Raw genomic sequence first — 576,716 nt, 5'->3', positions numbered from 1 at the left:
TCTGTGTTCCAAGGGTGTGCCAATTGTGGAAACAATGGTACATTTTTAGTGAAAGAACACTGGTGCTGGGGCCTGGTTAGCCGGGTCTCAGCACACTTCTCAGTCAAGTCAGCATCAATATCAGGCAAAAAGTGGGGGGTAATTGCAACAGGGCCCCATTTTCCTACACCTTCCTGTCTACAACATCAGAGTGCATGGATCCCCTGGTAGGAGAGAGGAAACCATGGAGGACAAAATCAGATTGACTTCAGTAGTTTGTGGAAACTTTTCATACAGCACTCTTTAAGGTATCTCTTATTAAGGAAATGTGAGAAAATGGACTTGTCAATTTCTTTCCACTCCTTAGTAACAATGTCCAAAATCATTGCATGAAGATGCAAATCATTCACAGCAGTAGAGCTATACTGCGCAATAAAGACTTCTTGTTCTTGTAGATTTTGATTGAAACCCAAAACGTCATGAATGTGGTCCAATAAAGCCTGAAAGCTTTTTCTCTGGAGATATTTTTCCCTTGGGGAACTTTCCTGGTCATCATCTGAGTCCCCCAGTGCCTCTTTAATCTGTTGCTGGAGGTCAGTTCTAGTACTTTGGAGGACCTCCTTCTCCTCTTGCTGCTTTTCAACATTGTACTGTTTCTGCAGCCTCAGGCCAGATAACTGATCCATAGCAGCAAACACATGCAGTGCTAAAGGTACCACCCCTTCCATTTTGACTAGTTTCCAAGTTACAAAATCTCGCCATGGGGGAGACTTGGAACCTGAAAAACCAGAATGCAGCCTCTCCCACAGTACGCGTGTACTAGGCACACTCCGCGAGATTCAGGATATCAAAAATGGCTCCCATAAGGACGCCTGCAGTATGCAATGTAACACCTCCCAGCCCAGCATATGAGCGGGAAGTGAGGCTGCAGGCATAGCAGAGATCCATCTGCCAAGTGTAAATAAGCATATTTAAAACAATGATAAATGTGTAGTGTATATCCAACCCTACCGACAGGACAGGAAACTATCAGAAGATAAGAAGTAAAAAACGAACCTAGCATTGTATCTGCCTGTGCGTGTGGCGGGCTGCCTCACTCCATTAGACTGTGATGAGGATGACATGTGAGGGGTAACAGTAGTTAAATGCAGTGGTGGCTGCCATGTATCTAGAGTGGTGGGGTGGGCAAAATATGGGTAGGATTAGTGTAATAATAAAAAGATGGCATTTACCTTACTGAGTTTCCACGACAGCCTCTACACTTTGATATCTTCTCTCCTAAAACTCTGGACCCAGAAAACTGCACTACCCAATCCTGGTGCTGCTCTCATGTTGTTAAACAGCATGAGAGAAGCATCGGGATTGGAGTGAGCAACCTCTCTCAGCACTCTTAAGAGCACTGGAGGTCTGTGCTTTCTCTACCCAGCTGTCTTATGAGCTGGGTTAGAGAGGTTTAAAGTGTGCATGTCAGGCTGGCCGTCACAAGACGGTCAGCCAAAGGGACATGTGCACTTTAAACATAGTGCACAGCTCCTTACTGCCACTCAGCAGCAATTGCCCTGCCATATTCCTGACACTCAGTTAATGACAGGTTGCTGAAAATTAGAATGGTAATAAATAAACTTTGTTACCATTTTAGTTTTCATCTGGTCTGGGGCATTTTTCCAGCGGAGTGATGCTTCTCCGCTCTCAGGGAGGAGCCGCTCTTGGTTAAATAGCTTAGTGAGAGGATGAATGTGGGGAGTTTGTAAGGATGAGCAGAATGATGAAAGAGAGTCTCCAAGAGAATACGCCGGTGGCTGGGTAATTGGAGGGATCAGTACGTGGGTATGTGAATTAAATGATGGGTGAATAAATATGAGAATTGGTGAATGGGTGAGTGGGTGAATGAGCAAAATGTTGTCTTGAAAGTGATTATTGACTGATTAGAGAGATTCCATGATTATAGAGATGCTAAATGGTTTATGGTGTTGGAAGTTGGTGGACATGTGACTGAGTATGTAAACGTAGGGGTAAGTAGATGTATGTTAGAGTGCGAATACGTAAATGGGTCAATGGCTGGTCAAGTGGGTGAATGAGCAGGTGGATAAAAGGAGGACTTGAATTCATGGGTGGATGGATGGCAGGAGGGATGAGCTGGGAGCGGTATTGAATATGCTGGTCTACTTTGCCTATCTTTCCTTCCCTCCTACCTTGGGAGCCATGATATGCTCAGGGATGCTTTAAGAGAGAAAAAGCAGTCAAGACTCGCCCAGCCCTCTTTTTCACTGCAGCTGTCAGGCCTGTTGTCTCGAGGAAAGAAAAATGAGAAGAGCCATGCAAGTCTCCTGCAGGCCAAGGGTGTCATGGGGAAGAGTCCAGTTAACGCTTGCTAGAGAAGATGGAGGGGGGGTTACATAGCATGATATGCTTCTCTTCCCTATGCAGCGCCTCACCGTGCTCTACACTGCCCTACACTACCAAACACATTCTCACTTCCTGCTGCGCAAAGACCAGAAATAGATGTGAAAAGGAGAAGGCGGGAGGTTATCGTGAGGTTGAGCAGCAGGGGAATCTGGGACTGGTTTCAGCAAGGCGCACATAATCAGCAGCAAAGACCCTCAGAAATAATTCCTGGACAGTGATATGGCAAAGGGACTGCCACAGGAGGATTCTTTATACGGAACAAGTGTTACTGTTCCAAAACGACCAGCACCCTCCTTGCTCCCCAGTACGGGCTTGAAAATAAAGAGAATGAATATCTCTCAACTCACTCACCTTTGGCGCTGCCAGGGCTGCAGAAGCTGGTAAGCTCTGAGAGCTCGCTGGCCAAGCTGTCTTCTAAGAGTCCTTGGGCCAGATGTAACAAAAAAGGCATTTGCGATTCGGAAATAGCGATTTTTAAGAAAACGCTATTTCTGATTCGCAAAATGCAATGTATCATATTTGCAATTCGGTAATAGTGATTTCCTAAAAATCGCAAATGCTATTAACGAATCACAAATTGCGATACCAGCCCCATTCGCACCTATGGGCCTGTATTTGTGAATATTTTGCATTTCCCAAATTGCGAATTCCTAACTGGAATTTACAAGTTTGGGAAATACAAACCCCAGGGTGCTGGAGGCCTAAGGCCCGCTCTGCTGCACCCTAAGAAGTTTTTTAAGGATATGTAAGGCTCACACATGCCAAAGGGGCATGTGTGCGTTACATGGCAATTTTAAAAATGCATTTATAATGCATTTTCAAAATTTGCACATGGTTACCACCAAGTGCAACTGGGTGGTAATAGCGATTCCTTAATGCCCAATTCGCATTAAGGAATTGTTACATGTGGTTTAGAAATCGCAAATAAGGATTCCTTATTTTTGATTTCTTATTTAGAGAATCGCAATTTGTGATTCTCTAAACAGGCTCGCAAATTTAAGGAATCGCTATTTTAGCGATTCCTTAAATTTGCGTTGCGAATGCCTTTCATAAATACTGAAAGGCATTTTTGCATTCGCATACGGGCATTCACACCGTTTGTGAATGCAAAAAGGCTTGATACATCTGGCCCCTTGTCTCTAGGCCATAAAACCTTTATGGCCTAGAGACAAGGTCAGCAACCAGAGGTCACAGGTCAACACAGTTGCGAGTTTGGGACCTCATAAAATGAAGTGCCCAGTGTGCTTTTAAACAGGACTTTAAATATTCTCGAAATGGTTAAGTATTTTCATTTTTGAGTAGCCTCAGTTCTCGCAAAGGAGAAAGCTCCATACCAGAATGTAAGTCTAACACCGCTCCATGTCACTCTCATGTCCTTCGCCCTTTAACGCGTCCCTTATCCAACTCCCTTGCCCTTCTGCTTACACTGCAGACTCTTCTGCCTCCAATTCAACATCCTTCCCCTCTCCTACACACCATCTCCCATGATAAACTCAAGTAGTGCCTCTCCTGTGACTGTCCCTAATGCTGGACCAACCAGAAAAGACCCGGATCTGGAATCTCGTGCACCGCTAGGAAATCCTATCCTGCTCGCACCTTCGTGTCCCCCCTTCCCCATCCAGCCCTTCATCCTTTGCTAACCTCTACCTACCTACCTTCTACCAGCAGAGTGCCTCCCACTACCCTCCAATACACTCCTAAGGCACACACCTCCCCTTTCTGACCAGTCCTAGTGGTGACAATGATCGGCATGGAGCAACGGGGCGCAGTAATTGTGTCACTTGTGCAAGCTGTGCAAGGTGAGCTGAGCCCTTTTACATCTAGGTGTGTATCACTCGCATGGACTCCACAGGGAGATTCGGTTACCCCTTGGCCATTATGATGTGTGTTGTAATTCCTGCTAGAAGGTCCACTGTGCCTGTAGGGTTGTATATCTAAGATATCTAGAGAGCTTCCATCTTAACACTGAGTGTTTCTCACTTATGTGACTTCTGCGGCCTACATGGGGCTTCCCCCCATCCCTTTTTTATTTAGGGTTTTCTTGCAGTTTTATGTAGTGCAAAGTCGACTCGAAGTTATTGGAGTGTTTTAGATGAACAATAGTTGCATTACAAAAGGTCACATTTGTAGTGTCCTGCGGGACACGTTTAGTGTTTCCACCAGCCACTCTGCGGAGGGCAGGCTTCTACACTCACCCCACACAAATCCATCACAGTCAGGTGACCCTGGTAATAAAAAGTGCGGGCGCACGTGCCCGAAGCCAGTTACCTGAACCCACACTATGAGTCCTTGTAACCTTATTTTGCAGTATGAGGGCCTAGGGCTCCCAACACCACAACAGTCATATTTGTTTTAGGCATGCTTATATAACGTTCCACTGCTGTACGCTCTAAACGGAGCTCTGGGGCTGACAATTGTGTGAGTACATACCTTAAAATACGCGTGAGCGTGGCAAATCCAGTGGGGCTGCATGCCTTGCCTTACTGACGCATCAGTACCTTGCAATCTCAGTTTTCAGAATAGATGTTGAGATTTGTAAGTGAATGTCTCCCTCTGGTGGTAATCAGCAAAACGACAACAAATGTTTTAACTAACCGTTCCCAGTTTGAAGGGGCGCGTTCCCTCAACACTCAGTAAAGCTGGCTTCCTGTACCTATCAAACAAAACATAACTGTAGAAAGACACCTATGACTCGCATTGCCGGAAACCCCAATGTTTACTATCCACGCCGAACTGGACCACAGGTTCACGGGCGGTATTGTTAATTTAGCGTTAAAGCCGGCGTTCTTAGTCACCCAAGTAACAACATCCAATTTTGTTAGCAGACTGAACGACAATCCAGATAACCGTGCTCCTGTAATCATTGGATGCATGACGCACCTGTAGTGGTGGATCCAGTGAAGATCTTGCATTGTAGACCTTGCCAGCGGTGTTCTAGCAGAAACCGTAAATACGCATTGCTTGGCTAACGTGGAACGCAATGGACAATTGTCTGCAATGAATTTGGGACCAATGTCTTAAATGGGAGGTGTTACAATGATAAGTCACCAGTTTGTGCGGTTTCTAACTCTCGAGCTAGAACTTCCATTGACTATCTTTGGCAAGCTCTGAAGCTTGGGTTTTGGCTAGGAAGCGGTTACTAACCGAACAGGCAGTAAGGGTTGAAACCCATTCATGGCATGTGACACGTGTCACGATCTCTTGTGGCATATGCCACAACTCATTTGAGACGTACCACAGCATGTCACAGATTTCTGACATGCTGCTTTACGCCTAACTGGAAATTGTGCTTGTGGGTGATGCAACTATTGCTTGGGGTTGATTTCCAAAGGATCCTCTTTCGTTTGGATAAAATACAAAAATAAAAAACAGAAAAACATTTGAACCCTTGATATAGAGAATCCTGCCCACAATGGCCTTCCCCACTAGACTAATCATTACATTTCTAGCATGCACTGCCATGACTAAATAGGCCACAAGTCGTCCAGAAAGTGCCAGGGATGATTTACAATGGGACCTCTTTCATTTGGCTAACATTTAAAGAAAAATGAAAAACAACTTCAAAACAATTTTTCTTCAGGTGAGGTTTGAACTCTGGTCAAAACCAATGTTAATCAAAGCAGCTAACCAATAAACCAAACACTATTATGATGATTAGAGTTGGCAAAGGCCTTGTAATCAGAGAGATAGTGATGAAGTTCTTCTGTAATTTCCATGGTGATTTTTAGGTGACATACCACAAATTCACAGTTGCTTTTCACACTTAATAAACAAATAACCCTTACTCCCTTTCACCCAGGCACTGGTCCCATGCATTTATTTGTATTATACAAGCCTCCTCTCTATCTTATTCCACAAACTAAGGGATTTCTTTCATAGTAAACTAGCCACCCTTCCACATGCCACAGCATGTCACCAATTTTTGCCATGCACTGCCATGAGTAAATAGGCCACAAATCCCTTGCAATCATAGAAATGGTATGGAGGTCCTTATTTTATGGACATTATGATTTTATGTTACATGCCACAAATTCAGATTTTCCTAGCCATGGTGTCTGAAAGGCTAAACTTTATTCAAGATGGAGAGGCTATTATTGTGCTTTATTTTCTTGGTTTAATAAACATGGGAGTCAAGAAAAAACTTGTTTACCCAGAAAACCCTGGGAAAGATCTACTAAGTTGCATCACAATAGAAAAATACATTTTATTATAAGACCCAGAAGCTTATACTATGCCTGTTCAAAGCACTGAAATAACACACACAGACAGATGATCAATTGGTTTAAAACAAATGGTTCTAAACCTATTAATGTTTGAACAATCTGCATATCTGAGAATATCATGTAAACTTGCACCCCCCCAGAAGGCACGAGAGGCCATAGCCCCTTTGACTGAATGGGTGCCAAAACAATCGGTAGAAATGCCAGCCAAAAACATAACCACCTAACTCAATGGGGCGAAGAAGGAGCAAACGCAGGCTTATGGGTTTTTTTGTAAGGAAATAAGGAGTTAAGAGGAGGAGCTTTTGAGATCTGCAGTTCATGAAACTAAGGTGGTCATTACAACCCTGGCGGACAGTGTTAAAGCTGCGGTAATACCGCAAATAGGCCGGCAGACAAAAAAAGGGAATTACGACCCTGGCGGAAACCGCCAACTAAGACAGCCACTTTAACACACCGCCCGCCACGGCGGTACAGACAAACAGCGCGGCGGTCACCGCCAACAGACAGGCGGAAGACAATGTACCGCCCACACTATCACAACACACCAATCCGCCACCTTTTCCGGGGCGGATTCACCGTGGATAAAAACACGGCGCTCACCTCAACACATCCCACAAGGAACGAGGACACCATGGATCCGGAACTACAAATACTCCCTGCCCTTGCATTCCAGCTCATCTACGACCAACAGCGACGTAGGCGCAGAACATACCGGTGAGTACAACACCTACGACACGGGGAGGAGGGAGGCAAAAGTTACGGGGACACCCACCAAACACCCCCACCCCCACCCTTGCATATTACAACATACACACCAATGCATTCACAAAAATCACAGTAACAGCCCACAATCCCCCCGGAAGAATGCAAAGACAAAGCGAATAGCGGTCAAACTTTGTATTGTGCCAATATACTACTCATTAAAAAATATACGGATATATATATCACGAAATCTGTCAAAAATAAATGTACAATACAAGAAGTAGTGCAGATATGTACACAACAAGGTCCGTGCACCCACAGTCCAAAAATGCATGGGCGACGCCCACAATAGATACCTGACCAAAATCCGAGAGAACACTGCCGGGGAATCAGATAGAAACACTACAGGCACCTCAGGGGGAAGGGAAGGGGGGGGCACCTCAGCCAGATGAATGCGAAGCCAGATCCTCGACGGGGCTCCATGCCCATTGATGTATCCTGGGGAGTGCAAAGCCACAGTCTCCTAAGTCACTTCAGTGGGTGGGTTGCCCACTGTGCCCTCCAGGGGAGTGCAAAGCCACAGTCTCTCAAGTCTCTACAGTGGGTGGCTTGCCCACTGTTACATCCTGGGGAGTGCTAAGCCACAGTCTCTCAGGTCTAACAAGTGGGTGGCTTGCCCACTGTTACATCCTGGGGAGTGCAAAGCCACAGTCTCTCAAGTCTAACAAGTGGGTGGCTTGCCCACTGTTACATCCAGGGGAGTGCAAAGCCACAGTCCCTCAAGTCACTTCAGTGGGTGGCTTGCCCACTGTGCCATCCTGGGGAGTACAAAGCCACAGTCTCTCAAGTCTCTACAGTGGGTGGCTTGCCCACTGTTACATCCTGGGGAGTGCAAAGCCACAGTCTCTCAAGTCTCTACAGTGGGTGGTTTGCCCACTGTTACATCCTGGGGAGTGCAAAGCCACAGTCTCTCAACTCTCTACAGTGGGTGGGTTGCCCACTGTGCCATCCTGGGGAGTGCAAAGACACATCTTCGCAAGTAGATGCAGTTCTCTACTGGTACTGGGTGGGACTGGTGCCCAGACTGGATGAGTCTCCCCGTGAAAGTACATGTCCTGTCACAGTCCCAGCTGCACATGGGAGAACGATGCCTGATGTGCCGGACTATTCATACCCACACGGTCTTTGCCCTTTTCAGCGGTGCTTTGCCATGGCAGTCTTTGCCCTGTTCAGCGGTCTTCACCATGGCGGTCTTGGCCTTGTTCAGCAGTGCTTTGCCATGGCTGGCTATGGACTGTTCAGCGGTCTTCACCATGGCGGTCTTGGCCTTTTTCAGCCGTGCTTTGCCATGGCTGGCTATGGACTGTTCAGCGGTGCTTTGCCATGGCAGTCTTTGCCCTGTTCAGCAGTCTTCACCATGGCGGTCTTGGCCTTGTTCAGCGGTGCTTTGCCATGGCTGGCTATGGACTGTTCAGCGGTCTTCACCATGGCGGTCTTGGCCTTGTTCAGCGGTGCTTTGCCATGGCTGGCTATGGACTGTTCAGCGGTGCTTTGCAATGGCAGTCTTTGCCCTGTTCAGCGGTCTTTACCATGGCGGTCTTGGCCTTGTTCAGCGGTGCTTTGCCATCAAATCAAATCAAATCATTAGCATTTATAAAGCGCGCTACTCACCCGTGCGGGTCTCAAGGCGCTAGGGACAAAGGGGGTGGTTATCGCTGCTCGAACAGCCAGGTCTTTAGGAGTCTCCAGAAAGCGGAGTGGTCCTGGGTGGTCCTGAGGCTGGTGGGGAGGGAGTTCCAGGTCTTGGCCGCCAGGAAGGAGAAAGATCTCCCACCCGCCGTGGAGCGTCGGATGCGAGGGACGGCGGCGAGTGCGAGGCCAGAGGAGCGGAGGGAGCGGGTGGGGACGTAGAAGTTGAGGCGTCTGTTGAGGTATTCCGGTCCCTTGTCGTGGAGGGCTTTGTGTGCGTGGGTGAGAAGTCGGAAGGTGATCCTTTTGCTGACTGGGAGCCAATGCAGGTGTCTCAGGTGTGCGGAGATGTGGCTGTTGCGGGGTACGTCGAGGATGAGGCAGGCTGAGGCGTTTTGAATGCGTTGCAGGCGATTTTGGAGTTTGGCGGTGGTCCCAGCGTAGAGGGTGTTGCCGTAGTCCAGGCGGCTCGTGACGAGGGCGTGGGTCACGGTTTTCTGGCTATGGACTTTTCAGCGGTGCTTTGCCATGGCAGTCTTTGCCCTGTTCAGCGGTCTTCACCATGGCGGTCTTGGCCTTGTTCAGCGGTGCTTTGCCATGGCTGGCTATGGACTGTTCAGCGGTCTTCACCATGGCGGTCTTGGCCTTGTTCAGCGGTGCTTTGCCATGGCTGGCTATGGACTGTTCAGCGGTGCTTTGCCATGGCAGTCTTTGCCCTGTTCAGCGGTCTTCACCATGGCGGTCTTGGCCTTGTTCAGCGGTGCTTTGCCATGGCTGGCTATGGACTGTTCAGCGGTCTTCACCATGGCGGTCTTGGCCTTGTTCAGCGGTGCTTTGCCATGGCTGGCTATGGACTGGTCAGCGGTCTTCACCATGACGGTCTTGGCCTTGTTCAGCGGTGCTTTGCCATGGCGGTCTTTGCCCTGTTCAGCGGTCTTCACCATGGCGGTCTTTGCCCTGTTCAGCGGTCTTCACCAGGGCGGTCTTGGGCTTGTTCAGCGGTGCTTTGCCATGGCTGGCTATGGACTGTTCAGCGGTGCTTTGCCATGGCGGTTCTGGTACGGATATTGGTGTGTGGCATTACGATCTCCAAAATGGACATTGGTGTGTGGCATGACGATCTCCACACTGGACATTGGTGTGTGGCATGACGATCTCCACAATGGACATTGGTGTGTGGCATGACGATCTCCACACTGGACGTTGGTGTGTGGCATGACGAACTCCACACTGGACGTTGGTGTGTGGCATGACGAACTCCACACTGGACGTTGGTGTGTGGCATGACGAACTCCAAACTGGACGTTGGTGTGTGGCTTGACGTTCCATCATTGCCCAGCGGGGCTGTGGGATTCTGGACCCTCCTGGGCTGTGACTCCGGCGGTGGCGGTGGTCTCCTGACCAGTAACGATACTTGGGCCCTCCTGGGCTATGACTCTGGCGGTGGTCTCCTGACCAGTTACGATACTTGAGCCCTCCTGGGCTGTGACTCCGGCGGTGGCGGTGGTCTCCTGACCAGTAACGATACTTGGGCCCTCCTGGGCTATGACTCTGGCGGTGGTCTCCTGACCAGTAACGATACTTGAGCCCTCCTGGGCTATGACTCTGGCGGTGGTCTCTGGACCAGTGACGACGGTGCTGGCGGTTGTGTCTGGACCGCCGGAAATGATGGCGCACTTCTCCGCTGTGACACTCACAACACGTTGGGGAGACTTCCTCTGGACCTTCCCCACCTTCTTTTGAGTTACAGATGACTCACCAATCGCCTTGGATCACATTTCACTGTTTGTCCCACCAGGAGGCTTGACACGGTCCCATCGTCCACTCTCCAATTTCGGAGCCTTTACAGGGGGTGGGCTGACAGTGCCTTGGCTCCGGGTCCTACTGCCTGCCCTGGTGGACGGGGCACTCCAAAAACCTGGTACACGCACCACTGGTACTGGAGGCTTTTTGGCTGAGGCGCTACGACAGGACTGATGAATTGGAGGGAGGGGGGTGGGGGCAAAAAGGTCAATTTGACATAGGGACAGTTTCTGACGTACACTGGGATGGGTAGCTGGAGGGGCTCTGGGAGTGGAGGAAGAGGAGGTGGTTGTAGGAGGTGTCACTTTAACTGTTTTGGGTGCAGGTGCAGGTACTGGAGGCTGTCGTGAGGTGGATGGATGTTGGGTGAGTGATTGCCGGCGTTTGTGTAATTTGGGAGGGGGCGTCACAGACACACTGGGAGAGGACACGGGACGTGTATATGGCAGTGGAGGTGGTGAGTGCAGGTGAGCGGCTTGTGGTGCTGGGTGTCCTGCTGCGAGTCCTAGTGCCTGTAGATGTGGTGCATGCAGGTGTGTGTGTAGACGACACTGGGAGGGAGGAGGGAGAAGAGGAGGAGGGGGACACAGTGAAGACAGTGGATGTTGCTGTGTCTGTATGGGTCTGATGCTTGTGTGAGTGCCTGTGGTGTGTGTGGTGCCTATGTTTGCTTGAGCTACTTGTGTGCATGCTGGTCTGTAGGTGTGCTTGGGATGGACTGGGGTACAGGGGATTAGGTCTGGGTGGAGGAAGTTGGAGGGGGGAGGCTGGACACAGGGACAATGGCTGCCATCAGTGCTGAGGCCAGAGATTGCAGGGTTCGCTGAAGGACAGCCTGACCAGAATGATTGCCTTCCAGGAATGCATTACCGTGTTTCAACTCTCGTTCTACACCCTGGATGGCATTCACAATGGTAGACTGCCCAACAGTGAGTGACCTGAGGAGGTCAATGGCCTCCTCACTGAGGGCAGCAGGGGTGACTGGGCAGGGCCCGAGGTGCCTGGGGCGAAGGTGATGCCCACCCTCCTGGGTGAGCGGGCACGGGCCGAACGCTGAGGGGCTGCTGGGAGGGCGGTGCTGGTAGGGGAGGTGGCGGCTGTACCTGTAGAAGTGGGGCGCACAGATGGTGCCACCACCACAGGGGAGCTCCCATCGGCGGACAAGTCCGTGTCGCTGTTTTTTGATCCTGTGGCCGACGTGAAGCTCCCCTCGCCCTCCGTCCCACTGGTGAATTCAGAGTCTGTGGTGTGGCCCTCCATGGCCATGTGGGATGCAGCTCCCTCGTGCTCCGGTGCCACTGTACCTCCGCCTGTTGATGCTGATGTACAGAAGGACAGGGAGAGCAGAAAAAGGGTGGAGACAGAAGAAAGAGAGTTTTAGTGCACGGTATACCGCTACCGTTGGCGGACAAGACAAACGCAGCAGCCCCCTGCATTACGCCGTGCTCCTGCCCTCTGCACATGCAATTTCTGGGATATGGCCTACATGGCAATGGTAGAAATCTGCCCACATGGATGGCAAAGGGGCAACTATACATCAATTTGCCTTTTTTTTGAGCTGGGGCAGAGTGCACATGGCCTACATAACGGAGGGGCCTTGCCTACCTAACTCGCCCTGGCCTAGGGACACCCACAGCCCACCACCCCCATCCAGACAGCTACACTGCACGCAAAGTCCATAGGATGAGGTTGTACTCACCCCCTTGTGTCTGCTGTGATGTCCTTAAGCGCCCATCCAACTCCGGGTAGGCCACCGCCAGGATCTGGAACATCAGGGGGGTCATGGTGCGACGGGCACCCCTCCCACGTTGGGAGGCCATCCCCAGCTGAGCCTCCGCCGTCTTCTTGCTGCAGCGGTGAATGTCCTCCCATCTCTTCCGGCAGTGGGTGCCCCGTCTCTGGTGGGCCCCCTGGGTCCGGACTTCCTTGGCGATGGCACGCCAAATGTCCCTCTTCTGGTGGGCGCTGACCTACATGACATGCACAAGGAAAGAGGAACAGTCATTACCTACAGCACCGTCATTGTAATTGGCCCCCTCCCAACTCTATCCCTGTGGCCCATTCATCCCCATGCATGACTGTTCTATGTACTCTGCCCCCTTCCCTCATCCACCCAGCCCTGTCCACCCAGGCCTAGTCCATATAACGTGCTCCCTGTGTACTAACCTGTTGGTCTGGAGGACCGTAGAGTAGCGTATACTGGGGGAGGACCCCATCCACAAGTTTCTCCAACTCCTGTGCAGTGAAGGCAGGTGCCCTTTCCCCAGACGCAGCAGCCATCGTCGCTTCCAGACTGAGGTCACAGCAGCACTAGCAGTGTAGGTCCTCTCCTGTCGAAGGTCAGGTATCTAGTGATTGAAGAGATAGAAAATGGTGGTGACATCCGCGGCGGTGACGTCTGCGGCGGTGCGCATCATCACCACCAGCGCACCTGTTCATTGGCTCCTGGGACCCATAGGGTCCAATGCTAACCAATGCAGCATTGCGCCGCGCTCTACGACCGCCTACTGCGACGGTGTCCAACGCCAGCGCAGTTACCCCACAATTCCATTGTCCCAGTTTAGAGGTCAGGCAGCCGCCATTTCACGGGCCCACATGGCTTCAATTACTACTGCGTCACACATACCGAGGCCTACACTCAAAACCTTTCCCGGATGGGTTAATTGTCTGGTGTAGTCTTGTGTGTGACTCTGGGTACATACCTGGAGGAATGCTGACAGTTTTTTCACTGTTGCCCTTCTTAGGCACCGTCAGTTGGGACATATTGGGAGATGGCGGAATCCGCCGGTGTACCGACCGCTGGTGGACCTGTTGACAATGGAAGAGCGACATGTCATTGTGACCTACCGGTTTGACCGTGCCACAATCCAGGAACTATGTACCCAGTTGGAGCCAGACCTGATGTCACCAATCCGCCATCCGACTGGAATCCCCCTGACGTGCAGGTGCTGTCAGTGCTCCATTTCTTTGCAAGTGGGTCTTTTCAGACAACAGTGGCCATGGCATCAGGGATGTCCCAGCCTATGTTTTCCAACGTGTTGTCTAGAGTGTTGTCTGCCCTGCTGAAACACGTAAGGAGATACATCATTTTCCCTGAGGTGGGGGATTTGCCTACAGTGAAAGGTGACTTCTATGCCCTTGGACATATCCCCTACGTCATAGGTGCCATTGATGGGACCCATGTAGCTCTGGCCCCCCCGCAGGAATGAACAGGGGTACAGGAACAGGAAGAGTTATCATTCAATGAATGTCCAGATGGTCTGTTTGGCAGACCAGTACATCTCGCAGGTAAATGCAATGTTCCCTGGCTCAGTGCATGACGCCTACATCCTGCGGGATAGCAGCATCCCTGATATGATGGGTGAACTCCAGAGGGCCGTGTATGGCTATTGGGGGACTCTGGTTACCCCAACCTGTCCTGGCTACTGACCCCAGTGAGGAATCCCAGGACCAGGGCAGAGGAACGGTACAATGAGGCCAATGGGCGGATTAGGAGGGTGATCGAGCGTACCTTCGGGCTCCTGAAGGCCAGGTTCAGGTGCCTCCATATGACAGGTGGGTCCCTATTCTACTCACCGAAGAAGGTGTGCGACATCATCATCGCCTGCTCCATGCTCCATAACTTGGCATTGCGACGCCAGGTGCCTTTTCTGCAGGAGGATGATCCAGATGACGGTGTTGTTGCAGCGGGTGAGCCTGTGGAGCCTGTGGACAGTGATGAGGAGGAAGCTGATGAAGATGAAAACGACAACAGGGAGTCAGTCATACAGCAATATTTTCAATGAGACACAGGTGAGTACAATTTCATGTTTCACATTATATCACATTTCACACGTCTACCTCTATCCTCTACCTACATTTCACTCCCTATTTGGTAACTGAGTTGTCCCCTTCCATTTCAGTTTCAGTAATGTGGTAACCTTCCAATGGGTAACCTTTTTTAACACTGTAATTGACAATACAAAGTTCACAATCATTAACTGACTCCAACATTATTGAGGTTTCAAGGGTGTTTATTGAAGTGCATACAAATATAGGGGTGTTGTGAAATGGGGAGAGGTCATGGTGGAAGAATGTCCATGGCAGAGTCCTGTCTATTAGTCTCGCAGGTACATTGCACATCTTTCCATTGGAAGTGGAGCTGGGGCAGTTCCAATCTGGACAGGGTAACAAAGTGGGACAGTGGGGGGACAATCAGGGTGGTCTTATTTCCTGGCCGGGGTCTTGCCATCTTGCTCTGTCCTGTTCCTGGATCTCAGGGCCCGCTTTCGTGGTGGTTGTCCGTCTGCAGGGGGTGGGGTACTGGTGTGGTGGTCCTGTGGCGGGGCGTCCTGTCCACTAGCACCGGCGGAGGTGGTGGGCATTTCATCGTCCTGGCTAGTGTCAGGGGCCCCTTGGAGTGCCACGGTGTCAGTCAAGGTCTTTTGAATGTCCATCAGCACCCCTACGATGGTGCCCAGGGCGGAGGCGATGGTCCTGAGCTCCTCCCTGAACCCCAAATACTGCTCCTCCTGCAGACGCAGGGTCTCCTGCAACTTGTCCAGGACCGTTGCCATCGTCTCCTGGGAGTGGTGGTATGCTCCCATGATGGAGGATAGGGCCTCGTGGAGAGTGGGTTCCCTTGGCCTGTCCTCCCTCTGTCGTACAGCAGCCCTCCCAGTTCCCCGGTGTTCCTGTGCCTCCGTCCCCTGGACCGTGTGCCCACTACCACTGCCCCCAGGTCCCTGTTGTTGTTGGGGTGGTGGGTTACCCTGGGTGCCCTGTAGTGGTGGACACACCGCTGATTGACCTGTCCTGGGTAGGGAGGTATGGGCCCGCTGGGTGGGTGCTGTGCTGGGGTTACCAGAGGGTGGAAGCTCGGTGTTGGGCTGTGGCTGGGCAAGGGGAAACGACTGTCCTGAGGCCCACGATGGTCCGGGCTAGTCATCAAGATCCAGTAGGGCAGAGCTGCTGTCGTCACTGTGGGCCTCTTCTGGGGGTGGAGTGGTGTTGTCTGGACCCTCTGGTGTGGTGACGTTCCTTTGGGTTCCTGCGGTGCTATAAGTACATGATTATTGCATGTGTGTGTTTCATGGTGTGCAATGGTTGGGTGTGCCTGGACCCATGTGCAGGCATTCCTGTGTGGGGGCTTGTGTGGTGATGGTTGGGGGGTGTTGTTGGTCTGTGCAGTGGGCATGCTTTAGTGATGGGTGTCCATGCTTAGTTGTGTCATGCAGGTCTTGGGGTTGGGATGGGTGGTTGGTGTTATGGGTAGATTAGTGAGGAGTTAGGGTGATAGGGGAGGGTGTGAGGATGGGGGTGTGGGATAGCATGCAGGTAGGGTGGGGGATATGATAGTGAAGATTTGACTTACCAGTGTCCGTTCCTCCAACGACTCCTGCGAGGCCCTCAGGATACAAGATGGACAAGACTTGCTCCTCCCATGTTGTTAGTTGTGGGGGAGGAGGTGGGGGTCCGCCGCCAGTCCGCTGTACCGCGATGTGGTGCCTGGATACCGTGGAACGCACCTTCCCCCGTAGGTTGTTCCACCTCTTCCTGATGTCCTTCCTATTTCTTGGGTGCTGTCCCACAGCGTTGACCCTGTTGACTATTCTTTGCCATAGCTCCATCTTCCTGGCTATGGATGTGTACTGTACCTGTGAGCCAAATAGCTGTGGCTCTACCCTGATGATTTCCTCCACCATGACCCTGAGCTCCTCGGAGAAGCGAGGGTGTCTTTGGCGTGACATGGGGTGTTGTGTGTGATGTGTGGGGTGATGTATGTGTTGATGAGTGTGGTGAGTGTAGTGGTATGTGGTGTTTTGTGCGTGGATGTTGTGTGGGTGATGGTGTAGTGTGCCTCTGTGTGATGGTGTTATCTATTCTGTGCTGTCTCTCTCTGGCCTTCGTCTCTAATTTGTGGTCGTAGGGGTTTGTGGGTGACGTGGGTGTGTGTTTTATATTGTGTTGGGTGCGTGGGAGTGGTGTGTGTATGTGTATCAGGTGTGTGTATTTGGAATTGTCCAATGTGGCGGTGTTTTGGAGATGTGTGTGTATTTTGAGCGTGGCGGTGTGTACCGCCAATGGAATACCGCGGTTGAAAGACCGCCGCGTGGATTCGTGGGTCATAATCGCATGGGCGTGTTTCTGTTGGCGTGGAGGTGGAGGATTTGTTTCCACATATTTATCGCTGACCTTTGGTGTGGCGGACTTGTGTGGGTGTCTGAATTACGGCGGATTCCGTGATGTGTGTCATAATAGCTGTGGTGGTCTCCCGCCGCCGCGGTGTATTGGCGGTCTTCTGCACGGCGGTAAGTGGCTTTTACCGCCAATGTTGTAATGACCCCCTAAGTCTTCAAACAATTGTCAATACACAATTTAGGTTGAGAGTGAAAAACAGGGTAATGGATTGAAGATAATTTAGTTTTGGAATATCTATTCACCTAAAAATAAACCCCTATGCAGGAATAATGGAAAGAGGAGACATCTATGGCCAGATTTACAAGGCCCTAGCGCCTCTTAGTGCCAAACTTGCATCATTTTTTTACGCTAATGTTACGTTAAGGTGGCCATGCTTCTTCGCCATATCTACAGAGTGGCACAACGCATGCATTGTGCCACTTTGTAACCCCTTGTGCCACATTATGCCTGCGCCAGGTATAATGTATGCAATGTCCCCATGCAGGAAGGCATGTTAAAATTTCACAGTGAATTTTTCATTTCACTGTGCCATTTTTAGCATCATGTTTAATGCCTGGTTAGGGAAGGCTTTGAAATGACGCACCCATTACTTTCAATGGGCCTCCCTTTACTTGCAGGGTTAGCTCCACAATTTATGGTGCTAATCCTGCCAGTAGCACAATAGCATAAAAAATCTTGGATGCTATTGTCCTAACATGCGCTATGGGGCACAGGGATCACAAGTGGCACGTCAAAGCTGATGCACCACTTTCTTCTAAATATGCCCCCCTAATACTTTAACATCAGAGACACATTTGATAGAGACCAACCACAAAAGCATAGCTGTTAGATCTGACAGTCTTAGGGTGGTTATCCCCCAATTTTCGGCCTCCCTCCCTCCACTTTTCTTATACTGGTTTTGCTGGTTTTAGGACTCTGCAAAGTTTACCACTGCTAACCAGTGATAACAAGTGCATATGCTCTCTCTCCCTTAAACATTGTAACATTAGTTCATCCCCAGTTGGCATGTTTGATTTACTTACAAGTCCCTAGTACAATGCACTACATGTGCTCAGGGCCTGTAAATTAAATGTTACTAGAGGGTCTGTATCACTGATTGTGCCACCCACATACGTAGCCCCTTAACCATGTCTCCGGCCAGCCATTGCAAGGCCCATGTGTGCAGGTTCACTGCCACTTCGACTTGGCATTTAAAGGTAATTGCCAGTCCTTAAACTCCCCTTTTTCTACATATAAGTCACCCCTAAGGAAGGCCCTAGGTAATCCCTAGGACAGGGTGCCATGTAGGTAAAAGGCAGGAAATACACATATGTGTTTTATATGTCCTGGTAGCGAAAAACTCCTAAATTCATTTTTCACCGCTGTGAGGCCTGCTTTTTTCATAGACTAGAATTAGGACTGCCCTCATATACTTTTTCAGTGGTAGATTCTGATCTGAAAGGGGTAACTGTGTTTTATTTAGTATGGCCAGAATGGAAATAGAAATTCCTGCTTACTGGTGAGGTTGGATTTTCTATTACTATTTTAGAAATGCCACTTTTAGAAAGTGGGCATTTCTCCTCACTTAAAACCATCTGTCCTTTACAGCTTGTCTCCAATCAACGTCTGGTCTGTGCTGGTTGACAGCTCCCTTGTGCATTTCACCCAGACAGCCACAAACACAGGACACAAGTCAAATCTGCATTTATCTGCATACTGAGTGGGTCTTCCTAGGCTGGAAAGGTGGAGGGCCTAACACTTACATTTCAAAGGCCAGTGGCCTGCCCTTACACAAAGGACTGATAAACCTCCACGAGTTCCTGACAGGAATGGGCCGAAAGGGGAACTTGAGCACTTCAAAACCACTCTTTGAAGTCTCCCCAACTTCAAAGGCATTTTTAGGTACATAAATTGGGTATGTGACCCCACCAACCCAGACACGTCTGGACCTACACCTGCACCCTGTCAGAGGAGCTACCTAGTCTGCTCAAAGGACTCATCTGGACTGCTTTGCTGAGAAGGACTGCTGCCCTGCTGCCCCGCAGGCCTCTGGTTTTGCTGGAAGGACTTTGCCTTCTCCTGAGGTGCTCTCCAAGGGCTTGGATTGAGCTTGGCTCCTGTTTTTGAAGTTTCAGGGCCAACAAAGACTTCACCTCTTCAAGAAACTCCTTGTGCGTTGGAAATCAATGCAATGCCTGCATTGCGGCTGAGAAATCGCCATACAGCAGACCGGAACAATGCAGCACCGACTTTCCGACTGGAAATTCGATGCAGCGCATGCTTTGCAATGGGAAATTTGACACATCACTTACTGGATCGACACAGGGCCTACTCATTCTTTCAGTGCATCAAGGATTTTCAACTCATCGTCCCTGGGTGTCAAAATATTCCTGCTTCGCAGTGAGGAACCAAGACTGCACAACAAAACACGATGCAAACCATTTGCAGCGTGGAAAGAAATGACACATTGTTTGTGCCACATCGGGAAATCGACCCTATTTTACCGTGCTTCTACTCCTCTGTGGTCTCCGTGCATCATTATTTTTCACGCATTCCAGGCCCTGTGTGTAACAACGAAAGAACTGCTTATTTCTACGGAGTGAGACTTTTTTTTTAAACCTTTTGAAAGTTGTGCTTGTTGGAGTTTTGTCATTTGTACCTTATTTTATTCAGATAAATGTTACCTATTTGTCTAAACATGAGTGGTATATTTTTGTGGTGTTTCCACTTTGTTACTGTATGATTTATTGCACAAATACTTTACACATTGCCTTCTAGGTTAAGCCTGACTGCTCAGTGCCAAGCTACCAAAAGGTGGGCACAGGATAATATGAATTGTCTTGTGACTTACCCTGACTAGGATTGTGGTCCCTACTTGGACAAGGGTGTATACTTCTGCCAACTAGAGACCCCATTTTTAACAATAGTGAATTTAGCCGATAAATGCTTGAGAGATAAGGCAACATTGTCTGGGCATGAAATAAACAAACATTATACCAAGTTAACATTCCACATAGCAGTACACTTGGTAACAAGAGGTTTAGCAAAACATACTCCATTTAACATATGACAAACCAGTGGGTGTTCACAGATAGGTTTTCCATCCACTCTTATATGTTCTGCAGATATTGTTGATCTGTAAATGTTAATGGGAAGCTAGAAAATTCACTAACAGGGTTGCATGTGCGGAAATGAGATCTGGATCCCTGTCCAAACACCAGTTACATCAGAGCAACCAGGCTGAATTGTAAACTTTTGCTGTGCCCGGGGCCCAGGATTGTTGGCTAAATTGGACAGCCTCCTCCGAATTTCCTGTGGTTCTCCAGGATGCCCCAAAATACTCCATGCTATGAGGTAAAAGGAGCCCTCTAGAATGAGATTGGGATGAAGACCCTAAGGATTGAGGAGCGAATTGGTAAATGTAGGAATTCACACTGGAAGGTCTGGCGACAGTTCCAATAATGTTGGGTACCATGGCTGGATTTCCAATATGGGGTTATTAAAAGAAGAGATGATTGTTGTCTGTAGGCTTGAGAAAGAACTCAGGCAATGAAAAGGAACAGGGGGAAGGCATAAAGGAGGGACTGATGTCAAGACTGAAGGGGCGCATCTGTAGCAAAAGCTAGAGGATCCGGTCTCCAATGGAAAAACAGAAGGGAGTTGAGAATTGGTATGGGAAGCAAAGAGGTCTATTGACATGGCTCCGAAGATTGAAGAAAGATGATTGATTACTGAAAGATGAAGCCTCCAGATGCTTAAATCGCAAAGATGTCTGATATACCAGTCGGCCACCGTGTTCAATTTGCCTGGAAGACACTCTGCTTTGATGGAGATGCTCCCTTAAAGGCAAAATTCCCAAAGTCTCTTGCCAAGAATTGCCCAAGGTTTGGACATTTGTACCTCCAAGACTGTTTATGTACCTGACCGCCAACAGATTGTCCACGTGTAAAAGGACTGTGCATTTTACTATGTCTTTTATAAACGACTGGATGGTAAAGTAACCTGCAAGCATCTCTAAACAATTGATGTGCAGTGAATACTCCTGAAGAGACCACGTACCTCCAGTTGAGAGTTGACCATATCTTGCGCCCCAACCTGTCCAACCTGCATCAGACTCTAACACAAGATCTGGTGCAGCAGAGAAAATTGTTCTCCCGTTACAAGCGTCTAAATGACTCAACCACCAGAGGAGTTCTTCCCTGGATTCTGAATCCAAACTTACCGGATCCAAATAGGCCAACCCTTTGAGCAGATGTCTAATCTTCAAACTCTACAGGCCTCTGTAATGGAGAGGGCTTGGAAAAATGGCTTGCATTAAGGAAGTTAGAAGAAAAGGCATGTCAAATCTCCTTCTTTATTAAATCCACTTTTTGTTTTTTTATTTTAAGAAAACTGGAGCATTGACCGAGAAGTGTCCATGATGAAACCTAAAAATTCCAGATGTTGGGATGGGATCAGAGAAGACCTTTGAACATTTATTAGGAATCCTAATTTTAATGAAAGATCTTGACATAGATTTAGATTGGCTGGAAGGCAAGGCTGATCTTAATGCTTAAAAAATCATCTAGATAGACAATGAGTCTTACACCTTGACTTCTGAGGAAGTATACCACCAGTTTCAGAATCTTGGTGAAACACCAAGGGGTAGAAGAGAGATGGAAAGGAAGAGTTTTGAAATTGAAAAAGGATTGACCCCACTGAAATTAAAGACATTTCTTATAGGAAGTATGGACAGGAACTGTCAGGTAAGCATCTTGAAGATTCAGACGTACCAACCAAGCATCCTAAAACAGAAGGTCCCTGAGATGAAAAATGGCTTCCATTTTGAAACGATGGTAAACCACGAAGTTGTGGAATAGTTTTAGGTTGTTGAGTGGACAATGCTTCTTATTCTTTTTGAGAACTAGAATAATGGTGCTGATGAAACCAGATGGGTCAAAAGGAGTCTGTTCTATAGCATGTTTTGAAAGAAGACATTGCACTTCCTTTCATAAAAGGTAGAACTGTTCCTGTGAGAACTGTAGAGTTTGGGGTAGACGACTCTGGTATTGGAATCTGGTATAGCTCTATGCAATAACCTTGAATATGCTGACTCACCGAAGGATCTGACATTAGATACAACCAAGCATCCAGATAATACGCCAAACTACCTCCTATGGAAGGAAGGCCAAAATTGGCATTTCTTACCTGAGGATTGGTTGCTCTTGGCCCTGTATCCCCTGTTCTGGATTCCACAGGGTTTATACTCTTGATAATAGTCTTGTTGGGAGCCATGATTGTAGAAGCCTCTGAGGGGATGACCCCTTGAGGAATAACAGCCAGCAAAGTGACCCTTTCCTTTGCCAGTCCTGCCAAAAATCCGAGAACAGAAAATCTTTTTCATGCAAAACAGGTCTTTGTATATGGTTGCAAATGTTGGGACTTATTTATCCATTTCTTTTATAAAAGAATCTTCAAACAAGAGCCCATTAGCCTGAGGTCCGTCCTCCTTAGTTGCCATTCTACTGGGCTTCATGTCTATTTTTAATAAAAGGCTCTTACGCCTTTTTCACGAAATGTAGGCATTTGTTTTCCCCAACATATAAATCGTATCGCATGTTGTGCCCAATTAGAACGGGTTTCAGGGTCGACTTGTTCCACTTCCATCTTTGCCTCCTCGGACAGATCTATCATCTTGGTTAATGGACCCACGAAGTTCAAAATTCTATCCTGGCAGTTAGACCAGGCTCTATCTACTCCTTTTTTGGGGTCCTTCCAAAATTTTGTAAAAAAACTGTTACATGTTTGGATCAAAACAAATCAAAATCAGCTTTATTAATTTTTTTGTTCAAATCATAAAAGCACACGATAAAAGACTGTAATAAATATTTTTATTTTTTTTATTTCTTTATTCATGCTTTTCAACACAGGTTGATACAGAAAGCAATTCCACCATTGCGCAACATAATATCCACATAGCCCACGCAGTCAAATATTGTCTTCCATATCCTTCAGTCATTTTGGCAATAAATAAAACACATTGCAGTCCCATTCAACTTGGACCCCCTCCCTTCTCTCCCCACACCTTCCCATCTGGGCAAATAATATGTTGCAGCTTCCTACGGGCCCCCAGGAACCACAAAACTATAACAGCGTGTATTTAGGGGTTATTGATCGTTCCATCTTCAAGCCCCTCTCCCTCTAGCTCACCCATTTCTTTGTCAATCAAGCATTTTTTATAATTTTCTCAATATTGTGCAGGCCTTTTGGTTGGGGGAGCAAATTCGTTATATGCGTCAGTTTGCGTGTTGCAGTACACCATATCCTTGTGCCAATCCTCTATTGCTGGCACCGGACCCCAATCCCAGCGCATTGTTTTGCAACGCTTAGCCAGCAGCAGCCCAATAGCTATCAAACTCCGAACCAACTTCTCATATCTACAGAGTTTGAGAGGTGTATAATATACCCTATTTATGTATTTAAAGTATATCAAGCAGTGTCTGCCATTCAAAGAGACTGCGCGGGTTATCGAACAGCAGTATTGCCACTGTTCATCCCTTAACTGCAACCCCAAATCTCTCTGCCATTCAACTCTGGCCTTTATCAGCTCGTGTACACGCTCCTTCTGTACCTGCACATAGAGTTTAGCCACCAAACGCCGGGGTTGCGCATCTGTAATAATCATAGAGAGGGACTGAATGTCCAGTGGTTCCCGCAACTCCTCAACCAGAAGGGCACCTATTGCATGTCTGGCTCTATAAAACTGATATTGCAGAAGCATAGTCGTCTCACTCGCCCGCTCCATCGCCATGTCCCATGTACAGATTAATAATAGGTGAGTTCCCACTTCAAAAATTCCTATTAATAGGCACAATGCTGAGTAGTTGTTTATTGCAACAGAAAAGAGAAAACAGTTCCATAAATATATAATCCAGTTGATTTGTGGCAGTCTTAAAGCTGAAGTTAGGTTCCAAAAAATCAGCAAAGTGGTGATCCAATCAACTAATAGAGCGATCAAACCAAGGTTGAAAAAGTAATCAAGAAGCTATATTCAATGGAGGAACAGCCAACACGTGTTTCGCCCCTTTAGCGGGTAAGCGGGGGCTTTCTCAAGGCCGGTTCAGAACAAAATGGCAAACTTCTGACATCAGTTGTCACAATTGTGAAAAGAAAGCTGTAGTCGCGGTGAATTAAGGAAACGGGGAAAACCTGCTGAACAATCTACCCTGTCCCATGTACACATGCTACCATCTTGGAAAAAATCCAGAGTTGAGTAATATTTAGCTTGTGGATGGCCTCCACTGCACTTTTATCTCGCCACAACGCGTACCACGCACACCACTTAGGATGCACGTGCGAAGAATATAGCAGGGTGAGACCCTGCCGGCCCATCAGGCTATGCCAGGCCTGTGTGGTAGTGTTCAAGGAAGCAAATTCCCCATATCTTCGAGATGGGGAATGAAAGACCCTACTCGTCAAAAGATCTGGGGCTGCCAGCTCACGTTCTATTTTTAGAAATGGCAAGTCTTGAGAGCCATCTATCCAGGTTTGGGCAAACATAGCATGGGTGACTCTGTAATACAGCTCCAGATCAGGCGCGTTAAGCCCACCCATCTCGTACGGTAGTTTCAGGGTCTGCCATTTGACTCTCTGCTGCCATCCTGCCCAGGCTAGCTTAACAAGCAGAGCCCTCAAGGTCGCAAAAAATGCCCTCGGTAATGACATAGGGAGATTCTGAAAAAGGAACAAAAATCTCGGAAGCACCACCATTTTCATGAGGGCTATTCGACCCACCAACAAGAGCGGCAGCCTGACCCATCTCTCCACATCTCTTGCCAGTGCTTTAATCATGACCTCATAGTTATCCGCCATTACTATCTTCGGATCCGTATGGACTCGGATGCCTAGGTACCGAACTGATCCCGTTTCTCACTTAAGGGGGAAATCCACATCCACTGGAGTCGTGGCCGGCATCAGGGGGAACACTATGGATTTATCCCAGTTAATCCTTAGGCCAGAAAGGGCACCGTATTTTATAATCTCTAATATTGGTGCTATGTTATGGTGTGGGTCTTGGATTTATAGCAAGGTGTCATCTGCATATGCAGAGATCACCAAATTATATTTCTGGAAATGGAGACCCCGATGACTATGATATTCCCACGATGCACATGCCAGCGGTTCAGCAACAATCGCATACAGCAGGAGCGACAGCGGACATCCCTGCCTAATACCCCTAGTAATATGAAAGGCGTCTGAAACCATGCTGTTAACTCTGAGTCTGGCCAAAGGCTTCGCGTACAATGTTGTCACTAGTTGTAGAAAGACATCTCCCACTCCCAACCGCCGCAGAACTGCTGTCATAAAATGCCACTCCACTGAATCAAAGGCCTTCTCTGCATCCAAGAAAACAGCCACAGCTTTAGTCTCTGGATTCACATTTTGTATATTCCCAAAGACTGTACGGAGGTTAGCAGTAAGACTACGGCCTGGAATAAAACCTGATTGCTCCGGCTTAATCAATTTCGGCAAGAGTATGGCCAGTCGGTCTGCCAGGATGTTAGCATAGATTTTGGTGTCAACATTTATTAATGGCAACGTGCGGTAGGACGAGCAATGCATTGGAAGTTTGCCAGGCTTCAGAAGCGCAATAAACATCGCCACACACATCGAGGGCGGCATAACACCAGCCTCTGCCAACTCTGCATAGCCTGCCCTCAGATGTGGGAATAATATGTCCTTAAAAGCCTTGTAGAACCTTACTGTCAACCCGTCAGGCCCTGGGGCCTTTCCCTCCGTCATACCCCACAGGGCCCTGCTCATCTATTCTAAGCACAGAGGCGCCATAAGGGACTCTCTGTCTGCTGCTGTCAGCCATGGCAATTCTATATGTAGCAGGTAATCTAGCACTGCCTCCGGATTCGGGTCAATCTTGGAGGTGTAGAGTGCCTCATAATACTCGCCGAACCTATTTGCTATGTGTTCTGGATCTGTTATCTCACTGCCATCCTCAGCCTGCACCACCATAATCGTGTCTTTCTCTCTGTTGGGACATGCCAGGTTCGCCAGCACCGCCCCTGGTCTCTCACCCGCCCCATAAATGCAGTCCGTTGCGTATTTCCCCATATGTTGTATCTCAGTGAGTGCTGTGTCCTGAAATTCCACCAATTCAGTGCATATGCGACCCAAGATCTGACTGTCAGACGTACGTAGGTGCTCCCACTCTAACTGGGCAAGCTCTTTTTGGAAAAAGTCCAGATGTTCCGGAATCGATTGCAGAACCCCAGCGTGCTTTGCTATGTTTATCCCACGTATGTACACTTTAAATGTCTCCCACACAGTGCATATGCTATCTCCAGAGCCAATATTGATCCGAAAAAAAATGTTTTATGGCATCAGCCAGCTCATAGCGTAATGGCGAGTCAAGCAGCAATTATGGGGGAAATCGTAATGTAAACAGGGAATCGGCCTGGGCCTCAAGGCCATCTCCAACTGAACCGGGGAATGATCTGAGTATGTTCTGGGCCAGGGAGCCTACACCTGCAAGTTACCTACCATACTTTTAGACACCGCCAAAGGTTGATTCGTTTATATAAATCATGTGCTGCCGAATAGTGTGTGCACCCCCACCGCAGCAGGGTGCCTGTATCACTATATGTTGACCAGCCCCAACTCCGCCGCCACCCCGGTCACCGCTCTGGTCGCCAAAGCTGGTTTCCTATGTGCGTCCCCGACCTGTCTAGTGAAGGGTCCAATGTGCAATTAAAGTCCCCTCTCCAAATCTGTGTGAGCGCCCCCCTACCCAGTGCCCGCCCGGGCTGCCAGGTTGGAATAAAATTGGGCGTTATCAAAATTAGGCCCATAGAGCCCAATCAGGAGAAACGTGACAGCCCCATTACTGCAAAGCGCCGCTATATACCTGCCATTAGGGTCAGTTTCAATCTCCTGAATGCAGAAACTGGAGGTCCTTGATGCCCAAATCATCACCCCCTGAGAATAGGACGTGACCCCCCACTAGGTGAGTTTCTTGCAAAAAAGTTATGTCCACTCTATGCCACTGTAAATAGGCCACTACCTTATGCGCCTTTCTGGCATCATTTAAACCTCGCACATTCCACGTGACCATGCGCATCGTATTCGGACCCTTATTGGGATCTGATTCTGCATTGCTATTTGTCATTAGCTACAAAATGCGTAGAACCCTGTGTCTGCCAACCAGCACATTTGAGTCTGCAATAGTTTTGCTAAAAAAAAACGTTGGAACATATAACTCCTTGTGAATCCACCCTCCACCCACAACGAGGTATTGCCCCAACCCGCCTGTCTGCAGATATACACCCCCCCACCCTTGCATGGACCAAAGTGACCCTCTCTTAAGCCAACAAGTGTTCCACACGCTCGGGTGGATGTTCCCCGGCTATGCTTATCGTCCCTCTTGTGGCGGCCACCTACTGTGTTGTAGTGGTCAATTAGCTAAGTACTTGAATCTTACACCATAAGACCACTGGTCATCTGTTTTGTAGCATACTATGCGTCGCCACTGCCGACAGCCAGTGCCCCACTAAAAAATTCCAGTCCCCACCGGTATTCATCACTGATGCCTTGTCTCCAGCCCTGTATCACCCTTGTCCAGCATCCACAGGACATCTCTCCTACTGGCACCTGCAGTTGCACAAATTCTAGTCACAGCCATCTCGTGAGAGGGTGTCCACTGTCACGTCCTCTCCCCTCAGCCATCCTTCGCTTCAGGAATTAGGCAATGTTTTTCTGGTCTGTAGAGAGGAGCGACTTGCCATCCACCATCATTCACAACCTGGCCAGGTATTACATATAGTATTCCAAACTTAGGCCCTCATTACAACCCTGGGGGTCGGTGATAAAGCGGCGGGAACACTGCCAACAGGCCTGCGGTTAAAAAAAATGGAATCATGACCACAGCGAAAACCGCCAACACAGACAGCCACTTTAACACACTGATCGCCACGGCGGTAGCAACAAACATGGTGGCGGTAACCGCCAGCAGCCAGGATGAAGACAATGTACCGCCCACTGCATTACAACACTCCTATCTCCCACCTTTTCCGGGGCAGTACCAATGCCATCAAAAGCACGGCAGAAACAGTACTCTGAAGGGAAACGACTCACCTCTCGACACTCAAGGAAGAACCACAACGCCATGGAGCCCGAGCTGCACTTTTTTCCAATGCTGGTGTCCCTTCTCATACACCAGGAACACGAAAGCCGGCGAAGACGACAACGGTGAGTACTGCAACTAGCACACAAGGGTGGGGGGGAGGAAAAAGATTGACACACACACGCAACACCCCCACCTCCACCCCCACCCCCAACAGCATACACACAAGCAGATGCAACAACATTACATATACACCCGTAACCCTCAGGAATAACGCAAGGACAAAAGGAATTAAATAAAATTAGTGTAATAGTACAGTTTTAGATATATACGTCCTTAAACAATAAATGGTATGTACAATATATACAATATATACAAAAGGAGGGACAATGCCCACTTCGAAATGTCCATGGCCCACAGGGCCATAACACAGAGGTCAAGGCCACACTTGACTCCTGCCTCAATACGGAGAGAACACTGCAGGATCATCAGGTCAAAAAAAAAACAGGCACCTCACGGGGATGGGGCACCTCAGCCGGAAGATGGTACAACGCCACTGGCCTGGAGGGGGCCCCATGCCCACTGCTGGGTCCTGGGGAGTGCAAAGCCACAGTCTCTCTAGTGGGTGGTTTGCCCACTGCTTGGTCCTGGGAGTGCAAAGCCACAGTCTCTCTAGTGGGTGGTTTGCCCACTGCTTGGTCCTGGGGAGTGCAAAGCCACAGTCTCTCTAGTGGGAGGTTTGCCCACTGCTTGGTCCTGGGGAGTGCAAAGCCACAGTCTCTCTAGTGGGTGGGTTGCCCACTGCTTGGTCCTGGGGAGTGCAAAGCCACAGTCTCTCTAGTGAGTGGGTTGCCCACTGCTTGGTCCTGGGGAGTGCAAATCCACAGTCTCTCTAGTGGATGGCTTCTCCACTGGTTCTGGAGGGGGCTTTGTGCCCAGTGTGCTTCATCCTGCCAAAGAGTGGGTGAGTGGATGCCTTCTTCCACTGGTTCTGAAGTGGGCCTTGTGCCCAGTGTGCTTCATCCTGCCAAGGAGGGGTGAGTGGATGCCTTCTTCCACTGGTTCTGGAGGGGGCTGTGTGTCCACTGTGCTTCATCCTGCCAAGGAGGGGGTGAGTGGATGCCTTCTTCCACTGGTTCTGGAGGGGCATGTGTATCCACTGTGCTTCATCCTGGATGGGGCAAGGTCACAGTCTCTCACCTGGGTGTCACACCAACAGGTGTTTCAGGGGCCAGGACACACTGCAGCCCATGTAGTCAGTACTACACACTGCTCGCCGGCGGTGGCGGCTGCTCAGTGGATGTCAGTTGCGCTGCAGGTTGCAGTGCCGTCAGTGGTGGTGGCAGCATCAAGGACTTCACCTGCAGCCTCAGACGGCTGCCCACTGGGGCTGCTGCTGCTGGCAGTGGTACTGCTGGCGGCGGGGCAGGTGGTGGTGCTAGCTGTGGTGCAGGTGGCGGGGCTGGCCGTGGTGGTAGCCTCCAGGCCTTCACCTGCAGCCTCGGATGGCTGAAGTGCCATGGCTGGTGTAGTGTGCCCCTTCCTGCTCTTGGCAGATGGTAGTGCCTCCTTGCTTTTGCCAGCTGGTGTCTTTTTCTTGCCCTTGCTGGCTGGTCGTGCCTCCTTCACCTTGCTGGCTGGTGGTGCCTCCTTCCCCTTGCTTGCTGGTGTCCTCTTCTTGCCCTTGCTAGGTGGCGGACCCTTCTTGGCCTTGGCAGGTGGTGCTGGCACACTGGCTGGGCTGACGGGTGCCTCCTTGGAGCCTCTCACACCTGCAGTTGCTGCAGAAACCACAGAGGCCGTGGACTGGGTAGCTGAGGTGCTGGGCTGGGTTCTGGCCACCCTGGCCCGAGGGGGGACAGGGGTAGGGAATATGTCAGTGTTGGCGAGGAAAAGCTTCTTAGGGACACTGGGGCGGGAGGGGGTGAAGGTTTGGGTGTGAAGGAAAAGGGAGTGGTTGTAGGAGGTGTCAGTCTGCTTTGTTTGGGTGCAGGTGCATGGGCTAGATGCTGTTGTGAGATGGATGGCTGTTGGGTGTCTGAGTGCTTGCATTTGTGTACTTTGGGAGGAGGGGTCACAGACAAAGTGGGAGAGGACACAGGGGACGTGTGCATGGATGTGGGGGTGGTGACTGCCAGTGAGGGGCGTGTAGTGATAGGCGTGCTGGGGATGGAGGTAGTGGATGAGGATGTAGTGCATGCAGGTGTGAGTGGAGACACTACTAGGAGGGAGGTGGACGAGGAGGAGGAGGATGGGGACACAGTGGAGGCAGTGGATGTTGGTATGTCTGCATGTGGATGGTGCTTGTGTGAGGGCCTCTGAGATGAAGTGTGGTGCTTTTGTTTGCCGGAGCCACTTCTGTGTGTTTATTTGGGTGATTGCTGGTCTGAAGGTGTGCTTGGGATAGGCTGGGGTTGAGGGAATTGGGATTGGGAAGAGGAAGTTGGGGGGGGGGGGGGCTGGAGACAGGGACAATGGCTGCCATCAGTGAGTTGGCCAGGAATGCTGTCTGTTGGGCCGCCACACCAGAGCGAATGCCATCCAGGTATGCATTTGTTTGTTGCAAATGCCCTGCTACACCCTGGATGGCATTCAGTATGGTTGACTGCCCAACAGAGAGGATCTCAGGAGGTCAATAGTCTCCTCACTGAGGGCAGAAGGTCTGACTGGGGCAGGGCCTGAGGTCCCTGGGGCGAAGGAGATGCCCACCCTCCTGGGTGAGCGGGCATGGGAAACACACTGTGGGGCTGCTGGGAGGGCAGTACTGGTACGGGAGTGGCAGCTGTACCTATAGTTGGGGAGGGAACAGATGTGTCGCTGTCAGTACTGTCCCCTCCTGTCTCCGCCGTGATGCTCCCCTCGCCCTTCGTCCCACTGTTGCCCTCACCGTCAGTGGATTCGGCCTTCAGGCCCATGTGGAATGCAGCTCCCTCCATCGCCGGTGCCTCTGTACTCCGCCAGATGATAGTAATGCACACAAGGTCAGGGTGACAAAACAAAAAGGGGGGGGAGAGACAGATGATACACTTGGTCAATGCCAGCAACAACACTACCATTGGCGTACACAACTCACAGGGAACAGCCCTATGCCCTAGGCCATGCACTACCAGTTACAATGCTAGTCACCAGGCTATGGGGTACAATGCCTCAGGCCATTAGCTGCACACCTGAAACCCACAGGACCCTGCCCAGTAGTAGATGCCCACTAACATTTTTGGGGTTGGAGTGCATCTGAGGTTGCCCATAATTGAACCTACCCTGCCATGTTCGCCCTGGCCTAGGTGCACCCACATCCCCCATCCAGGGAACACCTTAACGCGTGCAAAGTCATGATTCTTAATCTGTACTCACCCTCTTGTGGCTACTGTGATGCCTTCAAGGGCCCATCCAACTCCGGATAGGCCGCTGCCAGGATTCGGAACATCAGGGGGGTCAGGGTACAGCAGGTACCCCTTCCTCGTTGGGAGGCCAGCCCCAGCTGGGCCTCCGCCGTCTTCCTTGCCCAGCGGCGCAGGTCCTCCCACCATTTGCGGCAGTGGGTACTCCGCCTCACAAAGACCCCCAGGGTCCACACCTCCTTGGCGATGGCACGCCAAATGCCCTTTTTCTGATGGGCCCTGACCTGCAGAACAAATACAGCAGAAAATGCATTAGTCATACCATCCTGAGTGTTATACTCATGGCCCACCATATCCCCCATCCCCTTACGCACATACATTGACCACCATACATGCAACACTCTGCACAGGACCCCTCCGACCCACCCTACAAGAGGCTTACACACACAGCAATCCATACATTCATGCCCCATGCATTGTGCTCATAGTGTACTCACCTGTTTGTCTGGAGGACCATAGATTAAAGGGTACTGGGGTAGGACCCCCATCCACCAGTCTCCCCAACCCCTCTGAAGTGAAGGCAGGGGCCCTTTCCCCAGACACTCGAGCCATTGTCGCTTCCAGACACAGGTCACAGCAGCACTTGCATTGTAGGTGCTCTCCTGTTGAAGGTCAGGTAGCAAGTGAGTGAACAGATAGAAAATGACGGTCACGTCAGTAGCGGCGCGTACCGCCACCGCCGGTGTACATCGCCATTGGCTCCTGGGACCCATAGGCCCCAATGATAACCAATGCGGTGTTGCATGGTGGTCATCGAGCACCGACCACAACAGCGCACAATGCCAGCAGAATTACCTCATTTCCACTTGTCCCTCCTCACAGGTCAGACAGCCGCCATTTCAAGGGAGCACAGTCCATGGCACCTAACTGCGTCACAGCAGACATTGGCACATCAGCTGACTTACAAGTTCACATACTGTTTCTGTAAAGCAAAAATTGCGAATTAATCTGAGAAAATGTTTGACTATGACCTTCTGCTCACCGTTTTTCACCCTAGAGTTCAACCACTGAGGATGAATAGGAGATGGAGACATCCCTCCTTGTACAGACCCCTGGTGGACCTGGAGACAATGGAGGACAGGCACATTATCCTAACCTACAGACTTTATATGACCACAATCCAAGAACTGTGTGCCCAAATGGAGCCAGACCTGATTTCAGCTATCCGCCATCCCACAGGTATCCCCCATCCAGTGCAGGTCCTGTCTGTGCTCTATTTCCTGGCAAGTGGGTCCTTCCAGGCGACAGTGGCTATAGCATCAGGGATGTCACAGTCTATGTTCTCAAACGTGTTGACCAGAGTGTTGTCTGCCCTGATGAAACACATGCACACCTACACCGTTTTCTCCCAGGTGGAGAATTTGGCCACAGAGAACTGGGACATATCCCCAACATCATTGGTGCCATTGATGGTACACATATTGCATTTGTCCCACCCCCCCGGAGAAATGAACAGGTGTTCAGAAATAGAAAAAGCTTTCACTCTCTGAATGTGCAGATGGTGTGTTTGGCAGACCCGTAATAATAAACACAAGCTTTATTCAGTCAACATAACCATCAAAGCATTCATAAAAAAAAACCACAATTTAAAAAGCATAAATAATTACGATCTTAGGGAAAGTTTAAAAAACATCTGGCAATTGCAATAAAAATATAATCACTACCACTTCATATACATAGCATACTTATTTACAAAGATTTAGAATTCTAAAGAAGACGAATACGTATATACCAAGCAGCCACAAGGAACTTGCTAACCGCAGAGATTAAAATAGTTGAAGTATCACTTTAAAAAAACCTTAAAGCAATGTGACATTGTCTTAAGCCCAAATTCCGGCAAATTGTGCAAATCCACTTATGCCGAGGAATGGAGTATGCCGGCCAAAAGAACATAAAATGTTACATAAAATGTTCAACATATTCAGTGCAATTACAACAGGCAGGACATTGGTCAGATGTTAGAGGCAATCCCCTTCTGCCTGTTAAGGACAACAATGGTAGACATCCAAAACGGAAACAAGCATACAAACTCTTTCCCAGTGTATCAGGTATGAGATCTACATATGGTTCAAATTGGGGGTACCACTTGAAAACAAGAAATTGATCAGTAAACCGACCATGTGAAGTATGATAGAGAAGATTATTTTTTTACATAAGACCAGTAAGCAACTTTGAAAATGGATTCATAATTTCTCCCTAAATTCTGTGGATTTTCCCAATAGCTTTCAAGCCCCAAAATACGAAACCATTTTGACACATCCCTGAATCATGGAATGGATACTACCTTCGGTCTTCTCAAAAGGTCAAGAAGGGAGTCCCTATATACAGTAAACTCTGAGGTGGTCCAAATGCTTACCCAGAAAAGCAAGGGTCTCAGGGCGATCAGATCAGCAACACGATTGAACCCGAGATCCAAATAAACCGGTATCAAGGATGTGTTATGAGGGAACGCAAGTAAGGCCCTAGCGAAATTATTTTTGCCCATAAACAATCTATTGCCATTGTAAAACCCCCACACCTCGGCACCATAGATCTTGATGGCTGGAGATACTTCTTTTGTTACAGAGCTTTTGTAAAAATGCAGGATTGCGCCCACCCTATGCTGGAGAAGTGCCGTACTTTTACTGATCTGGTCCTCCCATGATAGATTATTTGAGATGCTCACTCCCACGTAGTCTTTTGAACTAACCTTACTTAAGGGGGTCCCATCTAAAATAATAGTGCATTTCCTAGTTGGTCCTGGGCTAAAGACCATTAGTTTAGTTTTGCTAGCATTCAATTCCAGGCCAAAGTCTGCACAATATAATTTGAACCTATCAACAAGAATTTGGAGACCCATAGGGGTCTTAGAGATAAGTAGAGTCATCTGCAAACAGTAAGATAGGAATTTTCTGTGACTTTAAGGAGGAGCATCTGTCTGTAGTTCTCCTCCTGTCCCCACCGATGCCTACTGGGATGCCCCAAGACGCTCCACAACTCAACCAGGTTCCAGTGCCAATCACTCTGCCATCTCACCACCTCCAGGCCCTCCTCAGCCAGCACTGGACCACGAGGGCTCCTCACCTCACCATAGCAAGGAGCGTGCAGAGTCACATGTGCTCTGGCCTCCGTCCCGCAGCCAGGGGCTGCCTCGCGTCGCCACCAACCCAAGGCCGCGCGGACTGCCTGGCAACTTCACTAAACCTCCAGGCCCAGCCTCCATCTCTTGCCAGCTGTGGCGCTGCACAGCCCTTTTCAGGCCACAGCGTTGAGCTCCAGCATCACGCCCATTTTGTTCTCACTCAGTGCTGTGCACTTTGCAGCCCGCTGCGACCCTACCACAGGCCGCGCAGGCCTCCATCAAGCTCCCTCCAGGGCCGGCTCACTTCCGGGCCTCTCCGGTCGACTTCACCCGGTCGTCCTCCCTTCTACTCTCGGCAGCCAAGTTGAAGCCTCTCCAATCGCCACAATCTCCCTGTGGTGCCCCAATCTGGGGCACTACTGGCCCAGGCCACCTCCCACGCTGCGTTGGTGTCCAGGCCGCTCCAGACTCACACCAGGCCCCGTATCTCCAGATCAACTACACAGCGCCAGTGATATAAATTACTGGTTCTGGGACATATCAACCGCCAGCGGCTTGAATTATTGGGGGTCGTAATGCAGTACTATCACAGGATTGAAGCACGGATCGGAAGGTGGCCGGCGGAGCTCCACTAAGGCGCCACCATGTTACAGCCAGGCACGCTCCGCCCGACTATAATAAATAGTTATGGAAAAAAAACACCAATTCCTTTACAACTAGAATATAAGCTAACTCTCACTCTCCTAAAAATGTATCATCTTTCTATGCCTTAACATTACAAATATAACTAGTTGGCACAGATTGTAAAAACACATAGGCTGGGCGACATTGTACCAAATCCATGGATCTCAACAATGGTAGCAGCAGTGCCTTTCTTTGTGTCTTATACAAGTTAATGTTTGGATCAATCATGGGGATATCAGCCACCTTATTATGAAGGGACAGGCGAGGAAACTCTGATTTTAAATTATTTCTGGAGGTCTAGGGAGTGTCTTAAATATAATGAAATATAATCTGACACATGATCAGAAGGGAGCCATTCAGAAGAATGTAATGATGGATTAACGTGGGGTCAAACATTGGCTCCCCTGAATGATCTACAAAATCATAGGACACTGAATCTGAAAGAGAAATTTTGTGCCTTTTTTCCAGAGGCCCATTATTAGAGGTATCATTGTTGACATTACAATTAGACCTGTCATAATTCGTGATGCCTTCATTATCCAGTGGCTGCTCCTCCGCTAAGGCGGAGGAGCGTCGCCACACTGCTTTATGCAGTGGACAAAAGGGAAAAATAAAATTATACTAACGTAACGTCATTATCATTTCATTTTCCCTCGGGGAGCCAGGTTAGGACGAGGTTGGGCTGGGCTGGGATGAAGGAGGAGGAGGGCTGGAGGTGGAGTGGTGAGTGCACATAAGTGCGCATGACGCTTTGGCCAGCGGTGTTTGGCCAGACAAACAGTCATGCACACTTTGCATTTCTCCACCCGGCTGTATTGAACAGCCGGAAAGAGAAAATGCAGAGCCCTGCTCCCTGTCTGAGGCAGGGCGGTCAGACCCTTCATGATGCTGCTGTCATGCTGTTAACCGCAGCGTCATGATTGGAGGGGAGTCTGGAAGCCTTATGCTTCCGGGAGTCTGAGGAGGAAGGAGAGACGGTTCGTCTATCCCGACATAAAGTACGTTTTTTTATTTTTATTTTTTAAAATCACCCCGACACCTTCATTGACAAGTGTCCGCCACTGTCATTATCACAGTGAGGGGGTCATTACAACCCTGGCGGTCCAAGACCGCCAGAGCTGTTTCGACGGAAGCACCACCAACAGGCTGGCGGTGCTTCCTGGCATATTATGACCGCGGTGGTAGCGCCGCGGTCGCACCGCCGGGGCTAGCGGTTTTCCGCCACAGTAGCCCCGGCGGTTGTAATCCGCCAGGGCAGCGCTGCTAGCAGCGCTGTCCAGGGGATTACGAGTCCCCGACCGCCAGCCTTTTTCTGGCGGTCTGAACCTGGCATGGGCAGTGCAGGGGCCCCCTGACAGGGCCCCATGCGGCTTTTCACTGCTATGCAGACAGTGAAAAGCACGACGGGTGCGCACGGCCGCAACACCGCCAGCTCCCATGTTGCGGCCCACATCCCCGCCGGCCCAGCAGGGATGTCCAAATGGGCACCGCGGGAGTGCGGCCGCAGCCGCCCGCCAATGTTGTAATGACCCCCTGAGTGTCCTGTATGTTAGTAATGTTAAGGGGAGAGGAAGGGTGCCCCGACAATCCAACCTCTTGGGTGGGAGGACCAATTTTGATGGAAACACCTTTTGAAAGCATCTCATGAGATACCGCACATTTCTTTCCTTTTTTCGAAGGAATTTTATTAGTGCTTGTAACATTATTTAAATAGAAGCCTCCCAATTTTTTTAAATGTCTAACACAGACACCACATGTTGATCAGAATCCTTAATGAAGAATTTCAAATTTTCCTGCATGTCTTGGGCTTCTCCATCCTCAGACATTATATAATTATATGAGCAGTAACAGACACCCAAGGAAATTTAAATTTATAAACATTTATACAAAATAGGATAAAGCACTAAGCAAAAACTAAGCAGTACCCTATTGAAAACTAAGCTTCAGGCATTTGAAAACTACAACAGCAAATGAAGGGTTAAAAATTAACTTCAAGGATACACAGGACGGCCTAAAGGGGAATAGGTGTGTCAATGGGTGGTCTGAATTGGAAGCCTCACCGATACAGAGACATGAAGTAGCACAGCGGAAATGCTCCAAGCTTATCAGCTTGAGGAAAGCGTTCTGACCGAAGAGATGAAGCAGAGACTATCTCGAAAACGTCTGCGCTCCCAACGGCAAACACAATGTGTTAAAAGAGCGGTAATGAAAGAAGCACTTATGTCTCTGTGGGGAAAAGAACGTAAAAACAACATTCCAAACGAGCGCTGATCATGCGCGAGCCACAACCGAATGTTTTAACAATAATAAATGGACAATATGATTTTACCATAGTAAATAAAAGTAAACTTTTATAAGCCAGAAATTATTTAGCAAGCAGGATATTTATCTGGACTGCGAGCAGCAAGAAAATAGGTCTTGTTGCTCTCGGTCAAGATAGTTATTGTACTCAATATGCAATTGATTGTCCTACTGTGATGCAACCTAGTAGTTCTTTCCCAGGGTTTTCTAGGTAATGAAGTTTTTTCTTGGCTGCTGTGTTTAATAAAGCAAGAATGGAAAGCATAATATGAGGCTTGTGATAAAATTCACGTTTGATTTTCATGCTTTATAAACAAATAACTCTTCCTCTCTTTTATCCTGGCAGTGGCCCCATGCACGCCCTTTTCTTATAAAAGCCTCATGTTTCTCTCATTCCACAAATCAAGGGATTTCATTCACTGCAAACTATGTCCCGCCTTCCACATGCTACAGCATGTCATCAATTTCTGACATGCACTGCCATGACTAAATAGGCCACAAATCTCCCAGACAGTGCTGGGGGTGATTTACAAAGGGACCTCTTTCATTTGGGAAAAATAAAAAACAAATGAAAAACAACATTAAAAAACTTCTCCAGGAGGGGTTTGAATCCTGGTCAGAGACAATACTACCCAAGCAATTAACCACTATGCCAACCCTACTATTGACAATTTGTCATGGCTAAATGCCATAGAATCAGAGACATGATGATGTGTTCTTGCTTTCCTTTCCATGGTGATTTTATGCTACATGTCACAAATTCATATGGAATATCAATTCAATGTGATCTGAGAACATCACCACTAAACAAGTCAAAAATTTCCCAATTCTTTTATTTTCTATCCTATCAGGAATTACTTTTCTTATTATGACAGAGCTGCCAACAAAATATAACAGCCACAGCCAACACATGTTTAGAGTCACAAACACTTCTTCAGGGTTTTAACTGACTGGTAAGGTGTCCTATCTTCAAAGTAAGTCAAACAGAAAAGAGAGAATCTTTTCATTGGCGGCAAGTATTGGTTAAACTATATAGTCCACTAGAAATCTTCACGATAGTCAGTAGTAAATAATTAAATCATGATTAAATATCTAGTTTATACAGTGACCAATAGCTAGAAATGCTACAGCATATGAATGATTTTGCATAGTCTGTATAAACCATATTTGACAGACAACAGAAGAGTGGATACCTGCCAAATGCTTTGCCTATCCGACCCAATCTGCTAGGGTAGAAGAACAAGCTGCCGTGTGAGGGAACCTAGACGATTTGAGGAGTTGAGAAGAGAAGGACATTCTCAAATCTTTGATATTTGCTATATATACTCTCTTAGACAATTATCCACACAAAGTGTAGGCTGAACAGTGAAATATGGATAGAAAATAGGCAAATTTGCTTTAGTTCTTATTCAAAAATGAAAACATACCACAGATGGCCTATACTGAACCAAAAAGACATCCAAAGCTTTAACATAACAAAGATATTTCAACAAGACAAGACAAAGACTAGCAGTGAGTTTTGCAGAAAGGATTTTAAGAGAGAGATGCGGTATAATCTGCCCAATTTAAAAACAAATTGAGAATAAAATTAACATTGCACATATGATTATATTTATTACGAGAAAGGAGGATTAGAACATTTTTACTCCCTTTAACACTCAGTATAACAAAATATGTTCTGCTGAAATTGCTGATCTTGCTAGTTCTGCTACTGTTGCTGGTTTACCTTTTCTTGTGCAAGCAAACCAGCCGCAAGTTCCCGAAAGTAGGTAGAGAGCTGAACTGCGCTATATGTTTGTAAGATGGCACTGTTCTGCTATCTTTCATTCACATATCGCTGCAATTTATCTTGCTGCAGTATGTTGTGTGTCACTTTTGAAATTCTGCGCCTCTGTTTTGACATGTTCTTCTTTTAAATACCATGCGTCAAGCTCTATGGACAGAAAGTCCTACATAGTGGTGACGTTCATATTTTAAAGGAAAGCTATGACAGTGAAAATGGGTTAATTTGATAGTTTGAATTTCAATATTTAAACTGCTACACAGTATAATGGTTAGTCTGAATTCATGTTTTACACTATTAGTTTAGTGGATCAGATCAATAGTAAAATTGAACTTGCATGTCCTGGTTTTATATACTATCGGCTTAGAGGTAAGGTTAAACATGCCACTTAGGAGTATACAAATTTCATCATATTGAAAGGAGGAACACAGGCACTGCACCACTAACTACCGTCTGTAACATATGCAGACTTCTACAGCCAGTAAAAACAAATATGGCAAGAATCTTGGTTTAAATAAAGCAAAAGCTGTTCATTTCTTGAAGTTAAATCACACATTTTATTTTTTAGCGACATCTTCATGTAGGAGTCTGGTATGCTTTGTAGTGGGTACCTAAGGTACGTACACCTTATACCGTGGCCAGTTATCCCTTATTAATGAAATGTAGACAGTGTCTAGAAGCCAGGCTCTCTAGGGGTAGTGTGGATGAGCAGCCAAGGCCTAACAAGGAGACATGCAAAGCTCATGCAATACCACTGTAGTCACACAGTACTCACACACATGAAAGAAAATACTCAGTGTTACAAAAGTAAAAGGTACTTTGTTTTGGTGACACAAAGGCAACAAATACCATAGAGACTATACTCCCTTATATACACTAGTATGCAAGAAATAGCTGTAAAAACAGTTAGAAAACAGTGCAAATAGTGAAAATCAAAATGGTTAGAAATGGGCATAGGGGGAACCCAAACCATATACTAAGAAAGTGGAATGCAAAAGTCGGATTCCCACGTAGGCAAGTGTAGTGTGTAGAGAGGCGCTGGGAGTATTAGAAAACACTAAAGGTACGTAATAGAACCCACCCCAGAGCCCAGGAAAGCAGGAGAAAATCACAGAAACTTTCCTAAGCACACAAGAACACAAGAAAGAAGATTATGCAAGAACAAGAAGAGACTGCAAGACACCAGTGATGAATTCCTGGACCTGAAGACCTGTGGAAGAAGAGGACCAAATCCAAGAAGAACTGAAGAGTCCAGGGAGAACAGGAGCTCCTGCTAACCCGGATGAAGGTGCTAAAGGAGAACCACAGGTGATGAACAACAGTCAGTACTGCACCCAAGAAGACAGAAAGTTCCGGGTTGGTGCAGAAGATGTCCCACTCCAGATGTATTATTGCAGTCTGGTTTGCGTCGCTGGATTACACCAACAAGCCTTGGTACAAGCAAAGATCACAGTTAGCGGAAAATGGTGCTGCCCGGGACCAGGAGGGACCTGGTAGACTCTACCAAGGAGAGGGAGCCAGAGGGGGCTCTCATCAACTCAGAGAGCCCACAGAAGACCAGGCAGCATGAACAGTAATCCCACAGCATGGGGACAAATAAGGTGCAAAAGGAGGCCAATGCAGCACTACACAAAGGGATCTCACGCCACCGGAGAACCACGCAGGAAGCTGTGCATCGCAGGAAGGAGTGCTGGGGGCCAGAGCTGCACAGTTCATAAAGACATTCGTGGAAACATGCCAACAAGCCTTGGCAACTGCAAAACACGTGGTGCAAGGGGGTACTGTCTTGCGTGGGGAGGCAAGCTCTTACCTCCGCTAAAGTTGGACAGTTGGACGTCAGGACCGTCAGGACCATTTCAGTCTACACCCTTGATGGTGGATACACGCACTTCGTCAGGAGAGGGGACCCAAACCACCGGTCGTCGCTGCAGAGGGGTGCTTGCTGAAGCAGGGAAGTGACTCCTTCACTTCAAGGGAGATTCCTTCATTCTTCTGGTGCAGGCTGAAGACTGGCTGTCCTCTGAGGATGCATGACTGGGAAACAGTTGCAGTTGCTAGCAGGAGCTGAAGATACAATGTTGCAAAAGTCATCTTTGCTTCTTGTTGCAGTTGTAGAGTTCCTGGAGGGCCGAATGCAGTTTCTTCTGTAAGAAGGTGAAGTAAAGGATGCAGAAGATCCCTGCTGGAGTCTTGCAATCTGAATCTGAAGAACCACACAGAGCGAGAACCTAAATGGCCCTGAAAGGGGGATTGGTCAGCTACACAGGTAAGCACCTATCAGGGGAGGGCTCGGACGTCACTTGCTGGCACTAGCTACTCAGATGCTCCCAGAGTTCCCTGCCACCTTGGAATCCAAGATGGCAAAACCCAGGGACCCTCTGAAGGAGCTCTGAGCACCACCCCTGGGGTGGTGATCAACAGAGTAGTCACTCCCCATTCCTTTGCCCAGTTTCGCGCCAGAGCAGGAACTGGGGGTCCCTGAACCGGTGTAGGCTGGATTATGCAAGGAGGGCACCATCTGTGCCCCTCAAAACATTTCCAGAGGCTCTGGGAGGCTACCCCTCCCATGCCTGTAACACCTGTTTCCCAGGGGAGAGGATGCAACATCCCTCTCCTAAAGGAAATCCTTTGTTCTGCCTTCCTGGGCTTGAGCTGCTCAAGCAACAGGAGGGCAGAAACCTGTCTGTGAGGTGGCAGCAGCTGGGGCTGCCTGGAAAACCTCAGAAGGCTGTAATGGCGGTACTGGGGGTTCTCTAAGGAGCCCCTATAGTCCCAGATTGCATGGAATCATACAACCAATGCTCGCAGAAGCCTTGGGTTATGATTCCAACATATTTGATACCACACATGGCCATATTCGGAGTTACCATTGTGAAGCTCTACATAGGCTGTGACCTATGTCCAGTGCACGCGTAAAATGGCATCCCTGCATTCACGAAGTCTGGGAACTTGGTCCTGGAGGTCATCGGGGCACCTCTGCTCGTGCAGAGGTGCCCTCACACACAGGTACTCTGCACCCAGCCATCAGGGTTGGAAGGCCTGCAATATGGGTGACTTATAAGTGACCTGGTGCTCTGAAAATGGCAGTAAAAGTGTGCATGCACCCATTTCTCACAAGCTGCAATGGCAGTCCTGTAGAAGCCTTTGTGTGGGCTCCCTATGGGTGGTAAAAGCAATGCTGCAGCCCATAGGGATCCCCTGGAACCCCAATGCCCTGGGTACCTAGGTACCATATACTAGGGACGTATACGGGGGACCAGTATGCCAATTTTGGGTGAAATACTGAGTTACCAGTGTGCAGTGACAAAATCTAGAGGAGAGAGAGCATAATCACTGGGGTCCTGGTTAGCAGGATCCCAGTGAACACAGTCAAACACACAGACATCAGGCAGAAATTGGGGGGGGTAACATGCCACAAAAAAGTACTTTCCTATACTTCAGTTTTACTCACTTAAATTTTCTGATTATTTATTTGCTGTTTTTCATTCCAGAAACTCCACTAAAATACCTGCCCTTTTGAATTGTTACAGACATGTCATTTTCAGCAGTTTCTCAAACAAATACACAGCAATTAAATGCTGTTAGAAATTGCTTTACTTTTTGATTGGGGTCTGAGCCATGGTCAAGTAACATCCACAATCCTAGTCAGGGTAAGGCACAAGCAAACTCCAAATTAATCTGTGATCAAACCCCTACTAGCTTGGCACAGCGCACACTTAGAGACAATGTGTAAAGTATCCGTGCAACACTTTAAACAGTAAAAACACCACAAAAAAGTTTCAAAACTGGTTAGAAAAATAGAGCTAAATGTAATAAATAGAACTAGATCAAGACGACAAAAATCCAATCAGTACAACCAGAGTTATGAATTTATCAAGAATAAACTGCAATTTAGTGCCTAAAAGCATAGAACACAATATGCGGCTATCTGGTCGCGCTGGATCAGGTAAAAGTCAAAATTTCAAGCCCACTGCGATAGATCAAGGGTCAAATACAGCCCCAGATTAGTTTCTCATAAGTTTTACCTTCTGAAGTTTGATACCAGGTATTCTGTTTCGCGAGGAAGATGTTCTGCATGAGCAAGGAAAGCATAACTGCTGATGGTCGATGGGGCATGAAGAGCAGGGTAGGCGCTGCAGATGGGTGGGCTGGATCCTCACTATGGGAATCTACACAGCCAGACAATGCTTTCTATGTGAAGAGAGGAACTGGCGGTGCCTCCTGCTGATTTTACTTGTGCATGGCATGGTTCCTGTGCAAATTCGCCAGTTTGCGGTTGTGAAAAGCCCAAATGCTTGGCTTTATAAGCCCAAGAGCCACACCAAGGTCCCAGGACCTGAGCTGCTCCCCTTGGGGATCAGGAACTTGTTGAAGATGGGTCCAGGAGCTGTGAGGAGCCTGTTATGTCCCTGAGGCTCAGATCACAATGCCAGCTGAGTAGGCCTTTGAGTCTGGGTCCTGGGTTTCTACTGGGTTCAGGTCTAGTTATTCCCCTCCCCAGGCCAGAGGGCAGCAGGTAAACCCAGCAAGGCAGCAGCTCCTTCTTAGTGGCAGTGCGGCAGAATGGCAGTCCTTTCAGCAGCACAGCAATCCTTCCTGGCAGAGCATCCACATGTCCACAAGTTTACTGAAGCATTGGTGTCTAAGGTGCTGCCTTTGCAGTGGGGGAGACTTGTGAAGACCTTCCTTAAAAGTGCACAGATGTCCTACCTTCCCTGCCTCCAGACTAAATACGGGGGGGGTTGCAGCCCATTGCCTACAGACAGGACATAACCTACTCTGGTTTAAGTGAGGCTGTGACAATTAACAACAAAAGCAATTGTTAATTGTTGTTGCTTCCCTGTGCTTCTCTCCCTATCATATCAGGGACCCCTTTAGGTTTTTTTCTGTAAGTGAGACTGTGCCCAGCTCCTCCTCTTGCCAGTGATTGCCCACATTGACACACCTAAGCTCCCATTGTGTGTTGCTGTCTAGGAGGAAAACACAAAGCCCAGTGGTAACTACACCCAGTCAGGTGATCAGACACAGCTGCAGGCACCAAATTGCTAACACAAAAAATGCAAACTTGCTAAAAGTGGCATTTTAAGAATTGCAATTTAACATCCAACTTCACCATAAGTTTGGGTTTTAAATTGTGATTCCAGTGACACCAGACATGAAGGTATTATCTCCCCCGAATTGGAAATTACACTTTAAATGAAATGAAGCAACTCCTATGGTATCCTACGGAGAGGTAGACCCTGCAGTAGTAAATACACCTTTAGGAGATTTTCACTACCAGTACACGTAAAACTTAAAAGCACACGCCCAACATTTTTATGTACAGTGCATTCTGCCCTCTGGTCTGTCCAGGGCCTACCCTAGGGGTCACTTGCTTGTATTAGAAAGGAAGGTTTTGGCCTGTTAAAAGCTTTACTTTGTTATGTCAACATGGCAGTTTAAAAGTACATATATGTAGGAAAGTCCTCCTTTTTGCCCTGGTCACCCCCACACTTTTTGGACAGGTACTGGTGGTTACTGACTCTTGGCTGTGCCCTGGGTACTGCTTACCAGTCCCAGGGCCAGTGCTCTGTGTAAAATGGATATGCAAATTAGGCTAATTATAATTGGCTAAGTTAACCTACCTATAAGTCCCTAGTATATGGTAGGGCATGTAGGTTTAGGGACCACAGCATAGGTAGTGCACCCATAGGTGCACTGCTGAGGTGCCCAGTGTCATTTTAAAGGCAGGCCTGCCTTGCTGGCTGCTTTTAAATTAAAGTTATATGCAAATTCGACTTTGGAATTAAAAGTAGTTCCAAAGTCTCAAACTACCTTATTTGTACATATAAGTCACCCCTAAGATGTGCCCTATGTGCCCCTAGGGCTGGGTGCCATGTAACTATAAGCAGGGACTTTATAAAAATAGTTTTATAAGCCCTGGTGAGGTAAAAACAGCCAAATTAGTTTTTCCCTCATTGTAGTAAATGGCCTTCATAGGCTAGAATGGGGAGACTTTATTTTAATTTTTAAAGTCTCCTTAAATGATGCATACCAAGAATTTGGTATCAAATTAATTGTTGTAATAAATCCCACAACTTCCAGTTGTTGGATTTAATATAACTTGTTCAGGTAAAGAGTTTTAAACTTTACCTGAAAAGTTGCCCATTTCAGCCCTGCATTGTTTTTGCTGCTGTGCTCTGATTGGCCAGCCTCTAGTAGCTTGGCCAAGCTGCCTTGATGAGGTGTGAAGTGGCCTGGCTTCATACAAAGGAATGTGCCTGTGGGAGGGAAGCTCCCCTCAGCAGATGGTGAGGCAGGAAGGGGGAGGGCTGCCAAACTGGTCTTCAAAGGCAGAGAAGGACATTTGGAGCAACCAGCAACACCCCCACATCCTGCAACCCCAGACAACTAGGTGCCCCCTTAATTAGATTAGGAGAAGGCAGGAGAGGGGTGTGTTTATGATTTTTAGCCACACCAGTGGGTGGGCTCAGCCAGATGTAACCTCCAAAAATCAGATTCAGCCATGATGGATTTTTAGAGAATGTTGCCTCCTGGGATTGATTTTTGCCACACTTCCCAGGAAGTGGTCATCACAGGGGGAAGGACCCTGCACCTGATCGGAGAACCAGGACACCCCTGCTTTTCACCCAGGAGCAAGGATAAAACTGGCAGACCTGCACCCACACCTCAGATCCCCATCAGATTCCAACAAGGAAGAACCAAAGAAGAAGAAGGACTGCCCTGCTGGACCCCTGGCCTGCACCTGGAACCTGCACTCAGAAGGACTGCACCAGCTGCACACCTGGGCTTCACCACAAGAAGGACTTTGCCTGGCTTCAACTGGTTCAAGGAGGGACTCCCTGTTTGCTACAGGTGAAAAATTCCTATCCAGAGTCCCCTGCACCAACTCCTGAAGAAAGCGACCAGCTGACCACTGTCCAGTGGCCAAAAAGGAGTTTGCGCCAGGCGCATTCTGGGAGTTGTAGTCCGCACCCCCCAAGGACCATCTCAGAACTTCTGGACCCTTGGGGTGAGCTGTGAACCCCAAAAGAACCTTAAAAGGACATCTGGGAGAAGTCCCAGAAGTTTGGAGAAGTTTGGACAACTTTTGAAAAAAAGCTCCATAGAGGGACCGACCCGCCGCGGCAACTCTAGCTGGCTTGCCTCAACCGCGACCCGGCCTGATTTGCTGGTTCGTCCCGGTAAAGAAAAATCTCCGAAAAAGAGACTAAGGGGGTCATTCTGACCCTGGCGGTCATGGACCGCCATGGCGGAGGGCGGCGAAAGCACCTCCAACAGGCTGGCGGTGCTTCCGTGGCATTCTGACCGCGGCGGTACAGCCGCGGTCAGAGACGGGAAACGGGCGGTGTACCGCCGGTTTCCCGCTGCCCTGGGGAATCCTCCACGGCGGCGCTGCTAGCAGCGCCGCCATGGGGATTCCGACCCCCTTACGGTGTTCGCCGCCAGGAACCGGATGGCGGTAAGGGGTGTCGTGGGGCCCCCTAACAGGGCCCCACCAAGATTTTCAGTGTCTGCCAAGCAGACACTGAAAATCGCGACGGGTGCAACTGCACCCGTCGCACCCCTTCCACTCCGCCGGCTCCATTCGGAGCCGGCATCCTCATGGAAGGGGCTTTCCCGCTGGGCTGGCGGGCGGCCTTCTGGCGGTCGCCCGCCAGCCCAGCGGGAAACTCAGAATTACCGCAGCGGTCTTTTGACCGCGCAGCGGTATTCTGACGGCGGTACTTTGGCGGTCGGCCTCCGCCACCCGCCAAAGTCAGAATGAGGGCCTAAGTCTGAAGGTAAAAAGTTGACCGGGACCTCCCAGCCAGCGTATCCGAGGAGGGCTCCATGGACGTCGGATCAAGATCCAGGTTTACCCCGGTCGAAGGATTTTCACCTCGAAAAAACGACTAAGTCTGAAGGTAAAAATCTCCACCAAGGATTCCAGCATCGCGTATCCAGAGAAGGGCTCCAGGAGGTCGGATTGGACTGGCAGGTTCGTCCTGCTGAAGAAAATCTTTAAAAAAAAGCCTAAGTGTGAAGGTAAACTTTTAACCGAGGCCTCCCGCGGCCTGTAGCCGTGCAGGGCTCCATCGCGGTCGGCCTTAAACTTTGACTTTGCCCCGGTCGAGGTGCAACCAGATGACCCGGTTGGCGCTTTTTGTTTCTAGGCGCTAAAAAATAAAAAAATTACAAAATTCATATCTCCGGTTCCCCTTACCCGATTGTATTTGTTTTGGTGTCATTTTAAAGATAAAAATATAATCTGTTTTTATAAATTGGTTTTGGATTTTTAAACTGTTTCCTGTGTTTTATTTAAATACTGTTTTGTGATATTTGAATGCTTTACACTCTGGGGGTTATTCCAACTTTGGAGGAGGTGGTAATCCGTCCCAAATGTGACGGATTTACCACCAGCCGTATTACGAGTTCCATAGGATATAATGGACTCGTAATACGGCTGGTGGTATATCCGTCACTTTACCGTCACTTTTGGGACGGATTACCACTTCCTCCAAAGTTGGAATAACCCCCTCTGTCTCCTAAATTAAGCCTTGACGCTCGTTGCCAAGCTACCAAGGGTTGAGCTGGGGTTAATTTACTGAGACCTAACTGGACCTTAGTGGAGGTTAGTGGCCTATTGCTAAGTGTAGGTACCTACCTGGTCACTAGTCCTATTTAAATAATAGGCCCCAGTCACATGTAATGCACTTTGCTAGGGGGGTATATGTACATTAAATATGCCAGCTGTGGCTAAGCCAATATTACCCTGTTTTAAGCAGGAAGAACAGCGCTCGTTAGCAGTGGTAAAGCGCACAGAGTCCTAAAGCCAACAAAAACATATTCAGCAAAAATGTAGGAGTGAACTTAAAAAGTTTAGGTATGACCCTGCAGAGAGGACCATTTCCAACAAGTGCCTTCTATATTAACACAGTTTCAGTTAGTAATAACATGAAAGCCTAGTTGATGTAGCACCCCATCTTAAATATTGTACTATATGGTAATCATTTTGATATTTAAGTTTCCCGAACCAATAAGTGATGTACAATATCATTGTGATTGCTTGTGAAAAGATATTCCTTTGTTTGGAAAAGATTAGATATGAAATAGAATCAATATAAGGATGAAAAACAACATGTTTGTGATACGTTCATCCCATTTACTTGTACAAATACCACCATTTATTTGGTTTTATAATTAAAGAAACCACGAAAACATTTATGCATATTTCCTTTTAGCCAAAAATAGTTTATTAACAGTTTTGTACCAAAATCATGTGTAATACTATACAAGAGTCGACATAAATGTACTAAATAGTAGTTCAGTGTACTGAACAAGGCAAAACAGAAGTCCTATTTTAGAGCATCTCTTTTGACTTTTTTCATTGTTTGAACTTCATCATGTTCATCCTCATAAGAGGGTAGGAGGTATCCTCTCATTAGCACTAGTTCTGCTTCATATCTATTTAGGCCTTCCATTTTTTGGAGCAGTTTGAGTGTTATCTGCAATGGAAAAACAAACAAAAAAATTAAAAATCTCCATACTTTTTACTTTTGAATTAAAGGTTACATAGAAAGTAAAGATACCATTTGACATGCCTTACAAGAAAGTTGCCTGTTATTTCTCTTTGAAATATATATATATATATATATATATATATATATATATATATATATATATGAGCAACAATGTTTACTATGCATTTTTCCCCAAGCTTGTCATGGACGGAGAAGGCCAGGGTGTTTTACAGTACCTGCAGAATCCATCTTATAAACATATTTTCAGCACACTGGATCTTATCAACCCTCATGTATCCCCATACATCACGTCTACATAGAACCTTGGAGATGCGCTTGGTCTGATATAGCTCAACTAAAATGCTTGGAGACCAAGAGCTTGAAGTCCAGGTTAAACTGGCTACTGCCCCTGTGGCCTTATCAAGCTTGCATCTCCTTTCCTCAATCTGGAGTTTCCAATTGTTATTCACATCAAATAGCACCATAGGTAAGAAAAAGCCAATACTTTGGCCAATGTGTGATTGCCCACCTTAAAGGTTTTGGTGTATCAGGGACCTGACATATGATTTTGTGAAGTTTATCTCAAGGTCAAAACTATCCATAAACGCAACAAACGTGTGCAGTAGTGACTTCAAGCTCACCATAGTTCATGCCATGAGGCATACAATAAAACAGGGAGCGGTCTAGTACCCACCCTTTGGCAGTCAGCCAGCACTGAGAGGAGAGCCTGTTCAAGTCCATTAATGTAAAGGGTGAGCAAGAAAGGGGTGGATATACATCCCTGGTGGACATCCCCACTCCTGCCAAAGTGCTGGGTGCAATCCGAACCCTGTGAATACCGCACCAAAGCTGAAGTTGGTATACAAGTTTGATAAAAAATGCACAATGTCTGGACCCATCCACATCACAAGAAGCAGGCCCCACATTTTCCTGAGATTGACCCTGTCAAAGGTGGACATGAGGTCCATAAATACCAGGTGAAGTGATCCAGGCCAGATTGGACCTTAAAAAATATATAATTTGTATCTGCTTTCAACATCATTCTATTTAAGAGTACCCTCCCAAGGACCTTCACCTCTGCGTCAATTACTGATATGGGCTGATTGCAATGTGAGTTGTTTGCGTCCCATAATTAAATATCGGTGTAATTACAGCAGTGGACCATGAGTCCAGCCACCCTCCCTCGCTGCGGCATTGAGAGCCATTGTCAAGGCTGGCCACCAAATCAATGTTGTCCACAAACAAGTCAGAGGGTATACCATTGGGTCGTGGGATCTTATTGTGAGATAACACCTGAATACTCTGAGAAACTTTATCTAAGGTAAAGAAAATATTAACTCTGCCCACCAGTAAATTACCCTGGCCGTGAACCCCTTTAAAATGTTCCACCCATTGTTGCTCCAAAATGTGGTGACATAAAGTATAGTTACGTTGGCAAAACAAGGCCTATTTATCGTCCTACAAACCAGAGAGCTCTTTCTAGTTTCACAGGCATAAGCGAAATCCTCCCTTGGGGTCTTATTTAAGATCAACTTGTGGTTTGCTAAGGCCTTATCATATTTCTTCCAACATACATGTACCTTGAGAATATAGATATATTCTCAAGGTACATAGATGTGGAGTTAACAATGGTAAATCTATACATACCTATTTGCACCTACAGTCGCAATAGTTTGTTTTCCAAAATGTTTGACATGACATTCTGTCCACACAATATTTTACACTTTGATATTCTACCAGACACTGTTTGTATTTCTCTCATAAACTTTGATACACTATGACTTGACTTAGTATACTATATATAAAAGCAGGCTGAGACATTGTCTTTTATGGAGGGATATGTCACCAACCACAAACACAACACATACTTAAAATCACGGATATGTGTATGTATGTATAGAAAAACACATACATACACCACTTTTATGGTTGAAAACAAACAAGGCCAATACCTGTCTCCACTCTCAATCTAGTCTCTCATGTTGTTGGTGAGACGGTTATTAATGCCTGGTCATCACATACTTTCAATCTATGCGCAGTAGTCCCATAGTCTAGCGACTTGTCTCTGGTTATTGATGACATTGCTCTTCTGTCTCAATTTTCGCAGGTAGTGTATGACCAATGGAGTAGTCTTTGCAAATTGACTTACTTCTATGTCACTTTTCTGAATTGCGAGAGGAGACAGCTTGTCATTTTGCATGTAAAATTGTTTATCACATTGTGTTTTTGTGTGTCAGTGTGTGGCCCTGCAGTTTTTTCGACTCACATAAATTCCAAAGCTACGGAGATAGTTAGCGCTGCCATCTTTAAAATTGCTTGACCCTCTGAAATCTATACTATGCTGGACTACACTTCAGAGAGATTCTTCCATGGTACCGAATAGCTACAGGCACGTCCTGGGCTACTTGTTGGAGAGATTTTGTTCACTAAATAGTTACGAGCTTCATAAAAAGAGCCAGGGTGTGGGGCTTCAATTATGATACCCATTATGAGCAGTATTCTACGTAACGTTAATTCTGGGAGGGGTGCTGATTTAATGAAAATCGTTCGTAGAACCCTGGCAATCTCTTGTTTAAAGAAGATTTACTAGGTAATCTGCCACTATGGGTTGGATTATTCACTTAATTCCTCATTTCCTCAGATGTGTTTGTGCATATTATATCCCCTTTTAGCATGCAAAATCTTGTGCTAAAAGTAAACAGACACTCAGGGCCTCATTTACAAGAAAGTGGCGCATCAGCTCTAATGCGCCACTTTTCTTGTGTCGCCCAGCCCCCCTAATGTCACCATGTTAGCGTTGCACTTATTTTACAGTGCATCATGGCACCTTTAGTGGTTACACAGCACAATAGCGCCAACATTTATGACGCTATTGTGGTGCTTTGATGGAATGGCACCATAAATTATGGCGCTAGTCCACCAAAGTACAGGGGGCCATTAGATACAATGGGGATGTCAGTTTAACGCCTGCCCTAAAATACCCTTTAAATGCGTTAAAAATGATGGGAAAATTAGTGCTGTGAAATCTTGTAGATTTTACTGCACCTTTTTTCTGTGCCTTCCTGTGTGGGAATGCCCCCTTGCATAAATTATACCTGGTACAGGTATAATGTGGAGCAAGAGGTTACAAAGTGGCACAATGCAACCATTGCACCACTTTGTAAATATGGCAGCCTCCTTAAAACTGCCTTAACGTTAAAAGAAAATGATGCTAGGGTTGCGCAACAAAGCACAAGGGGCTTGTAAATAAGCCCCTCAATGTTTCCAAGTAGCTCATAATTCAAATTGGACCTATAAGTGGTGTTACTAGCCGCATTTGATTTACAAGCTATAGTTTTTTTCTAGGAGAGTCCTCAGGGCCCTGTATGAACCATGCTGTGACATGCTAACATGTGTGAAAGGGCTAGGCTGTTAAACTAATCCATGCTCAGACTAATATGTCTAATATATATTGTTTTGCTTACTTGTAATATCAAAAGAAAGCTTCCAGTTTGCATCACCAACTAAAATTGCAGGATGGTGTCCACATCGAATGCAACAGAAGTTGTAGGAATATTTCCTCATTGCTGAGAAATGAAAGAATGCCTTTCTAAGCGTATCATGATGAAATGTCATCCCCATGAAGTCTTCCATTGTAGTTAAGAATCGTCCAATTGCTGTGTGGTTCTATGGAGTATAAATAATTGCAAATATTTTAACATAATCTGATCGTTTTTTTATATAATATTTAAATGTAACAAAAGATTATCACATGCCAATATTAATTATATTAAAATGAATAACATTTGGAAATTTTAAAGCACATGAACAAAAACTGATCGAAGGAAAAAGCAATTGCATTTAAGTTAAAATTATTCCCACCTGAAAAGTAATTTTTTATGTTTAGGCTGTCGATGATACATAACAATCTATATCTATATCCCTATCTCTCTTTCTCTCTCTCTGTGTGTGTATATATATATATATCTATATATATATATATATATAGAGATATATATATATATGTATATATATATATATATATATGTATATAGATATATATATATATATATATATATATATAGATAGATAGATAGATAGATAGATAGATATAGATTCATGTCTTGAAGTATTTGCAATATGCCTTTCTTAGTAATTATTCTTACTATATGTAAAGTGTAAAATGAAAATCAATATCAATTTGCTTTCATTTGTTACAGTAAACGTCTGCTCTAAATATGTTTGGCTTGTAGAAATATGTCTACAAAGGTTTATGACAAGGAAAGAATCAGGCATCAAAACAAATGTTTTTTTAGATCATTACACTGAAGAAAAATTGTATTAGTTAAATAGCATTTGATCAAAATATACATGTGGAATGTGAAATATTACATAGGCAAAAATCAGTACGATCAAGATTATGTAAAAACATATATGCTGATGTATAAATCATGTACTGAGCTGCAAAGCGGAAAATTGATTTGGTTACCCATGCTGAGGCACAGAAAAGGCATCATGCACTCAGTGAAATCAGTTTGCATGTAAATATATTGCAATCTCTATATTATTCTTTCAAAGTAAAATCATCCAGCACTTTTAAAATAACATTAATCGTCACAATGTAAAATTAAATTGAATTGGAATGTAATTGTTGAAGATTTCAAATATTTACAAACTATTCTAAAAGCTCACACAAACATACACACATACATACCTACCTGAAATGAAGAGGTCATAAGAATGCACATTGGAATAGTAAAAAAAAAGCCTGCCAATAAAATTGTGAAATCCTGAAGAATATTCTTGATACTGGACAGAGGTAGCACAAATTGGACAAATCTTCACATTAACATATATACCTGATTCAAAGATAAAAATGACATAGAAATTATTATATCAACCAAGAGAGGGATCGGGAGAATTAAAGGTCCAGTGCACATGCTCCCTATACATATAATCAATAACAAAGGTGCACTGTTCCTGACTATAGGGTGAACAGTTAAAGTTTAGGAGCTAGAACCCTCACACACCCAGTGGGTGTCATGCTTCATCATCGGGAAGCTCCTCGTCAGACCGGCTGGTGCAATGTCTGACGGGCTCCCCTTTCGGGGGCTCTTTGCCGGAGATCTTTTTTGGTGTGTGGTGGCTGCCGTTGAAGTTGTGGAGGTCAGACACTCTGAATGGCAGGAGAGTGGAAAGAATTTAAGATTGATTAGAAACCCCTGAACTCATTCTGTTTAATATGTATCCAGAGGGGTTACGATCAAGATTAAAAACACTATTAAGTGGAGATTGAGAATAATGCTCAGCCACTTAAGAAAGCCTGGAGTACTGGGAAATTGTCACCTGCCCCCTAGGGTCTGGTCAACATGTTTCGCGTAATTTTGGTCGTGAAAGATCCTTTAACGCTTCATCAGGACCTACATCAAACTAGACTTCTCCTGGCTATATACAAAAAGAAAGGAAACACTATCTAATAATGTGTATGGAAGGTAAGTAGCAGTCACTTACATTTATGTGAACTGTCTCGTCAGTAGTCTGTAACAATAAATGTCGCCCTAGAAATAAAAAAATATAATACACACAAAACTGAGAGCACGGTTGTTTGAACTTCACCCCCAATGTGAATCTGTGCATCACGTGGTGTCAAAATAAAAATAAAAAAACACACAATATTTGCTTACCCGCCCTCTCCGTATGGGGGGCCCCTTAGGGAGTAGCACGATCCAGCCTATAGCTTCTGGTGGGGGTAAGAAGTTATTAATACATGAAAAACTATATATATATGACCGCCTTCAGTGGGGGACAATATCTGCAATAGAATAACCCCTAAAACAAAAGGTATTGGTGCCGAGATAAATTAATATACAGTGCAACGTTGAATAACATCGTTCTGACATCATCATAATTTGTAGATCTCATATCTGTGAAAAAGCCATATATAAATACCTTTTTGTCTTTAACAAATATCTGCTAGAGTAACTGGCTCCATAAGTTAATAGTAATAATATCTCATGGATTAAAGCATATTTCCATCCGACCATCGTTTGGGATCAAGCAGTCTCACTCGGTCAGAGTATATTTAACTTAGTGAAAAAATCCAGAGCTAGTCTCTTTAGAGCGCTATCCTCGAAGTACAAGAACCCCCCCACCTCACTTACTTGTCTATAGGTGTCTTCAATTTGAGACACCTACCCGCAGGCGTGCTCACCCTGGAAGTGGAGGATCGAAGTTCGATCGGTTCATTATAAACACGGTTACGGAGCTAATTACTTCCGCGTTGTGACAACGTTAGCTCATGGAAATAAAAAACGGACTACAGGAAGTCCGAATAGTTAGCAAGTGTCGGATTGTACACTATCAGTGCGTCGGCCATTTTTAAAAAGGGTTGAGGCGGCTGATCTGAGGTAGAATTAAGAGAATATAAACAAAGGCCACATGGTAAAAGTATATTTGTCAAACGTCACAAATGAATTTATGTAGTCAGTATATGAGATTGTAAGTCATAGATCAGGCAAGCTATAAACTAGCAGTAAAGAAACGAAGGTTCATTGTTCTTTTTATTCAAAAACCAGAAAAGTTCAGGGATAAACCCATTGATTGGGGGGCATAAGTGTTTATGAAAAAATTCGTCTTATTTGATGAAAAAAAGTCAATGGTCCATGATCTTATCGAGACAAAGATGCCCAAGGGATATCATCGTTAAGCCCAGTAATGTTGGTATGTAATTTAAACACCCAGCGTTGTTCTAATCTAAACAGTGATTGGGAGGAGTCATTAATGAACTTAGAGGATTCCAACACTACCCAGCGCAAATCGTCTGGATGGTGGGGTTTTTCAAGAAAGTGCGCACTTAATTTAGTAGTTATTCGGCCACATCTAATATTACTTCTGTGTTCATTGATCCTTGTCTTAACAGGTCTAGTGGTCATTCCTATATATCGTAGACCACATGGACATGTTATCATGTACACGCAATACTTCGTATTGCAGTTTGTATGTTTTGTAAGGTTCCATTGGCCGATGGGTGCTAGATCAAGTGTCTTAGTATGATATGTCAACGGACAGACGTTACATTGTCCACATGGGTAGTGTCCTGATACTGGAGGAAGATTCCAGAGTGATGTCTGGGTCTGTGTGATGTTTCTAGGACGAGTGTGGATTATCAGGTCCTTAATATTCTGTGATCGTTTAAAGGCAAAAAGTGGTCTAGGAATGTTACAGCCACTGCTGCCAAGTATTGACCATCTTTTCAAGATAGATCTCTTGATTTTGTTGGACAGGGGGGTAAAAGTAGTCACGCATGTCATTGCTTTTGTGGTGTCCCTGGTATTAGATGCAAGTAAAGCTTCACGATTATTATTCTTTGCTCTTTTCCGGGCTCGATTAACGATTTCCCGGGGGTAGTTGCGTGCCAACAATTTGGTATGAAGGTCATTTGCCTGTGTGTTGTAGGTGTGTGTTGAGCTACAATTACGTCTTAGTCTCAAGAATTGACCAAACGGTAAGTTATCGCGTAATGATTTTGGATGATGGCTGTCGTATGTCAGGAGACTATTACGATCCGTTGGTTTTTGATATGTGCTAGTAGTTAGTTTGCCATTCTTGATAGTAATTAGTAGATCCAAAAAGCTAATCTCATTGGTTGACATAGTCGATGTAAACCTCAAGAAAGGGTTGAGTGTGTTGACCCATTCCGTAAAAATTGAAACAGTCTCGAGGGGACCGTGCCATACAATCAAAATGTCGTCGATATAACGTCGCCATAATTTGATGTTGGCAAAAAACGGGTTTGTGGATGGCAAAATGAATTGTTTCTCGAAATTGTACATGTACAAGCATGCCAAGCTAGGAGCAAAGGTGCTCCCCATGCAAGTGCCCCTTATCTGGTGGTAGAAGTCATCCTCAAACTGGAAGAAATTCTCAGTCATTGCTAAATTAGCACACTGCATGATAAAAGGGACTGGTGATGTGAGATTCTCGCTATTGTCTAGAAGTGTGGCTTCAACTACCTGTAAGGTAGCATCCTGTGGGATGTTTGTATACAATGCTTCAACATCCAAGGTGATCAACCCGTGGACATGGACTGTGTCATTAATCAAATCGATCAAGTTTAATACATCCTTGGTATCCTGTATATAAGTTGACGATTGTTTAACCAATGGCTGAAGAAAGTGATCGCAAAATATAGACAGTGGTTCTAATAAAGACCCAATGCCTGATCTGATCGGTCGTCCCGGTGGGGGTGAAATGCCTTTATGAATCTTGGGAAGGCAATAAAAGTAAGGGGCCTTAGGGTGAAGAGTGTCTAGAAATGCTGCTTCTTTGGGGGAAATCCATGTGTTATTGGTTGCTTCAAATATCATAGACTTGATCTGTAGTTGTAATCTGGGGGTAGGGTCCCTAGTGATCTTGGCATAGTAGGTATTGTCACTCAGTAGCCGTAGACACTCATGTCGATAGTCTGCAGAGTTCATTATCACTATTGCCCCTCCCTTGTCAGCCTGTTTAATGACAATGGTGGTGTCTTCACTCAGTGTCTTTAGGGCTTGTCTTTCAATTGTGGGGATATTAATAAAAGGGCGCTTAGGATGTATTGAAGCTATGTCGGATAAGACCGCTTTTTCAAAGGCTGCCACCTCACAAGGAACAGTTGTAGGTGGTGGAGTAAATGTGGATTTAGGCCTAAGTCCCGAATCGGTCTGAATATTATCAGATGGTGTATCTGAAAAGTAGAAGTGTAGTCTGATTTTACGGAAGAATTGTGAAAGTTCACAATTTAACCTAAAGGGATCTTCAGTCGGTGTGGGGACAAAGCCAAGACCTCGATTAAGCACCCTGGTTTCAGTGACAGAGAGTTGTTTAGTAGAAAGGTTTACTACTAAGTTTTCGCAAGTTGATTTTTCCCCTGGCTCCTGGTGATCATCTGGGGTTCTTCCGTAGCCCATTGAACACGCCTGCCTCTGCCTCTTCTTCTGCCTCTCCCTCTGCCCGACCTCTGCCTAAAAAAGGATTGAATGGCATGAAGGGGCGAGGTTGGTAGAAGGGGTAGGGTGGTTGCCATGGTATATGTTGGTTGACAGGGTAAGGGGAATAATTGTAAAATGGTGGAGTGGGTGAGTTATCATCCGTACTCCATCCATCAGATGAAGAGCTGTTGCTGATTTTGCGTGATTTTTTATAAGAAGATTGAGAATCGTCTGATGAACGTGACTGGCCATCTGTCTCAAAATCCTCAAGGGTATAAGGGTAGACTTTTTCCCGACTAAATCTGGAGATGTCTTTTTGAAGTTTGGTAATCTTTTGGTTTGTTAGGAAGGTTTTTGTCTCGTTTAATTCAGTATTAATCTCAGCTAGCCGGGTTTTAAATGCTGCCAGGGTGACAGTGGTTCTTAATGTACCTTCTAAGGAATTAATCTGGATGGTAATAGAGTCTGCCAACCGTCTGGAAGTATTGATGATAAGTACTAACCAGTCTCTGGTGCATTTCCAAGCTATTTGTGCCCAGTCTTTCCTAAATGCAAGATCCTGCAGGAATATCCTGGGTATGTTAGACACCAAAAGGCCATTGGGAGCGATGTTAGCTCTTAAATATTCGGTCATTATAGTTCCGTGCATAACAGTTTTTATCAGATCACGCTTCAAGGTGGACAGTTTGTCCCAATCTTCTTTTAGACTACCCGTTGGAGCTGACCCGTCATTGTTTAAAATTGACAGTGTTTGCAGAATTGCTGCAACCATTTCATCGTCGAAACTCAAACCCTGGAGAGTATCCATAGTATCAGAGACACTGGGTGAGTATTAATAACTAATCCCACAGTGAAAACTGTGCAGAAGTATCAACCAAGAGAGGGATCGGGAGAATTAAAGGTCCAGTGCACATGCTCCCTATACATATAATCAATAACAAAGGTGCACTGTTCCTGACTATAGGGTGAACAGTTAAAGTTTAGGAGCTAGAACCCTCACACACCCAGTGGGTGTCATGCTTCATCATCGGGAAGCTCCTCGTCAGACCGGCTGGTGCAATGTCTGACGGGCTCCCCTTTCGGGGGCTCTTTGCCGGAGATCTTTTTTGGTGTGTGGTGGCTGCCGTTGAAGTTGTGGAGGTCAGACACTCTGAATGGCAGGAGAGTGGAAAGAATTTAAGATTGATTAGAAACCCCTGAACTCATTCTGTTTAATATGTTTTAAAAAAGATCTCCGGCAAAGAGCCCCCGAAAGGGGGGCCCGTCAAACATTGCACCAGCCGGTCTGACGAGGAGCTTCCCGATGATGAAGCATGACACCCACTGGGTGTGTGAGGGTTCTAGCTCCTAAACTTTAACTTTTCACCCTATAGTCAGGAACAGTGCACCTTTGTTATTGATAGAAATTATTATATACACCCCTGTCTTAGAAACATATTTTTCTATTGAAAGCTAAAAGCATAGACACACATATGGGCTATAGCAGTGATAGGTTCTAAAAGATTATAAACATGCTTACTTATGAGCTCAATGAAACCTCATTTCTAACATAGACAATAGGTAGTAAGCATACTTATGCCCATATTACGACTCAGAAGAAGCAGAATGACATCACGGAATTCTGCTTCACCTGATTAAATTGGGTATTTTTCTACAAACCTGTTTTGTACCCTGTGTGGAAGCTCAAGAATCAATTTTCCAGTGCAGTAAGTCCACACAGCAGAATTACATGTGGCTTTGGCTGTAGCAACATTGTCATTTTCTGAGAGGGGCAAAGATAAATCACACCAGCCGAGGTTTCGGGGTAGAGTCCTGCCTGGTGAAAAATACCAAAAAGCATCATCAGTGGTTTAACAAGGTGTATAAGCTCAATTACAATACAATACAAAACACAACCCACAATAATACTAATATTATAATGCTCAGCGGTCTGAGCAGTCAATTGTAGGTCATACAGGTTGTATAAAAATTCCCTTTTACTGCTTGACACTCTTACACCCACATAAAATAAAATTTCTAAGGGTGATGTCCATCAGCCATTACTGTACCAGTACACAACTATTAACCACCAATTACATACTGAACAGGACTGGACTAAGTAAAGAGATTTGCCACATGGGACATGCCTACATAGGACTTTAATACAGGACACCAATGTGAGTCCAACTGGCCACATACTACAACCGCTTGATATCTCACAATGGAAACCAGATATGGGATGACATTAAAATCCATCCCAGCAGTTCTCCACCAGTTCCTTCTGAAACCTATGCCTGCTCGTGATCATGTACTTTACACAAACAGTTTCAATATGGATAATGCTGTGTGGTAAACAGCAAAGTGGACTATGAACAGAAGAAATACCAGAAAGAGACCTGCAGAGCTGCTCAAATGTGTCACCTTACTATAAACCAACTGACTCTCTTTCACATTTCTTGACCCATTACACTGCTAAATACTGCATGCCATTACACTATAACTGCACCTCAGTAGACTTTGTACGAGGCTGGCTCACTACATAGTGTACTAAAATGATGTGCACTGTGTAATGAATCCAAGCAACACCACTTTGGTAAATGAGGGTGAAAAATAGATAACATAGTGCTCTATTTCTCTGGTAGTGCATGCAAGCAGTCTTGCTAAGCATTAAATATACACACAGCATCAATGAGTGATACACACATTCAAAGAATCACTCAAGTCCAATTTTATAAAAATAACACCGATTTTCCTCTTATTTTTCAGACCAAGAGCTTTGTTCAAAGGTAAGTACTTTTTTACATATGAATTTGCAAAGTTTCAAAAATGTTGCACTTTTATGCGTAATTACACACCAATGAAATCAATGGGAAAAAAATTGCAAAATGCATATAAAATCAGGCAATGGTCTCACAAGGTTCACCTTCTATTTGTAGGACAAGGTCATGATCAGCTTCAAGTGTGTGGCTGGACAAGTTTGACCAGCTCCTGAATCAGGCGAGAGAAGCGGTTGAAGATTTTGGAGCTGGCGCACAAAGGAGAAGGGATCCACTTGGAAATACACTGCACAGGAGGACTTACAGGTAAGTCCAGTGGGTCTCCTTGGAGGGAGGAGGTTGCAAGGGCTTAGGACCACAGCAGCACAGCTGGGTTGTCGGTGCCGGGACTGCTAGGGCCGTGTGTAGTGTGGACTGGTCAGCCAGACGTTGAGCATCTTGGGGACCTGGGGCTAGGAGCAGGCAGCTTTGGAGGGTGCTCACAGGGCAGCTGGGCCCCTCAGGAGGTGGGTCTTGGTTGTCCTGAAATCACTCGGCAGGTGCTTAGTCCTGGTGCTTTTGGAGCCCGCGGAGGACTCTGGGCCTTATTACTAGTTTGGCAGACGGTTTAGGCCATCAGCCGAACTTCAGATAGGAAGGTTGCCACTATAGTGGCTACCTCCCCGCTGAGCCCATTAAGAGTTTCCCGCTAGGTCAGCGGACGGAAACCTAAGTTTCCGCCCACTAGCCCAGCAGAATACACCCTACAAGCATTGTCTCCGGCTCGTAATCGAGCCGGCGACAATGCTGTAGGATGCAGGCTGCACCAGCACCATCGCAATGTTGCAGTCAGTGAACATTGCGATGGTGCTGGACAGTGGGCCCCCTGCACTGTCCATGCTAATAGCATGGGCAGTGCAGGGGCCACCCTGGGCCCCCTGCACCCATTCTCCACCAGCCTTTTCATGACGGTGCTACCACTAAGAAATCGCTGGGGGAGAATGAGGTCGTAATCCCCAGAGCAGTGCTGCTTGCTGCACTGTCCTGGAGGACTAGGACAGTCGCAACCACCACACTGCCAGGATCTCTGATCCTGGCAGTGCTGGCGGTCCGCTGCAACTTAACCACCGTGATTATAATGTGGCGCTCGGACCACCGCATTGGCGGTTGGCCGACCAACACCGTGAGCCTAGCAGTCAAGTAACTGTCAGACTCATAATTAGTGTTTTTAAGAGTCTGGTACCCTAGGTATTCGTGCAGTGCAGCCCAGGTAAATCCTCAAACTGGATGTGGATACTGCATCTCAGTCATCGGTCAGCAGCAGGTCTCAGAACCGGACTTCACGGGTCTTGGTGCCTTCAGGTTGCAGGAAGTGATGCTTTTACTCAGTGGGAGGGTTGTGGTAATTTGCAGATGGCTGGAGGTGCTCTGGACGTGTTTTCAGGACGACACAGGAGCGACTGTTGAGTCCTTGTTGCAGTTGGCTGGGTTGGACCTTTTTCTTCTGCAGATAGGGCTTCAGTTCTCGTGCAGATGTCTTTTTTAGTCCTTTTCTTTTTGTGTCCATCCAATCTGGTTTCTTGGTCTAGGATTGCCCTCTAAATACCAAATGTAGGGGGTGTTAGAGGTAATACCTGGTATTAGCCAATGGGCTACCTACCTTAGGGTGACTACACCCACTAAGTGCCCCCTTCCTTTGGGAAGTGGGCATAACCCTAAACCTAATTTAATATTTTCCTTCCATCCAAGATGGAGGAAAATGGAATAGAAAGGTTACCTCGACTGCCACACCTGAGGGTTGGTGCAGGTTGACGATATACATTCCTTTGGTCCTTTGTTAGTTTTCCTGATGGACCTGCCTAAAGTGGGGTCTGGTCCAGGGGGTGCCTATCTGTTGCTAGCAGCAGAGGCCAGGGGTATGATTTCAAAGGCAGGTAGGCCTTTCTTACTATGGAAACATTGCTGTGGTGAACAAAAAGGAGGACGGGGCACACCTGCATGCGGCATTTGCAGTGCTATCATAGTAATGAATAGTGTGAAGAGTATTTGATCCAAAATAACATTTTGCACAATGGGTACACCATGAAAGAAACAGATTTCACAATGTTATTGCTGTTCTTATAAAATATGAAACGTTAACACTATTGATACTTCGCTTGTACAATTTAAAAGACTGAAATAGCATCTGGGATACAGAATTACTCTATTTATTATCAAAAGATTATTCATAGCCTGGTAATCTGTTTGAATCTGTGTTAGTCCTTTTACTGGATCAATGAAAGTTCCCATGAGTAGCTTCAAATAAACCAATACAAGGTCTTACAACACAAAATCATAGTTGCCTTCCTATTGGCTGTTTTTGGTGACTAATTTGCATCACTACACCATTTTGATGGATAATGTACTAACTAAAAATCAACATGAGATACCATACAATATGTATATGACTTATCATTATAATGAGAAAAATGTGGCGCAAAATACACAATAGGTTCAGAAATTTCCAAAGATGGATGCGAAGGACTTACCACACTTTCCTACTGCAGGGACTTTGATTATCTGTTAGACATATTTGTTCACCAGAATGTTTTTTCTAAACAGCCTATAACTTTAGTGAGCTCATGTCACTGACCAGCACCATCACTTCGAAACCACTGGATTTACTGCACAATGACAGTAAATTTGGAGGCAATTATAATCTTGGGTAATTATGCACCATTTCCATGCATCTCATTGTGACCTTGAAAGAAAAGAAATCATGTTTGTTAAAATCAAAATACAAAGTCTCAGTTTGTGAAGTTGTGGTATTGATAATGATTATGAAGCAATTCACACATTGCATACAAATAAAGAATTAGAGCACTTGCACATGGAAAAATAAAAAAAGAGAGAGAACTTGGTTAGAACACACTACGAAGTTTACCAATTTGTAATCATATATTGGTCTGGGATTAAAAAATAGGAAAGCAACAAAAATACATTTGTGTCTTATTTTGATGAATGCACAATGCACATTAACACATGTGATTCTTACACAGCTAAAAAACTCATGAAAGCTGAAAAATTCATGACTCCTAAAATTAGTCTACTAATTATTATTTAAGCAAGGCATATTAGGAATTAGTGAAACAGCATGAAGTGTGAAGGTGACTAGAATTTAAACACAGTTAACATAAACTCACCTTTACGAATCCTGTACATGCCGTGCACTGTTCCATTTTTTGTGATTAATTTATGCTCAAGCAGTGATGGCGGTGTGGGGCCAGGGCAGTAAGGAATATGCATTTCTATTGGAATTAATTTTGGTGGAATTTTTGGGTCTTCCATGGTTAGTGTCTCAGGAATATATTCTGGAATCCGCTTGTGAGAGTGCATGTATTCCACCATTTTCCTCATATGCTTTTTGTTTGGAGGGTACTCCCTCACTTCCACGAGTGCTGCAGGAGACATTTCAAACTCAGGCAAGAAAGTTTTAGAACAGGAGGAAGACACTATATCAAATGATGACAGTTTTGAAAACTCAATGGACTCACACAGTTCAAGACGTTCTTGGAATGGCCATCACTTTGAAAGATGTCTGTGAGTGAATATGGATGCTTTTTGGCTGCCCTTACATTGGCACTGCCATTGTCCTGACTTTGAATCGAAAGTAACACGAGTCCTTAGGAAAAGACACCAGTAGTCCTGTTTGCCAGTGTATACAGAAAAATAAACAAATCTCCCAGAAAAGCCATGCGCAGAAAGAAATACTGGAAATACTGCACAAACACCTGCTTCGGGAGCTGATTCTATTATTTTTTTGCATTCTTTTTCTCGTGTTATAGAAATTACATTTTTCTGTAACATTTGCCTTAGTCATGACTCTTGAAGTTCTTTTGGGCATTGGAATGGTTTTGCGTTTTTGGCTATTCCAAGTTGTTTACATTCGAGTCCATGATGTCCACTGCGGCTAGACATTGCCATAAATTCTCTACACTGAGCAATTTCACAATTGTATTGTTGTTTCGTAATTGTTTTTTGAACATGAATTGGTGCTCTTTGTCCACTTTTGCAACGGGGCATGAAATATATTCCATTTTTGCAATCCACACAATACACTGGAATTGTAAAAATGTTGTGAATATTTTGTTGATAATGCCGGAGTGTTGAATGACTTACAAACGTTATACTGCAAATACTACACTATATTGTTTTTGAAATACCCTAATTTCTCTTACTGGAAGCTTGTATTAATTGAAGTAGTTGATTTGATTTCTTTATATCCTTCACTAAAATAAGTAGAATAATAATGTTATTTGAAAGCTAAACATTTATGTACATGGCCATAAACATTAATTTGCATCTGAACACATGCATTATTACTGTATGCACTTGTATAATGAATGCATTTAGTGGCTTTCCATATTAGAACATTAATAAAACATTGTTGGAAAACAATTAAATGAAGTTAATAATTTATCTTTACTACTACTGATTTTCTTCCACTCTGTAGCCTAAAAGAAAGAAGTACTGAAAATGAGTAACATTGTACCAAATGAATGTTTTGTAATTCATTTTAATGTGAAATTGTCAGGACAGCAGTGAGATTTTATTAAAACGTGCCAAGAATTACTGGTATATTACTTTTGTTAATAAACTCTAGATATTTTGTAACCGTACACTCCCTTCATGCCTATGATCTTAGAACAATGAGATTTACAATACATTCGATCTGTCAAAACTCTCAAAAAAGAAGTTAATTTATTTTGTCTTTATACCTTTGAAATTGATATGATAGAACAAATAATATACCATGTTGTTTATCCATCTGACCTTTGAAGTTTAACAAACGGGTTATAAGTATATGACAGACAGGACAGTGCCAAAGACGTCTAGATGTGCTGGATTGTAACTGTAGACAATTACATGGAATTATATTTTTATCTGTAGAGGAAAAAGAAAAACCACATTGTGAATAAAACATCAACCTATCAAAATGTATCTCAGTGCCATTGTCTGGGGGAAGCAGTTGGGGTGGTGCAGTCAGTTCCTACCCAAAAAAATAACCATGGTAGGGAGAGAAGAGAGCTGCTGGGTCTCACAGTGACAGCCTTAGCATTGGGGGCACTCAGTGCAACAATCTATGTTAGCGCTCCCCGTTGACCCCCTTCTGTACAGATTCCCTCACTACCACCCACCAGTGGTGACCCTCATTTCTCCTTTCCCACATTTATTTATTTTATAGCGCTACTCCTCCCATCTTAGATAGTCAGACTGCTTCGCATCACAAACATGAAGATACAATGAGTGATACACATGAATAAATCAATAAATACAAAATGTTACTTAAGCAAGTGGATCTAAAAGGTGCTTTGTCCGACGAAACGAAGGGACAGATTAACTACATTTTTAAGCTATATATTAACCAACGTTGCTGTGGTCGGTCACCTGAAAAAGAGAGAGCAGGACAGCACCATATCTCCTAAGTTGTAGTAATGTTGCTCTTCTCTCCTTCCCTGTAGTGCTGGCGTACATTTGTCTGCCTCGCGCCAATGCACACACTTTTGCACTGTAGTGCAAGGTGTGGGTGTGTGATGTCAAGCATAGATTTTGAAATGGAAGGGTATCCATCCAACGTACAATTCTATTGTTTAACTAAGTTTCACATCCTATGACTTTGTATGTGATCTCTACGGTGCAGCACACATGGAAAGTTGAAAACATTTGGAGAAAATAAACCTTTTATCCAAATTTAAGCCTCAAGGAGGTGTAATCTTTTGTTTCAAATCCCTTTCTATCAAAGTTAATAGATGAGGATTAGTGTCAAATTCCATTTTTAAATGAATGAGAACGTCCATGTACAATGAATGCTATAGCTGCTTTACATAAGGTAGCACATAGTGCTACTTTGTGTAGCCTTATTAACCTCTGAGCTATCTACATAAAATAGAAATGTGTGATCTGCATGTCACACATTATGCTTTCAAGATGGAACACTAATACCTTTCTGCACTTTTTCATAAGCCACACCTGTGCCTTGATCAATCCCAGATCTATCCATCAACTGCATTTACCACCAGACTTATCATGCCTTTGTAATTCTCCCTTGAAAAATGACATAAACATCTCTCCAGGATGCTCTTATCTGGGATCAGCATGTTATGGAGTGGGCGCTTCCTTGACCCTGGCTCCCGGTACGATGGCACCAGTCACACAACCCTAAAGCCAGCACTGGGCTCTTACACCAATATCGTAAGCTGGGTCATGTTTGAGGGAGTTGGCTGGGGCTTCAACAACATGTACCTCAATAACACATTATTTAATGCAAGAGTACAAAGAAATGTACAGTTGCATGTTTATTACAGCAGTTCCATATTATTACAATATCAAAGTTAAAGAGATATAAGAGACAAATATGTACTACCTCACAGATTATATTCACAAGATTTTTACTGTAGGAAACAAAACTCTTAAGAAGCAGGAGGCCTCCTCAAATTTATTTTACCTGGCTCTACAAACATAACACTTGCATCCTGTTCTTTAATACCTTTTTGTGAAACATATGCACTTAAAAAGTTCCTTGGCAGGAACTATTTATGCAGGTGCACAAAGTTGTTATATGCTATCTGTTACCATTTTTTGACGTGGCGTGGTGGGGGGCTTCAATAAACAATTTTGGTTTCACCTGTCATGGGTTAAGCCACGGGGCAGATAACTGAGTGTATCTTAAATATTACCGGAACTCAAAATATCTATATAAGACCCTGTTGAACATTTTATGCTTTATACATTTTTCATAAAACATGTTTATTTAACAAGAATTAGCTTGAGAAACATGTTTTATTCAAACCACAGCTAATAATAGGCAATGATTAGAATTAGAATGTTTAGGTTTTGTTTAACTTTCATAAATAAATTGATGTACAAATGGAACTTGATGAGAAGAATGGATTTATGTGATTCACAAAAATATTTCCAGGACACAAATGTATGTACATATTAGTCCTCCATGCTGCACATTCATTGTAAACATGACAATTGTATAGCACTTTACATATGCATTAAGAAATGACAATACCTTCAGATTCACTATTAATAAAGCTTGCCCATTTCCAGTGGTTAGTAAGAAGATGGTGCTCTGTGCATTTTCTTTTCTTTGGGCAATAAGGGCAAAAATCACTTTCACTGCAGACTAGAAGAAAATCGTGTTTGTTGGAAAATTCAAACTTCATGTCTGTTCAGGTATTCTGCAATAACATATAATAATAAGAGAATAGATTGTTATATATGCAAACATGCATTAGAATATCCAAAATGATGAAATATCAGAACTGGAAAGTTATAGTGCTGGTGAACACTAAATGTAGAAAACACAATACACTATGCTGCCAGAAGATCATGACATAGTACATCTGTACTCATACACCCACTACCTGCTAATTAACTACAGCTAGAGAAAGGCACCATTGACAATACACAAGTAACTGCTTCAAACATGCAGCAAAACAATATTCCATGAGACAAAAACACACCACTCCTCGAACATATAAAACCTCAGATACTTTAAAAGAGTCCATGAAATCTTTAATTCACCATTCTGATCAATCCTCATAAAATCATTTAGACAGTGGCAAATTATCCATTGTTTTGTCAGATAGTAAAGAAATATCAACCATACTGAGAGATCCTCACGTGCCTGAAGGGAGCAACCGCAGTAATGATTGAACCATTCATAGCACTGAGGTTTTCACAGTGGGCGCAATGTTTAAGGCACCTACTCTGCAAATGTTTATTGTTTTCAAGAAACAAAACTGCCAAAGCAGGAGTTTCTTGATAACAAAATCATGGTCACGTTATCAGGGAATTTGCTCCCTGGCCACCTAGACCATTATTACCTGTCCTTACACATGTCCACTGTACGTCATACATCAGACAGAGGTAGACAGAGGTATGGAAAATGAGTGATAGTCACTCTTCATTCAATATTGCAGCATGACCATTACTCTAACCTATTGGCTCCTTGGTTGATGGGCCACCAAGGGAACCTCGACTTTTAGGGAGGTAGGAGCCTTCCAGATTTGCAGTGGTACTTCACAAGGAATCTGGGAGTTATACTGAGAAAAGTACAAATAAAGAGACAAAAACAGGGCGAGTGTAAGAAAGTAGAGGATAGGTCTATGGTGCTGGGACTGAGGAATAGATACTGGCAGAGCATAAGGACCAATCAGAGTTCCCCTCCCAGGCTACAGGATGGGATGGGCACTTCCAGGGCACCACTAACTACAAGCAACTGGAATTACTTAGCGGCAAGCAATACGGCTCCTAAGGTAAGGTTCCTGGTTCTCTTATTTGCATCTCCATTCATATTACATTCATTTATATGACATTTCATCTCACTGATGTTCCATGTGGCATTTACCTGCAGTGTGTCACCCTGCTGTCTCCTGTCCTTCTGACTTGGAGTGAGTGTCTTGGTAAGGCCTGTGGTATTCACAGTCACCACTTAGAGCTTATGGTAAATCTATTGTGTCATGAGAGGTGAAGGTGTCCTTCCTAATAAACTGCTAAAGAAATGTAAACTCGGTTCTTTAAAGATTTCACCCTGCTGCTGGAAAGCACATTCCATCTCTCCAGTGACATTCACCTGCTGAAGTTCCACAGACGAGGGTCTACAACAGTTGTATTCTCTCCCTCTTCTGTCGTATGCCCTTCTACTCCTTTCATAGAGTTTTTGTTCTCCAGATAAACATGATGTGTATTATTATCACTATATAGCATCACTACATATAATTAGTTTTCTATCTTCTTACAAGGCACTAAAATTGAAGGAATAGAACCAAATAAACCAAAGACAAGCAACAATGTTTGCTACACAGTATTAGCTTTGATTGAGACATGCAAACAGCAACATTTGATTTGTTGAGTCCATTTCAAAGAGTACAAAGTAATAGCTGGCCAATGAAAACTAAACTGCAATCTCAAAGTTCAACTCTTAAAGCCTGTAGCTTCATCAATTTTGTAATGTTAAAGGAATGTTTTAAAATGTTTAATTCAATTCTGGTGCAGCTTACCAAGCCCCAATAGCATGAACTGGTTGTTCATAGCCATAAAATAGTAACATGATAAGATGTACCTGGATTGCATTGGAGAGACAGGACATTAAATAACACCAAAACAGCACTGATGTAGTAAGTGAACAAACTGTTTTCATTTGCAGTTGATACATATAGACAAAAAAAATGCATTCCTATAGAAACGATTAATACTGAAAATAATGGAAATTATCCTGTATCTGCATTGTGTCTGCATACAGCTACAGAGAATGTGTAACACTTTTCTCCAAATACTAACACCTTTATTTTGTCAATGTTAGTTATATGATTATTCAACTACACAACAATTACTGGATGCTGTGATATTGCTCTGTATTTCAAATAGTCTGAGATTGAATAATGCCAAAACATAAACATATAAAAACATACTTAAATAAAGAACATCTAATTTTTGGAGATGTGTTTGTGTTATTACTCAACAGCGAAGGCCCATTAAGGACAAACAAGAGAGGCTAATATAGGACCCTACCTAGACATGTTGTTTCTTAGGGCCAGATGTAGCAAACGATTGCGACTCGCAAACGGTCCGAATCGCAATTTGCGACAGTGCAAAATCGGAAATGGGATGCAAAAAGCCAATTTCCGACTCGCAAAAAGCGATGGGACCCGTTTGCGAGTCGCATCCGGTGCGACCCCATTTTGCGACCCGCAAATTGCAAGTCGCAATTTGCGAGTCGCAACCCATATGCAATTGCAACTCGCAAATTGCGACTAGTCGCAAAAAGCCCAGTTTGCATGTCCCATTTACCACTAACTCAGAGCAGGTGGTAACCATTACCAAAGTATAAAAGGGGACCCAGAAGGCATCTGGGTTACTCAAGATGGCGGAGATATACCTGATAGCAGTGAGGAGGAGAGTCTACGCAGCCCAGCAGAGGAGGAGGAGGGGCCACAGACAGGAGAAGATATATAGAACCAGGCAGACTCTTTTTCAGCAAACTGAAGAGGAGATCTATGACAAATACCGCCTTAGCAGCGCAGCCATTCTAGAATTAATAGATTTACTGAAACCACAGCTAGAACACAAGACTCTGCGTGGCTGCGCCATCCCTACGCATGTGCAAGTACTATGCGCACTGCACCTCTTGGCCTCAGGGAGCTATCAGGGGGTCATTGCCGTGGCAGGTGGGGTATCCCAAAGTGCAGTGTCAAGGTTCCTCAGGGCATTCCTAGATGCCTTAGTCACGCACATGTCTCACTTCATATACTTACCAAGGAATGAGGCAGAAATTAACAGCACCAAGCTGGACTTTTACCGCATTGCCCACTTTCCTCATGTCATAGGGTGTGTAGATGGGACACACATTCAAATATGCCCCCCTGCTAATCTGGAACACATTTTCCGCAACAGGAAGTGTACCCACTCACTCAACATACAGGTTGTTTGTGATACCCATTATGTCATCACGGACATCGTAGCTAAGTTTCCTGGCAGTACCCATGACTCATACATTTTTAGGCATAGTGGGATACATCAAGGCCTGGAACGTGGGGAATTTGGAGACGGTTACCTCCTAGGTAGAGCCACAGACACTTGCAGACATACACACAGGTCACTGTGCATGACAATCTGGACTTCCTAACCGTGTACTTTTGTGCCCAACAGGTGACAGTGCATATGCTCTCAGGCCTTGGATCATGACTCCGTTTTTAACACCCAGAACTGAATCAGAGAGGCAATACAACAGTGCGCATAAGAGGACCAGGAACCTGATCGAGCGCACCTTCGGACTGCTGAAGGCAAGATTCAGATGCCTCCACCGCAGTGGAGGCGCCCTCCAATACACCCCCATTACCGCTTTCAAAATTGTGGTCGCATGCGCCATCCTCCACAACATAGCCACCCGACGTGGGCTACCTTTCACCCCTGCAGACCCAGATCCTGATGATGAAGAGCAAGAACAACCACATCGCCATCATGGGGATAGGAGTCTAGCTAATCAAGGCAGACTGAGACGGGACCACATTGCAACGCAATATTTTGGACGGTAAGTGTCAACTCCCACCATACTCACCTATTAACCATTTGTTAAGTGGAACAAAAATAACTGTTTTATTAATGTCATGAAGAAACTATATACAAGTTGAAATTGTCCATGGGCAGGAAAATGCCAACCAGTCATGTGGCACATTAACGCCATGTGCCACATTAATGTGTCCTGGCTGTTATCTATGATCTCCTGCCCCTCCTGCCAGCCTGGCTGGTCCCTGCTGCGTCCATGGTGCTGTGCCTGCCACTCCTCAGCACCCTACTGTCAGTGGCAGAGACACTGCTCACTGTTGAGCCCTCCTCCCAGGTGTATTTGTTAACTTCCTGGCTGTGATGTCATCATCATGTGCCAGGAAGTGTTTCCAGAGTGTTCTGGTATGCTTTCTGGAGTGTTCTGCTGCACCTGCAAGCAATTTTGAAGGTAATCGCAATTTGCGACACCCACTCGCTAATTGCGAGTTCGTTTTTTGCACACTCGCAAACTGCGGACTCGCACACAGCGTTGCGAGTCCGGCTGCGAGTCGCAAAATCGGATCGCTTTTGTTTCTGACATTCCAATTTGCGACTCGCATTTTGCGAGTCGCATCACCTTGCAAAATGCGAGTCGCAATTTTTATTTTTGCTACATCTGGCCCTTAGTGTCTTAGAAGAAAGGGTCACATGTCACAATACTGAACATAAAAATATAGATATATAAAAAATGTATACATGAAAAACCTTTACATCTAATGAAAATGCAAAGTATATTATGAGCAGATTATTGTAATGATTGATTATATATAGACGTAACCTAATCATTTATATATTTTTAAACAACTCAAATAAAAATACTTCTTACAGTACTAAGGTGGTCATTTCCGTCACCTGACTGCTAGTGCCGTCAGGACACCGCCGGCCCTATTCCAAGTTCACTGCAGGGCCGGTGGGCAGAAACAGTGTTTCCACCCGCCGGACCTGCGGAGGAGAGGGCCTTAACATTGACACCAAAGTGGCAGTGCAGCGGGTGCAGCAGTAATTCGGGCAGTATAATGCGTGACGGGGCTGTGCATGGGAGCCCCTGCACTGCCCATGCCAATATATATATACATATATATATATATACATATATATATATATATATATATATATATATATTCCATACTGCAAACTCCGTTAAAGAGGGCCTCCAACTCTGCAGGGCGGCTCCACAACACGGGAACGGAGAATCCCGTGAAATTGATCCAAAAAACAAACAAAGTGCAGGAGCCCCGATTCCATGTAAGCCACACGTTTATTTCTCAATAATACCGGCAGCAGAGATCACTTTCCTGACGCGTTTCGGCATTGTTGCCTTGTTCACAGGTGATTGCAAGTTACCATAGGTGCTTAAATATCATTCAGTCACGTGCCAATTAGCATATAATACTTCAATGTCCATAATGCATCCTTATAGTCTTTAAAACAATGGTGTAGTCTTCAGTATTGCTTAATAGCGTTATTTCACCACAGTTTCTAATTGCATATTGAAAGGTGCCAAATATTCCTGTCAACGCGTCAGGAAAGTGATCTCTGCTGCCAGTATTATTGAGAAATAAACGTGTGGCTTACATGGAATCGGGGCTCCTGCACTTTGTTTGTTTTTTGGATCAATTTCACGGGATTCTCCGTTCCCGTGTTGTGGAGCCGCCCTGCAGAGTTGGAGGCCCTCTTTAACGGAGTTTGCAGTATGGACTATTTACTTAGGGGGCATGACTCGCTCGCTTCTGTTAAAGAAAGAAAAGGATTTAACCTATTATAATGTTTACAGAGGTGAGAAAGGGCGAAGTAAGAGGGATTCACCTCGTTTTCACGTTCCTGTTCTCCACTTGTTAAAGAGACTATTCATGGCAGTGAGTATAAAGAAATGCGAGTTGCTAAAAATCATATATAATGGAGTGCACGTGGCCACTTTATGAACAGGAATATTTGGCACCTTTCAATATGCAATTAGAAACTGTGGTGAAATAACGCTATTAAGCAATACTGAAGACTACACCATTGTTTTAAAGACTATAAGGATGCATTATGGACATTGAAGTATTATATGCTAATTGGCACGTGACTGAATGATATTTAAGCACCTATGGTAACTTGCAATCACCTGTGAACAAGGCAACAATGCCGAAACGCGTCAGGAAAGTGATCTCTGCTGCCAGTATTATTGAGAAATAAACGTGTGGCTTACATGGAATCGGGGCTCCTGCACTTTGTTTGTTTTTTGGATCAATTTCACGGGATTCTCCGTTCCCGTGTTGTGGAGCCGCCCTGCAGAGTTGGAGGCCCTCTTTAACGGAGTTTGCAGTATGGACTATTTACTTAGGGGGCATGACTCGCTCGCTTCTGTTAAAGAAAGAAAAGGATTTAACCTATTATAATGTTTACAGAGGTGAGAAAGGGCGAAGTAAGAGGGATTCACCTCGTTTTCACGTTCCTGTTCTCCACTTGTTAAAGAGACTATTCATGGCAGTGAGTATAAAGAAATGCGAGTTGCTAAAAATCATATATAATGGAGTGCACGTGGCCACTTTATGAACAGGAATATTTGGCACCTTTCAATATGCAATTAGAAACTGTGGTGAAATAACGCTATTAAGCAATACTGAAGACTACACCATTGTTTTAAAGACTATAAGGATGCATTATGGACATTGAAGTATTATATGCTAATTGGCACGTGACTGAATGATATTTAAGCACCTATGGTAACTTGCAATCACCTGTGAACAAGGCAACAATGCCGAAACGCGTCAGGAAAGTGATCTCTGCTGCCAGTATTATTGAGAAATAAACGTGTGGCTTACATGGAATCGGGGCTCCTGCACTTTGTTTGTTTTTTGGATATATATATATATATATATATATATATATATATGTCTTCATAGCAATATGTCATGTTCATCTGACGTGCTGGTGATGTCAAAGACACAAGTTCCTATTACAAACACAAAGGTTTTTGAAATATCAAAAACTGACGGACTCTCAAGTATGTAGACAAACACAATTTTTTATTGTGCAACTAATATATAATATATATATATATGCGCACATATGGAAAATGTCACTTACCCAGTGTACATCTGTTCGTGGCATTAGTCGCTGCAGATTCACATGCTTTGCACATCCCGCCATCTAGTGTTGGGCTCGGAGTGTTACAAGTTGTTTTTCTTCGAAGAAGTCTTTTCGAGTCACAAGATTGAGGGACTCCTCCCATTTCGGCTCCATTGCGCATGGGCTTCGACTCCATCTTAGATTGTTTTCCCCGCAGAGGGTGAGGTAGGAGTTGTGTATTATAGTAATAGTGCCCATGCAATGGAGTGAATATGTATGTACATAATGTAGTTTAAAGTGATATATTTACAAATTTACAAATGTTCAAGATCAACTTCGAAACGGCTACAGGCTCCCGGGGAGGCGGGTGGGCGCATGTGAATCTGCAGCGACTAATGCCACGAACAGATGTACACTGGGTAAGTGACATTTTCCGTTCGATGGCATGTGTAGCTGCAGATACACATGCTTTGCATAGACTAGTAAGCAGTTATCTCCCCAAAAGCGGTGGTTCAGCATGTAGGAGTTGAAGTTGTTTGAAGCAATGTTCGTAGTACTGCTTGGCCTACTGTGGCTTGTTGTGCCGTTAACACATCCACGCAGTAGTGTTTGGTAAACGTATGAGGCGTAGACCATGTGGCTGCCTTACATATTTCAGTCATTGGAATATTTCCTAGAAAGGCCATGGTAGCACCTTTCTTTCTAGTCGAGTGTGCCTTTGGTGTAATAGGCAGTTCTCTTTTTGCTTTGAGATAACAAGTTTGAATGCACTTAACTATCCATCTAGCAATGCCTTGTTTTGAAATTGGATTTCCTGTATGAGGTTTTTGGAAAGCAATAAATAATTGTTTTGTTTTCCGAATTTGTTTTGTTCTGTCAATGTAGTACATTAACGCTCTTTTGATGTCTAATGTATGTAGTGCTCTTTCAGCTACCGAATCTGGCTGTGGGAAGAACACTAGTAGTTCTACTGTTTGATTAAAGTGGAACGGTGATATGACTTTTGGTAAGAATTTAGGATTTGTTCATAATACTACTTTATGCTTGTGTATCTGAATAAATGGTTCTTGTATGGTAAATGCTTGTATCTCACTTACTCTTCTTAGCGATGTGATAGCAATTAGAAATGCAACTTTCCATGTTAAGTATTGCATTTCACATGAGTGCATAGGTTCGAAAGGTGGACCCATGAGTCGAGTTAAGACAATGTTGAGGTTCCACAAAGGAACTGGTGGTGTTCTTGGTGGTATAATTCTCTTCAGGCCTTCCATAAACGCTTTTATGACTGGTATCCTAAATAATGAAGTTGAGTGCGTAAATTGCAGATACGCTGAAATTGCGGTAAGATGTATTTTAATGGATGAAAAAGCTAGCTTTGACTTTTGCAAATGTAGTAGGTAGCTTACAATGTCTTTAGCAGATGCATGTAATGGGCGGATTTGATTGTTATGGCAAAAATAAACAAATCTTTTCCACTTATTTGCATAGCAATGTCTAATTGTTGGTTTCCAAGCTTGTTTTATGACCTCCATGCATTCCTGTGTAAAGTCTAAGTGTCCGAATTCTAAGATTTCAGGAGCCAAATTGCTAGATTCAGCGATGCTGGATTTGGGTGTCTGATCTGTTGTTTGTGTTGAGTTAACAGATCTGGTTTGTTTGGTAGTTTGACATGAGGCACTACTGAGAGGTCTAGTAGTGTTGTGTACCAAGGTTGTCTTGCCCAAGTTGGTGCTATTAGTATGAGTTTGAGTTTGTTTTGACTCAATTTGTTACCAGATATGGAAGGAGTGGGAGAGGGGGAAAAGCGTATGCAAATATCCCTGACCAACTCATCCATAACGCATTGCCCTGAGACTGATCCTGTGGGTATCTGGATGCGAAGTTTTGGCATTTTGCGTTTTCTTCTGTTGCAAATAGGTCTATTTGTGGTGTTCCCCATCTTTGGAAGTAAGTGTTTAGTATTTGGGGGTGAATCTCCCATTCGTGGATCTGTTGGTGATCCCGAGAAAGATTGTCTGCTAACTGATTCTGAATCCATGGAATAAACTGTGCTATTAGGAGAATGTGGTTGTGAATCGCCCAATGCCATATTCTCTGTGCCAGGAGACACAACTATGTTGAGTGTGTTCCTCCCTGTTTGTTCAAATAATACATCGTTGTCATGTTGTCTGTTTTGACAAGGATGTGTTTGTGGCTTATTATGGGTTGAAATGCTTTCAACGCTAGAAATACTGCCAGTAGTTCTAAGTGATTTATGTGAAACTGTCTTTGCTGAGTGTCCCATTGTCCCTGGATGCTGTGTTGATTGAGGTGTGCTCCTCATCCTATCATGGAGGCATCTGTAGTTATTACGTATTGAGGCACTGGGTCTTGGAAAGGCCGCCCTTGGTTTAAATTTATATTGTTCCACCATAGAAGCGAGGTGTATGTTTGGCGGTCTATCAACACTAGATCTAGAAGTTGACCCTGTGCCTGTGACCATTGTGATGCTAGGCTCTGTTTTAAGGGCCGCATGTGCAATCTGGCGTTTGGGACAATGGCTATGCATGAGAACATCATGCCTAGTAGTTTCATCACCATCTTTACCTGTATTCTTTGTTTTGGATACATGGCCTGTATTACATTGTGAAATGCTTGTACCCTTTGTTGACTTGGAGTGGCAACCCCTTTTGTTGTGTTGATTGTCGCCCCTAAGTATTACTGTGTTTGTCACGGCTGAAGGTGTGACTTTGTGCAGTTGAGTGAGAAACCTAGTTTGTGGAGGGTTTCGATGATATACTTTGTGTGTTGTGAACACTGTTCTTGCGTGTGGGTTTTGATTAATCAATCGTCTAGGTATGGGAACACGTGTATTTGCTGTCTTCTGATATGCGCAGCTACTACTGCCAGGCATTTTGTAAAAACTCTTGGCGCAGTTGTTATCCCAAATGGCAACACTCTGAATTGGTAATGTACCCCTTGGAATACAAACCTTAGGTGCTTTCTGTGTGAAGGATGTATCGGTATATGAAGTATGCATCCTTTAGCTCTAGTGTTGTCATGTAGTCTTGTTGTTTGAGCAATGGGATTACGTCCTGTAATGTCACCATATGAAAGTGATCTGATTTGATGTAGGTATTTAACATTCTGAGATCTAATATAGGTCTTAGAGTTTTGTCCTTTTTGGGTATGAGAAAGTACAGAGAGTAAACTCCTGTTCCTTTCTGATGAATTGGTACTAATTCTATTGCTTCTTTTTGTAACAACGCCTGGACCTCCAGTTGTAGAAGATCTGTGTGTTGTTTTGACATATTGTGTGTTTTCGGTGGGACATTTGGAGGGAAATTGAGAAATTCTATGCAATAACCATGCTGGATAATTGCTAGTACCCAAGTATCTGTTGTTATTTCCTCCCATTGTTTGTAGAACTTGGTTAGCCTCCCCCCCACAGGTGTTATGTGTTGGGGATTTGTGACGTGTAAGTCACTGCTTGTTTTGTGGAGTTTTGGGACTTTGGAACTTCCCTCTACTTTTTTGGAACTGTCCCCCTCTATATTGTCCCCGAAAACGTCCCCGCTGATATTGGCTCTGATAAGTGGGCCTTGTTTGTGAGGGTGTGGGTTCCGTGCTTTGTCCTCGAAACCCCCCTCAAAACTGTGTTTTACGAAATGTGCCTCTGCTCTGTGGGGAGTAAAGTGCACCCATGGCTTTGGCCATATCAGTGTCCTTTTTAAGCTTTTCGATGGCAGTGTCCACCTCCGGCCCAAACAACTGCTGTCCGTTAAATGGCATATTCAGCACGGCTTGTTGTATTTCCGGCTTGAATCCTGATGTACGCAGCCATGCATGTCTCCTTATTGTCACTGCTGTGTTCACAGTTCTAGCAGCTGTGTCTGCTGCACCCATTGCTGACCGTATCTGATTGTTTGAGATAATCTGTCCTTCTTCCACCACTTGCTGTGCTCTCTTTTGGAACTCCTTCGGTAAATGTTCTATAAAGTGTTGCATTTCGTCCCAATGAGCCCTATCGTATCTGGCCAACAAAGCCTGTGAGTTTGCAATACGCCACTGGTTTGCTGCCTGTGCCACCACCCTTTTCCCTGCCGCGTCGAACTTACGACTCTCTTTATCTGGAGGTGGTGCATCTCCTGAAGTGTGTGAGTTCGCCCTCTTGCGAGTTGCCCCTACTACCACTGAGTCCGGTGTTAACTGTTGTGTGATGTACATGGGGTCTGTTGGTGGCGGTTTATATTTTTTCTCCACTCTTGGAGTAATGGCCTTCCTTTTACAGGCTCCTCAAACACTTGTTTGGAGTGTTTTAGCATTCTAGGTAGCATGGGGAGACTCTGGTACTGGCTGTGTGTGGACGACAGTGTATTAAATAGAAAGTCGTCTTCAATTGGCTCTGCATGAAGGCTGACATTATGAAACGCCGCTGCCCTTGACACCACCTGTGCGTAGGCTGTACTATCTTCTCGTGGTGAGGACTGTTATCTGACACTGGCGCATCATAAAGATCCCACGCGTCTGGATCATCCTGACTCATCCCTGTATGAGTTGGGGATTGCATCATTGGTGGAGAGGCTACCGGTGATGGTTGCGGAGAGCGTTGTGGAGACAGTGGCGGGGTTACTTGTTTAGCCACCTTTGCCTGTTGCTGCTTGTCTTTCTCCTGGAAGGCAAGTTTGCGTTTCATTCGAATCGGAGGGAGAGTGCTGATCTTCCCCGTTTCCTTTTGGATGTGGAGCCTTCTTTGGGTGTAGTCTGGCTCCATTGTTTCCAGTTCCTGTCCAAATCTATGTGTTTTCATTTGTGAGGACAGGCCTTGTTCCTCTGTGTAGGAACTTGATTTTGGTTCAGAGGCCGGATGTTTCGGTATCGAAACCTTTTCGGCTGCTTTTTTCGGTTCCAACAACACTTTTTTGCTCTTTGGCGTACAAATTTCTCGGTGCCGACTTGGTTCGGTGCCGCTCTCTCAGTGCCGAGATTGCCCTGACCCGGCGTCGAGTCTGCTCTGACCCGGTGTCTCGGGGTCGAGTCTGCTCTGTGCCGGTATCTCGACCGGAGTCGGATGACTTCGACACATGCATGCCCTTTTTCGGTGCTGATGCCCGGTCACCTATTTTTTGGGTTAAGCCATGGCCTGTTGGCGGTGGCGTCCCCTGGGCTTTACTGGTTTTTACGTGAGTCTTGTGTATCGACGTCTTACTCACGGTTTTCGGCGTCTGTTCAGGATCGACCTCTTCCGAGTCTGAATCCTCGATGGAGAAGGCTTCCTCTTCTTCCTCCATGTGTTTTAGTCCTGTCGGCACCGACGCCATCTGTAATCTTCTTGCTCTTCGGTCCCTTAAAGTCTTTCTGGACCGAAATGCTCGACAGGCTTCACAGGTATCCTCTTTGTGTTCTGGCGACAAACACAAATTACAGACCAGATGCTGATCTGTGTAAGGATACTTGTTGTGGCATTCGGGGCAGAAGCGGAATGGGGTCCGTTCCATTAGCCTTGAAGACGCACGCGGTCGGGCCGACCAGGCCCCGGCGGGGAATCGAAAACCCCAAAGGGTTGCCGGAGCTCTTCCGAATTCAGTGTCGATCTGTTGTAGCTAACCCGATACCGAACTTTCCGAACCGAAGCGCGGAGCGAAAAGGAACACGTCCGAACCCGATGGCGGAAAGAAAACAATCTAAGATGGAGTCGACGCCCATGCGCAATGGAGCCGAAATGGGAGGAGTCCCTCGATCTTGTGACTCGAAAAGACTTCTTTGAAGAAAAACAACTTGTAACACTCCGAGCCCAACACTAGATGGCGGAATGTGCAAAGCATGTGTATTTGCAGCTACACATGCCATCGAACATATATATATATATATATCAACTAACGCTTCACACCTCCTCATGATTTGTGGATGTTTCTTTAATATTAATAAATGTATCTTTATACAATTAATTCAATGCCCTTAGTCACTGTGGGTCTTTACACTCCAGTCCCCTTTGCATTTCGGGCTCAATCTTGAGCCCTTCTTTAGAGTGTTAGCATTTCAACTTTGTAGCCAAAGAAAATAAAAAGATATGACAATTATTTTTGTTGACAACATTCCTTGTATTACAAAACAGTTGATATTCAGAAATTGTATTTCCAAACAAGACAGGATTTGGATGAATCTTTATGAGCTGCTTTAGTATTACAAGCTCCCAACATGAATGTACCATGTAAACATGTAAACAACCACATAAATCTTAAGACAACAAGCGCAACTCATGGAATGAATTAATCAGCCAAGCCAGTAGGAAGTGCAATGCAATTACAGGCAAAATATCACTATATGAAATAATTCCTACATTGTATGTTATTCGCACAATTTATCATGAATGTGAATGATTAGCAAATCTGTGCCCCTAAGCTATAACACTGCTGTGTGTCATCCTTAACATTATGACATGCCATAATGTTCTGTGTCAGGGCAGTATGCCGCAGAACATTTGCTTTTTGAGAGCTCTTTTTACTCAATTATTCCTTGCCCCATGATAGTTGTCTGATATGCAAAGTTAGCTTACCCTTCTACCAGTCAGTGCTGAATTTGAGCCAGTGGTTGCCACTGGGGGCACCAGGATTCATTTTTGGGAACTGACACTTATTTTTAAGCATCAGTCATTTCATAAGAGCTACAGAGAGAAAAACAAACAATGAGCATAAATAAAGAAAGAAAAAGCTGGAACAACATCACAAAGGGGGAAAGCATGAGAGGCAAGAGTGAGATAAATGGGCAGGTATAGGTCTGGTAGTAGAACAAAGAGGCATCAAAAGTTTTAGGACAACCGGCCTTGGTATTACCACCAACTTTTAATTGTACCGGCCACAATCATCTGAGAAGAGCTGTGGGCACCGGCACTCAGTATTTCACAAACTAAACATTGCTCCCAGTGTTATCATTACACCATCCTCAGGCTTTTCTGGACATTACCACGTATCACTCTTCATGCAGCTGAAGTACATCCCTATTGTGTTCAGTAGTCCTACTTAATTACTCTGACTGAGTACTGCTGCCTTATCTTCTGTGTATGCTAGTGTAAGCATACTAACTTAACAACTAGAATGCCAAAGCTTTTCAACATCCTATATTGTTTTTTCTGAAATGTCTGTTTCATACACCACCATACACTTCATGTTCCTTTATCTAACTCTTGCATGTCTTTTTCATATGTGCTTTCCCCAAAAAGAGGGTGGCTATATGCCCCACCTGATGCCACAACCTTAAAGTAATCACTGATCAGAACATTGTAGTTTTGCTTTTACAAAGAGTCATTGATGGGATCACATTTAGTGCATTAGTTACATAGAGAAGACATTTGGAAGGTATTGGATAGTAAGTCTTAGGACCCCACATCAACTGATCTAGGCCAATGCTGTTGCTTACCTTGTGTTAATGGCAAAATGAGCACTGGCAATCTCAAAATTCTCTGTTTCTGTCAGCAGTTCTGCCAGGATTCCGCCATGATGAATGGTAAAACTTGCATGACAAGTGCCAAAAACTAATGTTGAAATAGATTGAAGTGGATAGTTGATGAAAAACAGCCTCCCAGAATAATAGAAGCTAAACATGGGTGTCACATAACACTAGAGGAAAGACTATAAATTGATCACCATGCTATTTGAGATAGAAAAGGGACTGCTGCTGCATTATTGGATGCAAGGTCCTTTAGGCTCGGTACAGGAACCACAAAGTTGTTTGGTTGTTGTTCTGGGTTCTAGAATGACGTGTGGGTTGTTTCTAAATAGCTTCTCTTACATAATTTAAAACATTTACCAATCAAATTCTATAGCACACACAGAGACACATGAATAGCTGTTTGTAGCTAACAGTCTTGAGATGTAAATTGCATTACTGAAAATGTGAGGGCTTGAGGCACAGTGTTAAAGAGAGGAAAGGTGGTTGTTTTAAGTCATGAAATTCCTTAATTTGTGGAAAGAGAGATATAGGAAGCTTTTATACTAAAAATAAGTGCATGGGGCCAGTACCAGGGTGAAAGAGAGTAAAGATTATTTGTTTATTAAGTGTGAAAAGCAACTGTGAATTTGTGGCCTGTAACCTAAAAATTGCCTTGGAAATAAAAGGACTTCATCACTGTCTAATTACAAGGCATTTTGCCAGCTCTATTGTCTCTGTGCTTGGTTTAATGTTTTTTTTAAAATGTTAGCCAGATGAAAGAGGTCCCATTGTAAATCACCCCCTGACACTGTCTGGACAATTTGTGGCCTATGTAGTCATGGCAGTGCACGCTAGAAATTTATGACATTGTGTGGAGGAGGGAGCAAGGTTTACAATGAAAGAAATCACTTAATTTGTGGAATGAGAGATAGAGGAAGATTTTATACAAAAAATAAATGCATGGGGCCAGTGCTAGGGTGAAACAGAGTAGGGTTATTTGTTTATGAAATGTGAAAAGCAACTGTGAATTTGTGGCATGTAAGATAAAAATCGCCATGGAAATAGAGAAGGTGTAGGTGTTCTTCTAAGATAAAAATGCTTTAGGTAGCTAAACAGGTCCATAAGGCAGTTGGTATAGGGGTTGATATCTATGATAATGTACCTGTAGACTAAAGTTCAAACCTGACTTGGATAATACTTTTTATAATTTGTTTCCTGTTTTTTTACTTTATTTAGTTTACCCAAGAGAAAAAGAGCCCTTTTGACAACACTATCGCTATCTGCAATTATTCACAAAAGAGCATGTCAGAAAACTATGACATGCTGTGGCATATGTCACAAGAGTTGCGGCATATGCTCGCAAGCGTGACACGTGTCACATGGCAGACTTAGGCTCCAACCCCTTCTCCGAACAGGTGCCAGCTGAATGTCTCCTCACATTTTACAACCCGTAGGTCGCCTGTAATACAACAGGACTCGCTCTTGCCAGCTCTCTCCAGAGACAATCACCAATTATGGAGCTGATTCTTGCAGACGGAAGGAGTGACCCTAGATTTAGTACTGCAGATTATTCGAACAATAAAGCTAATTTCACAAATAAATAGAAATACGTATGTGAGTGGTCTGTTGATTGTTGTCTAATTATAAAATAACTCCCTACGACCTTGATTCTTCATTTTGCAAATTAAACACATTTAATTGTAAAGTACAAATTACAATGTCAAATTACATGCACACATAACGCAAAATTTGTAGTAGGTAATCACACTTACTCATTACAAGAAAACATTGGATTTAACATATTGTAATTAATTAAGTTATCTTAAATGCTGATGTCATTTTGAATGTCAGTTTTATACATTTAAGGGGCCTATTTATGCATGTAATCAGTTGTTGTGCACAATATGTTTGTCTCTTTCTTTCCATAGCCTTTTAACCATGTCTTTTCTCTTTTTTTCTTCAAGTCAGGAACCGACAGGCAATCAGAGTGAGGAGCAGAATAATAAAGACAGGTAAGTAAATATATTGATCTACGTGATCTTTTTCCTTCACAGGTAAAAGGTAAGAGGGATAGCTTCTACACATGTTCTCAAGAGTGGCAAGAGTGGGGTGTCCCTACATTTACTAGTGGTCCTGCTCTGATTTTGGTTTCAGTGTGGGAAGGAGGCTCTGATGAGTACCAGATAGGAAACAATAGTTGTCTACCATATCTAAGACTTGTACAGAAGTTGTTTCAAATCCAGCAGATGTCTAGGCGCTAGTGCGTGATCAGTGGATTCTCAGCAGATCTGAGAAGATAGAGGCCAAGCTACTAAATAGTGCCAACTCCCACTGCACATATCTAGACATTCACATGAGATCAGTGGTGCGTGCCATCAGTGCCTACAATAGAGGCAGAGCAGTTCTATAGCACCAACTCCCGCTGCAGATATCTAGGTGCTTAGCTCTTGCCAGCTCGCAGGAGGCTGGAGGCCAAGCTGCTCTAAACTGCCAACTAACGATGCAGTTATCTAGGCACTAGTGTGACATCAGCGGTGCTCCCACCTGCTCCCATGATAGAGGCTGAGCTACCTCATAGCTCCTACTACTCCTGCAAATATCTAGGAGTTTGTGTGAAAACGTTGAGCTCTAGCCAGCTAGCAGAAGGATAGAGTCTGACCTTCTCTATAGCGCCTACTTCCCATGCAGATATCTAGTTGTTACTGTGACATCACTGGAGCTCTTGCTAGCTTCCATGGGGACGGGCTTTGGAATCCGAGGTACTCTACGATGCCTACTCCCACAGCACAGTTATAGAATCTAAGGTGAATGCAACTATTTTAAATATAGGTTTTGTCAACAGTCAGAAATGGCAGAAGTGCAGTTCGAAGAGCTGTATTAAACATAACTGCTTCATTAAAAAGTATTCTTCCAGATCATTCAAGTTCCCTGCTAATCAGATTTCAAAATAATATCCTGACATGACCCTTATCAGGACAAAGCTTTTTTGAGGATTAAACTGAACATATTCATGCTTTGATTATGGAAGTTTATCTTCAATCCTATTGTTCTGCATTGATTTGTTTGTCAGACAGCCCCATATCCTTCACTAGTTTCCTTTGCAAAACATGCCCAGTAGGTTAGTGACCTTCATTTTGAGGGGCTTTGCAGCAGTTCTCATTTCTCAAAAAGGTGGTATGTTATGGTACTTATTTCTTTACATGGACTTCATTGCTTGATCTGCTTGCTAGAAAGCATAACGTCACACATTAACATTTGACAGTAGAATGTCACTCATAAGTAAAATGAAGCTATGGAAATGTCACACATAAGCAGTGTGCAAACTTGGTAGATATGTTTTTGCTGCTCCCTCCACCAGTGTCTCATAACCCTTCCGGGCTCCAAGTCCTCCATTTTCGGCCCGAGGAGTCATGATGAGGAGGTGAGGGCCGTGACTAGGCTGAGGTGTGCGTAAGGAGTGGTTCCAAATGTATGAAGGAGACCACACGGCATTAGTGCGGCTTGGGGATTGAGCACCGTGCCTTTTCTACTACAATCAAAAATAAGCAGCCCAACCATTATATAGTTTCAGCAGTCTACTTAATTTGCAGCCAGCATCTGTAGCAGCTGTTAGCAACTTTCAAATTCTTCTGATTCACTCAGTCAGCTTTCACCACGGGAGTCCATTCAAACTATGCAAAGATATAAGTAATGACTTCGTAGGTGCTTTGGATTTTACTTTACCCACATGATCCTTTACTCATAAATCCATGTGCTCTTCAGTTTTGGATAAAATAATCTCTCTCCTGTAAACCCACATATCATTAGTACAGGAGGTGAAAATGCTTAAATCCTTTCAGTTTGCCATTCCAAAATGTTAGAAGAGCATGGCCCACTGCAAAATGCCTTCTAAGTTGTCCAATTAACTAAAACCAAATCAGGCCCAGAGAAATGCTTCCCTGCAGTAACAAATCCAACACCCTACAGATGTTCCCTAAGCTTTAATGTCACAGCACTCAACAAGACAACAGAAACAATTAGTGAACAAGTCCTTATTAAGGCCACAGAAGTAATCAACTTAGAGGAGCAGTGACTCAACTAACTTGTCTAACCTGATCACAGCTGTTTGGAATGCAAGCATTTTTTGTGGAAGCATACAACTTCTGCCCAATCAAAAAGTTTTTTGTGGAAGCATACAACTTCTATCCAATCAAAACATGTACTCCAAGCTCCCAACATGTGGGTGGAGATAAAGCTCCTCTCTTGATGGTTGTCACATACATTTCTGGTGACAGCTGTTGCATAGTCAAGCCAGACCACATAAAGGTAAAAACAGGCAAAACTACAGCTACAAAAGGCCACAGTGGGAAAACTTTCCCCAATTTTTTGAACAACTTTTTTGTCAAGTGCTCCAAAAGTGTTAATTCACTCAGTTGACCAGACTGTTGCCACATCAACTCAGCCAACTCAAAGCTCTACATCTCTTTCTAATTCAAGTAAAATAAATGCTCAATTTAGCCTCTTCAACCCCCACCTTTGAATTGCAAACCTACTCTAATTTGCACCAAAAGGAACATCATCAGTCTGTGCAGATATTTCCTCATTGCTGATTCCCCATCTGTAGTTCCCATATGTCATCAAAACAAACTACTATCGAGTATATTTAAGCTCTGTCTAATCAAAACCTCGCTACAGCTAACACGAGACAAAAAAACATGGTAGACAACAGTAGTGACAATCTGGCTGTTGTGATCTACCAAACTATACCCATTCCTTATCATTTGCCCTTCCCTCCACCCGTACATGACCTAACCTTTGGAGCATTCCAAAAGAGCCTCTTTAGAATGCTGAGCCTGTGAGAGCTGCCCCACGAGGTGAGAATGAAGACAATGGGACGAGGGACTGAAGTTCTACTTTTATACATAATAGAGTAACTTACATCATACTTGGATGCCCTATCTCTTCACTGACTTCAATTATTTACCCAGAATATATATCTCTAGGTGGGTATAGAGGAAATATTACAACCCCCCTCGCACACACATGAAGATTTAAAACACTTTACCTCTTGTCATGTAGCAGCTCTTCAGTTCCCTTCACCTGTGGGTCTGGAAAAGAACAAATCCACCTTAGTCACCTGTTTTTCAGAAAATATAGCTAGCTTTGTTCTCTCGAAATAAAACATTGGGCAAGGATAGGGCAATCAAAGTAACTCATGCTCAGAAACAATATTACCCGTTGATTTTACCTGAAGACAATTTGAAACAATCTAAACTATCTAATCTGCTGAGTTTGACAAAATTAAATGCTTCTAATGCAAGGGCGACTACACATAGAAATCCTAGTGGTCTGGAATTGAGTCCTAATAGCAGCAATTTGGCCCAAATAACAGTATCATGGCACTGTATCCATGGTAAACGTTGTAGGCTAAGAGAAGGTGACAAGAGGGATATTGTCCAGGACAACTGGGAATGGCTTGCAGCAGCTCTACACACTAACTGAATACATTTACCAAACGTTTTCTGCCCAAATCATTACCCCAATTGGAACTTCAAATTAAACGTATCAGTATCTCACCTCTCTTGGAATGCAGGCATCCTGACGAAAATTCGAGCGGGATATGTGGCCATCTCCTTCTGGCACTTAAATTACTTCTCTCGTATTAAAAATACATAGGCTGAGCAAATCCCCATTAGAGGGGTACATTGAATACTTTTGTCCAGCTCAGGAAACAAAGAAAGGGGTGGCCTGGCTATTTATGAACCCATCCTGCATATAAAATGGTCCGAATAAAGCTCGATAGCCCCGCAATGCTGGCAACAAAGGACAAAAAACAAATCATTAAAGGAATCAAAGAGATCCTTACTAGTTTCAGCCCCAGTTATGGCAACATCTGCTGGATTATCAATGGTGACTTCAACTTAAATTCAATATTCTGTTCAATGATGTAGGTGGCTGGGCTGGTTTGTAGTGGGTACTTTGCGTACTTACACCTTACACCAGGTCCAGCTATCCCTTGTTAGTGAAAGTAGTAGTGTTCTAGCAGCCTAGGCTGATAGAGTTATCTATAGCAGAGCAGCTTAGGCTGAACTAGGAGACATGCAAAGCTCATGCAATACCATTTATAGTTACACAGTACTTATACAAAGGTAAAGACAATACTCAGTGTTACCAAAAAATAAAGGTATTTATTTGGGTGACACAGTACCAAAAATTTCTTAGAGACAATACTCCTTCTGGAGGTAAGTATTATACACAATATATAAACTAGACACCACAATTAGACAAGTAAATAGTCATAGAACAATGCAAACATTAGAAAATCCTATAGAATGCAATGGGAGAAAATAGGTCTAGGGGCAACACAAACCATATACTAAAAAAGTATAACGTGATCACGAATTCCCCCCTAGACAAGTGTAGTGTGTGCAGAATCGCTGGGAGAGTAAAAATACAGTAAAGGTAAGTAAATTACCCCACCCCAGAGGCCAGAAAAGCAGGAGTAAAGTACTGCAAGTTTCCTTAGGACACGCTACACCTCGTTTAGGGGATTTTGCAGCAGCCAACCAAGTCTGTAAAGAACAACTGCTGGATTATTGGACCTGAAGACCTGCAAAGGAAGGGGACCACGTCCAGAAGTCGAAAGACATTCCAGGAAGGACAGGAGCCCCTGCCAACCCAGAAGAGGGTGCAAAAGAAGAGTCCCTGGTTAGTTGAAGACTGCAGAAATGCACCCTAGGGAGATGCCAGTGGGTTCCTGCATGATGCAAAAGATGTCCCACGGTGGGAAGATCATTGCAGATGAGATTTCGTGTTGGAAGGCACCAACAAGCCTTGGCTACGGCAAAAGTGTGTTTTTCACCAAAAAGGCACTGGATGGACCTAGGAGAGACCTGGGGGCCTCAACTCTGTGTGAGGAGGAAGAGTGGGCTCTCAGTAGAGAGCCCTCAAGATGCCAGCCAGCACCCCCAGAAGCCACAGGATCTGTTTTCAAAGGAGGTGCAAAACACAGTTGATGCAGCACAACAGAAGAAGGTCCCACGCCGCCGGAGAACAACTCAGTGAGTTGAGCATCTTAGGGTGGAGTGCTGGGGACCTGGGCCAGGCTGTGCATGAAGGAATTTTGCAAAGAGTGCACAGAGGCCTCAGGAGGCGAAGAAGACACAAAACACAGGGGTACCATCGTTCTCGGGGAAGGCCAGGTCTTACCTCCTCCAAATTGCATCAGCAAGACCTCAGGACAGTCTATGTCAATGATGTCCACTCTCTGTGTCCTTAGGAACACGCTTGTCGCCGTGAAAGGAGTCCCATGGTACCGGTCATCACCTTGGAAAGTGCCTGCTTGGACCAGGGGAGTGACTCTGTCACTCCACAGGAGATTTCTTCGATCCTTCTGGTGCAGTATGAAGACAGGGAGTCCCCCGTGCATGCATACTGTGGAAACTGTTGCAGTTGCTGACTTCGAGCTGAGGTTGCTAAAGAAAAGTGTCTCTTGTAGACACTTTGTTGCAGTTGCAGCGTTTCTTGGAGCAGGATGCGGTTGATCCGCGGTCAGAGGATGCTGAAGTTGTTGTTGCAGAGGATTCCTGAAGGAAACTTGCAAGCAGAATCTGAAGAGAACACACAGGAGAGATCCTAAATAGCCCTGAGAGGGGGATTGGCTACCTTTTCAGGTATGAGACTATCAGGAGGGGTAGCTGACGTGACCTGCTGGCACTGGCCTCTCAGAGCCCTCCAGAGTGCCCCCACACCTTGCAAAGCAAGATGGATGAAGTTTGGGACACACTGGAGGAGCCCTATGCACCACCCCTGGGGTGGTGGTGGACAGGGGAGTGGTCACTCCCCTTTCCTTTGCCCAGTCTCCGGGCAGAGCAGGGGAGAAGGGGTCCCTGAACCGGTGTAGACTGGTTTATGCAAGGAGGGCACCATCTGTACCCTTCAAAGCATTTCCAGAGGCTGGGGGAGGCTACCCCTCCCCAGCCTGTAACACCTATTTCCAAAGGGAGAGGGTGTAACACCCTGCTCTCAGAGGAAATGCTTTGTTCTGCCTTCCTGGGACTGGGCTACCCAGACCCCAGGGGGGCAGATCCTTGTCTGTGAGGTGGCAGCAGCTGTAGCTGCAGTGCAAGCCCCAGAGAACTGGTTTGGCAATACTGGGGATCCATGGTGGAGCCCCCAGGACGCATGGAATTGGCTCCCCGATACCGGATTAGGAATGAGGGGACAAGTCCATGATCTTAGACATGTTACATAGCCATATTCGGAGTTACCATTGTGAAGCTACATATAGGTATTGACCTATATGTAGTCCAAGCGTGTAATGGCATCCCCGCACTCACAAAGTCCAGGGAAATGGCCCTAAACTTTGTGGGAGCACCTTTGCTAGTGCAAGGGTACCCTAACACTTAGTAACTTTGCACCTAACCTTCAGCAAGTGAAGGTTAGACATATAGGTGACTTATAAGTTACTTAAGTGCAGTGAAAATGGCTGTGAAATAGTGTGTGCACTATTTCATGCAAGCTGCAGTGGCAGTCCTGTGTAAGGGTTTGTCTGAGCTCCCTATGGGTGGCAAAAGAAATGCTGCAGCCCATATAGATCTCCTGGAACCCTAATGCCCTGGGTACCTAGGTACCATATACTAGGGACTTATAAGGGGGGTCCAGTGTGCCAACTGAAATTGGTGAATTAAGTCACTGGTATACAGTGACAAATTTAAAAGTAGAGAGAGCATAAGCACTGAGGTTCTGATTAGCAGAGCCTCAGTGACACAGTTAGGCACTACACAGGCATACATATAGGGCCACAAACTATGAGCACTGGGGTCCTGGCTAGCAGGATCCCAGTGAGACAGGCAAAACACACTGACATATAGGTTTTTATCTATGAACACCGGGGTCCTGGCTAGCAGGATCCCAGTGACACAGTGAAAACACACTGACACACACTCACAAACAGGCCAAAAGTGTGGGTAACCATGCTAGAAAGAGGCTACTTTCCTACAAATGAGACAATATCATGCAGATAATGGTATGTGGAGAGTTCCCACACAAGCATCCAGGCCTTCGAGAAAGGACAAACTAGGAGCCTTGTTTCTATCTTTCCTTGAAAGTTTAGGGCCCCACACACTTAATGGGCAGTTTCAGTTTAAACAACAAAAGTCGCATATCCAGAACTCCACAAAAAGATTGTCAGTTCTTGACTATATTTTTGCATCTCTTCATTTGTTTCCAAATATCAAAATTGAAAAACTGCAAGCCGATGCGAAAGTTATTGTCTCCCTCTTGTTATGGTTTCATGCACAATGGAGGTTAATTAGTTACACCAAAAGGGATGTCACCTGTAGGCTTTAAAACGCTTGTGTCCTGTTCCCAACCCAAAACCGGGGACAAAGCCTGGGCAAGAGGAGAGTCAAATCTTGATTTTGTAAAAAGATCTCTCACCCACACAATCGTGTAGCATGCTTCATCATCGAGTCCTGGCCCAACTTGAATATCCAGGATGGCCGTAAACCACTTTTGGAGGCAGCACTTGTTGGTGAAATACTTTTTCTGTGGAATCAGGACTAAATAAAATCATAAACTAACCCCAAGAACTTTTATTTCTGAAGTTAGCTTAGCAAGCTGAAAAACATAGTTAGATGTATTGAGAGTAGTTAGGGATCCCTACATCTATAGGTCAACATGTTTCGGCAGATTGTGCTCAGCCACATAGGTCTTCCGGCTTTAATCAGGGCTACTCTGACCTCCAACTCTATTGTTTTTAGAAAGGTATTTTGTAATGCTAAGAGATTCTCATTCCTCACACATACATGCTATCCATACATGCTATTGTGGATAATGTCACCTCTGTTAGCTGCTGAGCCTCGTGGTTGGTCCTAAAACTTGGTGATTTACCAAGCCTCGTTGTATGAGGAAATAGGACATATATTCATACCAGAAACAACTGTCACATTCTAACATGACCATGCTCGTGATACACAGTACTCTTAAGACAAAATTGTTGTGAAAACCTCAGGTCTGCAGCCTTTTGAAATGGTGTTTGTAGTGCCTGCTGGTAGGGAAGCCTCAGTGCTCCTTTGACCCATAACATTAATAAAGTGTGTAAAAACCTGCATGCTGTTGGATACACACTCATACTGGGTGCTTATTAGTAATTCCATGCTCAATACAAGGTGTCACCCTGGTCACCCAAAACTTGTGTTTGAGTTGGGCAGACCTGTATGCCCGCTGATTGGTACATATGTGTATCTAGGGTTATCATTATCTCAAAGGTAGTTGCAAGTGTGATCGACCCTTGCATGACATACTGTGGAAAGCCATAATAACTTATTGTATTGAGGATCATTAAGCAGAGAGGAAAAAAATATAATCTAAAAAAGATATTTTTTATAATTCCCCAATTCAGCCCTCCCTGTACCCACAACCCCAAAGGAATTTCCTGGCCATCCACCTAAATCAGGTTTTGTAACTTCTGAATATTGGGGAATGGAGACGCTGGTTTCCCTGTTAGTTTGCCTCTCTCAGCGTAGGTGTCAAACGTCACGTTGCTCACCTACGCATTTGTGATAATAGTGTTGATCACGTGAGTATTAGTGTGGTCCAATTGTATTTTGACCCTTTTGCTGCTAGGACTCCCCCACTGCCCCACCCCAGTACTGAGCCCTTTTTTGGTTATTTGAGGTAGTTCACGCTTAGGCCCCCATAACTTTTTGTCCATATAAGGTACCCACGCCAAATTTGTGTCCTTTTTTTCAAGTATCATGGGGATTCTAAAGGTACCTGGAGTTTGTGGATTCCCCTGGAGGGGACCAAGAAATTAGCCAAAATACAGCTAAATGTAGTTTTTTTTGGGAAAAATGGGAAAGAGGGCTGCAGAAGAAAGCATCTGTTTTTCTTCCTACAAATGGCATCAGCAAAGGGTTTGTGGTGCTAAAATCACCATCTTCCCAGCTTTCAGGAACAGGTTTTTTTTTTACACAGTTTTGGCATTTTACTGGGAGATAGCTAATTTTTCCTATTTTGTGTGCTTTCAACCTCCGTCCAGTTAGTGGTAGAAATGGGTATGAAGCCAATAGTAAATCCAAAGAAGGCCATACATTTCTGAAACTTAGACAACATTCGGAAATCAGCAAGGAGTCCTTTGAGTAGACCCTTCAAAGTTTTCCTATAGAAAGTAACAGTTGAAAAAAATAATATTGAAATTGAGTTGAAAAAAACAGCCATTTGTGTCACCCTTCTGGTTGCGGTGATATATAGGGCTTGTAGGTTAACCAAGGCCCGAGGTACCCAGAGCCAATAATTGAGCTGCACCTTGCAATAGTTTTTCATTGTATACCGGGTGTACAGTAATTATTTGGAAAAATATAAAGAGTGAAAAATAGGTATCAAGAAAACCTATGTATTTCGCGAAATGGGCACACAGTATGGAGTTTAGAAGCAGTGGTTATTTGCACATCTCTGAATTTGGGCATCCCCATACTAGCATGTGAATTAGAGGGCAATTCTCAAAATAACCTCTTTATTACACACTGTTTTACATTTGGAAGTTGCAAATGCACAGAGGGACAATTGGTAATAACACTAGTATTCTGTGTTCCTCTGAGTCTCCTGATACAAATGGTGCCTCACTTGTGAGGGTAGGCCTAGTGCCTGCAACAGGAAATGGCCCAAAACGCAACGTGGACAAAGCACATTTTTCCACTAAAAACTGACCCTGCAATGTGCTTAGCTGTGGATTTTGGGTTTTAGCTCAGTCAGCATCCAGGAAAACCTAGCAAACCTGTATATTTTTGAAGAATTGATGTAGGAAAGAACTGTCTTTTTGGCATGGTTACCCCCACTTTTTGTCTGCTATCAGTGTGCTTAGACTGCTTTCACTTGGATCCTGCTAACTAGGACCCCAATGACTGCGCTTGCTCCCTCCAAATTTGGTTGCCTCTGACTTTTGTGCTCTCCCCAATTGGCATACTAGTGCCCCCTTATAAGTCCCTAGTATATGGTGCTTAGGTACCCAGGACATTGGGGCACCAGGGGTTCCCAATTGGCTGCAGCAGGTATTGTCCCACCCATGGGAGCATGCAAAATGTGTCTGCAGGCCTGCCATTCCAGTCTGCATGAAAAGATGCATGCACCCTTTCACCACAGGTCACTGAACCAAGTCACTGTAAGTCACCCCTATGGTAGGCCCTCTGAGGCCAGAGGGCAGGGTGGAGGTCCCTGTGTGTGAGGGCACCCCTGCACAAGCAGAGGTGCCCCTACAATTTCTATCTCCATTGCACTGGACTTTGTAAGTACGGGGAAGCCATTTTACCCATGTACTGGGCACTGGTCACTCACTACCTGTGTCCAGCTACATAATGGTAACTCTGAACGTGGACATGTTTGGTATCAAACATGCCAGAATTATGACCCAATACTGTTGCCAGTATTGGCTGTATGATCCCATGCACTCTGGGGGCTACTTAGAGGATCCGCTGTATTGCTCCTATCAGTCTTCTCGGGTTTCCAGACAGCCCGCACTGCTACCACTCTTCAGACAGGTTTCTGCCATCCTGCTGCTTGACCAGCTCAAGCAGGGGAAGGCAGAACATGGGACTTCCTGTGGGAGAGGGAGGCAACAACCTTTCCCTTGGAAGTAGGTGTTACAAGGCTTGGGAGTGAGGTAGCCTCCCCAAGCCACCAGTTTGCTGTGAAGGGCACATTTGGTACCCTACTTGCATAAACCGGTTTGCACCAGCCCAGGGACCCCAGTCCCTGCTCTGGTGTGAAACTGAACAAAGGGAAGGGAAGTGATCTCTCCTGTGTCCATCACCACCCCAGGGGTGGTGCCCAGAGCTCCTCAGGTGGCCACTCGATTCTGCCATCTTGAAACCAAGATGTGCAGAGGCCCCTGGGAGTATCTGAATGGCCAGGTCAGGCAGGTGATGTCAGAGACCCCTCTTGATAGCTGGTCACCTTGCCACAATTTTAGGGCTATTTAGGGACTCCCTTGCAGGTGGGTCTCCAGATTGGATATGCAAGACTCCACCAGGACTCTTCTGCATCGTCTACTTCTAATTCTGGGCAATGGAACCACAACCGAACTCTTCAGGAACCAACAAGACTGCAAATCCTACAACTTCCCTTTTCAACATTGTTTCTCCGGCTCCTTCCAGCAACTGCAAGATTCCCCTGGCTGGGCATCCTCTGGGGTCGACAAGACTTCAGTCTGCGCCAAGAAGCAAGAAGGAATCTCCCTTGGAGTGCAGGGGTTACTCCCGTGCATCTGCAGGCACCTACAGCGATGACGTCTGGCTGCATGGATCTGCTCTCCTGTAGAACTGCGTGGATCCTGCATCACAGGTGGTGGCCTGAAGTGGTCCCCTTGGTCCTCTCTGCCTGCAGTCCTTAGGAGATGGTAAGCCTTGCCTCTGTGCATCACGACTCTAGCAACTACCAAGGCTTGTTGTCTCCTGCTCCAAGGGATCTTCAGGCTTCGAGTAGCCCCAGCCCCCAGCATTTCATCCTGCCAAGCACAGTCTCCTCTCTGCTGCTCGAGTGACGTGGGAACCCTCTTCAGGTGTGCTGACTGGGCCTCACTGCTACTTAATGTGCCTGCTGCCAGTGGCTTGCCTGTGGAGGCTGCGACTGCTTCTGCTGGTTCTCCCGACTGCTGAGGGTCAGCCCGGACTCCCCTCCAAGGGTTGAGTCCCCTGGACCTTGCTGGTCCTCTTCAGCCTTGCAACTCTTCTTTTGCTACTCTTGCAGTTGCCAAGGCTTATTGGTGGTTCTCCTACACTACTGACTATCTGCAACCCGACAACTGATGTGAGACCATCTGCACTGCTCCAAAGACTCCTCTTCAGCTCCTGGGCTCCACAGTTGATCTTCTTTTTCTCCCATCGACCTGGTTCTTCATCTGCAGAAGGGTGGATAGAAGCTCCTTCCCCCACTGGACACTCCATCGTGGACTGGACTATGTTCCCTTCTTTTGCAGGTCCTCTTCTTTCAGAATCCACTGTTGGTTTCTCCTAGAGTGGTCCTGTTCTTGCACAATCTCTTTTTTAAGTCCTCCTGATAGTCCTTGGGAAGACCAGGTATTTACCTCTGCTCTCCTCGTCGCTGGGGGTCACTCAGGTACTCATCTCTTGGGATCCCAAGTTCTTCCAGCTCCCCTCTAACAACTCTATATCCTTTGGTTAGGGACTGCATTTCATTTTCTTAGTATATGGTTTGGCCCTCCCCAGGGCCCTCACTATTTTCTACCATTATTGCCAATGCTTATTGTTTCTATGCTACTTTTTGATTGCTATTGTGTATATATCTAGTACTTACCTCCAGTTGGAGGTACTGCCTATAAGTATTCTAGTGTTGTGTTACTATAATAAAGTAGCTTTATTTTTGTAACACTGTGGTTCTCTCATGTATAATAAGTTGCTGTGTGACTATAGTGGTATTGCATAACCTTTGCATGTCTCCTAGATAAGTCTTGCCAACTCATCCACAGCTACCTCTAGAGAGCCCTAGCTTCCCAGTCACTGCCTAAATACACTAATAGGGGTCGCCTGGACCTGGTATAAGGTGCCCACACTATAGGTGTCCACCACACACCAGGCCAGCTTTCTACACTAGACACCCATGGAAATCCAGGATGGGGTGACTTCTGTCGTTCTTACCAGGTTTTCTGTTACCAGGAATCCCTCTCAAAACTCAAAATGTGCCTAATAAAATACAATGTCCTCACATTTCTGTGGTTAGAAGTTCTGGAATCTGAGGGGAGCCACAAACGTACTTCTACCCAGCATTCCCCTAAGTCTTCTGACAAAAATGGTACCTCACTCATGTGATTAGGCTTAGTGCCTGCGACAGGAAATGTCCCAAAATGCAACATGGACACATTACATTTTTCCATTGAAAACTGACCCTTTTTTTTCAAGACTCTTTTTTTGCAATGTGCCTAGCTGTGGATTTTGGGTGGTAGCTCAGCCGGCACTCAGAAAAACCTAGCACACCTATGCATTTTTTAAAACAAGACACTTCCAGGTTGGGGTCATTTGCATGGCTCTCACTAAGTTGTGTTACCCAGAATCCTTTGCAAGCCTCAACCTTTGACTAAAAACACTTTTCCTCATATTTCTGTGATGGAAAGTTCTGGAATATGAGAGGAGCCACAAACTTCCTTCCAACCAGCATTCCCCCAATTCTCTGGAGAAAAATTGTCCCTCAATTGTGTGGGTAGGCTTAGTGCCCGCAACAGGAATCGTCCCAAAATGCAACATGGACCCATCACACTTTTTCACCCAAAACTGACCCTTTTATTTTGCAAAGTGCCCAGCTGTGGATTTTGGGCCCTAGCGCAGCTTGCACCTAGGGACACCTAGCAAACCTGTCAATTTTTGAAAAATAGACACCCAGGGGAATGAAGGATGGGGAGACATGTGGCTCTCACCAAGTTCTGTTACCCAGAATACCTTGCAAACTTCAAAATGTGACTAAACACATTTTTCTCACATTTCTGTGATGGAAAGTTCTGGAATCTGAGGGAAGCCACAAACCTCCTTCCACCCAGCATTCCTCCAAGTCTTCTAATAAAAATTATACCTCACTTGTATGGGTAGGCTTAGTTCCTGCATTAGGGCACGGCCCAAAACACAATGTGGACATAGCACATATTTCCATTGAAAACTGACCCTTCTTTTGCAGTGTGGCCAGCTGTGCACTTTGGGTGCTATCTCAGCCGGCACCCAGAGTAACCTGAAAAGCTATGCATTTTTTAAAACAAGAAACCTAGAGGAATCCAGGTTTGGGTGAGTTGCATGGCACTCACTGGGTTGTTCCCTGGAATCCTTTGTAAAGCTCAACCTTTGACTGGAAAATACTTTTCCTCATATTTCTGTGACGGAAAGTTCTGGAATCTATGGTGAGCTACAAAATTCCTTACACCCAGAACTTCCCTAAGTCTTTTGATAAAAATGGTACCACACTTGTGTGGGTAGGATTAGCGCCCACAACAGTAAGCAGCCTAAAACGCAACATGGGCGCATCAAATTTTTCCAATGAAAACTGACCCTTTTTTTCCAATGCATCTAGCTGTGAATTTATGGCCCTGGCTCAGCGAGCACCTAGGGAAACCTAGCAAACCTACACATTTTTTAAAACAAGACCCCTAGAGGAATCCAGGTTGTGGTGACTTGTGTGGCTCTCATTAGGTTGTATTTCCCAGAAACCTTTGCAAACCTCTAACTTTGACTAAAAAACACATTTTCCTCACATTTCTGGGATGGAAAGTTCTGGAATCTGGAGGGAGCCACAAACTTTCTTCCACCCAGCATTCCCCCAAATCTTCTGATAAAAATGGTACCTCACTTGTGTGGGTAGGCTTAGTGCCCACAACAGGAAATGGCCCAAAATGCAACATGGTCACATCACATTTTTTCACTGAAAACTGACCCTCTCTTTGCAATGTGCATAGCTGTGAATTTTGAGCCCCGGCTGTGCCGCTACCTAGGGAAACCTAGCAAACCTATGCATTTTTTTAAAACAAGACACCTAGAGGAATTCAGGTTGGGGTGACTTGCATGGCTCTCATTGGGCTGTATTACCTAGAATCTTTTGCAAACCTCAAACGTTGGTTAAACAACACACTTTCCTCAAATTTCTGTGTTGGAAAGTTCTGGAATACACACGGAGCCACAAATGTCCTTCCACCCAGCATTCCCCTAAGTCTTCTGATAAAAAAGGTACCACACTTGTGTGGGTAGGCTTAGTGTCTGTGACAAGGAAACAGACCAAAACACAACGTGACACATCACATTTTTCAACTTTTAGCAATGTGCTTAGCTGTGGATTTTAGGCCCTGGCTCAGTCGGCACCTATGGATACCTAGGAAACCTATACATTTTCTAAAACTAGACACCTAGAGGAATCAGGGCTAGGGAGAAGTGTGTGGCTCTCACTAGGTTGTATCACCCAGAATGTTTAGCTTTGACTAAAAAACACATTTTCCCCACATTTCTGTGATGGAAGTTTTGGAATCTGTGGGGAGCTGCAAACATCCTTCCACAAAGCATTCCCCTAAGTCTTCTGATAAAAATGGTGCCTCACTTGTGTGGCTGCGCCTTGTGCCTGCAACTGTTCAAATCAAACCAAGATCAATGTGGGTCCCTTCGTGAGGACTCCCATCGATGTTAGTTTGATCAATTCCCGTCACTGGCACTAGATCCTGTCACACAAGTGGGGCAGCATATTTATTGGAACAAGTGGGGAAACACTGAATGATAGAGATTTTGTGATTTCCTTCTTATTCGGGAAGAATATGGTACAGAAATGCAAGTCCCCTTTTTAGGTTTGCAGGGTACTGTGGGTATGAAAGCTTGATGGGATCCACAAGAGGCACACCACCCTGTACTCCTTGTGTGTTTAGTTTATGAAAACATGTAGAGTAGGTAAATTTTCCCTAAAGACAATGTACCCCCTGGCAGAGAAAGACAGAAAAAACAAATATTACTGCACAACCATCTATTCCTCAAGTACACACACACATACTGGTTGAATTTGGCACAATGGTGAGTGAAACGTTCAAAATGTAAATTTCATTAACATGAGATTTCACAGAAATGAAATACCATGTTACTAATTAAAAGTTAAAAAAACTGGACCAATTACTCAGCTTGTGAGCAGTAAAGCCGTGGCAAGGCACGCTTTACAGGCTATTCACACACCTTTCATGTTTGACATACAGAAGACCATTCACACCGCAAATCACAGCCCAGCACATTACAATACTCACATCAACAGACAGAGCCATTCAAGAGCCCACCACTTTCATAAGCCCACATGACTGACATAGCAATCACACCGGCTGGTGGCTGGAGTGTGTGGACTGGCGTTTGGTGTGAATAGGGCCCAGCAGCAAGTCACTAGTCACATACTGCCAGCCAAATGCCAGCTCACGCACACCAACCAAGTGCCAGTCCACACACACCACCAGGCCAAGCACCAGTTCACTCAGACTGCCAGCCAAACGGCAGTTCAAAGACACCACCAGCCAAGCACCTCTTCATGCACTCCGCCAGCCAAGAACCAATGCATGCACACCACTGTGGTGAATCCTAGTTTGTTTTAATGGGATAACAGGATTTAGCTTAGCCTTTGGTTTGCAGACTCGTGCCCCTGTCACCTAGTCACTTTTAACCTACTTAGCTTGCTCTGTCTTAGACCATTTATTTAATCAATTATTCTAAGATGGCTGCCTTCTTTATAGTTAGGCCATTTTGTTTAGATTTATGTTATCAGTGTCACCGTGCTAAGGCGTCAATTCCTGCGACAAAGACAAACAAACTGTAGGTGCTCACATTAGAAATTACCGTCCCAAGCATGCTGTGTTATCTATTATTTTGGAACAACCTACGTCACAGGTCCAAGTAGACCTGTATAAATACATCACATTTTAGGCGCTGACCCGGACTTCGTGTTCTTCTGAAGACTGAGCACGAGACCTCATTCCAAGGTAACAAGGGGGTGGGGGCTCCTTCCAGCGACATGGCATTGGCAGATTAGGTTTAACATACCCAGCTCTCCACTAGATAGAAGGTCAGGCCTATTACAGTAGGGCATTAGGACATATCACATACTCAATGTCTTCTCATGCTATTGCAAGATGGTGGGGGTCTTTATAATCATGACCCTTGTCTTTATAATTCTATTTCTTGCACTGTTCATTATCCTAATTATTGCAGCCCATGCGATTTACCGCAGTTTGTAGATTGTATTAAATAAAAACTATTGAAACATTACTGTATCTTCGTTATTGCCTGTATTTGATTAAGACATGATGTATCTGTGAGAAAAGTGTAATCTCCGTTTAACCATGACACTCCCTGAGATGTCATACTTCTGAGTGCATGCGTAAAGGCTGACACAAATCACCTTTAACTGTTTGGGTTTTTGGTGAGGTACTGCTAGTGAGCCGGAAGGGTTGGGACTACAGTTGTGACTTGTTGTAGAATAGGCATAGTCACCCACAAACATAAGTACTGTCATCCTTGAACCAGCAGTCTTGCCCAGAGCAAGAGTCCATACTACGACATGGCGCCACCAACGATGGTGTTTGGGCACTAATTTACGGATACCCCGACTATCACTGTCTCACAGACATCAGGTACCCCAAGTACCATTATACGGAGACGTCGGTAGTCTTTGGGAAAATCCTCCTCAGCTGAACAGGGACCACCTAATTAGGCTGTAGGTTGTTCAAGCTCGAACTCATAAAAAGGACTTTACTCCCCACTTGGTGTTCCATCTCTTCACCCATTTTCACAAATATGGCTAACCCCATGGAGATTCCTGAGAATGCTAGACAAGCATTAACATTACACCTAGTAGCGAAGATGGCGGGAAGTGACTTTCATAGTAGAAGCTAATGAAGCTTACCAAACAGAAACATTTTATTCTTGGGTCACCTTTCTGGAGAAAGACAGCAGAACCCTTACATTTCACACATAAACAATTGCTAATGTACCTCAATGGTACCAAGCATACCAGTACCATGAAATACTGCTCACCTATCAAAAGCATAAGAACTGGTTTGAAGGCTCCCTACCACATGTAATATAAGTGAGATTAGGTCCGTTAAGTAATGACGGACCTATGTGGCCTATGTTGGCCACATACACACCTCACCCAGATATATAACATTTGCAAGTAGCAGATCTGCAAAACCTATATAATTAAATAGTAACATTATATAGAAGGCTTGTTCAGTTCGTAATGCGGACTTTGAACACAACACCAGTGCGCCCAGCACCTGCTGGATACCAATTGCCTACTGGGATTAATCCACAAAGAGTGGATACTATTATGGGTAAAGTGCCCACAGAGCGGGAGAAAATACCTTATTGGACAGCCCAGAAAATAAATAAGCTGGAAGCTGTGTTTCCCCATAGGGGACCACAGAGAAACATAGAATTCTAACAAAGTGCTTTCCCTTTGGGATGGTTCCCTCCATGGATGACTGTGCCACATGGGGTACAGGCTTCACTGCAATATATACTACCACACATGGTACCCCTAACACTTGCCAATTTACCGGAGGTGTTAAAACAAATACAGAATTAGAATGGGGCAGCACCTGCCTTAGATTTGGGGATGAAATGAATGCGTAATTTTGACGCAGGATCCTCGCTAATACTCTGTAACATTAAAGGAAAAGCGTTAGCACTGGCTATACTCCAGCATCTCTGAGAAACTCCACACTGGATCAAGAGAGACAGCTACCAAAAATGATTTCCGATACCTATACTAGTATACAACGGGACAGTCTGGGAGCCAATACAAAGAAATTGGAGTACAGAATACCATCCCTAAGGAAGGTACGAAACAGACAGAAGAGGGTTCGAAAAAGCGGTGGGAGAAGCCAAAACAATTTAAAGACAGATAGAAGCAGAGAGCAGACTCTCCGCGTCTGAGGAACTCCGAAAGAAGATATACTCTCAGAAATAGGGAGAATGTTAGAACTCGGATAGGCGTAGCGAGAGAGGGGCCCGTCCTGACCGACGTCCTGAATACGTGAAACAAAAGAAAGATTCACCACAGTCTACAGTCAAAAAAGAAGAGAAGACTTTGCAACAAAATCCACAGTTTAAAAAGAAAAAGGTGGCGCCACTATCGGTCAAAAATGCCAATACACTTGAGAACATTGCTGAAGAACAAGACGTGTGCAGTGACACTGCCAGACAGTGCAGCAGAGGTCATGATATGTCGTCAGAGTCTGAAAGATCATCTGTATGCTATAGCAACTAGCGATTTTGTTTCAGTTGAAATGGCGGACGGATGCGTACTCCCACCGGATAGACGTTATGATCTAAAGATCCAAATTGAGCAAGACATGGAATGCACCATCGGTGTGATCTTTTGGGACGAACTCAATTGTGACATCCTATTGGCCGAAAGAGATTGGCCGCCCGAACACGTCCGTAAGCTCCCACATAGGGAAAATGTCATTTTGCCTTCTTTCTCTAATCTTGTTCCAGAGGCAGAAAAGGAACACTACGTTGTCAGATGGGCTCTAGCGCAGGCACCTGCATTATACTGCAATCATGTAGTTTGGGGCAGGGATTCTCTGTGTCATATAATACCTATCAGGTCTACTCCCCAGCCTCAGACACAATATCCAGTCAAACACGAGGCTAAAGCTCCAGTGAGGGAGATCCTCACTAGAATATCAGTGGGTAATTTAGCCCTGGGCCTCTGCAATGAATAATCCATTATTCCTGGTTGCGAAGCCAGACCATTCCTATAGAATAGTCATAGATTACAGACACTTATACAGTCATACACATATATATGTGATACAAAATTCACATAGCACGGCACTGATAAACAACATAGTGCGTAAAACATATAAAACAACGTTGGAAGAATTTAGTGTAAGAAAGTCGGGACCTGAGTGCATTCTCATTTGGCTCTCAAAAACGCTTTTGACGTTTACCCCAGAGCTATAAGAATAGTCCAGGGCTGTTCTCATCCTGAGTAACATAAATATTACATGATATTGATCCTGAGGCGTTATCCTATGTGGACAACATATCTTACAGACGACGACCTGAACACTCATCTTGTGAGGGTCGATCAAATAATCTTGGGGTTTGCAGAAGTCGGTTATAAATTCAACTTTAAGAAAAGCAAGATCGCCTTTCTCAGTGTATTGTTCCTGGGATACGAGCTATCAAACGAAGGAAAGAGCCTGGCCTTGCACTTCCTAGAGAAGTGTGCACAACTGCACCAACCAAATACACTAAAGAAACTACAGTCTTTACTTGGTTTCTTTAATTTTGGCAGAACATACATTCCTGACTATGCACAAGTATCAAGCCACTATACAACTTAATACGTCCAGATTTTTCTAGCAAACACTGGAGAGTTGAACACACACGCCTCCTAAGGGATTTGCAACAGGACATGCTGGAAGCTAAACACTTACACACCTGTGATAATAAAAATAATTTGGTCATCAGAATAATTGTTGGTGCCCTTGGGTTTACGTATGTCACCTTCAATGAGGATGACACAGTGCCCATAGCATATAAATCACATTTATACTGAAATGCGGAGCAATGCTTTGCACCCATAGAAAAAATTCTAACTGCAGTTCAGATGGCTGTCATAAAAGAGAGGCCACTTGCCCAGGGAAAACGCATCATTGTTGTTACCCCGGTGCCAGCTTTAGAGGCAGTCACCAAAGCAAGCATTCCTAATGCTAAGGTATTGTATCTATGCTGGATTCAGTGGGCGACTTCTCTGACAGCCACTGATGTAGATTATATTTTTGATCCGAAACTTCAGACACAAGAATTTCTCCAATATGAACAAGAGTGCCCCACTCCTCTACATCTTTTACCTTTAGACAACTATGATACTGTCATTTATGCTGATGGTTCAGCCCAACCAGCTGTAGGTACCAAACATCAATACTCAGCTGCTTGAGCAGCCGTGAGTGGAGTGATGAAGGATGGAGTCTTCCACCCTCATAACACCTACACGCAGACCCTAGGGGACTGCACAGCTCAGTTAGCCGAACTCAAAGCACTTATTTTAGCGCTAGAAAAAATGAAGACAGGAAGAGTTACTTTGATAGTCTGTGATTCCTATTACTGTGTTCAGTCTTAAAATTATTATCTTAATTATTGGAAACTGAACGGGTTTAGAGATTCTAAAGGGAATACCATAAAACACAAGACATTGTGGGGGAGAGTGGCTGATCTTAAGGATAAGCTACCGTGCGTCCATGTAGTACATACATTGGACCACCAACGTGAAGGAGTACACCTTATCGGTAATACTTTGGCTGACAAAGAAGCCAAATCCGCAGTAGCTACGGCTTCTGTGGCTGCAGTGACTCACTCCCATACAAGAGTGGATAATGAAATAGTGACTGCCGTAAAAGCTTCGGCTGAAGGCAAGTCTCTTCTGAAAGGATACCCTACAAAATATTCTTATCACATCAGTGCACAGAATGTTGCTTATGCAACACTTCCTGGGGTTGGAGATCAAGCAATCCTCAATGAAGACCAGAGATTAGATCTAGTGAAAGCAGCGCATGAGGGTGTTGCTTCTGCTCATGCTGGTATTTTGGCCACGGTAACACTCTTACAGAAAAGATTCTGGTGGCCGGGTCTGTACAAACAGTCAAAGCGATATGTCGTGACATCTGCCAGCAGATAAAGGGCTCTAATATCAAACGCCCACCACAGACATCCCTCGTAGTATCCAGCAGGCCATTACAATATGTGTACCTGGACCAATGTGGTCCACTCCAACCGGATGGTGCATACAAATACATCCTAGTCGCTGTAGATTCTTGTTCTAGATTCCTGTAGATATGGCCACAGCAGTCAGCTGACACTCAAACTGTTATAAAAGATTTGCTGATCTTTATTGGTACATATGCGGTTGCAGCACTTTACTCGAACCAGGGCCCTGCATTTGCCTGTAAGGCATTCAGGGACACCATGGAGATGAAGGGTGTTGAACTCCATTACTCCTCTCCATACCATCCTGAGGGAAATTTGGTCGTGGAGAGGCGGAACCGTGATCTAAAGAATTCCTTAACAGCTAGAGTATTAGGTTCTGGCGGCAGCTGGCTTCATCACCTATATGGGGTCCAGAGAGCACTGAATATTCTGCCAAGACGGTCCTTGGGGGTGACAAACTCCCTATGAGGTTCTCTTTGGGATACCTCTGTATGTTCCAGAGCTTGATGGTTCTGGAATGCTGGCAGCAGAAACACCTTTTGACATAAATGAACATCTCACTGTCTTACAGGGGCTTCAACAATTTCGAGATGATAAACCATCCACCAGTGCTGCCACCTTAGAAATAAGGGATACTCCAATAACTTCCACTGGCTGGATTCCTAAAGTTGGGCATCTGGTTTGTGAAAAGATTTATGTAAAGAAGGAATTCGGTCCATCCTACAGAGCACCAGTCTCAGTTATGGAAACACAAGGTACCAGAACTGTAATTTTACCACCATTGCCTGGTTCCAAAGGAAACAGATTTATTTCAATTGACAATGTCAAATTACACCATGTGGCCGATCCTGCACAGTAGACCCAGAGGTCCCTTGGGTAGTTCCCAATCCCCTATCACTACCCAACAGGACATTCCTCTACAGAATAGAGTGACCAACAATACTATGGACTATGCTACAATGTCCAACAATGCTATAGAATCCTCCTCGACCATGGAGAGGGCGGAGAATGAGCTCTTGCTGGTTCCAGTCACCACATCCACGACAACACCTGGTCAAGAACTGGCCGTCTTATACACCAATACAACACAGACTGATGGCACTATTTAATATGAGCCTCCACATGAAGTGAACACATCTACAAGTACTAAACTTGCTCCTGTTTTTGCAGAGACTGGCTCTGGTTACTTCATCGACATTGATGACTTTTCTTCAGACTCATCCACTCAAGCGATTGAAAATTATTCAAAAACACGCAAGCTATATCTATGGCTTAAAATGAACTACTTGATATATCCTTGGAACTATTTATGGTTCTGCCTAACATTCTCTACATTATTTATACTGATTGGTTTCGTGACTGTTTTTTTCTTACTTATAAATGGTCATTACATTCCTGAACGCGCCACTGTAGCGCCAGTGGATGAAGTTTTAACTCCAGCATCATTCCTCACACAAGGTCCGTAGTGACTTGTCCCCAGTGAACATTTCAGCTGTACCCATTTCTGATGGGATTGTGTGGGACAAGGTTCCTTTTGAAATATATGGGCCTACTGAAGTTATTCAAATTCCATATGTATTCAAAATATCCATGACAGATGTTAGCATACCCAGTGTTGCATTGATGATTGGGATGTCCAGACAGTTGATTCTATGTTTACTGAAATTAAGGACTATTCAGTATTTGAAAGTGATGATGTATATGTAAATACAATGAATTATGGGGAAATGTTCTGGTACAATAATTGGGGACATTACTACCTGCACCGTGCAACTAGACATAGACCGGTACTTAATTACACCCAGTGGGAACATTGTTCAACACCACCGATGGGGAGCCTAAAAGTTATTTAGAAAAATTCACTTATTTTTCCGGGCATGACACAAGAAATTCTGAGTCATATTTTTTCAAATTGCCTCCTTCAGAAATTAGTAAAATTTTGGTAACAGATACAAAACTGATATATTCAGATGCCTTTGTTTCCCATCTTGCCACTGAAGGTTACGATCACTGGAAGAACAATATTGATTTAAAGAGTGTATGGGGGACACAAGATTGGCAAATACAGGGTAGGGAATCCTTGTTCAGAGCATGCCTGATTCCTGTACAAATTATTCTTTTAAATGACACTGTTCAACAGACGTCCTGCCGCGGGTTGGCACAAATAAAAGAAATGAACACGCCCAGTATCCCCACACCGGCTAAGTTTAATGATTGGCAATTCTTCCTGAATAACACCGAAGAAGAACTAGATGCAAAAGTTCAGGCTGGTACCTATAATTCTTCACTTTCCAGTCCCAGTGGGTGGTTAGTTTGGCCAATAGACACCAATGGATGTTAGGTGTGTTTTTTAAATTCCTCATGGGGTTTTAAGATTAGCCAGCCAGATCCTCGCTTTAGCTCAGGTCAACACTCGGGGATAGTTACTACATACAGTGTGGGTAAACTGTTTCAACAATGGGTACAGTCTAACACGTTAGCCGCAGTTAAAGAACACCTTAACACACTTTCTGAAGATATAGACCAAAGGCTGGCAGTCACCATCATGTCTTGGAACATCGCGGTAGCAAAAGCAATTGTTACAGATGGATTTAAAGTAATGACCAGTTGTAATTATTCAATAATAGTACTCCAAGAAACATGGCTGATAGATCCAATAGAACTAGGAGGCTACTCTCTACATCATATCAAAGCCGTAAAATCAAATAATTCGGGCAGACCAAGTGGTGGCTTAACCACATATATCTCTACGGCACTTCATGCCACAACAAAGCAGCTAGCCTTCTCTACGACAGACCTACAGGCTATAAAAATAAAATTTTATTAATAGCCATCACGTTCCGTTGATCATCTTCAATGTCTATGCTCATCCGCGGAAGTATCAGAAAGCACTTCTCTTTGAACAACTACTCCAGAAGGTAGAAGAGATAAGATGTGTCAATCCAACAGGGGACATTTTAGTGACAGGTGACTTTAACACCAACCTGATATATACTCCAGAACCAGACGTCCAACTGGCAGCTGAAACCGCTATATGGTCAGTGTAGCCGCAGTTTCCATCTGCACAGATGAGACTAGATATAAGGGGCAAACAACTGGTAGAGGCCCTAGAACATCTGAGCATGAGATTATTAAATGGCAGAGTGACAGAAGATCTTCCGCCAAAGCCCACTTATTACAGTGCAAAATCAGCGACCACAATAGATCACATGGTTGTCTCTCTTCCCCTGCTAGCACATTTCAGTAAATTTGAAATCAATCCGACTCTCTACAGTGACCATTCATTTTAACACATAGAACTGGTTTGGAATGCGCCATGCTTTCTTTCAGCTATAAATGAATTGGGAACAGTAACCTCCATCAACCTAAATTGCCTGATCTGGACGGAGTCCTCACTACCACGGCTGTGCAAAAATATAAAAACTCTGCTTCAATCAATAGCATGTCAAGATCAGTCAACCGTGGACGTGTGGGCTAGCTTTCTACGGTCAATACCTTCACTTGGCGTAGCCAGGCGTCATGCTCCACATAATAATCGGAAGTCACTGAGCATGCCATCAGAAATCCTAGAATTAAGAAAAGAACTAAGGCGCAACCTTAGATCTACAAAAGATAGACCTCTTACGGAATCTTTATGCACACAAATAAAAACCTTACGAAAAAACTATAAGAAACAGGTATGGCAAATACAAAAAAAAGGAGGATGAATTCTGGCTCAAATTACTTGTCAATTCAAGAAAGGCCAACTCTAGAGCATTTTGGGCGTCAGTGAACGAGATTGGCCGAAAGGTAAAGATAATAAATTGTACATCAATTCCAGAAGACAAATGGGTAGATCACTTGACTGACATCTTCTTCAAGCCACTCTCTCCTGAGGAAAACCAGCAACTAAAGGTCGCAGTAAAACCCACAGATTTTAGGCTTACAGAGGCAGAATTCAGTGCCAAGGAAATTGCCCAAGTCATCAGAAGGGGCTGTAGGGACGGGGCGCCCAGCCCTAATGGCCTCCCGCAAGCCATATTCAAGGGCGATCCGGATTATTGGTCAGCAACACTGTCAATATTATATACCGAAGTTGAGCGCAACTGAATCATTCCAGACAGTTGGAAAGGATGCATCATTAATCCGATATATAAAGGGGGTAGTCGAGCCAAACCAGCCAGTTACAGACTGGTAGCGCTAATTGACAGGGAGGCCAAATACTTCGCTTCCTTAATTTTTGCAGACCTGCATAACTGGTCCAATCTAAACAGGGAAACATCCTTTTTTACTACTTTTTTTTTCTGAAAGTCGTGGTTAACGAAAGCGCAACAACGCTTTTTTTAACCACGACTCCGTTTTTTTGTGCCTTAACTACGTATGTTCTGAACAACGAACATGCGTGGTTAAGGTACAAAGAAGGGACTTGGCGAAGGTAAGTGGTGGGTTTAGGTTTTGGGGAGAGGGTGGAGGGTCAGGGGGTTTTAGGTTTTAGGGTGGGGTTGGGGGGTGGGGCGTTTTTGGTTTTGGGGAGTGGGTGGGGGGGTCAGGGGGTTTTAGGTTTTAGGGTGGGGTTGGGGGGGTGGGGCGTTTTTGGTTTTGGGGAGTGGGTGGTGGGTCAGGGGGTTTTAGGTTTTAGGGTGGGGTTGGTGGGGCGTTTTTGGTTTTGGGGAGTGGGTGGGGGGTCAGGGGGTTTTAGGTTTTAGGGTGGGGTTGGGGGGTGGGGCGTTTTTGGTTTTGGGGAGTGGGTGGGGGGTCAGGGGGTTTTAGGTTTTGGGGTGGGGTTGGGGGGGTGGGGTGAGGTGAGGGATGTAGGGTGAATGGTGCCTATTGCTAATGATTTTATCAGGAATGCCTTTACAACGAAATATCGTTGTTAAGGCATTCGTGGTAAAATCATTAGTAGTAGCAACGAGGGCGGTGTTCCGACCTCATTGTTAAGGCAGTAGTTGTTTTTGAAGTCATTGTTTCGTCGTACTATCATCTAAACAACCTGGTCCCCATGAACCAAACTGGGTTCCGGAAGGGCTACAGCACAGTGATAAAAATTCTCACGCTAGGTGATATTGCCAATTGCGCGAAGTGCTTAAAGAAAAATCTATATCTATGCTTTGTGGACTTCAAAAGTGCGTTTGATCGAGTGGACGGAGCAATGCTCAGGAGTAAACTGCGAAGCTGGGGCTTGCCTGAACGTATTCTGAGGTGTATTGAATTATTGTCTGACAAAACCTGGGTGCAGGTCGAGGTAGCAGACGGCTCAAAAATTTCTTGGAGAATATCAACAAATATAGGACTAAAGCAAGGCTGCGTCCTAGCCCCCCATCTTTTTAACCTCTTTATGGCTGATCTTTCAGCTATGCTGAATGCAACCAACTCGCATTCACCCAGGATGGGAAGTCTGTCCATATCACATCTATCATATGCGGATGATATTGTTCTGTTAAGCCACACAAAAATAGGGCTGCAACGGCTGGTTAGTACCTTGTGCGATTTCGCAAAGACAAACATACTAGAAGTTAATATTTCAAAAACTAAAATTATGTCCATAGGATGCCCTTTGAATTCTGCAAACAAAATAAAGTTGAGCGGTATTGCACTTGACACGACTTGCAGTTACAAATACCTTGGTTTTACTATAGACAATAAGACCAGTCTTGTACCACAAAAGCAGTATATTGCACAGAAGTGCAAATCCTTGGCGGTTGCTTTATGCACCTTAGCTAAGATACTAAAAGGTCCATCGTACAAACCATTACTGTCTGTTATGTCGGCCAAGTTCCTCCCAGCCACTACATATGGAAGTGCGGCTCTACATGGGAAAGATGCTTTTCTATTGGATCGGCAACAAATAAAAATCTATAAGCAAGCTTTCAATCTTCCTCGTTCTGCTTCTCCAGCACAGGTTAGACTGGAATTTGGACTAACACAACAGCAGTTTGACAGGAAAGCGCATACTATACAAACTTGGTACAAAATAAGCAAACATACTGTCAGCCCTCTAGTCATGGTGCTGTGGAATTCAGTGAATAACAATGTAACCTCAGTATACAACAGGTACTTGTGTAACTCTTTGCAAGAAACACAAACAAAGTACCTATGGGATTCCAACATTTCATATCCTCTTTTGTGTCGAGCATTAAGAAAGGAAATAGGCTTCCAATCACTTTTAGATGATAAAGCTAAATTTGCGCAGTCTTCACACACTTGGTCAGTAATGCATACCTATACCATCTTCGCGCCATCACATTATCTGTCTGCAACTTTCGCATCTCATATCAAGCATCGTTTCCTGGCGCTTCGCTTGGGAGCTTTACCAGCCAGAGCGAACCAACCATTGTGGAAGAACGGAGGAGAAATTTCCTGCAGGCTATGTAATGGCCCTAAGGAAGATATGGTCCATCTGATTTGTATTTGTCCGGTCTTAAAAGAACCGCGCCCACAACTATTAACTTTGTGAGAAATGGGACTCGCTCCTGTCGGCCAGCAGTGATGGCAATGTTTGGCGCTTGTGATCTACAGTCAATATAAAGATTTATCAAATTTCTGACTGTACATACCAAAGATGTGAATCAGCTCCCCGGGACACAGTCTTGATTAATGAATCTTAATTCTTTTAGAACTGAAAGCTGGCACTCTGCACTTTAGCCTATAAAAATTGATTTTACGATAGGTTTTTTATGGTAAAGGAGCTTATGGAATTTTAAGAGAATTTTATATGGCATATTATGAGCCGATTGTTATGATTTTTATTAACTAAACAATAAAGATATTACGGCTTCAGGGCTGTTATTCTCACTTTCTGAAGATATAGACCTTCAGGACTTCTTGTTAGGTCCTAGAAAACAGCGCTCTAAAATATTTATATATGCTATGTATAATGAGATATGGAAACTTTCTCAGATTGAAGCTGCTGCACATTTAAGGCAGATAGATAAGGAAAACTTAGAAAAGGATTTTGGCGGTTGTCGATAACAACATGAACATCCTGTCCAACAGAATGTATTCACTAACAAACATAGGGGGTCATTCTAACCCTGGCGGTCCGAGACCGCCAGGGCTAAAATGACGGAAGCACCGCCAACAGGCTGGCGGTGCTTCCCTGCCCATTCTGACCGCGGCGGTAAAGCCGCGGTCAGAAAACCAGGTCCGGCGGTTTCCCGCCGGATTTCCCCCGGCTGGGCAAATCCTCCATGGCGGAGCTGCAAGCAGCGCCGCCATGGGGATTCTGACCCCCTTACCGCCAGCCTGTTTCTGGCGGTTTACACCGCCAGGAAGAGGCTGGCGGTAACGGGCGTCTAGGGGCCCCCTAACAGGGCCCCAGCCTGCTTTTCACTGTCTGCCTAGCAGACAGTGAAAAGCGCGACGGGTGCAACTGCACCCATCGCACACCTGCAACACCGCCGGCTCCATTCGGAGCCGGCTTCAGTGTTGCAGGCCCCCTTCCCGCTGGGCCGGCGGGCGCTAACAATGTTAGCGCCCGCCGTCCCAGCGGAAAGGTTGGAATGGCACAAGCGGTCTTTTCACCGCGGTGCGGCCAAATGGCGGTTCCCGCCAGGCGGGCGGCACCCGCCGCCCGCCGGGGTCAGAATGACCCCCATAGTGCCGTCCACAATTGATATAATTCAGTCAGACATGTCCCGTTTATACCATGGACAAAGTCAGTGTTGAGACGGGCCACTGACCTGAAAATCAGGATGTCTGCAGGGGCGATGGTATGCCCCCGACCTCCTGGAACACCTCTCAGCACTTCCTGGTGGACACAGAAACCCCGGAAGGTGTCCCAAAAGGAAAGGGGGAGTGGAAGAGAAGGAGTGGAAGAAAAAGAGCAAAACAAGGCCACGTCTTGCTGGTCCAGCCAGGCATCTTGTATCTTCGGGGGCAGGTCGTTGTTTACAGAGTGATAGTAGAGTTGGTGCACTCAACTTCCTTGAAACTGAATCTCTCTTTCTGATATGGACACAGGAATGGTAGAAGAACACTGGGATGCTTCAGCACTTTTCTTGGATAATAATAACTGTTGGCACAATTATTAACACTGCATTACCAAAAACCCAAAATGAGTACCATAACAATAAGTACTGCGACACTAGGGCTGGCTTCACAGAGATTCACTGTTGCACACTACAATTAGAACTGTGGTTGCACTTATCATGCACAAGAAAGACAAACAAGGGCATTAATTATATTACGTATAACTTTCTTGCATGCATAGGGTTAAACTAAAAGCAACAGAAACAATCCAAGAAATACAAATGTCCGCTCTGGGTTTAAACAGTTAGGGTGGCACAGTTTGGTTTGGTTTGACTGTGTGTGTGAAAAACCCTTCAAAAGCAAATTCCTCGAACCTGAAACACAGGCATGAATGACACAATTTAAATCCAAGAGTTATGCTGCTATTAGAGAAAGAAAAGTCATGTAAATGCTCTTTTAAAATAGTACTGTCACTTTTTGAAGTACTTGAGCTCAAGCAGATTGCCTGAAGCACATTTAGACAAGTAACTACAATAATAATGTAGAATGTTCAAAAATGCATTTGTCTCTTCAAGATAAGCACTAAATACGAGGTCTGAAATACCCTAGCTGTTCTAGGAAAGTGCAGCGCTCAAAGAACAAACTCCCTGGACAATACTAGTCACTTAGCTGCAGTCTTTTCCGGAGGGCTGGAGGAATGCCTGGTGTCAGCTGGTAAAGGAACAAAGAAAAGAATTGCCTCAAAAGTCCTCAATACAAGGAAGACAGCAGGGGCTGGAATGCCAAATCAGATGCTGAGATCAGGAAGCAAAGCAAAGCCAAGCCGGGAGGCATGCTTCCCTCTGCTATTTATAGCCAATCAGGAAAACAGTTGAGTTTCCACATGTGGATAAGTCACCACACCCAATTAGAAGCACATGTCTACACCTGCTCACATTAGCAAACAAGCATTGGTAAAACAAGCACTGATAAAAACCAATTGTTTAACAGCACATTATGCTTACTTAGAAACATGAAGGTTTAACCAAGAACAGAGGTATGATTTGACCCTAATCCCTGGGGATGCTGATAGATAACGCAGGAGTCACCTTGGAGATTCCTGGCAGTCAGCTGCGTTCTATTATGCAGCTTGGTTGGACGTTACAAACATTGAAAAATAGTCGTATTCCATGGAGATACATTACCGGTAGTGAATTGTTCGCTGCTTTTAATTTATCAGAGAAACAACAGACAATGGCTAAAAGGGAAGCGAGTTTCACCATGCTTCATATAAAAAAGTTGGATAAATTGCCTGTTACCATAGCAGAGAGTCCGTCGACTGTCTGGCTCATAGATGGCATTATTAATCTGCCCGTATCCACCTTTCGTTTTTTGAAATGCCTGTAATATCTTGCCGTGGGCAGCTATGACTGTGTGGGCGATAGCTATATTAAAGAAGAGTGGGAGTTGTCATTTGATTACAAATGTCTGAACGGCGAAACAGAGGTCTTTCTTAGCGGAAGCGAATGTGAGACTACTGTTAGTCATTCAAAGATCTGCAAGCAGGTGTCCCTGCACGGCCACTGCAATGTGGGGGTTGCAAACTTGGCCTGTTTCCTGAAGGGTACTCCCGTCTCTTTGATTCGACCAGCATTTCATGTACTTTCCATTGGCAGTTATGTGGTGCTGAGCGATCAAAGCTGTTGCGGTAAGCAACTGGTAATTGCCTACACAATTTCGGTCTCTAAGGTTGTTAATTGTTGTGAACATGTTTTATTTCCCCCCCCCCACACAAAAGATAAAGGTATCAGAAAAGTGGCCTCACACTGATACTATTAATGTAAATTATGACAAGCTGAGTAGGCTGAAGGCGCTACTGTTTCAAAAACAGGCCGCGTTGACATCCGCTAGAGAGACGTATGTTCTCCAGATTGCAAGATCATCAGCCGAGATACAATCCCCATTAAATACCAACTTCCCCAAGCACTTTGGTGAGCTGGTATCTAGAATTTTCAACACCTCGAGCACTACTGGGATTGTCCATTTCTTTAAGGCTGTCGGGTCTGGATTTGTGTCCGTCTTCCAGACTATCTTCAGAGTCATCCCGTCGGCCATCCACTCACTATTTAGTATGTGTTGTGGCTTTCCTGTAATTTTGGCATTATTTGGCGGAATACTACTGCTATTTTTTCAGATTCGCAGTGGTTGTTTCTTTACAGCTACACGGAGCAATGGAGCCGCTGCCACCAGTACAACTGTGCCGTGAACGCAGGGTTCAGATCTTTGATGCTTCCTTGTTTGAGGAACTTGAGTGTAATTGGTCATTGTCATTTCGACCACTCCTCTGGTGCATGCAGCCTGTCTTTCGCTGTGTATGTTGCTTCTTCGAACATTTGCCAACAGTGTGTCTTGCCAGTATCTCCTGTGGACCAAGAACTGTTGATGTCCCCGATGAGGGTTCATACACGGTCGTGCCCCATGAGACTAAGGCTGATCCACGAGGCCACTTATGAACACTCTGTGTTGACCGAGTTGGCTCTTCCTTCTACGGACAATGGCACTGATGCAGGTGGACCTGAAAATGAGACTACTGTACACTTTTGCTCCGTGAATCCATCCGCCCAAGTGATCGATCTTACATCAGATGATTTGGCTTCATTTTTTGATGTTTTTTTTAGCAGGTGACTTTGGAGCTAGTCTTCAAGATCACGACTATAGTTCCACGCCACAATGATTGGAATTGTTTTGTTTTTTACCAAACAAACTTCCCATGTATGATTCTTCCTTTGGCCTGCTGTGCTTGTCATGGTTGACTTTAAGTCTCTTATGTTTTTAACTTTGTTTTTATGCTTCGCTTTTAGTCCAGAGCAGTTTTTAGCTTTTCGATTCCCTCACCTTCTGTGGCGTCCAGTACTGGCATCATACTTGTTACTGCAATGGGGAGGGTGTGGTGAATCCTAGTTTGTGTTAATAGGATAACAGGAGTTAGCTTAGCCTTTGGCTTGCAGATTCGTGCCCCCGTCACCTAGTGACTTTTAACCTACTTAGCTTGCTCTGTCTTAGACCATTTATTTAATTAATTCTTCTATGATGGCTGCCTTCTTTATAGTTAGGCCATTTTGTTTAGATTTATTTTATCAGTGTCATTGCGCTAAGGCAAAGACAAGCAAACTGTAGGTGCTCACATTAGAAATTACTGTCTCAAGCATGCTGTGTTATCTATTGTTTTGGAACAACCTACGTCAGGGGTCCAAGTAGATCTGTATAAATATATCACACTTTAGACAGATAATCAGAGGGATTCCGACCAGATACCATCGCTGCTATCGATGTTGCACGTCACCTTGACGCTGACCCGGAGTTCGTGTTCTTCTGAAGTCTGAGCACGAGACCTCATTTCAAGGTTACAAGGGATGGGGGCTCCTTCCAGGGACATGGCATTGGCAGATTAGGTTTATCATACCCAGCTCTCCTCTAGGTAGAAGGTCAGGCCTATTACGGTAAGGTATTAGGACATATCACACACTTGATGTCTTTTCATGGTTTTGCAAGGTGGTGGGGATCTTTATGATCATGACCCTTGTCTTGCACTGTTCATTATCCTAATTATTGCAGCACATGCGATTTACCGCAGTTTGCAAATTGCATTAAATAAAAACTATTGAAACATTACTGCAACTTCGTTATTGCCTGTGATTGATTGAGGCATGATATATGTGTGAGAAAGGGGTAATCTCAGTTTAATCACAACACTCCCTGAGAGGTCATACTTCTTAGTCCATGGTAAAGGCTGCCACAAATCACCTTTAACTGTTTGGGATTTTGGTGAGGTACTGCTAGTGAGCCAGAAGGGTTGGGACTACAGTTGCGACTTGTTGCAGGATAGGCATAGTCACCTACAAACATAAGTACTGTCATCCCTGAACCAGCAGTCCTGCCGAGAGCTACGACACCACCAGCCAAGAGCCAGGTCATGCACACCTCCAGCCAAGGGCCTGTCCACGCACACACCCAGCCAAGCGCCAGTCCACGCATACTGCCATCACATTTTTTTTTAGCAAATAAGAAAACAAACCAGTTGGAAGTAGACAAAAAACTGTAACTACAAACACAACAGCTCTAACTAAATACATCACACTATTGCCAACTGTGAAATCCAAACAAAAAATGTAAAACGATACACACTAGTCAGATCACTTTTACACTCACCGTTGCTCCCAATAATTCTGTTGCTGATGTTACAATTTAAAACACGCAGGCACACATAGCCCAGGACTAAAAAGACACTCGGGCAGTACATATGACTCTCCTTCCGCGCGCCTCTTTGGACAGTGACTCTATATCTCCTACAGTGAATATTTTTTGGGCATGGGAGGAATGTAATCAAGGCTGTCTGTTACAGACTGCTGAAACTGAACAAATGTCAACTTTGAATCTGGAGAACAATGCTTGAATACAACAAAAGCATTGAAAGTTGCTTAATGGAACAAATTGATAGCCAATTTATTATACCAAATGCATGCCTTACGAACAGCAGTGTAAAGTTCCAACTTCTGATCTACTCTATCTACACCACTCATGTGCTTATTTTAGTGTAAAATGCACACAGGTTTGCACGCTTCAGTAACCTGATCCAAACAGTCATAGGTGAAGTACTTTCTGCAAATTTCACAGCTAGAAGTTTATCATTATGCAAGGCGCTGCACTGTCCCCTCTGAAAACCTTTTACATACAAGCTCCCTTGGGGAACCTTTACTTGGGGTAGTCATTTGTTCTTTCAGACACATTATGAATGATTCAGCTGTTACAAGGTCACCCTTCCATATGATCAAAATGTCATTGATGTCTCTTTTTGGGATTTCAATGTTTTAATTTAAACATTACTATAGTTGTTTCAAAACAGTGGACATACAAACAGGCAATGTTGGGGGCAAAGTACTCTCATCGAAGCACCATGTAACTATTGGTACATAGGGGGTCATTTTGACCCTGGTGGTACGAGACCGCCAGGGCTAAAATGACGGAAGCACCGCCAACAGGCTGGCGGTGCTTCCTGGCCTATTACGACTGCGGCGGAAGCGCCGCGGTCGCCCCGCCGGGGCCGGCGGAATTCCGCCACATTTGCCCCGGCGGTAATAATCCGCCTGGGCAGCGCTGCTAGCAGCAATGCCCAGGGGATTACGAGTCCCCCTCCCGACAGCCTTTTCCTGGCAGTTTTCACTGCCAGGAAAAGGCTGGCGGAAAGGGGAGTCGCGGGGACCCCCTGACAGGGCCCCATGGAGCTTTTCACTGTCTGCATAGCCGCAACACCCCCGGCTCCATTTGGAGCCGGCTCCTGTGTTGCGGCCGAGATCCCTGCTGGGCCAGGAGTGCGGCTGCATTGGCGGCCGCCCGGCGGTCTGATCTTGGCGGGCGGCATGACCCCCCTAGTATCCTTAAATTTAAAAAAATCTCTGTAAGTGCCAGATACATACATTCCAGGATGAAATGTCATTGGTCTAATATGTGTGTACAGGAAATGGAGTATAGAAAGTCTTCCATGACCCCCAATGTCTCTCCCTGCAGCAGTCTAGTATAGAGACTCCCTACATCAAGACCCCTAAGAAGAGCTATTCCAGGATTATACTGGGTGTTTCTTAGTAGTCTTAACAGGTCTTTTGTGGCCTTTATGGATGAAGGAATGTGTTCTAGTAATGGTCTTAGAAAATGATCGCTGAATTTTGACATTTGTTCTAAAGTAGAGGAAATTCCTCATAAGGTAGGACTTCCTGGAGTGGGGTTCCTATTTTTATGTGTTATTGACAGGGTATAAAAACTCAGAGTTATGGGGTAATCTGCCAGAAGGAAACCATCTTTCCTTCCATCTGTTAGCTGCGGCCTCCTTCACCATGTTGCTAATTTCTGTTTTCAATTCTTCAATTGGATCTTTTGTCAGTTCCTTATAGTTCAGCCCGTCCCCTAAGAGATGGAGAGATTCTTTCCTGTAATCATCAAAATTTTGTATCACAATTTCCTCACCCTTGTCTACTGGGTTTTATATGATGCAGCAGTTTTCTCTCAGTGGTTTTAAGGGCTGTCTTCTCCTCCTTACTCTTATTCCCTATGGACCTTTGAAATATTCATTGCTTAGGCACCTGGTCGTCTAGTTTGCTACTTGCCTGTGACCTCCAGTTCCTGCTTGCTCCAGCCTGATCCCGTTGTCACTGTTAGATCAAGCGACACAGCTGCTGCCTGGGGTCTCCCACCTGGGTTTTCCTGCTCACCGTTCTTCCTGCCAACAGAAGCCCCACCCACCCCAGGACCTATTTAATGGACGCAACAGCGCAACCACATATTAGACACCTGAGCACCTAGTCTGCCGCATGCCTGTGGCCTCCAGTTCCTGCCTGACCCAGCTGCCGCAGTTTGACCAAGTGACACCACTGCTACCTGGGTGTTTTCCTTCACCATCTGACCCCAGGATCTAATTAATGTAGGCTGCAGAGCATCCCCGCAGCAGGCACACCACTGTTGCTCCAAAGGCAAGTCCTTCTGCGCCCATCCGTGCTTGGACCGTGCCCAGCAGCAGTAACCCTGGCCCCATGGCCATCCAACACCACAGCTGTCACCAGAGCTGCCGAACGACACCACTACTCCTCCGCCATTCTCTGTGACCTCAACAACATACATCAACAAACATACAGCTGCCACACATTCCACACCACCACAGTAGGACCTTTCTCCTACACCCATTACGTTTTCACCTGAAACACCTCAGACACCAAAGCCATGACCTCCAAACAACTGATGCACCCCACCACCACTTCCCCACACCAACTGTCTGCCATGTTCCTCAACATCTGATCCCTGGGGAATCTCTCCACTGAAATCTGGTACTTCCTCAACAGCAACACACCCGACCTTCTCTTTGTGATTGAAACATGGCTCAACTCAGCCTCCAAACTGGACATCACCACAGCCATCCCACCCGCCTACAAAATCATACACCAAGACCACATCAGGCAGAGTACTGGCGATCATCTACAAAAACACAATTGACTGAACCACCTCCATGGACTCGGACACCAACCTCATGGAACACCTCAGTTTCAAAATACAAACAGAGTACAATGGCACCCTGAAGGGATTCCTCAGTAATCTCGGACTCACCCATCTCAACCATGGCCAACCCATACAGCAGGCCACACCCTCGACCCTATTTTCTCCTCTAGTAACAGGATCACCATCACCCATACCACCCCGCTCACATGGTTTGACCACCACATCATACATCACAATACCCACCAAGCCACTCCACCAGAAAAACTTAAAGGAACATCAAGACACTGAGGCAAAGTATCTAGAGAAAACTGGACCAAGACCCTACAGTAATCCCCACCCAACCACACCAGGAACCTCAATGTCAGCACCAAGCTCTCCAATAAATGGCTCACCGACTGCACCAACCACACCACTCCTACCAGAAACAAAATCTTCAAAAATAACAAATAACCCTGCTGGTACAGGAACGACCTCAAGGTGTCCGACCGCCACTTCAAACACCTTGAGAGAAAATGAGACTCAACAAAAACACCACTGTAAGATCCACATACAAAGCCACCCTCAACCTCTACCGCTAACAACTACAAGATGCAAAGAAAAGGGCTCCAACTCTCAGACTCGAAGCGAGCTCCAACATTTTCAAGGAGTTCTCCAACCCTGCAGCTGCCAACAACAGCATCATCCCACCCCAAGCGCTCTACAAAGACCTCTCAAACAGACCACTGTCCAGATCTACAACACATTCAACCCACAGCATACCCATACAAATGCCTAACAGGGCACTTCCCTCATCGCCAAACGGCAGCTAAGCAACTGGAAGCCCTCTTGAATGAAGACCACACCGGCCTGATGAATACCATCCAGTCAGGAGCCCCATCAGAGCCACGCCCCTACTCCATATAAACCTTGGAAGAAACATCAACTCCCCTGAGCTCATTGCTATCATTAACACCTCCATAACCACCGTCACCTTCCCGTCAAGGTGAAAGAAGGCAGAAGTCAATGCCCTATTGAAGAAGCCAACAGCGGACCCCAACACCCACAGTAGCTATAGACCTATCTCACTCCTGCCTTTTGCATCTAAAGTTGTGAGAAAGCCATCAATACCCAAATTGCAGATCACATAGAACCCGTCAACCCCAAGACAGCTCTCCATCTGGCTTTGGCACCAACCACAGTACAGAAACAGCCCTCTTTGCAACCACCAACGCCATCAGCAGTATCCTCACCAAGGACAAATGGCCACACTCATCCTCCTTGACTTCTCGGCAGCTTTCAATACGGCCTCCCACAACTGCCTCATCAGAAATCTTTAGCACTTGGGTATCGGCGGACTGGCCCTCAAGTGCATATCCTCTTTCCTCACAGACAGAATTCAATGGGTTAGACTTACTCCCTACACCTCAGAGCCCACAAAACTAATTTGCGGAGACCTTCAAGGATCGGCGCTCAGCCCAACACTCTTCAACATCTACATGACGCCCCTTACAGACATCGTCAGAGCCCACTTCATCAACATAGCATCCTACACCAAATACACATCCTCTCACTGGCTCCTCCAGCACTGCCAAAACATACTTCTCCAACTGCATGAGCAACGTCACAGCTTGGATGAAAAACAACTGCCTCCAGCTCAACACAGTCAAAATTGAAGTCCTTATCTTCTGCAACAGCCACTCCCCCTGGGATGCCTCTAGGTGGCCTCCAAACGTGGCCCCTCACTCACCCCTATGGACTATGCCAAGAACCTTGGGATCAACCTGGACACCAATCTCTCCATGAGCAGACAGATCAATGCCATCGCCTCATCATGCTTCCACATCCTGCGAATGTTATGCAAGATTTTCAGAAGGATCTCACTTAACACCAAACAAACAGTTACCCAGGCTCCTATCACAAGTAGACTTGATTACGGAAATGCCCTCCACTTCGGAAACCCAACCCATTTTCTGCGCTGACTCCAAACCATCCAGAATGCTGCTTCCAGACTTTCCCTGAACATCCAGTGAAATAACCACATCTCTTCACACCTCACTGATCTCCACTGGTTCACAGTCCAGGAAAGATTTAAGTTCAAGTTACTCACCCACGCCTACAAAGCTCTCCACAACACCGGCCCAATATACCTCAACCACAGCCTCAACTTGTACCAACCCACCAGACACCTTAGATCTGTGTTCCAGGGAACAGCACACCTCCCTCGCATCAAGACCAGAAGCAGAAGATGGTCCTTCTCTTACTTCACAGTTAAGACCTGGAACCTGGACTTCCAAAGGAACCTCAAGATATGGTTCTTCCAGATGAAACAGGCATGTTCTCCTCACCTACGGAGTCCCTCAAGGATCATCGCTCAGCCCAACACTCTTCAACATGTACATGACACCCCTTACAGATATTGACAGAGCCCACTGCATCAACATAGCATCCTATGCCAAATACACATCTTCTCACTGACTCAACCAGCACCTCCAAAGCAAACTTCTCCAATTGCATGAGCAACGTCACTGCATGAATGAAAAACAACTGCCTCCAGCTCAACACAGGCAAAAGTGAAGTACTTATATTCAGCAACAGCCACTCCCCCAGGACGCCTCTAGGTGGCCTCAATACTTGGGCCTCACCCACCCCTTCGGACCATGTCAAGAACCTCAGCATCAACCTGGACACCACCCTCCCCATGAGCACACAGATCAATGTCATTGCTTCATTATGCTTCTACATCCTGTGAATGCTACACAAGATTTTCAGAAGGATCCCACGTAACACCAAATCAAACGGTTAGCCAGACTCTTATTACAAGTAGACTTGATTACGGAAATGCCCTCTACTTCAGAGTCCTAGCCAGTGTTCTGTGCTGACTCCAAACCACCCAGAACGCTGCTGCCAGACTTTCTCTGAACATCCAGGGAAATACCAACATTTCCCCACACCTCACCAATCTCTACTGGCTCCTAGTCCAGGAAAGATGTAAGTTCAAGCTACTCACCCACGCCTACAAAGCTCTCCACAACACCGGTCTAGCTTACCTCAACCACAGCCTCAACTTATACCAACCCCACCAGACACCTCCGATCTGTATTGCAGGCAACACCTCCCTCACATCAAGAAGATCAGAAGCGGAAGATGCTCCTTCTCATATCTTGCAGTTAAGATCTGGAAAAACCTCCTGCAACACCTCAGAACCTGGACTTCTGAAGGAACCTCAAGATATGGCTCTTCCAGATGAAGCAGGCATGTCTTCCTCCTCACCCCTCAGGCCTGCCCTACGTTGCGCCTGGATAACCTCACGGGTGATTAGCCGCACTCTAAAAATCCACATAACATAACACTGCTTCTACCTCCTTCATATCAGCCTGTTCAAAAGCATGGACCTTAAACAGGACAGCACCAATCAGTGGAGTAAAAGTAGATTTCTTTTTTTTTTTTTTATCAAACCAGTGGCCATCAATTCTGTGTCATGAAAAAATGCTCTTAGTTTGTTCTTCCTGAGAAACAGCCAATTCGCATTGCAACCCGAAATTGCCTATTGCTGGGGTAGAAACAAATCCTAAGCCTTTAGTGAGCACTTTAATCTGTGAGCCAGTGAGCTGTTCATTGGATAGGTTCACCACTAGGTCACTGTACTTGCGTTTGGGCTTGCTTCCATCATCACACTCCCGGTGCTGAACATATTTGACTGGTCCTCCCACTCTACTTTCACTTCTTGTTTCCCTCTTCCTCTGACTCTTGCTCAGTCTCTCCATTAAAAAAATGTAAATTGTTGTGAGGTACTTGAAATCCTTACTAGAGTACATTGTGTATGAGTGTGGTGTATTCTGGCAATAAGGTGGGACCTTTGGTGGGACATTGAGATAGGATGGGTTCTGGTGTCCCTCTATAAGCTGCCTATATCTCCCTTTTCTCCTGTTCCTTTGCTCACCCCCCCCCTGCTCTAGCTCTCTGAACCTAAGTACCAACCGTCTGAGGTCAAATCATCCTCTCTTTGGGTGATTTTCCCCCGTTGTAGTACTCCACAGAATATGGATACACCTTTTCTTGTGCACATTTTTTAATGTCTTTTTGTGGTTTTTGAATTTTATATTGGGTGAGAAACTCTTCAAAATCACCCAACTCTTTGTCAATTTCATCAAGTCTTTTTCAGTAAACAGTTACCTACACAATTGTCTTCAGGTAACACTCTAATGTCTGTATTTTGACCAGTAGGGCATCTGACAGTCTTTTGTCCATTTTAATTATGAGGACTAACCAGTCGTATCTACATTGCCACATAAAACTGCATCTTTTCATAAAAAAGGCATCTTCAAGAAATATCCTTGGTTCATTATCCACTGTCAGACCTTGTGGAGCAGCAGCATTTGCTCTTAAATAATCAGTCATGATGACAACATGCAGTACTCCATCCAAAAGTGGGGTACAGCCTGCTAAGTTATGACAAGCAGGCCAGACAAAGACTCGAAGAAGAAGCATGCACACAATTGTGTGGGTGGGAGTCCCGTTTACAAAATGAAGGTTTGACCTAACTCCTGTCCAGGTTTTGTCCCTCAGGTTATAGTCATGGCTGATTCAAATAGCATCAGGGAAAGGCAGTGCATAGGAAACACCTGCAATAACTACAGCTTCGGGAAAAGAATCAGATGGAACTTTAAGACCATCAGTCTATAATACATGGAAAAGAGAATTTGTTGCAGGGAAATGGGGTCTGTAGAAGGTGGCAACTGACTCACATCCATCATTCAAATCACTTCTCTTTGCTAATATTGAGGGGAAAAAGAAAGATGTCCTAAAGACGAAGATTAGATCATGGAGTCTCTTAAAGCTTCCATACCACCCCCTCGTCTTACGGAGTACTCATGGAACACATAAATGCAACAAAAAAGGAAAGTAGAACAGATTATTCCTAGACCTGAACAGATTGCCATTTCCCTTCTATAAGCATGACTCCGATTAATAGGCACCAAACTTCCACTGACATTTTTCATACTAAGTTTGATGTCCATTCCAGCCTCCTGGCGTGGTTGTATTTTACAGTCCTTATTTAAAAAAAGGCCCATCCTCAAGTTCAAATAGCTACAGGTTAATAGCTTTGCTCAATGTTGTGTCTAAATGTGTTGCCAACCTGTTGCTGCAGGACCTAGAAACTTTGACTTGACTTCTTTTAACCAATCAAGCTTTCAAACCCTAGCAAGCACCACTGACAATCTAGTTGCCCTCTCTATTATCAAGCAGTCCACGCATAAGAAAAGGCTCTTGTACACCTGCTTTGTAGGTTTCAGCAGGGCCTTCGACCATGTCAATAGAAGTCATATCCGGAAAAAGCTGGACTGTTGACATATCCCGCCATACCTCTTATGTGTCACTATATTCAGAGTCCTGGGTTAAGGTGAAATTGGGCACAAGTCAGAAAATTTCTGCCAAAATGTATGCATACAGAGGTCTTAAAGAAAACAGCATTCTGTCTCCCATACTTTTAAATTTTTATGTCACTAACTTATGTTTCCAACTCTGCCAAATCTCATCCACCCAATGGTGGTCGCCAGCATCTTACCTTACTTCAATACACAGACAATGAAGTATTATTAATTCTCTGTGGTGTGGGCCTCTAGAAACTACTAAAGTGTTTGCCTCAGTCTGCCAAGCAAATTTCATGACTGTAAAGCTCAACAAATCAAAATTGGCATTTTTGGGAGAAAGGTTCACAAAACAAGTGTATGTTATTTAGGTAAAAGTTGAAAACATCCAACAAATAAATATTTGGGAGTTTGCTTTGAAGATCGTGGAGGCCACAACAACATGTGAACTTCTTGAAACCAAAGGTGTCTTCACTCTGTTTTCAATGTAATGCCTTTATAAGGTCAACTAGAAATCCCTCACTAACTCCCATTCATGGAGTAACAAAATCAAAAATAACTCCCACCTTTGCAATGGAGCAGAGGCTTTTCCTGGCAAACATATAGCTTTTTAAAACACATCATGATGTAAAATATATAGGCCCTCAATATGACATTGGCGATAAATGCCGCTTACCACCACGGTGACGGCCGCCAACATACCGCCGCAGTGGCGAATATCCGTTCGCCATATTATGACACACACACACCGATCCAACAAAATACAGCCACATACACAAATCCGCCAGCCCAAAGGTCAGTGGAAAAGTGGCGGTCCCAACACCCATACCGTTATGCCAACAAAACAATGCCATTCACATTATGACCCACGAATCACCACGGCGGACATTCAACGGCGGTAAACCATTGGCGGTACACACTGCTGCGGTAAGAATGGACACCCACATACAAAACAACACTACATTGGCCAATATGAAAAACATACACCTGATACTCATACACACACCACCCCCACAACACTATAAAACACTCACCCACATTACCCACAACCCTTTACGAATACAAATCATTGCCACGAGACTGACACCAAGACCACTGTGACAAATACACACACACCACTTACACCCATACATCCCTCACGCACCCCACATCACACACCCCACCACATTACTCAACACACACTCACCAACACACACCACACAACACCCATGTCCCCACAAAGGCAACCCTGTTTCACTGATGAGGAGTTAAGAGTCATGGTGGAGGAAATTGCCAGGGTAGAGCCACAGCTCTTTGGAGCACAGGTACAGCAGATATCCATTGCAAGGAAGATGGAGCTATGGCGGAGAATTGTGGACAGGGTGAACGCCATGGGACAGCACCCAAGAACAAGGGACGACATCAGGAAGAGGTGGAACGACCTACGGGGGAAGGTATGTTCCATTGCAGCAAGGCACCAGCTCACCATACAAAGGACTGGCGGTGGACCCCCACCTCCTCCCCCACAACTCACAGCATGGGAGGAGCAAGTCTTGACAATACTGCATCCTGAGGGACTCACTGGAGTTTCCGGAGGACTGGACACTGGTATGTCAACATTTACCACTTCTCACCTCCCATACCTGCATGTCATCTCACACCCTCACCCTCACTCCCATCACTCCACTCAATCCCACATACTGCACCAATGCAGATGACTAACCTCAATGCCAAGCCCTGCATGCTATACCAATGCATGGGCAGCCCTCCCAGCCCTGCATGGACACCCATCACCAAAGCATGCACAGCATAGGGAAACTAACAATCCCACAATACATCACCATACACAAGCAAAAGGTGGCAGGGCAACACCAACGATAGAGGGGAGGCCAGGAATGTGCAATATGTCACACACATGAAACATAATACATCACTTACATCCCCACAGGTACCCCAGCAAATGTCAGTGGAGAGGAGGTGCCACGACTATCCAGTCTCCCAACAGAAGATGCCCCCAGTGATGACAGCAACTCTGGACTTCTAGATCTGGATGACCTGCCTGGCCCATCAGGGACCACTGGACAGCCGGTCACCCAAGCCCACTCACAGAGCCTCCCCCTTCTGAATCCAACACCACAGCACCCACCCAGCATACCCACACCTCTGTCCCCAGGACACGTCAATCAGCAGTGTGCCCACCTTAACAGGGACCCCCAGGCCACACCTCATACCCAAGACAATCAGGGACCTGGGGTCAGTGGCAGTGGGCACACCATTCAGGGTCAGAGGCACAGGCCATAAGGGACTGGGAGGACTGCTGTGTGCCAGGGGGAGGACAGGACCAGGGAACTGACTCTCCAGGAGGCACTCTCCGAGATCCTGGGAGCCTACCAACATTCCCAGGGTACGATGGGTCAGATCCTTGACAATGTGCAGGAGAACAGGCGGCTGCAGGAGAGACAGTATCAGGGGATAAGGGAGGACTTGCAGGCCATTAACACCACCCTGATCTCCATAGCAGGGGTGCTAGCAGACATGGCCAACATCATGAGGGAGACAACAGCACACCAGCGGGCCCCTACCACTAGCCAGTCCATTTCCGCTGCAGCTAGTGGGCAGGAGGCCCAGCCACAGGACCCACAGGACCCAAAGTCCATCAGCCCCTCTCCCCCTGCAAAAGGTGAACCACCCCGCAAACGTTCCCTGCAACCCAGACAGAAACCAGAGATACTTGCCAAGACCCCCGCCAGGAAATGAGACTCTCCTGATTGTCCCACTTGTGTCCTACTCAGTCACCTTGTCCACTTTGAACTGTCGTTTATCCCCTTCCTATGGCCCCTTGGACACTGGACCTGTGCTACAAACAGACTGGAACAATACCTTGGACTCTGTAAAATGACAAACCAAAGGTGACAGTAGGTTGAGATAAAAAGGAAGTTAATGCCATCATGTACAGCCACACAGAATACACCAATAGTCATAGAAATGTGCAGTTGCACTGTCTCACCTGTGTGTCATTGGAAGTAATGATGGATAACTAATGTTCTGTTGTCCTCATCCTCATCCTCAGCCTCTTCATCCTCACTGTCATCAGGGTCTGCTGCTGCCACAGGGGCATGTCCAGTCTCCTACTGCAGAAAAGGTACATGGCGCCTGAGGGCCAGATTGTGCAACATGCAGCATGCCACTACTATCTGACAGACCTTCTTAGGTGAGTAGCACAGGGATCCACCTGTCAGATGGAGGCACCTGAATCTGGCCTTCAGGAGCCCAAAGGTCCTCTCGATGATCCGCCTAGTTCGCCCATGTACCTCATTATAACATTCCTCAGCCCCTGTCCTGGCATTCCTCACAGAGGTTAGCAGCCACTGTAGGTTTGGGTAGCCAGAGTCACCTGCAGGTATTGAGGGAGCACACTTAGACTCACACAATCCTATGGGGTTAACACCAGAAGGCATACACTAACATACAGTGGGTGGGGACCAAGGCTCACCTATTAGCCAAACCCTGTGCCTCTGTAGGTGGGCCATCACATTTGGGATGCTGCTATTCCTCAGAACAAAGGCATCATGCACCGACCCAGGATACTTAGCATTGATGAGGGAGATGTACTGGTCCGCCAGACACACCATCTGCACATTCAGTGAGTGGAAACTCGTACAATTCCTGAACACCTGTTCATTCTGGTGGGGGGGGGAACGCAATATGTGTACCGTCAATCACCCCAATAATACTGGGGATATGTCCCAGTGCATAGAATCCGGCCTTCACAGTGGCCAATTCTTCCACCTGGGGGAAAGAAATGTAGCTACACATGTGTTTTACCAGGGCAGACTTTTGCCAGCATGACTGAGAACATTGGCTGTGACATTCCTGCTGTCAAGCCCACTGTCACTTAGAAGGAACCAGTTGCCGAGAAATGGAGCACTGATAGCACTTGTACAAGAGGGGGGATCCCCGTTGGATGACGGATGATGAGATCAGGTCTAGCTCCAAGTGGGCACACAGCTCTGTGATTGTGGCCCTGTCCAGTCTATAGGTGAGGATAATGTGCCTGCCCTCCAGTGTAGCTAAGTCCACCAAGGGTCTGTACACGGGGGTATGTCTCCACCTCCTATTCATCCGCAGGGTAGGTATCTAAGGGACACAAGAACTGCAGTCTATATGGTGCACTTGGTGGGACAGTGTTAATGGTGAGGTATGTGCCAATGTAATCTGTGATGCAGTTAATGTCAATATAACTGTTTCTGCCCCCTGAAATGGGGACCGCCTGGTCAGTATGTAGGGACAGGTGGGAATGAGGTAAGACTGCTGACGTTGGGCGTCATGGCGGAAGGTTGTCTTGCACCGCCGTGCAATTCCTCATTAGATAATATGGGGCTCTATGGAGTACAGTGGCCAATGGGGATCTGCGCCGGCGGTGATGGTGTACGCCGCTGCGGACGTGGACGCCTTTTTCTATCTGATTCCTCACTTGTTTCCTGACCTACACTGTGTGTGCTGCTGTGACCTGTGTCTAGAACCTACCATGGCCTGTGTGACCGGGAAAAGGGCCCCTGCCTTCACTTCGGAGGAGTTGGAGCGACTGGTGGATGGGGTCCTACCCCAGTACGGACTGCTGTACAGGCCTCCAGACAAACAGGTGAGTAAACTGTGGGCACAATGCATGTGGGAAGGATGCATGGAAATGTGTGTGCAAGCATCGTGTAAGAGGGATGTGGGGGAATGCCTTGTGGTGGTGTACATGGTGTGCTCTGGGCGATGTGTCTGCAAATGGTGATGGAAATGGGTATGGTGGGCCATTTGTGTGACAGGCTGGACTGTTTGTTTAATGGTGTTCTCCTGTCTATATTGCCTCTGCAGGTCAGCGCCCATCAAAAGAAGGGAATATGGCGTGCTATCACGAAGGACGTGTGGCCCCTGGGGGTCTATGGCAGGCGGAGCACCCACCGTCGGAAAAGGTGGGAGGACCTGAGATGCTGGGCACGGAATACCGAGGAGGCCCAGCTGGGGATGGCCTCCCAATGAGGAAGGGGTGCCCGTCAGACCCTGACCCCCCTGATGGCCCATATACTGGCGGTGGCTTACCCTGAGCTGGATGGGAGCTTGAGGGAATCACAGCAGCCACAGGGGGGGGTGAGTACATATTTTTGCAGGTGGGGTGGGATCCAGGTGGTGGATGTGTGTTAGTGGGTGCCCCTAAGGCCAGGACAGACATTGCAGCATGGGTCATCTCTAGGGTACTGGGTGTATGGCAAATAAAGGTAACCTACCTTGTTAGCAGTCCATTTCGGGCAGGGCATCGTGGGTCCCAGGAGTGCTGCAGTTGGGGGTGTGTGGCCTCATCTTGCCTTAGCATCTAGCCATATCACTGGTAGTGCAATCCATAGTGCTTAAGCCTGTTCCCTGTGTGTGACGGTACTGTGTATGCCAACTGTGGTGTTGCTGCAGTCACTGACCCAGTGTATCCTTTGTCTCTCTCACCCCCTTTTTTGTTCTGTCATCCTGTCCTTGTGTGCATTAGCATCATCTGGCGGCGGAGCAGGGGCACCGGCAACAGAGGGAGCTGCATCCCACAGGACCCAGGAGGCAGAGTCCACCGATGTTGAGTGAACCAGTGGGACGGAGGGCGAGGGGAGCACCATGGCGGAAACAGGAGGTGACAACACAGACTCAGATACCTCCCCCGATGGAAGCTCCCTAGTGGTGGCATACACCTCTGTGACCACCCCAGTTGCAGGTACAGCCACCACCCCCTATACTAACACCGCCCTCCCAGTAGCCCCTCAGCGAGTTGCCCGTGCCCGCTCACCCATGAGGATGGGCATCTCCTTCACCCCAGGCGCCTCAGGTCCTGCCCCAGTGAGCCCTGCTGCCCAGAGTGAGGAGGCTATTGACGTCCTGAGATCCATCTCCGTAGGAAAATCAACCATTGTGAATGCTATCCAGGGGCTGGCATCCCAGATGCACCAATGCAATACATTGCTGGAGGGCATTCACAGTGGATTGGCGGCTCAACAGAGATCGAGTCAGGCTCTGACCTCCTCTCTGATGGCAGCCATTGTCCCCGTTTCAACCGTCCCCCCTCCAACTTCCACTTCCCAGTCCTATTCTCCTCAACCCCAACCCATCCCAAGCACACAGCCAGACGAGCATGCACACAAGACAACACACAAGAGTGGCACAGGCAAACACAAGCACCACACTTCATCCCACAAGCACTCACGCAAATACCATACAGTTGCAGACACAACAAAATCCACTGTCTCCCCCTCCTCCTCCTCCACCTCCCTCCCAGTCACGTCCACACTCACACCTGCATGCACTATATCAACATCCACCACCAACATCACCACACCAAGCAGCACACACACCTCACTAGCAGACACCTCCACAACATCAATTCACGCCTCCCTTCTGTCCACTCCTACCATGTCCCCCCCTCCTAAAGGACACAAACGCAAGCATTCACACACCCAACAGCCATCCACCTCACATCAGCATACAGCCCATGCACCTGCACCCAAATCCAGCAGACATACACCTCCTACAATGACTCCCTCTACCTCCACTCCCATCACTCCTCCCTTCTCCCGCCCCACCGTCCCTAAAAAGCTTTTCCTTGCCCAACTTGACCTCTTCCCTCCCCCCTGTCCTGCCTGTAAGAGCAGGGTACCAAAGACCCAGCCCAGCACCTTAGCCAAACAGTCCACGGAGACAGTGGTGGCACCACCTACTTGTGGCGGTAAGGATACCTCACCTCCCGGCAAGAAGGGGAAGGAGTCTGCACCTCCAGGCAAGAAGGTGAGGGAGCCTGCACCTCCAGGCAAGAAGGAGAAGAAGCCATCCACACCTGCCAGGAAGGGTAAGGAATCCACGCCTCATGTCATGGAGGGGAGTAAGCCCTCTATTCCAGCAGGGGCTGTCAGGGTGACACCTCCACCACCACCAGTGTTCACAGGGCCCCCACCACCAGCTGAGGAAGTGCAGTCATCACCAAATGCAGAGGCTGCCCAGGAGGCACCTCCATCTGCCACCGCACTGCAGCCATCACCACCTGCAGCAGCTGCCCAGGAGGCACCTCCATCTGCCACCACACTGCAGCAATCACCAACTGCAGAGGCTGCCCAGGAGGTACCTCCATCTGCCACCACATTTCAGCCATCACCAACTGCAGAGGCTGCCCAGGAGACATCTCCATCTGCAATCAACGTGCAGCCATCACCACCAGCGGATGCCATGTAGGCCACCCTCCAGGAGCAGCTGTACAAAGGCCACCCTCCAGAACCAGTGGGCAAGTCACCCACCTGAGAGACTGTGGCCTTGCACTCACCAGGACTGAGCAATGGGCATGTTGCCCCATCCAGAACCAGTGGGCATGTCACTCACCTGAGAGACTGTGGCCTTGCACTCCCCAGGACAGAGCAATGGGCATGTTGCCCCAACCAGAACCAGTGGGAAAGTCACCCACCTGAGAGACTGTGGCCTTGCACTCCCAGAACAGAGCAATGGGCATGTTGCCCAATCCAGAACCAGTGGGAAAGTCACCCACCTGAGAGACTGTGGCCTTGCACTCCCCAGGACAGAGCAATGGGCATGGAGCCCCATCCAGAACCAGTGGGCTTGTTCCCAAATCTGGCTAAGGTGCCCCCCCGAGGTGCCTGCCCACTTTCAAACTGATGCCCCTGCAGAGCTCTATCCGGGTGAAGTCAGGATTCGAGTTGGGCCTTAGACTGTGCCCTGAGGGGCCTTTGAACATTGGACTGGGCAGTGTCCCTTTGTGTATATGTGTACATATCTGTTTCATTGACAATTCGATATTTTTATAGCTGTTGATTTGCATACCTTCACTTTCATGCATTCATGTTGTCCTTGCATTATTCTGCTGTGTATCGGGTGCAAATTGTTTTTTGTGTGCAGCTGGTTGTGTGTATGGTGTATGTGTGTCGTGCATGTGTGTGTCACTCTCGTTTGTCTCCCTCCCTCCCTTGTGTGCTAGGCGGCTGTACTCACCATCGTCATCGGCATTGGTGTTCCAGGTGGAGCATAACGTAGAAGATCATCGGGAAAACTTGCAGTTCAGGTTCCAAGGCGGCGTTCTTCTTCCCTGTGTCTCCGATGGTGATTCAGTTCTCTTCAGTGTTGTGTTTCCGCCACGCTTTTGATGGCGTTGGTACCGCCCCGGAAAAGATGGCAGTTTGTAGTGTCATAATATGGTGGGCGGTACTTTGTCTCCGGCTTCCCCCGTGGTGAGTGTTGTTTCCGCCCTCGCGGTTGGTGTGGTACTTTGGCTGTCTATGGGAGTTATCACCGCCATGGTCAGAATTTGGCAGTAGTTACCGCCAGCCTGTTGTCGGTATTACCGCCACTTTATAACTCACCGCCAGGGTCGTAATGAGGGCCATAGTCTTATGTTAAAACTACAGCATACGTCAGAGCAGCCCCAGATGGGGTTAGATCTGATAGACCAGCCCTTGGCTCTGAAACCTACATTTGTCACGGTTTCGGGCAGGGCTGATCAGGACTTTGGTTGGGACACCCCTTGAGGTCACCGGATATCCTACAGAGGTAGTGTACTGGGGCAGAAGAGCAGCTAAAGGCATACACGGAAAGGACAACTATGGATAGGCACAGGAAACAGGAAAGTAAAAGCAGAGCAACCCTTGTGTGAACAAACAGGAAACGGATTACCAGTGGACAAACACGCTGGGGTTGTACACAGAGTAAGGCGCAGAACCTCCCACAGTGACAGGGAATCTCAATGCCTCTGTGCAGTTTGCTCTTACAGATAGTCACCCTGACAGCCCCATAGAAAGGAGGCAGCAGAAGTGATTCTGTCTCTGGACCCTAGAGCACAAACAAGGATAGTACTTACATACACAGGACACGCTCTTGTGGGTCCAGCTGGAAACACAGTGGCGATTCCTGAGAAAACAGCAATAGCACACTGTCACGGTTAGGCACGAAATACAACGTATAACACTGGACAAGGATGGGGGCTGGAATTGCCTCCTGGAAACCAGGAGCCAACCCCAGTACACAGGAGGACACGTATACACTGGTGAAGACTGATAGAACACTTACCAGACACAAAGAACCAAGAAGAAACAGAAACAGAAGGGAACAAACAAAGGCAGAGGCAAGAACTAGGAACAGGCTCAGGCTGAAGCAAAGGCGGGTCTAGGACTTGAAAACAGGGCGCAAACTTCTGTCTGGGACAGACAGAGACAGGACTGGGAAACTGAGAACCGGCTCTGGCTGGAACAGGCAAGGACAGGACTGGAATACAGGGAGTAGGAAATGAGCAGTAAACAGGACTGGGAAACAGAGAGAAGGTTCAGGCTGAAACAAGGCAGGAGCAGGGCAGAGAAACAGGGAGCAGGCTTTGGAAGAAACAAACAGGTACAAGGCTAAGAAGTAGGGAGCAGACTCTGGCTGGAACAATCAGGAGCAGGGCAGAGAAACAGGAAACGGGATCAGGCTGGAACAGAACAGGAACAAAACTGGAACACCATTCGACAAGGGGTCTGTAACACAAAGGAATTGAAGTCCGATGCACGACGGGGAGCTTGAGGAAATGGCTGCTTATAAGCAGTTCCCAGCTGGGCTGCACAGGAGTGGTCACAGGTGTGTGTAATTTCGGACACTTGCAAGTCCCGGAGGAGAGGATCCAGTGAAAAGGAGCAACTGGACTTCTCCTATTGAAAACAATGGGAAACAGAATCCGGGTTTTCCTGACAACCAAGCTGTGCATTATGGGATTTGCAGTCCCAAGAAGCAAATGTAGTCCTACACAAGTGTACCATGGAGAAAAGAGAAACAAACAGGAGTCAGCAAGGGACTCTAGATAGGTGTTCAAGGTGATTCCCAGGCTTCTGACAGTCCCCTTACAGCGCCCCCTGGAAATGGGACGACCGAGTCGTAACAACATTTTTTAAATATACTTTTAAATTGAGACAAGTCCATCAGCATTCCCTCAAATATTACATTTGTTAAGATATGAATTCACGGCCTGACAGCTCAACAAACTCATGGATGAACCTTTTGAACTGAGCTCTAAAGGTCAAAGGACTGTGGTAATCTGACCTTCCATTTGCCTCATTCAAGAGTGTGCTTCATAGAATAGCGAAACAACTATCCTTCTTTGCGGATAAATCAAAATTTAGAAAACCAGCATTGGCAAAGAGTGCACTGGTGTAGAGTAGAGTGGCAAAGAGTGCATTGGCATAGAACAGAGAGGTACATAGTAGAGTAGAGAAGCGTAGCGTGAAGTGGCATGGAGTGCAATGGCTTTGAGTGGAGTGGTTCTGAGTTCAGTGGTGTGTAGTGGTGTAAAGTTGAGTGGTGCAGAGTAGAGCGCAGTGGTGTGGGGTGGTGCAGGGTAGAGTGGAGTGGTGTAGACTGGAGTATGCATGGTATGGTAGCACACATTTTCAATTGAAATGACCTTTACATTTGCACAGACATACAGTTTTACTAATAAAACTATATAGTGCACACAAAAAAATGTGTGGAAATTGCATCACATATGGAATTATTTGTTTTGATCATATCAAAGTATTTATTTTCAAAGACACCAGGAATAAAAAAAATTGCTTCATATGCGTTCCTAATTCTGATATATTCTGAAATAAGTACACAGTTCATTTAAATGTTGTCATGCGGTAGTCAAAACTGCTTTCCTACTCCCAGTATCCGGCACGATTGTTATATAAATCCTCTCACTTTGAAGTCAGACAATGAAAAGTCAACAAGCATCCTCGAGAGACAGTACCAGGCACCTAACCTTGGTCTTTGAACGCACAGTAAATGTGACAAAGAAAGTGCAAGATTTACAGGCCAGTTTGTACAAAGGCAGTTCGTGGAAGACTACAGTCAACACAGTTTAGGCAGCAGGAGGGATGAACTGAGCCTGGAGAGCCTAAATCAAATAAATCCAGCAAACAGAAACTCAGAAAATGGGAGTTACAAACCACAAAGTCAATGGTAATCGACCGGTGGAATGCATTCCTAGGTCAACTTTCTGAAAGACCCCAAGACGTCTTTAGTTGGCTGCGACCTGAAAAAGCCATGCATGGATCATAATTAACACCCATAGAGCCCTTCCCCCTCAGAAAAAATCTACCTTTCACTTATCTAGCGCATACTATAAAATAAGCATACTATAAAATAAGACAAATGTAGTTACGTTTTGGCCTCCTCTTCTCCTTCCTGGATTTCTTACCATAGTGAACTGAACAGCCTGCTATGTAGTAATGTAAGTTTTGCAAGGGTCAACCGGAAACAGTGGCTCATATTTTATACAATTGCCCTACTATACTTTTTCAGTGCAGGACAGGGCTAAATTTTCCTTTAAATTGTTTGATATCCGTACCGGAGGCCACGCTATTATTTTCTGCCCAGAAGACGATCACTAGATTTTTTTAATTTATGAATTGTGCGGATAGGTTTTTAGCAAAATCAATCAAGTGACATCCATTACTCTTCATAAAATGCCAGATTTGCATCAAAAGTAGATTGTTATTTCATGAATGTATCCCAATGGCAACCGCTATTATACAATCCATATGCAAAATCAATTAACTGGCACTCCAATTACAGATGTTACACTTTCATGCACTATGGCTGGACATACAATATGTGGATTCTGTAGACTTGTTCTTATTAAGAATTCAGAACTGTGTTAAAATATCTAGCTTTCTTGCTCTATATGAAATGAAATAGTTTTAATTAACTGAAATAAACATGATTAATTGCACAGGATCTGTGTGCGTCTAGATTCAGCTTCCCCTTTTCCAATGACAAAACGACAACAAAGACCCTTGTGGAATTTATAAAGGGTGGTATTTATAGGACACATTATCCCAAAAATAGACGTGCAATCATCAGTGAGCATAAAGACGCATACATATATTTTGGGGGCTTACTGTCAGAGGCGTTGGAGGTGCTGCAGCACCCCCATAAAACTTGACAGAGTTTAGATGAGCATGGACAGTACAGAGAGACTTCAAATGTTTTTCTTTCTTCAGCATTTTTGCATATTCAAAGTAACACTGTCAAATATCCTCTAAGCCTTTCTTGAAGTGACATTATAGGCCAGCACCTCCACACTAAAAGTCGTTCCAGCACTATTGACATCTTTGGCAACCTAGAGACAGAAACACCTCTCACAAATACCCACTATCCCAAAATCTCGTGGACAGGAAGCAGCAATGAGAGTGGTGTTGGTGATGAAAAACACTTGCCACTGCACCAATCGTCAAGCCCTTCACCCCACCCATGATGAAACAAAGAATGAATGTAACTGATTAATTCTCGCGTTTAATTGATGACATTGCAAGGAAAACAACCAGCCATGATGTGGTTATTCACATTTTACAATATGTAATTTGACGTTGCATATGACCCCCTAAAATCATGTGCCTCTGCTTCCAACGTGTATGCAGAGGCAGATGAGTAACAGGTGCAACCATATAGAACATTTGAACACTGAAGTATTAAAAGAAAGCCTGGTCTCCTGCCCACCCTTCCCCCCCCCCCGACCACCACCCTTGATGTATATCCTCCTCCTCTCCAAATTAAAAAATATATACCTTGCCTCAGCCAAACAACTCCCAGCAGCTGTACAATAATGACTCCCCGACCCACCATCAAATATAAAAAATACCTGAAGTCCTGCCACACAGCAACACTACCTATTGTATAGTTTCCCATCGCACCTCTTTAATTACAGTGGACCAACAAATATCTGGCTTCTGGCCACTCACCACCCTTCTGCATCCCTCCAACCAAACTCAGACAAGAAAGATCTGGTGTGCTGCCACGCACCCTCCTCTGTATGCTTCCGCCTCCTCCCTGCCCAAAGCTGCACTTTATGCTCTCACTGAACGCAAAGATCCTGCAGTGCACTGAATGCGGCTCTCTGAGCTACATGTCTACATGGCTTAATTATTCTGACAAAGAGAAGGCGGTTGTTGTAGGGACGTTGCTACCCACGTTCCTCCGCCTTCCTCGGGTTGTGGAAACGCAGGAGAGGCTTGTGAGACCATAATCTGCCATTCCACCATTGTGCGTGGGTATCTGGAGAGCAAGACCAGGCGTCAGGGCAAAAACGTAGTGAGCTCTTCATCACAACAGAGGTTAACCCTTTGATTAAGCCCAGTAGTGATCTCACTGCAATAACTCGCCAGATTCCAATCTGGTTACCCTGGTTTCAGAGGAAGCCATGTACAAGAAATAGGTTAGAGACTACAAGAGACTATACCATTACTCATCAAGAAAAAACATAAAAGTTACTCACCGTAGCCATTCCTGAGTCCCCCTTCCGTCGTATGCATGAATGCTAGAGTACTCTTACACACTATAGTTCCTTTAAGAAAATGCAGGTCACTGTCAAATACAGGCCAGCTCCCTCCATGCCACATACCAAAGACACATATGGGCAGAGAACGGGGTCGGCTGGCGGGTCATATGGATGTAGCTTGGCTAAAAGCTACCAATACCAGGTCACTACTGTGAGTATGTAGCTACTACTATGTCCTGTCCCTTCTCCTCCAGACCTGTGGGAAAGTTGCAAAGAATACAAGGTTGGGGGCAGATGGACAATCATACAGACAGAACACTGATAACGCATCCAGCCCTTATAAATTACCTGTACCTGGACACGTTGGAGGTCGGTGAATCTTTTAACTGAGTCGGGCTCTCCTCATCTTAGAATAGTCGAGTCACTCAGATCAATAATCAATAGCTACTGTAATCGGTAATCAATACTCAATTAATAGATCAATATAGCACATCAGAAATCAATAACAGTTGGTATTTCGGCGCACCATGACCTTTCAGTCATGAATAACCACACCAGTTTATTAAAAGTTAGTGAATTTATTTCCCTATATTAACAAAGCTAGCACGATATTCATATGTCTCAAAACCAATTGATATATGTATATGAACATTACTAGCTGTCCATAACGGCGGAAGAAACGCAATCTACGTAAAATCTGAATAATGATACACTCTGTTATCGCAATGCAAATCACCAATATGACTAACTGTATTTGACTAATTGCATACATTCGGTCAGCATAACAAGATTTCAATTTGGCATGGTACATCGGATGTATACCTCGACTAACCTCTAATTAGCATCGGCATGTGGGACTTCATGCAAAACGAATTTAGTCAACACAAATTTGGAAAACTTCTAACTAGGACCCTATCAAAATTAGCAGTTGGTACCTAAAAGGAAAAACACAATGCATAATACATTTATCCTTTCATATTTACCAAATACAATCAGCATTCAAGAAAAGTCTTCGTCCTTGAGGTACCGGTTGATCAGCATGGGGCAAATTTCAAAGGGGCAAAGTTAAGGGCAAGCTTCCTTGCAGCGGCAAGGAGAATGGGGCAAAGTTACTGCATGGGCAAGACGGGGGCAAATCAAAGTTAAAGTCTCTAGGGTGAGAATTCTTAAAGTCTCTTTCTCTCAGATAGAGAAAAGGGCATCAGGGTGTCGTCCAAAATGGAGTCTGGCATCAGGCTTCAAACTGGCATCGAGGAAAAAATATGGCTGACTTCTCTTTGTCCGGTGGGTTTAAGTAAGTAACATTCCAAATTCTGCAGGGTCTTCCATTGGAGGGTTCATAGGTTGGCTTCAAATTGTCCAATCAAAATTTTCTTTTACTAGCGCTCATTTATGCATACACTGTCCTTGGAGCCTTGGAACACAAATTGTAACATGGTTTGCCAATTATTTTACTATCTGTACCTTCATTGTCCGCACCTGCAGAGACTGACCTTGTATCAAAGGGGATGAAACCGCCCTAGCACGAAACCTTGAAGATAAGTGTACCAGTCAGCTCTACTGGAAAAATACAACTTCAAGCAAGAATATATGTTTCATTAGTGCAAGGAAAAAAAAAAAACACGCAGTTAGAATTTGAGACCAGGCAACTAGGCCAAAGCCTGTACTAAATTTAAGCTAAGCAAAACAGTTTTCAAACAAGAAATCATGGCATACATTTGCGATTATGACGGATTACTACATTTTCAATACTTCATGATTAATAAGGCTCGTTTACAATGATGGCGAACTACCCCGAGGGCACAATTTCCCTCGTACATTAATTTCTTTACTAAAATCACACTTCATTATATGTATTGATTACACGGTATGTATGAATATATGTCGGACCTTCTTTTTCTGCGTCATCAATCCCTCCTCTGATGACTACTTATGTCATCACATCAAATCTACCCACACATTTTATTCCATTAAAATTCTGTATAGTAATTTGGCACTTCAGTCAATTCCCTTTTTCTTTTAGTCCCTTTTGACTTTTCTCGATATATTTCCACCATTTTGTTCTCTATTTTCTCTTCTCTCTTTTTTTTTTGTTCCTTGCTTTTAACATTTTGAAAGCTTTCCATATTCCCCAAGAACCTAATAAACAAATTAATATTATCAATATTCCCTTTACTATTTTTAGTAACAATCCGTTCCAAACGTTGCTGAGCCAATTTCCCACAGAAGCAAATCTTTTCCAACTTTCTCCCAAACTCCGGGTTCTTTCAATTCCTTTAAATCTACACTTTCTTTAGTTAAATTTGTAAGCATTGTTCTAATTTTTCCACTGCTGTCTGGTATATATGTACAACAGTGACGTGTACCAAGCATTTTGCAAACGCCGCCATCCTTTGCTAAAAGAATGTCTAAGGCAAGCCGATTTTGAAGAGTCATAGCTCTTTCTGCAGCAAGTTCAGCATCCATCAGGATTATAGCTCCTGAAAACTTTGTCAACATGTTATTCACAATAGTAGACAACTTTCATATTTTAATTGAATTCAATATGACTCCTACTGAAGGAATCAATGCTCCAAATATATCTCCTGCCACACCAGAAGCTGTCTCCCTTTTCTGAACATGATGTGATTCAGACAGCCTTGGAAATTTCTTTAAGTCGTCTAGTTGGTAAACCTTTGGGAACACTATTCCCAAATAACACCTCCCATACCATCCTTTAGGAAGACGATAATAGGCGTTGAGTCCACAAATATAATATACTCCAGGAATAACTGGGTCTTGTCCATTCAGCATGAACGTCCACTTAGATTGAAATGCATACGTATGTTTGCATTCACTCGTTCCCACAAAAACTGTGTCATAATATGATTGAAATCTATGTATACAAAATCTTCCCACATGCAATGTATCTAAAGCTATTTTCCCTTGTGTCTTTATTGCAGCAAAAGCATAATTATCCACAGACGTTCTTTCGTGTAATTCCCTCTCTAATTTCTCCTTCATTTCATTCTTCCTATCATCAGTGCGGTCTAAAAATTCTATTTCTACTGGTGAAAGCAAGCATGTAAGGTTCTCTCTATGTGCGTGAGCTGTGTGAAAAGGTGACATCGGTTCGAAGAATTCCCTCATTAATTTCGCATAATAATCTCGAGCTATCTTACTTAGGTGCCCTATTATGGGGACATATGCAAAAGTAACATCGTAATTAGTATAGAAGTAATGAATGTCCTTTTGACCATAAAATCTGGAAGCTACTATACTACATGTAATTCCATACGTAAGAGGCATGCTGTGATACGTTACCCCTTCCACTACTGAGGTAGGTATTTGTGTACACACATAACAATCTTTCGCATCCATGGTCTCAACATACTCACTCAGTAAGCGATAGAAAACGTTAGATGAAAGTTCCTTCTTATCATGCAAGTGTCTCTCGTCTTGCTCGAGTCTCTTCAGAGCTGTTAGTTCAGTAATGATAATAGCTTTAGAAGTAGAAGCATCATTCGTCTCACTCTCAATTTTACCATGCATTCCAAGAACTATTGCTACAATGATTAGTACGCATGCGGTTAATAAGCCTATACACATGTATTTACAACACTTCATCTTACGCCCCTGTGTAGTGAAGCTAGTCATGATCTGTATAGAATCAGAAAGTTGAAGACACTTTATCAAAGCGTATTTGCAGGTATTTACAAAGCTGAACGAGTTCAATGTTCACACAGTTTCTTTAGCAGCTTAGTCTCTTATCGGTTAGCAGCGTTGTCTCAAAGTCGGTTTCAAAGTCAATCAAGTTAGCAATGTCTTAGCCGGTAGAAAAGTCAATCAGGTGATCAATGTTTTCAATCAACAGAGTCCATAAAGTTTTTATTTCCAAAATTAAGTTCTGCCTCTTCGTTCTCAAGACTGAGGGATACGAATTCATCTGACCAATCGTTATTGGCCACGTATGCCCACTCCGGACCGGAATACCTCCTGCTCGGTATCCTTTTTCTTTTCAATTTTGCATCTCTCTTTGATTCTTTCTCACTGGTACTTTCCTCTTTGGCCAAGTCCTTTTCTTCACTTGGTGTTGGTACTACGACAGACAATTCCTTTCTTTTCTCTTTCACTCTTGGCCCTTCACTGTCATTCAACGTTTCTCTAGTTCTTAATTTTACTGGCGATATGTTTTGTCTACGTTTTGCACTCGGTCCACTTGACGGACCCGCAACCTCTTCCGAAGGAGTTTGAACAGTTTCACTCTGTCTTGCTTCGTCTTCCCCCTCTGGGAAGTCAATCAGGTTTTCCTGTTCCTTCCCTGTATCGTCTGCTTCTGGGAAAGCCCTCCTCTGATCAGGCTCTCCTGCTTCTTCACCTGTTTCGAGCCCTTTGTCACTGTTACTTTCTTCAGGCTCCTTGTCACTTTCAGCTGCTTCAGGTTCTTTGTTACCTTCAGTTGCTTCGTCGCTGTCTGAGGCTCCTCCTAGGTCTTCCCCAAGTGAATCAGTTGCTTCGTCCTCAGAGAATATTTCTCCCTCCTCTATTTCTGCCTGTTCGCTTCTAGTTCTGTTTCACTCTGCCTCAGCGCTTGGTACTTTGTTATCAGGTACTGGCAATTTCAGCGCTTCAACTTCCTCATCTGTGGGACACAACACCCTCTTTGTGTGACTGGCGTGAATCCAGTTGGGAACTCCCGCACACTTCACAGCTGTGGTAGTCGTCAGAATCACTTGAAAAGGTCCTTTCCAACAGGGTTCCAAACACGACTTCCTCACATGCTTCTTTATCACGACCCAGTCACCTGCTTTCAGGGCGTGTCCTGGACCTTGAATCGGTGGCAAGGTGGTTGCCTCCACCTGGTGAGAGAAAGAGCGAACCACATCAGCTAGACCTTTGCAGTAGTCTAACACCATATCATCCGTAATATTCAAAAGCGCATTTGCAGGAACTGCTGGAAGTCTCATAGCTCTGCCCATGAGAATCTCGTGTGGGGACAGTCCAGTCTTTCTGTCAGGGGTGTTTCTCATTGACATTAGTACCAAAGGCAATGCGTCAGGCCATTTCAAGTTTGTTGATGCGCATATTTTCGCCATTCTTGATTTCAATGTGCCATTCATTTGCTCCACTAAACCTGATGCTTCAGGGCGGTAGCTACAATGCAGCTTTTGCTCAATGTTCAGTGCTGCACAAAGCAATTTTATTACTTCATTATTGAAGTGACTTCCCCTATCTGATTCTAAAGAGATCAGGAATCCAAAACGTGGTATTAACTCTCTCAAGAGTAGTTTTGCAACTGTGAGACTGTCATTTCTGCGTGTAGGGTATGCTTCAATCCAGTGACTAAAAATACACACAACCACCAACACATACTTCAAGCCTCCATTCACAGGCATCTCAATGAAGTCCATTTGCATCCTGCTGAATGGACCCCCTGCTCTTCCAATGTGGCTCAAATTTACTACGTTCCCTTCCCTGCGTTCATCTGTTGGCAAATGACGCAACAATGGCAAACTGCTTCAGCAACTTGACGGAATTTGGGGTTAAACCAATCAGTTTTAAACAATCTAATCATGGCATCCCTCCCAAGATGAGCTTGTCCATGGTAAAATCTGGCTATCTGTGTCAAAAGGCTGTTTGGAAGAACGAATTTTCCTTCACTTGAAACCCATAAATCATCTAGCCTCTTTACACATTGTGATTTGGTCCATGAGAGTTTCTCATCCTCACTGACATCATTCTGTAAGGATTTCAATTCGTCCATTGTATCTATAACCTTTAGAGCAAATATTTCGCTTTGTTCAAGTTCTGGTTCACTTATCAAATTCCATTCATCCCTGAGCAATATACAGTTCAATGCGCAAAACCTTGCGACCTGATCCGCATATTCATTTCCCAGGGAAACGTAGTCTTGTCCCTTCGAGTGTGCACTGCATTTTACCACTGCTACCTCTCCTGGTAATTGGATGGCATGTAACAATTCTTTTATTCTTTCACCATTTTTCACTGGTGATCCTGAAGAGGTCATGAAGCCTCTCTGTGACCACAATTGACCGAAATCATGCACTATTCCAAACCCGTACTGGCTGTCAGTGTAAATGGTAACTTTCATTAATGCAGAGAGTTGGCACGCTCTGGTAAGGGCTACCAATTCTGCTACCTGTGCAGAGTAAACTCCTTGAAGCCAAGATGCTTCCAGAACACCTGTTACAGTACATACAGCATATCTTGCTTTCAATATTCCCAGTGCATCTCTTAAACATGAACCATCAACAAAAATAACTTGATCATTTTCTTCCAATCGGGTATCTTTGATATCAGGTCTTGGTTTGGTGCAAAATTCAGTCACCTGAAGACAGTCGTGCTCGATGTCTTCAGCATTCTCAATTTCAGCATTTTCACTGGGAAACAAGGTTGCTGGATTCAACGTAGTGCACCTTTTCAGCTGCACATTAGGTGATCCCAGAATTATTGTTTCGTACCTTGTTAGTCTAGCACCAGTCATGTGCTGTGTTCGGGAACGTGTCAAAAGTATCTCGACTGAGTGAGGGACCATGACTGTTAAAGGGTGTCCCATCACTATTCCTTCACTTTGAGTGAGGCTGATACCAACTGCGGCTACGGCGCGCAAACACCCTGGCAGTGCTGCTGCGACCGGATCCAAAGTAGCTGAAAAATATGCTACTGGTCTGTTTACGCCACCATGGGCTTGGGTCAAGACAGACAAGGAGCATGCATCACGTTCATGACAAAACAATGTGAAAGGCTTTGTGTAGTCAGGCATACCTAAAGCTGGAGCCCTGCACATGCATTCTTTCAATTCAATAAAAGCATCCATCTCCTCTCCTTTCAGTTCAATTTCATCCAGTGCATCCTTCTGGGTCAGTTTCAGTAAAGGTTTTGCTAGGGTTGAGAAGTTGGGAATCCATTGGCGACAGTAGCTCACCATTCCCAAGAACTTCCTCACCTCCCTCCTCGTCTTTGGGGGACTCATTTGGAGTACACTCGTTATCCTTTCCTTCATAATCCTTCGTGACCCTTTCTCTATTTGGTGACCCAAATATTTCACTTTCTTCTGGCAGAATTGTAATTTCGAAGGGGACACCTTGTGTCCATTCCTTCCCAAATGGTTCAATAGGGCAATGGTGTCGGCTGTGCAGTCACTTTCTGTCTTGGATGCAATCAGTAAGTCGTCAATGTACTGTACTAGGGTTGACTCGAATGGCAATTCTAACGCTTCCAAATCTTTCTTTAGAATCTGATTGAAAATTGACGGTGACTCCGAAAACCCTTGAGGAATTTGACACCAACTGTAGACTCTGTCTAAGAATTTGAAACAAAAGAGAAATTGGCTGTCCTCATGAAGAGGCACCGAAAAGAATGCTTGTGACAAGTCGATGACTGAGAACCACTCGGCATCACAAGGGACTTGAAACATTATCACAGCTGGATTTGGTACTACAGGGCAACATTTTATTATTATGTCATTTATTTTCCTCAAGTCCTGCACAATTCGGACCTTTCCACTTGGCTTTATTAGTCCCATGATTGGCGAATTACATGGACTGCTTAACACTTCTTTCAGTACTCCCTGTTTTACAAACTCATCAATGAGTGGGCGACTTTCATGAGGGTGTCTTGTGCCATATGGTACTGTGGGGTCTGGGGAAAGGTTACATTGGGTTTTACAGTCACTTTCACTGGTTCCACTCCTTTCACCAATCCCACCTCTTTTCCTGTCATATCCCACACTTCTTTTCCTACTGTTTCCTGTAACTCAGCAGGAATATCTGCTTCAGTGATCATCGGATAAAGGGTAATCAGGGGATACTCTTCATCGACAGTCTCCATCTCATCCCCTTCTACACTGTCCTCTTCTTCCCCATCACTGCTCGTCTGAATTGTAATTCCATCGTCGAACACATAATCGAACATCCCAATTTGCACAATAGGTCTCTCCCTAACAGTGATATCGGGCTTGAGTCACATACCACAAAATTATGTGTCCCTTGATAGTTACCAATTCTGACTTGTACTGGATCTGTGATTGGGTTCGTCAGGTACCTGTTTGCTACTCCCACTACTTGAACTGTTCTCCCTGAGAGTGGCAAATTTGGCACCTCAATGCTCCTAACAGTGGAACGTGTAGCTCCTGTGTCAACCAAGAATGAAACGCAATGACCCATAACTCTTCCCTCCACATACGGACCCTTTTGATCAACTTCCAAAGATGCTGCAAGCACACAATTTCCCTCCTCGTCTGAACTTCCACTCTCCCATACATCGTTTATTCCATTCTCGCTATGTAGTGGGAATTGGTGTACTGTGTCATTTTGACTCATTCCCCGACCCGTGACCTGTTGAGGAAGCATTGCTTGCTGCTGATTCATTGGTGCTAAGGGTATCTGCATTTGCTGATTAGGTACCATAGGAAACTGCTGTTGCATTGGCTGCAATTGTGTCATTTGCACACAAGGCATTTGCACCTGTTGCGGTTGCATGGGTTGTAAACCCTGCAGCTGGTTCATATTGTTTTGGAAATTTGGGTTCGGACCTCTCAATTTTTGTCCTCTCATAGTCTGGAATGCATTGACATCATTGTTTTGCTGACCTACACCTTCCTGCAGCATCATTGGGCACTCCCGTTTCCAATGCCCGACAATTCCGCACGTGTGACATGGCATCACTTTCTTCATTGCCTGTATACCATTTGGAATCATAACGGTATTCAAATCAGGACCATTATTCACAAAACCTCCTCGGCCTCTGCCTCTCATCTGCGGCTGAAACGTAGCATTTCCCTGCTGCTGCGGCATCTGTTTTTGAAAACCTTGTAAACCTGTCTGAGCTGCTCTGAGCTGCATCACCATCACCTTTTCTTTCAATCTTTTCTGTTTGGTCTCAATCTCATCACTGCAGTATTTCGCATAATTCAACACTTCATCGATCGACTTTGACTGCCAACAAATCAAGTGTGACTTAATCATCTGGCTAATTTCGGGTCTCAGCCCTTCCACAAACCTGAACACAAAATGGAGCATGTCCTTTGGCTCAATCGTTTCCGTGCCACTGTAATTTTTAAACGCTTTCAACAATCTCTCATAATACGCGTGTATAGATTCTTTAACCTCTTGGGCGGTCCTATCAATCCTTTGCCAATCCACATTTTTCGACGCAACCTTGGTTTTCAAGTGCTCGATCACCTTGTGGGACAAACTCATTACCGTAGGTGATGGCGCACCTGTGTCCCTATCTCTCTCTGGTTCACTCGTCGGCCAACCTACAGCCCTTTTACAATCTTCCCACAAATCTGCCGGAACCACAATTTCAAACAAAGTATTCAGATCTTCCCAGAGACACTTCGCAAGTTTCACAAACCTATCTGTTTGTTGATACCATTCAATCGGCTTCTCTCTCAATTTGGGAAAGTCATCCGTAAAGGATTGAATATCGCACCTGTGCCATGGTACATGTACAAGTTTTCCCCCTGCTGTCTCTCTCATGGGTAACATGGTTATCAGATCGTCATCCTGTTGTTTTTTCTCATTCCGCTCTGGAGTATTTTCTTTCTTTTTGTCCTTTTTCTTAACCCATCTACTTTCCCACTTGTCTAAACATCTCCAGACCTGTGCACTCTGCAGTATCTCCTTAAGGTGTGTTTTCATCCCTGCGGATCTCATGTGTTCAAAATCTTTTGTCTCAAAGTCTAACCTGTAACTTCTGCTCAGGTGTTTAGTCTTACCTATATCGATCTCGTTTCTGTCTGCAATTTCCTGTAACTTCTTATGTATGTTGCTCACTTCTCTTGTAATCCTAGGGCACATGTATCTTAGTTCTTCCTCTGTGTATGATTCTAATCTGTTCAAACCCATTGTTCCCTCTACCAGTTCATCTGCCTCCATACCCAACCTTATTTTATTCAGGTATTCTCCCTTCCCGCTAGATGTACTCTGTGGGGAGTTCAGGCTGTTGAACCATTGTGTTAACTGTTGCGCGTTCAGTCCCATCAGTGTAGCAGTTACATCAACTGCCACTTACGGTTTCTGTAATGTTTCAGTCTGTGAGGTTAATGGTACTAATGGTGGTGGATGTGACCTTACTACGGTTGACGGAGCACAAATTGGAATTGGACTAAATTCCGACAAGGACCCAGATCCATTTGGCAGTGCCGCTATCGGAGTTGTCTCTGGAGTGGTTTCTATGCATCTTCTCCCTGTCCCATTCTGTATCATCAACCCTTGGTCGCTTGTGCTTGAATTTGCCTGTATGTACAGTGGTACTGGTGGACCTACAGTGATAGGTAGAGATATTGCGTCTGGATTCTGTCTGTTCCCCGAATTCTGTGGCATGTTAATCCCCACATTGTGGTTCATCATTGCTGGCATACCTAACTGGCTTTCTATTACTCGCACTTCTTGTGTCTGCTTTTGGGGCATCGAGAACTGTGTTGATTCAGCTTGAATCAATGTCGGTCTCTGATAGTTTTGTCCTCCCTGCGCCATTGAATCAGAAGTCATTCCCATGTTATGCTCATCGCAACAGTGCCTTTGAACCTGTGGCTGATAGTTATCAGCAGGTTTCAATGTAGTTACGTCTGGGTATACTCTCTGAATCTGTGGTATTTGTGGTGAGAAAGGCATGTCGGAGCTGCTCGGCCTCTGAGATATTCTCAAATGTGGTGTTACATTACCCTGTATTAGTTCTGGAGGGGAAGTACTAATGCTTGAGCCTTTTTCGCTTTCCACATATGGTGGTGGTCGATCATTCAGCAATTGTATAATGAACTCCTCATCATCTGACTCGTCTCCCCTTTTCGAGTTTCTATTGCTCTCTCTCTCTCTGGACTGACTCCTGTTTGTCTTATAGGTGGCTTTCCTTCCTTCCGTCTCCGCTTCATCAGTAATCGCTGGAAACAATTTAATCCCCTGCAATACGTCTGATCTCCAAACCTTTTGTGTGCTGTCCCATCTAGCATCCGCTAGTGTCTTTTCTACTTTTCTTATTCTTGTCTCGAATTTCTTTTGTTGTTGGTTTCTAGCTATTAGCTCCCAAATTGCTAGTGCCTCAAACTGTGCTGGTCTTGGAGGTACTTTCATATCGTATAGCGCAAATCTCAGATTTTCTAAAACTCTTAGATTAAACGACCCATGGATAGGGAACGCTACACTTCCATGTTTCTCTGTTAATTTGCACCATTGTTTTAACCAAAGACATGGCGCTACACCCTTTTCTTCAATGACGATGTAAGCTGGTGTACCCTCAGGCGGTGTTTCTTCTCCTACATTTGCTTTAATATAAACATCTCCCCTCATGGCACTCTTAAACGCTTTGAAAAATTTCATCTTTCCGTCTTTTGTTTTTCTAAAAATATGTAATCAATAAGTGACTTTAATTCCCGGAATACTCTTCGCTTGCCTTTCCCCTCCCAATTGCGCTTCACGGACTGCGTCCAATCCGTGCGCGACCCTTCTCACCAACCGACCTATCCCAGCGCGGCTCCTAGTGACGTCACACTCACACACTGCGGCTGACAAAGTCCAGCGGCTTGTCCTCTTTTCATTCGGCTTCACTCATAAACTAATTTCTGCAATATAACGCGAGCACTTAACCAAAAGAATAAAACAGATCTGTCGGTTTACTACAGGAAAGCTAATACAATCGCTTTAGAAACCTTAGGGATTCTTCACTAGCCTCAGCAGTTATTCCATCTTTCTCGGTTTCCCACTTTCGCAAGCAAAATTTGACCCGCAAACTTTACTCTCAACTGATAAATGAACTATTCTAGTGCACTTTCGAATTCGTCAAATCTCAAAGTCAAAGTTTTCTTTCACTCCGCAACATTCATACCGACTTGTTGACCACGCCCGATCAACCTATTAAACCTGACCAGATCACAACATCAAACAAGTGTCACATACACTTTTCAACATACTCCGGAGTCTCTTGACCTCGCAGGGCCCGTCTCAACATCAACAACCACGTGGACAATTTTTCTGCTCAAAGCGCTACACACACGTGAAGTTCGACGACTTCCCTACTCTCACACCTTTGGAGTAACACTCCTCTAATATCTTTTAACCCCTTAAATCCTCACAAACTTCTCAATTAGTCTGCAGCAATAAGCTGTGCAAGCGCAAAACCCTAGCTTCACTCATACCGTCACTAGAAACGCCGAGACCATTCTCATACCTCCATTTTCCTCATTCGCAAGCTCCGAGATTCCGGGAAAGTCATTGGGGACTTAGGGCATCATCATCTCTCCAACTTGTTTTATCAAAGAAAATTCTAACTTGACTCTGTCTATTGTTCGGATGGGGTCCCAGAGGGCTAAACCATCCTCTGCTACCATCTACTGATAACGCGTCCAGCCCTTATAAATTACCTGTACCTGGACACGTTGGAGGTCGGTGAATCTTTTAACCGAGTCGGGCTCTCCTCATCTTAGAATAGTCGAGTCACTCAGATCAATAATCAATAGCTACTGTAATCGGTAATCAATACTCAATTAATAGATCAATATAGCACATCAGAAATCAATAACAGTTGGGTTTTTTTCGGCGCACCATGACCTTTCAGTCATGAATAACCACACCAGTTTATTAAAAGTTAGTGAATTTATTTCCCTATATTAACAAAGCTAGCACGATATATATATGTCTCAAAACCAATTTATATATCTATATGAACATTACTAGCTGTCCATAACGGCGGAAGAAACGCAATCTACGTAAAATCTGAATAATGATACACTCTGTTATCGCAATGCAAATCACCAATATGACTAACTGTATTTGACTAATTGCATACATTCGGTCAGCATAACAAGATTTCAATTTGGCATGGTACATCGGATGTATACCTCGACTAACCTCTAATTAGCATCGGCATGTGGGACTTCATGCAAAACAAATTTAGTCAACACAAATTTGGAAAACTTCTAACTAGGACCCTATCAAAATTAGCAGTTGGTACCTAAAAGGAAAAACACAATGCATAATACATTTATCCTTTCATATTTACCAAATACAATCAGCATTCAAGAAAAGTCTTCGTCCTTCAGGTACCGGTTGATCAGCATGGGGCAAATTTCAAAGGGGCAAAGTTAAGGGCAAGCTTCCTTGCAGCGGCAAGGAGAATGGGGCAAAGTTACTGCATGGGCAAGACGGGGGCAAATCAAAGTTAAAGTCTCTAGGGTGAGAATTCTTAAAGTCTCTTTCTCTCAGATAGAGAAAAGGGCATCACGGTGTCGTCCAAAATGGAGTCTGGCATCAGGCTTCAAACTGGCATTGAGGAAAAAATATGGCTGACTTCTCTTTGTCCGGTGGGTTTAAGTAAGTAACGTTCCAAATTCTGCAGGGTCTTCCATTGGAGGGTTCATAGGTTGGCTTCAAATTGTCCAATCAAAATTGTCTTTTACTAGCGCTCATTTATGCATACACTGTCCTTGGAGCCTTGGAACACAAATTGTAACATGGTTTGCCAATTATTTTACTATCTGTACCTTCATTGTCCGCACCTGCAGAGACTGACCTTGTATCAAAGGGGATGAAACCGCCCTAGCACGAAACCTTGAAGATAAGTGTACCAGTCAGCTCTACTGGAAAAATACAACTTCAAGCAAGAATATATGTTTCATTAGTTCAAGGAAAAAAAAAAACACGCAGTTAGAATTTGAGACCAGGCAACTAGGCCAAAGCCTGTACTAAATTTAAGCTAAGCAAAACAGTTTTCAAACAAGAAATCATGGCATACATTTGCGATTATGACGGATTACTACATTTTCAATACTTCATGATTAATAAGGCTCGTTTACAATGATGGCGAACTACCCCGAGGGCACAATTTCCCTCGTACATTAATTTCTTTACTAAAATCACACTTCATTATATGTATTGATTACACGGTATGTATGAATATATGTCGGACCTTCTTTTTCTGCGTCATCAACACCTAACCAGAGACTTCTGTGTTGCTTGAACAGATTGACTGTTTAGTTGACAGCTCATATCCATCACATCATATCTGGAAAAGGTTTGTGAAGTGGCCCATGTAGCAGCTTTGCATATTATGTCCATAGTGACAAGACACCAAAACGCATTTTGAAAGGAGCCCTGGCTGAAACTGTAATTGCATGTATTGTTTTACATCAACCAAGTTATTGTCAAAGCTCATAAAAATTTTTTAAAAAAAGGGACCGTAATCTTATCAAGATGTACTACATGTGACCAGTCCGAGCGATAAACCTCTTGGGGAAGTTATTTCCTCCTTTGGTAGGTTTCCATCAATTAATCGACTGGCAGACGAGACCTTATACAAACTTCTACAAATAACAGAAAAATAAGGTAAATATCAGTCCTTACAAAATGCTCTAACTATAGAATACCGTCACCGGATCACCTGTGATGCAATGGATTTGGAGGAACAGAGACAAGATAAACAAATGATCAAACAGAGCTAAAACCAAAGAAGACTTCCAGGTACTCTCACCATCATTAGCTTATAGTTGACTATTTTTGCCCTTTACATTAGCCTTGTGTCTCCAAACATATTTACACATCGTCACCTTAGGTCCTAAGGATACGAAGGAGTAACGACAAATGGGAACGACAATACTGCCATCTCCCATCGTACGGCGCAACGGGTCTCTCCGGGATTCTCTCCGGGAGTCCTAAGGCTGCATCCTGGGGTATGTTTTCCCAAATATCAGCGGTCAGCACTCAGTTGTACTCTCCAGCTCCTGCATTCAGTTGTCGTTCATTCTAGATCCCTCCTTTCTTAGGTATCTTCCCTCCAGGCTCTCAGATCCCCGACGGCATTCCTTCTCTTTGATGTGTTTTTTCTCTTCACATCACACCATGCTCTGGTCCTTCCACCTGTTGATCTTCATCAGTCTCATGCGCCGTGGGGCTCCAATGGCATTCACGTTCTGTCCACTACTGATGTTCTCGCGGTTGCCTGACTTCCTCCCACTGACAGTTGGACGTGCTGATTGCAGGGAGTAGGACACAACACAGTATTCTATAGATGTCTTGTTCAAGCCCAGAAGACAGAGAGAATACTGATAGACAGACCTCAAGGTTGGCATGAAAATCCAAAAGCACTTCAGGAAGGAAGAGTGCATCTCCACGGCCATTCACCCTTCTGTAAAATCAAATAAGTCATAGAGGAAGACAGGCACGATGATAGGTTAGCACGCATAGCTGCCAAGGCTTCCGATTGCTATGTGTGACATGTTCATAATTACAGTGTATTTATGAGTGACATTTCAACCACTATGAGTGACACCATTCCACAAGCAAAATCAACAATGAAGGGGGGGGGAAACATAAATAGACCTGCTGCCTCCAGAGGGCCCTAGTGGTTTAACCCCTTCGCTGCCAGGCCTTTTCCCCTCCTGTGTCGAGCCTTTTTTTGGCTATTTGGGGCAGTTCACACTCATAACGTTTTGTCCACATAAGCTACCCATGCCAAATTTGCGTCCTTTTTTTACAACATCCTAGGGATTCTAAAGATACCCAGACTTTGTGGGGTACCCTGAAGGAGACCAAGAAATTAGCCAAAATACAGCGGCTACAAGGGTTCCCTAAATAAAATAACAGCTGAAATAAAACAATATTGAAATTGAGATGAAATAAATAGGCATTTTTCTCCACGTTTTACTCTGTAACTTTTTCCTGCGATGTCAGATTTTTTAAAGCAATATACTGTTAAGTCTGCAGGACTCTTTTGGTTGCGGGGATATATAGGGCTTGTAGGTTCATCAAGAACCCCCAGAGCCAATAAATGAGCTGCACCTTGCAATGGGTTTTCATTCTATACCGGGTATACAGCAATTCATTTGCTGAAATATAAAGAGTGAAAAATAGGTATCAAGAAAACCTTTGCATTTCCTAAATGGACACAAGATAAGGTGTGGAGAAGCAGTGGTTATTTGCACATCTCTGAATTCGGGGGACCCCATACTAGCATGAGAATTACAGGGCATTTCTCAAATAGACGTCTTTTTTTACACACCGTCTTACGTTTGGAAAGAAAAAAATTAGAGAAAGACAAGGGGCAATAACAGTTGTTTTGTTATTCTGTGTTCCCCCAAGTCTCCCGATAAAAACGGTACCTCACTTGCCTGGGTAGGCCTAATGCTCGCGACAGGAAACGCAACATGGACACATCACATTTTTACATTAAAATCTGACGTGTTTTTTGCACCTAGACACTTAGGGGAATCCAAGATGGGGTGATTTGTGGGGCTTCCAAGTCTGAAGATGAACCCATGCAAGTAGGTATTCAGGACCTTTGGTCGGAACAGGTGGCAGGGTAGAAGAAGAAAGCAGAATATTGGGTACAGATCTGCCCAATATCACACATACCCAGAATCCTTTGCAAACCTCAACATTTGGCCCAAAAAACAAATTTCCTCACATTTCGGTGACAGAAAGTTCTGGAATCTGAGAGGAGCCACAAATTTCCTTCCATCCAGAATACCCCCAAGTCTCCCAATAAAAATGGTACCTCACTTGTGTGGGTAGGCCTAGCGCCCGCAACAGGAATTGCCCCAAAACACAACATGGACACATCAAATTTTCCCAAAGAAAACAGACCTGTTTTTTGCAAAGTGCTTAGCTGTGGATTTTGGCCTGTAGCTCAGCCAGCACCTAGGGAAACCTACCAAACCTGCCCGTTTTTTAAAACTAGACACCTAGGGGAATCCAAGATGGGGTGACTTGTGGGGCTCTCACCAGGTTCTGTTACCCAGAATCCTTTGCAAACCTCAAAATTTGGCCAAAAAAACACATTTCCTCATATTTCGATGACAGAAAGTTCTGGAATCTGAGAGGAGCCACAAATTTCCCTAAGTCTCCCGACAAAAATGGTATCTCACTTGTATGGGTAGGTCTAGTGCCCACAAAAGGAAAGGTCCCAAAACACTATCTGGACACATGAAAATTATCAAATACAAACTACCTGTTTTTGCGAGGGGGGGGGGCACATGCGTTTTTGGTCTTGGACTCAGCAGCCATCTAAGGAAACCTAGCAAACCCAGACATTTCTGAAAATTAGACACCAGAGGGAGTCCAGGGAGGTTTGACTTGCGTGGATCCCCCAATATTTTCTCACCCAGAATCCTCAGCAAACCTCAAATTTAGCTAACAAAAATCTAATTTTTCCCACATTTCTGTATGGGATCACCGCACCGGGACAAATTTCCTACCACCCAACGGTAAAAATGATACCTCACTTGTGTAGGTGGGCCAAGTGCCTGTGACAGGGAAGAGCCAAAAACATGTCGAAAATGAGGGGGAACCAAAGCGGGTCCAAAAGGGCAGTTTGGGAAAAAAAATGTTTAGGCTGACAAGTGCAACAGACTTTTTATCGGTATAGATGAGACAATGCTGGGTGGTAGGAATTTTGTGGATTCCTGCAGATTCCGGAAGGTTCCATCACAAAAATGTGGGAAAAATGTGTGATTTCCAGCAAAGTTGGAGGCTTGCAGGGCATTGTGGGTAAGAAAATTGTGCAGGGTGCATGTGAAGCACACCACCCTGGAATCATTCAGATGTTTAATATTCAGATGGGTCTTGTGGATTTATCTACATGGCAGGATCCCAAAGTCCAAAAAGTGCTGCCGTCACCCTTCCAAGTGGGACGATTTTGAAAGTTAGCCAAGCTCTCATGGCCCAAATGTAAAACCAAAACCCAAAATAATCAAATGTACTCTTGCTTGCCGTGGGATAAGATGTTTTAGTGTTCAGGGGGAGAGCTGAAAGACTGTTACCCCCTTCAGTTGAAGTGGGGGCATAACCAGGCCCATAATGGTTGGTAGCCACCACCCCACTATTTTGTTGTTGTTTTTTTAATTCCCTGGCATCTAGTAGACTTTCTGCCCCCCGGGGTGTGGATTGGGGGTAATTGTCCCATCTGCCCACTAGTAGGCAGAACAACTTTGGCCCCATTTATTTTATGCTCCCCAAGGGGGGCAGATATGGCCAACAGTAATGTGCCCCCATGGGGAGCGACCCTTGCCCAAGGGGCTGCCCCCCCCAAACAAAAACACACATATACACACACACCAATCCCTGGTGCCTAAGTGGTTTATGCCCCCCGGGGGCAGATCGGCCTAATAGAAATAGGCTGATCTGGCCCCAAGGGGAGCAGAAATGGCCTAAAATAAATTTGTCCCCCAGGGGAACAACCCTTGCCTAAGGGGTCGCTCCTCTTGTGTGAAATTGACGCAAACACATAATCTCTGGTTTCTAGTGGTTTCTGCCCCCCTTGGGGGCAGACTGGCCTAACAAAAATAGGTGGATCTGCCCCAAGAGGGGGAGAAATGGCCTAAAGACAATTTGTCCCCCAGGGGAGGGACCCTTACCTAAGGGGTCGCTCCCCATATATAAAATCAAAAGTAAACATAAAAAAATATATATGCCTGGCGTCTAGGGGTTTCACTAATTGTAATAGGCTGATCTGTCCCCGGGGGGCAGAAAAGGCATAAAAATATTTTGCCCCCCTGGGGAGCGGCCCTTGCCCAAGGGGCCGCTCCCTCGTTCAATAATATATATTTTTTAAAAATCCCTAGCGTCTAGTGGGCATTTCTGCTGCCCGATTCCATGCTGAGAAAGACATCTAAGGAAAGGAAAGGCCTTTCCGCATTGCCGCAAAGTAATGGTTACGTCCTCGGCACAGGAGCACTGTGTCGCAGGATGTAACCATTACATCCCCGGCACAGAACCAGCTAACGTGGTGACAGACATGCCTTTCTTAACCTCAGACATAATCACAGCAGCTGCTTTCTGTGCTTCAGCAGTGGGTTAACAACTATGAAAATTAAACTGCAGGGCTCTGGGTTTGTATGAGTGAAAGTCTCTGCAATCGGAAATTGAGCAAAGAATAGTCCCGCTCGGGTCCAGATGTCAAGAGTTAAAGGAGGTGAAAATTCTGGATACGTGTGTTAACTGTTTTTGACTCCTCAACCCCGGCTACACTGCAGGTTTGAATATAACAAAGTCCAAGCTCAGCCATGGTAATAATACACTGTCCTGGTGTAGGAACTGAGATTATCCTGAGTTACTGTGAGGAGCTCTGGAATGCATGACATAACAGTTATTTGCAGTAACACGGGGTCAAGTATGGAAATGCTTTACTCTAACGCTCAGTCAGTGATACTTCGTAGGGCCGAGCATGAGGAGATTACAATCAAATGGCAAGTCTTTAATAGCTTCTGCTGAAGCTCACTTGATTCCCATGCGTTCAAATGTTTATGGACTTCACTCCCTTTAGCCTTTCTGCGGGCGGGGTCTGGATGATGGGACACCTTCCTAACGTGATCCCCTGTCCACCCGCAGGCTTATAATGCAGATCAGGTGAAGACCAGGCAGATGAGTGGCTGATTCTGGCAGTGAGGCATCTGCAACCTTAACAACATCATTCTACTACTTTTACCAATCTTTTAGTGTCTTGTATGGGAAGGATATGACCTTTACTGTATATATATATATATATATACACTTTGCTTATTTCTAACTCTTTCTTTTTGTATATCACCCTTCTTTTTCTGAATTAGCTGATGTGTTCCTTGTGTGTTCTTTTGTATACCTTGCTTTTGGTGTGCTTTCATTAGGCCTGGCATTAGCAAAGGCCTTTTGATTTTATTAAAATTATATATGTATATAGCATAGGGCAGTGGGTCAACCCAGTTCAGCCACTGGCTAACCTCACTGTGAGTGATGCCATTCTGCCCTTTCACAAGGGGCACATCCACACAAAATGTAGCTCCTTTAAGGGCCAAGGACTACTACGGCTATGTGTGCATTTTGAGACAAAAATATTTTTGCTGTTAGTCACTGCATCTCTTTTTTTTTTTTTTTAGATTGGTAAGGGTCCCGCAGCTCCCAAACAAATAGTTTTGCAAAAACCATGCCAAAACAAGCATTGGCAAAGGTAAACAGCTGAGAGCCAAAGCCCAACTTTACCAAGGGATGTTTCACTCATTTCTCTTTTGAGTGCTCCAGTCATCTTCTGACCACCTACACTCTACCCTTTCTGTGGCAGGGCCTCCATGATGGGGGCTCTTTAAGGTCCTCTGCTCTGTACTCCATCAGCCAGTTGTTCCTGTCCAGACACAGCTGCCTCTACTCAGCTGACAACAAGAGATAGGGGTGCTGCTGGCACAACCATGTGTAGAATCAGAGTGGGACGCTTCCCATTCTACCCCAAGGCACAACACCGCCCTCCTTTTTTTATGTTGCAGGTCTAGTTGCACTTTGTCTGGAGCGTGTTGTTCACAATACATCATCTGAGCTCCTTGTTTGTGAGGCCCCGTTAGTTTCTTCCTTCTGATGCCTGTGATGGTCAGTTGAGGATGCTTGCTGTGACAACCAACTTCAGTCTTTTCACTCCAGAGTACAAGCTGCTTCTTCCCTGCTTTCGCTATATGTTATTGAAGCTTCTAATCTACCCTATGCAATGCCTTCCAAGTCTACAGTGTGATGGTGTTTGCCAACCTGGACACTGCAGCCATTAGCAAGTGCTGCCTGACCAGGCACCTATAACAGAGGCCACCCCTTCCCACCATGATCTGCTTCTAGCATGCATAGGAAAGGCATCACCTTGACTGTGAAGGATAATGTTAAGCTCATTTTGACCAAATCTGGTCCATTTCTTTCAGAACTTCTAGAAGTTCTGCACTCACCACTGTCATGCCACTCACCTGGCTCTTATTTGCAGAGACAATGCTGGACCTCCTATCTCTCCTGGGGTGGCATCTGATCAGGGAATTGCAACCGTGAATAAACTGATGCCCCAGAAGGCATAATAATAAACAGAAAGATTTGCGTTCCTTCAAGATTAGCCACCATCTTCTTGGAGTCATATGTACATCTCTTTTCAGTCCTGAAGAGCATCATCGTGATATGTGCATAATGTAGTGTGCGGTGAGCTGCACTGCAAATACAAGTAGAGTGGTTATTCAACAAATAAGGAATCATGAAATATTCCCTCCTGCCTTTGACATGTGTACTAACAGACACTTATATGACAATGAATTTATTGCTGCATAGATTTCCAATAATCAAATGTTACCCATGGAGTTGCATCACTCCGGGCAGAGGCTTTATCGTGTTTTCACATCACACACTAAGGTACACCTTGTTTGTTCAAAACTAGGCAAAAGGCGTGCAAGAGTGTGCTTTTGGTTTCACAGACTACAGCACAATAAAGGATGGCACATCAGAATGTCACAGCGCGCAAATACCAAGGCTTTAGTATGTGTGTTAAATAATACCGACAATATCTCAATGTTCAAGAGTTGTCCTGTTTTCTGACTTTCAGCATCATAAAAACAAGTCTTGGTTGATACGCATTCTGTTAATGCACTAACCTTAAAGATGGCACTAAAACATGTTTTTTAGTTTTATTTTGTAGGCGCAAAATTGCAGGGATGGTGTTTGCTGAGTCTCTGGATTTGCAGGGGAGAAGATGTCCACAGCGTCGGACATTTGCAGGAGAGGCGCAATGCAGAAGAAGCTCAGCCAGGTCCTGGGGATCCATCCTGTTCAACCAGTGGATAAGCCAAGCACTACCATATGGTTTGGGTGCTGTATAAATACAGTTCCCAAATACGAGATGGCAACGCAATCTGAATGTGAGCTCCACAGGGGGACTAAGTCAGCCCAAATATCCCCATAGTCATAATGAGTCAGCTCAAAATTCACTATAGTCATGTGCCTATGAGTCAGCCCACACATCACCATAGTCCTGATGAGTCAGCCCAAACATTACCATAGTCATGATGATTCAGCCTGAAGGCCCTGGGGGATGTTGTGTTTTGGTGTTTCATGACTAGGGCCACAGGGGATAATCACCATACCAAGAACATTGTCAAGCCTATGGGGCAATGAGTCCCATGAATAGCCAGGGAGGCACTGAGACGTGCTTGATCCTGCAAGTCCACCAAACACAAGGTTCAGGAAGAGTGAGAACACAAAGAGGTCAGAGTCATGACAACCACACTTACTGTGTTTGATCACTCACTGGTGTATGATGAGATGTCTAGTTCACGTTCGCCATTCTGGCATCTCACGCTGTCTCCTTTTCAAAAGTTATTTTATGGTATTGATTTCTTATTTTGATTCAGGACCTATCCTACAAATGCATTCCATTAAAGTGTGGATGCAGTCCACATATCCTAACAAGCACTACACATATCCTGCACATATCCCAACGTGACCCACCGAGTGGCTTGGGTACTCCTATCATGTCTGCCCACTACCTGATGCTTCCTTTGATATTGCCTTTGTCTCCAATGCTCTTCCTGGGCCTGCAGAAAGTCAGCTGCCAATGTCAAGGCTTGATCTTCCTCTTTAGCCATTGCTTGCTTCCTTTTGGGAATTGATGCAGGATCCGCTTGCCATTCATTTTCTTTCTGCAGGTCTGAAGCAACCATTAAGGTGCCACAACAATATTTAAGATGGGAAAAAACATATAAAGCCTGTTGCATGTTTTGGCTCTTATCTTACTCCAATAGCAAAATCAGCTGAACGCATGTAGCGCTGAAACTACCAGCCTGCTGACAAAGAGCCGTACGAATCCAAACTCTGCTTCTATTAATAAGCTAATAGGCTCTGTGCTTTGTAAGAACTTCTTCTTATTAGAAGTGGATTTCGTCAGCTTGATATATAAAAGAAGGCTTTTCACATTGTTCTGGGATTATCCAGTCCTGCTGTTCTTCTGATGATATTCCGCCATCTATCGAATTGTGTGCTCAGCTCTCTGGGTTTTTTGATTATGAAGTGGCATATATCCTCTTTGAATCAGCTTTGGAAAAAAACTTGCACTGCTTTGCATCTATGGCTTTTAAAGCATACAGTCATTTGAGTGGCACTATTGAATAAATAATGTTGCCTTGCAACATTATATTCACCTTAACTGCATTGCTGTGTTGTCATATATGGCTGTATTGTTTGCATGATTTATATATATATATATATATATATATATATATATATACTGTATATATATATATACAGAAAAAAACAAAGTTTAAAGTGACATTATAGATAGGTGAAAATGTCAGTTAAAAGGTTACATTGTAAACAAAAAAAACTGTAAAATTCACCAGTTATAGGTAACTGAAATAACTATAACTCACGCCCTTGCCATGCACAGAGTTGTTAGCAAAGATATATTTACATGCTGTCATCGCATTGATGTTATCAATAATGTCATACAACACGTCATGAGTGATATAATATGTGAGGTAATAAGCGGCGCAATGCACAGCATTCAGTTGGTAGCCTCCCCCCATCCCCCACAAGCAGCCCAACCACCCCCCGCACACACGCTTTGGTATGGTGTGTGGTGGGCGACGGCACCCAACCCCCTCCAGAGGTGGACAAGACCCCATTGTTGGCCAATTCCCATGATCTTTCAGCGCCCCAAGGCTCTAGCTTTTTTTCTCCTGACTGCGGTACTACTGCAAAATTACACCAGGCCACACTGAGAATCGCGGGGCTGTGAAAAAAATGACATCGGGGGATATCTTTCAGGGCCCCCCTCCCACATGGGTCTGGGGGTCTTGGTACCCTCACCTTGTCCGCTTATTCCTTATTTTTATTTGTTTTTTGGTGACACAGGGACAGAGTCCCCTAGTCACAGATATACAGTAATACCATTCAATACCAGATTGTCCTGTCTGTGCTTTTTCTTTTGAAAAAGGAAAAAATACATTTATTACACACTTCTCAATACTATGCAGCAATTTACAAATATACATAAGAGGATGGAAATACTTCTTGATGCCATTGCGTAGACACTTTCACCCCTCCTCAAAGAGTTCTAAATCCACAAATCAAGTAATCAAATGCAATAAGTGAATATAACTTTAAATGTAAGGTAAGGGCATAACATTTATAATCACCACATTTGTGTAATTACAACCTTTCACCCCTCCTAGAGGGTGTTTACACAACATGAAACCTTATGTTGACTAGCTTTAGGTCATAGATACTGCAGTCACAGACTTCCCCCCTTGAAGGAGCAGCACTCCCTGCTGTAGAGCAAAACCTCTAGCCAGGGAAGTGTTTGAAATTAAAAGGAAATCTTAGTGAGTTATGCTTTTGGAGTCCTATCCAACTTAGAGTGAGGACTCCTAAAATCTTTTTTGGGGAGGCTATGCAGCTCCAGCAGTTTCCCCTGCATGTGTAGATCATTTTAGTGGTGACCTAGTCATCCTGTGTCCAATCCGGCCTTTGTGTGGCAGCACAACGGCGCCCCCTAACCAGTTGAAGCTTCTCGGGGCCAAGGGATGGGGTCCTGGGCCCCTCTTCTTAACCGGGATATTGCAACAGCGCTCTCCCGTGACAACCGCCTACCAGGGGCCCAGGGATGGGGTCCTGGGCCTCTTGCCCCTTGAGCAAGGGGGCATGCAACGACGTTCTCTCGCGTCAGTTCTCTCACCAGCATCTAGGGATGGGGTACTGGGCTCGTTCTTCTCCCACATGGTGAGCGCGACCGCACTTCCCCGCCATTTCCTCCGTTCATGGAGGTAACCCACTGGCCCATCCTGGGGGCAAAAAGCAACCTCGCAGCGGAGTTCCACAAACTCCAGGCACAGTAAAGGTCACCCAAACTTAAGAAATGTGATATTGCAAGCCCAATTGAGTAGATTTAGATGATTCAGGTCTCATTTTTCTCCTGGTAGCGAGCCGTACCCTCCCGGGGCACTTTCTTCAGGCCTCCTGATCTCAAAGGTGACAAAAACTAAAGGGAGCTGGCTTCACTGGCTCCATGCACCAGCCTTTCTCTTTGCCTTTTCTCTGGACTTTTCATTTGTTGCGCAGATTCCCAGTCTTTCCACTAACTGGTCCTCACGGGGAATAAGATGACCAGGTTCCCTGGTCCAGGGAAGAGCCCCACTGGTCCTGAGGTCAGAGTCCTTAGGCCAGATAGCATTTAGACCTTTTCAGTGGGGGTGGGATTTTCCAGGAGGGATGCACCTCTGGCCTATCCTGAGGTACAGAATATTGCATGAAAGCCTGATTGAATGCTTCCATGTAAGTGGGGTCAGCGGCAGATGCCAGGAAGGCTAGAAGACTTTACAGCACCACTAGGCCGAGAACCAGAACGGAACTGGGCGCCCACCCTTTTCTCAGCTGGGTGGAAACCAAGTGAAAAGATTACACCTAGGCCAAAGTTGGGGAGGAAAGCTGCCAACAAAGAGACTGGTCGCAGGAGCAGCATCGGATGGCGAATGCCCTACAAGGGTATAGAAACCAACCGATCACTAGAGGTAGGCCCCTAATGAATGTATGTATGTATGTATATGGTCATTCTATGGCACTAACCTAGCCAAAAGGCAGTGGAGGGCTGTACAGAGTCAAATACAAGCATAGTGAAAGGAAAGGTAGTTGGGTTGTGGATGGTTAGTGCATTGTGATGTAGTTTTCTTTGGTGATGTGAGTCTTTAACAATTCACTAAATTAGAGCAGTGTGGGGACAGTCCTAGCAGATTAGGGGTGCTGTTCCAGAACCTGGATGCACAGATGTAAAAGGCCCACAGTCTGCAGTCTCTTGTTTTGACTGTGGGTGTGCCAAGAACCTCTTCAGATGGTGATCGGGTCCACAAGATAAGAGGGAGTGCTAGTTGTGATAGCTTTGTAAAAATGCAGCTGGTTTTGAAGATGGTGTGGGCCGGCAAAGGGAGCCACTGGAGTTCCATCAGGATGAGAGTAATGAGATCATATTTCTTCAGGCCTTGAATGTGACATGCTGTGGCATGTAGCATGCCCTTATTGGGTGCCAGTATGGAGTCTGGGAGGCTATGGGACAGGGTGTTTTTACCATCAAGTTTCAAAAGTACGAGGGCTTACACAGCAATTCTGTAGTTGCTTAATGGAAGAACTAGTTTCATTATCTTTAGAAGAGAGAGCTGGGACCAGGCTGTCTTTATTTTTCTGAAAGTTGTGTTCCTTAATGGTGAGATTGGTTTCCAGGGTGAATCCAAGTGACCTGGTATTCAGAGAAAGTTGGGATTCTGAGCTATCAAGGCTCATGTCACTCATGTCATTTAGTGAGGTTTGTACTGTTTTCTGTTAGGTGTTTTTGGCAGATAACAGAATTCTGTCTTGTTTGGTTTGTTCCGCAGGTAAGCTTTGCACCTTCAGGTCTGGATGATGTGTGGGCAGTGTATGGGGTGTGGGATGTCAGAAGCAATGGAGACTTTAGTTTTGTAGCTTCCCTCTGGGAGCTGGACACAGAATGGGGTCTGGAAAGCAACAGACCCCCCTGACCTGAGCGGACTGTCAAAGACATCTGGACACTCAAAAGAGGAAGATAAAAACAAGATGAGGTTCAGCAGAAAGTCTGCAACAGGACTAGATGCAAATCCGGTGTCTGTCAACCAATCATTGCAAGTATAGAAAATTCAAGGAAGCACTCCTGTTCTGCGTTGAAGGACATGATAGGAGGGATGGACAGTGCACCAGGTGGCGCATTATATGGCTCTGTGACATTACGACCAATGAGTAGCCAAAGTCAAGAAGCCAAGTCACCCCCTGCTGACACAGGAGAACTATTTCATATTTCTGGATCTAGTCTGGCATGTGGGAAGATTAAGGTGAGGAATCTGCAGACAGAAGTCGCCATCAGAACTTTTGGGACTGGGGAAATCTACCCAAAAATTCAAGTGGAGTACACACCACATAACTTTCCCACATCAAGAAAGGCTTTTATCTGTCTCTGTTGCTGCTCCTGCTCTCCTTTACTTCTTGAAGATTCTGCACCGAACTCATAAATTTTTAATCCAGCTCCCACAGTCCCCCATTCAAACCACTCTGATTACCAGTAACAATCTTCTTTCACAGCTCTTTTCTCTCACCCTGTGTGGCGAAAGGTGCAGAGGCCTGCAACATGATCACATAGCTTTATTTTACTGTGGGCGATTGGTGGAGGTGTATAGTAATCGAACCACAGATCACAAATTATTTGAGAACATCCGGGTGTTATTTACTTTTTCCTTTACTATATCAAAAATATTTTTACATTATTTTTCTTCACGCTTTCCTTTCTTGTATCGCAATTACAACATGGATTTTTATTTACGTTGCTTTTATCACTGCATACTTATATCCAGCACCACTGCTATTCAAGCAGTATACACTTTTGGTACTATTATCATAACTGTAGTATTTTTATTTCCATAGTGTAATACTGCGTATAGTTTCATTCATCCAAACCTATTTCTCATAGCCAGTTATTGTAGATGCCAGCCCGATTAGTTGAAGATTACAGCGGACACATGTTTTGTCCAATTACAGGACTTCATCAGGGCAGTGTAGATAATTGATTGTGTGAGACTCAGAGGTACATCTAGGTGTCTGTCTATCTACTCACTCTTATACTTGGGATTATAATAAATATGGTCTGGTAATAGATTATAGACACATATGTTGGTGTGCTGTTTTTAGATAAATGGAGTCTTTTGATGTCTATGTCGGAAGATGTTTCCATAGGTGGATTTATGGTTGTGACTTAAGTAATAAAGAATTTTTAAATGAGGTAGAAATGAAGAATACGTTTTAATGTTGTTTTTATGTTGATATCCAATCAGCCCTGAAGAAGTCCTGTAATGGGACAAAACACGTGTCGGCTGTAATCTTCAACTAATCGGGCTGAACTCTACAATACCCGGCTAGGACCATTCGAGAACTAAGAAATGGGCTTGGGTGAATGAAACTATACGCAGTATTAGACCATGGAAATAAACAAAAATACTCTATTTATGATATTAGTACCAAAAGTGTATACTGTTTGAATAACAGTGGTACTGGATATAAGTATGCAGTGATATAAGCAATGTAAATAAAAATCCATGTTGTAATTGTGATACAAGAAAGGAAAACGTGCAGAAAAAGAATGTAAACAAAAAATGGTATTACATATTTTTGATACAGTAAAGGAAAAAGTGAATAACACCCGGATGTCCTCAAATAATTTGTGATGTATGATATGATTACTATACAAATTGATTGAATTGGATACATAGGAATTCACATATGTGTGCTCCACTGTTATTTTGTATTATGATATTCAGTCTGTTTTTTTGGTTCCAGTTTACACATCTTGGCAGCAGGTGTGTGTAACATCCGGTGTTTATAAAGACAAGGATACAGTTCCTGAGCTCAAACGAGTTGGTTTATTGCAGCAATAAACAGGTTATCTCGAAGAGAAAGCACCCTGACCTCCGCCTCCCTCTGTAACCGTCACCTCTCCCCCTTCGGCCCCACTCTCTATTCTCTTCACGCTCACATTCTACATTCGCACCCTCACGCTCACACATAACATTCGCATCCACGCGCTCACACACAAACACTCGCGCTCACACACTCCCGCTTTCAACCTGAGAATAGGATAGAACACTTCTCCCTTCCTTAACACAAAACAACAGTAACAGCATATAAATGTTTTTTTTTTTTTCTAAAATACAAAGTAATTATAACAAACTACAGAACTTTGGAAACAGGTACTTCACGACAAGTCATAGTCTTTAAGATGTGACGGAGGTTTGACGAATCTATTCGATCTCCTCACTTCTGATCTGCATGGCAACTCTCCAGTGTTATCCTTCCGACTACTTGAGTCTGAGTTCTGTGTGGAGACTCCAACGGTCTTCTTATGAAATACATCTCTACACAAGGAATTGGAATCTCCTCCTCTAAATTTAACAATTCTATTCAAATTCCAAACTCTATTATCCTCTGTTTTCACAGCATTGGTAAATAATTTCACAACCCTCATAGGACCAGAGAGTTTCTTTTTCATCAGAGGATTTCTGATTAGAACACAATCACCCACATTAACCACAGTTTTCTTCACAGCATGGGTCCTATCAAAATTAACTTTACTCTTCACCCTCTTTGCACACTCCCTAGACATCCACTCATCATTTACCATCACCCTACCTCTACCATCAAGTAAATTATTAACCCAAGTGGGTTCCAAATCAGAATTACCACGCCTACCTCGAAACAGGGAAAAAGGAGTCTCCCCTGTAGACGTGTGAGGGGTATGTCTATAAACATAGACCTTTTTTAACACTTCTTCCTTCCAGTTCAATTGGTTATCCTTAGCAATGGAGATGGTTTCTTTGAGAACCCGATTAAAACGTTCCACCATACCATTACACTCAGGATGGTACAAAGCACAGAGTTTGTGCTTGATACCACACCCATGCAAAAAATCTTTCATTTCCCCTGAAACCAACTGTACACCATTATCTGTGAGAATGGTATTGGGTAAACCTTCTTGAATTATTAACTTCTTGATAAATTTAATTACCTTGTTAGTTTCGATACTTCCAGTAAAATTCACCTCAGGCCACCTTGAAAACATATCAATCACCACAATCATATATTCGGCCATGCCCCCACTATAAATGGGTCCTAAGATATCTAGTGCAATATCTTGCCACGGACCTTTTGGTGTCTCCTTAGTGATCATGGGTTGAACACGATGTTTCAAAGCTTTTTCACTCACTGCACACTGTAGACAATCTCTGACAACCCTTTCAGCTTGAATGTCCATCCCTGGCCACCAATAGGAGGAACGCAACCTCTCTTTGGTTTTCGAGATGCCCATGTGACTATCATGAGCCTGATTTACTAATTGACTCCTCACACTACTAGGGGGAACCAACCTCGTACCTCTTAATAACAGTCCATCAACACAAACCAATTCATTTCTTACGTTCCAAAATTCTGCACTCCCCCCACTACCTTGTTTTTTACTATTATCTTGTAATAACTTAATGACTTCTTGTAGCACCACATCTCCCAAAGTTTCTTCACGCCACTTGGCCTCGGGGATTACTTCAAAACTGACTTCACACACCCGATCAAAACATTCTGTATCATCACCCTCCAGACCATCGTTCTCATACTTCCGAATTTCTGTAGAAACTAATCTAGATAAAACATCAGCCGATAAGTTATGCGAACCAGGAACATATTCTACGACAAAATCATACTCCTGTAATCCAACAATCCACTTAGTGATCCTGCTTGAGACAGAATCAATCCCCTTAGAATAAAAAACTTGACATAAAGGTTTGTGATCAGTCCTCACGACAAAAGAACCTCCCCACAAAAACTTTTTTAAGTTCTTAATCGCCCAAAAGACCGCCAGTGCCTCCCTCTCGATCACCGAATATTTGCTCTCGGCACCTCTAAGACTTCTAGAAATAAAGGCAATGGTGTTTTCTGGATCTAAACCACCTTGTTGTAAAACTGCTCCCAACCCCTTATTACTGGCATCAGTCGTCAAAATAGAACGATCATTAGGATTAAAATTCTTGAATGTGGGCGCTGTCGTAAGAGACTCCTTGAGATTACAAAATTCCTTCTCACATTCATCATTCCACTTGAAATCAGCTCCCTTTTTTAACAAACTTCTCATGTTAAAACATGAACTGGCAAAATTCCTGACAAATTTACTGTAAAATTCAGTCATACCAAGGAATCGCACTAGTTCCTCTCTCAAAGTGGGAGAAGCCAAACACCGAATAGAGTCGACCAGTTATTTCTTGGGTAAAACACCCCCACCAGAAATAGTGTGCCCTAAATAATCAATGGCCTCCACCCCAAACTTGCACTTCTCAGCCTTTATAGTTAGACCACTCTCTGCTAATTTTTTAAGCACCTCTCTGAGTCTTGTCATATGTTCTTTGAAGTCCTTACCATATACTAGTATGTCATCTTGATATACACATACTCCACACAATCTTTTCAACACACGTTCCATCAACCTTTGAAATACGGAAGCGGCAGAAATCAGACCAAAAGGTAAACGTACAAATCTGAAGGTGCCATACGGAGTGATAAAGGCCGTGTAGTTTCTACATGATTCATCTAGTTCGACTTGGTGATAAGCCGACGTGAGATCGATCGTAGAAAATACCTTAGCCCCTGAGACTGTAGACAGCAATTCCGTAATGTTAGGGAGAGGATACCTATCTACAACAACACACTTGTTGAGCTTGCGGAGATCCACACAAAGTCTAATCTGGCCATTAGCTTTCCTTGCAATAACAATGGGGGCCAACCATTCTGTGCCCTCTACTTCTTCGATTATTCCTTGTTCCTTTAGTTTCATCAATTCAGTTTGAAGATCATCCCTTATGGAAAAAGGTACACTCCGTACCTTGCTGCAAAAAGGAACAGATCCGGGAAACAATTTGATCTTGTGTGAATAACCTTGCATGCACCCTATCTTATCACTAAATAAGTTTCTGAAGTCTTGACGAAGAGTAGAAATGAAATCTGGATTTACTTCAGTGTTATTTATTTCCCTCACACACGGCAGTTCCTTAAGGAGAATGGAAGGAGAACTGTTGGGGTCAAGCATCACCCCCAAATCTTTTTGATGCCACCAACTAATTATGCTATCCCCTTTTTTTGAAACCTACACCTTGCCCGTGGCGAATCGCTGAGCATATTCCAGTAAACCTAGGAAGTACCCATGTAGTTCTATGGGTTCTCTGCCATAAGCGCATGGTCTGATGTCAGGCTTGAAAAGTTGAACCTTCCCTTCAAGATGTTCCTGATAAAATTGATTGGATATTATTGTTATTTTGGCACCAGAGTCGAACAGCATTAATGTCCTTGCTCCTTCCACCAATACATAGTCTACAGGCCCCTTAGCTTTGCAGTCAGAGATTTGTAACACAATCTGACCACACTGAAAGTCACCAACCCTCTGAGTTTCATCAGGATCATTAGCAATGGAGTGGACTGACTTCTTAAACTTTCGTTGGTTGCATACCGCAAAGAAATGACCCTTCTTCTTGTAGTACGAGCAGAAAGCTTTAGAAGCAGGACATGATTTGTCATTAGCAAAATGTCCTTCTTTACCACATCTAAAACATCTTTTATTGTTGACAGACCCTTGAAAGGAGTTATTGGGTCTACTGTCTTTCCCCACTACAGACACCTCCTTGTACTCTTGTTTCTTCATGACCTCAACACACTTTACAGAGTGTTCAATTCTTTTTGCCAGCAGGATGACCTCATCTAGATGTGGATCATCTAACAACCATAGTTTGTCACGTACTTTATCCATTTTGCATCCTAGCATGAATTGATCACGGATTCGTTCCTCCAATGTAGAGCCAAACCTGCATGAGGAAGCTAAACGTCTCAGATCTGTTAAGTAATTCTCAACTGTTTCTCCTTCACGTTGAAGTCTCTTACTGAAATAGTCCCTCTCCAAAATTGTGCTGACCTTCGGCAGATAATGCAAGTCTAATTTTTTAATACAAATTTCATACTCGTTTAAAGCAATAGAATCAGTGTCAGGAATATCTGGGAGATGATCGAATACTTCTTGACCTTCCGTTCCTAGGCAGTGGAGTAACAAAGCAGTCCTCCTTTCAGTACTAAGTGAAGTACCACAAACTCTAGCATACCTTTCGAATACTTTCTTCCACTTGCTCCACTTGGTTGGAGGATCCCCGGGAGTGGAGAGAAAAAAAAGGAGGAGCAGCAACATTCTGCATTGTGCAGAGGAGAAGAAAAAAAATATATATATATATATACAAGTAGCTAGAGTAAAATATTTGAAAAGGACTTATTTTATCAGTCTTGCGTGGAGCAGTGGACGCTGAAGTTAGCTTGGCTTTTGAGCAATGGACGCTGAAATTTGCTTATCATATGTATTTTTCAAGAGAATTGTCCTGAAAACAGGAGACACAGAACACAGAAGTCTTTAAGTCTGAAAAGCGTGTGGGTTGCCTTGGAAACGGGCTAGGCCATTGCGCTTGAATCTGCGTGGAAATTGTCCTGACAACAGCAAGTGACTCGGTTGACGTGGAAACAGGGAGCTCGAGAGCGCAACCTGCGCTCGAGAAAAAACAGATGAACAGCGGAAGAAAAGGAATAAAACAATTAAATTGTAGGCAGCTTACAGTTACAGTTGCGCTTGAATCTGCGTAGAAATTGTGCTGAAAACAGCAAGTGACTCGGCTGACGTGGAAACAGGGAGCTCGAGAACGCAACCTGCGCTCAGAGATTGTCTTTCAGAGTCAGTATGCTTTCTGAAGTTTGTGTGGGAAAGCCTCTCGTCGCCAGTGTAACATCCGGTGTTTATAAAGACAAGGATACAGTTCCTGAGCTCAAACGAGTTGGTTTATTGCAGCAATAAACAGGTTATCTCGAAGAGAAAGCATCCCGACCTCCGCCTCCCTCTGTAACCGTCACCTCTCCTCCTTTGGCCCCACTCTCTATTCTCTTCACGCTCACATTCTACATTCGCACCCTCACGCTCACACATAACATTCGCATCCACGCGCTCACACACAAACACTCGCGCTCACACACTCCCGCTTTCAACCTGAGAATAGGATATAACAGTGTGATATAGTGTTTAGAACTCCATATGTATTGACAATATGATCTGAAAAAATTGGAGGGATGTGCAGCTGAGTTAGTCATTGTTGCCTTGATTTTGTTGAGTCCTTCTCGGTTCATCCCTGATCTACAGGGGTCCTCCCATGCAGACAAATGAAGGAGGAGCGAGTGCTCCTATTTAATTCTGGGCCACTCTCTAGAATAACCTGATTCTTTTGCAGAATGTGCCAGAAATTGTTTTCTAGAAAGTTCGAAATCCAAATGCTATTTTTGTTTATTGCAGTTTGAAAAAGCTGAAAATGTGGACCAAGTGCATTACAGAGCTGTACACGAACTTCAGATTACATTGTAGTTTTTTTTTTAAATGGGGAGATTTGGTGATTTGCTCAAGATCCCAGGATGTTGAGCTGAAGCCAGGACTCAAACCTAGTTCTCAAGCTTTAAAGTTGACAGCTGTGGCAGTTAGGCCTCACCTCTATCACTTGATTTGCTCTTTTTCATGTCAGCAACCTGTTTACTTGCTCTTCATCTATGTTGGACCTGACATCATTGGAGTGGTATTCCCCCAACTTTTGCCTTTCAACTTCCTGTTTTGGTGACTTTATTTTTGCTGGCTTTAGTACTCTGCACACTTTTTTACTGTTAATCAGTGCTAACGTTCTTGTGCTCTCTCATTTAAACATGGTAGAATTGGCTTACACCACAATGCCCCATTTAACACACTTATAAGGCACTTATAGACTGGTATAGCATTTGCTCAGGGCCTGTAAACTGAATGCTACTAGTGGAATGCAGCGTCAATTGTGCCACCCACTGAAGCAGCCCTTTAAACGTCTCTGACCTGCCATAGCAGCCTGTGTTTATCATTTTAAACTGCCATTTCGACCTGGCAAAATAACCCTTTTGACGACCTTAACCTTCCTTTTTAATACATATGAGTAACCCCTAGGGTAGGCCCTCAACAGCCCAGAAGGAAGAATGCTGTGTATTTAAAAAGTTGAACATGAATTTTAAAATGTACATGTCCTGGTAGTAAAAAAAACCTCCTAAATTCGTTTTTCACTACTGCAAGGCCTACCTCTTCCATAGGATAACACTGAGTTACCTTATGACATTTAAAAAGGGATAACTTTCAATTGGGAGCAGGTAGACAGTTCACGTTTGGGATCTAAAGAGTTGTAATTAAAAATCCTCTTTAATGGAAAGGTTGGATTTGTATTCACAATTCTGAAAATGCCACTTTTATAAAGTTGGCACTTTCTTGTCCAAACCATTTGATGGTTGCAGCCCGATTCTGGGTCACATGACTAGGCATAGCTGCATTTGGGCTTCGTGTATTGCTACCAGGCACTGAGACAAAGAGAAGCTAGGTGTTGGCAGGATGGGCCATGGTGTTGATGGGGGGGAAGGAGCTATTGCCTACCACACTGGCACAGCACAAAGGCTCTGCCTGAGCACTCGCACAAAAGCTAGGGCCAGGGCAGGGAAGAAAGGGATGCTTGCCACCTCAGGGGGATGGAAACCTCTGAAAGCTTCTCCCACTTCAAAGTAGGCACCATGTATAGATATTGGGCTCTTAAATCCATCTCTTCAATTCACTCCTTGACCTGTAGATGTTACAAGAAGGACTGTTGTGCTGCTTTGCTGCCAGAAGGACTGCCTCTCTGCTGCCCTGCTTGCGGAAAAGGAAGACAGGACATGCATCCTTCATCCCAGCCTGAAGTGACTTTAGGGTCAGTCAGCTGAGTACCTGTTCTGAAATACAGGGACATAAGCTTTAGAGGCTCCTTTCAACTTCCTAGCTGAACTGTTCCTTGGACCTGCAACTTGGCCCACAGCTGGACCTGCCCAAGTCCTGCTAGCCTTTGTTGGAGTGAGTTCCTGCACCTCAGATCTTAGATGCTTGGTGTGGCCTCAGTTGAGCTACCCTAAGGTTTTTGGGCTCCTTGCGATCGCCAACACCAAGATCTTGATGCCCGCCAACTTGAAATTCAGGCGAACCAGACTGTTTGCTCTAGAGCAACTGCCAATGATGCCCAGCAACACAAGAGAGGCACTTCACGCTACAGCACCAACAGCTCACAGGTACCGCCAACATGAAGCTCCAAAAACAACCACCCGCTATGCCCAACAGGATATTCATACTACGTTGACAGCCAACCACAAAGCTCTCCTTGCGGCCCCTTCCACCGCGAATAGAACTCTTTGTGCTGGACTGGGAAGGTAACTCGTTCAGCAGGACTAACCTGGCCTGGTCCCTGTATCCGGCCACGCTCCATCACGGTCGATCTGAACTAGTGACCATCACTCTGTCTCACACAACTAGATAGCCACAAGTGGTGCATGGTGCCTTTTGACACGATCTTCACTTTTCTACTGATTGGATTTTTGTCTTTTTGATCTTGAATTATTTATTACATCTTACTCTGTTTTTCTAAATTGGTGTGGGATTTTTTCTTATAGTATGTTTCATTTTATTACAGTTTGAAGTGCTGCATAAATACTTTACACATTGCTGTTAAGTTAAGCCTAACTGCTTTTGTGCCAAGCTACCAGAGGGCAGAGCACAGGCTAATTTAGGATTTGCTTGTGACTTTACCCTGACAAGGATTGTAGTTGCTGCCTGAGGAGGGTTTCACCCCCCCTCCTCAACCAGTAACCCAATTTCGTACAATCTATCAATCAATCAATCAATCATTACATTTGTAAAGCGCACTATGTACCCGTCAGGGTTTCGAGGCGCTGGGGGGGGGAGGAAAGGGGGAGGGTGAGCTGTTAGCAGTCGAAGAGCCAGGTCTTGAGGAGTCTCCTGAAGGTGAGGAGGTCCTGGGTCTGGCGTAGTGAGGTGGGGAGAGAGTTCCAGGTCTTGGCGGCGAGGAAGGAGAAGGATCTGCCGCCGGAGGTCTTGCGCTGGATCCTGGGGACGATGGCGAGGGCGAGATTGGCAGAGCGGAGTTGACGAGTGGGGGCGTAAAAGTTGAGTCTGGAGTTGAGGTAGGTAGGTCCGGTGTTGTGTAGAGCCTTGTGAGCGTGGGTGAGGAGTTTAAAGGTGATCCTCTTGTCCACGGGGAGCCAGTGGAGGTCCTTCAGGTGAGGGGAGATGTGACATCGGCGGGGTATGTCGAGGATCAGGCGGGCGGATGCATTTTGGATACGCTGGAGTCGTTTGATGTCTTTTGTTGGGATGCCTGTGTAGAGTGCGTTGCCGTAGTCAAGTCTGCTACTGACGAGGGCTTGGGTCACCGTCTTTCTGGTTCCTGTTGGGATCCACTTGAAAATTCTGCGGAGCATTCGAAGGGTGTTGAAGCAGGAAGAGGAGACGGCGCTGACCTGTTTGGACATGGTGAGGGCGGAGTCCAGGATGAAGCCGAGGTTTCTTGCGTGGCTGGCTGGGGTGGGTGGGGGTCCGAAGTCGGTGGGCCACCAGGAGTCGTTCCAGGGGTGCGCCCGAGGATGAGGACTTCCGTCTTGTCGGAGTTGAGCTTCAGGCGGCTGTCGTTCATCCACTCGGCGATGGCTTTTAGTCCCTCGTGGAGGTTGGTTTTGGCGGTGAGTGGGTCTTTGGTCAGGGAGAGGACGAGCTGGGTGTCGTCGGCGTAGGAGATGATGCTGAGGTAATGTTCGCGGGTCAGTTTAGCGAGGGGGGCCATGTAGACGTTGAACAACGTAGGGCTGAGGGAGGAGCCTTGGGGGACGCCGCAGATGAGGTTGGTGGCTTTGGAGCGGAAAGGGGAGAGTCGGACACTCTGGGTTCTGTCGGAGAGGAAGGATGAGATCCAGTTGAGGGCTTTATCTTGGATGCCGGCTTCATGGAGGCGGGTCAGTAGGGTGCGGTGGCAGACTGTGTCAAAAGCGGCTGATAGGTCGAAGAGGATGAGGGCCGAGGTTTCGCCGTTGTCCATTTGAGTTCTGATGTCATCTGTGGCGGCGAGGAGTGGAGTCTCGGTGCTGTGGTTTCGTCTGAAACCGGATTGAGAGGGGTCTAGGATGGAGTTGTCTTTGAGGAAGTGGGCGAGCTGTGTGTTGACGATCTTCTCGATGACTTTTGCTGGAAATGGGAGAAGAGAGATCGGTCGGAAGTTTTTGAGGTCGTTGGGGTCAGCCTTGGGTTTCTTGAGGAGGGGTTGGATTTCTGCGTGTTTCCAGCTGTCTGGGAAGGTGGCGGAGTCGAAGGAGAGGTTGATGATCTTGCGGAGTTTGGGGGCGATGATGGCGTTGGCTTTGTTGAACACGTGATGTGGGCATGGGTCCGTGGGGGAGCCTGAGTGGATGGTGTTCATGGTTGTTATAGTTTCGGTGTCGTCCACGTGGGTCCAGGCGGTGAGGCAGCAGGCGTCTGTGGAGATGTCAGGGGTGGGGTCTGGCGGCGGAGTGGCGTTGAAGCTGTCGTGGATGGTTGTGATTTTCTGGTGGAAGAAGGTGGAGAGGTCGTCGCAGAGTTTCTGGGAGGGCGGGATGTCGTTGGAGTTGGCGTTGGGGTTTGAGAGTTCCTTCACGATGCCGAAGAGTTCTTTGCAGTCGTGGGCGTTGTTGTTGATGCGTTCAGTGAAGTGGGCGCGCTTGGCGACTCGGATCCGTTGGTGGTGTTCACGGTTGGCGTCTTTGAGGGAGGCGAGGTTGTCGGGTGTGCGCTCTAAGATCCACTTCTTCTTGAGCTTCTGGCAGAGGCTTTTGGAGGCGGTCAGTTCGTCTGTGAACCAGGCTGTTTTTTTCTTTCCTTGGTTGGCGGTGGGTTTCTTGAGTGGGGCTAAGGTGTTGGCGCAGTCGAGGATCCATTGATGGAGGTTGATGGCGGCAGTGCTCGGGTCGGTTGAGTCGGGTGGTGGGTTTTTGACGAGGGTGCTGGTTAGTTGGTCTTGGGTGATTTTTCCCCAGCGGCGGTGAGGAGGTAGAGGGATGCGGTGGTGTTCGGTGATTTTCGTATAGGAAAAGTGGACGCAGTGATGGTCGGTCCAGTGGAGTTCGGAGGTGTGGCTGAAAGAGATGTGGTTGCTTGAGGTGAAGAGGGGGTCAAGAGTGTGTCCGGCGATGTGGGTGGGAGTGTTGACCAGTTGACGGAGTCCGAGGTTGAGGAGGTTGGAGGTCAGTGATGCGGTGTTGACGTCGTTGTTATTTTCCAGATGGTAGTTTAGATCTCCCAGGAGGATGTAGTCTGGGGAAGCGAGGGCGTGGGTGCTCGTGAGGTCGGCGACGGTGTCGCTGAAGGGGGCTCTTGGTCCTGGAGGGCGGTATATGAGGGTTCCTCTGAGGGTCGTGTTGGGGTCCGTGTGGATCTGGAAGTGGAGGTGTTCGGCTGTCTTGAGGGTGTCGTCCGTGTGGGTGTGGATTTTGAGGGTAGATTTGTGGGCGATGGCTATTCCGCCGCCGATTCCGTTGGTTCGATCTCTTCTGGTGATTTTGTATCCCTCCGGTATGGCGATTGCGATGTCCGGGGCCGAGGAGTCGTTCCACCAGGTTTCGGTCAGGAAGGCCACGTCAGGGGCGGTGGTGTCGAGTAAGTCCCAGAGTTGAATGGCGTGTTTTCGTGCAGAGCGTGTGTTGATGAGGATGCAGTTCAGGTGGTTGGTGTTGGAAGTTCTTGTTGTTGGCTTCGCCGTTCTGTCGCAGGAGAAGTTGCAGGTGCGGCAGGAGAAAGGTCCTTTTGTGTGCTTCGGGGTTGCAAGGAAGCACTCTGCGGAGGGGCCGGGGTTGAGTGCACGGAGTTCGTTGGTTGAGTAGCGGACGCAGGGGATGCGGGGGGCGCGAGGACCCGTGGGGGTGGCGCTGGGCGCGGTCCAGCCCGGACGGGCGCTGACGGGCTTGCCTCTGGCGCGCCAGCGGCGCGGACGCGCAGCGCCAGCCATTAAGAAGGGAGGGGGGAGGGAGGAGCAGCTGGGAGGCGGGAGGGAGCGGCAAATGGGGGCGCGAGGGGGGCGGGCCGCAGGGAGGCAGCAGCAGGGATCGGAGAGCAGGGGGAGCGCACAAGGGGCAAAAGGCACAAAAAATCGAGCGAAATTAAAGGCAGTCACAATAAGAAAACACACAGTATGAAATACAGTAATGGCACAGTACACGATCGGGGAAACAGCAATCAGAGGGGCACAACGGGGGCAGAAGCGCCGGAGGCGAGGCGCAGAAAAATGAGAAAAACAACTTACAGGACGGCGGAAGCGGCACACGGGTCAAGTGAAGCTAGTCAGAGCCCACTAGACCCCAGGGATGAGGCGCAGGAGGATGCCTGCGGGTGGAGGAGGGCCTCGAACACGCAAACAGCAGCGTGGTCGGGGGACAGAGGCAGGAGGCAGCAGGTTGGTGCTGCGGTCGTGGGGGGCGAGCTCAGGACCTGAAACAGGTCAGAGGTCGCTCACTCGCGACGCGCAGCGCCAGCCATTAAGAAGGGAGGGGGGAGGGAGGAGCAGCTGGGAGGCGGGAGGGAGCAGCGAATGGGGGCGCGAGGGGGGCGGGCCGCAGGGAGGCAGCGGCAGGGATCGGAGAGCAGGGGGAGCGCACAAGGGGCAAAAGGCACAAAAAATCGAGCTAAATTAAAGGCAGTCACAATAAGAAAACACACAGTATGAAATACAGTAATGGCACAGTACACGATCGGGGAAACAGCAATCAGAGGGGCACAACGGGGGCAGAAGCGCCGGAGGCGAGGCGCAGAAAAATGAGAAAAACAACTTACAGGATGGCGGAAGCGGCACACGGGTCAAGTGAAGCTAGTCAGAGCCCACTAGACCGCAGGGATGAGGCGCAGGAGGATGCCTGCGGGTGGAGGAGGGCCTTGAACACGCAAACAGCAGCGTGGTCGGGGGACAGAGGCAGGAGGCAGCAGGTTGGTGCTGCGGTCGTGGGGGGCGAGCTCAGGACCTGAAACAGGTCAGAGGTCGCTCACTCGCGACGCGCAGCGCCAGCCATTAAGAAGGGAGGGGGGAGGGAGGAGCAGCTGGGAGGCGGGAGGGAGCGGCGAATGGGGGCGCGAGGGGGGCGGGCCGCAGGGAGGCAGCGGCAGGTATCGGAGAGCAGGGGGAGCGCACAAGGGGCAAAAGGCACAAAAAATCGAGCGAAATTAAAGGCAGTCACAATAAGAAAACACACAGTATGAAATACAGTAATGGCACAGTACACGATCGGGGAAACTGCAATCAGAGGGGCACCACGGGGGCAGAAGCGCCGGAGGCGAGGCGCAGAAAAATGAGAAAAACAACTTACAGGACGGCGGAAGCGGCACACGGGTCAAGTGAAGCTAGTCAGAGCCCACTAGACCCCAGGGATGAGGCGCAGGAGGATGCCTGCGGGTGGAGGAGGGCCTCGAACACGCAAACAGCAGCGTGGTCGGGGGACAGAGGCAGGAGGCAGCAGGTTGGTGCTGCAGTCGTGGGGGGCGAGCTCAGGACCTGAAACAATCTACAATTGGATGTGGCATGTGAACTGGCGGTAACAAATCCAGTGCTCTGTAGACAATGCCATTTACTCTTCAGGCATCTATTGTAGCATTTATAAAGTGTCAAAGTGCATTAATGAACCGTTATTACGGTGTGAAGAGGGTTCCGGAGGTCTTTCCTTCTCTAGAAGCAAAGGTAAGGTGCAAATGAAAGGACATTTGAGTAACCGAATCCATCATAAAGTCAAGTTCGGCGTACACTAGTTGATGGTGTACGCAATCATTGTAAGGCATCCAGATCCTGCAGCAGTGTAACAGGCCTATATCATTTACCCGAAACACCATGCTTGACAGTTGCTACTAGGTTCTTATGGTGATACATATTGCCAAACGTGCACATTTTGGTCTTGTTTGTCTAGAAGACATTGTTCCATAAGTCCTGTGGTTCATTCAGGTTCTGGTTTGCAAACCAAAGCTGAGCAGCAGTATTTTTTGTAGAATAGTTTTTTTCCTTGATATCATTATGTGCCAGCAGTATTTGTTCATTCTATTTCTAATGGTAGAAATGTGAACTCTAACGTCTACCCCAATCACAGAGACCTGTACATCCCTTGACACAAGTATTGGGTTCTTTTAGATATTACACAAAGTTCCATCTTGTGGAGATTTTGCCTTAGTGCTCATTCGGTAACCACACTGAAACGTTTCCATTAATAAATAATATTTCTACTAGGCTTATGAACAACAAATTTATTTTGTTTAAACATGACCTATTACCACAAACCTGATTACTCCAGACCAAACTGACTACGTGTCTGATTTTATATATGCAGGTGGTAGCGCTTCCAATAATCACATCATTATGTGCATTTGATTGGCAGCACCTAATTATAATTACCAAAAAAACTGATATGGAAGCAGTAAGGGTGCACTTACTTTTTCACACAAGGCATCTGAACGTTTTCTGACTTTTCTGTTTATTAAATGATGACAAAATCAAACTTGTGTTTAACTGTCAAGGGAGGTTATATTTTCTACTGTTACAACCTACTGAGGACTAGATGAAGGTCCTTTATATATTGACATGCAACAATACAGAATCTTAGTAGGATATTCTTACTTTTTCATGTCACTGTAGAAGATCTCTAGGTTAATATAGAACCTAATTTCTCTAATGGTTCATCCACTGCACTCCAATCGAGGTCAAGTCTGTGCCTCAGTTTAAAATGTTTGTAAAATTGACAAGACACCCCAGCCGAGGTATCACATGTAACAAGCTCCTACCCCCAAGATCAAATGTGACTCCTTAATGAGTATATCAAGAGTAAAGATGAGACAGAGCATTCTTGTGGAGCAAGTCAGCTAATACCTTACACTTAGTCATCCTAGCCTTGCTTAATCTAATCCTGAAGACATTACAATAACAGTTTCACTAAAACACATATGCAAAATGCCAAGAACAAAATTAAAAAACATACTTTCAATTCCAATGTCACATCCTGAATACTGAAGTAATATTTCTATTTTTATATTTTCAATTAGTTTTAGATATAAACAAAACCACAACAACAGAGCTCTATACAACGTGCCCAGCTGACAAACTGTCAGGGCATTTGTTTTACCACCAGATAAAAACAGATAGAAATAGGATATTAAAATACTGAGGCAATAAAACAATTTTCAACCATTTCCAATTTTCTAAAAATGATCTTCAGGTATTTTGGTAGCTTTCATATATGGAGTGTCCAAGGGGTCAATATTATGCTAGTGAACACCAACGAAGATCAAACCTGGATATAAACTCAGCTGTACATAGTTTACCTCATTACCAGTGAACCCAACAGTTAAGAGTTTCTGATAATGAAAAAAACAATATTTTCAAGAGACACTGATAATAAAAATTGAAAGCATAATCATGTGTGGCCGGCTAGCTGACTAACCAGTGATACGCTCTTAAGTGATTTTAATCAAAAATCATTTCCATCATGAATGTCAGTAGATGTTTTCCTTTTTAGGGGCGAGCGCAAAGTGCTGTGTCCTTCTTCTAATCTCTCCTTAGGGGGATTTTAACCAGGCCCATGTTACGTCAGTCACTTTCATTGGTTACTGGGCTTGCCTTTTAAAATCTGCTTGTTTTCATTCGTGAAAGGCATGTATACGTCATGCCTTTTCCGGTCTTTAGCCCTTCACGAGAGCACCAGTAAACTACTCCATGTTTTCTGTAGGGTTTCTGGACTACTTTTTCTCTTTAGTTCACAGTGTGATCGCACTGTGTTGTACACAGCATGATCGCGCTCTTTTTTTTTTCCTCTTCATTTCATGTGGCAAGAAAAGTCCAGTTAGAAGTTTACAACGCTAATAGCTTTAACTCGACGTAATGTGAACTAGAATCCTCAAAGCTCTTATGGATCTTCAAATACAATATTAGCGATAACCACGATGTCTTCAACCACTGCAACATTTTTTAATTAATGAAAGAGGACCTGGAGCTCTCCCAGGTCAAGTCAACAGATATTCAGTCAATAGAATTTATACCACCCCAAGGCACTAAAAATATGGAGCAGACTGTGGTTACGTTTGTTTCACATTCTCTAACACAAATGTTGTACTCAAAGAGAACCTTAGTTAGAAATTGAGGCATAAAAATAACCTACTTTTAAGAGAATGCGCTTCCATCGATTTTAGGGAGGCAATATTCCACACAGTGTAAGACACTTCATTTTCAACCCTCAAAGGAGCTGCAGGCTCCTCTGTACCTAGATGCCGAAGGAGTGAACCCTATGCATATTCCTCAGCTCCAACAGTCTACAAAGAAGTTCAGGTACACACTATTCAGAAGATTGGAGTTGGCTGCCAACAGCTCTGGCAATTAGATCTAAGGGTTGAATTGCAGTTGTGACAAAGTCTCAATCCACCAGTCTACTTGAAATGAATATCTGCTGGTGGAAGGTAGGGTAGGTCTAAGCAAGAAAATTGACAATAGTGAAATCGACAGTTACCTGCAACAATTTAAATTAGTCATTCTATAAGAGACAAGAGTGCAAACTTCGTCCCCACTGAATGGGTTAATTGAACACTTCATTCCAGCAACAAATGAACAATGGCTGTGGTGCCATAGGGGCTGGGGGAGTAGCTGAATACATTAGTGCAAGTTTAAACCTACGATCAGAACAGCTGAGGCCTCGATTGTTGCAGTAAAATTCAAAGGATGATCCCTGGATGATCAAGTCCCCCCATAAACATCTATATAAATCCAAGTCCAAAAAATAGGACTGATAGTTGAGAAAGTGCCCCAAATTATTATGGACCTGAACGCAGAGTTCAGAGAAGCACATCTCATGCTGACAGGAGACTTTAACCTCAGTTTGTTCCACTATCAAGAACAAGAGAAACATCAGTGAGAACAGGATATTTTCTGGGAAATCACGGAATAGACACTTCCATCCGGAAATTTACAGGCCAAATTACGGGGAACCTTTGTACTTCAGCTCAATTCATTTGGATTGAAGGTATTAAATGGTAAATTAACGTTCCATAAACCTCCATCTTCAATGCATATTTCTCAACAAGCTACCTCCTTTATAGACGTTACCCCAGTAAATGTCATCCTATTCAAATATATCCTGCAATTTAGAATAGACCAACTTACTGAAAGCGATCATCTTCCCAAGTCTATTAAATTGGCTGCTAGTGTCACACTGCACACACCGACTAACATTTTAATCACTGATGTCAACACAGAAAACTGTAAGAGACTAAGGCCCTCATTACAACCCTGGCGGTCGGCGGAGAAGCGGCGGTCTTACCGCCAACAGACTGGCGGTACATTTTTTAGAATTATGACCATGGCGGTTACCACCATGGTCATCCGCCACTTCTCCGATCCGACCGCAGGGCTGGAGACCTGGGTCTCCAGCCCGGCGGTCGTCACAATACCGCCGGCGGTATCATGACCAGGCTGACCGCCACGGATTTCATGGGGTTTGGAACCGCCATGAAATCCATGGCGGTAAGCACTATCAGTGCCAGGGAACTCCTTCCCTGGCACTGATAGGGGTCTCCCCCACCCCGAGTCCTTCCCCTACACCCCCCACCACCCCTGCCACCCCCAAAGTTGGCAGGACCCCCCCTCCCCACCCCTACCCCCAACATTACATTACACATTCACACCTGACACGGACGCAGGCACCACCAACACACATACCCGCACACACACCAACATACATGCCAACAGCCACACACAGTCATACGCACACACCCACATTCAGACATACACGCACACATCCATACAGACATACAGGCACGCACTCATTTCCAAACACACAACATCCCCGCATGCATACACACTCACAAACCCCCTCTACATACACACACGCACACCCCCATGCATGCACACAACACACAACACCCACCCCCCTCCCCTAACGGACAATCAACTTATCTGGTCCGTTGATCCTCCAGGCGGGGACGGGATCCATGGGGGCTGCTCCGCCGCCACCACACCGTCAACAGAACACCGCCACGCCGAATCACAGAACGTGATTCGGTGGGCGGTGTTATGTTGACGTGGCGGTGAAGGTGGAGCAACCTCCACTTCCCTGCCGTCCGCCAGTATGGCGGCTGGCGGCTCTCCGTCCGAAAAAGGACGGAGGGCTGCCAGCAGTCATAATACGCCGAGCGGAAAACCACCACCACTGGCGGTCTTCAGCATGGCGGTCCCTCGGCGGTCTTGTCAAAAGACCACCGAGGTCGAAATGACCCCCTAAATTAATGATATTTCTATTGCAAGAACAGCAGCTATTAGCGCAGCATTTCTAAATTTGCGACTTAAGCAGGAAACCCAATAGTAACTTGTGAACATTTTATGGAAAGTCTTTTAACCAAGCAAACTGCCAGGCCCTCAACAAGAATCTTCAAGTCTAGACCCTCACAAACGGATATGTGTACTCCCTCCCCAACCCCTCACGGCATTGACAGCCATAAAAGAAAACTTATAGACAAAGAATGAATATTACAGAAAAAAACAATCTCCTCATCCATAGGATAAAAACTAAAAATAAAATAAAATAAAAGCAGTTTGGGCAGTAAAACAAAAGCTCATTATGACATGTTCGGAGCTGCCTTTATTCTAGCCAGAAAAAATAAGAACTCGAAAACCTTCTGGCAATAATAAAACTGAAAATGGAACCTGCCAAATGAACAATGAAAGCATTTCTGAACTGGAATGGGTAACTTTCCTCCATATTAACCATTCAATAAAAGAGGGAGCCCAAGGCCTGAATCATAAACATGTTATCGCTCATTCAAAGAAAACAGATCAGCTGTTCAAGGAAATGACACAACACGGTCAAATTCTACATCAGGACTTGGATTATACTTTCTCTTTCCTTTGATGTACTACACCCAGCAGCCTTAATATCAACAGAAAAGAACAGCACCTAAAAGTCCTTAGAATGTATACTCCAACAGCCACAGAGGGTCTCATATGTAAACAGTGTCAAAGAAAAACACTAACTCTTTCTTCGTTGCTCAGCAGCCAGATGAGTGTTTTTCCTTGATACTTCATGATCTGATTTGTTTCTGTGATGCTGTTTTATTCCCTGTACGTCTTTCTGTAGGGAATTGCTGGAGGGTACCAGCGTCTGTTCTCATCCTGTTCTGCCTTGACTTTATTAGCACGCGTTTTCATGCTCGTGCAGGCGGCTCTCCAGCCAAGTCTGCGGCTGCGTGTTGTGATTCAGCTTTGCTGACTACACATCGGGCCAGCTACGGGGCGCTCTCCCGCTGCGGTAAATTCATTCTCACACTGTGCTCACATCTAAGCGAAGCACCGTGGCAGACCGGTCCTCCTAGAGGGCACGAGTCACACATCTCCTGTCAGTGGAGAGTGTGTTCCTGTTCATCTTTGCATTCCTCAAATTCCTCACCGTGTGGCTCCAGGTCAAGGGTACCGGATCCGCGCATGCAGTGAAGTGATTCCATGCTCCAGTGAGGCTGTGCACCGCAGAGCCTGATTCTGTTTGTGACCAGTGTATCATAGAGGGCCTGTTTCCATTCGTTGTAGCCAACGAGCATTTGCAAATTCAATCTTTTGACATCACTGTTTTGGGACCTTAATTAGCCTCACCGCCAAGTTCTACATACTAATCAACCTTAGGGTGGTACCTTGTTCCGTGCCTGTTCTCACTGCTTCCACCTACCTACCTTTTGGGCACTGACTCTCTACATAGACATGACTGGGGCCTCCGAGGAGCAACGGGAAGCCATGGGAGAGGACCATGCACTTCTCTCCTCCTCATGCCGGATGAGTTGGGAGAGGTCATTTGATGCCTCTCTGGAAAGGGCAGTCACGGTCGCTCTGGCACCTTTGAGCCCAAAAATTATGCATCTCACGGCATGCCACTCTGTGTTGCCACCGGCGGGGGAGGAGATGAGGTCTGCAAATAGGGACTCACAGAAAGCCTCAAAAGGGCAAAAGTAAAGCCCAGCCGGCTGAAAAGACCAGTACTAGCCCCCACCTTCTGTCACTTTCGAACAGCTGCGCTAAGCATTCCTGAAACGGCATCTGGAGGCCTTTGCAGACCAGGAAGATTCCAAACCTAGGCATACCTCCGAAGAAGATTTCTGTTCCCAACTGGTGATAATAATGCCATGGAAGACTCAGATAATCCTGATTGGGATTCAGGTGACAAGCCAGACCAAAGTAGTCCCTGGCAACCGGAAGGTGGCACCAAGAGGCCCATGTTGAAATATCGGTTGACCAAGATGTGACGGGAGTTCCAGGTATGCTTAACTTGGAGGACATCTATCACGCTTGATCGGCTGACTGGGTCCTGGTGGCTAGAGTGGTGCAATACGTGGCCAGCTGCATCTGCAAATTCACGGATCAGGAGGTAGTAGGGCGTCTCGGGGAAGAGTGTCCTAGACACTCTCTTGAGGGCAAGATGGCCTGCATCCATGACATAGACCCGACAATGGCTACCTTTATTGCAAAATTCATCAAACACCCTAAGAAGGGTCTGGACCGATCCTGGCAGGCCTGCCAGGACAACGTCCCTGACGTCCTGGGTCCTCTAACAAAAAATCTTGATATGGCCGAGGATGCTAAAGATTTCAGCAGTATGATTGACCCTACTATATTGTTTGGGTGGGCCCAGAGGGCCCTATGTTTTCTTGGGAGTGCTAATTGTGCATTATCAACAGAACGACAGCTCTCAAGCCTAATAAAAATTGAGCCCAAACTTGGTTTGCCATCACGGAAGCGGAGGCCATGGCGAATGGTGGTCTTTTTGGAGAACCTTCCATTAAAGAGCTCTTGCATTTTGTTAACACCTTTTCATCATTAGACAAGGCACAACAACGTATCCACAAGGTGTTCAACCAACAGGTTTTTGGTGGGGCTGGAATTTCCCGTCACAGAAGCAGGGGCCATGGTGAATGGTGGTCTTTTTGGAGAACATTTCATTAAAGAGCTCTTGCGTTTTGTTAACATCTTTTCATCATTAAACAAGGAATAGCAATGTATCCACAAGGTGTTCAACCAACAGGTTTTTGGTGGGGATGGAAGAAGTAATGGGTGCTCCTCAGGCCGCTCAAACGCTTGCAAACCCCACAAGCTGCTGACAAAAAGGTTCATCCAGTGGCAGGACCACAAGTTGTTCGGAGGGTTCTACCCCCTCCTGTGTCAGAGGCAAAAGGTCAAGAAAGCAAAGGAGCCTTTCCTCGAGCCAGCAACGCACCAGGTGGGACTTCCAGTAAGGACTATCTCTTCTTTCCTACTCAGAGGGGAGGGGGTTACAATGGTTCAACCAAAGCAGGAGACCATTACAAGAGATGCATGGGTCCTTCAGACCATGACAAGCTTTCACACAGAACTCTATGCCATTCCCACACATAATACCCATCCACAACCTCTTCTTTCCTCTCAAGAACAATCTCAGGTGGTAGCCCAGGAGGAGGCAGAGCTCTTACAAAAGGGAGCAATCGTTCCTTCCAACCTCCACCCCAAAGGTGAGGAACATCTTTCATGCGGAGAAGAAAGAAAAGGGCTTTCGTCAGGCAATGAATTTCAGAGATTTGAACCAGTGGGTGGTATATTGCCACTTCAAAATAGAGGGCATTCATCTCCTGGCAGGACATCCTTTTGCTCAACGAATGGATGGGGAAATTAGATCCTAATGATGCTTACCTCACCATTCTGATTTTTCCACCACACAGGCGTTTTCTTCAGTACGAATGGGACAGACAGATTTTCTAATTCACCTGCCTTCTATTCGGGCTGTCATACCCTCCTTGGTGCTTCACCAAGGTGCTACGGCCGGTCATAGAATGGCTTCAAGCGACAGTTATCAGACTGATTATTTAGGCAACATCCTCTTAGTGCACCAGGACAGAACTATTCTAGTAAACCAATTACACATGACAGTCAGCCTTTTACAGGACTTGGGGGTCATTGTAAACCAACAGAAATCTGAGCTTGTTTCGTCACAATAGATGCACTTCTTAGGTTTCAAGATTGTTCGTGATCTGGAGTCTGGCGGAGGACAAAGTGTCCTACTCTATCCTGCTACAGATGGGCAACATCTTAGCAGTGCATTGTATAAACCGTTGCAGTGGCAAAAGGTCCAAGTGGATTTAGCCAAAGAATTCTGGAACCATCACCTGCAGAATGATCTGTCGGTTACAGCAGAGTATCTGCCAGGGGAATTCAATCAGATGGTGGACCGGCAATCCAGACATATAAAGAATTATAGTGCTTGAAAGCTGGACCCTCTTCTCTTCCAAAACATAATGGGTCACCGGGGGCCATGCCAGGTGGAGCTCCTCACATTGAGGCTCTATCATCAACTGCCTCAGTTCTTCAGTTGGCACCCAGATCCCCTAGCGGAAGCGACAAATACCTTTCTCCTAGACTGGAGACAGTTCAAGGGTTACAGGTTCCCTCCCTTTTCCATAATCACCAGGCTCATGGTGTTAGACCCTACATGAACCTATAACAGAATCAAGATGCACTGCTCCAAAAGAACAGACTCCATTCCACCAATTAGGGCAGGGGTCTTTTCAGTCAGCACATGCATTAGTCTTACAAGAACAGTAGCCCTCACTCACCAATGGGTGACATGCTTCATCATCGGGCCATGCTCCTCGTCAGGGCAGCACTGCAATGCCTGATGTGCCCTACTGGAGGGCTCTTAGCTGGAGATCTTTTCAAGAAAGAATGCCAGTAGTGAGTGGATGTGAGAGGGGTGGGGCAACTGCTAAAGTTGCCCAAGAAAACTATCTTTAATACAACCTGGCACCCCTGCCAAGGTAAAAAACAAAAAAAAGGGGAAGCAAAGAAAACAGTGACTTGGTTCCCTAAAAACAACTAAATGAATGTCTGCAACTCTAATTAGAGATTTAGATATTATGGAATTGTGTGAGGGTATTCCTCACACTACAGAACTGCTGGTCATGGTCAACATGTTTCTCGCCTAATACAGTCACATGATCAGTTGGCGATTCTTCACGACCTGTTGTTGTGCCTAACCCCACTAAGAGAGTCAAAAAACTCTACTCCTATTGCCTTTGTAAGAAATCACTGAAATCTTATGTTGGAATCAAACTGCCGTAAGATGCAAGATGCGACTGGTAAGAAACAAAGCCCTCCGGGGGAGGCGGCCTGCCGGTGTTACTTAGAAGACAACTAGGCATGTTAGATTGGTTGTGCTGGCAAGAAACAAGGCACTCCCGGGGAAGCGGCCTACTTGTGTTACTTAGAAGAATCCTTAAACTCAGTTTGTCAAAGACCTCTGGAATCTTTCTCTCACTTTTCCCAGGTTAGCGGACAAAATTGAATTCTCTCTACAGTCTAATGCCAGGATGGTAATCAAGTCCTACACTGAGCCAAAACTACAAACGTACCTAGCGGCAACCACCTCAAAAATCATAAAAAACAAAAAATCATTGCACTATGCTGCTATAGGGAGCATTTCTCGTTGCACCAAAAAAGTTAAGAAACAAAGCTGATAAAATTTGCAGGGTTTGGAAGGGCGAAGAGGAATAAGAAAGGAATTACTGTGCCCAAACTGCAGGTCTAGATGTGAAGACAAGACATTATTGAAGCTTTGCATCCAATAAAAACATAATAGGACACACGATTAGTGAGATTTGTGGCATTAGTAATGGATAAAATGGCTGGTTTGTTGGGAAGTAAGATAGACATATAGAAAGTCTTCATTCATGAACATCTGGCTGATGGACTTATGATTTGTACACTTGAAGCTTTTAAGTCGTTTTCTGCTTTTATTAATGTTTTAAGCCCTTTTTACAACTGAAAAACATGACACCCCTACAGACGCCGATTATGTTGTAGGCCCATATATAATCGCTTTCCTTTCAAATGTAAATTTGAGATATTACAAACTGATTGTTACATGTATGTGTATTTAACAATGATAAATTATTGTTTTATTTGTGGTGCTCTAAGAACGTATTTGCACAAGCCATGATTTTGATTAATCGTGCATGATTTCAATAAACATACTAAACTGCCTATGTAATTTTGTATGTGTAGGTCTTGCGGCTAGGCAGAGGCCAGGTCTACACTCATTTCACTTCATCATAATCTTTTTATTGAACTCCTCAAGAGATGAAATTCAGAAAGGTATCACTATTCAGTCTTGCTTCATCATTCAAAGTTCTTATGGTGTGCATAAAATGCTATATTTAATGCTCTTATAATCTTTTGCTGCTTTATCTTAATAACACTGAAACTTTGCTGGAGGTCTGGCCTAGTGTCATTACTAATAGCGTTTCCTCTGGGACAGGCTGTTCTATCATTCTGGTATAATACTACCTGTAGGAAAGTACCATCTTGCCTGGCATGTTACCCCCATATTTCACTGTATATATGTTGTTTTAGTCTATGTGTCACTGGGACCCTGCCAGGCAGGGCCCCAGTGTTCATAAGTATGTGCCCTGTATGTGTTCCCTGTGTGATGCCTAACTGTCTCACTGAGGCTCTGCTAACCAGAACCTCAGTGGTTATGCTCTCTCTGCTTTCCAAATTTGTCACTAAGAGTCTAGTGACTAAATTTACCAATTCACATTGGCATACTGGTACACCCACATAATGCGCTAGTATATGGTACTGAGGTACCCAGGGTATTGGGGTTCCAGGAGATCCCTATGGGCTGCAGCATTTCTTTTGCCACCCATAGGGAGCTCTGACAATTCCTACACAGGCTTGCCATTGCAGCCTGAGTGAAATAACGTCCACGTTATTTCACAGCCATTTAGCACTGCACTTAAGTAACTTATAAGTCACATATATGTCTAACCTTCACCTAGTGAAGGTTGGGTGCTAAGTTACTTAGTGTGTGGGCACCCTGGCACTAGCCAAGGTGCCCCCACATCGTTCAGGGCAAATTCCCCAGACTTTGTGAGTGCGGGGACACCATTACACGTGTGCACTGTACATAGGTCACTACCTATGTACAGTGTCACAATGGTAACTCCGAACATGGACATGTAACATGTCTAAAATCATGGAATTGTCCCCCAATGCCATTCTGGCATTGGGGGACAATTCCATGATCCCCCGGGTCTCTAGCACAGAACCCGGGTACTGCCAAACTGCCTTTCCGGGGTTTCCAGTGCAGCTGCTGCCAACCCCTCAGACAGGTTTCTGCCCTCCTCGGGTCCAGGCAGCCCTGGCCCAGGAAGGCAGAACAAAGAACTTCCTCTGGGAGAGGGTGTAACACCCTCTCCCTTTGGAAATAGGTGTGAGGGCTGGGGAGGAGTAGTCTCCCCCAGCCTCTGGAAATGCTTTGATGGGCACAGATGGTGCCCATCTCTGCATAAGCCAGTCTACACCGGTTCAGGGATCCCCCAGCCCTGCTCCGGCGCGAAACTGGACAAAGGAAAGGGGAGTGACCACTCCCCTGACCTGCACCTCCCAGGGGAGGTACCCAGAGCTCCTCCAGTGTGTCCCAGACCTCTGCCATCTTGGAAACAGAGGTGTTTGTGGCACACTGGACTGCTCTGAGTGGCCAGTGCCAGCAGGTGACGTCAGAGGCTCCTTCTGATAGGCTCTTACCTCTCTTGGTAGCCAATCCTCCTTCCCAGGTAGCCAAACCTCCTTTTCTGGCTATTTAGGGTCTCTGCTTTGGGGATCTCACCAGATAATGAATGTAAGAGCTCATCAGAGTTCCTCTGCATCTCTCTCTTCACCTTCTGCCAAAGGATCGACCGCTGACTGCTCAGGACGCCTGCAAAACCGCAACAAACTAGGAATACGACTACTAGCAACCTTGTATCGCTTCATCATGCCGGCTTTCTCGACTGTTTCCAGGTGGTGCATGCTCTGGGGGTAGCCTCACTCCTCCCTGCACCAGGAGCTCTGAAGAAATCTCCCGTGGGTCGACGGAATCTTCCCCCTGCAACCGCAGGCACCAAAAGACTGCATCACTGGTCCTCTGGGTCCCCTCTCAGCACAACGAGTGTGGTCCCTGGAACTCAGCAACTCTGTCCAAGTGACTCCCACAGTCCAGTGACTCTTCAGTCCAAGTTTGGTGGAGGTAAGTCCTTGCCTCCCCACGCTAGACTGCATTGCTGGGTACAGTGTGATTTGCAGCTGCTCCGGCTCCTATGCACTCTTCCAGGATTTCCTTTGTGCACAGCCAAGCCTGGGTCCCCGATACTCCTTCCTGCAGTGCACAACCTTCTGAGTTGTCCTCTGGCATCGTGGGACTCCCTTTTGTGACTTAGGGTGGACTCTGGTTCACTTTTCTTCCAAGTGCCTATTCAGGTACTTCTGCGGGTGCTGCCTGCTTCTGTGAGGGCTCCCTGACTTGCTGGGCACCCCCTCTGTCTCCTCCTCCAAGTGGCTACATCCTGGTCCCTCCTGGGCCACAGCAGCACCCAAAAACCTCTACCGCAACCCTTGCAGCTCGCAAGGCTTGTTTGCGGTCTTTCTGCGTGGGAACACCTCTACAAGCTTCATCGTGACGTGGGACATCCATCCTCCAAATGAGAAGTTCCTAGTCCTCTCTTTCTTGCAGAACTCCAAGCTTCTTCCAACAGGTGGCAGCTTCCTTGCACCCTCAGCTGGCATTTCCTGGGCTCCTGCCCACTATCGACACTGTCGCGACTATTGGACTTGGTCCCCTTGTCTTACAGGTACTCAGGTCCGGAAATCCACTGTTGTTGCATTGCTGGTATTTGTTCTTCCTGCAGAATCCCCCTATCACGACTTCTGTGCTCTCTGGGGATAGAAGGTGCACTTTACACCTACCTTTCAGGGTCTTGGGGTGGGCTATTTTTCTAACCCTCACTGTTTTCTTACAGTCCCAGCGACCCTCTACAAGCTCACATAGGTTTGGGGTCCATTCGTGGTTCGCATTCCACTTTTGGAGTATATGGTTTGTGTTGCCCCTATACCTATGTGCTCCTATTGCAATCTACTGTAACTTTACATTGCTTGCATTTCTTTTCTTGCTACTACCTGCATAATTTTGGTTTGTGTACATATATCTTGTGTATATATCTTATCCTCATACTGAGGGTACTCACTGAGATACTTTTGGCATATTGTCATAAAAATAATGTACCTTTATTTTTAGTACTTCTGTGTATTGTGTTTTCTTGTGATATTGTGCATATGACACCAGTGGTATAGTAGGAGCTTTACATGTCTCCTACTTCAGCCTAAGCTGCTTTGCCATAGCTACCATCTATCAGCCTATGCTGCTAGAAACACCTCTTCTACACTAATAAGGGATAACTGGACCTGGCACAAGGTGTAAGTACCTCTGGTACCCACTACAAGCCAGGCCAGCCTCCTACACTACCTGATTACAACTGGAAATGTGGCCTGCACCACTTAAGCTTCAGGTGTTCTTTTTTCAACCTGCACTGGTGGCGTTCATGTTGGCAATTCTCCACACAATTTCCTTCCTTGCTGAGGAAGTCACAGTTTTTTCTGTGTTCAAGTCTCAAGGACCAAAGAAAGTTAAAGACATTCAGATGCATATGGAAAGTCACAAGGTGTCCGGCTCAGTTCAAAAGTCACTCAGGGTATGATCTGAAGTTTGGAAGGAACTAAAAGTCCTCTGAAAGAATATCCAGATATGGAGCATAATGCACCCTCCTAATTTGATCAACAATAATATCTCTAAGGTGTAGAAAATCCAATCGGTGGACCATACCCCAGGAATTAGAGTTTTGCCACTTCCCTCCTAACTCTGAGACCCTGTGTGTAGTAAGGCATTATGTGGTGATCCATCCTCTCCTGCTATCACTCATTGTAATTATTGTTCTTGTTGATACTTATTGCAACACAGCAGTATTCAAGGCAATGGAATCTCCTGCAGCGCTGAATTACTTGTCATTGGCTGGAAATTCAAACTATGTAAAGCGCAGAGTGAATTGGAAGAAGAAGAACAATGAGAACATTACAAACAAAAGGAAACATTTAAAAAACGATTTTTAATCATAGAAACTTCCTGAGTAAGATTCAATGGATGTACTTGAAATGGATATAAAGATGTCCCCCTGAGTTCATTATTAAAAAAGAGGCTTCTTGTACCGGATTCAGTTCAAGGCGAGCATCAGCAGCTAGGGCAGTTGTGTTCTGTGCTTCCCCTTATCGCTTTCCTTGAGGTACATCCGATCACAGGCTTCTCTATTACAGAACCTAGTGAAGGATGATATCTTCATAAAGAGAGAACAAGAATGAGAGAGAAAGAATCATTGGAGAAAAGCTGAAAGACTGGACTGTGGCATGATTTCATTACATTGCAAAGTTTAACCTAATTCTGATCTAGATGTGATACTCACAGTGGGGAATAGGGATAGATTAAGCTCAACTAGCAAAAGGGAGGAGCTCTGGCAGGGAGAGGTCACTAAAAAGTGTAATAGAAGTTATGGCGGGCAGGAGAGAAAGGAACAGCAGGGTGAGAAGAGGTGGGACTGAAAAAGTGATGTAGAATAAAGACTGGGTTTGCACAGTTTGCAAGGTCTTCACAAGAAAATCACTTTTTCTTCTTTTTCTTTTTCTCTTTCTGTTGACTTCTGTTGTCTATGTGCATCGTGTTACCGTTCCCAATCTGCATTCCACTTATATTGCTGCATATGATAGGGATATAACCTGCAGAAACAGAAGTTACAACCACGTCAGTAATGTCAAAGCTTAATGTTTGCTCCTGCAAAGATGAGCATCATCCAAGCCGTGTCCGGAGACTTGTGAAAAATAAAGCTAGGATGTCTGGGCCCTTGTATCAGAAAATGCACAGGTATACAGCTGGTGGTAATCAGTTATTACTGCTGGTGTAAATACCACCACCTTACAAAAGAAGGAAATATTGCCTAAAATTAAAAAATCCACTCTGGTGGGTTATCACTATTGGTAAAAGTACTGCAGCAATAATTGTGTTACTGCCTTAAATCTCCATTAACAGAAGAATTACTGTCTGGAAGTGATATAGGGCCAAATGTACTAAAGCTTTCTCCCATAGACACAGAATGGGTAAAATCCTTTGATACATCTGGCCCTTTTAAATCTACTGCCCAAAATAGGGTAATCTTTGTGTTGAGTTTAAGATTGGGAATGTCCATTGTTGGTGTGAAAACATTATTAATAAAAATTGTGAAACTAGAACTTAATAAAATAACATGTGTTTAAACATAATTACTGAAAATGTGTTTTAGAAAACAAACACTTTGGTGGCCGCCATATTTCGGTTTAAATAATAAATAACTGTCTAATGAAAATATATTGTGTATTCATAATTAGATGTACTGAAAAACTAATATTAATATGTATTAAAAGGATTAATAGTTTAAATGTTATGAAATGTTTTATTCTTCACATTTTAGCATTGGTTTTCAAAAGGCCTCATGCTTAGTAAAATGCAGAGGCAATGTTAAAAAATGTTAATGCTGCAAATAAAGGTTTTTTCGAGCATCCTGTGTGTGACTTGCTCACTGTGGAAAAGTTGTTCTTATGTTGTAACATTTGTTTATTCCTGAGAAATAATATGTACCCAGGAACAATAGTTTTCAGTGCTGAAGTATAACTTGCAACAAATGTATTCTACTGCGGAAACTGGAGACTGCAGTAGGAGAAGATGAGGCAATTGTGAATGTAGAAAATGAAGAAAAGATACTTCTGGAACGTGCAGTAAATGTAATTAGCTCTGACCTAAACCATCCCATAGACCGACCAATAGAAGCTTAGCTAGTTGCTTTCTTGGACTTTAATATAACTAAATTAGGTGATCTAAGGGCAGTTCTTCTCAATTCTTTTCTCAGTTGTAGAGTTTCTTCTCTTTCTAAGATAGTGGAATGATGTGCTGTGTCTTCAGCTTTCTGACATTGACAGTTCAGATACATTAAGGTCAAACATGACTGAACTGTTCCCTATTATGTCATTGCCTCATGAAGAAGACCAGAATATACTCCACTGATGAAGACATCGCTGCTTGCTGAACCATTTAGGAGAGGTATAACCAAAATGTGCATTTGTCTTTTTTGCAGATTTTTATGTTTTCTCTCTTTAGAAACCCAACCGCTATTTTTTGTTAGCGCCATAGTCAGATGTTTTCCAAATTAATTTTTGTCTTTTTTTCTTTAAGCATGAATCCCAAACATGCTTATTGAATTAGAGTAATGGTTAAGGATGCTACAATCTAAATTTGACTGTTTCATATAAATTGATTCTAAACAATTCATCTGTGATAACTAAATGTATTCTGTTTATATCATACATTTGTTATTATTGTTACTCTGTATGGTTGTTCTTGAATGTTTAATGATAAATATTCTGTCTAGGTTAAGATTCTTCCGTAGATTTGGTCAGCCTGTATTGTTTCTGTACTTGTATCATTTGGTCTTGCGTTTGATTTACGTGATCTTAGTATTGTTAATATAAAGGCAATAAATGCTTGAACTCCATTAAACTGGTGTGGTGATTCATTTGATTTGATATTGTTAATGTTGATTGCTAGGATGGTATCTCACTCTTATCTGAGTCCAAATATTTGTGTTGACATCTAAGTGTAATTGATGGTTACCCTATACGTGTCACTTTAAGAATTAATTATCAAAAGAAATATAAGGCTGGACATGCCCACACCATCACCACCTTTAGAACATTAAAGCTTTGGTTACATGGTGTCATTAAACACTCATATGCTTATTAAAGAATGTTTTCTCCTCAGGGGCCCAGTGCTGGCCAATAAAAAGTAAATCTATTTTTTGTCCAGCTGTATTTTTATCACATGACAGTAAATTTCAGCTCTTCCCCTATTTGTTTAACTGCAATTCGCACTGAAATAGGTTATGTTTTATATTGATGGGAGAAAATGCTGGTGTAGCAGAAATCTCAGAAAATCAGTAATGTACTGCCCTCAGCAATTTTTTGGGAACTGAAGGGCCAGTTAAAAGTTTAGATCCTGGCAAATTTCTAGGATTGATCGGAAAATGGATACACTTTATTAGGTACCCAAATATGATACAGTAAAAAAGACAGGCATTCCTTCCTGAAGTCTGTATTCACCATAAAACACTGCTGGTATAAGACATGACTAACCAGGAAAACCCTGCCATCAAAGCTGGCCTTGGAAGTATGAAGGAGGCATGTATTGCAGAGAGAGCATTCACACTATTCACAATTGTGTCCTAGTTCAGTGGGTGATTCTTTTTGTTGACAGCTTTTCTGGGAGGTCACATGCTCTCACAAAGGATTTATCAGTGGAACAGATCCCATCCACCTACCAACATCACACACCAACAGACAAACATGGCCATCAAAGCTCTCTCTGTCCCACATTCACCAAAACAAAAGGTGCCAGATGATTAAGGATCCCCATACAACAGAAATCTCATATCCCTATAATGTGGTGATCTGTCTTTGAACCCCCCCCATCCCACGGTGGTTAAGGATGGGCCAGGAAAATGACTGACTATTGCGCTGGCAGGCCTCTTGAGAGAAATATATTCTCAAAACTGTCTTTCAATGTAGTACATTTCAATGAAACTTCCTTGACTCTACCACTAAACCTCAGCATCAGAGCAGACATTTTGGGGTCAAATGCCCATACGCATCCGCCCCAAACAAGAACTGGTGGCATGCATGTTCAACTATCTGTGCCTCCGCCTATTCTCTGCTCTGCCACTTGGTGTGATCTCATGACATTTATGTAGATATATGTGACTTGAGCAAGAGCCCTGACTGAAACATTTAAAAAGCGGACTTCTGTGAAAAAAGACAACACTAAAGACTGCTTTCTTTATACGATGAATGGAGGAGATAAAAGAGTCCGTCATATCTTTCAATGCAATCACTCCATAAGAAGAGAAAAATACATTAAATAGCCAATAATAGCATGAGGTGGATTTGGAGGTAGAGAAACGCCCACTCTGTACACGTATAATAATCGCTAACAATAGGAATGAACCTGTGCTGTCATACCAGACCTAGACAAGCTTTTAGTAATCATTTTAGATTCCTCTTCAGAGTCTATCCTTAGCTCTACCCCTGACTCCTTGAGTGGCCTTAGATGTGTTTCTCCCCAGTCCGCATGTTATTGTCATCACTGGCCTACATAGAGCCACTAAAAGGACAGTAAATATGTATGATATGGAAGGAGGAACCCACCTGAAGCAGCGGATATCTGAGGGACAGGCGGGTGTGAATACTGGAAAATAAAAGAAATTATTTAAGTACAAGCAATTTATGCACTTAAATGTTAACAAGAAATGAAAAGAGAATCTGTCACAAAAAACTTCAACAAATGTTCGTATTTACAGTGCCTCTTAAAAACACAGTAAGATGATATATCTTACCATATTCGACACTGGTCACAGTGACGGCGTATAGTTACAGCAGTTGTGAGAAATCATACCTCAGAGAGTATATAGTTCTAACTAACATGAGATCAAATCTTTTATGCTCAGACATCACATGCATGTAATATATGTCTCACATGGAATAAATATTACATGTGAGACTAGTGCTCTTACAACATCAGACGTTGTGCAGGGGATTTGGTAATTTAGAGACAGTGCAACATGATGTGTCGTAGATACCTGACAAGCAGTGAAGACCCCCAGCTACTCCATGCGCTGAACGAACACATTCATTCTTTCTTTTACACTCCCCTAACAACAAACACGTTTTTGAACCATCCCCTGCTTACATGGTAACTACGCCCCATATTGCTTTGTACTTTTTAGGCTGCTAGGCCTGCTGTACAAAGTCCACTCTGTACACAGGAATGACTCACAGTCATTTCAGCTTCCACTGTAATATGATATGAAGCTGAGATCTCAACGAACAATAACTTCCAATGTAACCTAACGATGTTGCACTCACAGTGTCTAGTAAAGTTTAGTGTAAGATACGAGCCAGCACTAACAGCGCCTAGTAACTCCCAGTGTAAGATGATGAGGCTGCACTCACAAGACCGAGCAACTTCCAGTATAAGATGATATCAGCCGGTACTCGCAGCTCCTAGTAACTTTCAATGTAAGTAGATATGAGCCAGCACTCACAGCGCCTAGTAACTTCCAGTATTATCGGATATCAGCCAGCACTCACAGAGCCTAGTAACTTCCAGTATTATCGGATATCAGCCAGCACTCACAGCGCCTAGTAACTTCGATTGTAAGATGATTTAAGGCTTAACTCACTCCTGGTAACATTCAGTTTAAAATGATATGAGCCACTATTTACAGCACCTAGTAATTTCCAGTATAAGATATGATTCCTCACAGCACCTAGTAACTTGCAGTGTAAGAGGCTATAAGTATACTCTGTTCTTCTCATAAAATAGTGCTTCAAGTTGAAGTACTGGGACCGATATAAAAAAGCTGGTTATCATGTTGGCCACTGAAAAAATTAATTATCTATTTCATCATTTTATCATTCAGACCCACTATTATATGAAAACAGAATATAATATTTTTTTCACAACAAAGGAGAAAAACGAACCCTGGTGAAGTGTTAGCATCAATTTTGAATATCAGCACTTAAGTGCCCTAGACATTTTTAGCCCTGATGAAGCAACATATACAATTTTACAGTTCGCGAAACGTGTTCGCCAGTTGTGTTCAAAAATTACATTTGAAGAAACAATAAACTAAATATAACAAAAAAGGCATAAAGAGACTAATGGATGTTGAATGAATTTTGCTTCTGCAATATTCTTAAATAAACCTTGATATGTTCTGTTCTTTTGCACCATGGTGTAATGATTCAGTATCACAAAGTATGAACAATTTTCTATCCCCCCACTGGGTCGCAAATAGTAAAAAACATTTTTGGGACTAAGCGGGCATAAATTATTGGTCTGTGTAACAAAAAAAAGCAATCTCGTTTACTGCTAAGTCAAAGGTGCGCTGCCTCGCTGCAGTGTGCATTAAAGAGCTCCCCGCAGGTCTGCACATCCCAGCCCAGTAAGAAACACTAGCACAAAGACCAAAGCAAATGAATAAATGAAGACGAAAGTAAGGCTGGTGAGTACTTATTGTCAAATCCTAAAAACAACAGAAATATAAAGAACTTGCAGAAAAATGTGAAAAGTATATAAAACAGTCCACCAATGTATGGGTAGGATGCACAGGGGTGGGTTATGATAGTGGGGGGAAGAAATACGTGGCAGAATTTGGTCCCAATACTACCTCCCACATAGATCCGGGGAAAGTATTGTGCTCTTTCTTGAAACATATTCTCGGGGCTAGTGTTCTCCTAGAACTTCTCACCAGTGGTGCTGGAGTCTGGTGGCCTTTCCTCCTCTCAGAGGCCTAGGCACTGAAATTTGAGAGAAATGGAATTATTGAACTATTTTTAAACTATGAGTAATGATAGCTATTTTCCATAGGGTAGAGCATGATCTTCCCGAGTGGGCTGTCCTATCAGATGCTGAAAAAGCATTTGCCACATTAGAGTGGTCGTTGATTAGGGAGACTTTGTGATGAATGCCATTTTCTGGACTTAAGGAATATACAATACACGTGATCTGTAGCTCATGTGAAGATTAATAATCCCTGCTCGAATTATATTTGCTTGGGTAGGAGCACTTGCCAAAGTTGTTCACTACTGCCCTTGATACTTGCCTTGGTCAATGAGCCCTTGGCATGCCTGCTACGCAAGAATCATCTGCATCACAGTAATAACGTAAGAGGTAGATACTTGTTATTATCTCTATAAACTGACAATATTATACTCTATATCTAAAAGCCAGAAATCAATGACCCCCATTATTAGAGATACAATTAAAGTTGACAGTTACTCCAGGCTACTGATTAATTGGGATAAATCGGAGATATTCCCACTTACAAACAGCACAGAAGTATTTATAGATGACTATCCCTTTAAATGCCCAAGTAGGAAACAGAGGGAGTGAGGACAGCTGTGCATGGTTTAACCTATATCACCGGGGAATCTCTTTGATCACAATAGCTGTGATGCTGAATTTTTCTTACCTATTTGCAGATATTCCTATTAGTATACTTGCTGAATTTCTTTAGATAGCTTAAACAAGTAATGCTGAGGCTGATATTGAAACTAAACAGCTGCAGGCATGCTGGAAAGTGCTTAATCAGCTGATGCCAAAAGGAGGGTTGACAGTACTTGGCCCTGTTTAATATGACACACTTTTCCAAGCACTATATGGTAAATACTGGTTTGATGAGCAGTGCTCTCTTATGCACGTGGGACTTGCGTGTAGCATGGTTGAACCTCATTTGCTGGTGTCAGCGTTGTGTAGGACGCCTGTTCTTCAAAGGGGGAATATAGACGTGGTGGGGATGAAGAGATGGGCATGGTGGGAACAGACCAAAAGTATTAGAGCCAAAAACCATTTCCCCTCATTGACCGTGATTGGCAATCTTCTTTTGCCATCCATCCTTGAAAGATCCTCAATAAATATATTGAGAGACTGAGGGCCAGATGTACAAAGCATTTTTGATATTGCAATTGGCCGAATTCACAGAATCGGGTCATTTGTAACCACAAAAATGTTTTTGTAAATGTGCTTATACCAAATTGCTATTCAGTAACTTGTTACCGAATCATAATTAGCATTTGCAATTCAGTATTTGGAAGGGACTTGTTTAGGGCGTCCCTTTCAAATGCCAAATCAAAGTGGTATGTATTAAGTTTTTGCAACTAAATTCCGGTTGCAAAACTGTAATACTTTACCAACGGTTTGATATGGTGCTGACCCATTCAGAAATGGGAAGGGATCCTGTTTTTTTATGCAACTTTGACTGAAGTACTCTGGGTTCCTGCTAACCAGGTCCCAGTGCCAGTGTTCCTTCCCCAAAACAAGACACTTGGTCACTTGACCCCCAAGTGGCCAGGCCTTTAGCACCTCTGTAAGTCCATAGTTAATGGTGACTCTGGTACCTAGGGCAGGGGTACTAAGGAGGATCCCCCAAGAGCTGCAGTACAGCTTGTGCCTGTCTAACGTACCCAGCACCAAACTCATACAGACTGCCACTGCAGGCTGGTTGACGAGGTGCTGCAAAAACTGAAAACATGACATGGCACGCACTTGAGTGCCATGTCCCCTAGAACTGCCTGTAATATTTGTAAGTCACCCCTACAACAGGCCTTACAGTCCTAAGGCAGGGTAGATATATTACAGGTTAGGGCATATCTGCATGAGAAAATATGCCCCTACTATCACTCTGTTGATTCTTAGACATAGTACGTGAACAAGGAAGTCATTTAAATACCTGTGCTTGACACTGGTCAAAACAAGTTCTCTAGTTACATGATGGCTTCGCTGAAAATAGGGATGTTTAGTATCAAACACCTCATATTAATAAACCCTCACAGATACCAGTGGTGCATTTATTAATACATGCACTCAGAGGGCACATTAGAGGTGCCCCCCTGAAAACCTACCAACTGCTGGTGGGCTGACGAACTAGCTTCCACCAGTCTGCCACCGATAGATGAGTTTCTGACCCCACCAAGACAGCCTTTGCTCTCAGGTGATCAGGAACAAAGCCTGCTCTGGCAGGGGTGTTACACACCCACTCCCAACAGGATGATCTGCAAATCTGCATTCCAAGGCAGGAAATCTTCAAATCTCAGATTCCTGCTGATCTACGAAGAAGGACACTCAAGAGCCGAGAAAGCAGACTGAGGAAGAAGCAATTGACTTGGCACCAGTCCTGTCGGACTGTCTGCTGTTCCTGCCAAATTGCACCAGAGTTGTCTTGTACTGCAAGCTGTCATGCCTCTAAAAGCCTGGGAGGATTGCCTGCATTCAACAAAGACCCAGGAACTCCAGTGAAGCAGTGGAGCTGCTTCTCTGCATCCTGCAGGCACCCCAACAGACCTGAGAGGACTTCCGCTGCCAAAACCTGACACCAGAAAACACGATTGCACCTGACCCACCTAGCTAAAGTGGTGCACATGTGCATGTAGAAATTACCAGTGTCACGGTTAGGTATGTAGATATATTGTGAATTCAAAGTATTAAAAAAAGATAGTAGCACTCACCATGTTTAGTCATTTCCAGTGATATATGGTATGAGGCAGCACCCACAGAGCCTATTAACCTCTAGCATTTAAGAGACAGCAATCACAACATCTATTTACTACCAGTGTAAGTTGATCATGAGGCAGCTCTCACACTGTTTAACTTTGTGAAATATTTTGAGGCAGCAGTCAGTGTTTATTAACCGCCAGTATAAGATGATTTAAGGCAGCACTCCCGGTGGCTAGTAACTTTTAAGGACAGTGTGGTGACCTCTCAAAGTACCAGAGACATCATCTGTAAACCTGTTAGTGCATCACCAATGTTGTAATTTATCATAAGTAATGTTTTGTATAAAATGTACATTCTCTATTTCCCCCTTCCTTTCATTGTGTGCCCACCTGCCCATAGGGATCCAAGTGTAACATTCCATTCCTCCCCATTTTCCCCTTGTCTTCCCAGTTGGTTACTACCAGCATTCTATAACTGTTGCTGTGACAGTTGACAGCGGTGAGGAGAAATGCTCGCTACCGGTTGTGGCTGGAGGCTGTTGTTAATTCATCTTGCCAATAAATTATTTCTTAAAGAACATCATCGGAGTTAAGGAAAATTTATAATAACCAACACTAGATTTTAACTATGTATCTTCAAACTGGCATGCCAGAGAAGTGAAACGCCTTTACTTTTTCATATTTCTGACAATAGTGAAAATTAAGGTTCCAAGCGGATGATTTGGCAGACACTGATTCTCTGCCTCTTCTGATCTTCCGAGACTTCCTTCTCTCCCACTTCTCTATGCTCTCCCTCTTCTCTATGGTCTGCATAGACCGTAGTGTGGCAGTGGCATGTGGGAGGTGCTTTTGTGCTGGCAACCTCCACCTGCCCAGTCAGCCACAGGTCTCTGCACATTCCTGGCTGCAGGATATTCTAGTGCAGCCCGACAATAGCTTCATAGAGTCACTATCAGCATGACGCCAGATTTCTGTTCTTGGATTAAGTGCAGAGAGTGCTGATTCAGGTGATGGAGAGGAAATGCTACAAGGGTGGCATGGAAGAGAGGCTGCATGCCAGGTTTGTCATTTAATACTGGGATAATGTTGGGGCTGGTGTCAGGATGAGTGGTATGGGAGGGTGGCATTACCAGACATTTTTATTTTTTAAATATTGCAATGGGATAGGGGTGTTATCAAGGGTGGTGGGAAAGCGTGGCAGGACAGTAGGTTTTTTGTTTACCTTGGAAGGCACTGCTAAGGATAGTGGGGGAGAGTGGCAGGATAGACATATATACAAACATTTGGGTCGGATGAGAAAGATGGCCAGATGGAGTGTATGACAGTACAACAGCCATGTATTATTTGTAAAGTATATTGAAAGAGAGTAGGCTCAGGCCAAGTTATTCATGACTACCGCATGACTACTCTGCCCTCGCGCAGCTGATACATGTCACCAGCAGTGTAGAGGAATTTAACTTTTGGGGCAGGGCAGGTTTGGGGGACATATCCAATGTAACATTGTTGATGACTATCTGTCAATATGAAGGTTGTTTAACACAGACGGTTTCCAAGTGACGTCAAATTCACAACTGTTTTCTCTCACTATGAACAACCCTGATATTGACAACTGTGCATCTATAATTAAATATATTCCTACTTTGAGAAGACATTTCTTGCACAGTATTTGCATCTCCAGCTCTTCTACATTTCTGAGAAGATCCTGTCACTTACCTGGGGTTGATATGGATACATCAATGGGTAGTGAGGTTGTGGGGGCATAGGTCTAAGTGGATACTTTGGGTTCCCTAAGGGAGAAAATACAGATGTTAGGTCACAACTGAGCTGACGTATGCTTTGCACCAATGGCATTCATAGTAAAGTAGAACTATCTTATAGTACCTGTATAGTGCTTGAAGGATTGGGAAGAGAGGTGGCTGGTAGGCACGGCCTAAAAAACACAGAAAACAGAAGATGAAAAAGGCCCCGTCCTAAAGCAGGAGTCTCACTCAATACAGGGGAGTTTTTAAGAAAATGAGTAACAGAAACAAGCTGCTTATCTGTAAATACTATATTGCTGTGTGCATTATTCAACCATCTAGTGGTTGGGTCTGGAAAACATGCTTGTTCAAATCAAATTATTCTTTTGAACATCAAGCCTGGAAATAGTCTATGTGCCCCTGATGAAGTTGGCCGTAATGCCATAATGCGCCCTCCTGGCAGTAATTTTCAGGCTTGTGTCTTTGCTTTGATGATTACAAGATGGGATGAAAAATGTTTCTGTTTATGAACTATCTGTTCCTCTTGTTAGGAGATGCAGGCATATGATTGCATAACAGCCTTCAGCTGGCAAAACCTTGTTACAAATAAGTGACTTGTTTCTTATGCAGTTTAATTTTTTTCCTAGATTCATACACTGTGCATCAACCTTGAAGCAGTAGACACTTTATGGGGCGGATTAGAAGTGCAAACATGAGCAAATTGGTTAACAGTTCTTGGCTCCTGTGTCCTCTTTCCTTGACAGCACACCCACGCAATAGTTGTTGCATCTTGATTTAGGTATTACACTTTCTGTCTCCCTAGTTTCCCTGATACCTGATGCTCAGCCAGTGTCTATCATGTCCTAGAATGTTTATGTATGCCTGGCAGATCAGTTGGAGAGAGTGGGCTGCGCAGCTCCTGGTGGGCATTTATATAGCATTGAGAAGACACCTGTAACCTGTAACTAAGACTTTATTCTTCAAATAAACTTCATCATAAAACCTACATTACCTGCCTACCAAGGGTCTATTCTTGAGTACAACAATGGCAACAAGTTGGAAACTAATCTATGTGTGCAAGTGGGGTTTAAAGAGGAAGATTAGGCCTACAAGAAACAAAAAGGAAGAGTGATTTAAATCTAATAAGAAAAGAGAACTGTCCTGAAAGCCCCACCAGTGTCATTGTGACCAGACAGCCTGCAGTCTTGGGCGTTTAACCTATTTAGGTTTAAAGTCTATGCTGATTTATGGTGCCTTGTGGGCCAACAATCTGAACTTATCATATACAGAATGTCATCACTTGGCCAAGACATGCTGGTTGGGAGTGAACCGGCAGTGCAGGTGAACAAGGAATGCAGCAGTTGTGATGTGATCAAACCAGCAGTGTGTGGAGTCAGCTATTTGAGGGCTGAAATTCAGTTTTATTGATGTGATTAGTGAGCAACATTTATAACAAACCCCAGAGAGGGGAGAGAGGAAAACCCTCCATATCCGTCCTCACAAATACTGACACTTACACACACAAAATAGGACAAGGAGGAAAAGCAGATACTTTGTAAGAATCGTCAAAGTTCTGTCTTAATGGGAAACAATGCTAGGTTTGTAAAAATGCTCTCACACACTAGTCGTGGCATGCTTCATCATTGGGCTTTTGCATCAACATCCCCGCAATAGCAAACATCAGGGATGGAGCAAAAAGAGGGGGTAGACAATACACAACATAAACCCTGGGATCTACTCAGCAGAACACATACACATTAAAACTATCTCATGGGTCCCCTCATCTAACTTTATTTATGGATCCCTTAGATTAAAAGGGTTAAAAACCTATATTGCGGTGGTGATATTGAGGGAATTATCACCCATTCACCCCTGTCATCTGCTGTTGTGTCATCATGTTTCGGCCAAACTCCACCTTTATAGGTCTGACAGCCTTTATCAGGACATTGGATCCCACTATCATCACCACATGCCTGTGTTAGTAGATTATTTGGCAATGAGAAATGCTAGACTCAATGGTCCCTTACCAGTACTTACATATAGAAGTACTGAGTTTCATAGCCGCTGTCACTTAAACTTGAGTCCCGGTGGGAGCTCCTCCCTATAGTCACACATTCCTCAAGAGACCCGTGCCTCCTTCCCCTGCCAGTTGCGGCTCTGTGAAGACCACATGTGTAAGGACTCGCTACTAAGGGTAAGATTACCTTTCATTCAATCTTATTCACCATATCAAACTGTATCTTGTTGTGGAAAGGGACAAAAGGTTTTGCACATTGAAGAAGCACTACATTTTAAAGAATTATGTAATCGGTTGCTTGTTGGTGTTAAGATTCAAAGACATACTGTTACTTGAGCGAGAGCTGTGTGGGAAACTTTGCACGCATGCTGTGAATTCCTCAGCTCTTTGTGCATGTGAACTGCGTGGGGGAGCCTAGCACTCAAGCTATGGATTCTTCAGCTTTTCATGTGGCAGTGAGTACCGGCAAGAGAAATGGCTATTGAGAGCAACGTGTGATAACGTACAGCACATTTACCAAATCAAACCCTAAGTGCTGGAGAAAATGATGCTTGGCGACGCATTTGCTGCCATTTTATATCTTTGGGAAGGACATAATAGGATTCTCTGGTGCACAAGTGTATTGGAAGTGGATTGTTCAGTACGAACAGTAATATTTTTGATTTTGGCCTCAAAGCATTGAAGCACAATATGTACTTCTGCAGTCTGTTGTTCTGATGGAAGAATCGTGCACCTATGATGGTAGAAAGGGTGATAAATATGTGAATAGTATATCATCACAGCTGGTGATTTGACAATAAGGAAGTTATTTTTAATTTTATTCCATTGAACTCGTTGCTGCACTAGGATTTTAAACATCTGACTGAATATTCCACTGTGCTCCTGTGGAACTACGACCTGTTTCCATGTAGTGGAGAGCTGAGTCTAAATTCGGGTAAAAGGCTGCTCCCCACTGAAGGGGATACTGTGTTATGTACTATGGTTATGTGTTTGTAATGCCATGCTGAGAATACTGCCTGAGTATATTTTTAATGCTTTTCTGGATTTGTTGCAAGCTGCGTTTTATTACAGTGAGGGTTGAAAGAGACCCTTTTTAAAATGTATGCAATGTTCTGAGGTTCAGGACGAGCGAGGGTTGAAAGACACCCTTAGCCTCCTGTTTGTGTGGGGTTTGAAATGTTTGAGTTAGGGTTAGGGTTGCAAGATGCCCATTTTGTTGTGTGCCCTGTGTTAGGGATGAGTGCGGACGGAAGAGATTCAAAACTCATTTCCTTATGTGTTTTTATTAATTGAAGTGTGTTTGTGATATCCCATATGAAAAGATTTTCTTTCTTTCGTTTCCTGAATTATTTTATTATTTTTTCTATCTTACATTTACTGATGTATATTTTCTATCATTTTTTAAGGGGGGAAATGTGTTGTACCTTGATTTAGGTATTTTGCATTCTCTATCCCTAGTTTCCCTGATATCTGATGCTCAGCCAGTGTGTGTCTGTAATGTCCAAAAATGTTTATGAGTGCCTGGGAGATCAGTTGAAGGCAGTGGGCTGAGCAGCAGGGTGCTGCTCCTGGTGGGAATTTATATATCATTGAGATGCCATATGTAACCTCTACCTAAGACTTAATTCTTTAAATAAACTTCATTCACTTCAAGGAAATGGATTTGATTGGTTTAGTGTAAATCTATTTGATACTTTTCAGGAAAATAGTGCTTAAAAAGTGTTCCGGCCTGGCCATAAACAGGCTTAGTATTAGCAATAACTGGATTGTTAATTCACGGATCAAGGAAGAAGTGGGAGAGGCGGAAAAGCGTAGGTAAATATACCTGACCAACTCATCCATAGTGTGTTGCCCTTGGATAGTGGGTTTTGGGACCTGGAGGTGAAGTTTGGGCATTTGGCCTTTGGCCTTTTATGCTCTGGAGAAAAGGTCAATCTGAAGGAACCCCCACTTCTGAAAGCATGCTAAGAGGACTTGTGGATGGAGTTCATATTCATGGACTTGTTGCTGCATTCTCCTGAGCATGACTGCAAAGTTGTCTGTTCCCAGAAGGTATTTCGCAAACAGGTCAATGCTGTGATGAAGAGCCAAGTTCCATATGTTCTGAGACAGGTGTGACAGTTATGAAGATCGTGTCCACCCCCGTTATTGTAAGTAATACATTGCTGTCATGTTGTGTATCATGACCAAAACAATCTTATGAGACAGGTGAGGAAGGAAAGCGTTCAGTGCTAGACTGTATGAGGCTCTAGGCAGTTGATGTGGAGATTGATACCTAGAGTCTCAAAGACCTTGTACTGTTAGGTCTTATAGGTGAGCACCCCAACCCATCTGTGATGCATCGGTGGTGAGAGTGATGTGGGGGACATGGTCTAGAAAATGCCAACCTTTTAACAGGCTGTTGGTGTTCCACCATTGCAAAGAAAGGTGAGTGTGGTGGTCTATAAACACTAGATCCACCAATTGACCCTGTGACTGAGACCACCAAAAAGCTAGGCACTGCTGCAGGGGACGCATATGTAACCTTGCATGGGGAACTATGGGAATGCTGGATGCCAACATTCCTGGCAGACGTGTAACTGACCTCACTGTGTGAGTCTGATTTGTTTGGAACTGGGGTAAGGCTGCCTGAAAATTCTGAATCAGAGAGGAATTGGGGTAGGCTAGCCCTAACTATGTGTTTAGGATTGCTCCCATGTAAGGTTGGATCTGTAGAGGTTGGAGGTGAGACTTGGGAATGTTGATAGTAAATCCCAGGCTGTGAAGGAGATCTATTGTCATCTGATTGTGTTGTTGCTGATGTGTACTGCTTTGATAAACCAATTGTCTAAGTAGGGGAATACGTGAACATTTCGTCTTCGCAGACGTGCTGCGAAGACGCTGGGCATTTTATGAACACTTGAGGTGTGGTAGTCACCCCGAGTGGAAGAACTGTGGACTGAAAGTTTTTGCCTGCTATCACAAATCGATAAGTATTTGCGGTGAGCAGGGTGTATTGGTATGTGGAAGTAAGCGTCATTTAGGTCTAATGTTGCCATAGTTGCCCTGTTGAAGAAGCGTAATGACATCCTGTAAGGTGACCAAATGGAAGTGTTCTGATAGGATGTACTTGTTTAAAGGCCTGAAATCTAAGATTGGTCTTAGAGACCCATCCTTTTTGGAGATTGGGAAGTATAGCGAGTATACCCCTGAACTCTGCTGTAAAATGATAGGTTCTCTGCTCCCTTTGATGAGAAGGGCTTGGATGTCCTCCTTGAGTAGTGTTTGTTGTTCCTATGATAACCTGGGATTGGGAGGTGGAATGCTGGGTTGTGTGGTAATGAGCTTCAGACAATAGCCATGTTGGATAATGGCTAACACCCATTTGTCTGTGGTGAAGGTATCCCAGACTGGGTGAAAATATTGTAGTCTGCCTCCAACAGGTACTGTATGGTCGGGGAGGATAGGGTATTCACTGTTTTGCAGTGGGTGTTGCTCTGCGAGAGGAGCCACTGTTACCCTTGCTATTATTTCCTCTGAAGAAGATTCTGCTGCAACCCTTGGTGTGAGAGTTCTGAGGCTGTTTCTGTTGGGAGGAGGGTGCCTCTGTGGCTGTGGACTTATGGGTACCCATGTAGCTTGGGCAAAGAAGGGAAACCTAGGAGTGGTAGTTTGTAACCCTCACATAGCTTTGTCTGTGACAGTGTCTTGCTTCATTTTTTTCTAAGGTAGAATCTACCTGCAGGCCAAAGAGATGTTCTTTATCGAACAGCATGTTAAGAACTGCTTGTTGGACCTCCTGCCTAAAGCCAGAATGTCTCAGCCAAGCCTGTTGCCTAAGAAGGATACTAGTATTTATTCCTCGAGCTGCAGTAGCCAAAGAGTCAAGGGTGCAGCGAATAGAATTGTTGGCTATTGCCTACCTCTAACAATTTGTTGGCCCCTCTTCTATGTTCTTATGGGAGGTACTGTAGGAGTTCCTCCTTCTCATCCCAATGGGCTCCATCATAACAGGCCAAAGGGCCTGAAAATTGGCAATACGTCAATGGCTGGCAGCTTGTGCTGCAACCCTGTTCCAAGCAGCATCTATCTGCTTTCCTTTTCTGGTGCAGGGGTTGTATACCCGGTTTCATGACTATTAGCCCTCTTGCGTGTGGTGGTTGTTACTATGATATCTGGTGGCACTTGACTCCAAATAAATAAGGGGTCTAACTGCGCTGCCTTATATTTTTTGTCTACCCTAGAAGTGATGAACCTGGCTCTAACAGGGTCCTTGAAGGTATTGTCTGCATGTCTAATCATGCCTAGAAAGACTGCCAGGTACTGTGTTTAGAGGATAAGGAGCCAAACAGAAAATCTTGTTGGAGGGATTGTTTGTGTAATTCGACATTATGGAAATCAGCCGCTCTCGCAATGACCTCATGGTAGGAGGTTGCATCTTCAGGAGATGACCAACAAGCTGGGTACAGGTCAGGATCGTTTGGTGTGGTAGGATCCGTATCATACGGGACAAGATCTCCTAATGGCCCCCCTAGCCCACCAGTGTCTGACTTTGGTGACTACTGAGGTGAGGCATTCAGTGGATCATGTGTTGGTGATAATGGATGAAGAAAATGAGGGGTGGATGGAGGTGGTGGTGCTGGAGGTGGTGTAGGAAGAGGATGATAGACAGAGCTGGTAGCCCTGTCCTTTGCTTTCTTCCTGGGAGCAAGGGGTAGATCCAGTGCCTCCTGTAAAAGTCAGTTTCCTCTTTGAAGGTGGAGGAGAGGAAGGGGTAGCAATAATTCAACCAGTCCCCACTTGGATCGAATCCAGAACATCATTGGCATGTGGAAGCCGATGATGTTCTGGAGTCTTTCGACTCCAAAGGTTTTGGTAACAACCGTTTCGGCTTCGAAGGCTGAGGCTTCGTCGGCACAGAGGAAGATGGACTCGGCTGAAGGTTTGGCCTTGGTAGCAAACTTCGGTGGCAGGGCACCCGGAGCAGTTTTTTGGATCCGATCATGGCCAGACGGTATTGGTGGTCCTGTGACCTCTAATCGGGGGAGTGGTGAAGCTGCAGATTTCTTTAGTTGGCTTGGGTGGAGATGCAAGGGGCAGGGGGTCACAGTACACACATGCTGGGCCGATGGGACTTCCTACATCTCCATGTCTACCTCAACATTGGAGCTATCGAGAACGCCTCTTCTTCCTAAACGCTGACTCTTCTTGGGCCTACTCTTTGCCGAAGAGGTTGGGAGTGTTGTGTGTGGCTTTCTGTGTCATTTTGAGCTGACGAGCCCTGCGGCCCAGAAGGTTCTTCTTTGAGCGAAATGATTTACAGGTGGTCAAGTGAAAGGAACAAATTGCACATAAAGTGTAGGTCAGTGTGTGGATAGACAGTAAAGAACTGAAGAATCGAACCGAACGGAATTGAAACACAGAGCAAAGGCATACACACACCCGAACCTGACAGCAGAGAGAAAATCTAACAATGGAGTCAATGGCCATGTGCAATACCATGGAGAGGAGTAGTCACTAGACCTCGTGACTCAAAAGAAGTCTTTGAAGAAAAACAACTTGCACAACTCCGGACCTAACACTAGATGGAGGAGTATGCAAAGCATCTGTCTACAGCCACACATGCCAACGAACCTACAATATTGCTGAATAATAACCTTCCAACATTAACAACTACAAATAATGAACAAACTGCAACTTAAACATTTGTTGAAACACGCAATTAAGACCCATTATTTTTATTGAATATAGATAAGTATTTATCTTATAAGGACAACCGTTATATACAACTTCAACATAAACAAAGCTGTACTTGAATTGTAATACTAGTACACAATAAAACAACCCTCTCACAATCTATATACTTTTTTCTCTCCCTTTTCTACTATAGTAAGGAAAACAGATACCACTGTCTTATCTTTAACCCACATAATGAAACCACTGAGCAAATCTGAACCGCATGGGCTCTACGCTGCTAGCGTTAAGAGAAAAATCCCTGACAACTATTAGAGATGCTACTATCTTATCTTTTTTTAACAGCTCCTTCACAAAAACTGTTTGCCATGTTACCTTGTTAACATGTTCATGACTAAAGAAAGATTTTATTAATAACATGGGATCAACTGTTTTTATATTTTTTGATGTTTTTATGCGGCTGTTTTATTATACATGGTTGTATGAAACTTATACAATAAAGAGTTTACTTACAGTTTGTGTAGGATAATAAATAATTAAGTAAAGCAGGACAAAGAAAGCTGTTCCATTATAAAATGCTAAGAGATAGTAACAAGCATTGGTAAATTCATTAGGATTCGCCTATGTGATTAATAATATTTTGTTTTACGTTTTAGCTTGATGAGCATTGGAGGGATTGAGGGTGAACGCAATCAATAGTGGGAGGAAGGGGGCTGGAAGGAGCAAGAAAATTGTAGCATGGTGGTTCAAAACGACATGAAGGAGTGGGGGAGGGAGGCTGTGGACAACAAAACTCCGTAAAAGAGGCAAAATCATAAACAAGGTTTGAAGTGTTACAAGCCATAAATAAATGTCGGGCAGAAAATATGCGAAGCGTCAGGCAACTAAAGTACTCTATAATCACATCTTGCAATGTGTGCCGTAGGTAAACAGCGGTGATATCAACAGTTCAAAGATGGCTAGTTATGCGCACAAAAGTGAAGGGGAATAGAGTACAAAGATCTGGGCAAGTAACACACCACAACTAGCTGCAGCGCAGTAAATACGTGAAAAAGCACATAAATAGCAGACCCTGTTATAGCATGATACATATATACCACAAAGCACACCAAACGTACTGGCATGATAACCAACAAGTGGACTTTTCTGGGGGTTTGTAAACTCCGAACTCCTATTTTTTAAGAAAGTTACCGTTCACAGGAAAAGTCATGTGATCAGAGTCAGAATTACTAGAACGTATTGACGAGCTCCACTGAAACAACAAGATGGCAGCCATTAGTCAGGTCTGGGGAAAATAAACAAGCTACTTCAATGGATAAGACTATACTTGTTAGAGGGACCATCCTAGGAGACTACCGGTAAAAGTCTGAGCTCTGCAAAAAGATAAACAAGAGAGCTTGTGAGTGAGACACAACGTGCAAAGTTTGGAATAGAACGGGGTGTTTTGAAACTTTTAGTTAGCATTGAGTGGGGCGTGAGCACAGCAGGATAATCAGCGTCTGCTGACTAATGATCTCCTTATTGTCTTTTATGTGTGAGGAGAGCCCCTGGAACAAATGCCATGCATTGCTGAGGTAACAGTTGTCAAGCACGTTTAACATGCAGCTAGGTGGAGGAGGGTCTTAAAGGAGACTCACTTACTGGACCTGAGGTACATGCGGGTTAACCCCCATTCCCAGTCACAATGGAATCACCCTTATCTCCGGCGTGCAGTGAACTCCAACTCAGTCCAGAAAGACAATGACAATTACATTTGGAAAGTATATGTCGATATTGACTCAACCACCCAGGGAAATCTGAGAAATGGTGTGTGCAGCCCTGATGAAGATGGATACAAGACACCACAAACATCCTCAGCGAAATATGCAGCCAATGCGCTTTCTGGAGCTGCCCCATGGAACGTTATTTGGCGCGCAGCACAGTGAAGTGAGTGTTTACATTGTTTTATGCACAAACGTGTTTTAGCCCGCAGAGAACTGTGGGTGACCTTGCGCTTACCTTCTGCAGATCATGGCCCCTCGGTGCCCATAAGTGGACTCCATCCAAGGAGCGGGAGATTGAACTGCTCCCAGAAGACGTGCACATATATGTCCCTTACACTTTTCTCATTAGAATCAGTGACAGAGCAATGAGACAGTGTGAATGTCAGTCCCCACTTAAAATGCGAGTGAAGAGAACCATGCGGAAGGGAAGGATGATAAGAGAAGGTTGGAAGTAAGTGGGCTGTGACTCTTCCAGGGGTTAATTTAACTATTAATACAAAAAGTGAGATGAGTGGAGGACAAATAAAGCAAGTGCTGTGCACGAAAATCCTAAACCACAAAAGCGGATGAAAACGGTACTTGGACCTAGGGACCCTGATAGGAGCAAAAACATAAGGAACAAGCACTGGTAAATGCAGGAAATAGAATGCTATAGCCAACAGAAAGAGAGGAAAAGTAAGTGGCTAGAAAAGGAACTAATGAAAAGCAAGGACGGGATGTGATCTCATTTTAAGATTTATATTGAACATAATAGATCTCGCAAGCGCTGTGCAGGCGAAACCAAAAGAATTTTTTTTTTTGATGAAAGATGGCAACATTAACTTACCAAGAACTGTATTTAAATTCCAGACTAGATGTGGTGTCTGCCTTGGTGGATACCTTTACACCCACTCTGGTGCCCTTTAACTATACAGATATAGCTGCCTGCCACATGCAGTGGCAGAGAAATATAGGTTAATCAATGCACTGTAAAAGATATTGTACAAATTCCTTTACTGTTGGTGAGTGAAACACAATCGACTTTGTTTTAGACACTAAACACTTAAACTTTGTTAGCAACATTCCATCTCTGTAGGCTTTCATGTCTCCCTCAGTACTTATATGAATGATTGTGATAGGAGAAAGTGACCAAACTTTAGGACCTCAACAGCCAAGTTGAGTCTCGGAGCAATTCAGATTTAAACCCAAACGTATGCATCCAGGCATGTGTTGCATGATGGAACCAGTACTTTACTGGTGGACTGCCTTTTCTGCAGAATCTAAAGCTAGGGTCTCCAACCTTTTCTATAATAAGAGCTACTTGTGCTCACTGGAAATCATCCTGACCTACTAATATCATTAGTACTGTAATAGTTATCACATCAGACAAAATTATATTAGTAGCCAAAGTATGCAAGATAACCAGCAGTAATTACTTCAGTGCATCAGGTAGAGTTGTCAGCACTAATGTAATGTGTTGAAATGTTCTTAGTAATAAGTCTCCCCAATACTGCATACTTTTAAAATATGCTTAAACATCTTTTGGAAATGAAACCATTTTCCTCCAAAGATGAGCTTTTGAGGTCTGAAATGACACACATTTGTCACACACTTTTCAATTTTGATATGCATATATAGCAAAGCTACCTGCACATAGCTGGAGAGCTACCAGTAGCTCACAAGCTACTCATTGGAAAAGCCTGATCAAAGCTTATTTTAAACATGTATCTAAGAAAATATTCCTCTATTGGACTAAAGCTAACATTTTCCTATATTCTTCGAGAAGGTATTGAATTAATTCTCCCACTCCTATAAGAAAGATGGCAGTCACAGTAGATACTGCTATCGTAGATTTGTTTGTGTGTTTTGATGTGTTTAACCTTCTAGATAAGGCTAGAGACTTTAAAAGCTGAAAAGTCCTTATGATGTATCTGTTTGGAGACAGATATTTGCTTTGCTTCTTCTAACTCAATCTTTGTGCTTACAGAGCTCCCCCCCTGTGAACTGAATATCACAGCCATGGCATGAAGAACCCTTATTTTTCAATGTTTTCAGACTGGAATCTGCAAAGGTCTCACACTGCATTCTTGTAACTTGGTCTAAGGCATGTTACATACCAGATGTTTGTTCTTACGATACAGACATCTAAACCACATGTGTAAGGAAATGCCTTCCTTGGCATGGTTACTGAAAAGACACTCCACTGTCGTTGCTCATTTTCCAATATATGCTTTTATTTCCAAGTACAAGTAATACATCCAACCCTGGCAGGCTCCTATACCAACTGCCTCCCAACCGCCCCCAACATTCTGCTTCCTTCATCACATCACTAAGCAACAGCTAGCTGCCACATTCTACTACATTCTACTACAATACAACACATCTCCCCCTTTACCCATAAACAAAATAACATATAGCCTAAATGAACTACAATACAATGCATAATGCAAAATACACTATACTATTTATCATACTAACAACTTACAAATAATAACCTAAACTTGCTGAAATATATCTGTCTATCATCCTTTAATTGAAACCCCTTTATCTTCATTTATTATAAGACTACTCATGTTACATAGTCATTCAAACGTATTGGTCTTTTCACCAATCTTCTTTTCCTACCTTCCTCTACATTCACCTCTCCATACGTAGCACCATTCCTCATCACACACCACTTCTGCAATTCTGCTTCATTACACTTCGTTATCTTACTTGCATTCCATCTTCTTCCGTCCTCCAACACCACACTATAATTATTCACCTTCACCACACGCTTAGGTGTCGACCATTTGGATAAACCCTTTTTCGTTTTGTCCCACACCCTCATCCTCACCCAATCCCCAACCTCCAACTTTCCTCTCTTCCAACCTTCCTTGTTCCTCTCATCATATGCTTCCTGCTTTTCCCTCACTCGCCTCAACATTCCCTCTTTGTCCACAATTCCTCTTCCCGCTTTGCCCATCCATCCAGGCACAGCTTTGGTACACGGCTTCCTACCCTTCAACAACATAAATGGGGTCTTCAATGTGAGGGAATGCGGGGTAGTGCGATAATTCCACAAAAGATTCTTTATTTCCTTCCTCCAGTTCAAACCATTTTGCACAGACAGTTGTATATTCTCGCTCAGCACCCTATTGAATCTTTCAACTAATCCATTCTCCCTGGGATGTGCTACAGCTGTTCTAATGTGTCTTACCCCACACTTTTCTACATAATCACCAAAATCACTAGATGTGAACTGTGGACCATTATCCGTCACAACCACCTCTGGATAACCTTCTCTTCTCCACACCTCTTCGCAAAACTCTATTATCACACTTGACTTTACATCCTTCACCACACTTACCTCAGGCCACTTGGAATGATAATCTACCATTACTACAACAAAAACCTTGCCTTCCGTGTCTAACAAAAAAGGGCCACATATGTCCATCCCCACCTTCTGCCACGGCTTGTCCGGGAATGGAAATGGAACCACAGGTGTCTTTTCTCCCACATGGGATTTATCACTGCATGCACATTCCACACAGTTCCTGACAAATCTCTCTACATCTCGGTCCATCCCCGGCCACCAAAAATCTTCTCTCACCTTTCTCTTCATTCCTGACATTCCACCGTGACCCTCATGCAAAATTTCCAGTAATCTTCCTCTCAATTTGTGCGGAACAATCAATCTGTCACCACGCCTCAACAAACCATCAAGATTAGACAATTCTGACCATACACACTTGAAGTTCGCTATCTGATTATTATGACCTTCCAACTCGGACCAATGCATTCCCAAATTTTCTTTCAACGCTTGCAACTCCATATCCTCATCAATTGATTTCCGCCATAGTTCCTCATTAATCGCACCCACCCTTACATCTTGGATGCTTGCAATCAACCATTCTTCTTCTTTTTCTTCCACATGACACTCAATTGGCAATCTGGATAAGCAATCTGCGTTCACGTTCTTCAGCCCCGGCACATAACACATCGTAAAATCATACTCCTGCAGACTGTATACCCATTTCGCAATTCTGGAAGACGCTCGACACGCACCTTTCGTTGTAAATACGTCGATCAACGGTTTATGGTCCGTTCTCAGTTCAAATTTCCTTCCCCATACATAGTTTCTAAAGTACCTAACACCCCACCAACAAGCAAGGGCTTCTTTCTCAATAGCAGAGTATGTCGCTTCGGCTCCCTTCAGTGTTCTTGAAGCAAAAGCAACTACACGTTCCTTTCCTTTGTGTAATTGTATGAACACTGCTCCCAGACCGTGCATACTCGCATCAGTAGATACAATAGTATGATCACTTGCTACAAAAGGTTTCAGTTCTACTGCATTGATGATACACAGCTTTAAAGCAGAATACGCTTGTTGAAATTCCCTAACCATTCAAATTTAACATTTTTTTTTCATCATATGATGCAATGGTTGAGCAACATCTGTAAAGTTTTTCACAAATTTTGCATAATATTCCGCTAAACCTAGAAAAGATCTTAGCTGGTCTTTGTTTGATGGATTTGGTGCTTTCTCGATTGCTTCCAGTAAGTTCGTTTTTGGTTTTATGCCATTCCCCGATACTGTATGACCTAAATACTCAACACTTCTACATTCAAATTTACACTTCTTCATTTCTACTGTTAAACCTGCCTCCTCTAACACGGAACATACCTTCCTCATTACCACATTATGTTCCTCCACATTTTCTGCCCACACTAACACATCATCTTGGAAGAATTTTACATTACCAATATCTCCCAATAAATTTAGCATGATTCTCTGGAACACCGCTGAAGCCGATGCCAATCCAAATGGCATGCGTATAAATCTGAACGCCCCTTCCGGAGTTATGAAAGATGTTAGATGTCTTGAATCTGGATGTAACATGATCTGGTGGTAAGCATTCGATAGATCAAGAGTAGAAAAAATCTCGCCACCCTGGATACTAGCCAGCAATTCGTTAATGTTGGGTATCGGGTGCCTGTCTATCCAAATGTTTTCATTAAGATCTCTTAAGTCCACACACATACGAATTTTGCCATTCGGTTTCCGTGCCAAAACCACTGGACTCAGCCATTCTGAAGACTCAACTTCTTCTATTACTCTCATTTCCAGCAATCTTTTCAATTCACTCCTCAACGCTTCCTTTAACACTACAGGAACAGCTCTTACTTTATGCACCTTGGGTACAGCTCCTTCCCTCAGTACAATCTTATGTTGGAATCTTCGCAAACATCCCAATTTCTCACCAAACAACATAGGGAATTCCATCTTCCACTTGTTTGACTTCTCATCTACACTCTCCACTGTTAACACTTGCTCTTCCGCATTCGGATTTAGTATAATACCCAAAAATTTCTGTTCACCCCAACCCAATAAACACTTTCCACTTTCCACCACATAAATATCACATGAGATTTTTTTCCGTTTAAATTCTATTTCTCCTCGGAAGTAACCCATTACAGGTATTCTGTTTCCTCCATAACCCATCAAATTCACTTTAGCTTCACACAATTTCACCTCACCAATTCTCACCCAAGTCGTCTTATCAATTAACGTATGCGGGGAACATGAATCCGCCCACATACTTACAGGTATTCCATTCACTTCCACCACACACTTGGGTGGTTTGTAATCATCGCTCCCTAGCATCAACACATCACCATCTTCGGCTGTACCATCCAAGGTTACACCTTGCAGCATCAGCACTTCCACCTGTTCATCTGTAACGCCTCCCTCCAACGAAATTCCCTCACACAACAAATTCACAGTCTTCTTGTCCCCTTCTTTCTTTTGATTACATACTTTGGAAAAGTGTCCAATTTTGTTACATCTGAAACATTTGCTGTTCTTAGCTGGACAATTCGTCGCAAACGCTAAATGTTTTATGCTACCACACCTATAACATTTTTTTTTCCAGCTTTTGTACTATTGCTCTCACACTTAATTTTGTCTACTTCTTGGACAGTTATGCTAGTTTCATCCACACTTCTTTTCTCCAATTCCCTGATGTATTTAGACGTTGCTTCTATACGTCTTGCTGCAGACAATGCCTCATCTAATGATGGATCCCTTAGAGATAATAACTTTTCTTGAATTTTCCTATCCTTAGTACGGCTTATTAACTGATCACGTATTATCTCTTCGTGCAAATCCTTAAATCTACACGTGTTGGCCAGTGATCGTAGTGCACATACATACTGATCAATCGTTTCATTAGGCGATTGAGTTCTTGAAAAAAATCTATGCCTTTCTACAACTATGCTAAATTTTCTACAATAATGCTCTTCTAATGCTGTCATAGTTCTTACATAAATATCATTATTCTCATCCTCTTCATCCGAGCCATCACCATTTGCCTCCAACACCTCGTTACTAGGTAGTGCTTTCAATACTTTCCTTCCCTCAACACCTAAATTATGTATAAGTAAAGCTAATTTTCTTTTAGCAGTAAAAATGGCCCCACCCAGCGCTTCCAAATACGTTTCGAATGCTTCACGCCAATCCTCCCAAGGCATACTTGGTTCACCAGGCAAACTCAAAAATGTTGGAGGTGGCAATATTGATTGCATGTTTCTCACCGCACCACTTAACTTTTCTTACTATGCGCGTTCCAACTGAGACCTTGTTCACCATGAAACATTAATACATAAATAAATAAATACATTTATATGCTGTTCAGTGTCTCAAACATATATCTATATGAAGCATAGAATATGGTTATATACCAATCCTTCCTTCTTCTGCCGCGTTTAAAAGAAAACAAAAATCATTCACATCAAGTTATTTTAGTTCAACAGTACATGGGTTTACATTTCTACCAACCCGTCAGATTGTCCATAAACAGTTTATTTGTAAAACTCTGTGTGTCTTCTTGAATTCTTCCTTTCTCACTACCCAAAATCCGCTTTTCCGCTGTTTTTCCCTTATTTCTGTTGCCCTGGAGACGTTGGACGCAAAACGCCGTGGAGACACCGGTCGAGAACGCTCACGTGCCGTCTCCTCCCGTTGCCCTGGAGACACTGTATGCAATACGCCGTGACGACGCTGGAAGAACGCTCACGTGCCGTCTCCTCCCGTTGCCCTGGAGACGCTGTATGCAATACGCCGTGACGATGCTGGAAGAACGCTCACGTGCCGTCTCCTCCCGTTGCCCTGGAGACGCTGTATGCAACACGCCGTAACAGCGCTCACGTGCCCATGTCAGCACGTGCACTCTCCCGCGTGGACAGCAACCGGCACCACGGAACCGCGCGACCACAGGAATCGCGCGACACAGCCAACGGTCAAAACAATAGGTAAGAAGAAAAACAATATACTCTTTTTTCTTCCTTATTCGTCTCTGCCTGCATGTCTCTGCATCCCGTCCTCGATTAGGCTGCTCCACCAAACCGCTCCTTCAACCGCTCCGCTCCTCTCCGCTCTAGGCAACCTGTTCACTGTACCTTCAAATAGTTGTTCGTCAGATGAAAGATCGTCCTTCCCCACGGTCGGTTCACGTTGAAACGCAGCACACATAAAATCCAAATTGGTAGTCCATATACACTCACTGCGACGCTTCTGCAACAAGTTTATCAGCACCACCAGGGTTGGTTAATTGAGCCATCCTCGTCGCCACTGAAAAGACACTCCACTGTCGTTGCTCATTTTCCAATATATGCTTTTATTTCCAAGTACAAGTAATACATCCAACCCTGGCAGGCTCCTATACCAACTGCCTCCCAACCGCCCCCAACATTCTGCTTCCTTCATCACATCACTAGGCAACAGCTAGCTGCCACATTCTACTACATTCTACTACAATACAACAGTTACCCCCTGACTTTTTGCCTTTTGTTGATGCCAGTTATGATTGAAAGTGTGCTGGGACCCTGCTAACCAGGCCCCAGCACCAGTTTTCTTTCCCCTAAACTGTACCTTTGTTCCCACAATTGGCACAGCCCTGGCACACAGATAAGTCCCTTGTAAATGGTACCCTGGTACCAAGGGCCATGTTGCCAGGGAAGGTCTCTAAGGGCTGCAGCATGTCTTATGCCACCCTGGGGACCCCTCACTCAGCACATGCACACTGCCTCACAGCTTCTGTGTGCTGGTGGGGAGAAAATGACTAAGTCGACATGGCACTCCCCTCGGAGTGCCATGCCAACCTCACACTGCCTGTGGCATAGGTAAGTCACCCCTCTAGCAGGCCTTACAGCCCTAAGGCAGGGTGCACTATACCACAGGTGAGGGCATAAGTGCATGAGCACTATGCCCCTACAGTGTCTAAGCAAAATGTTAGACATTGTAAGTGCAGGGTAGCCATAAAAGAGTATATGGTCTGGGAGTTTGTCAAACACGAACTCCACAGTTCCATAATGGCTACACTGAAATCTGGGAAGTTTGGTATCAAACTTCTCAGCACAATAAATGCACACTGATGCCAGTGAGGGATCTATTGTAAAATACACATAGAGGGCATCTTAGAAATGCCCCCTGACTACCAGTCCGACTCCTAGTGCTAGGCTGACCAGTTTCTGCCAGCCTGCCACAACCAGACGAGTTTCTGGCCATATGGGGAGAGTGCCTTTGTCACTCTGTGGCCAGGAACAAAGCCTGTACTGGGTGGAGGTGCTTCTCACCTCCCCCTGCAGGAACTGTAAAACCTGGCGGTGAGCCTCAAATGCTCATGCCTTTTGTTACAGCACCCCAGGGCATCCCAGCTAGTGGAGACGCCCACTCCTCTAGCCACTGCCCCCACTTTTGGCGGCAAGGCAGGAGAGGATAATGAGAAAACCAAGGAGGAGCCACCCACCAGTCAGGACAGCCCCTAAGGTGTCTTGAGCTGAGGTGACTCCTGCCTTTAGAAATCCTCCATCTTGAGATTGGGTTGGAGGATTCCCCCAATAGGAATAGGGATGTGCCCCCTCCCCTCAGGAAGGAGACACAAAGAGGGTGTAGCCACCCTCCAGGACAGTAGCCATTGGCTACTGCCCCCAGACCTAAACACACCCCTAAATTTAGTATTTAGGGGCGACCCTGAATCCAGGAAATCATATTCCTGCAACCTACACAAAGAAGAAAGACTGCTGACCTGAAAGCCCCGCAGAGACGACAGAGACGACAACTGACTTGGCCCCAGCCCTACTGACCTGTCTCCAGACCCAAAGAACCTGCACAGCGACGCATCCGACAGGGACCAGCGACGTCTGAGGACTCAGAGGACTGCCCTGAACCCGAAGGACCAAGAAACGCCCGAGAACATCGGCACTGTTCACAAACTGCAAAATTTTTGCAACTTTGAAAGAACTCTCCCTTCCCGCCGGAAGCGTGAGACTTCTCACTCTGCACCCGACGCCCCTGGCTCGAGCTCCAGAGAACCAACACTGCAGACAGGAGTCCCAGGCGACTGCGGCGATGTGAGTATACTGAGTCGACCCCCATGCGCCCCCACAGCGACGCCTGCAGAGAGGATCCAGAGGCTCCCCCTGACTGCACCTGCCTGGTAACAAGGAACCTGACGCCTGGACCAAGCACTGCACCCGCAGCCCCCAGGACCGAGAGGAACCACCCACCAGTACAAGAGTGACCAGCAGGCAGCCCTTTTCCTAGCCCAGTCAGAGGCTGGCCCGAGAAGCCCCCCTGTGTCCTGCCTGTATCCCCGGGTCCCTCCATTGCTTCCTACAGCAAACCCGACATCTACTTTGCACCTTGCACCCAGCCGCCCCTGTGCCGCTGAGGGTGTGTTTTGGGTGCCTGTTTATGTCCCCCCAGTGCTCTACAACCCCCCCCCCCGTCTGCTCCCCGAGGACGCAGGTACTTACCTGCCAGCAGACCGAAACCAGAGCACCCCTATGCTCCATTAGCGCCTGTGTGTTTAGGGCCCTCCTTTGACCTCTGCACCTGACCTGCCCTGTGTTGCTGGCGCGGTGACTTTGGGGTTGCCTTAAACCCCCAACGGTGGGCTGCCTATGCCCACTGTGTAAGTACTTTACTTACCTGCAAAACCTAACCAAACTTACCTCCCCCAGGAACTGATGATTTTTGCAGTGTCCACTTTTAAAATAGCTTATTGCCATTTTAACCTATACTGTGGGTACTACTGCTTTAATTCAAAGTTCCATACTTGCCTGTGTGAAGTACCTTGCATTTTATGTACTTACCTCAAATCTTGAATCTTGTGGTTCTAAAATAAATTAAGAAAATATATTTTTCTATATAAAAACTATTGGCCTGGAGTTAAGTCTTTTGAGTGTGTGTTCCTCATTTATTGCCTGTGTGTGTACAACAAATGCTTAACACTACCCTCTGATAAGCCTACTGCTCGACCACACTACCACAAAATAGAGCATTAGAATTATCTAATTTTGCCACTATCAACCTCTAAGGGGAACCCTTGGACTCTGTGCACACTATCTCTCACATTGAGTTAGTATATACAGATCCAACTTCCTACAATATGCAAAGCTATAAAGACGGTCTTTCCAAAGTCCAAAGCAAGACAATCCCTAAAAGACACTGTAGGTAAACAATACACGTGATTACAAACATCTTAGACAGCGTATGGTTGAAGCATAGAATTTCAGTTTAACTTCTGCCTTTCAAGTTTGAGGATGAAGCTGATATATACATTGAGTCAACAGATGCGTAAAAATTCTTCAATTTGTTCAGCTTTAGAACCTCAAAAAACGTTTTCCTAAACTTTTATTCTTAGCTCATGTATGCTGCTGAGCCAAAAAGATGGAAAAAGAAATCTGAAAATGGTGGTCAGCAAACCAAAAGATGAAAAGCGCATGCAATACATTTTCATCTCCCTTAGGACCTGGACCACTGAGAAATTCTGTTCCTGGGTTTTTGGAAACCTGTAATAGGTCTTGTATGGCAGCTATAATGTTTAGATTTAACCAGCAGTTGAAATTACCAAACAATTAACACCATGACATTCAGAAAGTGATACAAAATATAGCTTAAATCTCTGTTAATCACTTTCGGTTTCTTCAGTAGAAGATATACAGACATTTATTAGGATTAGAAGGTTACCATCTTTTGAGTCTGAATACAATTTAAAATCCATCCACAAAGCATTACTATTTTTGTTATATTTTCTGTGACCCTTGTTGAAATAAGAGTCAGCAATCCTACTGACGCTCGACCCATAATATACTCATGTGCTATTTGTTGGATCTGTTGGTACCCTTTTATTGTGTCTAATTAGACAACCAGGTCTTCTGTAAACAAATACCATAATTTTGAACGTAACTGGCATCCAGAAATCCCTGCCCTCTAATGCTTAAATAAAATCAAAGACACTGCAAGACAGTAGACTAAGGTTGCACAAGGCACCTCTACATTACCATGCATCACTCAGGAATGATTCATTCCAATAAGCCTGATGAGCATCATTGTAGGAAGTTGGCTATCTATGCAGTGTAACAAGTATAGGGGTACACTATTCAGATAGTACAGGCGACCTTTATTGGTTTATATGGGTAAATGTAAAAATTCCCAAAGCTCTCTTTTGGGGTAGGGTGGGTGAGCTGTTAGGCTTTTCACAGGGTAGTGCTAAGCATTTGTTGTACACACAAATCAATTATTTAAAGACACACTCCAAAAGGAACCCAAGACCGATCTTTAGATAACATTTTGTTTATATAATGTTTCAACATCAGGGAAAACTTCAAAGAAGATAAGCACTGCTGAGGTTCCATGAATTTAACAACTGAGTAGCACTTTTACTCAATTGCGCTTTTATGCAGTAAAGGCTTGTAAGTACTTTTACTGCAAGGGGATCCTTGCAGACAGTTCTTGGGGTGTCCTGAAGGTTCTCGGGTGCCAGGGGAGCAAGGTCACCAACAGTAGTTTTTGTTGTATTGTAGTAGAATGTAGTAGAATGTGGCAGCTAGCTGTTGCCTAGTGATGTGATGAAGGAAGCAGAATGTTGGGGGCGGTTGGGAGGCAGTTGGTATAGGAGCCTGCCAGGGTTGGATGTATTACTTGTACTTGGAAATAAAAGCATATATTGGAAAATGAGCAACGACAGGATGGCGGCGATGAGGATGGCTCAATTAACCAACCCTGGTGGTGCTGATAAACTTGTTGCAGAAGCGTCGCAGTGAGTGTATATGGACTACCAATTTGGATTTTATGTGTGCTGCGTTTCAACGTGAACCGACCGTGGGGAAGGACGATCTTTCATCTGACGAACAACTATTTGAAGGTACAGTGAACAGGTTGCCTAGAGCGGAGAGGAGCGGAGCGGTTGAAGGAGCGGTTTGGTGGAGCAGCCTAATCGAGGACGGGATGCAGAGACATGCAGGCAGAGACGAATAAGGAAGAAAAAAGAGTATATTGTTTTTCTTCTTACCTATTGTTTTGACCGTTGGCTGTGTCGCGCGATTCCTGTGGTCGCGCGGTTCCGTGGTGCCGGTTGCTGTCCACGTGGGAGAGTGCACGCGCTGACATGGGCACGTGAGCGCTGTTACGGCGTGTTGCATACATCGTCTCCAGGGCAACGGGAGGAGACGGCACGTGAGCGTTCTTCCAGCATCGTCACGGCGTATTGCATACAGCGTCTCCAGGGCAACGGGAGGAGACGGCACGTGAGCGTTCTTCCAGCGTCGTCACGGCGTATTGCATACAGCGTCTCCAGGGCAACGGGAGGAGACGGCACGTGAGCGTTCTCGACCGGTGTCTCCACGGCGTTTTGCGTCCAACGTCTCCAGGGCAACAGAAATAAGGGAAAAACAGCGGAAAAGCGGATTTTGGGTAGTGAGAAAGGAAGAATTCAAGAAGACACACCGAGTTTTACAAATAAACTGTTTATGGACAATCTGACGGGTTGGTAGAAATGTAAACCCATGTACTGTCGAACTAAAATAACTTGATGTGAATGATTTTTGTTTTCTTTTAAACGCGGCAGAAGAAGGAAGGATTGGTATATAACCATATTCTATGCTTCATATAGATATATGTTTGAGACACTGAACAGCATATAAATTTATTTATTTATTTATTTATGTATTAATGTTTCATGGTGAACAAGGTCTCAGTTGGAACGCGCATAGTAAGAAAAGTTAAGTGGTGCGGTGAGAAACATGCAGTCAATATTGCCACCTCCAACATTTTTGAGTTTGCCTGGTGAACCAAGTATGCCTTGGGAGGATTGGCGTGAAGCATTCGAAACGTATTTGGAAGCGCTGGGTGGGGACATTTTTACTGCTAAAAGAAAATTAGCTTTACTTAAACATAATTTAGGTGTTGAGGGAAGGAAAGTATTGAAAGCACTACCTAGTAACGAGGTGTTGGAGGCAAATGGTGATGGCTCGGATGAAGAGGATGAGAATAATGATATTTATGTAAGAACTATGACAGCATTAGAAGAGCATTATTGTAGAAAATTTAGCATAGTTGTAGAAAGGCATAGATTTTTTTCAAGAACTCAATCGCCTAATGAAACGATTGATCAGTATGTATGTGCACTACGATCACTGGCCAACACGTGTAGATTTAAGGATTTGCACGAAGAGATAATACGTGATCAGTTAATAAGCCGTACTAAGGATAGGAAAATTCAAGAAAAGTTATTATCTCTAAGGGATCCATCATTAGATGAGGCATTGTCTGCAGCAAGACGTATAGAAGCAACGTCTAAATACATCAGGGAATTGGAGAAAAGAAGTGTGGATGAAACTAGCATAACTGTCCAAGAAGTAGACAAAATTAAGTGTGAGAGCAATAGTACAAAAGCTGGAAAAAAAAAATGTTATAGGTGTGGTAGCATAAAACATTTAGCGTTTGCGACGAATTGTCCAGCTAAGAACAGCAAATGTTTCAGATGTAACAAAATTGGACACTTTTCCAAAGTATGTAATCAAAAGAAAGAAGGGGACAAGAAGACTGTGAATTTGTTGTGTGAGGGAATTTCGTTGGAGGGAGGCGTTACAGATGAACAGGTGGAAGTGCTGATGCTGCAAGGTGTAACCTTGGATGGTACAGCCGAAGATGGTGATGTGTTGATGCTAGGGAGCGATGATTACAAACCACCCAAGTGTGTGGTGGAAGTGAATGGAATACCTGTAAGTATGTGGGCGGATTCATGTTCCCCGCATACGTTAATTGATAAGACGACTTGGGTGAGAATTGGTGAGGTGAAATTGTGTGAAGCTAAAGTGAATTTGATGGGTTATGGAGGAAACAGAATACCTGTAATGGGTTACTTCCGAGGAGAAATAGAATTTAAACGGAAAAAAATCTCATGTGATATTTATGTGGTGGAAAGTGGAAAGTGTTTATTGGGTTGGGGTGAACAGAAATTTTTGGGTATTATACTAAATCCGAATGCGGAAGAGCAAGTGTTAACAGTGGAGAGTGTAGATGAGAAGTCGAACAAGTGGAAGATGGAATTCCCTATGTTGTTTGGTGAGAAATTGGGATGTTTGCGAAGATTCCAACATAAGATTGTACTGAGGGAAGGAGCTGTACCCAAGGTGCATAAAGTAAGAGCTGTTCCTGTAGTGTTAAAGGAAGCGTTGAGGAGTGAATTGAAAAGATTGCTGGAAATGAGAGTAATAGAAGAAGTTGAGTCTTCAGAATGGCTGACTCCAGTGGTTTTGGCACGGAAACCGAATGGCAAAATTCGTATGTGTGTGGACTTAAGAGATCTTAATGAAAACATTTGGATAGACAGGCACCCGATACCCAACATTAACGAATTGCTGGCTAGTATCCAGGGTGGCGAGATTTTTTCTACTCTTGATCTATCGAATGCTTACCACCAGATCATGTTACATCCAGATTCAAGACATCTAACATCTTTCATAACTCCGGAAGGGGCGTTCAGATTTATACGCATGCCATTTGGATTGGCATCGGCTTCAGCGGTGTTCCAGAGAATCATGCAAAATTTATTGGGAGATATTGGTAATGTAAAATTCTTCCAAGATGATGTGTTAGTGTGGGCAGAAATGTGGAGGAACATAATGTGGTAATGAGGAAGGTATGTTCCGTGTTAGAGGAGGCAGGTTTAACAGTAGAAATGAAGAAGTGTAAATTTGAATGTAGAAGTGTTGAGTATTTAGGTCATACAGTATCGGGGAATGGCATAAAACCAAAAACGAACTTACTGGAAGCAATCGAGAAAGCACCAAATCCATCAAACAAAGACCAGCTAAGATCTTTTCTAGGTTTAGCGGAATATTATGCAAAATTTGTGAAAAACTTTACAGATGCTGCTCAACCATTGCATCATATGATGAAAAAAAATGTAAAATTTGAATGGTCTAAGGAATGTCAACAAGCGTATTCTGCTTTAAAGCTGTGTATCATCAATGCAGTAGAACTGAAACCTTTTGTAGCAAGTGATCATACTATTGTATCTACTGATGCGAGTATGCACGGTCTGGGAGCAGTGTTGATACAATCACACAAAGGAAAGGAACGTGTAGTTGCTTTTGCTTCAAGAACACTGAAGGGAGCCGAAGCGACATACTCTGCTATTGAGAAAGAAGCCCTTGCTTGTTGGTGGGGTGTTAGGTACTTTAGAAACTATGTATGGGGAAGGAAATTTGAACTGAGAACGGACCATAAACCGTTGATCGACGTATTTACAACGAAAGGTGCGTGTCGAGCGTCTTCCAGAATTGCGAAATGGGTATACAGTCTGCAGGAGTATGATTTTACGATGTGTTATGTGCCGGGGCTGAAGAACGTGAACGCAGATTGCTTATCCAGATTGCCAATTGAGTGTCATGTGGAAGAAAAAGAAGAAGAATGGTTGATTGCAAGCATCCAAGATGTAAGGGTGGGTGCGATTAATGAGGAACTATGGCGGAAATCAATTGATGAGGATATGGAGTTGCAAGCGTTGAAAGAAAATCTGGGAATGCATTGGTCCGAGTTGGAAGGTCATAATAATCAGATAGCGAACTTCAAGTGTGTATGGTCAGAATTGTCTAATCTTGATGGTTTGTTGAGGCGTGGTGACAGATTGATTGTTCCGCACAAATTGAGAGGAAGATTACTGGAAATTTTGCATGAGGGTCACGGTGGAATGTCAGGAATGAAGAGAAAGGTGAGAGAAGATTTTTGGTGGCCGGGGATGGACCGAGATGTAGAGAGATTTGTCAGGAACTGTGTGGAATGTGCATTCAGTGATAAATCCCATGTGGGAGAAAAGACACCTGTGGTTCCATTTCCATTCCCGGACAAGCCGTGGCAGAAGGTGGGGATGGACATATGTGGCCCTTTTTTGTTAGACACGGAAGGCAAGGTTTTTGTTGTAGTAATGGTAGATTATCATTCCAAGTGGCCTGAGGTAAGTGTGGTGAAGGATGTAAAGTCAAGTGTGATAATAGAGTTTTGCGAAGAGGTGTGGAGAAGAGAAGGTTATCCAGAGGTGGTTGTGACGGATAATGGTCCACAGTTCACATCTAGTGATTTTGGTGATTATGTAGAAAAGTGTGGGGTAAGACACATTAGAACAGCTGTAGCACATCCCAGGGAGAATGGATTAGTTGAAAGATTCAATAGGGTGCTGAGCGAGAATATACAACTGTCTGTGCAAAATGGTTTGAACTGGAGGAAGGAAATAAAGAATCTTTTGTGGAATTATCGCACTACCCCGCATTCCCTCACATTGAAGACCCCATTTATGTTGTTGAAGGGTAGGAAGCCGTGTACCAAAGCTGTGCCTGGATGGATGGGCAAAGCGGGAAGAGGAATTGTGGACGAAGAGGGAATGTTGAGGCGAGTGAGGGAAAAGCAGGAAGCATATGATGAGAGGAACAAGGAAGGTTGGAAGAGAGGAAAGTTGGAGGTTGGGGATTGGGTGAGGACGAGGGTGAGGGACAAAACGAAAAAGGGTTTATCCAAATGGTCGACACCTAAGCGTGTGGTGAAGGTGAATAATTATAGTGTGGTGTTGGAGGACGGAAGAAGATGGAATGCAAGTAAGAAAACGAAGTGTAATGAAGCAGAATTGCAGAAGTGGTGTGTGATGAGGAATGGTGCTACGTATGGAGAGGTGAATGTAGAGGAAGGTAGGAAAAGAAGATTGGTGAAAAGACCAATACGTTTGAATGACTATGTAACATGAGTAGTCTTATATTAAATGAAGATAAAGGGGTTTCAATTAAAGGATGATAGACAGATATATTTCAGCAAGTTTAGGTTATTATTTGTAAGTTGTTAGTATGATAAATAGTATAGTGTATTTTGCATTATGCATTGTATTGTAGTTCATTTAGGCTATATGTTATTTTGTTTATGGATAAAGGGGGAGATGTGTTGTATTGTAGTAGAATGTAGTAGAATGTGGCAGCTAGCTGTTGCCTAGTGATGTGATGAAGGAAGCAGAATGTTGGGGGCGGTTGGGAGGCAGTTGGTATAGGAGCCTGCCAGGGTTGGATGTATTACTTGTACTTGGAAATAAAAGCATATATTGGAAAATGAGCAACGACAGTGGAGTGTCTTTTCAGTTTTACCTGCCCTGGGGCATCCGGGTGCTGTGGTGCTGGCCGAATTCGGTGCCTGGTGCACTGCACAGTAGGCAACTTGGGTGCCACCTAGAAAAAGACTGCAAAGGGGGACAAGTCTTGGAGCTACTAACTGAGGGTTTAGTTGGTGGGGCTCCTGGGACCAAAGGAAAACCGTTGGCTGTTGTGGACCGGAGCCAGGGGACCCGGGTGCAGCTTGTATTTGCCGTTGGTTCTCCTGTGTCAAGGCACCCACAATTCTTGGGTGGACCTGCAAAAGAGGTACAGAAGAGGGCAGCTGGGCCACCGTCAGTGATGTCCTCTGTGTTGCTGATGTCCCTCGACCGCTGGGCTTCGGCTGTGGCAATGGAGTTTCGATTGAACTACAAACAAGCTTTGGTTGGTGCAAGGGGTACAGTACCCGGTTATCGGTGCAGGATGGCTCCGGTGAGTCTTGATGTCTTCATACTTGGTGGGGAGATGGATCTGGCCTCTTCGAGCACTCTGACCTCCTACTGGGTGGCTGCTGTGTTTGTTGGCCCCGGGGGTCAGCAGAACAGTGAGCCAGACACTGCAGTTGGTGTCTGCAGGATAGAGAAAAGTGGCTCCTCCCCTTCAAGGGAGATGCTGACAGGTTGGCGAAGTGCTGGAGAATCTCCAAAGCTTTTGAAGTCCCGACAGCTGCAGGATGAATTGAGATGTCACCACTGTCTGGGCGAGAGCAGGTAGGCGCCAGAGCTTCATGCCAAAAGACCACCAGCAGTCCACAGTTCTCGCTTCTTTGGCTCTTTTATGTCCTCTTCTTCTTGGGTCAGACAAATCTAAGTTCCTGGTGTCAGGAAGCCAATTAAATACTCAAATTAGGGGCATTTTAGTGGAGTCGTGGAGTGTAGGGTAGCATTCATTGGGCTACTTACCCCTGGGGTGATTACACCCCCATTATGACACCCTTCCTCAAGTGTCCACTTCGGGTAGCCCACCTATGGTGTGTGACTAGCCCAAAGGGGGGACATGCCTACTGATTAACTAATTTCCCGCCTGCCCTGGTGCCAAATGGGCCTCGGGCAGGAGGTAGCAACTCTCAGTTCTGGGGAAACCCGGGGTCGAATATCAAAGGTGACCTGGGCTCTGAAGCCCCTTGCTCTGATATGCTGATTAGCTAGCCATCCTGCTTGAGGATGTGATAACACCTTCCTCTGGGGCAGGTATTTTTCTGGCCTCTGATTGCACAGGCTCTCACCTACAGGGGGTCAGAAACATGTCCATGGTGGTAGGCTCATCGATACCAGTCAGCCAGCACACTAGAAGACTAGTGGGTTTCAGGGGGCACCTCTAAGGTGCCCTTTGGGTGCATTTCATAATAAATCCAAGACTAGCAGCAGCCTGGGTTTATTAAAATGAGGTGTTTGATACCAACCACCACATGCTTAAGTGAAGCCATTATGTAGTTGGGGACGAGTGTCCAGAACATACCTTAAGATGGCTTCTCTGTTCACTTGTAAACTCTAGCAATCGAACTAGACATCACAGGGGCCTCACATCAAATATAATGCACCCTGCCTTAGGGCTCTATGACCTGTTGTAGGGGTGACTTACATATATTTAAATACAGAGTGGGGGGCATGGCACGCATTTTGGGTGCCATGCTGTGTTTTCTCATGGCACCATGATACGCAGTCTGCGATTTCAGGCTGTATATGATTTTTAGGGGGGGGGTCCCTGAGGGTGGAACAATACATATTGCAGCCCCTAGGGACCCCCTCTAGTACCTAGGCCCTAGGCACTCAAAGACCATTTACTAGGATCTTACAGAGGTACATTCTCCATTGAAGCCTATGCGTTTTGGGCACCACTTTGACCTCTGCACCTGATCGGCCCTGAGCTGCTGGTGTGGTAACTTTGGGGTTGCCCTGAACCCCCAACGGTGGGCTACCTTGGACCCAACTTTGAACCCTTTAGGTGGTTTACTTACCTGCAAAACTAACAAACACTTACCTCCCCCAGGAACTGTTGAAAATTGCAGTGTCTAGTTTTAAAATAGCTTATTGCCATTTTTGTGAAAACTGTACATGCTATTTTGCTGATTCAAAGTTCCTAAGTTACCTAAGTGAAATACCTTTCATTTGAAGTATTACTTATAAATCTTGAACCTGTGGTTCTTAAAATAAACTAAGAAAAGATATTTTTCTATATAAAAACCTATTGGCCTGGAATTGTCTTTGAGTGTGTGTTCCTCATTTATTGCCTGTGTGTGTACAACAAATGCTTAACACTACCCTCTGATAAGCCTACTGCTCGACCACACTACCACAAAATAGAGCATTAGAATTATCTCTTTTTGCCACTATCTTACCTCTAAGGGGAACCCTTGGACTCTGTGCATGCTATTTCTTACTTGGAAATAGTACATACAGAGCCAACTTCCTACACTCAGTGTTTATGCTCTCTCTGCTTTCTAAATTTGTCACTGCAGGCTAGTGACTAATTTTACCAATTCTCATTGGCACACTGGTACACCCATATAATTCCCTTGTATATGGTACTTAGGTACCCAGGGTATTGGGATTCCAGGAGATCCCTATGGGCTGCAGCATTTCTTTTGCCACCCATAGGGAGCTCAGACAATTCTTACACAGGACTGCCACTGCAGCCTGAGTGAAATAACGTCCACGTTATTTCACAGCCATTTTTTACTGCACATAAGTAACTTATAAGTCACCTATATGTCTAACCCTCACTTGGTGAAGGTTGGGTGCCAAGTTACTTAGTGTGTGGGCACCCTGGCACTAGCCAAGGTGCCCCCACATTGTTCAGGGCAAATTCCCCGAACTTTGTGAGTGCGGGGACACCATTACACATGTGCACTATACATAGGCCACTGCCTATGTATAGCGTCACAATGGTAACTCCGAACATGGCCATGTAACATGTCTAAGATCATGGAATTGTCACCCCAATATCATTCTGGTATTGGGGGGACAATTCCATGACCCCCCCAGGTCTCTAGCACAGAACCCAGGTACTGCCAAACTGCCTTTCCGGGGTTTCCACTGCAGCTGCTGCTGCTGCTGCCAACCCCTCAGACAGGATTCTGCCCTCCTGGGGTCTGGGCAGCCCCAGCCCAGGAAGGCAGAACAAAGGATTTCCTCTGAGAGAGGGTGTTACACCCTCTCCCTTTGGAAATAGGTGTGAAGGGCTGGGGAGGAGTAGCCTCCCCCAGCCTCTGGAAATGTTCTGATGGGCACAGATGGTGCCCATCTCTGCATAAGCCAGTCTACACCGGTTCAGGGATCCCCCAGCCCTGCTCTGGCGCAAAACTGGACAAAGGAAAGGGGAGTGACCACTCCCCTGACCAGTACCTCCCAGGGGAGGTGCCCAGAGATCCTCCAGTGTGTCCCAGACCTCTGCCTTCTTGGAAACAGAGGTGTCGGGGGCACACTGGACTGCTCTGAGTGGCCAGTGCCAGCAGGTGACGTCAGAGACCACATCTGATAGACTCTTACCTCTCTTGGTTGCCAATCCTCCTTTCTTGGTAGCCAAACCTCCTTTTCTGGCTATTTAGGGTCTCTCCTCTGGGGTATTCTTCAGATAACGAATGCAAGAGCTCACCAGAGTTCCTCTGCACTTCCCTCTTTGACTTCTGCCAAGGATCGACCGCTGACTGCTCCAGGACGCCTGCAAAACCGCAACAAAGTAGCAAGACGACTACCAGCAACATTGTAGCGCCTAATCCTGATGGCTTTCTCAACTGTTTCCTGGTGGTGCATGCTCTGGGGGCTGTCTGCCTTCACCCTGCACTGGAAGCCAAGAAGAAATCTCCTGTGGGTCGACGCAATCTTCCCCATGCTAACGCAGGCACCAAAAGACTGCATCACCGGTCCTCTGGGTCCCCTCATCCTGATGAGCGTGGTCCCTGGAACACAGGAACTCTATCCAAGTGACCCTCATAGTCCAGTGATCCTTCAGTCCAAGTTTGGTGAAGGTAAGTCCTTGCCTCCCCACGCTAGACTTCAAACCTGTGTACTGCGTGATTTGCAGCTGCTCCGACTTCTGTGCACTTCTCCAAGGATTCCTTCGTGCACAGGCTAGCCTTGGTCCCCAGCACTCCATCCTGCAGTGCTCAACCCTCTGAGTTGGACTCCGACGTCGTGGGACCCTCCTTTGTGACTCTGAGCCAGCTCCGGTTCACAAATCTTCTAAGTGCCTGCTCCGGTACTTCTGCGGGTGCTGCCTGCTTCTGTTGGGGCTCTCTGAGTTGCTGAGCGCCCCCTCTGTCTCCTCCTCCAAGGGGCGACATCCTGGTCCTTCCTGGTCCCCAGCAGCACCCAAAAACCTCTACCGCGACCCTTGCAGCTAGCAAGGCTTGTTTGCGATATTTCTGCGTGGAAACACTTCTGCAACATCCAGCACGTCGTGGGACATCTTCCATCCAAAGGAGAAGTTCCTAGCTCTTTTTGTTGCTGCAGAATCTTCGGCTTCTTCCACCCAGAGGCAGCCTTCTTGCACCTTCATCCGGGGTTTCCCGGGCTCCTGCCCCCCCAGACACTATTGCGACTCTTGGACTTGGTCCCCTTGCTTTGCAGGTCCTCAGTTCCAGGAATCCGTTTTCAGTGCTTTGCTGGTGTTTGTGATTCTTGCAGAATTCCCCTATCACGACTATTGTGTCCTATTGAGGTAGTAGGGGTACTTTACTCCTACTTTTCAGGGTCTTGGGTTGGGGTATCTTGGACACCCTGACTGTTTTCTTACAGTCCCAGCGACCCTCTACAAGCCCCCATAGGTCTGGGGCACATTCGTGATTCGCATTCCACTTTTGGAGTATATGGTTTGTGTTGCCCCTAGACCTATGTTTGCCTATTGCATCCTATTGTGATTCTACATTGTTTGCACTACTTTTCTTACTGTTACTTACCTATTTTGGGTTTGTGTACATATATCTTGTGTATATTACTTACCTTCTAACTGAGGGTACTCACTGAGATACTTTTGGCATATTGTCATAAAAATAAAGTACCTTTATTTTTAGTAACTCTGAGTATTGTGTTTTCTTATGATATTGTGCTATATGATATAAGTGGTATAGTAGGAGCTTTGCATGTCTCCTAGTTCAGCCTAAGCTGCTTTGCCATAGCTACCTTCTATCAGCCTAAGCTGCTAGAAACACCTCTATTATACTAATAAGGGATAACTGGACCTGGAACAGAGTGTAAGTACCACAAGGAACCCACTATCAGCCAGGCCAGCCTCCTACACATGGCCTTCAGGCAGTTGCGTCCCGAGGCCTTATGTTTCTTGGGCTGACTGTGGGCTTGGGTCGTGGCAGGCGTACTCACTTGTTGGCCTGCTGTCGGTGGTCGGTCTCCATCGGAGTCATCCGAGTCCGATCCCTGGATGGAGATAGCCATCTCCTCCTCTTCGACGTCGAGGTGTTCCGAAGATTTCGACGCCATCTGCATCCGCCTCGCCCTCCGATCCCTCAAGGTCTTCTTTGATCGAAAGGACTTGCAGGCCTTGCAAGTATCCTCTCTGTGCTCCGGTGACAGACACAGATTACAGACCCGATGCTGGCCTGTATAGGGATACTTAGCGTGGCACTTCGGGCAGAAGCGGAAAGGGGTCCGGTCCATTAGGCTTCGACGATGTCTGTGGTCGGGCCAACCAGGCCTCGGCTGGGTGCGGAAGCCCCGAAGGGCCACCGAAACTGTGTCTTGTCGGTGTCAATGTGTCGATTGGAGAATGCTTCCCGATCGCAAACAATACATGCGCTTTTCGAGGATTTACAGTCTTTTTCCGATTCGAATAACGGAGCGAAGAGGAACACGTCCGAATCCGATGGCAGAAAGAAAACAATCTAAGATGGAGTCGATGCCCATGTGCAATGGAGCCGAAAGGGAGGAGTCACTCGGTCCTGTGACTCGAAAAGACTTCTTCGAAGAAAAACAAATTGTAACACTCCGAGCCCAACACTAGATGGCAGGAACAGTGCACAGCATGTGTATCTGCAGCTACACATGCCATCGAATATATATATATATATATATATAATGAAAATGTCACTTACCCAGTGTACATCTGTTTGTGGCATGTAGTGCTACAGATTCACATGCTATGCATATCTCTTCCGACATCTAGTATTGGGCTCAGAGTGTTACAAGTTGTTTTTCTTCAAAGACGTCTTTTCGAGTCACAGGACCGAGTGACGACTCCTCTCGGTTACAGTGCACATGGGCATCGACTCCATTGTTAGATTGTTTTCCCGCAAAGGGTGAAGAAAGGAGTGCTAGAGTAGAAGAATATAAAGAGAAATCCATGCAAATGTAAATGTATATACATATGGACAAATGTTAAACTTGAACGACTACAGGCTTCCGGGGGGGAGGGAGGGTGCATGTGAATCTGCAGCACTACATGCCACAAAAAGATGTAGACTGGGTATGTGACACATGCTATGCATAGACTACAAAGCAGTTAGTCCTCCCAAAAAATAGCGGTGGCTAGCCTGTAGGAGTTGAAGTTGTTTGAAATAGTGTTCTTAATACAGCCTGGCCTAAAGTAACCTGTTGCTGTGAGAAAACATCAACACAATAGTGTTTTGTAAATGTATGAGGAGTTGACCATGTGGCAGCTTTACATATATCAGCCATTGGTATGTTTCCTAAAAATGACATTGATGCACCTTTCTTTCTTGTAGAATGTGCTCTAGGAGTGACTAAAAGTTTTCTATTTGCTTTGATGTAGCATTTTTGGATGCATCTAACAATCCATCTTGCTAATCCTTGTTTAGATATATGATTACCTTTATGTGGATGTTGAAAGGCAACAAAAAGTTGTTTTGTTTTTGTAAAATCTTTAGTTCTGTTAATGTAGTACATAAGAGCTCTTTTGAGATCTTAGGTATGAAGAGCTCTTTCTGCAACCGAGTCTGGTTGTGGAAAGAAGACCGGCAATTCCACTGTATTTCACTAACTCTTCGTAAAGAAATAATAGCCACAAAGAAGGCAACTTTCCATGTAAAAAAATTGAAGATTGCATGGGTTCAAAAGGTGGGCCCATAAGTCTGGCAAATATGATATTTAAATTCCAGAGCATTGGGGTTTGGGTGCCTTCTTTGACCTTTGTTCTTTGTTAACAAGTCTGGTCTGTTTTGGGTTTTGGAATGAGGTACTACAGACAGATCTAGGAATGTCGTGTACCAATGTTGACGTGCCCACGATGGGGCTATAAGTATCATGGTCAGTGATGTTTGACATAGTTTGCTGACCAGAAAGGGAAGGAGTGGGAGAGGGGAAAAGCGTAAGCAAATATCCCAGACCAACTGATCCATAGAACATTGCCCTTGGATAGGGGATGTGGGTGTCTGGATGCAAAGTTTTGGCATTTTGCGTTTTCGCTTGTTGCGAATAGGTCTATTTCTGGTGTCCCCCACTTTTGAAAGTACTTTTGAAGTACTTAGGAGTGAATGTCCCATTCGTGAGTTTGTTGGTGATTCCTGCTTAGGAGATCTGCCAGCTGATTGTCTATCCCTGGAATGTATTGTGCTAACAGATGAATGTGATTGTGAATTGCCCATTTCCATATTGTTTGGGCTAGTAGGGACAGTTGAGATTAATGTGTCCCGCCCTGTTTGTTGAGGTAATACATGGTTGCATGTTGTCTGCTTTTATTAGAGCAGTCTTCTGTTTGAGAAGAGGTTGAAACGCTTTTAAGGCAAGAAATACAGCTAATAATTCTAGGTGGTTTATGTGAAACTGTTTCTGTTTGGCATCCCATTCCCCTTGAACTGTATGATTGTTGGGATGAGCCCCCCAACCTATCATGGATGCGTCTGTTGTCATTATGGTCTGAGGCACAGGGTCTTGAAATGACCGCCCCTTCATTAGATTGCTGTGATTCCACCATTGAAGGGACATATGTGTTTGCGGGTCCACCAACAGTAGATCTTGAAGTTGACCGTGTGCTTGAGACCATTGTTGTGAGAGGCAATGTTGTAAGGGCCTCATGTTTAGTCTTGCATGTGGAACTATGGCTATGCAAGATGCAATCATCCCTAGAATTTTCATGATAAATCTTACAGTATATTGTTGATTTGGCTGTATTTGTGGTATGAGATTTTGGAAAGCTTGTATCCTTTGTGTATTTGGATATGCTAGGGCTTTCTGCGTATTTAATAGCACCTAGGTAAGGTTGTACTTATGCTGGTTGAAGGTGTGATTTTTGGTAATTTAGAGTGAACCCTAGTGTATGTAGGGTTTCTAACACGTTTTGAGTGTGTTGTTGGCATTGTGTAAAATTGCTTGATTTTATTAGCCAATCATATAGATATGGAAATACGTGAATGTGTTGTCTTCTTAAGAAGGCTGCTACGACTGCTAGACATTTTGTGAACACTCTTGGAGCTGTTGTTCTGCCGAATGGCAAAACTTTGAACTGGTAATGTTTTCCTGCTATGACAAACCTGAGGTATTTTCTGTGAGCTGGATGGACAGGTATGTGGAAATATGCATCTTTGAGGTCTAAAGCATTCATGTAATCCTGTTTATGTAGTAGTGGAATGACATCCTGCAGAGTTAACATGTGAAAATGAGGATGTATAGATTGAGAGGCCTGAAGTCTAAGATGGGCCTGAGGATGCCATCTTTTTGGGGAATGAGGAAGTATAGTGAATATATTCCTGTTCCCTGTTGAGAATGTGGAACTAATTCTATTGCTTGTTTTGATAGTAGAGATTGTACCTCTTCTTGCAGCAGAACATTGTGTTGTGGGGACAATTTTTGGTGATGAGGTGGGAAGTTTGGAGGGGTGGAGATTAATTCTTGGCAATAGCTATTGCGGATAATTGATAACACCCAATTGTCTGTGGTGATATTTTGCCAATGAGAGTGGAATTGCTGTAGTCTTCCCCTCACAGGAGATGTGTGGACTGGAGGGGTGAGAAGGAAGTCACTGCTTAGATGGTCTAGTGGTTTGTTTTGAGGCTTGGAACTTGTCTCTGTGCCTGAAATATGGTCCTCTAGGACCCTCTAAATCCCCCTCTTTGATATTGAGTTTGTTGTCCCTCCTTTGTCTGGGAGGTAGATGAGTCAGAGGATTGTGGCTTAAATCCTCCTCTAAACTGTGGTCTGCGAAATGAGCCTCTATATGGTGTGGTATGTAATGCCCCCATTGCCTTAATAGTGTCTTTTCTCAGTTTCTCTATAGTGGTGTCTACTTCAGGGCCAAATAAATGTTTCTTATCAAAAGGCATATTAAGTACTGCCTGTTGTATTTCTGGTTTAAAACCAGAGGAGTGCAGCCATTCATGCATTCCAGTTGTAATGGCAGTGCTGACGCTTCTTGCAGCTGTATCTGTATCTTGTATCAGCAGCATCCAGGGCAGACCTTATTTGGTTATTACTTATAGCCTGTCCCTCTTCTACCATCTGTTGTGCCCTTTTCTGATGTGCTTTTGGGAGGTGCTGTATAATATCTTGCATCTCATCCCAATGGGCTCTATCGTATCTAGCCAGCAGTGCATGAGAATTGGCAATTCTCCATTGGTTTGCAGCATCACATATTCTACTTTCCTTATCAGGAGGAAGAGCATCTCCTGATGACTGGCTGTTAGCTCTTTTTCTGCCTGTGCTGACTACCACTGAGTCCGGAGGAACCTGGTGTGTGATACAGTCTGGGCCCATAGGGGCAGGTTTGTATTTTTTGTCAATTCTAGGGGTAACGACTCTAGTTTTGACAGGTTCACTAAAAATGTGTTCAGCATGTTTAACCATTTCAGGCAACATTGGGAGGCACAGGTATCTGGAGTGAGTAGAAGACAGTGTTGAATAGAAAATCTTCTTCCAGGGGTTCAGAATGCATAAGTACCCCATGATAAGCCGCTGCCCTAGAGACTACCCGAGTGTAGGCAGTGGCGTCTTCTGGTGGTGAAGGTTTTGAGGGATAGCGGTCAGGATCATTATCTGGAATAGGATCAGGGTCATAGAGATCGCATGAGTTCACTGTATCTCCATGCAAGTATAATGACTGTGTCGGAGAAGGCAATGGTGGTGGACTATTGTGAGGTGAAAAAAAGTTGTGGAGAGTGAGGAGGAGAAGTAGGGAGAGGTGCTGGTTTCTCCTTTTGTTTCTGCACTTTTGCTGGTGTTTGAGCAGAACCTAACTCTTCTTGAAAGGCGAGCTTTCTTTTAGTCTTTAAAGGAGGTGAAGTGAGGATTCGACCAGTCTCCTTATGTATATGGATTCTCGATTGTCTTTCATCCATAACCTCTAATATTGGTTCAATCTCAGTCACTTCCTCAGAAGCCTTGTGAGATTCTTGCGTGGGCTTTGAGATTTGCTTAAGTTTTCTCGAAAGTCCTTGTTCCTCTGTGTATGAGGATTTTTTCGGCTCTGAAGTTTGGATCTTTTTTGGTCCCGAAAAGGAAGTCAGTTGTTTCGGCTCTAAAGCGGGGTGTCGAATTTTCGACTCCGAAGAGTGAGGGTGTTTGCTAGAGTCCGAGGTGAAAGTTTTAACCGACTTGCTCGACTCTGACGGAGGAGTGGCATTTTTCGGCGCTGATCCGGAAGGACGGTCACTGACAGTCTTGTTTCAGGTTAAACCATGGCCTTCCGGCAGTGGTGTACCCAAGGCCTTCGGTTGTTTTTTATATGAGGGCGTAGGGGCAGACGTACTTGCATGCTGGCCAGCTGTGATGGGTCTATCACCTACCGATTCTTGTTCGGAGTCGGTGTCTGGGATGGAAACTGCTGTCTGCGCCTGCTCTTCCTCCATGACGTCGAGATGTTCAGTGCTTTTGGACGCCATTTCTAGTCTTCGGGACCAGCGATCTCTTAAGGCCTTCTTCGATTGAAACGATCGACAGGCTTCTCAGTCTTCCTCTCGATGGTCCGGAGGAAGGCCCAAATTACAAAGCAGATGTTGGTCTGTATATGGGTACTTTGCGTGGCACCGAGGGCAGACTTGAAATGGAGTCCGATCCATCAGGCTTTCCACGCGGTAGGCCTGAGTCGGGCGCACGCACCCGAAGGATGAAATTTAGATTTCAACGGTAATACTGGTTCAATGCTAGATGAGAAACGTGACCGAAACAATACCAACGAATAACGAGATTTTCTAAGGTTTTCCGATTCGAAATCTCGGAGCGAGAGGAAACACGTCCGAACCAGACAGCTGAAAAAAAACAATCTAACAATGGAGTCAATGCCCATGCGCACTGTAATCGAGAGGAGGAGTCACTTGCTCCCGTGACTCCGAAAAGACTTCTTTGAAGAAAAGCAACTTGTAACACTCCGAGCCCAACACTAGATGTCGGAAGAGATATGCATAGCATGTGTATGTGCAGCTACACATGCCATCGAACATATATTTATATCTATATATCATCATCTATGGTGGTTCCTACTCAGCACAGTTTTCTTGATTGTAGTGCTGCGAGTTACAGTAGAATCAATTTATTAATGTATTACAAGCCCAAATATTGTTACGTTGAAACTCTCGACCCGTACTCTAGGATAATGAAGTGCTTTATTCAGTGGCCACAAAGTGAAAACCTCTGCATGTTTCGGATGGACACAGCCTTCATCACATGTAGAGGTCTCTGCCTGGTCCCACTTATTTTTACTGCTCTGTGTCTGTAGGGAGGAATACGTTACTTATCTTGTAAGCAGCTGTTTGTGGCATGTAGCGCTGTAGATTCACATGCTCTGCATACTCCTGCCATCTATTGTTGAGTTTGGATAGGTGCAGGTTGTGTTCCTTCCAAGAAAGTCTTCAGGTTACGTGGTAGAGTGACTCCTCCTTCTCTTTGATACTGCTCATGGACATCAATTTTATTGTTAGATTTTTTTGCGCAGGAGTGTGAGAATGGAGTGTAAAGTACGTGTAAGTTATGAGATGTCCATGTGAGAAAGAGTAGAATAAACAGTAACAGCCATAGGTGTCCAGGTAGGAGAGTGGGCACATGCGAATCTACAGCACTACATGCCGCGAACAGATGCTTACAGGGTAACATATTCCGTTCAAAGCATGCGTGGCTGTAGATACCCATGCTCTGCACAGACTGTAAAGCAGTCCCCCTTCAGAAGCGGTGGCTAACCTGTGGGTGTTGCAGTTGCTTGAAAACGAGTATGTAGCATTGCCTGACCTACATTAGCTTGTTGGCATGCTAAAACATCTACACAATAATTTTTAGTGAAGGTGTGTGGTGTGACCATGTAGCTGCTTTACATATGTCAGCTATGGGAATATTTCCTAGGAAAGCCATGTATGCTCCCTTTTGCCTAGTGGAGCAGCTGTTCCCAATCTGTGCGTCACAGCACCGCGGTGCGCCATCAAAACTAGCCAGGGGCCAACTGATTCACACCAGCGCTGTTTAGTTACAGGTTCCTATATTTTCACCAAGAACGTAGTACACGTTCCATTTTATCCAGCACTGCCTTATTCCATTTTAAAATGGCATATTCAAACTCAAAAGTAAACTCTAGTACCTCCACTCAGAGAGCCCAGTGGGCGAACTCTCCTCTATTAGTGCTCAGAGGCCATATCAAGAGTTAATTGCATGGGGGCTTGCTGACGTGCTACCTACGGCAGGCAGAGGCACAAGATAGGTGGCTGTCCTCCTGCTTCATGCTCTACAAAAACCGACAGACCTGGCCTGGCCTATCAATGTTATTTGATATATTTTTCTTCTTTGTGTGCCCATTTTTTCCACATCAATTCTCAATGAGTTCCAGACAAAAAGTGAAAACTCAATACAAGGTTTTTAAATAACATTGGGACTGTTTGCCTTTTTTGCACATATGTGCACATTTATTGCCGGTATTGCTTCTTTGTTAATGCTGGTTTGTGTGTACTCTTGTTAGAAGCAGAGAGTGGTGGCTTGCTTAGGTTAGGCAGCAGAGTTCACTCTGGTATTTTGGTGTGTAATATAATACTCACCTGGAGAGTGTGGGAACCAAACTTTTCGAGTTCACTTGTAAAATATATCAGCATCGAGCGTACCTGCTGTTTGGATGAGGGTAAAAATAGAACTGTCGATTGCTTGGATGTAATAGGGTTCTAGTTAAGAAGCACGGAACAGAGGTACCAACGCAGTATCAGTCACAGGACCTGGTCCCGCAGGGCAGACAAGAGTGGGTACAGTTGAAATTGTTTTGGTGCAAAGACAGGGCTTAATGCAGCCCCTGCGGCGCGCATGATGGTGGGGTGGATTTGAGAAGAACATCACTTATAGCTGGCGTCGGTTTCTTAACACTTCACCTTATGGCAGAGCTACGAAGAATTAAAATGGTTCCCCCATGATCACACAAAGTTCGACACAGTGAGCTAAAAACTGAACCCATCCTTTCTTGCTGAGACTTCCAACTTTCCAACTATGTTAATGGGAGAAAGGTGAGGATGGTTCTATACCTGACATCGAGGATGTGCGAGTTCGAGACCCATGTGGTGTCAGCCACAGCGTTGGCTGATTAGCTGCCACATAACCTGTGACATCACCCACAGTCAGAGTCATTTATTTTGTGCCAAACAGAAAGGTCTCAATTCAAAGAGCAGGTCTCATACATCTTCTATTTGAAATCACCAGATGCTAGGACCTTTGGGGTTTCGGTTTTATTTCTGAACAACTAGGATGCTAGAAAGGTTTAAATAACATAAGTCTGCTTTCAGTGGTGAGCACTGCCTTGCATTTGCTTTTTAAGCTACTGCTGTTGCAATGATAAACTCAGTCTTCTGTTTCCTTTTGGCATTCCGGATCTCTTTATATTTGTCAGTTTCATGTTAAGCTGGTTTGCCTTTAAATCACAGGGCAATGTTTATTGTCCGCAGGACAAGAAGATTAACCCCTTCCTAGAAAACCAGCATGCCATGCTCTTCCATCTAAAAATGTCTAAAGCTTCTCTTACTCTCTCATGTGCTTCTTCTGTTTCTGCTTGGTGCAAGGTTCGCTCTAATCAGGATCCTTTTTGCTTTTGCCTCTTCCTTCTCACTTGCTCCTTCACATATTCAGTGTATGCACATATCGGGCCTCGGTTCTTCAGCTGCTCACTGCCATGTGCTCCTATTTGTTAGAAGCTCTAAATGGAATTTGTGGCTCTACGCCTCTACCCACTCCCTCCTCACAGGTGGGATCCCCAGAGCCTGCAGACCCAGGGCCCCTTGTAAGCAAGTAGGCAGGGGACACACCCTCCAACTGCAGACAAGAGGCAGCTGATAACCGACGGTGACAGTAGGAACCCTGTCCAGTACACCCACACTTGCAGCCATAACCCCTTTTCTCAGGCTTCCTCTGCTGGAACCGGATTCCAGTGCCTTGCCTAATGCAGGAGACCATTCCCATGTGTTCTCTTCAGGTGTGTGCCCTTATTTCCCCCCTAGGATTATAATACTTCCATTGGCTTCATCCCAATCATTTTCAGAGAGAAAAATGGAAGTATCCAGAGGCCGGGCTCACATCCCCCCCATCTGCCCAAAAAAGTAACATAATGGGGAGCCGCAGCCAACGACCAATAGGTCAAGGGAGCCGTGGGTCAACAAAGTTTGGGAACCACCGTAGTAGAGTGTGCTCTAGGAGGAGCAGGTAAAGGCATTTTGGTTTTTGCATATCATGTTTGAATGCAATAAACTATCCATCTGGCTGTGCCTGATTTGGACATAGGGTTGCCTTTTATGTGGAGGAGAAAAAGCAACAAGAAGTTGCTTAGTTTTCCTGAAAGCTTTAGTTCTATCAATACAGAACAGAAGAGCATACATTTAATGTATGTAGAGCTCTTCCTGCAACAGAATCTGGTTGTGTGGAAAACAAACTGGCAACTTAATCGATTGGTTGAGCTGAAATTGATAAACCACTTAAGGGAGAAATTTAGGGTTGATGCAAAGACCCTATTTAGTTGGAAAAAAGGTTCTTCCAAGGTTAAAGCCTAGAGCTCACTAACACGTCTGAGTGAAGTGATGGCGACTAAAAATGCCACCTTCCAAGAAAGGAATTGAAGGGGGCATGAGTATAGAGGTTCAAATGGAGGGTCCACGGATCTTGTGAGAATGACATTAAAGTTCCATGCAGGTCTGGGTGGAAAACAAGGTGGGATAACTCTTAAGTCCCTCCATGAAGGCTTTAATCACAGGGACCTTAAACAAAGAAAGGTGTTGCCTATGTTGTAGGTAGGCAGTCACTGCAACTAGGTGCAATCGTAAATATGTGAAGGCTAACCCAACCTTTTGTAAGTGAAGCAAATAGCAGACAATGTCTTGCACAGTGGCTGAGAAAGGTTTGACTTGTTTTGAATGACAGTAGCAGACAAAATGTTTCCATTTTGCTGCATAGCAGACTCTAGTGTTAGGTCTACAGCTTCTTTTAGAATGTCTATACATTCTAACAACACACTAAGGAAATCAAATCATATGACCTCAGAAGAAAAATTGCTAGGTTGAGAGTTTTTGGATCTGGGTGCCTGTTAGAAATTAAGGTCTCTAGTTGGCAGAGGTATGCTCCCTGTCCAAGTAGGGACCACATCCCTTGTGAGAGTAAATCGGATACACACTCTAAATTAACCTGTGCTCACCCACGGTAGCTTGGCACAGAGCAGTCAGGCTTAACCTAGGAGGCAATGTGTGAAGTATTTGTGCAAAACAATTACAGGGACACAGTGAAAACACCACAAAACAAGTTACTAACGTTCTGTAATGAATTATCTGTTAGAAACATATTCTAATTGCTTACCTTAGAATTTCCCCAGGCGTCAGTCTGGACCCAGAGATTTTTCTTTGAGGAGTACCCCTGCGTGCCGTCAGGGGGTGTCAATCGTCTCCGCGTGCGTCGTTGGCGTTGTGGTCGTCAGATGTGATGTTACGGGTTGTATATAGGCACCACTCTGGCGTGCTGACGTCCGTTTCTTTTCACAACTTTCCATGTCAGAAGGGCGGAGGCATGAAGAACAGGGACTATGGTGTGCTAGAACTAGGGCTCTGAAAGGGAAGTCCCTGTCCCTAGAAATCAGTTCACAGAGTGTGGCGGATGGGTGGGTCGGTAAGGAATCTGCAACTAGAATATGTCTCTACCAGATAATTTATTACCAAAGGTAAGTAACTTGTTCATCTGATAAACTTCTAGTTGCACATTCCTTACCTTAGAATAGTTACCCAAGCAATACCATCCCCGGAAGAGGGTCTGCGAACCAAGATCATACTAGAAGGTCCTGCAGGATCGAACGGGCAAAGTACCCGTCCCTTCGGACCTGACTGTCCAGGCAGTAGTGTTTGGTGAACGTGTGCAATGACACCCATGTTGCGCTGCCTGGCAGATATCCAGGACTGGAACTCCACCTGCTAATGCAGTGGTTACAACTGCTGTTCTGGTGGAGTGAGCACGCAAACCCTTCAGGGGTTGCTTTTTAGCCAATGCGTAGCACATTTTATTGTAGAGAACAAACCTTTCTTAGCATCTACATAACTCACAAAGTGTTGCCCATTCACCTGCACCTCTTTAGTACGATCAACAAAGAATGCCAACACTCTTTTTGGGCCCAGGTGGTGGAGTCTCTACTCTTCCTTAGAAATTTGTGGGGGCGCATACAAATTAGGCAAGGTGATGGACTGGCCTACATGAAAGAGCGTGGCCACTTTAGGCTAAAAGAAAGGCATGGTACAAAGCACCCTCTTGACAAGATGGATGGAAATGAAAGGTGGCTTTGAGGAAAGGGCCTGCTGCTCACTCACCCTGTGAGCAGAAGTGATGGAGACCAGGAAGGATGTGTTTAGAGTACGAAGCCAAAAGGAGCACACATAAGAACTAAGTTTAAGTCCCACTGGGGAATTATGAGTGGAGAAGGAGGAACCATAAGGGTAAGACCCTTCAGAAATCTACCTACAATAGGAGATTTAAACAAAAAGAGTTGGTCAGGTAATCTCAGGAAAGTCGATGGCAGACAGATAGCCCTTGAGGGTGCCCAGAGCAAAGCAGTGCTGGGCTAGAGAAAGAACAAACAAAAGGACTTCAGAAAGAGGGGCAGATAGGGGGTCAACAGACTTGTCTGTATACTATGCCACAAATTTGTTCCATCGACAGGCGTATACCGTTTTTGTGGCGGGACGTCTGGCTGCCAAGATAGCGTTACAGATGTCAGACAGAAGGTCAAAAGGAGTCAACTGCACTGCTCAATCTCCTCACAAGAAAGTGGAGACTGAACAGGTTCGGGTGGAGAACCCTCCCCTGCCACCATTACAGGAGATCCTCCCCGAAGGGGCAGTCTGATTGATGGATCGATGGCCATGCTCAAGAGCTTGGGATTCCAAACTCTTCGTGCCCAATCCAGAGCCACAAGGATTACTTGGGCCAAGTTGTTCTTAATCTTCTTTATACTATGGGCAGAAATGTTATAGGAGAAAAGGCGTACAGGAGGCCTGAGCTCCATTTGAGACCAAATGTGTTGCCAGGTGAGTTCTGCCTTTGAAACTCCAACATGCAAAACAGCTGACACTGTGCTTTCTCTACGGAGGCGAACAGATCTAACCAAGGCTCTCCCAATTGCTGAAAGAGTCCTTGCGCCACCTCCGGATGGAGACGCCATTTGTGATCGACCCGGCACTGTTGGCTGAGTTTGTCCGCTCTGGTATTCAGACAGCTGGCCAGGTGTTGAACCACCAGGGATATGCCCGGCTGTTCCAGCTATGCCCAGATGCAGAAAGCCTCTTGACAAAGGGTCCATGACCCCACCCCACCCCACTTGTTGCAGTACCACATGGGGGTGGTGTGGTCTGTGAACACTGGCATCACTTTCCCTTTGAGAGAGGGACGGAATGCTTTCAATACCAGTCTGATACCCTGGACCTCCAAAAGACTGATGTGGAGCCCAGACTCCTCCAGAGACCAGACAACTCTGATCTCCGCCTCTCCCATATGGCCACCCCATCCCAGGAGTGACGTATCTGTCACTACTGTCAGATCTGGTTGGGGAAGGGAGCGGGATCTGCCTGTGACCCAATCACGGTTCGTTAGCCACCACTAAAGATCTTGCGCAGTTCCCTCTGAAATCTGGACAATGTCAGAGAGATTCCCCTGATACTGGGTCCGCTGGAATTTTAGGTCCCACTGCAGAGCCCACATATGCCATCTGGCATGAGACACTAGCAGCATGTAAGGAGGGCAGGAGGTCCAGCAGCCTCAGAGTCATTCTCACCGAAATCCAGGATAGAGGCTGAAACATCGGTATCATAGCCTGAATATCCTTGGACTCGCTGCTCGGGAGGATCGGCCCAAAAGTGCAGTGTGTCCAGAAGAGTTCAGATAAAAGGAACCATCTGAGATGGAATCATGTGTGACATTGGTATGTTTATAGTCTGGAGGTGGAAGATGACAGCCAGTCGTCGAGGCAGGGGAAGATTGAAACCCCTGATTTGCTCAGATGAGCTGCGACCTCCGCCATCAACACCTGAAGGGCACTTGTAAGGCCAACGGGGAGCACAGTAAACTGAATGTGCTCGTGGCCCACCACGAACCACAAGTAACATCAGTGAGCCGAAAGTATGGGAATATAAAAATAAGCGTCCTGCAAGTCCAAAACTACCATCCAGTCTCCTGGGTCCCGGGCAGATAGAACTTGAGCCAGGGTGAGCATTTTGAACTTCTCCTTCCTGAGGAAGAGATTGAGGGACCGAAGGTCTAGGATATGGAAGAGACCCTTGTCCGTTTTGGGTACCACAAAATAGCGGGAATAACAATCACAACCTACTTCTGGTGAAGAGACCAAGAGCCTCCTAGCAGAGCGGAGAAGTGCCAAGTGATCCTCCATCATGCAACCGTAGGATGGTGGCAAGGAGGGAGGGGTATTCTCGAAGGGGAGGCAGTATCCCCTTCGAACTATTTGCAAAACCCACCTGTCTGATATGATGGCCTGTCAGCGGGGCTAGTGATGGCAAATCCTGCCTCCGACTGGCTCCTGATGGGGAAGGTTTGGAGGCTGCAGCAAAGGGAGTGGGGGGGGACAGGAGAGGGGTGGTGAATTGGCTAGACCGCTGGCTCCCAGATCCACACGGACATTGGATCCCACGTCCTCGGCCACACATGGTCACAGGAGGGGAACAGATGTGGCTGGGCACCCACGAAAGGGATGAAAAGCAGACTGCAGGCTGCGAGGGGCAGCTGCCAGGCCTAGGGACCGGGCCGTAGCCTGGGACTACTTTAAGTCTTGAGTGCCAAGTCTGCTTTGTCTTGGAAGAGACCGGTGCCATCAAAGGGTGTGTCTATATGAGTGGATTGGCCATTCCCTGAAAAGCTAGATGTCCTCAACTAGGCATGCACCTTAAGGCCACCATCGAAACAACTGATCTGCATAGAGTTGGTCATATCCAGCCCACATCAGATTGTGAACTCAGCTGCGTTTCTCCAGTCAGCAGTGGCCCGGGCCTCCTCCAGGACCTGTGGCAGCAATTGTGCAACCGTGTAATAACGGCCCAAAAGGCATGCAGTGTTCACGAACCGCAATGACAGGCTGGAGAAGATGTTCCAGCCTCTTGGATTACCTATTCAGGGCCGCGGAAGAGAACGTGCCATGGGATGTTGAGGCTTGGATAACCATGCTCTCTGGGTTATGGTATTGGGTCAGGAATGCTGGGTCAGGAATGCTGGGTCGTTATGCCCAGGTCTGTGGCCGCGGGTGTCCCTGTGCTGGGTTTAGACGAGGTCCCCAGCAGGACATCAGTGAGGGCTTCACTGAAGGGCAAAAGGGGTTCAGACATGGAATCTCCTGGCTGAAGCATCTCAGTCAGGAAGTTAGTCCCGACATCCACTGAAGGCAGCGCGTGGCTCAGGACTTCGACCGGTCTCCGCACCACCATGGAATAAGACGCTCCCTCCTCCGTAGCCATGGTAGGGGGAGAAAGCATGCCAGAGCCAGGGGATGTGTCCAGACTGCTGGCTTCACTCAGTTTCTGAGCCCAGTCCAGAGTCTTTAAGGTGGTATTCTAAAGGGTCCGGCAACCCGTCCATAATCTCATCGAACCTGTACCCATAAGAATAAGGGTCAGGATCTGACCTAGGAAGCAAGGTCCCTGCCAGAGTAGGAATTGGTGTCACACAACAGCGGTACGGCTCCGTGTCTGTGCGGGCCCGAGTGGTGTTGGGAGCGCTGGCATCAGAACCATCGTCGGGGAAGGTCGCCGTGGTACGACTGAGGCCGTTTGGATACGGAAGCCACCACAGCATGTAGGAGGCTGGCTCATTATATGGTGTACACCTGTACTGTACTGAGTCCAGGCAACCCTTAGTGATAGTGTAGGCAGCTCTAGATAATCAGAGCTCTCATAAGGGTAGCTGTGGAGAGCAGCTAAGGCTTATCCAGGAGTGTGCAAAGCAGTTGCAAATACCTCACAGATCAGTCAGTGACGCACACACAAGAAAGAACCACACCAGTGCTAGAAAAATATGTTATATTTATTGTAACACACACTCTAGAATTAACTTTGGTATATCTCCTAACCGGAGCTATAGACATACAAAAATTTACCTACCAACAGGTAAGTAAAGGCACAAAATAACATGGGTCCCTAGGTGGGGCAAACATATAATCTAAAAATAAAAAAAATTAATTTGAAAGTTAATCCCAACCCACACTACCACCAAAGGACCCTTAGGACTGGGGAAGTACTAAAACTCCAATGGTAAGTAGGTAGGATACCACAGGCACACGTGTGCAGAGTAGTAATCTTGGGTTAGTTTCCATAGGCTAACATAGGAGAAGTCACAGTTGGAGTTTTAGCATTTTAGGACCCTTCCCAGAGGACCCAGAGGAAACCCGTTGAGACAAGGGAGTTTGGATAGTGCCCCCACCTGTGGATATCCAGAACAAGGGAGTAACTACACCAGGGAGCCCAGATGCATAGGGGTGAAGTCATGTCGGAACCTCCCATTGAAGTCAATAGGGACCCTCGGTTGTCCAGCTGCTGTTATGACCCATGGACGGGTCAGTGGAATGCAGGCATGGATTCCAGAGGAAGAGGACCTAAGGAAAGAGGGGACAGAGTCCAGACCACCTGGAGGTGCCCAGGCGGTGGAGGAGGGCAATGCCCACCCTCCACCGGGATGCTTTCCTGTAGGATGGTGGATGAAGAAGAGCAGCATTGAAGTCTAGACGATGCAGGAAGATCCCAGTAGTCCATGAGCTGTCCACGCCGGTCGAATTGCAGAGGGGTCATTGGGACCACCACCAAGCTTTGCCAAATGCAGAGAAGCATTGTACTGAGTTTGCAGGATTTGCGGGGACTAGCAAGGCTCAGGCAACCCAACCTTGGCAGGAAGGTCAGGCCAGCCCACAGCACGCAGGAGAGCCAGCAAGAATCGGTGGAGGACCCAGCAGGATCCTCTGGCAGTAGGCACAGGGAGTCACAGGTAGGCCTCAACAGCACAGCAAGGAAGGATTGCCCACATTGCAGGAGTTGCAGAGAGGATGTCGTTCTTGGAGGTGAAGAGTGCTGGAGGTCAGGGCTTCTTGGAGCTAGGAGGTCTTCAGGCTGAAGAGCCAACAAGCCTTGGCAATGACAAACAAACCCAGTGCACAAGGGTTCCAGGCAAGCAGCTCCAGCGAGGGACCACAGACTTCCCAGTTGCAACAAAGATAGTCCAGAACTCTGGAGAGCCACAGAACCACCACCTGTTTTGTAGAGTCTTGAGCATCCACGGGACAGGAGGATCCCAAGCCGGTTGTCATCGTCGAGGTGTCTGCAGATGCAAGGGAGTGACTCCTTCACTTCAAGGGAAATTCCTTCTTGCTTTCCTAAGTGTGGGCAGAGCCCAAGTCACTCTGGAGGATGCACGGGCACAGGTTTGCAGACGTCTTTGCAGAACTTGGAAACAAAGTTGAAGTAGGAGCCTTCCTACTGGTTACAGTCTTGCTTCTGGTTCCAGCGAAGAGCAGCAGCAGTTCCGGTGTCCAGGCTGCAGATATGTCTTGCAGAGGAAACTTGCAGACTGTTCCTAAAGTCTTGCAGATGAATCTAGGGTCCCACCCTCAGGGGGGCCCTTAAGTAACCCAGGAAGGGGGTTGGGCACTTACTGCAGTGACCCACCTATCAGAGGGGGTCAGGAACATCACCCAGCTGGACTAACCAGTCAGATGCTCCCAGGGGCCTCTGCTCATCTTATTTCCAAGATGGCAGAATCAAACCGCCACCTGACAGAGCTCTGTGCTCCTCCCTAGGGGAGGAGCTGGACAGAGGGGTGGTCACATCATATCTGGCAACCACAATGCCAACGACAAACGCGGAGTCAACCAATGCCACCTGACGGCACGCAGCGATACTGCTTGAAGAAAAATCTCCAGATCCAGACTGACACCTGGGGGAAATTTTAAGGTAAGGAATCTGCAACTAGAAGTTTGTTTCAGAGTTAAGTATCTTTATCTGGATGAAATAGACTCAAAATGACAAAAATCCAATCAATGGTTCTTAACTGATACTTAATTTAAGCAGGCATGCAATCGTAGTGCTTTCCAACACATGTGCTTCTCTTAAGGTTATTACAGTAATTCTAGTCCAAGTACATCAGGTGTTTCGATAGCCCTTCCAGCAGTCTGTGACACACTGAATGACATTAACAACCACACCATCCCACAGAAACTGAACTCCTGCTGGAGAAACAAGAGTGACGATCTCCTGGGGTGAGGCAAGCCCCCACGGTAGTGGAATCACGTCTTTCAGGATGACCATATGAAAATGCTCTGACAAAATGTATTCATTCAGTGGCCATAAAAAGACGTCTTTTTTGGGTATGAGGAAATATATAGAGAGTATACTCCCTGTCTGTGATGTTGAAGAGGTACAGGTTCTATGGCACTTTTCAGCAGGTGAGCCTGGACTTTCTGTTTAAGTTACTATATGTGATGTTCGACTGAGAGACGATGAGATCAAGGCGGAATGGTGGGAGGTGTGATAATGAGCTCCAGACAATAACCATGTTGGATAATATTCAACACCCACTGGACAGTTATCTGTTGCCAGGTGGGGTGAAAATTGTGTATACATCCACCAACAGGTGTAGTGAGATTGGGGAGGGAGGGGAGCGAAGCAAGTCATTGTTTGCTGGTGATGGCACTACATGGTGAAGAACTCATGCCTCTACCTTTACTATGTGTCCTCTATAGGATCCTCTATGGTAGGATTTTATGGGGCAGTACTGGCTCACGCTGATATGAAGTGAAGGCTTTGGGGTTCGTGTCTTTGAGCCTCCACGATAGCCGGATTAGTGAAATGAGCCCCGTGAAGTTGAAGTTTGTAGAGTTTCCATGGATTTCGCCATTTCAGTGTCTTTCTTTTAAATCTTTTTCAGAGCCTCATCGGCCTGGGGGTGAAGAGGTGTTCTTTATCAAATAGAACATTGTGGATATTCTGCTGAATGTCAGGCTTAAATCCTGAAATATGCAGCCAAGTGCGTCTTCTAAGGAGGACACTGATGCTAATGCTCCTGGTTGCAGTATCAGCACAATCATGGGCACACTGAATCAATGTGTTGTAAATTAGTTTGACCTCTACTACTAGCTCCTGTCCCCTTTTCCTGTGCTCATCTGGGAGATGTGGAAAGAGCTCCTCTATCTCATCCCAGTGAGCACGGTCATATCTTGTTAGGAGAACCATTGAATTGGCAATGCGCCATTCATTTGCAGATGGAGCTGCAACCTTTTTTTCCTGCTGCGTCAATTCATTTACTTTGTCAGGAGGGAGGGTATCGGCAGATGCTTGGGTGTTGGCCCTCTTTCTAGCACTGGTGAATACTAAAAACCAGAGGGAACTTGTACACAGGATCTGAGGGAGAGGGTTTATACTTTTTGTCGATGTTCTCCATATGTAAAAGCATCACTTTGAGCACAGGGGGGTACCTTGTGCCCCTGTTTGTTGAGGATAAAGTTTCATATAAGAAATCCTCCTCCAGAGGTTCTTTATGAAGCTGGACCCCCATGAAATGTGGCCGCCCTAGCAATGAGCTTTTGGTATGTGGTGGAGTCTTCAGGAGGTGATGGGCATGCAGGGTACAAGCCCGGGTCTATATCCCCTTGTGGATCATCCCTAGTGGATATCTGGAGGGATATGGATAGAAATATCCCCAGTATCTGTGGAAGCAGTACCATCACAAGGGGATCCCTGAGGGTAACCATCTAAAGGACCCATGTCTGTGAAGAAGGTGACATGGCTGGTAGTGGTAGTGGTGTTGGAGGAGGCAGGAGTGGTAGCGGTAGTGGAGGTGGTCAAGATGGTGGTGGTAGCGGCAAAGGGCTGGTGGCCTTGTCCATCTTTTGCTTTTAGAAGGTGGTGGCTGAGGAGTTGGTGGCTTTGCAACATTCCGTCCAGTTTTCAGTTGGATGTGAAGCTGCTTTTGCCTAGAGTCTTATTTCTCCTTCACCTTGTGGAGAACTGGCTCCACTGGAAGCTCAACACAGTCTGTTTCACTTGGATTTTGTTGTTTTCAGCTTCGAGACAACTTTAGATTTTAGCGCCAAAGACACGCTTGGCACCGAAGCTGTAGATGCCGATGGATGGCTGGGGACGAAATGTGTGGCGACTATTGAGGTAGTCAGCGCCAAAATATTCGGCTTCAAGTGGTGTTTCCGCACTGAGCCGGAGGACTGGGTATCTGAACTGAATTTTCTGTGCTGACCATGGCCTGTAGGCAGTGGTGGTTCGAAGGCCTCTTGACCTGAAGCCGTCTGCATTTTTGATGGCTCGATTCAAGACTGGGGGGCAGGGTGTAGCATACTTACTGTGCGAGATTCAACTGTTAAATTGGTGATCTCAACTTCATCAGATTGGATCAGATTCAGAGCTGGCCTCAGCTGAGAAAGCCTCCGCTTCTGCCACAGAGGCTTCTGGATAGTGTTCTCTGCTGACATTGTGATGTTCGAAGGGGTCGCAGGTGTCACTGGTGGTTTGAGCCGGCGTGCTTGACGATCATGGAGTGTTTTCTTTGAGAAGAATGCTCAACAGGCCTCAAAATCCTCTTCCCCGAGATCTGGAGAGAGAGAGACAGGTTACAGACCTAATCGGAGTCATTTGTGGGTATTTTGCGTGACAACGTGGACAGAATCAAAATGGCAACCATTCCATCACCAGGAGGGCACGGTCAGGAAATGACACTGGAGACTGAGTTTGAAGGTCCCTGAAGGACGAGGCCCAGTGGAGGCGCGACAAAGTTGCATCGACTCGATGGCTGGTTCCACCTCGACGCGCAGAGAGGAGAAACTCGATCGATAACAACAGCGACGTAAACATAAATAGAACTAAAAGAGATCCGACAACGGACTCGACTCAGAGCGTAAGCACCCACTTCTGAACCCGACGGCAGAGAGAAAACAATCTAAGAATGGAGTTGATGCTTATGTGCAGTACCACAGAGAATACTTTCTTCGATGAAAAACAACCTGCACACATCCGGACCCAACACTAGATGGCAGGAGTATGCAGAGCATGTGTATCTACAGCCACACATACCTCGAACATGTAGTTTCCTTGTGAAAGTGCGTAGGTGCTGAAAACAGATGAGTGACATGTAGGTTCCTGCATTTCATTTCAATCTATGAAGTTCCAAGTCAACCTAAAACATTTTTTGTATAATTTTATACATTTGTGTCATTTGAATTTTACCATGCTACTGTAGCAGTTGCCACTCATGTTACTCCAGATACACGGTTCATATGTTCCAAGATGGGCGTTTAATTTTTGTAAAATTAATGAGGTTATTGTTTACAGTGTGTCAAAATAGCTGTGTTACAGCCGTTTCTGTGACTATTTCACTCGTATGTGCTGGATGGCTTTTTGTTTTCTTAGGAGTGATACTTTCCACTAATAATATCTATCTTACCTGCCCATCTTGAGCTTGTCACTCAAGCCCTACAGATGGGTGCGGTTAGTGATTTCATCAAGTCATTATTTAAAACGAAGACCTTGAGAATACCATGGCGTGTCACTTGCATTAACAGTGGTATATCTAGCATAGAGAAGGAAGTTTTTACAGATGCATTTATATGTGATAGTTTGGAAAATGTTACACTTTCTGCTTTTACCTGGCATGGAAAATGCATAAGATCACTGTTTTGACAAGGTTCTATATTCTGTAGATTTAAACTGATGACTGCTTGGGTTCTACCAATAAATCTAGTTCTTGCTAGTGCTTAGCCAAGGGAGACCGAATTTATGTTTATCTAAGATGACGAAGACAGGCAGGCTTCCAGTAGACCACATATTGCATCTAGTAGGGCCTGAAGAGTAGAAAGTCCCTAAAGACTCTGTGGCAAAGATCTCTGAATGTTAGGGCTACCTTCCTGTTGGCCAGTGATGCCTACTACCTGGTAGAGATTTGCTTCACACACAGATATCTGACCTACTTTTCCACCTCTGAAATGCTTTTCCCCATCAGCCTGTATTGTTGCCACAACTCAAGATTTAGCTTGCAGTATGGAGGGCTTTAAACAATCTGTGGTGCCTTCAAAGTAGTTGAGAGGTTCTGCGGCATTTTTATAACTGTTAACCAGTGAATTCTCCTTTTCTCAAGAAACTAAATAATTATCTCCCACATCACCTACATCCTTATGGTAGTGCATGCTTTATCAGAAGGTACAGGCAATCTGTTTTTCAGTACGCTTATTTACTGGCAGCAACTTTTAAAAGATTAAACTCTTAAATCATTAGTGTAGCCCTTGAAGTGGAATTATAGATATACTATGGAAACGCTTTCTTAAGAGTTCACTTTAATGTTCATGTTAATGCTGCGAGTGCTGGCTCACTCATCTCTCTCCCTTTAAAATGTGTAAAGTGAGTTATGTTCCCACTGAACAAGTTTTTTAAAAGTTGAAAATCTTCAGCTAGAATTAGAAGTGAATTAAAAGTGAAATGGAATATATGTATGTATGGTGTTTCTATAGCACAAACCTAACCAAAAGGCAGTGGACAAAGAAGTATAAAGTCAAAAAAGGCATGGAAGAGATAGGTTGTTTGTTGATACTTCGTAGACAGATGCATTGTAATGTAATGCTCTTAAAAGAGGTCGGTCTTCAACTCTTCCTGAAAGATGGTGGGAGACCGCTGTCACTATACTTGAAAATTCACTAGGCTTTGTAGATCAAGATCTGTGGATTTTATTAAACCAATTTCAGGGGCTCTGTTGAGAAAATTGAGGGAATGTGGGGGCCTTAGAACACCCTGCTGCTGTCTTTCTGCTACCCGGCTCCCTGAAGGCAGGAAACCACAATGGTAAAGGGTTGACCTCCTGTCATCCCCAGAATCACACTGCAGCGCCAACATTTGCAGTGCAGAAACAGTGATCTGGCACAGCAACAGACTGGGAGATTTCTTTCCTGCTCTGCTACAGAGAACAGCACTGATGCGGGCATCAAGAGACCAGTCAAAAACAAACCCATCTCAATCCTGCCTAGGAAGATGAAAACTAAGCAGTATGCAGTACATAGTTGGAGTGGACATGGAGGTACAAGCATGGCCAATATGGAAGGAGGAAACCTTAAAGCCTCCAAGTGAGAGCTTCAGATAGCTGAGTTTGGAGCTCAGAAGGGCAAGTGTTCCGTTTTAAAGGTATTGTCTCTGTGAAGACTTGTTTTAATGCATGCTTGGTTCTACATTTTGAGGTTTTAAAGTATAATGATCTTCAACCCCAAAGTTAGCTATAACCTCTTAGAAAAAGTTAGATGGTGAGCTGTAAGCTTTTCAGATGCTCTTAGCAAGCACACTGTCTAGTCAAGTCACCAAGAAGTGTTTGTTTAGACAAAAGACATGGAAAGAAACTGCACTGTATATGACCAAAGCTTCAAGTGGTAAGCAGTGTAGCTCCTTAAGAACTGGTTAAATGGTCAAATTTTCTTGTCCTGGTTTTAAGTTTGGCAGCTGAATATAGTTCATCTTTTAAAGGGCCCATAGAAAGGTGATAAGCCTGGCACAGCTTTGCAAGATGACTACAGTGCCTAAGTTTTATTTTCATTATAGAACTGAACAGCTAACAAATTCTGTTCTTTGACTGATGTGGGTGGTCACTGTAAGAGGCTTATCTTTAATAGAACCCAGTGATTAAGCCAGTGGAGAAAGGGAACAGTTGAAAATCTGCAGTTCATTTAGCCAAGAAGGAGCAAATGTATTAAAAAATGTTAGGAGTTAAAAGGAGGAACTTGGTATTTTGTTGGTTAAAGCTGAATAAATTTGTGGACATCCATGTGTATAGTTTGTCAAATCAAGAATGGAGAGAATTTAGTTGACATATGATGTTTTATAATATAATGGAGTGTCTTCCTCAGGCAAGCAAATAGACATCATACATCTTAACACTTCCAATTGCTTTCATCTTGCTAAGTATTAAAACAAACATTAAGATGGCACATTCACCTCGGTTCCAGGTAGAGTTTGCACAGTGATGGGGGGAGTGTAGGAGGGGGGGAGAATGGAGCTCTTCTGAGGTGGCCTTCCTGGGGTTACTCATGTTTCTGTTCAGCTGGAACATGACCTTGCAGTTTGGACTGATTGCAATGGAGTAGCAGACGGATACTGAACCTCAACTGTAATTTAAAATTTGCAATTTTCCTTAAAGTTCCTTTCCTCCTATTTATTGTTTTACCCCACTCTGTACTACATTTTTCAAAATAAGACCTAGTGTTAGCCTAGAGAGCTCAGCTTAAGAAGTAATTGGAGGAGATTCAGGACAGGCCATAGAGTTCATTTTGAGCCTTTGTAAATGGGACATAGGACTGATAGCCCTACAATGTACAGATAGCTGTGCGACTCTGTACTTTTTTCACTTTTCCTTGACCCGTCCTATTGGTTTACCCTTGGTGAACTAGTCTGTGCATCTATGTTTTTTTTTTTAAAGTTATATTAGTAGAGCACAAAGCTCTGTTGGCCATAGAGCTCACCCATCTCTCCCAATCACGATGAAGAGTGGTTAAAGGTCTCTCAAAACATATTATGCACACTGACAGATGGAGCAGCTAAGACCCTGGTGAGGGACATAGGCCATAATTGGGCTAAAACCAAAAACTGCCTACCGAAAAATTCACAGTTTCTTGTTCATGTGGTGAAACACCTATCGTACTTTAAAGGAAGCCTGTAAAGATCCTCACTAGTGTGGTCGACGTTGTCCATGATATTTAGCAAAGTAGGCAAACTATAAATGCCGTGCCTTTTTGGCTCCAGCTTTAGATAAATACTGGCTACTTTGAGGCAGTAGGTTGGATCTATCTGTTGTCTGAAAAGGCTCTCTTGCACCAGCATTGTGGGAAGCCTGACAAGTAACAGACGTTCAGAAGGGCCTGTCCTTTCCCAATGCTAGGAACACTCCTGAGACGCTAAAGGAAACCCTGCAGCAGTGACCTGCCCTGGAGAAAGATGATGTACTGCTCAGTGTGAGCCGAGAAGTTGTTCCCTATAGAGGAGCACAAGGCCAAGTAGACCGACGCCATTGCAGTTGTCATCTTGAAGAATTGAGCATTCCAGTATAAATGGTGACCGTGCAGCCAGCTTGTCGGAATGAAAATAAAGAAAGGAACATTGCAAGAGCACCCAGCCCCTGCAGGGCACATTTATGGACTGTGACAAGGATAAACCTGCATGGTCCTGATCCAATCTGTATCACCACTGACATTGTAGGAGACTGTGTTTGCACCTTTCCAGCCTGAGGCACACAGGAGATTTTCCTCTCTCACCCTCACTGTCAGGGTAGTATCCTGTCCAAGGAGGTAGGCTGCTTACATCCTAGAACTGTTTAAACAATCTTTCTACCTCTTATAGTTGGTGAGATATAACGTTTTAAATGTTTCTGAACCCTAACAAATCCCAGTTTCATATGTGCTATTTATTAAGAACCTCAGGGTTCGATGAAATCTGGACCTTAACCATCCATTCGCTGTAATTGGCCTTCAGTTCAAGTATGCCCGTTGACACCTTGACACTAAACCCCGGAGTCCTGGTAGGCCTATTATTTGGAAATTGTAACTTTAATTCTTAACATTTGTTTGGGGTATTTCAAAACTACTATTTTAACTTTGGTGTGGTAGGGTTGGGGTGTTTAAATTTTTGCGTGTGCTGTGACGCTGCCAGACGTCTGTAAAAAGTCACTGAAATGTCCAGTGTCATCTTAAAGATTTTAGGGGCTCAGGGCAAGACGCACATTGGGGGCCCCTAAGCTCAGAACAACTTTGAATTTCAATACTCATTTCCTTTAATTCAAGTTTGCAGGACGCCAAATAAAACTGAATTATACGATAATATTTCAGAAACTGGGTCACAGAAAAACAGTTGAAATGTATACTTATGATGACACTGGATAGAGAAAAGCAGAGTCAGAAGTGAAGGTAGGCAGAGTGAGGAAAGAGGTTTTGAAAGAGAAATAAAACAGGCTGATCTCAGAAAGAAATGTGAGCTTCTACGGGGGCCCTAGGAAGGTGGGGGCCCTGGGTAATTGCTCACGTTGCCCATGCCTTAAAACTTCTATGGAAATCACTTAGTTTGAACTCAGCCACAGAGAACTGGGAATTGAGTCATCATAAATAATGGTTTGTAACGTGCTTTCTAGTAGCTGTGCTCCCTTGCCTGCCTTTGAAAAAAAAGCTATACTACAAGACAGTAAATGGAAAATGTATGAGTGCAGCTTGGAATGCTCAGTCCTTCACATAGAAAAAAACTGTCCACAGATGCCCAAATGATTTAGATTATGGCTCCCTGCTGTGCAATTCTACGCTACTGCCTGTTTCAAACCTAGAATGTGCAAGAAACTTGCAACTTGATTTTTTTGTTTATGATTTTACCAACTGTATGTTGTCACCCTGTATCCGAGTGCACACCCCCATTCTCTCATAGAGGGAGCCTTCACTGTTGATCCTCTCTGTACTATACTAAGGGACTCATCTGGTTATCCAATAGAGAGCAATAATACTTGTGGCTTTGGGGGACCAGTGTTAAACACTTGTAACCATCAGGGATGCTGCCAGTGACCACTCACTACCCCAAGACCCTTAGAAAGAGGATGGTATTTAAAATCGGTTTTAATGTTAAAATCAAACCCCTAGCTTCATATAGGAAAAAGGAGCAGACACAGGAATACAATCCTTCAAAAACATATAAAGGCAAAAACAAATGGCAGGGCAACTTTCCAATACATTGCAACCCTAACTGGTCCACTCAAAGCTGGGGTCAGGCACAGCAATAAAGCATTGGTGTAGCCAACAGGTCTCAACTTTGGGACCTTATAAGTGTTTAGCCATGCAGCACATTATCCGACTACTTATATCAGACTACCCAATATGTCACAAAACCTAAAATAATTAAATGAAAATGATCTGATAATCATTAACTACCGTCCCGAGAAAGCCTGGAACACATAATGAGCTTGTGGCACACTTGAAAATGCAATGGTAATTGCTAGACTCCTGTAAAATAAAAGAATATCCACCAAGCAAGGAAAGGGTGCAGTACCACAGGCTGTTACTAGGTGTTCCTATGGCATTCTAAAAGGGCCTCCATTAGCCACATAAGGTACTGAACCCTTAAAGCAGCCTTCTAAAGAATGTCTTGTCATTTCTTTTCTGTTGAATGTAGTATCGCAGGAGTTGCGAGAACTTAACTCAACCATTATTTTTGGCTGTCACTCCATTAAGTGTAGTATGCCAACCATATACATGTGCATTTTTAAATCCATCTATATTTTCTTTTATGACATCACTCATGAGCGTTTAGCATTACAATTGCTACTTTTTGCAAATCCATGACTTTGTGGGCAAAGAGATAATGCCTCGGCATACCCGCTCACCGCATTCAATCTGTTTAAACAATAAATTCTTGAATGAAGCTAAGTTACATTACACAGGAAAAAAGTAGAGTGAAAAGGATTATCGAGTGTAAAGATCACGCACTTGTTTTTGTCAGTTAAACTGCTGAAATGGAATACATCTGTATGGAAGTTTTTAATATGCCAGCCTCACGTTCGTCGTGGTCAACACTGTGTTCGATTCAAGATGTCTTGTGCGTTGCTTAACATGTGCAAAAGAAGCTTATGTCACTGTGGCTGGCAAAGCATCAGGAACTATTTCAATCTCATCTCACTGTAACTTATCCTTATCTCAGCCGCAGACAGTGATGTCACCTCCATCAGGTTCACTACTCGGAAAGCAAACATTACAACGGCCAGAACTGAAAACAAGCAAAGAAAGGGTGCAGTACCATAGGCCGTTACTAGGTGTCCCTGTGGAGTTCCAAAGAAACCTCTTTTAGCCACATAGGGTACTACGGCACCCTTAATGCAGCCTTGTACTTGGGGAAGTGCCTAATCATGCTCTCCATGGAGGATGAAGAACAAACAGCTTAAAGGCGCAAAGCATGAAATGCCTTTTGACCCTGAAGAAGTATGTTGTTGTTCTTGTGCTTAGAGAAGTGCCTAATCATGCTCTTCACAGGAGACTAAGGACGAACAGCTTAAAGGCACAAATCATGAAAAGTCAATTGTACTTGAGGAAGTGCATTGTTGTTGTGGCTTGAACCGACACCCAAAGAAAAAAATAGTGCATCCAAAGCATCGTAATTAACGAAGAGTAAGAGCACATGTTATGGGCAATCCTCATGGGAGGTTACAAAAATAGAAAAGGTGGGACTACTAAGCATATTAACCAAAGGAAGGGAGGCATTTACGAACAACAACAAAAAAGCCCAACGAAAAAGATATACGGTACTTGAAGCACATATATAGATTACAGCATATCTCGTAGAGACAGCGCGCATGTCCTGCCTTGGGGAGACCTAAACCGGGTGTCCCTTCTTCACCTGCTGTGGTGTTTTGTTGACCTTGCAATAGCTGGGGTCTTGGTACGGTGCTGGAGCACAGGGTTCTTCTCTGGTGGGGAGTGCCTTTAGAGCAGTGTTGGCTCCTATGGGTACTGCACCTGTAAGAAACCCAAACATACTTGAGAATACACTACTATTAGGATATTTTTAAGAACCCACCATGTACATGCCACCTGGCAAACTATCAACCAAATCCATTACTCACGCCATCACATTGCTGTGGGTTGGAAGGGCAGATGCACAGCTCTGAAGGAATCCAGACATAAGTGTTCTCAACCACGCACCTTTCACAAGTAACAGATGCACGCCCTACATCATCTGACAATGTAGAGGCAATTCAACTCATAGCACACAATGTAAAAGAAAGCTCACTCCATCTTGGAAAAAGGCTTTCAAAGCCAAAATGGAAACTATAGACTGGGCTGTGCGCGTCCCAGTTCCTTTATCCCCACTGAATGACTTGGTTACTCGTAAACTCCAATTGTATTTTCAGATGAACCTGCATACTATGTTACAGTTAATTCCTGATCTGTGATGTCTCATTCCTACTCGGGTGAGCACATAAACTCAAGCTGAGGGGCGCAGAGAAAAGGAGATCAAACTCATCCTCATAATTACCAACAGATCATACTAGAAAGTCCGGCAGGACCGAATGGGCAATGGACCTGACTGACCAGGCAGTAGTGTTTGGTAAAGGTTGCTGCCTGACAGTTAGCAAGAAGTGGAACTCCATGTGCTAACACAGTGGTCGCAGCTTTTGCTCTGGTGCAATGAGCACTATAAGCCCTCTGGGATTTTTTTTTTTTTAAATTGGTATTTCAGAAACAGATACACAAAAAAAGGGACGGAATACAGGCATTACAGGACATGATGATTACAGCAGGGTTCATATACAGGGAGTGCAGAATTATTAGGCAAATGAGTATTTTGACCACATCATCCTCTTTATGCATGTTGTCTTACTCCAAGCTGTATAGGCTCGAAAGCCTACTACCAATTAAGCATATTAGGTGATCTGCATCTCTGTAATGAGAAGGGGTGTGGTCTAATGACATCAACACCCTATATCAGGTGTGCATAATTATTAGGCAACTTCCTTTCCTTTGGCAAAATGGGTCAAAAGAAGGACTTGACAGGCTCAGAAAAGTCAAAAATAGTGAGATATCTTGCAGAGGGATGCAGCACTCTTAAAATTGCAAAGCTTCTGAAGCGTGATCATCGAACAATCAAGCGTTTCTTTCAAAATAGTCAACAGGGTCGCAAGAAGCGTGTGGAAAAACCAAGGCGCAAAATAACTGCCCATGAACTGAGAAAAGTCAAGCGTGCAGCTGCCACGATGCCACTTGCCACCAGTTTGGCCATATTTCAGAGCTGCAACATCACTGGAGTGCCCAAAAGCACAAGGTGTGCAATACTCAGAGACATGGCCAAGGTAAGAAAGGCTGAAAGACGACCACCACTGAACAAGACACACAAGCTGAAACGTCAAGACTGGGCCAAGAAATATCTCAAGACTGATTTTTCTAAGGTTTTATGGACTGATGAAATGAGAGTGAGTCTTGATGGGCCAGATGGATGGGCCCGGGCTGGATTGGTAAAGGGCAGAGAGCTCCAGTCCGACTCAGACGCCAGCAAGGTGGGGGTGGAGTACTGGTTTGGGCTGGTATCATCAAAGATGAGCTTGTGGGGCCTTTTCGGGTTGACGATGGAGTCAAGCTCAACTCCCAGTCCTACTGCCAGTTCCTGGAAGACACCTTCTTCAAGCAGTGGTACAGGAAGAAGTCTGCATCCTTCAAGAAAAACATGATTTTCATGCAGGACTATGCTCCATCACACGCGTCCAAGTACTCCACAGCGTGGCTGGCAAGAAAGGGTATAAAAGAAGGAAATCTAATGACATGGCATCCTTGTTCACCTGATCTGAACCCCATTGAGAACCTGTGGTCCATCATCAAATGTGAGATTTACAAGGAGGGAAAACAGTACACCTCTCTGAACAGTGTCTGGGAGGCTGTGGTTGCTGCTGCACGCAATGTTGATGGTGAACAGATCAAAACACTGACAGAATCCATGGATGGCAGGCTTTTGAGTGTCCTTGCAAAGAAAGGTGGCTATATTGGTCACTGATTTGTTTTTGAATGTCAGAAATGTATATTTGTGAATGTCGAGATGTTATATTGGTTTCACTGGTAATAATAAATAATTTAAATGGGTATATATTTGTTTTTTGTTAAGTTGCCTAATAATTATGCACAGTAATAGTCACCTGCACACACAGATATCCCCCTAACATAGCTAAAACTAAAAACAAACTAAAAACTACTTCCAAAAATATTCAGCTTTGATATTAATGAGTTTTTTGGGTTCATTGAGAACATGGTTGTTGTTCAATAATAAACGTAATCCTCAAAAATACGACTTGCCTAATAATTCTGCACTCCCTGTATGACAATACACCGCATAGTCAATTGCCACATCATGTTAAGGTTCATGCCCAATGAGAACTTTAAATGCACAACAGAATGAGGGGGTTGGGGGGGAAGGTCACACAGCAAGGTTTGGATCCTTTAATTGCGGCACCGGTCACACCATTAAGAGTACCCCAGCAATGCACAACATGCATTAGCCCTGGGCAGCAGCCACTCAGGGAGCACAGACCCCAGGCACAACCCCTCTTATTCTGTCACCTGTGCAGCGGATGCAACGACATCTCCACCCCTCCCAGCCCTTACGGTCAATTATGTCTCCAGTGGGAGCCAGATATCCCTAGACCGTGATCTCACTGGCATCAACTCCGAAAAAGCAGTTAGATTGTCTTGACAGTGCGCCGCATCTTTGAGCCAGGTGTCTTTTTGGAGACCATTGCGTCGCTCCCAATGCATCACCATTCGCCTCTTAGCTAACAATAACAAGATCGCAGTCAGTTTCCGCCGCTTCGGGGGTATTTCCTTTACAAAGCCCAGCAGCACAACTTGGGGGTCTGCTCTAGCTGTAGATCAGTGATCTTGTCAATGGTATCAAAAACGGTGTGCCAAGATCTTTCCACCTCTGAGCAATTACAGGTTAAATGCAGAAAGTTGGTGCATGCCAATGAGCATCGAAAGAAATGCACAAAATCTAGAAGGCCTATTTTGTGTAATCGTTCTGGAATGCAGTACAGCATAGGTAAATATCTGAAGTGGATTAAGTGCAGTCGGTAGTAGGGCAAAAGTGCTTTAGTCTGGGCGCAGCTAAAGCGCCACTGCTTATCTGAAATAGGAGTGGCCAGAGGAGCAGACCACACCTGATGCATTTCCTGCATATCAGTGTATATTCTGGTAATAAGCCTGCACAGGGGCAGATTCACCAGGAAGGCCTCAAGGGCCTGGTAAACAGGGGGTGGCGCAGGGAACGAGCTGTACAGCTTACAAACTGCTGCTCTCATCTGAAAGTATGTGATTAATATGGAAAAGGCTGGACCCTGTACAGCTTGCCGTGGTGCAATGAAGTAGCCCTGGGGATAAATGTTGCACGAGGTTCAGCTTGCGCAGGCTATTGCCCGTGCCAGCATCATGTGTGATAGGCAATGCAGGATGATATATCAGCAGGATGGAGGAGCAAAAAAGGGCATTTAGTCAGACTTGCTTCCTCAGCTTGTCCCATGCCCAAATCGTGCATTTTACAGTGACAAGTGTGTCCCTCGAACGTCTCTTGGTCTGGTATAGTACCATGCAAAGGGGGCATGGGGCAGCATTATCAGGATCGGGAACTGTATGTGCAAGAAACTGGATAGGGTACAGCCAGTAGTGTGCAAATTGCACCAGGGCAATATAGTAGTAAAGGTCCACATCTGGCACCGCTAACCTGCCCTTCTCAGACAGAAGTGAAAGGACCTCTCAAGCAATTCTAGGCTGCCTCCAAGCCCGTGCAAGCACATCCAGGAGTGAACTGAGATGATGCCTAAAACACAATGGCCAATGCAAGGGGGAAGTAACCTAGACTTCCACAGTGATTGAATGACTAAAGACAATCTTTGTGCACAACTAATGTAATATCAACAGAAATGTATTACGTCATATATTTCTTTGAACATGTTATTCCAGACATTTGCATATAAATTCCGTTTGTGCATGTTATTCTGAACATAAAGTTTGCATTCGTCTAGATAGGAGCTTCTAGTAAAAACAGTGAAGGTGATGAAAAGTGCAGATAAGTGAAAGTGAAATATACAGTATGTACAAAGGGTGGTTAAGACAATTAAGAACTTCTAGTGGCTCCTTCAGTCCAGGAAGCCCTGAATGAAGGAGCCACTAGAATATATGACGTAATAAATTTCTATTGATATTACATTAGTTGTGCACAAAGATTGTCTTTAGTCATTTAATCACTGTGGAAGTCTAGGTTACTTCCCCCTTGCATTGACCTTTAAATCTAACCATTTTCATTACCCTGGTCATAAGGGTTAGAGGGTATTTGCCTCATTGCTTTACACATAAAAAACAATGGCAGCGAAAGTGGAAAATTAATGAAAAGGAAGAGCTACCGTCTTAGCAAGGGCTACTCTGTCAGCCATGGAGAGTGGAAGTTTCCTCCGTACAGCCACTCGCTTCTCCAGCCAGTCTGTCAGGTGGCCGTAGTTGGATCGGCACAGAATGTCCAAACATCAGCTCAGCTAGACTCAGAGATACTTAATCGGCTCAGTGGCCCACCACAGAGGAATCTTCGAAACTACCTCCTGTGTAGCCGCTGTCAGGGGAAAGATCACTGATTTTGCCCAGTTAATAGAAATTCCAGTTAGCCCACCAAATCTGGTAAATTCCCTAATCAAGGGGTCCAGGGTTTCATGGGGGTGTTTAACATACAGGGGGACATCGTCTGCATACACAGAGACTAGGACTACCAGGGGTGTAAAGGCCACACCGCGATGGGAGTGGGGCTGCCAGAGTGGAGCCGCAAGTGGCTCCATCGCAAAGGCAAAGAGGATGGGCAACAAGGGGCATCCCTGATGCATGCCGTGGGAGACTGGAAAGGGGGGAATGACCATGCCATTGATTTGAAGGCAGACCACACATTGTGCGTAGAGGAGACAAATACGTTTAATAAACTTAGGGTTAACACCAAGGCGGGACACTAACGCGAAGAGGTAGGCCATTCAAGTGAATCAAAAGCCTTAACAGAATCCAAAAAACATCACATCAACACTAAGACCAGGCTCAATCGTGTGCTATATTGCAAAGCAAGTCCAAAGATTATAGGAGGTGGAATACCCCGATGAAGTCTGGTCAAAATCGGCAGCAATGGTAATAACCAGGAGGCAATCAGCTTGGCAAGGATTTTATTTTCTATGTTGATCATGAACAGCAGTCTGTAGGACTCACATTTCTATGGATCCATTTCAGGTTTTAGAATAATGACAATGAGCGCCTCTTGTAGGGAGGAGGTCGGTCCACTCTCACCAGGGACTCTTCATACATGGAGAAAGGTGTGCAGCCAGAAGGGGAGCAAACTCTTTGCAGAATGCAGTAGTATGTCCGTCCAGACCTGAGGCCCTGTCTCCGGGTAGAGTACTTATCACCTGCATGATTTCCTCTACCGTAAATGGCTCATCCAGGAACCTGCGGTGAACCTCATCAAGCTGTAACACTTGTAATGACTCAAAGAAGGAGGTGAGGTCTGGGGGAGTGGCATCCTGAGTGGCCTGGTATAATGAGGAGTTAAAATTAGTAATTTCTTTCTGTACTGCTTCTGTCCCTAGAAATACCACATCTCTGTGGGTTCTCAGCTCTATAATGTAGTCATTGGCCCAGGGTTTATGCAAGTGTCCTGCCTGCTCTGACATCCTCCTGGTAACACAAGCCACAGGCTTCCTTGCTCAGGTAATCAATTTCCCTCTGCATGGCTTCCTCAAAGCCGTTAAATTTACTTCAGATAGTAGCTAGCGTGGAGTCGCTTTTGTCGGCAAAGAACTGGAGCACTAGACCACGGAGCTCCGTCTCAAGAAGCGACAAGTCTCCTGCAGTGCGTGCCACACTCCTTCCTGCTTAGCTATGCATATCCTGTGAATGACAGTCTTGAATGCGTCCTATAGGTTGGAGCTGGAGGGAACTGTGCCTGCATTGTGTATAAAATATTCCATGATCGCTGCTCGCACTTCCTCTTGAAATACCTGATCCCGCAGTGCCCCTGACAGGAGGTGCCACGTACAGGCATGATATTTCAAATGGTGGGGGGAGGAAGGGTGAGTACTTAAGCAGCACTGGGGCATGGTGTGCGCCATGTGGAACACCTCTCTAGTCCACGCACCCATATCTCGCGAAGCCAGCCATAAGTCAATATGTAACCAAGCAAGCTGGGCTGGGGTGATACATGTATCCTCCTCACTATCCTCATGTCGGGCCCTCCACAGGTCAATGAGGTCACGGTCCAGCACAAGGGATCGGAGCAAGGCAGCCGCATTCAGATGGGGCCATCTAGAAACACTAGACCTATCTGCTAGGGGGTGAGGACTACATTAAAATTACCTACCCAAAGCACTGGCCCAGGACCTAGAGTGCTTGCCAGGCACCAGACCTCGGCAAACAAAACAGGGTCATCCACATTGGGGTCGTAAAAAGACATATGTTTAATTGGGTGTCCCTGCAGCGTAGCTGACATTATCATATATTGGCCGTGCTTATCACAGAGAGTGTGGCGTGTTTGCCACAGGAGGCCCTTCCGAAGAAGTATAGCGACCCTATGCGCATAGTTTGAGTAATGTGCTGTACATCGCTCCCCAATCCATCCCGCCCGTAGATGCCCCAATGTGTGTTCTGTCACACGTTATTCTTGTAAGCAGCAGATATCAGCACCATGACGCTGCAATTGAGCCAGCACAATGCAAGCCTTGTGCCTATCATTCAAACCACAGACATTTCATGTCACACATGTCAATGGTGCCATAGCAGTCATTATGCATGCCTCGCCAGTAGGATCAATGTGTCACTGCAAGGGGGAATATGCTGCCTCTGGGGAAGATGTTTGTTGAGTGGGGATAGAGACGTAAGGAAGGGGAAGAAAGTAAAAAGGGAGTTCAAAACAATATAAAAAACAATAGCCCAACATTTGCCCCAACTACCTCCCACTTCAGGCCCCCAACCTGACCGAATGAATCCAACCTTATCCAAATAAGACCACAAATGCCAAAGGGAGTGAACAACCAGGGAATTATCCCAGAGGGGAGAACAAAAGTTCTGACACACTCCCAGCTATGGGGAAGCTGGGCAACCAGAGGAAAATTAGAGTGACAATCCGCACACGCCTGCACTCATGCCTACTATAAATGATCAAACCATAGACCTAAGAGTTCCAGAGCTACTAATAACGTAAGACAGTTCAAGGTAATGCCGGAGGGATGAGCCAGCATGGTGGTAACATACAACCAGGTAATAAGGGGCATGTACCGAGTAGGTGGAGCATAATCATACTTATCAAGATGTCCCAGCTCAGCATTGTTGGATTCTGTCTGCGATCCAATCTTCATCAAAGGGATGCATTTAACATACTTGACGACCGCCTTATGATCGGTAAAGTATGTGGTCTTTCCTGCATGAAAGATTTGTAACTTGGCAGAGTACAGCAGGGAGTATTTGGCATCTGTCTTTAAAAGGGATCGCTTAACAGATATTAAGTCTCTCCTATCTCCCTGTACAGCCATCATAAAGTCTGGGTATAAGGAGACAGTTGAATCTTTGTAAGTGAGGGTTTGTAGATCTCTTGAAAGCCGCAGCACTGTGTCTATGGCTATAATTGAGTAGACGGGCAATTATGGGACAGGCTGGAGCATCAGGAGGACACGGGCCTAGGGATCTGAGTGCCCTCTCCACTGTTAAAGTGGAAGCAACTCACCGAAGAGGGTGTGCAACATATATTCGACAAAGTATTTGATGAAGCCCATCGGCACTTTGCACTCCATTGATTTTTAAATTATTCCCCCGCAATTTCATGACGGATAACTTCTAACACTTTATCCATCTACAGCATTTTCTCGCTCATCCTCACTCCGTCGTCCTCAGTCGTTGATGTGCGGCCTTCGAGTTCGTAATGCGCTCTCCATGTCCATTGACTCTTTTTTTTAAGCCGGTCAAACCTGTCGGACAGCAAGTCACTCCTGGTGTCGATAGTAGTGAGGCTGCGTTTTAGGTCCAAGAATATTTCCCGAACGTCCGGTTGTTGGTAGCGCCACCCCCTGCCTCCCGGACAAGATTGGCGTTCCTTCACCAACAACTGCACGTGTGCCGGCGCTGGTCAGAGGTGAAGTTTAACTGCTTAGCATCAGATATCCCGATCATCGAGGACTTGAGGCAGCTGGAGATCAACAGTGTCAGGCATGTCAGCTTCAGGCAGAGGAGCGCACAGCGCTCTGTAGCACGGTCGGGTTGCGCCACACCTCGAAGAGATCACTCCATGGGTGCACAAGCAGACCCTGCAATTCCCAAATGCCCCACATTGCAGATATGCACTCAGTCCTCCAAGTGATGATGCAATAGCGATTGTTGTGCAGGGGACTCCCAGAGTAGTACAAAGCTGACCCATCTACTCCCCATTAGCCCTGGTAGCGAGGCACAAGCAGGTCAGCAGGCAGGAATTCAGTGGATGGTAGCAGTCAGTGTTGTAGGTTGTGGAAGTCAGATATGATGGTTGAGGAGAGGGCCAGTTAGCACACGTGGCACATCAGCTCAATTGTCCAACTGCAGCTGCCAGGTAGGCCCAGGCACATGTATAGTGTGGCTCCTCCATGGTACAAGTATTCCAAGGACAAGGCCCCAGGCTGTTGAAGGGGTCGCAAGCTAGATGGCATGCAAAGTGTTCCAATGCGAAGGGGTGGCAGGAGCCTCCATATTGTCCAGTCTACAGAGATCACCATTTCCCACATGGCATGTAGGCCTAAACAGGCCACAGCTCCCGGTTCCCAGAGAGCCCCAATCTTACCTGCTGGGTGGGGAAGGACTGCTGTGCCGCGGCCATCACCGCATGCGAATGCAGGGGCTGTTGTGCTGGCAACTCCGCTGTAAGAGCCTGCTCCACGGGCAGGCAGCTAATGATTGCAAGAGCTCCTGAGCATTACGTCGCCCTGCGCAGAAGGTGCTCACATGCCTCGTTCTGCCAAAGTAGGCCTCTCCTAGACCAGCCATCACACAGTGCCAGCCGGCACCCAAATAGCACTTGATCGTGAGGTCACTGTAGTTGTCCATCTCTTCACGTCCAAGCCCACAGGGGGTTGCTTCTTTGCCACTGCGTAGCACATTTTAATGCAAAGTATGACAGATATGGAGATGGTTCTTTTCTGCACTGCCCGACATTTCTTCGCACACACATAACCAACAAAGTGTTGAACATCCACCCGGAACTCTTTGGTACGATCAAGGTAAAAAGCCATTGCTCTTTTTTGGTCAGGCCGTGGAGTCTCTCCTCTTCCTTAGGAGAGTGTAGGAGTGTGTAAAAAGTAGGCAAAGTGATGGATTGGCCTAAAAGGAAGGGCCTTTTTTTTTTTTAGCAAGGAGGGCTTAGTGCGAAGCACTACTTTGTCAGGACGGATGGAAAGGTAGGACAGCTCAGATGACAATGCCTGCAGCTCAGTCGCACTGCCGGCAGATATAATGGCCACAAGGAAGGCTGTTTTCAAAGTGAAAAGCTTGAGAGGACAACTGTGGAGAGGCTCAAAAGGAGGGCACATCAGAAATGTCAAAACTATATTCTAATCTCATTGGGGCATAATGAATGGAGATGGAGGAAACATATGTGTAATGCCTTTAAGGAACCTATTTACAACTGTAGACAAACAAGGAAGGTTGATCAGGCAACAGCAAGAAAGCAGATAAACAGACAGATGGCCTTTTAGAGTGCCCATAGCAGAGCTCTGCTGGGTCAGAGAAAGGATAAACAACTAAACCTCAGAAAGAAGGACAGAAAGAGGGCCAACAGAATTGTCTGTGCACCATGCCACAACTTTCTTCCGATAGGCATATACCGTTTTGGTGTAGGGATGCCTGGCTGCCAAGATTACATTACAGACTCCGGGCAGAACATCAAAAGTTGTCACAACTGCTGCCCCTCAATCTCCACACAAGAAGGCGGAGACTGGATAGACTCTAGTTGAGAACACTCTGTCTGCTGTGATAGAAGATCCTACCGAAGGGGTAGTCTGATTGAAGGATCGATGGCCATGCTCAATAGCTCAGGATACCAAACTCTTTGCGCCCAGTTAGGAGCTACAAGGATTACTTGGGCCCGGACGTTCTTGATCTTCTTGAGAACTCTGGGCAGAAGTGATATGGGCACAAAGGTGTTTAGGAGGCCTGAGTTCCACTCGAGACAAAAAGTGTAGCTGAGCAATTGCCACCTTGGAAACTCAAACACGCAATACTGCTGACATTGCACCTTCTCTGCGCAGGCGATCAGATCTAATCACAGCTCTACCCACTGCTGAAAGAGACCTTGCACTACCTTCGAATGGAGATGCCATTCGTGCTTGACTAAGCACTGTCAGCTGAATTTGTCTGCTTCACAATCGGAAAGCCCACCAGATGTTGAACCACCAGGGAAATGCCCTTTTGTTCCAGCCACATCCAGAGATGCAGAGTCTCTTGACAAAAGGTCCACAACCCCACCCAGTCCTGCTTGTTGCAGTACCATATGGTGATGGGTTTGTTTGTGAACACCTGCACTACCTTCTCTTTGAGAGGAGGGAGAAATGCTTTCAATGCTAGTATGATCGCCTGGAGCTCCAACAGGTTGATGTGGAGTCCAGACTCCACCAGAGACCAGATGCCTCTGATCTCTGCCTTTCCCAGGTAGCCGCCCCCATCTGTCACTACTGTCAGATCTTGTTGGGGAAGGGGGAGGGATCTGCCTTTGACCTAATCGCGGTTCGTTAGCCACCACAGCAGATTCCTCTGAGATCTGGACCATGTCAGAGATGCCAGGCTGGGGGCATCTGTGAATTACAGGGTCCTGAACGAGTTTAGAATTGTGACTGTCGGAGGTCGCGGTCTTGACCATGTCAGAGAGATTCCCCTAATGCTGCGCCCACTGGAACTTCAGGTCCCACTGCAGAGCCCGCATATGCCATATGGCAGGTTTCACCAGCAGGATGCAGGAGGCCATGAGGCCTAGCAGTACCGAAATCCAGGATCCAAGTCAACAGGCTTTACTGAGGTCTGTATGCCAATCACTGGGGTCTTGGAGCTAGTATTCCATGTATTCTATTCAGATGTTCAGAGCAGGGTAGAAGTCCATTTACTATGTAGGTTACATTCCCATCCCAACACCTTTCTTCTATTAAAAAAAGGCACACTTTTTCACAGTGCCGGATTAAGTAATTTGCCAAATAATCCCTTTAAATCTTCTCCAACTGGAGCAGCAGAGCACAGGTCTAACATCCATTCTATCCACGAAAACATGTGAAAAAGAGTTCAAGGGGAGGCAGAGATCAAGAATTCATAATTACATAGTTTCGTGACTATTAGGACGGAGAGAGATGAGAATGTCACATATTAGCCTTGTACCTAGGTCTGGCCCAACAATACTAACCTTGCAGAGGCACTGACCTGCCATTCAATCCTCCAGACATCTCCTATAGGTATTTTCGCTGATGGTGTCAAAATAACAAATCTTTACTCTGGGGTCAGCACTCACCGACATCCAGGCTGGGCCTATCTGTGAATTGCAGGGTCCTGAACTCCTGAACTAGTTGATTGTTGGAGGTGGCAATCTGGCCATGTTGGAGAGATTCCATTGATGCTGCGCCCACTGGAAATTCAGGTTCCATTGCAGAGCCCGCATATGCCATCTGACGTGTCACCAGCAGGATGCAGGAGGCTATGAGGCCCAGTAGTTTCAGAGTCATTCTCACCAAATTCTAGGCCACAGGCTTCACCCAGGTCCGTACGCCAATCCATGAGGTCTTGGAGCTGGTATTCTAAAGGGTCCAGCAACCCTTCCTGTTCCTCACATTAAGCTTCCCCACAGGAATTTGACTAAGGGTCCGACATAGAGGGTAATGCATCTGTCTGTGCCGGATTCAGCATCGTACAACACCCATCTGGCTCCGTGTCAGAGTCCAGAATGAGAATAGGGACATCGATGACAGGGCCGGCGCTAGGAAAGGTCGAGATGGTATGACAGGCGCTGTTCCGGATCCAGCAAGGGATCCATGGATGCCCCTCGGAGCAGAGACCAAAGTCATTGCCTCTAACTCGAAGGAGCCCCTTCTGACTCCGTGGGGCTTAAAGGCACGCTAGTTGAGTCAGTCTGCCCAAAAATGAGGCGCATGGCCTCATAAAACTCCTTGAGTTGGGGAGGGTTCGCTCCAGCTGCCAGAAACTCTGGAAGGCCTGGAGTCAGACCAGACGCAAGCTTTGCAGAGGGAGGCCTAGATTGGCGACGCCCCGGCTCTTTCGCCTCATTGGCCCGAGGTGAAGTCTAAGAACATTTCACTTTCTTTAACTTCTTCTCATGCCTTGACTTACCTGATCGTCCCAAGAACTTGGAGTGGGACGACGAAGAGTGGGGAGCTCTGCGACCGATGACCTTCTTCTCGACTGAGATTGGGACTTAAGCAGAGCTGAGTGCCAGGCCGCCATGAGCTTTAGGCACCGCTCCCTCTAAGCTTTCGGATTCATGGCCAGATACTTGGAGTACGATTTCGCGTAGCGCTACAAACACCAAAGGCACACAAGGTGCAGATCCATCACAGGCATCGCCCTAGGACAGGATCGGTAGGGCTTGAAACCGATCTTGCGAGAAGACATCCCTCGACGCACCAAGAGTAAAAGTACTCAAAAAAGTTAACAAAATTGAAAAAAAGACCAGTCAAAAAACAACTGAGTGGTAGCGCTTGCTGGTGCAGAAAGAGCAAAAACAAGCATTTGCAATGCAATAGTTCTCACATTTTCTTGAGTTAGAGCTATTGAAATTGTAAATTCATAACTGGACTTTTCTTGCCACATAAATTGGTCAACCATTCATCATAATTTGTCTTTTCTTGCCATATAATTCCAGTGGACCAGCATTTAATTAAAGCACTTGCATTTACCTTTTTCATCTATCTTAAAACATATACAATTATCATATAAACCTTTATCAGAAATAAACTTTTGGCATTAGAGTGTAATGCTCAAAAGTTCATAACAAAAATATAATCTGGGATGGATTGGAGGGTGAAAGAAAAGAGGGAGTTCGGAGTAAAGATGGAGAGGACAAGTGGCGCAGTAACGGTGTCATGGGCCCTGGAATAAGAAAGGAAAATGGTTGACTACAATTTCAGTAGGAAAATACAGCAGTAATTAGAGTTGAGTGAGGTCCGTAGGTCTTTGGGCCCCAGTACCACTGCACCTGTTGCTCCATTGATAACTAGGCCCCAGGAGAGAAAGCGGATGGGGCAGAAAAAGATGCGAAAGGAATACAACAGACTAAAGGAAGAAAGAGAAAGGGTCACAAAGAAATAAAAGAAACAAGGGAAAGAAATAACAAGGAAACGAAAACACAACTATGAAATACAGCAAACGTGTGAGACAATTGAAAAAAAGGGAAGGAAGCTAGCGAATGAAAGATAAAGAGGAAAAAATAATGAAAGAAGTGTGGAAAAAAAAAGATAAAAATCAACATTAGAGAAAAAAAAGAGATGGTGAGAGAAACAAGCAGCGGAAGAACCAGGGCATATATGTACTGAAAGATTTCCCACAGGCACGGAATGGGAAAACCATTTTGACACTTCGGGCCCTGACAAGTAGCTTCTGGCTTCCGCATACAGATGGGGAAAAAGAGGGATCTGTAGTAAAATGTGAATTGACAGATAAAGAAAAGAAAAACATCAGAGAAAAAATAGAAGAAAGAAAAAAAAAGTGAAAGAACCCATACAAAGTCATAGGAAAGAGAAAATAAAAAAGACAAAGAAGGAATGAAGGGAAGAGAAAAAATTGTGAAAGAATGAACACCTGATGAAGAACAAGCATTTGCAATGCAATGGGTCTGGCGTTTGCTCGAGTTAAAGCTATTAGCATTGTAAATTCCTAACTGGACTTTTCTTGCCACACAAACTGAAAATAAAAATAAAAAAAACAGTTGACATAAGCAAGCCGATTCAAAGAGGCGGTGTGAGCGTGAAGGAGAGAGACAAAAGGAAAAAGTTTGCTCGCAGTCAAAGTTATCGGCAAAAAGTGCCATTATCCATATAACAGGGTCGATGGCCAAGGCTATAACAAAACCACCCTAAGGAGGGACAAGAAATAACCAAGTTTTTGCAAGTTTGAAAGAGGAAGTAGGAAGAGGGAAATAAAAAAAGGGGGAGGAGAAGAAATAAACAGCTGAAAGAAAGAGCAAAACTGGTAATGTGTGGATTTTAAGAACTGGAAAGTGAAAAGTGGGGGAGAAAGAAAACATTAAAAGTAAACAGAGCAAAGCAAAGAACGGCGAGAGATAGGTGAAACAGACGCTCCAAAATTAAGATGGCAGCTCAGAATAGATTTAATTGGCTCCCCCACGTCCTCAAACAGAAACCAGAGTGTGGAACTGCAAGGGGCATCGCAGAACAGCAGGAGGTGCATTAGCAGAGTTGTATGTGAGCTCCAATACAGCACTTTTGGGGTGCTTCATATCAGGATTGTGGGTATAACTGTGTCCTGGATCAGTGCTGGAAAAACAAAAAGGAAGAGGGTGAGGAATGAGAAATGGAGCGCCGTGTAATTCCTGGTATTGGAATAATGCAACGCTGCTGGTTAGGGTTGAGGTGCATTGACAGAATTGTATGTGGGCTGCAGTACTGGAATAGTAACGGGCACACAAGTTCATGAGTGAGGTATGTTAATGGAGCTATGTGTGGAACCTAGTATTGGCGTACCAGTGTTGCTGAGTGTTCGCCTGGAGCCTGATGAAGCTGTGAGCGGGGCCCAGTCTGGAAATGGCATTGTCTCTGAACCACAGAAGCGAGGAGTCCTGAAAGGCGTGTGTGTGAACCTTAGTACTGAGAAGAAATGTGCACTGAATTTTAAAACTGATGGATTCTGGCTGAGCCGTGGTGGTTCCCATCAACAGTGGCATTAGATGTTAGACTTGAGGTTCACTGGCTGAGCTGTGTTTTTCTCTTTTGGGTCCAGTATTGGCTTGGCGGTGGAACTGAATATTAGAACTGAGCTGCTGTTATGGAACTGTATGTGAGTGGTCTTCCAGTATAGAAAAGAAAGTGACCTCGCCGGGGTACAACTGAGGTGCACTGAAGGAGCTGCGCTCAAGGTCCTAGTACTGGAACAGCAGAGTGCACTGACCGTAAGAATTAAGGTGCTCTGGCAGACAGGGTGTGTGGGGTTCTGGCATGGCTGAGGGGCTTGGAGTGTGTGAACTGAGGAACACTGATGGAGCTGCGCCTGAGGTCCCAGTACTTGAACAGCAGAGTGTACTGACTGTAAGAACTGAGGTGCTCTGGCACACAGCATGCGGGTTTCTGGCACTGGCACAGCTGAGGGCTTGGAGTGTGTGAACTGAGGTGCACTGATAGAGCTGCGAGTGGGATCCCAGTATGGCGCAGACGTGGGGATTGTCTCTAAGGATTGCAGAGTCCTAGAAGAGCTGGGTGAGGGGTCCCGGCACTGGAAAAGCAGTGGGCCCTGAGTGCTTGGAAGGAGGAGCTTTGGCTGAGCTGCATGTGGGTAACAGAGCTGCAAGAGCCGGGATGCCTTACAAAGGTTTTCTAGGTGGCATCAGGTTACATTTGGGGACGGGGCCTCTGGATGGGGGAATGTTCCCATATGCTTGTTGGGACAAAGGTTGATGCAGCAGGTTAATTTACAACGCCACTGAATTACTTATTCAGGAATGGTCAGGCACATCTCACTTAGAAAGCAGAGAATGTCAAGCAGTCACAGTGTATTCCAAAGTTCATGAAAACAATTTTGTAGTGTGCAGATAGCATTGCTAATTTTATTGCAGACCCTGAGGTAAAAATCCCTGGGTGGCTAGGCTATAAGCAATTACAAACCATCCTCCCTTGCTCTCAGCACCAGGGACTACAGGCAGGCAGACCAAATGTGACCAAGATAATAGGCTTGTTTACAGGTAAGCTCAGAAACTGAGGTACTCTGACAGACAGTGTGTGTGGGGTTCCGGCACGGCTGAGAGCTCGGAGTGTGTGAACTGAGGTGCACGGATGGAACTGCGGCCGAAGTCCCAGTACTGGAGCAGCAGAGTGTACTGACAACAAGAACTGAGGTGCTCTGGCAGACAACGCGTGTGGGGTTCCTAGCACTGGCATGGCTGAGAGCTTGGACTTTGTGGACTGAGGTGCACTGATGGAGCTGCATCCAAGCTAGTCCTAATACTAGACCAGCAGAGTGTACTGACTGCAAGAAGCGAGGTGCTCTGGCAGACAGCATGTGTGGGGTTACTGGCACGTCTGAGGGCTTGGAGTGTGAGAACTGAGGTGCACTGATGGACCTGCGTCCGAGGTGGTCCCAGTACTGGAGTTTACTGACTGCAAGAACTGAGGTGCTCCTGCAGACAGCTTGTGTGGGGTGCCCGGCACTGGCATGCCTGAGGTCTTGGAGTGTGTGAACTGAGGTGCACTCATGGAGCTGCGCCTAAAGTGGTCCCAGTACCGGAGAAGCAGAGTATACTGACTGCAAGAACTGAGGTGCTCTGGCAGACAGCATGTGTGGGGTTTCTGGGTCTGGCACGGCTGAGGGCTTTAAGTATTTGAACTGAGGTGCACTGATGGAGCTGTGCCTGAGGTGGTCCCAGTACTGGAATGTACTGAATGCACGAACTGAGGTTCTCTGAGAGACAGCATGTGTAGGGTTCCTGCACTGGCACGGCTTAGGGCTTGGAGTGTGTGAACTGAGGTGCACTGATGGAGCTGCGTCCAGGGTGGTTCCAGTACTGGAGCAGCAGAGTGTACTGACTGCAAGAACTGAGGTGCTCTGGCAGACAGCATGTGTGGGGTTCCTGGCACTGGCATGGCTGAGTGCTTGAAGTGTGAACTGAGGTGCACTGATGGAGCTGCGCCCGAGGTGGGCCCAGAACTGGAGCAGCAGAGTGTACAGACTGCAAGAACTGAGGTGCTCTGGCAGACAGCATGTGTGGGGTTCTTGGCGCTGGCATGGCAGAGGGCTTGGAGTGTGTGAACTGAGGAGCACTGATGGAGCTGAGAGTGGGATCCCAGTATGGAGCAGAAGTGGGCATTGTCTCGAAGGATTGTGGAGCCCTGGTAGAGCTGGGTGCCAAGGCAATAAGCAGTTACAAGCGATCCGCCCTTGCTCTCAGCACACACGCAGGCACACTTGGTAAAGAAAATCCAAGCCAAGGAAGGGTGGGAGCCAGGTAGCTGAGAGAGGGTGCAGAGAGTCCACAAAGACTAAGGCCCTCATTATGACCCAGGCGGTTGGCGGAGAAGTGGCGGTATTACCGCCAACAAGCTGGCGGAAAACAAAATGGAATTATGACCAAGGCGGTTACCACCATTGTCATCCGCCACTTCTCCATTCCGACCGCCAGGGCGGAGACAACCGCTGTGCTAGAGACTTCGTTCTCCAGCCCGGCAGCCGTCACAAGACCACCGGCGGTATCACGACCCTGCTTACCGCCATGGATTTCATGGTGTTGGGAACCGCCAGGAAATCCATGGCGGGAAGCACGATCAGTGCCAGGGAATTCCTTCCCTGGCACCGATAGGGGTCTCATCCACACCCCACCCCCACCCGAGTCCTCCCCCCATCCCCCCCACCCCCCTATTAACCTCCAGCCCCCCAAAGGTGGCAGGACCCCCCTCCCCACCCCTACCCCCAACATTGAAACACACCCCCACCCTACACGCATACAGACACCACCAATACAGATACCCGCACACATACCAACATACATATGAACATACACACACACAGTCATACACGCACACATACATACAGACATACACGCACACATACTCACAGACATACAAACAGAAACGCTCACATTTGTAAACACCCCCGCATGCATACACGCACTTACACACCCCCTCTACATACTCACACCCCCATGCATGCCCACAACACCCCCCCCCCCCACCCACCTCCCCTAACGGACAATCACATTACCTTGTGCGTTGATCTTCCGGAAGGGGAAGGGATCCTTGGGGGATGCTCCGCCACCAGCACCCCGTCACCAGAACACCGCCACGCATTCGGTGGGCGGTGTTCTGATGACAGGGCGGTGGAGGTGGAGCAACCTCCACTTCCCCGCCGACCGCCAGTATGGCTGCTGGCGGCTCTCCGTCTGAAAAAGGACGGAGGGCTGCCAGCAGTCATAATTCGTCGAGCGGAAAACCGCCTGCACTGGAGATCTTCAGCACGGCGGATCCTCGGTCGTAATGACCACCTAAATGTGACCAAGATAACAGCCTGATTTATAGCCTTGTTTACAGCTAAGCTCAGAGAAAGAATGCTCTGCAAATAAAAAGGTAAGCTTCCCTGGACAGGAGCAGAAAACAAAGTTAAACAAAAAAAGTCCCCTACAGACCAGTTAAACAGGACAAAGCGCCCTTGTTAACACAGAATAGATCAGCAGAACAATTAAGAGACATGCCCATTTGTTGTTGATAGACATGGTGGCCTAACAGAACGCCTTCTTATTTTAGGTTAAGGTTTGTGGTTATTCTGCTTCATGATGGGGGTGAGGACTGTTTGACCTTGAGAATATGTGTGCGCAAGGATGGTGGCATCTCCGGAGGGATATGGCATTTTCCATTTTGTATTAGGTATCGTGCCCCATGTAGGCAATATGATGCAGACAGTGCAATTAGTGATTTGAACAGGAAAGATGGAAACTGATTACAATTTGAACGAAAAAGGTATGAGTGTCTCTATATTTTGGTTTGATGAAAAAGATATGTGTGTCTCTATACTTTGGTTTGACAATAACAATCAGGAACATTGTAGAAATAAAAATGGTAGACTCCCTCTGTGTTACTATTAAAACACGTATATACAGCAGTTCTTTGGTGGCTATGGGCAATTAACACTGTAGATGTACTATGGAAGGGATGAAACATTAATTATTACTACTGCAGATAATACCTTCATTTGAAGCAGTAGCATCTTGGAAGTACTGCGTTTTTTTTAAAAATGTTCGTAATAATATTGTTTCTGTATATATAGATGTGTTTTTTAAGAATTACATGAGTTATAATTCTTTTGTCTATTTGTGTTATTAGGTGTGTAAGTCTGTTTGTTGTATAGTGTGTGTATATGTACTTATGGTAGAAATATGTGGAAGTTGTATAATAATATGTTTGTTATATATCCAACGTTTGATTTTTAAATTTGATTATATGGATTGTGGGTGTCCCTTATCTGCATGTTACGTTGTTAGTTGAAGGTGATTAGTTAGAACATATATTTATGTGGGTTCCCAATGTTAGGTTATTACATTTATCGTATTACAGCCCTGAAGAAGTCCTGTGTTGAGGACGAAACGCGTTGCCTGATGCTGCTATGAAGTGTTTTAAAGAAAAGAAGAATAAAGAGAAGACAACAATGAGACGACAGAGTGATTGGACTTTTTTTTAGCTAGACTGCAAGTGGTGCACCATCGAAATATATATACTATAAAGTTCTTTTTTTAAGGATAGCATCTTGGTGGCAGGTGCTGTGATGAGTGTACACATTACCATAAAAATGGGATCTGAAACTTTTTTGTGCTGAATATATAACAGGTGATAGGAGTCAGGTGCATTTTCCTTGTGCAACCCGCTGCCACTTGTTTTATTAGCGTAATTATACAGTAGTTGGTCCCCTGCTCCCACACACAGAAAGAGGGACAAAGAGGCATGGCTGACCAATAGCAAGCAAGGATTTTTAAATGACACTGAAACTAACAAATTAAATAGCTGGAATCTCACAGAAGAAGTATATTTAAAAGTATGCAATAGGTCGTACGCTTACCCTAAAAACGAACGTCAGCGCTCCGGGGTGGTACCTATCTAGGACCTGTGACATCATATCAGGTGCGGACACCGGAGCCAATGGATGCCACCTAATGGCGCGCATCGGTACTGCTCGAGAAAAATCTCTGGATCCAGACTGACGCCTGGGGAAATTCTAAGGTAAGGAACTAGATCTCTCTATCAGATACAGTAATCCGAGAAAGACACACTGAACAACACAAACTGCAGTCCCGCTCCTCACCCTTACAATCGACCAAATGGCAGTGCTCAGGACAGACTGTTCTTCAGCCTGCTAACAAGGACCTTGTTGAATATCTTTATCACCCCGTCTTCATCCACCACCACTTCAGTGTCTGTGTTTCCACTGTCTAGCCACATTACTGCAGTCAATGCATTTGTACTGCCTGGGGAAGCTGTCTCCGCTCTCCATCTTGTGCCATGCTAACCAAAGGGCCATCCAAAATGGATCCTACTGGCTCCAGTACTTAAGACTCTAACCACATACAGTCCTACTACCATGTACGTGCTACACATCCACTGCACAAATACACATTTGATATACATAGGTTGTCATTGCAAGGTCTGTGGTTCACATGGCAGAAAAACTTTAAACAAGAAGGGTGAGTAGACTGCAATCTCTCCTGACAGAGAAAAATATACAGTCATAGTAAAGATCCACAAAAACTCTCTATACTGCCACCACCTCTTTAAGTGATTTGTGAAGGACACGGGCAGATCTATACCTAGAACAAAGGCGTACTTGGTGCAATCCTCCAAGTCATAGATAAGGTTCTCTACCTCAAATTAGCAGGCAGAGGCCTCTGGGCACAGGCCAGATTAGCATGTTGGCAGGGGGAAACAAAATATCACAATACTAGTTGTTCAGAGCAGGGTAAAAGTCCATTTACCATGTAGGTGACATTCCCATCCCAACATGTTTCTTCGATTAAAAAAAAACCAGCATGCTCTTTCACAGTGCTGGATTAACTAATTTGCCAAATAAACCCTTTAAATCTTTACCAACTAGAGTGGTAGAGCACAGGACTCACACCCATTCTATCCACAAAACCTATGAAAAAGAGTCCAAGGGAAGGGAGAGATTGAGACTTAATAAGTACACAATTTAGGTCTGTGCACCTGAATGACTATTAGGACTGGGAGAGATCAGTATGTCACAAATTAGCCTTGTACCTAGGTCTGGCCCAACAATACTAACCTTTCAGAGGTACCAACCTGCTATTCAATCCTCCAGACATCCCCTAGAGGTCTTTTCTCTGATGGTGGCAAAATAACAAATCTTTCACCTGGGGTCAGCACTCACCAACATCCAGGCTGGGAGTATCTGTAAACTGCAGGGTTCTGAACTCTTGAACTAGTTGAGACATGTGACTGTCGGAGGAGGCTGTGCTGGACGGCATAGAACTATGCCTGGTTCTGTTCGAGGTTTCATAACCTTGTTGGATGCCTGAATTCTCTCGGGAAGAGGTTACCATCTTCTGCTGAGGAAAAAAAAGGCAGGTAAGCGCATGGGTTTGACATAAGATTGTTTCTGAAAACATGAGGGCTCACTCTCATTTATGGATGTCAGTTGACTGTGCAGGTATTTCCCCTATGTAGCTCAATAGCCTGAGACTTCAATTGAGAATAACACTGTTACAACATGCCCAAAGTGATTAGCGGACAAAAGATAGACTATGTTCCTCAGGGATCAATCAATGATCATGGACAATGACCGGTCTATAGGTGTCTCTGCTATACAAGCATAGTCATACTCTGACTGACACCAGATGTGACTCCTGCACCATGACCGAAACAATGAATAATGCCACAATGTCATTGGACATGGGCTGTAACTGCTGCATTTCTATTAGTTGGAGGTGGTGTCACACTAGCTCCTTGATGGAATCACTGTTCTCTGACCAGAGTTAAAGCTACCGCCCCCCTTCTTATTGAGATCTCCATTTAGGGAGTTATTCCACATTCATTTGAGCCTGCCCAAACTGCTTTAGACAGGGCAGCATTACCTGGTTATGAGTCAATTACACTGGCATGCGCCTCCCTTCTCTCACCTTTCAGCTCTGCAACTGAGCAGGACCTACACATTGGTGCACAAGAGAATCCCAAGACAGAGAAGGACTACTGCAGGGTCCCTATTCTTCCTCTGGAGTGGTACTAAGTTTGTGACGCCCATGTATGGATGTCTTGCTGGAAGCTGTGGAGAAAGGAAGACGTTACCTTCCTGCTTGAGTTTCCTCAACATGAGGAAATAATCTATCACACAGATCTGCCAAAGCCTAGTTGCTGAAGGTCCTGCATGGAACTGCCTCAATGGATTCGAATTGCCCTGGAGACATGAGGCTGGCCTCCCCAATTATACAAGAGAATCACCTTTGCCACTGCCATCAGCTCTGAGATCTGGTCAGTCACTTGTCTTGGTCATTTACTACTCGAATCCTCAATCCCCATTTTGGGTTCCACAACGCATGTTGATGCGCCACACTCACCCGAAAATTTGTTCAGTGACAAGATGATTTCAGGTAGAGGACAATTATCGCCTAGAGGACATCTAGGGTGAAGTTACAAGCTATACACCTACTATTGCAGTATTAACCAGTAGTTACTGGGTGTACAGTCAAATGCTTCTGCCCATTTCTCACCGGGCATTGGTGACAGAAAATCGGATCGCTACCCCATGCAGCTTCCCAACATGGACACTACTTGAGAGCATAAAAAGAAACATAACTTTAAAAATCGGATGGTCATTTCATTTCTGTTGGGTCTTTTGGCAACTTTGAACTTTATTTTGGGTTTCATAGCAGGTTTACCAAGGGTATTTTTAAGCTCATGTCAGTATCTAATTATAGATTTTTTCATTTTTTTCTTTTTTTCTTTTTATTACTTTTATTTTACAAGGGCCCAGCAGCTCCTCAAACACTGTCATTGGGCCCTCGCTCACACTGGTAGCAATCTGTCTTGAAAAAAAAGAATTAAGCTTAAATACGCTGTTGTAGCACAACAGAAGGTGTAGCACAAAAGAGGTTACTCTTGTCTATGTACATTGAGGTCTGTAGTGTGTTTTTCTTCAAAAGTGGTTTCTCTTATTGGGTAATTTAATTTTGACATTTTCCCTTTAACCTCAACACATATATATGCTCTCTTATGGGTGTTTCAAATCAAAAGGTCTGCGTACTAATATATACTCTTTGCCTTCTTTTAGCAACATTAGCACTTTGCCACTCTGCAAGTACAAACCACTCTGTTACAAATATGCTCAGAGGTGGCTGCTAACATTTGAAAGTGGTGGGGCGAATATTTTGACCCACTGACAGGCACTGTGAGAAACCTGCAAGGCCCTTAAGCTTAACACCAACTCTCTTTATCATAGTTCGTTATAAACAGTGTTTATAACAGACCACGATTGAGAGTTCTGGAGCTGAGGCTGAGGCTGAGGGCAGTGCAAGTTTCCTACAGTGTCTGCCAGTGAGTGAAGAAGCCAAAGGTCCGAAATGTAAAAATAAAATTTTACTTATCCACTGGCTGCGCGTCCTACGGTCCTGTGTTGTTCTCTAGTCCATGGACCCCAGAGCCAAATCCCCATACCAATCCAGAAGCTGCTTTAATGCTGCTGATAATATTAACCAGCATGAGAGAAGCACCAGGATTGGCTGGAGTGAGCTGGCTCAGCGCTCCTTTAGTCAATCAATCAATCAAGAGTTATACAGTGTGCTAATCATCTATGAGGGTATCCAGGTGCTAGGTCCAGGAAGCAAAACAACTTTAGTTGAAGAGCCTGAGGGCCTGTGTCTGCTCTCCATCCAGCTGTTTAACATGGCTTGGGTTGGAGAGGTTTCAAGAGCGCATGTCAGGATGGCCGTCGCAATACAGCTGGTCAAACCGACATGTGCACTTGGATTGGCCACCAATCTCACACTGCTCCTTCCTGCTGCTGCAAATCATCAGCAATGGTCCTGCCCTCCTGCTTGGCTCACCCAGTGAAAAATAAAATGGCAATAAAATAATTTTCTTTCCAATTTATTTTTTACATTTGCTGCGCTCGCAACTGTTTTTTTTTTTGGGGGGGGGGGGGTGGGAGGGAGGGTGGGATGAAGGGGGGGGGGTAAGGAGGGTAGGGAGTGGTGGACATTCCACCACTCTAATGGAGGTGTGGCCACTGGGCATGCTCCTCGTCATTTTGTCTCCTCATGTCCTTAATCTTCTTGTTCACCCCAAACATATTATTCAGGCCATGTGGACCAGATGTCTGACTTCTGGCTGTCTGACACACAGTAAAACATTCTTTCATTCATGAATATGTATAATGTTTGAAGTAGACATTAAAGGGACAAGTCTAACAGGAGCCAATGGATACAGAAAACAGATTTGCCCTGCACAGATGTTGGCAGATACAGCACCTTCTTGAGTGCAATGCCGCAATGCATACAAAAAACACTGGCAAAGCTAATAGATCAGCACTAAAGCAAAGCTTAGAGAAAGCTTGTTTTTCCAGGAGTGGAAAATACGTCGTCATTCAGAACTGTTAAGGGAATTCTGCTTGTGCAGACTGTTTGAGTATCTGGTCCTATGACTTTGTCAGGAGTGGGCTTTGATTGCACAGCCTCTTACCCAGGGAGAGTCAAATGTTAAAAGTGAATGCTTTGCCCTCTCGTTGTAGTCTGGTGGTGCTGTAGCCTGGTGATACCATTTTTAAGAGACTCGTGCAGCAACTGGTGCCCAGTGGCTTTATATTGACCTTGTACCTTTGAAAACATCTCAAAGTTATCCCATGGGGCTTGGTTTGTGTTGCTTCTGATCTTCTGTACACTTAGGCCTTTAGTCTTTCCAGGAAAATAGTCTGAAGTGTCAGTAAATTATGCTGATGTGGGGACTCAGTATTCCACTTTGGTCATGGAATAACCTAGTACCACACTTATACTAAGGCCAGAAGAATAGGGGATCACACCCTAAAATAAGTAATCCCTCAAAAAACATAAACCTAACAACAAGGATCCCACCTAGGGAAGTCTACATTGCCCAGTCCTTGTCCTAGTGGTAAAGGCTTAGTTACCATGGTGCCTGGTGTCTGTTAGGGACAAAGTCAGCACAGTCACTCGTCAGTGGAGTCCAACTATCAACTCAGGCTCCAACCGGCAATGCTCTTTTTAAAAGGATCAGATGAACAATTGAGCTTGTGTGCACTAATATGGTCAAGGGTACTGCCGTAAACTTTAGGGGTCTGTCTTAAAATTAATTTGTCATGGTTATGTTTTTCAGATAATGTAGAGACCCAAAAATCATTGGTCTAATCAGGATCAGCTGGTACCTAGTCTTTTAGTGCTACGCCCGCATGTGATCATAAATGTTGATATCTCTATTTTTATTTGAGGTTTTGCATGGCGTGAAGCACATTAAACTGACAGTAAATTCAAACAGTAGAATGAGTAAAGTAGATTGCTAGAACATACATAAATAAAAAAAGCAAATTGTAGTGTATATTTGAATCCCAATCATATAGATAGTACTTATAACAGAGAATGGGTTGAACAGTAGCGTAGTAAAAATTATATAAACACATCTGTTCACGTTCAAAGGGACTAGTAATATCTGATATAGAAACCAAATGCGAGTAAAGCTGCAGTCGAGATTTGCTCTTGTCTAATGGAGGTATCTAGTAATTTAGTGATGAGACAGGAATTCATTTATTCCTGTTGGACCTCTAATTAATAAATCAAGGTCTCCCTCATCACCCTAGTCTTTTTCTTTTAGATCTAAATATTTTATTAGCATTTTAAGTAAAACAATAAAAGCATAACAACTACAAAATATTGATACATTGAGACCTGAAGAGTTCAAGAAGCACAGCAATAACAAAATGGCAACAATTTAGTCAAAGTTTATGTCAGGGAATCTTATGCAGATAACATTGAGATAGGTCATTGGGACTAAACATGGTGTGGTCGCTGTTAAGGACTATTGGGATCAAACTAATTCTGGAAACCAACAGTAAAGCAGCTGGATCCTAGTTAAGGAAACAACTGACACAGAATTACATAACTAAAAGAGCACTAAAAAGAAGTAGGTGAGTAGATAGCAGGGGAGGGTGCCATGTGAGCTGCTGATAATCTGCCACGCTTGTGGTGGTTAATGGAACCTATGGCAGTATGGCCGGGTCAGAGAGCTCCGTTACCATGGACACAAGTTGTAAATGAAGACATCTAGTGTTTCCTATACATGCTGCGGTGTAATAAGATTGCTTTTGTCAATCGATTTGATATGTGTGCTTCTAAGATAAATGACCCACACTCACTGTGTGTGGAAAGTGTCATTGTTATCGGATTTCCAGTCAATCAGTATGACTTTAAGGGCATTAGTGAGTAACAGGTATAGTAGAGCAAGGCCTGAATCTGGGAGTTCGATAGGTGGCATGGCTGAGTGTGAGCCAAAGGTTATTGGCAGGAAGTTAAGTGGAATGTTGACATTGGAATTTTTTTACAATTTTATAGAGATGTCCACCCAAAAGAAAGAAAAGCAGGGGAATGAAAAGAACATGTGTTCCTCATAGCCAGGCGATGAGTTATAGGCCCAGCAAATGTCAATATCTTTAAGCTTTAGTTTGAAAAGTTTAGCAGGGGTCCAATAGAGGAAGTGAGAAGCAAATAACTTTGTAGCAGGGAAGGGATTAATTTGCTTTTGAAGCAGTCATGAGCAAATTGTCAACCTAGTTTCATTGGCAGGAAGTGGTGAGTCGTTAGAGGGAAAAATAAGAAGACAATTTGTTTAGTGGGGGGAATTTCGATGGAGAGTGGCATTATTGAGTGATTTATAGATCTTGGATACAGCATGCCCGTCTGTTTGCATGAGTAGCTTAGTCACTTTTGCTTTGATTTGTAGGAATTCACAGAAATCGAAATTTGAAAAGCCACTTTTGTAATGCTGCAAAGGATATTGGTTTGGAGTATATATATATATATATATATATGGAAAATGTCACTTACCCATTGTTCATCTGTTTGTGGCATGTTCCGCTGCAGATTCACATGCTGTGCACTGTTCCTGCCATCTAGTGTTGGGCTCGGAGTGTTACAAGTTGTTTTTCTTCGAAGAAGTCTTTTCGAGTCATGGGACCGAGTGACTCCTCCCTTTCGGCTCCATTGCGCATGGGCATCGAGTCCATCTTAGATTGTTTTCCCACAGAGGGTAAGGTAGGAGTGGTAGAATGAGAATAGTAAAGATGTCCATGCAATGGAATAGATATGTGTGTACATAGTTTGTGCTAAAGGAATGCTTATTTACATATATACAATTTCAAATTACAACTTAAACGGCCACAGGCTCCCGGGGAGGTAGGAGGGCGCATGTGAATCTGCAGCGGAACATGCCACGAACAGATGTACACTGGGTAAGTGACATTTTCCGTTTGATGGCATGTGTAGCTGCAGATACACATGCTGTGCATAGACTACAAAGCAGTAATCCTCCCAAAAGCAGTGGTCAGCCTGTAGGAGTTGAAGATGTTTGAAATAATGTTCTTAGTACAGCCTGTCCCACTGTGGCTTGTTGTGTTGCTAACACATCTACACAGTAGTGTTTGGTAAAAGTATGAGGTGTGGACCAAGTGGCTGCCTTACAAGTCTCTGTCATTGGTATGTTACCCAGAAAGGCCATTGTTGCTCCTATCTTTCTAGTGGAGTGAGCCTTTTGTGTAATGAGTAGTTCTCTTTTAGCTTTTAGGTAACAAGTTTGTATGCATTTAACTATCCATCTGGCTATGCCTTGTTTGGATATAGGGTTACCAGCATGGGGTTTTTGGAATGCGACTAACAATTGTTTAGTTTTACAAAATGTTTTTTTTCTGTCGATATAGTACATTAGAGCTCTTTTTATGTCTAATGTATGCAGTGCTCTTTCTGCTACTGAGCCTGCCTGTGGGAAGAACACTGGGAGTTCCACTATTTGGTTTAAATGAAACGTTGAAATTACTTTTGGTAGAAATTTTGAATTTGTGCGGTGAACCACTATGTTTGTGCAATTGTATAAAGGGTTCCTCAATAGTGAAACCCTGTATTTCACTAACTCTTCGTAGTGAAGTGATAGCTACGAGAAACGCCACTTTCCAAGTTAAGAATTGGATTTGACAAGAATGCATGGGTTCGAAAGGTGAACCCATGAGTCGTGTAAGTACAATATTAAGGTTCCATGAAGGTACTGGTGGAGTTCTTGGGGGTATGATCTGCTTTAGTCCTTCCATGAAGTTTTAATGACTGGTATTCTAAATAGTGCTTTTGTGTGTTTCATTTGCAAGTAAGCCGAAATTGCAGTGAGGTGTAATTCGATGGATGAAAAAACAAGATTTGCTTTTTGTAAGTGTAGTAAATAGTCTACGATGTCCTGTATGGATGCATCTAACGGTATGATGTGTTTTGCTTGGCAGTAGAAAACAAATCTTTTCCATTTATTAGCATAGCAATGCCTGGTGGTAGGTTTTCTTGTCTGTTTAATGACTTCCATACACTCGTTTGGAAGATTTAGATATCCAAACTCTAAGACTTCAGGAGCCAGATTGCTAGATTGAGCATTGCTGGATTGGGGTGTCTGATCTGTTGTTTGTGGTGTGTTAACAGGTCTGGACTGTTTGGAAGTTTGATGTGAGGTACTACTGAGAGGTCCAACAGTGTGGTGTACCACGGTTGGCGTGCCCACGTTGGTGCTATGAGTATTAGTTTGAGTTTGTTTTGACGGAGTTTGTTGACTAGAAAAGGAATGAAGGGGAAAAGCGTAAGCAAATATCCCTGACCAATTGATCCATAGAGCATTGCCCTTGGACTGAGGGTGTGGGTATCTGGATGCAAAGTTTTGGCATTTTGCGTTTTGATTTGTGGCAAACAGATCTATGTCTGGTGTCCCCCACTGGCAAAAGTATTTTTGTAGTATCTGGGGGTATATTTCCCAATCGTGAGTTTGTTGGTGATCTCGACCGAGATTGTCTGCTAATTGATTGTGAATGCCTGGGATGTATTGCGCTTTTAGGCGAATATTGTAGTGAATTGCCCAATGCCAAATCTTTTGTGCTAGGAGGCAGAGTTGTGATGAGTGTGTTCCCCCCTGTTTGTTTAAGTAATACATTGTTGTCATATTGTCTCTTTTGACAAGAATGTGTATGTGAGCTAGAAGAGGTTGAAACGCTTTCAGAGCTAGAAAGACTGCTAGCAGCTCTAAGTGATTTATGTGTAGCTGCTTTTGCTGGTTGTCCCACTGTCCTTGTACATTGTGATTGTTGAGGTGTGCTCCCCACCCAATCATTGATGCGTCTTTTGTGAAAATGGCGTGAGGCACAGGCTCTTGAAAAGGTCGCCCTTTGTTTAAATTTATAGGGTTCCACCACTGAAGCAAATAGTGTGTTTGGCGGTCTACCAACACTAGATCTTGGAGTTGACCATGTGCCTGCGACCATTGTGTTGCAAGCCACTGCTGTAAGGCCCGCATGTGTAACCTTGCGTTTGGGACAATTGCGATGCATGATGCCATCATGCCTAGGAGTTTCATCACAAATCTGACTGTGTAATGCTGATTTGGTTGTATTTTTGGTACCATGGTGTGGAATGATTGTACCCTTTGTGGACTTGGACTTGCGATCGCTTTTTGAGTGTAGCTCCCAAGTATTGTTGAATTTGGGATGGTTGCAAGTGTGATTTTTGGTAATTTGTTGAAAACCCTAGTGTGTTTAGGGTATCTATTACGTAACGTGTGTGGTTTTGACACTGCTGTTGAGTGTTGGCCTTTATTAGCTAATCGTAGTGATATGGGAATACATGCATGTGTCGTCTCCTTATGTATGCTGCTACCACGGCAAGGCATTTTGTAAATACTCTGGGGGCTGTTGTTATCCCGAAGGGTAATACCTTGAATTGGTAATGTTTTCCTTGTATAACAAATCTGAGGTATTTTCTGTGAGATGGATGGCTGGGTATATGAAAATACGAATCTTTTAAATCCAGTGTTGACATGTATTCTCCCTGTTTTAGTAATGGGACTACATCTTGTAGTGTCACCATGTGAAAGTGTTCTGATTTGATGAATAGGTTGAGAGTCCAGAGATCTAAAATTGGTCTAAGTGTTTTGTCCTTTTTGGGAATAAGGAAGTACAGGGAATAGACCCCTGTTCCTTTTTGTTGATGAGGTACTAGTTCTATGGCTTGTTTTGTCAATGGTGCCTGCACCTCTGTTTGTAACAGTGTTAGATGTTGCAACTACAGTTTTGGGGCTCTTGGTGGAATATCTTGAGGAAAATGTGTAAATTCTATGCAGTAACCATGTTGGATAATTGATTGAACCCATGTGTCCGTTGTTATGTTTGACCATTGATTGTGGAACATTTCCAGTCTTCCTCCTACCGGTGATGTGTGTTGGGGAAGGGTGATGGGCAAGTCACTGCTTGGTATGAGTGGCCTGCTTTGTGCTTTGGAATTTTCCCCTGGACCTTGGGAATTGTCCCGTGAAGGACCCGCGAAACCCCCCTCTCTGATATTGTGATTGGTAGGTGGGTTTTGGTTGAGAGGTGGATGTTTCTGATGACTGTGGTCTAAAACCTCCCCTATATCGCGTTTTTTTAAAAGTCCCTCTGTATTGGGACGAGTAGAGCGCTCCCATTGCTTTGGCCGTATCTGTGTACTTTATCATTTTTTCAATGGCCGTCTCCAGTTGTTGTGTCAAATGGCTGTTGCTGATTGAATGGCATGTTGAGGACAACCTGTTGAATCTACGGTTTGAAACCTGAGGATCTCCGCCAAGCATGGCGTCTAATTGTCACAGCAGTGTTCACTGTTCTTGCGGCAGTGTCTGCAGAATCTAATGCTGATCGGATTTGGTTATTAGATATTTCGCTAGTCCTTCCTCTACCACTTGCTGAGCTCTTTTCAGGTATTCCTTGGGGAGATGTTGGATGATATCGCTCATCTCGTCCCAATGAGCTCGGTCATATCGTGCGAGAAGGGCTGGAGAGTTTGCTATGCGCCACTGATTGGCAGCTTGTGACGCTACTCTTGTTCCTGCCGCGTCGAACTTCTTACTCTCCTTATCTGGAGGTGGTGCATCTCCAGATGACTGCGAGTTGGCTCTTTTACTCGCAGCTCCAACTACTACTGAGTCTGGGGGCAGCTGCTGTGTGATGAACACTGGGTCTGACGGTGGTGGCTTGTATTTCTTTTCCACTCGTGGTGTAATGGGTCTTCCTTTCACGCGCGCCTGAAAAATTTGTTGGGCATGTTTAAGCATGCCTGGGAGCATTAAAAGACTTTGATAGGAAGCATGCGTAGTGGACAAAGTATTAAAGAGAAAGTCGTCCTCCAATGGATCTGTGTGCATGCTCACATTGTGGAATGCAGCAGCCCTAGCCAAGACTTGAGTGTATGAGGTGCTATCTTTGGTTGGAGAGGGTTTCGAAGGATAGCAATCCGGGCTATTGTCCGGCACAGGGGGATCGTAGAGGTCCGAGGGGTCTGTATCTTCTTGTGATTGCACAGTGTGTGTGGGTGACTGTGCAATGGGTGTGGCAATAGGTGAAATTGTTCTTTGTGGAGAATGCGGAGGAGAAAGTTCTGGGGAAAATTGGCATGATGGAGATTTTTCTCCGGGCACTTTAGCCTTTGGCTGCTCAGTGTCTGACCCACCTTGGAAAGCCAGTTTCCTTTTGAATTTGAGCGGAGGTGCCATTTGGATCTTCCCAGTATCCTTATGGGTTGGACCTGGCCTTTTTGACAGGGTCATCCCCAAACTGTTTGCTTCCTTGCTCCTATTTCTCTGACCTGTTGTTGTTGGCTTTTGAACTCTGGGCACTTTACCACTGCTAACCAGTGCTAAAGTACATATGCTCTCTGTGTAAATTGTACTGTTGATTGGTTTATCCATGATTGGCTATTTGATTTACTTGTAAGACCCTAGTAGAGTGCACTACATGTGCCTAGGGCCTGTAGATTAAATGCTACTAGTGGACCTGCAGCACTGGTTGTGCCACCCACTTAAGTAGCCCCTTAACCTTGTCTCAGGCCTGCCATCGCAAGGCCTGTGTGTGCAGTTTCACTGCCACTTCGACTTGGCATTTAAAAGTACTTGCCAAGCCTAAAACTCCCCTTTTTCTACATATAAGTGACCCCTAATGTGTGCCCTAAGTAACCCCTAGAGCAGGGTGCTATGTGGGTAAAAGGCAGGACATGTACCTGTGTACTTTATATGTCCTGGTAGTGTAAAACTCCTAAATTCGTTTTTGCACTACTGTGAGGCCTGCTCCCTTCATAGGCTAACATTGGGGCTACCCTCATACATTGTTGAAGTGGTAGCTGCTGATCTGAAAGGAGTAGGAAGGTCATATTTAGTATGGCCAGAATAGTAATACAAAATCCTGCTGACTGGTGAAGTTGGATTTAATATTACTATTTTAGAAATGCCACTTTTAGAAAGTGAGCATTTCTCTGCACTTAGATCTTTCTGTGCCTTTCAATCCATGTCTGGCTAGGTTTAGTTGACAGCTCCGTGTGCTTTCACTCAGACACACCCCAAACACAGGGTACTCAGCCTCACTTGCATACATATGCATTTTTAATGGGTCTTCCTGGGCTGGGAGGGTGGAGGGCCTGCCCTCACACAAAGGACTGCCACACCCACTACTGGGACCCTGGCAGACAGGATTGAACTGAAAGGGGACCTGGTGCATTTCTTAGCCACTCTTTGAAGTCTCCCCCACTTCAAAGGCACATTTTAGTATAAAACAGGGCCTCTGCCCTACCACCTCAGACACTTGCTGGAGAAGAAACCTGAACCAGAACCTGCATCCTGCCAAGAAGAACTGCCTGGCTGCCTAAAGGACTCACCTAACTGCTTTCTACAAAGGACTGCTGCCTTGCTGTTGCCCTGCTGCCTTGCTGAACTCTTGCCTTGCTGCTGAAGTGCTCTCCAAGGGCTTGGATAGAGCTTGCCTCCTGTTCCCTGAAGTCTCAGGACCAAAAAGACTTCTCTTTTTCAACTGGACGCCTTGTGAAAAATTCACCGCACGCCGATCCGGATAGACGCCACTCAACGCGACGCCTGCAGTGCGACCGGAAATTCGATGCACGGCTTCGTCTGGACAACGCCGCCCGACTTCAGAGAGGAAATCGACGCGATGCCTGCTGTGAGGGAGAAGATTCCACGCACAGCCCACCGGAACGACGCGCAGCCGGATAATAAGCCTAGGATTCCACGCACAGACCCTGGGACATCTGGTAATCCCGTGAACCACAGAAGGAGACTGTCTGCGCACCGGAAAACGACGCACGACTTCCCCGCGTGAAAAATAACGACGCAAGTCCGTGTCTGAAGGGGCGAAACCAACGCACACACCATTTTTCCACGTATCTCCTCCTTTGCGGCCCTTTGCGGAGATTTTCCACTTTAAACCAGGTACTTTGTGCTTGAAAGAGACTTTGTTGGCTTTTTAAAGACTTAAGAGACTTTATATCACTTTTCAGTGATATCTCTACAATTTCTTATTGCATCTTTTATCATTTTGACCTACAAATATCCAGATAAGTATTACATATTTTTCTAAACACTGTGTGGTGTATTTTTGTGGTGCTATATTGTGTCATTGTATGATTTATTGCACAAATACTTTACACATTGCCTTCTAAGTTAAGACTGACTGCTCGTGCCAAGCTACCAGAGGGTGGGCACAGGATAATTTGGATTGTGTGTGACTTACCCTGACTAGAGTGAGGGTTCTTGCTTGGACAGAGGGTAACCTGACTGCCAACCAAAAAACCCATTTCTAACATTATGAATCTGTATCCTTGCCTGTGTTTCATCAAACTCCTCCATTTGGTGAAGTTCCTCCTCAAATCTGTGTCTCTCTTTTAGTTGTTTTGAGAGTCCATGTTCCTCGGTGTACGAGGCTTTTTTCGGCTCCGAAGCAGTTTTTTTCGGCACCGAAATGCCCATGCTGACAGTAGGCCTCGGCTTCGAAAGACTCTTTCAAGGCTTCGACTCGACGAGTCGATGCCATGGTTTCTCTGACACAGTTTCTTGGCTCGAGTTCGAAAACTTCGGCACGGGTTTGACCTTTTTCGGTGCCGAAGTTGTCACTTGGTCACCGCTAGATTTCTTGTGGGTTGAGCCGTGGCCTTCCGGCAGTGGCGTCCCCGAGGCCTTTACTTTTGTTTTGGACTGACTCTGGACTTGGGTCGGGGCAGGCATACTCACGTGGTGGCCTCCTGTGTGTGGTCGGTCTGCGTCGGAGTCATCCGAATCGGAACCTTGGAGGGAGATGGCCATCTCCTCTTCCTCGACGATCGAAAGGACCTGCAGGCCTCACAAGTATCCTCCCGGTGGTCCGGCGACAAACACAGATTACAGACCTGGTATTGGTCCGTGTAGGGATACTTGGCGTGGCACTGTGGGCAGAATCGGAACAGGGTCCGGTCCATTAGGCTTTGACGTTTTCTGCGGTCGGGCCGACCAGGCCCTGCCTGGGCACGGGAGCCCGAAGGGCCACCGAAGGTGTGTTTCGCCGGTGTCGTTGTAAGATGTTTCGCGATCAAAAACAATACCGGCGATTTTCAGTGAATTTAGTCTTTTACCGAATCGAATACCAGGAGCGAAGAGGAACACGTCCGAACACGATGGCGGAAAGAAAACTATCTAAGATGGAGTCGATGCCCATGCACAATGGAGCCGAAAGGGAGGAGTCACTCGGTTCCGTGACTCAAAAAGATTCTTTGAAGAAAAACAACTTGTAACACTCCGAGCCCAACACTAGATGGCAGGAACAGTGCACAGCATGTGTATCTGCAGCTACACATGCCATTGAACATATATATATATATATATATATATATATATATATATATATATATATATATATATATGGAAAATGTCACTTACCCAGTGTACATCTGTTCGTGGCATGAGACGCTGCAGATTCACATGCTTTGCACATCCCGCCATCTAGTATTGGGGTAGGAGTGTTACAAGTTGTTTTTCTTCGAAGCAGTATTTTCGAGTCACGAGATCGAGGGACTCCTCCCCTTTCGGCTCCATTGCGCATGAGCGTCGACTCCATCTTAGATTGTTTTCCCCGCAGAGGGTGAGGTAGGAGTTGTGTATTACAGTAATAGTGCCAATGCAATGGAGTAAACATGTATGTACATAATGTATTTTAAGGTGATATATTTACAAATTTACAAATGTTCAAGATCAACTTTGAAACGGCTACAGGCTCCTGGGGAGGCGGGTGGGCGCATGTGAATCTGCAGCGTCTCATGCCACGAACAGATGTACACTGGGTAAGTGACATTTTTCGTTCGATGGCATGTGTAGCTGCAGATACACATGCTTTGCATAGACTAGTAAGCAGTTATCTCCCCAAAAGCGGTGGTTCAGCCTGTAGGAGTTGAAGTTGTTTGAAACAAAGTTCGTAGTACTGCCTGGCCTACTGTGGCTTGTTGTGCTGTTAACACATCCACACAATAGTGCTTGGTAAACGTATGAGGCATAGACCATGTGGCTGCCTTACATATCTCAGTCACTGGAATGTTTCCTAGAAAGGCCATAGTAGCACCCTTCTTTCTAGTCGAGTGTGCCTTTGGTGTAATAGGCAGTTGTCTCTTTGCTTTGAGATAACGGGTTTGAATGCATTTAACTATCCATCTAGCAATGCCTTGTTTAGAAATTGGATTTCCTGAATGAGATTTTTGGAAAGCAACAAATAATTGTTTTGTTTTCCGAATTTGTTTGGTTCTGTCAATGTAGTACATTAACGCTCTTTTGATGTCTAATGTATGTAGTGCTCTCTCAGCTACAGAATCTGGTTGTGGGAAGAACACTGGTAGTTCTACTGTTTGATTCAAATGGAACGGTGATATGACTTTTGGTAAAAATTTTGGATTTGTCCGTAGAACTACTGTATGCTTGTGTATTTGAATAAATGGTTCTTGTATGGTAAATGCTTGGATTTCACTTACTCTTCTTAGAGATGTGATGGCAATTAGAAATGCAACTTTCCATGTTAAATATTGCATTTCACATGAGTGCATGGGCTCAAAAGGTGGCCCCCTGAGTCGTGTTAAGACAATGTTGAGGTTCCATGAAGGAACTGGTGGTGTTCTTGGTGGTATAATTCTCTTTAGGCCTTCCATAAAGGCTTTTATGACTGGTATCCTAAATAGTGAAGTTGAGTGTGTAATTTGCAGGTAAGCTGAAATTGCGATAAGATGTATTTTAATGGATGAAAAAGCTAGCTTTGACTTTTGCAAATGTAGTAAGTAGCTTACAATGTGTTTAGCAGATGCGTGTAATGGCTGGATTTGATTATTATGGCAATAATAAACAAATCTTTTCCACTTATTTGCATAGCAATGTCTAGTGGTTGGTTTCCTAGCTTGTTTTATGACCTCCATACATTCCTGTGTAAGGTCTAAGTGTCCGAATTCTAAGACTTAAGGAGCCAAATTGCTAGATTCAGCGATGCTGGATTTGGATGTCAGATCTGTTGTTTGTGTTGAGTTAACAGATCTGGTCTGTTTGGTAGTTTGACATGCGGCACTACTGAGAGGTCTAGTAGTGTTGTGTACCAAGGTTGTCTTTCCCAAGTTGGTGCTATTAGTATGAGTTTGAGTTTGTTTTGACTTAATTTGTTTACCAGATATGGAAGGAGTGGGAGAGGGGGAAAAGCGTATGCAAATATCCCTGACCAACTCATCCATAACGCATTGCCCTGAGATTGATCCTGTGGGTACCTGGATGCGAAGTTTTGGCATTTTGCGTTTTCTTTTGTTGCAAACAGATCTATTTGTGGTGTTCCCCATATTTGGAAGTAAGTGTTTAGTACTTGGGGGTGAATCTCCCATTCGTGGATCTGTTGGTGATCCCGAGAGAGATTGTCTGCTAACTGATTCTGAATCCCTGGAATGAACTGTGCTATTAGGCAAATGTGGTTGTGTATCGCCCAATGCCATATTTTCTGTGTCAGAAGACACAACTGTGTTGAGTGTGTCCCTCCCTGTTTGTTTAGGTAATACATCGTTGTCATGTTGTCTGTTTTGACAAGAATGTGTTTGTGGCTTATTATTGGTTGAAATGCTTTTAACGCTAGAAATACTGCTAATAGTTCTAAGTGATTTATGTGAAACTGTTTTTGCCGATAGTCCCATTGTCCCTGAATGCTGTGTTGATTGAGGTGTGCTCCCCACCCTATCATGGAGGCATCTGTAGTTATTACGTATTGAGGCACTGGGTCTTGAAAAGGCCGCCCTTGGTTTAAATTTATATTGTTCCACCATTGAAGCGAGGTGTATGTTTGGCGGTCTATCAACACTAGATCTAGAAGTTGACCCTGTGCCTGTGACCATTGTGATGCTAGGCACTGTTGTAAGGGCCACATGTGCAATCTTGCGTTTGGGACAATGGCTATGCATGAGGACATCATGCCTAGGAGTTTCATTACTATTTTGACTTTTATTCTTTGGTTTGGATACATGACCTGTATTACATTGTGAAATGCTTGTACTCTTTGTGGACTTGGAGTGGCAATCGCTCTTGCTGTGTCGAATGTTGCCCCTAAGTATTGCTGTGTCTGACACGGCTGAAGGTGTGACTTTGTGTAGTTGATTGAGAATCCTAGTTTGTGTAGGGTTTCTATGACGTACTTTGTGTGTTGTGAACACCGTTCTAGTGTGTTGGTTTTGATTAACCAATCGTCTAGGTACAGGAACACATGTATTTGCTGCCTTCTGATATGCGCAGCTACTACTGCCAGGCATTTTGTAAAAACTCTTGGCGCAGTTGTTATTCTGAATGGCAACACCATGAATTGGTAATGTACCCCTTGGAATACAAATCTTAGGTACTTTCTGTGTGAAGGATGTATTGGTATATGGAAATATACATCCTTTAGGTCTAGTGTTGTCATGTAGTCTTGTTGTTTGAGCAGTGGGATTACGTCTTGTAATGTCACCATGTGAAAGTGGTCTGATTTGATGTAGGTATTTAATGTTCTGAGATCTAATATAGGTCTCAGTGTTTTGTCCTTTTTGGGTATGAGAAAGTACAGAGAGTAAACTCCTGTTCCTTTCTGTTGATTTGGTACTAATTCTATTGCTCCTTTTTGTAGCAATGCCTGGACCTCTAGTCCTAGAAGATCCATGTGTTGTTTTGACATATTGTGTGTTTTTGGTGGGACGTTTGGAGGGAATCTGAGAAATTCTATGCAATAACCATGCTGGATAATTGCAAGTACCCAAGTGTCTGTTGTTATCTCCTCCCAATGTTTGTAAAAATTGCTTAGTCTGCCCCCCCACAGGTGTTATGTGTTGGGGATTTGTGACTTGGAAGTCACTGTTTGTTTTGAGGAGTTTTGGGGCTTTGGATCTTCCCTCTATTCTTTTGGAATTGTCCCCCTCTATAATGCCCCCGAAAATTTCCCCGCTGATATTGGCTTTGATAGGTGGGCCTTGTTTCTGAGGTTGTGGGTTCTGTAGCTTGTCCTCGAAACCCCCCTCTAAACTGTGTTTTGCGAAATGTGCCTCTGCTCTGTGGGGAGTAGAGTGCGCCCATGGCTTTGGCCGTATCAGGGTCTTTTTTAAGTTTTTCGATAGCAGTGTCCATCTCCGGCCCAAACAACTGCTGTCCATTAAAAGGCATATTCAGCACGGCTTGTTGTATTTCCGGCTTGAATCCTGACGTACGCAACCATGCGTGTCTCCTTATTGTTACTGCAGTATTTACTGTCCTTGCAGCTGTATCTGCTGCATCCATTGCTGACCGTATCTGATTATTTGAGATACTTTGTCCTTCCTCTACCACTTGTTGTGCCCTTTTCTGGAACTCCTTGGGTAAGTGTTCTATGAAATGCTGCATTTCGTCCCAATGAGCCCTATCATATCTTGCCAGAAGTGCTTGTGACTTGGCAATGCGCCATTGGTTTGCTGCCTGTGCTGCAACCCTTTTCCCTGCAGCGTCGAATTTGCGACTCTCCTCGTCTGGACGTGGTGCGTCTCCCGAGGTGTGAGAGTTTGCTCTCTTGTGGGCTGCCACTACTATCACAGAGTCTGGTGTTAATTGCTGCGTGATATACACAGGGTCTGTAGGCTGTGGCTTGTACTTTTTCTCCACCCTTGGAGTTATGGCCCTGCCCTTCACAGGCTCCTGAAACACCTGTTTGGAGTGTTTTAGCATTCCAGATAGCATAGGTAAGCTCTGGTATTGGCTATGAGTGGAGGATAGTGTATTAAACAGAAAGTCATCCTCAATCGGTTCTGAATGCAAGGTGACATTATGAAAAGCCGCTGCTCTTGAGACCACCTGCGTGTAGGATGTACTGTCCTCAGGTGGCGACGGTCTTGCTGGGTAACAGTCTGGGCTGTTATCTGATACTGGTGCATCATAAAGGTCCCATGCGTCGGGATCATCTTGACTCATTGCAGTATGAGTTGGGGATTGCATCAGTGGTGGAGTGACTACCGGTGATGCGTGCATTGATGGTGGTGGAGATGGTGGCGGAGTTGTCTGTCTTGCCACCTTTGCCTATGGCTGCTTGTCCTTTTCTTGAAAGGCAAGTCTTCTTTTCATTTTAATTGGGGGAAGAGTGCTTATCTTCCCTGTGTCCTTTTGAATGTGGAGCCTCCTTTGAGTGTAGTCTGGCTCCATTGATTCTAGTTCTTGTCCGAACTTATGTCCTTGCATTTGTGAGGACAATCCCTGTTCCTCTGTGTAGGAACCTGATTTCGGTTCCGAGGCTGGATGTTTCGGAATGGAAACCTTTTCGGTAGCCTTTTTTGGCTCCGACAACACTTTCTTTATTTTCGGCGTTGTGGTCTCTCGGTGCCGACCCATTTCAGTGCCACTGTCTCGGTGCCGAACTTGCTCGGAGCCGCTGTCTCGGGCCCGAGATTGCTGTGTGCCGGTATCTCGACCGGAGTCGGATGACTTCGACACAAGCGTGCCCTTTTTCGGTGCCGATGATCGGTCACCTATTTTTCGGGTTAAGCCATGGCCTGTTGGCGGTGGCGTCCCCTGGGCTTTTGTGGTCTTCTCGTGAGTTTTATGTTTTGACGTCTTACTCACGGTTTTAGGCGTTTCTTCGGCATCGAGCCCGTCCGAGTCCGACTCCTGGATGGAGAAGGTTTCTTCTTCCTCCTCCAAATGCCTTGGTCCTGTCGGCGCCGACGCCATTTGCAGTCTTCTCGCTCTTCGGTCTCTTAATGTCTTCCTCTACCGAAACGCTCGACAGGCTTCACAAGTATCTTCTCTGTGTTCTGGAGACAAACACAAGTTACAGACCAGGTGCTGGTCTGTATACGGATACTTGTTGTGACATTTCAGGCAGAAGCGGAATGGGGTCCGTTCCATCAGCCTTGAAGAGACACGTGGCCGGGCCGACCAGGCCCCGACGGGGATCGAAAAAACCCCGAAGGGCCACCGGAGCTCTTCAAAAGTTGGTGTTGATCTGTTGTAACTAACCCGATACCGAACGCAAACAATACCGTCGATTTTTCTGAGATTCTAACTAATTTTCCGAACCGAAACACGGAGCGAAAAGGAACACGTCCGAACCCGATGGCGGAAAAAAAACAATCTAAGATGGAGTCGACGCCCATGCGCAATGGAGCCGAAAGGGGAGGAGTCCCTCGATCTCGTGACTCGAAAAGACTTCTTCGAAGAAAAACAACTTGTAACACTCCGAGCCCAACACTAGATGGCGGGATGTGCAAAGCATGTGTATCTGCAGCTACACATGCCATCGAACATATATATATATATATATATATATATATATATATATATACATATCCAATATCAATGTAATACCTTTGGCTGCCCATATCAAGCCGATGGTTGCGGAATTGATGATCTGTTCCTTGTTCCATAATGACAGGTAAAAATATTTGTGTAAACTGGATGCAGGAAATCTATCTACCGACAACAGGGCTGAGATTGTATCCTTAAGGATCTGATTGGAGTGTGAATAAGACTGGTGGGACATAGCAGGGTTGCTTCTAGAGGGAAAAGATGGCTGATCGTCTTCTCCACATCAAGCTTGGAGATGACTCTCTGTTTTGTATGGCTAATTCTATCCTTTTTCTTATTCCATAGAAATTCTGAGACAATTTTATCGATTTTAAGGAAGAAGGTGTGGGACAGGCTGACGGGAAGCATGCTAGTCAGAAAGTTGATCGGATGGGACACCACCATTCTAAAAGTTTCCAGACCGGCCCTATGCAGTTATAATCTGGGTGAATCCTTCATCAAAATGACCACAGCCTTATACTCTGACCCCTCAGCTGGATTTAAAATTAATGGTGCCCTGTCACAACCCTTTACCCTACAGCAGTGTACCTGCCAAGGTTGCCCACTATGTCCCTTACTATTTCGTTTGTCCATTGACCCCCTCTTACTAATGTTAAATAAGTCCACAGAAATCCCAGGTATACAATTCAGGGACATGACCTATAAAACAGCTGCGTACACAGATGCCATTTTAATATTTACTGCCTCCCCAAGCTCAGCCACTCCAGGGATGTTAGGGCCAGATGTATCAAAGGGTTTTACCCATTCTGTGTCTATGGGAAAATGTCTTCATACATATTGTAGGAAGTTGGCTCTGTATGTACTATTTCAAAGTAAGAAATAGCATGCACAGAGTCCAAGGGTTCTCCTTGGAGGTAAGATAGTGGCAAAAAGAGATAATTCCAATGCTTTATTTTGTGGTGGTGTGGTCGAGCAGTAGGCTTATCAGAGGGTAGTGTTAAGCATTTGTTGTACACACACAGGCAATAAATGAGGAACACACACTCAAAGACAATTCCAGGCCAATAGGTTTTTATATAGAAAAATATCTTTTCTTAGTTTATTTTAAGAACCACAGGTTCAAGATTTACAAACAATACTTTAAATGAAAGGTATTTCAAGTAGGAACTTTAGGAACTTTGAATTAGCAAAATAGCATATACAGTTTTCACACAAATGGCAATAAGCTATTTTAAAACTGGACACTGCAATTTTCAACAGTTCCTGGGGGAGGTAAGAGTTTGTTAGTTTTGCAGGTAAGTAAACCACCTACAGGGTTCAAAGTTGGGTCCAAGGTAGCCCACCGTTGGGGGTTCATGGCAATCCCAAAGTTACCACACCAGCAGCTCAGGGCCGGTCAGGTGCAGAGGTCAAAGTGGTGACCAAAACACATAGGCTTCAATGGAGAGAAGGGGGTGCCCCGGTTCCAGTCTGCCAGCAGGTAAGTACCTGCGTCTTCGGAGGGCAGACCAGGGGGGTTTTGTAGGGCACCGGGGGGGACACAAGTCAGCACAAAAAGTACACCCTCATCGGCACCGGAGCGGCCGGGTGCAATGTGCAAACAGGTGTCGGGTTTGCAATGTAGTTCAATGGGAGACCCAGGGGTCTCTTCAGCGATGCAGGCAGGCAAGGGGGGGCTCATCGGGGTAGCCACCACCTGGGCAAGGGAGAGGGCCACCTGGATCCTTCAGGTCCTGGGGGCTGCGGGTGCAGTGTCCTTACAAGGTGTCGGATTCTTTGAAGCAGGCAGTCGCGGTCAGGGGGAGCCTCTGGATTCCCTCTGCAGGTGTTGCTGTGGGGGCTCAGGGGGGTCAACTCTGGCTACTCACGGGCTCGCAGTCGCCGGGGAGTCCTCCCTGTAGTGTTGTTTCTCCACAAGTCAAGCCGAGGCGTCGGGCGCAGAGTGCAAAGTCTCACGCTTCTGGCGGGAACCGTGTGTTCTTTAAAAGTTGCTTCTTTATTGCAAAGATGTTTCTGCTTTGGAGCAGAGCCGCTGTCCTCTGGAGTTCTTGGTCCTTTTAGATGCAGGGTAGTCCTCTGAGGCTTCAGAGGTCGCTGGACCCTGTGGAATGCGTCGCTGTTGCAGTTTTTCTTGAAGTGGGGAGACAGGCCGGTAGAGCTGGGGCCAAAGCAGTTGGTGTCTCCGTCTTCTCTGCAGGGCTTGCAGGTCAGCAGTCCTTCTTCGTCTTAGGTTGCAGGAATCTAGTTACCTAGGTTCTGGGAGCCCCTAAATACTCGATTTAGGGGTGTGTTTAGGTCTGGGGGGTTAGTAGCCAATGGCTACTAGCCCTGAGGGTGGCTACACCCTCTTTGTGCCCCCTTCCTGAGTGGATCGGGCACATCCCTAATCCTATTGGGGGAATCCTCCATCTGCAAGATGGAGGATTTCTGAAAGTCAGAGTCACCTCAGCTCAGGACACCTTAGGGGCTGTCCTGACTGGCCAGTGACTCCTCCTTGTTTTTCTTATTATCTCCTCTGGCCTTGCTGCAAAAAGTGGGGCCGTGGCCGGAGGGGGCGGGCAACTCCACTAGCTGGAGTGCCCTGGGGTGCTGTAACAAAGGGGGTGAGCCTTTGAGGCTCACCGCTAGGTGTTACAGTGCCTGCAGGGGGAGGTGAGAAGCATCTCCACCCAGTACAGGCTTTGTTACTAGCCACAGAGTGACAAAGGCACTCTCCCCATGTGGCCAGCAACATGTCTGATGTGTGGCAGGCTGCTAAAACTTGTCAGCCCACACTGGAAGTCGGGTATGGTTTCAGGGGGCATCTCTAAGATGCCCTCTGGGGTGTATTTCACAATAAAATGTACACTGGCATCAGTGTGCATTTATTGTGCTGAGAAGTTTGACACCAAACTTCCCTGTTTTCAATGTAGCCATCATGGTGTTGTGGAGTTCGTGTATGACAGACTCCCAGACCATATACTCATATGGCTACCCTGCACTTACAATGTCTAAGGTTTTGCTTAGACACTGTAGGGGCATAGTGCTCATGCACTTATGCCCTCACCTATGGTAAAGTGCACCATGCCTTAGGGCTGTAAGGCCTGCTAGAGGGGTGATTTATTTATGACACAGGCAGTGTGAGGTTGGCATGGTATCCTGAGGGGAGTGCCATGTCGACTTAGTCATTTTCTCCCCACCAGCACACACAAGCTGGCAAGCAGTGTGTCTGTGCTGAGTGAGGGGTCCCCAGGGTGGCTTAAGACATGCTGCAGCCCTTAGAGACCTTCCCTGGCATCAGGGCCCTTGGTACCAGAGGTACCAGTTACAAGGGACTTACCTGGATGCCAGGGTGTGCCAATTGTGGAGACAAAGGTACAGTTTTAGGGAAAGAACACTGGTGCTGGGGCCTAGTTAGCAGGCCTCAGCACACTTTCAAATCATAACTTGGCATCAGAAAAGGCAAAAAGTCAGGGGGTAACCATGCCAAGGAGGCATTTCCTTACACATATGGCCCTTAGCGACTATTCATAAGTTCTCCTGCTTTTCTGGATATTCTTTGAATAAGGATAAGACAGAGGTCCTACCTCTAAACATTCACCTCCACCCCTCCACTGTCATCACCTACAATTTTCAGTGAAAGTCTACATTTATTAAATACCTCAGCATCTGGTTCCGAAACAGCCTCTTGGAGTCAGTCTCCCACAATTAAACAAAAATGATCTAAACAAATTAGAGATGTGTTGTCCGTATCGACTCCCAAATCATTGAGTGTGTCCGCAATGATATTTCATTTGCCGTTCGTTTTCATTCTGCTCGTATATGCACTCTGTGACGGATGGACCACTCCAAAATAGTTTGTGTGTCTTGGGCGGCATGTGAGATTTTGTGCCACCCTGCTTGTTGATGTAGTGCATTGTGGTCATATTGTCCGTGTGGATGAGCACTGCAGAACTTCTTATTCTAGTAAGGAAAGCCTGCAAGGCTAGATGCGCTGCCTGGAATTTGAGCAGATTGATGTTAAAATGAAGGTGAAAAGATTGCCATTTGGCGGTGACCTGTAGATCCTGGAGATAAACTCCCGACTCCTCTAGGGAAGCGTCAGTGGTAACGACTAAATGAGAAGCTAGAGTAATAAAAGGCAGACTGATTGACCGATGTGCGTGCTGCGTCCACTGGGATAAGACACTGACCATGCCTGGAGTGACTTGGATGAGGATGTCGAAGGATCCTGTAGCTTGTATACACTGCCTGTCTAATTCCTCTTGCAGCAGATGCACCTGCAGATGGCAGAATGGAACAAGAGGACTTCAAGATGGTGAACGGAAAGAGACTTTTTTCTTTGCACCAATTTTGGTAAGGTCATCAATTTTACCTGCCTCTCTGGTGTGGGGTATGCTTTGCTGAGCATTTGTCTAGTGTTGTCCCTAAAAAAGTTACCCGCTGTAATGGATGAAGAACTGACTTCAGTGTGAGGCCCAGCTCAGTGAATAGGTTTATTCAGGCAGTTATTGACGCCTGTGCAGCCTGACTGTAAGGTGCCTTTACCAACCAGTCGTCGAGACAGGGTAACACTTGATGTTTGTGTTGTCTCAGAAAGGCTGCTACAGGTGCCCAGCACTTTGTGAAAATGTGTGGGGCAGATTTAAGGCCAAAGGGGAGTACCTTGAACTGGTAATAGCTGCCAGCTAATGTGAATCTTAGAAGTTAACTGTGTTTTGGGTGGCTAGGAACAGGAAAATATGCATCTTGGAGATCAAGGGTTGACATATAGGGGGTGATTCTGACCCCGGCGGTTCACTACCGCCGGGGCCAGGGTTGGCGGGAGCACCGCCAACAGGCTGGCGGTGCCCCGCAGGGCATTCTGACCGCGGCGGTTTGGCCGTGGTCAGAAAGGGAAAACCGGCGGTCTCCCGCCGGTTTTCCGCTGCCCTGGGAAGCCATGGGGGATTCTGACAACCCATGCCGCCATCCTGTTCCTGGCGGTTCTCCCGCCAGGAACAGGATGGCGGTATGGGATGTCGTGGGGCCCCTGGGGGCCCCTGCAGTGCCCATGCCAATGGCATGGGCACTGCAGGGGCCCCATAAGAGGGCCCCACATTGTATTTCAGTGTCAATTCTGAGCCGGCGTCCTCGTGGGAAGGCTCTTTTGCACTGGGCTGGCGGGCGGCCTTTTGGCGGCCGCCCGCCAGCCCAGTGCAAAAGCCAGAATCACCGCAGCGGTCTTATGACCGCGGAGCGGTGTTCTGGAGGGGGGTACTCTGGCGGGCAGCCTCCGCCGCCCGTCAGGGTCAGAATGACCCCCATAGTCTCTTTGGTTCAGGAGCTGCAGTATATCATGCAGTATTACCATGCAGAATGACTTTCCTGTTTTTCGAATCCAGAATCGGTTGCCACTGCTTTGACTTCTTGTGAACCAAGCAGAAATGGGAATAGAAACCTCTTCCTTTCCAGGCTATAAGAACTCTCCCTATAGCTCATTTTTAGTATGGTTTTGACCTCCAACCTGAGGAGTTGCAGACATTTTTGCAAGTAGGTTTGGGGCGGGGTTGGAGGTGATTTCTGGATGAATTCTAATGTATGGCCGAACTGAACAAGGTCCAAGACCCATTGGTTGGTTGTTATTTCTTGCCAGCATTGAAGAGGATTGGATATTCTCCTCTGAGATGGTATTGAGAAAGTAGGTGAGCAGCCGGTGCCTGTAACTGGTCACTGATTGAGGCCGTTATCCCTCCCTTGCTGTCCCAATTTTCCCCTTGGAAGGGATTTATTATAGGCCGCTTGTGGTGGTTATCTTTGTTGATAAAAGGCACAAAACTGTTAAGAGGCTGATGAATGTGAGGAGTAGCGATACTGCTTGTAGTCTCCTCTATAGAAAGCAGTCCTCTCTCCCGAGCACCTTGAAAGGAATTTTTCTGAACTGTAGGGTCCCCATTGATTTCACTGTGTCAGTGTTTGTTTTGATGGCCTGGAGGGGATCATCCATGTGTTTTCCAAAAAGGGCTTTGTCATCGTAAGGAAAGTCTAAGATTTTATTTTGAACCTTTGGACTGAAGTGGGTGGGTTTGACTGACACTCCTGCCAGTTGTCAGAAACCAGTAGTGACAATGTCCATGGCCAAATCAATATTTTCAGATGATGCCTCTGCAAGATTTTCTTGTATTCAGCTTTTATGTCTTTGGGAAGTTTGTCTATGTATGGAGCCACATCGGGCCATCGCATCGTCCGAAAACCGCCAAAGATTTTGCCGCCCTTATTGTAATCGCCGACATTGAGGAAAATTGCTTTCCGTTGTTATCCAGGTGCATACCCTCTGTCTGGAGGTGCTGATATTGTTGCTGAAGGGTTTTTAGACCAGCACCAGCCACCTGTGTGATTACGGAATCTAGTTTGGGGAGCCCTATGAGACATGCAGAAGCATCTTTCGGGGCCTTGTACTTTGTATCCAAGCATGGTAACACAGTGGCAGCTGAGACTGGGACTTGCCTCACCTTTATGCCCTCATCCCAGATGTAATCAACATTGGAAAATCGACAATGAACATACCCCTAATGCTTTTTGAAAGGGTTCCTTAAAATCATAAAGAAAGCAGTCTGTCTGCTTTGTGGGCAAGGGAAGTTCGAAACTGCTTGCTGCTCTTTTGAGAAGGTTATGGAATCTCATATGTCCTCAGGGGGAGAATCCGCAGGAGGCGGTGTTGGAGATGATTAATCAAGTGTCAATTAAGGTAATATCAGTATTACTGGCCCAGCGGTTTCATAGAGTATGCCATGTTGTACACAGTTTGTATACCGCCGCATGCCTAACATAGCGGCATACTAGAAACTTCTTGACGTTGAGTATTTGTCTGTTGGTCGGAACGTTTCCAGTACGCCGCTATGTTAGGCATGCAGCAGTATACAAACTGTGTACTCTAAGATGCCCTCTGGGTGTATTTTACAATAAATTGCACACTGGCATCAGTGTGCATTTATTGTGCTGAGAAGTTTGATACCAAACTTCCCAGTTTTCAGTGAAGCCATTATGGAACTGTGGAGTTCATGTTTGACAAACTCCCAGACCATATACACTTATGGCTACCCTGCACTTACAATGTCTAAGGTTTTGCTTAGACAATGTAGGGGCACAGTGCTCATGCACATATGCCCTCACCTGTGGTATAGTGCAACCTGCCTTAGGGCTGTAAGGCTGCTAGAGGGGTGACTTACCTATGCCACAAGCAGTGTGAGGTTGGCATGGCACTCTGAGGGGAGTGCCATGTCGACTTAGTCATTTTCTCCCCACCAGCACACACAAGCTGTGAGGCAGTGTGCATGTGCTGAGTGAGGGGTCCCTAGGGTGGCATAAGACATGCGGCAGCCCTTAGAGACCTTCCCTGGCATTAGGGCCCTTGGTACCAGGGGTACCAGTTACAAGGTTCTTACCTGAGTGCCAGGGTTGTGCCAATTGTGGGGACAAAGGTTCAGTTTAGGGAAAGAACACTGGTGCTGGGGCCTGGTTAGCAGGGTCCCAGCACACTTTCAAGTCATAACTTAGCATCCACAAAGGCAAAAAGTCAGGGGGTAACCACGCCAAGGAGGCATTTCCTTACAACAGGTTTATGTAATTGCAGCCCTGATGAAGTCACAGGGTACACCCCTGACGAAACACGTGTTGGCGGCAAGTGACAAGTGATGATTGGGATTCACGGCTGGAAATCAAGATCCAAAGAATAAAAGACAAGAAAACTGACCTCAAATGGACTTTTTATTTGATGTGTGCCTTATACATTTAACAATAGTCTGCCATACTTGCATAACAACACAACCCGTCTCACATAGGCTACACTGCACTTTATATATCCTTTAAAAAAATGTAATCTAATGCTTAAGCATTCCCATATCTAACTCCTTTTCTTGTTTCAAATTCATGCATCACAACACACAGTAAGAGCATCAAAACACTTTAAGAGCACCACTCTGCCCCTCATCACGATACCAAAACTCTACCCACATAGGCAATAACCCACACCTACTCTCTTACAGTCATAGCACTCTCTCAGATCAACAAACTAACCACCCATAAGCCCTTTGGAGTCTAGTTAAGGGTTAAAGCACTATATAAATGCAACCACAATCCAATAATCCGTCACTTTTTCCCTTTAGAGGCTTTTGTGTCATTTTCTCACCCTTTATGTACCCTTTTTCTAGTGTGTTTGTGAAATTTCTTCAAAGTATTTGAGGAAAAGTTTTTTTTTGTCATTTTGGAAGTCTAAATGAGGTTTCACCAGCCTCGGGTCTTCTGAGTAACTTTCTCCATTATGATTTTCCTCCGAAATGAGTTACAGTCACTTAATATGCTCTCTCCTGGGCTTCAGTCTGTCATCTAGTCTGACCACTGGAAGTCACTGTTGTACTTCTGTCTCACTGGCTAGCTTCTTCCTCCATGAGCTTAGTTAGTGGAATATTCTTAACAGCCACTTGCTGTCATTGCTGCACCAAGGCCAATCTACTCTGGGTTTTCGCGGCCTGCAATAACACCACATTCCTGCACAGTGAAGTAATGTATCCACTCCCGGAATCTGTGTTTGACCTAGTGGTCGGAGATTAAAATCCCAGAGGTTCCATCAGCCTTTCTCGTTCCAAGGTTGACACAAAGAGTACCTCCAAGTTATGTAACAAATATCTGTTATGCGGCGCAAAGATGTCCCAAGGTGTGAAAGTGTGCTTCACAAATACACATTTTATGCCTCCAGTAGAGCTGGAGGAATTCAGAATGGTAGGTGGCAGCACAGGTAAAGCCAGAATAACAGGGAGAGGCAATGACACAGGTAACAGGGTCTTGACTTACCAGAATGTCTTGCACCTTTCTTACCGCAAAGGTGATCCCAGTCTTGTGAACAGTCCAAATGTTTTCTATGTCCATCGAACACTCTGTATGTTGAAGAAAGAAGACACCAGAAGACATGCTCAGTAAATCCAAAAATACAAAATGTGTACGAAAAGCAACACCATTGCAGACACCGGTATTGAACTTCTTCACTGAACTGAAGTAAATCAAGCTCTAAATGCACAACCAGAACATTATATATAAGCCAAGCAGGGCTGGATTGAGAGCCAAAAACCATCTTTGGCAAAGCAGGCAAACAAGCCTCAGGGGGTGGTTGCGAGGATGGTCTCCAAGACAATATTTGGAAAAACCTACTGGTAAAAGAAATGCATTTTACCAGAGAAGTCTTAATCATATGTTCGAATACTTTAAGGCCTGCCAGTATGCAAGAGCATTTTTGTTTTTTACAAGAGGAGATTCATATATGTGTGTGTACAAAGACTGACACTCTGATACACGCTGGTACCAAAAACAGACTGATTACCTGGTAAGGAAAATTTTACTTACCCATGAAGCATCTGTTTGTGGCATGTAGTGTTGTAGATTCACATGCTCTGCATACTCCTGCCATCTAGTGTTGGGTCCGGAGTGTTGCAAGTTATTTTTCTTCGAAGAAGCATTTTCGAGTCATGGGAGCGAGTGACTTCTTCTCGGTGATTCCGAGCATGGGCATTGACTTCTTTGTTAGACTGTTTTCCCGCAGGTAAGTGAGTAAAAGAGTGTAGAGGAAGTATAGAGAAAAAAATGTCCATGCAAATGTAATTATATATGTACAAGAATATACAAATATAAAGTAACTGAATGGCCACAGGCGTCCAGGGAGGAGAAGAGGGCGAATGTGAATCTACAGCACTACATGCCACGAACTGATGCTTAGTGGGCAAACAACATTTTTCGTTCAATGACGTGTGTGGCTGTATATACACATGCTCTGCTTAGACTGTAAAGCAGCCCTCCATAAAAGGAGTTGCTAGCCAGTGGGAATGGCAGTTGATTGGAAAAGTGTTGTCTGTCTTGTAGATACGCAGCTATACCTGAAAAATGTAAGCAAATGGAAGTCAAAGATAGATTTGCTTTCAGTAAGTGGAGCAAATAAATGTCTTGGACAGTAGCTTTAATGTGATTAATACGTTTGAGTTAGCCGAAGCATACAAAATATTTCCATTTTGCAGCATTACATGCTCTCATTGTGGATCTACGAGTTTCCCTGAGAATGTCCATATATTCCACAGGCAATCCTAAGTAACCAAGCTCTGACTTCAGGAGCCATATCGTGAGGTTGAGAGTCTTGGGTTCTGGATGTTTGATTTGTCCTCGATTTTGATTGAGGAGGTCTGGCCTGTTGGGGAGCTTCTCGTGGGGAACTACTGAGAAGTCCAGAAGTGTGGTTAACCATGACTGACACGCCCAAGTCGGAGCTACAAGGATCATGATGAGAGACATCTGCCTGATCCTTCGAACAGAAATGGAATGAGAGGGAGGGCAATCTGTGTTTTCTGCTGTGGGAAAAAGGTCTATCTGAGGAGTTCTCCACTTTGCGAAGTAAGTTTGACGGACTTTTGGGTGAAGTTCCCATTCGTGGACTTGTTGCTGCATACTACTGAGCAGGTCTGAAAAGTTGTTGTCCATCCCTGGGAGATACTCTTGCCATGAGGTGTATGTGGTGGTGGAGAGCCAATTTCCATATTATCTGAGAGAGTTGTCACAATTGGGATGACCGTGTCCATCCCCCCAGCCCCCATTTTTTAAAATAATACATGGGTGTCATGTTGTCAGTGTGGACAAAGACAACCTTGTGAGACAGGTGATGAAGAAAGACTGCCTGAAGCCCGAGGTAACTGATATGTTGGAACTGGTGACTGAGAACCCAGAGGCCCTGTACTGCAAGGTCTTGAAGGTGAGAGCCCCAGCTCATGAGTGATGCATCTGTGGTCAGAATGATCTGAGGAACATGGTCCAGAAACGGCCACCCTTTCGGCAGGTTTGTGGTGCTCCACCATTGCAGAGCACGGAGAGTATGGCGGTCTAACAACACTAGATCATCCAGGTGACCCCGTGACTGAGACCACTGACAAGACAGAAACTGCTGTAGGGGACGCATGTGGAGTCTGGCATGGGGAACAACAGCAATGCAGGACGCCATCATCCCTAACAGGTGCATGATAGTTCTGACTGCATTTGATTGAGTCTCCTGAAACAGGGGGAGAAGAGACTGAACACTCTGAACGCAGGCCGGGTTGGGGAATGCTTACCCCAACTCTGCAATGAGAATAGCTCCTAGATAGGGCTAAATCTGAAGAGGTTGTAGATGGCATTTGACAAAGTTGATTGTGAATCCCAGCGTGTGAAGCAGGTCCACTGTCATCTGAATGTGATATTGGCAGTGTCGTAGTGTGCTGACTCTGCTGAGCCAGTCGTCTAGATATGGAAACATGTATGTTTTGTCACAGGTATGTGCGGTGACTATTGCTAAGCACTTCAAGTCTCTGGGAGCAGTCATGACATCAAAAAGCAGGACTTTGAACTGGTAATATTTGCCTGCATCCACATATCTTAGGTATTTTTGGTGTACAAGGTGGATGGGGATATGGCAGTAGGCGTACTTTAGATCTAGGGAAGTCAAAGTCGCCTTGCTCTAGAAGCGGAATAACGTTTTGAAGAGTAACCATGTGAAAGTGTCTGAGAGAATGTAGTGATTTAATGGTCTGAGATCCAGAATAGGCCTGAGAGGCATCCCTTTTGGGTATGAGGAAGTATAGGGAGTATACTCCTTTTTCCTGGTGTTGTAATGGAACAGGCTCTATGGCCCCTTTGAGAAGAAGGGATTGTAGCTCTTGTTCGAGAAGGTTGAGATGCTCGTGGGATAGCCTGTGAGGGCGAGGGGGAATGTTTGGAGGTGTGGTAATAATCTCCAGACAGTAACCATGTTGGAAAATGGAAAGGACCCATTGGTCTCCCGACAGGTGTGGAGAGGGTGGTGGGGAGACATAGGTAGTTGCTGTTTGGATGTGGAGGAAGAGCTGCGGGTGGTGGTGCTCTTACCTCTGCCTCAGTTGTTATTGCCTCTATAGGCTCCCCTCAAGAAACTTCAAGAGTATGAGGTTGAAAGCTGTCTGGACTAGGGGGTAGAGACCTCTGAGGTTGTTGATTTGTAACCACCTCTAAATGTGGGGCGACAAAAAGTGCATCTTTGTAAGGAGGACTGAAGAACATCCATGGCTTTTCCAGTGTCTGCATCATTTTTTAACTTCTCAAGGGTGGAGTCCACTTGAGGGCCGTAAAGAGGCTCCTTGTCGAAGGGCATATTGAGCATCGCTTGCTGGACCTTTGGTTTGAAGCCAGAGCATCTAAGCCAGGCATGTCTCCTTACTAGTACACTTGTGTTTATACCACATGCAGTCATGTCTGCGGCATCCAGGGCACAGCAAATGAAATTATTAGAGATTGGTTGTCACTCTGCAACAATCTGTTGTCCTCTTTTGCGGTCCTCATCTGGAAGATATTGGAGGATCTCCACCATTTCACCCCTGTGAGCCTGATCGAATCTGGCTAGCAGGGCCTGTGAATTGGGGATGCGTGAATGATTGGCTGCCAGATAGCAGCATCCAGCTTTTTGCTCTTTTTGGGGGAGGAGAGTCTCCTGTGGCCGGACAATTGGCCCGCTTTCTTGAAGTGGAGGCCACTATGGAGTCTGGCAAGACCTGGGATCTGATATATAGTGGATCAGAGGGAGCAGGTTTATACTCTTTGTCTACTCTAGGGGTGATATCCCTAGAGCAGACTGGTTCTTTTAAAATGTCATCTGCATGATGAAGCATGCAAGGGAGCATGGGAAGGAACTGGATATCCCCACGTGTGGAGGTTAAGGTATCGAAAAGGAAGTCCTGCTCAATGGGGTCCCTGTGTAGCTCAACATTATGGAAGGCAGCTGCCTGAGCTACTATCTGCTGGTAGGATGTAGTACCTCTGGTGGGGAGGAACTTGTGGAATAAAAATATGGGTCTCTACTGATCATGGGATCGGGGTCAAATTTGTCCTATGGATCTGGGTCCTGCTGTGCCCCATCCAAATCTTCCACGAAAAATAAAAGGGAACCCTGAGGTGTCAGATCTCCTGCAGTAGGAGAAGCAGGTGAATGAAGAGGGGGGTGGAGGAGAAACAGGGATTAGAGGAGGTGGTGGACAAGGTGGATCAGGAGGAATAGGCAAAGGCTTGGGAGAAGTGGTGGTAGCCTTGTCCTTAGTGGCCTTCTTTGGAGGTGGAAAAGTGTCCAAAGCCTCTTGGAAGGACAGTTTCCTCTTGAACGGGAGAGCTGGGGAAGCAATAATTCGCCCTGTACCCTCCTGGACATGGAGTTGGTGCTGTGAAGTGTCCACAGTCTCCAAAACAGGCTCAACAGGTGATGGTGTATGTAGGAGGCTGGCTCAGTTTATGGTGTACACCTATGGTGTGGCATCCTATACTAAGACCAAGAAACCCTTAGTTATAGTGCTTTGGTGCCTAGGTAACCAAAGCTCTCTAGAGGTAGCCATGGAGAGCACGTCAAGCTTATCAGGAGATTAAAGCACTTACTATACCACAGTAGTCAGTCAGTGATTGTCACACATGAAAGAACCACACCAAGTGTTACAAGCATATACAATGTAATTGGGCTTGCATTTGCTTTAGTTAGAGCTATTGGCGTTGTAAATGCATAACTGGACTTTTCTTGCCACATAATGCCAGTGACCTTGCATATAACTAAAAGGCTAGAAGGTCTACTGAAATATTATTTCAAACAAGGCCCTTAAAACACAAACTACTCCCAGCTGTAAAACAAAAGTTCCCACACTAAGAGAGCTTCAAAAGACACTGAATGGTGTGAGGGGTTATTATTTTGGGGTCCCCACTAACCTAGTGTGGGCACCCAGAGATAATTTAGACAGAAAGAGCACGTCGTGCTGAGCGGTTTGTTGGTTGTCCCATTGTTGTAGGGCCACAACAGGCTGAGTAATGAGCAAAAATGTTTTGTAAAAGAAATGCCCCGGAAAGCATTATGGGAAGAGCTTCCCAAGTGCATTGAATATTGTATTATCTGCTCCCCCGCTGTGGTGAACATTTTGAAGGTGGTCCCACTGGTCTTAGGACCACCAAAGGCTTATTATGTTAACAGCAATAATGTTTTGTAAAAGGAATGCCCTGCAAAGCATTATGGGACGAGTTTCTGTGTGCAGTGAATATTGTAGTATCTTTGCTTTAATGCTCAGAACAGCCCTTAGAGGACACCACTATAAAAATAACATTTGTAAGAAACATGGTCAAGTAAGCATATAGTTAACCCCTAGAGGGCATAACCACATGAAAAGAGAATGGCAGAAAGTAATGCAGTGTAACCATATATTTAGCCCCTAGAGGGCATGTGCCTTATACGTTTTCAGGCCTAGCTTGCCTACAGCAATACTATCACAAACCAGGCCCTAGAACACAAACTACTCCCAGCTTTAAAACAAACCTTCCAGCCATGAGAGCACTTACAAAGACACTGAATGATGGGAGGGATAATTTTTTTGGGGTCCCCACTGACCTTGTGTGGGGACCCAGAGATGACCTACACAGAAAGAGCGCATTGTGCTGAACGGTTTGTTGGTGGTCCCATCATTGTAGGGTCACCACTGGCTGCATTATGAGCAAACAATGTTTGGGGCGAGTTTCCTAAGTGCAGTGAATATTGTATTATCTGCTCTCCCGCTGTGGAAGGAGAGTCGCATTGAGGATTGCTGTGTTTTTTACCAAAGCATTTATCAATTACAGGAGATTTTTGAAAGCCATGGAGCGCGAAGGGGAGAGGTAAAGACAAAATTGAAATTATTCAGATTAAGTAACGGTGTAAACAATGTAATGAGGGCTCCAATGCCGCTGATCGAGTTTGCGCTGTGAGCGCCATGGAGCATGATGCAAAGGGGAGAGACAAAAGAAAAAAGTCGTTTGCCCACACTGAAGTATATTGGCAATTGTAAAATAATCCATGCAACAGGGTGAGTCTGCAAGGCGTAACAAAAAAGCCTCAAGGCAGGACAAACGTAAGCATTTACAAAGGATATCAAGGAATTTTTTTAAGGCAAGCCCAGGAACGAATTAAAGCGATGGGCATGGTTAAAGCCCACAGATAGATAACAACAGCTCTGAAAACCGGTGACTGCCCACTGCTATGTTCGACATAAAAATTAAATATTCTTTATTTCAACACTAATACTATATTAACATTGGCCAATGACACCTCAATGTTTTGGAAGCTTATTTCTAATGACAGTGGTGATCTTCGGTCACAGCCTGGCAGCTCGATCCTTTCTGCAACATGGGTAAAACATTTCGGGTCACTTTATGCAGGGGCGGATGCTCTAAATCCTAGGGAATTGGCCGGGAACAGAAAATCTGACCTACCTCCAATCCAATTTACCTTAGCACAAACTAAGGCAGCAATAACCTCTTTGAAGTGGGGAAAGGCCCCGGGTCTTGATAAAATTCCTGGCGATCTTTATAAATCAAACCCTGACGATTGGGCCCCCTATTTGAATTTGGTTTGTAATGCGGTCGCCGCAGGAGCACCCATTCCATGGACATGGAAGGGAGCCGAGATAGTTCCTCGTTTTAAAAAAGGTAGTCCTAGTGATCTCTCTAATTATCGCCCGATTTGTTTACTCGATAACCTTCAAAAACTTTTCGCACAACAGATCTTGTTCCATCTAGACGAGTGGATTATAGAGAACGGGGCTATCTCGGATCTTCAGGCAGGGTTCAGACCTGCGGTTAGCACAATAGATCAGGTTTTGAGGTTTTTAGCAATCAAATGGAAGACAGTGGATGTTGGAGGTGGGAACCTATATGTGGCCTTTTTCGATCTAAGAGCGGCCTTTGATCTGGTACCTAGGAATAAACTCTGGTTGACATTAATGAGCATGGGTGTCCCCAAAGGCCTACTAAATTTAATAGTCCGACTTCATTAAAGTACTTTTGCCCAAATTAGGTGTGGCAAAGACGGTGAATTAACCAATCCAGTTGCTATTGAAAGAGGAGTTAGGCAAGGCTGTGTCCTAGCACCTACCCTCTTTCTCTTATATATAAATAATTGCATCAAATATTTCACTAATTGTAACAACGACTCACCTAAATTGGCAGGCAAAAAGATTCCAGGTCTGGTATATGCGGACGATACCATCTTACTAGCTAAAACACCTAAGGGATTGCAAAATTTGGCAGACCAATTCTGTTTGTATTGCAGAGACTCTGACCTGGAAGTTAATGTCAGGAAAACCAAGCTTATGATATATAGCTCACGGAAAACAAAAATAAAAGTGACCATCTCAATGAACTCCATCCCCCTGGAAAGGTTTGCTGAGTATGATTACCTGGGGACCAGATTAATGGATTCGGGTAGCTGGGATGTGGCCATTAGAAAAGGGGGTCTCACTATATGCCAAAGAGGGGGGGCCTTAGGACGTGAAGCAAGAAGCGTGGTTAGCCCACCTCTGAAACCTATCTTTGGAATATATAAAGTTCATATCCGAGGTGCTGCATTGTATGGGGCAGAGCTATGGGGTTTCCATAGGCAGTTGGACACCTTACAAATTAAGGAGAATCATTTTGTCAGATATATAACCAAGTTGGGAAAGGGTACGCCAATTATCCCCCTCAGACTCGATCTTGGAATAAACAGCATTAAAGATATAGCAGGCTTGAAACCTCTCTTATATTGGATCCGCCTATGGAAAAAGGAAGAACTGGCACCCTTTCGAGAGGCTATTAAAGATCTCACAAAAACTCAGTGTAACTGGAGAAAGGTCAGCTGGTTGAGGGAGATGAAAACGGCCTGGGACAAACTGTCTCTCCCTCATTTTTGGGAGAGGCTGGAGTTGATCCCCACTAATGCCACCTCATTAGCTAAACAAAGGTACTGGGAGAAGGCTAACAAGGCGATTCTCCATAGTAACGGGGTGGGAAGATTAACATCTGAGTTCCTGATGGCCAAACAAGAACCAAGGTCTGAGCAATTCTTGGATCTAGCCATACCCGCATACTCACGTGCCCTATTTTTTCAGTTTGGATATGGAACCTTACCAGTCAATAGTTTCACCGCTCGTTGGCTGAAGAATAGATCAGAGGCTAATAAGTGTTCAAACTGTAACATATGTGAGGAATCAATTGAACACCTTCTGTTTTTCTGCCCTTTATACAAGAATCCAAGGGAAAAATGGATTATCCCTCTGTGTAAAGCCCTGCAATTACATGATCGAGCCAATGCTTATAGAATATGTAAATATGATTTGTCTACCCTGGTTGTAAGTGCTGTAACCAAGTTCCTGACAGCAGCTTGGTCTATTCGTTGCAGGGCTATTATAGCGTCAGATTTTTAATACTGGGACAAACAGCAGGAACTTTGGGGAACCATAGATGGGCATTTCCTTGGGAAGGTTCTCTCCTCACTCATTGTTTTTATTTTGAGGTTTTAGATAGGCTATTTTAAACTTAAATCATATTGTAATTTATAGTGTTAATATTATGATAACAGATAGCATTTGCACTTCGGTTTGCCAGTGCCTGAATAGTTTTTATGTCATTAATATACTCCATCTTAAACAATCATGAAAGGGAACTTAATAATGTACATGAGGAGACTGCAGAAATGAGTCTAAAATCTTTCTTTTTCTCCTTATGTACAGTTGCATGTCTGATTGCTTTAACTGGTCTATACTTGGACCGAACAAAGAGAATTACCATAGTGCGCCATTTTAAGGAAGCCGTCTGGCGTATAATTTTTCCAAACTGCTTTGTAGTGTATTTAAAGCAAAGCACTTTGCATTTTATTCTATTCTGCTATTTATGCTTTTAACCCATGGTGGAGCACCATGAGCTAAATTCATGGGTAGAAACTATATACTAATAAAGTGGTACAAAAATGGAGGTGCCCAACCAAGTTAAGAGTGTTAGAATCCCAGGGACTGAGAGTAGGAAGCTGGCTCTGTATATACTTTATCGAGGTAAGTACAAGATTTACAGTTCCAGTCTCTGGGGTTAGGATGTCCACAGGTTGGGGTTCGAGTTAACCCTAAACACCCACCACACGGGACCGGCCGGGTGCAGAGGTCAAAGTTACTGCAAGATTTAAAATGGGCTCCTATGGCGACTGGGGTGCTCGGTATTGGCTCTGCCAGCAGGTAAGTACCCGCGTCTTCGGAGGGCATACCTGGGGGGTTTAAGTGAGCACTGCTCGGGCCACAGGTCAGCACCAAACACAAATCCTCAGAGGCTCAGGGGCAGCCGGGTGCAGGAGACAAACTCAGCATCGGGCTTCCAATGCTTTTGAATAGGGGCACCTTGGGGGTCAAAAGTACGCTGCAGGCTGGGTCCAGGAGGTCAGTTTAGGAAAACCACAGGCTGGAGGAGGTCTGCCTGATGAACGTTGCTGCACCGGAGGTCAGATTCCCCAAGGCCAGGGGGCTGCAGGTGCAGGGGTACCTTTTGGCATTGGGAATCTTTGTCCTGTTTTTTCGTGGTCGAAGGAGTGGGGGGTGGTGGGGGGGGGTGGGGTCCTCCGGATTTAGGCTGCAGGCATTGTTGTGTTGGCCAAGAGGGATGAAACCAGGGTAGACACAAGGTCAGAATCGCCTGGAGACCTGCTCTGAACTGGTGGGCTACCTTGATAAGGGCTGTGGGCGTCTGTTACAGAGTGGGCAGGACTTGCGGATCCAGGGCAGTTCTGGAGTCCTTTGCTGGAGTTTCTTTGTGGACAGGGCCGCTGTCCTCGGGAGATCTTGGTCCTCTGGTGGGAAGGCAGTCCTCTTGGGGTTTGAAAGAGGTCACTGGTCCTGCAGGATGCATTGCCTTTTTGTAGCAGGGGCTTCAGAAGCTGTAGACAGGCCGGTAGGCCTGGGACCAAATCAGTTTGAAGGAGGGGCAATGTGGAAACTGCAATCTTATCTGCTGGTAGTCAGCTTAGCAGTCCTTCTTCTTTATTCTTGTCGTCTTCTTGAGGTTGCCAGACATCTGACGAGCTAGGTTTAGGGGAGCCCTTAAATCCTGGTTACAGGGGTCAGAGGGCAGTAGCCAATGGCCACTGTCCCAGAGGGTGACTACACCCTTCTGGTGTCCTCTCCCTTTGGGGAGGGGAACACAGACCTAACCCTATAGGTCCCTGTTCTCCAAACCAAGATGCAGAATTCTGAAGGGAGGGGGTCACTTCAGCTCTGGACACCTTAGGGGTGGTCCTAGCTGGAGTGGTCGCTCATCCGTGTTTTTCCTAATTTCCCACCTCACTTGCAGCCAAAATTGGGGCTTTGCCCGGGGGGCAGGCTTTTCCACTAGCTAGATTGCCCTGGGGCACTGTAACAAGAGGCCTGAGCCTTTGAGGCTCACCTCCAGGTGTTACAGTTCCTGCAAGGGGGAGGTGTGAAGCAACTCCACTCAGTGCAGGCTTTGTTTCTGACCCCATGTGGTCAGAAACCTCTCTGGAAATGGCAGGCTGGCATAGACCGGTTACTCCAGCACTGGAAGGTTGGCTAAAATACAGGGGGAATCCCTAAGATGACCTCTGGGTGCATTTTTCAATAAATCCAACACTGGAATCAGTGTGGGTTTATCGTGCTGAGAAGTTTCATACCAAACTTCTAAGACTTCAGTGAAACCATCATGGAGCTGTAAAGTTATAATTGACAAACTCCCAGCCCATGTACTCACTATGGACACACTGCACTTACAATGTCCAAGAATGGACTTAGAGACTGTAGGGGCATATTGCTCATGCAGATATGCCCTCACCTGTGACGTAGTGCACCCTGCCTTGGGGCTGTAAGGCCTGCTTGAGGGATGACTTACCTATGCCACAGGCAGTCGTTTGTGGGTATGGCACCCTGAGCGGGGTGCCATGTCGACTTTGTTTTTTTCTCTCCACCAACACACACAAGCTGCAATGTGCATGTGCTTGGTGAGGGTTACCCCAGGGTGGCATAATACATGATGCAGCCTTTGGTGACCTTTCCTGGCCACAGCACCCTTGGTACGTGGGTACCCTTTACAAGGGACTTAACTGTGTGACAGGGGTGTGCCAATTGTGGAAAAGAACGCTGGTGCTGGGGTCTGGTTTGCAGGATCCCAGCACACACTCAGTCAAGTCAGCATCAATATCAGGCAAAAGGAAGGGGGGTAACCATGCCAAAAAGGGCACTTTCCTACACTGGGGGAGTAAGAAATTATCAAGGTAAGTACTAGAAATCCCACAGGCGCATGGGTGCAGAGCCAGGTGTCCTACAGGACTACACAGCACCGTAGCAGTTGGATTTTTATGGATTCAGGGCCTTTCTCAGTGGACCCCAAGAAAAGCAGTTGGCACAAAGAAGGTTTGATACGTGGGACAGCAGGATCCACCAGATGGTCGTTGTCATCTTGAGGTGCCTGCAGATGCAGGGGAGTGACTCCTTTACTGCAAGGGAGATTCCTTCGTGCTTCTTGGATGCAAAGAAAGTCCTTGTGACCCTGAAGGATGCACAGCCACAGATGTTGCAAAAATCTGGCAGGAGCTGGAGGAACAATGTGGCAGTGGGAGTCCTCCCAAATGGATATAGTCTAGTTTGAGTTCCTAAGACAGACCAGCAGCGGTTCCGGAGGCCAGGAGCAGAAGAGTCCTGCAGAGATATTCTGCTGTAGAGTCTTGCTCGACAAATCTGAGGACCCACCCTTTGGGGAGCCATTAAGTAATCCTAAAAGGGGGTTGGTCACTCTCTGCAGTCACCAACCTATCGGAGGGGGTCAGGGAAATCATCTACCTGGCCTAACCAGTCAGATGCTCCCAGGGGTCTCTGCACATCTTGTTTCCAAGACAGCAGAATCAACCAGCCACCTGGCAGAGCTATGCGCACCTCCCTAGGGGAGGAGCAGGAGAGGGGGTTGGTCACTTCCCTGTCCTTTATGTGGTTTCACACCAGAACAGGAACCGGGGGTTCCTGCACTGGTGCAAACCCAGTTTATGCAAGGAGGGCACCAAATGGGCTCTTCAAAGCAGTCTGGTGGTGCTCAGAGGCCACCCCAGCGCACAGACACCCATTTCAAAGGGAGAGGTGGTCACACCCCTCTCTAACAGGAAATCCTCTGTTCTGCTTTCCCCTGCTCGAGTTAAGCTTACCAGCAGGAGTGCAGAACAGTGTCTAGGGTCTGCAGCAGCGCAGGCTGGCATGCAGACCCTGCAAGGCTGTACAGGCAGAACTGGGGGATCATCTTAGCAACCCCCAGATGGCATGGTATCATGCATCTAGCACTGGAATCGGTGTAGTTGCATGATTCCAACATGCTTGATACCAAACCTGCCTAGGTTCGGAGAAGCCATTATGTAGTTGGACCACTCATGTTGACCACTGTCCGCTACATACCTTAAGAGGGCTTCCTTGCACTTACAAAGCCCAGGAAATGGAGTCTGGTGTTCGTAGGGGTACCTCTGCTCATGCAGGGGTACTCTCACATTCAGGACCACGCACCCTGCCCTTGGGCTGAAGGGCCTACCAAAGGGGTGACTTAGAGTGTCCAAGTGCAGTGATGACGATATGAGGCAAGCCTTATATCTAAAGTGAAAGATGCATGCACCATTTTACGCAGGCTGCAATGGCAGGCCTGCAGACACAGTTTGCATGGGCTCCCATGGGTGGCATAATACATGCTGCAGCCCATGGGAGACCCCTAGTGTACCTATGCCTTGGGTACCCAAGTACCACATACTAGGGACTTACGAGGGGGCACCAGTATGCCAACTTAGAGGAGAGAGCACAGACATTGAGGTCCTGATTAACAGTCTAAACATACTGACACCAGGCAAAAAGTGGGGGTAACTACGTCCGAAAGATGCTACTTTCCTACAGCGTAGCTGAAAGCTCGCTGGCGTCTTTGTGCTCCACATGTCCTGACTCTCTTGTTTTCTGCATCAACAGTTTCCGTCGGTGTCCTTTTGCCTTCACTGAAGCAGCAGTGAAGGCTGGTTTGCTCGGAGCTGAAGTGCTCAGTGCTGAAGTCTGGATTGAGATGGCTTGGACCGAGGAGCTGGAGGTCGATGCCAAAGACAGTGTTGTGGTTTGGCCATTTTCAGAGCTGAGTCTTGTGTGCCATCACCAACCGACAAGCTCTTTGGTCCTGAAAGTTTTTCTTTGACCGGAAGGATTTCCAGGCATCACAGGTAGCTTCCTGGAGATTGGGGGAGAGGCACAAGTTACACACCACATGTTTGTCGGTGTGGGTGAATTTCAATTGACACAATGGACAGAAATGAAACAGCGTCCGTTCCATTAGCTCTACATATTCTTCGGTGCTGGGTTATGATATAGGCCCAAAAAGGGCGAGGTTGCCTAAGAGGGCACGCAGTCAGTGTCCGGACCGACAAGTGGAAATTAATGCAAAGATGAAAATACGCAATTGAGAAAAACAATACCTTTGATAAAGGGAAGACGAAAGGAAAGTTTTGAACCAGCGAGAGTCGAAAGACTGAGCGAAGACACATACATCCGAACCCGAAGGTGGAGAGAAAAAAAATCTAACAAAGGACTCGATGACCATGCGTAGTATCACTGGGAAGGAGGAGTCACTCTGCAGAGCATGTGCATCTACAGTCACACATGCCAATGAACATATTAGTAAAACACAAGAAGCAGTGCTAAGGCTATCCGACACAACATGTCCTTCTGGAAAATAAATACAAATTGAAAATTCTTTGCTAGAAGAAGTAACAGGAGTTGCGCAAAGGCATAGTGCCCATTGGTGTTCCCGTGCCAGTTAGAAAACTAAATAAGATAAAGGATGCCATCACATGCCAAAATACACAATACAAATAGGCTGATGCTGCTTACTATACCAAATAGACTGGGCATTAGGCCAGAGGGCTCTTTACTCTGCCAGGAGAAAGCTCAGGGTGCCAGGGTACTACTCAATATGATGGAAATGGTTCAAGATACTTTCCTGCAGGGTCAGACCTCTGAATAAGTTATGCATTATGTCACATATATTGCCATAATGAGTATCTCATGTTGCCATAGGCAATGTGATGGAGACAATGCCATGCCATTTTACATATAGCTGTAGAATGTATATGCTGCCATGGTAGTTTCTACAACAATAACCAGTTTGTAAAACACCATTGTTTGAAGCTGGCTATCTATGTAGTGCACCAGTGTATGGGGGCACTATGCAGATAGTCCAGGCAACCCTTGCTGGTTTACAGGGTTACAAATCACAATCCCAAAAGCTCTCTTTTGTTGTTGTGTGGGTGAAGAAGTAGCCGTATCAGGAGGTAGTGCTAAGCATGTGTTGTACACACAGAAGCAATAAATTTGGCACACACTCAAGAAGGAACTCGAGACCAATTGTTAGAAAAATAGATATTTTGTTTACATTATGTTTCAACACCTGAATATTGTTGCAATAATTAATACTGGTACAGTTTGGAAGCGAATAGTCAAAATACTTACAGTGCCTTTAAAGCAGTAATGCAAACCTATGGAGACAAACACAGGTATCACATACGGGCATTCAACAGCGACTTACAGGACCAGTCTTCAAGAGGTAAGGTAAGTATGGGGCACTGTCCAAGGCAGCACCAGCAGGTCACCTCAGGGATCTCTGGGATGTTCGGGTACAAAGGTGCTTTGCGACTTCCGTGCCCTGACAATTTTAATGGGAAACAGTCCTGAGGAAAAGAAGCTGCATTTGAGGACTTAGGGGGCCAGTCCAACTGAACCAACAGGGTAGCTCAAGTCTTGCAATGCTCAGGGACGTAGGGACATCATTGGTTCTCTTCTCCTGGCATTGGGTGTTTGTCACCAGAGATGGCTCAGGTAGAATGGGCAGGCCCAAAGAAGCTCCAGGCCTTGTTGGGGAGTCAACAGCTGAGGAACTCAGGCTGGGCTCATGTCCTGGAGGGCTTGGGGACTACGCTGGCACTGTTGTCCCACTTCGACTCTGGCTCGGTTGCAGTGATGCGGTCTGATGTCAGGTTTTAGGCTGTCTGGAGTCCTCAAGGTTCATTTTTGGTGCAGGGAAGTAGCTCCACTACTCCACAGGAGATCATGGTACTTTTTAGAAGTGCAGGCAGTTCACTCAGGCTTCTGGGGGCACAACAACTGCAAGACAAAAAGACTTTGGCGCAATGGTCGAGGACTGCAGGCAGGCTGGCAGGGTCAGGGAAGAGGCAGTAGCTGCTCCTCTGTTCTTGTTTTTTCATACTAAAGGCAGTAAGGCCTTTGAAGCCCCTGGCCTTGGTATGCAGATCTGCTAGCCATCCGACTGGAGTGGGTGACAGGATCAGAAACCTGTCTGGTGGAGGCAGGCTGGTTGAGACCATTCTGCCAACACACTAAGAGACTAGTTGAGTTCATGGGGCACCTCTAAAGTGCCCTCTGGGTCCATGTCATAATAAATCCAAGGCTGACACCGTCCTAGATTCATCAAGATGAAGTGTTTGATACCAAACACCATAGGGTTCAGTGAAGCGATTATGTGACTGGGTCACTCGTGTTGATGAGTGGCCAGCACATACCTTAAGATGGCTTCCCTGTTCACTTGCAATGTCAAGCAATGGGGCTGGACATCACAGGGGAATATCTGCTTGTGCAGATATGTCCACGCATCAAATATAATGCGCCCTACCTTAGGGCTCCCATGCCAGCTGTAGGGGTGACTTACATATATTTGATAGTATCATGGCAATCAGTGGATGAGTCATGTCAAGTTTTTAACTGGCTTGCACCAGGGGCAGCTGTGCGCATCTGGTTTTTAGGGCACAATAGGTGCTACAGCCCTTAGGAACCCTCTCCTCTACCCAGGCCCTACACAGGTAGAGAAGTGTGCTGATTGCAAACAATGTTACCTGTGTACCAGTGAGGGGGTGACCACGTCAAAAAGGCACTTTCCTACAACCATATTCAAAATATTTTCTACAGCATTCCCTAGATTAAAAAAACATTGTGAAAAATGTTGCGATTAATCCAAAATAAATAACGTAGTGGTGCTTAGTTTCACTGGAGTGGCGGAGTATCCCCTTCAACATAGGCAGGCATTGACATGCCTTAGTGATGGTGGAGATTGTTCAGAAGAGAAAATCATGTTTGATGGGATCTTTGTATATGGGCACCTGATGATATGCTGCTGCCCTAGCAAGGATTTCTTGAAAAGATGCTGGACCATCTGGGGTGATGGGTAGAGGTCTGGGTCAGTATCCCCTGGGTGATCAATATCATAACTGTCCCAAGGTCCTGTGGGCTGTTGATCTGCATCACCCGCCCCCCTTTTTGATTCTCAGAGTAGGACTGTGGCGAGCACTGTGGTGTAATGTCCCCTATATCGCTATGTGATTGGTGTGTGGAAGGGGATGATGGTGCAAAGGTGGGTGAAGAAGGTGGTTGAGGGGATGGAGTAGAAGGCAGAGGAGGCTGCAGAGTACTGGTTGCAATGTCCTTCTTCCTCTTGGGAGGCACGGGCAAGTCAATAGCCTCTTCGAAAGATAGTTGGCGTAGTTGGCGCATTGATGGTATGGGCGCGGGCTGCACTGCTTTTGCTAAAATCCAACATATGAGAGGCTGTAAATGCTGTTTTTTCTGTTTAGGATCGAGCCTCCCCTGCATAGTTTGGAGGATTGGTTCTGGAGCCTATGTTGATGCAAGTATGGAGGGCTTTTGTTTCGCTACAGAGGTGCTTGGAGCCGAAGCGGTCGAGGCCAGGGTGCTCAGAGCTGATGAGGCAGACTGTCAGCTCAGTGCAGAGATTGGTCGGCTCAGGCTTTGCTTTTGGTGCTGAACTTGAGGGCGGGGCATCCTTAGCGGATGGTCAGAGTCTACCACGGCCTGTTGCCAGTGGTGGCTTGCGAGTTGTAGTTTCGGTTGGAACCGAATGTCTCTTGGTTGACTGGACAAGGACATGGGTATTTACTACACTATGGGGCTCATTCTGAGCCCGGCGGGCGGCGGGAGCCGCCCGCCTGGAGGGAGCCGCCAAATGGCCGCTCCGCGGTTGAAAGACCGCGGAGGCCATTCTGGCTTTCCCGCTGGGCTGGCGGGCGACCGCCAGAGGGCCGCCCGCCAGCCCAGCGGGAAACCCCTCCCCACGAGGAAGCCGGCTCCGAATGGAGCCGGCGGAGTGGGTATGTGCGACGGGTGCAGTGGCACCCGTCGCGTATTTCAGTGTCTGCAAAGCAGACACTGAAATACAAAGTGGGGCCCTCTTACGGGGGCCCCTGCAGTGCCCATGCCATTGGCATGGGCACTGCAGGGGCCCCCAGGGGCCCCACGACACCCCTCACCGCCATCCTGTTCCTGGCGGTCGGAGCCGCCAGGAACAGGATGGCGGTGAGGGGGTCGGAATCCCCCATGGCAGCGCAGCAAGCTGCGCTGCCATGGGGGATTCCCAGGGCAGCGGAAAACCGGCGGGAGACCGCCGGTTTTCCTTGTCTGACCGCGGCCAAACCGCCGCGGTCAGAATGCCCTGCGGGGCACCGCCAGCCTGTTGGCGGTGCTCCCGCATCCCCGGCCCCGGCGGTCCTTGACCGCCGGGGTCGGAATGACCCCCTATGTCTAGAAGGAAGGTCCTCCACCTGAAGACTGATCCCAAAATCAGAGTCGGAACCAGAGTCCTTAAAGGGAAAGGGCCTCTTCCTCAGCTGTTAAGGCCTTGTGCAGTTCTTCCCCTCCGACATTTTGTTGGCCGAAGATGTCAGGTGTCTCCTCAAGATCTATACGCTGCATTTCTTTACACCGCGCTCGACGGTCCCACAAAGTTTTCTTCGATCAAAAGGATTGACTGGCCTCACTGTCCTCTTTGTTATGGTTAGGAGACAGGCATAGGTTGCAAATCTGGTGGAGGTTGGTATGCAGGTATTTAGTGTGGCATCTGGGACAGAAGCAAAATGGAGTCTGTTCCATTTGCAGTGCATCACTGGTCGAAACCAATGAGGTGAGAAAAGTCTTGAATGGTCAAGACCCGAAGGCTGCGACCAGAGCACATCAAATCGACGGCCAATGGTTTTCTCCTTTTTTCAAAGGCGATGGAAAATATCAACTAGTATAAAGGTAAACAACGAACAGAAGGGAGCCTTAAACAGTCTCGAACCTGGGTGCTGAAGAACACGTCTGAACACAATGGCGGAAAGAAGACAATCTAACAATGGAGTCATTGCCATGCGTGTTATCACAGAGAGGAGGAGTCACTCTGCCTCATGACTCGAAAGTTTTCTTCGCAGAAAAACAACATCCACAGAACCGGATCCAACATTAGATGGCAGGAGTATGAACAGCATGTGTATCTATAGCCACACATGCCTCAAAAACCAGTTAAGGGTAAACCCAACAAAAGACCATGCAGGCTATAATGTTGTTTTCATCCAATGCATTTCAGAAACTGGACCCTCCTTCATCAGGGTGATACCGTGCTAAACATAAATCTTTTACATATATACATTTATTCAAAATTATAATCATTTTCTGATGGTGAGAACTTGCTAAATAACAAAACCTAGTAAATCAATTAAAAAGAGGATGGTTAGAGAGAGAAGGAGAACCACCTCATCAAACTTTCGGTTCCACCACTCTATTTAGCGTTGGGGGATTAAATGGGTTTACACTACCATAAAGTGAATTGACGGCCTGTCCATAACATGCTCATATGTTACAGTGACGGTCAACCTGCCTTATTTTAGGTGACTGCCACTTGTTTTCCCACCTAGCACCGTCATGTGCTGCATGACGTTTTTTTGAGTTTTTGCACTGCAGAGGATTAAAGGTCCTGGCACCACTTTACTTAAAGACAATTGGAAGAAACGAAGACAGCAACTCCAAGCTCACAGACCTGGTTCAGAGAATGATTACACTCTGTATTCCAACAGGATCTCCAAAAGGGTTTTGGAGGGCCTGTTATTTTAAATCTGCACTGAAATTAATTATAAGTGTCTAGCTCTCACTTACATAAAGTCACACCTAACTAGTTGCTTCTCACAAACAATGGTGGCAGAACAACATATAATCCAGGAAGTGTCAAAGGAGCCAAGAGCTCACACACATATCTGCACAAATAGGCAAACACTGCTGAGATACTATGGCAGGGGCAATACACTACTAAAGGAACCCCACACTGCTGCAGTCTTTTAGCACAGACAGAGTAACACAGAAGAGTGACTTTCTCATCCCTCCCTCTCTTTTCCCCCAGATCTGGAGCCTTCAGTAGTATCTGCATATGTGGGTGAAACAAACAAACTATACAAGAGGCTGGGTCCTATAGCTCTAACAGGGTGATGCAGAATGCAGTTCACATTAAAGTAGGGAACTTCCCCTTCTGCAGTTCTACATCACTAAGTTGGCACCACATGAGTAGGCTTGCACTGCAGAACTATTATAGCACTGACTTGCCACTAAAGTGGAAAGCTCACACTTCTGGAGTCATAGAGCACTGATCAGGCATTGAAGGAGGAGGTCACATTACAGCACAGGGGTTAAACTGCAGGAGGAGTTTCACAGTGGTGGAGCAGGCTCGTAAGATAGGAAAGCACAAAACTGCTGGAGTACTAATGCCTTTACCAGGAACTGCAGGGGGAATACTCATACTAAACAGGCACTGCAGAATGAGGTTCATACTGCAGGAGTAGACTAACAAGTCAGAAATAAGCTGACACTGCTGAAGGAGGCTCGCGCTGTAGGAGTAGACTAACATGTCAGAGGTAAGCAGACACTGTTGAAGGAAGCTTGTGCTGGAGCAGCAGACTAACATGCCAGAAATAAGCAGACACTACTGAAGGAGGCTCGTGCTCTAGGAGTAGACTAACATGTCAGAAATAAGCAGACTCAGCTAAAGGAGTAGGCTGACATTATTGAAGAAGGTTAACACTGCAGGTTAAAGCTCACACTGCTGCAGTCCTATGGTGTTGAGCGGGCACTGCTTAAGGAGTCTGTGGTATCCCTACCTAATGCAATGTGCACTATGGTCAGTTATGAAACACTGTATGTGTTCCCTTGGTGTTAGAATGTGAAGCCTCGGAGTGACCAGTGCAGATCTGTGAGGTGGAGTTACAAGGAGCTTTGTGATGGATGGGACTTTATTGAGGAAGACTAAATAAACCCTATTTGGATTTACACCTTTATCTACAGGTAGTGGCATTCTTACACTGGCGATGAGGATGGGATCTTGCTTTTTCTCTACTTTTTGGCAAGCCCCAATATCAAGCTGTCTCAATAATATCCTGGAAGATATCAAAACTGGGATTTTCTAAGTGTTCTACCAAGTTCAGGGCTTGGATCTGTTCAGAGCACCAAGGAGGAACTTTGTGCTCGAAAGTGGACATTTTCATAATACTGGTGAGGTTTATTGTGCGTGCCTGGTGTGTATGGCCCACCTTATATAGCCTACACCATGTGTGTACAACTTCTCCCGCTGTGTAGACATTCGAAGTTGGCACGCTTGATACTCGATTTTGGGAAGTGTGGTGTGAGCGGCAGACTGGTAGTATGCACGAGAGTTACGTTAAAATATTTTTTAAAAATTTTTTTTTAAAGTGCTCCGCCATCTTCCTGGCATCTGTTCTGAAATATCGGTACTCAAATGTAAACACTGTACCATGACAGCATGCTACTCTTCGAAAGTAAACTCTTATACTGCGTGCCGGAGAATGTGCTTGGAACCCTGCACTCTGCTGCGCCATCCAGATGGCATCCGTTCGTTTAAATAAGCCACGAGCAAGCAACGCTATCTTCGCTTTTGTCAGGATCAACATGAACTTTGCATTTCTGATGGATACAAACTACCTGTGGATTCCTCACCTTATGAATTCATCCTTGCGTCAGCATCCAACGGAAAGTCTTCTTCCCAGCTCTCCACGTCGACGAGGACGTCACAATTGCACGGCTCCATGTGACTCTGTCTGACGTCACCGTGCCAATAAGAGGTCCTCGCCGGCGTGCTGACGTCCGTTTCCTTTTTTCCGTGCCTTCGACGCTAATGTTTTTTTCACGGCTAGCTTCGGTTGATGTATCTACTGTAGCTCTTGTGGTTACAATGTCTCCCCCCGAGGAAATCTGGGTTTAAGCCATGCAGAGAGTGCCGTGGTCGGATGTCGGTCACAGACCCACATGAAGATTGCCTTTGGTGCCTTAGCCCTGAGCATGACGTCGAGGAGTGTGTGTCGTGCCAGAGCATGAACCCCAAGGCATTGAAGGACAGGGAGGCCATAAGAGATCATCTTCCTACGCTTCTTCGAAGAAGCATAAGAAGCAGCACCATCACGACTCGGTGCCGTTTGGCTCAGAGTCGTACGAGGTCAAGGTCCCCATCTCGTCGGCACCATGATAAGTGGGAAGTGAGCACGACGGTGACTTCAGAGCCCCAGAGTCCGGAGGCTTCTCCGGCGCCGTCCGTCTATGAGGTGGCTCCTCATAGTCCTCGATTCTCTCCGGCTCCGCAGGAGTCAGATGGACAGCAACAGGAGCAAGACCAGATGTATCCTGCCTTCCCGGCGCCGGGAACAGATCCGGCGGCATTTTTAAATGCCATGTATGCGGTCTTTCAGACAATGGCCCCTGGTGGTGGTGCACCGGCTGGTCCCACGGGGGCCATTGGCGTTTGGTGTGGGCTCCCCGGGCTCCATACAAGACGGCGCCGTTTATGCTGTTTTGCCCAGCTGAAGGCACCGGGCAGACGCCGATAATTTCACCTCAGGGTGCTTTGTCTATGGCGTCGCCAACTGGGCCCTTACCATCGGCGCGTCTGCCGGCGCTGATGACATCTCCCTGCCAGCCGGCTCCGGTGGAGGCGCCGTTGGAGTCCGTGCCAACGCCTGGTCCGAGTGATGGGTCTCGGAGTGGACTTTCCTCTCCAGTGCCTTGTCGGAATTTGAAGGTGGTGTCTTCGGTGTCAGCGAATTTAATGTCGACGCCGAGGTTGGAGTCGCGTTTGAGATCTCGCAGGAGGGCCTTGCGTCTCCTGGAAGAGGAGGAATAACGGAGATAGCTGGAGAAAGGTGAACTTGTCGAGCCCTTAGGAAAGTATGAGGGCTTGGAGTCGGCCAGTGGGCTGGATACTTCCCCGGAATGGGTCTTATCTTCGCCAGGGGAATTCACAGACGAGGCGGCAACTTTTCACTTAAAAGGAGTTGTAGACCAACTTGTTAACTGAAGTGCTGCATCCCTCTACAACTTCTGCTGACCCTTTGCTGCCTTTCAATGAGGCATTAACAGAACCCATCTTAGACCTGTAGAGAAAGCCGGTTTCGTCTCCAGCGGTTAACAGAGCTGTGGCTAGGAGGCATAGAGATGGTGATCCAGGGTTTTTGTCACGCCATCCAACCCCGGAGAGTCTGGTAGTTCAGGCCTCTTGCTCCACAAGGTCTGCTCCTGGGTCTTTCCCCGTGAACCCAACTGACAGGGAATCCAAGCGGATGGAGCAATCTGCGAAAAAAACCTTTTCATCTTGCAGCATGGCTCTTAAGGCTGCGAACGCTACCCGTAGGCTGGGCAGGTATGTCCATGCCCTCATGGATTCGGCAAAGGCTATGGTTGTAGATCTGCCTCAGGAGGTTCAAAGACCATTTGGGGCGCTCCTTTCTGATGCACAGGCAGCAAAGCAGATTATTCAGTCTGGTTTGGACTCCACGGAGGCCAGGGCAATGGGAAAATCTATTGCTACCAGACAGCACGCTTGGCTAAGGTCTTCGAGTTTCTCAGCTGATGTGCAGAACACATTATTAGACTTGCCCTTTGATGGAGAAAGGCTGTTTGGCGAGAAAGCAGATTCTGCCCTGGAACGTTTTAAGGACAGCCGGGCCACGGTGAAGTCCTTAGGGTTACAAGCCACTTCTGCTACCCCTTTTAGATTCTTTCGCAAGTTTAGGGGGTTCGGTCGTGGGGCAGCTTTTCGAAGGCCCCAGTCTTCAGTCGAGCAGCCTGCCAATCCTTCATATCGATCCTTTAGAGGGCGGAGAGGGCTAGAGCTCGAGGGGCTGTCCAGCAGCACCCTTCCTCTGGAGGCCAACAGCAAGGGAAGAAATCCTAGTTTTCCCAACTTTATCGACCATACCTCTCCTGTAGGGGGAAGGCTACATCTTTTTCTTCACACGTGGGAGTCGACTACAATGGACTCACGGGTACTGAATATTGTGAGAAAGGGATATGCTCTCCCTTTTCAGGAGTTTCCACCTCCCATCCCTCCCCCTCCCTCGTTTTGTTCAGAAGACCATCTCCTGTTGTTGCAACAGGAGGTTCAGACCCTATTGTCAAAAGGTGCGGTGGAGTTGGTTCCAGAGCAGGAAAGGGGTCAGGGCTGTTATTCAAGGTATTTCCTGATCCCCGAGACGGACGGTCATTTGCGACCAATCCTGGACCTGAGGATTTTGAATTGGTTCCTCAAGCAGGAGAACTTCAAAATCCTGACTCGAGCGCAGGTACTTCTAGCGTTGGGCGAAGAGGATTGGATGGTGTCTGTCGACTTGCAAGATGCGTACTTTCATATCCCTATACTCAAGTCGCACAGGAAGTATCTCTGGTTTGTGGTGGGATCGCAACACTACCAATTTGCGGTCCTTCCGTTTGGGCTTACTTCCGCACCTCGAGTCTTCACGAAGGTGATGGCGGTGGTTGCAGCAAGTCTCAGGAGGAAGGGAATAGTGGTATTCGCTTACCTGGATGATTGATTGATCCAAGCCAAGTCTCCAGAGCTCGTGCTGCATCACCTGCAGATGACAACCCAGTTGTTTGTTCGATCTGGGCTTTTTGGTCAACGTGCCCAAATCTCACCTGGAGCCCTCTCAACGCCTCCTGTTCATAGGGGCAGTACTGGATGCAACATTGAATCGAGCCGATCCTCTGCCTCAGCGGATTCAGGACATTCAGGCGTTGATTCCAATGTTTTGAAATGGAGCAGTTGTTCCAGTCCTCAAGGTCTTACGCCTGCTCGGTCTGTTTGCTTCTTGCATTCTGTTGGTCACTCATACGCGCTGGCATAGGAGGGCTCTTCAGTAGGGCCTCCGCTGGCAGTGGTCTCAACACAGAGGAGATCTTGAGGAATCGGTAAAGATCTCCAGGGATGCTGCAATGGATCTCCAATGGTGGGCTGTGGACGGCAATCCTTCTCGAGGAAGGCCGTTTTCGCTACCACCACCAGTGACAACGCTTATAACGGATGCTTCCACTCTAGGGTGGGGAGCTCATCTAGGGGACCTGGAGATCAAAGGTCATTGGTCTCCAGCAGAACAGATGTTTCACATCAATCTGTTAGAATTGCGGGTGATACGTCTGGCTCTCAAAGCCTTCCTCCCTTCCCTGTCGGTCGGTTCAAGTCCTGATGGACAACACAACCGCTATGTGGTACATCAACAAGCAGGGAGGAGTAGGGTCATACCTTCTCTGCAGAGAGGCTCTGCGGCTCTGGTCCTAGGCTCAGGACCATCAGATTTGCTTGATGGCAAATCATTTGGCAGGAGTATTGAATGTACGTGCGGACAGTATCAGTCTGCACTTCTCGGCCGATCACGAGTGGTGTCTCCATCCAGACCTGGTCCTTTACATCTTTCAGATGTGGGGATCTCCTCAGGTAGATCTGTTTGCCACTCAGGACATTCTGAAGCCTCCAGTATCCGGTGCAAGGAGCATTGGGGGATTCGTTTCAGATGTCCTGGTACGGCCAGTTGCTTTACGCGTTTCCCTCCATACCCTTGATACCTCGGGTTCTGAGGAAGATTCTCCAAGACCGGGCCCAAGTCATCTTAATAGCTCCGGATTGGCCAAGAAGGGTGTGGTACACAGACCTTCTCCATCTCTCACTGTGCCCACCGCTCCTTCTCTCTCACAAGGCAGACCTCCTCTCGCAGTCGCAGGGGCAGGTTATACAACCTCACCTCCAGAGCCTGCACCTTCATGCCTGGAGATTGAATGGGGCAACCTGAGTTCCTTTTCTTTCCCACCAGATGTAGTGGATGTTTTCTTATCGGCCAGGCGACACTCCACTAAGACCATTTATGCCGGTAGGTGGGCAAAATTTGTGGTTTGGTGTGGAGAGAGACAGATTGATCCCTTGAAGGCCCACCTTTCTGACATTTTATTATTCGCTTTAGAACTAGCAAAGAATGGTTGTACAGTGGCTACAGTTAAGGGTTATTTGGCTGCCCTATCAGCTTTTCTTTGCCTCCCGGATCAGCCCTCTCTGTTTAAGTCACCTATTGTAAATAGGTTTCTAAAGGGTTTGCTTAATGTGTTTCCACCCACGCCTTTTCATATGCCTCAGTGGGATCTAAATCTTGTTTTAACTTACTTGATGGGTTCGCCTTTCGAGCCCATGCACTCTTGTTCGTTAAGGTTGTTAGTTCTTAAGACTGTTTTTCTAGTTGCAATAACGTCAGCTAGGCGGGTTAGTGAGCTTCAAGCTCTTTCTGTGAAACACCCTTTTACCTTGTTTTTCCCTGATAAAGTGGTACTGAAAACCAGGGCGTCTTTCCTGCCAAAAGTTGTCACTCCTTTTCATATGGAGCAAATGATTACCCTTCCATCCTTCTACCCTCCTCCTCACCCCTCAAAGGAGGAAGAGAGACTCCATCGATTGGACCCCAGAAGGGCTCTCAGTTTTTACATTGAGAGGATGAAAGACTTTCGCCTGGAGGATCAGCTGTTCGTGGGACAGCGAAAGGGCAGCGCAGTCCATAAAAGAACTATCTCCAGGGGGGGTCATTCTTTGTATCAAGGTTTGCTACTTGTTGTCAAAGAAAGTTCCCCAGGAGGGTATCAGAGCCCATTCCACCAGGGCTAAGTCAACCACTTCGGCCCCGGCAAGGTGTGTTCCAGTGGTGGACATTTGTAAAGCCGCGACTTTGGCGTCCCTCCATACCTTTGCAAAACATTAATGTTTGGATTCGGAGGTTAGGAGGGACGGTCATTTTGCACGGATTTCTTAGTGTAATCAGCCAGGCACCCTCCTTCGAGTGCGGTACTGCTTTGGCACTCTATTCATAAGGTGAGGAATCCACAGGTAGTTTGTAACCATCAGAAGAACAAGTTACTTACCTTCGGTAATGCTTTTTCTGGTGGATACAATAGCTACCTGTGGATTCCTCACAGTCCCACGCACCTCCCAGTTGCCTGCCTGATTGCACTAGGATGTGTGGTATTTGTATATATGAATTATATATATATATGTATATTTTGATGTTTTTGTCGTATTTGTTAATGATGTGCTTGATTATGTTGCATCATGAAAGTTTTTTGTATGTATACATCTATTGGTGTTGTGGGTCGGTTCTCATCTGTTTGCCTCAAAGGCACGTAAAAATGGATGAAACTGATGTCAGCACACCGCCGAGGACCTCTTATTGGCATGGTGACGTCAGACGGAGTCACGTGGAGCTGTGCAATTGTGGCGTCCTCGTCGACCTGGAGAGGTGGGAAGAAGACTTTCCGTCGGATGCTGGCGCAAGGAGAAATTCATAAGGTGAGGAATCCACAGGTAGCTATTGTATCCACCAGAAAAAGCATTACCAAAAGGTAAGTAACTTGTTCTTCATTGGTCATGTCGTCCTTCTCAAGCGCAGTGAGAACTGGGCTGCGGTGAGCATGTCGTGTGCCATGCAGGGTCACGCAGTGTGACCTTTGGAGGCCATATTGTTTGGTTGTTTAAATCTTTCCACAGCAGGACATACAATGGAGTACTTTCTCCCAAAGTGGGGTTTCACATGCGCTCACAACAAACCTGGTACTGTGCATATATTCTTTTTTTTGCATGTAGTCCTCTGCCTACAATGACCATTTAGTGAGAAAGTCTATCACATTTTGAAGCGTTTTGCATAGTTGTTTTGGAGGATTTTGGGCAACTAATCTTGATTTTTCTTCCTAACATATTCTCAGGTTAACGGTGTGAAAAGCAGCGAGTGGAATTGCAATTGATTCTTTCATTTTCTGTCTGGGCATATAAAGTATATTATTTTTTTGTTATAAAGAGAGAGAAAGCTAGTATAGAAAAAATGCAGAATGTTTCAGCTCTGCCTTTCTTTCTTCGTCTGGCGAGCCTTCTTTGTCAACAAAAATAAAAGAAGGATTTCAGCCACCTCGCAAGTGTGTGTGGCACTTTATTAAGTGTTGAAAGAAAAAACACTTTTAATGCACTGCCTGGTTTGGAAGCTCAGGAAGTGTTTGAGCACTTACCTGACCTTACAAAGGAAAAAGCAAATAATTTAAATTTATATGAGACATGCATTAATAAATTGGATTCCCACTATTTACTTAAATTGTGTACTGTAATTTAGAGATATTGCTTTAGGAGACGTATGCAACAAGGGGAGTCACTTTCTGTACTAAGGAAATTAGCAGCAATTTTTATGCCACCACCGAAGGTAGATTGCGAACTCAATTTAGGTTAGGTTGCATAAAGCTAGAAAGAAAATGTGGTTGACCGATAATCTGTTTGTAAAAGATGTTTTGACTACTGCGAAGTCCACAGAGCATTCACAAGCATGTATGGAGGTGATTCGTAAGAATAATCACTATGAAGTGAAGAAAGAGAGTGTACAAGTACTTACCAACACCAAAACTGCCCCTATGATACAAAAAGTGGAGGTAGGACATACACAACATTTTATAAAGGAGTCAAAACATGGCAGTTAAACAAAGAGTTTTCTAGGGAAATGTTTCAGATGAGGGACAATGGATCATCTGGCCGATAATAAGACTGTCGCAGGTGAAAAACTACTTGTAAAAATTGTGTCAGGAAGGGCCATTTCTTCATGTTGTAGGAGTGCCAAAGGGATGAAGAAAGTGATGGAAGTGGTATATGACTGATGAATGTGTGTCACTGGTAAGGGAAGGTTCTGATGAAGGCCCTTATTAGATGGTGCGTGTTAATGGCAGTTCGGTTAACATGTGTTTTGATTCTGGGGCCAAATTAACTAATGCCCAGAGCATTTTACAATGAACATCTCAAAACAAGAGTCAAATTGTGTAGGCCGGATGTACAAGTTACTTACCTTTGGATACGAAATATCTAGTAGAGACATATTCTAGTTGCAGATTCCTTACCTTAGAATTTCCCCCAGGTGTCAGACTGGATCCGGAGGTTTTTCTTTGAGCAATACCCTTGCACGTGGATAGGTGGCGTTGGTCGACTCTGCGGGCGCCATAGTCCCCGTGATGACGCCAGGAGTAGTATATAGATGCCGGCGTCGCACAGTGATGTCAGTTTCTTTTAACGACTTTCCACGCCAAAGTGCAGAGCCGCTAAGAACACTGAGATTGGTGCGCCAGAGCTAAGGACCTGAAAGAGGAATCCCTGTCTCTAGAAATCAGTTCGCAAGCGGGGAGGATGGGTGGGTGGTAAGGAATCTGCAACTAGAATATGTAAGTAACTTGTACATCTGATACAGACTTCTAGTTGCAGATTCCTTACCTTAGTATAGATACCCAAGCAATGCTATCCTCAGTGGTGAGGTGTGAACTAAGATCGTACTAGGAAGTCCTGCTGGACCGAACGACCAAAGTAACTGTCCCTAAGGACCTGACTGTCTAGGCAGTAATGTTTAGCAAACGTGTGCAGGGACACCCACGTAGCTGCCTGGCAGATATCCAGGACAGGAACTCCGCGTGCTAACGCAGTGGAAGCAGCAGTTGCTCTGGTCGAATGAGCACGCAAGTCTTCAGGGGGTTACTTCTTGGCCAAAGCATAGCACATTTTAATGCAAAGAAGCACCCATTGAGAGATGGTACGCTTTTGCGCCGGCTTCCCTTTTTTCGCACCCACAAACCTAACAAAGAATTGATTGTCCACCCAGAAATCTTTAGTACGATTAAGATAGAACGCCAACGCTCTTTTTGGGTCCAGATGGTGGAGTCTCTCCTCCTCATGGGAAGGATGCGGGGGAGCGTAGAAAGTAGGCAGGGTGATGGACTGGCCTACATGAAAGTGCACAACACCATTTTGTCAGGGTGCACAGACAAGTACGGAGGTTTAGATGAAAGGGCATGAAACTCACCCACCCTGTGAGCAGAGGTGATAGCAACAAGAAAGACAGTTTTGAAGTTGAGGAGCCGCAGTGGACAATTATGCATCTGCTCAAAGGGAGTACACATCAAATAAGTAAGGACAAGATTGAGGTCCCACTGAGCCATGATAAATGGAGTGGGAGGAAATAAATGGGTGAGTCTTTTTAGGAATCTACTCGCAATAGGAGATTTAAAAAGTGAGGGCTGATCAGGTAACCTAAGGAAGGCCGAAATGGCAGAAAAATACCCTTTAAGGGTGCCCAAAGAAGAGCCCTGCTGGGCCAAAGAAAGAATGAACAGAAGAACCTCAGATAAAGGGGCAGAGAGGGGATCAACAGATTTGTTGGTACAGCATGCCACACATTTATTCCAATGACAGGCATATACAGTTTTGGTTGAGGGACGCCTGGCTGTCAAGATAGCATCGCAGACTTCGGGTGGAAGATCAAAAGTCGTCATCTGTCGCCGCTCAATCTCCACGCATGAAGGCAGAGGTTGGACAGGTTGGGGTGAAGAACCGTCCCCTGTTGCTGCAACAGAAGATCCGACCGAAGAGGCAGCTGAGTGGAGGATCGATGGACATGTTCAATAGCTCTGGATAGCAGACTCTCCGCCATGCCCAGTCCGGAGCCACCAAGATTGGGCCCGGTTGTTCATGATCTTCCTGAGAACTCTGGGCAGAAGTGGTATAGGCGGAAAGGCGGAAATGAGGCCGTTGTCCCACTCGAGATGAAAAGCATCTCTGAGCGAGTGTTTCTAGGAAACTCCAACGTGCAAAACAGCTGACATTGCATGTTCTCTGCGGAGGAGAACAGATCTAACCAAGGCTCTCCCCAAAGCTGAAAGAGACCTTGCGCCACCTCCGGACGGAGATGCCATTCATGATCAGCTGTGCATCGACAGCTGAGTTCGTCCGCTCTGGCATTGAGGGAACCCGCCAGATGTTGAATCAGAGTAATGTCCTGATGTTTCAGCCATTTCCAGAGGCATAGCGCCTCCTGACAAAGGGTCCAGGACCCTACTCTGCCCTATTTGTTGCAGTACCACATGGCTGTAGTATTGTCCGTGAACACATTCACTGCTTTCCCTTTGAGAGAGGGAAGAAAAGCTTTCAACACAAGCCAGATTGCCCATAGCTCCAGGAGATTGATATGAATCCCAGACTCCGCAGGAGACCAGAGGCCTCTGACTCCGCCTCTCCCATGGGGCCGCCCCAACCCAGAAGTGACGCATCTGTCACTATAGAGAGATCTGGTTGGGGAAGAGAGAGGGATCTGCCGTGGACCCAATGCGGATTCGAAAGCCACCACAGCAGGTCTTTCGCAGTCCCCTCCGAGATCTGGACCATGTCTGAGAGATTCCCCTGATGCTGCGCCCACAGGAACTTCAGATCACACTGCAGAGCCCGCATATGCCATCTGGCATGTGTTACTAGCAGGCTGCAGCAGGCCATGAGGCCCAGCAGCCTCAGAGTCAGTTTCACCGAAACCCAAGACCGAGGCCAAAAGATCGGAATCATAGCCTGAATGTTGTGGACTCGCTTTTCGGGAGGATAAGCCCAAAACTGCAGAACAGCTCAGATGAAAGGGAGCATCTGAGAGGGAGTCAGATGTGATTTCGGCACATTTATAGTGAACCCCAGCATGTGCAGGAGGTTCGCCGTAGTCTGAAGGTAGGAGACGACTTTCTGGGACGAGTCCGCCTTCAACAGCCAGTCGTCGAGGCAGGGGAAGATGGACACCCCTAACCTGCGCAGATGAGCTGCAACCACCGCCATCACTTTCGTGAACACCCGAGGGGCACTGGTAAGGCAAAAGGGGAGCACGGTAAACTGAAAGTGCTCGTGACCTACCATGATTCGTAGGTAATGTCTGTGGGCAGGCAGGATGGGGATGTGGAAATAAGCATCCTGCAATTTCAACGCTACCATCCAGTCTTCTGGGTGCAAGAGAGATAGAACCTGAGCCCTGGGGAGCATTTTAAATTTCTCCTTCTTGAGGAAGTAGTTCAGGTCCTGAAGGTCTAGGATAGGACATAAGCACCAGAAAGTAGCAGGAATAACAACCACAACCTACTTCTGGAACATGCACCTTTTCTATAGCTTGGCCAAGAGAGCTGCAATTTCCTGGTGGAGAAGTGCCAAATGATCCTCTTTAAGGTGACTTAAGGATGGAGGCATGGCTGGTGGAGCAGATTCGAAAGAGAGGAAGTAGTCCTTTAAAATGATCTGCAAAACCCACCTGTCCGTAGTGATGGATTCCCAGTGGGGCAGGTGATGGCGAATCCTGCCGCCAAGTTGATGGGAGTGAGGGGATGGACAAGGAGGGTTTGGAGGCTGTAGCGGGGCAGAGGTGGACTGGGCAGACCTCTGGTTCCCTGTCCCAGGGCCACATGGGATTACGCATCCCCAGCCACACAGAGGCTGGACAGCATGGGTGGCACGGTGGAGGACGCGACAGGGTGCCCCTTCCAAGGCAAGAAAGGGGCAAAAAGTGGACTGTGGAGGGCGAGGAGCAGAGGAAAGGCCAAGGGACCGAGCCGTAGCCCGGGAATCCTTGAATCTCTCCAAGGCCGAGTCTGCTTTGTCTCCAAAGAGACGGGAGCCATCAAAGGCTATGTCCATGAGTGACTGTTGGACATCCCCAGAAAACCAAGAGTACGCAACGAGGCATGGCGTCGTAAGGCCACCATCATAGCAACAGATCTGCCCGGAGAGTCAGTCGTGCCCAGCCCACAACGGATGGTGAACTTTGCCACATCTCTCCCATTGGTCACAGCTTGGGAGACGATAGCACAGGCCTCCTCAGGTATTTGTGGCAGGACTTGTGCAACCTTATATCACAAAGAGTGGGTATAGCGGCCCAAACGGCATGCAGTGTTCACAGACCGCAGCGCGAGACTGGAGAAAGAAAACAACTTCTTACCAAACTGTTCCAGTCTTTTTGACTCCCTGTCCGGGGGTGTGGAAGGGAGTGCGCCTGAAGAAGAGGAAGCCTGGATGACAAGACTCTCAGGGGTGGGGTGTTAGGACAGGAATTTAGGGTCGATCGGAGCGGGCCGATGGTGGCATGAGATAGTCCTATTCACAGGAGCCTCTGTGTTGGGTTTGGACCAGGTACCCAAAAGGGCATCGGTGAGGGCTTCACTGAATGGCAAAATGGGTTCTGAAGTAGAAGCCCCAGGCAAAAGCACCTCTGTCAGGAGATTAGACCTGACCTCTACAGTAGGAAGCTCAAGGCCAAGGACCACAGCTGCCCTACTGACCACCATACCATCAGTCGTTCCCTCCGCCATAGCCACTGTAGGAGGAGACAGAATGCCGGCGTCAGGAGAAGTATCCAGACCACTGGCGTAGCCCAATTTTTTAGCCCAGTCCATAGATGGGTCATCCTGGTATTCATAAGGGTCCAGGGACCTCTCCAATCCCTCCCCAAATTCATACCCATAGGAAAAAGGGTCCAAGTCGGACCTGGGGCGAATAGGCCCCATCGAAGACAAAGGCAGCGTCGCCCGACACCGATCTGACTCCGAGTCGTCGGGGATAAGGATCAGGTCGACATCGATAGTAGGCACTACTGACGTCAGGAGCGTTGACAATTGACCCGGCGCCGGGGAAGGTCTCAAGGGTGCGACCAGCACTGGTGTGGATCCGCAAGCAGATCTGGAGGTGACCTCGGTGGCTGGAACCAAAGCCGCTGGCGCAGAACCCAAAGGCCTCTCAACCGAACCCCTTGGGCCCGAATGCACCATATCGGTGTCGGTCCACCCAAAAATGAGGTGCATAGCCTCATAAAATTCTTTAAATTGGGCGGGAGTCCTTCCGGGAAACTCGGGGAAGCACGGAGCTGACCCAGATGCAGGCTCCGAGGACGGAGGCCTTGAGCGTTGACGCTCTTCCTGCGTTGTGTCAGCCGAGCGATGGGTTGAAGTCGGAGAGCGATGGGATCTCTTCGACTTCTTTTTCTTCTTACCTTGACCCGAGGATTTTGAAGAAGACGAGTGGTGATTGCTCCGCTAACGGTCTCGAGACCTTCTTCTCGATCGAGACCGTGACTTACGCAGAGTCGAGTGTTGGGCCGCCATTAGCTTTAGAGACCGCTCCCTCAAAGCCTTCGGGTGCATGTCCTGGCACTCGGAGCACGACTTAGGGTCGTGGTCATGCTCAAGACACCACAGACGAGCCCGATGAGGATCTGTCACTGACATCGTGCGGTGATAGTCCTCACACGGTCTTCAGGGACATCCTTGACACACCAAATATCTCACTGGAAAACTCGACAAAATGGACAAAGTTGGTCAAAAAACAAACCATGTAGCCCTTTTCCGGATCAGCGCGTGGCACAAAAAGGAAAGAACAGACGTCACTGTTTGAAAGCGGCGACTATATACTACTCCCGACATCATCACAGCAACTACGACGCAGAGTTGACCGACGCCACCTATCGACGCGCAAGGGTATTGCTCAAAGAAAAATCTCTGGATCCAGTCTGATGCCTGGGGGAAATTCTAAGCTAAGGAATCTGCAACTAGAAGTCTCTATTAGATATCACACCTAACGGTTATGGTTGCAAATCCATAAAGTTATTGGGTTATTTTGTAGGAACTATTGAGCTGAAGGACAGAATTATTCCGGAAAAAGTTCATGTGTCTTGCAAAGGTGACTCTTTAATTAGCTGGATGTACCAAAAAGCATTGGGGGTCTAGCTGGGTCCCAATGAGGTAACTTTAGTAAGGTTGAGGGACAAAAAGACAGAAGTTTCCTTAGTGGATGGTGAGGAATATGTTAAACATAGCATAGAGCAATTGTTTCCTGAAGCCTTCAAGAAAGAATTAGGATGTCTAAAACAGTATGCACATCAAATCAAACTAAAATCAGGAGATGTGCCAAAGACTTACAAAGTAAGGGGTTTCCTTTGATGATCAGAGATGCTATGAAGAAGGAGCTGGACAGGCTGTTGAGCAAAGGGATAATTCAGGAAGTTCAGGGCACAAAGTGGTTGTCTCCGGTCGTTATGGCGCGAAAGCCCAATGGGAGCGCGAGACTGTGTGGACTTGAGGGAGCTGAACATAGCAGTGGTAGTGGAACATTATCCTCTGCCCAATATTACTAAAATGCTGTGCAGTTTAGAAGGGGCTAGGTGTTTCTCTTCTTTCGACCTCACGTCTGCATATCATCAGATTAACCTGCATCCTTACTCACAAGATCTCAAATCCTATATATAACACATTTTGGTACATTCAAGTTTCTCTGCATGCCTTTTGGGTAAATCTCGCTGGCCGCTATCTTCCAAAGGAGTATGGAACAAGTTTTGGCAGGTGTCTGTGCGGTGGAAATATATCAGGACGATGTATTAGTGTATGGTAAGACACAGGAAGAACATGCTGCAAGATTACAAGGGACATTAACTAGGCTTGATGCTAGTGGGTTGAGGCTTCAGCATGAGAAATGCAAATTTAGTCAAGAGGAAATTGAATAACTGGGTCATTTGGTTATTGCCAATGGTATTCGGCCCAAGGAAGTTTTGTTGAGAGCTATAACAAGTATGCCAAATTCTACTAACTAAGAACAACAGCTCAAATTGTTGGGTACAGTGGAGTACTATAGTATATTTGTCCCCAACTTGTCTGATAGGTGTGGGAACGAGAAGATTATTAAAGAAAGGAGCAGAGTTTGTATGGTCAGTAGAGCGTGAGGAGGAGTTTGGGAGTGTAAAGGATAATTTAAGGCAAGCAGCCAAGCTAGACAGCTTTGAACCAGGCACAAAGTCCATATTGAGAACAGCTGCTAGCTCTTTGGGACTTGGTGCAGTGCTATAGCAGGTTGTCGATGGGATTTCCGACAATCATGCAGGCATATCATTTTATTCATTTTTTGAGAAGCAGCGTGTGAGGGGGCTTAAGGGCTAGTGGCAAGGAAAATAAGTGTGAATTGTCAGGTGGTAATTACAACACAGTATTCTGTAAATTAACTTTTTTAAGACCTTCAAAACAGAGACAATGTGTGTGCTTTTTTCAATCTGAGAATTGTAAAGTCCCAGTGAAACCCAAAAGACACCTTATCATTTCTGATTGAAAGCTCCTGTATCCAACTATTTATTAAATTATACATTTATTCGGGGGAGTGTAACAACCCAAACACCCACCCTGATGCTACGCCCCTGAGTAGGATGACAGAAGCTCTAATTCCCTGAGTATTATAGCGCTGACCTGGCACTGCAGGGAAACCTTAGCCCTACTGTAGTTGTGCAGGACTCAGCAAGCACTGCAGAAGGAGATTAACTCTCTTGGCGAAGGCTCACACAACACAGTACTGTATCATTGACCAGGCAATGCATGGAAAAGCTCACTCTAACATCCTTTACATCAGCGTTGAAAGAGAAAGTAAGTATGAAACTCTGCTCTGGCATGCTGTACAGTGGGAATTCAGAATGTTTTTCTTCTTTCTCTCCTGGGACTACTTTATGTCATATATCCACTATCAAATTAGGCTCTCTTTTAGACCCTTGCTCATCTTTTTTCCCAATGCAGTCAGTCCCATGTTACAAGAACTCTGCAATATTCCCATTTCTAGTGCCACAGTGCCTGCTGTGTAGAAATCAGCACAGACTGTTCGCTTACTCAAGATACCATCTGCTGACTTGGCCAAATTTAGCAATTTTCATCTCATCTCTGTCCCCCCTCTTCCAAAAAGATATTGGAAAAATAAATTAACACTCTACTTTCGTGGTTTTTGGAAAAAGTAATATTACAGATTCCAATCAATCAAGTTTCCGATCTCAGTTCAGCACTCAGTGCATCTTGATATCACTCTTGTATCACCAGAGAGGTAAGGTGGATCAAGGAGGCACTGCCACCCTGATCCTCCTTAAATTGATGGCCACCTTTGCCATGGTAGTGGATAATATTCTGCTTTCTTGTCTTTATACTGTCTGCAATGAGGACCAAGTGCTTGCCTAGATGTCCTCCTAGTTGGCCAACCAATCAGAAGTGGCTCATCTTCCCCTTTCAGATCTTCGCCTAATCCAGTCACTCATGGTGTTCCTCAGAAATTCTCTCTCAGTCCTACATTGTTCAATGTGTATGTCTTCCTTCTGTCTAGTATTACTTGAACCTTTCTTTATGACTTAAGCTGATGACACTGATCTTAACATGCCTTGATTCTTCAGTGACGGTATCACTTGTGATTGTTTCCTGGTTCTCAGCATTTGGTCCCTTTGTGCAACTCAATTCCAATTCTACCTCAAAGAAACCAGGATTTTGATAATCGGCAAATATCCCACTATTTTGTCTATCAAAAGCTGGCCTTCAGACCTTACCCCCTTCTCCTCAAGTGTCCTCCCCTGAGGAATATGAGTTTCTGTTTTCATCACTCCTTCTCTATTCTTAGTCAATTTTCTTCTTTTTGTTTCATCTTTATTCATGTGCTGCTCAAAATCACTCCACTTCTGCCACTCCAGCCAAACTGTAGTGCAATCAAATAATCTTTACCCTTTACTCTATAGTCACTCTCTTAGCGGAGTTTATCTACATCTTCAATAGCCAGTCTTTCTGAAATCCAAAACGTGGGAGTCTATTATCTTTCAGCTCCTTCGTCACTCCCATCTCTCCTCACTTTGACTCTGCATGGACTTTCCATGCACATCTGCATAAAGTGTAAAGCTCTCTGCTTAGTCCACTATGCCTTCCAGTGTACATGCCTAAAAATTCTTCACTCATCGTGTTACTACCTAATGTCTACAGTCTTTCACCAGTGATCTACTTGTTGTCTGCAAACTACACAGTAGTCACTCTGGTGATGGTTCCTTCTATTTAATGACATACAGAAAGCCAGGAAAGCGTTTGGTTTAACTGAAAACCACCTGGCTTTCTGGAAAAACATAAAAACCCAGCTTTTTATTTCTGCCTATTAGAAATGGCCTACTTTTTTTTTCTTCTTTTTTTTAATCATCGGTCATCCACTACAGTGCCGGGCTGCCCTTGTCTGGGAGAAAGAATGCTTTACAAACAAATTAACACATAACTTGCATACTACAGAAGGAAGCTTACATTGCTGGAGCACTTGATAGCACTGCTGGAGCATGTTTATATTACAGGAGATCTCCATCACTGTGGAATTAAGCTATCACACTATAGGAGGATGCTGAGACTGCTGAAGTCATAACTTGACAGAACGTGGTAATACAAGAGAATATTTGATAGGTGAGAGACCATTAAGTAATCTGCCTATTGGCACTAGTATGCTTCTTGGAAATCTGACTCTCTCAACCTCTCCTCCCTCTTCACTTGCTTCTTCTAGCCTACATTTTTCCTAAAATGATTAGCCTTTTATAATCTACTGTGGCTTCCTCTCAAGCTCCAGCATTCTAAGCACTACCTGGGGGCTATCTATGGTTGCAGGGATAATAGGATGAGGTGTGTGGATAGCAAGAGAAATCAGAGGCACAGGAAAAAATAAAGCAATAGCTGAAGGAAACATCTTCTGATTCACCAGCGCTAAGTGCAGTCTCAACAACGCCCTAGGATGGGTACCTTGCAATCTTGTTCAGCCACTAATTTTGCTTTATACAAATTAGCAGATGTGACTTGTCTTAAAGTACTGGTTCTTGGCCATGTTTACTAAAGCACAATGATGGCTTGACTGTTTGATATACAGCACTTCAAGAGAAGTAGAACTGTAATCTGACTGCTGCCACAGCTGTCAGTCTAGTTCTCCATCCTTGTGACAAGTATTGCTTCTGTCTCTGCAAACACAGACTACTGCGAGCTCTGTGCCACTTTTTAGACTTGGACTTTTAGGAAATGGCAAAGTCAAATAGTCAGGGATTACTTCCATGTTCCAAGACAGAAACACAGAATAAAATATTCAAGACCAATCAAATTTAGCACAAATATATTTCGTACACAAGATAACTTGCAGTGATTTCAATCTCGAGATAACTGGAAAGACGCTGCTGGCAGTTGTTTAGAGTTCCCTTAATGAGCTGAAATGAAGAAAAATGTAGACAAGCTGAACTCCCCAATGGCCTAGTAGTGGTGATTAAAGAATGGATTGAGGCATGATCAGAGTTGGAATCCAAGCAATAGCTCATCATCCCTTTGTAAGTGGGCCACCTCCCTTCCACAGCTCTGCACAGTAGGTAGTATTCTGGTCTTAGATGGCAAAGCAGAAACACTTGGACAGTGACTAAAGATATGGTCTAGAGGGCACTTCACGCTGATGAAGGGATAAGAAGGCAAATGAAAACAGACATAGGGCCTCATTACGAGTTTGGTGGTCTTTTGGCACGACCGCAGCAGTGGCAGTCGCCAAAAGACCACCATGTTGGCAGTGATCCGACTGCCTTATTAAGAGTCACACAGCTGAGTCCACCAAAAAATAGCCAAATTTCCAAAACCACCCCGCCAAAAAGCCTCCAATCAAATTGCGATCCACTAATCAGTAGAGTGGTTCTTCCATGGTGGAAAACCATTGTCGGTGCGAATCGCGGTGGTCTGAAGTCATATAAGTCAGAACACCACACCACATTGGATAGTTTGAATACCCCACACCAGAGACACATCCACACACCAACACAACTACAGACTGAACTATATAAGACACCCCTATACAACCCACAACCCTTTGCAATCAGAACACCACACACAGCCAGAGACAAGCCAAAATAAAAGATACAGCAAAACAAACAATAGGCACCCCTACACATTTTACTCGGCACTCATCCCACACCTGCACAATATACAAAACACACAATTAGTATCCCACACAATACACAACAACCGTCACCCACTCACATCACAGCACCCACACCTCATCACTAAAAAATGTTTTCCCCCACTTTTCACTACCTCACCGACTCTTCCACCACCACTACCATGTCCTCACAAAAACATCCATGTTTCACTGATGATGAGTTGAGGGTCCTGGTGGACGGAATTGTCAGAGTAGAGCCATACTTTTTTGGAGCACAGGTACAGCAAACATCAGTAGCCAGGAAAATTGAGTAGTGGCAAAATATAATCAACAGGGTGAATTCTGTAGGCAGTTACCCACGTAAAAGGGGGACATCACGAAGAGGTGGAACGACCTCAGGGGAAGGTACGTTCCATGGCCAGCAAGCACCAGCTGGCGCTCTGCAAGACTGACTGTGGACCTGCCCACACCCTCCCCCTGCTTCCACATTATGGGACGAGAAGGTCTTGGACATCCTGCATCCCGAGGGCCTGACAGGAATACCTGGGGGAGTGGAGTCTAGTAAGTCACTCCACCATTCATGTCACTAAAAAGATTTGTCTTGCATGCTCACTGATGAACTTTCCCCACCTCAATGACCAAGCCACCCACCAACCCTGTGTTCAAATTTCTAAATACCCCTCTCTGGCATGCCACATGTCAACTAAACTCACCTGGGGCCACAGTGTTTGTGTATGGCATGTGAGGTACAGGGACTGACAACACTACAACTCCCAGCAGGCACTTTTCTATATGTAAGAAAACCAGAACAGTGTACTAGATTTTAAAATGTCTAGCATGTGAAACTAACTATCAATGTAACCCCCCATCCCCCTTGAATGCACCACTGCTTAACAGTCCATGTCAATGGCAGCAATGCTATGGCCCAATACCATTGCTATTACAAGCAAAACACAGCTACAGCTGTGTCCCCTACCAAACAGGCCTTTGAGAAAACAGGGGGTGAGGGTTGGGGGGGGGGAGGGATTTTATCGCAAACGTGATGTACTTGCAGTACATTCGTTCAGAAGCCCAAGTCAAATTGTAACTCCCATACTTTATGCCAGCTCGGTCACCATTGTACATTGTCCAGCTGTTAGTTAAATCAATGATGCCATACACCTTACTAGGAGAGAAATGTACATTATCATGCCTTTACTCAGACAAGATATGAGGGTATCAGCATTTATTTAAACACCAACATATTCCAAGAGCTTTGAGCATGGTGTATGCAATTGCAAATCTCGCTTTCCCACATTGGTCTAACCCAGATTTGGAAGCAGCTGACATTGTCAAATCAGGGGATCATGTAAAGGCAGTGCGTGCATGTCACATAGCATGTCTAGTTGTCAAAGTTAAACATCACTTGTTGCATCACTTACAGCAACTGTGTGTTCAATTTCTCCTACAAGTAACCTTGCCAATTTTCAACATGGAGAGGACACCAGACACTGACACTACTCCTCTGGATGAAGGCCCCAGTGAGGAAAACACCCCTGGATGTTTTGACACAGAGGACAAAGCTGGCCCTTCAGGGACACCTGGACAGTCAACAACTGTGAGCCTCACCCTGCCCACATTGACTCCTCCCAGCACTGTTGCATCCACATCACAGGCAACCATTCGTCCCCAAACCTGTCTCCCAAGGACAGTGTCTTCCATCTCATCTTGTGCCCCAAAATAAAAGGTATCTGAGTCTCCTTTTATCACCCCTGACAATGATGGCCCTGCCACCAGTGGGAGTGGGCACATATGCCAGGGGCACAGGTACGTGGGGGTAGGGTGTGTGGGAGGGATGGTGTGGGCCAGAAGATGGAGGCTCCAAGGGACACGACTGACCAGTACAATATCACCCAAGTCTTGGGAGCCTACCAACATTCCCAAGGCATGATGGGCCAGGTACTGGTCATAATGGGGGAGATCCAACAGCTGCAGAGGGACAACCACCAGGAAGCCATGCAGCAGTGGCAGGCCCAAAATGCTATCCTGGCTTCTATTGCTGGGGTGCTGAGGGACATGACTACTACTCTGAGTAGGTTTTGTACCCAACATCAGGCCTCTTCCACTAGCAATGAAACATCAGGCCCTTCTACATCTGTGGCGGCTAGTGGAATAGAGGCCCTGCCAAGGGAAAGGAATGCCTTAGACACCCCACCCTCTTTATCAGAAAGCCTCCCTAATCCCGAAACGTGGACATAACCCAGACATCCAGGAGGAGCAGATGCCAAGACCAAACCCACTGCCAGTGAACCTCTACTGATTGGTTCCCTTTGTGTGGCACAGATACACCCAGTTGACTGTTCTGAAACCTATCTCCATTTTCCTATGGTACAAAGACACTGGACTTGTGTTTTCAAACGGTGTAGCAGCTACCCTGATGATTTCATCCACCATGACTGAACCCTTCACTGTTTTGTATTATTTTTGTTTCTTATCACTCATTTTGTTGAGCACTGCCCAATAAATAGTACTTAACCACAGATCATGTGTTAGTGTGATTTATCAACCATGTACAACTATCATGTATGACAAGTTTTGTATCAAAATGTTCCTCTCCAATGTAAAACATTTATCATGGTTATTACACCTGTACTGTATAACCAGGATGCACATTGTATTGACTATGTATTGTATACATGACACAAATCACCTGTACTGTACATTCCCATATATTTATTTGCAGAATGCCAATTACCACATAGTGAAGTACTGCTGCTAACTTTAGTGTTACGACATAGGTGTCATACACTACCAACCCACAGACATCTGAAGTTAGGGACATGTCAGTCTTTCAGTATCCCAGGAGGCAAACAGATTGGTTCAATTTATCATCAGCTAAGGCCTTATCACACATCCATACCATAGCTCCCAAATGACCATACCCCATGAAACAGACAGAGGTCAGTACTAATGTCCCCAGTCATGGAACCTTCTACTTACCCTGGTCAGGTATCTGTAGGCTTGCCACTAACCTCGGTTAGTCTTTAGACACATGCACATTGGTCTGCAACATGGAAACACACTGACACCTATGTACAAGTTAGTTCACATACAACACAAACCATTGTGATGTTAAAGGGTCTGGATACCATATTATGAGTTGGAGACAAATGAACACACACATGGCACCATTGGCCCCACCTCCAATACCACACAGGTCTTTAGTGTGGAAAAGGACACTACCATCCCAATGTCCTGACAGTCTGGGCATAGAACTCACACAAAAATCTCATGCCAGACAGTACCTGGTTTAATCCATGTTCCCTTCACATGTCAGTCTGCAAATCCCATCTGCCTGTGACACTATCTGATATTGCCAAACAAGGATGAGTCAAACAGTTAATCTGCAATCTGTAATTGACAAACATAAGGTATAGGCCACATTGATGCATGAACATTATACTGCCAAATCATATGCACCAATGTGACTTTGATTGTGCACTGTGAAAACATTAGACTTTGTAAGTAACAGTTCTGTACACAACTCCAAGAAACAGTCTGCATGCATAGCTGAATCATGAGCTTTGGAGCTATTTATGACCTATCTAAGGGTCATAATAGGAACCTTATCTGGCATTCCTAACCTTACCAATACCCCCACTATATCACTTAACATCACATCACATACCTTGAGTCAGTTGAAGTAATGGTCGACGAGATCAGCCCCGATGTCTCCAGCATCATCCTCTTCATGCTCATCCTCACTTGGCAAATCAGCATTTCCACCCAAAGGATCTGCTGGCTTCCCTTTATCTGGTATGAATGGTATCTGACGTCTCAGGACAAGGTTGTGGAGCATGCAGCAGGCAACAATAATTTGACAAACCTTGTCGAGTAAGTAGAGGAGGGCTCTTCCAGACTTATCAATGCTGCAAAATCTTGCCTTCAGAAGCCCAAAAGTCCGCTCTACGACACGCCTTGTCCTTCCGTGGGCCTCACTGAAGCAGACTTCACCTGGCGTGGTTTGGTACCTCACTGGTGTCAACAATAAAGGATGGTTTGGGTAGCCAGAGCCCCCTGTAAAGTATAGCTACTGTAGGAGGCTGGACTGGCTTGTAGTGGGTACCAAGAGGTACTTACACCTTGCACCAGGCCCAGGTATCCCTTATTAGTGTAGAGGGGTGTCTAGCAGCTTAGGCTGATAGAAAAGGTAGCTTAGCAGAGCAGCTTAGGCTGAACTAGGAGACGAGTGAAGCTCCTACAGTACCACTAGTGTCACTTGCACAAGAAAACACAATACACAGATGTACTAAAAATAAAGGTACTTTATTTTTATGACAATATGCCAAAAGTATCTCAGTGAGTACCCTCAGTATGAGGATAGCAAATATACACAAGATATATGTACACAATAACAAAATATGCAGTAATAGCAATAGAAAACAGTGCAAACAATGTATAGTCACAATAGAATGCAATGGGGGCACATAGGGATAGGGGAAACACAAACCATATACTCTAGAAGTGGAATGCGAACCATGAATGGACCCCAAACCTATGTGACCTTGTAGAGGGTCGCTGGGACTGTAAGAAAACAGTGAGGGTTAGAAAAATAGCCCACCCCAAGACCGTGAAAAGTGGGTGCAAAGTGCACCTAAGTTCCCCAAAGAGCACAGAAGTCGTGATAGGGGAATTCTGCAAGGAAGACCAACACCAGCAATGCAACAACAATGGATTTCCTGACGAGAGTACCTGTGGAACAAGGGGACCAAGTCCAAGAGTCATGATCAAGTCGGGAGTGGGCAGATGCCCAGGAAATGCAAGCTGTGGGTGCAAAGAAGCTGCCACCGGATGGTAGAAGCTGTGGATTCTGCAAGAACGACAAGGGCTAGAAACTTCCCCTTTGGAGGATGGATGTCCCACGTCGTGAAGAGTTGTGTAGAGGTGTTTCCGTGCAGAAAGACCGCAAACAAGCCTTGCTAGCTGCAAGGGTCGTGGTTAGGGTTCTTGGATGCTGCTGTGGCCCAGGAGGGACCAGGATGTCGCCAATTGCGTGAGGAGACAGAGGGGGCGTCCAGCAAGACAAAGAGCCCACTCAGAAGCAAGCAGCACCCGCAGAAGTGCCGGAACAGGCACTACGAAGTGGAGTGAACCGGAGCTCACCCGAAGTCACAAAAGAGGGTCCCACGACGCCGGAGGACAACTCAGGAGGTCGTGCACTGCAGGTTAGAGTGCCGGGGACCCAGGCTTGGCTGTGCACAAAGGAAATCCTGGAAGAGTGCAGAGGAGCCGAAGTAGCTGCAAAACACGCAGTTCCCAGCAATGCAGTCTAGCGTGGGGAGGCAAGGATTTACCTCCACCAAACTTGGACTGTAGAGTCACTGGACTGTGGAAGTCATTTGGACAGAGTTGCTGAGTTCAAGGGACCTCGCTCGTCGTGCTGAGAGGAGACCCAGAGGACCGGTGATGCAGTTAGTTGGTGCCTGCGGTTGCAGGGGGAAGATTCCGTTGACCCACGGGAGATTTCTTCGGAGCTTCTAGTGCAGAGAGGAGGCAGACTACCCCCACAGCATGCACCACCAGGAAAACAGTCGAGAAGGCGGCAGGATCAGCGTTACAAGGTCGCAGTAGTCGTCTTTGCTACTTTGTTGCAGTTTTGCAGGCTTCCAGCGTGGTCAGCAGTCAATTCCTTGGCAGAAGGTGAAGAGAGAGATGCAGAGGAACTCTGATGAGCTCTTGCATTCATTATCTAAAGAATTCCCCAAAGCAGAGACCCTAAATAGCCAGAAAAGGAGGTTTGGCTACTTAGGAGAGAGGATAGGCTAGCAACACCTGGAGGAGCCTATCAGAAGGAGTCTCTGACGTCACCTGCTGGCACTGGCCACTCAGAGCAGTCCAGTGTGCCAGCAGCACCTCTGTTTCCAAGATGGCAGAGGTCTGGAGCACACTGGAGGAGCTCTGGGCACCTCCCAGGGGAGGTGCAGGTCAGGGGAGTGGTCACTCCCCTTTCCTTTGTCCAGTTTCACGCCAGAGCTGGGCTGGGGGATCCCTGAACCGGTGTAGACTGGCTTATGCAGAAATGGGCACCATCTGTGCCCATAAAAGCATTTCCAGAGGCTGGGGGAGGCTACTCCTCCCCAGCCCTAACACCTTTTTCCAAAGGGTAACACCCTCTCTCTGAGGAAGTCCTTTGTTCTGCCTTCCTGGGCCAAGCCTGGCTGGACCCCAGGAGGGCAGAAACCTGTCTGAGGGGTTGGCAGCAGCTGCATTGAAACCCCGGGAAAGGTAGTTTGGCAGTACCCGGGTCTGAGCTAGAGACTCAGGGGATCAAGGAATTGTCTCCCCAATGCCAGAATGGCATTGGGGTGACAATTCCATGATCTTAGACATGTTACATGGCCATGTTCGGAGTTACCATTGTGACGCTATACATATGTCGTGACATATGTATAGTGCACGCGTGTAATGGTGTCCCCACACTCACAAAGTCCGGGGAATTTGCCCTAAACAATGTGGGAGCACCTTGGCTAGTGCCAGGGTGCCCACACACTAAGTAACTTAGCACCCAACCTTTACCAGGTAAAGGTTAGACATATAGGTGACTTATAAGTTACTTAAGTGCAGTGGTAAATGGCTGTGAAATAACGTGGACGTTATTTCACTCAGGCTGCAAGGGCAGGCCTGTGTAAGAATTGTCAGAGCTCCCTAGGGGTGGCAAAATAAATGCTGCAGCCCATAGGGATCTCCTGGAACCCCAATACCCTGGGTACCTCAGTACCATATACTAGGGAATTATAAGGGTGTTCCAGTATGCCAATGTAAATTGGTGAAATTGGTCACTAGCCTGTTAGTGACAATTTGGAAAGCAAAGAGAGAGCATAACCACTGATGTTCTGGTTAGCAGAGCCTCAGTGAGACAGTTAGACATCACACAGGGAACACATACATATAGGCCACAAACTTATGAGCACTGGGGTCCTGACTAGCAGGGTCCCAGTGACACATAACAAACATACTGAAAACATAGGGTTTTCACTATGAGCACTAGGCCCTGGCTAGCAGGATCCCCGTGAGACAGTGAAAACACCCTGACATATACTCACAAACAGGCCAAAAGTGGGGGTAACAAGGCTAGAAAGAGGCTACTTTCTCACACAACCCCTCCCCCCCCCAAACGAAGGACAATAAGGCTAACCTTGGCCAGTTGAGACTTTATTGTCTAAGTGGTGATAAGTGGAGAGTAGCTCTGCAATAGACTGGTTACTCCCTTTATCATCCACTATATGGTTACTTCCCTGTGGGGATGTAAACCACCCTGTTTGAAGTTTTTTAGCTAAGCAACAATGTGAAGATATATTTTCAGAGTTTCTATCAGTACGTTTTAGTTTAGAGCAGTGGGAATTATCCACTGAACCTATTTCTAGTGATGAGAATGCCAGACAGGGATGCTGTCTCAGTATAGCCATAGCTGGGCAAAAACTTTGTCCATATGACTGGAAGAGAGAACAGGGATGCTGTTTCTCTTTAGTTGGAGCAGGGCAGGGATGCTGTCCTATGAGCTCCACACTAGGGCAGGGATGCTGGCCTAAGTGTTGTGAGGCAGTGCAGGGTTTCTGCACTAAAGTGTCTCTGGGAGGGTTGGAGGGATGCTCCATGTTAACTAAAATGGTGCTCTTTTTCTCACCAATGTTAGTTATCCCACAGAGAGGTACTTCCACCTCAGGGAGTACAGCTATGCCAGCTGATGATTCCCTTGGAACAGGTGCCACCCCAGGAGAGGTTTCTCCCACCACAGGAATGGTATTCTGAATGGCAGGGTGGTTAGGGGATACTGTGATACCCTTTTTACCTGTTGTTGGAGAGGGATCCTGAGTTTTCAGGCCTTCTCCCCTTTGCTTTTTCATTTCAGTAGAAATGAGAGGGAACAATTCCTCAGGGATACCCAGCATGGCTGCATGGGTCTAAAACTCTACATTAGCCCAACCTGAGGCCTCTAGGTCATTACCTAAGAGACAATCTACAGGTAAGCTAGGTGATACTACCACCTGCTTAGGGCCAGTAACTCCACCCCAACTAAGCTGAACTATAGCTAAGGGAAGAAACTTAGTGGAGTTATGGACATCAATAATCTTATACTGTTGTCCAATGATGTGTTTTTCAGGAGCCACAAGGTTTTCAGTCACCAAAGTGATACTGGCACCTGTGTCCCTGTAGGCCTGAGCCTCAACACCATTTATTGTAACTGTCTGCCTGTACTTATCCATTGTAAGGGGACAAGCAGCCAGTGTGGCAAGGCCAATGCCACTAGGTGTGACAGAAACTGTCTTGGGACTGACTACCCCAGTTTCTATGATGGACCCATAAGTGAACCCAACTACACCCTTAACTTGACTGTTGCCAGCAGTTCCACCACTAGTACCACTACTGCTAGGGGCACTAGAGCTTGATGTATTAGTGGTGGTAGGCTCAGGGGGTTTACCTGGACAGGACGTATCCCCTGGCCTATGGCCTCTGTTTTTACACACAAAGCACCAAGGCTTTTTAATGTGTGCAGGTTGTGAAGAAGAGGAAGAATTTGTTTTATCCCCACCCCCTGAAGAGTGTTTAGGATTTGAAGAAGGATCTTTGGTTTTACCCTTATCCCCATGCTTATCCTGAGATTTCTCACCATCTTTCTTCTTGCCATCCTTGTCACCACCTGTATGAACTTTTCTGTTCACTCTTGTTCTGACCCATTTGTCTGCCTTCTTTCCCAATTCTTGGGGAGAGGTCAGTTATGAGTCCACTAGATACTGGTGCAACAAATCAGACACACAATTATTAAGAATATGCTCTCTCAGGATTAAGTTATACAGGCTTTCCTAGTCAGAAACTTTACTGCCATGTAACCACCCCTCCAAGGCCTTAACTGAATGGTCAACAAAGTCTACCCAGTCTTGTGAAGACTCTTTTTTGGTTTCTCTGAACTTCATCCTGTACTGTTCAGTGGTTAAGCCATAACCATCTAGGAGTGCATTCTTAAGAACTGTAAAATTATTGGCATCACTTTCTTTAACAGTAAGGTCCTATCCCTACCCTTTCCACTTAAAGATAGCCATAGGATAGCAGCCCACTGCCTTTGAGGGACCTCCTGAACAACACAGGCCCTTTCAAGTGCAGCAAACCACTTGTTAATATCATCCCCCTCCTTGTAAGGGGGAACTATCTTGTGCAGATTCCTAGAATCATGCTCTTTTACAGGATGACTATTTGGAATACTGCTGCTGCCACCATGGGGTCCTAACCCCAACCTCTGTCTTTCTTTTTCTAAATCAAAGGACTGCCTATCTAAATCCAGCTGTTGCTTCTTGAGTTTCAGCCTGGATTCATCCACTCTCAATCTATTGAGCTCCCTTTCTAACACTCTGTCATCAGGGTGGGTGGGTGGGGCATGCCTTGACACAGACGTATGGTGAGAATGAACAGAGGGAGACCTGTCCCTAACAGATGGCACTCAAACATTCTGGCCTACAGAAGTAACACTCCCACTATGATGTGCATTCACATCAGTACCAACTATGCTAGGTGGCCTGCTAATGGGCAGGTTGGGAAGGTTCCCTTCTAAATCTTTTGCTAGGGGTGCCCCAGGGTCAGATTGGGAACCATCAGCTAATTTCTCAACAGAAGTGCCAACTAAGGTCTTATCTTGTTCAATGAGCATATTAACCAATAGTTCTCTAGAGGGATTCTTCCCTACCCCTAAACCTCTTTCAATGCAGAGACTCCTTGCTCCTTTCCAGCTAAGGTGATCATAAGCAAGTTTGGACAGATCAACAGTTTGACCTGTGCCAGACATTTTTAGAAAGTGTTTAAGGGACAGAAAAAGAAAGAAAAAGTTTTTTAAACTTTTTAAAGAACAGAAAAAAAACTTTTAAAGAACTTTTTGAAAGTTTAGAGGTACTTTTCTGCACTTAGCAAAGAAGGGAGAGAAGAAAAGCAAAACTTTTTGGTTAGGTGTACATACACTGAACTTGTTTTGTATATTTTTCTCTTATGAAAAGTACAATATGACAAAGTGGTAAGTAGTTGCAAAGTACTTATCCCACCGCTGCACAACCAATGTAGGAGGCTGGACTGGCTTGTAGTGGGTACCAAGAGGTACTTACACCTTGCACCAGGCCCAGGTATCCCTTATTAGTGTAGAGGGGTGTCTAGCAGCTTAGGCTGATAGAAAAGGTAGCTTAGCAGAGCAGCTTAGGCTGAACTAGGAGACGAGTGAAGCTCCTTCAGTACCATTAGTGTCACTTGCACAATATCATAAGAAAACACAATACACAGATACACTAAAAATAAAGGTACTTTATTTTTATGACAATATGCCAAAAGTATCTCAGTGAGTACCCTCAGTATGAGGATAGCAAATATACACAAGATATATGTACACAATACCAAAATATGCAGTAATAGCAATAGAAAACAGTGCAAAAAATGTATAGTCACAATAGAATGCAATGGGGGCACATAGGGATAGGGGCAACACAAACCATATACTCTAGAAGTGGAATGCGAACCATGAATGGACCCCAAACCTATGTGACCTTGTAGAGGGTCGCTGGGACTGTAAGAAAACAGTGAGGGTTAGAAAAATAGCCCACCCCAAGACCGTGAAAAGTGGGTGCAAAGTGCACCTAAGTTCCCCAAAGAGCACAGAAGTCGTGATAGGGGAATTCTGCAAGGAAGACCAACACCAGCAATGCAACAACGATGGATTTCCTGACGAGAGTACCTGTGGAACAAGGGGACCAAGTCCAAGAGTCACGATCAAGTCGGGAGTGGGCAGATGCCCAGGAAATGCCAGCTGTGGGTGCAAAGAAGCTGCCACCGGATGGTAGAAGCTGTGGATTCTGCAAGAACGACAAGGGCTAGAAACTTCCCCTTTGGAGGATGGATGTCCCAGGTCGTGAAGAGTTGTGTAGAGGTGTTTCCGTGCAGAAAGACCGCAAACAAGCCTTGCTAGCTGCAACGGTCGCGGTTAGGGTTCTTGGATGCTGCTGTGGCCCAGGAGGGACCAGGATGTCACCAATTGCGTGAGGAGACAAAGGGGGCGTCCAGCAAGACAAAGAGCCCACTCAGAAGCAAGCAGCACCCGCAGAAATGCCGGAACAGGCACTACGAAGTGGAGTGAACCGGAGCTCACCCGAAGTCACAAAAGAGGGTCCCATGACGCCGGAGGACAACTCAGGAGGTCGTGCACTGCAGGTTAGAGTGCCGGGGACCCAGGCTTGGCTGTGCACACAGGAAATCCTGGAAGAGTGCACAGGAGCCGGAGTAGCTGCAAAACACGCGGTTCCCAGCAATGCAGTCTAGCGTGGGGAGGCAAGGACTTACCTCCACCAAACTTGGACTGTAGAGTCACTGGACTGTGGGAGTCACTTGGACAGAGTTGCTGAGTTCAAGGGACCTCGCTCGTCGTGCTGAGAGGAGACCCAGAGGACCGGTGATGCAGTTCTTTGGTGCCTGCGGTTGCAGGGGGAAGATTCCGTCGACCCACAGGAGATTTCTTCGGAGCTTCTAGTGCAGAGAGGAGGCAGACTACCCCCACAGCATGCACCACCAGGAAAACAGTCGAGAAGGCGGCAGGATCAGCGTTACAAGGTCGCAGTAGTTGTCTTTGCTACTTTGTTGCAGTTTTGCAGGCTTCCAGCGCGGTCAGCAGTCGATTCCTTGGCAGAAGGTGAAGAGAGAGATGCAGAGGAACTCTGATGAGCTCTTGCATTCGTTATCTAAAGAACTCCCCAAAGCAGAGACCCTAAATAGCCAGAAAAGGAGGTTTGGCTACTTAGGAGAGAGGATAGGCTAGCAACACCTGGAGGAGCCTATCAGAAGGAGTCTCTGACGTCACCTGCTGGCACTGGCCACTCAGAGCAGTCCAGTGTGCCAGCAGCACCTCTGTTTCCAAGATGGCAGACGTCTGGAGCACACTGGAGGAGCTCTGAGCACCTCACAGGGGAGGTGCAGGTCAGGGGAGTGGTCACTCCCCTTTCCTTTGTCCAGTTTCGCGCCAGAGCAGGGCTGGGGATCCCTGAACCGGTGTAGACTGGCTTATGCAGAAATGGGCACCATCTGTGCCCATGAAAGCATTTCCAGAGGCTGGGGGAGGCTACTCCTCCCCAGCCCTAACACCTTTTTCCAAAGGGAGAGAGTGTAACACCCTCTCTCTGAGGAAGTCCTTTGTTCTCCCTTCCTGGGCCAAGCCTGGCTGGACCCCAGGAGGGCAGAAACCTGTCTGAGGGGTTGGCAGCAGCAGCAGCTGCATTGAAACCCCGGGAAAGGTAGTTTGTCAGTACTCGGGTCTGAGCTAGAGACTCGGGGGATCATGGAATTGTCTCCCCAATGCCAGAATGGCATTGGGGTGACAATTCCATGATCTTAGACATGTTACATGGCCATGTTCGGAGTTACGATTGTGACGCTATACATATGTCGTGACATATGTATAGTGCACGCGTGTAATGGTGTCCCCACACTCACAAAGTCCGGGGAATTTGCCCTGAACAATGTGGGAGCACCTTGGCTAGTGCCAGGGTGCCCACACACTAAGTAACTTAGCACCCAACCTTTACCAGGTAAAGGTTAGATATATAGGTGACTTATAAGTTACTTAAGTGCAGTGGTAAATGGCTGTGAAATAACGTGGACGTTATTTCACTCAGGCTGCAAGGGCAGGCCTGTGTAAGAATTGTCAGAGCTCCCTATGGGTGGCAAAAGAAATGCTGCAGCCCATAGGGATCTCCTGGAACCCCAATACCCTGGGTACCTCAGTACCATATACTAGGGAATTATAAGGGTGTTCCAGTATGCCAATGTAAATTGGTGAAATTGGTCACTAGCCTGTTAGTGACAATTTGGAAAGCAAAGAGAGAGCATAACCACTGAGGTTCTGGTTAGCAGAGCCTCAGTGAGACAGTTAGGCATCACACAGGGAACACATACATATAGGCCACAAACTTATGAGCACTGGGGTCCTGACTAGCAGGGTCCCAGTGACACATAACAAACATACTGAAAACATAGGGTTTTCACTATGAGCACTGGGCCCTGGCTAGCAGGATCCCAGTGAGACAGTGAAAACACCCTGACATACACTCACAAACAGGCCAAAAGTGGGGGTAACAAGGCTAGAAAGAGGCTACTTTCTCACAGTTACAACAATCCAAACATTAATCTTGGACATCCACATATATGGTAGCAGATAAAAGGTACAGCTACACATGGCATATATGACTTACCAACCAGCCAGGCCCTCTCTGTGTATAGTCATGTCATTAGCAGCGAGATATTGCTGTTCAACATGATGAAGGAAGCATGGACTGACCCAGGTTATTTGCACAAACTTGTGAAATGTAATGTAATGTAATCAGCCAAACAGACCACTTGGACGTTGATGAAGTGGAAGTTTTTCCTGTTTCTATAAACCTGCTCTTTGGCACTTGGGGGAACCAAGGACACATGGGTGCAATCTATGGCTCCAACCACATGTGGAGTGTTTCCCAAAGCAGAAATATCAGCCTTTACATGGGCCAAATCATCACGCTGGGGAAATGTGATGTAGCTGTCCTGGTGTTTCAACAATGCAGAGAGTACAGCCTTCAAAACCAGACTGAACATGGGCTGAGACATCCCTGCATTTAAGGCCACTGTATTTTGAAAGGACCCAGTGGCCAGGAAGTGTAGCACTGACCTGAGCTGGGCAATGGGAAGTATGCAATTGGGATTACGAATGGCAGACATCAGATCTGGCTCCAACTGACGACAGAGATCCATGATTTCCTATCTAGGCGCTATATTTGGATGACATGTCGCTCCTCCAATGTGAGCAGGGCTGCTAGTGGACGGTACACTGGAGGTTGTCTTGCTCTTTTCATGTCAGGGTAACTATGTGGGACAACACCAGAATGTGTGTCTATGACCCAATCTATCCATCATAAGTATGATTACACCAGCAGATAAAGCTACATTATGTCACATGAAAAAGTGAAAAAGTTGTATTCAGCACATACCTAGGCAACATCAACATTTGCCTAAATACGGTAATCAGATCTCCTAACCCCTGGCATGTTCTTTAAATGGAGAAACATGTCACTGACAGCAAAAGTGACATCAACTTACTTAGCATGTGAAACATATTTGGAACTCCTATACTATGTTCAGATCGTCATTACTCTGCTGAAAATACTGTTTCATGTACATAACTCAGGATACATTATTTTCACACCCTCTGGATATTACATGCACATTGCTACATGTTTGCATAAAGCCAGCAGTTAACACATTATCATAAATACGATTCTTAATTAATGATGCACCTTTCATAACCTTAACGTACATATGTGAGCCTTAAAATGGCAGCTGCCTGACCTACTGTACTGGTCATAAGGAAGTGACCTAACTCCGCCTGTGGATGATGTCATGGCGGTAGGTGGTCACAACCGTGGTGGACATTGCCATTGGAACACATTGTGATGACGGTCCTGTATGTGGCGGACGGGACCGCCATCTCATACTTCATGCTTCACTTGACTTGTGACCCTGCTGCTAGCAAGACTTCCACGATCTGAGTTGCTGTGTACTGTCTCTGGGAGCAATCATAGGGCCTCTGCTTCCTCACCTGAGGAGCTTGACAAGATTGTGGAGGAGGTCCTACCCCTGTATGAGCAACTCTATGATGCACCAGAAGAGCAGAGAAGTGCAATGCAATACCAATGTCTGAAATGTTGAGGGTATGATGATAATGATGAAATGTGGTGGAATGACGGGGTGGGATAATTGGAGTGGGTAGATGGACATGTGTACATGTGCTAAGATAGTTTTGAGCCCTGATACATTGTAGGGAGTGTGAGGTATGTACCCTGACCCACCTAAAAACTGTATAACTTTATAATTAAAGGTGGTGTTAGAAATAGTTATATACTTATACCATGTTTAAAGACATGCTTATGGTCTGGTCATATGTTTCTAGCCAACACCTGGTACTGGATATCCATGTTGTATGCCTGACTCCACTTCACACATGGCGTGACTGCTGATGGTCATTCCACATAGCAGGATATGTTGGAGGAAGTGTATGTATGGCTACCTGCACAAACTTTTGTTTCACCCTTGTTTTGGGATGGTGCATGTGGGAATGACTTTCTCCTCTTTTCCATGTCATCTATGCAGGTCAATGCCCACCAGAAAAAGGGGATCTGGTGTGCCATCGCCAGTAAAGTGTGGACCCTGGGGGTCCGGAGCACCCACTGTAGGAAGCGGTGAGAGGACCTGAGGCGCTGGGCCCCGCTAGAGATGTCCTCCCAAGGAGGAAGGGATGTCCGTCAGACCCTGACCCCCCTAATGGCCCGCTTATTGGCAGTGGCCTACCTTAGTTGGATGGGCGTTTGAGGGCAGCACAGCAGCCATAAGGGGGTACGTACTGACTCAACACATTTTCATCCCTACGCCAGGTCAGTACATGAAGTGACAGAATCTAAGTTGTGACAATGTGGTAATTGCAAAGGGTCAAAGTTCTCCAAAGAACACAGATGCACAGTCCTCTACATTGGTACACAAGTGTGTACATTCTATTGTGTATCGGGAATTATTACTCTCCTATGTTATCCCTTTTGTACAAAAGCATATGATGATGCACAGTTAACTGTGTCATCTCATGAAATCTATTGTTTGCACTGACTACATTGTGGTGCAGTTGGGGCAGTTCACATTCACATGTGGGTGGAATGGTGTGTGTAGTGAGTCATTTGGCTTGCCTCAAGGTGTTTGTCTCTATCATGGTATCCTCAGATGTGGTTTGTGTAATTGACATTTTCCTATACAGATGTAGGACTACTTATGTCTTAAGTGTGGTAATGATGTTGCCACTCAAACATTGGGCTATTGATGTTGCCACTCATCATGATACAGTGAACTGCACATGACAGGTGTCCATTGTATTTAAGGAGCAGCTATGCTACCTGCAGTTGTATGTGGGTAAATGTTATGGGCTAAATAGGCCCCTATGAGTGTATAAGACTTTGTTTACAGGTGGAGAATAAGATGAGTAGGTCAACAAAGTATTTATCATCCTTTCCTACATCAATATTGGTACATGTGTTGGTGACATGTTTAGACTCTGTCATACTCCACATTTGGATATGCCAAATATAGTAGGTGCATGTTTGCAAATTTCAAATGTGAAGGTTGTGGACTCTGTGACATGATATGGTTTTGGTTTGTTTGCAACATGCTGTCTTATGTTTAGCATATGATAAGGTTCCTTTCGTGGTACATGACATCAGGTAATATTGTAAGTTTGTGAGAATTTTTCAGTATGCATGTATGTATGTGGAAATCAATGTTACCACTATTTCCCATAGCTTGGTTGTTTGTTGACCATGTTGCTGTGGATAGGGACGCAGAATCATGTTGCCAAGTCAGCCTGTCATGGAATGGTTAGTGTGATAGCTGTACTGATATGATGTTATTGTAGATGTGAGATAGGTGGCTTAGCTGGTGTGTGACACTGTTGTTATATAGGGGTGCAGACTGTATCTTGTTGTGACATGATGTTGGCACTAACCTAGTTCTAGCTGGAGGTGAGTACAACTAGATGTAATGTAAATGATGTGTACAGTGTGATGTTAGTGTATGACAAGAATGTGATGGCCCTACCTCTCCTTCTGTTTTCCAGCATCAGCAGGCGAAGGAGACGGGGCACAGCTGAGTGGGGAAGCTGCTGGCCACAGGACTTCAAGTAATGAGGACACCAACACTGAGGTACCCAGTGGCCTGGAGGGCGAAGGGAGTGCCACGGGGAGACAGAATCTACCTCATCATCTTCGGAATCCTCCTCCAGTGGACACTCTCTGGCGGTGGTGGACCCATCTGGGACCACCTCAGCACCATCTTTGTCCGCTACCTCCCTTTCTACCACTGGCCTCCCTGTAGCTCCCCACCCCGTTGGCTGTGTCCGCTCACCCAAGAGGGTGGGCGTCTCCTTTGCCGCAGGCACCTCTGCCCCAGGCCCTGTTATCCCAGCTGCCCTCAGAGAGGAGGCTATTGACCTCCAGAGGTCGATCTCCGTGGGTCAGTCGACCAATGTGAATCCCATCCAGGGACTAGCAACTCCGATACAACATAACAATGCATTTCTGGAGGGCATTCATGGTGCAGCGGCTGTCCTACAGAGATCCTTTCAGGCTCTGGCATCCAGTCACCCTTTGTCTACCGCCCCTTCTCCACCTTCCTCTTCCCAAACCCAAACCCCTCTTCCCCCACCCAGCCGAAGCACACAAACAGACAGGCATGAATCCACCTCAACATCCAAGGGTAGCTCAGACAAACATAAGCACCACCGGATACACCACCGGCATACACACAAACAACAATCGGACATGCACACACAGCAAGAGCCACAACCTTCCCTGACACCCCAGCATCACAGACAGCACACCTGACACACCTACCGACACCACGCCAACATTTACAGATCCAGTCACTAGACCTATCCTGCCCACAGACAACACCACAGCAGACCCTCAGACATCCACCCCAGTCACCACATCCGCAGACACCAGAACCACTGACACTCCTACATGCAGCACATCCACCATACCTGCAGTCACCACTCCAACAGACAGCCACACGCCTGCCACAGCATCTCCCAGCACCTCCACCCGGCCTCAGCCCAAAACACAAACACCCTCACTCACCCACCTAACAGACACCCACCACCCACAAACATACCTCCCACAAACACGCACCCAAGATATCAATACCAACACCTCATACAACCACTCCCTCTCCTGCCACACCCAAACCTTTTTGCTATGACCTTCCCCCTTCTGAGTTTGCCCTTTTTACTACTGCTCTTCCCCACCCTGTGAAACTTCTGAACATGCTGTTTCCCTCCCAAAGTCCATCCACCCCTTCCACCTTCAAGGCCTCCCCTATCCCCCTGCAAGTACCCAAGCCCCTCTCCCCTCCAAGAAGTCTACCCCTCCCATGAAGACCCATCCCGATGCCTAAACCTAACCCCCCCAAGCCTAAGCCCGAACCCCCTCCCCTCCACCAGTACCCCTGCCCCCCAGATAATCCTTGGGGTGCCTGCCTGCCCCTTGATGCCCCTACCTGGAGATTACATGGCAGTCAGGAGTAAAGTTTTGGACACCAATATGTGCCTTTGGTGCACATTCACTGAACAATGGAATGGCCTATGACTTTGTTCTTATTTCTCCTGAAAATATATTCAGACCAACCAGTTGTTGGTTTCCTGGTTACATCTCTGTCCTGCATTTCTTTTACTAGGTTAGAGCTGTTCCTGGCTGACATTGGCTGTGTGTCAGTATTTGTGTGTGTGTGGTGCTTATATGGCCAGTATGCGTGGGTGAGTGCAGTGCTTTTGTACCCCAAGGAAAGGGTGTGTGATGGGCATGTGTATGTAGCAGACATGTTGTTGTCATGGTATTGTGTGGTGTTTGTGCTGATCTGTTTGTTGCTGTTTTGTATGGCTTTGTGTGCTTGTGTGCCCAAAAGTGAGGCTTTTTATGCATTGTATGACAGGTATGATGTGCTGTGTGTGTGTGATGTGTGTGTCAATTAGTAAGTTGTATGATTGTGTAAATTGTATGTGTTCATTCCCTGTTGGTTGTACATTGTGTTGTATGTGTGATGTGTCCCTGTGTAATGTCTATTCTGACTGCTTGCTAATTTATTGATGATGGTGTGTTGGGGTGGTGTTGTGTGGTATTGTGTAAGACTGGGCCTGTGCTGTGTTACCGTGCGTGTGTGGCTTTGACATGTGTGTGCTGGTTGTGGTGTGTATACTGTGTTTGTGTGGTTGTCTGTGTGGCTGTATGTGGGTGTGGGTGTGCGTGTCGGTGTACAGTTACGTGTGTGTGTCGCACTCGTACCTCCTTACCGATGGTATGTTGTGTAAGTGTACAAAAATTAATAATATAAAACAGTAACAGGTAAGTGTGTATACTTACAGTTGCTGTCGTCATCGGTGAAGATTCCAAAGTCTTTCAGCGAGCAGGAGCAGCGGAGGACATCTAGTTGTGGTTCCATGGCAGCTCCGGACGAGTATGGGCTCCTGAAGCGGGGTGTCTTCTTTTACAGAGTTCGTTTCCGCCTGGGTTTCTGTGGTGTGCGACCGTGGCGGAAATCTTGGCGGTGTGCAACCTCGCAATATGTCCGGCGCAAACATGGTCTCTGCCAGCCTGCAGGTGCCTTCAGTCATCTGTGGCGGTCTGACCACAGTGGCAGTGCCGGCAGGGTCTTCTCCGGCAGCCTGTTGGCGGTATGACCGACAAACTCGTAATGAACCCCATAATGTTCAAGGTCATTAAAATCATGCCTTAATGATTTCAATCACCAGGGACCTGTTTGCAGACCAACCTAGAAGGAGCAGAGTGGTGAATCCAGGGACATCCTTTGAAGCATTGCACCAGAAAACATGAGACAAGGCCACGCCACAAAGTAAGCAAGGGATTGCCTTACACCATCAAGCACTCTGCTGAATCGACAATGATCTCTGTGCGGCCACAAGTTAATATTTGTCAAAAATGAGCAAGGGAAAGTACCTGCAGACCAGTCCTGGAATCAAATGGTAAGGGACCTTTGACGCTGACAAGTGTATCATCAAGTGGGTGATGAGGGATTGTAGGCACTGAGGCACTCTGTGTTTACACTGCACAGCCAACTGAGGAAGAAGAACTAAATATCGTCTTTACCTCAAGGGTACAGAGTAATTCTCCATCAAGATGAAATATAGAGCAGATGCAGTACCAGTATGGATATACACGGACTGAGATCCTGGACTGCAGGAATTATCTACAGACTATCCATCATGCATAATAGAAATGTTTTTGTTTTATCTTCTATTTTAGTTTGAAATACATTTCAAACTTGATGTAACTAAAATCAGATATGTGAGAAGGTTTCTTGGCTTATCAATTATATGAAACGTCATAATGCAAGAATGAAAGCAGATAAAGTTTCATAATACATTATTTGCTTTGCACTTTATGATACATCTAAGACAATTCAACAGTCTGGCAATTTATCTCATTATATAGGGAGTAACAGGGCTTCCAGTCTCCTGTTTCTCCCCCAGGTGCTGCATTCAGGTATATGTACACAAAGCATTGGCTAAGGCCAATTGTTCCTCCACTTTTTTAAACTCAATTTATGGATACACAAAGAAACCCAAAATAAGCGTGTGCTAATATCACCAACAGGAGTATGTAACTTTGTCTCCCAAATGAATATAAGTAAAATCTAATGTGAAAAAAATCAGCTATACACTTAAATAATGTTGACAGTTTTAACAGTTGGCTCTAAGCTGTGTTGAGAGTGACAGAATGCCAGTGTGACAACTTATTGAAAGAAAAAAAAGAGACTTTCATTCATAAGCAAGACCTATTTGCATTGCCAATGTGTGTTGAGAAGTGTGCCCTGATAAGGGTTGTATGGATCATCTTATGCTGAGCACCATGTTATGCTGATAATTACCCTGGTAAATTATAGCATAGTTTTAATGACCAACGATATGAAGGACTGCAGCAAGAGATTTTCTTCACAACCTCTCAGCACAGCTAGAGCCAACTGTGAAAACTGTCAACAAACTAAAAGGCTTAAAGGAGTGGATCACAGGTAAGGAGAACAAGGTGGGGCTGGAAGCAGGCAAGAGTAAGAAATAACCATGGAGAAAAGGGGACCAAGGAGGTAGAGGATTGGAAACGTTCAAGATGGTGGTGTGCTGCTGAGTTGGTGCACAGGCGCTGGGCCCCGAGAAAACCTGCTCTCTCCACACGCACAGTGAGGAAGATAGTGAGAGGGCAGCATTGCTGGTATGCAGAGAGATGAAGAGGGCTGATGGAGAGATTCATTACAGCAAACGCATGGATAGCTCTAGTCTTACTTCCCTTGCTCTCTCAAGGAATGGAGATGGCAGAGATCTTGTGGACTGTGCCATTGGTTGCTTTGGTCACTGTGATGCCCCAGGTTGTGACTGGTGGTGCAAGGTAGGGCTGTGATGGTGGATCACCTCATAGCAGGAGATGGAGCAGCCCAGTCACGCCAAGCTCCAGTTGGGTCGGCGGGAGGAGAAGCGAGTCAGTAGAGGTCTGCAACATGGACGTCATTTAGGGGTTGTAGCTGCGACCTCTAGCTTGACCCTTGCGATCCCTGGCCCCAGAGGTCACAAAATGAGTGCCAGGAACACAGGGGCAGCTCATCCTCATGGACGTTGCGCGGGGCCCCACTTCCTTGCTTTCAATCAGTTTTTTAGTTTGAGCGTGCAAGCGCCTTGTAATCTATTCTGTGGGCTTTGACCATGACCATCTCACGTCCATCACTTTCATTTGTTCTAGACTTCGCTTACAAAAATACCTTACGTAAAATTCTTTACGTTTGTCCTGCATTGAGGCTGTTTTGTTTCGCCTTGCAGATTGACAACGTTACATGGATTATTACAAGCCTCCCGATATGCTTTCCTGTGGGCAAACTACTTTTTTCTTTTGTGTTTCACCTTCGTGCATGGCGGCCATGGCGCTTTGAAATTTTTTCCAGCTCAAACTCAATTGGCAATATTGGAGCACTTTGCATGACAACCAGTTACGTCTCATTGTTTCTTTTGTCTCTCCTTTGCACTCTATGGCAGCCATGGCACTTTGAAGTTTCATACAGCGCGAACCCAATCTGTGGTATAGGAGCGCTTTGCTGTATGATCTGTTTTAACTTTCATTCTGTGTTTTGGAGCTGTCACCAGTCATATATTATGAAGCACGATGCCCCACACACAGGAGGGTCCCACCTAGACGGCAGTCTCCCCGAGGTGAGTGTCAATACAGTGTTAAATATTGCATGTGCTGAAGCGGCCCAAATTTCCGAGACATGGCAGTCTCATAAACAAGAGGAAGAGGCATGAAGGGTGGTGAACTCTCACCCAGCTGTAAGCAATTAGCATGTATTCTTACAAACACGGAGAGCCTTGTTTGACATTGCTTCAACCTACCACTCTATGATGAATATGTAAAGTACAGTGCTATTGAATTTGAGCGAACGGATGGCCTTAGGCAAAATAAAGCAACAAGTTACAAGCAGGAAGTTTTGTCAGAAGCGCAGTGATGGCTTTGATCAACATTGCATATACAAAAAAGGAAAACTGGTGTAACCTCTTTATTGATTAAGCGACAAAGTCAAGGGGACAAGTGATATAAGTAGTTCACAGCAACAGCGGCACTTGGTTTAACATCAAAGAAAAACTTGCCAGAATTTCTCTTTGTGCACTACGATATAGACACACAATGAACTGCCAATAGCAACAAATTCAAAAGTTTTGAATGGAGGGTTCTCAGCAAACATTGTTAAGCTTGATTGACATTGCATTCAGAACCAAAGTTTGAGCTGCGAGCTCTAATTGAAGTTTCCCTTCCCTTAACCGAGACCACTGCTGCTAAAACAAAATAACTAAGAGCTGATTATCACTGGAAGCTGTTTTATTTCCCTTTTCTGAAAGCCTTCAGTTCTATATCTTTATACATTCATGTCTCTTGTTGAGGTGGGTGTAGAGCTGTTTGGCCTGCCTCTATACAGTATATAAAGTCCCACTGCCCCCCATCTTGTTATTAGAGTAATAGTGAATTAAATATTAGTATAATAAAAAATGGAGTACAGTTCACTGGAATATGAACCTCCTTGGTAGGTGAGGTAAGTAAAAAACACTTGTATGTTGTGAATGTGCTTGCAGGTGAGAGTGTGTTTATGTGAGAGACTGTGAATGAGTGAATGTGCGTGTATGTTTAAGAAAGTGCATGTGAGTGAAAGTAAAGACTGAGGGGCATATTTATACTCTGTTTGCGCCGGAATTGCGTCGGGTTTTTTTACGCAATTCCGACGCAAAACTAACTCCATATTTATACTTTGGCGTTAGACGCGTCTAGCGCCAAAGTCCATGGAGTTTGCGTAATTTTTTTGCGTGGACACCTACTTTGCGTTAATGATATGCAAGGTAGGCATTCCCGTCTAAACAATTGACTCCGAGGCATGTGCGCCGTATTTACACTCCCGGGCAAAACTCACGCCCGGGAGTGGGCGGGTCAAAAAAAATGACGTCCAGCCGCTTTTGCGTCGTTTTTTAGCGCCTGGTCAGGGCAGGCGTTAAGGGACCTGTGGGCTCGGAAGGAGCCCAGAGGTGCCCTCCCATGCCCCCAGGGACACCCCCTGTCACCCTTGCCCACCCCAGGAGGACACCTAAGGATGGAGGGACCCATCCCAGGGAACATAAGGTAAGTTCAGGTAAGTAATATATTATTATTTTTTTGTGGCATAGGGGGGCCTGATTTGTGCCCCCCTACATGCCACTATGCCCAATGACCATGCCCAGGGGACAGAAGTCCCCTGGGCATGGCCATTGGGCAAGGGGGCATGACTCCTGTCTTTGCTAAGACAGGAGTCATTTCAATGGGGGTTGAGAGTTGAAATAAATGGCGCATATCGGGTTGAGGCGAACATTTTGCCTCAGCCTGACTTGCCCCATTTTTTGGCGCCCAAGCTCCATATTCCCCTACGCCGGCGCTGCCTGGTGTACGTCATTTTTTTTTACGCACACCAGGCAGCGCCGGCGGCTAACGCCGGCTAACGTCATTGAATAAATACGGCGCCCACATGGTGTTTCAGAATGGCGTTAGCCGGCGCAAATTTTTTTGACGCAAAACTGCGATGTTTCTTGGTATACCAAGAAACTAGGTGTTTCTTGGTATAGCCCGTCATCGGTTTAGAGCAGAAGTAGTAGAGAGCAGGGAAAAGTCATCTGGGGTTTTCTGAAATGCGGCCCAGGTCTTCACAGGTCACAGAACCACACCACAGGCTCATAGGTGCATCCCAGGTGAGCTCCCCAGCATTTTGGGTCAAGGGAGCCTTTTAAACACAAGGAGGAGGTGGGGCTGGGTGGCGGGGGAGGAGAAGAGGGAGCACACTGCCTCTCATCCCAGCACAGTTTGCACCATTGCATTCTGTTAAATGCAGTATGCTTACTTCAAAGTTCATGTAGTTTTTCACCAAAGTTGGTGCAGGTCGTATGGTTATCTCTAGACATGTGTTTCTTGGTTTAGCCCTTCATCAGTAGAGAGCAGAAATAGTAGAGAGCAGAAAAGTCATCTCGGGTTGCTCCCTTGAGGAAGCAAGCTGACAAGCTTTGGAGCTGCACCTGTGTGCCTGTGAGAGGTACTGTGACGTGTGAAGATTTAGACAGCATTTCCAGCAACCCCAGATGAAATATTGCTATTCTCTACTGATGAAGGACTAAATCCAGAAACACATACATGTGTCTGGAGATATACAGCACTATCTGCACTAACTTTGGTGAAAAACTACAGTAAAATTTGAACTAAGCGCTAATATGGCTGACTGGGTGACCCCGCATTTATCATATTACAATGGGGCAAACTGTGCTAGAATGTGAGGCAGTGTGTTCCCAACCTCCCTTCTGTTTACAAGGATAGCTATATGCCTGCTAGTGGTGGCTTGGCTTTTGATTCACAAGAAATGCTGGAGGCTTTTTTTTCCCTTTCCGATTTGTGAGAAGGGGAAAGCCCCAGCTCTGCAATGGGCACTGATTCAGAGTCACAGGCATCTAACAGAATGTGTTTAGAGGACATGGCATCACATGAAGATGTCACTAAAGATACATTGGGTAAGAAGGGTGTTGGTGGGCAGGGCAAAAAAAAAAGATGCACAAGGCGAAGCCCCCTCATGCATTAAGAAGGCTAACTTAAGCATCAGCAAGCGCACCCATTCCTGAACACAGAGGTAGGTCGGATGATGATGAGGATTTTATGTGGGACTCAGAGGGCACACAATTACCACCCATAAACACTCTTGCTAAGGAAGATAAGATGGAGGATGTGCATGGTAGCGAGGGGCTAATGGAACTTGCGGCAGCCACTCTGTCCTCGGATATCTCCCCTTCTCTTGGTACCTGGGGCCTGGAGGTTCAGGAAAGGATTAGGCACTTGCCAGAACAGGCCATCCCACAGACTTCACCCTCCCTGTCATCAATATATAATCTGCTATAAGTGCAGATAATACAGTACTGAAAGGATTCACTATCCTTGAAGACGGCACACCTTAAAACGCAGGTAGTGCTGCATAAAATGTCCAGAAAGATGGATATACTTTGTGGCAGAATGAATAACATTGAGAATTGCTCTATGCAGATGCAATCATCAGTGCAGCTAACTGAGGTCCAGGTGGAGCTCGCTGTGCCACTGGATTCAATCTACCCTGGCTGATAAGGGATGATACCTAGAAACCGTTCCCAGGATGCTTGTTTACGGTCCAGGAAGAACCTGGCCTGACAGTTTGGGCTGGAATGTTCCCATGATGAGCAGGGTTAAGACTGATTTGCATATGGGTGGGTCCAAACTGGGGTGGCATGGTGAGCAAAAGAAAAAATTGATTAAACCCAGATCTGTGACTGGGGTGAGTGTTTCAAAGGTTCAGCACTCCCTCCATCATGTTTAGTGTTGCTCAAGAATATCTCACATAAAATGGAGGACATGAAAAATCGAAGGCACGGCAATCATTTGCAGGCATATTGGAAGGACAGAAGGGTGATGACGCCAGCAGATATATTGAACATCTATTCAGGCAAGCATTCCCTCAATTTGAAGAACGGGACATTGATTGCCAGGGGTAGCGTGCCCACCGAATTCCCTTTCATAGGTCATCAAAAGGCCCGGCCTTGAAGTACCCACAGGGTATTCTGATTCATGTTGGCAATTATATTTTTCACCAGGTAGGGTACTAGGTACTACGCCTGCGAAGCCCTGTCAAATCCTGTGGGGTAGGGTTCTTTGTTATATACGATTTTTTCAACAACACGGAGGTGTGAAAAAAGGCAGCGAAGAGAATTGATTCTAGCCTTCTCTAAACTTGAGGCTACTACTTCCCTTCTTGAGTCAGCAAACTTAAGAATCCTCCATCGCCAACAGATGTTTTTTGTCAGAATCCGGTTCAAGCTCAAGAACTCTTGAAAACCTCTGGACAGGTTAAACTTCCTGGATAAGCTTAAGGGGGTGGTCCCAGGAGGGTTTTTACAAGGTTCCTTTTCGGGGGGTGTTGCAGGGAGTAGAAAAAGGAAAATAACAGATGAGTTTGTTTAAATGTGTTGTCCTACAGACAACAGTGATTTGGATGTCCATTTATGATGGATAATGTTTGGAATCGTAGTCAGGTCATGCAATTATTCAGCTGCAACATAAACAGACTGAGAGTGGCGACTAAGTTGTGATAGGTAAGGAAGGAGCTCATGATACTTAAACCACAGCTTCTCTGACTACAAGAAACCCATTTACCTTTGCCAGAGACTAGCAAAATGAATACAATTAATAGTTTGGGCTATAATATTCTTGCTGCATCAGGGGAAGGGACACTATAGGTGGGTGCCTTGTTTGGTGAACACGTGAGTGGAAGGTATACGAGGTTAAAATGGACCAATGTGGTAGGTGGATCATTGCCTATGTTGGGAAGGATTTATTTTTACATTTGACTATATGTTCTTTACATGCATCTAATAAGGATGACACCCTCAATTTTGTATGTTCTCTTACTAGAACTTGGTCAATGGTGCGCCCGTGTTTGTATCTGTGGAGATTTTAATCTGACACTTCTGCAGGAAACTGATTCTATTTCAGGTTCAGTGCTAGCTGAGAAACTTATGAAAAAGTCCCACTCTGAGTTGACAGGTCATTAATTCTAATGCCCTTCTGGATGGTGGGCTTGTCAGGGTTCTGAGCTGTGTTGAACATTTTATTCAGCATCCCATAATATGCTTTGCAGGATAGATATTGTCTTAGCGAATAGTTTTATTGTTCCAGAGCTTTCAATTAAATTGAATTCACAGATCATTTCTGACCATAAGTCATTTGCAGTTTTTACTAAATTCCGTTATTGCTCTATTATGGTTTCTCCTCCAAGATGGTCATTTGATTGCTGAATAAACTGTATATAAATTATATGTCAGATTGTTTTAAATAGTATATTCATTTTCATAAAGTCTCCGCTTCTTCAATAATAGTGTGGAATGAGCTGAAAGCAATGGTTCATGGCCAGACTCTTAGCTATACTGTACAGCGGGACAAAAGGGGAAAAAATATAGAGGGACCATCTCAGGCTGAGCTTCTCCATCTGGAGATGCAATTAACTGCTGTACGTGTGATACCGAAGAGGATATGAGATAGAGCTTTTTAGCGGTGGTAGACTAAACAGTCCTTATGTTTCGAAAATAGTGAAAAGGTGGGACAGCTGTTACTTCAGATTATACAGACAGACATACTAGGAATGCCATTACTAGTATTCGGAACTCCGCTGGTGAAATAAAGCGAGATCCGGCATGTATTTTAGCTGCATTGCATGAATTTTATGTAGCCCTCTATTTGGAAGACAGCCCCCCTGACAAAAGGCTGTTATAGACTACTTGTAGGCTTTGAGCCTACCCTGCTTATCAATTACACAGCAGGCGATACTGGATGCACCAATCACCTCAATGGAGATTAGAGAAGCATTGTTTCAGCTCGCAACAGGTAAAGCATCAGGACCGGCACTAAGTTTGAAGATCTGGTCAGTTCCCTGTCCTTTTTGTCCTCGGTTCCAGAATCTTGGAGTGAAGCATAAATTTCAGTTTACAAAAAAAAAAAGACCCTCTAAACTGTGGGTCATATTACTGGATTTATTTGATGAGCTCAGACAAAAAGATTTATACCAGCATCCTTGCGAATCGACTAGCATCAGTTATCTGTAGCTTAGTAGACACCATGCAGCATGGGTCATTCCTTCTTGTGAAACAACTGCTCATATCAATCTGGCAATCTCAGCTTTAGAAGAGGCAATGACTTGGGAGCTTACAGAAGTGATCCTGATGGACGCAGGGACGGCGTTTGACAGGGTCTAGTGATGCATCCTGTGTGCTCTTATGGTTAAATGGGGTTAGGAGATCATTATATTATTTCTGTTAAATCTTTTTTTACCTCATTTTCGTCTCATATAGTTAGCATGGGGGCCATTAGACAGAGTTTTGCTTAATCGGGGGACTAGACAGGGTTGTCACCTGTTCCCCCTGTCATTTGCTCTGTATTTAGAACCATTTATTGAGAACTAAAAATCTCTGGATAGTTTTGCCGCACTGCAGTTCATTCAGTTTACGGCTAAGGTTATAGCTCACGCGGATGAAATCATGTTATCATCTTTTTCAGCTCAAGCACTTATAGGTATTGTGGCGATGGCAGAGCTCTTTGAAGAGGTATCGAGATGTCGGCTAAATACGAATAAAAGTAAAACACAAATTGGCACGAGTCTATCCATGGACTCCTTGGATCATCGGTATGTTAAAGAAGCTACACGTCTAGGGGTTCGGATTTCTTCTTGTATGAGGGATACCGCAGACCTGAATTATGAGGGGCTCTACCATGATTCCTTGTCAGTATTTCGGAAAAGGGTGAAGCTTCATTTGGGGCTGATTGGGAGGTGCAACCTTATCATAATGGTCATTTTGCCACGGTTCCTTTATCTTTTTAGAGCGACACCTTCTTAGACTTTTTTCGTCAAAAAAAGATTGAGGCCAGCTGGCAGAAATGTATTTGGGGGATCAAAATACCCTTGTGTTCTATTTGGTATTTACAGCTACCGCGTGATATGGGGGTCCCTTTGTTCTGGCTATATTTTATTTCTTCCTGTGGCTGGAGACTTCTGGCAGTTATGGGTACAAATGATTGACAACTGTAGAGTCTCTATCCAGAGTATGGGTTTTTCAACTATATTCGGTTGCCTTCGCAGGGATTGATTGATAAGGTTCATCTCAAACGTACAAAGTTTAAGATGCTTTCAGTTTTTCACCACATCTGTGTTTCAGTTAGAAAAGTATGTAATATATATCGAGTTTTAACCAATATGCGTTCCTTAGACGTAACCCCAGCATGCCTATGTTAGTAATGCATCGGGGGATTGAACAGTTTGGCGCCATATAGGGCGACTCGGTCACGTATTTGATGATGTGGTATTCCTCCCTTTCGCAGCGCTGCAAAACTCAGCTGCTATACTACATCGGGAGGTTTTTTTTTTGTTTAAAGATGCCTGCAGCCCAGATATTTTATTGCTCGCCTCCCTGCGGATGAAGTCTCAATTGAGCATAATGTTTTTGGACAGCTTTTGTCTGTTTAAATGTCGCTCTATTGGCGCTCTTTATCAGACTCTCATGCACTACAGCGCCAAGGAACAACATTTTCTGTATTTAGTGAGTAAATGAGCTAAGAATTTGGGCCGTCCGGATTAATCTAATATTAGACTCAGTATCCAGCTCGCCCAAAATATGGCTAATTTTTTAACGTTTTATATGATATGTATTTTATACACCCTAGAGAGGCTGTTTAGAATAGGCTTTAGAGAAACTTCACTTTTTGGTGCAGGGGCCAGAGGCCATACTACTCATGTTTTCGCAACCTGCCCAATTGTTTGCCGGTTTTGAGCTATGGTATTAAATAAACTGAATCATATGTTACAGCATGTCGGTAATTTTGATTCTAAGGTTATTATGTTGGGCTATTCAAAGGAGATGGCCTGTAATTTGGTCATGATTTATTACTCTGCAATAACGGTGGCACGATTGGGCATTGCAAGAACATGGTTTCAAAGTGAGTCACTGGAACCAAGGTCATGGTGGCAAGACTACATTCATTCTCGCGGTCTGGAATTCACGATAATACAAAATAATCCTAGTAGACAAACTGATGAGGCTATGGGCACTTCTTAGGAAGTGGCTTGTGTTGCATATGCCAGACTACCTGCAAGAGTTTTGCTGAAATTAATTAATTTTCTCTATTTATCTATAACTAATTTTGGTACTATGGTGGTATGACAAATGTCTTGCTTATAGTGGTCACATATTATGAAATTTAGAAATTTATTTACGCTGCTGCTATTGTACTTGTATAGTATCTGCATTTAACTTTTGATAGATTAGCATTTTTTTCACAAAACATTTGAAAAAAAATATTTTAAGTAAGAAATCCAGGAGTTATCTTCATCAAGCAATTAGGCCTTTATCAGTAAGACTGCTGTATTTATATTTAAAGGTATAGCAACGGTTTTCACATTATATTTTATATATTACATATATCCATTTGTGTGACTAATATTCTGACTCGTTGGTGATATTAGCACAGACATACTTTGGGTTTCTTTGAGAATTCATCTATGGAGTTAAAACAGTGGAGGAATTGAAGTTAGTACTGTTTAATATTAAAATACTGCAAATGCACATTACCACACATTAGCCAAATCTAAAAACCTAAAATAGCACACTCTTACTAGCTCCTCACATATAGCAGCTGCTCTCCAGCTTTACAACCAGGCCCTACAGACAGTGAAAATGGATAAAAAAAATAGAAATCTACAACTGTCTGATGTACCACAACAGAACATCTTTAGTCAATCGCTCTGTGTGCGCACGTTCACACCCCACCACCCTATTCATCTGTACCAGGCTTGCTGAATTCTAATGCAATGTTACCCTCGTCACTCCTACTGAAAGGCAGGTATGTGAATATTCTTCTGTGAAAAACTCCCCTGGTATACCCTTTTTCAGGAGCTCACCTCCAGTGTAATAAGCTGGCTTCCTCTGCTGTTCTCACGCCACATAGTATTTTCAATGGCATCAACATATTACACTCCTATACAATTTCTCCGACTCTATGCAGGCTAAAATTAGAAACTACAGGGTGTTGGATACCTCTAAAAGTAGGTCTCTTGGATGTCTCCTGGTGCCAACAACGATGCATTAGGGCCTTCAGCTCATCAATCTTCTCCACAGAGCCCAGCTTCTCCAGGAGATCCAGGTCTGGTCGGTCACCCAACGGAATGCGCATCTTGATGAGGTCGTGCTTGGCTCCTGCTGTGTGAATGGGAGGTATAATCAGAACTGAGGATGTGCTGGGTGGGAGGTTCACAAAGTCTGGCAACTGCGTGACCCACATTGAAAAGATATCACAAATATCACTGCCCTACTTCCCAGCGTGAGATGTTGATCTCCTTAGGGAAGTGTCCAAGAACTAAAGAACAGATGGCTAAGTTAGAAATTCAAGAAAAGTATTGGGCTATTGGGAGAAACTCCATGGCATTCCCAGACTGACTCATCACCTTGGTGGCCTATCTGGGATTATCGCTCAATTTCAAAGTCGAACCCAATTTCAGTCGAACCCTGAGAGTGTGAGAGAAACAAAATGTCAGCTGCCTAGGTTGCTACCTGGGACATGTTCACCTAGTCATTTGTTTTGCATGCATTTTTTAATCGTCTACTCATTTGCTAAAATGCACACTATATGTACTGCAACCCTGTCACGTAAATCAAATACAAACTAAATAAAAAAACAATAAAATGTGTTTTAAAAAGTAATGGAGGTAACTCATTCAGATGGGAGAGGCACACGCAGATTTCCAAAGGAGACGAACTTGTCAGTTGGAAGAAAAGCCTACTCTGAAAGATGATAGTGCCTTAAAACTATAATTTGTGCACATTTTTATCAAAATGATAGTCATTTCAACTGTAATCTGAGCTTCCTTTTCTGGGACAGAGGAGACCGCAGAGGTTAAGCAATGTATAGGGGAAAGTGTCTCAATGTAAGCGGTGACCACTGGCGCAGTGGATGTGTCTGCAGGTTTTACTTCTCTTCCCCTATCCAGCCTACACTGCACCTGCCTTCCCATAACCAAAAACACAATGGCTGAAATAAATAACATTAAGCAGTAATAGTTTCCACATCCCATCCATTTACTTCTAGGTGATGCATAAGACAAGTAGAGTCATTGCCACACATCTAGACAATTGAAACACACAAGTAAAAAAAAATCTATAACTAATTTAAACACATTAATCAATAATGCAAACAGTCATTAGTTTAAAAATCATACCATTTAAATAAATCATGTGTATAACGGCTGTCGATCTAGGAGGATAATTGAACATCCACTTAAATTAACTAAGTGACGTTGAACACTTATGATCAGCTAAGCAAAAAAACATGTCACAAGTTCAGTTTCACAGGTAAACCAGTTTCTTTGTTGTCTCCAGAAATATTTAGACTCACAGATATAGTGAATCCAGCAACAACGATTTTGCTGTGAATAAGTAAATTTGATAATCTTTCAAGCCTGAAATTCTGAGACTGTAAATTTAACATAAGTAAGGTCGGTGGAAGGAGTAGAGTTCTTCAGAGTCTCAGTCACTACCACTCTCTGCTTCACACTGATTTCCTCAGCAATCTCTGACCCTTTTAGACTCATACGCTCTTTTCTCTCAACATCTTCCCGGAATCCTCCTTCTGCACATATCACACTTCTTCATCACTCTCTTTTCAATCTGTCCTTCAGCATACATTTCCTTGCAACACCTTACCTTCACCATATCCTCTCTCTCACACTCAGGCAAGCTCTCTCCTCACCTTTCAACACAGCACTTGTTTATTTTGGTGCTATCCATATTGCACAATTGGATTTGGGTATAGTCCCTTCACACACTTTCACAAAAAATGGTAATTCGAATGGCACAGATATGACAATCGCTCGGTGTGCTCTGTAGAGAGGCCAATGCAGAATGCAGTGTGAACATCTGTGTGACCAACAGGCACAGTCAGAAACTTGCTAATTTCGCACTGTTTGAGCCGCACCTTCGTAGCTCTCAATAATGCACCATAATGAGCACCTACCCACAACCAGAACTCCCCTACACTCCTCGAGGAAACTCAGAGCAGAGTGGACAAGAGTCCAATGTCACATGAAATCAAATTACATAAACACAAATTTTTAGAAAAAGCAAACACTCTTAAGGAAAGCAAGATGAAGTAAAACGTGACAAGAAAACGCGGGTTGCAGAGTGGACATGGAGCACATTAAAGGTTTTTACAGTGCTAGCTGAGAAATCGATTGCAATTTAGATTTTAATTTAAGAACATTATTAGGTAGGTCAAACTAAGCCTTTAATACAATAACATAATACAATCATGGGGTCTGAATGCTTTGACAAATGTGGTTGGCTTTCATCTCTTAACTTTAAAAATTCAAGACATGGTAAAAAAAAAAGGAAAGACAAGAAAGCGCAGCAATCCTTAAAAGAAATGCAATTGAAAAATAAAATAAACAATTGACTTTCCTTCTTTAGGTCTGCATTTAGGTCTCACCTAAGACAACGCATGCACTGTCGCTTGCGTGCCTATTGTTTACAAATATATATATATCTGAAAAAGGGCTTTGAGGCCACCCATTTCTTATCATTGGTTGTTTTCCTCATCACTCTTCTTTCTGTTGTTTTCAGTTGTCAGCGGCAGCTGGTTAGGTCTCACCTGCGACAGCGCATGCAGTGCTTGCCCATGTGCTCTTGCTTGCGAGACAAAACCTAAACAACAAAGGGCTTGCAGCCATCCATTGCTTACAATTCGTTGACTTCTTTGTCACTCTTATTTACTGCCTAGAGTATCTTGACATCGCTGTTCAACAGGGTTAACGGTCGATACGAAGCGGGATCTGCAGCATCTCCCTCCCCCCCGGCTTGAGCAACAAACACACTATACCTTGGTGCATAGTGTCTGGTAACTCCCCACATCCCTGCGCCTCCTCAAAAACTTCCAGCAGTCTTTCCCTAAGTGTGGATGAAAAAGCCTGATACAGCTCCACAGGAAAACCGACACTACCGGGGATTTGGATTTTGCCATATAGGATTGGTTTTTAATCTTGATTTCCCCGCCTATGTTTCACTTATTCCTGCATGTAAAAGCACTAAGTGACAAGCTGGCTGCCCAGTAACAGCTTCCCATCGGTTACCGCTTGAGCTGCCGGAATGAAACCTTAGCCTGGCGTCTGTAGCTGGTCATTGAGGGAGGGTCGGGCAGGGGGGCGCAGCTCGCTCGTGCTTCACTTGCTTTGATGCGGAATCCTCACAGCAACAGATAATGGCTATCTGGTAAATCAAAGTATGTTGCTTCGGGGTGAATGCTGCAGGTCCATGACTTCATTATCGACAAGGGCTGTCATGTTTGCAAACTAGGGTGACCACCCGTTCGTAATTTTCACGGACTGCCCGTAATTTCGCCCTGCCGTCCGTTGTCCATGATGAAAGGCTTAACGGACCACATTTGTCCGTAATTTTAGCCTTTTCCCAAAAGGGCAAAATGCAATTAGGACAGATAAGTTTCGCCAGGTGGATGGAAAGGCAGGTAGTCTCCTGTGCACTGAGGGAGGGAGGGGCAGACAGATAAGAAAAGGCCTTCTTGCCAGGGTGTCCCTTCCCTACAGAAATGCAAATGTGCGCAACTGGTAAATCTGCAAATGTAAAGGGGCTTGGAAACCTGTATTGACTTTAATCAAAGGAGTCACTTGAAGCTTTCTGATAACAAACATATTTGTTTTAGAGAGGTACCTTAAGGGTGCTCCAAGGTGCATTGTCGAGTGTGTGGTTTTATTGGACTGTTATAAAAAAGTTTTAGTACAAGGTATAAACTGTATATTATTTTTATTTAACCAAAATTTATTTGTGCATTTTGTAGTAGCCTATATTATGATGTGTGTAATGCATGTTTAAAATAAGGACTTACACATTCACAGTTCTTTCAGGGACCTCAGTACCTCATAGTACAAACAAGCATTGGCAAAGCAAATAAGTCTCATCTACGCAAGAGTTATTGGCTTTGCCAATGTGTTTTAGCCATATTATACACCAGAGTGGCTGCTGTCCAGCATGGCTAAAAGTTAGTGGCATAGTGGTGTACAGTACAGTAGAGTGGCATAGGAGCAGTGTCGTAGAGCACAGTGGGGTACAGTGGAGTTGTTTAGAGTGCATTGGCGTAGAGTGCAGAGGTTTAGACTGCAGTGGCATGGGACAGAGTAGAGTGGCATAGAGTGCAGTGGAGTAGAGTGGCATACACTAGAGTGGCAGAGAGTGCAGTAGTGTAGAGTGGTGCAGTGGCATAGAGTGCAGAGTAGACTTGTGTGGCAGAGTGCAGTGGCGTAGAGTTGTGCAGAGTGGAGTAGTGTAGAGTGGTGCAGAGTAGAGTATAGTGTTGTAGAGTGCAGTGGCATAGAGTGGAGTGATGCAGAGTGGAAAGGCATAGAGTGTAGTGGTGTAGAATTCAGTGGTACAGAGAAGAGTGGTGTAGAGTGCAGTGGCGGAGAGTGCAATGTTGCAGAGTAGAGTGTCAATGCAGTGGTGTAGAGTGGCAAAGAGCAGTGGCGTAGAGTACAGTAGTGCAGAGTAGAGGGCAGTGGCGTACAGTGCAGTTTAGAGTGCACTGGGGTAGAGTGCAGTGGCAGAGTGGCATGGGGTAGAGTAGAGTGGCAGAGTGCAGTGGAGTAGAGTAGCATAAAATAAAGTGGCAGAGTGCAGTAGTGCAGAGTGGTGCAATGGCAGAGTGCAGAGGAAACTCGTGTGGCAGAGTGCAGTGGCGTAGAGGGGAGTGATGCAGAGTAAAGTGGCATAGAGTGCAGTGGAGTAGAGTGGCATACACTAGACTGGCAGACAGTGCAGTAGTGTAGAGTGGTGCAGTGGCATAGAGTGCAGAGTAGACTTGTGTGTCAGAGTGCAGTGGCGTAGAGTTGTGCAGAGTGGAGTAGTGTAGAGTGGTGCAGAGTAGAGTATAGTGTTGTAGAGTGCAGTGGCATACAGTGGAGTGATGCAGAGTGGAATGGCATAGAGTGTAGTGGTGTAGTATTCAGTGGTACAGAGAAGAGTGGTGTAGAGTGCAGTGGCGGAGACCCGCCAGGAACAGGATGGCGGTAGGCGGTGTCAGAATCCCCATGGCGGCGGAGCGCGCTCCGCCGCCATGGAGGATTCTGTAGGGCAGCGGAAAACCGGCGGGAGACCGCCGGTTTTCCCTTTCTGGCTGCGGCTGAACCGCCGCGGTCAGAATGCCCTTGGAAGCACCGCCAGCCTGTTGGCGGTGCTCCCGTGGTCGTTGACCCTGGCAGTCAACGACCGCCAGGGTCAGAATGACCCCCTTAATGATTATATAAGGTGGTTGTAAGTAAGGATTTGACCAAGGTGAAGATGGTAGTCTGCTAAAAGGGTTTGGAAATTTAGTAGCTCACCATCTAGAAACAAATCCCCCAATGTTAAGACACCTGCAGCATGCCACTGATGGAGTCACGCTGAGCACAGCTATCCTGTGTGAGTGGGAAGGCTTAGCAAAGGTAGTGCAGGAGCACAGGGTTTCTTCGTGTCGGTGAGTTTACAGGCTCTAGCAAGGCAAGAGAAGGGTGTGCATGATAACCCCGGATGGTTATCCGTAGAATGGTCAGTATGAAACAATGAGCAGTGCAGTAAGCCCTCCTTAAAAGTCTTTACTGATAAACCCCATCTCATGCAGAGGACGGGCAGAAAGACAGCGTGCCACCCAATGGACCTGTGCAGCTGAATAATAGCGTTTTAAGTCCAGAAGGCCTAATCCGCCCGCAGTCACAGGTAGCTTTAGAGTGGAAATAGCTACCCGAAGGTGCCCCAGCGATTAAATCAGATGTGTGGCATGTCTGAAGAAGGAAAGATAGACACACAGGGGAAGGTTTGCAAAATAAAACTATCCTCGGGGTAGCACACCATCTTCACTAGTGCCACGTGGCCCACCGCAGAAAGCAGGAGAGAAGACCAAAAAGGCTCTGAGGAACCGTGACACTCTGCCGAGCTTTCCATCCTGCAAATCAGTGGGAGAATGGTAGATATTAATCACTAGGTATTGAAAGGTAACTGGTTCCCAGTTCAATCTGAGGTCTAATTGTATATAAAGGGGAAAACAGTGCCAAATGTTAAAGAAACACTCATTACATTTTAAAATGTTTACATTTTGTTTGAGCAATTTACATTCCAAATATTTTGAAGATTCTATGTGTACTTGACACTTAGAGATAACCTAGATCACTAGTTTGACTTTTGCTCAATTTCAAAACCATGTTAAGACATGGACAAAGTGGGCAATCACCTTGCACAACCTTGCAAGGGTTCTGGCCCCTGTTCACCCTTCACACGCATGAACAGCGGACCATTGCACCAGAAGAGTTTGCCAAGGTGGGAGGGTGCTGCTTGTTCAAACTCTTGACAGTGCCTCTTCTGTTTCTCTCCTCTCTGCAGCGAGAACTCCTCAGGTACCCAATACCTTCAGAAAGTCTTGGTGGACCCATCTTGTCTGATTTTAGGAACTGTCCCACCTTGTTCGTCTCTTCCATATTTATCCAGTTCTTAGCAACAAACTCCCATTTGATCTCGATTTCATCCTCTTTTATTGTCTTTGATTGGTAGTTCAGGCTCCCAGTTCTGAGATAAATGTAGAGACCCAGACATACACTCTAGTGTTGTGAGACTACAGATAAGTTGCGATATATCACATCCTGAACTTAGGTGTGAAACAGTCACCCACACCATCTACCCTGCCTTATCAATTTCTTTTTAGGTTGAAAGTACAAGGGCGGTTGGGGTGAGTTAGATTTTTTTTGTTCAATTTGTTTAAACTAGCATAAGGTTAATTATCTTTATTTTTCCCAAACTAATTGCCAGAGGTTTTAAAATGTTTAGAAACATAATCAAAATGTTGTTACTTTCTCATTAAGAAAGATTGGGTAGATTTGGGTAGGGGTGATGGCCTTGACACGATGCTGGAGGGCATTAATTTACTACTGAACAAGACACCTGTAATGTGACACCTGAATGTAGCATACCAGGAGGCAATCACAAAAAGACCACAGTGAATAAATAGAGCTACATTAAAAAGTATAACATGAAGGGGTACGGCCTATCTTGGGTGTGTCTGTAAAACTGACGTTTGCTCTTGAATGTTTGTTCTGAATTTTGACCCTTCGTCCTGAATTTTTGTCCTGAATTTTGACCCTTTGTCCTGAATTTTTTAGAGTCTTGTCCAGAATTTGCCTCAATGAAAGGTGGTCACCCTACTGCAAACACGGTGTTCTGGTGAGATGTTGGGTAAGTAATATGTGCCCTTGTTTGTTTGGGATTGTTCCCGGTTGAGTCTGCCCTGCCTTATCGCCCCATCAGAGGCATTAATCATGCACTTTGTTTATAAAAGCTTTTCCATGTTGACTGAGTTTTTGTAAAACCGGTTTTGCTGTCATGAATGAGAGCACATCCATTTAGAACTTAAATGGCTGCTTCTCGCTAACGGGGCTGGAGAAGGAAAAGAGCTCCTTTATGTCTCGACTGTAACAGTGCCATCTTAAACACTTGGACACACACTTTGCAAGCATTACACCAAAGCAACTTGAATTGGCACAGGAATGTCAACTCTCGGTATTCTAAGTCTCGTGTTTAGATGTCTTTCCAATAATTTATGTCCTTGTTTGTTTGTTGACTGGTTTACTCTGCATTATCGGCACATAAGACGTCCCATTCCGCTCACAAATCACCGTTTTCTCACTTGATTATATTTTATATGTGATTGGCTCTGTCCCCATCCCTCTCGGCCTTTCAGAGGCATTAATCCTTTTAAACGGTTGGATTGCGCTCCGATTTACCGGCCCTTTCGAGATGCAGCATTTATATATATATATGGAAAATGTCACTTACCCAGTGTAGATCTGTTCGTGGCATGAGATGCTGCAGATTCACATGCTGTGCGTTATCCTGCCATCTAGTGTTGGGCTCGGAGTGTTACAAGTTGTTTTTCTTCGAAGAAGTCTTTTCGAGTCACGAGATCGAGGGACTCCTCCCCTTTCGGCTCCATTGTGCATGGGCGTCGACTCCATCTTGGATTGTTTTCCCCCGCAGAGGGTGAGGTAGGAGTTGTCTATATAGTAATAGTGCCCATGCAATGGAGTAAGTATGTATGTACATAAAGTGTGTAAAAGTGATACATATATTTACAAATTTACAAATGTACAAGTTTATTTTTATCAACTTGTAACGGCTACAGGCTCCCGGGGAGGTGGGAGGGCGCATGTGAATCTGCAGCGTCTCATGCCACGAACAGATGTACACTGGGTAAGTGACATTTTCCGTTCGATGGCATGTGTAGCTGCAGATACACATGCTGTACATAGACTAGTAAGCAGTTATCTCCCCAAAAGCGGTGGTTTAGCCTGTAGGAGTTGAAGTTTTTGAAATAATGTTCGTAATACTTCCTGTCCTACTGTGGCTTGTTGTGTTGTTAACACATCTACACAGTAATGTTTTGTGAATGTATGAGGCGTAGACCATGTGGCTGCCTTACAGAGTTCTGTCATTGGTATTTTTCCTAGAAAGGCCATTGTGGTGCCTTTCTTTCTAGTGGAGTGTGCCTTTGGTGTAATAGGCAGTTCTCTCTTTGCTTTAACATAGCAGGTTTGAATACACTTAACTATCCATCTGGCGATACCTTGTTTGGATATTGGATTTCCTGCACGAGGTTTATGAAAAGCTACAAACAATTGTTTTGTTTTGCGAAATTGTTTGGTTCTATCAATGTAATACATTAGTGCCCTTTTGATGTCTAATGTATGTAATGCTCTTTCAGCTACAGAGTCTGGTTGTGGAAAAAATACTGGTAGTTCCACAGTTTAATTTAAGTGGAACGGTGATATAACTTTTGGTAAAAATTTGGGATTTAAGCGTAGAATCACTTTATGCTTGTGTACTTGTATAAAGGGTTCCTGTATGGTAAATGCTTGTATTTCACTTACTCTTCTAAGAGATGTTATAGCTATTAGGAAGGCTACTTTCCATGTTAAGTACTGCATTTCACAAGAGTGCATGGGTTCAAATGGTGGACCCATGAGTCGTGTTAATACAATATTGAGATTCCATGAAGGCACTGGTGGTGTCCTTGGGGGAATGATTCTTTTTAGACCCTCCATAAATGCTTTTATGACTGGGATTCTAAAGAGTGATTTTGAATGTGTAATTTGCAGGTAGGCAGAAATTGCTGTGAGATGTTTTTTAATGGATGAAAAAGCTAGCTTAGATTTTTGTAAATGTAATAAGTAGCTTACAATGTTTTTTGTTGAGGCATGTAGTGGTTGAATCTGATTATTATGACAGTAATAAACAAATCTTTTCCATTTATTTGAGTAGCAATGTCTTGTAGTAGGTTTCCTAGCTTGTTTAATGACCTCCATACATTCTTGTGTAAGGTCTAGATGTCCAAATTCTAAGACTTCAGGAGCCAGATTGCTAGATTGAGCGATGCTGGATTCAGGTGTCTGATCTGTTGTTTGTGTTGAGTTAACAGGTCTACTCTGTTTGGTAGTTTTACATAAGGTACCACTGACAGGTCTAGTAGTGTTGTGTACCATGGTTGGCGAGCCCAAGTCGGTGCTACTAGTATTAGTTTGAGTTTTTTTTTACTCAATTTGTTTACTAGATACGGAAGGAGTGGGAGAGGGGGAAAAGCGTAAGCAAATATCCCTGACCAACTCATCCATAACGCATTGCCCTTGGATTGAGGGTGTGGGTACCTGGGTGTGAAGTTTTGGCATTTTGAGTTTGCTTTTGTTGCGAATAGGTCTATTTGCGGTGTTCCCCAGTTTTGGAAGTAAGTTTGCAGTATTTGGGGATGAATTTCCCATTCGTGGGTTTGTTGGTGATCTCGACTGAGATTGTCGGCCAACTGGTTTTGAATTCCTGGGATGTACTGTGCTATTAGGCGAATGTGATTGTGAATCGCCCAATGCCAAATCTTCTGTGCTAAGAGACACAGCTGTGATGAGTGTGTCCCTCCCTGTTTGTTTAGGTAATACATTGTTGTCATGTTGTCTGTTTTGACAAGAATGTGTTTGTGGGCTATTATCAGTTGAAATGCTTTCAATGCTAGAAACACTGCTAGTAGTTCTAGTTGATTTATATGAAGTTGTTTTTGTTGAGTGTCCCATTGTTCCTAGATGCTGTGTTGGTTGAGGTGTGCTCCCCACGCTACCATGGAAACATCTGTTGTGATCACGTATTGAGGCACTGGGTCCTGGAAAGGCCGCCCTTGGTTTAAAATTTATAGGATTCCACCATTGAAGCGAGGAGTGTGTTTGGCGGTCTATCAACACTAGATCTTGAAGTTGACCCTGTGCTTGTGTCCATTGTGTCGCTAGACACTGTTGTAAGGGCCGCATGTGTAATCTTGCGTTTGGGACAATGGCTATGCATGAAGACATCATGCCTAGAAGTTTCATCACTAACTTTACTTGATACTGTTGTTTTGGGTGCATGCTTTGTATTTCGTTATGGAATGCTTGTACCCTTTGTGGACTTGGAGTGGCAATCCCTTTTTCTGTGTTGATTGATTGCTCCTAAGTATTGTTGTATTTGACACGGTTGTAAGTGTGATTTTAGGTAGTTTATTGAGAACCCTAGCTTGTGAAGGGTTTCTATGACGTATTTTGTGTGTTGAAGACACTGTTTCTGATTGCTGGTTTTTATTAACCAATCGTCTAGATACGGGAATACGTGTATGTGCTGTCTTCTGATATGTGCAGCTACTACTGCAAGGCATTTTGTAAATACCCTTGGTGCTGTTGTTATCCCGAATGGTAACACTTTGAATTGGTAATGTACTCCTTGGATTACAAACCTTAAGTATTTACTGTGCGAAGGATGTATGGGTATATGGAAGTAAGCATCCTTGAGATCTTATGTTGACATGTAGTCTTGTTGTTTGAGCAAGGGGATCACGTCTTGAAGTGTCACCATGTGAAAGTGATCTGATTTGATGTAAAGATTTAGGCCCTGGGCCGCCCGCCAAGCGGGGACCGCCAGAAGACTGTACCGCGGTCAAAAGACCGCGGCGGTCATTCTGGGTTTCCCACTGGGCTGGCGGGCGACCGCCGAAAATCCGCCCGCCAGCCCAGCGGGAAACACCCTTCCCACGAGGAAGCCGGCTCAGAATGGAGCCGGCGGAGTGGGAAAGTGCGACGGGTGCAGTTGCACCCGTCGCGAATTTCAGTGTCTGCAAAGCAGACACTGAAATTCTTTGTGGGGCCCTCTTACGGGGGCCCCTGCAGTGCCCACGACACCCCATACCGCCATCCTGTTCCTGGCGGGCGAACCGCCAGGAACAGGATGGCGGTATGGGGTGGCGGATTCCCATGGGCAGCGGAAAGTCGGCGGTACACCGCCGGCTTTCCGCTTCTGGCCGCGGCTGTACCGCCGTGGTCAGAATGCCCGGCGGAGCACCGCCAGCCTGTTGGCGGTGCTACCGCCAACCTCCGCCCTGGCGGTATTTACCGCCAGGGTCAGAATGACCCCCTTAGTGTTCTGAGATCTAAGATGGGTCTCAGTGTTTTGTCCTTTTTTGGTATTAGAAAATACAGGGAATAAACACCTGTTCCTTTCTGATGGTTGGGTACTAGTTCGATTGCCTCTTTCTGTAACAACGCTTGGACTTCTAGTTGTAATAGATCCAAGTGCTGTTTGGACATGTTGTGTGCTTTTGGAGGCACATTTGGTGGTGATTGTATGAATTCTATGCAATAACCATGTTGGATAATGGCTAGGACCCACGAGTCCGTAGTTATGTCTTCCCAATTTTTGTAATAATCTGTGAGTCTCCCCCCCCACTGGTGTTATGTGTTGGGGATTTGTGACATTGAAGTGACTGATTAGTTTGTGGGGTTTTTGGGGTTTGGAATTTCCCTCTTGTTTTAGGGAACTGTCCACCTCTATATTGTCCCCGAAAGCCTCCTCTTTGGTATTGGCCCTGGTATGTGGGTCTGGCCTGTGAGGTTGAAGGTTCTGTGCTTTGGGCTCGAAACCCCCCTCTAAAGTGTGGCTTCCTAAAGGTGCCTCTGCTCTGTGGGGAGTAGAGCGCGCCCATGGCTTTGGCCGTGTCCGTGTCTTTCTTTAGCTTTTCTATAGCTATATACACCTCCGGCCCAAACAACTGTTGTCCATTAAAAGGCATATTAAGCACAGCCTGCTGGATCTCGGACTTAAATCCGGAGGTGCGTAGCCATGCGTGTCTCCGAATAGTGACCGCCGTGTTTACTGTTCTGGCGGCTGTGTCCGCTGCGTCCATAGCCGATTGTATCTGGTTGTTGGAGATACTTTGGCCCTCCTCCACCACTTGTTGTGCACGCTTTTGAAACTCTTTGGGAAGATGTTCAATGAAATGCTGCATTTCGTCCCAATGAGCCCTGTCATATCTTGCCAATAAAGCCTGTGAATTGGCAATGCGCCATTGATTGGCTGCCTGTGCTGCAACCCTTTTCCCTGCTGCATCAAACTTTCGACTTTCTTTGTCGTGGTGGTGCATCCCCAGAAGTCTGTGAGTTTGCCCTTTTACGGGCTGCGCCTACTACCACTGAGTCAGGTGTTAGTTGTTGCGTGATGTACACAGGGTCTGTAGGGGGAGGTTTGTACTTCTTCTCCACCCTAGGTGTAATGGCTCTCCCTTTGACGGGGTCTTGAAACACCTGTTTTGCGTGTTTTAACATGCCTGGTAACATCGGCAGACTCTGGTATTGGCTATGTGTTGATGACAGTGTATTGAATAAAAAGTCATCCTCAATAGGTTCTGCATGCAGTGCTATATTGTGAAAAGTAGCTGCTCTGGACACCACCTGCATGTAAGCAGTACTGTCTTCTGGTGGTGATGGTCTTGCCGTGTAGCAATCAGGACTATTGTCAGATAATGGTGCATCGTATAGATCCCATGCATCTGGGTCATCCTGGCTCATCCCTGTGTGCGTTGATGATTGCATCATTGGGGGTGTTGCAATTGGTGACAGTTGCGGTGAGTGCTGTGGCGAAAAATGTGGTGGAGTTTTTTCTTTAGCCACTTTTTTTTTGGGCTGTCTTTCTGTTTCTTGGAAAGCGAGTTTCCGTTTCATTTTAATAGGGGGAAGAGTTCTTATTTTCCCTGTGTCCTTCTGAATATGGAGCCTTCTTTGTGTATAGTCTGGCTCTCCCATCTCTAATTCTTGTCCAAATTTATGGGCTTGTAGTTGTGATGAAAGGCCTTGTTCTTCGGAATAGGAGCTCTGTTTCTTCTCCGAGGCTGGGTGTTTCGGCACCGACACATTTTCCGCAGTCTTTTTGTTCTCCAAAGCCACCTTTTTGGGTTTCGGGGTGTCGATGTCTCGGTGGAGAGTTTGGTTGGAGCCAGTATCTCGGTGGCGAGTATACTCTGTGCCGGTATCTCAACCGGAGTCAGATGTCTCCCGACACTTGTGTGCCCTTTTTCGGTGCCGATGGTTGGTCACCGTGCTTACGGGTTAAGCCATGGCCTGCCGACGGTAGCGTCCCCTGGGCTTTCATTATCTTTGTGTGAGTTTTGGCCGGGGCAGGTTCACTCACGGTTTGTTGCCTCGCCGGCTGCTCACTTTCGGCCTCCTCCGAGTCCGAATCAGGAATGGAGAAAGTCTCCTCTTCTTCGACGCCGTGGTGTCCTGCCGGCATTGACGCCATTTGAAGCCTTCGAGCTCTACGGTCCCGTAGCGTTTTCTTCGACCGAAATGCCCGACAGGCCTCGCAGGTATCCTTCTTGTGTTCGGGGGACAAACACAAATTACAGACCAAATGGTGGTCTGTATAAGGATACTTATTGTGGCATTCGGGGCAGAAGCGGAATGGGGTCCGTTCCATGAGCCTTGAAGACGCACACGGTCGGGCCGACCAGGCCCCGCCGTGGAAGGGAAGCCACGAAGGGCTACCGGAGCTCTTCTTTTCTTCGGTGTCGATCTGCTATTACTAACCCGATACCGAACGCAAACAATACCGTCAAATTTTCCGAGATTTAACTAACTTTCCGAACCGAAACACGGAGCGAAGAGGAACACGTCCGAACCCGATGGCGGAAAGAAAACGATCTAAGATGGAGTCGACGCCCATGCGCAATGGAGCCGAAAGGGGAGGAGTCCCTCGATTTCGTGACTCGAAAAGACTTCTTCGAAGAAAAACAACTTGTAGCACTCCAAGCCCAACACTAGATGGCAGGATAATGCACAGCATGTGTATCTGCAGCTACACATGCCATTGAACATATATATTGTATTGAAAGATTTAGATAACCAATTACATTACCCAACTAGAAATCCATTTTTGCTAGGTACAGGGAAATTATGTATTCTGCACTTAAACACAAGATGATGACCCCATGCCGAGACTCGAACCTGGTTCAGTAATTCCAAAATCCGCTGCTCTGCTCGTTCCATCACAAACATGCTGATTCTGTTACAGCCTTATAATTGCTTGGTTCGACCCCAGCCCTGCCAACCCGCCGTGTTGACAGTGATTGTTAAAAACGTTGTATTCATTTGCTTCCCTTAATTTACATTTTTTTGGGGTTGTTTTTGACCAGTCTATCCTGCCTTATCGCCCCATCTGAGGCATTAATCGTGCTTTATTTGTTTAGAAAAGTTTTCTCGTGTTAAGGGAGTTTTTGTAAAACAGATTTTGATATTTTAAATGATAGTGGTCGCTAAAAGGGGTGGAGAAGGAACAGGGCTCTTTTATTTCTTGACTGTCACAGTGCATCAACAACTCTTGGACACACACCGGAGGCCATGGAGCAAACCATTAACACTCCATTACACAAACTAACTCCCCCCATCTATTACAGGGTGTCGGATGGCCGGTTACTTCACCGACCAGCGACACTACATTCCTCCACAAAATACAAAAATTGAAACAGCACACAAACAACTGAACATCAGTCGCACAAGTGATCACGCAGACGGATTGAGGGACTGGGATTACTACGCAAACCGTATCTGGCAGACCCGGAGCGTTGGGACAATAACCCTGGGGCTGGCCCATCAGTCACTTGCTCCATCTGGGCAGGACCAGGAAGACCAACACGTCTCTCCTCAGAATCAGATGTTGAACTATCCAACTCAGGCCCCAGAGACAAAGGACCAACATCGTCAGTGTCACAATAACCTTCTTCACCAATATCTCCAGAAGGGTGGAACCTCTTAAACAAAGAGACATTGTGGGTCACCGTTTCACTCCCACGCTGGGCAACAACAGCAGATCCGTTCCTTTGAACAATTCTCCACGGGACCGAACTGAAAGGCGTATGAAATTTACTACCAGGCAGAGTTTGTTTTAGCAGCACCTGATCACCCACTTGGAGATCAGAAAAGATAACTCGTCGAGCACAGCTTACCCGTTAATTAGACACCCGCCTTTTCTCCTGAACCAGGTCTCTAGCCATGGCGGGAGGAATCCAGAACGAATGATGAGGAATGGCATCAACAGACGCCCTCCCAAATGCCATGTGGCTTGGCGCTCGGCTCGTGGTGGAATGGGGCGTTTGTCTATAGTTCCGTAGAAACGAGAATATGGCATATTCAACAGCCTGACCACCAGCTAACGCGATTCTAATCACCTTATTTAAAGTCCGCATAAATCTCTCTACCTCACCGTTAGCTTGAGGCCAACACGGGGTAATCCGGCGATGACGGGTGCCTGTAATCTTCAGATACTCAGCCAGTTCCTTACTTTGGAAGGGTGGTCCGTTGTCTGTCTTTATCTCAGCTATGAGACCATGAGTGGCCATAGCTTTCTCAAGACCGGAAATCACCACATCGGCTGTGAGGGCAGGGATAATTTCTACTTCGGGATACTTAGAGAAATCATCAATGATGACCATAGTGTGGCGGCCATCATCCAAACTAGCTGAGAACCAGGGACCTGCTGGGGAAGGTTCAGTTTCGATGGGAGTGGGCCTACTTGATTCACCAGTAGCCTGACACCACCGGCAAGACCTCACCATGCTCTCGACTTGTTCGTCCATAAGGGGAAACCACACCTTCGACCGGAGACGGCTCTTTGTTTTGACCATCCCTTGGTGGCCATTGTGGGCCAACTCAACTGCTTTGGTGGTGAGGGAGGATGGAATGACCAACCGACTTCCCCTCAGGATGCATCCTTCAGCATCAGTGGTGAGTTCATCCTTGACGTTATACAGACTCCCGATGATACGTTGAGACTCAGTGGTCAGCAACGGTAATTGTCCTTTAAGACGGTGCCATTGGTTATTCTGCATTGCCACCAGAATCTTCTGCAAACACTCATCCGTCTTGGTTGCTTGTACAATTTCATCCATAGTCCTGGACATAGGCCGGGATCGATCTGTGACATATCTGACATATTCCTCGGTCTCCTGCGCTTCCTCAACCTCCACAGCGGAGGCAGCTCTGGGATGTCTCGACAAATAGTCTGCCGGATTTTCAGATCCCGGGCGGTAGTCTAACTGGCACCAATAGTCCTGCAATTGTAGCATCCAGTTCTCAATTCTCGGCGGTGGCTTGGAAGCGGTTCCATTGAAAAGAGGAAGCAACGGCTTGTGGTCGGTGGTCACGATAAACGGGCAGCCATACACATAGATGTGGAAGTGCTTCCTTTTCTATCTGCGAATAACGCTGTTCCGTTTCAGTAAGTGACCGGCTGGCATAGGCAACGGGAGACCACATTCCTTCTCCCTGTTCTTGCAACAAAACAGCACCTAGGCCCTTTGGCCCAGCGTCAATGGCAATCTTGGTACTTCTTTTTGGATCGAAGTATCTCAAAACTGTTTCGCTGGACAATGCCTCTTTGATATTGTCAAATGCCGCCTATTCATTGGACCCCCATCTCCACGGCTCAGAGGCTTTGGTGAGACTTCGTAGAGGCTGTGTAAGGTTAGACAAATCCTTAATAAATCGGCCACAGTAATTTACCATCCCTAGAAAACTCCTGACCTCGGTGATGTTGGTAGGAGGGGGCGCCTTCTTAATGTCATTTACTTTTGCTGGATCAGGGGCTACCCCGCTCGCTGAAAACGTGTAGCCGAAAAACTGTATTCTGTCTCTTAGAAACTCACATTTTTGGCGGTGCAGTGTGAGTCCAGAATCCTGAATGCCTTTTAGGACTCTCTGGAGCCAGGAGTGGTGTTCCGCAATGGTAGGCGCATGGACGAGAATGTCTTCACTGACATTGATGGTTCCAGGTAAGCCAACCAACAGCTCCTGAATGACATTCTGGAATACTTCCACAGCACTGGATACCCCAAAACTCAACCGCTTATATCTCCTGAGCCCCACATGTGTGGAGAAGGTCGTGATATAATGGGAGTCCTTGGCTAACACCAGCTGGTGGTATCCGGATCGGAGATCCAGTTTGGAAAACCACCTTGAGTCGCTGAGCTCTCCCAAGATGTCGTCAATCGTAGGGGTCAGGTGTCTTTCTCTTTTGATGGCAGCATTAGGGAGGCGCATGTCCACACATATCCGCACCTCACCTGGCTGCTTGGGTTTCCTCGCTACCACAATGGGTGATACCCATGGAGTGGGCCCAGAGACCTTTTCAATGATTCCTGCTTTCTCCAAGTTATCCAGCTCTCTCTCCACTTGTGGTCGAAGGTGGAACGCCACTTGCCGATGGCGGAGGGCTACCGGTTGCACTGTATGATCAATGTGGAGCTTGATCTCTCGGCCTCGGAGACACCCAATTCCTTTGAATACTCCTTCGTATCGGGCTACCAGTTCAGTCACGGACTCTTGGTGAATGCTGAACGCGAACATCACAATTGCTAACTCCTCTGCAGCCTTACAGCCTAACAGCATACCGGTTCCTCCCTCCGTCACATAGACCTTCGCAGATGTGGAGTGCGATCCATGGGTGATAGTAGTCTGGAACATGCCTCTCAAAGCTAAAGGGGTGCTTTCCCGTATGCATACACCTTGATATTTGCCTTGGTCAGTGCTGGAGTTGGCGACATCCGGTAGTGTTCTTCTGCAGCCAGTAGATTTATGGACGCTCCCGTATCCACTACTGCAACAATTTCATGCTGGCCCATGAGGATCTGGCCCTTTGGAAGTTGTGCTTTACGATGGCTGGTAGGTCTGACAGCAAATAAGGAGTGGACGGCATGAATTACAGCTTCGTCGTCATCCATGTCACTCCCACGCTCCGACTTTTCTGGAGGGGCCTCTTCGAGTACGACGTTGACAGATGCACTTCGAGTATTCTTGGACCTGCAAACCTTTGCGAAATGATTCATCTTTCCACAGCCGGAGCATACTTTTCCTCTTGCTGGGCACTCAGATGATCTGTGTGGCACTCCACCACAATACCCACACTGCCTCGTTCGTGCCTTGTTCACCTTTTGTCAGGGTCTATTCGTGGGTGCAATGACTGCATTGGCCACCTCTTCCTTTATGGAATGCTGTAGGGCTGCCTCCATGTGCGAAGCCCTGGCTCTTGACAGCTCCTTCGTGCGGCCCAATTGTAGAATGTCTGGTAGAGATTTTTCGGATTCTTCTAGGATGCGTTACCTGAGCTTGAGGGACGCACACCCTTGGATCAACTGTCCTCTCACCTCTTCAGTCTCGTCGTTAAATCTGCACGTGCTAGCTAATTCTCTTAGCCTTAGGTGGAAAGCATCTAACGACTCCTTCAATTGTTGCCTCACTTGTCTGAATATAAACCTCTCGTAATCAGTGTTGACCATGGGTTCGAAATGTCAGTTGAGGGCAGCTATGAGTGTTGCATGTGTTTTGGGCGCGTCTTCCACTAGGTTTTTTGATATCTTATATATGTCATTCCCTCCTATGTGGATGAGCATAGCACGCTTCTGGTCATTTGCTACCTTAGTGGCCTCAAAGAATAGCAGTACTCTTTCCACCCATTCCTTCCACTTTGGCGCTTGTGCAGATGGAGCACCTTCCACAACGAATGGTTCTACTAGAGGTATTGCAGACATTGTGGCCAGGTGGGGCTAGATAGGCCTCTTGTAGTTGTACAGATACTGGAAAAATATTGTTTACTGTTCGGTGTCAACAACTAGTCCCACCGTCCTAGGCACAGGTTATGGGGGAGGACACTCTTTTACTCACTGTGTCCTGATGTGCCTCCTTTTGTTTCCCCAGCTTTGTTCGTGGTGGCAGCTTCTTTGTGATTTAGCTGTTTATTAACTTCTTTGCATGGACTCTTCTCTCGGGTTTAGAGAAGGTCCTCCATGCTACTGCGATCCAGTTTCCTTTTTTTTTTTTAATGCTCACCAAAGGAAAATAAACAGAGTCGGCACGAGCACCGTGTCACGCACGGCCGCCGCTCTGTCAGCTTTCTATTTTTTTTTATTGGGCTGTGCGCCCGCTGCACGAGCACCGCGTTGCACACGCGGCCGCAGCTGGGCCAAAACCCAGGGACGTGGGGCCACTCACCCTCGTCGCCAAAATGTTGTGTTGTAGCCCTAAGGAGAGCCACAACATGCAGTGGGCGATCAACGCTGTTAAATGACTTACACGCGACTCCGTTATGATTGTGACGGGTTGGCGTGGTCTGGTTGGGCCTTCATCAGAATTGTGTCCAGCAGCACGGGTCTCCGTCTGCTCGCGGCGCGGCTCCGACTACGCTTCCGACCACGCCTCTCTTTATTTTTATAGCTCCGGGCCGGAGGCCACGGAGCAAACCATTAACACTCTGGAAGAGATGAAAACCCTCCGGAAACATCCAGGGATTCCACCAAGTCCATTACACAAACTAACTCCCCCCATCTATTACAGAGTGTCGGATGGCCGGTTACATCACCGACCAGCGACACTACAAGCCCTACCGACCTTGCAGAGTTCACAGTGATTGTTCAAAACATTGTCGTATATATGTGCTTACTTTTATTTAGGGTTTTTTGGGATTGTTTCTGGATGGGTCTCTCCTGGGATATCGCGGCACTCTTCCCACATACACCCACCTACAATATACACCATTGAACATCACTCCACACTAAATAATTCAACACCACCCCAGGCAGACATTAAAAATATGTTTATTAACACAAACAATTGACACTTACTATACACACAACTACTGTAGAAGACAGAAAACAAAAATAGAAACTCTCACAAAGGCGAAACCTATTGGCTTTGACAATGGTTGTTGGAGGTGAGTTCATCCCGGCAGTACTTTTGACATTGCTGTCTTTTCCCAACAAAGGGGACAGGTCTCACCTTTGTTCTATACTACTTTGCAGCATAGTTAAGAATGAAACCAAAACAAAGTGCTATGTACTACCGCTTCAGCCGTGTCATTTTATAGGCATGTGGACCACGAATGCACGTGCACACAAAATATGCGTTTTTTCCTTTTTATAAGTTGTGTTCTTAGTTTTGTTAATATTTCTCGTTGATAAAAAGCAATCACAGTACATCATGGGTTCCCTCATGAAACCGTGACACATATTTGAACATAATTTGCTTTAGTTCTTGGTATAGCCTACTGATATGGCAAGTACCTTCAGAGAGTCAACGCACTGGCTGCAGAAATCTGTGTTTATCTAGCAGGCCTTAGGCTTCAAGCAAGGCAGACTCAGCCTTTCATACCTTGAGGTTTGTATGAGCTGCGTTAGCAGCATCTGCTATGTAGCAGCATCTGCTATGTACACAGGGCCTAGAAGCTGCCAAATGTGTCAGCAAGTAGAGTATCTGCACACACATTATTATTACCAGCACTTAATTTTCTGTAGGCCGAGTTATCAGTGTTATTTGGTCAAACTGGGGCCAGTTTAGCAGCGAGTCATCTTGCTGTGTTATCTTATGTTACATTGATTTGTGATGTTGTCCTAATCACCCATGAGGGCATTCAGGCACTTGAACAGGTGTATAGACATGTGGTCCCTGTGGCATTATTCCAAAAGCCAGGTTTCCGCCTCTTGCGGAACTCAAGAAGAAAGGGGAAGGCTCAGATGTGTTGTGGGATGTATGAGAATGAGTGACTTCCTGCTCTATTTTTTTGTGAAAGCGAGGGGTGTGCGTGAGTGAGCATCAGACTGAGCATAGATGCCTGCCGGGTTGGTGAAATTGTATTTAGCTCTTCAGGTATGCTTGTCCTATGTTCTGCCAAGCTTTGTATATGTGTGAGGAGTTTGAATTAGCTGCATTTGTGAATGGGGATACAGTAAAGTTCTCTGAGGAGGGGTGGGATGTGGGCGAGGCATGGGAGGTTGAGTATGTGTCTTGCAGTATCTTCTGGATGTTCTGATGGATGTTGCGTGGAGATTCCTATGTAGAGTGTGTTGCCATAGTTGAGTCTGCTTGAGAGGAGTGTTTGCGTGGTAGTTTGTCTGGTGTGGCAGCGATTTGAAGATCTTTCATACCATACGAAGGACGTGGAAGCAGGCAGTGATCACTGCGTTGACTTGTGCAGTCAAGCCGACCACATCATACAGAATGAATCCCAGAATCTTGGCATGGTCTGTGGGAGTTAGGCCTTGCTATATCTACCACTAGGTAGCATCCCCTGGGGAGGTCTTGTTTCCAAAGACCAGTGCTTCTGTCTTGTCAGAATTGAGCTTCAAGGGGTTGTTTCTCATCCCCTCTGCTACCATCGTCAGGCAGTCAGTGAAGCTGGTTCGGGTGGCAGTTGTCCTGCCCGTCAGGTTGAGGAGTGTCGTTGGCACAGGAGATTATGGTGATGCCTTGGGATTGGATAATATTGGCTAGAAGTGTCATGTAGACATTGAACATAGCTGTAATGAGACGATTCCTAGGGTACTCCGCAGATAAGGTTCTTGGTCTCGGATGTGAAGGATGGCACTCTGACTATTTGGGTTCTTCCTGTGAGGACAGAGCAGTCCCAGTTGAGTGCAGGTCCTTGGATTCTGATGTCATGGGGTCTTCGGATGAGTGTGAGGTGGGAGACTGTTGAATGGCCTGGAGAGGTCAAGGAGGATGTGGACCGCTATTTCCACTTGACCCATGAGGGTTCGGATGTCATTGCTGGCTGTGATGAGTGCCGTTTCAATGCTGTGTTTTAAAAAAAATCCTGATAGTGGTGTATATTAGCAGGTTTAGTTAAAGGTGGCTGGTGAGTGGCTAGTTGAAGGCTTTTTCTATTACTGGGCACGGAGATCAGACAGAAGTTGCCCAGTTGACCATGGTTGGTGAATGGCTTGTTTAGGGTAGCGTTGACTATTGCATGCTTGTAGTGTTCCAGGAATGTGGCAGATGTGATGTGGACGATGTTGGGTGAGACCGATGCTGATTGGTGAGGCTGTAGATGTAGAGGAAGAATGGATCTAATGGGGCCCTCGAGTGGACAGTCTGCATGATTGTCACTGTCTTCTTTGGTGAGAGTTTTCCATTCAGTCAGGTGGCCGTCTCAGTTGGTGATGGGTAGGTTGGGGATGAGATTGCCAAAGTCTGGTTGGTGTGTGAAGTTGTTGTAAATGTTTGAGATTTAGCTGTGAAAGAAGTTTGATAGGTGGTGGCAGAGTTCTTGGGGTGGGTGATGCTGCTGACAGAGGCCAACTGTGTGGTGAATTCCTTAACAATCAAGAAGATCTCCTTACAGCTGTTGGTGCTCCTTTTGATGTGTTCAGATAGCATTCTTTTCTTGGTGTCTCTAAGCTGGGGGTGGTAGTGTCTGCATGCAGCCTTGTAGGAGGTTCTAGCAGTGGTTTTGTGGCTGGCTTTTCATTTTCTTTCTAGCGATTTGAAGTGTTGTTTGGAATCTCAAAAATTCTGTGTATCTGATGGCCTGCTTGTTGGTTCTTCTTTTGCTTGTTGCGTTTGATGAGTGCAAGGAGGTCTGCATAATTCTTGATCCAGTTATTGACGTTGGTGATGTCCTTGCTGGGGTTATCTGTGGGGATATGTTGGTCCATGCTGAGGGCGTTGAGACAGCCTGCTTCTGAGATTTTGTCCCAGCTGTGGCTGGGTAGGTGGACACTGTAGGGTGCGCTGCCTTTCGGTGTGTTGATCTAGAAGTGGATGATAGAGTGGTCGGTCAATCTGAGCGGCGAAGTGGAGTTGTATTTGATGTTGTCGGTAGAGGTGAAGTCCAGCATGTGTCCTGGGATGTGCACTGGTTTTGTGATAAGTTGGGTTAGTCCAGTGTTGTTCAGGCTTTTGAGTAGTACTGTGGAGAAGCGGTCGGTTCAGTCTTCTAGGCAGAGTTGAGGTCACCAAGGATTATGAAGGCTCTGGAGTCGATAGTAAGAGGAGTGATGAAGTCAGTGATGAAGCTGGTGACGGTAGCTTGCCGTACGGGTGGTCAGTAGACAAGGGTTCCATTTAGGGTGAAGTTATCAGAGACTTGCAGCTTGAAGTGCAGATGTTCCATGAATAGGGTGGAGCTCTCCAAGGACATTGAGCATTTGATGGTCTTTGTACATGGCTGCAAATCATCCTCTTGGCTTGAATGGTAGGTCCTATCTTAAGATTTTGTAGTCTGCTGGGATTGCTGCTGCAATGTTGACTGCTTATGTGGAGGTGAGCCAGGTTTCCATGAGGAAGAGGAGGTCCAGTGGGTCGCTACTCGAGAGGTCCCAGATTTTGGTTGCGTGTTTACAGAGAGATTGTGTGTTTAGAAGCATGCAAGTGAGTATTGGGCTGTGGATTTGTTGTAGCGTGTGGTGTTAGGTGGGGGTGCTGATGGTGTTGCTGGTGCTTGCCTGGGAGGCAGCTGCAGGAGAACTGGCAGTGGGTGCAGGTGGAAGGCTCCTACTGTGGTGCGTGGTGCAGCGTGACAGCAGCGAGAGGAGAGACATCCCAGGTCAAGCAATTGAAGAACCTCTGCAGGGTATTTCAGCAGAAACACAAAAGAAGAGGCAGAAAAGAGATATGGCTGGAAGATTAGGTAAGGAGCTGGGAAGGCAGGGAAATGAACGGGAGGGGCGTTGAGGGCTGTAGGAGCGCAAGAGAGGGGGCAGAAGGTCTAAAGTAGAGAAAAAAGGCAGAGAAATGAGTGACAAGGGAAGAAAAACACTAAGAGTAAACACAAAAAAGTTTAAAAACCAGTGCAAAAAAACGAGTGAAATAGGAACACAAAAGAGTGAAAACAGGCACAAAAAAGAGGTGAAGAGCAAAGGCACTAAACGGTGAGAGAAAACAGGCACAGAAAAACTGTGAGGCGCAAAAAGGCAGAAGGCTGAGAAAGCTTGGTAGAAGCCAACGTCTGGGTGAAAGGGAGAGGGAAGAGAATGAAGGAGCTTTTCGAAGGAGGACAACAAAAAGAGAGAGCAGAAGGAGCTAGTCGGGAGCCTCGAGGCAAGGCAGCTGGGTCAGAAAGGACCTTGATTGGTCAGGGGACCGGTCATGGGTAAGTTGGGGGCAGGCGTAGGCACCTTCTCAAGATCTCTTCATTGTCTACTAAGCAGCATGTTCTCTTCAAATCCCTGTCTCTGGTCCACCAAGCTCCCCGTCAAGCTAGTCCTGGCTATCTTCAAAGAGTTCACTCTTACTGCCCTGCTAGAGCCCTGCGCTCGGCGTCGGAAGCCCTGCTGGTGTTGCGCCCAAGTTAAATTTTCAAAGTGATAAGGCATTTTCGTAGCTAGCTGCCAAGGCCTGGAATCAGCTCCCTTTGAGCCTCCGGCTCCTTCCTTGGGAGTAAATGTTCTGTAGGTAGCTCAAAACTTGGCTTTTTTCCACCACTGTTGAGGGAGCATTCTATCCTAGCTCAATTGTGAGTTACTAAACTAGACCTAGCACCGGGACACTCACTGAGTAGCTGTGTGCTTTATAAAACTTCGCATGCATCCATTCATTCGTCATGGACTTCCTAAGAAAAATTTTCTTGTATGAGTTGATGCACTTATTAAACAAAAAACTTCAAGCACTGGTTCCTGCTAGCCAGGTCCCCAATGCCAGATCTCTTTCCCTAAAACTGTGCAATTATTCCCTAATTGGCAATATTTTTGCCCCTGTAAGTCCCTAGTAAATGGTACCCCTGGTATCTAGAACCTGGGTACCAAAGAGGGTCCCCCAAGGGCTGCAGCATTTATTTTCCCACCCTGAGGGACTCCTTACCCAGCACATGCAGACTGCCATTGCAGGCTGCGTGTCTTGGTGCAGCTATAAGTGAAAATACAACATGACACTCAGCCTGTGTGCCATGCCCCCCTAACACTGCATGCAGTCACCCCTACCACAGGCCTTACAGTCCTAAGGCAGGGTGCATTACATTACATGTGAGGACATATCTGCAAGAGCAGATATTCCCCTGCAGTGTCTTTTTAGATTCTTAGACACAGTGAGTGAACAGGGAAGCCATTTTAAGTACATGTGCTGGGCACTGGTCACTACGATTATCCCAGCTACATGATGGCTTCAATGAAAATAGGCATGTTTGGTATCAAACATCTCGTATTAATAAACCCTCACTGATGCCAGTGATGGATTTATTAATCCATGCACCCAAAGAGTACCTTAGAGGTGCCCCATGAAAACCTACCATTTACCTGTGTGCGGACTGACCAGTTTTAGCCAGCCTGTCATAACCATAAACACTTGTCTGACCACGCAAGGGGGAGTGCCATAAACCAAGCCTGGTCTGGGAGAGGTGCGTACACATCCCACCCAACAGGATGACCTGCAAACGTGGATTCCAAGGCAAGGGGGTTCAAAGAGTTCCACTGCCCGTGGTATGCAGCTCTGGCTTCACTCACAGGAGAGATGCCGTCAGCTTTCTTAAAAAAGATAAGCCTAATGAAAAAACGGACTCTTACCGTCCTATTAGTCTTCTTAACAATGACTATAAGATCCTTATAAAAATGTGGGCAGCCCACATTACACCTCTAGCTCAGGGTTTAATTCATCCCGACCAGTGTGGGTTTCTCCCGGGAAGATTTATCTCCACCAACGCAAATTTCCTGCTCCAAGCTATTGATTATTATTCTCCAAATAAAATGAAAGCAGCCATAATTATGTTTGATGCGGAAAAAGCTTTCAATCTTGTACAATGGGAGCTCCTTTTTCCAATCCTCCGAAGATTCAAATTTCCTCACAAACTAGTTAAATTTCTCTCAAACTTGTATCAAGGGGCAGAGGCCAACATTCTACTCACTTCAGGAGCAGTCTGTAAGGTTTCGATACGGCGTGGGACCTGGCAGAGATGCCCCTTGTCTCCGGTCCTTTTTTGCTCTCTTTATTGAACCATTAGCCTCTGTGCTGATGCAGGATATTTCCATAAAAGCTCCGCTGTCGTGTCCCCCCAAGCTAAAACCTTTTGTGGATGATGCAATTTTGCATCTTGCGGCTGAATCACGACTATCAAAAAGGCCTTTAGCAAAATCCAAGCTTTTTCTTATCTGGGAGGCTACTGGATTAACAAATCAAAATCTGAGGCATTGCTTTTTAATGCCCAAGATATAGTCTTGCCAGTTGAGATGCAATCTAATTATCAGACTCCTCATCCTAGTAGATATTTTGGCATATATGTTCCTTCTAACATAGTTGATCTTTATTCGATGAATTACCTCCAAACTCTTAGGAAGCGCAGGCTCTCATGCTCAAATGGCAGAACACACCTTAAACGATCATTGGTCGCATTGCCTTGATCAAAATGATGATACTGCCCTTATTTTTATTTATATGTTCTAACATTATAATCAAGGTTCCTCAAAAATTCTTTAAGGATCTTAATGTAATGTTACGTAAATTCATTTGGTCAAATAAAATACCTTGTACTCAGCTCGAGTCAGTTCAGCTGACTATAGAAGACGGCGGTCTAGCCTTACCTTATTTTAAAAATATTACGAGGCAACATACCTAGATTGGATTGTAAGAGCAGCCTCTATATGTCACGTTGATTCAAACTTCTATTTAAAAGAGATGCTTCTTGAAAAAATATTTAACTATCTCATTTTCTCAAAATGCCATGGCTACTGAAACATACTACATGTAAGATCCCGAATTTTCTCTGGTCTAGAGGTACAGAACTTCAGCAAAGCTGTCATTTTACTTGCTATCATCCAACTATCTCCCTAAGAGAAACTTCTGCATTTGGGCTTCCTCTAGCCGCGAAAGCTCTAAGTGACTGGGAAAGTCTGGGGTTAGGAAAACTGCATGACTTTCTAAGAGGGGATAGGGTTATATCATGGGCACAACTCCCAATTAATAATCCAAATCAAATCAAATCATTAAAATTTATAAAGCGTGCTACTCACCCGTGCGGGTCTCTAGGGGAAAGAGGGGGTTACTGCTGCTCGAAAAGCCAGGTTTTTAGGAGTCTCCGGAAAGCGGAGTGGTCCTGGGTGGTCCTGAGGCTGGTGGGGAGGGAGTTCCAGGTCTTGGCCGCCAGGAAGGAGAAAGATCTCCCACCCGCCATGGAGCGGCGGATGCGAGGGACGGCAGCGAGTGCGAGGCCAGAGGAACGGAGGAGGCGGGTGGGGACGTAGAAGCTGAGGCGTCGGTTGAGGTATTCCGGTCCCTTGTTGTGGAGGGCTTTGTGTGCGTGGGTGAGAAGTCAAAAGGTGATCCTTTTGCTGACTGGGAGCCAATGCAGGTGTCTCAGGTGTGCGGAGATGTGGCTGTTGTGGGGTACGTCGAGGATGAGGCGGGCCGAGGCGTTTTGAATGCGTTGCAGGCGATTTTGGAGTTTGGCTGTGGTCCCAGCGTAGAGGGTGTTGCCGAAGTCCAGACGGCTCGTGACGAGGGCGTGGGTCACGGTTTTTCTAGTGTCGGCGGGGATCCAGCGGAAGATCTTGCGGAGCATGCGGAGGGTGAGGAAGCAGGCGGAGGACACGGCGTTGACTTGCTTGGTCATGGTGAGAAGAGGGTCCAAGATTAAGCCGAGGTTGCGGGCGTGGTCTGTGGGGGTCGGTGCGGTGCCGAGGGCCGTGGGCCACCAGGAGTCGTCCCAGGCGGACGGGGTGTTGCCGAGGATGAGGACTTCCGTTTTTTCAGAGTTCAGCTTTAGGCGGCTGAGCCTCATCCAATATGCGACGTCCTTCATACCCTCTTGTAGGTTGGTCTTGGCGCTGGCGGGGTCCTTGGTGAGGGAGAGTATAAGTTGGGTGTCGTCGGCGTAGGAGGTGATGATGATGTCGTGCTTGCGTACGATGTTGGCGAGGGGGCTCATGTAGATATTGAAGAGTGTCGGGCTGAGTGATGAGCCTTGAGGTACGCCGCAGATGATCTCGGTGGGTTCTGAGCGAAACGGAGGGAGGTAAACTCTTTGGGAACGGTTTGAGAGGAAGGAGGCGATCCAGTCCACAGCCTGGCCTTGGATCCCGGTGGAGCGGAGGCGGGTGATTAGGGTGCGGTGACAGACGGTGTCGAAGGCAGCCGAGAGGTCGAGGAGAATGAGGGCGACTGTTTCACCGTTGTCCATCAGGGTTCTGATGTCGTCTGTGACTGAGATGAGGGCGGTTTCAGTGCTGTGGTTGGTTCGGAATCCAGTTTGTGAAGGGTCGAGCAGGTTGTTTTCCAGGAAGGTGGTCAGCTGTTCGTTGACGGTCTTCTCTATTACCTTGGCTGGGAAAGGCAGGAGAGAGATGGGGCGGAAGTTTTTCAGGTCGCTCGGGTCAGCCGTAGGTTTCTTTAGTAGGGCGTTGACTTTGGCGTGTTTCCAGCATTCGGGGAAGGTAGCAGAAGAAAAAGAAGAGTTGATGATGGCCTGGAGGTGCGAGCGATGATGTCGTCGGCTTTGTTAAAGATGAAGTGAGGGCAGGGGTCCGAAGGGGCGCCGGAGTGGATAGAGTTCATGGTGGATTTGGTTTCTTCAGTGTTGATGTGGGTCCAGTTGTTGAGGGTGATGGCTGGGGGTGCGGGTTCGGTGGTGTTTGGGTGGGTCTGGTGTCCGAAGCTGTCGTGGAGGTCACTGATCTTGCGATGGAAGAAGGTGGCGAGGGATTCGCACAAATCCTGTGAGGGCGTGACGGCGTTGGAGAACTCCTTGACGATGCTGAAGAGTTCTCTGCTGTTGTGGCTGTTTTTGTCCAGTCTGTCGGTGAAAAAGTTCCTTTTAGCAGCGCAGATCAGGTGGTGGTGTTCGCGGGTAGCGTTCTTGAGGGCGGTCATGTTGTCAGCGGTGTGGTCCTTGCGCCAGGCCTTCTCGAGGGCGCGACAAGTTTTCTTTGATTCTTTGAGGGTGTCAGAGAACCAAAGAGGTTTTTTGGTGTTGGTCTGTCGATGCGTGCGTTTGAGGGGAGCAAGGTTGTCTGCGCAGTTGGAGATCCAGTTTGTGAGGCTGAGGGCTGCGTCGTTGGGGTCGGTGGTGAGGGTGGGTTGGTTGGCGGCGAGTGCGGAGAAGAGTTGCTCTTCGGGGATCTTGTTCCACTGTTGACGAGGGATGGGTTGAGTGCGGAGGTGGCGGGTCTCGCGTCGGAATGTGAAGTGGACACAGCTGTGGTCGGTCCAGTGTAGAGCGGAGGTGTGGCTGAAGAAGATGTGTTTGCTGGCGGAGAAGATAGGGTCGAGCGTGTGTCCGGCGATGTGGGTGGCGGTGTTCACCAGTTGTTTGAGGCTGAGGTTGGCGAGGTTGTCGAGCAGGGTGGTGGTGTTGGGGTCGTTGTTTTGTTCCAGATGGAAGTTGAGGTCGCCTAGGAGGATGTAGTCTGGTGAGGCGAGGGCGTGCGGGGAGATGAAGTCGGCGATGGCGTCGCTGAAAGGGGCGCGCGGTCCGGGAGGACGGTAGACGAGGGATCCTCTGAGGGTGGTCCTCGGGTCGGTGCGAATCTGAAAATGCAGGTGTTCAGCGGCGAGAGGGGCGTCTTCGGTGGAGGTGGTGACGCTGATGGAGTCTTTGAAGACGATGGCGATACCTCCTACTACTTGGTTGGTGCGGTTTTTTCTGGAGATCTTGTAGCCTTCGGGGATGGCGGTGGCGATGTCTGGAGCAGAGGAGGCATTCATCCAGGTCTCCGTGATGAAGGCGACGTCCGGTGCTGTGGAGTCCAGGAGGTCCCAGAGTTCAACGGCGTGCTTGTGGACGGAACGAGCGTTGACCAGGATGCACTTGAGGTGGTTGATGGCGCGTGGGCTTGTGGTCGTGGTAGTTGCGTGGTGGAAGATGCGTTTGCAGGAGTTGCAGGCGAAGGGTCCATGGGTGCGTTTGGGGTGAGCTTGGAAGCAGGTGTTGGAGCGCCATGGGTTGAGGGCGTGGAGGGTGGTGGGGTCATAGCGGATCAGCGGGGCTTGGGAGAGCTGGGGACCAGGGGTCGTGGCGCTGGGCGCGGGCCAGGCGCAGACGGGCTTGCCTCGGGCGCGCCTCCCGCGCCCCAGCGGCGTGGTCGCGCAGCGCCCGCCATATGAGGTGGGGGGGTGGGGTCAGTTGGGGGCGAATGGGAGCTGGGGGGCGGGGGCGTGCAGGAGGTCGCGGCGGGAAAGCGCGGGGGGGCAGGTAGAGTGAGAAGAGCTGGTGGAGGGGGTTTTAAGGGTGGAGGGGGGTGAGTATTAGGAGGTTTAGGAGATTAGGGAGAGAGATAGGAGTAGGGTTGTGAAGATGGGGGGGGGGTTGTAGAGGTGGGTGAGAGGTAGAGTGAGAGGATAGGAAGATAGGTAATAGAGGGGGTAGCGGGAAGGGGGGGAGAGATAAAGAAATCGATAGAGAAAATAGATAGAGAAATCGATAGATAGAGAAATAGATAGATAGAGAGATAGGTAGATAGGAGGAGTGAGGGAGTTAGTGAGATAGAGAGATAGATAGGTAGATAGGAGGAGTGAGGGAGGTAGATAGCGAAGGAACGGGTTAGATAGGGGTGATAGAGAGGGGGAGGCGAGTGAGGGAGGGGGATGAGGCAGGAACAGGAGGGCAGGCGCGAGGAGAAGAAGACGGAGGAGGCAGAAGATAGAAGATAGAAGACAGAAGAACAGAAGAACAGAGGAACAGAAGAACAGAAGAACAGAAGACCAGAAGAACAGAAGAACAGGAGAACAGAGGACCGGAAGAACAGAAGAGCAGGAGACCAGAAGAACAGAAGAACAGGAGACCAGAAGATCACAGAAGAGCAGAAGATCACAGAAGAGCAGAAGATCACAGATGAAGATACGGAAGACGAGGAACAGAAGGCAGAAGACAGGCAGAAGACCTCAGAAGAAGATGAAGAAGAAGAGAGGCGACAGGAGAGGCAGAGAAGCACACAGAAGAAGAGAGAAGACGGGGAGAAGAAGAGTACAGAAGAAGATTACAGACGAGGAGCAAGGAGGAAGAACAGAGAAGAAGAAAAGAAGCAGGAGCAGGAGAGAGGGTGAGTAGCACGGGGCAGGGCGAGGGGCTGGGAGGTAAAATGTAAATTAGCACTTGTATAGCGCACTACTCACCCGTTAGGGTCTCAAGGCGCTGTACTCATACCGCTATGGAACCCCTCCTGGCTTTTCCCTGTGAGGCGCTGTAGGAAGTTGGCTCTGTATGTGCTATTTCAAAGTAAGGAATAGCATGCACAGAGTCCAAGGGTTCCCCTTAGAGGTAAAATAGTGGTAAAAATAGATAATACTAATGCTCTATTTTGTGGTAGTGTGGTCGAGCAGTAGGCTTATCCAAGGAGTAGTGTTAAGCATTTGTTGTACATACACATAGACAATAAATGAGGTTCACACACTCAGAGACAAATCCAGCCAATAGGTTTTTATATAGAAAAATATCTTTTCTTAGTTTATTTTAAGAACCACAGGTTCAAATTCTACATGTAATAGCTCATTCGAAAGGTATTGCAGGTAAGTACTTTAGGAACTTCAAATCATCAAAATTGCATGTATACTTTTCAAGTTATTCACAAATAGCTGTTTTAAAAGTGGACACTTAGTGCAATTTTCACAGTTCCTAGGGGAGGTAAGTATTTGTTAGTTTTACCAGGTAAGTAAGACACTTACAGGGTTCAGTTCTTGGTCCAAGGTAGCCCACCGTTGGGGGTTCAGAGCAACCCCAAAGTCACCACACCAGCAGCTCAGGGCCGGTCAGGTGCAGAGTTCAAAGTGGTGCCCAAAACACATAGGCTAGAATGGAGAGAAGGGGGTGCCCCGGTTCCGGTCTGTTTGCAGGTAAGTACCCGCGTCTTCGGAGGGCAGACCAGGGGGGTTTTGTAGGGCACCGGGGGGGACACAAGTCCACACAGAAATTTCACCCTCAGCGGCGCGGGGGCGGCCGGGTGCAGTGTAGAAACAAGCGTCGGGTTCGCAATGTTAGTCTATGAGAGATCTCGGGATCTCTTCAGCGCTGCAGGCAGGCAAGGGGGGGGTTCCTCGGGGAAACCTCCACTTGGGCAAGGGAGAGGGACTCCTGGGGGTCACTTCTCCAGTGAAAGTCCGGTCCTTCAGGTCCTGGGGGCTGCGGGTGCAGGGTCTCTCCCAGGCGTCGGGACTTTAGGTTCAAAGAGTCGCGGTCAGGGGAAGCCTCGGGATTCCCTCTGCAGGCGGCGCTGTGGGGGCTCAGGGGGGGACAGGTTTTGGTACTCACAGTATCAGAGTAGTCCTGGGGTCCCTCCTGAGGTGTCGGATCTCCACCAGCCGAGTCGGGGTCGCCGGGTGCAGTGTTGCAAGTCTCACGCTTCTTGCGGGGAGCTTGCAGGGTTCTTTAAAGCTGCTGGAAACAAAGTTGCAGCTTTTCTTGGAGCAGGTCCGCTGTCCTCGGGAGTTTCTTGTCTTTTCGAAGTAGGGGCAGTCCTCAGAGGATGTCGAGGTCGCTGGTCCCTTCGGAAGGCGTCGCTGGAGCAGGATCTTGGGAAGGCAGGAGACAGGCCGGTGAGTTTCTGGAGCCAAGGCAGTTGTCGTCTTCTGGTCTTCCGCTGCAGGGGTTTTCAGCTGGGCAGTCCTTCTTCTTGTTGCAGGAATCTGATTTTCTAGGGTTCAGGGTAGCCCTTAAATACTAAATTTAAGGGCGTGTTTAGGTCTGGGGGGTTAGTAGCCAATGGCTACTAGCCCTGAGGGTGGGTACACCCTCTTTGTGCCTCCTCCCAAGGGGAGGGGGTCACAATCCTAACCCTATTGGGGGAATCCTCCATCTGCAAGATGGAGGATTTCTAAAAGTTAGAGTCACTTCAGCTCAGGACACCTTAGGGGCTGTCCTGACTGGCTAGTGACTCCTCCTTGTTTTTCTCATTATTTTCTTCGGCCTTGCCGCCAAAAGTGGGGCCTGGCCGGAGGGGGCGGGCAACTCCACTAGCTGGAGTGCCCTGCTGGGTTGGCACAAAGGAGGTGAGCCTTTGAGGCTCACCGCCAGGTGTGACAATTCCTGCCTGGGAGAGGTGTTAGCATCTCCACCCAGTGCAGGCTTTGTTACTGGCCTCAGAGTGACAAAGGCACTCTCCCCATGGGGCCAGCAACATGTCTCGGTTTGTGGCAGGCTGCTAAAACTAGTCAGCCTACACAGATAGTCGGTTAAGTTTCAGGGGGCACCTCTAAGGTGCCCTCTGTGGTGTATTTTACAATAAAATGTACACTGGCATCAGTGTGCATTTATTGTGCTGAGAAGTTTGATACCAAACTTCCCAGTTTTCAGTGTAGCCATTATGGTGCTGTGGAGTTCGTGTTTGACAGACTCCCAGACCATATACTCTTATGGCTACCCTGCACTTACAATGTCTAAGGTTTTGTTTAGACACTGTAGGGGCACAGTGCTCATGCACTGGTACCCTCACCTATGGTATAGTGCACCCTGCCTTAGGGCTGGAAGGCCTGCTAGAGGGGTGTCTTACCTATACTGCATAGGCAGTGAGAGGCTGGCATGGCACCCTGAGGGGAGTGCCATGTCGACTTACTCATTGTGTTCTCACTAGCACACACAGGCTTGTAAGCAGTGTGTCTGTGCTGAGTGAGGGGTCTCTAGGGTGGCATAAGACATGCTGCAGCCCTTAGAGACCTTCCTTGGCATCAGGGCCCTTGGTACTAGAAGTACCAGTTACAAGGGACTTATCTGAATGCCAGGGTGTGCCAATTGTGGATACAATGGTACATTTTAGGTGAAGGAACACTGGTGCTGGGGCCTGGTTAGCAGGGTCCCAGCACACTTCTCAGTCAAGTCAGCATCAGTATCAGGCAAAAAGTGGGGGGTAACTGCAACAGGGAGCCATTTCTTTACACAAGCCCCCCCCAGCCCACAGGCCAGGAGACTCAGCCAACGCTGGAAGAGTCTTCCTAGTCTGTCAGGCGAGGAAGAGTAGAGGAAATGGCTGGTTTGTTGCAGGGCCTACTCTGCCTTACATCCTCCTGTTCAGGTCATTCCCTCTGGGGAACTGACCCACTTCCACAGTGATAGGACCTAGTCTGAACTGCCTCTTGTCTGTGCTTTTTATGTCTTCACCCATTCTCTCTATTTTGAGGTCAGAGGTATCCACCTCTGCTAATCTTATCTTAGCCAGGGTCACCCCTAGCTTACCCAAAGAGGTTACCCAGAGCTGGAGTAACCCCACCATGACCAACAGGGTCAGGGGGCCTAACTTGTTATTTGGCATGGGGTCAGACCACCATGCCAAGGATAGTGCAGCCATAAAGGCTAACACCCAGCAGAGGCCACTGACAGCTGTCAGTGCCCAGAACCAAACCTTTAGCTCTTCACCTAAAAGGGAAGGGGCTAAGTTACAGGCTTCTTTGGGTTCAGGTTGCCTGTCTGCTGTATTAGAGTGGGGGGTTACCACATCTTGTAGTAAACACCCTTCTTCCACTCTTTCTTCTGTTAGCTGAGGAGCCACCCACTCAGGTTTAACAGTTGCCGGACTAGCCAGGACTTCTTGTGGGTCAGGTTGGACTTTATCAGGGCCATTTTTGGAGTTCTCCCCTACTGGAGCAGAATCTCCTTGGCTTGCTGTAACCTTGGCTAAAGGTTGTCCACCCTTCCTACTCTGTTTTCTTTTCTTCTTCTTCTGGGGTCTGCTTGCATTTACTGCAGAGGCAGGACTTCCAGAATCCTTGGGAGAGGACTGGCACTGGACCAGTTCCTCTCTTGGGCTCTGACTAACCTCTGGGTAGTCATTTCCAAGGAGACAATCAAGGGGGAGGTCTGTACTGACTACTACCCTTCTCCAGCTAAGAGTGCCACCCACTTCTATGGGCACTAAAGCCACAGGCCTCTTAGTGACCCTGTCTAGGCTAACTCTTACCCTGGCAGTCTCACCTGGGATGTACTGGTTTGAGAGCACCAGCCTGTCATGCACAATAGTGTGACTGGCACAAGTGTCTCTCAGGGCAGTGGTTGGGATTCCATTCACCAGTAGGTGGTGGAAATGTCTACTTCCCTCTGGAATCTCCAACCCACCTGTTGGGCCCTGTTTCCAGTTGAAGGCTATGAAGACCTCCTCATCTGAGGAGTCATCTCCCATGGCTACACTGGTTACCCCTGGAATCTTGTTCTGGGGTTTGTTTTTGGGACAAGAAGTGTCCTTGGTGTGGTGCCCAGACTGTTTACAGTTGTGGCACCATGCCTTAGTGGCATCCCAGTTCTTACCCTGGTACCCACCTTTGTTTTGGGTTGTGTCTTGGGGCCCACCCACCTGTTCTGGTTTTTGGGGGCCTACAGAGGACTCTTTTTCTTTGTTTCTAGTGTCACCCACTTTCTCCTGGGGAGTTTTTGTAACCCCTTTCTTTTGGTCACCCCCAGTGGAAGTTTTGGTTACCCTAGTCTTGACCCAGTGGTCTGCCTTCTTTCCCAATTCTTGGGGAGAAATTGGACCTAGGTCTACCAGATACTGATGCAACTTTTCATTGAAGCAGTTACTTAAAATGTGTTCTTTCATAAACAAATTATAAAGCCCAACATAGTCACACACTTCATTTCCAGTTAACCAACCATCTAGTGTTTTTACTGAGTAGTCTACAAAATCAACCCAGGTCTGGCTCGAGGATTTTTGAGCCCCCCTGAATCTAATTCTATACTCCTCAGTGGAGAATCCAAAGCCCTCAATCAGGGTACCCTTCATGAGGTCATAAGATTCTGCATCTTTTCCAGAGAGTGTGAGGAGTCTATCCCTACACTTTCCAGTGAACATTTCCCAAAGGAGAGCACCCCAGTGAGATCTGTTTACTTTTCTGGTTACACAAGCCCTCTCAAAAGCTGTGAACCATTTGGTGATGTCATCACCATCTTCATATTTTGTTACAATCCCTTTGGGGATTTTTAGGATGTCAGGAGAATCTCTGACCCTATTTAAGTTGCTGCCACCATTGATGGGACCTAGGCCCATCTCTTTTCTTTCCCTTTCTATGGCTAGGAGCTGCTTTTCCAAAGCCAATCTTTTGGCCATCCTGGCTAACTGGATGTCCTCTTCACTGGGGTTATCCTCAGTGATTTCAGAGGTGTTGGTCTCTCCTGTGAGGGAACCAGCATCTCTGACTATTATTTTTGGAGTCAGGGTTTGAGGGACCCTGTTCTCCCTAGATAGGACTGGTAGGGGGGAATTGTCCTCCAAGTCACTATCCTCTTCCTCTGAGTTGCCACCCTCAGAGGGGTTGGCCTTTTCAAACTCTGCCAAAAGCTCCTGGAGCTGTATTTTGGTAGGTTTGGGGCCCATTGTTATTTTCTTTATTTTACAGAGTGACCTTAGCTCCCTCATCTTAAGATGGAGGTAAGGTGTGGTGTCGAGTTCCACCACATTCACATCTGTGCTAGACATTATGCTTCTAAAAGTTGGAATACTTTTTAAGAAACTAAAACTGGTTCTAGAATCTAATTCAAACTTTTACAAACTTTTAAACTCTAAAAGAAATGCTAAACAGGATCTAACACAAGGCCCTAGCAGGTCTTTTAAGAATTTAGAAAACTTTTCAAATTGCAAAAATCAATTTCTAATGACAATTTTGGAATTTGTCGTGTGATCAGGTATTGGCTGAGTAGTCCAGCAAATGCAAAGTCTTGTATCCCACCGCTGCCACCAATGTAGGAAGTTGGCTCTGTATGTGCTATTTCAAAGTAAGGAATAGCATGCACAGAGTCCAAGGGTTCCCCTTAGAGGTAAAATAGTGGTAAAAATAGATAATACTAATGCTCTATTTTGTGGTAGTGTGGTCGAGCAGTAGGCTTATCCAAGGAGTAGTGTTAAGCATTTGTTGTACATACACATAGACAATAAATGAGGTTCACACACTCAGAGACAAATCCAGCCAATAGGTTTTTATATAGAAAAATATCTTTTCTTAGTTTATTTTAAGAACCACAGGTTCAAATTCTACATGTAATAGCTCATTCGAAAGGTATTGCAGGTAAGTACTTTAGGAACTTCAAATCATCAAAATTGCATGTATACTTTTCAAGTTATTCACAAATAGCTGTTTTAAAAGTGGACACTTAGTGCAATTTTCACAGTTCCTAGGGGAGGTAAGTATTTGTTAGTTTTACCAGGTAAGTAAGACACTTACAGGGTTCAGTTCTTGGTCCAAGGTAGCCCACCGTTGGGGGTTCAGAGCAACCCCAAAGTCACCACACCAGCAGCTCAGGGCCGGTCAGGTGCAGAGTTCAAAGTGGTGCCCAAAACACATAGGCTAGAATGGAGAGAAGGGGGTGCCCCGGTTCCGGTCTGTTTGCAGGTAAGTACCCGCGTCTTCGGAGGGCAGACCAGGGGGGTTTTGTAGGGCACCGGGGGGGACACAAGTCCACACAGAAATTTCACCCTCAGCGGCGCGGGGGCGGCCGGGTGCAGTGTAGAAACAAGCGTCGGGTTCGCAATGTTAGTCTATGAGAGATCTCGGGATCTCTTCAGCGCTGCAGGCAGGCAAGGGGGGGGTTCCTCGGGGAAACCTCCACTTGGGCAAGGGAGAGGGACTCCTGGGGGTCACTTCTCCAGTGAAAGTCCGGTCCTTCAGGTCCTGGGGGCTGCGGGTGCAGGGTCTCTCCCAGGCGTCGGGACTTTAGGTTCAAAGAGTCGCGGTCAGGGGAAGCCTCGGGATTCCCTCTGCAGCCGGCGCTGTGGGGGCTCAGGGGGGGACAGGTTTTGGTACTCACAGTATCAGAGTAGTCCTGGGGTCCCTCCTGAGGTGTCGGATCTCCACCAGCCGAGTCGGGGTCGCCGGGTGCAGTGTTGCAAGTCTCACGCTTCTTGCGGGGAGCTTGCAGGGTTCTTTAAAGCTGCTGGAAACAAAGTTGCAGCTTTTCTTGGAGCAGGTCCGCTGTCCTCGGGAGTTTCTTGTCTTTTCGAAGTAGGGGCAGTCCTCAGAGGATGTCGAGGTCGCTGGTCCCTTCGGAAGGCGTCGCTGGAGCAGGATCTTGGGAAGGCAGGAGACAGGCCGGTGAGTTTCTGGAGCCAAGGCAGTTGTCGTCTTCTGGTCTTCCGCTGCAGGGGTTTTCAGCTGGGCAGTCCTTCTTCTTGTTGCAGGAATCTGATTTTCTAGGGTTCAGGGTAGCCCTTAAATACTAAATTTAAGGGCGTGTTTAGGTCTGGGGGGTTAGTAGCCAATGGCTACTAGCCCTGAGGGTGGGTACACCCTCTTTGTGCCTCCTCCCAAGGGGAGGGGGTCACAATCCTAACCCTATTGGGGGAATCCTCCATCTGCAAGATGGAGGATTTCTAAAAGTTAGAGTCACTTCAGCTCAGGACACCTTAGGGGCTGTCCTGACTGGCCAGTGACTCCTCCTTGTTTTTCTCATTATTTTCTTCGGCCTTGCCGCCAAAAGTGGGGCCTGGCCGGAGGGGGCGGGCAACTCCACTAGCTGGAGTGCCCTGCTGGGTTGGCACAAAGGAGGTGAGCCTTTGAGGCTCACCGCCAGGTGTGACAATTCCTGCCTGGGAGAGGTGTTAGCATCTCCACCCAGTGCAGGCTTTGTTACTGGCCTCAGAGTGACAAAGGCACTCTCCCCATGGGGCCAGCAACATGTCTCGGTTTGTGGCAGGCTGCTAAAACTAGTCAGCCTACACAGATAGTCGGTTAAGTTTCAGGGGGCACCTCTAAGGTGCCCTCTGTGGTGTATTTTACAATAAAATGTACACTGGCATCAGTGTGCATTTATTGTGCTGAGAAGTTTGATACCAAACTTCCCAGTTTTCAGTGTAGCCATTATGGTGCTGTGGAGTTCGTGTTTGACAGACTCCCAGACCATATACTCTTATGGCTACCCTGCACTTACAATGTCTAAGGTTTTGTTTAGACACTGTAGGGGCACAGTGCTCATGCACTGGTACCCTCACCTATGGTATAGTGCACCCTGCCTTAGGGCTGTAAGGCCTGCTAGAGGGGTGTCTTACCTATACTGCATAGGCAGTGAGAGGCTGGCATGGCACCCTGAGGGGAGTGCCATGTCGACTTACTCATTGTGTTCTCACTAGCACACACAGGCTTGTAAGCAGTGTGTCTGTGCTGAGTGAGGGGTCTCTAGGGTGGCATAAGACATGCTGCAGCCCTTAGAGACCTTCCTTGGCATCAGGGCCCTTGGTACTAGAAGTACCAGTTACAAGGGACTTATCTGAATGCCAGGGTGTGCCAATTGTGGATACAATGGTACATTTTAGGTGAAGGAACACTGGTGCTGGGGCCTGGTTAGCAGGGTCCCAGCACACTTCTCAGTCAAGTCAGCATCAGTATCAGGCAAAAAGTGGGGGGTAACTGCAACAGGGAGCCATTTCTTTACAGGCGCCCACTCCTGAGCACCCCCAGGGTGAGGCCAGGCATCCAAGCGCTGTTGGGGCAGTTGTGGAGATTAAGCAAGCTATTGCCCAGAGTTGCAGAGTGGGACCCATGAATTAGATTAGGCACCGAGGCGAGAATTATCTGGTCAAGGGGAATTGAGCCCAAGACCTGCCGAAGCGGGACTTGAACCCTGGTCTTGAGCCAGATCTCTGCTTCAGGGTCTGCCGCTCTAACCATTGAGCCACACTTCTCCACTTACTGTGGTGGGGGGTACTTACTGTGAGGTGGGTCTCAGGAACTCAGGAACTTGGAGGAGCTGGAGGAGCTGCAGCGGCAGGGGGAGCGACCTGCCCTTGGGTAATCCAGATATTCCAGTGTGTATACGTTTTTCTTATTTTCAGATAGCCCATTTTTATTCAATCAATGGGTTCTGCAGGCCAGTATTCAGTCGAATCACTATTGTTTGAATCACACAAGCTATGGGGGTTCAGAAATGGACACGGAATGGTACCGGTTATAGTATTCTTCTTGTCAGAATTGTCAGCTAGAGGTCTACCTTCCCCATTAAGTAGGATAGCAGCTGCTACAACCTGCGTGACTGATCCTCTGACATGGAAGCATTATAATAACTTTTCGTGCAAAGCTTTAAGAGGTGCACATTTTAAAAGAATGGTATTCTTTACAAAGTGATTGCTCTACTATACTCCTGCGAAACTAAATAAGATGGCTCCATCAATATCAAGCAATTGTTTTCAATGTCATTGCATAGCAGGGAATTAACCTCATGTCTGTTATCTTTGCCCTGCTATTACTAATATTGGGAACCAAGTTTTCCAAGAATAAAGCTGCAGGTATTATGACTCCCAGACCCAATGGGGGCACTTTTTGATATATCCAATAACCCTGGGCTGTACACACACTCAAAGCAATACTTCTCTATTGCAACATTGATTGCAAAACCCCTTATCCTACAACAATGGAAGACCCCACAATCTCCAGTATATGATATTTGGGGAAAAAATAAATGAAAACAGTCCAGTCAAGAGAACTTTTGTATGCACTAAGAATCAGGGCCACTCAGAAGCACCATTCTGTATGGGATAAGGCTGCTTCACGTTAAGCTTAATTTAGGATCAAAACTAAATCTGAAGGGCATGAATCAAAGTGACTTCACAAAGTATTAGTTTATTATTACTATGTAAAAGAGGCATAACCAAACCCAGAGCTATGTATCTCACTGTATTGTGATCTTTATGAATAATTTGTAATCATGACTTGATTTGTAATTTTGTTGTCTCATCGTTGTTTATGCTCATAATATCCTGAATAAAAATAATTTTAAAAAACCCATCACTGATGCCAGTGATGGATTTATTAACACATGCACCCAAAGAGCACCTTAGAGATGCCCCCTGAAAACCTACCATTTACCCGTGTGCGGACTGACCAGTTTTAGCCAGCCTGCGACAACCAGAAACTAGTCTGACCACTCAAGGGTGAGAGTCATAAACCAAGCCTGCCCTAGGAGAGGTGCTTTCACATCCCACCCAACAGGATGACCTGCACATCTGCATTCCAAGGCAAGGGGCTTCAAAGAGGCCCACTGCCAATGGTATGCAGATCTGGCTTCACTCACAGGAGAGCTGCTGACCTTCCTACCCGGGTCCAATTAGCACCTGGACAGGTGGGAAATGTAGCATGCAGGGAGGCGTGTCCACCCCTCAGGTCAGTCCCACCCCTGAGGTGAGCTGTCTGATGTGGACACAACTTTTATAAATCTGCCATCAGGTAGACTTAGGAACTCTGGGACCACAGGAAGTGGTCATAAAGGGGGTGTAGTGACTCCAGGGGTAAGCAGCCCATTGGTTACTACCCTATACTCCCAGAAACACCCCTAAATTCAGTAATTAGGGGAGGCCTGACACCAGGAAACCGGATTCCTGCTGACCTATGAAGAAGAAGGACCCCCAAGAGCCATAAAAGCAAAGACTGAGTAAGAAGCACCTGACTTGGCCCCAGCCCTGCTGGCCTGTCTGCTGTTGCTGCCGATTTGCGCCAATGTCGGCTCGTCCTGCAAGCTGCTGTGCCTCCAAAAGCGTGGGAGGCCTGCCTGCCATCAACAAAGACCCAGGAACTCCTGTGGAGCAGCTTCCTTGCATCTTGTAAGCGTCCCAAGACAACTGCGAGGACCCCAGACCACATAAAACTAGACACCTGAAAGCACCACAGCACCTGTGCCACACATCTCATGTTAAAGTCCACCTTGGACTTGCCCACTGTGGACTCATCAATGCCGTCTCCAGACTCTGCAGCAGGCCCCATAAACCGCGAGTACGCTGGCAAAGAAAATAAGACACCTCAAAACACCTCTGCACCCGTTGCCCCGGGCCCGTGGAGAAGAGGACCAGAGGTGTCTCCATGTCCTCAGGCATCGCAAGATTGAAACCCACTTGTTGGTCCTTTCCTGACTGGATCCCCAGTCCTCACCTGCAGCATCTTTTCAACCGGAGCAATCCCCATTGACTAACATTGGGCACTCAACGCCGTACCACGTGACCTGTTGTTGTGGCCCTGACCCTTGCCCAGTACTCACCTCAAATCCAGGAGATTGGCCCCGTAAGTCGCTGTACCGTACCTGAACATAGTACTTGTTTTTCTCTTCATAGGATAACATTGCAGCTTTTCAGAAATTGCACTGTTAACCTTTCAAAACGGTTTAGATTCTTCTTGCAAAAGGTACTTACCTGATCATATTGATTCTGGTGCCAAAACATATATAAAGGTACTTGTTAATTTTATAAATTGGTGTCTCTCCTTCTTGAGATGTGTGTTTCATTTGACTGCGTGTGTATTTGCAAATGTCTCACAATCCTCTCTGATAAACCTAAGGCTCTTGATCACACTACCCCCTAAAAAGAGTGCCTTGGGATTGCCAGAGCAAGATCCTGTCCACTAGTAAGGGAACTCCTGGGCTATATATAATATATAAAGTTGCAAGTGTTCTCTGGTATGTTATTTCAGATAACGTCTCAGTTCTCGTTTTCAAGTTAACAGGCAACACGACTAGAAATGTGTTGTTCTGTGACCAGGCACAAGTTTAGCAGAGAAGCGAAATAAAAGGAATGATCTCCCAGGTCAGATGTCAGGATCCAGTGCGTTTCATAGGGAACAATGTCCTCAATAGGAAAACATTTATTCTGCAAGATATTTCACATTTCATCTCTTATCAGTGTCAATGACCTTCTGGTTAGCTTGGTGACATCAAACATGAATTTCATTATGAGTGACTATTATTATTAGAAGAGCACAAATAGGTAACAGTCACAAGGCTGTATTGATGCTGCAGTTGCTTAGTTTGTTTTCTTTTCACACAGCATTAAGGACTGATTGCAAGTAAGGGATTAAAACTTGCAATTTACCCAGGGCTTGAGAACCGATGTCAATTATGTTTTCATTCTAGTAGAACATCTGTGACAACACTGAGGGCAGATTTTCTATACAGGTCCAATGTTTACTATGTATCAATGGATTCAGGCTTTGGAGAAGAAATAACAAAATGTTTTTTAATGCAGAACATCATAACACAATTTTGCCATTTTTACGCATTGAAAATGACAGCTTGTCACCTTCAGATAGACAAAAGTCTGATTAGTCCTGCTGGGATTTTAAACTTGTGAACTCTCATAGAAAGCCTTGCTGACTTTAATTGTATGTCATGCTTTTGTGAATTAATACTTCACAATAGTAATATGATATATGGCTTTGGTTCAGCCTTCTTCAGCTGTGGGTTTGTTGGAGTGTCAGAGACAGACTACAACAATGCTTCAATGCCTGTATCAATGTGTCATTGCTCTTTTTCCTGATGTTTGCTGTTTCTTCTTCAGGCACTACATGCCTTGTGTCATCGCTCTCTTTTCTTTTCTGTGGTCTTTTGTTTTTATTCATCACATTGAGGTTATATCTTTGTTCCCTCAGTATCTTATCATAGTTTCCTTGTCTGTGCTCCTTATGTTTTTTCACAGGTTCTCCGTTTTCCCTGTGTTGGTTTTTCAATTTTCTTTCCCCTTTTATTTTTTTGTGTACTTATCAGTGGTGTTAAATCTGAAATGTCAGCTAGTTTCTCACTCAGCTTTACGGCTTCAACTGAACCCTGTCCTGCAGGGTCTCGGACCCGGCAGTTATTAAAAACTGATTTTGAGAGGGCGAGGCCTGACCAGGGATGGAGTAGGATGCACAGCATTTGTGCTCTGTGGGCCTCAGAAGCTACAAACAGCACTTTAGAAAAAGAGAGAGACCCCACAATTGTGATCCCCATGAGAGTGTGAGTCCCCGGGACCTTTAGCTACCTGCGTGCCCACTGCTTCGTTTGGAGCGCGGCGAAAGGCCGCCAGCTGCGGGCTCCAGGACGAGGTGACACAGGCTATCTCTGCTGAATGTCACAGCCCACTCGACTTGGCCCCAAAAAAACAGCAAAAGGGGTGGCCTCCACCCAGCAGTATTTGCCTCGAACCCAGCTGATTTAATGACCCCCACATGAGTAAAGGGCAGGGAACAGACACTGATGCTTCGCGCCCCAGGACCTCTGGATTTCGCCACCTGATGGGCCCGGGCAGTGGGCCTACCCCTGAGCCTTCTCATATTTGAGGCCCCCGGTGATGCCCCTTGCCACACGCTGGACGCTCTTCCACCCGACTCAACTCCTGGGAACACCGCAGTCAATCTCCAAGGGGGGTGGCCTAGCAGAGAGATACAAGAGAGGTCGTGGAACCCGACAGCACCACAACAGTGGAAGGTGAGCAGGGTGTGCCACGAATCCTCGTTCCTGCAAGGGGGGGGGAGCTCTTTAGTGGACGGACAGGGGAGACCCCCAATGCATGGAAATTGACCCAACCAAAGCCCTAGTGCTACTTAATTCATCAAGGCTTTCCCGTCCTGCATTGCAGGGCCTCTGTTCTCCCATGAAGAGGTGGGTCGTGACTCAAAGAGGCTTTCTTGGAGGGCCTTTTTGAACTGTGACACCCACTAGCTCCAAGGACAGGTCTGAAACACCTGCCCTCCCTCTCGCTTCCACCCAATCCCACCTGAAAAAAACATGCCCAAAAACATACCCTCCTATAAGCCTCTCAGCATCAGATGAGACCTCAAAGGAATTTTACACTGCCTAATCAGCATTGGAAAATCAGAAGACTCTCCTTGAGGCCTCAGTATCCCAAGAGGGCTCTGTTTATCTACGGGAGACCGGATCGCCCCCCCCCCACCCCTGCGAACACCACACCTCGCCCCACACACAACTGCCACAAGCCTCCTTGTCTAAGCTGCCCCATACTGCTGTACTGTGGGACTTCAGGTGACATCTCATCCTGTGTCACCAGACTATCTGATGGGAGGAACTCTAATCAGCACCCCAGCCCCCCCCACCCCCCATGGACAAGTACCCAAGGGACTCCACAGTGCTGCCATTAAACCAGGGGGCAGGCCCTGCTCGAGTTTGCCCATTTGGGTGGGAGGGGCCAAGTGCAAGGACCCCTACAGAAGTTTTTTATCCCATCCCACAAGCGAGAGCCAACCCTCACACACACACACATTCATACCCGAGTTGATGTCCTCTGGCGCCCACCTGACTTAGACGACTGCACAGCTGGCAATCCGCTCCCTAATCGGTTCTCCCCTGAAGACCACTCAGTCCATTACTGTTAACGGTGACCTCTCATAGTGAAGGGGGCCCCCCTGCTACATCCTTTTGTGGCTCACCCTCTCTCACAGATGAGTGGTCAATCTCCTGGGTTGGCGCCACCTGACGAGAACCTACACCAGTGGACTGCTGGGACCAGACTGCACTGACATGCCATGAGGCAAGGCCGCAAAAAACATCTTGGTAATAACACTGTGCTCCAAATCCTCAACAGCAGAAATGAGCGATAAGTCGGAGGAATCCTCTCTCCCTCTACTACACCTTTCCCAAGTCCCACCATTACAAAAACTACAAAGAGCGATTCCTCGGCACATTAGGCAGCAGATAATGTCACTCAAGTCTGACTTCAAAAGCAGCCTTCATGAACTGTGAAGGGACATCATGGCAGTAAGGGAGAGTATTGATGATTTAAAGCGCACAGTGGACTTCCACACCGAAGAACAGGAAGCCCTATGAAGACGTGTTAATTTTCGGGAGGAGCAAACAAATGGAGCTGTAAGCAAAACACGAAGACCTGGAGAATCGGTGTCGGCGAAACAACCTGCGCATCAGGGGGTGCCGCGGAGGCTGATGACATACTCACTATTACCAGAAATCTCCTGCAAGCACTCTGGGGCGAGGAGAAGAGCCAACCCTTCATCCTGGACAGGGCCCACTGCGTGCTGTCTGCACTGAACCACTCTGACACACCCCGAACGTCCTCATACGCATCTACTTTTTTCACAAAAAGGAAGACAACCCCCCAATCCCCTCCACCCCCCAAGACAGCTCAGGAAGAACAGACATTGGCCCTCATTCCAACATTGACGGGCGGCGGAGGCCGCCCGTCAATGTTGCGTGTCAGGAATACCGCTCCGCGGTCCAGAGACCGCGGAGGGTATTCCAAGTTTTCCCCTGGGCTGGCGGGCGGCCGCCGAAAGGCCGCCCGCCAGCCCAGGGGAAAACGACCTTCCCACCATGAAGCCGGCTCATAATCGAGCCGGCGGAGTGGGAAGGTGCGACGGGTGCTACTGCACCCGTCGCGTATTTCACTGTCTGCTATGCAGACAGTGAAATACATTTTGGGGCCCTCTTACGGGGGCCCCTGCAGTGCCCATGCCGTTGGCATGGGCACTGCAGGGGCCCCCAGGGGCCCCGCGACTCCCCCTCCCGCCATCCGGTTCCCGGCGGGAGAACCGCCAGGAACTGGATGGCGGGAGGGGGAGTCGGAATCCCCAAGCCGGCGCCGCAAGCTGCGCCGGCTTGGAGGATTCCTTGGGGGCAGCGGGAAACCGGCGGGAGACCGCCGGTTTCCCTTCTCTGACCGCGGCTAAGCCGCCGCGGTCAGAATGCCCCGCGGGGCACCGCCGGCCTGTCGGCGGTGCCACCGCGTCCCGCGGCCCTGGGGGAAGTAATCCGCCAGGGTCGTAATGACCACCATTGTCTTCTGGGGCCATACAATCCAAATTTTCCAAGACCGCTCCCCTCTGACGCTCAAAAAGCGAATAAACTTGAAACCAGTCACAGATGAGCTCCATGAAAAAGGAATTAAATACCAATGGAGGCACCCTTTTAGGCTGACCTTTCAACCGGACGGTCCACTCCCTCCCAGAGGCAAAGCATCTACTCGGCATACCTGACTACTCACAGGGTGATGACCTAAGGCTCTCGCACTAATCTGGCTCTGGCAACAGGCATCCAAACTGTTAGAGGGAAACGCTCAGGCTGTGCAAAAGCAGTAGAGGCGTCCATCTTGGCAAAAGAAGCCATCATCGCCCACCTTCATGGACTGAAACAAGAAACTATGCAATCTGCTCTCGGCGAGCCATAGATCACTCCAAGACTGGCATTTTTCTTAACTACTCCCTATCAACGTACTCTAGGACCACAGAGAAAGCATCTCTTCACATTGCAGGGCCCACAAACCGGGAACCGAACCGTCCACCTCACACTATTCATTGTCTAACCTTATCCTGGTTCTTCCTGCACAAGTTGATCCTGCAGATTCCCCTGGTGAGTTAGCACTCCCCCATGTCAAGGCAGTCTCTATCGAGGGTGATACCTTGAGGAGATCTGGTGGGGTTTCCCGCTGGGTCCCAGATGGAAAAGCCCATTATGTTTGGCACTGTTGACCTTGTTATGCCCCCTTTACTTACCTCCTTCACTTGCAAGTCCACCTCATTTCACACTCAGCATTGGTACATACCTCTCAAGATACCAGACCTTGACCCTCCATGCCATAGGGCATGATTACTCACAAACCCCGGGTGTGAACATCCCATAACTACAACACCTAATGGAGACTAAGACCCTTGTTAAATTTCTATCCCTCAAAAAGCGAGGACTTAACTATCTCAATAAAAGGCACCAGGTATGGCGCTATCTACTTCAGCAAGTCTCAGCTGTCATCTTTTTACAAGAGATGCATCTACTGTGTGATGATTGTCGCCGCATGACACACCCCAAATATTCATGTCAACAAAGGGCCTATGCACCCACCAAAACGCTGGGAGTCGCTATCCTTTTCAAGAGGGGCTTTACTCTAAGTTAGTCAAGGCCACTTGAGACCCAGAGGGGAGATTCATAAGACTGACAGTAAAGAGAGGCAAGGCAACACTGACCCTTCTCAACTTCTATGTCGCCAATCAGTCCCAAGATGTCTACATTAAACAAGTTCTTGGAGATCAACTTCAACACGCACAACAGAGGAACTTATTGTGGGGTGCTACCTTAACTTACTTTGGGATCCTGCCCTGAACAGAAACACATCACACCTCCAAGGCACAGGAACCATGTCCGCTTCGCTCACAAAAGAGTTCACTGACACAGGCCTGCTAGACGCCTGGCACTATCTCCACACTGATGACAAGGATTATTCTTTGTATTCTCACGTACACCTGTCTTATTCACTCATAGACTACTTGTTTGTGACCCACTCCCGCCTCAAAAATTTAACTTCTGCCCAAATCTCTGGCATTTCCATTTCAGACCGTGCACATATAGAGCTTACCTGGATACCGCACTTAGGGAAACCGTGTGCTCCACCACGCTGGCACCTATCCCCCCCCAGCTTCTCTGCAATCCCATGAATACAGCCTGTATCATAGAGGCCATCACTAATTACTTTACACACAATGCCCTTCCTGGAATCTCGCCTCACATGCTGTGGGATGGATTCAAGAAAAACATTTGGCGAGTCGTCTCTACCATCTATATAGCTAGGCTCATGAGGCCCGCCTTCTCAAAGCTAACCTCATAGGGGAAATTCGATCTCTCGAACAAACTGACAAGCTACACCCCAAATCGTGAGCAAAGCAACAAATGACCATTTTATGGGGACAACTTTGCGCACTCTGCACTATTAAGGTGGAGCGATCCCTTTTAGTGCTTACACAGAAATTCTATGACGACATGGACAAGGTGGGCACCCTTTTGGCTCGCAGACTTAGACAACATCAGGCTCATTCCCACGTAGCTAAGGTTCGTTCCCCGGGGGTAATTGGGCCATTAGAGAACAGGAAAAGCAGGAAACCACCAGGGCTTTTTACCAAAAACTATATGCTGCAGAGGGGGAGAACTCCCTTGCCATAGATGTCTGTTAGACTTTTCATCCTTGGTGTGGTCTCCCTTAACTTTTTGTCTCTGTTCTCCAGGTTATTGATGCGTGCTGGACTCTGATTTTGCTGTTTTTGTTACTCTGGGCACTTTACCACTGCTAACCAGTGCTAAAGTGCAAGTGCTCCTTTACAAAATGTGTACGTAATTGGCTCATCCATGATGGGCATATTTGATTTATTAGTAAGTCCCTAGTACAGTGCACTAGAGGTACCCAGGGCCTGTAAATCGAATGCTACTAGTGGGACTGCAGCACTGGTTGTGCCACCCTTATAGGTAGCTCTGTAATCGTGTACCCACTTGCCAGGCCTAAACCTTCTATTTTCTTACATGTCAGACACCCCTAATGTAGGCCCTAGGTAGCCCCAAGGGCAGGGTGAAGTGTATGGTTAAGGTAGGACATATTGTAATGTGTTTTATATGTCCTGACAGTGAAATATTGCTAAATTCGTTTTTTCACTGTTGCAAGGCCTGTCCCTCTCATAGGTTAACATGGGGGCTACCTTTAAATCTGACTAAAGTGTAGATTCCCTGTGGGAGCGGATGGACATGCAGAGTTTGGGGTCTCTGAGCTTACAATTTAAAAATACATCTTTTAGTAAAGTTGATTTAAAGATTGTGTGTTTGAAAATGCCACTTTTAGAAAGTTAGCATTTTCTTGCTTATACCATTTCTATGACTCTGCCTGTTTGTGGATTCCCTGTCTGGGTCAGTTTGACAGTGGGCTGGTTGCACCTCACACTAGACAGTGAAACAAAGGGAGCTGGGGTGTAGCCTGCATATCCTGATGAGTGGTCACTCACCTGAAAGGGCTGTGCCTGCCCTCACACAATGCAGTATCCAACCCTCTTGTGAGTGTCTGGGGCCTGGCCTGGGCAAGGCAGGGTTTCACATTCATAAGAGACTTTACTTTGAAGTAGGCCTACTTCAAAGGAGAAATTGGGTGTAAGAAGGGCACCCAAAACCACAGACTTTAGAACACTTCTGGAAACAAGAGGAACCTCTGCCTGGAGAAGAGCTGAAGAAGAGCTGTCCTGCCTGTGACTGTGCTTTGTGGAGCTATACTGCAGTTGCTGCTTCTGACAGAGTAAGAGGGCAAAGACTGGACTTTGTGTGCCTTCCATCTTGAGAAGAAATCTCCAAGGGCTTGATTTAGAGCTTGCCTACTGTTGTTTGAAGTCTCAGGGACAGCAAAGACTTCTCCCTTACCAGCACCTGGACTCTCTGCTGAGACTCCTGCCCTGACAAGTGGTGCCCTATCCAGTCCCTGGGCCCTTGAAAGGAAAAGCTGGTGAAAATTCAAGTAAATCGACTTTGGATGACTCCAGACTGATGCCGCTGCTGAATCCAGTGATGCCGCCTGCAGCCGACTCCGTGATCTTCTCTGGAACGCGACGACCATCGCAGGCCTGACACCGCTGTAGCCCCGCCGAAGTCCACAACTCCATGGAAGTCGCCGCACTCCATCATGACTGACACTGCTCGAAGTGCGCAGATTCAATGTTCCGCACAGACGCCACGATCCCCGTCTTCGCGCATCGGCTTGTTTTCATTCTTCATCATGGTACTGTACCTGGGGGTCTACGTGACACCATGGCCAGTGCCGCTGGTGTCGGATTTTTGGCAAAGACTGTCACTACGCCATGGTAACACCTCATCGAAGCATTTTGTGTTTCTAAGCGCTATTTTTTCCATTTAATCTTTAAAAATTCATAACTTGACTAGTGTCTTTTTGATTTTTTTCGTTTTGGTCTTGTTTTGTTTAGATGCATATTTCCTATTTTTCTAAACCTGTGTGGTGTAATTTTGTAGTGTTTTCATTAAGTTACTGTGTGTGTTGGTACAAATAATTTACACCTAGCACGCTGAAGTTAAGCCTACTGCTCTGCCAAGCTTCCAAGGGGTTAAGCAGGGGTTAGCTGAGTTGGATTCTCTTTTACCCTGACTAGAGTGAGGGTCCTTGCTTGAACAGGGGGTAACCTGACTGTCAACCAAAGACCCCATTTCTAACAATGTCGATCTTCGGGATTGCCCGTGGCAGCCTCTGGTGCTCAAAATTGCCCAGGACCTAGAGGAACCTTTTAGTATGGATGAGCTGCGCCAAGATCTTAAAATGCTCCTAAAGGGGAAAACACCTGGCCCAGATGGCCTAATGCCTGCATGCTAGCTGGTCTTTTTCCCCCAAATGCGCAACCAGCTACTCACTCTCTTTAATTCTTTCTCCCATTCCACTGGCCTTACCCTGACAATGTCCCATGCTCAGATCAATCTTATTTGGATACTCGGCAAGGACCCTACTCTTTGCCCCTTTTACTGCCAGATAGCCCTTCTGGGCACTGATGCAAAAATATACACCAAAATACAGGCGAATTGTCTCAAATCCCTCCTGCTCGGACTAATTTATCCTGACCACGTGGGCTTTATAAAACACAGACATGACCCGGATAACTTCAGTCGGCTTGCCCATCTGGTAGAGAAGGCCCATCAACATAATATTCCAGCTTTACTACTGTCATTGGCTGCCGAAAAAGCCTTTAACAGAGTGAGGTGTCAATTCTTGCAAGCAGTCCATGTCAAAACTGGGCTAGGCCCCAGTATAATTAGCAGAATTATGGCACCTTAAACTGCACCCACATCGACAATCTAAGTTAACAGTCATTACTCCTGCCCCTTCTCCATCTTTAGGAGCAAAAGACAGGGTTGCCCTCTCTCCCCTATATTGTTTGCCCAGTAACCTGTAGCTATTCGTCTCCACCAGGCTCTGGAAATAACAGGCATCCCCTTTGGATGGCAAGATCACAAGGTCTTACTTTTTGCAGATGACCTTCTACTGGCCTTGACCAACCCAGACATCTCCGTTCCAGCTGTGGTCTGAACACTAAAAGCCTTTGAAGCCATCTCTGGCTACAAAGTTAACATGTCTAAGTCCCAGGCACCTAACCTTCCCATTCCATCACCTAAGCTATCACACCTCCAAGCATTAGCCCCATTCCACTGGGCACCATGCTCTATCAGATATCTTGGCCTTATCATTACTAACGACCTGTTCACACGGATGCAGTCGAATTCAACCACCTTCCTGCAAGAAAATCATAGAAGATCTCAGCAGATGGATTCCACTTCGTGTTGCTTGGTTAGGTCGCATCAATAGAGTTAAAATCTATATACTTCCCCGGCTCCTGTATTTATTCCAATCACTCCCTACACCCATCCTATTTGATGACATACACAAACTCCAAGGGGACCTCCGCACATTTATATGGAAAGGGAAATGGCCCGCTTCTCCAATGCACTGCTTATGCTGCCTATGAATCGAGGTGGCCTGGCATGCGTTAACCTACAAGACTACTATTGGGCAGCCCATCTCAGATTTATTTCAGAGTGGGTAGTTAAGCAAAGCGAAAAACATTGGGTGCATATGGATAAGGCAGTGGCTTGCAGGCCACTATAGGTCTTGGCTTGGCTCCCGAGGCACTTGTGACCGTGGAGTGCCTACATAGCAACTCCAATGTGGACAGTACTGAATATATGGAACAAGACAGCAATGAGCAGAAAGCTCACAACATTCCTTTCTCCAAATAACCCTTTTGCACGCAACCCAGACTTTTCATCCACACTCCCCTGGGACTCCTTTCCAACTGGATCAGGGTAATGCAGAATACTGCAAGACCTCTTCCAGGGAAGCAAACTCAATCATTTGAACAATGTAAAAGACTTTTACCTCCCTGAAACCACCCAGCTTTAATATCTACACTTGCGCCACTGGACACTACACCCTCTCAACGCAAAGGTAGCTACCCGCGCCCTCACCCGCTTCCCACACTAGTCTGGAACTTCAAAAGTACTCGAGGCTTGGTCTCCAAGACATAAGCAGTGCTGCATCAGTCCAGCACAGTACCAAGCCATCCATACCAGAGATAACGGAAATCAACTCACACAAGACATCACAGGAAAACAATGGGAGTACCTGTGGCAAGACATGCCAAAAACATTCTGCAGCATCCCTTGACACGAAACTGCTTACAAGGTCATGACACACTTCCACTTGCTGGAAATGTGGGGTAAAGCAAGGAGACTTCATCCACATATGGTGGACTTGCCCACATATCACTATATTCTGGAAAGAAATCCTCAGCAACATCAAAGACACATTAGGATATCCCATTCCCATGGATTACCACACAGTTGTTTTGGGGTAACATCCACTGACATTACATGAAATGACACACACAGGCTAGTACATGGTACAACACATGAAGGGGCAGTGAAACAATTCATAGCTCTCACCTGGAAGTCCCCTAAAGCCCCACCCGTCGCAACCTGGTTTATGAGATTATGGCACACTCTAGCAATGGAACACATGACACACAAACCTACCTCTAATAAAAAAAAAAAATCACTCGACTTTGGCAATCTCTTATAGCCCACATGTCTAAGCTGGAATACCTAATACCTTATCTTTCAAACACCTTGACTTGCACTTGGCAGCCAAGGCTTGGAACAACCTCCCCTTGCACCTCAGGACCGCACCGTCACTCCAGCAATTCAGAAAAGAACTAAAGACTTGGATGTTCGAATGATTGACCTCCATGCAGCATACAGCTACAGTGCCTTGAAAGCCTCACAGGTAATTCTTCTCGCCATACAGTTATTTGCCTGATAAATATGATTGGAACAAACGCCTCCCTTTGGCTACTACGGACCATTTTCTGAATGGCTGCCCACCCAGGCCCACATGAAGGGCCTTTCCCCATACCTGCCATATTTCCACCCAGTACCATACTGACATCACCCATGCATTGCAAGCAGATTTGCTGCCCTAGTTATCCCCCTCCCCGTCAATACCTTACATTCACTAGTTGGACACACCACCACCCTCCACTTGACTACAGCATCTCGGGGCTAACCCCCACAAACCCCCTTACCTCTGCAGTTATCTGCAGATTTTTCCACCCCACCAGTTATTACCAATAACTCATGTTCATTAACCAGGACTTAACAGATGCACATTTTTGTTTTTTTGTGTTTACTTCATGATTCTTCATCTGTTATGCTGCACGTCCCGACATTCCTTTAGCTACTCAGCGTGGATTGATAACAGCGACTGTAAAACATTTTAAGCTAATCCATATCAGAGATGCAATCCTTATTTAAAATTGATATGCTTTACTTAATCCTGCATTCCCTAAGAGTTTTTGCAATTTTTCAAGATGTTATGTTTATGTAGTTTTTCATGTCTGTTGTATAGTGCAGACTTAAAAGTGAGTCGCCTCCAGGAGCCAAAGTAAGTTTACGTTGTAGGTAGAGTGCTAGCAAGACGAGAATGAGCACATTTAACAAAACATTGTACCACAGGGATTAGTTTGCACTAGTGCCTGGTTATGGGATACATACTTCAAAGTGCTGTATGATACCCAACGTAGTGATTTTTAGGTCTCGTCTGAGACAGCGCATGCGGGATCGCTCACAAGACACTTTGTTTACTACAAAGTGTTTGGAGCCTGCTCATTGTTTACCATTTGTTAGCTTCATTGTCACTCTTATTTGCAGCCTCCTAATTAGCCATCATGTGTCTGTTTCACTTCCTTTTTCGTGTCTCCCTTCCTTGGAGCATGGACCAAGTACTGTTCGCATCATTTTCATTAGTGTCCTTGATATATGAACTTTTTTTTTCTTCTCCTACTATTGTTTGATTAGTTATCATTGTTGCTTGTTGCCTCCTACCCTCCTATTGTCCATGCCACTTATTTCCTCCAGTTGTCCACGTTGTTTGTTCCCTTCAACCCTCCCATTGTCCATATTGTTTGTTCCCACTCATCCTCTGGTTGTCTGTGTTGCTTGTGCCGTTACACCCACCCTCCTGTTGTCTGTGCTGTCCCCGACTACCCGGCATACAAAATAAAAAAACAGCTATGATGCATCCAGGGCTGGCCGTATCATAGCGCCCTTTTACTCTCTGGTTAACTGTGCTACTTTTTGCTAAAAGTCACTGTCAAAGCCAAACGCTCTTGCATAACCAAGACCTATTGGATTTGCCATTTCTAGTTCTAGTTCTTTTTAGATTTCCCTTCCATGTGAAAGGAATTAAGGGCAACCAAAAGGCTTTGGACCATTGCTCAGTCCATACTGTCAGTTTGTACACTTTAACAGCTGCTCGCCGATATACCGTCTGGCTGTTATAGAAATGTTCACCCTTATGAGTTTGTTAGGAAACTTCATATCTGTGCTTTTGAAAGAGAAATTTACTTGTAGTACCCAGAGCACTACTCATGCATGTCCACCCTTGTGGCTGAGCAGTCAGCTAGATACTATGCTGCTGGGATACATTTATCTATGGTATTGTGTGCAGACATGTACTTGCACAGGCAAAACCGCTTCTCTCTCCTGTGCCTCCCCTAGGACTGTCCAAGTATCCTGGAGGACGTCCTTACTGACAAGGTCCATTACTTCACTAAGCATGTTAAAAAAATAGAAGTGTAACATGCCTGGAAGGGCCTCTGCCCTACTAATCTACTATTAATCTCACAGAAAAGAATTACAAATGTACTGTCTTAGTGGATCCCTATGTGAAATACATATTTAATATGCAAATATCTCAGTATAGGTTGAAACATAGTAAATACTATTATGTTTTTCCTCAGCAGGACAAGCTAATTATGAGAAGGTATATTAAATGTTGTTGGTCAGTAATTTATGAAGTCACGTTTAAAAGTACATTTAATGTATTAGCGGGCCTGTAGGTATATACCTTCACTGTGGAACGTAACTGCATAGACAAATAATTGCTGAGAGTCATTTATTTATTGGTATTATTAGTTAACATTGAATGCCAGACCTACACCTCCACTGGAGGAGCGCTGTGTGGCAGATGGCTAAAAGAACTCACATGTAATGAATTTGCAATTAGCCTAGAGAATCGCTAAAATGTCAGGTAAATAGGCACTGACCTGAGTATGGAACCTCACCAGTCAGCACTGCCCACATCAGGATTCCATAACTGCAAACAAAAAGGGTAAAAAATATTTAATTATTTGGCTGTAATGCTCATATAAGACACTGATATGAACATCAACTCACAACACCGTTCCCTGGTATCTGGTGACAATATTCTAACATTCATTCTGGTGAGAACATATTGGCATAAATGTCAGACCAGTGTTTCCCATTTACAGTCTAGATCAGAGCTGTCCAATGTAAATCAAAGAGGATTAAGGATGTCCATATAGGATACATATACATACAATAAATCTCAAGGGAACTCATTTACATCGTTAGCATTTAACCTAAAAGCCTAGAATGGATCCAGACTACTTGGACCCAAGTTGGACTATTAGGAGAAGGAAATTAATTCCCTAGAAAAACAACAAGCATTGGCAAAGCCAATAGGCATCACCTGTACGAGAGCTATTGGCTTTGGCAATGTATTTATACACCAGTGTGACTGCTGTTCAACATGGGTCAAAGTTAGTGGCAGAGTGTCAGAGTAGAGAGGGGGAGTAGAGCGTTGCAGAATGGATTTGTTGGAATGTCATAGAGTGGAGTAAGAGGAGTAGAGTATTGTAGATGGGAGTAGAGTTCAGTGGCATAGTGGAGTGGGGTGGGGTGGGATAGGGTGGAGTGGATTGCGGTAGTGGATTGGATTGAAGAAGAGTGGGGTGAATTGGACTGGGATAGAGAGGGGTAGACTGAGTGGATTGGGGTGGGGTGAATTGAAATGGGGTGAGGTCGATGGGATGGGGTGGATTTGTGTGGGGTGTATTAGATTGGAGTGGGTGGTTTGGATTGACGTGATAAGGCTGGATTGGGGTGGGTTTGATTGGGGTGGACTGGCTTGGCGAGGGGTGGAGTGGCATGGATTTAATTGGACTTGGGCGGGGTGGACGGGGTGGGGTGGACTGGATTAACTGGATTGGGCTGGAGTGAGGTAAGCAAGGCTAGAGTGGGGTGGATAGGATTGGAGTGGGCTGGATTCGATTTATTTGGAGTGGGGTGGATTGGATTGGGGTGGTCTAGATGGACTGGGCTGGGATGGATGCAATGGAGTGGGGTAGACTGGAGTGGGATAGAGAGAGTGAATTGGAGTAGACTGGTGGATTGGAGTGGGGTAGTTTGGATTGAAGTAGACAGAAATGAGGTGGGTTGGATTAGGTGTGGTGGCTGCAGTGGAATTGATTGGACTGGAGTGGGATGGACTGGACTGAGTGGGATGAATTGGACTGGAGTGGGGTGAGGTGGATTGGACTGGGGTGGGGCGTGTTGGATTGGGGTGGAGCGTATTGTATTGGATGGGGGTGGATTGGATTGGGGTGGATTGTAGTGCAGTAGGGTGCATGGATTGGATTGGAGTGGGGTGGACTGACCTGGGATGGGGTGGGGTGGGGTGGGGTGGATTGTAGTGGGTTGGACTGGAGTGGAGAGCAGTAGGGTGGATTGGAGTGGGCTTGGATGGATGGACTGGAGTACGGTGGACTGAACTGGGGTGGGGTGGATTACATTGGGGTAGATTGAGGTAAAATGAATTGGGGTACAGTTGGGTGTATTGGATTGGAGAGGGGTGCTTTGCAGTGTGGTAGATTGGAGCGGGTGCACTGGATTGAAATGGGGCAGGGTGGACTGGAGTGTAGTAGATCGGATTGGGTCTGATTGAGGTAGACTGGAGTGGATTAGGGTAGTGTGGACTTGGGTGGTGTGGATTGGATTGAGAGGGGTGGATTGGGTTGGGGTCAGATGGTTTGGGGTGGGGTGGACTGGAATGGATTGGGCTGGATTGGACTGGAGTGGGTTGGATTGCATTGGTGTAGGGTTGGATTGAAATGGGGTAGTTTAAGGTGGTTTGGAGTGGGGTGGATTGGACTGGAGTAAGGTGGATTACCGTGGACTGAATTTGACTAGAGTTGGGTGGATTAAAGTGGATTGTATTTGAGTGGGCTGGATTGGAGTAGGATGGATTGGACTGGAGTGAGGTGGACTATAGCCGTAAAGTTGATTCGAGTGGGGTGGATTGGAGTGGGGTAGGTTGGATTGCAGTGGGGTGAGATGGATTGCATTGGGGTGAGTTTGATTGGAGTGTGGTGGATTGGACTGGACTAGAGTGGAGTGGACTGGAGTGGGGTGGATTGAACTAGAGTGGATTGGGGTGGGATGGATTGGACTGGGGTGGGGTGGATTGGACTGGGGTGGGGTGCATTGGATTGAGGTGGGGTGCATTGGATTGGGGTGGGGTGCATTGGATTGGAGAAGGGTAGATCGGACTGGGCTGGAATGGGGTGGATTGGAATGGAATGAGGTGGATTGGATTGTTGTGGGGTGGTCTGGATTGTAGTGGGGCAGATTGAGATGAATTGGGATGGAGTGGGGTGAACTGGGAGGGATCAAGTGCAGTGGATTGAGATTGAGTGGGGTAGATTGGAGTGGGGTAGATTGTTTTGGATTGAAGTGGGTTGTTTGGGATTGGAGTGGGGCAGGGTGGAGTGGGACAGGTTGTTTTGGTTTTAAGTGGGGCAGACTGGAGTGGGGCAGATTGAAATGGTTTGGAGGGGGGCAGGTTGTTCTGGATTGAAGTGGGGAAGATTGGAATGGGGCAGATTAGGTTTTGTTCGGAGTAGATTGGAGTGGGGCAGGTTGTGTTGGATTGAAATGGGGAGACTGGACTGGGACAGATTGTTATGCATTGGAGTGGAACAGACCAGAAAGGGGCAAATTGTTCTAGATTGGAGTGGGGCAGATTGTAATAGGGTGGAATGGATTGGAGTTGGTGGATTGGGTTGGAGTGAGGTGGATTTGGTTGAAGTGGGGTGGATTGGATGGAAGTGGGGTGAATTGGGATGGGGTGGATTGACTTGGGGTGATGTGGATTGGATAACTGTTTTGGACTGGAGCAGATTGAAGCGAGGCAGATTGTTTTAGATTCAATTGTTTTGGATTAAAGTGGGATAGATTGGAGTGGAGCAGATTGTTTTGGATTGGAGTGGGTTAGATGGGAGCAGAGAATACTGTTTTGGATTGTAGTGGGGCAGATTGTTTTGGAGTGGTACAGATTGTTTTGGATTGGAGTCGGGTGGATTAGATAGGGGTGGGTTGGGAGGAGTGGGGTGGGTGGGTTAAACTGGATTGGGATGAGTGGTTTAGACTGAAGTGGGATGGATTGGTGTGGGGTAAAGTACAGGGGATTAGGGTGTACTGCACAATTTTGTGTTAAAGAATCATTTCAGAAATTACACATAATAAGGAAACAATGTCGTTTGCAATATTTCTAACAAGATAATTATCATCTTTCGAGTAGAGGACCCAAAAGCAAAAACAAAAGAAAACATGATTAGAAAGTGAGGCATGTTTTTGCCAGTCACAGGCCTTCTGTTTGTAGGGCCCTAGAAGTTTAAAAGAACAAAATAGTACCTCAATAATACCAGGAGCACTGGACAGACACTAATTAAGTTGAATCAATCAGTGTTTGGCCTCTGCTCTACAGAGAAGAAGGGAAATGATGCTTGCCCTCCAGTGACCGATTACGAGGCTGTAAAGAAGAGTGCCTAACAAATGTTAATCGGCAGGCGGGCTACAAGCCCTTTGCAATACATAACAGATTTTTGCAAGCCAGATGCATGTGCTAGCGTATGCACACTCAGGCTCAACCCTAAAAATGCCCTCTCAGTAACCCCCCCCAACATCACACAGATAACTAACAGTCACTGGCATAACAAGATAGAGAAACAAAAACAAGACTCTTCTGGTGGAAACATAAGAGTATTTAAGTCACATACCATTAAAAAGCACAATGCTTGTTTGGTGCTGCTTCGTGTCGGCTCTCATTGTACCAATGAGTCTGCTGGATCTGGGCGGCAGCATCACCTGAACTGTGGGGAACTGAGTTCAATCCCACACCATGTGATAACTGTCAGCCTAATCTGTTTCCGGCCAGTCAGCAGCACCTCACTGATGCCCAACAGCAGGGGTAAATTTTTACAACCCTGGCGCATGACATTGTGACTTCTCAGGGAAATTGTGGTGGGTCAGATCTCATCATTTTCTCTCAGTTACATTCGTATCACACATGCAAAGACAAACAGAAGCAGGGAATGGTTCAATAAGATTTACTGAATGAACTGCATCTTAGATAAAATAACATGAACTACAAGAATTAAGATGATAAAACATACTAGAAGCAGAATGGTGACAAGAAACATGAATCACAAGAAAAGTCCCACCTTACTGTAACTATGCAAGATGTGAGATTCCTACCTACGCCACTAATGTTCTATATTAGAGCACAGCAGGATAAGCCATAATCTGCCCTTCAGGACCCCCAGGGAAGACATCATCCCCCAAACCCGAGTATGGCAGTAGTGGAGAAGCTATTAAGACACCTTCCCCATATAGGTCAGGGAACCGGCAGTCTCAGCAAGCAGCTGTAGTGAAGTCGGACAGCATGGAGTAGCGGTCATCTGGCTGGAACCTCCCTCTAACATGCAGGGGACAGAGAGATGTTTTTATAAAAAAACAACAAGTGTTCTAAGAAAAGTGTCACCATGTAAAAATATGTATGTTTCTGTGAAATGTTAGAGATGCGGTGTACCACTTGTACCGACAATTCTGTCTTGTCGCAGCCTTGAAGAAAGCACAGAGTGAAAGAACGTCGTGCTAAGAAATGTAAATGCCAGCAAGATAAAGGAAAATAAAACATCACCACAAAGGTTATCGCTTGTAAAATAATGAAATAAAATAAAATGGAACGTTTACTGGGCTAAAGGGCATGGACCTCAGGCCTTGTTGCTAAAATAGCGTGTCCACAGACATCACTAAAATGGCTTCACGACACCCTCCCCATGTTGGTTCAAAAGTGGTAAAGCAGCCTAGTCCCCAGGTTAAAAACAACTAAAATGCAATACTTTAAAAAATATATACATAAATGTCACCTGTGACAAGTCAAAACATACTTGAGAAGGAGCATTGGGAAAAATTAGAAATGGACAATTTAAAATCTCACAGTGGAGCCAATGAAGCCGAATGTAAAAGTCAGTGTAATTTTGAAAATGTCCAATTACAGCCAGAACAACTGAATCAAGGAAATGTTCCACTTCGGCAGGTGGTAATGAGACCAAATAGGTGGCAAGGAAAACCAAAGAAGCACTCATGTTCCAAAGCCTCTGCTCCAGCTGAAGCAGCAGCATTCTGTGTTGCGCCAGATGGTGAGGCAAGAGCAGCATAATCCACGAAGGGCAGCTCATAAATGGCTTCCCGTAGCAAACGTGCATGTCTGGTAATGAGCCCTCAGCGAGAATATCAACAGATCAGCATCCAATGAAACTAACTGCCGCATAGAAAGACTAACTTTCAGTGCACATTCAAAAAGGCACCAAAGGCACCGAAACATGGGCAGCACGCAATCCATAACAGGTCTGAATGACAGAGACAAGTTACACTCCAGTTCTTCCGGAGTGGTGCTCCGAAATACTGCATCATGCGTTCACGACACAGTTGCGCTGGTGAAAACGCCATCAGTCCTCCTTGTAGCGATGGGACAGCCATTGCGAATTAAAAACAGCAACAGCAAGATGCCACCTATTATAGCCAAAGTATTTGGAAATCCACCAAAAATATCAAGTGTATCGCTGAAGGAATTATGCCAAATACAGAGGAAAAGGTGCTCATGAAACTAGAACCAACAGCCTTAAAGAAAGGTACATTACCTGTAGTACTGGACATGTTAAAAATGTGTCCCACGAGTTCCCCAAAGTGTCTTTAAAAATTTGTATTTAAAAGGGACTATCTCTGCAGATGACCTCGCCACTTTGAGGGCATAGGTCCCGTGTGCAGATGTTTTTGGAACAGAGCTTTTAGTCTGCTTAACTTGTCAAAATTCACATTCGAAGAAGCAATGTGAGGCCAAATGTTTGCTACTTTCGTCTGTTGCGTGGGGGGGGGAAGAACGTTACCGCAAACAGGTTACAATTCGGGAGATCGAAATTACATAAACAATTTCGGCTTGCATTCCGCAACACCTCTCACTATTAAGAAACATAAAACTTCCATTAGAGAGCACCTGGAACGCTGGTCTAATCAAGGGCACTGGAACTCCCTTCAGATAGCAAGCTAAATTTGCTGCCAAAGCGTTGCATGCCCCGTGCAAGGACAGCTGCTTACAAACCATCGAATGGCTCACAGAAGGCTTGCATTCGCTGCCTCTTAGAAAGACCTCTTTCATGCCATTGAGACATTTGTGAGAAAAGGGTAACTCTCACAATTCATAGATGTAACTATCTCCTTGCCTTTCATATCTGCCCACTGGAAAGTGTTTTAAGCAGGATGTAAATTGCAGTGTAGAAATAGGCTGACTGATGACCCCATATATTAACCAATCACTAGGTGGTATTTCAACCACAGCAAAAGGCAACTTTTCTAACCTTTCGATGTTTAGCATAACATAAGTCACTTCCTTCTTAGCCATTGTTTGTTGCGTCAAATTAAATGCATAAAAAATGTCCCTTGCACCAACGTGTTGCCAGGAATGCGACCATATTCTAATGTTTGGAGTGTCCATCCCAACTGCATAATGGACCTAAGCTGGCTCTGTCCATGTTGTCAAAATGTCATGTGACTTTTTATAATGTCTATAGCAGATGAACCAATGCTGTTTTACGTGTATATGCGGTCGGACAAAGTGTTAATCCCATTATCTACAACGGCTAATCCTTCCTGTGAATTTTCTTGATCTATTTGCCTTAACTGGGCAGGGGCTTCGCTTCTTGTTGGGAACGTTTCCAAATTTCAGCACAAACTGCATATAAGAAGCATTTTTATGTTGTCTTATGGGGCTTAAGAGGAAATCCTGCAAGTCTGTGTTGTTTGACAAGATACTGAGGTGTTCTTTCTCAGCATCTAGTGAGGAACCTTTTAACCATTGATGGCATAATTTTCCTGCACTGAGTTGTTGTGCAGCCATTTTAGCTATAGTTTTAAACACGTTATTTTAGCAAACTAGGCCTGCCGTTGTGCACTTTAACCTAGATATGTTTTTATTCTAGCTTTGCTATATTATTTTAACAGTAGCCACATTTGAGGTCTTGTTTTAGTTTCTCTATCTAGCTGTTCTCTTCCTAGGTCAGCACTACGTTCTTAAACAAGACATTTCTTTCACTCTGTTCTCAAGGCTGCAGTAAAATAGGTTGCCGTAAAAAGTGGTACACATTGTCTCTTACGCGGGGATCCTTTCTTGGAACATCAGATGTTTTATTATAAAAACACTACTTTGACCCTTGTACGTTAGAGGGAGATTACAGCCAGACGACCAAGACTGTACGCTGAATGCTTCGCTGCAGCTGCTTATGTAGACTACAGGCCTCTTGCTCAGGTATGAGGGATGATGTCTTCCCAGGGGGAACCCGCAGAGCAGAATTAGAGCTTAACATGCTGTGCTCCAACACAGCCCAGGTAGGAACTATTCTTCCAAATCTTGGTGACAAAATTGTGACGAGGAGAGTAAACACTACCATTGTATGCTTATTGTGCTTCATTGTCCTAGTTATTGTAATACATGCTTTATTATCTAAGATTCAGTTACTTCAATAAAGCCTTATAGAACTATACTCTGCCTCGGATTGTCCTTGCATATATGAGACTAATGTAACTGAGAGAAACGGACGAGATCTGAGTGACCACGATTCCCCGGAGGAGTCATTTATGTCATGCGCCCGGTTGCCCAAATCATCCCAGCTCTTGGGTGGAGATGATGCAATGCTAGTTAGCCGGAATAAAACCCGGATTAGGCCAAAAGGTGTCACATGGTGAGGGATCAGACTCAGTCTCCCGCAGTACAGGTGTGATTCTGCCGCTCAAACCCAGTAGTCACATTAGGATAATGAGAACCTACGCAAAAGTATGTTGTTACTATACCTGAATGTTCTGATGACACATAGCGAGGGTCTGGACTACTTGTTCTAAAACCCACTGTGGAGTTTACAAAACGCGCAAGACAACCATTTGTGTCCACTGGCCACAGTAAATACCCGCCAGGTTGTGAAAGTGATGCGTTAAATGTTACATTACTGACCCACCGATCGAGCTGACCTTCAGTTGCATTAACGTATTTTTTACATTTATAGAATTTACAGGAGCAGGGATACTGGGGGTGCATTCAATTCCTTAATTTTTGCCAAGCCTAAGCAACTTGTCTGTTGTACAGTTTCATTCAAAAATATAAATTTTAACGGGTATCAGGCCTGATAAAGCTTCCTTTCTCCTTATTTGACAATTTTAGTACCCCATACAACCTTTAAGTCAATCAACTTCAGCCAATATTCATAGCCTTCTATAGCCAGTCCAAAAACAAAGGAATCCAAATAAATCACATTTGTATCAGTCAAAACATTGTGCATTTCCATTACAGGCAATTTAAAATATTATGACTCAGCATTTTTAACATTGTGCCCAGAAAAATATGCAAACTTTTCAGAGTAAGTTTTAGAACTTCCCACTGGCGGAGTAGGACAATGTTCCCATTGTGTGTAATTAAAACTAGTCTTTGGGGTAGTTACTGTATGAATAAAATGATGGCCATAAATATTGCAACCAAATATATCTCCATAATTTTCTTTTGATTGTTAAACATCTTCCCTTTTAAGTACAGTAAAATAGTCTAGTTCAGATAACATAGAATCAATTGCTTTTACATCCGAATCACCAGAGACAATTCCAGGCGTTATTACATCATTCATTGAAAGTTTAAACACATATGGAATTTGAATAACCTTCGTCGGACCATTTATGTCAAAAGATACTTTATCCCAAACAATCCTATCAGGAATTAGAATAGCCGAGGACAAATCACAACGGACCTTATGGGAGGAAAAATGTGGTTTTAGGACTTCATCCACCAGTTCAACTGTAGAGTGTTCAGGAAGGTAATGACCATGAATTAATAAGAAAAAGACAATGACAAACCTAATCCAAAGGAGGAAGGCAAGTACAGTTAATAAGAGCCACAGATAGTTCCATGGACGAATAAAATAGTTAATTTTGAGCCAATTTATCAGCTTACCTACTCATGACAGTCTTATTGCAGAAGAGCCAGTGAAAGTTGTTGATGTCGGAAAAATAGCCTGAAGCAGTTAGTGCAAAAACTGGAGCCGTGATTGGATTAGGAGAACTGGCAGGAGTCTCCCTTGGTGGTTCATAGTAGATGATTCCATCTGTTTGAGTTGAATCTGAGAACAATTGCTCATTGTTGTGGACATTTCTTGTCGTAGAAGAAGTTAGTGGTACCATTGAAAGATCAATTTCCACCCTCCCAAAACTCTGGGAAGTGTCAGCATTGCTGCTCAAAACCTGTAGAGGAACATCCTGGTCTGCAGTGACAGGGAGTCAGGTACTACCCAGGAGTCCTCTAGGTCTGCTGTGTAGGATCGGCCCTATGGTGTAACTTGACATTGTCGATGAGACAAAGCGGTTTTCTTAAGGACCAGGCAGTGGTGGGTCCATAACAGTTCCGGTACCCTGTGTTCTCAGGACTGGAACCGGTGCACGATAAGAAGGACCGAACCCCTTCTTCACAGCAATCTTTTCACGCACTAGATCCCTAACTTTTAGAATCCAGCCACTTGGTGTTATTGGTGCATCCCTTGTTCACAAGGAGGCGACACTGACAGATGTGTTGTCACAGAACTGTTGTTTAAGTGTTGCAAGACAGTGACACATTCATTTATGTCAAAAGGTGTATCTGCAGCCTTCGTGCCAGGACCATCAAGATCTGGAACATACATTTGTGTTTCAAACAGGATTTCATATGGGGTATGCCCTCCCAGAGACCTTCTGGGCAAATTATTAAGTCCTCTCTGGACTCTATACAGGTGGTTAAGCCAACTACGACCCGTGCCTAATACTCTTGCTGTTAAGGATTGCCTTAAGTCCTGGTTTCTTCACTCCACAACACTATTTCCCTTGGGATGATACAGAGATTAATAATACAATTGGACCCCTAATGAAGCAAAGATGTCCCTGAATGCCCTTGAGGTGAAAGCAGGGCCCTGGTCCGAGTGGAAATCTGCAACTGCCTAAGTGCTGATAAGGACTTGCAAATCTTTAATAACAGTTTGAGCGTCAGCTGAGGATTGTGGCCACACCCATGAAAATCTGAAGCATGAGTCAACAGCGACTAAGATGTATTTTTATGCACCATCAGTTGTGAAGGGACCACAATGGTCCAGGCACACACATTGTAGAGGTTTGCTGGAAATTGGGGGGTGTCTCTGGTGGGCATTTGATGGTGGATTCTTTAATTTGCTGAGCGATGTCACAGCAAAGGACATACTGTTTGTATAGACCTGGCCACCAGCAACATGATTGTAATAGTGAAATAGTAGCTGCCACACCAGCATGGGCAGAAGCAACTCCTGCGTGCGCTGCTTTAATCAACTCAGGTCTTTGGTCTTGGATGGGGATCACGCGATCACTCACACCTGGTATTGTTACTTGGGAAGGATTTAGGCAAGATATGTGGTAGGAATATTTGGCAGGATAGGCAGTATGGGCTTTCTTTCAGTCTAAGCTTCCACAGCAGCCAATGTTTCATCATCCAACCTAGTTAGGGAACGAGTTATGGTAGCAATAGTAGCCACAGCTACTGCTGATTTGGCCACTTCACCAGCCAACGTATTGACTGTAACGTGTATTCCAATACGTTCATGTCCCAATGTATGAACTACATGGACATTGGGTAGACTTTCTTTCATATCTGCTACCTTCCCCACTGTAGGCAGTTTTTGATGGTGTTGCCTTTTGAATCTCCGAACCCTTTCTGGCACCAATAATGCAGGTATTCATTGAAGGACTCGACACAGCCGTACGAATCACATTCGGTTAATGTTAATTGTCCTTGATCCATGTGTTCCAGTGCCATCAAAGTGAGCCTTAAGCTCTGCTAATTGTGCAGTGTAGTCCTCTAAGGTCTGTGTGTAGTTATGTTGTGGATGGAATGCACCATCCTTCATGTAGCCACTCACAACCACACAGACGGCCTAGTATTGATGTTTAGGGCCTACAGCTGGTTGGGCTGAACTATCAGTGTAAATGATTGTATGAAATTGTTTAAACGAAAAGAGTTTGGTGGAACTGGGTATTCTAGTTCATACTGGAATAATTCTTGAGTTTGTCATTTAGGGTCGAAAACATAACCAACATCAGTGGCTGTCAGAGACGTTGCCCATTGAATCCAACGTGGACATAGTGCCTTGGCATTAGGAATGCTGGCTTTTGTGACAGCCTATAGGGCTGGGATTGGAGATACAACAATAATGCTGCATTTCCGATGGGCCTGGGGTCTTTCTTTAATGACAGCCAGAGTTTTTTTTCTGTGGGACCAAAGCGTTGTTGAGCTGTGGAATACAGATGTGATTTGAATCACCCTCATTGAATGTTACATAGGTGAAATCAATGGCTCCAGCGATTACTCTGATGACCAAGTGTGTTTTGTTGCCCCTTATGTTTAAGTGTTTAGCTGCAAGCATGTCTTGTTGCAATTCTCTAAGAATGCGTGTGTATTCGACTGTCCAATACTTGCTTGAAAAATCAGGAAGTATTAAGTCATAATGGTTTAATGCATGGCGCATAATCTGGAATGCAAGTTCTGCCAACGTTTTACAAGCCCAACAATGACTGGAGCTTTTTAATGGTGTTTGGTGGTTGCAATTGTGTGTACTTTACTAGAAATTGGGGCGCTAGGCTCTTGCCTTCGTCTGATAATTCGCATCCCAAAAATAGGACACCAAGGAAGGCTATTTTTTAAAATTAAATTTGTAGCCTAATTTGGCATATCCCACAACAATGTGGCTCATCCAAGTTATATGTTGAACAAGATCATTATCTGTAAACAATCCTGACCAGTTTTATACCCCTGTTGGAGTCTGCAGAATGTTTTATTGTGAGCCAATAGTGCTAAAACTTGTTAAATCCCTACTTTCTGTAGAATATTTGCCAATATTTTGGCAGAAGAAACCGTTGGAAATTTCCAAGGTTGTTTTGAATTTTTTTGCGCACTAGGTTATTAAAAAGTGCTGCACTGTGTGCATTTTGAATGGCAAATGTGTGCGTATGACTATTTAAATGTCTGTAGTCTAAGACTATTCCGTATGAATGGTCCGGTTTAGCTATGGGGAACAATGTGTTGTTCATTGGTGAGACACAGGGCTCACTTACACTGGTACACTAACTGTGTGAGGCTTTCCCTCATGGGTGATTTAGCTTCATGTTTGATTGGATATTGCGGTCGAGGTTGTGGTTGGGACCTAATTGGTATATATGGTAGGGAGAATCTTTATCCCACCTTACATCCTAAAAGGAACGAGATTGGCCTGCATCATTATCTCTAAATCTAAAATGATATTGATTTTGAGGGGTCTCAAGACGCGGAGAATCTCCATTTTCTTTTTTTGATGTTTGTTTTTGCTTATCCCAGGGTTTTTTAGAACCCTAAGGTGCTTGCTTGTTAGAATACTTATTGGATTTACCCTGTAATTGCGGTTTACTAGGTCCGGATCTCAGACTATCCCAACCAATACTAGAGTAGGTCTCCGTGATAATCTTTGGCAGCTCGCGTTCTTGATCCTGAACAGAAACGCCCCAGAGCTGCATGCGCACTGCTAGTGCTCCTTAATATTACTGAAGGCACAGTGGCCAAATTGCCCAATAACTGAATCCCCAAATCTAGGGCCGGGGCAGCCTCGTATTCATCTTGAATTTGTTTGAACACTTCTGGAACATTGGCAAGTATTGGTGTACCGTGTTTGGTAATATAGAGTGTGGCAAATACCGTGGCCCAGGTTGTGCAGTTATCTACTGTGGGAACCACCCCAAATGGCAAGCACACAGTAAGAATTCTATGTTGATCCTGAGGTCCCGTATGGGAAAATACTGCCTCCAGCGGCGGGTACCTTACCCATAACTGAAGGTTCAGTCGCAGGGTTAATGCCTGGTGTGACTGTGTGCGGTTGCGCTGGAGCAGCACGTACTGGGTTAGTATTTAATGTTTGCATTACAAACTGTACTTAGAATCTATATATTGCTGTAAGCTCAATGCATAAGCAGTGAATCTCAGCTTCCGCCAAGGTACCTACATCAGGATGTGGTGTGTATGTGGCCAATAAGTGGCAGGAAGGACCATCATTACTCAGAGAACCTAACCTAACATAGTATGGTTGATGGTAGGGCACCATCAAGCCGGTTATGGTGGTTTTGAAATAATAGAAGTATCTCTAAGTATGCAAATGCCCCTGTATTGTGCAGGTATATTAGCAGGTGTATAATGATGAAATGTAATAGTGTTCGCAATGACTGCTGGAATGTTGACCCAAGAACAAACTGTTTCTGTTCTATAGGCTGGATGAGTCTCAACTACAAAGGTATCAGTGAGGGGAGATCACATGTTTACTGCAATTACCACCCATTGTGGGTTCGCCATGGTAAATGTATCTGTTCAGAGATAACACCAAATGGGGATTGATCCTTTTAAGGTTCAAGCTTGGACAACCTACAGCATCGAATAGGTACTACCTATCTAGCTAAGGAGGAAATCCTCAATACCACAAACATCTCCGTATGTGGTAAGGTGATGCCTTAAACAGGTAGTAAGACAGAGATAATTAGGAAGATCCAAAAATCAGTGCCTGAGGAAACATTGGCGGCGCCATGACGCGTTGGCTCTCATTGCACCAATGAGGCTGCTGGATTTGGGCAGCAGCATCACCTGAATTGTGGGGACCTGAGTTTGATCCAACACCATGTGACAACTGTCAGGCTAATCATCCGTATCTGGACAGTCACCAGCACATCACCTATGCCCATTAGCAAGGGTGGTTTTTACAACCGGGCGCATGACAATGTGACTTCCTAGAGAAATAATGGTGGATCAGATTTCATCCTTTTCTCTCAGTTACATTCGTCTCACACATGCAAAGACAAACCGAAGCAGGGAATGGTTCAATAAGATTTATTGAATCAACTGTGTCGTAGATAAATTAAAATGAACTGCAATACTTAGGATGATAAAACATACTAGAAGCAAAATGGTGACAAGAAAAGTGAAACACAAGAGAAGTCCCACCATACTGTCATTATGCAAGATGTGTGATTCCTACCTGCACCACTAATGTTCTATGTTAGAGCTCAGCAGGATAAGCCCTAATCTGCCCTTTGGAACCCCCAGGGAACACAGCATCCCCCATATCAGAGTATGGCAGTAGTGGAGAAGCCTGTTGTCTATTGAAACACCTTCCCCATATAGGTCAGGGAACTGGCAGTCTCAGCAAGCAGCTGTAGCGAAGTCGGACAGCATGCAGTAGTGGTCATCTGGCTGGAACCTCCCTCTAACATGTAGGGGACCGACAGATGTTTTTATAATAAAACAACTAGTGTTCAGAGAAAAGTGCCCCCATGTAAAAATAAGTATGTTTCTATGAAATGTTAGAGACGTGGTGTACCACTTGTGCCGACAATCCTTTTCACAGCCTTGAAGAATGCACAGAGTGAAAGAATGTTGTGCTAAGAAATGTAAATGCTTTCCTAAGCAAAAGGACAGCAAGATAAAGGAAAATAAAACATCACCACAAAAGTGATTACTTCTAAAAGAATAAAATAAAATGGAATGTTTACTTGGCTAAAGAGCAAGGACAGCAGACCTATTTGATAAAATAAAGTGCCCACAGACATCACTAAAATTGCTTCATGACACTTCCATATGAAGTCCCATAACTTGCTGAAGTCGAATAACTAACCCTGATGGACATCAACACCAACATTACAGACACATACACTCAGCATTAACACCTATATTACAGATACATACACTCAGCAACAGCAATTAAGTAACAGATACATACACTCGTCATCAGCACCTACGTTACAGCACCTACATTTAACTTCTCTACCGGAAGCCCATAACTTTACAGCACATACTTCATCACCTCCCTTACATTAAAGCGGTGGAGATCTCAATACTTAACCAATGTACAGGTTGCATGCCACTGAAAAACATACAACTACCTGTAATGCTATCTTTATTTAACCACTGACTACATCTTGATCACTGGCTCCATTTTGTGCTTAGCTTAGCTTCAAATGCCGACACATCGGTGCCACAGGTATTTTTGCACATACAGCTTGTTTTCTACACTGAACCTGTTTTCGCTCTTCTCACCAGAGCGGGGAACAGAATGTGATTAGAGTGTAGCAGGATGAGAATATTTACAGCAGAGAAAGGTACAACTCTGTCTCGGGAATGCGCATTGGAGCCTGGCCAGTTGTTTTGCATGTTCGACACAGATCAAGTACAGCCAGCGCTTGAATTTCACAACTTATTCGAAGTGAGGGGGAAGGTTACCATAACCTTCCTCTTGGGTTTGTTTAAGGTATATAAGGTGGGGAAGCTTGGCTCTGAGACAGAAGGAACTCATTTTGAGGGTGGACGGACTGCTCAGAACCAAATCCCATTGGGGAGTGTTTCTCCTGTCTCAGCAGTCCAGGGTTCCACAGCTTGACGTTGGCAAGGATGATGTTGGACTGTATTCCCATGGTGATGCATTTTAATTATAAATTATCTAGCTTTGCTTTGTGCATACATACATGCATAAATATATATTCACTGAATACATATTAATTGTTGATGTATTGCACTTTTTCTGCCTATCGTTGTTTAACTGCTGTGATTCTTTTGGTATCTACACATGTTCTAGTGCATTCAAGTTAAATAAACATGTTCATAATTTTGCGTGCTGCCGTTTGAGATCTGAGAAGTGCCTTAATAAATTCATTACTCAGACTAAGAGTGGTGCATTCTTTAGCTTCGTTCCCTCTTAGTATGAAGCTAAGCAGAATACCACCCAAAATGTCTCTGCTTACAGAGGCAGCCAAATACATCTACAGAAAGAAACCAATGCTAGGCTACTTCAGCTAGAAATCTATAATGTCAAAATGCACATTCCAATGACTTAACTTGTACAGGTGATGGGGACCATCACAAGATCTGTCAGTCTATGACAGCCATACCGCTATCACTGAAACCCACAAAAGCAGATGTCTCTCCTAATGCAGACAGCCACCAGTGCCAAACGACAGCATAGATGGTGAACATAATATACCATGCTCTTACCCGAATGAGGTAAGTGATGAATGGGATCTCAGGGCATCCTTGCAATGGATTCAGTCATACTTTTACCCAAATGTCTGTAGCATTGATATTAAGAACAGCATGGTTACACCTCTAGGACATTGAATAGAAATCCCACCCAAGTTTCCTGGGCACCACTGAAATGGTTACTAACTCACTACTACCCATCAGCAAACAGGGACATTGAAATTGTGGACGGGTATGGAAAGAATTCTATAGTTACCATTGACCAAGGAGAATGAAAACCTTGAAAATAATTTACCATGAATCATACACCCTTCTGTGACAGCTATAGATAACTGTTGACCGCTCTGGAACAGATATCAACACCCTGTTTCATCCAAGTCCCAAAACCTTGTCTCAAATGCACTTGCCTATAAATATCGAACACTTGTGTTGGCCGGTAACGGATATCATCAGTTAGGCTCTCCGGGGGCATGTACTCCAGGGTGCCCCCGTAATCCTCTACAGCTCCTGCAGCGACAGATGCACCCCGCCTAAATCTGGATAGGCCAAAATCTGCAATCTGGGAAACATAAAGTCAACATAGTAATGAGAACAGGTATATGTCAAAAGAACAAGGTCAGTAATATCAACCTGCACTTATATTGACTCCAGAATATTAAATGCAAATAGATAATCAAAGTAAATATTTATAGGGAAGAACAAATTTACAATTAAGTGCAGGGGAATATTTTTTTAAAAGGTCAATATTTTAGTAGAACACCTGTTAACCTTTATTCTACTGATGTAGATCCACAATCTCACGGTAAAACATTTAGATTACCATAAATATCAGAAGGTGACAATTACTGCCATGGGATAGGATCCCTCCTTCCCACAAGTACACTATTTTTCTTTTCTCCTCAAATTTTTGAGCTGCAGAGTTTTGGAATGCAAGAAGCAATAAGCATTTGCAATGCAGTAGGTCTCGCATTTTCTTGAGTTAGAGATATTGGCATTGTAAATTAATAACTGGACTGTTCTTGCCACATAAATTGGTCAACCCTGCCTCATAATTTCGTCTTTTCCTGCCATATAATTCCAGTGACCCAACATGTAGCTAAAGCACTTCCATTTACCTTCTTCCTCTTTCTTAAAACATATACAATTATCATATAAACCTTTGTCAGAAATACACTTTTGGCAACAAATCTATCATTTGGGACGGATTGGAGGGTAAAAGGAAAGAGGGAGTCAGGCGTAAAGATAAAAAGGTCAAGTGACGTAGTAACTGTGTCATGGGCCCTGGAGTAAGAAAGGAAAATGGCTGACTGCAATTTTGGTAGGAAAATACAGCAGTAATTCGAGTTGAGTGAGGTCCGTAGGTCTCTGGGCCCCGTGCCACTGCACCTGTTGCTCCATTGATAACTAGGCCTCAGGAGAGAAAGAAGATGCAGCAGAAAGAAAAGTGAAAGAAATACAACAGACAAAAGGAAGAAAGAGAAAGGGTCACAAAGAAAGAAGGGAAAGAAAGAACGAGAAAATAAAAACGCAACTATGAGAAGAGATAAAGCAAACATGTGAGCCAAAAAAGGGGAGGAAGCAAACAAAAGATAAAAGAGGAAAAAATAATGAAAGAAGTGTGACAAAAAGATAAAAATGAACATTAGAGGAAAAAAAAGAGATGGTGAGAGAAACAAGCAGCGAAAGAACCAGGGCATGTATGTACTGACACATTTGCCACAAACACAGGATGGGAAAACCACTTTTACACTTTGGGTTCTGACAAATAACTTGTGGCAGCAGACAGGAAAAAGAGGGATTTAAAGTAAAACGTGAATCGACAGATAAAGAAAAACACCAAAGGAAGGAAGAAAGATCTAAAAAAAAAAGTGAAAGGACGCATACCGAGTCAAAGGAAAAAGCAAATAAAAAAGGCAAAGAAAGAATGAAGGGAAGAGAACAAATAGTAAAAGAATGAACGCCTAATGAAGAAAAAAAGAGGAACGGAACAAGCAAAGAAATAACCAAGTTTTTGTGAGTTTGAAAGAGGAGGTAGCAAGAGGAAGCGGGAAATAAAAAAGGGAGAGGAGTAGAAATAAACAGTTGAAAGAAAGAGCGAAACTGTTAGCGTGGATTTTAAGAACTGGAACGAGAAAAATGGGGGAGAAAGAAAACATTGAGAGTAAAGGAAAAAACGTAGTGAGATAGGTGAAAGATACCCTCCCAAATAAAAGTGGCAGCTAAGAATAGATTTAATTGGCTACCCCATGTCCTCAAACAGAAGCCAGTGTATGGAACAGCAGGGAGCACTGCAGAACAGAAGGCGGTGCATCAGCAGAGTTGTATGTGAACCCCCATTACAGCAATATCGGGGCACCTTAGATAAGGATTGGGGGTATAGACAGAGCTGTGTCCCGGCCCAGTGCTGAAATAACAGAAAGGCAGGGGGTGAGGAATGAGAGATGGAGCGCCGTGTAATTCCTGGTATTGGACTAAGGGAGCGCTCCAGGTTAGGGTTGAGGTGTACAGACAGTTGTATGTGGGCTGCAGTACAGGAATAGTAACAGGCACACAAAGTCAGAAGTGAGGTATGTTAATGGAGCTATGTGTGGAACCTAGTATTGTCGTGCCAGTGTTGCCCAGTGTTAGCCTGGAGGTGCCTTGGGGAAGCTGTGAGTTGGGCCCAGTATGAGAGTGGCATTGTCTCTGAACCACAGATGCGAGGTGTCCTGAAGGGTGTGAGTGTGAGCCTTAGTATCGAGAAGAAATGTGCACTGAATGTTAGAGTTGATGAATTCTGGCAAATCTGTGGTGGTTCCCATCAACAGTGGCATGGGATGTTAGACTTGAGGTGCACTTGCTGAGCTGTATTTTGCTCTTTTGGGTCCAGTGTTGGCTTGTCAGTGAACTGAATATTAGAATTTAGCTGCTGTAATAGAACTGTATGTGAGCGGGGTCCAAGTATAGGAAAGGAAGTGCCTGCGTCGAGGTAGAACTGAGGTGCACTGAAAGAGCTGCACCTGAGCTCCTAGTACTGGAACAGCAGAGTGTCCTAACTAAGAACTGAGATGCTCTGGCAGACGGCATGTGTGGGATTCTGGCATGGGCAAGGGGCTTGAAGTGTGTGAACTTAGGTGCACTGATGGAGCTGCACCGGAGGTCCAAGTACTGGAACACCAGTGTGTACTGACTGTAAGAACTGAGGTGCTCTGGCTTGACTGCATGTGTGGGATTTTGGCACTGGCACGGCTGAGGGGCTTGGAGTGTGTGACCGGAGGTGCACTGATGGAGTTGCGCCCAGGGTCCCAGTAATGGAACAGCAGTGTGTACTGACTAAGAACTGAGGTGCTCTAGCAGATGCCGTGTGTGGAGGTCGGGCACGGCAGAGTTGCTTGGAGTGAGTGAACTGAGGTGCACTGATTGTGCTGCACATGAGGTCCCAGTGCTGAAACAGCAGAGAGTACTTACTGTAAGAACTGAGGTGCTCTGGCAGACAGCGTGTGGGGTGCTGGCACTGGCACAGCTGAGGGCTTGGAGTGTGTGAACTGAGGTGCACTGATGGAGCTGCAAGTGAGAGCCCAGTATGGAACAGAAGTGGGCACTGTCTCTCAAGATTACAGAGCCCTGGTAGAGCTGGGTAAGGGGTCCTGGTACTGAAACAGAACTGGGCACTGAGTGCTTGGAAGGAGGTGCTTTGGCTGAGCTGCATGTGGGTAGCAGAGCTGAAAGAGCAGGACACCTTACAAAGGTTTCCTAGGTGACACAAGGTTACATCTGAGGGTGGGGCCTCTGGATGGGGGGGAACGTTTCTGTATGCTTGTTGGGACAAAAGTGAAGGTAGCAGGTTAATTTACAAAGCCACAGAATTAATTAGGAAAGGTCAGGCACATCTCACTAAGAAAACATGAAATGTCAAGTAGTCACTGTTTATTCCAAAGTTCATGAAAACAATTTTGTGGTGTGCAGATAAACATTGCTAATTGCAGACCTTGATGTAAGAAGCACTGGGTGGCTAGGGTATAAGAAATTACAAGGCATTCTCCCTTGCTCTAAGCACCAAGGACCACAGGCAGGCAGATCAAATGTGACCAAGATAACAGCCTGATTTATAGCCTTCTTTATAGCTAAGTTCAGTCACTAACGTGCTCTGGCAGACAGCTTGTGTGGGATTCTGGCAAGGGCACGGCTGAGGGATTGGAGTGTGTGAACTGCAGTGCACTCATGGTGCTGTGCTCGAGGTCCCACTACTGGAGCAGCAGAGTGTACTGACTGCAAGAACTGAGGTGCTGTGGCAGACAGCATGTGTGGGATTACTGGCACGGCTGAGGGTTTGCAGTGTGTGAACCTCGGTTCACTGATGGAGCTGCACCCAAGGTCATAGTACTGGAGCAGCAGTGTACACTGACTGCCAGAACAGAGGTGCTCTGGCAGACAGTGTGGGGTTCCTGGCACGGCTGAGGGCTTGGAGTGTGTGAACTGCGGTGCACAGATGGAGCTGCGCCTGAGATCCCAGTAATGAAGCAGCAGAGTGTACTGACTGTCAGAACTGAGGTGCTGTGGCAGACAGTGTGTGTGAGGTTCCTGGCACGGCTGAGGGCTTGAAGTGTGTGAACTGGGGTGCACTGATGGAGCTGCACCCGAGGTCCCAGTACTGGAGCAGCAGCGTATACTGACTGCAAGAACTGAGGTGCTCTGGCAGACAGCGTGTGTGGGGTTTCTGGCACTGGCACGGCTGAGGGCTTGGAGTCTGTGAACTGAGGTGCACTGATAGAGCTGCGAGTGGGATCCCAGTATGAAGCAGAAGTGGGCAATGTCTATAAGAATTGTGGAGCCTTGGTAGAGCTGGGTTTGTAGGCTATAAGCAATTACAAGCAATCCTTCGCCCTTGCTCTCAGCACACAGGCAGGCGCACTTGGTACAGAAAACCCAAGCCAAGGAAGAGTGGGAGCCAGGCAGCTGAGAGAGGGTGCAGAGAGCCCACAAAGACTAAATGTGACCAAGATAACAGCCTGATTTATGGGCCTTGTTTACAGCTAGGCCCAGAGGAAGAATGGTCTGCAAATGAAAAGGGAAGCTTCCCTGGAGAGGAGCAGGAAACAAAGTTAAAAATAAACGTCCCCTACAGATCAGATAAACAGGACTAAGCATAATTATACAGTAGTTGGTCCCTGCTCCCACACAGAAGAAGGAGGGACTAAGAGGCATGACTGACCGCTGGCAAGCAAGGATGCTTAAATGACACCGAAACTAACAAATAAAATAGCTGAAAGCCCACAGAAGAAGTATACTTAAAAGTATACAATATGTTGTACGCCGACGCTCGACCTAAAAAATAACAAACTCACTAATTTTATTGGTGTGCTGCCCCTTCAACTCACTCTCTGGTTAGATATATCCCTCCCACCTTTGACCATGTAATGCAGATGTGTGAGGTTTGCAACAGTGACGCAAGTTGAAAAACAAATCTACACTGTTCGACCTAAAGAACCTCACATCAGTGCACACACTGGTTCGGGCCACCAAAACACATGCACTATTTAAAACTGGATTCCATAACACTGCAAATCCGGTCAGTGAAACCCTGAAGGATGTTGCACAGTTGAGTAAGAGCTGAAAATGTTGCAATTTCTTAAGTGCTCTGTTAGGTGTGACTGAACACAGTGCCCCTCATATTATTTAGCCATTGTTGATGTATAGATATAAGTGCATTCAGACTACACCAGTTATTTTGCAGCTGCATTGCTTTGTTGGTGTGAGAGGGAGCAGTGTTGATGCTACAGACTTACTCTCTAGGGGGGGGAGAGGTAAACCATTTTTTCAGAGCATAATCATGTCCTGCCCATTCCCTCCCCACCCATAAGAGATGAACACTCATTGGAAAGTATATTGGCCTGTACTTAAGCAGAAAGGGGAAAAGAGCAATCTAAGGGTGTCATAGTCCTGCCAATTCCGTGAATCTACTTTCCTCATCCATTGAAACATTCAAATGAGAGCTCACAGAACATGGCTGTGGGAGCTGTCTTGTTGTAGTAATTTAGTTGATAGTGGCGATCTAGTGGTAGTGAACATCACTGTTACATGAAGTGCTGAGTACGCTGGACGAGACCCCGTTGGGCATTGGTTAGCATTTGTTTGCCCTTCTCTGTGCAGCTCCACCTGTTGCTGCCCTCTGCCACGTTTTGAACTGAGAGCCTGCCTGACTCTCAGTTCGAGGCCCACCTCCACCCACAGGCTCCCTCTTGTGCCTCATCCCTGGTGGCCTAGCGGCCATCTGTATGTAAGTAGCCTGCTGTCTCTCTTTACTTCTGCTTATTTTTCTGTAATTTTTATTTTTTATTTTTATTTTCTTTCATGTCTCTTTCTCTCTCTTTTCACTATCCTGGCATTTCCTGAGCCACTGTTGCCCCTACCCCTCCCTCCCTGCGAAGGGCTTTCCCAACCTCCTGTCTCCCAGCTGACCAGACCCCCGTCTTCCTCCCCTTCTTAATGGAGCCGCTGAGCACTGAGAGGGCGGCGACTCTGACCTCCAGGTCAGCCTCTGTTCACCCTCCTCTTTGCAGCTCCACCTGTTGCTGCTGCTGCCTCTGCCGCGTTTCGAACAGAGTTCTCCTTTCACTCTCCCGCACCACTGCTGCCCCTGTGGCTCCGCCCTCCTTCCTCCCTGTGAATCGCTTTCCTGCCCTCCCACTTCCCAGCTAACAGAACCCTTGCCTCCCTATCCTTAATGGCAGCCGATGTGCGGCTGCGCTAAAGGCAAGCCCATCTGCACCCATCTGTGCCAGGACCGTGCCCACTGCCACGAACCCTGGTCCTCTGACCTTCCATCACTACAACACAGAGAACCTCCACGCGCTGAACACAGGACGATCCGCCGACTGCCTTCGCGCATTACTCAGAGGCACTCATGGACCGCTCTCCCTGCCTCCACTGCCACCACATCCTCGCCCTACACCAAGCACCGGACCCTCCCGTGGCGGAGCCATCGAACACCAACCCGGAGCGTCTCAGCTGCATCCTCCTCAACATTCATTCTCTCCACAAACATGCTGGACAACTCTGGGACCTACTGGACTCCACCTGCCCGGCCATTGCCTTTCTCAATGAAACTTGAACAAACCCAGTTTCTACACTGGACATCGACATCCCCAGCGACTACAAATTGCTTTGCAAAGACCGGCCTTCTCGCCCAGGCGATGGCCTGGCCATCGTACACAAATCCTCCCTCCCCTTGGCAACCAGCGCAGGACACTCCCTCCCTCATGGAGCACCTCCATTTCCAGATACACGCCACACCCAAGTCAACTTTCCACGGCACCCTCATCTACAGGCCACCCAGCCCCCGTCCACCCGTCAGCGACTCCATCGTCCACATCATTTCTCCTCACACTCTCGCCTCCTCAAACTACTTCCTCCTCGGCGACCTCAACTACCACATTGACAACAGCAACAACACCAACACCGCTTCCCTGCTCGACAACCTCGCCACAATAGGACTAAAGCAACTGGTCACCTCACCAACACACATCGCAGGACACACGCTCTACACCATTTTTTCTACCAGCAACAACACCACACACTCTAAACCCCAAGCAGAAAATGGAACCAGATCACTGAGGAACAGCTCTCCAACACCCTGAGCAAGTCCCCTCCACCCCTCACCACAGACACTAACATCTCAACATGGAACTTACAGTAATGGATCCCTGAATGTGCCAACACCCTAGCACCTCTCCGTAAGACTGCCACGAAACACCACCTCAAGGAGGCCAGCTGGTTCTCCCCACACTCCATGACTTCAGGCGCACCTTCAGACAACTAGAGGAAAGATGGAGGAACAGCAAGGATCTGGAAAACTTTGAGGCTTTCAAAGCAGCCACCTCCTCAGAGTCACCAGGAATGCCGCTTGCAGGACCGCACCAGTGCCACTGCTCACAAACACTAAAAAGCTCTTCGCCGTGGTCAAAGAGTTTGCCAACCCCCAATAAGAAACAGCAAGCATCCCTCCATCTCAAGACCTCTGTGACAGGCTAATCAACTTCTTCCACCAGAAAATCAAAGACATGTTTGACAGCTTTGGATCCCAGGACACTTCAAGCCCTCCAACAACCCCCCCAGATCCGTCCCATCGAACCACCACAGACCCTGCACCGCTGGACCACCCTCACCACAGACGAGACCGGCACCATCATGAGTAGCATCCACTACGGAGCCCCTACGGACTCCTGTCCTCACCACATTTTCAATAAGGCCAACACATCCACTACACAGAGCTCTGACACACCTTTAACTGTTTCATAGAGACAGCCACCTTCCCAGATTACTGGAAGCACGCCGAGATACGCTCCCGCTCTTGAAGAAACCCACAGCTGATCCCCTAGACCTTAAGAATTACCGCCTCATCTCTCTGCTGCCTTTCCCAGCAAAGGTCATTGAAAAGGCCATCAATGCTCAGCTACATGAGCAGATCGAGGACAACACCTGGACACCTCTCAATCAGGCTTCAGTAGCAATCACAGCACGGAGACCGCCCTCCTCTCTGCCATAGATGACATCTGCTCACTCCTCCACCATGGCTATTCAGCAGCCCTTATCCTACTGGACCTATAAGCTGCCTTTGACTCTTTCTCACACCTCACCATCTGCTCCAGGCTCCATGCAGCCAGCATCCGTGGAAAGGCCCTGTAAGGGATACGGTCCTTCCTGTCTGGCTGAACAGAGAGAGTCAGACTCCCGCCTTACCTGTCAGAACCTATAGATATCAGCTGTGGAGTCCCACAGGGCTCCTCTCTAAGCCCGATACTCTTTAACATCTACATGGCCCCTCTCACATCCATCGTCAGTGACCACAGACTGAACATCATCTTCTACGTCAATAATACCTAGCTGATCAACTCAATGACCGAAAACCCCACTACTGCCAAGACAAATTTCCACAACGGGATGGAGGCAGTGGACGCCTGGATGAAGGACAGCTGCTTCAAGCTCAACTCTGACAAGACCTAGATCCTCAACCTGGGACCATCCACATCAGCCTGGGATGACTCCAGGTGGCCGTCAATCCTCGGCACCCCGACAAACCACGCACGCAACCTCTGTGTCATCCTGGACTCAGCGTTCACCATGACCTGCCAAGTAAACTCAGTTGCATCCTCCTGGTTTCACGCAATCCGACCTCTCCGGGAGATTTACAAATGGATCTCAAAAACCTGCTGCAAAACTGTAACCCATTCCCTGGTTACCAGCAGACTCGACTAGGACAGTGCCCTCTACACCGGTTCCACCCAAAAGAACCTCAAGAAGTTACAGCACATCCAAAACGCCTCCGCCAGACTCATCCTGGACATTCCCCACCGCGAACATATCTCCAATCACTTAAGAGACCTCCACTGGTTTTCTATCGAGAAGATAATTAACTTCAAGCTCATCGTCCATGCTTACAAGGCCCTCCACAACCTAGGACCCACCTACCTCAACAACCCCATCACCTTCTACTCCCCCATCAGACCTCTCCGCTTAACAAGCACTAACCACCGTACCCCACATACGGAAGACCTCGCGTGGTAGGAGATCCTTCGCCTACCTCGCGGCAAAGAGCTGGAACACCTCAGGCAGATACCAACGCTACCCCAGTTCAGGAAGGACCTTAAGACCGGTCTCTTCAACTGAAGCTCAGAGGACAAACCCCCTTAGCACCTTGAGACCCTTACAGGTGAGTAGTTGCACTTTTTAAACCCTGATTTTTTTTTTGTTGGATTGGTGTCTATCGATTGACCTGGCTCCAGAGAAGCCTAAAGATAGGGTAGGTGCTTCGACTGGTATGGCCTGAGCTGGCTGCCCCCCTCACCTGTAGCTCTGTAACTCACTGGAAGATGATACCGACTTGGAGATCCTACCCTGGTGAGAATGCAATGATGTCCTTATGTCACTGCTTCCATGCCAAGCATACAACATCCATGCAAACGAGGATCCCAGAGTACAGGGCCACAGGGATGAAGTTGTATCAGTCTCTTCTTCATCTATCAAGCTGAGTCATGTGACTGTCCTCATGAAAAGTGGTCTGCTGGAAGGATTTCAAAAAAGATCTTAAGATCATATTGATAAAATATAGATCGTCTGAACAGGGATTTGAGGGTGTGGAGGGGGCGTGCAGGCTGCAGAAAATGGATGGTATGTGTTGATGCGCAGAAGGGATGTGGAAATATCTCCCATTTCTGAGCCTAGTCCAACATGGTATTACTTGATGCAATTGTCTCGAGAACTGTACCCATGTAATGTTCGCAGCATGTATTATTCAATTTCTACTTATTCCATAAAAAGTATTTAGGGAGAGGGTCGGGTTCATGACTCGCAGGACCACAGTGGTGTTTTTGAGGGTTTTACATGTTCTTTGTTTGAGGAAGTCTCTGTGGCGATCCTCCAGAGATGCAACGTTTTTCAGCCTATAAACAATGGACTTTCGCTATCAATGGACATTTTCCCTTTGACATTGCCCATTAGAGGGAAAACATGACACTGTACTGTTCTAGGAGGAAAAGGCACTTGATTCCAGGAGTCCTCACACTCCCCCCAAACCTCCAGTAGGGCTGTCTCTCTTATGTTGTGCTCTACACATGTTGTAGGGCCGTTAGCCTGTTTATGAATGACGGGGAGTATAGGTTCCATTTTGGTCCTTCGGGGGAGGGTGGTGGGAACATGATGTCTAGTGGCGGAGAGAAAAGAAGCAGGTAATACTACTCTTCCTGCACTCTTCTACATAAGCTTGGAGGGGTAGAAATTAAGTATTTCTCTCTGTTCACTAGTAATGGAGTATACGTCGACATCTTCATAGGTTTATTTTTTTACTTGTTTGATTCTGTTGCGATTTGGTTGGTGTACTGCCATTTGATGGAGTTTGTTTTGACCAATGACTTTGTGTTTCACCACTGCGCATATTAGTTGCTCAATGTTCACCAGTAGCACATGGTATGTTTTGTTCGGTTTAGCCGCCTATGGGCTTTGACATGGCATTAGCCATTACTTTCTGTATTCAGTTTAGCCGCCTATGGGCTTTGACATTGCATTAGCCATTACATTCAGCTCCGCTGCCTATTGGCTTTGACATGATATTATACATTGCATTTTGTATTCAGCTCAGCTGCCTATGGGCTTTGACATGATATAAGACATTGCATTTTGTATTCAGCTTAGGTGCTTATTGGCTTTGACATGACACTAGACATTGCATTTGATACTTAGGTTAGCTGCCTATTGCCTTTAACGTGGAGTTAGACATTGCAGTTGAGAATCCAAGCTGTATTTTTCCAAGCTGTGTTTTTGCACAAGAGAACCAAGATGTTTTTCTCACAGTAGACTAGACATGATAAGAGAGAGTACATGGGTGTTGTTCTCTCTGCTTGAGCTTGGGAACAGGAGTAGTCTTGGAGACCTGGCCAGTCTCCAAAAGGCTTGCTCAGTTTCCCAGGTCTGAGAGGAGGGGGCACACCTTTGTAACGAATGTAACAGGCTGCAGAGAGTCAGATTCGAATCTGCCGGACCTCGTGCTGGAGCTTGGCGCAGGCTGCCAGCAATCCCGTGTGGGTAGATGAATCTCTCTTTCTCGCGGCTGACAGGGGTCATCAGCTTGCAGACCTTAGAAAGATGAAGCTGTAGATAGTTCCCACACGGTGAAGTATTTGTTTTGCTTTGCATTCAATATCTTATAAATATAACCTGCTGTGTATATTGCAAACTGATATATTTTGTTTGATTAACGCGGACTTGAAAGCTACTAATTCGTCATTCATAAATATTGTGGTTGGGGAAGAATTAACAACAATAAAAGTCTTCTTTGACCTCAGAAGTGCATTTCTGTTGTGTTATGTTAGTGCTTAGAAACTAGATAAGAGGAAAGCACTACAATTGGTACCAGGAGTCGTGGGGTCGGTCATTAAGAGGTGATTAAGAGGGTGTTGACGAGTTGGTAGATTTCTAAGTGCACACTTTAAAAGTGTAATTGTTTTTTTGTTGTTTGGAGAATTACAGAAATTGTTTTCTGTTTGGGGAATCACAGTAGCACGGCAGACCATGTCTGAGAATACATGTGTTGATAAACTGCCTGATGGTGCTAAGAAAAACTGTGAATTGTTTTCTGTTTGGGGAATTACAGAAGAAAATGCATGTGTAGCTAAAATGCCTGATAATGTTTTGAGAAATAATTCCTGTTGTACATATGTAGAAAACGTGTCTTTTGGAAGTAATGATGACAGAAAGGTTTGGTTACCTTTATCTGCTTACAGAGAAATGCAGGAGAAATGTAGGCAGTTGGAACATGAAAATAGGAATTTACGTGAGCAAATTAGCCCGACTGAAAGTTATAAAAGGGCTGTTTTTGAAGAATCTTTCTTGTCCCATTCCAGTAATGAGGGGGTTAAGACAGCTCCGAGCTGCACTGAGTTTTCGTGTGAGCCAGGGTTTTTGGCAGACAAAATGCATTCCTTAACTGATAACACGGACGAGAGAGACCAGAATGTGATTTACGAGTTACGGTTGCAAAATGCACAAGTAAAACGAAGGATTTTAGAGCAAGACACCCCGAGTTTCATTAGCTTGTTTGATTTTTGGAAAAAGAATAGCCCTCATTTGAGTGAAATCCTAACACTTTTGTATATGGTCACTGTGAAAAATTATATGCAGCTGCGCGCTTGTGATTTGGCAAATGAAATAATGCAGACTTTAGGTTTCTGCGCAGTGCAAGAAGAAAAAACTGATGTACATGTAAATCAAGAACAAGGGAAGAAAATAGTGCCCCTAGCTAGAATCATACAATGGATCTGGTACTTGCAAGACAGGGCTAGAGTACCACAGATAAAAGAATTACCGATGAAATTGTGTGCACCATTTGAATTCGTGTCTACTGAAGATAAAAAGCATGTTTGTTTTACTAATGATTCATTGACTGAAATGTTGCTTTCTGGCACAGTAGAAGGAATGGAGTTGTATAATGTGTGTCAGATTTTAAAGCAAGAGCTACGTGAGATGTGTCATTTTTACGCTGATTTTTGGTTCATTGCTAATGTTTTAGCTGCTTGTTTTTGCATATGGCTTGTACCTAACTGGTTCAATTACCTTGCAGATGTTAATGAGAAAAATGCAGAGAGAAGTGTACACCCAGAATTCTGCCTTAGTGGGGATGGCTAAGTGGGTGCCCCAGAAATGTGAACAGCTGAGAGAAAAAGCCACTTACAGGTGGGCAGAGATGAGAGAGATGCACATTCCCCTAGATTTGATCAAAACTGTGCAGCACGCACAAAAGCAATCTGTCATGCAAGCAGTCACAGAGCAGTTGGGGAGAGGAAAGTTACCAGGACAGAAATGGCAAATTGATCAGGTTTTAGGGAGAGTGATTGTTGCAAATTACCAAGGAAAAATCGAAATTATGCTGATACCTAGAAAAGAATCTGATTCATTCATACAAATTGGAGACAGAATGGCCCAAATTGACAAAAGTGCAGTGAATGGAGGTTTGGTAAAGAATGAGTCTGCCCCAGCCCTTCTGACAGTGCAAGAAAAGGGAAGCTGTGGCGCAGCAGATAAAAACCTCAGTACTGATGTGTGGGCTGAAGCCCCAAGTGATCCTCCAGAACCTGCAGAAAATATAACAAAGGGCCTCAAAAACGTCCTGCTGATTATAAAACAGGGAAAGGAAGAGGAAGGGTGCAGTTTAAATGAAAAATGTTATTTGCAAGAAAAGTCATACTTGTTTCTTTTGCAGATCCTACCACGTTTCGCCACTGTCCCTGAGTGTGCTGTGTGGTCCCCCTTCCGGTGTGTGCGTGTGGGGTCGGGGAAGGGTCCGAACCCCCAACCTGAACCTGGCTGAGTAAAGTGCCAGCACCATGGATCCATTTTGCGCAAACTGCGCCTTCAGTTCAAGTTCAACTTGTTTGATTGCATTCTTCCACTGGAACTAAGCTGTGTTTTTTTTTTTTTTCCCTCTCGTATGGAACTCTGACTTTTGCTTATCTTCCAGCAAACCTTTCAGGTGGACCGTGCATCTTTTACATGAGTAGAACTCATGCCACATCAAATTGCTAACACTGTTGAATTAGAGACTCACTCAGAGTATAAAAAATTGACCAGTCTTTTCTGTATAGATGTATCTGATGTGAAAGGTTATGAGATCAATGTGTTAATTCACTTCTATTGCTTTACAGGGATTGCTTTGACTTGCTGATAATGTTTTTTTTTTTTGTTTTGTGCCGATGTTTTTTGTTTTTGTTTGAAACAGGAGATATGTGAAACAAAAATTCATTGGTCAAAGGGCGGAATGTACTGCCATTTGATGGAGTTTGTTTTGACCAATGACTTTGTGTTTCACCACTGCGCATATTAGTTGCTCAATGTTCACCAGTAGCACATGGTATGTTTTGTTCAGTTTAGCCGCCTATGGGCTTTGACATGGCATTAGCCATTACTTTCTGTATTCAGTTTTGCCGCCTATGGGCTTTGACATTGCATTAGCCATTACATTCAGCTCCGCTGCCTATTGGCTTTGACATGATATTATATATTGCATTTTGTATTCAGCTCAGCTGCCTATGGGCTTTGACATGATATAAGACATTGCATTTTGTATTCAGCTTAGGTGCTTATTGGCTTTGACATGACACTAGACATTGCATTTGATACTTAGGTTAGCTGCCTATTGCCTTTAACGTGGAGTTAGACATTGCAGTTGAGAATCCAAGCTGTATTTTTCCAAGCTGTGTTTTTGCACAAGAGAACCAAGATGTTTTTCTCACAGTAGACTAGACATGATAAGAGAGAGTACATGGGTGTTGTTCTCTCTGCTTGAGCTTGGGAACAGGAGTAGTCTTGGAGACCTGGCCAGTCTCCAAAAGGCTTGCTCAGTTTCCCAGGTCTGAGAGGAGGGGGCACACCTTTGCAACGAATGTAACAGGCTGCAGAGAGTCAGATTCGAATCTGCCGGACCTCGTGCTGGAGCTTGGCGCAGGCTGCCAGCAATCCCGTGTGGGTAGATGAATCTCTCTTTCTCGCGGCTGACAGGGGTCATCAGCTTGCAGACCTTAGAAAGATGAAGCTGTAAATAGTTCCCACACGGTGAAGTATTTGTTTTGCTTTGCATTCAATATCTTATAAATATAACCTGCTGTGTATATTGCAAACTGATATATTTTGTTTGATTAACGCGGACTTGAAAGCTACTAATTCGTCATTCATAAATATTGTGGTTGGGGAAGAATTAACAACAATAAAAGTCTTCTTTGACCTCAGAAGTGCATTTCTGTTGTGTTATGTTAGTGCTTAGAAACTAGATAAGAGGAAAGCACTACAGTTGGTGGTTAGAAAACATGTGTTTACCCTGAATGTGCTGCAATAGCACAAGCTATTGCCATCTTGTTTGTTCATGGAAAGCATGGACCAGACAGGCCATATCACCAATGACATATTTAGCCTCACTCCTATTTTGGTATCACTACACACTGAGTCTTAAATAAGCAATCCGGTGTCTACGGGTTACTATAATGTATCATTATTCAAGGTCTTCTGCACTCTTCTCACAATAAAGTATGCACCTGCAGTATTATCATCGGTTCAGTTTCTGTCATATGTATTCTGTTTGATATATGTATTAATAAAACCCATAAAACTGCCCTATGTAAACAAAGGGCAGGCTAGCATTAGATGCGGATAGCAAATATGGGGAGATACTTGCCGCTTTTCATTCAAAATATCACATTTTGCTTATTCTTGCTTAATAAACGTGACGAGCCATCAATTAGGCACAAAAGTTGTTCTTTTCTTGGGAAGATGGAATGGTTGCATATTGTATCTTACTCTTGGGGTATAGATATGCAATGGTTTGGGATCAGAGTAGCTTGATGGTTAATGTAGTATAAATTTGCTACGCCTTTTTCAATGCTTTACGCCGATTTATATTCCTTTTAAAGAAAATTTCATTTTGTTTATCCACAGCCATTTTTCATGGTATGTTATACTTGGGCCTGCACTGCAATAACGATTCTCACGTTAATAGCCTCATTTTCAAATTGGCACGTATAATCGAGGATTCATAAATGACTAGCTCAAAGTTGGAGAAGTATATATTACCTGAATCTTTTCAAGGCCATCTCAATTCTTATGAAAAAAACCAGCTTCTGTCTGAGATTCAGCATCTGTCAAGGGTATTTTTTCCATTAGTGTTTATTATGAATTGAGAGGGCATCATTCTACCCTCAGCTCTGGGAGGCAAAGCGCTGTCTTAAGAAGAGTTAATACTTTTGCTGTAATGAACAAGTTGTAGTCTTCAGGAAGTGTGAAGACATTACATTTTGTTATACTGTAGAAATTCTGTTGTAAAGTGGTTCCATGGTGGACTGTAGTGGGCACAGAAGTGTGGTCAGTTGGCGCAGTGGAGCTCTCAAGTCAAGCTAATCAGACTGCCTGTGGATGGGAACTATTTTTATGAAGTAAACTTAGTTTACAACAAAACGACATCCTTTGTGAAAAACCACCAACTTACAATTTTCTCTTATAAAAACTGGTGCATTGGCTGGGAACTTCCTACTTACGGCCTGAAGAGAGAAGAGAGCTGGACTGGCCTTCAGGCACCAAGGTTAAAGGAATGATTTTTCCAGGGAATTGAGTTGAAGAGCGGCCTAGCAGCAGGCACTCTAATCAGATTAGGCAGCATTAGAGCAGCTAAATTATGAGAGTATAAATATCCTTATTTTTTTGTTCCTAGCTGTGCTTGCTTGTTCATCCTAAACATGTGCATCAGTCGTCTGGTGAGGAGCATGGAGGTTTAGACTGGTTGGGTAGGTACGTGGGAAAATTCCTATGATATCGTAACAACAGGAAATCCATGGTTTGTTGGTTTAGACTTCTTTATTAAAGAAGAGGGTAAACAGATGACATGTAGATAAGAATAGAGCCCAAGAGAAAGCTCCCCGTCCCAAGGGCTCTATGGTCTCAACCTCCCTTTTCTCCAGCCTCAGCTCGAATTCTCAAACTCACTTATGTCATAGCTGTGTGACACACATAATTAACAAAATACTAAGACACATACTAGACAACAGATTATACCACATATCTTCCTCTTTCTTAAAAACAAAAACATTTATATTACACAACAATAGACTAGACAACAAACAACATATAAACATGTTAAAACAATAACTATAATCATCCCAATTCTACCACTTCAATCAGTACATCTTTTAGTTAATCTTCTAACACAGACACTTCTTTTTGTTTTTTTTAACAGAATTTCTGTTTTGAGTGAACTCACTATTGCAATGACTATGTTCTTTCCGTCCAGAATTCCCAGCAACCATTTTCTTAAAATCACCACTCACTTTAACCACTCGAGATATATTTCACCATTGACCATTAGAAATCAGAACTGAATTTCCACACACTATTTTCACTTGAATAGGATCTCTGAATTTAGATAAACCTTTCCTCAATAGCAAGGGATCCTTAATGCGAACCCAGTCACCAACTTGCAACCCTACATCATTCTTGCATTTTCTATTTTCTTCCAAGGCTTCTTGAACTTTAAACCTACTGACCTGGTCACCTGCCAAGCTTGCTTTTTCAGACAACTTCTGTACATCAACACTCACACCAACCACCCCAGACACCCAATCAGGACACAAACAAGTTCTTACATTCCTCCCTCTCATTAATTCAAAAGGTATTTGTCCTGTAACGGAGTGTGGAGAGGTGCGAGATGCACAAATGGTGTCTCTGACTGCGTCAACACATTCCATTTTAGATTTAAGTGCACTTTGTACACATTCTGCCAATACCTTATTGAAGCGTTCCACTTTTCCACTGAACTGGGATAATAAAGAGGAGTACGTACATGTCTAATTCCATATTTCTTAAAAAATTCTTGCATGGGTGCTGAAACAAACTGAACACCCTCTCTGTAAAATACTTCCTTGAAAAATGTCAGAACACTTGCAGTACTGGGCTCAGCCACTCCTTTCACTTTCACCCATCTGGACAACTGATCTATCATAACAATAAAATATATCAATTGCATTAGAAAAACATGAAATGGACCCAAAAAAAATCAATAGACACTTTTTGACGCACATTAGCTGGATTCAAAGCAATTCTGGGTTCCGGAACAGAAGTAACTAAGGCCCTCATTACAACATTGGCGCCACGGCGACGGCAGCCAACATACTGTCGCCGTGGCTACCAGCCGCCCACCCGCATTATGACCATAGACGGAATTCAGCCAGAAGGCTGGCGGAATACCGTTGACGGTCATGGTGGCAGTAAGGTGGCGCTGCTGTCAGCAGCAGCGACACGCCAGCAAAACACCACCAACCTTATCATGAGCAATGGTATGGCCTGGCGGTGTTTTGCTGGCGGACGCTGCTGCTGGCAGCAGCGCCGCATCCCGTCTCCAGCCTGGGGACCACCTACAAGCAGGTAAGTCAGGTTCTCTGACAGGAGAGGAGGGCGGGGGGTGTTGTGTGTGTGTGTGGGGGGGTATGTATGTCTGTTTTTGTATGCGTGCATGCAGGTGTGAGTTGCGTTGAATGACTGCGTGAATGACAATGTGAGTGTACGTGTATGTTGTGAATGCATGTGTGCGACAATGTATGTTGGTGTGTGTTGCAGTGTGTGGTTATGTATGTGTGCATGCGTGGGTGGATGTGGGTGTACGTGTGTGTATGAATGTGTATGTGTCCGCGTGTGGGTGTGTAAATGTGTGGGGGGCAGGAGAGAGAGAGGATGGAAGAGGGATCTTGGGAGGGGGAGACCCCTATCAGATCCAGGGAAGGGATTCCTTGGCACTGATAGTGCCTCCCACCATGTTTTTTGTGGCGGTTCGCTTGCCACGAAAACCATGGCGGTAGGTGGGGTCATAATCCAGAGGGTTGGATTGTGACGGCCACCTGGCTGGACCCCTTCCCTTTTGCGAATGGGTTACTACCAGTGTAACACTGGTGGTAACGGGGAATTCCTTTGCGACAATTGCTTGCGACACCCCTTTCTATTTGCGAGTCGCATTCACAATTTGTGAGTCGGCACCGACTCGCAAATTGTGAATGTGCATTGCGATGAGCATTTTGCATGGTGCTAATGGCGATTTCCACAGTTTGCACCATGCAAAATGCTTCCTACATCTGGCCCTAAATGTTTGTCACTCATACAGCATTGTTCACACTTCCGTACCAATTCATCAATTTCTCTGCCCATGAATGGCTACCAATATTTCGTTCTTACTCTTCTTTTAGTAGCTGTCATGCCCAAATGACCAGCATGTGCAGTTTCCATAATCGTTTTTCTGTAAAATACAGGTGGAATCAATTTGTCTCCTCTGACCAACACAGCACTTTCAATGGATAATTCATTAGCAATCTTCCAATACGGCTGTAAAGATAATCTCAAATTTCTTTCCTTTGGCCAACCCTGCAACACAAATCCTACTACTTCCTGTAAATCAATATCCTTGCCTGCCCGATCATCGCCCCCCAACTATGTATGATCATCAATAGCTCCTTTGAAACTGCCACCTTCCCAGAGAGCTGGAAGCACGCCAAAGTCAACGCCCTTCTGAAGAAACCCAAAGCGGACCCCGAAGACCTGAAAAAATTACCGACCCATCTCCCTCCTCCCCTTCCCGGCAAAGGTCATTGAGAAGATTGTCAACAGCCAACTGACCCGCTTCCTGGAAGACAACAACATGCTGGACATCTCCCAATCAGGATTCCGTAGGAACCACAGCACCGAGACCACCCTCATCACCACAACCGATGACATCAGGACCATGCTCGACAAGGGCGAAACCATGGCCCTCATCCTCTTGGACCTCTCTGCTGCTTTTGACACCGTCTGCCACAGCACCCTCTGCACTCACCTCTACAACGCAGAGATCTGCCACAAACCTCTTGACTGGTTTACGACCTTCCTCTCCGCCGAACGCAGAGAGTCCGCCTTCCTCCCTTCCTGTCGGGGGCCACCAAAACCATCTGCGGCGTTCCCCAAGGATCTTCTCTCAGCCAAACTCTTTCAAACATCTACATGGCACTGCTCGCCAACATCGTCCGATCCCACAAACTCAACATCATCTCCTACGCCGACGACACTCAGCTGATCCTCTCACTTACCAAGGACCCCGCCACCACCAAAACCAACCTCCACGACGGACTGCACGCTATCGCCACCTGGATGGAAAAGAGCCACCTCAAACTTAACTCGGACAAGACAGAGGTCCTCATCCTCAGGTCCAACCGCTCCACATGGGACGACTCCTGGTGGCCAGCCACCCTAGGAACTGCACCGACACCCACCACCCATGCACGCAATCTAGGCTTCATCCTAGACTCATCGCTCACCATGACCCAGCAAGTCAACACGTCTCATCTTTCTGCTTTAACACCCTCCGCATGCTTCGCAAGATCTTCAGATGGATCCCCACCGAAACAAGAAGGACTGTCACCCATGCTCTCGTCAGCAGCAGACTGGACTATGGCAATGCGCTCTATGCAGGGACCACAGCCAAGCTCCAGAAGAAACTTCAACGGATACAGAACGCCTCCGCATGCCTCATCCTCAACATCCCTCGCCGCGACCACATCTCAGCCCACCTCAGAGACCTGTACTGGCTCTCTGTCACCAAGAGGATCACCTTCAAACTCCTCATCCAAGCTCACAAAGCCCTTCACAACACAGGCCCGGCCTACCTCAACGAGCGACTCACCTCCCACACTCCGACCCACCAACTCCGCTCCGCGAACCGTGCTCTCGCTGCCGTCCCTCACATCCATCGAACTACAGCCGGCAGCAGATCCTTCTCCCACCTCGCCGCCAAGACCTGGAACACCCTCCCCGCCCACCTTCGACAGACCCAGGACCTCCTGACCTTCAGAAAATGCCTCAAGACCTGGTTTTTCGAGAAGTAGTAATCCTTCCCTACCCCCCCTCAGCGCCTTGAGACCCTAGCGGGTGAGTAGCGCGCTTTACAAATGTTTGATTGATTGATTGCATCAAACCACTCCTGTACACTTTCACACATCACTTGATCTTCAACCACCACAATCATACATTCTTCAATTTCTTCCTCTTCCCTTGAATTTTCTTGACTGATGATAGGTAACCTTAATAATCTGCTTTACAATTCTTGCCCCCAGGAATATACATCACTTCAAAGTTAAACTGCATTAGCTTTACAGACAATCTTGTCAGCCTTCCAGTAGATTTCTTTATCTTTGTTCCTTTGAGAATCTCCACTAAAGGTCGATGATCTGTTTTAAGGCAACATGATCTTCCCCACAAATATGGTTTAAATTTCTCAATTCCCCATGTGCAGGCCAGCATTTCTTTTTCGATCACTGAATACCATGTTTCCACGTACGAGAGGCAAATCTGACGATGTTCTCTTTGATTCCATCCTTTTGTGAAAGTACAGCTCCAATCCTGTATGCACTAGCATCCACAGTTACAAATGTTTTGCTCCTGCCACATTATTGTAACGCAGGAGCAGATACCATATGTGTTTTGATGAGATCAAAATGTTGTTGACAGAGATGTCCAAATAAAGTCTGTATTTTTGTACAAATTTGGACTAAAACTCCCACATCCCGAAGAAAGATCTGAGTTGATCCTTATCTTTTGGATGTGGAGCTTTAACAATTGCCTCCACCAAGTCTGGTTTAGGTTTGACACCATCAGCTGAGAAAACATGTCCAAGATATTCTACCTCCTTGACCGCAAAAACACATTTGTTTTTTCTTAACGTAGCTCCATTTTCACACAAAGTATTCAGCACCAATCTTAATGTATAATTGTGTTCCTCTAATGTGTTAGCAAATACTAAAATTTCATCTTGGAATGCCACAACGTTTTTATTCCCTTTAGCATTTTAGTCATGACCTTTTGGAAAACTGATGCAGCAGAAGCCAAACCAAATGGCATTCAATAAAACTGAAAGGTACCACTAGGCATGACAAAAGCAGTTAAATGGCTTGACTTAGAATCCAGCACCACCTGATTATATGCTGCTTTCAAATCCAGTTTTGTATACCATCTGGGCTGACCCACAACTGTAATCAAATTTTCTATACGGGGAAGTAGAAAATTTTCCACCCATATCGCATTATTTACACTTCTCAAATCAATACATAGTTGCAACTCTACAGAGCTTTTCTTTGTAAGAACTATTGGAGACAACCACAAAGTGGCATCGGCTGGTTCATTTATGCCATCATGTTACATTTTTAACAAAATATTTGTTAAATCATCCCTTACACTGAGCGAAACATTGCAAAGTTTGTGCTTAATAGGAATATTCCCACCTTTAACCTTAATGGCATGTCTGAAATGTTTTTATTTCTCCCACCTCATAACTGAATACATTAGTAAACTCAGAAATACAGTGGACATTTTCATTAGACACCACTCTCCCAATGTCAAGAGAATTTTCTATTGAGACAAGTGGTTCCTTACCAAGTCTTATGACAATTCCAAAATCAGCCTGGTGCCTCCAACCAAGATCACTTTCTTTGTCACATAAACCTTCCCTTTGATTGTTTTATTAGAGAAACCAATGTTGGCCCAAACATATCCTTGCAAAGGAATTCTGCTTCCTTCAAATGCAGTGGTTATCACATCAGCAGGTAACAATACTTGATTTGACAATTTTTCATTAGATTTAGTGATGTCAATAATTGTTATTCTAGCCCCAGAATCGACAAGTAAAGGTATATTGATGTAATTAATAGTAAATTCCACCAAAGGATCTTTGTAACACTTAGTATTATTCTCACCTTTTATCTCCACAACATTTACAGCTAAAGTTAGTTCTGCTAATCGATTCTCTGCAACATGTACATTTTCATCAAAATCTTGACTTTGTAGTGTTCTAACAGGCATGCCCCTTGAATTACATCTACCGGGATAGGTACTGGAACGTCTAAAAGCCCTACACACCTTGCCAAAATGGCCTAATTTGTCGCATTTCCAACATTCATGTGAAACTGCAGGACAATTTTTAAATGAAGATACATGATACAACTAACCACATCTGAAGCACTGAAATCTATTGCTGCCTTGACCTTTAATTACTGAAGTAGAACCAGATTGTACACGTTGGCTCTTTATTATTTTGACTTTTACTAACATTACGATTAGCTACTAGTTGAGTGTTGGATTCCAATTGTTTTGAGTCTTTTCTGGAAAACTCAATACTTTTAGCGATGTCAATAACGTTGTCTAGAGTAGGATTTTTACATTGTAACAATCTCTCTCTTATTTTCTTGGGACTGCATCTTGTTACTAACTAATCCGAGATTAGCTATGAGGTAAAATTGTCAAACTCACAATATGAAGCTAACACCTTTAAGGACATTATGTAGGTGTCAATAGATTCACCTGGTGCCTATATTCTGGTGAACAATTGATTCCTACGTACTACTAGATTGACTCTGCCCTCCAAATTAACTTCTAACTGTTTAACAGCAATTTGATATTCATCTAACTCCTCAGCCTCTTCCGGATTTATATCTGGTAATTGATCAAAAGTGTTTCGTCCCTCAACACCAAGATAACAATATAACAAGTTTTTCTTTCTGTCAGGTCAAAACATTTGACCGTCACCTGCCCCTAAGAAAGCATTAAATTACCTAAGCCACAACTTACATTTCAGTGGAGGTTCTCCAGACTCCTGGAGGAAAGGTGGAGGTGGAGTAACTGTTTGCATCATGTTGTAATAACACAGAATAAAGCTTTGAAAATGTAAAAAAAAAAAAAAAGAGAACAAATAATAATATAAAATACTACAACATAAAATACAAACTGTCCATGAAGTCCATAAATATATAAAATGAACACCATAAAATAGTGTGCCAATCACTGAGAAAAATCACCATAAATGAGTTTGTTTCCACATCCACAAAAAGCGTATTAATCGCTGTTAGCACTGACTTTTGCCACAAGATGCCACCACTGCATAAGAAATGAGCGTGCTAATCACCATTAGCACTATAACAAGAAATGAGCATGCCATTCGCTGTTGGCACGATGAAACCCCACAAGGTGGCGCTGTAGGCATTTAAATACAGTCTATGCCAGGAAATAGTCTATCCTTGAAGAAACCTAGAAGACAGAGAAGCACTTTGGCAGAAAACGCTGTATGCTGAGTGCTGCCGAACTTGTACACTTGGTATATCTTTGTTTGATATTTATAATACCATTCAATACTAGTATAAAATAAATTGCTTCATGCTCACTGCGTCATACTGTATAAATGAATCATCATTCACTGCATATCTTACAACTGAAACTGCCACCTCGAGCACTCAGAGTCACCTTGCAGTTAAAATTACTACCACGAGAGTTCGACTTTCCATGCTGGAGAGGTATAATTTAAAACTGACAGCCTCCAAATAGCTCAGCACATATACAGTTACCAGAAAATTGGCACATCTTCAGAATGTCGCCAACACACGAAGAATCTGGCAAGTAGTGGATGACGTTAGGCAGTTAATCTCCTGGGCTCAATATAAAGCGTCAACACTTTACAGAGACAAAATCCTTATCTTTTTAAGCCATCCTCTGTTGCCAAATATAACATTATTTTTACTAAATTCATGTTTGAAAACTATCACTCTAAAAAATACTTCTCAATGCACTGTTAGGATCTGATGTACTAAGGTGAAACGGTTCTTCGTATTAATGAAGGTCACTTTTAGAATTTTGAAGAGACCTTATCCTATTTTTACAGTTTTCTGCATGATGTCTTTAAAAATGAAGATGTTCTTAAAGTTAAGTGGTGTAAGACACCCTGGTTACTTACTTTCTTTAACTTCAATTAACCTTTAAATAAATGCTTGCTCATTTATATACCATCTCTTTAATATTAGGGCTGAATCAAGTAAACAGCAGTCAAGTGCTGCTGTTGGCCAGGGAGCTGCATATAGAAGGTCAGGAGGGCTGCATGTGGCCACAGGTCCGTACTTTGAGCATCCCTGTCCTAAATGCTTTGGTGGATATGGATTACTATTATTCACTGTCTATGTGTACTGCAATAGAAAGATTCAATGTATTTTAACAGGAAGCAGGGACAGACTGAATGTACAGAGGAGTATGTGTCATCACTCAAACAACAAGCTATTAGTTTGGTTCCCCGCATGACAAAGTTTTCGGTGGATCAAATTATAATGCACGCAAATAATGGGCATGCACTGGAGACGTTATGTGCTTACGGGGATTCACAAATTAGCTAGGGCATGGCTGTAGTACATAAAACTGAGATTACAAACAAATGTGCAAACGATGCAGTAGCAAATTCTTCAAATAAAGAGAAGGGATCGGAGGATTATGTGGTCCAGTGTACACCCTCCAGTCAAACTGATAATATAATATAATACACTGTTCCAAAACTGGTGAACGGGAAAGGGGAGAAGTCCTGATAATCAGGAGCACAAGTCCTCACACACCACATTTGGTGTCATGCTTCATCATAGGACAGCTCCTCGTCAGGCCGGCACTGCAATGCCTGACGGGCACCCCCCGAAGGGGGGCTCTTTGCCGGAGATCTTTTAGTTAATGATGAAGCCGCGGAACCACATGTGGGTCCGAAAAAGAGGAAAGAGAAAAGACAAGAAGAGGATAAAATTGGCTCAAAACCCTCACTAAATAATTTATTGATCGCTGTTGGGAATTGGTCAAGATTAAAAAAGTAGCAAGGGAGTGAAACAAGAGGTAATGCTCAAACACTCGTACAAAAATCAAAACAAAGGAAGACGGTAATTATCCGAAGTCCCTCAGTATAAGGTCAATATACGGTCGACATGTTTCGCGTCTCTCATGGTCCAACAGGATCCCTTGACGCTTCTTCAGGACCTATTCGGGAACGCAGCCGCGGGGGTAGGTGTCTCATCGCACGCCGGTAACCTCACAAATTCATTGTGAACCGGGCAACAGGCCTGCGTGATCCCATGAAACACTTCCTCTAAATAGAGATGGGTGACTAATAGGAAAGGGAAGCCAGTCCGGTTTACCTCTAGTAAGTGACCAATGACGTCTTGACTGTGAGCGTTAGGTTGCAGGAGCTGTTGAATTTTCCTTTGTTTTCAATTGGAGAAGTCCAATGAATAAATAGGTCCTGAAGAAGCGTCAAGGGATCCTGTTGGACCATGAGAGACGCGAAACATGTCGACCGTATATTGACCTTATACTGAGGGACTTCGGATAATTACCGTCTTCCTTTGTTTTGATTTTTGTACGAGTGTTTGAGCATTACCTCTTGTTTCACTCCCTTGCTACTTTTTTAATCTTGACCAATTCCCAACAGCGATCAATAAATTATTTAGTGAGGGTTTTGAGCCAATTTTATCCTCTTCTTGTCTTTTCTCTTTCCTCTTTTTCGGACCCACATGTGGTTCCGCGGCTTCATCATTAACTAAAAGATCTCCGGCAAAGAGCCCCCCTTCGGGGGGTGCCCGTCAGGCATTGCAGTGCCGGCCTGACGAGGAGCTGTCCTATGATGAAGCATGACACCAAATGTGGTGTGTGAGGACTTGTGCTCCTGATTATCAGGACTTCTCCCCTTTCCCGTTCACCAGTTTTGGAACAGTGTATTATATTATATTAGTAGCAAATTCTTCCACAGGGTTAATGACTGTTATTTGGAGAGCTAAATGCAATAATTATAGCCATAAAACTAAGATTAACTTCACCCCCAGGTAACCAAGGGTGTGCGAAGGATAACTGCAAGAAGAATTAGAAATACAGTAGAGAGAAATTAGAAAGGGAAACATGTTACATATGTGGAAGCCAATGCCACTTAGTATTTAGTAAGAGTTGCCCAGCAATTAATATGTTTTTCTTATTTTGGCATGTAGGGCCATTTTGCGGAGCTATGTAGGAAGATTATTGGTGAAGAGAATAAAACTAGCTAATGAACTAATTTCTTATAAACTGAGTCAAGTACCACGGAGGCAGATGGGTCAAAGGATGTAGAGGATTATCTTATGGGACTGTTTGATGGTTAGTAGAGGGTGGGTTTGACTGTATTCCTGATGCTCATGGGTTATCGCTATGTAAGTATGCCATTCGGCTTTGACTTTGGCTGCTATGGTATTTCAACAGTTAATGCAAAGGTTTGATGGCACTACGATTACTCAAGACGATATTTTTATGATGCAAACGAACAGGGAAAAGAATGATGGATGCTTGCAGAAGTAGTTAAATATTCTTAATGTACACGTTTTGAAATCAGAGTATGCTAAGTGTATTTTTACTGTCCATAGTCTGAAGTCAGTATACAAGGGATCAAGCCCAAGAAATAGTTAATAAAAGCAATCAGAGATGCCCCATTTCCTTCCAGTAAAGATGAATTAAGTTTCTTCCCAGGCTTAGTTGAACTCTGTACAAAAGTTGTGTGCAACTTTTTTGAACAAACTTATGTTTAGGCAATTATTTAAAACCAGAATGAAGGTTTCTGTGGTGTGATAGCTGCCAAAAAGATTGTATACACATTAAGAGCCATATGTACGAACACTTTTTCCCATAGACACAGAATGGGTAAAAACCTTTGCTACATCTGGCCCCTAATCTGACATTTGTCCTGCTAACTCTTTTTGCTAATGGGAACATTTGGGTAAAATGCTGGTTTTTCCCTAAATGCTCTCTGAATTTTCACCATGGATGCAAGTCGCAAAGAATTGGGACTGTCCTTTCACACAAGGATCATGATGCAAAAGAATGTACTGTAGCTTATGTTTCAAGAGCATTGTCACAGGCAGAAAAGTTATCCTGTGTTGGAGGAGACTCAGGCATTTGTATGCTGTCTCAAGCACTTCAGACAATTTATACGGGCTTAGAAGTTTAGTTAAATGTCGTCATAAACCACTTAATCTTCTCCCCACAGAGTGTTTGACATCAGCCACCCCTGGATTGTTCAGTTTTCAGTGAGACTTATGGAATTAATAATACAATAAGCTGTTGAGGAAAAGAACAAAGTAGCTCACTGTTTAAGCTGTCTTCCCTTACCTTTGGATGAAGTGCTAAAAGTGGGGGGATTGCCGTGTGGCATGGTTGGGGGCAGTAGCTATCGAGGGTACTATGAGAAAGCGGGAAGCTCTGAATGTTATGAATTAACAGGTGAGAGTGGTGAAAGAATGGGTGGTGCAAGTTTGGCCAGAGGAAAAAATGGAAGAGGTGTATAGATGAGTTTGGGAAGTGCCTGGTGAACTTTCTGCAATAGATGAAAAGTTGCTATGTGGTGCAAGAGCGGCTCCACTAGTTAAGAGAAAGATTCTTGATTTCTGTCATGAAGGATATCTGGGAACCCTGGAAAGTTAGAAGTGTGTCAAGGACTTTTTTGGGGGGGGCAGGATAGATGATGAGGTGAGAAATGTGAGAGTGCCGACAAATCCCACAATACATTAAAACTACTTTTATGTCCTGTACAAGGTCCCCACATGACTTTGAAGACTATTTGAGATTTATATTATGGGTCCTGTAGTAGATTAGAATGGCAGCTGTGCATTTATTCTGGGGGCTATCAATTTTTCAAAATGTCCAGAATCAGAGTTTTTAAAAAACGTGCTGATGCAGCTAGTGCTATCAATTTTTTTTTTAAATGGCCAGAATTGGGCTTTGTTAAATATGTTGACGCAGCTAGTGCTGTACGATTCTTCGCTGAGGTCTTTCAGAGAAAAGGAAGATCTAAAAGAGTGGTTACCGACAGTGATCTGATGAAGGCTCAAGAAGTAGAAGAGCATTTGGGACGGAATGGGGTGGAACATACATTCACTTCTGTACATCATCCAGAAGGAAATGAAGAGGTTGAGAGGTTCAGTCGTGCTATTATAGGTACAAAGGATGTGGCTAAGAGAAAGGGGGACGAATGGAAACTGACAACGAGGAAAATTGTTTGGATACACTGAATAACCAGTACAGTCACAGGGTACAATCTATTTACTATCATACGGAGAAGACTTATTTTTACCAAAAGGCAATTAGAATTGGATGCCCAAATCCAGAGAAGTGGAATGGCCCACTGATGTGTGGTGCACTATCATCAATAATGTCCAATGACTGTATAACAAATTGCATGGTAGTAAAATTGGAAAATGATATTACTACATTCAGGAAATACAGTTGGCTTTCTCACATCAATTTCTAGTTCATTCAAACCAAATTAAAAAATGTCATTATCTACCAAGACACCTAATATACGTTAGAGGAATGCACTTACATAAATTTCCTGGAACACTCCAGAGGCTTTCCTTTTTTTTTTTTTGATAACGAATTTTATTGATTTCGCAGAAACAATTGAATACACAACATAAAAACAAAAGCAAAGGCAAAAACAAAGACAAAAACAGGTCATCTCCAGCGCCTCCAAGCAGGCCTCTACATGGTTCTGCACATCGGATATGCATTTTTGCACCAACACATTCTAAAAGACCATCAGTTCTTGGTATGCCAGGGGTCCCCCACGACCGGTCAGTCCCAGTCCATATGCGAATTAGGTACACCATGTGGCTTCCCACTTCCCCCACACCTTCTTGTATTTGTCCGGGCACCCCCTTGCTTAATATACTAGTTTTTCACACTGGGCGCACCAGTCCACTCCTTGTCGCCACTTGGCCAACGTCGGTGCCGCCCTTGCCTTCCAGCCCGCCACTATGCCTCTTTTGGCCACTAAACAGGCTACTCCCAGGAAAGTCCGGCCAGCCCGTCTAGGTTCCAGAGGCTTTCCTAAGGGAGAATGTTAAGAATCTACTTTCTATGATAGCCATATATATCTAAGAAATCAAAATGGAGAATCTTAGAGGATGAAATCAGGGGAGTAGGGCCCTCACTTCCGTCTACTGAAATAAATAATGACAACAGGAACAACCTGGAGAACAAACTATATCAGACTGTGTGGCTTTGGCAAACAACATTAAGCACTGAGATCTGCAAGAGTTGTGATGCTGATGCCATAGTAAAGAGCAAACATGGGGGAAAGCAGAAAGTATTAAGCTAGAAACTGAAGACCGAAAATAAGAGAAATTAAATTGAAAAAATATATAATACATCTTTGGAGACATTACAAGATTCTGCCTCAGAACCTACACCTACTTTCTTTAAATGTATTTAATCAAATGTTTGCCTCTGGTGTCTTGATTGAAATGAAGGACGCAGACCATGTTGGAAGTTTCACGTGTAGTGCAAGTTGGCATCTATTATAAGTGTCCCTCTCCTCTTTTTTGACAACCATGTTGAGACAAGTTGGGAGAATCTATAACACAAATTGAAATAGGCCTGTGGAAACCTATAAGAAAGACAAAGCTTTGAGCACAGATGGCATCCTAGTAGAGAAGCAATAATACATACATATCTTTTTCCTGTGGTTAATTCCTTGTATAATGGTACCTATACCCTACATAATTGGAAGGAAGAAGTGCTTAAACTCATATTAAAATTGGTTAAAGACCTTACATGCTGCAGTTACTCTAAACAATCCTCTTCACTAATGGGGCCACAGCTTTAAAAAAAATCTAAACAGCTAGGTTAGACAACGTTTATCCAGTGGTAATCAAGGTTGTTCAAAGAGGAATTATCTTAGGCAGATAAACAATTTACTATCTGTGATGAAAGAAGTCGTTGTCAAGGCTTTTGGTTTAATTCGTCATTTTTTATGGCCAGTATTACAACACTTGGCATTGGACAAAAAAAAATCCACAATGCTAGATAACCATGTCTTCCTAATATCTGCCAGAATAGTTGTTAACTAAAAAGTCACAGAAAGGTTTTACATCTTGCCTGGGACAAGACAGGATGTCCCTTGTTGCCTGCATATTTGAGCTGTACATAGTAAAAAAAAGATATGGAAAACATTCAGAAGGATGACAAAGTTAATCCATTTGTTGTGGGTAAATGATCAAGGAAAACAGCATCACATACAGATGATAACGAAATACAGCAGACCCATACAACTCTTTCCTGTAGTGGAAAATGTATTGGCTGACTTTGGTTAATTATTTGGTTGTAAAGTTTATAATTGTACAGCTGAAGCTCTCCCTTAGAATACATTAATTAACTCTCCCAATAATAAACTCAATTAAGTAGAACTTACAGATCACTACAAACATTAATAAACAAGGAGACTATAATATCAGTACACTTTTGTTATTACCAAATTTTTGTGAAGAAGTGAATCAGAGTGGCGGCAGGCAAATTTAATGAAGCAAATCCCAGTGACTATTTCACTTACCCACAATTGTGCATGGAGCATAGCAGGAAATGCAGATTCCATCTGTCTACATGATCTCATCTATCAGAAAGAAGTCTGCTTTGGAGCACAGAAGCCCTGGCCATTGCCTGAGATGCTTTTAAGATGAGGATAAGGGGACATTCATTGCCCTTCTTGGCGATCTACACTGCATTTGAACACTAGTCACACAGAAATTGGAGACCACAATGTCTTGAGAGGAAAGGGAATTCCATAAATCTGGGTACCAGTGTATCCGAAGGACAATATCTATATAAAGGGGCAATTGTGTACATGCTCAATATTAAGGCCAAATTAATCCTGCTGTTCCACAAGAGGAGGTTCTAGGCCCCTGGATCACAAACCAAGGACTTAGTAAGCACAAAAACTGAAAACACTGACTAAAAGGGCATATGTTATGGAGACTGTCTACCTGAAGTGGGAGAAAGTCTTTGGAGAGGTAATAGAAAGCTGGGTATTTCAAATTTTCCATGAGTAAGTATATGTGGCTGATTCCTCATCCTTGTTGCCCAGGCCACATATGTAATAATCAATGACCTTTAATGTTACCAGCAGAGTGTTGAATTTCAATGCTATAGTAGAAGTGGCAGTTACCATGGACATAAGTGCTCTTAAGGCTAATAAGGCTCCTGGCCCACATGACTTCTATGGGAACGTGTACAGTTGGTTTACTTCCATCTTGGTATCAAAGTTACTTCAGAAGTTCTGGTGCTACTGCTTTCTTTGTGGGGAAGAGGATATTACCTTTATTCTGAAGTACCCATGTCAGTAGTCCTCATAAAAGCCTACAACCCTTCTCCATATCTTGCCTTTTGTCCAGGTGATCTGTTAGTGATTATCAAGGGGAAAGAGCCTTATGATGTTTTGAAGAGGATGATCCATATTGTAGAGAAAGCACAGAGAAAAGCGCTGGTAATCTCTGTGACTCTTAATGCCAAGAACACCATTGATATCATTGAATGGTCCTTCTTGGGAAAAGTACTTGAGAGTGGACTTTAGCCAGTCGTTTAGCTTAATAACAGACAATTTAGCTATGTAAGGCAACCTGCTCTCTGCCCCCCTTATATGTTTCTGAAGTACAGATTCCTTGGAGCAATACAGAACATTGCTTTAGAGGCAAGTAAAATAAATTAATGCTCTTCCCAGGTGATGTTTTTTCTCACCCCGAGTGTCCTCAAGACCTCACATCCTGCCATCTCATGGCATCTGAACCAGTTTGAGTAAGTAGTTAAAACAATGTGGGGAAACATAGGTAACCTATTGCTTTGCTAGGTCATTTCCTTGAAGCTCCAGAGGCACACCCTCTTAAGATGGACTTGGAGAGTAAAGGTCACACATTCAGTGAATGATCTATACTAGGATAATTTTCCTCATCTGCTTGTACCCTGGAGACTGGATTTGTCAACATGGTGTGTGAAGTCATCTCATAGCTTGAAAGAATTAGTGTGGTGAAGATGTCAGTTTTACCTAGAGTCCTGTACTTCTTCCAACCCAGTTACTGACGTTCAGTTGATGTATATCCACCTTTTCCAGCAACAAACCTTCAAAGAACAAAGCCATGTTGGGCCCAAACTCAGGACTGCCTTGTACTTTAGTCTCCTGTCTTAGAGAACAGTCCAACAACCTACTGTTCAAACAACTCCTGTAATTCATAAGATCTCTGGCATCAACAAGAGTGTTGTTAACGTAATACCAAAAAGGGATGCATCACTTCACATCAACGAGACTGTGCCATATTAGACCTCTTCTCTTTCTATAAATGCTCTGTAGAAGCTGCAGGACTACATATCCTGCACTTTATAAATAACTGCTAGGTAATAAAAAATTTGAGCTTGTTTCTGATCCTTACTGCATACAAAAACAGTTGATCTAGGAGAAATCTATCCACATCATCCATTTGTCGAGTCATCTAGCTATTAAAGCTCCAAGTGCTTACCCGAACATGAAATTCATCATCTAGGAGTACATTGCTGGGCTTGAGGTCAAGGTGCAGTAAGGGTGGCTCCAAGCTGTGAAGACGGTTCATGCCCAAGGCCACTTCATACAGAATGCGGATCTTGAGCTCCCAAGGCAGTGGGTACACACGGTGTTGCAGAGAGTCCAGGCTACCATTCTCCAGGTACTCCATGACGATTCCATGACACACACTCCCATCGTTATTCATGCCCTCATACATGCCATAAAGCTTGATCACATATGTGATCGGCAAAGCCATGTCCATCATTGTGGCCTCTGATAAGAGCTCCTGCAGTCCTTGAGAGAAGTTACTGTAGGGACAAAAAGAGAGACAGTCATCTCACATATGCATCACGCTGGAGGTTTACCCAGGTCAACAGAGATCTCCAACTAAGTACTCTAACTAGTCCTAGAGTGACCACTGTCTTGCACAACTGTTCCAATAGACATCAATCAACACTGGAAGGAACATCCCATCACACACTTCGTACCTGATCAAGTATAGCCTCGAGGACTAACCCTTCTCTCTCAGTTGTTATTCAGCCATATCCAGACCAGCCTGAGAGGAATTTCACAAAAAATACACCAACACTTACATCTCCCTTATCTATGTGCGATCTGGAATGATCCACTGACGTCTTTGTCAAGATTTCAGAATGTCTAGGAGGACAGTATTGAATACAATGTTGGGGAGAAGTATGGACCTGGGAGGAACCTTTCAAGAACAATGGGATTTTTTTTTTTTTTTTTTATTATAAAGGAGGGTGGATAGTACTGCACTTAGAGAGTCAATGGTCTGTTCCAATGATGTTCTAAACAGAAGCATAGGCCTCACGTACAGGAAAAAGAGTTATGTAAACAGCCTGTTAATTTGTATATGAAGAACAAAGCCAGGAAACTGCAGAGTTGTGTAGAGCAGGTTTATGTCTGGGACAATTAGGATGATTTGTTACTTCCCTAAAACTTGAACAATCATTTTCTTTGCTTGGTTGATTTAGTTGGGAAATTAGTTATTCTAAATGGGAAAGGTGTAGTGATGAAGCCACAAACTTCCATTATAGTTTTCTATAAAAGTCACCGAAAAATTGAACCAAACTTCTGGAGTTTGAGCACATTGGGCCCAAATTAATTAAGAATCTCTCAAGCGGGGGCTATTTATATAACTCACTGGATACGTCTTCTACAGACCTTGGTTCGTCTGGTAGTTGCAAGCTCACCTGCACTTGACACAATCGATTATGCAGTTGTTTTTTATTGCACATTGTGTGGCTCGTTAAATTTAATCGCGTGTACCTCTTAATCTTTAGTCTCTTGATCTAGTGATTGTTGTGAACTATTACATCCATGATTCTTTTAATAGTTTCAAACCCTAGTCAGATCAAAGCTACTGGGACCTCATGGAATCAAGAGCACATGGACCTTTGATTCAGCTATAGAGCTGTGAGCTAGGTCCCCACGGGCAAGAAGAGTGCTAACTGTCAGGAATCCCCAAGTTGCCTCCTGCGTTATCTGTCAGCATCCCCAGGGATTAGGGTTAAATCATATCTCTGTTCTTGGTTAAACCTTCATGTTTCTAAGTAAACATAATGTGCTGTGTTACATAATTGGTTTTATCAATGCGTGTTTGCTAATGTGAGCAGGAGTAGACATGTGATTCTAATTGGGTGTGGTGTAAACATGTGCTTCTAATTGGGTGTGGTGACTCATCCACATGTGGAAAATCATCTGCTTTCCTGACTGGCTATAAATCATAGAGTGAAGCATGCCTCCCTGCTTGGCTTTGTTGTGCTTCCTGATATCAGCATCTGATTTGGCAGTCCAGTCCCTGCTGTCATCCTCATATTCAGGACTTTTGGGGCAATTCTTTTCTCCGTTCCTGTACCAGCTGACATCAGGCATTCCTCCAGCACTCCGGCAAAGACTGCAGCTAAGTGACTAGTATTCCCCAGGGAGTTTGTTCTTTGAGCGCTGCGCTTTCCTAGAACAGCTGGTGAATTTCAGACCTCGTATTTTGGCAGAGTGCTTATCTTGAAGAGACAAATGCATTTCTGAACATTCTACATTATTATTGTAGTTGCTTGCCTAAATGTGCTTCAGGAAATCTGCCTGAGCTCAAGTACTACAAAAAGTGACAGTGCAATTTTTAAAAAGCATTTACGTGACTTTTCTTTCTCTAATAGCATAACTCTTGGATTTAAATTGTGTCATTCATGCCTGTGTTTCAGGTTTGAGGAATTTGATTTTGAAGGGTTTTTCACACACACACACACACACACACACACACAGTGAAACCAAATCAAACTGTGCCACCCTAACTGTTTAAACCCAGAGTGGACATTTGTATTTCTTGGATTGTTTTTGTTCCATTTAGTTTAATCCTACGCATGCAGGAAAGTTATACGTGATATAATTAATGCCCTTGTTTGTCTTTCTTGTGCATGATAAGTGCAACCACAGTTCTAATTGTAGTGTGCAACAGTGAATTTCTGTGGAGCCAGCCCTAGTGTCACAGTACTTATTGTTATGGTACTCAGTTTGGGTTTTTGGTAATGCAGTGTTAGTAATTGTGCCAACAGTTATTATTATCCAAGAAAAGTGCTGGAGCATCCCGGTGTTCTACCGCTCCCATGCCCATATCAGAAAGAGAGATTCAGTTTCAAAGAAGTTGAGTGCACTAACTCTACTATCACTCTGTCAACAACGACCTGCCTCCCCTCCACCCGAAGATACAGGGTGCCTGGCTGGACTGGCAAGACGTGGCAGTGTTTGTCTCTTTCTCTTCCACTCCCCCGTTCCTTTTGGGACACCTGCTGGGGTTTCTGTGTCCACCAGGAAGTGCTGAGAGGTGTGTTTCAGGAGGTCGGGGCATGCCATCGCCCCTGCAGACATCCTGCTTTTCAGGTGAGTGGCCCGTCTCGACACTAACACCCTGCGGGAGGCAAGCTAGAAGCCTGTAGCACTTAGGCTAAAAAGCTGAACAACCCAACACAACAACAGGTTGTTGTGCCGAAGATAGAGATGACCGCTTCTTCAGCAGTCTGACTCCTAGAAGCATCAGAGGAGTATGTTTCAATGTTTGAGGAATAGAAACATAAAAGGACTTCTTCAGAGGAAAACAGGTAATTAGTCAGAATACAATCTCTGTACCATCAGTCTAAATAATGTAGAAGCACTGAAGAATGTTGGCAGAAGACTCAAAGCTGGGAACAGTATCCAGAGCACCAGCAACAAATGCAGGTACATAAGTAGCCAATATGCAATGGAACTGAATAATACCTTCCTTTCTGATGCTACGCTGTAATGTTAACTGGAAGTGAAAAGCAGGCATATTGGTGCGGGTTTCAACGTGAGAACAAACCAGGAATTATGAAAGAAGAGAACCGTGCCTGCTAATAGTTCCGAACAGATAATGGAGGAACAACAATAACACTTTCTAGCAATCTCAAAACCCCAACCTTCAAATGAGAAATGCACAAAAGAGAAATGTTGTCTAATGACGAGCCAAAGCAAAAGAACCACTGACAAAGCTCAAGGCCACTGATCTGGAGTGGATATGGGGCTAGAGGATGAAGCAATTCAAGGACACATCTGGTACTCTGATTAGGAGTGTATAGTCCAGTATGGAAGGGATGGAGCAGGAAAACAGAAGTTTGTATCTGTGGAATAAAAATACATTGAGCACAAACGATGTGTGGCAATCCCTCACAGAGAAAAAGAGTTGCTTGTCCAGCATCCAATTCTAAATCCATGGAGCGCAAAATCTATATTCAATTCAATGAATTCAAGTCTCCTTCACCTCAAATCTCTTTTCAACATGGGCCATTAGAAGGAAATACATTATTAAGGATCCCAGGGCAGTTCTAATGACAAACATGTTATCTACAGGACCACTTGCATGATAAAATTGTCCCTGAATGAGCCAGTTTTTAACATGTGGCAATGTGCATGAAGGAAGAACATGCATATTTACACCTTTTTAATACTGGTGAGGAGTGTAAGTGTCAAGGACATCAGTTAGCCAGCTTTGGGTTAGGGCTGCTGAGTGGACGAAGAAATATTAATAAATGATCCTCACCTACACATCCAAGCAATACTTTGATTGTGAGATCGGTACAAAAATATACCCTTCAAAATAACCTTAAAATAATATCCCCATCATGAAGTTATATCTCTTGGAAACAGGCAACAGTTGAATGAAATGCTATCAGACGCACGGCAGATGTCTTCAGCCTAACTGTCCAACTCTTGACGACAAGATTAAGCTTGCATCTCTCAGGAGAATGCTGCTAGCTATCTCATGGGATATGGAAGAACTGAAATAAAGACTTCTGCAGGACATACCTGATTTTACTCCTAACAGGTAAATGTATGTGCACCTATAGAGAATTCTGCATTGGCATAACAGAACTACTATACAATAACAAAATAAAGTACAGTTTAGCTAGATTATGATTTAGTGTTCTGGGTGAACCTACTGATAACAAAATAACACCCTCATTCCTATATTTTGTGTAAACTGTGCGAATACTTGCTAGTATTTATGTTCACAATGATTCTGATTCAAGAAATGATGCTACGAATAGTGAATAATATTTATGTTAGATGCTGTAACCATTACAGTTGTGCCCAAGATTCTCCAAATAATCAGCTCCAGTCTCTTACAGGTAACAGAGTGTCTTGTTCAAGTGACTTGCTTTCAAATAAATGGAAGTGAAACAAGGTACACAAGTGAGGTTTTTTTTCTGAGTTGCTAGAGTGGTTGTTATATGGCATTGTCCAGGCCTGCTACTCATGTGGGCTAGGAAATCTAGCTGAAGCATGCCCTTCCCTAGAAGGGCTTTATGATTAAGCGCTCCACCATCTGGGTATACGTTTTTCTCACCTTCAGTCCTTACAAAATCTCAGCTCAGAAAACCTTAGCCCCATGTACACATTAACATAAAGAAAGTGTGCTTTAATGTCTTTGCACATCTCACTTGCTTTCAATAACTTCCAATTGCCTCTTCCCTGCCTCACAGACTTCAAAATCTACACAGTAAGCATGTGTTAATTTAGCTGCATATCTGGTGTCCACTATTATCTGAATGTGATTCAGCGCAACGCTTTACACAACAAAACACTACATAACAAAGCAATTGAGCTGTCCATCTTCCACGCTGTTATGTATTCCCATATATGTGCCCAGCACTTACCAGAGACTGATCGTGGCCAGAGGTAAATGTAGTGTTTTACATGTCTTATGCATATTTCAAGACAACATCCATTTCCATCTAGTGGTCCACGAAGGTTCTTAGAATATATACAGTTGAATTGTATTCTGAAGAGGCAGTTGGTGAGGAGAGCTTGGTGGATGTGCCTTGTGTGCTCTGTATAGTTGGCTTGAAGTAATAAACTGGAGCAATATTTACCATAACAAGGCTTTTTTTCTTTCTCATGTAGTAGTTATTCACAACATTTATATTGACGACGAGCGCAGAAGTATTGGGGACAACATCGCAACTGTAGGATCCATCCTATGCGTGCTAAAGTGCAGAAGCAAAGAGAGCTTCACTGTTGACCAAGATCAATGTATGCATAAAGTTATCCTCACCGTGGACAGCACAGAGGGTGCATCATCATTAGGCATCACCACGCCTATCTGAAGTCATCATGAACCTAGTGTGTTGGTTTCCTGCTGTTTAACACAAGCAGGAATCCAAGCCTCAAAGTGAAAAGAAGGCCTCAACCTATGTCTGCATTGGAACGCAAGCTGGAAAACAACCACGTTCTCATATGAGTTGCACAGAGGTTGGAATCCAAGCCTCGTTGGTGTTAGAAGGGCTGAATCGAAGGCTGCTTCGGAACACAAGCTGGAAATCAAGCTTAGTTTTTGTTTCTGATGTGTCTTGTTAAGATTTATCATCAACATCTCTTTCTATGCTTGTCAAGCCTCAAAGCAAACTTAGGTATTCTCATATGCTAGCATTTGGGCTGCACCAAGACGCTCCATGTTCATTTAGGTACTAAAAGTAACTGTACTTGGCACTCCGTCTGTGAAGGCACATTGTGGTGATGCCCACTAATTCTTTGAGTGTTAAAAGGTCGAAGCCTACCAGACAGTGCAGGTGTCTGGTTTGCAAAGATGTCTTGGGGACATTGTGAAAGCTTTCCTGGGAATGCTTTCAGCCCACTGCTTACCGCGGACTTTGAAGTTTTTAACTTACTTTTACATGCTTTCTATTTGCTGGTTTTATTTGTTTTAGAGTGTCCATCTTCATTTAGTTCCTCTCATAGAGCATAGCCATTTCACCATCGCTCCTGTATCGTTCCACAAGTGCACAGTCTGTAAACAGGCCTCTATATTATGTTCTTATCTTGTCACATTTGCTGTGCATTCAAAGACCGGCCTGAAATGTCAGGGTCTGTGTCCCTGTAATGGTCATTTCAATTGAAAATGAGTTGTCTGTGATGGCAGTGCACTACCACACTACTCAACTCTACGTCACTCTACTCCACTCTACCTCACTCCATGCCACTCCACTCTATGCCACTCTACCCTACAACACTCCACTCTATGACTTTCTACCCCATTCCACTCTCCTCTGTTCTACTCCACTCTATAAACTCTGACACTCTGTTCCACCCTACACCACATGACTATATGACAATCTATTCCACTCTACACCACGACCCTCCACTACACAACATAGTTGATACCCAAACCCATATCCAAACGGAGTGCCTGTAATGGCATTCTACATTCGGGTATCAATTAGTGCTTGCATAAGTAACAATTATATGGACTTGGATGATTTGTGACCAAAAATGTTAAAATAATCAGAAGGGGGCCATGTAACAATAATTTGCATTTTGAAAATATTGCCCTGAAGACGTTTGTCTAAACAAAACGCATTGGCTCTGTAGGCTTTTTATTGGACCTGATGACTTATTGTTTAACAGAGTGTTACTGGATAGTTTTTTTTTTTGTATAAACAGAGTAACTATTTTTGGATGACACACTGGAGAAGAACATGACAATATTTTAAATAACTTTTTAAGGATAATGCGAGAACACAGATCTGCCTTGAAGGCAAAGAAATATGAATTTTAATAGCCGGGGTTGAATGATTGAGCTATGTTGTGGCAGGTGTAGGTATTGAACCAAGACTAAGATAAACTGGTGCCATCATTGATGCTGATCCCTATTCAGACAAGTGTGGTTTGAATTCTTTTACTGGGCTGTGCAACTTCAACTAGTAGTCCATACCAGACTATGCATCTCATGCAAAACCTTCAATTGTATTGTTGAAGGATAATATTCCGTTTGTTTGAGATGAATTCTGTCAACTGGGTTTGATTGGATTAGGAGTCAACTGGACAGGGGCGCACTGTAAGAGAGCTCCGATCACTGCACATAATTAACCCCGATATCTGTACATTATCCAACAACATCGGCACTGGAGAACCTGCCCTATAGCAGGAGAAGCAACACACAGGTAAACTTTACGGGTGCAGAGTCCTGCTTGCCCGGCCGGCGGCTCGGCATGGTAGCTGTGACGAAGGAGTGGGCCGTGCGGTGTGCCGGAGAGAGACCGTCGCTGGCACCTGCGGGAGAGGAGTGCTGGCGAGCTGCAGACCCGCTGGAGGAAGACCGGGAGGCGGCAATCGCCGTTGGCTCGGAGCACGTGACAAGCAAGGAGTGGGGGCCTGGGAGCGCGTAGCTCAGCCCACGAGCCGCGCTACTGGTGGGCCGTGAGGGGTGGGGCGCCCTCACGGCCAAAAAAGGGCCCGACGGTAGGTGAAAGAGGCGAGGCCTGCCTGGTGCGAGTTGGAGGCCCACCACTAGACCTTCTCCCCCCGGTGTGTTAGAGGAGGGGGGGAGGAGTGAAGAGTGTGTACCGTCGTGGACAGGACGGGCTGGCAGAACCCCCAAGCGTGGGCTGCCGAGACCCGGGGGCACTGTGGAGGCAGAGAAGACAGCATGGAGAGCGAACAGGCCGCGGCATGAGGAAGGCTCGGCTCGCCAAGGCAGGCAGCGCGCGTCAGGAGGAGGGCCCGGCTCACCAGGGTGGGCGTCGCATGCCGGGACAGAGTGCCTCAGCCGGACTGTGGGGCAAAGGTGGCCAACAATGCAGAGAATCAACACGCACATGTGGCGGGCCGTGGTGGGGCCAGAAGACTGAGGGAGAGGACCAATAGAGCAGCAGCGAGCCCTTGGGCAGAACTGTGATAGCAACAGGGGCCAGTGGGGCCCGTGGCCAGACACTTGGAGAGAACGGTGAGAGTCTACAGCCTGAGTGAGTAGCCCCCCCCCCCCCTTTGCCTCCCCTGGGGGACCGGTGGGGGGAAGCAGGAGGAACAATGGTGAAACCAAAGTGCCATTCCAACGCACAGTGAAATAAAATGGACAAGTACACAGTGGCGAAGCCACTGTCAACAGGTGAGGGGGATGGAGAGCTGCCAGGGAACGCGGAGCCCTCATTGAGAGCCAAAATGGAGGCCATTTGAGATCGCAAGAGCTCGCTAGAACCAAAATCGGATGCAGTGATGCTGGATGTAAATCTCCTGTGAGCAGATTTCCGCAAGATGTCTGAAAAAGTTAAAACAGTAGAATCACACATCCATCTATTGCAATCTACAACCAAAAAGCTAGAAGACCAGGTCCAATCCCTAAAGAAACAGGCTCATATGGCGGCCCGACTAGAAGACCAGGAAGGCAGTGCGAAGAGAAACAATATCCGAGTGGTGGGAGTCCCAGAGAGGGTGGAGTGGCCTGCTGCGGACCTCTTCCTGGAGGACCTGATAACCAACCACATCCGTCCGAAAAGACTGTCCAAATTCTTCTCTATTGATCGGGCGTATAGGGCGTCGGTGCCGCCGCCTAGGCCGAGGGCCCCACCGAGAACTATCATAGCTAGAGTGTTCAACCACAGAGATAGAGATGCCATTCTGCAAGCAGCCCCGTCCCAGGGAAAACTCCTGTACGAGGGCTCCACAGTAAGGTTTTTTCCAGACTTTACACTGCAAGTTCAACGTCAGCGACGGAGTTTTGATGAGGTTAAGAAGGCCCTGAGAGCAAATGACATCAAATATATGATGCTCTTCCCGGCCAGACTAAGGGTTGTGATGGAGGGCAAATCTTAGTTCTTGTTACGCCGGCAGAAGCCAGGGACTGGATCGAGGGCTGGCGCAAGGGGGGTAAGCGTACCCCAAGAAGCACGACGTCCGCCAGGCCCTCGGACCAACAATCTAGAGACACGAATGTACAATCGGTTCCATCTGCATCAGACCTGAACACCGCTGAGGACCCGGGAGAACCGTCAAATTGGACACTGGGAAATAGAGATGGATCCAGCAGACACTGAGTTGAGACAATCAGGGGCCGAAGAGTGACTATACAATGAAGAAAGGCAGATGGAAACATAACTGGTTCGGGGTGGCGGTGTGCAATGAGGGAGGATTGCCAGGGGGCAGGCATCCTACTATGAGCAAAACAGTGATTATTTGGTAGTCAGGTGGAGCTGATGTTTGGATACTAGAGATGGACAAGGGGTGCAGGGCTCGCACATCCACTTTCTAAATGCTGATTGGTGATGCTAGCCAGTCCTTTACTAGTTAGATTGTTCTAGGGCAACAGGCACTCTGCAAGTTGGAGAGGTGGGCAAGTTTGAGTCCACAATGCAGGGTAGCGGGGCGGGGGGATTTGGGGTGGGTTGTCCAGGGACAGTTCCCGTCCGACTAGAGGCCTACTGTTTTAGCTCAGCAACAAGACACTTACAGGTTGGGGGCAAGGGTACGGCTCAGGGAGGGGCGGTGCCCATGAGCACGACATGTCACAACAGACTAAAACAGAGGTCAGGATTATGACCTGGAATGTCAATGGCCTTGGAAATAAAATTAAGGCACTGTAGTCTTACAATACATCCGGCGGCATGCACCAAACATTATTCTGCTTCAGAAAACTCATTTGAAGGGGAACTGATATAAGGCGTTGGAATCATGGTCAGCACAAAGGTGGCAAATACTCCGGGAGATACGCGTGCAGACCCCTTGGGTAGGTTCGTACTGCAGACAGGTACCTGGGAGGGTCAAACGATAAACATCTGCTCACTTTATGCCTCCCAGGCTGCAAGGGGACACGTTCCGAGAGTTGACGGGGTTGTTCTGCGCCTGACCAGGAGCATCTTGAGCCTGGAAGGATATATGAATGTTATCATAGTCGTGAGAAGGGACAGGCTGTCGGGGCTTGTGGGGTGGGGGGGTGGGGGAAGAGAGTGCCCTTAGGATGTTTGTGGAAGCGTTCGGCCTGGTGGACCTCTGGAGGGGGCATAACCTAGCAGGAACCTATTTACGTACTTTTCAACAGCATACAACAGTCTTTCACGAATACACTACACCTTTACGCTCTACTCCCAGGTGGGGCGGTTCTGTGGGGCGACTCATCTTGCAAGGGGGTCTAGGATCACTCCCCAGTGACGGTGGTACTCAGGAGACTGAATGGGGGACGGAGACTGCCTCCAAGGTTGGATCCTTGGCACTTCCTAGATCCGGAATTCAGGGATAAGGTAAGAGAACAGACCACTCTGTACTTCCAAGAAAATGACAGGTCTGTGGCATCACCAGTTACCCTGTGGGAGGAGTACAAAGCAGTGATCAGAAGCCAGGTGCTGACGCTGATAGGCGGAATGAAAAAGGAACAACAGATCAAAGTAGAGGGTCTGTAAGCAGAGATCAGGGCATTCGAGATGGCAGCCTGGCTTGAAAGGAGAGACAGGGGGAGGAACTGGGTTGTGGCAGTCCAAGTTGCGGAGGGGCAGGAGTGCAAGACCAGTGGGAACATCGCTGAGGCCTTTTCGGACTCCTACGAGCGGCTGTATGAGCCCAAGGTAGAGTTCACCGGGGTGGAATGTGTGGAGCTCCTGGGGGATGTTTCTCTACGGACCCTCACTTCTGAGGACCGCGATGAGCTGCACGAAGAGCTGTCAGAGGAGGAGGTTGGTTATGCACTCTGAGAGTTACAGTCTGGAAAGGCCACCGGGCCCAGTGGTATCCCGGTCGAGCTGTACAAGTGTACAGTTAAAGAGGCGGCAAAGTACATGCTGCAAATGTTCAGGACAGCAAGGATAGAAAGGATCCTATCATGGGATCAGAGAATAGCCACTATTGTGGTAATCCCAAAGAAAGGGAAGGACCCAGAGGCCTGCAGTTCATACAGGCCCATCTCGTTGTTAAATGTGGAGGTTAAGGTCTTGGCAAAGATCCTAGCCAACAGGCTACGGAAGGTGATTACAAAACTGGTTCACCCTGATCAAGCAGGGTTTATGTCCCAGCGGGGAACTAGACTTAACCTCAGTCACCTATATGGGGTTCTGCACATGACTAATGAAGCAGACCATGAGGACGCGGTAGTGCGGATGGTGGATGCCAGAATGGCATTTGACAGTATAGAATGGCCATTTGTGGCACTGGACAGGATGGGTTTCGGCCCTGGATTCTGCGAATGGGTGCGGCTCTTATACCAGTCCCCCCTGGCAAGGGTGCGGGTGAATGGGACAATATATGCGCTCAGCAGAAGGACGAGACAGGGATGCCCCTTGTCCCCTATGATTTTCGCACTGGCGCTGGAGCCGCTAGCTGCGTCGGTAAGGCAAGACCCTTTGGTATATGGGATAGTAGGGAAATGGGTATGGGAGGAGTGAATCTCTTTGTATGCAGATGATATCCTGCTCTATGCGGTGAGACCGATAGTGACAGTGGACAGGCTGCTTCATATCTTCAAAATATTTGGCAGTTACTCAGGATACCAAATTAACTGGAACAAATCACTGGTTTACCCGCTCACTGGGGCGCCCTGGAGCTGCCTGCGCGGTGTGTCGCCCCAGTGGTAACGGAGGGGTTTCGTTACCTAGGTATTCATGTCACATGAAATGTGCCCAGGTTCCTGGAGGAAAACCTGCTAGTGCAGCTGAGGCGCCTCCAGGCAGATGTCTTGCATTGAAGGGGGCTCCCAGTCTCCCTGATGGGATGTGGTGTGTTCTTCAAGATGTTGGCCCTGCCGTGGCTTCTGTATTGTCTGCAGGACACCCCATATGAGGTGCCACGCGGAGTGTTTCAAAATATTAACAGTGAATTGAGGAAGCTACTGTAGGACAGAGGTAGCTCGCGCATCTCCCTGACTAAACTCCAGAGGGGAGTGTTCGAGGGAGGCCTGGTGGTCCTGGATATATGTACATATTCACAGGCAGCACAATTATGCATAGCCAATGACTGGGTGTTTGCGGCTGGACAAGACCTGGCATTTCGGGTAGATAGAGAGGCAATGGGACCTCAGGGCTTCCATACGCTCTTATATGGGGCGAGCGCTTAGGTAGCCATTTCACACGCAGTCAGTGGTTACAGCCTGGAGGGTGACCAATAGATTTTTAGGATGGGAAGGGAAACTAACAAATAGAACCCCACTTTGACCAGTGCACTGTTGCAGGAGGTCGGGAAACTCCAGGGATTTATGGAAGTGTGAGCTCATAGGGATAGAGCACCTGAGAGAAGTGTGGAGAGGGGGAGCACTATTGACATTTGAGGACCTTGAGCGGGAGTATGAAATGGGACTGTCAGAACGCTATAGGCTGTTACAACTTGGCCACACGCTACACAGACACATAATAGGTGGAGAGCAGCTACCAGAGTCTACGCCCCTGGAAGATAGATTACTGACAGATCTGTTAACGAGTAAGGCTATCTCCCTGATATACAAGAAAATTATGAACAACACCCCTTACCCGCTGAAGACTTTGCGGGCCACCGGGGAAAACGATCTAGGAATGCTCGAGAATGAGGACTGGGTGGAGATGGTACAGAGCCCCAGGGAGGTGGCCACAAGGGCCTGTTTCCGTCTAATACAGTTGAGGATTTTACACAGAGCATATTACTCCAGAACATTATTGCATAGTATGGGTCGCACTGACTCAGACAGATGTGCCAGGGGATGAGACATGGCAGGTTCCTTCTTCCACACCCTGTGGGGATGCCCAGTGATTGAGGAGTACTGGAAAAGGGTGGCTCAGATGATGGGAACGGTTACTGGGCTGCACATAACCCTAGAATCAAAATGGTTGCTACTGGGCATTACAGGTGATAAAGGGTGGCCCAGACATTCTAAGACTTGGCTACAATTGGCGGCTGGCGTGGGTAAGCGTAACATTGCGTGGGGGCAGATGGGGCGAGGGACCCTCCGCGAATTGCAGACTGGGAAAGGGACTTAGATTTGTGCCAAAGGGCGTAACAAGTGATATACAAAAGCAGGGGATGTGTGAAGAAATATGAAAAAATATGGTCAAATTGGGTGGCATATAGAGACACAGTTGAATAGCTAGAAAGGAGCAATTATCTTCTGGGCTCTCGGGAGGGGAGGGGAGGCATGAGGGACAGGGCAAGGCACAAGAGATGATTTAGGATCAGTAGTTGTGTAATGTTGGTTGATGGCCGGATACTATTGTGTACCTTGTCGGAGCTACTATGCCTATGTAACTGATATGGGTTCCATTGTACGCTGAGCTTTGTTTACAATAAAACAATTTTTTTTTTTTTTTTAAAGTCAACTGGACAGTTTTAGATTGCTCACAGGGTACAATCCTAGCTCGCCATATTGCACCACAGTGGATGCAAGCAACCTAGGTCTGGACACGGTACTGACTCAAACTATTGAGGACAGTGAAAATATCACTGGCTATGTGTGACAAGTCCTGAGAGAATTAGCATTCTCTGTGATACAGTGTGCTAGAAGGCCATAGAGAAGTTTCATCCATGTGTGTGGGGAAGGGAATTTCTTGTTCAAACTGACCGTAAACCTTTAGTTTTTATTTTCTATGGACAGAAGGTCAAAGATAATACACCACATATTGCAAAGCTGTCCACCAAACAGCATAATTTTTATATTGTCTACATTCTAGGTGGAAGAATGGTAGGGAAGACTATCTTTCTAGGTTTCCATCAAAGACCAGTGATGCAGGAGTCGTTGGCATGGAGCAGAGGCAAGATGGCACAGAGAGTGCAACCTCCCACTAAAGAGGGCAAAATCCCCAAAAATCCAGAATTATCAGGAATTGCAAACCCACCAAGCTACTTGGAGGTGATGCCAGGAACCATACATGTTGCAGCTAGAGCCCTGACTTTAACCGAATGACGGCAAGACAGGAGAACAGTACCCTGGCTCAGGTGGCTGCAGAGGGAGAAAATAGTTGTTGTTGTGTAATTTTAGTCCTGCATCAGATTCAGGGGATGGGTGGACTAAGGGTGCATTAGCGGAGAGTTTCTGAGCCTCCACAGAATAAAAAGTGATCTTGATATGGAGGCAAATCAGCTCAAGATCTGGGTGGGTACCTCCCGTGCCTCTGTGAGTTCAGGGCCATCAACGCGGCAAGGGAGATCAGAGACGTGCTAAAGCTTCCAGGCCTGTTCACATACCAGAAAGGAGACGCTGCTGGACTGTGGGGGAGAGCTTTCTGAGCCCACCAAAGATATGAAGACTGTGGTGTAGTAATTCTCCAGAGAAAGGCACCACCTTGGCTCAAGGGGTGGCAGACCTGAACCCACTTAGAGGTGAGGAGAGGCCGGGCACACAGTCCTGCCAGCTGGACCTGTTCTAGTGCTGAATGAGATTGTAGCAAAATAACAGTGAGGAACAACAGGAATGGCCTGATGAGGTATTCCTCAAGATAATAACACTGCTATTAAGAAAAACACTGGGATGGTTGCTGAACTACACCTTCCCCCTTACATAACTACTTTAATATGGTCACTAAAAACTGATAAGCTACGATGGCGGCAGTTGAAGGCATAACAACCACACTGGATATAAGCAAATGTGGGGTAATCAGCTGTAACACTGATACAATTTGTCATTGCTATCATACACCAGCTTTCTCAGATCATACTCATGAGTTGTGACAGAGGAGACCTACCTGACCTCACTAGAAAAATATGTATTTATTAGTGACCCCCCTGAGGGATGAAATTGAACAAGACACAGATGTACATAATCTCTTGCAGGCGGGCTTCAAAAATCGTCGGCTAGGGTGAGCATGGCAGAGCACACTTTGGAAGAACCCCCAGATTCTCTCAAAGCTTTTACAACAGAGGACATTCACCTTAAACAAACTGCCCAACACTTACATGGCAGAGCAGAAGATGCCAAAGGAATGTCCAGAAGGAATGACACCTGTCTAGTGGGACTCCTAGGAAGGTGGAAAGAAGGGCTGCAGAACAGGCACCCCCAAAGCACTGGGGCAGCAGTTAGTTCTAGACCATCAACATGAGGCAGTAGGTTGAGTGTTAGAAATTGGGTTTCTGGTTGGCAGAGGTATGCACCCTGTCCAACAAAAAACCACAGTCCTAATCAGGATAAGTCACAAACACACCCTAGGTTAGCCTGTGCTCACCCACTGGTAGCCTGGCACAGAGCAGTCAGGCTCAACTTACAAGGCAACGTGTTAAGTATTTGTGCAAAACTTTAAACAGTAAAGCAGTGAAACCACCAAACAAAATTAACACCAGGTTAGAAAAATAGAGCTTAATTCAATAAAAAAATCAGGATCCAAATGACAAATTAGATAAGTAGAAGTAAAGATATGGATTGTTAAAGATCAAAAGTAAAATGGTGCTTAGAAGCAATAAGCACTTAAATGGGATATCTGGTCGCGCTGGACTGAGGCAAAGTCAAATGTTGAGGCCAATCGCGATGGACTGCGGGCCAGATACAGGGGCCCACTGGTCACAAGTAGCTTGGATCCAGGATGTGTTGTTGTTGATGAAGATAAGAGGTGGGCAGTGGGCTATCTATTTGGGTGACATAATCAATATTGCAGACCCACAAGTAGGATTTAATTTACCTGCCCTTGGCACATGTAGTGCACTTTACTAGGAACTTATGAGTAAGTTAAATATGCCAATTGGGGTTAAGCCAATCTTACCATGATTTAAGGGAGACAGCCCAAGCACGTCACCACTGGTTAGCAGTGGTAAAGTACAAAGAGTCCTAAAGCCAGCAAAAACAATGTCAGAAAAGTGGAGGACGTATGTAGAAAGTTAAGGGGGGAGGTAGAACACCCAAAGGCTTTCAAGCCTAACATGTTCCCCATTCCCTGTAGGGAAATTCAACACCTAAACAGCCATCTGAGAGTCCTGTGGGTCTGTCTGAACCAGGACGTGAGCCTAAAACAGATATGGTCTCAAATTCTTCGATGCCCAGACCACAGCAAAAGCTTATTTTTCAATGGCCCTCCACCTCTGTTCCCATGGAAGTAACCTCCTACTAATAAAGCCTACTGGTTGGTCTAAGCCCTCTTCATTTAGGTGTACTAAGACTTCCCTAGGCCATGATCTGAAGCATCTGTGTGCACAAGGAATTGCTTGGAGAAATCAGTTGCCTTGAGTGCAGGTGCTGTACATATGGCTTCCTTGAGGGTGTCAAAGGCTTTCTAACAAGCCTCTGTCCAGATCACCAATCTGGGCTGCTTCTTCGAAGTCAGCTCAGATAAGGGGGGGCAACAATAGGGCCATAACCCTTAACACATCTTTTATTATAGCTAGTGAAGTCTAGGTAGGCTCTCACTTCTGTCTGGGTTTTAGGTGGTTGCCAGGCCTGGAGGGGCTCAATCTTGGCCTGGAGGGGCTGCACCTTGCCCCACCTACCAGATTTCCCAAATACACCACAAAACCCTGCCCACTCTTGCACTTTCTGGCCTGTTGCAGGGGCTGAAGCAACTTGTGGCAGTGGTGCGCATGTTCCTCCCAGCTGGAACTACAGACAGCAATGTCAACTAGGTAGGCAGCACAAAAGACCTCCTTACCAACCAGGACACTGTTAACCAACCTTTGGAAGGTAGTAGGAGCATTTTTCAATCCAAAGTTCATTATCCAAAACTGGAAGTGGCCTTCTGGGGTTCAAAATGCTGACCTCTCTTTAGCTCTCTCAGTCGAGGTGATCTGCCAGTAACTACCCGGATGTTAAATCAAAGGTACTGAGGAATTTGACAGCAGCCAGCCTGTCAACAAGCTCTTCAGCTTCAATGATAGTCACCAGGACTGATGCGCACCCTAAGTTGAGTCCACGGTAGTCCACGCAGAACCGGAGTTCTGGTGTGTTGCCTGGGGGGGGGGGGGGGGGGGATGAGGCAGCCTTTGGTACCAACACCACAGGGCTGAACCTGGGACTATTAGAGCATTCAATCACCCCTAATGGCAACATCGTAGAGACTTCCTCCTTGATGCCGACTCTCACCCGGTCTGAAAACCTCAAAATGTGTTTGGTAGAAATGGGGTCTGGCAATCAGGTTACCCACTGTCTAAGCAAGGACCCTCACTCTAGTCAGGGTAAAGGACAATCACCCTCAGCTAACCCTCGCTCACTCCCTTGGTAGCTTGGTACGAGCAGGCAGGCTTAACTTCAGAGTCTAGGTGTGAAGTATTTGTACCAACACACATAGTAACTCAGTAAAAACACTACAAAATGACAAAACACAGGATTGGATAAATAGGAAATATTTATCTTAACAAAACAAGACCAAAACGACAAACATTCAACATACACAAGTCAAGTTATGAATTTTAAAGTAAAAAGAGTCTCAAATCCTTTTGTAAACAGTAAAAACACTGTTAGCGTTGAAAAGTACCTGGGTAGCGTCAAAATAACACGCATGTGCGAGTGTGCGTCGGAAAAGGCTAGTGATGCGTTGATTTATCACCCGCAAGCGAGACTGTGCATCATTTCTCCTTTCCTGGTTGCGTTGGTGTGCATCGTTTCTTCTCTCCGCAGGAGAGCGATGCGTTGATCCAGACAAGCACCTCGGTCCAGGCGGGCTTTGCGTCATATTTCCGCACCCAGCGATATTGCGTCGAAAATCCGTCCGCACAATATCAGGAAAACCGCGCTGTGTGCGTTGCGATTTTATCAGCCTTCGTCAGCGGGGTTGTGCGCCGTTTCTCCAGCCGTCTGCATCGATCTTCCAGCCGTGCTGCAGGCGGAGTGTCGATTTCAGCCACGAAGCCGGTGGCACCTCGTTTCTTCAACCGCGTCTCGGAGGTTGCGTCAAAGATTTCCCCGCACGTGGTCTGTGTGTGGATTTCCAATCTTGGTCTGCCAGCTTCACCTTTCAAGGGCCCAGGAACTGGATAGGGCACCACTTGGCAGGGCTGGAGTCTCAGCAGAAAGACCAGGTTCTGACAGGGAAAGTCTTTGATGGCCCTGAGACTTCAACAACAGGAGGCAAGCTCAGGACAAGCCCTTGGAGATTTCTTTACAAGCAGAAATGCATAACAAAGTCCAGTCTTTGTCCCTTTGCACAGGCAGAAGCAGCAACTGCAGGACAGCTCCACAAAGCACAGTCACAGGCAGGGCAGCACTTCTCCTCAGCTCTTCAGCTCTTCAGCTCTTCTCTAGGCAGGGGTTCCTCTTGATTTCCAGAAGTGATCTAAAGTCTGGGGTTTTGGGTGCTCTTCTTATACTCATTTTGGCCTATGAAGCAGGAAAGGAAAGTCTCTCTTGTTTGTGAAATCCTGCCTTGCCCAGGCCAGGCCTCAGACACACACCAGGGGGTTGGAGACTGCATTGTGTGAGGGCAGGCACAGCCCTTTCAGGTGTGAGTGAACACTCCTCCCCTCCCTGCTAGCACAGATGGCTCATAAGGATATGCAGGCTACACCCCAGCTCCCTTTGTGTCACTGTCTAGAGAGAGGTGCAAACAGCCCAACTGTCAAACTGACCCAGACAGGGAATCCACAAACAGGCAGAGTCACAGAATGGTTTAAGCAAGAAAATGCCCACGTTCTAAAAAATTGCATTTTCAAACACACAATCTCAAAACCAACTTTAATAAAAGATGTATTTTTAAATTGTGAGTTCAGAGACCCCAAACTCCACAAGTCTATCTGCTCCCAAATGGAATGTACACTTTAATCATATTTAAAGGCAGCCCCCAAGTTAACCTATGAGAGAGATAGGCCTTGCACAAGTGAAAAACAAATTTGGCAGTATTTCACTGTCAGGACATATACAACACATTAGTATATGTCCTACCTTAAACATACACTGCACCCTGCCCATGGGGCTACCTAGGGCCTACCTTAGGGGTGTCTTACATGTAAGAAAAGGGAAGGTTTAGGCCTGGCAAGTGGGTACACTTGCCAAGTCGAATTGGCAGGTTAAAACTGCACACACAGACACTGCAGTGGCAGGTCTGAGACATGATTACAGGGCTACTCATGTGGGTGGCACAACCAGTGCTGCAGGCCCACTAGTAGCATTTGATTTACAGACCCTGGGCACCTCTAGTGCACTGTAGTAGGGACATACTAGTAAATCAAATATGTCAATCATCGATAAACCAATCAACAATACAATTTACACAGAGAGCATATGCACATTAGCACTGGTTAGCAGTGGTAAAGTGCCCAGAGTTCAAAAGCCAACAAAACCAGGTCAGAACAAATAGGAGGCAGGAGGCAAAAAGATCGGGGATGACCCTGCAAAGAGGGCCAGGTCCAACAGTGTTCTTTACAGAGGGACTGTCTCCCGTGTCAATATCATGGATGCACAGATGCGTGAGTCCAAGGGTGAATAAGAACAGGGAGGCAAACTGCCCCAGCAACTGTTCTGGGGTCAGGGTGGTAGAGAGGTTGACACCGTCCACTGACCCATTGTGTTCCTGTGCAGAGAGGTGGTCAGGGAGAGGTTCACTCTCCTCTTCCACTGCTTCATCTGTCACAAGGTACATGCTCACTGCTGACCTCTTGAAGTGAGGCTTAAGCCTTTTCACATGTAACGCCCTTAGTGGGTTTCTAGGGGTCTGGAGGTCTATCAGGTAAGTAGCCTCCTCCTTGCGCTCCTTGATCTCATATGGATCCGTCCAATGGTCCTGGAGAGCCATGGGGTTTACTGGTTCCATGACCCACACTTTCTAGCCAGGCTAAAGCTCCACTAGAGTGGCCTTCTGGCCGTTCCAAAGTTTTATGACCTCTTGGCTGGCTTCAACGTTGCTTTTGGCCTTCTTCCAGAAGTGATGCATCTGGCTTTGGAGGGCCAGCATGTAGCGGACGGCATCCTAGGGTGGTTTCTTGGGAGCTTTCTCCCACTCCCCTTCACAAGGCTCAGAGGTCCCCTAACAGGATGGCCATCAAGAAGTTCAAAGGGACTGAGCCCCACTTCCTTCTGTGGCACCTTCCGGCAGGCAAAGAAAAGGCAGAGGCTCAGGCAGACCCATAATCATGTCTTTCAAGGTCTTGTTGAATCTCTCCACAAGACCATTGGTTTTGGTATGGTATGGTATGGTGAACTTGTAAATTACACCACACTCATCCCACATGGACTTCATGTACACAAGCATGAAGTTATTGCCTCTGTCAGACACTATCCCCTTTGAGACCCTACATGGGTAAAGATCCCGATCAGATCTCTAGCCACCTCGGTTGCAGTATCTGACCTCAGAGGGATGGCCTCTGGGTAGCGGGTGGCATAGGACAAACCAAGGTTGGTCACCAAGGACAAACCTGTTTCATATGGCTGTCTTAGGGTCCAATGACTGATGCCCACCCTTTCCCACTGGGTGCCGATGACGAGTAGTGGGACCAGGGGAGCTTTTTGCATTTTCCCTGATTTCCCACTGGCCTGGCAGGTAGGACAGGACCTACAGAATGCATCTCAGGCGGTCTTCATTCCAGGAAAATAAAAGTGGGAGACAAGCCTGGCAAATGTCTTGTCTTGCCACAAATGTCCTACCAGAGGGATGTTGTGAGTCAAAGCTAATAGAAGTCCCTGTAACACTGGGAGACCAGCAGCACACAGGCTGCCCCAGTGCCAGAAGCCTTAGACTCGATATAGAGGAGACCATTCTCCCAGCAGATTAGGTGATCCCCAGAGGTTTCACCTGCTGTATGGGCTGAGGCCTGTTGCCTCGAGCCCTCAAGAGTGGGACACTCCCTCTGCCCTTGGCAGAATTGCTCCCTGTTAGGTTCCCCCTCAACCTGACAGCTGGCAAGCTTAGGCAGGTCTCCTAGGGTGGCAATGTCCTCCACGGTTGGCTCGGGGACCTCCTCCTCAGGGACTCTGTCAACCTTCACCCTAGGAATCTCAGAGGCTGATTTACCACACCCATACCACTCTCATTGGCAGGTATCTGGGCCATTGTTCCAGGCTCCATGTGCCCTTAACTCCCTTTATGGGCAGCCATGGGCCGAGTGGTCACACAGACTTACTCATGCAATTCCATCAGCTCCACGTGAGACCTGAGCTCTACCTCTTCCCAGGCAGTGTGCTCCCGGTTGTGCCTAGAAACCATGGCAGGGCTCACAGCAACTTTCAGAGCACCCAAAATCCCCTCACCACTCAAAGGGAATCAGAGCCACCGGTAGACGTCTCTCAAGATTGTCGGCCACTGTGAATTGGTGGAGTGTGTTCAGTAGGACTTGGTCAGCAGTCACCAGCAGACACTTGACAGTAGTCGTGCTAGCTCCTGTGTCATGCAAAGCCTCCACCCATTGCCTATTAATGGTGATCCACTCCCTATATGTTGAAGCATTTGTAGGCATGTGAGCCTTTGGCACCATTTCCTTACTCCCCAGGGAAACTAGGTTCATCTCGGATCTCGGTCTGTCTCCCGCCCCCCTTCTTAGGATCAGACTGAGACTGGTTATCACTATTTCCTTGGGAATTATTTGTGGGGCCTTTTGAGAAATCTTTACTTTTAAGTTTTTCTACCCCCCTCTATGTTCTGTTGGGAATCCCGACCACTTTGTGGGAGTCCTTCCAGAAACATTCTGGACACTCTGGTGCTAGCCCAGAGTTCTGCCTCCTCCGCAAGCTTCTAGGGTCAACCAGCTTACTGTCCACTAGGTGCTGGCGCAACTCAGGGAATCAGATCCTGAGCACATGCTCTCTCATGATTAAATTGTACAGCTCAATATAATCACTAACCTTAATGCCCCTCACAGAGCCATTCAGTGCTTTACTGGAGTAATCAACAAAGTCTACCCAGGATTGATTGGGGAGCTTCTGGCTGTCCCTGAGTCTTTGGCAATACTTTTCGGGAGTCAGCCTAAACTTGGAAATCAAATTGGCCTTCACTGGGGTGTACTTGGTTCGGTCCCCAACCTCTAGTGTGAGAAATGTGTCCCTCCCACAGACCACCTACCCAATGCTCCTCAGGAACCTTGCAAACCTTCAGTGCAACTTCATAGGCAGTAACCATTTATCAATGCCACCTGCCACCACATAACTGGGAACCAAATCCTTGGACGTAAAAACGCTTGTGGCTCCATCTGGAACTGCCGGTATGCTGCTCCCATTACTGCTGGAATCTGCCTGCCTGGCCTTGATACCTGGGTCTTTCAGTCTCAGTTCATTAGCCAATAGAAGTTTCTTCTCTATTAAAGCCCTTTTACCCTTCTTCTCCTCCGCCTCCGTCTTTAATTTTGACATCTGTAGCTTGAATTCCCTCTCCTCCCTCCTTTCCCTCAGCTTCTCGGGGATAGGTCACAGAGGAGACACTGCTTCCTGCTCTTCCAGCATGCTTAAATTCATGGGTTCCCCCTCAGTCATGGCAGGTAATTCCTCAGAAGAGCCATTCTCAAGGTCCCCCAATCCATCACTGTTCTTGGAGCAGGCTTCTTTCCAGACCCTTACTGCTTTTTGAAATTCCACCTTCTTGGTGACACTCTTGTCAGGAACTCCCATCTCCTTGAAAAAGTCCTTAAGCTGAGCCACTGAGTATGTTCCTAGCTGGCCAGCTCAAATTACATGATTCCAGTTGTAGAACCAGTAGCCAGAGACATGATTTTGAGGAAAAATGCAAAACGGTCTTGGATGTGGATGGTAGTGTACACCAAGTTTCTGTATGGCACTGCACAAACACAAGTCCTATCATCACCGCTGATGACCAATGTTCAAAATTCTGTTTCTGGTTGGCTCAGGTATGGACCCTGTCCAAACAGAAACCACAACCCTAGTCATGGTAAGTCACAAACACACCCTAGGTTAGCCTGTGCTCACCCTCTAGCAGCTTGGTACAGAGCAGTCAGGCTTAACTTAAGAGGCAATGTGTGTATTTGTGCAACACTTCAAATAGTAAAACAGTGAAAAGAACACAAAAAATAATTCACACCAGGTTGGTAAAATAGATCTTAATTCAATAAATAAAACAAGACCAAACCAGCAAAAATCTGATAAGTAGAAGTGGAAATATGGATTTTTAAAGAATAAAAATAAAATAACGCTTAGAAGCAATAAGCGCTTAAATGGGATATCTTTTTACACTGGACTGGGAAAGTCAAAAGTTCAGGCTGACCACAATGGAGTGCGGGCCGGATACAGGAACCCACTTGAGCCTTTTGAACAAAAGTATCTTGATCTGGGGTACATTGCAGTCGGCAAAGATGCAAGGTGCACAGAAGTCATGTGTGGGAGTCGACCCACTCAGTGGACAAGATGCAGCGATTTTCTCCATGCTATGGTGGCGATGCATCTGTGCTGAGTGCAAAACGCTGGTTCTGAATGCAATGCGAGGCTGCTGCTGCCACAGTACGAGAAGAGTCGATTCAGCAGGCAGTGCGCTGGTTCCAAAGACGATGCTCTGGGTTTGTCCCATGCAATGAGGATGCGCTGGTTCTGACTCACGCAAAGGCAAAGATGAAACAATTTTGATGAGGATGCATGGGTTTTTCAAAGGGCCCAGGACTTGTTTGGCACCACTTGGCAGGGCAATACTTGCAGCAAGCAAAGTCTGGGCTCTTTTACAGGTGAGTTGAAGCCTTTTATGTTGCTGAGACTTCAGAAAACAGGAGGCCAATCAGCATGCCCTTGAAGTCACTCTGGGTTCTGGGATGTAGAGGTGCAAGTTCAGCCCTTCTCACTTCCAGACAAGAGGGCAGCAGGTCAGCACAGCAAAGCAGGAGTCCAGCAGAGTAGCCTTTCAGCAGAGCGGCAGTCCTTGTAGCAGCACAGCAGTCCTTCTTCCTGGCAGAGTGCCCATAGGTCCACAAGTGAACTGAGTTGGTGATGTCAGAGGTCCAGTACTTATACCCAGTTGTGCCTTTGAAGTGGAGGAAGACTTCAAAGAAAGGTCTTTGAAGTGTACAGCGGTCCTCCCTTCCTGCCCTTTCTCCAGACCCACAACAAGGGGCATGCAGCCCTTTGTGTGGTGATGAACACTGCCTATTCAGGTGTGTCAGCTCCTCCCTCCATCCTGCCCAGGGTGGCCCATCAGTTGCACCTAATCTCACTTTGTGTGTGTGACTGGCTAGAGGGAATGCACACAGTTCAGCTGTCACCCCTCCCCAGATGTGTATTAGAGAAATGGCTAAAGTAAGAAAATGCCAACTTTCTAAAAGTGCCATTTTCAGAACTGCAATTTAAAATCTGACTTCAACATAAACTGTCATTTCTGATTCCATAGACACCAAACATGACAAACCTATCTCTTCCAGATTGGGAATTATACTTATAAATTGTAATAAGGTAATCCAGATGTTATCCTATGGGAGAGATAGGCCCTGTTGTAGTGTAAACACCAGGACAGTGCGCGCTCTACGGGCATCTAGAATGCAAAAACCCAACACTCGCAAGATAATGTAATTTATGCATTGTGATGATATGTTATTGTTTAACCTTTTGCATTGCAGAATTCCATCCAAAAGATTCATTTTTAAGGTGCTTATAAATACTGTACATTTGCAATGTATTGCTGCAGACATTCAGAGTGAGTTAGGGTGTGGCAGGGTGTCGTCCCTTTCCAGGGCCTTTCAGAGACTTTCCCTGCAACATGCCTGGGCGTGATTCTAGGCGGGGCCAAGACTCTATAAAAGAGAGTCAGCCCAAATCCCAGTGCTCACTATTCAGAGGTCCCGGTGCAGAGCAGCAGCTTCTTCCTGAGCTCCTGTCCCGGCGGCCTATTTGGATTTTCCAGTCTTCTGCACTCATCTCTCATTGGCGATCACTGTTTCCAGGCGGTAAGACGGTGTTTGGACATTTCCCAACACCGTAATTGAGAATTTTCATATTCTTGATTTTAATTCTTAAATGAATAACAGATTACTTGTGCGCTGCCATTTTTTGACATTTGTATGGTGGTTTGCAAATAGGGAGGACGCGCAATTTATTCCATAAAGATTTGACTTCGTTATTACATGGTTGTTCATTGCGCGCTGATATTTCTTGACATTTACATGATGTTTTACGAGTTGGCAAGACGTGCAACTCGTTTCATGAGCATTTAACTTTGTTGTTCATTGCGCGCTACCTTTTCTTGCCATTTACATGGTGGCATTCGAATCTGCGAAACGCGCGATTCACTTCTTGTGTGTAATTCATGCTGTTCATTGTGCGCTACCATTTTCTGACATTTACATGGTGGCATTCGAATCGGCAACACGCGCGATTCTTTCCTTGAGTGTTTTTTCATGTTATTCATTGTGCGCTACCATTTCTTGGCATTTGCATGGTGGCATTTGAATCGACAAGACGCGCAATTCTTTCCCTGAGTGCTTTTCATGTTGTTCATTGTGCGCTACCATTTCTTGATATTTGTATGGTGGCATTTGAATCGGCAAGATGCGCAATTCTTTCCTCGTGTATAAATAATGTAAATTACTGTGCGCTACTATTCTAAGACATTTTCTTGGTAGCATTTCAAGTTGACACGTTGCGTGATTTATTCCTTGAATCTACATTGTGTGATTTCATGGTGCACAATCCTTTATGGTGTTTAATACTCATATAAAAATCTGCAATGTGCGCAATTCACTTCCCAATGTTTTTTCTGAGATGAACACAACAATACCAGAATTCTAGATGTAATGTTGTGTGTTCCTGATATGTATTCTTAAAAGGAGATTTATATGGTTGTTTAGAAATTGCTCAGAGTGTTTCCTGATTCTCATGCTAAAGAAAGTACTTGAATCTGAAAGTCCTATTTAACTTTTCCTGTTTCCTCCTCAGGTATTCGGTCATCTAAAGCCTAGTCAGTATTAGGACTATTCTAGGGTTGTTCATGTTTTTTGGAAAAGACGAAGCTTAGAGTTGTAGCATGGTACTGAATTCATGAGATGTAATTTTGATGTTGTGTTTTAACCTTTTGCTTCCTACAGGTCTCCTTCCCAGCTGTTCCCGTCCTAATCCCCTTTTCCCCACTTGAACTCTCTTAGACTCTGTGATAAATCTAATCAGAGTATTGGAGCTGTCTTGTGGTGGAAGTGTTGGGAACGTGCACAGACCCCGAGGATCTGGTGACTCTGACATGTAGTGAAAAATACATTTGGGAGTTTTTCACTACCAGGACATGTAAGACTTAGAAGTGAATGTCCTGCCTTTAAAATACATTGCACCCTGTCCTTTGGGTTGTCTATGGCCTACCTTAGGGCTGACTTTTATGTATGACAACGGAAGCCTGGGGCTTTGCAAAAGAGTTAGCTTGCCAGGTGGACATGGCAGTGTAAAACTGCACACACAGGCTCTGCAATGGCAAGCGTGGAACATGGTTAAAGGGCTACTTAAGGGGGTGGCACAATCAGTGCTGCAGGCCCACAAGTAGCTTAAGTTTACATGCCTGTAGCACAGTAGTGCACTTTACTAGGGACTTATAAGTAAGTTAAATATACCAATTAGGGTTAAGCCAATGGCACCATGATTTAGGGGAGAAAGCGCAAGCACTTTAGCACTAGTTAACAATGGTGAAGTGCACAGAGTCCTAAAGCCAGCAAAAAGTAGGTCATAAAAGTAGAGGAGTGTTATATTGTGTAGTTCCCTTTAAGTATGTATGTTTATGCTAAATCTTGGTCTCATGCCTGCCATTTGTAAAAAGGGTGTTCTAAATATAGAATGATATGTTCAGAGGAGTTGTGCTGCCTGAGCTTCAGGCTGGTACCGTGATGTTCTCCAATAAAACTTAAATTATTTCATTTGACTAAAGCGCTTTAGATTTAACAAAGGCGAAAGCAAAAGAAGAGGTACCTTCGACCTACAACACATCACAGGAGTGGTATCTTATATTATGTTCTGGACCTTTCAAATCTATTTGAGGAGGAAGGAAGTTTTTTGACAATTTGCTATATTACTTTTTTTGGAAGCAGGATATTCTGTGGTTTGAGGCAACTATTTTTTTTCAAAATTATAACTATGCAGTTTGATTCTCCAGTTAAGTTGTTACAATGTAAAGGTGACCATCCCATTCCTTGGGCTCGATGGAAAGAGGAGTTCCTTAAATATATGAAGGCTATGGATGGGGATAGTATGGGGGCTGAAAGAAAGACAAATATTTTACTTCAATGTTTAGGCTCAGAAGGGCAAGTAACTTTTAGGACCCTAACGGAGGCTGCTCCTCAGGAAGGTCAAAGAGACCTCAATGTGTTTGAGAAGGCTTTATTGCAAATGGAGCATAGGTTCAAATCTACCTCCAGCATAGCTCTGAACAGGTTTAAGTTCTATACCAGAGGTCAACGAGATGGAGTCTTTCGATGATTTCCTTGCTGCCCTAAAGATGTTCTCTTTGAATTGTAACTTTGGCAATATGAATGATGACATGACCAGGGATCAAGTTATTGTGAATGTAAAGAGTAAGAAAATGCAAGAGCAATTGTGGGTAATGCAAGATTCAAAGCTGCAGCATGCCATTACTACAGCTAAAGTATTTGAGCAATCAGGGAAATGGATGAAATCCATACAAGATAGTAGCACAAAATTATTGAATGTGACAGAAGTGTGTGCTGTTAGTGATAGTTTGAAGAGCAAAAATGTACAAGCAGGGAGGAAAGTTGACAGAACTGTAGTTTGTTACTGGTGTGGGAGCCTCATTATCTCAGAGCTCGACCTCTGGAAAAAAGTGTAAGAAATGTCGGCGAGTGGGATTAAGATGGCAAGAAGAGAGTTTCTTATCCAACCAAAGGTAAGACTACGAGTGTGTGGTGTATATGTGATGGAGAAACGAATGGTGAGAAGGGAAAGGGGATAGTATTATGCGTGAGTACTTTTGATGAAAATCAAGAGGAAGGAAAGGTTCATTGTTCTAATACTTAGAGTTGGAACCTATGGCTGATTCAGTGTCCCCATGGATGATAATCTCCAAAGTATTCTGCTGAAAGGTTTGATGATGGCATGGCTCTAGATGATTTCAGAGAGTCAGACACTGTGGCTCAGAGTTTTGACAGATCTGCTATTAATATGATTGGCTATGCAAAAGTAGTTATAACATTCAAAGGAATGGAAGATCAAATTAAATTGTATGTAGCGGAGAAAGGAGTAAATGTTCTAGGATAGAGGGATCAGTGGAAACTTGCCATCGTGTTGAATCAACGCAGCAAAGAGCCTGTGTTAGTGGTGAATGAACTTGACAACTCTGCATGGCTAATCTTTTAGTTTTCTGATGTATTCACAGAGAGATTGGAAACATTGGAAGGTTACACTCACTGTATTAAACTTAAGCAAGGAGCATGACCTGTTAAGCAGAGGCTAAGGGTGCCCATAAATGTGAGAGATGAGCTGAAGAACATCGTTTATGTGATGCTGAGTGAGGGACACAAAGAACTGTAGTCTTCTGAATGGAGGAAGGCAAAAAGTTGGCGTTTTTTTTGGGGGGGGAGAGAAGAAAGAGACCATGCTAAGACTGTCAGGTCTAACAGTGGGTCTGAAGGTGGCGCTCTGGTTTCTTGGGAAATAGTAGGTTATAGATAACATTAGTGGACAGAGGGGCGTGTATCAGTTCACTCCAAAAATGTTGAAACTAAGAACATGGTGCCAAAAACAAGGTTGGGATAAATAGATCTTACAATATAAACATGGTATGTGAACGAATTGGGTCACAAACTAAAATGAGGGGTGGCACTGTAATTCCTGGAAAAACAGGAACTTGATCTAGTAGTGCTACAAGAAACACACATGGATTGCAATAGCTGTAGATTACTAAGCAAAGAGATTCAAAGTCCAGGTTTAGTCAGGGTTCACAACTGGCTTCCATGGGGATGGTAAGGTGGTGCACAGATCACTACCCCCAACATTCACAAAGACATAGACAGACCCCATGGGACTTTATGTGAGGCACAGAACAGCAAAAATAATTATGTTAATATCCTTGTACTTCCCCCTGGGCTTCAAATGATGATGATGAGGATGATGGAAAATATGGGGAAATAGATCATACAGCCACCGCACATGAATTTGACCTTGGGATGGGATATACAACTCACAACACAGATGGATCTGGAGAGAATCACAGGTACCAATCAACCAAGCAGGGAGAATAAAAGCTTTTTGATTTTGTGAATGCCCTTGACCTGGCAGATCTATGGCTAGATGAATACCCCAGTAAATGTCAATATTTTTATGCGGCTGGTGGGATGAGCTCACTTTCCAGATACGATTTGATTCTGGTACCTTCTACGTTTGAGGCCAAATAAAGTGAGACACACTTCATATCAAGTAATATATCTGGCCCAATTCCACTGCCCCCAAGACTAGATACAATCTTGCAACATTTGGAAAGGAGGCTGGATCCTTGGGAATGGAGAAATTGAGAGACAAAATAAACACCTAATTGTTAGAAATTGGGTCTTTGGTTGGCAGTCAGGCTAACCCCTGTCCAAGCAAGGACCCTCTCTCTAGTCAGGGTAAGTCACAAACAGTCCAAATTATACTGTGCCCACCCTCTGGTAGCTTGGCACTGAGCAGTCAGGCTTAACTTAGAAGGCAATGTGTAAAGTATTTGTACAATAAATCATGCAAAAACACAGTATAGCACCACACAAATACACCACACAGTGTTTAGAAAAATATATAATATTTATCTGAGTAAATGCAGGTCAAAACGATGGAGAATCAATAAATATACGTTGAGATATCTCTGTAAAAATGATATAAAGTGTCTTTAGTCTTTTAAAAGCAACAAATGTCTCTTGTAAGCACAAAGTACCTGGTTTGAGTTCAAATTCCACAAAGGGGATGCAGAGGAGGAGAAGTGTGGAAAACGAGGTGGTGTGCGTAGATTTTTCCGGCGAACACAGACGATGTGTCGTTGAATTTTCACGCAGGGCAGGCTTTGCGTCAATTTCCGGCACAAAGACCAGGATCCTCTTTGGGTATGCGGGGGTTTCGGACGCCCAGGGACGATGCGTTGAAATCCAACACATGCAGGATGAAGTCACAGGGGCTACGTCGATCCGGTGGACGTTTCGTGGAAATTTCCGCCGCACGGCAGGCGCTGCGTCAGTTCCTCTCAGGAAGTCGGGCTGCGTCATTCTGGGTCGGCTGTGCGTCTATCTAGTGGGCCATGCGTCGAATTTCCAGTCGCAACGCTTGCGCTACGTCAATCTTCTCCTTGCGAAGTCGGGCTCTGTAGATCCGGTTCGGCGTGCAGTGATTTTCTCACTGCGATGCAGGCTGTGCTTCGTTTCTTGCAGGGTGTGCGTCAATTTTCGCCGCATAAGGAGTTCTTTTGCAGGAGTTAAGTATTTTTGGTCCTGAGACTTCAGGGAACAGGAGGCAGGCTCTATCCAAGCCTTTGGACAGCACTTCTCAGCAGAGCCAGAGGACAGCAAGAGAGCAGGGCAACAACATGGCAGCAGTCCTTTGCAGAAAAGCAGTCAGGTGAGTCCTTTGGGCAGCCAGGAAGTTCCTCTTGGCAGGTTGCAGGTTCTGGTTCAGTGTTTCTTCTCCAGTGGTATCTTGTCCAGAAGGGACTTAGTTGGTAAGGTCAGAGACCCTGTTTGAATACCCAAATGTGCCTTTAAAGTGGGGGAGACTTCAAAGAGTGGCTTAGAAGTCCACAAGGTCCCCTTTCATTTCCATTCTGTCTGCCAGGGACCCAGTAGGGGGTGTGGCAGTCCTTTGTGTGAGGGCAGGCCACTGTCCTTTGACATGCAAGTGTCAGGCCCTCCACACTCCCAGTTCAGGAAGACCCATTCAATATGCAGATGTGTGCAAGTGTTACTGAGCATCCTGTGTTTGGGGTTGTCTGAGTGAATGCACAAGGGAGCTGTCAACTAAACCTAGCCAGACGTGGATTGTAAGGCACAGAAGGATTTAAGTGCAGAGAAATGCTCACTTTCTAAAAGTGGCATTTGTTAAACAGTAATATTGAATCCAACTTCAACAGTCAGCAGGATTTTGTATTAACATACTGACCATACTAAATATGACCTTGTTACTCCTTTCAGATCAGAAGCTACCACTCAAACAGTATATGAGGGTAGACCTAATGCTGTCCTATGAAAGGAGCAGGCCTCACAGCAGTGTAAAAACGAATTTAGGAGTTTTACACTACATAAAACATATAAAACACACGTTCATGCCCTGCCTTTTACCTACTCAGCACCCTGCCTTATGGGCTACATAGGGCCTACCTTAGGGGTGACATGTGTTGAAAAAGGGGAGTTTAAGGCTTGGCAATTACTTTTAAATGGCAAGTCGAAGTGGCAGTGAAACTGCACACACATGCCGTGCCATGGCAGGCCTGAGACATGGTTAGGGGGCTACTTATGTGGGTGGCACAACCAATGCTGCAGCCCAATAGTAGCATTCAATTTAAAGGCCCTGGGCACATGTAGTGCACTTGACTAGGGATTTATAAGTAAACTAAGTAAGCCAATTGGGTATGAGCCAATGTCACCATGTTTTATGGGGAGAACATATGCAATTTAGCACTGGTTAGCAGTGGTAAAGTGTGCAGAGTCCTAAAGACAGCAGAAATGAGGTCAGAAAAAGAGGAGGAGGAAGGCAAAAAGTTTGGGGGTGACCCTGCAGAAAGGCCATTTCCAACACTAATGCTGTACTTTATGGAAAATCAGGTTCGGTGAACTTGGGGTGACCCTATGGGAAGCATATAAAATGGTCACAGGCAGGTGGGGAGGTCACCTTATATCCACTATTGCTGGGCAGCACAATGACACAGCCAAGCAACAACAGAGCCAGAAGATCTGTTATGTCACTGGGAAACAGAATTTATGCACAGCATTGGCCAGAGAGCAATAAAGGCAATTGGTGGAATGAGAGGCGAGAGCACTATGCCGGACAAAGCAAAATAAGCTATATAAAGCTAGCAACAGAGCTAGTAAATGGCTGACCTGGCTAGCAAATTAAAAGAAAGACGAGACATTGGTGTGTAGAATTAAAATGACTGAAATGGGAAAGTTGATTCCGTAAATGAGATTGCAGAAGCTTCTTCGACCCAAACAAACTATGATGCTTAACTGAGGAGGTGGGTAAATCTAATGGAACAGAGGATTGAACCTGCAGAAGTTGTAGAGGCCAGCAGACAACTAAAAAGTGGAAAAACACGTGGCCCCAAGAGACTACCGTACAAAATCTTTTTATATTCAAGTAGGAAGCTGGGCAAACCACTTACGAATCAGTTGAATGAGGCCCAGAAAGAGAGAAGCCTGCAACGGGATCTCAGACAGGACATATAGGGGGTCATTCCGACCCTGGCGGTAAAACCCGCCAGGGCCGTGAACGACGGAAAGCACCGCCAACAGGCTGGCGGTGCTTTCCTGCCCATTCTGACCGCGGCGGTAAAGCCGCGGTCAGAAAAGGGGATCCGGTGGTTTCCCGCCGGATTTCCCCTGGCTGGGCTGAACCTCCATGGCGGCGCTGCAAGCAGCGCCGCCATGGGGATTCCGACCCCCTTCCCGCCAGCCTGTTTCTGGCGGTTTTTACCGCTAGGAACAGGATGGTGGGAACGGGTGTCGTGGGGCCCCCTAACAGGGCCCCAGCATGATTTTCATTGTCTGCATAGCAGACAGTGAAAATCGCGACGGGTGCAACTGCACCCGTCGCACCCCTGCAACACCGCCGGCTCCATTCGGAGCCGGCTTCTGTGTTGCAGGGCCTTTCCCGCTGGGCCGGCGGGCGCTCCCTTGGCGGGCGCCCGCCGGCCCAGCGGGAAAGTCTGAATGGCCCCCGCGGTCTTGTGACCGCGGAGCGGCCAAGTGGGGGCGTAAGTTTGCAAACTTGGAATGACCCCCATAGTCCTTATCCATAAAAAAGCTTTACCCCTCGAGGAATGCACCTCATACAGTGCTATTTGGCTTCAAGCAATAAACTGGGGAAATATTTACCACATCAAGGCTTCTTTTCTTTATAGTGTAGTAGTCATTCACTTTAATGTCTTTGCACAACTCATTTACCTTTAATAACCGCCAACTCACCTTTCCTCTAACACCCATATAAATCTACATATAAATCTACACACAAAGCATGGATTAATGTACCTGCATGTCTAGGGTTCACTCCTATCTGAATGCGAATCAGCATTAAGCTTACAAAACAAAACCCAACGTAACAAAAAAACTAAGCTGTCCATCTTCCACACTGTCGACATGTGCCCAGAGCTTACCGGAGAGTGTGGTTAGAGGAAGATGGTGGAAGCACTACACACTGAGACCACATGTTGCAAGATGCTGTGCTAAACACAGAGCTCAGTGTCTTTGCAGCTTGGCCCTCATGGATGTTTCTATTATCGTGGTCGCTGGAGGAATGGTCAGTTAGAGGCACTAGACACTGCAGACAACAGTGGAGCTACGGAAAGTGGCACAGGATAATGGATGACAACTTAGGTCTTCTTCCTCACGTTTAGCTAATGTAATGATTCTGAGGGAAGGCCTGGTCAAGTATTTGAACTATCCGCCAAAGATGGTAAATTGTCCAGAGAACTCTTTTGGAGGGCCCCAATCAAAAATAAAGCACATGACGATACAAGTTCCTGTGTGAACAACATATAAATAAGGCATTCTGAAGTGGAAGATGTGCCATTCCCCATTTTTTCTCATCCACCTTTTCTCTATTTTTTTCTGTGATTTTTATTTCCTGAGGTGGGTTTCCATTTGGATTCCTCTCGTGAAATATCTGGCGTAAGCCTTCCTTAATTCAGATGTTGTGGTAAGTTTAGTGTGTGGTTTATCTAGTGCAACTGAAATCTACATTTTCAATCAAGCATTACTCGATTGCAAAGGAGGTTATTTTACCTTCGTTTTCTTTTTTGTTTTTTTTACACCTAGCTAGGACCCTCTTATGGAGACACCTGGCGCCTTTCATGTTTGTTATACTGTGCAGATTGACACTGTGGCCACTGAAAGGGGTTGCCCTTTCTTTGGGCATTCAAAAAGCAAACATGTTCAATCTTTGACACAATACTTTGGAAACCATAAGCACTGTATAATTGATTTATGCCACATTTCTGTTTGTTTTAACTGCTCTTTTTTATTAGAGGTTATGGAAGTGGAATATATAGCATCCAAAGCATCAATTTCAAAATAGCCATTTCTTATTTAATTCCTTTACCACTAAAATCACATATGCAAAAACCTGATAGAAACTCCCTGTACCAGTATGTTAGAATCTGGATGTCTTAACTTACCATTCAAAAACCTCCTGCATCTTATATTGAGTGCTCTTCATGCCAATGATAGCACTTCAAACTGTTGATAAAATGGCTGATCTTTGTCTGCTGCATTAGGCTTCTTGAGCAACCCAGAAATTGGCTATCCAGGGTAAGGAATGTCTTATTTGTATGGTGTGTATGAAGGGCCTTTTCAGGAATCCCATTGCAGACAGGGGTAACTGGGCTCAGACGAATACTGAAAGCCTTTTACCACTAGTATTGAGCCACAGATTGACCACCAAGTACACCTCTAGCACTTGGCCATCAGGACAGCGAAATCACGCAGTCCAAGGTCTACTAAGGGAGGTAGTGTGGGGTTAGAAATTCAGAACTCAGTGAACTATCTAATCACTTTGATTAAATCAGCCAGCTCTTTACTTAAAATAAAAGGTACTTTACTTCATCAACCAACATAATACTGTAAATAACCATAGCAAGGCTCCTCAAATGGCACACAGGTAACAATGACTTCTGTTGCGAGACATCCTAGGCTGGTCCATTAGGAAAGGCATTTAATGGTAGCACAAGGAAGATTTTGGCAATACTGTGGAAATTACTGAGTAAAGTTCATGGGGTGTTCTCCCGGGGCCTCCTGACCCATTTCCACAGTGAGGTCAACTCTGTCTCAATGTGAGGCCTTCCTTTGAACCCCTCTCCACAATCTCAGATGACTCCCCCCCCCCCCCTACACAGTACCTTTTTGTGGTTGGCTTTATCTGCAAGCAGGACCTGCCAGTGCAAGCAGGAGGCAAGCAGTGCTATACAGGAGGTGTGCCTCCTCACATGAGCCACTGAGCCCGAGCTGACGTTGCTGTGATCAAGAACTTGTGTGCAGGCGCTTGCCCTTTTCAGTTGAACTTGGGCAGTGCCAGCACTCTTGAAAAGACATGGCTTTGCTCATACTGCTGGTGTGCCAATGAGCCATCACAGGGGAACTTCCTCAGGCCCAAACACAAGCCCACCACCAAAGGAAAGGGAAGAACCATCCTGGAACATACTGATGATTAGGAGGTGTATGTAGATGCCCCCTAATGACTGTGCGGAGTTATTCTGGCTTTGGTACAACACTCCTCCCAGTGCTTTGGTTCTTCAGGTGAGGCCACCAACTGTGGCCACAGTTTCTCAGCACCAAGTAGCCACCGGCACCATGTCTACTTCTGGTGGGAAACCTATGAAGTATTTTAGTGGTTACCCCGTAATAACTGGTGCTCCAGAGCCTGGTGTGGGAGTACTCTGGTCCTCACCCTGCGGCCTAGTGATACTGGTCTTTCTCATGTGTCACAGTGGGCACCTTCAGTTCATCCTTCCTCAACTCCTGGCAGTCCCTTTCTTTTAGACAGCATCTTCCTTGTGCAACACCACCTCAAATACTGTTCCTAAAGAGTTACTCAGCTCTTTCTTCCAAGGGCAGTTGGTGGTGAAGCCCCTAACTTTAGCCTGCAGTCCACATACATGACTGATGTGTACCAAGGCAAAAAAGTCAAAAACTTACAGAACGTGCTATGAAGAGGAACTCTAGGCAGCGAAGCACGCCCCTCAGAGTGAAGGAGGGGACCTTTTCTTTCACAACAGTGTGCTCTTCATTAGTTAATTCAAATAGCTTCCAATCAAACTAAATGTTATTTTTAAATTATGCACACTTCTTTATCAAATGTATTTTACACACCCAGATGCCTAAGAGCTCAGTCCCGAAGGCCTGGGGGGGGGGAGGGGCGATCGAGGAGGAGTAATTGTGTGTTTCTTGAATCTCAGTTGGTGCCAGAGATTTTCAGTTTCTCTGAGAGGTACAAGGTAAAGTGGAGTGTGGAGCTTTACAAGTGGTGCAGGAAGTTTTAAATTGAACTCTCGCCTCTATGTGATGCCACTGAAGGGAGCACAAAATGGTGGGGATGTGACAGAATTTGTGTCCCATTACGAAATGGGCTGCCACGAGAATGACTGCTCTGATATGGAACTATGTGGAATTTGGTAATGACGGAAAGGAGTGCAATTTTATAGTTGAGTCTGGAGAGAACGAGTGCCTGTACAACAGATTTAAGGTCTTGTGCTGAGATGAGGTTTATGATTCCCTAAAGCAATTTAAGTTTGAATTGGGCACGCTCAGCCATGGAGGAAATATGGCTCTGGACATTAAGATCTGTGAAGAGGGTAAACACAAAAGATTTAGCATTCTGAATGATGGAGGGGCAGCCGTCAATGATCAGGAGGAGTTCCATTCACTCTTGGATCAAACAATTAGCTTTCTTTGGAGCGATGCAAAGAAATTCCATTCTCACTGGGTTTAATTTGATGTGGTTGTTTGCCATCCAAGCTTGAATTCTGTTCAGAAAGTTGATTAGGTGGGTGAACTTTTCTGGATTGAGACTTTCTTGTAGATTTGGGTGTCATCAGCGTATAGGTGGAAGGGGACTTAGGACTCCTGACTTCCTGAGCATTGTGCAGAGGGGTTCGAGGTAGAGGTTGAAAAGAGATGGGGAGAGAGTCAAGCTTTGGGGGATCCTTTGTTAGAGATTGACTGGATCTGAGATGGCATTCCCAATATTTACTATTTGGGAGCGGTTTGTTAGGTATGAGGTGAGCCACTTAAGGATTACATTGTTAATGCCTATTTGATGCTTTGGTGTGCCTAACAAAGCCTGATAGTTGACTGTGTCAAATGCACCGGAGAGGTCGTGCAGCACAAGTAGACAGGTGTTACCAGGGTCGAGAATGCAAAGGGCATCATCCACAATTTACAGTATTGCAGTTTCAGTGCTGTTGCCCCGCCAGAATCTGGATTGAAGGAGGTCATGGAGGTTGTTGTCCTGGACGTGGGATGATAGCTGAGAGGCTATGCAACTTTCAATCACCTTGCCTAGGAGAGGCAGGGTGAATACTGGAGGAAAATCGTTAAAGTCATCAGAGTCCAGTGAAAATATATATTTTGTAGGAGAGGAGAAATTTGGAACAAGTCCGGATCTAGGATGAGTTAACCAGGGTGATCCAAATGGGTAGAAGCAGTTTAGATAGGAATTTGCTGATGGAGCCTGGAATGGTGTCACAAAGGTGGTTAGAAGGATTCATCCTTGGATAGAGTTAGTAGTAGATCTGACCAGAAGGATATTGTTGTCTTTGACTTTTTTGTCAAAGAACTCTGCAAAGTTATTGCATAGGCTCCCAGATGTTTTAAATGGGGCGGTTAGAGGAAAAGTTGTTGGCTTCAGTAATAGTTGTTTCTGTCTGTTCTTGGATGTATCCAGGAAGGATCTGAAATGTGATGCCTTGGCTTTAAAGATGTGGTAGGCTTTGCAGTTTTGTCTTTCAGCAAAAAGCTTTGTTAGACTTAATGGAGAGGGTGCTTGTCGCCAGTTTTTCTCTAACTTTCTGATTCTTGTCCTTTTGTTTATAGAGGGCTTTGGAGTCCCAGGGCCTAGAGGGTTTGGGTATACTGTATTAGCTCTTGATGGGTTCACATTTCCTGTTCAAGGAGTCCATGCAGAAGTTGAAATTGTCCATGGCTTGTTGATGTTGAGTTGAAGAGCTATATAGTAGAGGTATGATAGGGCTAGGTTGGGCATAGTTTCCATATCCATATTATTGCTGTCTCTGAACCGGATTGTTTTTTTCTTCTGTTGGCCACAGGTTTTGTTGTTTGAGAAAGACACTGAGAAGGGAATCTGCAGGTGATGAGATCAATCGAGATGATCATGTCCACAGTGGTGCTTTGCAGTGTGTAGGTTTCTGGCAGTGTTGGTGGAGGTCATTGTCTTCTAGAAAGCAGCAAAGTTGTCCAGTAGTGTTTTCCTTCCAGACTCCAGTGAGGGATGAAGTCACCCAGAAAGATAATGTTGTCAGCCTGATTAATTATGCTGTGAAGAACTCAATGCACTCTTCAATGAAGGTGTTGCTTTAACCGTGTCAGGGGGTGGTAAATGACATCCATCCTGTATTTAGAGGTAGCTTGTGAGATGATTTCTAGTGATAAACACTTAAAGGATTGAAAGCGGGTACTGGGGAGTAGCCTGCAGCTCAAAGAATTTCTGTGTATGACTGCTAGGCTCTCACCTTATTTGCCTTCCCAGTTGCTTTTCAGAAGTGAGTCGGGGTGGGGGTGGCAGAGGAGCAGAAGTGGCAGAACACTTTGTAGTATGGTTCGACCAGGTTTCGGTAAAGATCAGGTTGTCAATGTTGTGGTCAATTATCGTATCTGAGATCTAGAGGCAGTATTTGACTGCAGAGCTGCAGTATGCAAGTAAGGGGGGAACTGGCAAGAGGAAGAGTGGTAATATGTATCAGGTTGGAGGATAAGTTGTGATTTTGGGTGGGTAAGGTGTGTGGATCTCACATATGGTCCAAGTTAGTGGTGGGGATAGGAAGGCTATTTGTGTTTGCCTAAGGAACCAACTGTCAGAGGCACTGTGTTTTTCATGGCATTTTACAAGGTTGTGTATTCTGTTCTGAGTTTGGAGTATGCCCATTTGGGTCTGTGGGAACGATTATCTCTAGGGATCATGTTTGTAAAGGCACACTGAACTTTGCTGGATGTGGTAAGTAGAGTTTGTACGTGGTAGGCACGTTGCTGAAATGAAAGAAGGCCTGTGAAAGGATGTCTATTTTCTTTTTGAGATAAGATATAGAAAGCAGAAGTGCACAGAAAGGGGGGCAGTGGTGTACAGGGGAGGGCTGAGGCTTATGTTGTTCATCTGTGCTAGGGATTGGGTTGGGCTTGTGGGTCCGAGGAGTCAGATGTGGGTGGGGTGGAGTTAGCAGAAGTGGAAAGATAAGGTGAGAAGATTTGAGAAGGTGACTGTTCCTGTTGTGCGATGGTAAGGGGGGGGCAATGGCCTGGGGAGTAGTCGGCGAGAGAATTGTGGGAGGTGTGGAGTGAGAACTTTGGTTTTGGCATGATGGAAGGGAGGGTGTGCGGACTCATGTTGAAGGTCCTGGGTGTAGGCGCGGGTGCCTGAGTCTTGTTGGGGTGTTAGGTGGGTGGATGAGTAGTCAGTCAGTCAAATAACTTTATTCGGCAAATGCCATAAAAGTACAAACCAAGACACATTTCCCAATCTATAAATAGTAAAATAAAACTTTAAAACCATTACTGGAAGCACCAGATGAACATCCAATCTGAAACCCCTTAACATACATAGATAAATATACTAGACATGATTAAAAATCCCAAAGTCAGAAAAGTACAAATGTTAGCGTTAAAAAGATATACTATACGTACATAAGATATTTAAAAAGGAGTAGGCCTTTTCCTAATACGTAAAGAAGCTGTGACAAAGTCTAATACATGGTGACAAATTTGGATATTAGGCAATCTCTGAAGGTATAGCAGGGCTTCCTTATAATGAATAGGTCTAAAAAGACGTAACGTGGGTAAAATAAAGGCCCCTCTAGGTGCAGCATATAAAGGGCAAAAAAGAAAAAAATGCAAAGTGCTCTGGGTTGATTTGGAGTCACAGGGACAAAGTGGTAAATCCTTTTTCCAGAAACATGGTTCAGGGAAAGCTACCTTAAAATGAATTAGATTAAGTCTAAAAAGTGTTAAAAAGGAAATTATTCTAAAACTTGAAAACCAAGACAAATAGGGTTCAAGGCATGGAACAGTCACAATCCGAGAATAAGAATCGAAAGATTTCAATTTCAGGGAACTATAAAATCTCAGCTCTGATATGTGCTTGGAATAAGTAGACTTAAAAACAGACCTAGAGTTTGTGGTTAATAGATGGGGATCGTCAAACATATATCTAAACCCTAGGTTCTCAAAGGAGTTTTGCAGAAACATAAGCCAGGGAATCCTATTTGAGTATTCCAATTGAAGACAATCAGAGATACAGTCTTGGACCAAACTTGCCATAGGGTTTGACCAACATTTGATCCACAGCAGTAGGGGAGCCATAAAGACCCTGTCCTCCAAAAAGCACTGACCCAGTTCTTCATGGCAGATTATGTTTGCGGTGCATTTTGGAACCAACAATAATCTGCGCAGGAATTTATTTTCTGCACTCTGAAGAGACGGTATTTTATTATAGCCCCAGACGCCTGCCCCATAAAGGACTGATGCAGTGCATTTGGAATTATAAAGAGTTTTCAACTGAGCAGGGGGTCTGTGACCTAGTTTATTTGAAAAGCGAAAAATTGCTTCATTGTTCCTTATCAACTGTTGGAGCTTAAAATTAATGTGTGTCTTCCAGGACAAAGAAGAACTCATGTACATGCCTAGATAACAAAATTCTTTGACCTTATTAAGAGTGTGCCCTCCCATAGAAAATTGTTTAGACTTTGTATTGCGTGGGCCACAAGTCATAACAAAAGTCTTGGGGTAATTTACTTTCAGATCCAGATTCAGCATAAAATCGTAAAATGCATCCAGTAGTCCCTGTAAACCGTTTGCAGTACGGGCAATTAAAACTGCATCGTCAGCGTATAATAAAACTGGAAGGTGTCTCTGACCCATCTTCGGTATGTCCTTTGCATGTTTTAAAAGTGAATCATAGAGCCCATTTATATAAATCAGAAAGAGAAAAGGGGCTAAGATACATCCCTGCCTTACGCCCCTAGTTGACGGGATGGGGGAGGTTCTCTGCCCATGTGAGCCGACCTGAACAGAAATTGTTAGGTCTGTGTGTAGGCGTTTAATAAGCTCCAATAGAGGCGGATCACAGCCTAAGGCTTCGAAAATTTGCCATAACTTTGACCTATTAACCATATCAAAGGCACTGGTTAGATCAATGAAAGCCATGTGAATAGACTCTTTTTTGACTGTCACATATTTGCTGAGTATCAGCTGCAAGTTTAAAACTTGCTCAACTGTGCCTACACCAGGTCTAAAACCAAATTGAATAGGGGATAAAATCTGGGCCTCGGACACCCAGTCTTCTAACCGGGACAAGATCACACTACCTAAAATCTTTGCCGTCGAATCAATAAGAGAGATTGGTCTGTAACAGGAAGGATCTTGTCTATTACCTTTTTTAAAGATAGGAACAATAATGGCCGATTTCCATGAAAAGGGCACATTACTGTTTACCACACTATTCAAAACATTTGTAACTAGCGGACCCCAAAGATCAATTTCTGATTTAAAAAGATCAGCGGGAACCCCATCGGGGCCGGGAGCTTTTCCCTGCCTTCATCTATTAATAGCATTTTTGACCTCGTGGAGGTCAAAAATAATGTTTGGGGCCTTAGTTTTGGAATCTAAATTGAAAGGTGCAGAGGGATTTACATGCGAATTCTCATAGGTTCCTGAACAGAAGACTTTCCTAAAATGAGTTAACCAGACATCCTCAGTAATAAGACAGTCATCGGCCAAAGAGTGGTGACCAGAAAAGTATGAGTGATTAATCACTTTCCAAAATTTAGAAGTGTCCTTCTGCTCAGATGCAGCCAAAAGATCGCCCCAGGCCCTGGACCTAATTTCTGATTTCCGTTTGTCAATGGCAGCCTTATAATCAACTCTGGCTATTTTAACTAATTGACGGGAGAGAGGAACTGCTTTAAGTGCATCTTTGAGTTTTTTGTGGGCAGATGAACACGCAGAGTCGAACCATCTGTGGGCCGCCGGCCCCTTCGCAGGCCTGTCCACCGCCAAGGCGCGTGAAATGTCAGTGCTTAAAAATTCAAATTCACGCACTATGCGGTCAGAATCTAACTGCTGGGAGAGACACATATGAATCGAGTCCGACCTACTTCTTACACTTTCCTGGTTAAAAAGTTTTGGATCTATTTTGTCCCATTTTAAACGTATGCCACAGTTTGGATTATAAACAGTAGCAGCGCTCAAGCTTTTATTATTAGGTGCCTGAATAATTTTTAGGTCCAATATAATACTAAGGGGGTTATGATCACTCGCACAGTGGGGCGTAATCTTGAATTCTTGAATTACGTAAAAATCAGAGGAGCTGATAAGTATGAAATCGATAATACTCCCCCTCAAATTCCCTGTAAAGGTTGGTATATTGCAGGCGTCAGGGGCCAATTTCTCGGTAACATGGACCAAGTCAAATTTACAAGTAAAAAGGTTTAAGGCATCTCCTTCAGATGTATGGTTAAAATGAAATACTGACTCTCTGCCCTCAGCAGGAAAGGCACACAGGTCCATGTGTTCTTTGCTGCACAGAGGAGTGTTGAAATCGCCCACCCATATAATGATTAGGTCACTATTCTGCAAAGCATGTGAAGAATCTATAAAATCCGTTACCTCTTCCAAATGACCCATAAGGAGGCCCCGAGGGATATTGTTATAAAAGTTTAAAATAAGGATATCCTTTTGGCCACAAATAGAGACTAGGACAACCATAAAATAAAGGGAAGACCAGATTAAAGACACTTTTAAAAGCGGGAGATGTACGGAAACGAGAACTAAGAGGCCGCCACTAGCTCTCCCCATCTGGGAGGTTAATGCCGGCTGACACAAAGAGGTGAAACCGTTCAGGAGGAACGTGTCTTTGGACCAGGTCTCCTGTAGACAGATTATATCGTAGGAGGAAATTAAGCTCTTCCAGTCCGAATTGTCAGATTTGGATCGCAGCCCTGCTATGTTCCAGCTAAGCAGAGTTAATGGTCTAGACACAGGACATGACATTAGAACTTTAGTATTTATAGGAGCTTTCAGGTCCAAATCAGGCTTTCCTGTGTCCCAGATACATTCAGCGTGGACATTCCCAGCCTTTGGTCTCTCCTTTTTAGAAGAACAGGGGTGGGTCACCGAAAGTCAATCGTTCACGTCAAGGTGACTGAGAGTCGAGAACCGGTTGCTAGAGGGTACATTTACCTGCCTTTCAAAATCTGGTCTGCGAATACTAGAATTAGTGACAATGCGGTTTGGTAGGAGCACAGGGTCGTAAAAATGATACAGGGGATGTATTTGAATCCTGTTAGTTGACATTTTACAGTAGTCCAAATTGGTCAAAAAATTGTCTACTGAGCGAGGATTAGCAAAATTTAAAACAACATAGTCTCCCTCCTCCAATACTTTGGAGTGTCCTACCCTCCTCACTCTTCGGGCCATGAGAATCTTATCATTGTGGAAACAATTGGATTTGAAATTGAAGTTCAACCAGTGACCAGCTTTTCTAATTAGGGAGTGGGTATCTTCTTGTTTGGAGCACTCCAGAGGAGGAACATTTGAGAGAACCAGAACGTACGGGTTGCAGGCAGGTGGTAAATGTAAAAAGTCTGCATGGTTAGTAAGTTTAGTAGGATCTTTGTCATGCGTTCTAGAGGAATAGACTTCCCTTATCGGCCCTGATGCAGGGTTGTCAGCGAAAGGTCCTTGACCAGAGACGGTTCGTGGATCAGGAAAAAAATTACTTACTCCTTGGGGTACCAAAGTAGGGGGAGGAGTAGACTGATGTGCTGGTTCGGGGCTATGAAGTATTCCCGTGCATAAAGGAGCTGGTTTTAAAAAACTAGATAAAAACCTGGTCACATCGTTACAAAAGCAATCGAGCTTCCTAGCGATCAAGGTGGAAATTTTTGCCTCAAGAGTTGCGCAAAAGGATTTGAGTGTCAAGTCAATAAAACTAGAAAGATCTTCAGGAGCATCCTTACTCGGAGGGCATTCGGGGAAGGAGACCAGGGGGATTGGGGGTTGGTCACTATGGGCCAGGGAGGTAGGTAGATTCTTATTGGAGCCCAGGGCCTTTTTTGTATTTTTGAGCTTTTTCCCGGCTCTCCTCTTCTTCAAAGGGGGAGAATCGGCCTGAGAGCAAGAGCTTTCAGGAGGAGGAATAGCTAAAAGGAGAGAAGAATTAATTTGGTCGGTAGTGGGGAGTATATCGGCGCCCAACTGGCTGGTATTCAGAGGCGAGATCAGTGATGAAGGACCAGTCCTTGGAAAAGTGGAAATATGGATGGTAGGTTCCAAGGGGGGGTGTTGAACAGTACTTTGGACAGCCCCAATCCTTTCTTCTACATGTTCAAGTTCGGATTCAATGGCCCCCATCACAGAAGATAAATAACTAGTAATGGAGGACTGAAGGGAGCTGGACCCGGCTTCCCCCTTCTGAACATTAGACTTTCTTTTCCCCATATTTGATAACAAACTCACACAGTATCTGAAACAGCACCCCGATGGAGATTCCACAGGCAGAAGAAGTAGACGTTAGGGGGGGGGCCCAGCCCGGCCTCTTCCGGTTGATGACGGGCGAAGGACGGGCCCGCCCTTGGCCCGGGCTTCGCCCGGGCGCGTCCCGCGCAGCGGGAGCGCGACAGAAATATAAAGGGCTCCTGCCACTCCTCCGCTCACGGCGCTTTCCGCGACGGCGGGAGCGCGATTTCAAAATTAAAGGGCTCCTGCCCCTCCTTCATTCACAGCGCTTCCCGCGACGGCGGGAGCGCGACAGAAATATAAAAGGCTCCTGCTCCTCCTCCGCTCACGGCGCTTTCCGCGACGGCGGGAGCGCGATTTCAAAATTAAAGGGCTCCTGCCCCTCCTTCACTCACATCGCTTCCCGCGACGGCGGGAGCGCGACAGAAATATAAAGGGCTCCTGCCCCTCCTCCGCTCACGGCGCTTTCCGCGAGAGCGCGATTTCAAAATTAAAGGGCTCCTGCCCCTCCTTCACTCACAGCGCTTCCCGCGACGGCGGGAGCGCGACAGAAATATAAAGGGCTCCTGCCCCCCTCCGCTCACGGCGCTTTCCGCGACGGCGGGAGCGCGATTTCAAAATTAAAGGGCTCCTGCCCCTCCTTCACTCACAGCGCTTCCCAGAGTAATTCTGGGAGTATTATGGTGCATAAGGGCAAGAGGAATTGTAGGAGGTGCTGGAGTTGGATCAAGATGTGTTGAGTGGTGATGCGAGGCACTGAATACTGTGGAAATGAGGAAGGGTGAGTAGGGTAAGAGAGTGGCAGACCAGATGGGTTGAGAAGAGAGTTAATTGTGAGGAGTTTGAGAGTAGGAAAGATATTGTCAACAAAGGCCAGGATCTTCTCATTTGCTTGGAACATGATTTTCCTGTTATAGAAAATGGATATTGCAAGGTTATTGGGTGGGCTGAAGGGGCGTGGGGGATGGGATTTTCATTTTTCATTTAAAAGGGATGTTTGACAGAGAGGGGACTCAAAACTTATTTTCTAATGGGATATACCATAGGTTTGTGATGTGTGGGGATAAAGAGGAGGAGGTCTGTTCTAAAGGCTCCTTTCTGCATGTAATGATATTGGTCAGCAAAAAGGTATTCAGGGAAGTCTTTCAAGACTTGTTTTTTCAAATTTTTCATTGAGTATTTAGAGAGGTTGTGAGAGTATATAATCTCCAAAGAGTTAACACCTGAATTAGAAAATTGGTCCAAGAATGATGTGTTGTCGTGTTATTTCATGCCCATAGTTATGCAGAGGGTAGATCGGGATGGAAGACAAAAGTACCAAGTCAAGCAAACACTTTAAATGTGATCTACCACTGCTGTAATGATCTGAGTGATAGTTAAAGTAAACAAAAACAGAAAGAACATGTTAAAAAGAAGGATTGGCAAAGCCAATAGGTTTTGCCAAGGAGAGTTCTATTGGAGTTTGCAATGTTTTTTAAAGATGTTGCCCAGCGGCGCAGGCTGCTTTGCTTCATGACTCAAAGTAAGCAAAAAAAGCTCTATGGCACGGCCAGCAAGGACCACCTCATACCGCTTTTTTTGTTTGCTTTAAGCCATGTTGCAAAGCAGCCTGCCCTGCTGTACATCATTAAAAAACATTAACAAAGCCAAATAGCATGACAGAATGTTACATTGTGTTCTATCCTCTGTCTTACTTCTGTCTCCAAATCTTTACTCTTTTTGCTCTCTTTACATTCCTTGTAAAAGTAGTGAGCAGGCAGAAAGATGACAACACCATACTCATCTGTAATCTTTCAGAAAGAAACAGGAGTAAATGTATAGAATATTTTTTCCTGAGAGCATGTAACGGATTCCCCTATGCAACAATAAGCACTTGATTAACAACTTACCTTGAGTAGAGGAACAGTGTGCTGCCAATGTAAAGCATTTCAACGCCTCATCAGGGGTAATAAGCGCGATATAATTACATTATGATCCAACCGAAACCATAATGAAGAACAAAAGACATCTGTGTTTCCTAACACTTGTGTTAAATGTACAAGTGATCCACAAGGTGTCAGTCACCACTGATTTTTTAGATCAAATGCACATCGCAGTCTGAAATATTACACAAAACAAAGAGCGGTGATACGTATATTTGGCTGCCAATGTTTTCAACGGCAATAAGCAGCAGACCTTCACCACCGTAGGTGTAGGCTTAACATACACAGCATTATATGAGGGGGTGAAAGAGGCGCAGAGATATGCACTTAAAGAGTGGATGCCGAAAAGTAAATAAAGGAGCCTGCAGTGCAAGGGCACTGTCCTCCGGAAGCAGTACTTCTGCCAGACTCCACTGCAGGAGAAGACTCAACTCTAAGCCCAGGAGAAGACAGGGCAAGGCGGAGTTGCTGACCAATGAAACCAAGGATACATAGGAGTTACGTGGGAACCAGCCAATAGTAAGTAGTGTGATGTGGGAGCCAGCCAATTGTAAGTAAAGGTAAGTAATGGGTAGGCTCTAAGACCCTTCAAGATTATTTATTTCTGTTTTTCTTTTTTTAAATCCAAGAGATTTTGCAAGTACAGAGTGCTGTGCAGGCAAAACCTAAAAATGAATACAAATGATTTCATATAAAGGTATGTTTAAGTATAATGTCTGGGTTTTTGCAGAATGTGAACAAGAGAACAGAGGATTGGTATGTTTCTTGGGGAAAAGTGGCAACCCTAGGTGGGAGGGATGCAGACACATTAGAGTTCCGAGGCTGGTTTCAATAAGTAGATGAGCAACCCTAATTGCTTCTGTTCATCTTCTTGCTGTGATATCTATTGTGGTGACTATTAGGCACAATACGCCTCACTGCCATTATGTAGCATGGAAATCTCTCTGGTCTCCTTGCTCTGTCAAAGCCCCTACATAGAGTCTTGTCTGTACAGGGAGTTCTGTCCTCCTTCCCTGGTGTGTTCTGCCCTCCTCTGGGCTTAGCTTTCTCTCCTCTCTTGCTATTGGTTTCCAACTATAGAACGAAATAAGTATTTTAAAACATGTACTTAGTCGAAAGTAATTTTCATATATGTGACAGAGTCCAGCACTACTAGCCTTTTGCTTACTGCTCTGGCACGTGACTAAATCTGAACCAGTCGCACCAGCCTTTAAAAAGGTAAACCAGTGATGCCTCTGACCCACATCCAGCCGCACCAGCCTCCCTGGGGTCAACTTGGCATGCGGCTGGCTGACTATTACTCGCTCTGGGAATGGTAATACAGGCTTGTGATGTTCTCTGTCCTAGGTCCGCCCTTCAGAAATGATTTGGACAAGTAAATGCCCTGCCATGTGGCCCACAATCATGATGCCTTTATCATGCCGGGGATTTATCAGGCAGCACTTTGCCATCTGGCACTTGCGTTTGTTCATTAGAGAGCGCTTCCAAGTCTCCACAAGTGATATGCTGATGAATAAGCTAAAACTAAATGTGGGTATCACACGTGACATGGGCCTCTTAACGGACAGTGACTGCTCAGTTTAGGGCGAGGCGGTCATAAATAAAATAAAGTACAAAATATTTCATTAGTAATACATGTCGTAGATGTATTGTCCAAGTATATGCACATTTTATCATTAAAATTATACATCAATGAGTTCATGCATTTCAGACATGGGCTGATTCAATTGCTCATCAGCCAGTGAAAAATAAACACTGAAGATGTCAGAGGTGCATCATCAACAGCTCACTCTCTTAGGTTCCAGGCCTGAATATTAGATCAAGGAGACTCTGTGATGTACAGAATTTGGTTGCCACAGGGGTTTAGTAAAAAGGTTAAGCCTGCGAACCTTGACCTAACTAATTCCATTCACTGATGCAGAGGTCAAAGACAAATTTCAAAGCCTGTCAAATCACAAAATCGTGATGCTTCTCCTCGTGGTGATAAAGCTTCTGTTTGTTCCAACGTAAGCTTCCAACGTACTCACATTTTTTTTTGTGAAGCTTCTGTTTGGCTGTGCTGTAAATAAAATATTAAATTTAGCAGTCAGATTCTAACAAAAATGAATTGAATTCGAGTGAAAGTATTACTTTTCTATTCTGTGAGTTGAAGAAGAGGTATCCCGACCTAGCTCACGGCATTTGCCATGTACACAAATCAGGTTACACAAACCAAACTGATCAGGTTTCTTTACCTCTGCCCCACCTTTACCTATCTGGCAAAGGAAGCGTTAGCTGTCCACATACGTGGGATCACCCCTTCAGGTACTGGTTGTTGTAACTGTCATCCATCGGTCATCAGCCAATGACTAGTTGTTCATGAATCATGGAGTTTTACCATTACACTAAAGAACATGGCCGGCACTTTGGAAATCCAGTCACTGCTGCATCAGAGAGAGAGGCAGGCTTTTTCTTTCCTTTAGGTGGTAAAAATATTTAATAACTTTGGAAAACAACGCTTCCAACATACTTAACATTTCACTTATCCTTGTTTAACCTGAAATCGGTTACTTTGGTGCACAGATTAGTAACAATGTGTAAAGCTTTGAAAATGCACTTTTACAGAGCTTTTCTGCATACTATGCAGTAAGCGGGTTTATGTAACAGACTATTTAGATGTGTCTCTTTTAGCATGCATTTTGTGTCATCTTATCTTTGGCAAACCTTTAAGTCCATACCAACAAGTTTGGAAAAACTATATTTTTACCTGCAATGTTTCCAGTCGATGTATTGTGGCTTCAAAGTGCTGTACGTTTCAGATGTAAGAATTACTATCTTGGTGGCAACCACTTTTTCCTACAGGGATGGATACCTGTGATGTGCAAATTGCACAGATATTTGAGACGCAGGTGCATTACCCTATGCCGTACTTTGTCAGCTTAGGGAAACAAAAAGGTATGTGGAACTAAAATTAGGAGAGAGGTTTTATATACTGCATAAAAATAGCATTTCTTTAAAAAGGTAGATATTTTTAAATCTAAGAAATATGCTTCATCCCTGTGGCTACTCTACGTGTGGCTATGTGAGGCATGCCTTAAATGTTCACCATTTTCTTCTTTATTTGCCCATCAGGGACAGTGTTACAAACGTATCTGAGTGCAGAACCATGTATGTATTTGTAAATTACACTCAGTAAAATAAATGATCATTTGGCAGTGTTGCGTTTGGGTGAACGAGTGGCTGTCTGTATATTTCTTGTAAGCGCGGTGTTACTACAAGAATGGTCTCCGAGTGTGCCTGTCTGACCTACCCTGTAAAAAATAAACTTGGTTTTGTCAATGCTAGTTCTCTTGGTTGTCATAACACAAAGTTTCCAGCCTCTCCCATACCGATCTCTTCTTAGAACATCTTTCAGTATTATTACACTCTACAAATTGCAAATTGCTTAAGCAGAGCATTGTGCATAATAGCATTCTATAACATGCCAGCAGGTTCTCCTATCACACCTGGACCTTCCAAGACCCTCTATAAATCCCCCAGCCTTCCAGAGACTATCAGGCTTCCCAGAAACTGGTGGTCAACCACATACATTTTCTAGTTTGTAGGTCCACCTGGATACGCCTAGGAACACCTATGTATCCCTTTCTCACCTGTTCAGCTTCTTGACTGCCACATTCAAGCGCCAGTCTGTGTGCCGAGCCCTGTAGATTACACCAAAGCTGCCCCCACCAATCAAGTGCCAGCTGTCCAGTTTTTCTGCCGGTATGGTTCCACACGCTTTGTGTTTGGATGCCATTCTGGGTCCGTAGCACCCACCGAAGCAGAGCACACAATGTGGCTATGATGACAAGATGTAATGCATGATGGACAGGCCTGTGGGGAAAAAAAAAAACAAGATCTAGAACTGAAGGACTGCAAACAGCCATTTTAGGTATTTCAAAATACACTCAAGGGCTAGTTCAATACAATGTAGGTATCTAATGGCCATTTTTGCTTAATCATTTTTTTGCAATATGCAGGTAGCTGTCCTGCTTCAATGTGTTTTTTTTTTAAACTAAATTTATAGGTTAACCTTTATGTTAAACAGAATTTATAAAGTGCACGATACACACATAGGTCTATACTGAGTAAAGTCCAATATACAGATGTTTCCTGAATACAGAGCATGAGGGAGAGACTTCCAGATGAAAAAGGAGGCCATTTCAGAGTCTAGCTATAAAAAGATAGCAAAAGCATTGTCCCGGGAAAGTGACTTCTTAGACCGTGAAACGAGAAGCGTGGCATAAGATGCACAAAGAGTGTAAGAGGGCCTATAGTTGGAAAACATCGAATAAAGAAAAGAAGAGTGGAGGACCATTTAGATATTTGTTATCTATGCATAAGGCCTTGAAATTAATTCTATATAGATGATAGACCTAAATAAAGTGAATTGCGATATTTCAGCTTCGATCAGTCGGATACTGGCTGAAATAGCCAGACATCAGCTTTTTCGGAAAGATGAGGAAGAATCGGTCTGACTTTGAGAAGATGTAATTGGCAAGACACTAGTACCAACATTTGTATCTCTGGTTTCAAACTGGAGTCGCATATGACTACTAAGGATTTACCGGCTGGCTCAGGAATAGGAAAGAAAAGAATACACTGAATGATAGTTCCACTCTCTAAGTGCCTCTATTTTAACCAAATTTATTTTCAACCCATGCGTGCAGTTTATGTCACATAAGCAGTTAGTAAAAGTTTCATGTTGGGAGCTGTCCTCACAAAGGCGAGTAATAAGCTGGGACTCAAGTACAACCATAGATTCTAATTAAGCGTGCCAAAGGAAGAACATAGATATTAATGAGAAGTGGAAAGAGAATAGAGTCTTAGAGGCCCTCTCCCCAGGTATAACAGCTATAGAAGAAGATATATAGTTAGTAATCAGAAACTGTTAGACCTGACAGCCTTAGGGTGGGGTTAACCCCCAACCTTTTGCCTGCCTCCCTCCATTTTTTTGACCCAGATTTGCTGGTTTTAGGACTCTGCACACTTTACCACTGCTGACCAGTGCTTAAGTGCATATGCTCTCTCCCCTATAAATGGTAACATTGGTTTCCACCCAATTGGCATTTTTAATTTACCTGTAAGTCCCTAGTTAAGTGCACTACATGTGTCCAGGGCCTGTACATTTAATGCTACTAGTGGGTCTGCAGCACTGATTGTGCCACTCACATAAGTAGCCCCTTAACCATGTCTCAGGCCCGCTATTGCAAGGTCACTTTGACTTGACTTGGCATGTAAAACATCTTGCCTAGCCTTAAACTCCCCTTTTCTACATATAAGCCACCTCTAAAGTAGGCCCTAGGTAACCTATAGGGCAGGGTGCTATGTATGTCGAAGGCAGGACATGTACTTATATGTTTTACATGTCCTAGTAGCAAAAAACTCATAAATTTGTTTTACACTACTTGGAGGCCTGCTCCTCTCAGACTAGCATTCGAACTGCCCTCAGACTTTTGAGTGGTAGATTCTGATCTGGAAGCAGTAGCCATGTCATTTAGTATTGCCAGAATGGCAATAAAAAAATCTTGCTTACTGGTGAAGTTGGAATTAATATTACTACTTTAGAAATGCCACTTTTAGAAAGTGGGCATTTCTCTGCACTTACTCCCACCTGTGCCTTACAGCCCTGTCACCAATCCATGTCTGGTCTGTGCTGGTTGACAGCTCCCCTTGTGCATTCCACCCAGACTGCCTTAAACACAGGACACAAAGTGTCATCTGCATTCAACTGCATACTGAATGGGTATCCCTGGGCAGGAAGGGAGGAGGGGCTCTCTCTTACATTTCAAAGTCCAGTGGCCTGCCCTCACACAAAGGACTGATATCACCCACCCCCCACAGGGAGCCTGGCACACAGGAATGGTCTGAAAGGGAAACTTGTGCAATTAAAAATGATTCTTTGATGTGTTCCCCACTTCAAAGGCATTTTTAGGTATACAAACTGGGTCTCTGGCCCCGCCAAATCAGACACTTCTGGATCTATACCTGAACTCTGTCAGAGGAACTTTTTGGCTGCCCAAAGGACTCATCTGGACTTCTTTGCTGAGAGGACCTGCTGCCATGCTGTTGCCCTGCTGGCCTCTGACTTTGCTGGAAGGACTCTGCCTTCCCCAAAAGTGCTCTCCAAGGGCTCGAATTGAGCTTGCGTCAGGGCCTATAAAGACTTTACTAGCTAGCTTTTAGTTAGTTTTCAGACTTCAGGAACGACTTCAGCGACACCAGCACCCACGCCACAGCCTGCTCCCACTCCATGGAGACATTGCTGCATCAAATGACTGCGGCCTGTAAAACAAGTCCGAAGGTGCCACAACACCGCAGACATCACGCAGGGTATTCGCGACACTGCGAAGACGACACATCACGTCTTGATTGACTGGATCCATCAAGCCTGCCGGGTCACAAAGAACCAATGCCTCGCCACTGACACTGCACCAGCTCCCCCTGCAACCGGATGGAATCAACGCCTCGCCTCCCTGCCTGGCAGCGTGGATCTGACGCATTATCTCCCCGGATGCCACAACTGACTGGCACCTCACTGGCCCCAGCAACGCCACATCTCCCAGACGCTGTGCAACGTCTTTGGTTTTTCGTTTTCAAAAGGTACTGTACCTGGGGGTCTCTGCGAATCCGTGACAGATGCCTTTAGCGTTGGATTATTGGGAACAACGCTGTGATAGCCCCAGTTGAAGCTATTGTGTTTCTAAAGCTTTAGTGGAGTTTAATCTTTAAAAATTCATAACTTTGCTTGTGTACATTGGATTTTCATCGTTTTTACCTAATTCTATTAACATAAATATCTATTTTTCTAAACCTGCTTGGTATGTTTTTGTGGTATTTTCACTGCATTACTGTACAAGGTATTGCACAAATACTTTACACATTGCCTTCTAAGTTAGGCCTGCCCACTCTGTGCCAAGCTACTACAGGGTGAGCACATGATAATTTGAGTTGTGTTGCGACTTACCCCGACTAGCACTGTGGTGCCTACTTGGACAAGGGTTTATACCTCTGCTAACTACAGGCCCAATTTCTAACAGAAACTTTTGATATTTTTCTGTCATAAAGGAAGTAAATCAGAGCACAGCAATACCCTTCTATAAGCAGTGTTGCAATCTAGCCACTAAGATGCTATGATGTATGGTGTGAATGGCAGCCGGCAGATCAATAAGTAGAAGTTCCCTGGTCAGGTTGTTTTCTGATGCCATTTTCAAATTACTGAGAATGCCTATTAAGGCTGTCACAGTACTTCTATTAGATCAAAAATCTCCTTGCACATCATCCAATAATTCTAGATGCTCAATAAATAAGGAGCGTTGATTAGTCACTGTACTTTCAAAAAATGTATCAACTGCCTGTAGGAGAGTAATATGACAGTGCCTGTCAACAATAAAATATTCTAAATTCACTATAAGTAAAGGCTCTAGTGCAGGGCAATACTCGATTTCAAGGATAAGTAAATAATTTGATAGACAGCATAGTTTAGCTTGGGAATGCTTTTCTAGAGGACTATAATGGGGAGGAATATCTAACAAAGATCTTGACTTACATTTTTTGACAATCAAATAAAAAGAGGGAATCGACCAATTGTCTAACATGTCTGAGGATTCCATAAATGTTACACACACAGGAGGACTACTGAGGCAAGAGATCAGAGAATAAATGCAAGATAATATTTTGGTAACTACCCCGCATTTTATTAATTTTGCTCACAAAAAACAGACAGCTTATCACAAAAACATGGGGAAGACAGTCAAGGAGGAATATAGGAAGCAAAGTTAGAAATAATGATGTGAAAAGTTTCTTTTTATTTATCAGATGTGTTGGCAATGCGATTAGAGTAGTCATTTTTATGAGTGCTTTGAATAGCTTTTTTTAAAGCTGATAATGACAGTAACATATGAAAATAAATTAAGAGATTATTCAAGTCATCATGTGCAATTTCTTTTTTGAGTCGCATACACATTTTTTCAAGTTCTGTAGGACTATTGCTGCAGCAATTTATCTGTGATACATGATGACCACTTCAAGTGTGCAGCATAGCCCTTACTAGGAAAGATGAAACCAGGAGGAGAGAAAAGGGAATTCTGAGCATACTGTCTGATAATTTGGGCCATTTTCTGGATGTGAAAGTAGTGTTCAACATGGAGGGAGATTTCTTCAGTTTAATTAGATTAAAAAGCAGTAAGACATGATCAGTCCATATTTGCATACCTGATATAGGGGTGGTAACTGAGTTGAGGAAAGCGCAGGTATCACCTATAGAGTGACCTGCCACATGTATGTGGTAAAAATGAACAAGTGGATCAAGGGTCCAGATTAGGGTCCAGGGTCTAGATTTACAAAGTAGTTTTTAGGTTTTAAATGGCCCGATTGGCAGAATCAAGTGTGTGTCTAACTACTATCCTTCTATGTGTCTATCGCGGGCACTAATTAGCAGTCCTCCGTTTACCTCAAGGACTAGAATATTAACTGATTGCCATTATTGTCCCAAACATAATCATACAGGTACTCCACCTGCTATGTCTTACCTTGCTTAGCTTTTTAGGACAAAGCCTTTATGATGCAATAATCTTGATTAGGCCGAACAAAACAAGCTTTTGTTTTGGGACAAGAAGCCTGATGGAATGCATTACACATTGAGTAGTGGGGGCAATAAAGTATCTAGACGCAAACCATTTAGCCTTTCGGAGGATGGTGGAGGTGAGCCCCCTCTCTGAAGTCACCCAAGGTAGGTTCCTTAAAGGGATTACAAGTTATTCAATTTACTAGTCTGTGTATCCTTTGTATATTTCTTTATTTTTAATAGTGAAGAGATGTGTGTAGGAGGAACAAATGGTGATAGTATCCGGTGCCAAAACCTTGCCTTCATAAAGTGTCAGTGCCAGACAAATGTTACTTTCAACTTCTGCAAGGTGTAAGAAAGCACTACATAATTAGCAATACAATTTAATGATTGGCCATCTGCAGTTTCGTCCCCGTAGTCTCATACTAGACCCCCGGGATCCCACGGCATGGATTCGTAAATTTTGCAGCACAAATACAAAAATGTTGTGCCATTTTTGTGGCATTTTATTTTGCTATTTGTACGTATTTTTTTTTCCACGTTTTGGGAAACCTGACAAAAATAAATGCCCTCAGGTCCTGCCGCATGCCCATGGGTTGCTGGCTCTAAACTTAAAAAAAAACAACAACAAAAACGCAAATGCCCTGGGGCATTTATCTGTATCATGTTTTGGGTCTTCCTTCCAAGAGGCACGCAACAGGCCCGGGGGGGCATTTATTTTTTTATATGTTTAGGGCCCACTACCCACAGGGCACATCACAGGCCCAGGAGACATGTAACTTGATAAAAATAAGACCCCAGGGCCCACCACATGTCCATGGGCTGCAGGCCAGAAACATTTTTAACAAATGAATGCCCCCAGAAATGCAGCCATGTGGCAGACCCCAAACATTTTAAAAAATAAATGCACCCTGGGCCCGCCTCTTTCCCTGTGGGAGACAGGCCCAAAATTCTATAAAGTTAATACCCCCAGGTGACCCGTGGGAGGCGGGTCCTGGGGGCATTCGCCTATATCAAATTCTGGGCCCAAAGGGTACCTGGTGGGCCCAGGGGCATTTATTTCATAATATGTTTATGGCTCGCCACCCACGGAGCATGCAACAGGCCCAGGGGTCATGTGAAACAAATGGTCCCTGGGCCCACCGTGTGCCCTGTGTGCGGCAGGACCAAATCTTGATAAAAGTTAATGCCCCCAGGTGCATTGACGGGCACTGGGAGCAATGGTTTATAACACATTTTGGACCTGGTACCCACGGGCCACAAGGCAGGGTAATTTGTTTTTTTAGAACCCGCTGCTCACGGGGCATGCGGCAGAACCAGGGGGCATACAAAATAAATACCCCCAGGCCTGCTGCGTGTCTAATGGGTGGCGAGCCCTAAACATTTCTAAAAGTAAATGCCCCCTGGGCCCGTCGTGTGCCCTCTGGGTGGCGGTCCCAAAATTTGATAAAAATTAATGCACACAGGTACTTAAAAAATGCAAAACCGATTATCGAATTTCACATGCTTGTGTGTGTACAATATTTTGCATAATTTTTTGTTCATTAATTGGTAATTGTTGCAATGTGTTTATGTTTAATGTTTGTGGGTAGTTCAATATGTATTTTAGTATTTGCTATACAAATATGTTGTCTCTGTTATTGACAGGAGTATGTAAAATGGTATATTTAGTACGTACTGTGAAATCAAAAAATTTATCACACAAATTGAGTTATGTGATCATAAACGAACACATTGTATTTTTTCAAAGTGTCAGCACTGGCGTTTGTTTGTTTTGTTGGTATTGCAGAGGTCCAGCCTAGCTAACATTAAACAGGCCTCAATTTATTGAACTTTCTAAAAGTGGCATTTTCAAAAATGTAATTACAAATCTGACTTTACTATTGTTAGAAATTGGGTCTCTAAATGGCTGCGGTATATACCCTGTCCAAGTAAGGACCACAATCCTAGTCAGGGTAAGACCTAGATTACCTGCGCTCACCCTCTGGTAGCTTGGTACAGAGTAGGCAGGCTTAGCTTAGATGGCTATGTGTGAAGTATATGTGCAGTACACATTCAGTAATCACAGTATACAATGAGAACACCACAAAAAAAGACTCCACACAGTATTAGAAAAATAGACAATATTTATCTATTAAAATTAAGATCATAGCAACAAAAAAAGATCAATCAAGATATTTCACTTGTCAAAGTTATCAAAGGAGTGCTTTTAGCAAGCTACATGGTTTAGAACGATGCAGGGAGTTCTGAGATGTGAATGCTCTTCGTTTAAGGAAATTATGGTAATACTCCAGTTGCGTTCTTTCCCATAGAGCGGGCGAGTGTTGGGTTCTCGATCAAGTCTCTCCCTAGCGCCGCGGAAAGAAAAACTGTCAGCCCGCGGGGGAGCTGTAAGTGCACTGGCAGAGCCAGGGAAATCCACACCGCAGCTGCGAGTTGGGAAGTAAGGAGATATTTGGGCGGCTGGCAATGAAGCGGAAGTGTGCACAAATGTGCAGCATCTCTCCGTTACCTGGGCATTCGGGTGGGGACTGTGGTGGCTGAGGTGGTGTCTGTGCAAATCCGGTTGGTAGGTTGCAGGGAAGCCGCGCAAAGTCTGGATAACACTAGTGGCTGGTCGAACTGAAGCAGCTCTACACTCCTTGGCAAAGCGGGAGGCCGGCTGAGTTGAAGCCACTCTGCTATCCTTGGCAAAAGCAGGAGGTAGGCTGCAGGAAAGCTGTACAGAACTCTTTGGCAAAAGCGGGCGGCAGGCAAGCCACTCTGCGAACCTTTGCAAAACCAGGCACCAGGCTGCAGGGAAGCTGCTCTGCAATCCTTTGCAAAAGTGGGCACCAGACAATTTTCTAGATACCAAACACGATCTCACTACCTGGTCCCAATCAAAAGTTAACACCTATTAAGAGTAGTAAGGCAAGTCAATGTTTTTCCATGGGACAGAAAAGTGTTACATTAGTGAAAAACGAATTTAGGAGTTTTTCACTACCAAATCCTAAAAGTACATATCCAACCTTACAACTACACAACACCCTGCCATATGGGCCACCTAGGGCCTACGGTAGGGGTGACATATGCAATAAAAGGGGAAATTTAGGGTTTGTCAAGGGGGTTATATTTCCAAGTTGAATTGACAGTTTAAAACTGCATTCAGGCTCAAATGACAGGCTTGGGACATGTTTTAAAGTGCTACTTAAGTGGGTGGCACAATAAGTGCTGCAGGCTAAAAGGTAGCATTTAATTTACAGGCCCTGGATATATAGTATACTACTCTACAAGGGACCTACGAGCAAATTAAATAAAACAATGGGTTTATGCTAATCAAACCATGTTTAGGAGAGTGAGCACAAGCACTTTAGCACTAGTTAGTACCGTTAAATTGCACTATGGCCAACAAAAATGTATTTCAGCGCAAAGATGGTGGTAATGGGTAAAAGGTTTGGTTGATTCTGCAGAGAAGGCCAGGTGCAACGCCTGGTTTGTGGTTTTTCTGGAGAATGTACATACAACAGGCACTGTGAGAAGAGTTGAATATGTATCTGTAGTCTAAATCACAAAAGACATAGGTCACACCTGTAAGTTACCTTGCCAACTTACCGCTGCGGCAGAGGCAATCCGTTCACCATATTATGACACACACACACACCAAACTGACAGAATTCAGCCACACACAAAAATTCACCAGCCCAACAGTCAGTGATAAAGTGACGGTATCAAAACCCACACCGTTGCACCAACAGAACAACGTCCACCACATTACGACCCACGAATCACCACGGTGGACATTCAACAGCGGTAAACCATTGGGGGTACATACCGCCGCACTCACAATGGACACCTACATACAACACAACACCACATTGGACAATTCAAATAACATACACCTGACACCCATACACACACACACACACACACACACACACCACAACCACACCCCTATAAAACACCCACCCACAGTACCCACACCCTTTACGACTACAAACCATTGCCACGGGAAAGACACCAAGACCACTGACACAACTAGAGCCACACACTACTTACACCTATACACCACTCACTCTACATCACACACCACAACACATTACCAAACACACCCTCACCAACACACCTCACTTAACACCCATGGCACCACAAAAAAAAAACCGTTTCACAGAAGAGGAGCTAAGGGTCATGGTGGAGGAAATCATCAGGGTAGAGCCACAGCTATTTGGAGCAGAGGTGCAGCAGATATCTATAGCTAGGAAGATGGAGCTATGGCGAAGAATCATGGACAGGGTCAACGGCGTGGGACAGCACCCAAGAACTAGGGATTACATCAGGAAGAGGTCGAACGACCTACGGGGGAAGGTACATTTCATAGCAGCAAGACAACAGCTCGCTGTACAGAGGACTGGCGGTGGACTCCCACCTCCTCCCCCACAACTCACAGCATGGGAGGAGCAAGTCTTGGCAATACTGGATCCTGAGGGCCTGGCCGGAGTCGGAGGAGTACTGGACTCTGGTAAGTCAACTCTATACTATTATCACCTCCCCATACCTGCATACCATCTCACCCCCTCACCCTCACTGCCATCACTCCACTACATCCCACACACTCCACCATCACATCTCACTCATCCCAATGCAAAGCCCTGCATGCTGTACCAATGCATGAACACCCCTCACAGCCCTGCATGGACAATCATCACTAAAGCATGCATAGCAGAGAGAACTAACAATCCCACCATATACTAACATACACAAGTGAAAGCTGGCAGGGTAAATCCAACCATAGTTGGGAAGCCACGGATGAACAATAAGTCAGACACAAAAACCATAACACATCCCCACAGGTACCCAAGCCAATGTCACTGGAGAGGAGGTGCCAGCACTAACCAGTCCCCCAAATGAAGAGGCCCACAGTGATGAAAGCAACTCTGGTCTTCAGGATCTGGATGACCTACCGGGCCCATCAGGGACCACTGGACAGCAGGTTACCCAGGCCCAGTCACACACCACCACAGAGCCTCCCTCATCAGGGAACACCACCACAGCACCCACCCAGGGTAACCACACCTCTGTCCCCAGGACACGTCAATCGACAGGGACCCCAGGCCACACCTTGCCCCCAAGACAATCGGGGACCTGGGGTCAGTGGCAGTGGGCACACTGTTCAGGACACAGAGGTACAGGCCAACATGGACACTGGGAGGACTGCTGTGCGCCAGGAGGAGGACAGGCCCAGGGAACCGACTTTCCAGGAGGCACTCTCCGAGATCCTGGGAGTCTACCAACATTCCCAGGACACGATTGGCCAGATCCTGGACAACGTGCAGGAGAACTGGCAGCTGCAGGATGGACAGTACCAGGGGATCAGGGAGGACTTGCAGGCCATTAACAACACTCAGATCTCCATAGCAGGGGTGCTGGCAGACATGGCCAACATTATGAGGGAGGCAGTCTCACACTAGCAGGCTCCTGCCACTAGCCAGACATCTGAACAGCCCTCCGCCTCCACAGGACTCACAAGCCACCAGCACCCCTCCCCCTGCAGAAGGTGAACCACCTTGCAAACGTTCTCTGCGATCCAGACAGAAGCCAGAGACACTTGCCAAGACCCCTGCCAGGAAATAGGACTCTCCTGATTGTCACCCTTGTGTCCCACTCAGTCACCCTGTCCACCTTGAACTACCAATGCTCCCCTTCCTATGTCCCCATGGACACTGCACCTGTGCTACAAACAGACTGGAACAATACCCTGGACTTTCCTCCATCATCACCCTATCCCATTGCACGTTCCCACTATATGTTAGCACTTCAGTAAACACCCTTGGAACAAAATCTATTTCGAGTATGTCATGCATTTCAAATATGTATTGATTGAAACAGGTACAACCATTGCAAATGAACTGTACATAGAATTAGCATAGATTAATGACCTGTAGCTGGCTGTAGTGATCACACCAGGAGTATATGTCAGGTCACCAACATCTGCCAAATGAATTGCCAGAAGGAACAGTAAGTGGGCATTGAAGTGGGAAATATCAGCATGCCATTGCCACACAGATTACAACCAAAGTCATTGAAATGTAAAGTTACACTGTCCTACCTGTGTGTCATTGGAAGTATTGCCGGTTCACAGATGTTCTGTTGTCTTCATCCTCTGCCTCCTCATCCTCACTGTCCACAGGGTCCACTGCTGATACATGGGCATCTTCAGTCTCCTCCTCCTGCAGAAAAGGCACATGGCGCCTGAGGGCCAGGTTATGCAACATGGAGCATGCGACTACTATCTGGCAGACCTTCTTGGGTGAGTAGCACAGGGATCCACCTGTTCGATGGAGGCACCGAAACCTGGCCTTCAGGAGGCCAAAGGTCCTTTCAGTGATCCTTCTGGGTCGCACATGTGACTCATTATAACATTCTTCTGCCCTTGTCCTGGCATTCCTCACAGGGGTCAGCAGCCAAGATAGGTTTAGGTTTGGGTAACCAGAGTCACCTGCAAATATTGAGGGACAACATTTAGCCACACACTATCCTATATGGCCAACACCATGCCCATACACCAACATATAGTGGGTGGGAACCACGGCTCACCTATTAGCCACACCCTGTGCCTCTGTAGTTGGGCCATCACATTTGGGATGCTGCTATTCCTCAGGACAAAGGCATCATGCACCGACCCAGGATACTTAGCATTGACGTGGGAGATGTACTGGTCCGACAAGCACACCATCTGAACATTCATGGAGTGAAAACGCTTACGATTCCTGAACACCTGTTCAATCTGCTGGGGTGGGGGGTGACAAATGCAATATGTGTTCCATCAGTCGCCCCAATTATGTTGGGGATATGTCCCACTGCATAAAACTTGGCCTTCACTGTGGCCAAATCCTCAACCTGGGGGAAAACAACGTAGCTGCACATGTGTTTTATCAGGGCAGACAACACACTTTTCAGCATGTTGGAGAACAATGGCTGTGACAGTCCTGCTGCCAAGCCCACTGTCACTTGGAAAGAACCAGTTGCCAGGAAATGGAGTACTGATAGCACTTGCACAAGAGGGGGGGATCCCAGCAGGGTGACGGATAGCAGTTATCAGGTCAGGCTCCAATTGGGCACACAGCTCTGTGATTGTGGCCCTGTCAAGTTTATAGGTGAGGATAATGTGCCTGTCCTCCAGTGTAGCCAAGTCCACCAGCGGCCTGTACACGGGGTATGTCTCCATCTCCTATTCATCCGCAGCGCTAGGAATCTAGGGGGCACAAGAGGGAGGAGCCGTTCACAATCTGAACAATGGAGCTACAACAGTAGTTTGCATTCTGTAAACATGTAATGGTTCAGTGTGATTTGTCCAGTATGTACCCCAGTACGGACTGCTGTATGGGCATCCAGACCAACAGGTGAGTACACTGTGGGTACGATGCATGTGGGATGAATGCATGGAGTGGTGTGTGTGAAGGCCTCGTGTAAAGAGGGATGGGCAGAAGTCCTCTTGGCGGCGTACAGGTTGTGTGCTGGGCTATGTGTGTGCCCATGGTGATGGAAACGGGTGTGGTGGGCCATATGTGTAACAGGCTGGACTCATTGTCTAATGATATTTCCCTGTGTGTATTGCCTCTGCAGGTCAGCGCCCATCAAAAGAAGGGTATATGGCATGCCATCGCCAAGGAGGTGCGGACCCTGGGGGTCTATGGAAGGCGGGGCACCCACTGTCTCAAACGGTGGGAGGACCTGAGACTCTGGGCACGGAAGACGGCGGAGGCCCAACTGGGGATGGCCTCCCAAAGAAAAAGGGGTACCCGTCGAACCCTGAACCCCCTGATGGCCTACATACTGGCAGTGGCCTATCCAGAGCTTGATGGGCTCTTAAGGGCACCACAGCAGCCACAAGGGGATGAGTACAGTGCCCATCATTACAACTTACACATGGTCGGATGGTATCCGGTGGTGGATGTGTGTCAGTGGGTGCCCCTAGGCAGGCTTGACATTGCAGCGTAGGTTCCCTGGTGGCTAGGGGTCTGAAGGGATAATACTGCTACCTAGCTCATAGGCATCCACTACTGGCCAGGGCTGCGTGGGTCCCTGGTGTGCTGCATTGGCGGTGTGTGCCCCTCCTTATGCCTTGGTGGCTAGCAATATTAGTGGTGGTGCAATGCATAGTGCGTAGGGCTGTTGCCTGTGTGTGGGGGTGCGGTGGTGTTGGTGCAGCCACTGACCCAGTGTATCCTTTGTCTCTCTCCCCCCTTTCTTGTTTTGTCATCCTGTCCTTATGTGCATTAGCATCATCTGGCAGAGGAGCAGTGGCATCGGCGATGGAGGGAGTTGCATCCCACAGGATACCAGGAGGCAGAGTCCACTGACGCTGAGGGCACCAGTGGGACGGAAGGCGAGGGGAGCACCACGGCAGAGACTGGAGGGGACACTTCAGACACAGATACCTCCCCCAATGGAAGCTCCCTGGTGGTGGCGGACACTTCTGTGACCACCCCAGCTACAGGTACAGCTGCAACCCCTGTACCAGCAACGCCCTCCCAGCAGCCCCTCATTGAGTTGCCTGTGCCCACTCACACAGGAGGGTGGGCATCTCCTTCGCCCCAGGCACCTCAGGCCCTGCTGCCCTGAGTGAGGAGGCTATTGACCTCCTGAGATCCATCTTTGTTGGGCAGTCAACCATTGTGAATGCCATCCAGGGGCTGACAGCCCAGATGCACCAATCTAATGCATTCCTGGAGGGCATTCACACTGGACTGGTGGCCCAACAGAGATCGATCCAGGCTCTGGCCTCCTCTCTGATGGCAGCCATTGTCCCTGTTTCTACCATCCCCCCTCCAACTTCCACTTCCCAGTCCCATTCTCCTCAACCCCAACCCATCCCAAGTACACAGGCAGACAAGCATGCACACAAGACAACACCCAAGAGTGTCACAGGCAAACACAAGCACCACACTTCATCCCACAGGCACTCACACCAACACCATCCAGTTGCAGACACAACAACATCCACTATTTCTACTGTCTCCCTCTCTTCCTCCTCCTCCACCTCCCACCTAGTTACGTCAACACTCACACCTGCATGCACTACATCATCATCCACTACCAGCATCATTACCACACCAAGCAGAACACACACCTCACTGGCAGACACCTCCACAACATTCATGCACACATCCCCTGTGTCCTCTCCCACTGTGTCTGTCCCCCCCTTAAAGAACAAAAATTCAAGCACTCAGACCCCGAACAGCCATCCACCTCACAACACCATCCAGCCCATGCACCTGCACCCAAATCCAGCACAGGCACCTCCAACATCCACTCCCTCCTCCTCCACTCCCATTCCTTCTCCCTCTTCTCGACCCAATGTCCCTAAAAAACTGTTCCTATCCACCACTGACCTCTTCCCTACCCCTAGCCCCATCCTGCACGTATGGCCAGGGTATCTCAAACCCAGCCAAGCACCTCAGCCACACAGTCCACGGGCCCAGTTCCATTCACAACCACTTGTGGTGGAAAGGAATCCAGGCCACATTTACTGTAGGGGAAGGAGCCTGGGCCAGCAGGCATGAAGGGCAAGGAGCTGCACCTGCCACCAGAAAGGGCAAGGAGCCTCCACCAACAGGTAAGAGGGTCAAGGAGCCTGGGCCAGCAGCAGTGATAGAGCCCCCACCACCAAGCAAGTTTGTGCATCCATCCGAGGCTGCAGGGGATGTGCCGGAGCCTCCCCCCACTAGCAGCAGCAGCAGGAGAGAGAGAGAGAGAGAGAGAGAGAGAGAGAGAGAGAGAGAGAGAGAGAGAGAGAGAGAGAGAGAGAGAGAGAGAGAGAGAGAGAGAGAGAGAGAGAGAGAGAGAGAGTGTGTGTGTGTGTGTATTAGGCAGCTGTACTCACCGTCGTCGTCTTCGCCAGCGTTGGTGTTCGTGGTAGAGCAGAACGTAGAATATCATCGGAAAAACATGCAGTTCGGGCTCCATTGCGGCATGGTTCTTCCCTGTGTCTCCAAAGGTGAGTCCTTTCACTTCTGAGCTCAGTTTCTACCAGGCTTTTGATGTCGTTGGTACCTCCCAGGAAAAGGTGGCGTATTGTGTTGTCATAATATGGTGGGCGGAACTTTGACTTCCGCCTGGCTGTAGGCGGCTACAGCCCTGGCGGTCAGTGTGATACATTGGCTGTCTTTCGGAGAACTTTCCGCCATGGTCATAATTTGGTGGGAGTTACCGCCAGCATGTTGGCGTTATTACCGCCAATTTATCACTGACCGCAAGGGTCGTAATGAGGGCCTAAGTGCCTTTCTTTCCTCCATGGTAAGATTATCAGATGTTGGTGCTTTACCATGACTAGTGGTATCTTCCAATTCATGTAGGTCTTTGGTTACCAGTTTATAAGACACACCTAAGATATTGTCAGATCGAAGAGCAGATATAAATGTTGATTTGGAGTTAAACCACTAGCCACACATATTGGAAGCGATATTCAAGTTGAACAACATTTCGATCATGGATGCCGTGGGAGACTGTTTCATTAGGAAACAGTAGTAATTTGAAATCCTCAATTGATCTGCTACATTCTGATGGTAACAATACTGTAAGCGGACGGTGAACAGATGTTTTCTCACTGTAAGGCTTTCTCAGTTTTAATTTACTAATACATTTTTACAGATCACTATGTAACTGGATAAAATGTGGCACAGAAGTAGAACAAAAACCCAGGCCTACATTTATTTGTTGTTTACTCAAAACGTAAAACGTTTAAAGTTTTAAAGGTTTAAAGTTGAAATGTGATTAGGGCTCAAGTTTGGTTAAGCAGGAGTATAAGAGTTAAAATATGCCAAATTTTGTCTTTTTTGGTTTCTGGAAGCTAACCTTGTTACTACACCTTCCTTTGTAGTTCCACCTGGTTCTATTTTCCCCCTTTTAGCTTTCTTGTAATTGAGCCCGGTTTTATTTTTTTTAAGTTAACCTGATGCCCTTTCGATTAGTTTCCATTTCCCATAAAAAAATTACAACAATAAAAAAAAGAGGACGAGGCCATAGTAGTCGTGGTTTCACTAGTATCACTAGCAATACAGAAAATGTCAGACTCACTGGTGGATACATTGGGTGGTGTTGTGCCAGCTTGTTGTTGGCTATTCATTTTATAATATTATCGATATTAGGTTTTGTTTTAATTCATTAATCATTGTTACTTCACTGAGGTGTGCCGATTTTTTTGTCCTTTATATAAAGATGATGTCCATTACGGACCACTTTGAGAATGTTATAATTCTTACCTGCAGCCTTCGGCAAATTAGGTCCTTCGATTTCTTCTTTCATTTTTCTATTTCTCATAAAATGATCTATTGTTTCCTGTCAGCATATCATATGAGAATAGCCATCATGCCGTATGAGAAAGTTAGTAATCGATGTTCCCATTCTAATAGAAGGTCTTCACCTAGGTATTCAAATGAGGAGAATATCACCACTTGAAGTCCTCTAGGAACTTGTTTATTCTCAGTGTATCTCTTCAAAATGTGAAGTGCCACTATTGTGATAATTCCTGTTTTCTGAGATGTTCTAAACCAGTGAAAGTTCTGCTTTAATCCCTCTTTATCATTTTATTGCCTCTAATCAGATTTACGTTCAATGTTCCACATCCAATGTGTATTAGAAATCAAAGTACATAGACCTTCTAAATGTTGGAGTGCTAATTGCCACAAAACACTGGAATACAAGTCCTTGATAGCTGTGGTGTAAATAATTGAAAATCCAAAAACCACACACTTAGGGTCAAAGGTTCTATAACACTCTTAAGTATTAATACAGGTGCTTACAAGGTATTCCCCCCACCCCCCTACCACTGTGGAGCCATAGAGAATAAGCGATACTGAAGCACACAATACATTAGTCCATTAAGAAGGAAGTCGTGGATGTTTAGTTCGAAAGTTCCAGAAGTGTTTAGTCCATAACAGTCCAAAGTTTCACATAGTGCTTGATTGCGAACTTGTATGAAACAAAAGGCAGCCGGCACATGCTTTGTTACAAAACGTAAGGTAAAAATTAAGAATTGGATCTTATAGACTTTATGTACATATATGAATATAGTTTGTCAAAAGAAAAGGAGAGTAAAAAGGGAGAAAGATGCTCCAATGTGCAAGTGCTCATACCCGAATAATATATTTACGAAGAATCAAGATAGAAAGCAAAACACAGATTCCAAGTACCCAATTTTAATGAGGCAAAAAATATATTTATAATGTGACCGTATATGTCAGAGTAGAAAATGAGTAACACACAATGAAGTACAAAAACTAGTAAAATCCTCACACCATGTGTGACCCCTGAATAATGGATATGGTGTACTGCAGTGGTCTGTTTATTGGTGGGTGTTCATGATGGGGGTTAGCATTTTATGCTTTATGTCATCCCCCACTTCATAAAAGATTAAGCTTTTTCCAAATGGCATGTTTCAGTAATGTTCATGCCACATGTGACTTCACTGCTGCATAGTGGACATTGTGAACTGGGTGCCTGCAGTGATCAAGCTGCGGGACAGTCTTCATCATGGGGCACTAAATGTCATGCTTCAAGTCATCCGCCATTTTCTAAAAAGCATTTGCTTTTTCCAGGTGGTGTGTTTCAGTACTGTTTTATGCAACCCATGTAGTGTAGCTAATGGGAACTATGTCCTGATGAAGGGGCACAATTTGAGAGCTCTGGTAGTGGGGCTTAAGGCAGTGTGATTCTCACTGTGCCTGTCACTTTGTTTTTAGACTATAAATGAATCCAGTTTTTAGCCTCATTGAGCAAAGACTGCATATGTGCCAATTCCATTACAGGTTTGTGTGAGCCAAGGTAAGCACAGTTTTTGAAATAGATACTGCAGCTTAACTTTTATGTCTAGAACATTGCTCATGTTACTAACATTCCTAATATCATTTTTTTATGTTTGTGCTATATAATTTCACTGAAAAAACAAGAGTTAAATGGATGTTATAAATAGGTGAAATGTGATTTAAAACATACCATTGTAATTAAAAAACAACTGAAATCCACCAGTTGAAGTTATCTCAAATGACTATATCTTGTGCCCTTAAGTAACTATAACCTGCGCCCCCGCCTTGCACAATGCTGTCATCAATGATGTCATATCAGATGTTGCTGTGATGCCGTCAATGATGTCACAGATTATATGATGAGTGATGTAACAGGAGGTAATTACAGTGCATGGAGAGGGGGAGAGTTATAGTTAATTTAGGGTATGAGATACAGACTTCCCCTGCTATACTTCCTCAAAAAACAAACTTTTGCTATATTTTGCTTATTTTCTGGGGAAATCTACAAACCCTGGATATCTTCAGAATCACAGAATGTTGGAAAAAAGGGTGCAAATTAGGCACGGATACTATTTGTGGAAAAAAACTTCTAAAGGTTTAAGCACAAACTAGTCCGAATATTCAGACAAAAAGAATTAGCACTGGGATTGTGGGAGTGGGGTGGCAAGGTTTAGCAGCTGTACAGCAACATAAAAGCCACCAGGTTCCCAAAGGTGAGACCTATCGGATTTGCCAATGCTGATTTCTTTTGGTCATGGTTCAGTATCTGGATGTAACTCTTTTGCATAGTTTCTTTCCTTAAAGATATCTTAGAAACATATAGTCCTGTTTAATGTAAGGTATTTGCTTCACAAATGGTGCAAACAGATCTCCCTTATGCTCTCTACTGCTTAATACGCTGAACCAAAACTTTCCTGTAAACTGTGTAACTCTGACAACGATTTATTTGCTTTCATTGCCAAAGTTTTCATACAACCTCCATTCTTATGCTGAACTCTTAGGTGACTGCCCATATTGACCTCTTTCTGTTCATTCTGTATGACAAATGTTGTATAGAGTATCACCTTTGTTAGAATAAGAAGAGATGTGTGTCATATTCTTGTGTCTCGTAACAAAGAGTGATAATGTTAATCTACATTCCAAGATGCACACTCTCAAAAATAATGTAGAAGCCAGCTGCTCAGTTTCCTCATTAAATTCCATTTATTTTAACCTAAAAATAATGTAGATATCCTGCTGTAGAGCCATTACAGAGTGTAGTCATTTAAACTCTTTGCTGCCAGGCCTTTTCCCCCTCAGGTGCCAGGCCTTCTTTTGGCTATTTGGGGCAGTTTGCGCTTAGGCCCTCATAACCTTTCGTCCACATAAGCTACCCACTTCAAATGTGTCCTTTGTTTCAACATCCTAGGGATTCTAGAGGTACCCAGAGTTTGTGGGTTCCCCTGAAGGAGACCAATAAATTAGCTAAAATACAGCGAAATTTTGTTAGTTTTTTAAAAAAATGGGAAAAGGGGGCTGCAGAAGAAGGCTTGTGTTTTGTTTCCCCTGAAAATTGCATCAAGAAAGGGTTTGCGATGCTAAAATCACCAGCTTCCAGGAACAGCCAGACTTGAATCAGAAAACCACATTTTTCCACACAATTTTGGCATTTTACTGGGACATACCCCATTTTTACTATTTTTTGTGCTTCTAGCCTCCTTCCAGTTAGTGACAGAAATAGGTATGAAACCAATGCTGGATTCCGGATCCCTAAACATTTCTGTAAAGTAGACAACATTTTGAATTTGAGTCATTTGTGTAGATCCTACAAGGTTTTCCTACAGAAAATAACAGCTGAAATAAAAGAAAAAAATATTGAAATTGAGGTAACTAAAACAGCCATTTTTCTTCACGTTGTACTCTAACTTTTCACTGCGATGTCAGATTTTTGACAGAAATATATCCTTTACGTCTGCTGGACTCTTCTGGTTGTGGGGATATATAGGGCTTGTAGGTTCAGCAAGAACCCTAGGTACCCAGAGGCAATAAATGAACTGCACCTTGCAATTGGTTTTCTTTCTATATCGGGTATACCGCAATTCATTTGGTGAAATATAAAGAGTGAAAAATAGTCAAGAAAACCTTTGTTTTTCCAAAATGAGCACAAGATAAGGCGTTGTGAAGCAGTGGTTATTTGCACATCTCTGAATTCTGGGGACCCCATACTAGCATGTGAATTACAGGGCATTTCTCAAATAGACATCTTTTTTACACACTGTCTTACTTTTGGAAAGAAAAAATGTAGAGAAACACAAGGGGCAATAACAATTGTTCTGCTATTCTGTGTTCCCCCAAGTCTCCTGATAAAAATAGTACCTCACTTGCGTGGTTAGGCCTAATGGCCACGTCAGGAAACGCAACATGGACACATCACATTTTCCCAAAGAAAACAGAGCTGTTTTTTGCAAGGTGCCAAGCTGTGGATTTTGGCCTCTAGCTCAGCCAGCACCTAGGGAAACCTACCAAACCTGTGCATTTTTAAAAACTACACACCTAGGGGAATCCAGGATGGGGTGACTTGTGGGGCTCTCACCAGGTTCTGTTACCCAAAATCCTATGCATACCTCAAAATTTGGCCAAAAAAAACACATTTTCCTCACATTTCTGTGACAAAGTTCTGGAATCTGAGGGGAGCCACAATTTTTCTTCCACCCAGCGTTCCCCCAAGTCTCCCTATAAAAATGGTAACCCACTTGTGTGGGTAGGCCTAGTGCTGTGAAAGGAAATGCCCCAAAACACAATGTGGACACATCAAAATTATCAAATACTAAACTACCTGTTTTTGGAGGGGGAGGGGACCTGCGTTTTTGGTCCTGGGCTCAGCAGCTATATAGGGAAACCTACCAAACCCAAACATTTCTGAAAACTAGACACTTGAGGGAATCCAGTGAGGTGTGACTTGCGTGGATCCCCCTAGGTTTTCTTACCCAGAATCCTCAGCAAACCTCAAATTTAGCTAAAAGAAAAAAAAAATGAAATTTTCCCACATTTCTGCATGGGATCACCGCACCAGGACAAATTTCCTACCACCCAACGTTCCCCTCAGTCCCTCGGTAAAAATGATACCTCACTTGTGTAGGTGCGCCAAGTGCCTGTGACAGGGAAGTGCCAAAAATATGTCTAAAATGAGGGGGAACCAAAGCGAATCCAAAATGGCAGTTGGAAAAAAAAAAAAAATTTAGGCTGACAAGTGCGGCAGAATTTTTATTGGTATGGACGAGACAATGCTGGGTGGTAGAAATTTTGTGGATTCCTGAAGATTCCGGAAGGTTCCATCACAAAAATGTGTGATTTCCAGGAAAGTTGGAGGTTTGCAGGCCATTCTGGGTAAGGAAATGGTGCGGGTGCATGTGAAGCACACCATCCTGGAATCATCCAGATGTTTAGTTTTCAGATGTGTCTATGTCTTGTGGATTTTTCTACATGGCAGCATCCCAAAGTCCAAAAAGCGCAGCCCTCACCATTCCAAGTGGGCCAATATTGAGAGTTAGCCAAGCTCTTATGGCCCAAATGTAAAACCAATATAATCAAATGTCCTCTTGCTTGCCGTCGGATAAGATGTTTTAGTGTGCAGGGGAGAGCTGAAAGACTGTTGTCCCCTTCAGTTGAAGTGAGGGCATAACCAGGCCCATACTGGTTGGTAGCCACCACCCCACTATTTTTATTTTATTTTTATTCTTTGGCATCTAGTAACCTTTCTGCCCCCTGCCTCAGCCCCCCCCCCCCCCGGTGGTGGATCGGGGGTAATTGCCCCCATCTGCCCACTGGTGGGCAGAATAACTTTGGCCCCATTTATTTGAAAAAAAAATCTTCCCTGGTCTCTGGTGGGCTTTCTGCCCAGATGGGCCTTCCAAAAATAGGCCGATCTGTCCCCAAAGGGGGCAGATATGGTCAACAGTATTGTGCCCCCATGAGGAGCAACCCTTGCCCAAGGGGCTGCCACTTCCAAACAAAAGACACATATACACACCAATCCCTGGTTCCTCAATGGTTCCTACCCCCTCCCCTGGGGCTGATCGGCCTAATAGAAATAGACCGATATGCCCCCGAGGGGAACGACCATTGCCTAAGGGGTCGCTCCCCTTGCATGATATTGGCGCAAAAAAAACAATAATCCCTGGGGCCTAGTGGTTTCAGCCCCCCTTGGCCTAAAATAAATTTGCCTCCCAGAGGAGCGACCCTTGCCTAAGGGGTCGCTCCCCACATATAAAAAAATAAATACAAAAAATAAAAATCCCTGGTGTCTAGTAGTTTCTCTCCCCGTTGGGGGCAGATTTGCCTAATGAAAATAGGCCGATCTGCCCCCAACGGGGTAGAAATGGCCTAAAAGTAAATGTGCCCCCAAGGGAGGGACCCTTGCCTAAGGGGTCGCTCCCCACATATATAAAAAAGGGTCGCTCCCCACATATATAAAAAACTAAGAAACAAAAAAAGATTATCCCTGGTGTCTAGCGGTTCCTCCCCCCAGGGGGGCATCAATGGCCTAACAATAAATTGCCCCCCTGGGGAGCGGCCCTTGCCCAAGGGGCCGCTCCCCTAATTCAATAGTAAAATTTGTATTTACAAAAAACAACTCCCTGGTGTCTAGTGGGCATTTCTGCTGCCCGATCGCGATCGGGCAGCAGAAATGCAGAGAGAGACATCAAAGGAAAGGAAATGCCTTTCCAATTTCCTCAAGGAAGATTCTACAGGTATTCCGGACAATTAGTTTCAGCCCAACCCTTCAGATGATTAATAATGTTAAGACCCAAGTATCTGATCGAACGTAAAGTCCATCTAAACAGAATCAAAGTTTGTTACAGTGGGAGAAACTGGCTGGGAATGTTCAAATTCTGCAAGTGCAATTTTTCTTTAGTGACTTTAAAGCCAGCAAACAATTAAAATCATTCTAGTGTTTCAACCAATTCCAGAAGGGATTTTGTCGTATTGGTTACTGTAAGGAGCAAGTCTTCCACCTACAAATTGACTTTGTGGGTGCGCCCTACAAAAGGCATTCCAGGTACTGTGTGTGGTTGTCTAATCTGTATGGCTGGGGGCTCCACCACCACCAGGACAAAGAGGAGGGAGGAGATGTCTTGCTCCTCTTGCCAGTGCGATCTGTTTCGCTGTTTGTCTGTTTATCCTAACAGATGCAGAAGAAGAAGAAGAATAAGCTGCCGTGATCTTGCTTATCATTTTAGACCCAGTTGTATTTTATCTGGACTGCTCTGAGAAAGGCCCAGATAAAATGGTCAAATGCTTCCTTTGCATCAAGAGACAATATCAGGGCCAGGAATTTGTGTTTATGTACATTTTCAATCAAATGAGCAATACACCTATTATTGTCTGCCACCGGCGCTGTCGGATCTTTTATGACTCCATAAGCTGGATAGGAGGGGATTAATGCATTGAGCAAGTATTTTGGTGTACACCTTAGGAACAGTATTTAAAAGCGCTAATTGGTGGTAAGTGGTACAATAGGCTGGGTCCTTTGTAAGTATGGAGATAACTGTAATCGGCCTCACACGCTGTGGGAAGGAGACTTGTGTGAAGAAGTAAAACAATGCAATTAATTGGTCTTGGGGAAGGGGAAAAAATATTCTGTAGAAATCTAATCGAAAGCCAACCAGTCCAGGTGTCTCTCCCAGGAGCATGGAATGGAGGGCAATATGCAGGTCAGTCGAATCAATGGGAGCCTTAAGCAGGTCTCTCTGATGAGTTGTGATAGGGGCCCATTAAACAAGCTTGAAGGTAAGCCTGGATATCAGAACAGTTTTGGGAATCTTGAGTGAACAGCGCTTGGAAAATGTGTGAAAGGCTGTTTGTTTCTCTTTTTCGCTTATTTCATAAGCATCAACGCCTGTTTTAAGTTCAGCAATGTGTGATTTAGTGCTTCATGTTCTAAGTTTGCAGACAGCGCTCGCCTTACCCTCCTTGCCTTAACATGCTGTTTTAGTGAAAGCAGTGCTCCATGTGGGTTTAGTTGTCCCTTCAAAATAGAAATTTTTTAAAATTGCACTTTGATGGGTTTATCTGTCCATTTGAGGTCTTGAATTTCAGTGAAAGAGGCCTAATATTGTTGTGGGTATATGGGATGTCTCAGATGTGTCTGGCCTTGTTTGAGTAGGTGGGTTTCCTTAAGGAAAATTATATGTTGTAGGAGGTTTCTCCAAATTGACTGACATTTGTTAGGAGAATAAAGTCTTACATTGAGGGGGGGAAAAAACTTTGATAATGGGGGACCCTCACACTAGAAAAGTAGTCCCAACACCTATGTCATATAGGGCCATATGTCTTGCAGTAGTGTCTTTCTGGGGATATTTTCTTTCACAGAAAAATAATAATGATTAATAATGTTTATGTTGCATCCAGTACATAAATGCTACTATATTATGATTACAGCTGAAACAAGTTTAATATGACATATAGAAGGGTATTTATGAACGTAATTTAGTTGTTCCACATTGATATGAAAACTCAATTTTTGATTAAATGGATGCTGTTCTGGTGCTAATCATCTCTCCTCACAAAGCTCTGCAGAACGAAGACAGGCTGATAAGATGGATTTTACTAATGTGCTCTGAATGAACTTCCTAGTGCTCCTAACTGTTGCAAGTTAATGGTTATTTCGCTGTAGTTCAGTTGTTGGGCATAATATGAATTGTCAATGAATACTGCATGTTAGTCTGAACATCTCTAGATGGAAATAACATGGAAGATGCTAGATGCTTTCTTAGGATATGTTAGAATATTTTACATCACAGTATCTTTCTAAGGACGGATTTGCCAAGAAAGATGTTCATGCCATGATGAATGTGCACATCTAATTTGTTATGCAAGAACTATATATAAGAACCCCTTGTTTTTGGGGGTGAGCCAGAGGTTTTCTGAAGACCCTCATGTTCTGCTAGGAAGTGTTAAAAATTGGGTTTCTGGTGGCAGTCAGTTTGCACTCTGTCCAAGCCTGGATCCTCACTCTACTCAGGGTAAGGGATTTACACTCCAAAGACAACCTCTGCTCACCCCCTTGGTAGCTTGGCACAAGCAGTCAGGCTTATCTCAAAGGCAATGTGTAAAGTATTTGTACCAAAACACACAGTAACACAGTGAAAACACTAAAAAATGGACACCACACCAGTTTAGAAAACTAGCCAATTTTTATCTAAATCAAACAAGACCAAAACGACGAAAATCCAACATACACAAGTCAAGATATGAATTTTCATACCCCATAGAAAACAATGGAAACGTTGCTTTTACACAATGTACGTGGTTTGCGTAAAAAATAAAGCAGTACGGACGAGCGAGCATCAGAAAAGTCAGCGATGCGTCGCTTCCTTACTCGTCAGTGAGGCTGTGCGCTGTTTCTTCTCCGGTTGGATAGGCGATGCTGCATTTTTTGTCTCCTGCAAGAGAGCGATGCGTCGATTTCCGGATGGGGCACCACGGATCCACACAGGTTCAAGAGGAGTTTGATGCCCAGCGATGTTGCGTGAGAAATATGGCCGCACAGTGATGGAAAACCACACTGTGTGGTGTTTGCGTCGTTATCAACAGCCGTAAGCAGGTGTTGCGTCGTTTTTCCAGGCGCAATGCAGGTGATGCGTTGCAATCAGCCACAAGGCGGGTGGTGCGTCATTTTTACAGCCGGGTTGCAGGTGGTGTGTCGAAATTTTCCCCACACGGCTCCCTGTGCGTTGATTTCCGTTCTTCAGGGATGTGGAATTCCTATCGCCCCACGCCCGGGACATATTGTTTGGGGTCAAGGGCAACAAGTTTTCATGTTTATTTTGCCCTTGGGACACGTAGGCCCAACCCCCTGCACCACAAACAATTTGGCTGCCAGTTTACAGAGGAAGGAACTGTCTGCAATTGAGGTAATGTGTGCGTCCATATGTTAATGCTGTTCGAACTTGTATTTATGGTTCATTAATTAAAAGCTTTCATTATTAGGGTGAGCACTGTGAATAAATGTTTTAATGTCACTCTGCACTACTGACAGTGATTCCAGAAAAAAAAAAAGTGTACACACTTGTTTGAAAAGTTTAACAATATGAGGCTAAGTATAATACTCCCAGAATTCTCTCTGATTAAATGCAAATGTTTGCAGAAGCTTGTAAGCAAGAGTGATGATTCTTTGCTTTCAAAATAAAATGTCCCGAAAAAAATGCAAGTAGAAAAAAAAAACATTTCGCTAATATGAAATTTTAGGTGCTATTTCTTTGAAGCGTCATTTAGTGAAATGCGTTTATGCATGCCAGTATTTCCAAAAAATATTCCTTATGACAATTAAGTATAACCATTTTCAAAGCCAACAGATCCAACTTTTTTTGTGAGTCTTTTGTTTTCGCCAATGCGTGTCTTGTTTTTTGACATGGCTTTTGTAACACTTTATTGTTGTGGGAATTGTTAGGCCCTCACCATTGTAACAAACATTGGTAAAAAGAAAAAGCTTTTTGGTCTTAAAAAGCACACATTGCCATCAGTGGCTTAACAAAGGGCCTGCAGCCCCCCTCCTGGGGGCCCCCTGAGCACAGCACCTGCCCTGAGTGAGTCTGGAGGGGGGTGGCCTCCATGTTATTTGCAGGGGGGGCCCTCCATTTTCGTTACATCACTGATTGCCACAGCGGTTCCTGGCACCGAACAAAGCACCTTTGTGTGCCAATATGCTCCTTGTGGAAAAGCAAGATGCGATCATTCACATTAAACACAGCTGATCGAGAAATAGAAGTTTAACAATAACAAAATGACTTTGTTAATACCAGAGTTAATTAGGGACCCAGTTCTTAAAAAAATACACAAAAGTGCATCCATGGTACATGTCTTTGAATTAGTGGCCTTCATGAATTCACAAGTACTTACAGAAGTAGACCAGGAAATCGTACTCCTAGAAAATATTTGTGAACTGTATTTTAGCACAACAAATATGCATGTGTAGATTTGCTCATGTGAAAATCTACTGAGCGCTTACAAGTTCACTTTCCCTCCAACCTCTTTTTTCCCCCAACACTAGACAAACTTCTACTTCTGCCCTTGTAAGGAGTGCATTTCCAACCTCTCTCATTATGGGAAAAGATTAGAGAAGAGCTGGTGAAAATCCTTAAAACATGCAAGTTAGTAGGTTTGCAGACTCAAAGGCATTCCAGTCCTGGAACTATTGCTTACTCCATCCTCCAGTATGTAGATCTGTGGAAAGGTGGGAAAATGAGGAAATTGCTATAGTAGGGATTAAAAAGTATTCAAGTCCTAGTATAGTAGTAGTCCTGGCATAATCGGAGAGGCTATTTTCAGAGCTCTTACATAATGAGATTGCTGCCATAATTTGTCACTGCATTTCATGGCACCAAAAAGGACAAGTAGATTTTTTTACCGGACAAGTATTTAAGAAGCAATCCGTCCCATGGACAAGTAGATATTTTATTAAATTCCACACCCCTGGTTCCTGTTCTATAGCTGCACCTTTCAAGGGCCCAGGGACTGTATAGGGCACCACTTGGCAGGGCAGAAGTCTCAGCAGAGAGTCAAGATGCTGGCAGAGGAAGTGTTTGATGGCCCTGAGACTTCGAAACAGGAGGCAAGCTCAGTCCAAGCCCTGGAGATTCTTCACAAGCAGGAATATACCACAAAGTCCAGCCTTTGCCCTCTTTCAGGCAGAAGCAGAAACTGCAAGCCAACCCAGCAAAGCACAGCCACAGGCAAAGGGGCAGTACTCCTCCTCCAGCTCTTATCCTTGGCAGAGGTTCCTCTTGGTTCCAGAAGCAATCTGAAAATCTGAGGTTTTGGGTCCACTACTTATACCCCCTTTCTGCCTTTGAACTTCAAAGGAAAGTCTCTGTTGTTCACAAGATCCTGCCTTGCCCAGGCCTGGCTCCAGACACACACCAGGGGGTTGCAGGCTGCATCGTGTGAGGGCAAGCACAGCCCATTCATGTGTAAGTGACTACTCCTCACTCCACTCTAGCCCAGATGGCCCATCAGCATATGCAGGCCACACCCCAGCTCCCTTTGTGTCACTGTCTAGAGGGAATTCACATCAGCCCGTCAGTCTAACCCAGACATGGAATACACAAGCAGGCAGAGTCACAGAATGGCTTAAGCAAGAAAATGCCCACTTTCTAAAAGTGGCATTTTCAAACTAACAATCTAGTAAACAATGTATTTTTAAATTGTGAGTTCAGAGACCCCAAATTCCACATCTCTATATGCTCCCAAAGGGAAACTGCATTTCAAAGATATTTAAAGGCAGCCCCTATGTTAACCTATGAGAGATAGGCCTTGCAACAGAGAAAACCAAATGTGGCAGTATTTCACTGTCAGGACATGAAAAACACACCACTACATGACCTACCTTTAACATACACTCCACCCTCCAATGGGGCTACCTAGGGCCTATCTTAGGGGTGCCTTACATGTACAAAAAGGGAAGGCTTGGGCCTGGCAAGTAGGTACACTTGTCAGGTCGAATTTGCAGTGCAAGACTGCACACACAGACACTGCAGTGGCAGGTCTGAGAAATGTTTAAAGGGCTACTCATGTGGGTGACATAACCAGTGCTGCAGGCTACTAGTACCATTTGATTTATAGGCCCTGGGCACCCCTTGTGCACTTTACTAGGGACTTACTAGTGAATCAGATATGCCAATCAGGGATAAACCAATCACCAATACAATTTACACAGAGAGAAATATGCACTTTGGCACTTGTTAGCAGTGGTATAGTGCCCAGAGTCCTAAAGCCAACAAAAACTGGACAGACAAAAATAGGAAGAAGGAGGAAAAAAGGTTTTGGGGATGACCCTGCAAAAAGGGCCAGGTCCAACAGGGAAGTTGTCAGATTTCCTTAGGGTTTACAATTTTTCCAATTTTGACTACTTGTATAAAACTTTACATTTGATCTTTCAAGGCATTTATTCTATACCGCTTGATTTCGCAGATTTTTCAGAGATAAAAACCCTTTAGCTTTTCCCCTCTTCTAGAACTCAGTTATTGAGTGGTCTTTATGATTTATTGTGCTACTCTGCTAAATTGACGTTGGGGAAGATTGTTGTAGCGCAAGATCAACCCGGGGTGGAACCGTCTGGGGTAAACTGCTCTCATCTTCAATTTTGGGATGTCATGATTATTAGGCTACTGTACTAGATAGGGGGTACAGTTTCTATTTCCACAGTCTCAATAAACTGTTTAAATGCCTTCAGGATCTCTGTTCCCTCTCAGATTCAATTAGTTTCTGCTCAACCGTTGAGGAGAAAATAACAAATAAGCAAATGGGGCCAAACCGAACAACTCTATCTAACCTCGTAGGGTGGGTAGATGCACATATTTGTCCTATCCAGTGGTGCAACCCTCAAAGCAAAGCATGTGGTTGCAAGCTGGGATTTTTGTATGGAAGCACTGGGGAAGAAGGTGAAGAGCGCTTAAATCAGTTGTGACAAAAAAAAGTCCAAAGAGCTCCTGCTGTTCTTCCCAGCTGCTCATGAAGACCTCTCTTGAGGTTTATATTGTCCAGAGGCGTCCTTTGGTCAGCAGCAGACAGATCTCTCGTGATGGTGATATCCAGTTGTGCATCTCCTTTTTTCATATTCTGCAGAGGTAGGATTATGTCTGCTCTGCCTTCCTCTAAAGATCTATATAAGCTCATAAGGGGTCCTTGGCACCAACATACAGTCTGCCATTTCAGGCACAGCCCACCACCTCAATTATGTCTACAGTTACTTGAAGGATGTCTGCCCTTCATCTCCAACGTGATTCCGAAGAATTTTGACCTCTGCTAGAGAGATAACTAAACACAGTCTGTCCATCCAGTGAAAGATTAGGCTAAAGGAGTGACCCCCTTGATATTTAATGCTACACTCCCTAAGAAAGTATTTTATTGGCTGGAAATCCGTATTTGACTTCAGGATCATGAGCGACAAGTCTTTAAAGAGCTGAAGTGTAGAACCTCTGAATACAAGGTCTGCTTTTCGTCTGGCCATTTTCATAATGGCTTCTTTGCCCACAAAAAAGTGCACTAGGGTTAAGATATCAGGAGGGCTTTCTGCACGTGTTAGAAAGTTGTCCTGTGTGCTCTGTCCATTTGAATCAGAGCATCTGGATTACTCCAAATAGCCGGAAAGAGCTCCCAAGTAAAGGTCAAAATGTCCTCTCCTTCTGGGCCATTTTATGAACCTTAACCTTTCCTGGTTACGGTTCGATAAAGGTTTTTTTTGTTTTGTTTTTTTAACTTGGTTCAGAATCCCTTTCAGTCCAAAAATTGCAAGTTCTGTTCAATGCCTTATTATTAGTAAGTTATGTGGATCCAGGTTCAAGGTTTCCTTCTGGGTTTTGTCTGTTCGGTAATCCATTGGGTTACACTGCCTCATTAAGACCTAGGTATTATGCTGGCTTTAGTTTGCGTAGATTCATAGTCTATACATCCGTTTCCAATTCTGATTTCACCATTGGTTGTGGCTGGAGGCTTTTCCCAATCTCGCTCTCCACTCAACCTGTTGAATGCGTGTCCACTCCAAGGCCCCAGATCTCTGTTTCATGAAACAAAATACATCATGATTTTGCCTTTGGAATAAGAGCTAAGCTTCCATGCATGAGGTTCTCCTTCCACTTTTCCAAATGCTTCTTCCCAGGTGGGGTTTCCTCCTCGCTGTGTCTCAATCAGCTGGACCTTGGGGTATATGAGGGAGTTCAACTTTAAAGTGAAGCCTTCCTGCAACCAATATGGTTTGGAAAGGGTCCTTTACATTTTCAGCCTGAAGTCTGTATTGTTGATTTTGGATGGTTTATTTCAACTTATACATAGCACACAATGCTTCCAAGTATCTTCAGCACAATATGCTTCTAGGGCTCTGAGTTGCTCTTGCAAATTACTGACAGTGCTTTGACGCAAGATGAAATAATCCTGGAATTAGTATAAGTGGAACTTTTACTTGCTGGATTTTGTGGATCTTGTTTTCTCACTCCTTGCCATTCTTCCACTCCTCTCGGTCACATCTTCTTTTCTGTGTCCTTCCTTTGATAGTAATGTCCTTCATCTCTCTTCGTCCTTGTTCTCTATTCTCTAACAATTCAGTGTGCAAAGGGGAAAACATAAATGTTCAGGCTGTCACTATCCACGACTAGCCATTTCACTTCAGAAGTGACAGTACTCTCCATTAAAAGTGTTTCATCCCAAACCAGAAGTGCCCTTTCAAATAAAACCAATGGTGATACTCAAGTGTAAAGTAACCTACCCAACATAAACCAACATTTTACTCTCAATATCTTTATTCCTTTATCCATTCTTTCTTCTTTCTAGAGCTCTTGTTATACCCATCTTCCATTCAGCTATCTCCACCCACTTTTTGTCACCCTGCTCCCTATACTTTATCTAAATTACTTCCTTACCAACCAGGGCCAGACTGGGGAACCAAAAGCAGCCCTGGCTGACAACGCTCAAAATAGCACTGCGCCCTTTAACTTCTTGTGCTACCTCTTTCTTTCCATTCATCCATTCTCTTACTCCTTTCTCTTATCTCTCTTTGGTAGCTTTTTCACTACATGTGCAGCTCTCCCTCTCTTGAAGCCTCCCTGTGCCCACTGCAGTTAACCTGGCAGGAGAGCTGAGGAAGTGAGAGAGACACCTGGAGCCACCCTAGAGTTTCAAAACTGGCCTAGAAGGGCTCCAGTCCACCAGAGAAAGTCAGTGGAATAAAAAGCATGCCTGGCCCTGCTCCCTTTCACACCTCCTACTCTCTTGTCTTACCAATCCTTTTCCTCATCTGCCCTTCTTCCCAGTTCTTCCCTTATTGTTTGACTAATAGCTTTATCTTCCTCATCTACCCCCGCTCCTTTCCTTTTCTTACAGTTTAACCCTTAATTTATTAACATCCCTTCCTCTTAAAGCATTACCCTCTCGCATACTGTAGACATTTGTCTCCTCTCTTCCCTTACATAGTGCTTCTTCCATCTTGGAAGTAGCAAACACATTGCATACTAGTCTCCAGCCATTACAGCGTCTTTCTGCCTCTCTGGTTTTTCAACCAACAGCATACGAATTCCGAGGCTTGTAGATTCAAGTTCTATATTACATGAAGAGGCCTACATGTCCCTGTGTACTTACTACTGTTGGATAAAAAAAACAAGACCACCTGAAATTCTGCTTCAGGAGACAGGACCAGCTGATGCTATGTATTCCATTCTGCACCAGCAGCATGTTCACTCTTGCCTTTTCTGCCTGGGGCATGTCCCACAATTGTAGCATTGCAAATGATACTCAGCATTACCACTGCAGAGAGCCCTCTCTGACCTGCAACCAGGTTTGCATTTGCCTATATTTCAAGTAACCGTTAATTGAAGTGTTTAGTCTAGGGATGCCACCACACTCCATGACATCACAGACACTGTTTCAGTCCTAGCCTTCACAGGAAAATATAATGCATTTTCAGAATTTGCGGTCTTGGTTTGCTTCCACTGAAGTAATTGGATTAAGATAACTGACAGCAAAGATTTATAGGTTAGCAGTCCAGGACTGGAAACTGTGTCTATGATGATATGGTGTGGTATGGTCACCCTTGTCAAACTGTCAGCCACTCTCACAAATTGGCATCATATTATTTATCCTTTTATTTATTTACATTTTAGTGCACACAAGTCTTAAAATACAAAGCAGAAAGAATCAGTACACATTCAAACAAATTTCAAAGTCCATATAAAATTCGAGACAATACAAGTATATCACAGTATTTTGTTTCTCCCATTAACTTAATTTCTAGCAGTCAAGACACACAATTGCATTTTAAAAACAAAGGGCATAGGTTTATTCAAAATATTCTTAGAACGAAGCCATAGTTGAATAATATATGTGTTTAAGTAAAAGATCAATCTATAATACTCAGAGTTTCCATTAGTAGCTGTTAAGCCTGACAACCACCAAAATAGATTAACACACACACTCTTAGCCAAAGATTACTTCTCCTAATTAGATTAGGAACTGGCCTGTAATCAAAAGTACACATGAGGGCACAAATAATCTATTGCTAACACTGCTGAAAATGTAGGGATTCAATATGTTTGACCCCGATTTAACTTTCCATCACAGCTGACATTTTTTTTTAAATCTCTTTATTTGTTTTCACAAAAGGTATGAACACCGTGAACGTACCCACTCCACCCCCCCCCCCCCCAAACCTGCACAGACATATATGCATTATCAATGTCTTGGGTTAGAGGAACTGGGTCCTGTGAGAACCTGGCTGCAACAGTGGCCATCGGGCATTCTATGTCCTGGGAGTAGGTGGTATCTGATCCCACTTAGTAGTCACTAGGTCTCCACTCGATCCGTTCCGTTCCCACCCGATTCTCTGTCCTTTGTCTCTATTCTCCCTCTTCCCTCCTTGACTTCCCTGGATACCATATTTTATCCCATTCACCTGGGCATCCCCTTGCCTGGTATACAATTATTTCTGCTGCTATGCACCAGTCCTGCCCCTCCCCCCATCCCCGCAGGGTAGGTGGGCGGGATGTCCCCCAGCATTTTAGTACGGCCCTGCAGGCAACCATCAGTGCCAGGTTTCTGAATATGAGCACATAGCGGTCGAGGGTCTGTTCACCCCAGAGTCCTAAGGTGACTAGTTGTGGTGACAGCTGTATCTCCAGAGCCATAGTTTATGCCAACTCCTCTCTTAGTCCCTTCCAAAAGGATTCAAGTTTCAGGCAGCCCCAGAGTGTGTGGACAAGGGTGCCTTGACTGTGACAATCCCCCAGGTAGTGATCATTAGGAGCTCGGGCCATCCGGGATAAGCATGTCCAGGTATATTAGGCTCTATGGAAGATTTTTTATAGAATTAGTCTGAAACCTGCCCAGATTGCCACCTCCCGAGGGTATCTGAGTGCCTGGCCCCAATCCTCATCCGTTGGTCTGTCCAGGTCCCTTTCCCACCTTTCTTTAAGGGGGTACAATGGTGGAAGACTGTTGGTTAATAATTTGGAGTTAATTCCGGACACCGTATGATCAGTCAGGGGGGATTCCAGTATTTTGTATTCTACTGAGGACTCTTCTTCAATCTCGGCCTACAATATGGTGAATTTCAGAAGGAGAGATCTGAGTTGTTAGTAGAACAGGTTACTGACTCCCTGAGAGTTCATATTCGACCTGTAGTTCTTCGAACAACGTCAGTTCCCCATCCCTCCAGATTTCACCCAGTTGGGAGAGTTCTTTCTTTTAGCCTTCTATGTTCCGTAGGCTACTAAACAAGTCTGAGTCTGAAAGGGGGATCCGCCGTGTTGCCCTAACCCTCCATCCAAATTTACGTGTCGCTTTTTTCCAGATTGTGATTAGCGCCTGCGTTGGAGTGGGTGGTGGGGTCCCCTCCCCCATAGAGATGAGGTACGTAGCCTTCTGGGGCTATTGTGGACTGATCCACGCTCAAAGAGGGTCCCTGTTGCGACGAGAAGGCCCAATCATTAATAATTAGGAGTTGTGATGCCCAGTAATATAGTTGAAGGTTTGGGAGGGCAATACCGCCTTCTAGTTGGCGTCTTGTTAGTGTGAAGAGAGCTAACCTACGGACTCCACCATCTCAGAGCAGTACCCTCGTTACACCATCCACCCTATGGAAGAACTGGTCTAGGACCGATGAAGGGGTTTCTGTAGAGCATATAGGAACTTGGGGAGATAGATGATTTTGTAAAGGGCTGTGTGGTCCAGAAGGGAGAGAGTGTCAGCTTCCTCCATCTCTCCACATCAGCGTGATATGCTGCAAGAATTTTCTCTAAGTTTTCTCTCAGAAATAAGTCACTGTCACACAGATTTCCACACAGCGAAATACACAGGTCATCCATCGCAAAGGGGCTACCACCTTCCATGGGGGCGAGTAGACATCCCAATAGGGAATGCAACCGACTTGGACCAGTTAATACAGAATCCTACAAAGGTTCCAAATATCTCCACGACTTCTAGGACTCTTTGTATTGAGGGAGTGCGATCCACAAGGTAAAGGAGAAATTATGTCTTCCCATCTTGGAGCCCAATGAAGGCCTCTAATCTGGGCATACACCCTAATCCGGCACCTCAGAGGTACAAAGGCTATGGCAAAAAGTAGCGGCGAGAGTGGGCATCCCTGTCCGATGCCGCAGGACAAGCCAAACTGGACCGACATAGCCCCATTGACCCTCGGTACTGGTTGTGTATATAATAGTGTTGCAGGACAGGAAATATGGGCCAAATCCCATCTTGCGGAGAACTGCCAGCATATACTGCCATTCTAACGAGTCGAAGGCCTTTTCAGCGTCCACGGCCAGAAGTACCCCGGGTTCACGCAGTCTCCCTCCGTGCACTAGGCTGCCCAGTAGTCTTCTCATTTTATGCCTCATGGCTCGATATGGCATAAAGTCAGACTGGTCCGGGTTGATTAGGGAGTCGAGTATTATGGTCAGGCGACTCACTAAGATTATGGCAAGAACCCTAGTTTCTGTGTTGGTGAGGGAGATCGGCCTGTAGGAGGTGCAGTCCTATGCAGCCTTCCCTTCCATGTGAATCAGGACGATCGTGGCCTCTCGCAGGTCTGGGGGCAATATACTTGTATCCCTTGCTGTGTTGAACATTGTGAGAATAAGCTTCACAGTTTTCGAGGTTATGCCCTTATAAAACTCTGCCAGGAAACCATTGGGGCTCGGAGCTCTCCCCTTATTCAGTTGGGTTATAGTCATGGTCACCTCTTCTTCCGTGATCCTGCCCTCCACTGTATCTCCCTGGTCTGGGTCTAAGCGAGGGGTCGGGAGATTTCCCACAAAGGCCTCTAAGACCACCAGGCCCATGTTGACCCAGCTTTGTTACAGCCATTCCAGGTATCATGCAAATTTGTGCGATATTCCCTGCAGTGCCTCCATCAGTTGGGAATTTGATTGATGAATCCCCCGGACCCACCTTTGCCCCTCCTTCGTCCTGACCAGCCATGCCAGAAGCTTCCCACAGCTGACTTTTTTAATGATCATTTTCCTACTATTCTTTGTGATCCCCCTAGGCAAAATTATCCATTCATAAAGTGACATTTTTCTTTTTTTTTACAGGATTACAATCCTTCTGATAGCTATCAAGGATACCCAAAAGATATATTTTGAAAGATTTTTCCTGATGAAATTAAATTAGACACACAACAGTTTGCTAAAAAGTGTAACCATCTCCCCAGCTTTGTTTTAATATACGAGCTAAAGTACCCCAGAGGAACGATATAAGCATACTACAATGCAGCAATGATGTATATGACTGTATAAAGGAACAAGCTTGAAGGAAGACTTCTTTTATAAGGTCATGGAAAAAAAAGCCCCATGAACTCCTTGATTGCCAGTTCTGGCAGCATGAGTTGTGACATCAGAACTCAGCTGTCATAAGCTATTACAGCAGAGCACCTATAACATTTCTTTATTACTGATGACAAGAGAAGTCTGAAGTTGACTGTAGTAAGAAATTTATAGACAGGCTTTTATACAAGGAGTGCAGGGACAATGCCTTCTTCATTATCAAGCTCTCCAAATGAGAAAAATGAATTCAAACAGCAAGCACTAATATTACACTATAATTTAATATCATGAGTACCACCTTACCAGCAACTGCTTTCAGAAGGTGGCTTATCAAGAAGCAATGAAGCATTTTGTTAAAACTTAGGAAGGCTGACAAAATACTAGATGTGCTTATCTTCATTCTTTACCCATGGGGAGTACAAGATAGGTTACTGGAAAATATAATGCCCAAATATCGCTATCCCTTCACCACTTCAATATTTATTCCATCTAGCCACCATGAAAACACAGTTTGTTTTTTTAAACAAAAGAAATGACTTTTGTATTTAGGTTTTCATGTATTAACCTCACAATATTAATTAAAGACGCTGATTTTCCTAAGTAAGCCAATTGCAGTTTGAGCAATCAAGGTTAGCTTGCTTTCAAAAAGAGATCAAATAGGGTATTCCCCCAAACTTTGGTGATAAGGAATATGCCTCAGCAACGTTACCTGGTAAATCTGCCAAAATTAGACACCATAATGTTACAGGACTTTCAAGCTTCCGAGGTTCATGCATGACTAGGCCATCTAGGCCAGATTTTGTCATGACATTCTGGGATATATAGGTCTTATTAGATAAAATAATCAACAGAGTAATAAATGTCAGAACTAAAAAAAAAAATATCCTGGACTGGGTGAGCTTTTCACGCATGTGCCAGAGAAACTTGAGTGTTCTGATTTTGGTGCCAATGGGCATCCTTGCCTTAAGCCATGTCTAATTGGAATGGAATTGCATTTGACACCCTACCATTTATCAATACCTATACTCTTGCCCAACTGCCAGCATGTAACAACTGTTGTATTGATTCATTAGTTTTTCCCTGAAGGAGAAACAGTCAACCGAATCAAAAGTGACCCTAAAATTAACAAAAACAACATAAAATACTTTTGGCCACTTTTCAGAGTATGGGACAACAATTCACAGTTGACTGGCCACACTGTAAGCCTGGTGGTCCATAAGAAGTAGAGAAGTTTCAACACATCATTCATTCAATCCCACCAAGTACAAATTTTGAGAAGATGTTTAAAGCTACATCCCTATCTAGCGTATTGGGCACAACAAAGTGACCATCAAACAAGTGGCTCATTTTTATATAACAGAAGGTTGCATTCTGGGACGGGGGAGTTCTTTTTTTGACTTATAAGTGGTACAACACAACTGTACCTATCGGCCCCAAATCCACACCGACAAGTAGCTGTGGTCAAAAAGCCAGGAATGGCTAACAGGTGTCACAACGAACACGTGGGTACCAAACTTGTGTTATTAAATTATGCAGTGTCTCTGGCTAGCTTGTTTCCAGCTGTACAGTTGAAGTTAATATGTCTGTGCATTGCTGGGAGCTGTATATTTGTGGTTCATTTCAAAACAACCATCTGGACCAGGAAGTCAGATCAGAAGGATTTGTGAAAGAAAGGTCCATGACACGGCTGGAAAAAGGGCGTCCAGGTCACCTGCTAAACATGCACGTATAAGGAAGCAATGCTGAAGAAATAAAAACAGACAATGTTGACATGGGTTACTTTCCATTCAGTCTTTATCGCAATGACTGACTAAAAACTGTGCGACTCCTGCCTATTCCTCTCCAGCCAGCTGGGCACTCACCTTCTTCCCTGTCGCGGGACAGCTCAGAGCAGCTCGCAAGACCTGTCCGATTTAAGCAGACACATTCCTTCGGGCATACTTCCGCCTACGTACATCGGACCGGCGCACACAGCTCACTGCTTCCCTCTCCGGTGTCTTCTGGGATACCCCACCGAAGAGCAGCCCATCCTTCCTGCTTTCACTTTCCTTCCCTTACGTAAAGTGTTCTCTTCCTCTCACGCTTCGACGAAGTACTTGCGGCGGAGGGGGCTGTGAAGTTAAGCGTGGGGTGCCCACCTGGGGGTTATTAGCGCCATAAATATTTCACAACCTTATATAACTGGATGCTCCCGGGACTTTGCTTTATTTAGTTGTTTACTTTGTTTAGTTGTTTTTGGTATA

At 45.4% G+C, this 576,716-nt stretch overlaps 1 protein-coding gene and 1 long non-coding RNA gene across 6 annotated transcripts; both read right to left on the bottom strand.

The window, feature by feature from the left end:
* Positions 1 to 48,587: 48,587 nt before the first annotated feature.
* Positions 48,588 to 59,616, bottom strand: LOC138301938 (uncharacterized). Its single transcript, XR_011205175.1, has 3 exons — positions 59,412 to 59,616; positions 52,269 to 52,470; positions 48,588 to 48,789 (listed from the first exon to the last, which is right to left on the bottom strand). It is a non-coding gene; the product is annotated as an uncharacterized lncRNA (long non-coding RNA).
* A 134,417-nt stretch (positions 59,617 to 194,033) lies between these two features.
* On the bottom strand, positions 194,034 to 576,485 carry RIPK3 (receptor interacting serine/threonine kinase 3). 5 transcript variants are annotated; one of them, XM_069238287.1, is made up of 13 exons: positions 576,336 to 576,484; positions 538,450 to 538,672; positions 488,458 to 488,788; positions 455,695 to 455,846; positions 439,119 to 439,168; positions 383,485 to 383,646; positions 313,986 to 314,068; positions 285,730 to 285,907; positions 264,464 to 264,582; positions 204,953 to 205,001; positions 204,785 to 204,858; positions 198,224 to 198,263; positions 194,034 to 194,713 (listed from the first exon to the last, which is right to left on the bottom strand). In XM_069238287.1, exons 2-13 carry the CDS (start codon positions 538,593 to 538,595, stop codon positions 194,598 to 194,600), a joined length of 1,500 nt encoding a protein of 499 aa, XP_069094388.1. In that variant the 5' UTR covers positions 538,596 to 538,672; positions 576,336 to 576,484; the 3' UTR covers positions 194,034 to 194,597. The 5 variants fall into 5 exon arrangements, with proteins under 5 accessions (XP_069094388.1, XP_069094390.1, XP_069094389.1 ...); XM_069238289.1 differs by having other exon boundaries at positions 285,730 to 285,904; XM_069238288.1 differs by having other exon boundaries at positions 383,485 to 383,643.
* Positions 576,486 to 576,716: the final 231 nt, after the last annotated feature.

This window comes from Pleurodeles waltl, chromosome 6, assembly GCF_031143425.1.
Source record: "Pleurodeles waltl isolate 20211129_DDA chromosome 6, aPleWal1.hap1.20221129, whole genome shotgun sequence".
Taxonomy (NCBI): domain Eukaryota; kingdom Metazoa; phylum Chordata; class Amphibia; order Caudata; family Salamandridae; genus Pleurodeles; species Pleurodeles waltl.
Note: the sequence above shows the minus strand (reverse complement) of the source record. Positions and strands in the feature narration are given on the sequence as shown.

Coding starts and splice junctions, on each gene's coding strand:
- RIPK3 (XM_069238287.1), bottom strand. CDS start 538,595: ATGGCATCCAAACACAAAGCGTGTGGAACCATACCGGCAGAAAAACTG. Junction 285,908..313,985: donor GAAAGGTGCAAGACATTCTG/GTAAGTCAAGAC, acceptor TTTTTTCCTCAG/CAGAAGATGGTAACCTCTTC. Junction 205,002..264,463: donor TCAACAAAACACCACAGCAG/GTGAAGAAGGGA, acceptor TGTGTTTTTTAG/GCCGTGCCTACCAGCCACCT.